Raw genomic sequence first — 576,716 nt, 5'->3', positions numbered from 1 at the left:
TGATGAAGCATGACACTATTGGATTTTTTTAGTGTGTGAGGGGTATTTTAAAAAGCACATTGCGCTCTGATCTTTCCACCTTTAAGAGAGAGCCTAGCACGTTCACTAGAAAAATAGTATCTTAAAAATTAAAAATATTTCACTTTTTCACTTTTTCGATAGAATCTCCTTGATTATAAAAGTTCCGTTTGGAGGGTGATTCTATCAGTACCTCTACGCTCCCCTTTTGTTTTGGAATCAACAGATGCCAGATTCTGAAGGCGGACTGAGGTTGTGCAGAGTGATCCTGAGGTGGTGGTTTGGTGGAGCTGAGGTGATGCTCAGGTGGTGCTGAATGGTGCTGAGTGATACTGGAGTGGTGTTGGTTGTAATTTGCTGTTGCAGAGGTGATGCTGAGTTATGCTGTGATACTAAGTCAAGCTGAAGAGATGCCCAGATGGTGCAGAGCTGGTGCTTAGGAGGCGTTGAAATGCTGCTGAGGTAGGGCTCCGCTAGTGATGGTGCACTAATGCAGAGGTGGTGCTGCGCTGTTGCCGAGATGGTGTTGTGCTGTAGCCGAGATGGTGTTGTCCTCATTTTGAGGTAGTGCTGAGGGGGTGCTGCTTTCAAAACTAGTGCTGAGAGGGGGCTGCACTAGTGCTGAGCATGTGCTGCGCTGGAGGGGGTGCATTGATGAAGAGGTGAAACTGTGCTGATACGGAGATTGTGTTGTGCTGATGGTGAGGTGTGCTGAGTGACGCAGTGGTGGTGCCGAGTGATGCTGAGGTTGTGGCACTGGGCTGGTGCACAGATGGTGCCGAGTGATGCTGAGGTGGTGCTAAGTGATGCTGCTGAGGTGGTGCTCAGGTGGTGCTGAGCTGGTGCACAGAGGATGCTGTGCTGAGGTGATGCTGAAGTGGTGGTGCATTGTGCTGAGCTGCTGATGAGGTGGAGCTGCACTGGTGCTGAGGTGGGGCTGCACTGGTGGTGGTGCACTGATGTGGAGGTGGTTCTTTGCTGATGATGAGATGGTACTCTGCTGATGCTGAGGTGGTGCTGCACTGGGGATGTGCTGGTGCTGCACTGGTGCTAAGGTGGTGCTGAGTGATGCTGAGCTGGTGCTGTGCTGAGGTGATCCTGCACTGATGATGAGGTGGTGCTGCGCTGGTGGGGGTGCACTGATCAGACGATGGTGCTGTGCTGATGCTGAGGTGGTGCTGAGTCATGCTGTGGTTGTGCAGAGTCATGCTGTGGTGCTTAGCTGGTGCTCAGGTGGTGCTGAGTGATGATGAGTTGGGGCTGTGTTCATGCTGCCCTAACTGGGCGGAAATGCTGCACTGATGCTGAATTGGTGCTGCATTGATGCTGAGTTGTTGGTGAGGTGGGGCTGTGCTGGTGGTTGTGCACTGGTGCAGAGGTGGAGCTATGCTTATGCTGAGTTGGTGCTGTGCTGATGTTGAGGTGGCATTGTGCTGGTGCTGAGGTGGTGCTGCACTGGCCATGGTCCACTGATAAGGTGGTGCTGTGCTGATGTTGAGATAGTGATGTGGTGGTGCGCAGGTGGTGCTGTGCTGATGCTGAGTGCACTAAAAGACCTAAAGTGCTCTGATAAATATAGCTTTGCAAGTTATCCACATTTGCATGTATTTACAAACATGTGAAAGTAAGTGGGGAACAGCTACACTTGTCTTAATAGCTATAAAATGAGTGTTTGCCCTTACAAACTCTGTTTTTACTTTTTCCAAGAGAAAAAAGAAATCAAGGCACCCCTAGTAATTTTGACGGTGTTCCCGCCCCATTTTCACCTTAAAAACAAATTTGCTCCTGACAAAGATAAGGCTAAATGTTAGGTCATATCCATGGTGGAAATGCGCCTTGCAAAGTTTGGGATTGCTACAAACTCGCTTGCTTGTTGATTTTCACCAGCCTTCTAAGGTATTCAGTGCCTGGAAAGGCCACTTACAAGTTCTGGGAATGGATTTCCTGACATGTGATATTGCACTATTGATCACTGGTGAACACTATGTGGAATGAGCACTAGTGGGCAGCGTAAGCTGTGGCACTGATGCATACGGATAATAGACCTCAGTGATATTTTTTGCAGTTTTATATAGAGCTCAAAGGCATCAGAACGCTTTAGAAAGAGCTTGCTTGCATTCAAGTTGACAACTGTAACAAACACTAATTGAAAAACATTCTGTAATCAAAGGGGACAAAATGTTTAAGGGAATTCAGAGGACATACATTTTTACAAAAACAGATGTTCATTCTTGCCTTTTATATTTTCATCTCATCATATCCAGCTACTAACTAGTCCCTTGTAATATGACACCTCCGCCAGTCCTGACTTTTTAGCCACAACTACTTAGCATACTGGAATTTTTTTAGGCTATCCTTACAATGTTAAATATGAAACCACAAGCCTCAAAATGCAATGCTCTGTTGGCAAAGGGAACAGAAAATATTCAGAACCAGTTGAAGACGTTTTACAAGCAATGGGACCACATAGAAGCTCTGAACATATTTTTAAAATGGAACGTAGCGGGTATGTTCAGTTATCTCTTTTGAAAGTGCAGTAAAATACCTGACTGCGACCAGCTACTGATAGACCAGTCACTCTAAAAGTGTCCAAAGTGTACCTTATCAGAAATGAGAGGGTGCGATTTTAGAGGTTATTTGGAGATATACTTTTAGTAGCTACTCAAAGTTAGGACAAGTCTGAAGAAAGGGTTCAAGAAGGTATATTAGAGTCACACTCCTAAAATCGGTCAGTAAACTCACAGTGCTGATTTTCACTATGATGTTTGAGTTCCTAGGGTCATACTTAGTGCACCTTGTGGCCACAGCTTCTTTCTCCCACCCCCCAGGCAACAAATGAATATATTAATCATTAACCACGGTGTTCTTTCCTCACTCCATTTACACTACTGGATACAGCATGTTGTCCAGGTAACAGTCCAAAGCACTGCTCACTTTTTCACCAAAACATCCAGAAAATGTAGAAGAACAAAATGAATTTACCCAAAAATGATGAAACAGGTAAAGAGAAGAAATACATGAAGGACACATCTTGGTGAGATGTTTTCAACTTCAACCTGGTCCTCAAGAGATAAGAAGTGAGTTATTTGCATCAAAAGAAGCCATTTGAGAGGTCTGCAAGTTGAAGATGGAATGCGCTGTGACCCGCAGGACAAGTTTCGAACCTGGCAAGGCCAACTCAACCCCCTCTCCTTTCAAGGTCAATATGCTAGATGCCGAAAATTGGAGCTAGCCCCCATAGGCCAAAATATCTAGCAGAGCCATCAAGCAAAAAAGCAAGCAGTTGTTTACCGCTAGACTTCCAGAGCATGTATCAAATGTAGAAGAAACTAATTACTTCAAGTTTTTAGGATGCCTGATTCTGGTGCGATAACACCATTCATATTGCGCCGGTTCCCTACAAGAGACATTGTTGACGGTTGTAGACAGTTTATTTTCCAGCTGAGAACACTATTTCATATTGCTCCAGTTTCCCACAATGAGAACACATTGATAGTTAGGGACTGTTTATTTTTCACTTGAGACTAGGATCTCAATTGCTTTTTCAGGCAGCCAAAACCCATGATGGAGAACTAGCATTATACGTTCTTGATGTAGTATGAATAATTTAATTATCGGAGTCTACAGGTTAAGGTCAATTGATAATAATAATAATAATAATAATATCCACATTTGTAAAGCGCACAATCACCCGTTAGGGTCTCTAGGCGCTGGGGGCCGTCGGGAAGATTAAGCAAGCTATTGCCCAGAGTCACATGGTGCTGGGCTAATCTGCCGCCGGTGCCGGGGATCGAACCGTGATCCCCAGATTCCGGAGTCAGTCGCCCTGGCCGCGGCGCCACACCTGATGTACACAAATGACCACACTTCCCTTATATCATTATAAAAAACAAAAGAAAAACAGCTTTAATTAAGCATATTTTTCTAAAAGCTGCTCAGAGCAAAAGGCAGGAGAGCAGCTCACAGGAAGACACCAGAATTAAAGCAGCTGAAAACAATGTTTTTGGGAGGTTGACAACAGATCTTAATTAATACACATATAGGTTCCAGCGTACTCGTAGAAGCCAGCATACTCTGGTTTGGTGCTTTGAAAGCAGAAGATTCTATCTGCTGGAGGTACTCAAAGGTGTCGATTCCGATCCGGTAAAAAGCGCTCCGAATTGCAGTTCGGAGCGTTTTTCCCCGTACGAATAGCACCCGTAGGCGTCCCCGTACGATTCAGCAAGTACGATCACAAATAAATGCGTGGCTCCGTACGACTCGTACAAAACACCGTACAAATCGAAAATCCGTACGATTTGCAGTCGGCTGACGCACCACGCTGCGTCCGTACGTAAATAGACCGCGCCTTCCGACCCAGGAAGTACGATCCGTGTCGAACACACACCGTACGGCTCTTTTGCTACGAGAGCTCTAAACTACCGTAAACCCACACTCCGTCAAACCCGGCACCCGGTACACGACAAGCAAGACATGAACGCCATCGTCCGTGTCATCCCTATCCTGTACGCCCACCACCTCGTATATAGAAACCGACGACGGCGCAGAAGGTGAGTACAACGAACACCAACATACCTGTACGTGTTGCCATACGAGCACATCTCCATTGCACGACTGTCATGTCTGGGTACGTTGCACCACACAATCCCGCACAACACCAGTGTCATACGGAGACGTACCGCACCTACGTCATCGACTTCGGGGTACGGTACGTCACCGCACTCCACCAGTGTTATACGTGCCGCATGTACGTCATCCAGCTCGGGGTACGGTACGTCACCGCACAACACCAGTGTCATACGGAGACGTACCGCACCTACGTCATCGACTTCGGGGTACGGTACGTCACCGCACTCCACCAGTGTTATACGTGCCGCATGTACGTCATCCAGCTCGGGGTACGGTACGTCACCGCACAACACCAGTGTCATACGGAGACGTACCGCACCTACGTCATCGACTTCGGGGTACGGTACGTCACCGCACTCCACCAGTGTTATACGTGCCGCATGTACGTCATCCAGCTCGGGGTACGGTACGTCACCGCACAACACCAGTGTCATACGGAGACGTACCGCACCTACGTCATCGACTTCGGGGTACGGTACGTCACCGCACTCCACCAGTGTTATACGTGCCGCATGTACGTCATCCAGCTCGGGGTACGGTACGTCACCGCACAACACCAGTGTCATACGGAGACGTACCGCACCTACGTCATCGACTTCGGGGTACGGTACGTCACCGCACTCCACCAGTGTTATACGTGCCGCATGTACGTCATCCAGCTCGGGGTACGGTACGTCACCGCACAACACCAGTGTCATACGGAGACGTACCGCACCTACGTCATCGACTTCGGGGTACGGTACGTCACCGCACTCCACCAGTGTTATACGTGCCGCATGTACGTCATCCAGCTCGGGGTACGGTACGTCACCGCACAACACCAGTGTCATACGGAGACGTACCGCACCTACGTCATCGACTTCGGGGTACGGTACGTCACCGCACTCCACCAGTGTTATACGTGCCGCATGTACGTCATCCAGCTCGGGGTACGGTACGTCACCGCACAACACCAGTGTCATACGGAGACGTACCGCACCTACGTCATCGACTTCGGGGTACGGTACGTCACCGCACTCCACCAGTGTTATACGTGCCGCATGTACGTCATCCAGCTCGGGGTACGGTACGTCACCGCACAACACCAGTGTCATACGGAGACGTACCGCACCTACGTCATCGACTTCGGGGTACGGTACGTCACCGCACTCCACCAGTGTTATACGTGCCGCATGTACGTCATCCAGCTCGGGGTACGGTACGTCACCGCACAACACCAGTGTCATACGGAGACGTACCGCACCTACGTCATCGACTTCGGGGTACGGTACGTCACCGCACTCCACCAGTGTTATACGTGCCGCATGTACGTCATCCAGCTCGGGGTACGGTACGTCACCGCACAACACCAGTGTCATACGGAGACGTACCGCACCTACGTCATCGACTTCGGGGTACGGTACGTCACCGCACTCCACCAGTGTTATACGTGCCGCATGTACGTCATCCAGCTCGGGGTACGGTACGTCACCGCACAACACCAGTGTCATACGGAGACGTACCGCACCTACGTCATCGACTTCGGGGTACGGTACGTCACCGCACTCCACCAGTGTTATACGTGCCGCATGTACGTCATCCAGCTCGGGGTACGGTACGTCACCGCACAACACCAGTGTCATACGGAGACGTACCGCACCTACGTCATCGACTTCGGGGTACGGTACGTCACCGCACTCCACCAGTGTTATACGTGCCGCATGTACGTCATCCAGCTCGGGGTACGGTACGTCACCGCACAACACCAGTGTCATACGGAGACGTACCGCACCTACGTCATCGACTTCGGGGTACGGTACGTCACCGCACTCCACCAGTGTTATACGTGCCGCATGTACGTCATCCAGCTCGGGGTACGGTACGTCACCGCACAACACCAGTGTCATACGGAGACGTACCGCACCTACGTCATCGACTTCGGGGTACGGTACGTCACCGCACTCCACCAGTGTTATACGTGCCGCATGTACGTCATCCAGCTCGGGGTACGGTACGTCACCGCACAACACCAGTGTCATACGGAGACGTACCGCACCTACGTCATCGACTTCGGGGTACGGTACGTCACCGCACTCCACCAGTGTTATACGTGCTGCATGTACGTCATCCAGCTCGATGTACGTCATCCAGCTCACCGCACAACACCAGTGCAATAGACGTGTGGGACATACGTCTGCTAAGTAATTGTATGTGTAAGTATGAGAGTGTGTGTCTGAGACACCCCCCCCTGGCCACCTGTGCCCAGCATCAGAGTGCCCAGCATCAGAGTGCCCACCACTGCCCAGCATCAGAGTGCCCAGCATCAGAGTGCCCACCACTGCCCAGCATCAGAGTGCCCACCACTGCCCAGCATCAGAGTGCCCAGCATCAGAGTGCCCACCACTGCCCAGCATCAGAGTGCCCAGCATCAGAGTGCCCACCACTGCCCAGCATCAGAGTGCCCAGCATCAGAGTGCCCACCACTGCCCAGCATCAGAGTGCCCAGCATCAGAGTGCCCACCACTGCCCAGCATCAGAGTGCCCACCACTGCCCAGCATCAGAGTGCCCAGCATCAGAGTGCCCACCACTGCCCAGCATCAGAGTGCCCAGCATCAGAGTGCCCACCACTGCCCAGCATCAGAGTGCCCAGCATCAGAGTGCCCACCACTGCCCAGCATCAGAGTGCCCAGCATCAGAGTGCCCACCACTGCCCAGCATCAGAGTCCCCACCACTGCCCAGCATCAGAGTGCCCAGCATCAGAGTGCCCACCACTGCCCAGCATCAGAGTGCCCAGCATCAGAGTGCCCACCACTGCCCAGCATCAGAGTGCCCAGCATCAGAGTGCCCACCACTGCCCAGCATCAGAGTGCCCAGCATCAGAGTGCCCACCACTGCCCAGCATCAGAGTCCCCACCACTGCCCAGCATCAGAGTCCCCACCACTGCCCAGCATCAGAGTGCCCACCACTGCCCAGCATCAGAGTGCCCACCACTGCCCAGCATCAGAGTGCCCAGCATCAGAGTGCCCACCACTGCCCAGCATCAGAGTGCCCACCACTGCCCAGCATCAGAGTGCCCACCACTGCCCAGCATCAGAGTGCCCAGCATCACAGTGCCCACCACTGCCCAGCATCAGAGTGCCCACCACTGCCCAGCATCAGAGTGCCCACCACTGCCCAGCATCAGAGTGCCCAGCATCAGAGTGCCCACCACTGCCCAGCATCAGAGTGCCCAGCATCAGAGTGCCCACCACTGCCCAGCATCAGAGTGCCCACCACTGCCCAGCATCAGAGTGCCCACCACTGCCCAGCATCAGAGTGCCCAGCATCAGAGTGCCCACCACTGCCCAGCTCGTACATCATAAACATACCATTGTCAACCTCATTACCCTCAGGAGATAGACACATTTTAGTAGACCTAAATGTGAACATCACACCAGCTCCCAGGCACCCAGCAGTCACAGACATCATCACACAAACTACAAATCTGAAAATAAAAAATCAGCTTTATTCAGCGGAATCACAAAAGAAAAGCAAATGAGAGTCCTCGCTCATTAAAGGGCAATGGCCAGTCCAATAGAGTCTCAGCAATAGCTTGTGCCTCCATGGGTGTCATCTCACCCAAACATGCCTGCACATGGCGTTTAATCAGCTGTGCTGACTATGGGGGCACCATCTGTGGAATCCTCCGGCACCGCATGGACAGGAGAGGGAAGGACAGGTGGAGTGGGTGCAGGTGTAGTGGATTCATCCACACTGGTTGGGGCATCGCCGAAAGTAGATTCAAAAACCTGGCTGCACACCTCAGCCAGGGCGGAAAAACTACCACCAGAACCCGGGGACACATTGGGGGTGGAGGTACAGGGCTGTGAGTCAGTCCTACTGGGTGTGTGGATGTGTGTGTGAGGTGTCTCCCCTCTCCCTGTGGGTGTGCCTACTTGCCCTTGAGACTGTGTGCGTGGAGCTTTGAGCTTCTTATGCTGTGTGTGTGCGCTGGGTGTGTCTGACCTGTGGCGTGTGCGTGTATGCTGTGTAGGTATGTGAGAGGCAGAGGTGGATGGCTCGGAAGGATGGGGGGGGGACAGATGCTGCTGGGTGTACATAGCTGCCGTCAGCGTTGATTCAATGGCAGCCACACTCCGACGCAGATCAGACATGGCTGATGACATGCCCTCCATGAACGACACCACCTGTGTAATCAGTTGTGTATGTCCATGGAGGACAGACAGCATGGATGCCTGACCTACTGCAATCTGCCGGAGTAGGTCCACTGTCTCAGCACTGAGGGCAGCAGGGGACACAGGGGCAGGGGCTGCGGTGCCGGGAACAAAGGAGACACGGGGGCTAGCACGGACCCTAGGCACACCAAGGAGTGGGAGGTTGGAGATGGGACTGGAGGAGGGGAGGGCAGCCAAAGATGTATGAGTGACCATTGCTGCATATTCCCCCCCCTCCTGAGAGTCTGTCTCGGATTCGTCGGCATGGTACGATGTGTCAGTCACATGTCGTGCGGCCTGTAGACTCTCCTCCCACTCTGTGCCACTGCCTCCCTCTGACACCTCCCAGCAGGTGGCACTGTCGGTGTGTCCCTCCGCCTGGTCCGCGCCTCTGTCTCCTCCAGATTCAGATGATGATGCTGTGAGCAAGGAGAAGAATTAAAACATATCAGTCACCTGTACACATCAGACATATCAGCTGCAAATCATATGGCCTCTTTCGTCAACATGGCATGCATCATGAGTCACATGACACATAACTCTTCATAATGACAATTCTACTTGTGGAGAAATGTCAGAGACACACAGCTCAATGTAAGGTAGGAGACAAGGTATAGGCAAGTAAAATACTTGTATGAGAGACACAATCATGATCCACTGCCTGACAACAGGATAGCTGATGATGCATAACAGTTCATTACCCAACCCTGCCACCCAAATCAAGACCTGGTCATGTTTGATTAGCTTTGACTCTGTGCCACATTAGAAAAGTCCTGGGCAAACTGCCATGTGATGCCGTCCTGGGACCTGAAACAAGTCTTCCATCACCTCACACTGCCATCACCGCTTTGTACATCCAAAGTCACATTGTGTGGCAAACCATCAATACCATGTACAAAGAACATGCCACAGATGGAGAGAATATGCACACACGCACTGCCCAGTGTGAGTATGCAGAAGTCCAAAATATAGCACATGTACATTGTGCACCTGCAGCTAACACAAGATAATTAGAAAGTGTACCATGGACAAAGGCCACTGAGGCTGACTTGTGCATAAAACACTTGTTGAGACTCAAGAACAGTGCCACAATATGAAGAAGGGCAGACATAGTGCACATGTGGTGCTACATTTAAGGTACGAACAGGTGTGACATACCCCCCTACAACATGAAGATGTGCAAAGGAAGATGCAACTTGAGACACTGCACCATAGGAGTACATGTCAAAAACAAGCATTCGCCAAAGCAAACCTCTACTGTGGAGTAGGGCAAGGCATGTAAAGAAGCAGCTGCTGACAGAGGGACAATCGAATTCCAATGCATGAACTGCCTGTCTGACTACACCACTCAAACTATGGGAGTGTGACCATGCCGTAGAGCTCTTCAGGTACCATTTCTCACACACATGACTACAAACAGACATGTACCTACCCCCTTCGTGCTGCTGTCCCTCCTGCAACTGCCTATGGAGGTCTGGGAACACCACTTCCAGGACCCGGAGCATGTTGGGGGTGAGTTGCCGGCTGCCGCCATGCCGGCGTGGAGCTTCCAGCTTCAGCTGGACTCGGGCGATGCGGCGGCTCCAGCACCGGATGTCCTGCCACCTCTTCTTTATGTTTCGAAGCCTCCTGCGAGGCCCCCCCTCGCTCCGGACAGCCCTGGCGATGTCCACCCAGATTTCACCCTTCTCATAGGCAGATACCTGTCACAAATGTAAAGTTACAGAACATCAGTATACCTGGTGCATGTTCCCAAGACACCCATATGTCCACAAAATACATGATGACAATAGGGCAACGTATGGCACACACATTAGCATCATTGTCCAGGAGTATGTGGCCTGTGTGCTAACAAAACTGCTTAGCATTACATTGTAAATCTACAGATTACATGAGGGCTGTAAAACACTCTTTGAGCATGACACTCACTGAACAAGACATGCTATATCTGGGTGCAATGCAGCACGTGACATGCTGTCACACACCACACTACAACAAATAACTCTCTTCTAACAACACTGTGCACCCTGGCACTCACTCACAACAACATTGCATCTATCCAGTATTACTACACAGTGGCTATGATGTCACACACACAACAGGTGCACACTCCAAGGTATTGCACACATCACTCACCTGATCCCCTGGTCTCCCATACAGCTTGCTGAAGTTGGGCAGGAGGGCATCCAGAAGGGCCTTGTTCTCACCATCAGTGAATGCAGGTGCCCTCTCCATGTTCAGCTAATCAGGGCCAGAGGATTCAGAGACAGCAGCTGTGGTTAGCACACCAATGTTGTGCAGGCAAGTGCCCTCCCACAGCCACATGCTGCCTTATATCTGTGCTGCAGAGGGTCTGTGAGTCCAAGGAGTAGTGTGTGATAGGCCACCATAATTTGCATCCTATGTTCCATCCAATCACATCACACCTAAGCCCATTACACACATATGCATGGTTTGAAAATAGAGCCAGAGCTGAACAACAACTTTCGCAACATTGTATACTTTTTCCTAACTGAATCTTCCAGGACACCTGTAGGAGTGTAAAAAACTCCGTATCCATGACAACCTGGTTGCATTTGGAACAGTACACTGTTTCCTTAGTTGTTCCCTATGAAATTTAAAAAATCCACACACAAGTACGGTGACATTGCCATTGCTACACATTGAATGGTGTAACGATGCGTACACAGGCCCGTACCATTGGGGTACGCTCAGTAGAGCCTAAAGGCGATAGGGAAACGATGCGTACACAGGCCCCTACCATTGGGGTACGCTCAGTAGAGCCTAAAGGCGATAGGGAAACGATGCGTACACAGGCCCCTACCATTGGGGTACGCTCAGCTCGCGTAGAGCCTAAAGGCGATAGGGAAACGATGCGTACACAGGCCCGTACCATTGGGGTACGCTCAGCTCGCGTAGAGCCTAAAGGCGATAGGGAAACGATGCGTACACAGGCCCGTACCATTGGGGTACGCTCAGCTCGCGTAGAGCCTAAAGGCGATAGGGAAACGATGCGTACACAGGCCCCTACCATTGGGGTACGCTCAGTAGAGCCTAAAGGCGATAGGGAAACGATGCGTACACAGGCCCCTACCATTGGGGTACGCTCAGTAGAGCCTAAAGGCGATAGGGAAACGATGCGTACACAGGCCCCTACCATTGGGGTACGCTCAGCTCGCGTAGAGCCTAAAGGCGATAGGGAAACGATGCGTACACAGGCCCCTACCATTGGGGTACATTGAGTCAGACATGGTCAAGTGAACGATTGTGTAGGCTGCGTCCCTGTCCACCTTCATGTCACCATTGGCAGAGTCACACTAGGAAATCACACAGCAGGGATGTAGTCTACACTCATGTCAACCATGTGGATGCATACATCAGCATGGCACACATACATCAGTATGTGCCAGGTTTGGCAGACATTGAAGAAGCACAGGGATTGTGACCGTGTGCCTCAGTTGATGTGTAAATAGCTTGCACAACATGTCATCATTCATGATGCACATGTGCATCACATGCATTCAACAATTTCAACACGATTGACGTCTGCAACATGTAGCGTGGCACATGAACACTCGAATGGGCCACAATTCAGTACAGGGAACTGCCACATGATGACAGGAACATGCCCACTGTCACAGAGGGGTCATAGCCGCACAGCATGACCCTGTGTGACCACGTCATGTGTGTGCCTTGTGCTACATTGTGCATGCTGTTAGCATATGCCATGAAGAGGTCAGTAAAGTATTACTCACCTCAGAATATCCACACATGTCATCCTGGACATGGCAATTTCCGTAATACCGTACACTTGTGTGTTGGTGTGTAATTCCTCTGGCTCTGCAAGTATCCTTGGCGTTGTGTCTGCCCTGATGACGTTATCTGAGTAGTCATATGTCACCTCTGCGTCCACACGTCAGGTCCTCTGTTTGTTTCTCAACACCAACGCAGCTCCGGTCTAAGTTAAAGCTTACACATTTTGTACCCTAAATCATTGTACTAACACTTCAGAACATTTACCTTTTATTGTCATACTCAAGACCGTGCCAATAGGGATGTCACTTACAAAGCCTGTGAGGAATGAAAAGGCCTCATGTTGGTGAGTGACCCTCACCGTCTGTGTCTCCACGGTTTTCACGTCAGGCACAACAACAAGAGCTGCTCCAATTGCGGGGAGCTGACATATGAATCCAGGTGTGATATGTCCCACAAGCCACTTAGACTCCAGCAGTTGGCACAGCAGCACAATAGCTCATGGTTGGGATGTAGGACCAGTGCATGTGTGTGGGTGTGGAGACATGTGAGCCCCTCATTAGTACATCATTCCCCAGGCGACACTTGTCAGGTAAACAACAAAAGTCAGAGATGTGTAATTGCATTGACAAATAACCATGATGCAAGTGCAATGCTGCATGGGATTAGGGTGACGGCGACCACACGGCTCCATCAGAACAGCAGCCATCGTAGCCAGCACCACGACCTACGGTCCCAGCCCTGCATGTGACACAGGAGGAGTAACTGCACTTCCTCATGTCCATGATGTCCTTCACCCCGGCCAGTGACTCTGCATCAGCTTCTGGCCCACCGTACCCGTCAGGGGGCAGTTGCGCCTCAGTTGATATGCCCCTGACACCATCATTCGCTGAGTGACGGACGCAGGCGGTGCATACGTCCCAGAACCGCTGTGACAGACATGATCGGAATGTTCATCCAGGTCCCCGCTGGTGCAACTCACAACCTCACTGCCAGATCTCCCCCAGGTGTCAGCCGTGGCGCCATTCTGGGGTGGTGCTGGCCCCGATAACACACACTGTACGGCTCCGCCGTGGTAACTGTGTGGCAGAACACCGCTCTTAATGCTGCATGGGAATGTAAACATCAATGAGCTGGCCACACCTCATTACAATTGGCGCTAATGAGTATTGGGAGGGTCAAGAAGACCCACTGGCACGTGAGTGTCAGTCCCAACACCACAGGACAGGTGGACTGGGGGATGCGAGTGTTGTGGACACCTAGCCAGACACAGGTGATGTCTCAACTCAAAAGATGTATTTGGATGATTTGGCAACGTTCAGTGTAGTGTTTATGTGGGCGGTTGTAACCATGGCCCTTCATCTCCCTGTTGTTGCGGTGAGGACCAACTTGTCACTCAGGTCCTTCAACTACACTAACGCTACGCTGAGCCTCTGCAGGCTCATCTTGATGAGAGTACTGTATGTATTTTTGCAAGCTTGTACAGCCACGCAGCATGTTTGTCTGTACATAGGCACGTTGTCAGACCCCCACTGCCCTACCCGGACTGACCATGTTCCCTGTCCTACCACCCCATCCCAGGAAGCATCTGCATGCAGCCCTCAAAACCACAGAACACAGTCACGTTACCTACGCTGTAGAGGGTATCCAAGAGGTACAGGCACTACGCAAAGATGTCATCATCCTCCCTGACTCTGGGAGTGATGTTTAGCTACTTGACATGCATCTTTGCCTGCTACCCACACTCTCTGTGGGATATGTTTGTGTAACAGCTGCCAGTGTATGCGTTGTAGGTACAGCCAAAACGTGGCCACGCCCTTGTCGGATGCCAATCAACAACACTACTTTTGTTCCGGTGTGGCCTGGATAGCCACCACTCACTGGTCAGATCAATGACACCCAGGGAGGCTAATTAGTCCTAAGCTATGTATGTATAGAAATGTGACACTTTGCTACTGCCTACTGTTCCTTACAGATATTGGTTCACAAAAGGTAAGTAACTAGTCCTTGAAAGTACTGTGCATCTGCTGTAGGAGCATATATGTTGTGTCCTTGCTGTGATGGCAGGGTGACTAATGTACACACACCATGCCACGTGTGTAAATGACCCGTTCACATGTGTGATGGCATTACAGACCGTCAGTGACAAATGTAATTATCATGATGTATGATGATGGTCATGTAATTCTCACTGAAAGTACACACCGCGACATGACTAAGGCTGAACAGTGCAAATGATTGCACATGTGGTGTGTGTGTGTATTGCAGTCTGCCCTCTGGGTGTGCAACCTCCTACTGACATTGACATGACGTGTCTCACTGACATGATACATTGTCATGGTCACTTAGACCTGTACATCTGAAGGCTTGTATGCATGTCACATCCATTCCACACACTACAGGTATTTACCTTCGCCACGGAGGAGTGTGTGGGAGCTGGCATCTGTGTGTATCCCACACCACACTCCAAATTGTCTACATCATTTGAAGAGGTGTTGCTTGTGCCATGTACATTGTTATAGTCTTAGTCAGACAGTTTTAGACATTTCCTTAAAATTGTGTCTTGCAGGGCACCCCCTCTGGAAAGGCCGTTGCCTGACTTGGAAGCCATGAGGGAGCGCAACTGCATCCGTCGATATCGCTTCGGCCGACAGTTGATCAAGGACCTGACGGGCAGGCTTGAGGCTCACCTACAACCACGCCACAGGTATCCAAGTGCACTGACACCCAAGGTGAAGGTGATGGCAGCCCTCCATTTCTTTGCCACAGGTACCTTCCAATTTACCATAGCTGATGTGGGAGGGATGTCTCAGACCATGTTTAGCCGGGTATTGAGTGATGTTTTGGGAGCAATGTTGCTCCACCTTGATGATTTCATTACATTCCCTACTCCAGAAGAGTTGACAGATGTCAAGGGGCAATTCTATGGCCTGGGCCGTATGCCACATGTAATTGGTGCAATTGATGGTACACATGTTACTCTTGTCCCACCACAGGCTCAGGAGCAAGCGTATCGCAACAGGAAACACTACCACTCGATAAATGCCCTGGTGGTGTGTCTTGCCAACATGATTATCTCACATGTTTGTGCACGTTATCCAGGATCGTGCCACGATGCTTTCATCATGAGGCGTAGCAGGGTACCACAGATGATGCTGCAGCTGCACAACCACCGGGCATGTCTAGTTGGTGAGTATACACTGTGAGCTCTGTATGTCAGTATGTCACAACTTCATGATCTGCATCATATGATTGACTCTTGTACATGTTGTCAAATTGCAGGAGACGCTGGATATCCAAACATGCCATGGCTAATGACTCCGCTACGCAACCCCAGGACAGCTGCAGACCAGCGTTACAACAATGCACATGTGAAGACCAGGCAGGTGATCGAACGGACCTTTGGACTCCTGAAGAGCCGCTTCAGGTGCCTGGACAAGACAGGCGGAGCCCTCCAATACAGCCCACGCAAGGTGTGTGACATCTTCACCGTGTGCTGCATGCTACACAACATGGCAGTGGAGAAGGCTGTGCCACTCTACCTGGATCCTGATGAGCTGGAACATCCGCCCGTTGAGGATGAAGGCCTTGGCCAGGATGCCAGTGATGAGGAGGGTGAAGATGATATCCGCGGTCACCTCATCCGCAACTTCTTTTCATGATGGTGAGTCCTTTCATCTTTTCAGTAAAAGATGGACTATAGAGTAGCATGGGTAGCATGCTATGTATGCAACAGACTGTAAGCAAGATCAATTGGATGTGTGTTGTGCTGTGTCACATGTTCAGTTGGAATGCTACACACATACGTGCTATGAGTGCACTCGGAATGTACAGGTGTCATACTACATCAGGCTATTCAACAGACATTGTCAAAATGACATTATACCGACCGTGACCCCTTGTGTGCCACTCTCATCCACAGCTCGCCCTGCCTGTTGTCCGTTGGGGTACATCGTGGTCATCCTGCTACTGCTCATTATGATTGCACCGTCAGCCACATCAACGGAGCATGCTTGAACATGTGGAGGAGTCAATTTGGGTAAGGACTCATATGAGGCTGTTTAGCATTGGTATGTGTAGAAATGTGTGGTACATGTTCATGTGCATGTGGTGTCATCTTGCATACATGCTACTCCATTATGTACCTCATGACATGTATGGCCACTCCCATGACAGGATAGTCACCCCTTCTGTCATCTGTTGTACTTTGATACTCTGGTGAATGCATCAATGTGTGTAGACATTGCCACAGCAACATTGCACATACCATGGCATGACATTGTGTCAGAGGTCACAACCACGGACTCTGTGGGGGATTGCAGCCTCACTGTGTGCATTAGAATGTGACTGGATCCTCACCTCCAGCTTGTGGGCCAGTCCAGTGTGAGTACCATGAAAGCATGTGGTGTTGGTGTTGCCCAGTGTATGTTCCACATCTTAAGACAACTGTCCCGTGAATCAGTTAACATGGATGCATTGCCCCTTGCAGCAGTATATCATGTCACTGTCATGTCGTTACCTCAGTGCAGGTTGAGAATACTGCAACGCCAGCCTTCACAGTGAGTAGCCGTGATGTTTAGATGCACATGATGCCATGTATGTTTAGCATGACAAAGTAAAAAGTGTGAAAGATGCATATGTGAATTTCTGTGTAGCACCAGTGGAGTGCGGTCATTCACATGAATCTCTGGTCGCCGGCACCATGACTGTGCTATGGTAGGGTCTGATTATGTAGCTTGGATGGACATCACTTGCACTTAATATTTGTTGTACATGCATATCATGTTTAGCATTGTGATGCATACTTGCCACACCAAAAGACTGGCTACAGAGTGCCTTCATTGCATGTCGATCATTAACTTCCTCGTCATATGTGATACTAACAGCTGGAGTGGATTTGCTCAAGTTAGCTTACAGGGCCCTTATGGCTTACCAATATCACATACAGACTTTAGAGTTAGCGGTAGTTTGATTTCCATATGTTTCCATTTGTTACTGATGTCTACCTCATCTGTGCCTGGGAATGTGTTTATACTACATAGATCTTTTTGCATGGGTGCTCACTTGTGAGCGTTACACATGACTCTAATGGATGACAGACTGTCCCAGTTTTTATGTGTCTGTGTCACAGCATCGAATCTGATGTGATGGCATGATTAATCATCATTATTTGTCACCAGACAGTACACTTCACAGGTGTGACTGGTAGAGTGTAGCTAATGAGGTTTTTGAAGTGTCTGTGACATGAGAATGTTGTCCTAATGCTTAATTGCCTCTGTTTCAGGTCTCCCTCCCAGCAGTTCCCATCCTCTCCTTCCCTCGCCTGATCACCCTTTTGTGTCTGTTGTTTGTACTCAGACCAATGGGCTATTTGGAGGTGGAACCCTTAGAGCATCACACCAGTCTGATGAAGAAAGGTACGGCCAGTCGTTGACAGCCTTGTAGGTATTCGTAAAGCGGCATTACAGGTGACATCATGATTAGTGTGAATTGGACTTATTGACAATGCACATGTATGATTGTGATAGCTCCATGGGCTCACAATGTAGATTATCATGTTGTGCATGACGTCTGACTCCTACAGAATCTAGTGCCTGCTTGTGTCTCTACACACATGTCCGTCTAATGTGCACATATACTATTTTCAAATTAGTTACCTCATGCTTGTTAGGTGTGTAACTGTGTATTGTCCACACACATGGGGTGGGTGAAGGCTATAATACTATGTTGTGTGTGAGGTAGATGTCTTTGTTGGTGCAGTTTGGATTTGAACACACTAGCTCTTGTATACACCTGCAGACGCTGTGTGTCTTGTGCCCCACTTGACCGTAAGGGCCCTGATCCACTGACTGTGATGTGTGGTGTTTACTGTGCCATTTAGTAGTCAGTGATCCTGAGTGAGGCAGACACTCCTGCCTTCACATCCACATGTCACTTTGCGCATTGCGGCTGCCCTTGTGTTATGTGTTTGTTTAGCAATTAGTCACACCCCTCCTGCCGTCATTTATTCACTCATTGCTGCAGCTGCATACACAGCCAACATGCAGCGCACACTATCCAGGAACACAGACACCTACAGGATGACCCTCCTTCCATCCATTAATAGAGCATGCTCCGGCCACCCTACACACAGACAACACCAGACATTCACCCTCGTGCTATGAAAATGCTGTGTACTCAGTCATAGCTGCTGCTATGCGTGTGTGTGCAACACATACTGGCACAACTATGCAGATTCACATGACATTGGGTCTACGTACCACCAGGTCATGTGGCGTGTCCAACACACACACACCTTACATTGGCACACTATTGTAGAGTGTTAGCTTGTCAACACCACTAGATCCGAAAACTGTTAGCTTACAGTCACGTGCCAGAACACAACATGCTCACACCACTTCAACATTGCTGTCACAGTCAGTCAAGTTGGCACATGGGACACACACCATGACCCTGTCTCTTGGGTGTGGTGTGATTTGGCGGTTCCGGGGTTGGTATTTGTCTGGTGTGTGTTGTTTTTCTGTATGCGTTGTTCCCATTACAGTAGTATAGTACTTGTAGCTCCATAGGGGTAGGTCACCTAATCAGGTGTGCCCGTGTAGAGTGCTCCAGCCCATTGCCCACAGTCTGTCCTGCCACCGTCATCCTGTGCGGCATTAATCACATACACAGTAATGCATCATGCTGATGGTAGCTCACATACCTGAGGACACAGTTGTAGGTACTCCCTACATGGACTACTACTTTTGTGACACTGACATGTACTCCTCAAAGTGACTCTCCTGGGCCTGCCTGTGCTAGCTGTTTGGGATTCATTCCCCCCTCCAGCATTGACTGTCCCACACAGGTGTGTCTTACCATCCATGTATGTAGTTTGTGGAAATTTCTGACCAATGTGTGTCCTCACTCAGATTCTGATCCAAGTGTGTGGATGACTGCTGTTTGTTGTATACCTTGCATTTATGACATTTGCTGACACATATACATGTATGCTGTTTCAAAGATTACTCACCAAATGCGTATGATGTTTAAATTATTTATTGGGTGCTCTAGTGCATGAAACGTGAATAGGTGCTGTACAGAAAGGGGGGGGAATCCAAAATTCACTGCTGGAGATGAGATGGCTTACTGTTTCAGTCAACAGAGTCCAGCCCACAGTGCCTGACATCATTGGGCAGACTGTGACCAGCAAGTCCTTGTGGGAGAGTCTCGTAGGGGATGCTGTTGCACCCAGGGGCTATATGCCAGGTCCAGTGTCCTGGGAGAAGTCCATGGGCCACAGGCCCTCAACGCCTTCGGCGTGGACGACCCGCCTTCCTTGGGGGACCCTCATGTGCAGGCATGGACGGTGCATGGGACGCTACGTCAGAGGGTTCAACCTCCTCCCTCTCCTCCCTCCCTGTGGCTGGTGTTGCACTTTGCCGTGATGTTGCTGGCCTTGTGACACAGGGAGGGGGCTGCATGTTGGCAGCCATCTGACGTAGCACATGGACAATGTCCCTATGCACCATCAAGAGCTGAGCCTGGTGTGCCTCCACCCGTCCATAATGCAGGTCTTGCCTGGCTATTTGCTCTGCCTGCTGTTCTTTGAGCTGGTTGAGGGTCTCCGCAAGCTGGTTTACCTCACTGGTGTCCCGCCGGTATGCCTCAAGGATGTTATCGAGTTCAGCCATACCGGTCCCTGCAGCTGACTGGCCAGATTCTCGCCTCCGCCTTGCGCCACTCCCACCACCCTGACCCACATGAGCACGGCCTGCGCTTGTGGGCACATCCGATCGACGGGCCCCCCGAGTGCTGGGAGGGTGGAGGTTGTCACCAACCTCAGGGGCGCCCGACAAAGGGTGTCCCTCATTTTCAGACTGGCTCTCTTGTGAATCATGGGCAGGGCTCTGACCTGTCTGCTGGGATGTGGTGGGAATAGGTCCGGTGGTTGGCAGAGATGTAGCTGGTATAGTTGCTGCAGGGGTTTGGGATCCAGAGGAGCCAGGTTGGTTGGGGTCATCCACAGTGCGTTGAGGGACGGCGCTGGCGGTGGGGTCTGGGTCCTGCTGAGCCTGGGACTGGGATCCTTGGCCCCCCTGGCTGGGGGGGCGATCCGCACGTTGCCCTGTGTGTGGGAGAGAGAGAGACACTGTTAGGGCTATATCAAGTGACATGTGGTTTTGTTATCCATTATCAGCATCACTGTTCCACAAGCTATACATAGTTGACATTGTACAGTTGTGTATTTAGTGGTAGAAAAACACAATAGTACGATGGGGTATATACATTCTTCCAATCTCTTGACAATGACTGACACAGCCATTGCTGTGTCTTGTGTTGCCGGCACCACACGTGTAAAGAATTTGTAAGTTTCACGCAACATCCTGGATGTGGTGAAAAATCTTATGTGTGCGGCAAGCATGCACAGAGTTTAGATGCAGCATGTTGATGTAAGAGACAGAGCATCATTATTTAGCATGTCAGCTACTACTTTGGATGTCTTTTGCTGTTCCATACTGGCCAAACAATGGCAACACCGCTGGACCTGTACACCCACTTGGAGATCATGGCTTTAGAACTTGGCACTTCTCTGAGACGCATCACCTTGTCAATACCCATGTCCATGTTGGTGCTTATGTACATCCACAAAGGTAATGAGATGGGGCACTAGCTTTTTTAGAGGGCCACAATGGACTGGAGCTTCTGTTATGTGCATGTAAGAGTTGTATGCATATTCTTATGAGTACGTGTTTTGTTGTGGTACATGGCAATTGGAACAGTGTTGCAATACAACGCCTGTCTCCCGGGGATGAGTTTATGTAAGGGGTGTGTACAACACGCCATGCTATTACTTTGTTTGCAAATTGCAAGCGTCCATTGTTCATGTTTTGGCTGTCCCCTCATGTGGCATGCTGCCATTATGTTGGATTTGTGTTTATGCACAGCATGTGTGACCTTGTCCTGATGTTTGTGTTGGCAATGAGCACAGGAGGGACTTGTGCTGCCTACACCTGTGCCCATTGTGTACTATTGAGCTTTCTGAGATGTGTGTCCTGACACAGTACAGTGTTGACAGGAAATGGTGGCTGTCTTACAGGCACATGGCAGATGCTTGCTGGTACTTGTGAGACATCCCTTAACATTCAGCTCTATGGAGTTTGTGAGGCCTGTGCAGTGCTTGTGTGCAACTGTGTGTGTGCCTCAGGGATGTGCATTGAGGTGACCGAGGGACAAACACTGACTGATGGAGACAGAGGGAGAGGGCAACAGAGGGAGAGGGCCACAGAGGGAGACAGAGGGAGAGGGCGACAGAGGGAGAGGGCCACAGAGGGAGAGGGCCACAGAGGGAGACAGAGGGAGAGGGAGACAGAGGGAGAGGGCGACAGAGGGAGAGGGCGACAGAGGGAGAGGGCGACAGAGGGAGAGGGAGGGAGAGGGCCACAGAGGGAGACAGAGGGAGACAGAGGGAGAGGGCGACAGAGGGAGAGGGAGGGAGAGGGCCACAGAGGGAGAGGGCCACAGAGGGAGAGGGCCACAGAGGGAGACAGAGGGAGAGGGAGACAGAGGGAGAGGGCGACAGAGGGAGAGGGCGACAGAGGGAGAGGGAGGGAGAGGGCCACAGAGGGAGACAGAGGGAGACAGAGGGAGAGGGCGACAGAGGGAGAGGGAGGGAGAGGGCCACAGAGGGAGAGGGCCACAGAGGGAGACAGAGGGAGAGGGCGACAGAGGGAGAGGGCCACAGAGGGAGAGGGCCACAGAGGGAGACAGAGGGAGAGGGAGACAGAGGGAGAGGGCGACAGAGGGAGACAGAGGGAGAGGGCGACAGAGGGAGAGGGCGACAGAGGGAGACAGAGGGAGACAGAGGGAGAGGGAGGGAGAGGGCCACAGAGGGAGACAGAGGGAGACAGAGGGAGAGGGAGGGAGAGGGCCACAGAGGGAGACAGAGGGCGACAGAGGGAGAGGGAGGGAGAGGGCCACAGAGGGAGACAGAGGGAGACAGAGGGCGACAGAGGGCGACAGAGGGAGAGGGAGGGAGAGGGCCACAGAGGGAGACAGAGGGAGACAGAGGGAGAGGGAGACAGAGGGAGAGGGCGACAGAGGGAGAGGGCCACAGAGGGAGACAGAGGGAGAGGGCGACAGAGGGAGAGGGCCACAGAGGGAGAGGGCCACAGAGGGAGACAGAGGGAGAGGGAGACAGAGGGAGAGGGCGACAGAGGGAGACAGAGGGAGAGGGCGACAGAGGGAGAGGGCGACAGAGGGAGACAGAGGGAGACAGAGGGAGAGGGAGGGAGAGGGCCACAGAGGGAGACAGAGGGAGACAGAGGGAGAGGGAGGGAGAGGGCCACAGAGGGAGACAGAGGGCGACAGAGGGAGAGGGAGGGAGAGGGCCACAGAGGGAGACAGAGGGAGACAGAGGGCGACAGAGGGCGACAGAGGGAGAGGGAGGGAGAGGGCCACAGAGGGAGACAGAGGGAGACAGAGGGAGAGGGAGACAGAGGGAGAGGGCGACAGAGGGAGACAGAGGGAGAGGGAGACAGAGGGAGAGGGCCACAGAGGGAGAGGGCCACAGAGGGAGACAGAGGGAGACAGAGGGAGAGGGAGGGAGAGGGCCACAGAGGGAGACAGAGGGCGACAGAGGGAGAGGGAGGGAGAGGGCGACAGAGGGCGACAGAGGGAGAGGGAGGGAGAGGGCCACAGAGGGAGACAGAGGGAGACAGAGGGAGAGGGAGACAGAGGGAGAGGGTGACAGAGGGAGACAGAGGGAGAGGGAGACAGAGGGAGAGGGCCACAGAGGGAGAGGGCCACAGAGGGAGACAGAGGGAGACAGAGGGAGAGGGAGGGAGAGGGCCACAGAGGGAGACAGAGGGCGACAGAGGGAGAGGGAGGGAGAGGGCCACAGAGGGAGACAGAGGGAGACAGAGGGCGACAGAGGGCGACAGAGGGAGAGGGAGGGAGAGGGCCACAGAGGGAGACAGAGGGAGACAGAGGGAGAGGGCGACAGAGGGAGAGGGCGACAGAGGGAGACAGAGGGAGAGGGAGACAGAGGGAGAGGGCGACAGAGACAGAGGGCGAGACAGGGATGGAGACAGGTAGATTGTGCTTGCTCTCTTGCTACACTGCCTTACTTTGTCACAAAATGATGCATCTCTGAAAGGTGTGTCAGCAAAATGTTAATATTTAGCAGCTGTGGTCTAGTATCTTGTGTGATCTTTACCTATCCCTGTGCATTGGGCATTATGCTTGTGTGTGTCCCTGGGACATATGGCATGAGAGCAGCCTCTTACCCTACACATTGCACCCTATGTGCCTCCCCCTTGCAACTCCCACCATTTGGTTGTGTACTGCTTGGAGTCATGGCCACCCACCCCATGCTGCTGGGCACTGTTGTTAGTCTACCCATGTAAGTTGTGTTTTTTGTACACTCACCAGACTCAATGGCTCCTTCTATTCCATGTACTCCCACCGCTGGCAGTAGGACCATGACCTTCTCCTCCCAGGGCTGGTATACAGGAGGTCTGCGGGGACCACCGCCTCCAGTGTGGTGTGCATTGGCGTAATCCTGTGCCATCTTCTTCTTCACCATCCTCCGCAGATCGTACCACCTGGCCTGGCATTCTTCCCTGGTGCGCCTGATGGGTGCAACAGCATTGACCCGGTCTACAATCCTCTCCCACAGGCGTGTTCTTTCTGCCATGCTGGTCTGTCTGACCAATGCGCCAAACAGCTGTGGGTCGACTCTGATGACTTCATCAGTAAGTATCTCCATCTCCGGGTTGGTGAATTTTGGATTCTTGGGTGTGCTCATGGTGTGAGGTGTATGTGATTGAGGGTGTGATGGTGTGTATGGATTAGGGTGTGTGTTTGTGATAGTGAAGGAGGTGGTGTTGGTGTAGATGTGATAGGGTGTATGTGTGAAGGTATGTGGCTGGAATTGTTGGTGTGCTCTCTGTTTCCTCGCAAGCATGGGTATGTTGCAAAGGATGATGGGTTGTATGTGTGGTCCCTTTTATTGGTCAAATCGTGGGTGTGGCTTAATTTGAATTTTTTGTGTGGGTGTTATATGGGGTGGGTGTTGGCTTTGTCCTCTGTTTGGCTGCTTGGCTGTGACCAGGACATTGATTGTCAAAGGTGTGTACACAGGAGACATGTTCAGTGTGGTAGTGCGACTTGTTAGCAAGGTCCTTGTGGTCGTTTTGGTGTTGGCGTTATGTGTGCTTGCAGTACTTGTGCGTGCGAGTGAGTAGTACGGGCCGTTGGCGGGTGGGGGTGTTCGCGTAGGCTTGGCCGAGGGGTGTGCGTGTCGTACTTGTGCGTGCGAGTGAGTAGTACGGGCCGTTGGCGGGTGGGGGTGTTCGCGTAGGCTTGTTGGGGGTGTGTGCGTGTCGTACTTGTGCGTGCGAGTGAGTAGTACGGGCCGTTGGCGGGTGGGGGTGTTCGCGTAGGCTTGGCCGAGGGGTGTGCGTGTCGTACTTGTGCGTGCGAGTGAGTAGTACGGGCCGTTGGCGGGTGGGGGTGTTCGCGTAGGCTTGGCCGAGGGGTGTGCGTGTCATACTTGTGCGTGCGAGTGAGTAGTACGGGCCGTTGGCGGGTGGGGGTGTTCGCGTAGGCTTGGCCGAGGGGTGTGCGTGTCGTACTTGTGCGTGCGAGTGAGTAGTACGGGCCGTTGGCGGGTGGGGGTGTTCGCGTAGGCTTGTTGGGGGGGGGTGCGTGTCGTACTTGTGCGTGCGAGTGAGTAGTACGGGCCGTTGGCGGGTGGGGGTGTTCGCGTAGGCTTGTTGGGGGGGGGTGCGTGTCATACTTGTGCGTGCGAGTGAGTAGTACGGGCCGTTGGCGGGTGGGGGTGTTCGCGTAGGCTTGGCCGAGGGGTGTGCGTGTCGTACTTGTGCGTGCGAGTGAGTAGTACGGGCCGTTGGCGGGTGGGGGTGTTCGCGTAGGCTTGTTGGGGGGGTGTGCGTGTCGTACTTGTGCGTGCGAGTGAGTAGTACGGGCCGTTGGCGGGTGGGGGTGTTCGCGTAGGCTTGGCCGAGGGGTGTGCGTGTCGTACTTGTGCGTGCGAGTGAGTAGTACGGGCCGTTGGCGGGTGGGGGTGTTCGCGTAGGCTTGGCCGAGGGGTGTGCGTGTCATACTTGTGCGTGCGAGTGAGTAGTACGGGCCGTTGGCGGGTGGGGGTGTTCGCGTAGGCTTGTTGGGGGGGTGTGCGTGTCGTACTTGTGCGTGCGAGTGAGTAGTACGGGCCGTTGGCGGGTGGGGGTGTTCGCGTAGGCTTGGCCGAGGGGTGTGCGTGTCGTACTTGTGCGTGCGAGTGAGTAGTACGGGCCGTTGGCGGGTGGGGGTGTTCGCGTAGGCTTGGCCGAGGGGTGTGCGTGTAGTATGTATTGGTGGAGCTTGCAGTGAGGCGAATGTCCCATACGACTGAATGTTGAAGCGTGAATACTTAGGCCCGTACGTATCTCGCTCAGGCATGTCGTTCCGAATCGGAATAGTGAGTTTGTACGGACTGATTACGATTCGTACGGTGGTCTGCCCGAGGCTTATTCGTACGGGTATACGAATGTCAATCGTACGGATCTTAGAAAATCGTACGGAAATCAACGGTAACGGATCGGAATTCGCTGGTCGGACGGTAGTTTCCCAATCGTACGGAATCGGCTACGAATACGAATCGTAAGCCGTTTTTTTTTACCGGATCGGAATCGAGCCCAAAGTGTCCAAACCCTTAAGAGATGTTCTAAATTCTAGGACCAATTGTTAAAGCAAATGTACGTGGTCGCCAGCCAGCATATCCATTCAAATGAAGCAGCCGCATCAGCTTTTCATCACAAATAAAAGTTAATATGGACTGAAGCCCTTTGACTCACATCTGTAGGGCACTTTACCAGCTGCAGTGCAGGTCATGATCCACCTCAAAAGAGCAGTTAAGTCTACGCATTGAAGTATAAGATCCTCACCCCTGGTCCTGCTTCTGTCCAATTGCTGATTGCATCGTGGAGCAGTACTTCCAGTTGCCCGTGACTGCTCCTGAGATTTATTGCCACTCTCCTGGAGTCCTCATTTCTTCTTGGTGAGCTGTGGAAGTGATTGTCTGCATCTGCAGTACCTAGATTACAACACAAATGTTACACAGCTCGATTATACTTACTGAAAGACTGTTCCACGATCGCATCTTTGATTTAGCTGATTGAGCAAAGGCTTGTAGTTAAGTTGACAAATATGATGCACATTGGTACAGATCCTAATCCTGAGATAAGCAGCGACTGGGACAGTCCTGTGTTGAACATTTAGCAGGGCATGAGTTTTTGTTAAATTAAGTTTATATCCAGAGACAGCATGAACCTCTTAGCCTCCTTTGACACTTGGTCAATAGCTGCCATAGGGTCAAAGGTATAGATTGCAACACCATCAGCATAAGCACTTATTGCAGCTTAACCCCATTAGATATAAGCAGCTGGATCCCTTGATGAGAACTAAGAAGCCTTAGGTTTGGCACAATGTATAGGGCGAACAACAAAGGGGATCATGTTTTGTAAAACTTCAGAGGAATAGTATGTTTCCCTGCAGCCTTCCCTATTGGCAGTGATCTGACTGCTGCCTCTACCTCCAGACTATCAATGCCGTTCTCAAGAGCGAGAGCCAATGAGGATCAAGGAGGGGTGGGCTGGCTCCCTTTAGGTATTCCTCGATTTGAGACCGTTTGACCAGCTGATATTGGCCATAAAGGTCCTTATAGAAGTTGCAGAACTGCTTTGCAATGTCTTGAGTGCCATAATGTAGGGTGCCACCTTCATCCTTTATACATTGTATAATAGTTCAATGTTTCTATTTTGTAATTTACTGGGCTAATACTCTACCCATGTTCTCAGCATACTCAATATAATGATACTGAAGAGGGGTCACTGACAGAATATCGACAGTCAGAATATCGAGGTATAAAAATATTGACACAAAAATATCGATGTCCAGAATAACGTATTCCTATCTACATAATAGTAAGTCCAAAATATAAAGAGAAAAAATATAATCAAAAATATCGTTGTTAAACATATCGTTTTTTAATGTTTATAAACTAATGTGAAATAAAGTAAATAATACATACAATTAAAAGAAACATAGTTAAACTAATTTTTAAATGTTTAAAATTATAACTAATACATATAATTAAAAATAAACTAAATATATATATGTATAAAATATAATACATATACTTACTTAATAATATTTAAAAATATTTCTTGTAATAACTTATAAAACATATTAAAAATTATAAATCCATATATATATATATATATATATATATATATATATATATATATATATACACACACACATACACCACTAATATAAATAAAAATATAAAAATATATATAACAAATTAAAACATTAGGATATTTTTAATCTTTTTAGCATACATTATACACTGAATTAACTAAAACAGTACAGAAAATATTGGATAGCGAAGGGGTACAAATTACTATTCCAACTCCAGAGAGTGCAACAGTAGGGAAAGTGTTGGATAGCGTAGGGGTAAAAATTACTATTTCCACTCCAGAGAGTGCAACAGTAGGGAAAGTGTTGGATAGGGTAAGGGTAAAAATTACTATTCCCACTCCAGAGAGTGTAACTGTAGGGAAAGTGTTGGACAGCAGAGGGTTAAAATTAACATACTTATGAATTAAATAAAATGTTGATGAAGAAATCAATGAATAATTAAATAATAGTAAATTATTAATTAATAATAACCAATACATATTAATAATTACTTAATTATAATGATATTACTTCCCACTCTATTCCCCTATAAACCCACAACCCACTTCTAAAAAGTTAACACAATTAAAATAATAATCAATCAAAAAAATAATTATCAATTAATAATTAACAATAAATTAATTATCAATACCAATAAACACAAATTAATGATTACTTTATTAACATTACATTACTTCCCACCCTAGTCCCCTATAAACCCACAACCTGCTCCCCAAAAACCATAATTAATATAATTATCAAGTAATTAATTAATAATTATTAATTACCAATTAATAATCAAGTAACAATAAATTAATTATCAAAATCAATAAATAGAAATTAATAATTACTTCATTAAAATTAAATTACTCCCCACCCTATTCCCCTATAAACCCACAACCCGCTGCTAAAAAACAATTAATATAATTATCAATTAATTGATTAATAAAAATGAATTACCAATTAATAATTCATTAACAATAAATTCATTATCAATACCAATAAATATAAATTAATAATGACTGTATTATGATTCAATTACTTCCCACCCCATTCCCCTATAAACCCACAACCCCTACAGAATAAAAACATAAAATATAATTAAAAATAATGAATAATTTCTAAAAAATATTATTAAATTTACTATAATTAAATTACTTCCCACCCTAGTCCCCTATAAACGTACAACCCGCTACAGAACTAAAACACAATGTTTACTTAAAAAAATTAATAACTTCTAAAATGTAATACATATATTTAAAAAAATACAATATAGAACACATACATTTGAAATACATACTAAAATACGTATCACTAATATAAACATCGATGTTATTAACAACGATATTTTTACAAACGATATTACTGACTTCGATATAAACAAAAATTATATTTCTTACCTTCACGTCGATATTTTGGCCACCGATATTCTTTTTTTTTGAAAATTTGTTTATTAGCATAGTGGTTAAAGCAGTTACATAAATTTCCAAGTCCCGGAAAGCAGAGTAAAACATGTATGTGCCTGCTTAAAACATATATTTGCATCACCATATTAAATTTACATTTTGTGGCGATCGTAACTGTCGCAACGAAACAACCCCGGCATGTTCAACCCTCCCACCACCCTCAATCAACCCACCCGACACTCTCATGACAGGTATCTAATTGAATAAATTGGATGAACATTCCTCTGGGTCACTCCAGGTATTACAACGTGTAACTTCTTCTCACTGTACACATAGACGGTGCGAGGCCACAGGTCAGCATTTGGGTGCCCCCCTTCCCATAGTTATGCATCCCAGCCAATAACAGTGCATGCATTTATTCCACATTCTGTGTGTCACTGGTATCCCCCTCTTCCCCATCGTTTTCAGATTCAAACGCGCCCAGAGTGACAAACCAGTCCAACGAGATCGTTTTTTTCCGTAGGCCTCTGTATTCTTCGCGCTGCAGTGCTTCTCCCTCTGCCTTACCCCAGCGCACTACTTCCGCCTTCCATAATTCAGGGTTGGGTGGCTTGGGTGACTTCCATCTCATCGTGATTGCTCGCTTCGCTAATAATAGGGCCAGGTCTGCAAAGCGTGTCGCCACTGTCCTACTGCGTTGGGAGGGCCCCAGCCCCAATAGAGTGCCTTCTAGTGTAGGAGATCGGGACAGAGCCCCTGCGCTCTCAAGTGATGCATGGACCGTGGTCCAATAGTATCCTAGCTTGGGGCATTGCCACAGCATGTGCATCAGTGATGCGTCTTCAGTGTCGCAGCGGGGGCAATTGCTTTTCGCATCGGGGAACATCGTATGTATGCGGTGCGGGGTCAGGTAGGCTCTATGCAGCAGCATTAATTGAATGAATTTGAACTTGGGGTTCCTAGCCACCTTCTTGGGAAATTGCAGGACGCGGTCCCATTCTATGTCTCTCATGGGCCTACCAATATCCTCCTCCCATGTCTCCCTAAGCTGCGAGAGAGAGAACGCTCTCCCTTCTCTGATGCCAGCAGTAAGCCATCTCGTTAGATGTGCACCCGATCCCATTAGGTAGTGCATCTTTGTGAGAGGGTTCGTGTCAGGTTCTTGGCCCTCAGGTGACCATTTGTGTGTGATATAATTGCGGAGACCAGCGTGCAGCAGGAATGAGCCCCCAGGTACGCCCTGTGTGATTCTGAAGTCTTCAAAGGACAACAAGTGTCCTTCCGCAAACAGGTCGCCCACATGCGTTACTCCTTCTCTATGCCAGGTGGCTAGCGAGGTCGTCGTGAGAGTCCCTGTGCCCAATGGGATGCCCAAGAGAGGGATCGTGGGGGCATAAGATGACTTAGGGGAAGTGTATTTCAGTGCCTTCCTCCAATAAAGGATCGCCAATCTAAGAAGTGGTGGGGCATCTCTCGGCAAATCTGAGTTGGGCAGGAGCAGTGTGTGTAGTCTCCCCCTACCATGATCCTCTTCCGACATGTCGATCTCATGGAGATTGCGACCAGCCACCCAGAAAGCCAGCCATTGAAGCTGACACGCATAGTTGTAAGCTCTAAAGTCTGGTAAGCCCATACCACCAGCGTCAGAGGGGAGCTGTAACTTGGACAAGCTTATACGTCTGCGGCCGTGTCCCCATACTAGCTCAGTGAGGAGAGTGTCAAGGGTCTTAAATGTCGCCGCCGGGATCAGGTACGGTAAGTTGGTGAAATGGTAGAGGAGACGGGGAAGCATCACCATCTTCGATATCGCTACTCTGCCGGGTATGGAAAGTGGCAGTGTCAACCAGAATTGTATCTGCGACTTCAGAGCTCTGATGGCCCTCCCAAGGTTACCGTCAATCATCAGTTCAGCCTCTCTATAGATTTGCATCCCCAGGTATCTAAAGGTGGTTTCCGCTATCTGGAACTCGTGAGGGGCGAAGGGTAGTGGAGTAGTCAGACCTGAGTCCGCAAATGTGAAGCCATAGGACTTGGATCCGCTTATGGTCAGACCAGAGATCGACTTAAAGTCCTCAAAGACCTGGGAAACCGGGCTCAGGTCTCCCCTCAAGTCTCGGAGATACAATATAATATCATCTGCGTAAGCAGACACAATATGTGCCGTCCCGTGTCTACGTATGCCATGGCGGGGAGCCATCGACCGAAGCCGACAGAGCATAGGTTCGAGGGTAAGGACAAAGAGGAGCGGGGATAGCGGGCAGCCCTGCCTGGTGCCCCTCGCTATGGCTATAGGGGCCGATATATGGCCAGAGGTGCGCACTCTAGCCGTGGGGGCGGTATACAGTAATCTGACCCAGTCGAGAAATTCAGATGGTATCCCAAATCTGGACAGAGTGGCGAACATATAGTCCCACCTAAGGGAGTCGAACGCTTGTTTCAAGTCCAGAGATATGCAGCCTTCGGAGTGCACATCCCTCCCGTCTCCGAGCATTAGTTGCGCTAAACGCCTAAGGTTCATGGCCGTGTTGCGGCCCGGAATAAAACCACATTGATCCGGGTGGACCAGTTGCGGTACGTATTGCACGAGCCTCGCCGCCAGTACCTTGCTCAAAATCTTGGAGTCAGTATTGAGAAGGGATAATGGCCTATAGTCAGCCATCTGTAGCCCCTCTTTGGCAGGCTTCAATAGGGACGTGATCAACGCCTGCATGGAGGACTGTGGAAGGGACGTCGTCCGTAGGGCCTCTATATAAACAGCGTGCAACCGCGGCGCCAGAAGGTCTATGAATGTCGCATAAAAGTCAGCCGGTAGGCCATCTGTACCAGGAGTTTTGCCCTTTGGAAGAGATCTTATCGCCTGCTTAATTTCGGCTATCGTAATGGTGCACTTTAGATCTTTGGCCTGCCTCTCAGTGAGTTGAGGCAGAGTCAGGTCCCTCATGAAGGTCTCGAATGCATCCTCGGGTAGGGGCTGCGGGGGGCTGTAAAGTGTAGTGTAGTAGTCCTTAAACGCTGTGTTAATCCCGAGTTGGGTGTTAGTTGGGTTGCCCGCCTGGTCTAGGACAGTCAGAATGGGATGGTGAATTGGGGAGTCACTCAGAAGACGAGCTAGAAGGGGACCAGCCCTATCCGCCTGTGTATGTTGCCTGTTCGTGTATTCTTTGTAGTCTAGGAGCCTCAGGTCTTCCAGCAGCTCCGCGTGCCTAATGTGAGCCTCCTGTAGTGGTGTGAAGGGTGCATTGGTGCCGGCTGCCTCATTTTCTAAGGGCGCAAGTGAGTTCTCCACTTCCTTCAGTCGAGCAATTACCTCTCGCTTCCTACCCATCCCTGTGGCCATTGCCGCCCCCCTCAGGCAAACTTTAAAAGCGTCCCACTCTACTAGCCGGGTACTGGCTGTGTTGGCATTTGTGGAGAAGTAGGTAACTATAGCATCTGATAGGGAGGCCCGAAATACAGAGTCTTCAAGGAGATCTGGAGACAGTCTCCAAGTTGGGATGGGGGCCAGACGCCTACCCCACCGCCAGATGAGTTCGACAGGGCTGTGATCAGACAGGGTTTTCCCCATGTGTTGGGTCTGGATTATGGAATCCGCCAGGGAACGGGAGCAGAAAATGTGGTCGATTCTGGTATGGAGCTGATGGGGCGGGGAGAAAAAAGTATATTCCCTGTCTCGTGGATGTGCGCTACGCCACACGTCTGCCAGGTCCCAGCCCCCAGACCATCTCTCAAGAGCCTCCGCCTGTTTCTTACTCTCAGCTGCCTGCAAAGGGGGATGTGACCTATCTAACGAAACATCAAGTACAGCATTAAAATCCCCACCAATCAACAAGCGATAATCCGCCCAATCTGCAAGTACCCCATTTACTGACATCAGGAACTCCGACTGATTTGAGTTCGGCGAGTACACACACCCAAATACAATAGCATCCCCGTCCAACAGCCCCCGCACAAATGCATATCGTCCCTCATTATCTATTCTTTGCTCCAACATCTGGAAGGGAACAGAGCTGCGGAACCAGATCGCTGCCCCTCTTGAGAACGCAGAATAGGAGGTAGCAAAGAGCTGCCCCCTCCATTTCTTGCGCAGTTTCATGGTCTCAGCAGCATTCAAATGTGTCTCTTGTAGGCAAGCAATCTGTATCCCCCTGCGGTTAAGCTGTGCTAATATCCTATGGCGTTTCTGCACTGCCCCCATGCCACGCACGTTCCAAGTGCACATTTGGTATTTATTAAGCGGCCCCATTTCCATCTATGTGGTGCTGCCAGGTAAAACACCCAGGTACCCATGTCAGTTCAGTTCCATGAAAAGATGAGAGTGTCCTGTAACCCTGAATTCCCTGAACAGAAGGGTCCCCAGGCCAACGTGCCTGGGATCCAAACCATGGTGCCCAACGGGGGCACAAGTCAGTTAAGTTTGTGTGCATTTCGGGGGTGACAGGCCACTGTCAATAGTCACTGGACGGCCTGTATCGGTTCAATAGCCCTCCATACCGTGGGCCCCCCATGCAACCCACCACATACTATATAAGGAGGGGGGGGGAACAGTTATACGTTACCACCCGGAGGGGATCACACGTGTAGCAGCTCAGAACTCCTCCGCCATCTGGGCCGTGACCTTTGGAAAAAGCGGCAAGCTGTCAACCGATCCGGACACCTCGGTGTGAGTGTCAGTGGTGACTGTATGTCCATCTATGATCGCTTCCGCGTCGTGTGCGGCCAGTGCCTCCTCTGTTAGCTGTTGACGCCGCGATGAGGACGGGTGTCCGCCCAGTCGGGTACTAGAAGGGTGCGGCTGCGCTGATGTACCATGTGAAGAGTGTTGTCCTGGGCCAGAAGCGTCGCCCCGCTGATCCGGAGGGTTGAATTTGAATTGAATTTAAAAACATTTGTACAGCGCACTTCTACCTAGCGGTTTCATGGCGCTATTGGGATTTACGGAGGATGGCAGCAGTAAAGGGAATTAAACAGAGTAGGCTTTAGTAAAAAGGAAGGTTTTAAGATCCTTCCGGAACTGGGTGTAGGAGGACGCAGTACGGAGGGCAACGGGAAGGGAGTTCCAAAAAGTAGGGGCCAGGACAGCGAACCTCGCGCCGCCAGCCCTCAGTTTCTTAAATCGAGGGATGGCTAAGAGGGCCGCGTGGGAGGAGCGGAGCTCTCTGCCGGGGAGATAAGGGATGACAGCGGAGTTTAGAAATTTAGGGGCAGTCCCTGCTCTTGCCTGAAATGTGAGGCAGCCGAGCTTGAAGAGGGCACGCTCCCGCACCGGCAGCCAGTGTAAAGCCTTTAATAGTGGGCTGGCCCGGTGGTATTTGGGAAGGCCATGGATCAGGCGCGCAGCCTGGTTCATTACCAGCTGCAAACGGTGGATCGCGTAAGCGGGAGCCCCGTTGTAAATTACGTTGCCGTAATCAATACGGGACAATACCAAGGCTAGCACAATGATTTTTAAGGCAGGGAGAGAAAAGAAGCGAGAAACCTTCCTAATTGTTCTCAAAGAAAAAAAACAAGAGGAGACGACTGAGCTAACGTGTGAATGAATAGAGAGTTGTGAGTCCAGAAGAATCCCAAGAGTTTTAACTTTAGGCACAGGAGAAGGAGGAACACCAAGTGAGGGGGGCCAAAAGGAAGGGGACCATGGACTGCAACCACCTCCAGTCAAGACCAGCTCGGTTTTGTCTGGATTGAGTTTGAGGTGATTGCAGTTCATCCAGTCCTGGATGAATCTCATCACTGACTGGACGTTCTGGGCAGATGAGGGGGAATGGGAGAGGTTGAAGATTAGTTGGAGGTCATCGGCGTAATTGAACACCGTGACCTCCAGCTGCTGTAACATAAAAATGAGGGGGAAGATGTACAAATTAAATAGAAGGGGGGAAAGTGACGAGCCCTGGGGAACCCCACACTCAACCCTACGGGAGGCCGCGGAAAAACCGGTTAGATGAACCGCCTGGGTTTTCCCGGCTAAGAATGACTCAAGCCACGAGAAGGCCAAGCCCTCAATGCCCGCCGCCCTGACACGGCAGAGAAGAATGGAATGATCCACCGTGTCAAAAGCGGCGGATAGGTCTAAAAGTATCAGGGCTTGGGGTGTCTTGATATCAATGCCTTCCCGTAGCCTGTCCATCACCGAGATCACCACTTTCTCCGTAGAGTGCAGGGGTCTAAACCCGGCTTGGTGGGAGGAGAGGCAGTCATTGGATTCTACATGAGCGCTCAGGGTGGTCGTAACATGAGTCTCAAGGACTTTTGCTAGGTAGGGCAAAAGGGAGATGGGGCGGTAGTTGGCAGGGGAGGTTGGGTCAGCACCCGTTTTTTTTATAATTGGGACAACCACCGCTGATTTGTGAAAACTGGGGACAGAGCCCAGTGTAAGTGAGTCATTGAGGAGAGTCAGGGCCGGTGTAGGACACGCTAAGTAGATTTCTCTAAGGATGTGAGCTGGAGCGAAGTCCAAGGGGGAACCTGACTTGACTCGAACCAACAGCGGAGGGAGAGAATCAGTGGTTAACAGAGGGAAGGTAGTCAATTTGGGACCCGTGGGGGGAGGGGAGGGATTGACAAATGTGGGGGAGGGAGGGGGAATGTTAAGTTTAATTTTAGCAACCTTGTCAATAAAAAACTCATTGAGTGAGTTACAGAGGGACTGGGATGGGGGGATGGTAGGCGCGGTTCTGCCAGATGAAGCCAGTTCGTGAACCGTAGCAAATATTTCCTTAGGTTGAGACTCTGCTGCCATCACCCTGTTCGTGTAGAACTCAGTTTTGGCTTCGAGAATGCCCTTTTTGTAAACTTGTAACACGGACAAGTAGACTGTCTTCTGCTCGGGGCTGTAAGATCTTCTCCAGACTCGCTCAGCCCTCCGTGCGGCCAACTTCAGTTTTTTTAGTTCCGGGGTGAACCAGCGGTTGGCGGCATGGGCTTGCTTGACCGTTAGGCGCTTTAAAGGGGCAAATTCATCGCCTGCCGCGGTCAGCCAGTTGTCAATGGCGGCCAGCTGCGAGGTGGCTGTAAGGCCCGATAACTCTGGACTGGTGTTCGCCAAAGTCGAGCAGAGGGAAGGCATGTCGGCTTTGCCCCATTTCCTGACCCAGGTATTTTTGGGAAGTTGAGGTTTAGTCATCGGGGCTAGGGCAAGAGAAAAGGCGATGATGAAATGATCTGACCAGGGACAGGGAACTATTGTGGGGGGTGTTGACGGGATGTTTAGTACCCAGACTTGATCTAGCGTGTGGCCGTGAGTATGAGTCGGGCCATGAACTATCGGTGTAAAATTAAGACTGAACATGAGGTTGGTGAACTCCCTGGACTGAGAGCTCTCAGCAAGATCATTTGGCCAAAAATTGAGATCTCCCAAAACTAGTACTGAGGAGTTATTGATCACCAGTGTGGCTAGAAGGGACTGGATGTCAGAAAGAAAGGAGGGGGTAGACTGAGGAGGACGATAGATTAGAACAAAAGTGAAAGGAACCAGGTGCGAGGTCGATCGAACTAAGAGATAGTCCACGTCCGGGTTCCTGCGGTCTTCGCCGTGGCGATCTTCAAACGGGTCCTGTGAGGTCGGTGGTGTTAAAGTGACTTCCATCCATTCCTCTGCTTCTTCTGGTGAATCAAAGAAGTGGGATTTGTTGTCATGTATAATTTTGAGCCGTGCTGGGAACAGTAGTGCATATTTCATGTCTCTTTCCCTTAGTTTGCGTTTCACACCCATAAAGGTGGACCTGGCGCGCTGTACAGTAGGAGTGAAATCAGGATAGACTGAGATGTTCTTGTCTTCAAAACGTATCGGCGCCTTTTCCCTGGCCGCCCTTAGGACAGTGTCACGATCTCTGTAGTGAAGAAGGCGCGCGATCAGGGGACGAGGAGGCGCCCCAGGTTTGGGGGGGCGCGGTGGCATCCTATGTGCCCGCTCCACACTATATAGGGCAGTGAGGTCTTCCTGGCCCACTAACTGCCGCAGCCAGTCCTCCACAAACTGGGTAGGGTTCCTCCCCTCGCTTCTTTCCGGAATGCCTAGGATGCGGACGTTATTGCGGCGGGCCCGTCCTTCGGCATCGTCCACTCTATCCCACAGTTGTTTAAGCTGTTTCTCCATACCCTCTAACTTCGTGGAGTGTTCCGTCTGTTGTGGCACAAGGTCATTCAAAGTGATCTTCTGTTCCGCTACACGCTCTGCCAGCTTGTTATGGTCAGCCCGCAATAGTGACAGGCCAGTCGCCATGTTGTCTATTCGTGTTTCCAGGGCTTCGCGCGTCGCACGTATTTCATTTAGGATGAGGTCCAACTTTGCGTCTTGGGATCCTCTTCCGGTCGGTGGGATGATGTCCACATTAGAGGAGGCCAGTGGGTCCTCAGAGCCCGTGGACTGCATGTCCGTTGCGGCTCCCTGGTCATGAGTTCTGCCCCTGTGCTTGCCCATGGATCTCGTTAGCAGGGTGGCGTTGTAATGGGCACCTCCAAGTGCCGTTGCTTACTCTAGTGTCCAACCAGAACGTAGTACCACGTCCACCGAGTGTACAGAATGCAGTGGTCAGGGAGGCAGAGATTATGCAGGGTCTATGCGCTCTGCACTGCGGGTGGGTAGTCTGTACGTCCACTGGTGGCCGAACGGGCAGGTATGACCCCTGCGTCCAGAGTGCCAATGAAGAGGGACCAAGGGGCCCTGGGTAACATCAGTTGAGGCGTAGAACCCTATCAGGAACACGACGGGCGGCCGTGCTGGAGTTATATGGCCAGGCTTCAAGGCATGTGTCGTTCTCCTGGGCAGTGGGCCGGTGTCAGCAATCCGGGGCTCTTGGGGTACGTTTGGCACTGCGGGGTGTCCCGTCTCAGAAATGCGTCACTGCGGTGTAGGATCCCACCTCACATGCAAGGCGCCACAGTCCCAGTCCCGGAGGGCAATACACTGCTCAGATGTGCCTGCAAAATGGCGCCGGCAAGAGACACTGCGCCTCAGATCCGACGTGCTCAAGGGGGTCCGGGGAAAGACTGGCTCCCTGTGCCAATGTTTGGTGATTGGCGGCGCCCCACTTGCAGCCCAGGACAGCTCTGCTGAGGGCAGGCGCCGTAGTGTGAATGGTGAGCAGGCCAGCCGATCCGGGAAGATTCCGGCGTGTCTCACGGACCCCTCAGCAGGGCGGCCGGGCAGGGCTCAGTGCCAGGAGGCAGGCAGTAGGGCCACGGGCTTGCGAGGGTGCCTATTTGCGCCCCGTTACCTCCACTGATGGCCGCAAGCACCTCCGTCCGGGGCCCCGATCGGACCGTGCTGATGGTATAGGGCGAGTCGGGCAGGCCACCTACTCGAGCCCGGGGCTTCGCTTCGTCCAGGAGGCCGCTGTGGGTCCCAATGTCGCAGCGCTCGCGCGCTGTGGGTCGGGTGGACAGACACCGCTCCGCTGCTGTCAGTGCCCCCCCGGGGGTCTCCGGTAGCAAAATCAGGCGGGTTGCAATCTGGGGCTGCAGGATAATATGCGAGTGTTATGGGCTACGGACGGAGCTCAAGATCTACCCGTCCACCATCTTCGGCTCCAGGCCACGCCCCTGGCCACCGATATTCTTGATGTCGATATTCAGTCCCTTCGAATTTCCCAACTAGATGTTTTTGTTCTCCGAAAATAAAAACTCGATATTATGTCTGTGCACCACTGAAGAGCTACCTTATCCCTAAACCCACGGGCGAGCATAGAGCATTGTTTGACTAACTCGATATTGACAGATGCCTCCTCAGGACTTTTATTTAAGCCTTCCTGAGCATACAAGTACTTTAATTCGTGCACACATGTCCATATTTTAAATGCATCTTTCTCTGAATTATTCACATCAAAGATAAACTGCTTTGAAACTTCCAGTACATATGCCTTCATTGCATCCCTGACAAAATGTGGCAAAGCCGAGCCAGAGTTCAAAGTAATAAACTCCCTAAACAGGTCAGACAGACGTGTCCTATAAGCAGCATCAGAAACAAAACACTGAGAAAACGCAGAGCGAGTAATCTCCTTGACAATATCAGGTAATATCAAAGTCAGTATAATCAGATGATGATCAGATTTTATCTGGGGACGAACCTCAATATTGACAAGTTGGATTAGTCTCTGCCCAAAAAAAGCCATATCAATTCTAGAATACTGCTTAGGGGGTGAGGAGTAGAAAGTGCTCAGGGTGTACAATCTGCCCTACGTCAACTAGGCCATGCACCCAGATTATTTCGTGGATAGCTGCTCTAGTTTTGATCATGAGGGGATTGGCGGTTTGTAATGTTATGTTATGTTAATTTATTTTTATAATGCGCACAGCTACCCAACAAGGGTTTCCCAGCCAAGCCAACAGAAGCACAACAGTGATCTAGCATGCACAACAGTGATCTAGCATCTGGCTAGTAGTATGAATTCCCAGCGCAAGCCAACAGAAGCACAACAGTGATCTAGCATGCACAACAGTGATCTAGCATCTGGCTAGTAGTATGAATCGAGTAGTTCATTATACAGTTGAAATCCTCAATAAGTAGCAGATCTACTGTCCATTCTAGAAATCGTAAATTCAACCAATGAAATAGCCTGGGGTCGTCGATGTTTGGCCCGTAAACAACACAGAGAGTAAACGTTTTATGGTAAATCATTATCTGAGCAATGGCCCATCTGCCCTTCCTGTCAGAGGAATATTTGAGAAGTTTCAAATCTAACGGCCACATGCATCATTGTTGCCGTTTGCGATTTCTTAATTGCGAAAATTAAGGAATCGCAATTAAGAAATCGCAAACTGCTATGCATTAAGAAATCTTTTAAAATTCCTTAATTGCGAATCACAATTTGCGAATTAAGGAATCCCTTCCCATTGATTCCTATGGGCCTAGAGGCCCATAGGAATCAATGGGAAGTCATTCTCAATTTGCGATTAGCAATTTGCGAATCGCAAATTGAGAATGCAATTTCCAGGGTGCAGCCCCTGAAATATAACTTTCAGTGCATTTTTCACACACACATGCCCCAAGGGCATGTGTGTGTGTAAAATGAAACTTTCAAAAATTCTCTTTTGTGCATTTTTGAAAGTTTTCGCAAATTACCATGAAGGTCAACTTCATGGTAATTTACCTCTCCCTATTTGCGAATTCGCAAATTTAAAATGTTCATGCATTGCATTTAAGAAATCACAAATTGCGATTTCTTAAATGCAATCGCAATTTTAGAAATCGCAACATGATTGCGATTTCAAAAACTGCGAAAAACATGATGCATCCCAAATTTGTCAATTGCATTCGCAAACGGACGAAAATTGCGATTCGCACCGTTTGCGAATGCAATTGACAATGATGCATGTGCCCGAACGTGCATGGAGCAAAGTATATCCACCACATGGATAGATGTTGTTTGAATAATGCAAGTAACATGTTTATAACTCAGCTGCCTCAGAAGAGACCAATCTTTATATGCGAGTTTGTTCTCCATTAGGCAGAGCACATATGGCCTATAGATAGCAATTTCCTTCCTCTTTAACTAAACAACGCTTGAGAGAGAGATTAAGACCAGTCACATATCAGCACTTGAACTTAAAATGAGCCATAGTAGACATTTCTTAACACAGATGAGACCCAGAAACAGAACTGATGACCATGTCAAATTAAACGAGTGATCAGATCAACTCAATTCCCCCCCCCTGAACCCTCCCCTCCCCAACCCCGAATGAAGCCACCCAAAGAGAAATCCCTAGCCAAATATCAGGTTTAGATGCCAAACTACCCCTCACGGTGCGCCCCCATGACCTGGAAAAATAATCACATCACCCCTCATCTGACTGGTGGCCAGACAGCCCTAGTGTGTTACTACCCCACATGCCCACCACCCCACCACCTACCCCAAAAAAAGAAAGACAAAAAGAGAAGAACCTACTGCAAAATACAAAGAGAAGTACAGTCCTAAATAGTAGATAGGTTAGCTCCAACAGTGACATGTGAGCTGAAAAACTTAGAAACCATACCAAGTCTATTTCAACCCATTGGGAATAGAACAACGTGAAGCAATGAAACCTATAAATTATTAACATGAAAAGAGATCAGTCAGGAGCCTGATGAGTCTCCCACTGGCTAAGAATGAAAATCATGCTGGCGTCGGTGCAACAAACTGTGTATGTCCTTATTTTGGGAACTTGAGCCTAGGCGCTCCTGAAGAAAGACTTGTGACCCAACCACTTTTAATGGATCGATCATCTGTTGTAGCTTCCAGCGCCGGTCCATCGTTACCTTACAGAGCTCTGATCGGACAACCAAAGTCATTAAATCAATGGTAATTGGGGCATAGGCCAAGGATGGAGTCTATTGCCTTTAGTTGCGTCACAATACAATAGCAGCCGATGTGTGCACTGTATATGGCAGTCTATTTCCCAGTCCTAAAGGTCGGGAAGGGATCTCAGGAACAATTGTACAACCTCCTCTGCCCCTGCTAGCCTCTGTTGAGGTTCTGTAACTTGTGTGGTAAGTGTGACAACTTTCCCTGCGATCTCAGCCATAGATTGCTGCGACTGCAAATTATCAGTACTCGCCTTAGCATATCGCTGTAGTGTCTCTGAGCGTTGGGCCTGGATCATCTGCAGGATAGTAGACAATGAAGGATCAGGAGTAATAGGCACAGCAGAGAAGCCGGATAAATCATGTGAAACAGAGTTAACATCTAAGGCAGTTAGCTGTCCAGCTGCGCCAGTATTGCATGGAAGGGGTACTAGTGGGTTGGCTAAAATTAACAAACGGGGGGGGGGAGGGTGTCTCCGTATGCCCAACATGAGAGCTACCAGGTGAGGGGGTATTGCTGTTAGACAGCTTGAGAGTTGCCAACATCATTCCTAGAGCTAACCTGAGCTAAGCTGACATCTGCTACAATTCTTACTGGCCTCTTTTGAGGGGCTAATTTTTCCTTTTTAACTGTAACCCAGCACCACAGTGGGCTGCCCTTAGACTGAGCTGTAGGTGAGTCACTTATATATGTGCACGTCTGTGTATTGTCCTCTTGGGTCTAACCTCCGTTATCCTCTCGGCATCATTGAGGGTATTATCATTATGCTCCTGATACCCCTCATAGACACTGACATTAATGGGATGTCCATATTTACGATGGTGACCAATGCCACATCTGCCTTTTTATGACCATTTTAATCTATCTGCGAGATTTCCTTTAATGCAGCCACGTCATGCTCTTGAAGGGCAGTTAGGTGTTTTATCTCTGCCTGACAGAGGGGTGGCATGAGATATAGACAAGCCGCTTGTTTTCCTCATACCTCCTTGGAGTTACAGAGATCCCCATCATTACCCCATGAGGTAGCAGGGGAGGGGGGGTATCGAAGAGGGAACTTGCTGCAGTAACAGTGTTGCCTTTTGAAAGAGTTATGGTGCACCATTACAGCAAATCATTGCCACAAAAAGAGCCGGGGAGACAGACTGAGAAACTGAAGGTGAATCACCAATGCTGCCCGCATCCATTAACAGTTCGGCAATCGGAGTCAATTCCCCTCTGAGCACTCCTGAAGCAGCATGCAGGCCCAGGCTTTGGTTGAGAACAGCTTGATTATCGGGCATCCGATATGACATCTGTGTTCGAGAACTCGGCCTAGTAATTAGTGTACGTGAAGGGGCACCAGCAGCAAGGCAAGTCCCCCCCCTCCTTCCCCAGCACTCCACTGCATGCACTCTGCCTAGGCAGGGCCATATACAAATGGCGAGACGGACGATGTGGAAAACGGATTCGCCATGGGCCGGTGAGTCTGCTTGGAAGACACCTGAGGGCAAGGTGACCAGATTAGCTAGAGCTTCAGATTTACCGCTGGGGGGGGGGGGTTGAAACCAGGGCCGGTTCTTGGATTTGCGAGGCCCTGGGCTAAAAGGGAATGTGCGAGGCTCCTCTAATGTAGATAAGTGGCCCCTTGCAAGGAGACCATTCACAGACATTGTGGGAGGCTGTTGTAATGTACCTTTTACTTAATGCACTCGCCCTACAGAGGTTCTCTCCTTTGCTGCTCAGCCTGTGATGAGGTCAGATAGAATGTTGATTGTGTTTGAATTGTAAGAGTGAATCAGTGGGTGTGGATGGGCTGAGCAGTGGAGAGCCTGCTCCTGGTGAGGCACTTTAAAGGATCTTACTTGTAATATCTTATACCTGTAACTAAGAAGTGATCCTGTGAATAAAGCTGAGAACTTATCTACATCACATGGTCTACGCAGCATTCATCATTGTAACACTGGCGACAATTTAAAGAACCTACTACTGAAATGACTTTTGGAATTGGAAAATTAAAGGAACTTTAAGTAAGTGATTTTCTACTCGTGGATTTGCAGAAACTAGGCACCCTAATGACCAGTGACCCTGTCATAGGTCGCCCACAACGCATGGTTCCAGTTCCTTCCCTGTATTAGACTATTCAACTTGCTGTAATCTGTATTGGGTGAGCTTTACTGCTGTTTACTGCCTACAGTCTGGAGAGATAGTGTCAGCGTGAAACTGATTTGGAGTAATGAAATTTTAAGCGAGCCCTTTTTCATTTAATGTAAGGATAGGCAACTGGACAGCTAGAATTCCTCCTTGGGCAGACGCTTTGGAGGTGAATGCTTTTCTCCTGTGCCACGAGCATACAGTTTTGGAGAACTTACAGCGTGCAAGAAAGAGCCTATGTACAAGAGAACTAAAGAACAAGAGGACTAAGGAACCTACAAGACGAAAAAACTTCAACCTAATGGGAAATTAAACGAAACTGGACAGTAACATAGGACTCTTAAAAAAAAAAACAAGGTACATTACTCTAAAATTTAAAGATTTGCTTGACCCCGATATCAGTCGCCCTGAACATTAAGAGTGCCAGATTAAGCATACATGTTCAAGGTGAAAGTCATCTTTACTGACGTTATGAACAGAGAAGTGTGATTTTTATTTTATCTGCTGCCTGCTGCCTGCTCGTGTTTGAACTGGAGCTGTGCTGAGGAGTGGGGCTGCAAGCTGTTACTGAGGGCAGCAAAAAGAAGTGTGATATGGCAGAGAGGAGCTGTGAGGAGTGAGGCCTTTGATTGCTGGCACCACAGAGAGAGAGAGAGAGAGCAGCGCACAGTGCGGCCCATTAACTCCGTGTTCGTTCGTGGTTTGGTACCACGGAGAGAGAGCAGCACTGAGATAACACGTAATTAAATGATTTGAAGTATCCCACGTTTCATCGCACTTTGAGGAAGAGATGTGTTGTTTTCTTTTACAACTAAGCATTTTTTTGTTGAGCAACTGTCATGTGGCTGTACTCTTTGCGCAACGTTCAAATATTCAAAATGTAATCAGCTTGCGCTATCACGCGCTACTCACCACTCCATGCAGGAGAGCTGGAAAAGCTTTTGTGACGTCCTGCTTTTGTTGACGTTTAAGAGCACGCTGAAGCCGGTAACCACCCGGCATGGTGTTACTTGAACGTGCCACCATCTTGCACTTGGCTTCTTCAGTGCAGTTTTACTTACAAGCTGCCAATCACGTTATCGCTGCACTGGAGGTAGTTTGTGCAGTAGGTAGAGTTTTCTTCGTTGGATTTTCGTTAGGATTCACAGTCTTCAAGATGCTATCGGAACCTCAAGCACACAGATAGTTAAATCTGTTTCAGCGTATTTTCAACCAGTTTGTAGATCCCTGTTCTGCCACAGTTTTGAGCCTTAGTTGTGATGTATTGGCTACTCATTATTGTACCCTCAGTTTGGGGAGTGAGTTATGTGGATAGTATCCATTGGTTTTGAAGGATGTTTTTATTTATCTTGCATTCTTGTTGTTTGTGATCATTATGAAGGGGAGATGGGTGTAGTACCTTAGTTATCTCATTCATTTTCCTTTGCCCTCATTTGTATGTTTGGCAACTTTCATGCATTTGTTGTTATGATCATTATAGCAAGGGGGTGATGTATAATTTTGTTAATATTGCATCCTTCTTTGCTGGAACGTGTAAGGAACGTGTGTTTTATCAACTTCATACATGTTGATTGTTTTCCATCACTATAAAGGGGGAGATATGTTGTAATGTACCTTTTACTTAATGCACTCTCCCTACAGAGGTTCTCTCCTTTGCTGCTCAGCCTGTGATGAGGTCAGATAGAATGTTGATTGTGTTTGTATTGGAAGAGTGAATCAGTTGCTGTGGATGGGCTGAGCAGTGGAGAGCCTGCTCCTGGTGGGGCACTTTAAAGGATCTTACTTGTAATATCTTATACCTGTAACTAAGAAGTGATCCTGTGAATAAAGCTGAGAACTTATCTACATCACCTGGTCTACGCAGCATTCATCATTGTAACAAAGGCCTATTGTCCAGCATTTTGTCGCCTGCCACAGCTTTAACTTTGAGCCCACAAGCATTTCTCACACCTTCAGTCCTATAGGTGTGAGAATTGCTTGTGGGCTAAAAGTAAAAACTATGGGGACGCCAAAATGATGGACAATGGGCCTCCCACAGTGTCTGTGAATGGGTCTCCTTTCAATTGAAGGGAGCGTCTCCCTCCCTTATGTATCCAGTTACCATCCCTGAGAGGCCCGGGGAGGGGGGCCCCTCCATTTCAAAGAAAGGTGACACCTTTCTTTGAAATGGATCGCCAGAGAACCGACAGGACACATCACCAGTGCGTGGCCCATGCTGGTGGGTTGAGTGCGAGGCCCTGGGCAGCTGCCCACACTGCCCATGCCTAGCGCCGGCCCTGGTTGGAACAGTAGGCGCTGGGCAGGAGACATCAAGTGGATGCGGGTTTCAGTCAGCAGGGACAGAGCACTGGGGACAACACACACAGCAAGATCGGCCAGCGGCATCGTTCTCCCCCCCACACCCCCCTTCACTGCCACTCCACTCCTGTCTATAAAACTTTATTCCACTCTATGCTACACTGTACCCCACTCCACGGCACTGTACTATATGAGACTGCTGCTCCACTATAAGACACTTCAGACCACTCCACGCTATGCTACCCCACTGTATGACACTCCAGTGCAGTGCATGCTGCTCCACTCTACAACACTCTACTCTGTAAAAGTGCACTCTACAAGACTCTATGCCACTGTACAACACAGTGCTACACAGTATGCCCCTAAACTCCACTGTACAAGACTTCACTCTATTCCATTGTACAACACTCTAAAGAACTCTATGCCACTCTGCAACCCTCCACTCCACTCAATTCCATGATACTGCAATCAATGATATTCCACTGTACGACACTCATAGGTACTGTATGACACGTCAATCTAGCGTACGATGGTACACTCCACTCTATAATACTTTACTCCACTATGTGGAGTGCCACTCCACTCTATTCCACTCTAAAACACTCAATTCCAGGACTGATTCACAAAACTAAACTTACAGTTTTGTGTAAGTTTATGATTGTTTACGAGTAGTATCTTTATTAGTGTGCAGTCTCTGCACATAAAAAGATAAACCTGTCCTAACTGTTTATGAGCAGAGACTCTGCAGTCATAAAGATACTACTAGCAAAATACCTCTGTGAATAGCAAGCAATTGTAAACATACACACACATGTAATTTTGTCTTTGTGAATCAGGTCTTATGATATTAGTATGACACTGTCCTTCACTATACCCTATGACACTTTAGTTAACTACACTCAGTTAAATAACGCTCAAAACTACAATTTGAAATACATTTTTATTAAAAAACAAAAAACATTTACATTTAATATAAAAAACAAAGGCTAAAGCAAAGCTTTAGTTGGGAAAGATTATTCATTCTTTCTATGCAAACCCAACTTAAACTATAGAAACTGGAGAGATTATAAAGCTATATCTATGACTTAAATTTATACCTTACGCACCACTAGTTACAACTTCCATTTTTAATCTAAACACCACAATCAATTTACTACAAATTGCGCACCTTCATACACAGTCTTGTTACTTCACTCACCACACTACACCGACTATAACTCACTATTCATCTATGAACTGTGTTCTCTGAAATTATGCTATTCAGATGCTGTGAATGTTGTTATGAATGCTATAATTTTACGTGCTATAACCCTTATAATGTGCAAGAGAATTACGAAGGCATTGCGCAGGGGCAAATTATAGTTAATGTAGTGTGGTGAGGGAGGTGACAAGACTGTCTATAGAGGTGCCCTGCATTGCCTTGCGTGATGCAAGTGCAGCGAACAGGCTTAGTAAATCTTCCCCATAGGTTCTAAACGTATGCCTTATAGTTTGCATGCAGCTCCTTGATGCAGGTCATAGCTTATTCAGCTATAACACAAAACTATAGCTCGTGACCTGCAAGTAACATAAGGATCTCTGCAACAAAGCAAACAACTTTTGAACTGTTTGCATCAAATAGAAAAACTGTAGTACGAAAATATAAAGTTGCATATTACACAATGTGCTTTGCAGCATGCACATTAAACTCTATTCTATTTTATGATGAGTCCGGCTTATGACTAGACTGCACACACATCTCTTCAGCAAGTGCTAACTGTCAACAAGCTTATCATTATGATACACTGAACCTTGCTGTTTAAAAAAAGATCTATGCAGTAGGTGCTTTAAACTCATAAGATATTTCAAAATGAAGCCCATACATTTAACATCAATTTTGTAATCTTTCAATTTCATTAAGGCTTTTTTAAATGCATAAGTTTACTTTCAGAGTGACTCAGCCCCCTTTACTGCTCATTTTTGGATGCCACAACTTGACCCTCAGTTTATGGGATCCTGAAGTTTATTGTGTACATTTCAAGTGCTGTTCAAAAAGGAAAAATACAAGTCCCACAATGCAACTTCCAGGAGGCCAAAAAGCCTCCACAGGGCTCTCAGTACATGTGTCCTATGCAAAGGAAGTGTGTGATGCGCCTGTCCATGTTGCAGTCATGAAATGCTTTAAAGAAGCCATACGTCTATTTCATTTATGAAAAGACAGACATTATATTTGGTTGTTTTCCTCAAGCATACATGCCAACAGACCAGATTCAGGCGGGAGACTCATGATTTTAGAACCCAAAAATTGCTTTATTGTAGCTGCCTTCCACCTATACTACAGTATAAATTAATGCAAACAATGCATTCTACTGATTTTGTTTTCAAACGTTTCTGATGCCGATAAAAAACCCTCATTCACGTACCAAGGCTTGAATGGCGGTGTATCTTGATTCTCCGCCTTTTGGTTAGCAACATGACAGCATCATCATAGGGTTTGATTGTATGCTTCCTCTGCCCGGAGGTGAACCACTGGTTAGTACAGTAGTTATTAGCAATGAAAAAGTGGGTGAGAAGTGGTTAGTAAAAAGGCTTAAATGACCAACTGAACACATTTTTATTGTATCTGAAGAGCAAGCCTGGTTAAAAGATTTGGCGTGCGTAGGAAGTTAAATTATGGGGCTTCCGCACTGTATAATGTCCATAAAAAGGTTGACGTGTTTCAGCCACAAATTGCCCGCCATTCGAGCCTTGGTACGTGAATGAGGGGTTTTTATCGGTATCGCAAATGAATAGAAAACAAACCCTGGTTACTCAGGTCAAGTGATCCCTTCCCCCATTGAGTTTTTGATATTAAGAGTAAGGAAGCTGAAAGGACCACAGACTTTTCTTTCTCCCCCTGTTTGATATAAAGCAGTTCAAGCAGCGCACAGCTGTAGGAGTTTTTTCCCATCGAAATCCCTTTCCTCAACAAAAGCACCCCATATAGGGAGAGTGTGATGGCCGAAAACTTTGGCCTGAGTTACACGACAGAAGAAATAAACGCAAGCCTCTCTTTACCATCTCTGTTATAAGGCAAAGACCTCTCTCAGACCCTAGCTCAAACAACCGACTGGGATGAACTTACAGAAATCAAGAGAGAACAGGTGAGAACGGCCGTCCATGGTATTATCATGATGGAGTATCTACGTGAAAATGCGGCACCCAAAGGCCTTTGGGTGAGCAATGCTCCACGCATTTATCTCCAAGATATACCCTTCCGTAAGGACTGGTCTGTAATATCGTGGAAGTGTACTAAAGACTACTTGGCTCTCATTATCAAAACTGCCACCAGACTGACAGAGGAACTCACCATAAAGGTCCGAGTGAGTGAAACCAAATTGAAAAACATGGTACACATTACAGTGTACAAAAAGAGACTCGAGGAAATCAATCGTGAGATGAATGAGACTAAGGAATATTTGACGCAATATAAAATACAGAAACTTGGAAAGGATTTAAAGAAATTCTCAATGGAATGCATGCACCCATATAGCTCGGATGACTACAGAGCTCCAGATAATATATCTGATAATAACTCCAAAGCCGGAACCTCCACAGACGGTTCAGACTGGAGTGGCGAAGACTCTTTTACACCAAGAAGGAACAGAGGCCAAAATCGCCGCATTGACCGATGCAGACCACAAATCACAAATGTGGCACACCCCGTACCATGGGAACCAACACCAAGGGATACTATTTCAACCATTTAACCCCAATTTCCCGGGCTGGATGAATCCGTACTTCCATGGTCCGCCCCCAATGGGACCACCTACGGCAACACAGATGGGACAAGATTACGCACCAAGAACTTCTTTTTAGGGAGAGGCTGCTCGAATCAGAGGACCAGACGGAAAGGTGTAACCTGGACAGACCAGGAGCAACAGGTCCACAAGAGGAGCATGACAGGGAACAAACCAAGCACAAGCACGACGACCTCATCGTTAACTTAACAGACCAAGATCTGACAGAGGAACATACGAGAATCCTTAACAAAGGACTTGGTTTTGCCCCTACACCACCACTGGATACCTTCAAACTCCTATGCGAAATGGCAGAATTTTGCCAGAAGCTGAAATTAAAAGCCTTCTTTAATCAACAAGATGAATACACCACGGACGAAGATACCAAACTGCGGCTAAAATCAAAATTCTGCCCAATGAACAGTCAGATTCCGATAGAGATACTGACCTTTGAACAGACTGTGATGAAAGAATTGATGACCTGAAAATACAGACCATACAACCATTCTAGAACAGTGCACAGAATAACTCTCTGATCAAAAATTCTACAGGAAGATAACAACAGACCCATCAGAACGTCTACAGAGGACTGTCATGCTAATGGTAGATGAGGCGGAAGTAAATAATTGGATTTAAAAAAATGAGGCAGAATTTCTCCAAACAACAGCGCCCAGGACACCATACTTCTATTCCCTTCCAAAGACCCACAAAACCCGGAGACCACCACCAGGGAGACCAATTGTCTCAGGGATCGAGTCGGTCTTGGAACCGCTATCCCAGTCTGCAGACCAGTACCTCAAACCTTTAGTCCAAAAGACCCCCACATATCTAAAGGATACAAGGGATTTATTGCAACCTGCTGACAGAAAAAACATATTCAGAGGAAACAATGATACTAGTAGGACTTGACGTAGAGAGCCTTTATACCAGTCTCCCTCAAGGGAATACCCTCGAAACCCTGGAAAAACTGCTCTTCAACACACAGTGGGATTACAAAACACCAAGGCACTTCGTCTTAGAATGTGGTAAACTAGCGCTAACAGAGAACTACTTTGACTACAATAATACCTTGTATCAACAGTGCCACGGAACTTCAATGGGGAGCACCTTTGCCCCAAGCTTGGCCGGGGTCTATGTAAGTGACTTCGAAGAGACCCATATACAGAATACCACAAACCTAAGATCCTATTTTGGAAACGTTATATAGACGATATTATCGTGATATGGGAAGGTGACAAGGCAAGTTTGGAAGAATTCCACAGGTGACTGAATACAAAAGATGAATGGCTCAAGTTCACTAACACAGCCAAAAATAAAAGCCTTGATTTCTTAGATTGAACAATCTATGCACAGAACCGCACCCTACAAATGAGAACTTTCTTTAAACCAACAGCTAAGAACAGTCTGCTTTCTTACAAAAGCTTCCACCCCCGCCCCCTGAGGAAGAACATGCGCTACAGCCAATTTTGCGCCTGAAATGCATCTTTGGTAATACACTTGACTACAAGGGCCAAGTGGAGGACTTGTGCACCAAACTGAGAGCGAGAGAGTATCCAGAGAGGACAATCAAGAAATTCAAGAAAAGAGCAATGAATCATTCTAGAGAATGTCTCCTTGATACCACCCCAAGAACAACGGAGAAAGACGTGGTAACCTGCGTAACCACTTTTAATGCAGCATCCAACAAAATAAAGAAAATTGTCACCAAAAATTGGAGAATCATAACATCAGGGAACATTACCTGGCCCAAACCAAGAATCGCCAACAGAAGAACACGTAACCTAAAAGATATATTGGTACACACCAGACCAGCACCAGTGAAAAGAAGCGACCTCACTTCCCAATTATGGAACAATCCCCCCTTGATGGGCCACTACACTTGCTGTTCTTATTCCATGTGCAACAAAGTCGCTACACCTCCTTTTAAATTTCAAATGGACCATCAGGTACTCATGCGATTTATATGATCACCTGTCCCTGTAACTTGTGCTACATCAGGATGACCTGCCATAAAGTTAAACAGAGAATGGTAGAACAGAGGAGCAACATTAAGTGCCAACGTAATACCACCAAAATGAGCAACCATTACATTGAGAATAAACATACAGTGAAAGACTTGAGATGGGTCATCCTGGAAACCCTACCCACCAAGAACCATAATGCAGAGAAAATCCTATTTGAGAAGGAACAAAGATGGGTCCACCGCTTACACGCAAATACCAATGGGCTCAATGATAACATTCCATGGCGCAGCCTCAACTGCTGAGCAGTGACCACAAGAATTTCAGAAACTTCATAAAGCTAAGACCTTGTTTCTATAAACTTTTTGAAAACCCCTTAACTTTTGAGACTCTGCAGTTCCCACACTATGAGAAACACCCGAAAGCACTATCTCTCCCATTGAAAAAGCAGTGTCAATCACAAGCAAACAGATGGAGAAATTACTTATATGCCACTAACTGCATCACTATCAACATCGCTCAGTGACCAGCCAGTAATCTTCACACTGATCTAAATCACTGAGGATATTCCCAAAAGTGTGCCTGAGCCAGTAGTATAATTTGCCTATAAACATTGGGAACTTATATTACATAATAAAACTGGAAGGCTGAAAAGACTAAATATACACAAGAATATATTTCCAAACGACACTCCTTGCCCTTTTTACACTTTTGAATCAGGTCGTTTTTAATTGTAGCGAGAATACATAGTCTATCTTCCATTACCATTCACCTTTGGCTAAAAAAGACAGGAAACAATGCAACTCCTGTTTCCGGGGTCTGAGTGGCAGAGCGAGCACAAGTCGTGTACAACCTGCACAAGAGGTAGAACAAACGCTGCAAGGAACATGTCTCCACAAAACCGTAACGTATTTGTAATACCATGTGCATAATGAGGACTATTTGAATGTCATTTTTCAGCAGGTTTCGCCTTCTCAGCACATCCGAGGAGGTTTTAAATGAACACGAACAAGGTATGCATCCTAGGGGCGATGGCGGGCAGCAACTAGTTGTTTTTCCGATATCAATGACCACGAGTATTTGAACTAAAATACACATCGCGCCACTTAAGGGAAAGCACAAAATATTTATCGTAATGGGCATCAGCATAACTTACGCTCACCGCAAATAACGCATACCCATTTCTCACTATCAGGAAACATTACACCAGCTACTGCAGCCACCGTCTTAATAGATGTGAGAGACATACAACGCCCGTGACGGTTCGCAAACCGTAACTCGGGTAAGGCCACGAACTTCATTAGCAACCTAAGATACCAAAAGTGCGACATGCACGAAAAGATTTTTTCCAAGTCAAAAACTCTTTGCTGGGGGGCATGACTACGGTGGCCGCGGACCCGAGGAGCTCCGTCGAGATGTGAGGCGACGGGAGACTCTCCAGGTCTATTAAATGCTCCTCCAACCGGCAGAACCGCGGTATTGAAAAGCGGAATACCGGCGGCAGCGGGAGATGTTTCTTTCACATTGCAGGGTGAGCTGAAAATGCTTTTTCGCCGCATTTGCATTTCGGCGGATAGCGCTTGCGGCGCGTCCGCCATTTTGACTCCTCCTCCGGCTCTCTCCAGCTCCACGATGAACTTTGCCTCAACACGCGTCCTAAGCATGTTTTTATGCCTATAACGCCTCTCTTTTTCTTAGCAACTTTTTCTTAACGAATTTTAGGTCTTTCTGCAGAAATTCCCAGAGTGCAACGTACTAAAGAACAGTGTTGTGTTGTACCTACCTTTTTGACTGTCTCCTCAGACTCCTCGCACTGATGTGCCACTCTCACAGCATTGAGGAAATACCCGTTTTTGACCAATTAAATGCTCTTCACAGCATATTTACATAACTGCTTAACCTTCTTTTCCCTTATGCTATGTTGCTGTCTTATGCTGTCTCCTGTACTTTGGTTACTAGCAGACTCCTCCTTTTGAGTTCTATGATGTAATGTAATGTAATGTAATTTTATTTTTTTATAAAGCGCAGCTTACAATCCACGGAGCATCTTGGCGCTGACCGTTGTGTCCCAAAAGATGTATGCCAAAGAATTATTTGTGCGCCATTGTCATATAATGGCGATGTCTAGGAAGATGGATTAGATCATGAGATGCAATATTTTCTCTTAACAAATACCTCAATCCTGGATCTTTATTCATTTTGACTAGTGACATCAGAGGATTTCTTTTTCTGGAATATTATCATTTTTTCTGCAGCTTGTTGCTATTTTTCTTCTCCTCTTCTTCAGCTACGTCTGTTGGACATTGCAATATAACAAGTTTTTGTTGAACTCTCCACAAATGTTATCTTGATTTATATGAACTTGCATTCTTCTTCTACTTCTGATTTTCCATGGCGACATCACGCTCTAACCTGAACTCTTCTCAACAAAAAAATGTACTCAACCTATCTCTGGAAGACAACAATCCATTTAGTGTCCTGCAAGATACTGTAGATGACTTCATAAGCAATGTGTCTGTTGTTAAATGCACCTCTCCAAATGCACCTTGTCCTTCTTCAAAACAGTCTACTAAATCTCCCTCTTCGGCTCCCTCTACTTCAGGAAAAAGAATTAAGGCAAATCCTCCATCTCCCAATGGTTCGTCCTCCTCCATCACTATGGAACATTTATTGGAAGAAATTCGTTCACTTAAGCCCTACATGACGGAAACAAATTCTCGACTTCAAAGCCTTGAAGATAACTGGTCTCATACTGAGAGGAGAGTGGAGATTCTTGAAGAAAGTTTTGCCTCAGCTCAACCAATCATTGACCAAGTTCCCTCAATGCATGAGGAGATTACTCATCTTAAGCGCTAAGTTGAAAATTTGAAAACCGAAATAGGCGTAATAACCTACGCATTTACGGTCTTGCGGAAGCCCTTGAAGGATCCAATCACATCTCGTTTCTTCAATCCTTCCTGCCTACTCTTCTTGGTCTTCCTACTTCTCCTCCTTTAATCATCCAACGAGCTCATCGCTTGAGTTACATCTCCCGTTCCTCCTCTTCTTCTCCAGTAAAACCTAGAGGTGTTATCCTATACTTTCTGGAATGCACAGAACTACTCAAAGTTATACATGCTTTCAAACAGAAGGGGAGAATTACTTGGAATGGTTCCAATCTTTTCTTTGCTCAAGATTATGCCAAAACCACTGCAGACCGTCGCAAGAAATTTCTAGAGATGAGACCTGCTCTACGTTCCTTGAATGCTCGCTATGGGGTGTTCCATCCTTGCCTCTTTAAAGTGACTTACAACAACAAGACAACAACTTATGAGGACCCGATGCTTCTTCAGCAATTTCTAGACTCTTGCAGATCTGATTCTATGGACATTCCTCATGCATACTTATTGTCCATAAATGTCTCTGCTTATGCTTATGGTTGAATTGTTATGTCAAAATGCCTGCGTTTTTATTTTACTTGTTGTTTAATCTATTCCGAGTTATGGTTCTGTTTTTTGTTACTATATTAGTCATTAATTATTTTTTCTTTCTGGTTTCTTTCTTTTAGGTGCAGGTTTTGGGGTCCCTTGATCGTTTTATATGTCCTTCATGTTATACCTGGAGGTCTTCCCCCTTTTGCTGTGTTTCGGTGGATTCCCTGGTCCGGTGTGCTGCTTTCCTTATGTGGTTCCACCATCCGCAGTCTTACTGTTGTCCTGTGGTATGTCTTTTTGATATTCTTTTTCATCTTTTATTATTACACTTTTATTGTATTCATGTTCCTTGTTTCTCCTTCTCTCCGTTTTTTCTCTTCGTATCCCTTCCACCGTTCTCTTTCTTCCTTTATTCCTCTACTTTCTACAGTGCTGTTCTTTTACTTTTTTCTTCCTACCTCTCCTCACTCCTGAATTTTTCATTTATATTTTTATTCTTTATCCTTTTTTCCTCAAGTCACAGGTTCCTGAATTTTTGTGCTACTTGCACATTGCTTATTTGTGTTCATATTGACAAACGCTCACTTTCCTTTTCTTATAACATTTCAATATGTTTGTTTTTAATAGTTTTTCTTTTAAAATCATTCTTGTTCATGGTTTATCTGATAGTTGATACTGGCTTATTTTTGTATCACCTGTGTTTCCTTTTTAACCATTCTCATTTAGAGTTTTACTTGGAATGTTACAGGAGTTAATAATCCTATAAAACGACAACGTATGTTAAGTCATCTGGCTAGATTAAATGCTGATATTGCTTTTATTCAGGAAACTCACCTATCAGAGATTGAAGCAACTAAGTTGAAAAGAGGTTGGGTCGGTCATGTTTTCTCTTCCCCTGCATTAGGAAGGAAATATGGCTTATCTATCCTATGCCATAAAAAACACCAACTTTCTGTAGTTCATCAGGAGTATGATCTCGAAGGTCATTGGGGGATTGTTAAAATACTTATTTATCAGATACCTCTAATATTGTTTTATGTTTACAATCCTGTTGCTGTTGATAATACGTTTTGGAATCTGATTTCAGATAAGCTTGTTATGTTTAATGAAGATTACATTATCTTTGGAGGTGATTGCAATCAGGTCCTTGACCCCATTCTAGATAGACATTCCACTATAAAATTCTCTAATACCAGGATGCACTCACAATTCACTTCTGCCATACGCCGCAAAGCTTTAACTGATATTTGGAGGCTTTGCAATCCAGACTTACAGGAATATACTTCTTATTCTCCCCCTCACAACTCACAATCTAGAATTGATTATCTTTTCTTCAGTAAACCTCTATCCCAACTTGTTTCTCAGTCAGAGATTGGCTCTATTCTAATATCAGACCACGCCCGAGTGTGTGTAGACTTTGATTTGCTACCTTTTTCTCCTCACGCTGGCAGATGGCGTTTTAATAATTCATTATTATTCGACCCTAACTTCACAGGCCAATTCACTTCTTTTGCAACTGAATTCTTCTCTATTAATTCAACTCCAGACTCTTCCCCTGTAAGGATTTGGGATTCTTTTAAAACAGCTGCTATGGGGTTTTATTATAAATTTTGTTTCACAGAAAAATAAATTTTAGGAGACCAAACATACCTGCTAAGGGGTTTTATTATAAATTTTGTTTCACAGAAAAAGAAATTTTATGAGACCAAACATACCCAGTTATTAGCCAAAATTAAACACCTTGAGTATTCTTATTATCGCTCTAACTCTGAGATCTCTTTAAAAAATCTTATTGAAGCAAAAATATCTTTTAATAAGTCTTCTACACAAGCTGCTTCCTCTTATCTTTTAACCCCTTCGACGCTCATGACGAGCCCAGCTCGTCATGGAGTTTCCATTGATTTCAATGGAAATTACATTGCAGTCCTAAAATAGCCTTAGCATCTAAGTGGTTAAGAAGTAGTGCACGTTACTATGTAGGCCAGAACAAGATGGGAAAATTACTTGCAAATTATTTAAAAATTTGTCGGGAACGAACAAAAATGGAATCTATCCGTAATACTGATGGTGATTCATTATTCAAAGATGATGACATTCTCAATGACTTTGTCTCCTTTTTTGTTACAAGTCTATTTTATTTTGGAGCAAAAACCCCTGACAGGGGCACATAGACACAGCGTTAAGCCTACAACCTCTATCTGAGGCCGGCTGCGGAGAGTATGCAATAAGGTCACACATAGTGCATAGACAAACTAGTTAACACAGCGCCTTGCATACAACCCCAAGGGGGCCGGCCGCGTGGCTTAGGAAAAGCTGTTAGAGTCATTCAGCGCTTATAGAGCCCCAATGCCAGAGCAGTGAGAATAGGTGGGCAGGCAACAAGCCCAACACTGAGAAGCGACCCAACAGAGGTCAGGAAACACAGGAGAGAGCTATGGAAAAAAAGGAAGAAAGGGAAAGAGAAAGGGAGAAAGAACTCGGAGACAAGAGACAAGAGGGATAGCGCGCTGGCAGGGTGGATGTGCTGGTCCATGGGCGAGGGGCGGTACCAGGCAGCAAAGGGCGGGCTCTAGAACCCACATGTCATAAAAGAGATCTATGGGAGCAATCTAGCGGGGTCTGCAGGGACAACAGCATCCTCAAAGAGACGTAGGGTCCGGAGCCTAGTGGGCATGTATCGCGCATGCTCCATTGAGCAAAGGTAGCGCACCAAGGGCTTCCAGACTATGTCAAAGCGGGTATTACGCAGCTGGAGCCGCGCAGTGAGAAGCTCCATTGCCAAGACGTGCCACAGCCGCACAAACCAGGAGGCAATGGGAGGTGCTTCAGTCTTCTTCCAGTATAAGGCTATGAGCTGCTTGGCCGCACCTAGCATTTGCAGTGTTACAATCCAGTCGTTACGGGTGAGGGCCTTGAGGCCTAGAGGCCTAACACCCAGCAGGATCGTGGCTATGGCTCCAGGCAAGGGGAACCCCAACACCCCCCTAATGTGGCTAAGGACCTCCTTCCAGAAGACCGTTAGGAGTGGACACGCCCACCATATGTGCATGAAGTCCCCCGTTGCAGCCCGACACCTCCAGCACAGCGGCGAAACATTGGGGAACATCTTATGGAGCCGCACGGGAGTGTAGTACCATTGAGCTAGAAGCTTATAAGCGTTTTCTCTTTGCGGGATACTCCGGTATACCCTGGGGATGTCTCTCCACACTGCGTCCCACTGTGAGGGTTCAATGTCCGCATTGACCGCTGTCTGCCATTGGCGCTGTTATGGGTGAATGGGTATAAGTGGTGGGTGCTGCAGGATGTGATAAATCTGGGAGATCAACCGCTTGGAGCCCCCAAGGGAGCGTGCAAGTCTTTCGAAAGGGGGGAAGGCACGCGTGGCAGCCTGATACACGTCCCCGTCAGAGACCCAGCGTCGTAGTTGGGCATACTGCAGCCGCGCCGCAGGCTGCACACGGAACTCCTCGCAACATGGGTCGAACAATTTAAATGAGCCCCCATCAAAAAGGTCGCAAATCACCCTACAGTCTCCCTGTACCCAGGGCTCAAACGCCTGAGTTTGATAGGCCGGTGGGAAGTGAGGGTTTGCCGCTATGGGAGTATGGGGAGACGGAAACATAGTGAGCCCCCTGGACATAGCAGTGGCATCCCAGATGTCCAGCACCATTTTCGTGGGTACTGCAAGGTATGCATTCCTGAAACAGGCCGTCCGGTGAATCCATGGTAGGTCCCAAATGGTATGTCCCGTCACCGCCCTGTCCATATGCAGCCATCCTTTTTCACTCTCTCTCACCCCCCACTCTATCACAAATCGGAGGTGCGCAGCCCAATAGTAGTGGACCAAGTTAGGGCAAGCCAGGCCTCCTCTGTCTCGCGGAGCTATAAGAATTTTTGGAGAAAAACCTGATCGCTTACCGCCCCAGACAAAGGATGTAAGTTCGCGTTGTAAGCTTCGTATGCAGTGGAGCGGGTTCGGAGTAGGGAGGCATTGGAACACGTAAAGAATTTTGGGGAGGATCGACATTTTGACAGCATTGAGGCGGCCTAACCATGACAGCATCAGGGGTTTCCACCGCCGCAGATCTTCCAAAATCTCCTTACGGCAGTCACGCCAATTGACAGACGTCCAGTCATCCAGGGAGGGAGTCAGGGTGAGACCCAGATATCTGATATGGCGCTCAGCCCACTGGTAGGGCACAATCCCTTTCAAAGTGGAAAGATCCTCTGTTGGGATAATGAGATTGAGAGCCCAGGACTTATCATGGTTAATCTTTAGGCCAGAGGCTCTCTCAAAAAGGCAGAGCACCCTATGAACAGCCGGTAAAGAGTCCCGCGGGTGCGTGAGAGTAAGTATCAGATCATCCGTGAACAGTGCCACCTTGTTGTTCCGGCCACCGTGCGCTATCCCGTGGATGTCCGAGTCACGCCGTATCAGCTCTGCGAGAGGTTCCACTGCGAGGGCAAAAAGAAGGGGCGAGAGGGGGCACCCCTGTCGAGTGCCCTTATGTATGGTTAGTGGCAGCGTTAAGTCACCATTGACCCGAATTCTAGCCTGGGGCCCTATATATGGAGCCATAACCCTAGCAATCATCTACGGACCCAGCCCAATTTTACAAAGCACCTCTCTAAGGAAGGTCCAATCCACCCGGTCAAATGCCTTCTCCGCGTCCAGGGAGAGAAGGCAGGCCGGGGTTTGCCAATGACTTACTTTCCCCACTAGGTGCGCAGGTTTGCGAACATTATCTGCCCCCTGACGATCACGAATAAATCTGACCTGGTCAGGGTCCACGAGCCATTGCATAAACGGGTCTAAGCGTTTGGCAAGGAGCTTGGTGTATATTTTGAGGTCCGTATTGAGCAAGGCGATAGGTCGGTAGGACGCACACAATGTGGGGTCTTTCCCAGGTTTCGGTATTAACGCTATCTCTGTCATGCCCATGTCGGGGGATGGTCCCACATCCTCGGAGAAAGTGTTGAACAGCCGAAGGAGGTAAGGCCTAAGCTGGGTCTGAAATGTGCGATAGAAAGATAATGGCAGGCCATCCGGGCCCGGCGTTTTCCCCAAGGGGAGGTCGTTAATCGCCGCCGTGATCTCTTCCTCTGTGATGGAGCCTTCCAGCTCCATCGCGCTCCCAGCAGATAGTGTTGGCCCCTCATATCCATCCAGGACAGCCGCCATCTCATCCACCGAGACAGGTTCCCTCCCGTACAGAGAGGTATAGTAGTACACAAATGCAGCCTGCTTGGATTTCTCCGAGACTACTTTCGACCCATCCTGCAGTCTAATACTAGTGATGTGAGCCTTGGCGGCGCGCACTCGCAGTCTTCCCGCCAGCAGTCGGCCTTTCCTTGTCGCCGCCTTCAAAGTATCTTTGCTTCAAGGCCAGCAGGGAACATTCCGCCTTATTGGTGCGTAGGAGCCGAAGTTGCCCTCTGAGATTGGCCAATCTCCTTCTAGTGTCTCGCGATGACCGCTCCCGATCTTGCACCTCGGCCTTCTTAATGTCCGCAGCCAGATCAGCCTCCAGCTTGCGGGCGGCGGGCCTCCGTGCAATCCCAGAGAGGCGACGTGTCCCCTAATCGTGGCTTTGAAGGCGTCCCAAACCACCGGGAAAGGCATGTCCGGGGTATCATTAGAAGCAAAATAGGCGTCTATGGCCTCCCGGATGCTTTCCACATCATCAGCATCTCGAAGGATGCTCGGCGGGAAGGACCAACGGACGGCACGCATGGGACGCACTGCCGGGTCTTGGAGGAGCATTTCCACATGGGAATGATCTGACAGAGAAATGTCTGAGACGGAGGCTCCCAGTGCGTCTCGGAGCATCTCCAGCGACGCAAAAAGGAAATCGATACGGGAGTAGGATCTATGGGCGTGGGAATAAAATGAGTAATCTCTAAGATCCGGATTGTGATAGCGCCATGTATCTAATAGTCCTAAGTCTGTAATCTGTTTGCGCAGTGCAGAGGACATCACCCCAGAGGCATTGGAAGCAGCACCACAGCGATCTATGTCAGGGTCCCACACTAAGTTAAAGTCCCCTCCCAGTATTACGTGCGGGTCTCCACTTGGAATCTGATCCCTCAGGAGTGACTAAAGATATCGGTCCTGCAATTGATTGGGTGCATACACGTTGCACAAAGTGAATCTGCGCCGCTCCGCATACACTGTGACTTTGAGGAAGCGCCCATCCCCACTCTTATAGGGTCCGGAGACACCCCGCCTGAAGCCAGCTCTGCATAGTATGGCCACCCCCGCTGTTTTAGTGTCCGCAGCTGCCCAAAACTGGAGGGGGTACTTGGGGTGGGCCATGCAGTGTGTGTCCACCTGTAGAAGGTGGGTTTCCTGGAGAAAAATAATGTCAGGTTGCTGTTGGAGGAGATAGCCCCAAACCTGCTTGCGCTTGTTGGGGGAGTTCAGGCCCTTAACGTTGAGTGTCAAAACCTTCAGGGTCCTAGGTACAGGCGCAGCCATGGCATGTAGCGAGTAGGATCCGTCCACGCTCCCCGCCCCACCAGTGCAGGGAGAGGCGACCAGGAGAGCCCCCATCCCGCCCACCCCCCCCCAGGCGACAGCTGCCACTCCATCCTGTCCCACCACCCACCGAACCAGAGGAAAGGAAAGAGAAAAGGTCCGAAGGAAGAAAAGCGAGAAGGAGGAGGAGGAGAGGAAGAGAGGGAGAAAGGGACCAATAAGAGACCAACCAGGTCTCGTAATTACCAAGGACAACAAAGGCCAACAGGGCCGTATCGGACTACCCCAGTAACCGGGCATCCTCTACCCAAGGATTTGGACGCACTCAGGAATGTCACTCCCTATGGGGCAGTACAGGGGGTACCCATGTGCAGTGTAGAAGGCCTCAACCCCACTGGCCCCGCTGCCCGAACCGGAGTCAGGAGCACCATACAGCTGGACGGAGTAGTCAGGCATGCCAACGGCCAGCACTCAGCCCCCAATACAAACCAGGCACTGCAATCCAGGCGGGTCCCCTACAGTTTCAGGCCCACCACATGAATGACGCCAGTGGGGGGCCGTCTGCGGAAGCCAGTGGAAGTGCAACCCCAAGCACAGGGTAAGCCAAGACGTCCCGGGAATGCAGGTCATCCGTGCTACAGGGAGATCAGTGTCTTTCTTGGTGACAGCAGCTGAGGGTAGGAGTCCAGGCGCCGCGAGGGGCGCCAGTGCAGCCAGCGGGCCAATACAGCGTTGCAGGTCAGTGAACATGATCACGCCCCACATCAGCGGCAAGAGTCACAGAAGGATATGCCACGTCGATGTCCAGGTCACGGGGTAGACGGATGTGAAGACTGGCCCTCCCTGTCACCCTCGGGGGAACGGATGTGCGCTATGATGTCCTGCTTGGCCTGCGAGGAGGATTTCTCATCCACCGGAGGGGAGCGGCGATGTCGTCGGACTTTGGTCCACTCCGGGCGAGCAGGGACCCTCTCCTGTTGTCGCGATCTGGAAGGGCTGTATGCCGGCGATTCTGGCATCTTGAGGAGCTGGGCCGCCTCTTGGTAGGATCGGATGACCCTGCGTTTGTCCTCCCAGTTAAAGATGAGTGCGAAGGGGTGGCCCCACTGACAGGCGATGTTGAGAGCCCTCAACTTCTCCGTCACCGGCCGGAAAGCCCTCCGCCAACGCAGGGTGTTAGGCACCAGATCCTGGAAAATTTGTATTTTGTGACCTCCGTAGGTGAGATTGGGCTTGTCCCCTGCCGCTTTCAGGATGGCTTCTTTTTCCGTGAAGTAGTGCACCCGCGTTAAGATGTCCGGGAGGAGGCCCGCTCTGCCCGCCGGTCTGTACACCCGGTGGGCACGATCCAAAGTCGGGGGGGAAGCTTCCTCATCCCCCCATACCTCATGTAGGAGCTGCGCCACGTAGGTCAAGATGTCCTTCCCCTCCTCATCAAGCGGAACACCTCGGATTCGGAGGTTATTGCGGCGGCTTCTGTTCTCGAGGTCCTCCTGCTTAACCTGCAGTTCAATGTTCTGGTCTTCCAGTGCCGCCACCCTCTGCCACAGCTGCTCTTGGTCTTCTGTGTGCGCGTCGACGAGCTTCTCCAAGCCATCCACTCTGTCTCCTAGCTCGGTGACCTCCTTGCGCAACTCCTTAACGCATGATTGTACTTCCGAGCGTAAGGAGCCTATCTCTGTCTTAAGCTTAGACATGAAGGAGGCCATAAAGGCCTGGGTCACCGACGGTGAGTCTGTAGCCGTCTGCGAGGGGACGTCAGCCGACGCCGACGCTCCAGTCTTGCCCCACATAGCCATCACCGACGTGTCCTTAACCGTCGCCGCCGAGTCCGGCTTGCCTCCCTTGGATCTTGTCATCGCCAAATCTGCAGCACGTGCCACTAGGTACAAGGAGGGCGCAGTCCAGCGGGCTCAGGGGGGTTTTTAGTGGGAGGAGGCTCCACGCCGGGCTGCGTCACCGCAAGGCTCTTCACCCCCCTAACGATACAGCAAGGGCCCAGACCCCCCAGGCGGCAGCAGCCCAGGGACCAGCGGCCTGGACCTCCCGTTCACCACCGGACCAGGGCGAAGGGCACGCCGGGGGCGTGCACGAACAGTACAGACAGCGGGCAGGGCCCGGCAGCGTAAAGGGATGGTCAAGCCACCGTGGTCAGGGGTAGAGAGGCAACAAGTAGAATGCACACAATGCGTAGAGGCAAATCCCCGGGGAAGCAATGCCTCCAACACCTCGGCAATGCACCGTGGACCGCCCGAGCAGGCCAGGCGTGCACCACCTCCACCGCAAGGGCCCAGGTCTGGCAGCGTCCCAAGTCCCCCCGGTCAGCTCCGCTGCCCAGACAAGCCAAGGCCCGTGCCACCGCTCAAAGTGTAGGGTCTCCAAGTTGCAGTGTGTAGGGCAGCTCTCAACGGCAGACAGCACCTACGTCCACCCGCAAACAGCCCCCAGCGACAGGTCTAAAAGTCTGCAGGGTCTCAGCACCCCCCTGCCAATGTCACGCTGTCAGCCAGGAGGTCAAGGCACAGTCAGGCAAGGCCCATGCGAGCTCGATGGTGCGCTGTAGCTTACAGCAGGGTAAGGCCCGTCAGGCAGACACCATCACAGGTCCCAGGGGCCCCAATCTGAGCCGCCCGACCCCCGAGGAGGGCTTACAGTACCCCACCGCTCCTCACCTTGCAGGCCAAGTCTCGGGGCAGTTCGTCGGGGTTTCGCGCCGCCAAGGCACACAAGGGGGGCGGCCAGCGGGCAGCCGAAGATGTAGCTCCACACCGTGTTCCCCGCTTCGGGGGGTCGCCGGGTCCCAGCACTCCCACGCCGATCGCTGCTTGCAGGCCAGGCTCAGGCACGTAGGGGGGGGGGCTGAGGGGCGCAGGAGTACAGGCCACAGCCTGCCAAAACTGAGCCGCCACAGACACCAGGGCCAAGGGGGCGCCCCCCACGCCCAACTCCAACCGCCGTAGCCCCCAGCAGGTACAGCTCACCTCTGCCGCTGTGGTAAATAAATAAATAATTACCGGTACTATTTTTCTATACATTAACTAAAAAGGATAGCTCAATAAATAAGAGGCAGAATCCGGGGTATCTGAGTCATATTGGCTTTAATTAGATGGCTCGAGCCAATGGACCATCGGGTTCCATCACCTGCAAAGGTTCAGGAAGGGACAGACACAAGGAAAGGGGGAATGGCAGCTGCGTCTCATTAACATCATACAGTATATATAGTAAAACAGTACAATTGCATTGAATACAGTAGGCGTAACAAGTGACAAACGGAAGATAAGAACATATGGGCGTGAAAAGAAGGCGTGCACAGAGACATGTGATGTAAACGTCACAGAAGTGTCATAAATGGGTGGATACATGGAGGGGGCTACCTGGGCAGCTGGAACCTTTAACCTACTGGTGCGCGCAAACGGGCCATGACGTGTAACCGGGGAGAGCTGGGGCTCTGACTTCTAGCACTAGAAGAGGAGACTAAAGTCTGGGATGTCAGAACGACCTGTACCTATAGCATATCTGATATCTTGTTGTTTGGAGTACATGTTGCTTGAATCTAAAAGTCATCAGGGCAAAGGCTACTTGTCACTAAGGCTAGTGCATGCATATATTTCTTCATGTATTGCGTGTGCTATGAATCTTCTATGGATACTAATTCAGTAATTCTCTTGCATGGAGACAGGAAGACTAGACTATAGATGAAGATGTTTATGCTGTTCGTTAGCTAGGAATGCGAAGCCGGGGAGCTGAACAGATAACTAGAGGCATAACATATTCTTGGCAGACAGGCAGGCAGGCCAGGCCGGGCACCGCGCTGCTTGGCAAAAAGTAAGTGAAGGGTCAGGGATGCGGGAGGGGCTGCATCACTCCTCGGAGTGGTTTCAGGAGATTCGAGGCTTGAATCTGGTGTCCGGGCCCTGTGAGGCCTAGAAACGGGGACAACTCGATGATTTAACGTGTACAATGTAAAGACGTTGGCAACATAGGCCTAATACTTGTTGCTTTCAGGGGGACTGGATAACTGGCATACTGACGTTGGACACAACTATAATTGCGTCTGTATTCGGGCAAGGGATAAATATGCATATCGATCATGCACATATAACATATAATGGGGAACACGTAGGGACACATGACAGGGCAAAATTCAATTTTCCTCATTCCCTCCTTGTTCCCTACGTTTCCTTCAGGAAACATCAATATTCATGATACCATCTATCTGTTCATACAGCATCATTTGCTCGTCTCTTATCTTCTGGGAATGGAACTTTGGACTTGGAATACAAGAGGTAGCGCACAAGCCGCAAATCGCAGGGCCACATTGTAAACAGAGACAACAACTGAATATGATCATTACTACTATTCCTAGAAATGACAGTACTTTCCATCCCCAGGCAGATATTATACTCCAGAGCCAACCGGACCATGTCCAGGTGCCTGGATTCTGGTGTAGCTGATGGGCTATTTTATGAAGTCTAGTTATAGCTGAATATACAGACGGTGCGTTATTAGGAATGAAAACGCAACAACTAGATCCGATGACTCTACAAGCTCCGCCCCTATCGGCCAGTATGACGTCAAGAACAAGGCGGTTCTGAAGAACGACAAATCTCATAGCAGATTGTTCTTCGGTTAAGTTACCTAGAGCGGAAGTAGTCTCAGTCACTACTGCTTCAAGGGTTCTGGTTAACCTACGTATTAACTTACTATTCTGGATAGGTCCTATGAAGAAAAAGAAACCTTTATTGAAATCTGTATACTGTTCTAAGGCAGTTTCAGTTTGATCGACAATTGGGGACTCGATCTCCCTTCTATGTCTGACGTGTACTAGATGTGTATTTCTATGATAATCGGATGGGGCTAGGAAAACTGGTGGTAGTAGAAAGGCAATGTAACATGTTCCATCCCAATCTAGGGGCAGACGTACATATGCGGTCTGACCACATACAAAATATGAATGACGTGAGGCTTTGAAAGTAGATTTCCCACTGTCACTATACTCGACCACAGTATTACAATCACTGTGTCCTAGATGTACTGAACCATTCCTTCTAACACATAATTCGCCTTTTACTGATAGGACTGTTATAGCAGGCAAGTCTGGAGTAGTCTCGGACTGAACATTCAAAACCATGAAATTCGAGGAGAAATTACCTAGATCATATACTTCATTTTCTAGATCTAACCCTGTCCTATAGGAAAGACCTTCCTTGTCTGGAAAACATGTTCTATTCAAAAGGGACTTATCGTCTAAGGATGATGTTAACGTAAACCATGCTCCACACGAACCATTGTGTGAAAACGGATAGGGAAAGAGTGGCAGAACTCCCTTCGGTGTCTGAAAAGGGGGGAGTTGACCACACACCCAACAATTAGTGGCATTGCTGGTCTGGTGTGAATAGTGTAACATACGTATAAAAGTATTGTTGCGCATTGCAAGTCGGTAGGATAACTCGTGAGGAGGTAGTTCACTAAAAGTGTGCTCTACTGTATCATTAGAGGAAAGATGTATATGCGAATCAATAGGGGGAAAAAATACATGTAAAACATAACTTATACATGTGATCGTAAGACTCAGAAATAACATAAACAATAACGTAATAACGCATCTGCTGCGCAGATTCTTACAATAACGTATTTTCTTGGAGTTTCGTCTAACTCTCTCACTATGGGGGTCTATCTAATACATGTCAGGAACCTGTCTAACCGCTTCACCCGAGAGGGACTTAAACAATTAAACTGTCTGACTTGCTAGACCGTAATTTGATTTTATACTCCTGCTGCGGAGTTTTCTCTAACAGGGGAAGTTTAGAGTCAGTATCGGGGCAGTCCTTGAAAAAAGTCTTTGGACGGAGTCCATGAAAACGCTTGATGTGGCTGGAGTGTAGCCAGCCCTTCCGGCCCTCCAGTTTCACAGCGGTCCTTGTGGTCATCAGAACAAGTTTCGGCTCCTTCCAGCGGGGCTCCAGCGGGCTTGAACGATCGAAATTCCTAACAAGGACGAGGTCGCCTGGAATGACCTCGCGCGGTTTCACTTGGGTGTTGTCTGGGAAGGCAGCCGCGACCTGTGAACGACAAGAGAGTAGTGCAGACATCAAGGAAGCTAGGTAATTTGTCAGCATATTACTGTCAACATCGGTAATTTTACGTGGCATAGGTGTACCCCACATGTTTGGGGGACGACCAAATACAACTTCATACGGTGACAGACCCGAACGGGAGTGAGCGACCATTCTCATGTAGAAAAGGGCAACCGGCAGAGCTACCATCCAATCTACACCTTTCTCGGCACAGACCTTTGCAATACGGATTTTCAGAGTTTGATTGTGTCTCTCGACGAGGCCAGCTGCCTCGGGGTGTCGTACGCAGTGGAACTTCCACTGGTACCCTAACAGAAGAGATACTTGTTTCATGAGTTCGGATGAGAATGGCTGGCCGTTGTCTGAATACACGACCCTGGGCAAACCATAGCGTGGGAAATACTCACGAACCAACTGCCTGGCAGTGGTCGCGGCAGTGTAATCTGGGACTGGATATGCTTCTGTCCATCTGGACAAAGCGCATACAACTACGAGGACATACTTGAAACCTCGACATCGATCCATCTGGATATAATCCATCTGGAGGACTTCAAAAGGGTGGGCAGGAGGATGGAATCCACCTTGTTCCACCGGAACACCTTTACCTGGATTGAATTGACAACAGATCATGCAGGTACGCACTTTCTGCTTTGCTGCTGCTCGTAAATGCTTGTTAAACCAAAGGTTCTGGATGCTGTCTAACATGGCTTTTTCTCCTAAATGTGCTGGACTATGTGCTGTATTAATAATGACTTGAACCATAGAGTCGGGGAGAAACCATGTGGCTTTTCCCTTCGTCAACCATCCCTGATCTGTCTAAACCCCTCCTTGTTCAGACCATTTCTTGATTTCGTCTGGGGTAGCATGTGTCTGGATGTCTAGTACGTCTTGTGTAGGGTCCTTAACTGTCATACAAGTCATCTGAACTGGAACATCTGTCTTTGTCGTGTTAACTGGAATGTCTGGAGTCTGAGCTGTAAGTTTGGCTGTTCGATCTGCTAGATCGTTACCTTGGGAAATGGTGTCAGTGGCTTTCGTATGTGCTTTGCACTTCATAATGGCAATGGCTGTTGGTAAATGTATTGCTTTTAACAGGGCTTGAATGAGGGGGCCATGCTGAATCTTGGCTCCATGAGAGGTCATGAAACCTCTTTCTTGCCAGAGGACTCCAAAGTCGTGTACGACTCCGAATGCATAACGTGAATCTGTATATATGTTTACTTTCAGGTTCTTAGCTCGTATGCAGGCTTGGGTCAGAGCGATGAGCTCTGCTGCTTGAGCGGACAGGGTATCAATACGATGTGTTTCTATAACTTCAGTTTCAGTAGTCACTGCATATGCGGCTACTAGTTCTCCTGTACTTGTTCTCATACATGAACCATCCACGTAAAGTGTCAGGTCTGGGTCAGGTAATGCAATATCCGTCAAGTCTTGTCTTGGCTTTGTCATGGTGTTAATAACTTCCACACAGTCATGTGTGGCAGGGTTGGATGTAATCGAGGGTAACAGTGTAGCAGGATTTAAAATGTTGCAGCGTCTGATTTCTATGTGTGGCTGAAACAGAGTCAGTTCATATCCTGTTAAACGTGCAATTGTCAAGTGCTGAGTCTGTGTTCGGTTTAAAAGAACTTCCACGGAGTGTGGAACTTGTACTGTCAGGGAGTGTCCTAACACTATGGAATCACTTTGTCTGATAGCTAGAGCTGTGGCTGCAACTGACTTGAGGCACGCAGGCAGAGCCTGGGCTACTGGATCTAATGTGCTAGAAAAATAAGCTCAAGGCTTGTGTTGTCCTGCTTGATCTTGTGTGAGAACAGATAACGCTGTACCAACACGTTCAGTAACAAAAAGTGTAAAAGGCTTACTGTAGTTTGGTGTCGCTAACACAGGTGCATTACATAAAGCTTTCTTTAACTCATTGAAAACAAGTGTATGTTCCTGGGTCCAAGGGAGGACAGTCGATGTCGCTGCCTCCTGTGTTGTTAACTGTATCAGTGGCTTGGCTAGATATGCGTACTGAGGAATCCATTGTCTGCAGTAAGAAGTGAGGCCGATAAAAGCTCGTACCTCCTTCTGTGTCTTGGGCTGTGGAAGATGTGCAATTAACTGAATACGGTCAGGTGTCAACTGTCTACCCCTCTTGGACAGCAAGTGTCCAAGGTATACCACTTGCTGGACACAGAATTGCAATTTGGAAGGGGACACCTTGTGCCCCATTTCTGCCAGGAAATACAAGACTGTCAGTGACGCACGTTCGCAGTCACGTTCTGTACGGGCTGTGATCAATAGATCATCGACATACTGGAGCAGGGCAGTGTCAGTTGGCATGTGAATACTGTCTAGTTGTCGTTTCAGTGCTTGACTGTAAATACTAGGACTTTCTGTGAAACCTTGAGGTGCACGTGTGAATTTATAGCTACGTCCATTTAAACAGAATCCGAAAAGGAACTGGCTGTCTGGATGAATGGGGACACTAAAGAATGCGTTCTTGAGATCAATAACAGTAAAGAACGTAGCTTCAGAATCAATGGCAGTCAATAGGGATGAAATATCTGGAACCACTGGGTACTGGGGTATGATACATTTATTAAGTTCTCGGAGGTCAATCACTAATCGATAAACTGGAGGTGCATTTGGGTCAGTACGTTTAAGAATCGGAATGATAGGAGAATTACATACATTGGAGTCAGTTTCTACAACTACTCCTTGAGCAATGAGCTCGTCAATGATTTTCGATAAGGCTGCTACAGCCTCAGGTGGCAATTTGTATTGTCGGATTCGTGGTAATACAACACCTTGTTTCAGAGTGACACGATATGGCGTAATGTGCATACAACCTACATCAGTTGGACCTTGCGCCCATAAATGCTGTGGTACATTCAGTAATCTTGGATCAAAATCACGTAACACATAATGACCTTTAAAATCACGTAAAAACAATCTCACTCCTTCCGGAGAACAGCATATGACTGCTCCTAATTCTTTCAATGTTTTAATACCAAGTAAATTTTCTGGACATGATTTCGTAAGTAACAAGTCTGTAGTTCGGGACAATGGACCAACTTCTAGGGAAACTGGTTTCGATATTTCATTAACAATAGGCTTTCCTGAAAATCCCAGGGAAACATTTCTTGAGCCTGAGAGTGGAGCCCCTGGAACCTCGTCATGACTGATGGTAGTCCTACTTGCCCCTGTATCAATCAGAAACTTTCTGTCTTTCCCTAATACTTGACTGTGTACATAGGGACCCTCTTGATCTACAGGAACCTCGATGAGAGGCAAGCCAACCTCCCTCTCTAGGCTGTTTCATGAATACTGCTGATATTCTGGATAATCTGACTGTGCGTACTGGTACATCTGTTGTGTAACGTGTTGTGTGGCAGCTATAGGCTGCGGTACTGTAACTGTCTGTTGTGCGTTCTGCGGCGGTTGCGTATTTTGCGGAACATGTTCTTGTCTAGGAGGACGCGGCCTCTCTTTCGTCTTACCTGTAGCTATATTGTGTTTCAGAACTGCACATTCGTTTATATAATGACCTGGCTGTTTACAGTAATTGCATGTCCCTTTAACGGGAGCTGCAGAATGACTAGTCTGATTTGTACCCCTCTTCTGACTATCTGCTGGAACAGACTGTGCAACTAGTACTTTCATTTTCGTGTCTTTCATACGTCTCCTTTCGTGTTCTTGCTCTTCCCTGATTCGGTTCTGGTGATACTGTAACATCTGTAGCATTTGGGACGGAGTATTAGCTTGCCATGTACTCTCGACTTTTAATACTCGATTTTTAACTTGCGGTAAAGAATTCTCAACTAGTTTGGTAACAAAAAGATGTGGATACGAGTCACTACTTGTCTTCAAACCGCTATTAATAATGAAACATTTCTCAAATCTGGAATAAAAATCACTAGTGTCTTCGTCTTGTTTCTGTTTACAGGCTGAGATGGCATCCCAGTCTTCCTTTTTCGTGGCTAGTAATCTTGGCAAGACTTGTATTAACAATTCGGGCAACTCTTTGGCTTTATCCCCAAGACCAGTACCTGGGACTCGTGTGTTATCTTCGTTCTCTAACGCGGTCCAGTCAATCTTTTTCTCTCCCACCTCCCATTTTTTTTCTTTGAGTTTTTCATATATGCCTGCCGGCAACAGGACCTTTAACATTTTGATGATATCAGGATACGTGTATTCTCCCATACGGAGCATGTCTTTTAACTCTCGGTGGAACCCTGCTGGATCTTTATCGTGACAGGGCCCTAACTTTTTCATTTCTAGTAGTTCTATTTTCGTTATAGGGGTGTAAACAAATACTCGTTCGAGCTCACCCCCCGTTCCCTTAACAGGATGCACTTCTCGCAACGGATTCTGTCTATCTATGTAGAATGGGGGTGAAACAGGAACAAAATGCGGAGTCAGGAACGTTCTGTATTTGTGGCGTTGTTCTAAAATGACGCTAATTAAATCGGTACCTAGACCTTTCCATCTGTTTAGGAGTAACTCGTTCAATACATTATATAAAGGACCTGGATCAGAATGCTGATCCTCGTACAGTGTAATGAGGTGCTGGATCATGTACATACCCACCAGTCGCTGCTCGGCTGGGGGCAGCTTCAGAAACATTTGAGCCACTACTTCGTCTGAAAACGTGGTAGAATCACTAGTCCATCGAACTGCTGATCGGGCGAGTTCTTGTTCATGCATGGTACTAAGCTCACTGTAACCTATTCGTAGTTTCAGAACTTTATCGGTAGCCTGGAATAATTGTTCAAGAGAACACTGTTCTGGTACGGGAGGAGGAAAAACTTTCTTGTAGTCTAGGCGTGTGTGTCTATCAGAAGGTCTCGTCCTACCTACATACGCTATTCTGGTGGGATTCTCGTTGTCTATATCTTCGTCTGAAGAGTCATTCTCTTTCTCTGCTATTATCCTTGCTTTCTCCCTCTCGTGTATGCCTATAATTTCTTTACGAATCTTTCTGTACATGCTTTCTATACTATTCTGTGTCTTGTGTTTTCCGTCTGCTATATTGTCACTCCATCTTGTCAGGACTTTCATCTCTTCTTTGTCTTTATCAGGACGATCCTGTTCTCTTATTAAACAATTTATTAGAAATTGCAAAATCATGCCTTGAGTCTCGACTTTCCTATGTGCCATGGCTTCGTGAATACTTTCTGGTTTCTCCCCTGTTCGGATAAAATGATATATTCTGTCTAAATGTTCTTTCATATCTGATATGGTAATCAGAAAGTCTACAACTCGTCGTAAACGTACGGAATGCAATATCATGTGATCTTCACCTGGCACTGGGTCATATCTACAATCAGTAAGGTACTTTTTGAGTGCTTCGTACGTGGCCACTTTTGGCGTACGCTGTAATGCTGCGTCTCTCAGCGTCAGGCGCTTTGTTTGAGGCGGGGTGATAGGAATACCTCCCCCTGCTCCTCCTGAACTAGAATCGTCAATTAATACTGAATGTGCGGCCGCTGGTAACGTGACTGGTAAAGTAGGTGTACGTAATGTGGGTTGGTCCTGGGGTACTGGCATATGGACCGGATTCCCGGGACCCACGGCTGGAGGTACAGTAATTACGTTATTAACAGGAGGTGGAAGTTGAACAGGCGGAGTAGGATTCGTATTAGCATATTCTGGGACAGTGTCGTCTAAATAGGAAGAAAGAAAGATTTCAGCTGCAGTCGGTTTATGACGTAGCTTAGTCGGGACCAATGGTGGCTGTAAATTGCAGAGTGCTTCCGGGGTCGCCTTCGGCAAACCCTCGGCGAGAAGGGGATACATACCTTTAATAAGGGCATTTCTTTGTCTGTCTGACTGTTCTGCTCTAACTCGTTCACCTTCTTCTAGTAATTCCCGTTCTTGGGCTTTTTCTGAGGATTCTCTACTTAATTCTGCTTTTCTGAATTCTTTTTCAGTTCTTTTATGTGATTCTTTACGCCATAATTCTATGGCATCTTTCTGGGATTGTCTGGCTTTCTTTTTCCATAATGCTTCTTCTACTCTCATGATGCACTCGGCATCCCATGTTCCTGAAACAGGCCATCTATATTTCTCTTCGAGATGCTTGGTGTAGTCCACCCATAAATCTAGATACAGTATGGCATCTAAGCCATGCTTATGGTACATGAAATGTCCAGGACTGTCCCTAGGAGGGACAGGAACTGATTCTTTGAGTAACCCTTTTCTGGTTTTTATCTGACGTAACTTAGAAAACAGCGGCATATTTGAACCGTACTTGAACTTGAACACAATACACAATGAACACAGTAATGAATAGCAAAACAATCACTCATACCACGACGTCAAAAACACATAAATAACAGTTCGAACAGATACTACCTAATACATTGAAAACATAGTACTTGAATTTCTCGAGAACAGACTTACTAGAATTACTGGATGTACTGCTAAAACAGTACAGAACATACCGGTCTCCTAAAGAGACACGTCATACCGTATCCACCTAGGTGAACACGTCGGACCGGATCTGTGTACCCAAACCCGTCGGACCGGGCACACATTAAGAACCCGTCTAGATACGTCCCAGCAACGGTACTCACCGGGAAGCAAAACTCAAGGCCTCGGACTGGATTGGACTGGTACGACATCTGGTTACTGCTACGCATTACGCATGCGCCTCGGGCTTCGGAAACAGGTGGGCCTCCGGATACCTCGGACCTTGCTCTCTCGGCTTGGGCTCTGGTCGGGACGATCCGCCTTCCTCACCGCCTCGTCTGGATGCCGGACCGCAGTCTCCGTCTCCTCCGTGGGCCTGAGGGAGACTTGAAGCAGAAATATCTGCACGTGCACAGTAGGGGTCCGTCACGGCTGTAGAAGGGTCAGAGGGCCTGCGTTACATCGCTGGCGCGTGGGGAAGGGGCTCGTCCCTATTCGGGCGCCATTTATGTGGTAAATAAATAAATAATTACCGGTACTATTTTTCTATGCATTAACTAAAAAGGATAGCTCAATAAATAAGAGGCAGAATCCGGGGTATCTGAGTCATATTGGCTTTAATTAGATGGCTCGAGCCAATGGACCATCGGGTTCCATCACCTGCAAAGGTTCAGGAAGGGACAGACACAAGGAAAGGGGGAATGGCAGCTGCGTCTCATTAACATCATACAGTATATATAGTAAAACAGTACAATTGCATTGAATACAGTAGGCGTAACAAGTGACAAACGGAAGATAAGAACATATGGGCGTGAAAAGAAGGCGTGCACAGGGCGTGCACGGAGACATGTGATGTAAACGTCACAGAAGTGTCATAAATGGGTGGATACATGGAGGGGGCTACCTGGGCAGCTGGAACCTTTAACCTACTGGTGCGCGCAAACGGGCCATGACGTGTAACCGGGGAGAGCTGGGGCTCTGACTTCTAGCACTAGAAGAGGAGACTAAAGTCTGGGATGTCAGAACGACCTGTACCTATAGCATATCTGATATCTTGTTGTTTGGAGTACATGTTGCTTGAATCTAAAAGTCATCAGGGCAAAGGCTACTTGTCACTAAGGCTAGTGCATGCATATATTTCTTCATGTATTGCGTGTGCTATGAATCTTCTATGGATACTAATTCAGTAATTCTCTTGCATGGAGACAGGAAGACTAGACTATAGATGAAGATGTTTATGCGGTTCGTTAGCTAGGAATGCGAAGCCGGGGAGCTGAACAGATAACTAGAGGCATAACATATTCTTTGCAGACAGGCAGGCAGGCCAGGCCGGGCACCGCGCTGCTTGGCAAAAAGTAAGTGAAGGGTCAGGGATGCGGGAGGGGCTGCATCACTCCTCGGAGTGGTTTCAGGAGACTCGAGGCTTGAATCTGGTGTCCGGGCCCTGTGAGGCCTAGAAACGGGGACAACTCGATGATTTAACGTGTACAATGTAAAGACGTTGGCAACATAGGCCTAATACTTGTTGCTTTCAGGGGGACTGGATAACTGGCATACTGACGTTGGACACAACTATAATTGCGTCTGTATTCGGGCAAGGGATAAATATGCATATCGATCATGCACATATAACATATAATGGGGAACACGTAGGGACACATGACAGGGCAAAATTCAATTTTCCTCACCGCCACGCCGCTCACCCAGGGCTCTGTGTTCAGGCAGCGCCGCCTCCACTCGCGTCTGCCGCGCCGCGTGGGTGTCCAAAATGGCGGCTGGTATGGCGCATCGAGCCCGCCTCACTCCCCCAGCGCCGCGACCCCCAGGCAGGCCAGCACCAAGGGTCCCCGCTCTCCCGGGCCTCCCCACCTCTCACGGGGGAGCCCGTCTCCTGCTTCAATGTTCGCCACAAGGACCAGTGTTCGGTCCGACTGCAGGGCGCCGAGGTCTTCACCGGTCCGGACCGCTGCAGAGCCCACCAGGCTCCGGCGTCGCAAGCCAACAACAGAGCTCTCACCAGGGCCGCCTTCAGATGGCCGCCAGTTACTGCTCAGGAGCCGCCCGGACCCGGGGGGGAGAGTCCGCCGCCAGCCGGGAAACCAAAATGGCGGGCGCGACTGCTCGCCGGGATTCCGCCGTCACTGCACAGCTCTCCAAACAGCGCCCGGGATCTCCTCCGTCGCCCTCGCAGCACCCCGGCCTATCAGGGGTCTCTCCAAGCCTCGGAGACGGTAAGCAGCCCCCAAACTCCGCTAATGATAGCTTAAATAGGCAGCGGGGCACCGGAGCTCATCGGAGGCACAACCTACTCCATTGCCGCCAAAGCCACGCCCCGACTTTGTATCCTTTTAAAAGAATTTATATACACCGGAACCACAACCTTCCTCCGATGCACTTTCTTCCTTCTATCACTCGATTCTTCCCCCTCATGTCCCTGACACGGATTTTTCCACATTAGATTTGGATATCACCTTATCTGAAATTAAAAATGCTGTTTCAAAATTGAAAAGGGATAAAGCACCTGGTCCTGATGGTTTTACTATTGAATTCTATGCTCATTTCGCTTCTTTATGACTTCCCCATCTTTTATCAGTTTTTTATACAACGTAACTCCTCCTTCGGTTCTTTCCAAGAAGCAGTGATTTGTTTAATCCCCAAAGATAATAAAGATCCTTCTCTATGTAAAAATTATTGCCCGATTTCCTTGGTTAATTTAGATTTTAAGATTTTTGCAAAGATTCTTGCTTTTCGTATTGACCCCGTTCTACCCAATATTATAGAACCGGAACAATCTGGCTTTGTCAAAGGTCGATTATCCTCAGATAACTCCAGAGTTTTCTTTAATATTCTAAGTAAAGCCTCTTCTCTTAATTATCCCATTGCCGCTATAGCATTAGATGCTGAGAAAGCATTTGATAGAATTGGGTGGGATTTTATGTTCCAAGCTCTTAAATGGATTGGAAATCCGGCAAAATTAATTTCTCTTATTCCATTATTATATTCATGACCGAAGGCCTCTATCTTTGTTAATGGGAAAACCTCTGATTGCTTTTCCCTTTTTAGAGGAGTTTGTCAAGGTTGCCCCCTATCCCCTCTTCTATTTATAATTGCCTTAGAACCTTTCTTAACGAAAATCTGGCTTGATGACAGAATTTTTGGTTTTAAACTCGATACTACACAGGTTAAAATGTCTGTCTATGCCAACGACATTCTTCTCTATTGTTCCAATCCCTCTACTTCTCTTCCTGCTTTCCTTTCTCAAGTTGATACGTTCTCTCAATTATCTGGCTACCGACTTGACTCAGATAAATGTGAAGTTCTTCCCTTAAATTTTCTTTGCTTAAAACATATTTTTATTTCTACTGGCTTTTCTTGGAAAACTTCTAGAATTAAATACTTAGGTTTATGGTTCTCTCCAACCATCCCAGAAACTCTGAAAGAAAATATTGATAATCTTTCCAAAACTTTATCCGCTTCTATAGAACGTTGGCATCCACTTATTCTCTCCTGGTGGGGGCGCTTAGATTCTATTAAGATGATGCTTTTTCCGCTAATTCTTTACCTTTTATCCATGATTCCAGTCCATATTCCCGGTTTCTATTTTAAATAAATTGACTCTATTTTAAACAAATTCCTTTGGAAGAATAAGTCTCCTCGTATAGCTGTTAATGCTCTCAAAGCTGATAAGTCTTCTGGCGGTCTTAAATTTCCTGACTTCAAATCTTATCATCTTGCTTTTTCCTTGAGGCATTCCTCTCGTTGGATATCTCATGAGCAGGATCAGCTTATCAATCCTCCTATTTGGTTGACGATTGAGAAGCACTTTATTGCTCCATTTCAGTTTAACGAATCCCCCGCTTTCACTAACAATATTTCTTCCTTTCGCTCTCAAGTGATCTCCCTTACGCGTAAAATATTAATACCTCTTCTCCCATCTTCTTTCCCTGCTTTATCCTCACTAGATCATCAACCCATTTGGCACAATCACTTACTACGTATTAAAGGTCGTACCATTTATTGGACGACATGGAGAACCAAAGTTATACTCTGGATTTCTCAACTGGTATCTAATAATCTTCCTCTCTCTTTCTCGGATCTTCAATTACATTTTTCTTTACCCTCTTCTTGTAAATCTCAATATGAATCACTCCTTCCTCCTCTTTTACAATATCTTCATTCTTTACCACCTAACCCCAATATTCCTACTAAATGTTCCAATCTCTTTCCTTTACTATCGTCTTGTCAGGGCTCACCAGACCGCGTAGCGCGGATCGGGTGGTACACGGGATTTGGCGTCAAAAGACTACAATTCCCATCATACTCATTGAGGCAATCACGAACGCACTGACGTCATCACGCTGTTGGACGTCCTGCCGTCGGACTGCTACAATAATGGAGGATGCAGTAGCAGAGACGCCGAATATTTTATCCGGCGGTGCACTCGGTGGGTTCCTGGACGGTAAGGGTGCACATGCACCGATTTCTTCCTGATACGCTGTGGTATCTCTTCGTGGTCCAGGACAGCTTGCTCCTCCTCTCCTCCTCGTTGGCGAGACGCGCTTTTCCATGGCAGTCTCATGCAGGAGGATAAGTGAGGGTTCTGTTCTTTGTTGTTCCGTGGTGCTCTTTAAACCAGCTTTCCTCCCTTTGGCGAGATACCCTTTTCTAGGGCAATCTCATGCGAGAGGAAGTGAGAGGGTTCAGGTTTGTCCCTTTCCTAGGTGTGGAGTTCTCTTGTCAAGAAAGTTCAATTACAAAAGTATTTGGTGGTGTTTCGGCCACGCTTATGAAATACACTTGTAAGATTTGATTATTTAGATACTAATTTACTGGTCACCTGTTATGCACTATGTAATGGAGTCATCAGTAGGCTACACATGCTATGAAGGAATAGTATGAGTGGTTACAAGTACTATCGCTGTGTCATTGTTTCCTGTGTCCTCTGAGAGTTAAAGGAGGATTAATTGGATTACTTTATAACGCGGAATGTTATATTACTTCTACTTTTAGGGGTGATCAAAAAGGGTATCCTGGGCTAAACTGTTACAGTTTAGGACAGACAAGTTAGAGTCTCAGTCAGGTATATCTTCCACATGTTTCACTGTTTCACTGCTGCATATCTGCCATAGTTGTGTATCTGTCATCAATGACTGTACCTCTTTTCGATATAGGTTCTTGCTCATACCCAGTGTTTACCCTCTGGTCACATCCCATGTACAGCTAACTTTATATTTCTTTACAGGTAGTTATATACTGATATACATGTGCAGGTTATATTGCTGCTGGCAGATGTAAGAGATAGAGAGAACGATAAACCCTGGTATTAAAACTGTTCTTTCTCCCCTCAGGTCTCCCTCCCTGCTGTTCCTACCCTTTCCTTCCCTCGCTTGACCATCTCACTAGTCCGAGAGGATTTATTCCATCCGGACTTGGGGCTATCAGGAGGTGGACCAAACTAACGTCGATCCGATCCCGAGGAGAACCTGGTGCCTTGACACGTCTGCTCCCTCGGCCTCATCTTTTTATCGACATATATTTTTCGCTTCTGATAGACCCAAGAGCAAATGTGAATTGGCCTGGGAAAAGGATCTCGTAGAGTGTTGGAATACTCCTTTTTGGGACAAATTATAGTTAAAGATTCATAAAACGTCAAGAGCAGCTAATACTTCTCAGACCCTCTATTTCATATACAAACACCTTCTTTTTACTCCAATGAAATTAGCCTCCTTCTCTTCCAATCTCCCCTCAGACTGCTGGTCATGTAAAGGGCCTTCAGCCGATTTAAAACATATGCTCTTTGATTTCCCTTCTCTTTCCCGCTTTTGGCTTTTGGTTTGGTCCCAAATCAATAAAATCTTCAATACCCATATTCCTTTTTCCATTTCTAACATCTTCTTGGGCTCCTTATCGCCCTCCTGGCCATATCCAACCTCCACTCCCTCATTAATTGATTTACTGTTAGCGATAGCCCTGCACCTCATTACTTCTAACTGGAAACAAGCTCAGAAACTTACTTTCAGGGCTTGGTGGAATGCTGTCTGTTTTCATCACAGACTAGATACAAGCAATGTCACCCCTATTTCTCTATGTATTAAAAGAGATCTTTTATGGCTTCCCTTATCGTCATATTTATCGTCTTCAGCCTTAGTTTCTTCCACTATAGTTAATACCCCAGATGAGGTTGGAAACCTCCATAAACTCAATGTTGTCTTTTTATTTTATGTTTCTTGATGATTTACTTCCGATATTACTCCCTTTTCCTTTTCATGACTACTATGTTTTATGCGCAATATTGTTTTTATCATTACAAATGTTATTTCCGTTTGGACTGTGATTCAGGTAATGTTTCTCCCCCTCCCGTCCCCCTTCCCCCCCCCTTTTTTTACTCCCTCATTTTCTTGATCATAGCAGCCTTTCATTGTGATTTCTGTTTATATGCTTTTTCTTTTTATGTATGTTATAACCTTTTCTTCAGTAAACTTCAAACTTAAAAAAAAACTCTTTGCTAACTCTGCACACACAGTATAAATGGGTCAGCGCATTAAGAGCGAAAACTTTATCAACCTAATATACCATAAGTGCGACATGCACAAAAGGGTTTTTTCCAAGCCAAAAACTCTTTTCTAACTCTGCACACATAGTATAAATGGGTCAGCGCATTAAGAACGAAAACTGGCCATCACACCACCTTTGTACCAGAGCATAAAATCTGTACATGAAGAATACGACCAGTGAGAGAACGCTTGCCAATGGGGAAGGAGGGAATTTTCCCTTTTGTAACAAAGAATTGCCATTTTAACATTTATTTATATTTCTTCTGTGTTTAAAGCACAACAGCATCCATGATTTCGCGTATTGAGGCTATCTGTATGTGTTTGTATTGTCTGTCTTGTCGCCTCCCTTCTATATCTACAGGTACTTAAAGGCCTTCCTACATTCAGGGACAACAATCCCGATAATTAACCCACAACAGAGGGTTACCTTTAGATTTGTTCACTTTTTTTTCCACTATAGTTTGTAGGTCCTGAAGAAAGCCAACTTGACCCCCTATGGGCAATTTTAGGCTGAAACATGTCGACCTTTTCAGGGCCATTACACAGTGCGGAAGCTCCATAATTTAACTTCCTACGCACGCCAAATAACCAGGCTTGCTCTCCAGAACCAATAAAAATGTGTTCAGTCTGGTCATTTAAGCCTTTTTACTAAGCACTTCTCACCCACTTTTTCATTGCTAATCACTACTGTACTAACCAGTGGTTCACCTCCAGGCGGAGAAAGCATACCATTCGAGCCTTGGTACGTGAATGAGGGTTTTATATCGGTATCGGAAACGAATAGAAAATAAACCCTGGTTACTCCGGTCAAGTGATCCTTTTCCCCATTGATTTTTTGATAAAATGTTGGCATGCATGACCTTGTCCATTTCTAGGTTTCCCTGCACAGTGCATGCACTGTGCTTGTGAAATCTATTGTATTTTAACCCCTTCATTGAGCCCGTCTGCCAACAGCGGTCGCGAGCACTACCTCTGTAGTGCTGCTCACGTCCGTTGACCGACGCGGCCCCGTCCTCTTATTCAAGCCCCCGCACCACGGCGGAATTCGCGCAGCGGTTAAGCGGAAATATATCTTAGAAGGGACTTTCCTTCTTATTGGTCCTTGTGCTTGTCACTTTACTTTTCATTGTTTCTATTGGCGTTTTATTTCCTGCTCTTCAATGTGTTTCTCATATCAGTTTCCCATCTACAAAGTATTGTGTTAATCTGCTCCGGTGGAGCTTTTTTTAAGAGTCTCAATGATCGGGAAAACAAAATAAAAACAAAAACTACATTGTTGCTTTTATAATACTATGCCTTTGAACCAATTTTCACGTTTCTAGAATGCATTGTCAGAAATACTGTTGTACCAGCACCCATTTTGGAGGTTTGATATTTAACTTTAATTTCCCTTAATCGAGCCTTGATACGTTTAGTTCTCCAAGCCTTGTGTTCAGCCCTCAGCACCACCCCCAGAGTTTGCAGGCAGCAAACAGAGACACTTGAGGAAGATGTGCAGATTGGGGCTTGATACACACAGGACCCTCTTGAGCCCAAGGTTTTGCATGCACAGCTCTTATTTCTCGCTGCGCTTTCACATGGACATCAGCCACGCTGCTCTAACGTCACGTGACACAGTTCCTGGCGTAGCGTAGCTTCACAATCTCCTAGATGCACGTGCCACGTGCCGGGGGGGGTGGGGGGGGGCGGCTTTGCAGTCATGATGCGGTAACAGATTTCGTATGTTAAACAACCTTAGGTCGCCGATCTTGTTTGCAGTGGCACCTGACTACAACTGCCTGCCTCTTCATCCTGCACGTTTGTCTGTCAAACGTCACTGGGCCTGCAGGATCGGCTTCGTGTTCTATGCAGAGCTTGTCTCTCTACTTCTCTGTTTGAGTTCAATGTCTGCGCTCAGCTGTGTGTGGGAAACGTGTTTATCCATTGTTATGTTCCGCATGTGTGTGAATTCGATCCCGCAAAATGAATCCCGTTCCACTAGCCCCAGGGAAACATGTCGATTTTCCCTTTTGTTACACTGTGAAACAAGGATTAGAACAAAGGTCAATGCTTGTTCACCTTATTTAATTTTCCTCATGCTCTCTTAGAGAGTGCTTGTGCCCGGCGTCCTCTCCCTACCTCCACAGTCCGCTCCTTCACCGTCGCCCACTCCCATAGTTTGACCCAAACCAAACCTCCCGCTTTACTTGACCCAAAGGTATTGGAGCGCTTTAATAGTTTTTTAAGGCACTGGGGAGATTGCATATTTTTGTCCAGGATCACAGAATGTTGAGCCAATGCTGAGACTTAAACCTGGTTCCTCACATCTACAGCTATTTCCGTTACGTCACATCTTTAAGGTCACAATGCTTGCTTTATTGTCACAGTGGTAAAAAGAACAGCGGTCCCTTAGTGATACACAAATAAATCATACTCTCGGTATACAATAATGCCCAGGAAGAGCAGTACTCAATCAGTGATTTATTCAAACAGAAGATAAAAACAAGTTTGAGGGGATACAACTGCCTTTTTGTGTGGGTATGGCAACAACAGGGCTTTTTTTAACAAAGGCAACACATTTGTGACAAAAGAGATTACATAAAATAACAGTGCAACACTTAATATTCCAACATTACTACTGCACCCAAGGAACCAATAAAACCAATAATAAAATGTTGATGCCTGTTACTAATGCTCCAATCTCCCCCCTCCAAGAATTAACTATGACATCAGAGGTTAAAGGTTGGTCCTTACTTCTTTGAGGGGAAATTTGAGAATTGGCAGTTTTACATTGCTCACATACTTTTTATTTGCAGAATGTTAACAAACTGCCAAAAATGAAATGCTGATTTCCCTCACCATACATACCAATAGACTCGATTCAGGCAGATTGCCTCTGCTTCTACATAAGTCAGCGGGGCAAATACATTCTCCTGACTGTTTTCTTTAAATCTCACACTTGCTTGCTCTGAAATGTTGGCATGTATGCTTATAAGAGAAATGTAAGCCGCTGCTGAAAATATTGTGAATTACGTTTGTTATTGAAATATAAAGCACAAATATATTTATATATTTACCATATTTATTTATTTAATGAGTTTTATATAGTGCTGGCTAGACCGTAGGTATCAGAGCGCTTTACAATCGGTTACACAAAGTTACAGAAAATGATAACAATTACATATTACGTCAAAAATAAGCAACACATTGAAAGAGGAAAGAAAGGTGAGAGAAGTAGGGAGGAGGGGCGAAGGGGAAAGGGGGAAGGGGAAAGTGTGAGGGTGAGGATTAGGGAAAAGAGGGCAGGAGAGATGAAGGGAAGTCTGCCCAAAGACAGACTGGGTAGGTGACGTCCGAGGAAGGAATTCACAACCCGTCTCCCCTTTAGCTAAGCAAGGTAGCTCCATCGGGCATCAGTCAAATATCTAGGTCTCAAACTGAAGAGGGAGAGTTCACGTAAGAAAGTCCAGTGGATAAACAGGGGGGGAACTGTGAGCAAGGACGGGTGAGGGGAGGGGTCAATAGCTGGAAAGAAGAGAAGAGTAGAGAGGTAGAGGGTAGAGTGAAGGGGGAAGGGGGAGAAGGGGGATAAGGTCAGGAGAGACGCAGGAGAGTTTGCCCAAAGACCGGCTGGGTAGGAGATAGCCAAGGAGGGAATCCATAGCCCATCTCCCCATTAGCTTGCGAGGTAGCTCCACCGGGCATCAGTCAAAATGGCTGGGTCTCAGCTGTCGATGGAGAGTTCACAGAGTCAATGACTGAGGCGACCATCTTGAGGTCAGTCGGGGGGGGTGAGTCCTTGATGTACGAATTCAGAGGATCCCTACAATTTTCTATACTCTGTATGAAAGGGGGTGCAGACTAAGCAGGGGATCAGCTTGATGAGCAGAGCCAGGGTCCGCTTTTCTTTAGGGGGAGCGCTTGATGTCGAGTGATAACCGCCAGAGGGAGAAACAGCTGCCATTAGCAGGACATGCGGGGCGACTCTAGAGTCTTACTTGTTTCTATAGCGCGTGATCCACACAGCCCCTGCATATAGCGTGTTGAGAGAAGCCCCCGGCAGCGATTCAAAAATACTTCCCACTTCCTCGATTTTACTGCACCCCAGGGAAGGAGGGAGCTCTGGCCGCCGTTGGACCGTTTGATGTCATGGATGTCCCGGTGTGTCTCACTTACTCTGCTGCCACAAACTCACCCCGCTGCCGGAACGAACTTCACAATCGGGCTACCATAGTCTGCCTGATTGCGCCGTCTTGTCTCGGCGGTGCGGGCTCCAGTCTCGATGTCCCGGCCAGCCACCGCCAAGCCGAGGTGAGTGATCACTTGCTACCACATATCTTCTCCGTCACGGCGAGCGCAGATAGAGCCGAGCTGCCATCTTGTGTTATGTATGTCACAATGAAGTTCTCTCGGATCTGCAAGCAGGTCTTACGAAAGGAGCAAATCACTTTTTGGCGGGGGCACTGTCGGCCGGATAAACAGAGGTCAGCAGCATCGCAGAGCACTTCCTTCGACCACCGGGTGCGATCTCACAGTTCTCCAGGAGCCATCTTGGTATATTAAGTGGCAGGGACGTTGCGGCTCATTACTCTGCTATGCAAGATCGGAGAAGAGCAATTTTGCACTTCAAGTGATCCACCTGCATTCCGGTTGCAGAATCTTAGTTTTAGGTAGGATACCAGCGCAGCCGAACGCCGCATAGGAGGCTGGAGAGAGGGTTCACCATGGAGCATCAGCTCCGAGCGACCATCTTGAAGAAGCTTTATTCTGTCTTACATAACATTTTGGATGTGCACTACGCCATTTGATTGTGACTCATGTGTTGTTTAGCTAAATTAACATTTCAATCTGCATCATCTGGGAACAAATATGAAAAACAGGACATATCAAATCAGCTCTGAAAGGATTTTTAACACCTTCTTACAAAAGTATGATTTAACCTCCACTGATAAAATCTGGAAAAGTTCGGATCCCAAACGTTCCGGAACAGCCACATTTAAGAACTGCTCCACAATTGACTATATCTTTCTGTGCAACAAGCATATTCAGAAAATTGTCAACTTTGAAGTAAAATCACACGAAACAAGTGACCATACACTGCTGCAGGTTGAATTAAATATTACCACCATACAACTGGAACAAGCGGCCAGTGTATCCCACTCAAAAGGGCTTGAGGAATACACACTAGTTAGGAGGTTAAAATGGAATAAGCACCAGGCCACTCTGTTTAATGCATGGAAAGACAAACAAGTGTGTAAAGGTAAGCACCCTGTAAAACAACCTAGTATTGATAATAGGACAATGTGGATTTTAGCTTTAAAATCTACACTCATCAACAACAATAAAGCTAGCCCACAAGAAAATATGAACACATCACAACTTAGATATAACAACATAAAACTAAGTACAATAATACGTGACCTAAAGAAGGCCGAAAGGCCGCACAGGATTGCGGGCACCCAAGAAACAAGGGAACATTTTAAAGATTTATCGAAAAAAGGGTAACCATGTGCTATGGTCTCTCATACAAAATAAAATAGAGAAGGATTGGATAACGATACACGAGCTGTCAAAGCCTTACAAACAATGTCAGCTTTGGGACCATATAGCCTGCCTGGAAAAAGGTCAAGTGGACAGGCGCAACTCCGTACACGCGGATGCATGGCAGAGGCACATATCTACAATTTACATTGAAAAGGAAGGTTGTTTTGACCCTGGAAGCACTGTGGCACGTCCCATGGCGAGTACAAACATAGATGTGGAGGCTGCAATGGAAACGATGGGAGAAGAACAAGAATGCACCGCCATTGAAAAATTAGTAAGAAAGATAAGAAAAGACAGGGCACACGGGCCTAATGGACTTCCAGGAACAATTTTTAGAGAAGACACAGAATATAGGGGAATCGTTTTATCAAATCTGTTTATTGAATGTTGTTTACAAGGTAGGGTGCCTGGTGTGGGTCATTTCTACATCCAATATTCAAGAGGAGGGTAGGAGAGTAGGATCTGCTTTAATCTGGCTGGAGCCCTGCTATCCAGGACTCCAGCCTTGCTGCTTTCTCTCTAAATTGATTTCATGTACTTTAGGTACATTCCAGTTTGGTTACTGGGGTACCCTTGTGAGTCCCTAGTATATGGTACACCAGGTACTCAGGGTATGGGTACCCCAGAGGCCTACCAGGGGCTGCAGCATGTATTATGCCACCCCTGGGAAGCCTTCCAAAATGACACCACAGGACTGCTCTTGCAGTCTGGGTAAGGTGGTACAGGCACCCCTTACTAAGATATAGGTTACCTATATCTACCTTAAATCACTGCACATAGAAACCTATCAGTCACCCCTATGGCAAGCCTTATCAATCCTGAAGGCAGAGTACTTGGTTTCGTGTGAGAGGGTGCCCATGCATGAGCAGGACCCCTCTGCAGCCTTCAGAACCTATTCTCTGGGGCTGTTCTGTGATGCAGCCAGACCATATACTTTTAAGTGCATTATAACCTTGCGGTAAATGCTAACTTAGGGATGGCTGCACGGAAACATGTCGTGTTTGGTGTCAAACACTTTGGAATTCTACCCCCTCCCTTCTAGAGGGAGAGACATGTACACACCGGTATACCCGGTACCAGTTTAAAAGAGCCCTGGCATCACAAAATGGATGCTGACGGCACAGACACATGTCATGCCTCCTGCTGCTGACTGAAACTCCAGCAGGGGAGGCCTGGACAATAAGTTTCTTGTCACAGAGAGGTGTACCACCTCCCAGACAGGCCTTAGTGGATTGGGGCTTGGTGGGGGCAATCTGAGAGTGCTGTGAAGTCTGCACTGGGGGCATATTTGGTTTCCCTGTGCATAGCCCAGTACAAACCAGTTGCAGGGGCTAACAGCCTCTGCTCTGGTGCAAAACTGGACAAAGGAAATTGGTGTAGCCACCTGTCTTTCCAAACCCTCCCATATGTGGGTCCCCAAAGTTGGTCCAACCCCTTTCTTAGGTATAAGTAAGGAACCCCAGGATATCCCTGGACAAACCTCTGCAACTAAATCCTGTAACTTCGACGCTGTACTCAAGACTAGAGGACTGAAGAATCTCCCTTGGGGTCAAGGAGTGACTCCCCTGCTTGAAGCAATGAAGCAATGAAGCAATTGCTGGTCTTCATCTCCGAAGCTCCCGACGGGCTCCGAATTACCCGCAGCCCAAGAAGAGTATTTCCAGACTTCCAAGAGGCCGAACTGAGTCCCCAGCAAAGCTGAGACCCACAGCCCTCGTGAGTGATGTGCAACCAAAAATCATGGACACCGTGCACATTTGCAAGTGCATCAGCTTCTCAATGTTCTTTGAGGCTGTGCATTAGGTTACTTATGCCCCGAGCCCCGAGCACCTTTTGCACTGAAGATTGCTGGCCTACACTCCACGAGTGTTCCTTGAGGCAGTTCTGTGTGCTACCGCTTGAGGCCCGTTCACGATCCCTGGTCCATTGGCTGGTGGGTCCCTACAAAGGCAACTCTGATTTTCCTTGGGCTTCCCTGGTTGCTCTAGACGTGACCTGACTCCCTACCACATGGTGAGTCCCTCGGACCTTTCAGGTATGCACTGAAGCATCTTTCTCCTTTCTGCTGGGTTGCTGTTACCAAGGCTTGTTGGGTCCAATCTGGGCACCGACACCGCAGCAGTCGACATCCTTTGTGGGACAGCTCGATTCCAGATCCTGGTCATCATCAATGCCTCATAGTCCTCGTTGCTGAAGATTCAAGCTCCACCTCCTTCACCTGAAATCCCCCGACATTGGTGGGCATTCGCCTATCGTGCTCCTGGTCACTGGCTAGTGACCCAAACTCTGTCCCCTCTGCTTTCAGGTTCTTCTTATCTTCGATTCAGGCTTGGATCACCCCGGACACTTTCTCCTTCGACGGCAGCAGCACTTTGCAGCAGATCGCCTTTGAAATCAACGACGATTCCCGACACCAAAAGACACCTATGCACCCAACTGCACTGGGTGAGGTAACTCAAGTACTCCAATGCACCTGTGTGTGTTGACCCTAGAACCCCTTAAAGTCTAAAGGGGTTTGCTCAAAGTCCTCCTCCAAGCGTCCTTTATCTTTAAATTTCCAACCGTGACTTTCCCCATTGTAGTTAACGGCGAATCGCGGCTGTGTTCACACACTGCACGCGTACCCCGTGTGTCCCTTGTGTCACTGTCTTGGGTGGTTTCTTGTGGCCCCAGCACTTCTAAAGGCTGTAGGCCTTGTGTCTAGTCAAGTCGTGGTTCTTATACCACTTTCCTAATATATGATTTGGTACGCCCCTATGGCTCAACGCATATTGTGCTAATTTACTGTGTGTTATTAAACTTATGTATTTTGACCTCTAGCCTCATGAAGAGACTAGTAGGGTGTGTTTAGAATAAATACATATATTTTACATATATACCTGGTGTGGTTCTTCTTTTATTTGGTCATTCATGAGATTATAGACAGGTAAAACAAACTGCTTTACATTCCTTCAAGACTTAGCCTGAAGGCTGCTCTCCATAGCTACCACTAGGGTAGCTTTCAGTAAAGGTTGTCTTCAACCTATTACCTCTCAGGGGTTGTTTCACACATTGGAGTGTAGCAGTTGGGATTCAAACTTGCCTTTGTTTTACCAGATAATCTCAAGTGATTGACTAACTGAAAACCACTAAAGGTACCCGAGGTACATATATCACAAGCTTAAACTACTGTAAGTTCTACTGAACTTAGAGTTGTTTGTCAAGGGCTTAGCACACCCTTTCTACAACTCAAGAGAGTTTAGTAGGCCATACTAGAGTAGGTAGGTGCATAGACCACACCACACTAGAAATGTATTCAAGGCCAGGAACCAGTGGGTCCCTGCCAGATGTCAGTATAGTACAGGCATCCAAGTATGACACATTCCCATTCTTAGAATTGAGAGCATTGTGTAATTCTGGGAAATTGAAGACAGGCAAAAGTGCCAACACCCAAAGCCTCATAGAGGTACTGCTGCTGGATGATCTTAGAAAGGCTCTAGGGCAGTGGGGGTGGGGCAGCAGAGGAGGAAGGGTCCAGGGGTGAAAATACCCGGGTCCCAACCCCTGAAGCTGACCAGGAAGGTGACAATCACCTTGACCTAGAGAGTTCAGCTCCTACTGGAGATGTGGAGGAAGGCCAAGGTGGCCCTATCGTTATCCCCCCAGGAAGAGTTGGAGGTATACCTAGGAGGTCCAGATCTCCATCTGCAGAGTCTGACCATTCTGGTGTATCTATAGGGACCTCTGTTTCTTCTCATAGGAGGTAATCCTCCCAGGAGAAGAAAGAAAGACAGATGAAGTATGAGCAAGCCCAGCTGATAATTAGAAGATAGCAGGTAGCCTTAGAAAGGGAATCCCTAAAGCTTGCAAGAGCTAGAAAAAAGATGGGACTAGAGTCCCATGGTGGCAGCAACTTCCCTAGTGGTAGAGAGAGATCTCCTGCCCATGGGAGTTTAAACAAGGTTGTCCCTCCCTACCAGAGTGGGGTCGACACCCACAAATGGATAACTGCACTGGAGAGGGCCTGCAAAGTTCAGAAGGTCCCCCAGGAGCAGTGGGCAGCCATCTTGTGGCTCCCCTTTGCAGACAAAGGAAGAGACAAGCTCCTCACTGTCAGAGAAGAGGATGCTGATGAGTATCATGTCAAGAAGAGTGCACTGATTGAAGGGTTTGGCCTTTCCACTGAGCAGTATAGAATAAAGTTCAGAGATACCCAAAAGGCACAGAATCAAGAATGGGTTGACTTTGTTGATTGTGCTACTAAGGCTCTGGAGGGCTGGTTACTTGGCAGTAAGGTGTGTGATTTCACAAGATTGTAAAACTTAATGATGAGGGAGCAGACCCTTAATAATTGTCAAAATCAGCTATTGCATCAGTACTTGGTGGACTCTGATCTGATCTCTCCCCAAGTATTGGGAAAGAAAGCAGACAAATGAGTCGGAACCAGGGTAAAGCAGAAGGTTTGGAACCAAGGTGGTGACCAGAAGAAGCAAGATTCTAAAAACTCTGATAAGGGTAGGGAAAAGGGTAAAGACCAGAAGTCTTCTCAAGGTCCCCAAAATCTGCATCTGGTTGGGAGTGCCAATCATCCAAAGGAAAAGGCCAAAAGAAACCCTGAGGTAAAATCTGTAAACAGAACACCCATTGGACTAGAGATTGTAATAAGTCCAAAGACTCAACTCCAGCCACCATTGCCCCTAAGGCAACTGTTCCCCCTAGTTCAGCTCCAGGTGATGGTACTCAGAATAAGGGTGTAGTAGGGTTCACCCTGGGTTCTGAGATGGACTCTGGTCTAGTCAGAATTCCAACTTAAGCAGTCCTGCTCTGTGTTGGAGGCACGGATATGTCCTCGTTTGTGAGGCCCAGTTATCTGGGCAAATACATAGAGCAGCCTTTAAATAATGGAAAAGAGGCTTTGGCATATAGGGACACAGGGGCAAGTGTCACAATGGTGAAACAAGACCTTGTGGCTCCTGAGCAGATCATACTTGGTGAACAGTACCAAGTGACCAATGCTAGCAATGTCAGGACTGACCATGCCTTGGCAGTTGGTAATTTCTCCTGGGGAGGGGTAACTGGCCTCAAGAACGTTGTGGTAAGTGCAGACCTCCTTGTTGAATGCTTGCTTGCCAATGATTTAGCGACTTCAGCCTGGTCTGAAGTGGAGCTCAGGACTTATGCAGAAATGTTAGGAATCCCTGCACATGTGTTTGCTGTGACTAAGTCACTGGCCACAATGTCAAAAGCTGAACAGGCCCTGGATTCTGAAAGAATGGACCAGGTGCCTTTCAAGAAAAGGAGCAGTAGGGTTAAGGCAGAGCCTTCCCCCCTGACTCAGAATACAGATCAGTCTCTTGAGGAAGATGATCTTAGTCCTGAAGAAGGAACTGTCCTAGATGAGCTTGAGCCTGATCAGGTTGAGTTCTTGGGGACAGGGGGCTCTTCCAGGGCAGATCTGAGCCAGCAGCAGCTGAACTGCTGTTCTCTTGAACCCCTCAGACAGCAGGCTGCTGTTGAGGCTGCTGGGAATGCTAGTGGAACCCATAAGATAAATTGGGATGAAGGACTCCTGTACTCAGAGTGTAGAGACCCCAAGCCTGGTGCAGCCAGGAGATTATAATAATAATAATAATCCACATTTGTAAAGCGCACAATCACCCGTGAGGGTCTCTAGGCGCTGGGGGCCGTCGGGAAGATTAAGCGAGCTATTGCCCAGAGTCACATGGTGCTGGGCTAACCTGCCGCCGGAGCCATGGATCGAACCGTGATCCCCAGATTCCAGCGTCAGTCGCCCTGGCCGCGGCGCCACACCTCTCCCAGGTTGGATATACCTCTGAAGTTCAGGGGCTTTCTATTGACACTGACCCATGATATTCCCTTAGCAGGACACCTGGGCCAAAACAAGACTTGGGACAGAATTGTTCCTCACTTTCATTGGCCCCACATGGCTGAAGACACCAAGGAGTTTTGTCGCTCCTGTGTCACATGTCAAGCCAGTGGTAAGGCAGGTGGTAATACAAATGCCCTCCTGATACCACTACCTGTGGTAGGGGTTCCCTTTGAGAGTGTTGGGATTAATATAGTTGGTCCCATTGATCCTCAGACAGCCTCTGGGCACAGATTTATCCTGGTTATGGTGGACCATGCCACTAGGTACCCAGAAGCCATTCCACTTAGGACCACCACAGCACCTGTGGTGGCAAGGGCCCTCTTGGGAGTATTCTCAAGGGTGGGCTTCCCTAAGGAGGTAGTTTCAGACAGAGGTACAGACTTCATGTCTATTTGATTGACTGCTATGTGGAAGGAGTGTGGAGTGAATTACAAATTCACCACACCCTATCACCCACAATGCAATGGTTTGGTTGAGAGATACAATAAAACCTTAAAGGGCATGATCAAGGGTCACCCAGAAAAGCTTAGGCGCAGATGGGACATCCTTTTTCCCTGCCTTTTGTTTGCATACTGGGAGGTTCCTCAGAAGGGGGTTGGTTACAGCTCTTTTGAACTTCTGCTTGGGCATCCTGTAAGAGGTTCCTAGTGTCTGGTGAAGGAGGGATGGGAGTTACCTCTCAAACCTCCTAACCAGGACATAGTGTACTAGAATGGCAGAGTACATGAAAAAGGCAACTAAAAACCTTGAGGCTAGCCAGGAATTGGAAAAGGCCTGGCATGACCAAAAGGCTGTGGTGACTGTTTACCAGCCAGGACAGAAAGTGTGGGTGTTGGAGCCTGTGGCTCCAGCAGCCCTCCATGACAAGTAGAGTGGCCTCATACAATTGTTGCACAGTAGAGAGAGTTTACCTATCTTGTAGAACTTGGAACTCCCAGGAGCCCCCGTAGGGTGCTTCATGTCAACAGACTGAAACCATATGTTGTCAGGGCAGACATGGGCTTGCTCATGGCTACTGATGAGTGACAGGAGGAAGAGAGTGATCAACTCCCTGACCTGCTCTCACAGAACCCTGATGATGGATCAGTGAATGGTGTAGCCTTTGCAGGCAGCCTCACTACTCAGCAGAAAACTGATTGCAGAAAGGTGCTCAATCAGTTCAGACATATGTTCTCTCTGACTCCAAGTCAGACTACATGGTGCACTCACAAAGTGGACCCTGGGGACAATCTGCCTGTTACAAATAAGATTTACAGGCAACCTTGACCATGTCAGGGACTGTATCAGGACTGAAGTCCAGAAGATGTTGAATTTGGGAGTGATTGAACCCTCAGATAGTGTTACATCTCAATATTCATGTACCAAGAATACTTGTCATTCTTTGTTCTACATTCTACTTATTTTAAGAACCTTACTTTAGAATACTCTCTATCTGAAGGGTCAGTTGCACTGAGCCCTGATGAAGATAAGACTGCTCTATGTTGCTGTGCTGCAATTAGAATACAAATATTAAAACTATTCTGGATGATCTACTTCCTACAATTGGCGATGAAGGGAGGGACACCATTCTCAACAAGGAGCTGCAGCACAGACGAGTGTGTTCCAGAACCAATACTATCATTTACTAATGTTACAGCCATCTATTCATCTGAAAAGAAAAGGAAAATATCCTTCACGCAAAGAAGAAAATCGGGTCAGCGTACGCTAAACAGGAGATTTATGGTAATTTTAAGATGGTTTACTTCTTGAGGAACTCCAGGGTAAGCTCTTAACTCTGCTCAACTTAAACGTTAAACTTTACGTGAGGTAAAAGTTCAAATGTAATCCCCTTGTGTTGGACTTGGCCCTTTTTTGAAGGGTCATCCCTGAACTTTTGGCCTTCCTCCTACATGTTTTCTGACCTGTTGTTGGCTGTTTTATGACTCTAGGCACTTAACCACTGCTGATCAGTACTAAAGTGCATATGCTCTCCCTATTGTAAATTGATGTATAGATTAGTGACTCCATTATTGGCTGATTTGTTTTACTGGTCAGACCCTAGTACAGTGCACTGAGTGTGCCCAGGGCTTGTAAACCAAATGCTGCTAGTGGTCTTGCAGCATTGGTTGTGCCACCCACAGAAGCAGCCTGTAAAAGCGTGTCTAAGGCCTGCCATTGCAGAGCCTGTGTGCAGTCAGGTACTGTCATGCTGACTGGGCAAGTGCACCCACTTGCCAGTCCCTAAACCTTCCCTTTTCTTCATATCATACACCCCTGGTGTGTGTGGCATGTCCTAATAGTGAATTACAGCCATTTTCATTTTCCACTATTGCAAGGGTACCTGTTCTCCATAGGCCAGAATGGGCAGTTAGATTATTACATCTCATAATCCTAACTGACTCAGGGAACATGGTAGAAATTCGAGTTTAGTATGCTTGAACATCTTTTAGTGAAGTTGGTTTTCACATTTTGTGTTTGAAAATACCACTTTTAGAAAGTAGGTATTTTCTTGTCTCACTATCCAAGCCTATCTCTGCTTGGTTGTGTATTCCTTGTCTGGAGTTTGAGTGACAGGGCTGGGGAATTCCAGGAGACAGGGTGAGTCCGCCCAGTGGTGAATAGAGAGATCTGGATCTAGATGGGAGGGAGGAGTTGTACCTGGGACCTGAATGTAAATGTAGTACTTGTATAGCGTACGTATCACCCCCAAAGGGGTCTTAAGGTGCTTGTACGCATACGGCTGTGGAACCCTTCCTGGCTTTTCCCTGTGAAGTGCCCACTCCTGGGCACCCCCAAGGAGAAGCCAGGCATGCTAGCGCTGTTGGGGCCATTGTGGAGATTAAGCAAGCTATTGCCCAGAGTTGCAGAGTAGGACCCATGATTAGAATTGGCTCCGAGGAGAGAATTATCAGGTCCGAGGAAATTGAGCCCAAGACCCACCGAGGCGGGAATCGAACCCTGGTCCCGGGCCACACCTCTGCATCAGGGTCTGCCACTCTAACCATTGAGCCTCACTTCCCCTGAATAGGACTGTGCCTGCCCCCCACAGTGCTGGCTCCACCCTCTGTGGTGGGTCGGATGTCTCTGCCCTGCACTCTGAAAGCAGAGAAGGAATCATGTCAACAAAGGGTATACACCCGTTACGACGCAACTTTTACTCCGCACTACCATTACAACGCGGGCATTACAACGCATGGCATTACAACGCATTGCGCTGGGGGGCGCTCTAGGATAAGAGGTAAGTTTAATTTACTATCCAACACCTTCCCTAGGGTCCACGGGGACTGGAGTTAGAATAGTAAATTATACTTACCACTATCCAGCACCCCAAAGCGCTATGCGTTGTAACGGTATTCGTTGTAAATACCGCGTTGTAATGGTACGCGGAGTAAAAGTATGCGTTGTAACGTCATACATCCCAACAAAGTGCTCCAGAACTGGTTTGGACTAGGCAAAGGCCTCTCTGCCCTCAAAGAACAAATGGTTTTAGTGTATAGATAGTGGGACCCTGATCCCAAGAATTTAGATCACTTTTGGACAAGAAGAAGAAACCTTTGCTGAGGAGTGGAACCAGAAGAATGTATGTATGTATGTATGTATTGCAGTCTTATATAGCGCAAACACTGTCACCCAAAGGGTATCCTGGCGCTTTGACAAAACAAACTAGCACACGGTCACAGAGATCACGCTACTCTAGGAAAGAGATACGTTTTTAGATTTCTCTTAAAAGATGGAAATTCACTTTGGCTCCTCATTGGAAGCGGAAGAGAATTCCACAGACTAGCAGCGGCAAAGCTGAAAGATCGACCTCCCATTCTTAACCTCTGAAACCTGGGAACCGTTACCAGGCATGCAGAGGAAGAGCGCAAGGTTCGTGAAGCAGTGTACCAGGAAAAAAGATTCTGCAACAGAACAGGTCCCTGTCTATGCAGCGCCTTAAAGACCAAGCACGAGGCCTTAAAAAGAATCAGTTGCTGGACAGGTAGCCAATGGAGATCACGCAGCGCTGCGGTGGACGAAGCAATGCGCGGGCGAGACAAGGCCAGCTTGGCTGCCATGTTTTGTATCCGTTGGAGCTTACCAACCAAGTTCTTAGGTGCACCCAAAAGCAGTGCGTTGCAATAGTCCAACCTGCTTAGTATAATCCCCCGCACAGCTTCAGGTCTGGCCGGAGCTGGGAGCATAGGAAGGACTTTACGTAGCATACGGAGCAGCACCATGCATGTGGCAATGGTCTTGTTGGCAAAAGCATCCAGTTGTAAGTTTGGACCAAACATAACTCCCAAATTGCGAGCAGAGTCTGCTGCTGTCACTGCCCCCGAAAAGGAGGAAGGCCAGAAATCCTCTGGCAAGGAGCGTGGAACACGCTCACTGGAGCAGTACAGCACCTCCGTTTTAGACCAATTAAACTGGAGTGAGTTGGAACACAACCAGTCCTCTGTAGCTGACATACAGCGGTGGAAATGGTATCTCTACCTTCTAGAGAGAAAATCAGTTGAGTATCACCGGATAAATTAAATACCGAGATACCAAAGGAGCTGATCAGTTGAATTAGAGGGCGGAGGTACAGATTTAATAATATTGGGCTGATGGCTGAGCCCTGGGGCATCCCCTGCCCAACCTTCCGCACCCCTGATCTATAAGGCGGCAGTGCCACCACCTGCTGCCTATTGCGGAGGTACGAGGCTAACCAGTCCCGTGTCAGCCCTGTTACTCCAACCTCCTCCACTCTCCTGATGAGAGTCGAATGGCTGACCGTGTCGAACGTGGCCGACATGTCGAGCAGCACAAGAAAGGCTGCTCGACCGGTGTCGACTCGCGAACGAGGTTTGTCCAGCATGACCACCGAAGCCGACTCTGTGCCATGCGCTGGCCGGAACCCAAACTGGGCCACGGCCAGACAGTTGTTATCTTCCAGGTATCTGGACAGAGACTGGGTAACCACCTTCTCCTTGATTTTAACCGGAAAAGGGAGTAATGAAATGGGCCTATAGTTCTCCGAGCAGGTGGGGTCTAGAGTAGGCTTCTTCAGGAGGGGGGACACCACTGCTGTCTTCCAACAGTCAGGCACCAAAGCAGATTCAAAGGACTGGAGACAGATGGAATACAGTGGGTGAAAAAGTTCCCTATGGAAATGTTTTCAAAATTTATGAGGAAGAGGGTCCATAGGGGAGCCCGAAGACACTGTCTGTGCCAGTCTGCAAAAATCATCGAAATTCGGGACAGAGAAGCAGCTCAGCCGAGGTTGATCGAATAGATCTTCTGGGTCACCCAGGGTAGATGGAAAAACCCGGGGTATCAGAGACTGGGAGTCAGGTGAGGTAAGACCGCTCAAAATGGTGGCTATCTTATCTTTAAATGTGACTGCCAAAGAGTCGCACAAAGCCTGGGAGGCCGGGATGTTATTCGAGGCACATGCAGGCCGGGAGAGGTCGCTAACAGTCCTAAACAGAGTCTGTGACTTGTTAGTTGCTTGATTCAGTGTCTCCTCAAGATAGATAGCTTTCGCACGTTTAATCTGTGCTTTATATTCCATTAAAGCGAGCTTAAAGATGGTTTTATCCGGATCTAAGTAATGCTTCCTCCAAGCCCTTTCAGCCCGCTTACACCGCAGTTTCAACTGCCGAAGATCGCTAGAATACCAAGGCTTGGCTTGTCTCTGTCTGTCCCTTGACCTACGGAAAGGAACCACCATGTCCAAGGAGTTCGAGATTTGCTGGCACCGAGTGGTATAGCTTTCTTCCGCATTAGCCCCCAAAACATATTCGCCAGGAAGTAAGATAGGCAGAACCGAGGCCTTTAAAAGCCTAGACCAAGGCCTACCCATCTTAAAAGGCTTCAACCTTGCATCTGAGAATCTGAGGAGAGACTATCCCGAAGCTTAAGTGCTGCTTGGGGGATTGGCCTGCAGTGGTTGCCTGACTGCCAAAGAGAGGAGAAAGGGACTTTGTGTACTTTCATCAACTTGTAAGGATCCCCAAGGGCTTGGAACAGAGCTTGCCTCCTGCTGAAGTCTCAGGGACAACGGACTTCAACCCCCAACTCCCCAGAGTTCCTTGGGAAGTGCCTGCTGCTGTTTTGGTACTCCTGAGGGACTGAGTGTCGGAAGGAGCTGGAAGCGCGACTCAAAAAGAAGAAGCGTGTCGCCGTCGCTGCTGTCGCATCTTGGATGTCGCCACTGTAGCTGTCGTATTGCACCCTATCAAGAGAAGCATCTCGCAACAAAGGAGACGCGGGTCACCATCGCTGCTGCTGCCGTCGCATCTTGGATGTCGCCGCTGTAGGTTTCGTATTGCACCACATCAAGCGAAGCGCCTCGCATCCACGGAGAAGCGTTCCGCCCTCGGAGCTGCTGTCGTCGCATCACGGAACCAGGGTGTCGCCGCTGCAGTTGTCGCATTGTGCGGAACCATCTTGCAACATCGCATCAAATCGAGACTTCATCATCGCAGAAGTGTGCCGTATCTGGAAAATCTTCACGTCTTTATTTCTTTGCACCGAAACTTTGCTACATTTCCATCGCTGTAACACTTTTGTTGTGGAAGCATAACGCATCGTAAGGTACATTGACTCAAAGTGTTAAATTTTTTAAAGAACTGTACAGAACTAAGCTAAAACTACCATTTTAAGTACAGTATTGTGGATTTTTGTCATTTGTGGTCTTGTGTTAAGTCTATATAAAAAGAATACTTATTTTTATTATACAACTTGTGTGGTGTCCATCTGTAGTGTTGTCACTTGATTACTGTATGTGGTCATACATTCTTTACACACTGCCTCTGAGATAAGCCTGTCTGCTTGTGCCAAGCTACCAAGGAGGTGAGCAGGGGTTATTTTAGGAGTGAACCCTCTTACCCTGACTAATAACAGGTACCTACCTGTGCCAACTAGAGACCCCCAAATTTAACACCTTGCTCCAGCGTGCTGATCCGCAACGTTGTCTGCATTGAAGCATGTGCGCTGAATCTCCACGACTTGAAACTTACTTTACTTTACTTTAAAATTATTTGTAGAGCGCACTTTCACCAGCGGTTTCATGGCGCTAACAAACAACCTCAAGGGGTAGGAAGGGGAGGGGAGAAAAAGAAAGAAGGGGAGGGAATAACGAATGATCTAGCTAAAGGCTTTGATGAATAGGTAGGTTTTGAGTTTTTTTTGGAATTGGGGGTAGAGAAGAGTGGACCTCAACTCAAAAGGCAAGGTATTCCATAAGGTTGGTGCAAGGGTGGAAAACTTTGAGCCTCCCCATTTTTTCCTTCGAAAACGGGGGACTGTCAAAAGGGCTTGCGAGGCTGAGCGTAGTGCCCTAGTAGGAACGTAGGGAACTATCTATGAGGTGATGAAGGCCGGAGCCTTGCCCAGTCGTACTTGGCAGATGATGGACGCAAGCTTAAACTGGACACGTTCCCGAACAGGGAGCCAGTGGAGGGATTTAAGGATGGGAGTTACATGGTGAAACTTGGGGAGGTTGATTACCAGCCGTGCCGCCTGGTTCTGTATCAGCTGCAAACGCCTTAGACTATATGCAGGTAAGCCAGCGTATAGGACGTTGCAGTAATCCAGGCGGGAGATGACCATTGCCAAGATGATCGATTTCAGGGCATCCACGGAGAAAAAGCGGGATACCTTGCGTATGGTACGGAGTGACAAAAAGGAAGAAGACACCACGGCGCTAACCTGAGAATGAAGGGTAAGGTCAGAATTAAGTTTGATGCCAAGTGTCTTGACTGAGGTAGAGGGGACAGGGGGGGGACCAAGGGACGGGGCCCAAAAAGTGAGGACTAGGGACTGGATGAGCCACCCGTCAGCACCAGCTCGGTCTTGTCCGGGTTAAGTTTCAAATGATTGTGGCTCATCCAGTCCCGGATAAAAATCATAATGGACTGAAAATTTTGGATGGAAGCAGAGGAAGGGGAAAGGTTGAACACAAGTTGGAGGTCGTCCGCATAGTTATATACGTCGACATCCATTTCCTGTAGTGCAAAAATCAAGGGAGAAATATAAAGATTAAACAAAAGGGGTGACAAAGAGGAACCCTGGGGGACCCCGCATTGGACTTTCTGAAAGTCCGCAGAAAAATCACCCAGGCGGACTACCTGGGTGCGGTCCCTTAGGAAGGAGGACAGCCAGACCAGGGCGATCCCTCCGATCCCAGCCGCCTTGACACGGGTGGAGAGAGCGCCATTCTTCCTTCTTAAGGAATCCTGGTGACATTGGTACGTCTTCATGTAGCGCAAGGAATTGTGGGATACGTGACCTTTAGATGCACTGTACACACAACGTGGTGGCCAGTTTATGTGTTCGTAGCAACGGGCATAGCAACCACTACGCGGCTCAAGTTTTCTTCAAAAAGATTTTGACATCGTTTTGCCGAGCAAAATTACTAACACTAGAACTGTTCCTACATCAGTTTAATAACCAAGTAAGTTGCTTTTATTTGAAATACAAAAGGAAATAATATATTCTCAAGAAGATTAATTTTTAACTCAAAGTTATACAAGGAAATAACTCATTATTTCAAAGGAACATATTACAATATTTTTCAAACCTACTTTTACATATATTCAAACCTTGTTTTTGGTTAAATGTTCTCTTTAAAAATAAATAAACTAAGGAATTTAAAGTTTCACATTATTCAGGTGAAACTTATATTTAAAAAAAGGTGCAATTTGAACCACCAGCTAAGTTGTTACAATCTAAATGTGATCCTCCATTACCGTAGTCCAGATGGAAAGAGGAATTCATGAACTACATGAAAGCTGTTGATGGTGATAGAATGGGTGCGGAAAGAAAGAAAAATATTCTGTTACATTGCCTAGGATCGGAGGGACAGATGATTTTCAGAGCTTTACCGCAAATTGTTATTGCAGAAAATGGTGAAGATACTAATGTTTACAATGAGGCTTTACTCAGAATGGAAAAAAGGTTTAAGCCTACAAGATATATAGCTCTGAATGGGTTCAAATTTTATACAAGGATACAAGAGGAAAATGAGTCATTTGAAGATCCTTAAGAACGTTGAGTGTACATTGTAACTTTGGAAACATGTCTGACGAAATGATAAGGGACCAAATTATTGTTCATGTGAATTGAAAAAAAACACTCAGGAACAGTTATGGGTGATCCCAAACTATCAGAAGCCATTTCAACTGCAAAAGCCTTTGAACAAAGTGAAAAATTGAAGAAAACTGTAAGGAATGTAAATAACAAGTCTGATAAATCAGAAGAAGTTTGTGCACTTAATCGTCAAAATGAAGTAAAAAATGACTCTCCTAATTTTAACGCTTCTCGTAGTGCTAATTACAATAATTTTGAGAGATTTGATAGAAATGAGAAATATTTCGTTTGTTACAGGCGTGGCAACGAAAACCATATGGCTTCGTTTGGAGGATGTCCTGCTATAAAAAGAGAATGTAAGGACTGTGAAAGGATTGGACAGCTTTCGTCTGAAGATCAAGCAAGAGTCTCATGTACATTAGAGGGACCCACAGGAAGTCTAGAAAATGGAGGAGATGATAATTCTTCCCAAAACAAAGGTTTTGTCGTGTCCTTAGTTGATAGTATAGCAACTATTAAAAATGTTGATGACATGCCCATTAGGAATTTGCCTATGTGTATTGTTCAGATTTCAGAAGTGGATTTAAATCTGATGGCTGACTCTGGATCTCCATGGACTATTATTTCTAAACAATATTTTGAAGAAAAACTTAGTGGTGTTTTTGACATTCATAAAATTTTACCATCTGATATAAATCCTGTACGTTTCACGTATTTACATGGTAGTATATTTTTACACAAAGCTATGTTTTAAATACAGAAAGGCCAATATACAGCTATATGCCTCTGTCAAAGGGATAAATGTACTTGGTTGGAGGGACCAATGGAAGCTTGGGATGATTTTAAATCTGAGACTAAAAGAACCAGTCATTTTGGATGAATCGATGGGCACTAATAATATTTCAGTTACAGGTTATGAAGACATGGAAACATTTATAAAAAAAATATAAAAGACAGTTACAAGGAAGTTTTTACTGATTCTTTAGGAAAACTCAAAGATTACTCTCATCAGATTAAACTCAAGAGTAATGTAACATCAGTCAGACAAAAGATTAGACCAGTACCCATTAATTTCAGAGAGGAGTTAAAGGAGATGTTGAAAGAACTGGTGTCAGAAGGGATGATTGAACCAATTAACTCCTCTGAGTATTGAGATTATGTGTTGACTTGAGAGCATTTAAATGCAGGCATTGTTGTGGACTGTCACCCTTTACCCAACATTAATGAGGTGGTTTCATTGTTAGAGGATGCGAAAGTATTCTCCACGTTTGATTTGAGATCTGCGTACCAACAAGTTCCGCTTACTGAAGAATCGAAAACATTAACGGCTTTTATAACTCCACAAGGATTATTTCAATATACCAGAATGCCCTTTGGTTTGTTATGTTATGTTATGTTAACTTCGGTTTATATAGTGCCAGCTCACCGACAGGTCTCAAGGCGCTCTAGACCGAGGAAACAGCAACGACTCCATTAATGAAAGGAGGCCAGTATCATATTATTTAAATTTAAATGGAGCCTAGACTTTCCCTAAACAAAAGTGTTTTAAGCGACTTCCTGAAACGTAAAAGGTTTACCTCTTTGTGGAGGGGATCAGGCAGCTTGTTCAACAACTGTGGAACCTGTACCGAAAAAGATCTTCCTCCCTTGGTTGCTAGCTTAAAACGGGGGCAGGCCAGCAGCTGGGCATCAGAGGACCTAAGCGATCGCTTGGGGTTGTAAACCTCCAAGCGTTCCTTTATATAGGCTGGAGCCCGCCCATATATTGCCTTGTGCGCTATACATAAGCTTTTAAACTTCGTCCTCTGTTCTATAGGAAGCCAGTGGAGCTTAAGTAGCAGAGGAGAGGCATGGGTTCTTCTGGGGAGCCTGAAAATTAATCTCGCCGCATCATTCAAGACCACCTGTAATATATTGGTCAGAATTTTGGGAAGGCCTAAATAGAGGGCGTTCCCATAGTCCAGTCTCGAAATAATTGTAGCCGAGACAACAGTACGAAGCATGGACTGTGAGAGGAGGGGAGCAAGCTTGCGCAGCTGCCCGATTAAACCAACACAGGTTCCTACAACGGAGGAAATCTGAGTGGCCAATGATAGTTCAATGTCAATCTTAATGCCAAGACTTTTTACTTTATCAACTGGTATCGGAGGGGGACCTAGTTCCTGAGGCCAGTACAAATCACCCCAAGGTGAGGCACCAGTTGACACCACCAGAACCTCCGTTTTCTCTGGGTTTATTTTCAACAGATTGGCGGTCATCCAACCAACCGTGAATCTAAGGATATTCTGAGCCTGAGTCTGCGCCGAGACTGAGTTTTCAATACTAAATAACAACTGGGTGTCATCGGCGTAGTTAAACACTCGGCAACCCATGTTTACTAGAGAGACAATCAGCGGTTGTAGGTACAGATTAAACAATAGTGGGGATAACGCGGAGCCCTGCGGGATCCCGCACTCCAAAATACTCACATCGGAAATATCATCTCCCTGCTGAATCCTCTGCGTCCTTCCTGTCAGAAAGGATTTAAGCCATTTATGGGCCACCTCCCTTATCCCAAAATTAGCCAGTCTGTTCAAAAGCAGGTCATGGCTGACAGTATCAAACGCCGCTGGCAGCTTCAGTATTTCAAAGAGTCATGTTCAACATCTTTAGAGACATTGATAATTTCGTAAAGTGTTTTCAAGACAATGTTTTAATCTTTTCAGCTAATGAGGAAGAACATCTCAAACATTTATCAGAAGTTTGTTCTAGGCTAGAGCAAAGTGGTTTGACACTTAAGGCACACAAATGTAAAATGCTTAAAAAAAATGTTGAATATTTAGGTCACACTCTTACTGGTGATGGAGTAATACCAAAGAAATCGAATGTTGACAGCATTGTAAATGCTCCTCCAAGTAACAAAGAACAATTATTGTCCTTTGCAGGCATGTGTAAGTATTATAGCAAGTTTGTCGCTAACTTTGCCTCAAAAATGAAGACCTTGAGGAAGCTTTTAAGACACAATTTCATGTTTGACTGGGGTAAAGATCAACTGGATGCTTTTACCATCATTAAGCAGGATATTGTAAATGCACCCACTTTAAAACCTTTTTATATGAACAAACATTGCATTATAACCGTAGATGCAAGTTTATATGGTATAGGTAGGGTTTTGTCACAAAAGTGTGGAAATGAGGAATGGAATGTGTGCTTTGCTTCGAGAACTTTAAATGAAACAGAAATACGTTAAACAGTCATTGAAAAAGAGTTACTTGCGTGTGTGTGGGCAATTGGACACTTTAGGAATTATATATGGGGAAGCAATTTTACATTGAGGACAGATCACAAACCTTTGGTTAATATTCTTTCACCACGTGGACGATGGAATTCTACTGTGAGAATTGCTAGGTTAACTTCAAGATTACAAGAGTATTGTTTTAATACTGAGTTTGTTCCAGGTAAGAAAAATGTCACTGCTGATTTATGTCACGTCGTCGATGTGAGACACAACTGTCTAAAAAGGATGATGTTTTAGAAATTATTACTACCATTCAGGATGTGGTGGTTGGGGCTTTTGCAGATATTTCAGAGGAGAAATGGAGGTCCAGTGAAGAGGATGATTCATTATGGCAAAATGTCAATAGGTATATTTTAGAAGGGTGGCCAACAAAGAAAAATATCACTGAAGAACTCATGCCTATGTTCAATGTAGCAGAGGAATTAGAATTAGATGAAGATTTAGTTTACAAAAATGGTAAATGTGTACCACCTCTTGGTGTGCATGATGCAATTCTAAAGTTAGCCCATAATTCTCATCCTGGGATGTCTGCTATGAAACGTTTAATAAGATCTTATTTTTGGTTGCCAGAAATGGATCGCATAGCAGACCGCACAGTGAGAGAATGTGACATATGCATTTCAAGTGAAAAAATGCTCAAACTTAATGTTCCACCTCTTAAGAATACTGAGTGGCCAGAAGAACCCTGGAAGAAATTGGCCTTTGATATTTCTGGCCCATTTATGAATCTCCCCTCTGATTCACGATATGCTTTAGTGCTAGTTGATTATCATTCAAATTGGCCAGAGGTCAAGTTTGTTCCCCTTTCTACTACTCATAGAGTTTTGGAATTTTTCAAGGAAATTTTTGCAAGGGAAGGTTGTCCTTCAACCATTGTAACAGACAATGGGGTTCAACTTATTTCAAATGAGATGGAGGAATACCTTAAGTGTCACAATATAAAGCATGTTACTATGTCCCTGAATGCACCCCATGAAAATGGTCAGGTGGAACGCTTCAATCGGGTTCTGAAGGGTTACATTGCAGATGTGGTTAAATAAAGAGATGATTGGAAAAACTTATTAAGGGAAAGATTATGGATGCATAGAATTACTCCACATTCCATTACAGAAGTGAGTCCATTCTGTCTTTTAAAGGACAGGGAGCCTGCTTCTAATATTTGCCCATGGTGGCTAAAACAGAAATGCAAGAATAATTTAACTAATGATTATAATGTGCTTGATACCATTGTAAAAGTCTAAGAAAAACAAAATAAGTTTAAAGAATGGTATAATAAAAGGTGGAATACCAAGGAGCATGATTTCAAAGTAGGAGATTTGCTGAGAATTAAGAAACCAGGTGTTGTGGGTAAGTGTATGACTAAGTTTTCTAAACCTATTAAGATCACTAAAGTTTTTTAGAAATAGTCTCATTACTCAGGATGGCAAGTTATGGAATATAAAACGTGTTTCTAAGTGTTCTGGAAGTTTTAGGACCACGTTTGAATCTAAGAAAATTAACAATTCTGATTTTAGTTCAGATGTAGCCATTCCTACAAGTTGACATCAACTACAACGTAACATCTCTGAATCCATGTTGTCCCACAATGACACTGTTGCTGGTAGAGTTAAAGACTCTTCACGTTCAAGATTTTTATCTATGAAATGTTTCGATTTTGTTAGATAGTGTTTTCCTTTGTTTATTTCTTTTTCATGCTTGTTTCTTTTCCTTTCAAAAAGGGAGATCTCAATATTCATGTACCAAGAATACTTGTCATTCTTTGTTCTACATTCTAATTCTTTTAAGAACCTTACTTTAGAATACTCTCTATCTGAAGGGTCAGTTGCACTGAGCCCTAATGAAGATAAGACTGCTCTATGTTGCTGTGCTGCAATTGGAATAAAACTATTTAAAACTATTCTGAATTATCTACTTCCTACAGATAGCCCTTGGGCTAGTCCAGTAGTCTTGGTGCCTAAACCTCACACCCAGGGTGGTAAGAGAGAAATTAGATGTTGTGTAGAGTACAGGGGTCTCAATGCAGTCACTAGGACTGATGCCCATCCTATACCCAGAGCAGATGAGCTCATAGATACTTTGGCCTCTTCCAAGTTTCTGAGCACATTTGACCGGACAGCTGGCTACTGGCAGATCAGACTAGCTGATGATGCAAAGCCTAAGACAGCATTTTCTACCCTAGTGGGCACTACCAATTTGTGGTGATGCATTTAGGTTTGAAGAATGCACCTGCCACTTTTCAAAGGTTGGTGAATCAAGTCCTAACAGGCTTGGAAGACTATAGTGCAGCATATCTAGATGATATTGCTGTCTTTAGCTCCACCTGGGAGGATCACCTGGTCCCCCTGAGAAATGTTTTGGAGGCCCTGCAGAAAGCAGGCCTAACTATCAAGGCTACTAAGTGCCAGATAGGACAGAGTCAGGTTGTGTACCTGGCCACCTTGTAGTTGGAGGCCAGGTTCAACTACTGCAGAGCAAAATCCAGGCCATAATGGCCTGGGTTGCTCCAACTACCCAGAGTCATGTCAGAGCTTTCTTGGGCCTGGCTGTGTACTACAGAAGATTTGTCAAGAGTTATGGATCCATTGTGACATCCCTGAATGACTTAACTTCCAAGAGAATGCCTAAGAAAGTTCAGTGGACAGTTAGCTGTCAAATGGCATTTGATGACCTGAAGCAGGCCCTCTGTCTCTCACTTATTCTGCTGCCGCAAACCCACTCCGCTGCTGGAACGAACTTCACAATCGAACTACCATAGTCCATCTGATAAGTCCTCTCGGATCTGCAAGCAGGTCTTACGAAAGTTACAAATCACTTTTTGAGGGGGGGGGCCTGCCGGCTGCATAAACGGAGGTCAGCTACATCGCAGAGCACTTCTTTTGACCACCGAGGGCGATCTCACAGTTTCCCAGGAGCCATCTTGGTATATTCAGTGGCAGGGATGTCACAGCTCATTATTCTGCTATGCAAGATCGGAGAAGTGCGATTTTGCGCTTCAAGTGATCTGCCTGCATTCCGGTTGCAGAATCTTAGTTTTAGGTAGGATACCAGTGCAGCGAAACGCGGCATAGGAGGCTGGTGAGAGGGTTCACCATGGAGCATCAGCTCTGAGCGACCATCTTGATGAGGCTCTGTTGTGTCTTACCATAAAATTTTGGATGTGCACTACGCCATTTGATTGTGACTCATGTTTTGTTTAGCTAAATTAACATTTCAATCTGCATCATCTGGGAACAAATATGGACGAGCATTTGCAATGCAATAGGTCTCGCATTTACTAGAGTTTGAGCTATTGGCATTGTAGATTACAATGCCTTTTATTAACGTGTTGGTTTTTGAAACAAATAAATAAAAGGCATTGTCATTACCAATGCCAATAGCATAAACTCTCGCAAATGCGAGACCTATTGCATTGTAAATGCTTGTTTTTTTTTCATGGACCCCAAAAATATGTTAGCTCTTGGGAGTTCAATGATTTGCCCAGTATTCCAGCATTTGAAAATGATGGGAGCAAGAATTAACTAGGGGAGTTCATGAATAGTTGACAGACCATGCGACTAACGTTTGATGTGACACTGTGTAAACAGCCTGGTTCTGGAGCTACTACAGTGTCTGAGTAGATATATCACAGAAATGGAGACATTGCACTCTAATCCTGACAGCGCCAGACACATGACAGCTTGTTCTCTACAGAAATTACTAAAAAAACACACGAAGCGTGCTTTGTTGATGCATAGGTGGTTGAAGCCGGCGTTCACCACAAAAGAGATGTGTGGTATCAAAACAGCTTTATATTCATGACCACTTTTAGATTTCACACTTAAACAAGGGACATATGGACTAGGCAAGGCAATAGAGAGCTGAACAGGCACCACGATTCACAAATGGTTTAAGGGCAGTGTGATGCTTTATGTTATAGGAATGTGGGGTCCTATGCCATCGCATTCTGTATGTTATAGAATGAGGTAATAGGGGATTGTAATGTATTGGTGGAGTCTTGGGAAAAAGACGGAGACGAAGGTGATTGTGTTCTGTATGCTGGTGTTTTCTGTTAATTAATTGGTAAGTGCAACAAGCCGGTGCAGGAGTACTTTATCACAGAATGGTGACGAGTTATGGAAGAGCCCAGTGAACCCAGGTTACAAAGGGATGCACAAAGGCACAAGCACAACATTCGCACAGCACACACACGCCATAAAATGTGATACACATATCATTGTACACATTTATTGCACAAGCAAACACGCATGAGCGTTTACATACACAATGACTCGTGCACAAGCTCAAAAGTAACGTGCAGTTGGGTACACACAGAAAAACATGCTCCTCTATGCAAGCACGCATAGAATACAAAGAAATACACATTTTACAGACTTAGACAGTCATACACAAGCTCACATACATTGTACACTTAGAAGCAATCTACACAGACACCCACATTGCACGTAAGCCCTTACACATCGATGCTCCTTTGTCTCTACTTTTAATGGCCACTCCTACATTCACCGGCAACAATGACAAACAAAAATCTCATGTGCACTCACCCGGGTTTCTGACTCTTTAACACACAGTTATATCCCAGCAACAAACAAGCAAACATACGCATTGCAAACACCCTGCTCGGTACTGCATGCTCCCTAAGTGACAAAAGTGCATGTTCCTGGTTAAGACATGTGCCTCCGTATAATATAGAAATGTAGAGGGGAAGAGGCTGCAGAGGAAAAGCAGGAACGAGAACGACAGAATAAGAGCTGGGAAGATACTATACACACCAGATGAAATATATGGGGCAAAGTGCGCTACAGGGAAACATCCTTTACAATGCAACTTTTACTCCGTACTACCATTACGACGCAACTATTACAACGCAAGTCATTACAACGACTTGCGCTGGAGGGCGCTCTAGGATAGGGAATAGTTTAATTACTATCCAACACCTTCCCTACTATCCACGGGGACTGGAGTTGGAATAGTAAATTAAACTATTCCACTATCCAGCGCCCCCAACGCAAGTCGCTGTAACGACTTGCGTTGTAAAAGTTGCGTCGTAATGGCATGCGGAGTAAAAGCATGCGTTGTAATGACATACATCCTGCGCTACATTTCAATAAAGAATGCCAGCGACAAAATACACAGAGCCACAGGGTGTTAGAAGGGAGGTAAGACAGTGGAACAAAGACATATAGCAAAGAGAGTGAACAGAGGAATCGATGCAAAAACGTACGAATGAAACGCTGCACTGAGTCATGGGAAAAGACGGAAAACGTGCATGGGAAGGGAAGGAAGCAAGCTGAACGGCAGGGGTGAAAAAGGAGGCGAGAAAGGAGGGGAGAGGAGAGGAGGGGAGGCAAAGTGGCGGGACGAGGAGAGAGGGCATGAAGGGATCGAAGGCAAGGGAAAGAAAGGGAAGATGGACAAGATTAAGAGGAGCCACAGATGGACTTCAGAAAAAAGAAGGAAGGAAATGGTAGAGGAGAAAACTCAAAAACACTGGAAAGAATAATGAGAAAATAAAAAAAGGCTGCATAAAAAGAACGGTGATGGATCAAACCCAGATCTTTTGACTGGGTGTGAGTGTTTGATTGGTTCAGATGCTCCGTCCATCACCAGCCCCTTTTGTACCGCTTTTGGCCACCATAAGTGTGGCAGGGTATGCTCAGACGTGAGTCCTTTGCTCGCTCTGCCACTGGATTCAAGCAAGCCGGGCTGAAGACGGCTGGAATGCCAGAAACCGGTCCTCGGAAGCTTGTTTCCGGTCCAGGGAAGGCATGGCTTGGCAGTTCGGGCTGGACTGTTCCCATGGGGCACAGGGTCAGACTGATATGCATATAGCCATGTCTGAACTGGGGTGGCAGAGTGGGCTAAAGAACGGTGATGGATCAAACCCAGATCTTTTGACTGGGTGTGAGTGTTTGATTGGTTCAGATGCTCCGTCCATCACCACCCCCTTTTGTACTGCATAAAAAGAAGGGCATAAGAAAACAAGAGCAAACGGGGCCCTCGTCAGTAAATAAAGAAGCAAGTAAGAGAAGAGCTATAGAGAGAAGAAAAGAAGAGGGAAATAAAAAAGTGCAGGGCGCGAGACTAAAGACTTAATAAGACTTAGAAAGAGACTTTGAATGAATAAATGACCAAAAAGAGACTGGTTGGGACTGGATAGGTGCTACATATCAGAAGCAAATAGGAAGCAGCAGAGCTGACTGTGCGGGGGAGAAAAAGGTCTGGTCCACTGCAGGGACAGAATCAGAAAAGAGGCGAGAACTCGAAAAAAACTGTGAGAGAGGTGGGAGGCATGCTGGAAAGGGAGTGGGCTGTAGGGGAGAGTGGACGACAAATATACATCGAGGATATGCAGGGTGAGAGAAGGGAGCATGAGAAAAAGAAAATAAAAGAAAGAGAAAGCGAGGCAACAAAGGAGACAGCTAGAGTAGGGTAGAAAGGGAAGACTAAGCTTTCCATGCTCTAAAAAAAGTTCACATGTGGTGGAAAGTCATACATCCTGAATCATAGAATTGGAATGATTGGGTATTTCCCCTCACAGACAGAACTCACTCACAGAAGTGAACAACTGCCCAATCATATGGGTTGCCTGCAGTAGTCATAGTAGAGGCAGAGGCAAAATGACGTGTTTTTTATGGGAACGAAGGGGGGCAGCCATTCACAATATGGGGATCAACAACAAACTAGCTAGTAGGTTTGTGTGTATTGACAGCTTTCGGTTGTTTTCAGCTGTGGAAATGCATGCAATTTATTTAATAAAATGTTTGAATAATGGCATCTCTAAAGTGGGAAAGAACCAGTCACACCTGCTCGGATGTCAGACACTAGTGAGCCTCAGTTTCCACTCAGAGTGAAGAGCCCCCGTGCCTCAGTGCTAAGAGAGCAGCGAAATGAAATAGTAATTAAAAAAATAAACGCGATTTGTGGGCACGTGGGCGCGCAATGATAAAAAGTGCTGTGCACATCGCGCGCATGCTTGTGCGCAAGAGACATCCATCGGATTACACAGGACATCATCAATGCGGCATGTTTGTGAGTACAATCAGTCAAGTGAATGGCATCTGGAAGCCGTATAACCTTGAACATTTTAAAAAGGTAAAAAATGGTTATTTGCCTTACTCATACATCGCAAGAAGGTGGTTTCTGAGCATTTCGAGCAAGTCCTGAATAAAGCACCACCGAAGACTCTGCCATGATTGACTCTATGGAGGAAAGTACAGACGCATGGAGGAGTAAACAATGCAGCGCCATTTGGAGCACAGGAAATGGTAGAGTAAACAATGCAGCGCCATTTGGAGCACAGGAAATGAAAGAGCGGGATCTTGTCCGGCCACCAGCTTGCTATTAGGCGCATGCGCACGCGCGCTCTTGTGCGCGTTCTAGCAAGCTGATCGCCGGCAAGTATAATTTCCCAGAGCCCTACTAAATGTCTCGCCCAGGGCAGCGCATGCGCTGGCTCAGGCGAGACCTAAAAATAGGACGTTTCAAATCGGCTCTGAATTTTTTTTATCACACCTTCTTGCAAAAGTATGATATAACGTCCACTGGCGAAATCTGGAAAAGTTCGGATCCCAAACGTTCCGGAATTACCACATTTAAGAACTGCTCCACAATTGACTATATCCTTCTATTCAAATAGCTTAATCAGAAAATAGTCAACTTTGAAGTAAAATAACATGAAACAAGTGACCATACACTGCTGCAGGTTGAATTCAATATTACCACCATACAACAGGAACAAGCGGCCATAGTATCCCACTCAACAGGGATTGAGGAATACACACTAGTTAGAAGGTTAAAATGGAACAAGCACCAGGCCACTCTGTTTAATGCACGGAGAGACAAACAAGTGTGTAAAGGTAAGCACCCTGTAAAACAACCTAGTATTGCTAATTGGACAACGTGGATTTCAGCTTTAAAATCTACACTCTTCAACAACAATAAAGCTAGCCCACAAGAAAAGATGAAGAACACATCACAACTTAGATATAACAAAATAAAACTAAGTACACTAAATCGTAACCTAAAGAAGGCCAAAATGGCGCACAGGATTGCGGGCACCCAAGAAACAAGGGAAAACTGTAAAGATTTATCCAAAAAGCTTAATCATCTGGTATGGTCTCTCAAACAAAATAAAATAGAGAAGGATTGGATAAAGATACACGAGCTGTCAAAGCCTCACAAACAACGTCAGCTTTGGAAACATATATCCCGCCTGGAAAAAGGTAAAGTGGACAGGCGCAACTCCGTACACGCGGACGCATGGCAGAGACACATATCTACAATTTACATTGAAAAGGACGGTTGTATTGACCCTGGAAGCACTGTGGCACATCCCAAGGCGAGTACAAACATAGATGTGGAGGCTGCAATGGAAACAATGGGCGAAGAACAAGATTGCACCGCAGTTGAAAAAATAGTAAAAAAAGATAAAAAAGATGGGGCACCCGGGCCTAACGGTCTTCCAGGAGCAATTTTTAGAGAAGACCCAGAATAATGGGCAGTCATTTAATCAAATCTGTTTATTGAATGTTGTTTACAAGCAAGGTTGCCTGGCGTGGGTCTTTTCTACATCCAATATTCAAGAGGAGTGTAGGAGAGTAGGATCTGCTTCCTATGGTTACCCCCCACTTTCTGCTGATGTTTCACTGTTTTTTGACTTTAGTCTGACTGGGGCCCTGCTATCCAGGACCCCAGCCTCGCTGCTTCCTCTCTAAATTGATTCCATGTACTTTGGGTACACTCCAGTTTGGTTACTGGGGTACCCTTGTGAGTCCCTAGTATATGGTACACCCGGTACTCAGGTCATAGGTACCCCAGAAGCCTACCAGGGGCTGCAGCATGTTTTATGCCATCACTGGGAAGCCTTCCAAAATGACACCACAGGACTGCTACTGCAGCCTGGGTAAGGTGGTACATGCACCCCTTACTAAGATATAGGTTACCTATATCTACCTTAAATCACTGCACATAGAAACCTATCAGTCACCCCTATGGCAGGCCTTATCAATCCTGAAGGCAGGGTGCTTGGTTTCATGTGAGAGGGTGCCCATGCATGAGCAGGACCCCTCTGCAGCCTTCGGAACCTATTCTCTGTGGCTGTTCTGTGATGTAGTCAGACCATATACTCTTAAGTGCATTATTACCTTGCGGTAAATGCTAACTTTGGGATGGCTGCATGGAAACATGTTGTGTTTGGTGTCAAATACTTTGGAATCCTACCCCCTACCAGTTCTGGTGGCGGGGGTAGAATTCCACCCTTCTAGAGGGAGAGACATGTACACACTGGTATACCCGGTACCAGTTTAAATGAGCCCTGGTATCACAAAATGGATGCTGCAGCCACAGACTCGAGTATGGCCTCCTGCTGCTGACCAAAACTCCGGCAGGGGAGGCCTGGAAAATAGGGGGCATATTATCAAGAACAGTCGATAAAATTATCGCTGCTTTATCGGCAGGAAACTGTCGCTAAAGCGGCGATAACGGGCTTGATAATATGTCCTTGTGAATTCCCGTAGCAGCCCAGGTTAACACCAGAACCTGGCTGCTATGGGAATTCACAAGGGCCTATTATCAAGTCCACTATCGCCGCTTTAGCTGCAGTTTCCTACCGATAAAGCAGCGATAATTTTATCGACTGTTCTTGATAATATGGCCCTAGGTTTCCTGTCACAGGGAGGTGTAACCACCTCCCAGACACGTCTTAGTGGATTAGGGCTGGGTGTGTGCACTCTGAGAGAACTTTGAAGTCTGCATTGGGGGCACATTTGGTGTCCCTGTGCATAGCCCAGTTCAAACCGGTTGCAGGGGCTACCAGCCCCTCCTCTGGCATGAAACTAGACAAAGGAAATGGGTGTAGCCACCCCTCTTTCCAAACCCTCCCATAGGTGGGTCCCCAGAGTTAGTCCAACCCTTTTCTTAGGTATAAGGAAGGAACCCCTGGCAACAGGACTTTAGATATTCCTGGACGAAACTCTGCAACTGAATCCTGGAAATTCAACGCTCTACTCAAAACTAGAGGACTGAAGATTCTCCCTTTAGGTCAAGGAGTGACTCCCATGCTTGGCAGGCACCAACAAAGCAATTGCCGGTCTGCATCTCCGAAGCTCCTGATGGACTCCAAAGTACCCACAGCCCAGGAAGAGGATTTCTAGACTTCTCAGAGGCCGACCTGAGTCCCCAGCAAAGCTGAGACCCGCAGCCCTTTTGAGTGACGTGGAACCCGAACTCCTGGACACCGTGCACATTTGCAAGTGTATCAGCTTCTCAACGTTCTTTGAGGCTGTGCATTGGTTTACATGTTGCCTTAGCCCCAAGCCCCTTTTGCGCTGAAGATTGATGGCCTACACTCCACAAGTTTTCCATGAGCAAGTTCTGTGTGCTACCACTCAAGGCCCCTTCGCGATCCCTGGTCTGTCAACTGGTGGGTCCCTATGAAGGCAACTATTATTTTCCTTGGGCTTCCCTGGTTGCTCCAGACGTGCCCTGACTCCCCACCGCATGGTGAGTCCCTCAGACCTTGCTCGTCCGCACCGAAGCATCTCTCCATTCTGCATGGGTTGCTGTTGCCAAGGCTTGTTGGGTTTAATCCGGGCACCGACACTGCAGCACTCTACATCCTTTGCGGGACAGCTCGATTTCAGATCCTATTTGTCATTGACGCCTCCTGGTCCTCGTGGCTGAAGAGTCAAGCTTCACCTCCATCACTTGAAATCACCCTACATCAGTGGGCATTTGTCTATTGTACTCCTGGTCATTGGCTAGTGACCCAGACTCTGTCCCCTCTGCTTTCAGGTTGTTCTCATCTTCGATCCAGGCTTGGATCACCCCAGGCACTTTCTCCTTCGACGGTAGCAGCACTTTGCCACAGATCGCCATTGAAAATCAACGACGTTTCCCGACACCAAAAGACACCAATGCACCCGGCTTCCCTGGGTGAGGTAACTTGAGTACTCCGGTGCACCTTTGGGTGTTGGCCCTAGAACACCATAAAGTCTAAAGGGGTTTGCTCAAAGTCCTCCTCCAAGTGTCCTTTATCTTAAAATTTCCAACTGCGACTTTCCCCGTTGAAGTTAACGGCGATTCGCGGCTCTGTTCACACACTGCACTCATCCCCCGTGGGTCCCCTGTGTCACTACCTTGGGTGGTTCCTTGTGGCCCCAGCACTCCTATAGGCTCTAGGCCTTGTGTCTAGTCAAGTCGTGGTTCTTATACCACTTTCCTAATATATGGTTTGGTACGCCCCTAGGGCTCAATGTATAAGGTTGGATAGACCCTCCCAGCGTGGGGGAGGGCTGGCAATTATCCATCGTGACACCCTTAAATGTACCACTATGGAACTACCAGACATAAAAGGAGCAGAATGTCTCTGTTTTAATCTCCAGGTCCACGACTCTTTCACTTTTGCAGGGGTACTGATTTACCGACCCCCCGGACAAGCGACTCAATTCTTAGAAACTGTGGGGGAAGTACTAACCAATCTAACCCTTAGATTTGCTAATCTCACCTTACTGGGAGACTTAAACCTCCATTTGGATAGTGTCAATGATCCCAACGTATTGTGCTTTAAAGAAATCCTACACATTCTAGGGCTGACGATACAAACAAGAGAGCCAACGCATACAGCTGGGCATATCCTGGACTGTATCAGCTCCAACTTAAACACAATTAATTAAGGTTGAACCACCGCTGACCCAAACGTGGTCAGACCATAAGTTTATTGGTTTCAGCCTTGAAGTGGACAATCAGAAGACAACTAAAAGATCTACCCTAGGTAATGAGACGCCAATCCCTTGCTGAGGGAAAATTATAGAACACCCAGATTTGAAAAGGTGGGTTGAGGCGGGTAAACCATCGCTGTCAGGGAATGTGACCATTGACAACGAACTCTATGAGGGATGGATGACAACTATTGGGGAAAGAATGAAAACTCGGGGAACTAAACCCCAAATTAGACACGGGAAAAAATCTGCCCCCTGGTATACAAGCTCATTAAAAATAACCCTGGGAGAAGTGAGAGAGTCAGAGCGGAGATGGCGCCACCACTACAAGAGTAATGACCGGGAGACCTATAAAAAGGCCAGGAGGGATTATCATGCCTCAATTAAACGAGCTAAAGCAATTTACTACACAAATCTGATTGAAGCTACTAAAAATAAGCAAAAAGAGATCTTTCAAATTGTCAACAGCTTTAGGAACCCCAAAATACTTTCCCAGGAAATTCCGCCATCCCAGATTCTCTGCAATGAAATAGCACTGCTCTTCGAACGGAAAATATCTAACCTCACAAAAGACTTTCCTCAGATCCATCAAGAAGAATTAGACACAGTATATAAAGCTCAAAAGGAAAGGCCCTGCACTATAAGGTGGGAAACCTTCGCCCCGATTAGCCTGGAGGAGTCCTCCCAGGCTATTTCCAACCTCAGTTCAGGTTCACCTTTTGACCCCTGTCCCCCCCGGCGCTGCTAAAAGTCATAAAAGAGGAGGTCAATCTAGTGATTAACCCTATCCTTAATTCATCACTCCAAACAGGAGATATCCGAGCACGCTGGAAGGTTGCAGCTGTTAGACCCCTTCAGAAAAAAGCTCTCCAAGACCCCACAGTTTTATCTAATCTACGGCCCATTTCGCTCCTACCAGCCGTATGTAAGCTTGCAGAGGCCTGTGTCAACAAACAGCTCACGGCATATCTGGAGGAGAATAATGTTCTTCATCCGAATCAAGCTGGCTTCAAAGCCCACCATTCTACAGAGTCTGCCTTGCTGTTTTCCACGGAAACAATCAGAGCCGCATTGGATCAAGGCAAAAGGGCAGTCTTGATCCTGTTGGATCTATCTGCAGCATTTGACACGGTGTCCCATGCTATTCTATTACATCGCCTGACGAGTGCAGGCATAGCGGGCACCGTGTTAAAATGGTTTAACAACTTTCTGACGCAAAGACGGCAGATTACTATGCTGGGGCAGTTCTGTTCCGAAGAGAGGAGGGTTCAGTCAGGGGTGCCTCAGGGCTCTAGTCTGAGCCCCATTTTATTCAATCTCTACATGGTCCCCCTGATTGAGCTCATCTCCTCCTTTAACATCAGCACAATAGCATATGCCGATGACACCCAATTAGTCCTCACCTTGGACGAGGACCCGGCAACTGCTGAGCAGACTCTGAGGGATTGCCTGAAGGCAACTTTTGCATGGATGAACAACAATCATCTGAAATGTAACTCTGCAAAAACAGAAATCCTACCATTTGGTCAAAAAAAAAAACCTTCTCTCCCCAGATTTGTTGGCCTGAAGATGTAGAGGCCCCGCCCAGCACCATTGTAGCGGCGCGAAATCTGGGAATTAAATTCAATGAGACCCTATCTTTTAAACAACAGGCAAGAGAAGTGGCTGGGTCATGCTGTAATATAATATAGGGCCTCAGGACATTTTTTGACCTCCTCCCTTTGTCTGCCAGGCGCAGACAAAGGGCAGTGGCAGTGGCGCTAATCACATCCAGGTTGGACTATTGGAACAGCCTGTATGCGGGGGCAAATGAAGCGGCACTGCACAGGCTGCAGATGGTCCAACATGCCGCAGCAAGACTAGTTCTTGGATGGCCCAGAAAAACCTCAGCCTCTGCAGCACTGGATGTGCTTCATTGGCTTCCCATTCAAAAGCGCATCCTGTTTAAGGTCCTGATAATTACCTTTAGGGCCTTTCACAAGCAGGGTCCACAATATCTGTTCAAAAACTTTAATCGTTACCATCCTACTCGAGAACTTAGATCTTCAACAGCCAATTTGATGGTCGTCCCAAAGTTTAGGCTTGCTACAAGAGGAGGAAAAACTCTAGCAGTAAGAGGTGCTAAGGCCTGGAACAAATTGCCTCATCAACTCCGCGCAATTACTTGCGAACAGAAGTTTAGAAAATCCCTTAAAACATGGATCTACAGTATGGCGGATGCTACCTGCAAAACACTTGTCTAGGATTCACAATAGCAATGTGAGAATAACAAACCTTACCATCTTTGAATACACGAGTCAAAGCGCCAAGATGCTCCCTGGAGTGGTAGTGCGCTATATAAACTCCTCTCACATCACATCACACATCACATCACACAAAATCCTCCACCCCTAGCAAACTGGGTTCCGCAAAGGCTGTTCTATAATTGATAACATCGTGGCCATGGCCTACCTAAGCCAGCAAACAAACACTAAAGATAAAAAAACAGTCTTCACGTGCTTTGTAGATTATTCAGCTGCCTTCAAAGGGGGGGCCTTGATACAAGCTTTGGGCTAAATTGCGTAACTGGCAAATCCCTGTAGGTCTCCTCAATGCCATTATTTCGCTGTACAGTAACACTTGGATCAAAGTAAAACTAATAAATAACACCACAACAAAGAAGTGCTACGCAAATCAAGGCCTAAAACAGGATGGTTACTTGCCCCTACATTGTTCAATCTATATACCTCTGATCTGGGAAAGAAGCTCCACAATGCCAGTCTTGTAACCCCTAAAATTGGAGCCAATAAACACCAAATACTACAATATGCAGATGATTTAGTTGCGATGGACCACTCGAAAATTGGGTTACAAAGGGTCTAAATGCCCTCAACAACGATAATGAAAGAAATGATTTAATAATAAACGCACAAAAGACCAAGGTAGTTATTTTCGGTCACTTTCCCAAACAATCACTGCTGAAATGGCATGTGGGCAAGGAGATCATTTTGTCAATGAAATCGTATACTTACCTGGGGTGCTGGCTAAACAAAACGGGGAAAGCCAAGATACATCGGAACAAAATGAAGGTCAAAGTACAGTCAAGAACTTATGCCCTGTGCCAACTACACGAGCTGATCCCAACGGCAGTCCCCATCAGAAAAGTATTACAAGCTAAAATCAGGGCAGTTACAGGGTACGCACAGCAGGCATTTTGGGGTAAAATGGAATTAATGTCAGAACAAGCACAATGCCAAGCATATAAACGTATTTTTAAGTTACCAACATATGCCCGCAACAGCCTGATTTGCTTGGAATTTGGTCTCAAACAACAAAGGAGAGAATGTCTGGGAATTCATGCGAAATACTAATACCAAATACTTACTGCCCCCGCCAGAAGACTAAAGAGCATGCTGAAACCGATCTATGAGGGGTCAACTAACCATGGCAACGCTATATGGAGAAAGCAGTGGTAAAGCTGGAGTTAGCAATACAAAATTGGGGTCAATGAGCGATAAACTATCTGGCCATAAAAAACACAATCAATAAACAATGCTACCAACTGTCACACAAAAAAGATTTAGCAGACTACCAACAGGAAGAGGACAACAAGGGCTGATTGCAGCATATGCAGGGCATAACATTCAGTCCTACCTTAGTGAAGCATTGGGAAGGAAAGTACTAAAAAAGATTCAATGGGCCAGATTAGTGTCCCTCCCAATAAAAGAACTAAAACTATGGTGGAAGTCCTATGAACTTAAAATCAGTTGTAGAATCTGCAACTTCAAATCGAAATCTTTGCTTCACTTGATTTGTTATTGCCCCAGTATGATGCAGCCCCAGCAGAAGCTTTTAAAACAAATATGGCTACGCAATGGCATTCGGACAGTGAAGGAAGCATCTTTGTTTTTATTTGCATGTACCCTACCTTCAGACCTGGCCAGATTTGGGAGATATATGGCAGAACTGTGGCTTAGGCTAATTGAAGAAGAGGAGCCTAGCAATACTGAAGGCCAATTTGTCCGCTAAAAAGCCAGTCTCAATCAATCAGTTTGTGAAGATGCACATTTTCTTTTTTATTTAACTTTGCCAGAGAATTGATATAATAACATCCGGTTTCAAATGTATATAACACATTATTCTTGCTTTTAATAGAATAAGAAAATGCTCTATGTGAAATAATTTTTAACAAATTAGTTAAAACAATTGCAGTTTTTTACTATTTTAATTTTAAACAGTTTTATGCTTGTAAGTATATTGCAAATGGTTTTAAGTATCTGTGCAATAAAAATAAAATGTATTCATTCATTCCCATTTTAATTTTTAAATCATAACGGAGCCATGCTAACCCCGGAGTCAAAATATGTAATTATTAAAATTGCAGACTTTTGGTGAAGGCCACTGGCCACAAGCTGTAGTCTTCCACTTTTTCATTTATTCTCTAGTGCCGTCTGACGTCAGCTGGTGACATTTCACCCAAACCCCCTCTCCAGCTCAACTCGACCCAAAGGTATTGGAGCACTATCGCCCTTGGCAGCCCCCACATCCACGAACCACGCCTGAAACTTCTGCATCGTACGCGAGTCCTTCCTCTCCATGACACAACAGCTCAAGGCCATCGCCTCCAGTTGTTTCAATACCCTCCGAATCCTCTGAAAGACCTTCAAGTGGATCCCCCCGAATCAAGGAAGGTCGTCACCCACGCACTCATAACCAGCAGACTGGACTATGGAAAAACCATTTAAGCCGGGATCAACAAGTCTCTGCTCTGCAAGCTCCTGACCATACAGACTCATCTTCAGCATTACTCAACACGAACGCACCACCCGACACATACGGAATCTCCACTGGCTCCCCTTTGAGAAGAGAGTCATTTTCAAGATACTCACCCATGACTACAAATGCCTCCACAACACCGGACCCCAATACCGTAACAAGGTGCCCACAATATGATTAATTTGGCTTTCCATGGACAGTTTGTTATCCATGTGAAAGCCCAAATTTCGGACTGACTCCTTCGGTGTTGGACAACTGCCTAGTTCAACTGGCCACCAATCAAGAATCCAGTATTCGGCTGCCTTGCCGAAAAGCAGAACCTCTGATTTACCACCATTTAACTGCAGATTATTAACATTCATCGATGATTGGACATGGATCAGGCAATTTCTGAACCGTAATTTTGTTTAATTTACATCCGGCCCCGGTGTGATTAAAATCTGAGTGTCGTCGGCATAAGACTGCAAGTCAAATCCGTAAGCCCTGATCACTCTGGCCAAGGGTGTCATATAGACGTTAAAGAGTGTGGGGCTCAAAATTGGGCCCTGTGGCACGCCCATTCTAACAGGTCTTTTTCTTGCCTTGTATTTGTCCATCTGAACAGCAGTTGACCTATCAGATAGATAGCTGGAGAACAATTTTAGCGCCTTCCCTCCACCAGAACCCAAAGATGTTCCAGAACTGAAAGAGTTCTCATAACATGAGCCACAGAGGTTTCCAGGGAGGATGAGAATACCAGGCAGTTGTTGAGCTATGGAAGGAGTGTGACGCCCTTCAAACACAGAACACCCACTAGGGGAGCTAGGACTTTGGTGGAGACCCTGGTGCTGATTTTAGACCAAATGGCAGCACCTGAAACTGAAAGTGCAAGAGACCCACAGCGGACTACAGAAATCTCTGGTGACGTCTGTAAACTGGGACATGAAGGTAGGCACCCTGTTCATCGATGGTGGCCAGAAGCCGCCTTTTGATACCAAAGGAATAACTCGCTGCAAGGAAAGCATTTTGAAATGTATGGTCTTCACCCATCGGTTCACTCCTCTTAAGTCCATGAGTGGCCTTTACTCTCTGTTTGCCTTCTGCACCAGGAACAGAATAGAGTAAACTCCATAGCCCCTTTCCAGTGCTGGAACCTCCAAAATTGCCATTTTCTTCAAGTGGGCGAGAACACCAGATCCCCAAGCCTCTTGCTTTACTGGACCCCTTGGAATAAAGGTCTTAAATCATGAGGTTTTTGAATGAACTCGATCAGATAACCTCTCTTGAGTAGACTGAGCACCAATTGATCTCTGATGACCTCCTGCCAAATGCTGCCAAAGTCTAACAATCTCAATCCGACTAGGCCATCCCCCACCAGTAGAGGGGACTAGTCAGGAACGACTCTTGCTTGTTCCTGCATATTTACCAGAGACCTGCGACTTGGAGGATTTCCTAGGCTGAAATTGCCATCTTCTTGAAGAAGAACCCTTTGCATACTTCCCAAAAAATCCTTAAGGTCCTTGTTCCAAGATCTATAGGTTCTGGAAGCATCCCCCTTATAGGGAAACATGTGCTTTCTATGTTTGAAAGACTTTGTTATGGTAGCATCCAACTGGTCTCTAAACAACTTCTTCCCTTCAAAAGGAATTTTCAGGAGGGAAGCTTTTTCTGCATATTCCGTCTTCCAGTTTTGCAACAATAAATGACACAGTGCTAGGATGTACGCACCAGAAGCCACTGCTGAGGATCTTATAATGCCTGAAGAAACATCAGCTAACATCTTTGCCTCCTGTTCCATTTGCAGCAGCAAATCGGAACAGTCTACATTCACCTTGATAGCAACAGAAAGAGACGCAAAGTCCTTTACTAAAGACTTTGCCTTGTATGCTGCATATGTAGCCGCCTTTATGGACACAGAACTGTCAGCTAAATATTTCTTAGTAGCACCATCTATCTTGCGATCCACAGCATCTGCACAACAGCAATCCTCTAGGTTAATCGCCGTCTTGCCCATCAAAGGTGCTACAATAGAATCCACCTTAATGTTGGGCAAAAATATCTCCTCTCCTTCAGCTAAGGCATACATTTTTTGGAGGAACCTCAGAATACTGGATTGATTTATCTCCTTCCAATGCCTGACGATTAAGTCCTTTATCCTCTTAAGAAGAGGGAGAGACAAAAGTGAAGGCTTGGTGTACTCAGGGAAGAGACCCTCCTCTTCTGGCTGGGCTGAAGGCTGCTCAAAGCCCAGGTTATGTCTAACATGATCCAAAACTTAGACCAAATCCTCTCTGGAAATGTACTTCCCAAAAGCTGACGTATTAGGAACCTCCAACTCTGAATCTGAGTAAGTTTCCTGCATCTCTCCCTTTATTCTGGAAAACACACCTTTCTTTTCCTTCTTCTTAGGATTGGCAGCCAAGGCCTTTGCCACCACCACCTCAATCATGGACTGGGCCTGGGCCTCAGTCACATAAGCAGGAATGGCAGGGAACTGTTCCCTGGGCTTCTTAGAAGGATGGGCCCCAGGCAGGCTCCCCTCAGAGGGAGGAAACCAACCGCCTTCTCCGTGCACACTTCTTGCTCTCCTTAACAGAAAACATACCGTGCAGCATGGAAGAAAATACACACATGACAGAAACTCAGGCTCCTTAAATACTCCTGTTCCGCCAACCATAATGCAATAATTACAACATTTGCATACAATTGCACAAAGCCGTGTCCAATATACAAGGCGGTACTGCAGCCCTGCAAAAAACAGCTTCAATTAGTTCAGCTGTGTCCACAACAAGAAAACACATTAATCATGAGTCGCTCCTCGACCCTTCACGTGGCTGGTGTTGGAAATGGGGGTCTCCAGTTGGCAATGGCTGGCGCCAATGTCCAAATAGGGACCCTTCTTCCTAAGTCAGGGCAAGTGGGCCACCCCTTTTGACAACCCCAGCTCAATCCTGTGGTAACGTAGCACAAGCAGTTAGGCTTATCTCTGAAGTAGTGTGTGAAGCATTAATGACCATGTACAACAAGGCAGTAACAACACCACAAAATGACACAACTCAGGTATGGAAAAATAATATCTTTATCTAACAGTTTAACTCAAAACTCTCAAAGCATTTCAACAAGCTACAGTGCATGACAACTAGTAGGGACTCAACAAGGCAACAACTTATTCACCAGAACATGACAATGACTGAGTTCTAGGCCGGGGCCTACGTGAACCATTTTGTACTGAACAACATGCAGGCCAATCCTCAATACAGACCTTCCTCACCACTCCGCTCCTACAGGACTGGAACACCACAGCTCTGCCAATGTGTCTCAATGCAGACCAGCCACACTCTCTGCTATACAATGTAGGGCACATCTAGTTCTGCCAATGTATCCCCATCACGACTAGAACACCATCTGCTGCTACAGTACACTGACAGGCAGTGATGTGCCAAAGTACCTTGGTCCAGACCTATACTCCCTCCGTTATTACACTAATGGGGCACAATCAGTTCTTCCAACGTACTCCAATCATGACCTGCTGTAATGTAAGCTATTACAGTATAGGGACATACTTAGCTCTGGCAATGCACCTCTATCCAAACTTGTGTTCCCCTCGGCTCCCACAAACACACATTCTTTCCCCCCTCAGTTCTACCCTGTGGCTCTCCTTCTAATTCATGGTGACACCCACACTCAGTCATAAGCTACAGCTGTTTCACTACTCACTCACATAGACACACCTCCTAATGTTTGCAGATCTTGACACACCTCCCTCACTCAAGACACATTACAGAAACACTGACCACCCAGAAAAAGGCAACACAGCACGCACAAATCGGAGTCGGGCATGGCCCGGTTAATTAGCGTAACTCGTTAGTGAGCGAGTTATTTATTTACTTGGAACTATTCAAGTAATTTAACTTAAATTCTAAGTAGAACAAATTCATGAATGGGGCCATGGCATTAGTGAGGCAACGCCCCAGTGCCCCAATGAACGCACTGCCACTTATTGTCATTAACACATATATCTGAGGCACAGCACTATAAAGGCAAGACCTATTGGCTTTGCCAAAGCTTGTTTTACACGTTGCACAGCAGCAGAAGCTGATGTGCAACATGGCTTAATGTTAAAAAATACTCTATGATGCACCCAACGCTGCGCACGTCATATCACTTTTGATTTTTCACTTTAAGCTATTTTACACAGCAGCTTTTAGTGCTGTGCAACGTGTAAAAAACACATTCACAACATCATTAGATCTCGTGTAGGTAAAACCAGGGCTTTAAGTGTGGGGGGCTGAGCCCCCCCCCCCCAGTTTTTTGGGGGGTGCCTCGAAAGGGGGCTCTAGGGGGCTCTATTTTCTGGCCTCAAAGGTCAATTGCAGGGTGAGCTGACGTCCCGGTTTTTGTTTGGTGTTACTAGTGTGGGTAACATATCTTGATAGTGAAATACTGACAATTTCGTTTTTCACTATTGAAAGGCTATCTTGCCCATAGGATAACATGGGGAATGCTGTGTGACATGTTTCCCTGCATATCTTCTATTAGCAATGCTTCTACCATAATCATCTACCTCCGTGGCATTTTTGGAAATTAAAGTACCCCAGTGACCAGTCAGTCAGTCAGTCAAAACACTTTATTCAATTATTTAAAATCATAAAAGACAAAGCAATTCATATATACAGAAATGTGAGCATTTCATATATTTACAATCTCAGCGCAAACCCATCTAAAACAGGAAAAATGCAAATCATTTAAAAATCAGTCAGGTTTATACCTTTATCGTCAAATTTTTCATTTTAATTCTTATTGCTGCCACTAAAAAACTAGCCACATAAAAAATGTTGCGTGTACTGCCTAACATCTGGAGATAAATAAGAGCAGGTCTGACTTGAATGAAGCCAGCTTCTCGCAGAATCTGTATCAGATATTTTTTCCTTATTTCTGAATAAAACCCACAAAACCTAATAAAATGCATTGTATCCTGTGATGAAAAATTATCACAGTTGCAGGGGGGCAGCATTCTGGCTTCCCCCATGTTTGATAAGTACCCAGGGAATAATGTATCTGATGATTAAATCTAAATGTTGTCAATAAAACTCTATGATAGGGTTTAGTCACAATTTTTAGAAATGGCTCAAGTGAGGGGGAAATCAATAACATATAATGGGATCTAACTGTAGGTTTAAGTCATTCCTGCTCCTCACGAACCAATCTGGAGAAATCTCCAAAGTGCAACTTAATCCAATTTGCATCCTCTTTCCTAATACAAGATGGAGTTAAATAAAGCTCAGGGCGGCCTAACCGTTCAAATGTTGTTCTCAGCTATTCCAGCCAGGGTACCCTTTTAGCATAATCCATTGCTACAATATCGCTCAAAATTGCATGGTTCAAAGTTATTTCTTGGTTAAGCCAAGTTTTAACCCAGAAAATTATTGGGGCCATTTTCAATGTATCTGTGACATATTCCAAGCCTACCTCTGAATGTATTGAGAAGGTGGGAGTAGACTGAGGAACTGTCAAAAGTGACCATCTATTTCGGCCTCCTGGAGCTGGCAGAAACAAATGCACTTGGTGTAAAGACAGCTCTCCTAAGCTACTTCGAAAAAGTTGGACTCACAAAAAGTCTGCTACATGATATCTTGATTGCAGTATGTTCAGATGGAGCAACAGTAATGTTTGGTAAAAAAAGGAGGAGTAGTATTATTGCTGAAATCAGAATTGCCAAATCCTGTACTGACATGGCACTGTTTGGCTCACAGACTAGAACTTGCTGTGGCAGATACTGTTGATGGGATGTATGACGTTACAACGCACACTTTTACAACACATGCCTTTACAACGCAACATCCATTGCAATGCATTCTATTACAACGTATGCCATTACAACGAATTTCCTAAAACTACCATTACAACGCATTCCATTACAACACATACTACCTTTACAACGCATACCATTACAACACATACCATTACAATGCATGTATGGTAAGTATTGGATAGTGTAGGGGTAAAGATTACTATTCTAACTCCAGGGGGTGCAACAGTAGGGAAGTGTTGGATAGTGTAGGGGTAAAAATTACTATTCTAACTCCAGGGGGTGTAACAGTAGGGTAAGTGTTGTATAGTGTAAGAGTACTATGCGTTGTGATGGTATGCATTGTAATGGTATGTGTTGTAATGACTGCGTTGTAATGACATGCGTTGTGATGGTATGCTTTGTAATGGTATGCGTTGTAATGACTGCGTTGTAATGACATGCGTTGTAATGGATCTTGCATTGTAAAAGTTTTGATGTAATGGTAGTGTGTTGTAAAAGTTGCGTTGTAAAGGTTGTTTCTCAGTTGATGAGGTTGCCGGGGTCAATCATTTCAAGATTTTCATGTACTCATTGTACGCCACATACAGCATGTCAGAAAAAAAACAGAGAGAGCTAAATATGGCCGTCAGCGAGCTATATGTACAGCTCCAGAAGATAGGGTGTTGTAATTGAATCTAGGACCCTAATTAATTATGCCCGATTCTTGGCCTCATGTAGTTAGATCATATCATAACCTTATGAGCTTAAGAATCATACCCATATTAAATCATAGCCAATGCAGCTTGAACACAGCACGGCTATTTCACATGGACTCCTAGAAAGTACAACGTGTTCTTAAACAAACCAAGCCTCCAGCAGCCCGGGAATCCCCCCTGCTTCTGTTTTGATTTGTCCTAGAACTCGCAAAGTCCTGAAAGAACTTTTAGTTCTTGTGACGTCTCATGTCCAACCTTACGTCAAACTCGGCACCTTTCAGGTATAAATATTCCCGTATCTGCCTTAGCAAAGGACACGGTGGTTTGGAGCAGATCGACTAACTACTTGCCCAACGCCCTGCTGTAGCAAGTGCCGAAGGAAGCCGACCCTCCCGATGACGCACTGAGGGAGACGATGTCTTTTCTCCAGCCGAGAAATCCAGCTCCAGTGTTTCCCTGTCACCCTTGCGGGTTTTTGGGAGATCGAGTCCTGAGAAAGAGATACAAGACCTCCTTCATTCTATAACCAAGGTACGGAGCTGATTAGATCCTTAAGAGAATTCTTGATTCAGATTCTTGGCAGAAACTATCTTAACTTAAACTGTAAACCTACTTACTCCTTCCCTGTACTAGGCTTAGGTTAGGTACACCGGGGTAGGCGTATCTTAGAAGCACCAGTTGAGTACTTTTAGTCATTGTATATCATTGTATGTATTTTAATCATTTTAAAGACCGTATGGCTTAGAAACTATACCATGCTTTTACAGTATTATTTCATAATACTCTTTTTACTGTACGCACTTTATTTTATAACAAGTATAACAATTGTAGCAATCCACTTCTCTTGCATGAGAAAGAAGACTGTTCAATAAATAACCTCTTTTATTGAAAATGCCCGTCTCTCTATTTTCTCTGCACTTCTGGTGAAACGAAGCATGCACGATTGACTGAATGAAATAGCTATCTATTGTTTCCGCGACTCTGGAGGTATACTCCTTATTCAGGGGGGAGCAATGTTGTCATGTTTATGCGGTTGTCAGAAACTAATCACTTCATGTTTACTGAAAGTTTCTAGTCACCTCTGAGCTAGTCGGCACACATAATTAAGTCTAACCTAGTCAATAGAGACCTAGTCGACCTCAGTCCTACGTCTACACTATTGTTTATGTTATTCCAATGCGCAGAGCCTATTGGGAATATAGGAACTACACTACATGGCGCCCAACGTTAGGTAAGGCGATAATTTAACGCTAGATACTAAAGTAACTCAGTTGTGCTTTTCACACAGACCCCTTGTCCCGTAAAAACTCCAATAGACGTCTGCAGTGGGTAAAAGGTTAATATCCGCCAAAGCTAAGTAGGATGAGAATCCTATGAATTAGTTTATGGTTTTGTCAACGTTGAAGGATAAAAAGTTCCAAAATATTGTGCACCTAATCTTTGTCTCCTTGAAAATCGCTCTGCAAACTTTCTGTCGGCAGAAATGTCGGACGACGAAAGAAATAGAATAGCAACTGAACTGTTAGCTAACGACACAGCTGTCGAAGAAAATGACCCAGAGGTTAGACTAATCCCGGTCAATGTAAGAAGAACTATAACTTGCAAACTCATAGAAAATGGAGTAACATCGAGAGGTGGTACTGTCATATTTGTGGTAGAGGCACATGAACATCGGCAGACAGAGGTATTCTATCTTAAATGTAATGTAAATGTAAATGTATTGGACTTGTAAAGCGCACGGCTGTCCGTAAGCGTCCTGGCGCTTGCTTAGGGAACCCGTCCTGGTATTCCCCTGTGAGAAACCCCGGCAGGGTGTCCACAAGGTGAAGGCCAGGCATCCCGCCGCGAGGGGCCGTAGTGGAGATTAAGCAAGCTATTGCCCAGAGTCGCAGAGTGTGACCCCGTGAGTTGAGTAGGCACCAGAGCGAGAATTGTCGAGTCCGTGGAATTTTTGAGCCCGAGACCCGCCGAGGCGGGGAATCGAACCCTGGTCCACGGTCGATCTCAGCTTCCGGGTCTGCCGCCTCAAACCACTGAGCCACGCTTCTCCACCATATTCATGGATACACTTCCCAACAGCAAATGCTGTGACACATGATTTCCACTACTACAAAGCAGAGGAATCTCCAGAGGAATACGCTCCTTTCGAGGACGTTGAAATTCCACTAACCTGCCAAGAGCATCAGCTCTGGTTTAATGGCGCCCTAAAACATAATAAACACATCACCAGGCTCGGTCCACTAGGTAGACCAGGAGCCACATGGCCGGTTCTAGCCAGCTATACACCACATCCTGACATTGAAGAAATGTCAGCCGGAGAACTTTTAGTTCAGCTAAAACAGTTAATTAAAATACATAGACAATTGGTCCAATATGTCTGACAATTTGCCTACCAATGGGGATCGCACCACATGTGGAGGACTGTGACACTTGGGGAACAGTCTTTGCTTCCATTTAAACAAAAACACATGGTGTTCCGTCTATGGCGGTTATACCAGACGTACTAAAACAGATTCAAAACGAATACAGTCCAGAGCCTGCTTTAAATCTAGGTATGAAATTACTGAAAGACTTTAAGCAAGTCTCGGCTATATTACTAGCCAACATAAAAGAAGAAGCAGCATCTGTGGCGATCCGCCAAAAGTTAAGAGAAACAGAGGTAGCTGAGCAACCATTTGAAATTGCCAGAATAATTGAAAAATGCTATGGAGAAGTAGGTAGAGATAGTTTGGGTGGGAAACCACTAAAACCACAACTAACAGAAAATCCTGAAAAACCTTTATCAAGAATAATCTGATTACTCCTAAAAAGAAGTGGGAGGGTAATAAACAAACCTCTCCCAGGGAAAAACAGTTTCAGACCAGAGGTAGGTCTCCCCAGAGGAGAAATAAATCTCCAGGCAGGGGGGACAGGTCTCCACAACCGTAGCCCTCTGAAAATAGATACAACCTTAGAGATAGGGAAAAAATAAGAAAGCCTGACAGCCTGATAGATATCAAGATAATGATACACGTCCCTCTCGATCTTTTCAAACTTCCTCACAGAAATCAGAAAGAAGAGGACGGTCAGAACACAAAGAAGAGCGCATCAAGACCAAAGACAAGGAACCTGCTCATCAAAATAGAAAATCACAATTTCCAAAGAAGAAGGTAGCAAGTATTAAAATAAAACATGCAAAGGATTCTGAGGACGCAACTAAAAAATGGAGAGTGGGCCCAGACAATGTTAGACAGTGCTGCAGAAGTGACCATAGCTTGCAAGATCCTGATGAATCTCCTGGAGACCGTGCACACGAATGAATACATTCAAGTGGAAACTGCAGACACCAGGGTTAGTGTACCCCATAAATTATATGAAATAACATTACGTATAGAGGGGGACAAAACTAGGAAAATAAAAGGTCTCTTTTGGGAGAACCTATCAAAACGCTATGACATCCTTTTAGCAGAAAAAGACTGGCCTCCGGAGTTCGTCAGGAAGTGCCCACATGGCAAAGAAATGATTATGCCTGCCTTCTCAAATCACATTCCAATTCACAAAAAATACACTTATGCTAGAAAACGGGCAGTAGCCCAAGCCCATGCATTATATAAAAATCCTGTAGGGTGGGATGAGGATTCCCCTAACCATAAAATACAGTTAAAAAATCAACCAACTGCCCAAAGGCAGTATCCAGTTAAGCAAGAACCTAAAAAACAAGTCAGGGAGATCTTAGATCAACTTGAATACCAGGGGGTGATTGAAACATGCACCTCACAAATGAACAATCCTTTGTTTCCTGTCTCCAAGCCAGACGATTCATATCGTCTAGTTTTGGATTACAGACACCTAAACTCTTGTTGCAAAACATTTGCAGTGCAAAACTCACACAGTGCAGCACTAATGAATAACATTGTGCGCAAAAAATATAAAACGACATTAGATATATCAAATGGTTTCTTCTGTCAAAACATTGCACCAGAGAGCCGGTATTTGACCGCTTTCTCAAGTATGGGGGCACATAAGCAATTCTGTCGTCTCCCACAGGGATTTAAGAACAGCCCAGGATTATTTTCAGCTAGGGTAACAGAGTTACTAGAAATGTATGATGATGAGGCATTATCTTATGTCGATGACATCTATCTTACAGACAATGACCTGGAGACGCTCTTGGACCTGAGTACCTGAATTTTTTGCAGCTGGGCACTTGACTCTTGGTGGCTCTCCCTCTTCCCGCTGGTGCACTCGCTGGTTGTCTCCCTCCCGCCGCCGCAGTTACCAGCGAATCGCGGCCGCAGTGTGGAGGGAGACTGAGAACTACAACTCCCAGCCTCCCCAGCACCGGAAGTTTCAGAACGTGACGACAGCGCCTGGAGGCGCATAAAATCAAGCACAACCCCGGGGGAGCGGGTGACGCTCTTGGACCCGAGTACCTGAATTTGTTTGCAGCTGGGCACTTGACTCTTGGTGACTCTCCCTCTTCCCGCTGGTGCACTCGCTGGTTGTCTCCCTCCCGCCGCCGCAGTTACCAGCGCATCGCGGCCGCAGTGTGGAGGGAGACTGAGAACTACAACTCCCAGCCTCCCCAGCACCGGAAGTTCCAGAACGTGACGACAGCGCCTGGAGGCGCATAAAATCAAGCACAACCCCGGGGGAGCGGGTGACGCTCTTGGACACGAGTACTTGAATTTTTTTTGCAGCTGGGCACTTGACTCTTGGTGGCTCTCCCTCTTCCCGCTGGTGCACTCGCTGGTTGTCTCCCTCCCGCCGCCGCAGTTACCAGCGCATCGCGGCCGCAGTGTGGAGAGAGACTGAGAACTACAACTCCCAGCCTCCCCAGCACCGGAAGTTCCAGAACGTGACGACAGCGCCTGGAGGCGCATAAAATCAAGCACAACCCCAGTGTCGCGGGAGCGTGCGGGGCAAAGCCAGGCAAAGGGCGGGCCCGGGCAAAGGGCGGGCTGTCTGTGGCCGTCCGTGGACGACTGTGGCCGGGCCAGGCCCACCCTTTTGCTCCTTAGTTCCACAATTTTCATCGACGAAATGTCTGCTAGTGCCACAGGTATGAGCCCCGATAACAATACTAATGACAAGCCGGGGGGTTGCCGCTTAAGGGCACATTGGATAATTATTTCACCAAGGTCCTATTCGACTTAGAAAAGGAGACCACGCTAGCAGAACGAGGGGCGGAGCGTCGTCGTTCTGTAGAAAATATGAAACTCAAAAATGTAATAGATCCCATGCGAAATGTCTCTCTTCCTAATGGAGGCAACCTCTGTGATACTGAAGATCTCACCCTACTAGAGAGTGTTCCGCTTTTGCTATGTGACTGTACCCCCATACCATGTGCCTCTATGGGGCAGAGCCTAAGTCCGAATTTCCTTGCTAGTCCTATTAGCCTAACACAGGACACAGTTATAACAAATCGTCCATCTGATAAAATCGAAAGTAATAAGAAAAAGAGACCAATTGTGCCCAAAATCCTGGGGCCTCCACCCAGTAAGAGAAGGCGAAAAGAGGGGGCAATCCAAAAATCTCGGATAAGTCACTCAGATTTTGGCAAGTCTCACAAACTAGGCATTCAAGCAAAACAGGTGCCAGTAGCCCTCGATGATAGACCAATAAACCTGTCAACACAACATACACCCTTACACACTGGGATGGACATTAGCATTAGTATACCCACTGACGCCCCCACAGAATCCATACTGAAACCAGCTTACACTAGTGTTTCACTAGACAGTATGGAATATCTAATCAGATCTCTTATTCTACCTATTATTGAAAGATTAAAATTATTGGAGAAGCGTCTAGAGGAAATGGAGTTGGGTGAAAGGAGGAAAGATAATCTATCTAAGGCTTCAGTGAGAGAGGCAGTGCTATCCCCAAACCCGGCCAAATTAGCAACGCCAAACATCCCGAAAGCAGCTTCTTCTAAATCTACCATTGCTAAATCGAAGCCTCCCAAAATAACAAGCACCATCCAAAACAAGCCACCCCCCCCAAAACAGACTAATAAATCAGCTGCAGTCCCCACGTGTAATACCGCGAAAGATCAGGAAAAGGTACTCAAGGGAAAAACACAAGATGAAGGGAGAGGCACACAACACATAGGGGTTCCAAAGAACAGGGGACCACTAGTAGAACTTCCACCAGAAGCTGTGCCGTATGTGGTCGTTTTGACAGGGGTTCCGGTATTGGCAGACGGCAAAAGGGAAGGATTTCCACAGCTTAAGAATAAAATCATGCATTGGTTCAGATTAAACAGACCAATTACGAGTAACGCTAATGGAGAAATAGTTCATGTTCGCCGATTACCATGGCTGGGCAGTAGAAGCAAGGATATTGAGGGAGATGTAGTTGTAGTTAATTTCAGAGATTCACGAGTGGTCAACTACATATTGAACTGGCCGGGAGGGAATGGTAGCAATGTCATCATCCCCCGTCCCTTGACCTACTTCTATCCTAGATCCCAGGTGTCTGCTCCGAATTATATGAGCAGACAAACAAATATCCATACTCTTTATCCAACCCCATTTAATACCGGGCATCTGACACACACACAATATCAAATGCCAGCACCTGATCCTTATGGGTGGAATACTGTTCCCTTTAGTGCAAATACAATTTTTTATAGAAATATGGACCATCTGAGGCCCTTTACTCCCTTGGAGACATTCAATAGATTTGACGTCTTCAATGGAATGGAAGACTGCGATTGAAGTTTACAGACCTGGCGGGGCATGGGCGGTCAATCCCCTGTCACTAACTTACAAAACGTAGCCCGTGGGGTTCTAGAAGATACCACTGTGCATTCTACAATTCACCAATCCTTGGCGCAAGAACAGACATTTAGTCATATTCACAACGAATCAGTACTTGCCAACCCCACTAGTGTGAATACTGCTCCAAAAATGACTGCATTGGGGGGAACTTCGGTGCTATTAAAAGATAGCACTAGAACACACCCTTCTATAACTGGTAGTGGGGCACTGATGGAAGATAGGACAATTCCCGGGCCGACGTTCCTCAATTATAAAACGAGGATTTTGGGTCGGCCAGTTGAAGTAGATACAGGTTTACAAATTAGCTCACAGAGCCTTATCTCCACCAAACCTAGTAATATACTTTGGAATTCAGATAATCAAAGGGATGCACAAGTGCAGAACGACCTGGCCCCTAGAGACATGGTAAATGACCAGGCGGGCCATCATCTGGTGTCCTGGAATATAGCCGGACTCAGGAATAAAATAGTTTCTTCTGATTGGCTAAATTTCATTGACAACTATAGCATAATTTTAATGCAGGAAACTTGGGCAACGGAAACTTATCACTGCCTGGGTTATTTAAATTTTTCTATACCTGCGACCCACTCACAGAGGGGAAGGCCCATGGGGGGCCTGACCACCTGGGTCAAACAAGATGCTAGGTATACCACGGCATATTTAGATTCTAATTCCAAGGATATTCTAATTGTTAAGCTCCAATCGCCTGAGTTTGGGGACCTCTTATTATTTAACGTATATGCTAGGGGCATCCCGGGGGGCAAACCCACCTATATTGTCAAACAACTGGGTCAGTGCATAAAATTACACAGGGAAAAAGCCAATATAATGATAGGAGGTGATTTTAATTGCTCTTTTGAGCCGCTGGATCAATTTGATATTGATCTTACAGAGGCAGAGGATGATAGCTGGAAAATTCCTCCACTGAATATACCACCTATAAAGAAGTGGACCCAAGCAGCTATCCAGCTCAAGACCTTCAGTCTTGAGCATGGATTAAGAGCACTGAATAGTAGAACTAAAGGGGACAAGGACGGGAGTCCAACCTTTAATAATGGCATTCGTTCAAGTAGGATTGACTATATTTTTGTCAACCTGGAATCATGGTCAACCATCTTGGACATGACCATTATTACAAGAATTGAGAGCGATCATAACCCTCTCAGCTTAGAGTTTCAGCTTTTTAAAATAGGATTTTCCAATACAGATACATCCAATGAAATAGTCCTTGCAAATGATACAAGAAGATTAAAATGGGCAGAATGCATTGATAATTACCAATGCATTCCTGAAATGGAAGAAATGGTGTCCAGTGCAACTAGTGAGTTACAGGGTTGCATGTCTAGTGATGATTTTATGACCAGGGTGGTCCCTATTCACACAACCCTTTTTTTAAACCTCAGCAAATTTTTAAAAAAGGAAAAAAGTGCCTGTCCACGTAAAAATAGGAAGCAACAGGAATCATGGTATGGCAAAAGCTGTAGAGTTGCATACAAATCTTTAGCAATGGCCATGAAATCAAAGGATAAGCTCCAAATACGTGATGCGTGGAGTCACTATAAAATGACCCAGCAGGAAGCGAAAAAATGCTGGGACAATAAATACTGGGAAGAGCTATATGAGGCGTGCAAGGCTAGAAACATGACAGGATTCTGGAATCTAGTGAAATGGGGGAAGGGATCCCACAAGTCACATCCAGTTAATTCTGTCCCACCCGAACTATGGGTTTCACACTTTAAATCTCAATTTGCAAACCCTCTTCGGGCGAGCGGGGACAATTTGGACCCAACCACAAATTATTTAGTCACTACTCCACTAGTGTTCAGTGGGAGTGACATTGAACACGCCCTGAACACCATCCCGAGAGGAAGAGCTCCGGGTCCAGATATGGTCCCGGCTGATCTTTTTCTCCATTCTAGAGAGGTATGGGTGCCGTATATACAGCTGTTGGCTAATGCAATTTCCAGGGGCTCCCCGATACCAGATGTCTGGAGAGGAGCTGAAATTATCCCAATTTATAAAAAAGGGGATAGAGCAGACCCTGCGAATTACAGGCCATTTAGCCTAATTGCATGTATCCAGAAGGTGGTGGCAAGGCTTATATTACATAGGATCCAGAACTGGGTTGATGATTCTGGGGTCATGTCCCCACTTCAGGCAGGCTTCCGCCCTTTTACCAGCACCGTGGACCAAGTTTTCAGATTTTCAAACATATATTAGAAATGGGTCATTCTTGGGGGAGGCACTCTTTACGCAGCCTTCGTCGATTTGAAATCGGCATTCGACTTAGTTCCACGTTCAAGGCTGTGGCGAGTGCTTCATGACCAAGGCATGCCACTAGAACTCCTCACCCTTCTGATCAAATTTCATAAAAACAACTACGCACAGGTGAGGTGGGGCAACCATGGTCAGGTCACAGACAGATTTGATACAGAAAGGGGAGTTAGACAAGGGTGCGTCCTAGCACCAACCCTGTTCACGCTATACATAAACAGGGTTACTGATTACTTCAGGGAGGTTCATACAGATGCACCCAAACAAAATGGCATCCCCACACCCCTGTTAATGTTTGCAGACGACACCCTACTAATCTCCAAAACACAAGAAGGGCTTCAAAAAGCATTAGGTTGTTTTGAGGCTTTCTGCAAAGACCATGGTTTAATCATAAATGTGTCTAAAACTAAATTTATGGTAATGCATAGACACAAGAAAGTGAGGGGCACAGTTCTTATGAATGGCGAGCTTTTAGAACAGACAGATTGTTTTAGCTATTTGGGCATCACACTGGGGTCTAGGATGGAATGGAAGCCTCATATGACTTACCTAACTGCCAAACATGCACAGCTAGCAGGTGTCCTTTTGAGAGAAATACGATCATCAGCTACTCAACCAATAGCCCCAGCTCTGAAAATATATGACACGAAAGTCAGGGCTTCAATGTTATATGGGGCGGAATTATGGGGGGTTACTGATGTTTCTGTTCTGACACAAGCGCAAAACAAATTTTTACGATGTATAACTAAACTTCCTAAATCAACACCATTGACACCGTTGTACATCGACTTGGGATGTCAGAAATTCCAGGACATAGCCAGCTTTCGATCGGTTGCATATTGGAGAAGGCTTTGGGTTACGCCTGAACTAACCCACTATGGTACAGCGCTTCTAGAAACTAGGAATATGGACAAAGGGGGTAAAATATTATGGTTCAAACAGGTCAAGTCGCAGAATAAAGCCTTGGGAATGGAACAGCAATGGGAAAAACCAACAGAAAATATCTTCCCATCACGGAAAGCCCTAAAGGAGATGTATTGGGCCAACATCACCCAGAGGAACTTAAACATATTCCTGCATATGAGAGATATTGGGACCTCATAACTATCCCCATTGACAGGAAGCTTTTTCACCAATATAGGGTAGGAACTCTTCCTATCAATTCATTTACAAGCAAATGGTCGAGTAACAAGAACGACCAATGTCCGTTTTGTACAGGTCAGTCAGAAACTTTGGCCCATGTTCTATTCATATGTCCACAATATAAAGCTCTGCGCCATATATGGATCAAATCAATTTGTCTACAAAAAGGTATTCTCAGTGGTACTGTAGCACTTAGGATCCTAAGAACAGACTGCTCCGACAGTATGGTTATCGCACTTGCAAAGTTCTTAAAGTGGATGTGGACTATACGTAGAGATAAACTGAAGTTGATATAGACTGCAGAGACCCAATCTGATCTCTTGTAGATGGCAATAGTTCTTAATTTTGTAATCAATTCTATTTTAACCGTTTTATAAAATTTTTAGGAAACAGTATATTTATTTTTTAAATTAATTGTGTCTGGATTACCCTGCACTAAATTGTTATTGAATAGTTAACCCATGATTTTTCAAGGACAATGGATGTACTAAGTATGAAACATTGTTTTTTAATACTTGTTTGTGTTTATTGCATTGTCTTTTATGACTTATGTCGAAATAAAGACTAAATAAATGTAAATGAATACCAGGTTGTGATTGAAACATGCACCTCACAAATGAACAATCCTTTGTTTCCTGTCTCCAAGCCAGACGATTCATATCGTCTAGTTTTGGATTACAGACACCTAAACTCTTGTTGCAAAACATTTGCAGTGCAAAACTCACACAGTGCAGCACTAATGAATAACATTGTGCGCAAAAAATATAAAACGACATTAGATATATCAAATGGTTTCTTCTGTCAAAACATTGCACCAGAGAGCCGGTATTTGACCGCTTTCTCAAGTATGGGGGCACTAAAGCAATTCTGTCATCTCCCACAGGGATTTAAGAACAGCCCAGGATTATTTTCAGCTAGGGTAACAGAGTTACTAGAAATGTATGATGATGAGGCATTATCTTATGTCGATGACATCTATCTTACAGACAATGACCTGGAGACACACTTGAAAAGAGTGAACACCATAATACTTGGGTTCGCATCAGAAGGGTACAAATTCAACTTTAAAAAATCTCGAATTGCCCACCACACTGTCCTATTTTTAGGATATGAATTATCAAGTGAAGGCAAAAGCCTATCAGACAACTTCTTAGAGAAGTGTGCAGTACTCCAAGCACCAAAAACGCTGAAAAACTTACAATCAATTCTAGATTTCCTGAATTTTGGAAGAACTTACATTCTAAACTACGCAGAGAGGATTAAACCACTCTACGAATTAATAAAACCTGATTTCAAACCAATTAATTGGACACAGAAACACACAAAGATTTTAAGATCTATACAGACAGACATGTTAATGAAAACAAAACTGCAAACACGCGCAAACGAATGCAATCTTGTAATCCGAGTCATTCCAGGAAGATGCGGATTCACATACCTGACCTCTAATGAGGGAGAAACATTACCTATAGCTTACAAATCACACTACACAAGCTGGAATGAAATTCAGTTTTACTGAAAAAATTCTGACTGCAGTACAAACTGATGTAGCAAAAGAAAGAGCCCTCGCACAAGGTAAACGAATAATAATCGTTACACCAGTACCTGCCCTAGAGGCAATAACAAGAGCCAGCATTCCAAATGCTAAAGCTTTACATCCAAGATGGATACAGTGGGTTAATTCTCTTGCTACACCAGACATAGTTTACGAATTTGATGCTAACTTAAAAACACAGGAGTTTCTCCAATATGAATATGAATGTCCTCTGCCGACTGAAATCATGCCTCTAGAACACTACGGATGTATAATATATACAGACGGCTCAGCACAACCCGCAATTGGGGGGTAAACAATCTTACAGTGCTGCGTGCGTGATCGTTAAAGGTCGTTGGCACGAAGGAAAATTTAGACCCCTGGTCACTAAAACTCAATCACTCGGAGACTGTACAGCTCAGCGAGCTGAGCTACAGGCTTTCAAGATGTCGCTTGAGAATACCGATCGCGAATTCCCCACACTGATAGTGTGCGATTCGTATTACTGCGTCCAGTCTTACAATGAATACTTGCAGACCTGGGTTCAAAACGGGTTCAAAGATGCAAAGGGTGGCACAATCAAGCATAAAATGTTTTGGGAACAAGTAGCTCTTTTACGGAAAGAACTACAGAAGACTCACGTGATCCATACACTGAGTCATCAACGTGATGGTGTTCACGTTGCAGAGAATTCATTAGCTGATGAGGCCGCGAAGGCTGCTGTGAAAACGGCTTCCGTAGCTGCCATCACCCGGTCAAAAACAAAAATGGAAAGCGAAATATTACAAGCTGTCAGTGCTTCAGTAAAAGACAGTGGTAAAACACTCCCGAAAGGCTTTCCAATAAAGTACTCATACAAAACTGATGCGAATAATGTTCCTTTTGCTGTAATCCCTGGAGTGGGGGATAGGTAGGACAATTCCAAACATGGAACACAGGGTAGGACTAATTGTAGCGGCATATGAAGGGCTCGCTTCTGCACACGCTGGTGTTTCCGCCACAATATCGTTATTAAAACAGAGATACTGGTGGCCGCGTATGAGAAAACAGACTAACAACTATGTTTTAGAATGTGAGATATGCCAAAAAATAAAAGTTTCAACAGTGAAACGTCCAGCACAGGCGCCCCTTCTAATCTCAGATAAACCATTAGCATGTGTTTACCTGGACCACTGTGGTCCCTTACAAAGGGATGACAACTATAAATACATCATGGTCGCAGTGGATTCCTGCACGAGATTCATTTGGATGTGGCCCCATCGCTCGGCTGATGCCAGAACTGTTATAAAAGATTTGCGAGACTTTATCGGCACATACGCAATTGGCATGCTACATTCTGACCAGGGTCCTGCGTTTAGCTCTCGGGCTTATAAGGAGGCCATGGCCAATCTGGGCATTGCATTGCGGTACTCTAGTCCCTTCCATCCTGAGGGAAATGCGGTTGTGGAAAGAAAAAAACGAGACATAAAGCAATCTATAACAGCGAGGATATTAGGTTCGGGTGATGGGTGGGTCAAACATCTAACAAGTGTCCAACGTAGTCTTAATAATCTGCCAAGGAATTCTCTAGGAGGGATCACTCGGTACTAACTTTTGTTTGGTACTAGAATGATAATTCATGACCTCGTTCGTCAGACATCAGCGGTAGACCAAAAAACTTTTGACATCAAAGATCGTTTGGCTGTTTTACAGGACTTTAATGAAACAATAAGAAGTCTAAGTAACATAAAGCAAAAGCCAACGACCACTGAAGAAAAACCACCTGTCCCAGCAAGACCTGTCTGGATTCCAAAGATTGGAAATCTGGTCAGAGAGAAGATCGCCGTGAAGAAGGAATTTGGGCCTTCTTACAGGAAAGCAGTACCTGTGTTGGCAATCAGCGGAACAAGATCAGTAGTACTACCGCCACTTGCTGGTAAAAAGGAGAACAGAGTTGTATCAATCGACCTGGTAAAACCACAATCATGTGGCCGATAATAAGTAGTAGGCCCAGTGGACTCCCAAGAAATAGTAGAAGACCAAATCTTGCTACAGTTCAAGAGGTTCAAACTGAAAGACTAATCACATTTGACAAACATCCTGTGAATAAAAAAGGACTATGCAACAAAGCAATGGAACTTGTGCCTCTTGAAACCCAAATTGCAACAACTAATCGTGAAACACCTATCTACAATGATGTAGCATCGGACTATACAAAAGAAGAAACAACTGAAAAGATTAATAAAAATCCTGAAGCAATTGAAACAATTGACAGAACTGCAATAGGCTACTTCATCAATTTCGATGACTTTTCTGTAGATCCAAGTGAACAAGGAGAAAAGCCAGCAGATAAAACTTACAAACAAAAAATTACTGAACTCTTTCATCGACTAGGAGAAACATATCTGATTTCACCATGGATTGAACTATGGATTGTATTAGGTGGAGTTTTCCTACTACTTTGGCTCATTTTGGGTTTGAGCTTGGGAAGATTTATTGATGGAAAATATATAACAATATATCAGCGAACCAAGACCAACTCTGCTACTCACTCACCTTCCTAGCACCCTTTGTTCACCTCCAAATATTACCAGACCTTATATTGATGCTAAAATATGCCTCCCATTCTTATGTGTTTGTATCTTGCAAGTCAGAAAATCAACTTGGTTTTGAAGTCTCACGGATCTTCACACATCGAAAAGAGAGAAATCTCTTCAGTCAACATCACAGCCATTCCTATACCTGGTGGTGTAGCTTGGGATGCTACTGATTACGAAATATATGGCCCGGTTGAACTATTGAAATATCCACATCAGTTTAAGGTTTCCTTAAATGACTTTGTATCACCTAGCAGTTTCTCTGATGATTGGGACTTTGAATCTATTAATAATATGATGTCAGATTTAGAAATGGCAGCAAAATTTACAGAACATCATTATTTAGAAGGTTCAGCTAACTATGAGGAAATATATTGTTATAACCATTATGGACATCATTATTTGCATAAATCTGCTTATCCTGGACATTTTTTAACTTATAACCAATGGGAACATTATCTCACACCTCCTAAAGGTAGTTCGAAAACATTTTATAAGAAATTCCCATACTTCACAGGGTTTAATCACACTTATCCTGAAACATTTTACTTCAAAATTGTCAATAAGACAGGAACAAAAAACATGTTGTCAAACACTAAATTGATTTATTCTACAGAATTTTATGAAAAATTGTCTACATTTGGTTTTGAATTTTGGAAAAACAACATTGGGACAAAAACAATCTGGGGTACAAAAGTTCGGCAGGTGCAAGGTATAGAATCTTTATTTAGAGCCTGTATGATCCCAGAACAAATTATATTCCTGAATGAAACGATGCAGCAGACTACCTGTCTTGGCATAGCCAAGATAAAGGACCTAAACAAACCGTCTATTCCTAGACCTATACCAGATAGTAATAGCTCTACAGAATTGGAAATAGACGTGTCCCATATTTTACAAAACAACAGAACTAATCCTGATTGGAAAAAATGGTTGATCTGGCCCACAGACTCTAATAACTGTCATGATAGATTCCTGAATAAAACACAGGGGTTCAAACAGAACAGGCCAGACCCGAGATATTCCCAGAGACAACATCCAGGGATAATCACAACATATAGTGTAGGAAAACTATGCCTAGATTGGCTACATAAATCCACACTGCCTGAAATTAAGCAACACTTGACCTTTCTTAAAGAAGGGACTGACTTGCGAGATTTCTTGTTGGGACCTCGCAAACAGCGTCAAAAACGTTTCATATACGCCGGTATATACGCTGCTTACAATGAAAATTGGAAATTGAAGCAAATTGAAATTGCTTAAAAAATACGAGAAATTGATCATATTAATTTGGAAAAAACACTTTCTGTAGTGGACAATGGGTTAACGACTCTGTCCTCCAGAATCTATTCACTGGATAGCATTGTTTTATCTGCTATTGATATAATAGAACAAGACATGCTAATGTTACAACATGGCCAGTCCCAATTGCGTCCTATTGTACAGTTAGGCGAGACGTTACAAAATCTCCGTTCAGGCCACGTGCCCTGGCGTCTTATCAACCCAACGTCATTTTTTTCTGTATTTAACCTTACAGATAAACAAATCTCTTTGGCACAAAGAGGAGCAGAATATACAGTACTAAGCATTGAAAAAATAGGGAGATTGCCATTGACAATCGCTGAAAGGCCAGTTATCAAGTGGATAATACATGGCACCATCACAATTCCAATAACAACTTTTCAGTTTTCATATTGCCAGAAGCACATACCAACAGGCCTGTATGAAAGGTTGGGTAAGGGATACATCAAATCGACCTGGAGTCTACCATACACACATAGATGTTGGAGTGGGGGTATTAGAGAGGTATTTCTTAGTGGTAACAATTGTAAAAATTCACTGAGCGGTACACTTCTGTGTCAAGGAATTAACTTGCATGGAGCCTGTGAAGGTTCTTCAAATAACCTTTCATGTCATCTGCACGGCTCCCCTGCTACACAAATAGAGCCTTTTTTCAGACAACTTTCAAACTGCAGTTACGTTATATTAAGTTGTGGCATGGTGCCAGGAACGCCCTATCTCGTGAGCGTTACATCCATGGTCGTTTGCTGTATGCAAGTATTGTATCCAACCAGCAAACAAGACATGGAGGCAGCCATATGGCCTTCTCTGAATATCTCTTCCATTCGAATTGATACTTTAAGCAGAATGAAATCTATTCTTTTACAAAAAACTATGCCTCTGACCTCGTTCAGAGAAACGTATGATCTGCAAGTTGCAAGGACAGCAGCAGAGATACATGCATTACTATCGACAAATTGCCCCGTACATTTCGTAGAAATGTTAAGTCAAATCCTGAACATGTCTGATACCAGTGGCATCGCGCATGTATTTAAGACAATTTTTTCGGGACTGTTAGCACCCTTTGAAGCAGTCCTGAGCATCTTCCCGAATTTTGTGCACTCTGTGTTCGGCGGCCTGCCTCTTACCTTGGGACTCGTAGCAGGAATCTTATTTTTGTTCCTTCTGCTTCGATATGGCAAGTCCAGCCACAGACAAAACTCATGCTACAATGGAGAAAACGCTCCTAGCAATACGATACCGAGAACGAATCACTGAAATCCTTGGTTTGGCCCGGCTGAGAGATCTGAATACCACATGGACTCTTTCATTCAGACCAATCTGGAAAGATTGCATCCTACCTGTTCTACGATGCTTGCTCTGTGGAAAAGAATGCTTGTTGGACATCTGTCTTACAATCCCATCGGAAGTACCCATGGATGTCGATACTTTGCTTGGTTCGGTAACGGCTCATGCAACGTGTTGTCCCCAGCGGCTAACTATCCTGATGACGGCATTCGTTGAGACCTCACCATTACGGTTAGGTGGCGGTGAGGTACGAGATGAAAGCGGCACACAGGTACGACCTTCTGTGAGCATTGCCAATCCAGACATCGATGAAGGCAATGCATCCCACGATTGCACTGTTTCTGCATTTTCAAACCTGGTCCAACTTTCACCTACTGATGTAGACCAATTCTTTGCCGGCCTATCTTAGATAATGTTCTCTCCGAACAACAAGAATAACATTTAAACCTCCAAGTGCACACAGCGTTCCCTGAACATTGAATTCGGCCTTCAGTTTTGATAAACAGAACTTCTATTGGAACTATTTTTTGAACAAATGAATATTTTTCAAACGTTCCCAAAATATTTACCTTTTTTCCTGGCACAAGATACTCTGCTTAAAGTAGAACTATTCTTAGAGAACAAGATTACTGTTTTGAGCATCTAGAGACAATATTATGGTACAGCCTCTAGCCCATGAAAAAGTATTGTATAAATATGTGATGAAATGGTCTCAACCTTCTTTTCTGTATCAACAGCCATTTCATGAATGCAATTTTTTTAATTTTTAATCTTCATTCAACCATTACTTCAAATGTATAACATATACTTTATCTGAATGATATTACTGCTCGATAATCGTACAGTTCATACTCATCTTTTAGTGTATGTACCATTTCGAAATGCATTTTTGCTATGTATTTTGGGGTGGGACGGAAAACACATGCATAGTTATGTTTATTAATTTGCTTAGTATTTTAGTAATGATGGACATTATGGGGCCGATTATGATGATAGTAGGAGGGACTGTCCGCAGGGGCTGCGGCGGTCCCTCCGTGCAGATTAGGATGTGACCGCCAGGGTGGCGGTCACATCCTCAATCTTTAACATTGCGGCGGGTGCAGCTTCAATCTGCACCTGCCGCAATGTTAAAAATGCATGCACGACATTTGCGTGCACAAAGCAGCAGGCACTGCGCGGTGCCGTCGCTTTGTCCACGCAAATGCAGGGGGGTACCATAGGTACCCCCCATGTGCACCCCCCAACCCCCCTTCAACAAGGGGGCCCGCAACGGGCCCCCGAAGTCATTGTCCGTATGCTTTTCCACGGTGGAAAAGCCGCCGTGGAAAAGCATATGATTTCCGCCATCCTAATATGGCTGGCGGTGTCTGATAGACACCGCCAGCCATGTTAGAGCTTTTCCGCCGTGGTCGGAAGGCAACCGCGGCGGAAAAGCTGCGGACGGATTTTGAGACCCACCGCCATCCTAATTTGGCGGTGGGTCTTTTGTGCCTCCGCAGTGGTTTTCCCGAATCCTCCGGGCCGGCGGTGGCTTCCGCCGGCCCGGAGGATGCGGGAAAACCTCGATCCTAATCGAGCCCTAAACGTGGAGTGGGTGTTGTAATTGAATCTAGGACCCTAATTAATTATGCCCGATTCTTGGCCTCATGTAGTTAGATCATATCATAACCTTAAGAGCATAAGAATCATGCCCATATTAAATCATAGCCAATGCAGCTCGAACACAGCACGGCTATTTCACATGGACTCCTAGAAAGTACAACGTGTTCTTAAACTAACCAAGCCTCCAGCAGCCCGGGAATCCCCCCTGCTTCTGTTTCGATTTGTCCTAGAACTCGCAAAGTCCTGAAAGAACTTTTAGTTCTTGTGACGTCTCATGTCCAACCTTACGTCAAACTCAGCACCTTTCAGGTATAAATATTACAGCATCTGCCTTAGCAAAGGACACAGTGGTTTGGAGCAGATCGACTAACTACTTGCCCGACGCCCTGCTGTAGCAAGTGCCGAAGGAAGCCGACCCTCCCGATGACGCACTGAGAGAGACGCTGTCTTTTCTCCAGCCGAGAAATCCAGCTCCAGTGTTTCCCTGTCACCCTTGCGGGTTTCTGGGAGATCGAGTCCTGAGAAAGAGATACAAGACCTCCTTCATTCTATAACCAAGGTACGGAGCTGATTAGACCCTTAAGAGAATTCTTGATTCAGATTCTTGGCAGAAACTATCTTAACTTAAACTGTAAACCTACTTACTCCTTCCCTGTACTAGGCTTAGGTTAGGTACACCGGGGTAGGCGTATCTTAGAAGCACCAGTTGAGTACTTTAAGTCATTGTATATCATTTTATGTATTTTAATAATTTTAAAGACCGTATGGCTAAGAAACTATAGCATGCTTTTACAGTATTATTTCCTAATACTCTTTTTACTGTACGCACTTTACTTTATAACAAGTATAACAATTGTAGCAATCCACTTCTCTTGCATGAGAAAGAAGACTGTTCAATAAATAACCTCTTTTATTGAAAACGCCCGTCTCTCTATTTTCTCTGCACTTCTGGTGAAACGAAGCATGCACGATTGACTGAGTGAAATAGCTATCTATTGTTTCCGCGACTCTGGAGGTATACTCCTTATTCAGGGGGGAGCAAAGTTGTCATGTTTATGCGGTTGTCAGAAACTAATCCCTTCTTGTTTACTCGAGAAAGTTTCTAGTGACCCTTGAGCTAGTCGGCACACATAATTAAGTCTAACCTATTCAATAGAGACCTAGTCCACCTCAGTCCTATTGGGAATATAGGAACTACACTACAAGGGAAAATGCTTGATACTAGATAGGTAGCATCCAGTTACAGATCTGTGAAAGCTGTTTGGAACTGCTTCCTTGCCTTGTGCAAACATTTTGAGAATGCTTCTAAAGACCCATCCAGACCCATAAGAGACCGGAGTAAGTATGAAGGTCTCTTGAAGAAGCTTACATCCTATTCTTTTATCGGAGATTTGGGGGTAATGTGTGATGCACTTCAAGAGCTCAAATACTTATCACTCTCTCTACAGAGGAGGGACATTACAATTGTTAATGCCCACAGACTTTTGGTTAGTCAACTACGTATATTTACAGCAATGAAGAACTTACCAGGGGAGTTTGCTTCTGTGGCTCAGAGAGCAGTTGACGAGGGCAAATTCAAGTATGTTCCTCTTTTCGATGGTAGAAGTAACTCTTGCCCTTAATCCAAATCAGTTTTACCAAAGTCTGTCTGTAAATATCAATAATCTGAGGTTCCGTGGATTCTGGACCCGTGTCATAAACATCGTCGTATCATACCGATTTTGGTATCAACAGACCGAGAATGACGAGTATACTATATAGTAGTATTTTCGTCGTGTTCGAGTGACGAGATCACCATAAAATCAGAGATTCCGTTCTGAACCCTCGGGTTCCATTTTGTGTACGGCAGCCATTTTGTGATTGCCCTCACATAGGCCGGTGACTAGGGCCGAACAAGTCTTTAGGACACGTACACCTTTTGATGACTTCTGTGTGACCTGGGCAAGCTGACTCCGTTGCCCGAGGCCGGGCTTGTTAGGCCAGTTCCTTTCCCAGTGGCCGATCGAGATTAGGGATCAAGGCACAGCATACCATAAACCCTTTATTGCACACAACTATGTCTAATCTTACTCACACCTGTCTCTGTTCCTTTCTTTATGACCTGCTTTACGATGAGGAGGTGCCCGTTTTTATTAGGGGTCCGTCCGATTATCTGATGAAAAATGTTGGGCCTTGCCGGGTAATTGATGGTGGGCTGGACAATGAAATGTGGGTTTGTCATGCAATGCTTTTGTCGTATACACATGGGATTGGTCAACTGTAAATAAGGAATGTTTGCCTGAAGCATAATATTTTGTATAAAAAGGGATGGCTGGCTCTGTAAGATTGAGCATTCTCCTGAGAACATACACCGTGTTGTACTTGTAGGATATCTGTTACTGGTTGCAGCCAATAAATTTGATCTTTGACGTCACCAAGAAGTTTCTGCGTTTCTGTAGTCTGAGACAGGAGAATTCAAAGTCTTTGGGTGTGTCCCCTGGCACCGCTGGGTTCTAAATAACCCGGTACTTCATTTGGCGCCCAACGTTGGGCAATTTCAGCGGTACCGGTCGAAGCCTGAGGTTCGTGAGGAGCTTCGTGTGAAAATTCTGGAGGAAGGCCAGCCACTTCATTGACCCCTGTATGTCGTCATGGTCCGAAAGTCTTTGCTGCGAGGTTCCCCGCTTTCCAACGGCTACGAAGGACTGCTGCCCTGACTATCGCCCTGTCTTGGACCCTTTGATGATTTGTAGAGCGAGACGATAGACGGGTCTTCTGGTGACGTCATCGATACCTCAGTTAAGTATGAGTGGAGCGTCTCCCAGTCTTTAGTTTTGGTTCTTAGTTTTTGGGTATCCCCTTGGGATCTTTGATTTGGAACTTGCAAGTACCAAAGCCGAGGGACTCATGTATTCACGAGACTATCATTTTTGATATTCCCTTGAAGTTTGAAGCTAGACTAGTGAGCGAAGATGCCTGGTTTTAGCAGACTTGGAAATTTGTTTTGTTGTGGTCGAAATAGGGATTCCCGATTGGAGGACTCGTGTCCGATTCCTCCAATTGGAACTCCAACCTATGAGCTCTATGTGAAGCATGGAGTGGGCCCCATCGCGTATAATGAAGTATGGGTTAGGTACTCAAGGAAAGATGGTGTCTTAAAGTGGCCCCAATATGGTAGTTTTGACACGGAAGTTCTAGATAATCTAGAGGTTAGACTTTTTAAGAAGAAAGCCCGGCCGGCGATGTTTGACTCTTTCCGCCTATGGCGAAAGGAAGCCAAACAGAAAGAAACTAAATTAGCGAAGAGGAATAAAAGAGAAAGGGGTATCTCTGTCGTAATTTGGCAGCACCTGAGTTAGCGTTTAGCTCAGCTACACGACCTTTTTTATTTAACTTGACTTAAGTACGGGGGCCATTTTGTGTTTTGTGGCTTCCATTTTGTACGAACTTGCGGCCTCGTGGTAGAGTGTCCTTTTTGTCCTTCCTTCATGCCAATGAACCTTCCCTTTGCCCAGCAACAGGCTATTTTTAGCGATGGTCAGTTTCACGCATGCGCACACACGATTTCCGGACTGAGAGAGTGGTCACTCTTTAGGAATGTTCCTCTAACTGACCAGTGGTATTAAGCTCCTCCCACATGCTGGCTGTGCGCCAAAAATGTCCTTATATGTACCTAAAACTGTTCAAATGTGTACCGCCTATCTTTTTATTACCTTTAAACTATATAAAAGAGGTCGCGCACCGATGTTCGGGGTGATACTTCTTGCATTACCGAAGGGTGCTGTAGGAGTGTACCACCACCCCATGGGGTCCTAATAAACTTGTCTCTTTGCATTTTCAGTTTCCGTGCCAATTTCCGTCTATGGTGTTTGAGTGTTTTTGCAGAGTATGTAGGCCTGACAGAACCCGATACCTCAATTGGCGACCACGAAGGGACTCATCGGCGACTCGGATGCCCGAAGGAGAGGTCACGACGAAGGATTGGAAACTCGCTATGGACGCGTACGCTGCCACTGAGTGACCCGAGTCTCGGCACCCACGGTGTTTTTCCCTTCCTTCTGAGGCGCCACACCTTCCGGGTGGCGCCGGTCTTCGACTGAGATCCTGATCGGTTGGTTTGTCGTGTAGTACCCGTTTTGGCTGATTCGGCTACGGAACTTGGGAGTTGGAAATCTGGACACTTTTGAAGATATTTGGTAAGCTTATGTTTGGTAAGGTAGTCTACTGACACTTACTGTGTCTTTTTGAATTTGAATTTGAATTTGTATGAGTTAGCTAACGTTTTGACCTATGATTTGAATTATATGTGGAGTGCACCTCACATAGGCAGGCATGTTGGGGTATTTCTCTGATTTTGAATTTGTTTGAACGGCACATCGTGAGTAAGTACCTTTTAAGTGCCATTTGTTGTAATATCACGTTTCTGTGATATTTTTGAACATGCCTGTTTTCAGCACACTCCGAGGATTGTGCTGTTTTGGAAATGGTACCAGTTATCGATTAAATGAATCGCAGCCGGCTCCCCCAGAGGGGACTCCTAACCGTGAAATGTACATTAAATTTGGCCTTCCTCCCATAATGTATAGCACGTTATGGCATAAATATACGAAATCTGATCGTGAATTGCAATGGCCACTACATGGGTCATTCGACTTGCGAAAGGTTCAGTTTGTGGAACAGTGTTTGTTCCAGCGCAGGTCTAGACAGGACATGTTTGATTGTGTACGTATGTGGGAAAAAGCGGTGCGTGAACGAATGAAGCGTGAAGAAGCCTTGGCGGACAAAGAGCAGCGCAAGGCTGCTCGGGATAAAGCTTTGCAGCTACAGGAGAAGGAATTGCAGGAACAAAAAGAAAAAGAGAGTCGAGAGCGTAATTTACAAGTTAATGGTCAGTTTCCTCTTCGGCGTCCTCTCTATCCTGTCCTTACTAATGAATTAGATGATTTTTCATTGTTAGATCGCTGCCCGCCTCCGTATGTTCAGCCTACGGCTCCGGATGTGGAATCGGACGAGGATAATCAGGATAAACAGCATACCAGGTTACATGCCGAGCGTATGACGGAATTGCGTTCGGTTGCCCGTAAACTTAATGTAAATTCTATAACTGTTTCAGAGGTTGATGCTTTTATGAGTAAGTGGTCCGACAAGGAACGATTGTATTTTTTAGATCATTTTGCAGGTGAAGTTGTTGAGCGGTTTAGAAAACAATCTCCTGAATTTGAACCTAAGGATATATCAGTTGGTCGTGAGAATTTCCGTAAAGGTATTTTTGCTCTTTCAGATGCAGAGGAATTTTTCCGACGGTTGATTTGGTTACGGGATGAGGCGACACGATTGCGAGCGGTGAAAAAGGCATCGAATCCACCAGCGTCTGAATCGACGGGAACTTCTCGAGTGTGCCCTATCTATGGATCAGATAAGAGTGTTGCGATTAATGTTTTGCCTATGCGGGAAGCTGCACCTTTGTATGTCCCTCCTAAAGGGGATGGTACGGATGATGATAAGACGTCTAAAGATTCAAGGGGCTATTTTGTGTACAATTGGGTTTATACGCCATGGAATAGAGCAGATGTTATGGCACTTAAGAATGCTCTGCCTGATCCCCGTAAAAATCCAGCAGCTTTCTATGAAGTAGTGGAGGGCGCTATTTCTTCATGTATTATGACATTAGTCGATATTGATCTTTTCTTTGGGTTGATATTGCCTCCTGATATGTGGAGAGCGATTCGTAAGTTTGACGATCGTACGATATTAGGAGCAGAGTGGAAGGAGATAGTGAGGGCTGACCTAGATAGGGAACCTGCCTGTAAACCGTGCCAGTTAATTTTAGACTTACCGACGGCTATCTTGACTAAATTAAAAACGCTTGTACCCCCTAAAAAGATAGATTGGACAGTATTGGCATCTTGTAAGCAGAAGCTAGATGAATCAGTTTCTAACTTCTTTTCGCGATTCGAGGAAGCATTCCATGATTACAGTGGGCAATCATTAACAGAGGACACGGGCAGGCATTTGTTTGTAGACAAGTATGTGGCTAATCTCCTACCGGAGATTGCAAAATGATTGAAGGCTAGTGAAAGTTCATGGACTACTGCAACGCCCGCTTCTTTATTAACAATGGCTCAGTATTATGAACGACAGGAATTAGAGGCAAAAGAGAGTAATGATAAGAAGGTGAAAGACTTAAAAACGAAGGTAATGTTGGCACAAGTTCATGTTACGCAATCGAGAGGGAATGATAGGGGCAGACGAGGATCGTACGTTACGTCTCCCCCGCGTTCCGACATTTCTGAGGACCAGTGTGCATACTGTAAACAGTTTGGACATTGGGTTGCAGATTGTCCGGTACTTCGTGAACAGCGTAGTCAGAGGGGTCGAGGAAGTGGAAGGTCACGGAATAGTTATTCAGGACCGAGAGGTGGAGCGAATGACCGTGGTAGGTTTGAAGAGAGGGGACGTGGTCAGGTTGAGCATAATACTTTTGATCGACGGAATCAATATCAGGTAGCTGAAGGAGAACATATTGAGTCACAGGATAATAGACATGTCTAGGATTGCGTAGGATGGGGTGTGGAATCGGTTGAGGTACCAGTCGATCAGAGGGGTCCATATATATCAGCACATGTTTTGGGTTCTACTGATCAGTTTCTGGTTGACACAGGAGCTACTCATAGCGCTCTGTCCAAACACTTGGTCCCAAGGGCTCCCCTGTCTGGCGAAATAATTACAGCAATAGGGTTCGATGGAACACCTTCTCTAAGCCCACTGTCTCAACCTCTTACCTTTCATGTTGATGAATTCACTGCCCCATGTCCTTTTCTATTATCCCCAAATACACCAGATAATATTATGGGACTTGATATGCTAAAGCATTTTCGTGCAACAATACGCTGTGCCCCTGAAGGGGTGCGGGTTATTTTGAATGAAAACTACCCAGAAATTGAGAGATTGTGCCTCATGCAAGAGTCCGATGCATTAGCTTCCCTTCCAAGCACGTTATGGGCCATTTATGATACTGATGTGGGTAAAATGATCATTCCACCTGTGCACATTACTGTGAAGGAGGGAGCGATATTACCTCGTGTTCCCCAGTACAAGATCTCTAGAGAAGGCGAACTGGCTTTGACACATATTGTGAATGATTTGATAACGGCAGGGGTGTTGGAGGAAGTTCCCTACAATGTTTGCAACAGTCCAATTTTGCAGATTCTAAAGAAAGATACAGACTCCAAGGTTTATCGTTTCATTATTGATTTGAGAGAAATTAATAAGATAGTTGTACCCCAGTACCCAGTAGTGTCAGATATCACCACGTTACTTACTCTGGTTCCACCCACAGCTACTACATTTACAGTGATCGATTTGAAAAACGCTTTCTTTTCGATTCCTATTCATCCTGATAGCCGATATTTGTTCGGTTTCACATTAAATAATAAATCCTATAGATTTTGTCGAGTTCCTCAAGGTTACACAGAAAGTCCTAGCATTTACAGCCAGGCTTTGAAACGACAGCTTGATTCTTTTGATTTGCAGTCTGGGGTGGCGCTTATACAATATGTTGATGATATCTTGCTTGCAGCAGATACACAGGAGCAATGCGAGGAGAGTACGCTCTCCCTGCTTTCTTTTCTTGCTGACCATAATCACAAGGTTTCACGGAAAAAGCTGCAATACTGTAGACCAAAGGTGACATATATTGGTCATCTTTTGTCTAAGGAGGGACGTGCATTAACATCAGACCGAATTCAAGCAATTTTAGATACACCAGTCCCTTGCACACAGAAGGATGTTCGTGCTTTCATAGGTTTGACGTCCTTTTGCAGGCAATGGATACTAGGATTTTCATACATTGTAAAACCTTTGTTAGCATTGCTGTCCAAAACTGCACCAACCTCCCTTGAATGGACGGATGAATGCCAGAATGCTTTGGAACAATTGAGACAAGCTCTTTGCTCAGCACCAGTGTTAGGTACACCAGATTATACAAAGCTCTTTACACTGTACGTGCATGAGAAGGATGGATGTGCATTGTCAGTCTTAGTACAGTTACACGGAGACAAACAGAGACCCTGTGCATATTTTTCAGCGGTACTCGACCCTGTGGCTCGAGGACTGCCTGGATGCATTCGAGCAGTTGCAGCAACAGCAGTGGCTATACGGCAGAGTAAGGGAATAGTTTTATCGCACAAATTGTTGGTGTTAGTTCCCCATGCAGTAGATGCGCTATTGAACCAAACAAAAACGCAGCATCTAACCAGTGCCCGTTTAACAGGATACGAGTTAACGCTGCTGGCGCCACACATTACATTGAAGAGGTGCGCCACTCTGAACCCCGCCACTTTATTGCCATATCCTGTTACTGAGACCCAGGAAGAAGAACAACATGATTGTGTTTTTCTGACTGATGAACAAACAAAGGGTCGCGTCGATTTACAGGATACGCCATTCCAGATGTAGATGGGGAACTGTGGGTTGATGGATCATGTGTGAGATTGCCAGATGGTACAGCTTCCGCGGCCTATGCGATCACGACACTTAAGACGGTGGTAGAAACAGCACGGATACCGCAGAAATCGGCTCAAGCAGCTGAATTAATAGCCTTAACGAAAGCATATGAGCTAAGTGCTGGATTATGTGTGAATATCTATACCGATAGTCGTTACGCCTTTGGAGTAGCGCACGATTTTGGCCTACTCTGGAGGGAACGAGGGTTTATGACTTCACATGGAACACACATTATGTACGGAGAGTTGGTATGTGATCTCCTGAATGCACTATTATGCCCGAGGAAGGTGGCGATAATAAAATGTAGTGCACATAAAAAGGTGACAGACAAAATAGGGCAAGGAAACGCTTTTGCAGACTGCATAGTGAGATAAACTGTGTCAAAAACAATTGGAGAGAGTTAAGGGATTTTATCCACCGAAGCGGACGGAACAATACTCCTAGTCCCCTAGGTTAGGTATCTAAATTAACAAAAATAATAAGGAGTATCACCAGAAAAAATGCTCGAAGAGCGATTTCTACGGGATGATTCACTAGCAAAGAGAAGAAAGTCCTTCTTTTTTAAGTAACCCCTCACTCACCGACCTGGTCGGTGACATGCTTCATCATCGGGGCCACCCTGATGGCCGAGTGCCATCAAGGTGTGCTTCGACACCTGAACTACAGTGGAGGTGGTATGTGAGTGATGAATGCGAAAAAGAAAAAGTAGTGGGTGAGTTAAAAATTGTCCTGGTATGACTTATGTGAACTTTTTTTTATTCTTGAAGCTACTGGACAATGTTAAAATATAAGTGTTGATACTGTTAATGGTATAATTATGACCAAAGGTATCTGGAAGAATGTGTGGTGGGTCTACATGTTTCAAACCGTAATGGGAATTACCGTTTTTTCTTCAGGACCAAAACCAGGGAATAGGGTGGTCAGGGTACACTAACGCCCTGCCGTGCCTGCAATTCCCTGTGCCTTAGCAGAAACATTTGTGGTGCTAGGCAAAAGGATGAAAGTATAACCCAAAAGTGGTTAGTCAAGAAAAAGACCTGTGGAGAAAAAATATAAAAATCACAATCAAACTAGTTACAAGCCTGCATCGTAGTGAAGTGACGGTGTCTCGTGTCTTCGTATCTCTTGAATCATCCCATGCTGAAATATATATGGTTTATATAGTGAAGAAATTCCGGAGTGCACAGTGCGGCTCAATGAGTATCATAACTGATTTATAGCGCATATAAGCCTTCAATTAGGACCAAGCACACCTATCAATTGTAGCGTGCTATTGTGGTTTTTAGGCGTAAATATATTAATTAATTCACACGCATCAAAAACTATTCGTGCGTGGCTATGCAACACTCGTATCATATTGAGGTGGGGGGCATAGCAAAGTGATAACTGTATCTTAGCTAAACATATGACAATATCAGACACACGACAAAAAACACACAAAATAGACCATGCTTACTCCTAATGGAGAATCATAGGGCAGCACGGGATTAGGGAGGGGCGGCCTGGTTTGGAAACATATTCTGAAAAAGGAGATCATTGGAATCAGGATAGATAGCCCATTAGCGAGACATATATGGAATGGGGCTGTGCCCCGACACGAGGCACAGACTTCCTTCTGGCCCTGTGGTTCTGCAGGTCTCTACTTACAGTTTCGCCGGCTAGCGGTAACAGTGTACCTACGAGGTCCCTCCACGCGCCCGTAAATGAAGCGAGGACGGGGCCGGGGATAAGAGAGCCGCCAACGCGGAAGTTGGGGGCGTGGCTAGCCTCACGCGCTGACGTAGTGACATCATACAGTTGCGCTACGGAGGCCTCCCAGGGACATACGTTCCCCTAGTAACAACGCTCGTCTTGTTTATGTTCATTAAAAAGGGGTACAGAACGAGGCGAGTCAGATAATTAACTAACATAACGGGGAAACGACATGATTAAGTGAAAAAACGGGGACATGGCTGTGAATAATTATTGATATGACGGATAGCCCATTCAATAATTTGTTACTAGAGAATCTACATTAAGGTTACAGATATTTTTAGGAAACAAGAATTCTACAAGGTAGTCAGTTTCATATTTAGGATCGACTGGTCCGGCTAATCAAAGAAAGCAAATGCTTATTTTTGGAAAAAGGGGGTGTTACAGGACATTGGAGGAACGGCCAGTCAGAAGGCAGATGCTAGACCTGTGAAAGGGGCATAGCCCGAGCTGATAAGGGCATAAGGAGATCACAGGACGTTGGCCCATTGTATATTATCATTCAGACCATTGATGTGTGTTGACAGTCTGTACACCCATCTCTGCTCTTTTTCATATAGGCGTTTCTGTAGGTTTGGCCCTGTTGGTAGTTGTTCTATGACAGTCCACATCATATCATTTGGTGTATGATTTTTCTCCAGGAAGTGGTCAGTTAGTCTAGTTGCACTTTTCTTGCAGCGGATAGTGCTCCGATGCTCGCAAATCCATTGCTTGATCTTCCTGGTGGTCATTCCAATATACTGTTTTTTGCAGGTGCATTCAATCAAATAGACAACATTGCAGCTGTTGCAGTTTGTATGAGCAATTTGTCTCCATTCTTTACCTTCTTCCAGCTCCAGTGTTTTTGTATTCCTGGTGAGGTGGCACACGCAGCAATTGCCACAACCATAATGACCTGTCACATTCGGGAGGCCCCAAATTTCAGTGATAGATTGAGTCGCTGGGGCTGTCTTGGCTTTCGGTCTGGTTTTTACCAGGGTGTCCTTAAGACTCTGGGATTTTTTTTTTTAAAAGAGAAAAGGGGTTTTTCCCAATGGAGTTTTCCAGAGTTTATGATTGCCCAATGTTTGTTTATACTCTTGGTCACCTGGTTTGATATTGCGCTGTATGTTGTCACGCAGGTCAAAGGTATAGGGTTGTCAGCTCTTGACCTTTCTTCCAGGAGTACCTCTCTCGGCTGATTTCTAGCCCTTTTCTGGCATTTCTTTGTGATCTTGTCGGGATAGCCACGACTCTGTAACTTCTCTGTTAGATCAATGGCTTGTTCCTTATACTCAGACAGTTTGCTGCAGTTCCTTCTTAACCTGAGGAACTGTCCATATGGGAGATTTTCCCTAAGTGGACGCTGGTGAAAGCTCTCAAACCTTAAGAGGTTATTTTTTTGCAGTGGGTTTGTAATGAGTCCGGTTCTCCAATTTGTTGTTCTCTTTGCTAATCACAACATCAAGAAACACAATTTGTTCTTTATCATAGCAATGGGTAAATCTTAAGTTGCCATCGCAGGTGTTAATCCAAGAGATGAACAGGACCAATTGCTCAGTGGGTCCCTGCCAGATTGCTAGGACGTCGTCGATATACCGTTTCCAAAAGATCAGGTTATCGCGGAAAGGGTTGGTGTCATTAAGAATGAATCTCTGTTCAAAGTCATGGACATAGAGTCCGGCCACGCTGGGAGCAAAGACACTCCCCATAGATGTCCCCCCAGTTTGTAAATAGAGGGTGCCTTCAAATTCAAAATAATTACATTTCAGAGCCAGGCGTGCACATTCCAAAATGAATGCTCTGGGGGTATTGTGTGGCCAGTCAGTGTTTGCCAGGGTTTCCTCAAGGACTCGAATGGTGTCATCCTGGGGTATGTTTGTATAAAGGCTTTCTATATCAAAGCTCAATAGTACTGACTGGTCATCTACCCTTAGGTTTTGAAGTAGGTTGAGGAGGCTTTTAGTGTCTTGTAAATAAGTTGTTGTGCTTTGTACAATGGTCTTCAAGAAGAAATCGCAGAATCTCGATAGAGGTTCCAATAAAGACCCAATCCCGGATACGATAGGGCGTCCAGGTGGTGGTAATCTGCCCTTGTGCATTTTCGGAAGGATATAGAATTAGGGAATTTTTTCATCAGTGTTGCAGAGGTAGTCGGCTTCCTGCTTTGAGATTTTTCCAGTAGCTTCAGCAGATTCCACTAGTTGTATGATTTCTGATTTCAGATCACTTGTGGGGTCCATTTCCAACCTCTGATAATGTCTATCGTTACTTAGGAGTCTGAGGCATTCTTCACGGTATGTGGTCACATCCATAACCACCAAGCCTCCACCCTTATCAGCAGGTTTTATTATGATGTTTTCACAACTACGCAAGTCACTGAGAGCTCTGTTTTCAACATTGCTCATATTTTGAAACTTTGTAGTGTTCTGCATTTTTTCAACATCGTTGTACACAGCTTGTTCAAACGTAATTAATTCCACAGGTGTAGTATGTGTGGGTGGCGTGAAGGTGGATTTAGTTCTTAGTCCAGTTTCATTTTCCACCTCATTCTCTTTTGGAGGGCCCTGTTTTTCAAAGAAGGATTTCAATCGTAATTTTCTGAAGAAGCCGGCCAACTCACAATGTAATTGGAACTTGTCCACACGTGCTGTCGGGACATATCCTAGACCCTTGTTCAGGACCATCTCTTCGGTTGTTGTCAAAGGTCTAGAAGATAGATTGGTTACTAAGGTTTCATGCTGCTTGGGCCTGCTTTGCTCTTTGTCCGGTTGCTCACTGGGTCTTCCTCTCCCCAGTGTACTTGATTTGGTTGCCTGTTTTTTCCTCTTCCCCGTCGACCCCTGGGAAAAAAAGGATTCTGAAACTGGTTTTGTTGAAAAGGGGGAGGTTGGAAGTGTGGCTGGAATGGTGGTTGCCATCCGTACATAGGGAAATTGGGTTGGTGGTTGAATGGGTCTGGAAACATGGCAGGATTGAAGGTGGGCCAAGTATTTTTGCCTCTTCTCCCCCCTCTGTCTCGTTGTCTATTATTGCCAGTGTTTGACCCATTACTATTGTTTGATGAGTTACTAGAGACATCTGAATCAGACTGAGTTTTCTCTGGTTGTTTAAATTCTGGATCTGAGTAAGGATAGGTGTTCTTTAACGTAAATTTTTTCAAGTCTTTTTTGAATTTGGTGACTTTTTGTTGAGTCAGATTTTCTTTATATTCATTGATTTCCTTATTTACTTCTTCAAGCTTCTTTTTATACCCAGTAATACTGGTCTTGATGTGCGATTCAGTCTTTTGGATTTCGATTTGGATAGCCTCTGATAATCTCAAAGCTGTTTTTAGGATTAGTACAATCCAATCGTGGGTACAGTGCCAAGCTATTAGTGCCCAATCTTTCCGGACGGTGGGGTCATTAAGAAATATCCGCGGAGCGTTTGTCAGTGAGATAAACTGCCATGTTGCAAAATGACTCCCCTATATATGTGGTGAGATCGCAAGCCGAGCGATGGCATGATGCTAGAGAGGAAGTTTTAGACATACAGAAATCAGCGTCTGAAGCGGAGCTTGCAGCATGGGCAATAGAGGGAGTTTTGGATGACGAGGGTTGCTGGAGAAGCAAAGACATGAAGAGAATGAAATTACCTGCTGCTTACTTGCAAGCAATGGTTCAGATGGCACATGGGCTGGAACATATTGGAGCTCTTGCAATTACTAAATTGCTTACGCGAGTTTGGGAGCATCCTGAGATTACCAGCACGGCTAGGAGAATAGTACAGACCTGTCTGATATGCTTACAGTACAATCCTGTTAAAGGGACCTCTACTCCTAAAGGAGGGTTCGTTCCACCTACTGCACCATTTGAAGTACTGCAAATGGATTACATCCAGCTGGAGCGCTGTAATAACCTCAAGTATGTCCTAGTGGTGGTGTGTGCTTTCAGTAAATGGGTTGAAGCCTACCCCACGAAGGATAATACAGCACTAACAACAGCTAAGGTGTTACTGAAAGAGTACTTCCCACGTTATGGTGTTTGTAAATTTTTGTGGAATGATAATGGTCCTCATTTCGTTGGGAAAATAGTGGAGCATGTCCTGAAAGGATTGGGAATACGACAAAAGTTCCACGCTGTATTTCACCCGCAGTCAGCAGGTCTAGTAGAAAGGTATAATGCGACTCTGAAGCTGAAGCTAGCAAAGATCGTGGCATCCACGTCTTTGAAATGGCCGGACGCTTTGCCATTGGCATTATTGTCTATTAGATCAGTGCCACACTCTCGAACTGGCCTCACACCCTATGAGGTGGTGTTTGGAAGGCCGATGAATATTTGGGGAGTTCCAAAGCCTCGTTTGATACATGATGTGCCTTGTATAATGATGAACGATTATTTGGCACGATTAACAAATGATTTATCTTCTATTCATCAACAGGTTCGAGAAGCGCTCCCCGACAATTCCATTGGAGAGGCTCACAATCTTCATCCTGGCGATTTCGTGATGATCAAGGTGTTTGAGAGATCCAGCAGCTTGGAGCCGAGGTGGCGTGGCCCTGAGCAAGTGCTGCTGGCAACGCGGACGGCTGTGCGAGTCACGAATAAGAAGCGGTGGATACATTCAACGCACTGCCGACGTGTCTCTCCAGATCTGGTGAATACTACTGTACTGTCCGACTACAGAGACATCTTGGACGCGGAGAAGAGCCCAGCTGTTACACCTCACGAGTCGGAGGGAGCCTTCCCGGACCACACTGTTTCTGGTGGAGTGAAGTACAATCTGCGGCCAAGGAAATATTTTTTTTTGTATTTTTCATGACTGGTTGGTTACCGTGCTGAGGTTTGTGAAACGGAAGCCGGGAATATCAAGGGGGGGGGATCAGTTCTAGCCAGTGTAACGACACCCGTCTTGAATCTCGGAGAAAAACTCAACGGCAGCCTCGGTTCTCAGCACCATATTTTTATTTTTTAGTTTGCTTTCTTGAGACTTCTGTTCACTGTACCATGGCACCTATGACACTGAGAAATAGAAGACTTTTGGGTGCGGTTCTTTTTGTTGCGACAATAGTGGTGATAGCAGTAATAGCTTGGACTACAGAAAGACTATTTCCTGCAAGGGACTATTTACTGCCTACCACTCCAATTCCATCTGAACATTTTCATTTTACTTTGCCCTTTCACGAAGAAAGACATAGGCAGACCTATTTGAATAATAGTTTCATTCAGATATTGCATCACACGCACAATATGACCAACACGTCCAACTGTTGGGTATGTGGGATGTTACCCGGGCATCAGAAGAATGGAGGAACCCCACTTATTCCTCTTCCTTTCTCTCATAATGGGTCATGCAATGCTTGGTATACTCTTCTCTTTACTTTGAGATGGCCAACAAAAGGTGGACTACTTTTCCGACTGAACAAAGTCTGCTATAATGATCAAGATGGCTATCCACAAGCAGAAGGAACTAAGTTCGGGTGGGAAGAATATCGACCGGACAATGTATCTGCACCTCGCATCTTTACTAATCAGAGACTTACAAATATGTCCAGTTTACATGTTATTACCGTCATTGACACGAAAGCAGATCTCTGTATTAGGAATAGGGGAACCATTCCGGTGGGGAGAAGTGAATGCAATATTACTCTTGCTTTTGATACTCCCAGCGGTATTTCATTTGTGGCCTCACGAAACACTTATTTTATCTGTGGTAATAAAGGTTATCATCGTCTTCCTCTTGGATGGTTAGGCACATGTTACATATCCTTTGTATTACCCCCTGTGTTTATTGCCCCACCTATGTATCATAATGATTTTGTATTATATCATGATTTTATTTTGAATAGAGTTAAGAGGACATTGGACATTGATGGGGTTGATCAAACCGACACCTCCCTACAACAATATGTGGATTTTAATTTAGGGTTATTTTCTTTTGTGGGCGCTGCTCTAAATAGCAGGAAACTTAGGCGGTTAACACGTGTTGTGGAGGCAGTTGCTAATGAAACTGTTTCTGCTTTAGGGAATATAACTGAAGAGCTCCAGATTACTAGAATTGTTACGCTTCAGAACCGAATGGTTCTGGATGTAGTATTAGCTGATCGTGGGGGTGCATGTCGTATCATCGGAAGTAGTTGTTGCGTCTATGTCCCTGATAATTCGCCTTCTGTGTATGATGCTATTTCTAAAATGCACAAAATTGCCTCTGAAATTCACACTGATAATGGTGCCTGGACTTTTTCAGGTTGGTTTTGGACTATGCTCAGCACCTGGGGCTGGAAACTGTTAACGATCCTATGTGCAATTATTGGAATATTCTTTTTTTGCTGTCTATGTATTCAATGTGGTCCTGCTCCATGTTATGTATGTATTACGGCCTGTATCCCATCCAAAAGAGCTATTGCTAAAAATGTACAAATGAGTAATATTGAAGTGAGGCGGATCATGATGATCGATGTCGAGGATGAACATCCGGATTATTTCCATTATGAGGTAGCTTCAGCTAAACGCTAAAAGGGCAGTCTGTCGTAATTTGGCAGCACCTGAGTTAGCGTTTAGCTCGGCTACACGACCTTTTTTATTTAACTTGACTTAAGTACGGGGGCCATTTTGTGTTTTGTGGCTCCATTTTGTACGAACGTGCATGCCAATGAACCTTCCCTTTGCCCAGCAACAGGCTATTTTTAGCGATGGTCAGTTTCACGCATGTGCACACACGATTTCCGGACTGAGAGAGTGGTCACTCTTTAGGAATGTTCCTCTAACTGACCAGTGCTATTAAGCTCCTCCCACATGCTGGCTGTGCGCCAAAAATGTCCTTATATGTACCTAAAACTGTTCCAATGTGTACCGCCTATCTTTTTATTACCTTTAAACTGTATAAAAGAGGTCGCGCACCGATGTTCGGGGTAATACTTCTTGGATTACCGAAGTGTGCTGTAGGAGTGTACCACCACCCCATGGGGTCCTAATAAACTTGTCTCTTTGCATTTTCAGTTTCCGTGCCAATTTCCGTCTATGGTGTTTGAGTGTTTTTGCAGAGTATGTAGGCCTGACAGAACCCGATACCTCATCTCGATAATGCAGGCTGCTATGCAGTATAAAGATAACGAAGAAGAACAAGCGAGTGAACAGTTGCACAGGCAACGTAAAATGGCGATCGACAAATGCTATCCAGTTTTGCCACCTCATCAGCAAGATGCGGCATAGGAACTTGAGAAAGACCCTTTAATGTCACATTTGTTGAGATCCCCACCCCCTTATGCGCAGAGTGCTACAGCACCTCCGCAACCTTTAGTTGTGCAACCTCCAGTTGCGCAGCCTCTTGTTATTGCACAGCCGCCAGCTCCTCTTCAGCTGGCTCCTACTCTTCTGGTGCCGCCTTCTGAAGGGCCGCTGACTTTGCTACCTGCTCCGTCTTTAATTCCTATGACTTTTCCACCTATTCTCGCTGCCTCTTCTGCTACTGCTCCTACATTGGCTTCCTCTCAATCCGCTTTATCTCCTGTCCTGTCAACTTCTCCTTCTGTCCGACAGAGAATGACGGATACTGTAACTAGTCTTTTGTCTCCTTTCTTTGGGTCATTAACTACGACCCCCGTTTCAGAGCATAAACAGTTACGTAGCCAACTGCCTGATTCTAGAGAAATCATTTGGCGCATAAATGGGTTACCGACCCTACAAGATATGAGTTAGAGTCTGTCATGGATGTCTTCCGCCAATGGGAAGCACCGAAGCAGAGATATGTTTTTGATAAAATGTGTGCTTTTCTTTGTGAAGAATTGGAGGATAATGATTTGGAACCTAACCCGCCTGAGTTGTGCCGTGTACGGATCGAGTTTGCGAAAGGCACGATTGTGGGTTCCGATGTTGAAAGGTCAGTTGCGACATTGTTGTCATTTAGGAGTGAGGCTGTTTCTCGGTCGTTGTTTGAGCCTGATCCTTCTGTTAGGAGGAAAGTGAGACAATATCCCATGAGAGAAGTTCCCCCAGTTTGGAGAGAAGGGGACCCAAACGCTAATCCAATTGTTCCGCCACATTTTCAGCGTGTTTGGGTACATGTTCCATGGAAGAGAGCTAAAGTTTTGGCTCTTAAACAGACCTTACCTGACCCTCGTAAAAATCCTGCAGGGTATTATAAGGAATTGTCACAGACCGCAGATTCATGTATTATGAATCTAGCCGATATAGACATGTTGTTTGGAAATGTGGTTCCACAGCCTTCATGGGGTTTGATTCGTCACACGGATCATGCGCAGGAGTTAGGTAATACCTGGGTTAATATTGCTGCTGCAGATGGCCGACAAATTGGTGGTGCTAAACCTGAGCCTGTAGTTGCAGAACTTCCTGGTAGGATTGTTACTTACATGAAGACTTTAATGCCTGCTATGCGAGTGAATTGGGACAAATTGTCTGCGTGTAAGCAGAAGAAAGATGAAACTGTGTCCGATTTCTTCAGTAGGTTTGAAGAGACGTTTATTGACCATAGTGGTCAAGACATGAGTACTGGAGGTTAAGCATGGGCGTAAAATCCGTTCCGCTCGCGGATTTTTCGGATTTTCGGCAAATTCGCAATCCGCGAACGCTCGCGAATTTGTCAAAAATCCGTGAATTCGCTCGCGGCGGACTTTTTGCTTGGTGATACAATATTGCGGCGGGCGGCGTGGTTCACTTTCCGTCATTTAGCGTTTGCCGAGTTGTTTTTCTCGATCATATTTAGCGAGTGCTGCGCCATTTTGGATCTTGCTGCGGGATCCCGCGGGAGTTTGGCGCCCGCGAATACGTAATCGCGGCTTGCCACCTTGCACAGCACGCCTCGCGAGAGTTCGCAATTGCGAACACGTAGTTGCGGCGGACAGGAACAATCTCGCACTCGCGAAATAGAGATTTTGCAATTCTGCACAAGAAATTCACCAGCAAACAGGATAAACCTTCAGAAAATGATGATTTTTATCAGAATCACTCCTCAGGTTGACATTTGCATGGCCTTTTTTTTGCAAGGAGTCCATTTTTGGGGGGGGGGAGGAAGGAAGTGCCCCACAGACTCTAACTTCCTGTTCCTGTCCAGCAGGCTCCTCCCAGTGCTTTCTTAATGTGCTGGTCACTTTCATTTGGACCTTGACCTGGAAGGATTACTTTTTGTGGGTGCTGCTGGATATTTGGATTTGAGGCCTTTTTGACTTTCTTTGGATCACTTTTGGATTAGAAATCAACTTTCACAAGTAAGTTTGTTTGGGGCATTACAGTTGTTGCAACTACAATTTTGGAACTTTTTCAGAACATTAAATACAATATATTGTGGGTAGCCACAGTATCCAGTAGGACCAGGGTTGGTTATGGGTGCATGATACAACTGTTTTGTTGAATTTAAACACCATTGAGGCCATGGATGGGCTGGGATTGTGCTGATTATTGTTGTTTTTGTCGTTTTTTTGGGGCTGCTGGTGGGGCCCTTTGCCCAGGGGTGGTGAGTGTTGCATGGGCCTAGTCTTTCTGTGGGGTGTCTTCTTGAATTTAAACATCATTGAGGCCATGGATGGGCTGGGATTGTGCTGCTTTTTGTGTTTTTTGTTGTTTTTTTGGGGCTGCTGGTGTGGCCTTTTGCCCAGGGGTAGTGGTGCATAGACTGAGTGTGCCTGTGGTGTGGTCTCACTCTCTTTAATGTAAACATCCTGGATGGCATTGGATTGTGGTGATTTTTGGGTGTTTTTCTGTTTTTTTGGGGTGTACTGTTGATGTGGACTGGCCATGTGGGTGGTGGTGGTGGCCGTCTTGAGTGCTGGCTGGTACAGGCAACATGTGCTTGGGGTGCAAGGGGCCATTTTGAAGAGAGGCAGTGTCTGAGGCCTGCACTTATTTTGCCTACTTTTCATCCATTATGCCCAGGGGTAGTGAGTGTTGCATGGGCCTAGTCTTTCTGTGGGGTGTCTTCTTGAATTTAAACACCATTGAGTCCATGGATGGGCTGGGATTGTGCTGAATTTTGTGGTTTTTGTCGTTTTTTGGGGCTGCTGGTGGGGCCCTTTGCCCAGGGCTGGTGAGTGTTGCATGGGCCTAGTCTTTCTGTGGGGTGTCCTCTTGAATTTAAACACCATTGAGGCCATGGATGGGCTGGGATTGTGCTGTTTTTTGTGTTTTTCGTCGTTTTTTGGGGCTGCTGGTGTGGCCTTTTGCCCAGGGGTAGTGGTGCATGAACTGAGTGTGCCTGTGGTGTGGTCTCACTCTCTTTAATGTAAACATCCTGGATGGCATTGGATTGTGGTGATTTTTGGGTGTTTTTCAGTTTTTTTGGGGTGTACTGTTGATGTGGACTGGCCATGTGGGTAGTGGTGGTGGCCATCTTGAGTGCTGGCTGGTACAGGCAACATGTGCTTGGGGTGCAAGGGGCCATTTTGAAGAGAGGCAGTGTCTGAGGCCTGCACTTATTTTGCCTACTTTTCATCCATTATGCCCAGGGGTAGTGAGTGTTGCATGGGCCTAGTCTTTCTGTGGGGTGTCTTCTTGAATTTAAACACCATTGAGTCCATGGATGGGCTGGGATTGTGCTGAATTTTGTGGTTTATGTCGTTTTTTGGGGCTGCTGGTGGGGCCCTTTGCCCAGGGGTGGTGAGTGTTGCATGGGCCTAGTCTTTCTGTGGGGTGTCCTCTTGAATTTAAACACCATTGAGGCCATGGATGGGCTGGGATTGTGCTGTTTTTTGTATTTTTTGTCATTTTTTGGGGCTGATGGTGTGGCCTTTTGCCCAGGGGTAGTGGTGCATGGACTGAGTGTGCCTGTGGGGCCTCACTCTCTTTAATGTAAACATACTGGATGGCATTGGATTGTGGTGATTTTTGGGTGTTTTTCTGTTTTTTTGGGGTGTACTGTTGATGTGGACTGGCCATGTGGGTGGTGGTCGTGGCCATCTTGAGTGCTGGCTGGTACAGGCAACATGTGCTTGGGGTGCAAGGGGCCATTTTAAAGAGAGGCAGTGTCTGAGGCCTGCACTTATTTTGCCTACTTTTCATCCATTATGCCCAGGGGTAGTGAGTGTTGCATGGGCCTAGTCTTTCTGTGGGTTGTCCTCTTGAATTTAAACACCATTGAGGCCATGGATGGGCTGAGATTGTGCTGAATTTTGTGGTTTTTGTCGTTTTTTGGGGCTGCTGGTGGGGCCCTTTGCCCAGGGGTGGTGAGTGTTGCATGGGCTTAGTCTTTCTGTGGGGTGTCTTCTTGAATTTAAACATCATTGAGGCCATGGATGGGCTGGGATTGTGCTGCTTTTTGTGTTTTTTGTTGTTTTTTGGGGCTGCTGGTGTGGCATTTTGCCCAGGGGTAGTGGTGCATGAACTGAGTGTGCCTGTGGTGTGGTCTCACTCTCTTTAATGTAAACATCCTGGATGGCATTGGATTGTGGTGATTTCTGGGTGTTTTTCAGTTTTTTTGGGGTGTACTGTTGATGTGGACTGGCCATGTGGGTGGTGGTGGTGGCCATCTTGGGTGCTGGCTGGTACAGGCAACATGTGCTTGGGGTGCAAGGGGCCATTTTGAAGAGAGGCAGTGTCTGAGGCCTGCACTTATTTTGCCTACTTTTCATCCATTATGCCCAGGGGTAGTGAGTGTTGCATGGGCCTAGTCTTTCTGTGGGGTGTCTTCTTGAATTTAAACACCATTGAGGCCATGGATGGGCTGGGATTGTGCTGAATTTTGTGGTTTTTGTAGTTTTTTGGGGCTGCTGGTGGGGCCCTTTGCCCAGGGGTAGTGAGTGTTGCATGGGCCTAGTCTTTCTGTGGGGTGTCTTCTTGAATTTAAACATCATTGAGGCCATGGATGGGCTGGGATTGTGCTGCTTTTTGTGTTGTTTGTTGTTTTGTGTGGCTGCTGGTGTGGCATTTTGCCCAGGGGTAGTGGTGCATGAACTGAGTGTGCCTGTGGTGTGGTCTCACTCTCTTTAATGTAAACATCCTGGATGGCATTGGATTGTGGTGATTTTTGGGTGTTTTTCTGTTTTTTTGGGGTGTACTGTTGATGTGGACTGGCCATGTGGGTGGTGGTGGTGGCCATCTTGAGTGCTGGCTGGTACAGGCAACATGTGCTTGGGGTGCAAGGGGCCATTTTGAAGAGAGGCAGTGTCTGAGGCCTGCACTTATTTTGCCTACTTTTCATCCATTATGCCCAGGGGTAGTGAGTGTTGCATGGGCCTAGTCTTTCTGTGGGGTGTCTTCTTGAATTTAAACACCATTGAGTCCATGGATGGGCTGGGATTGTGCTGAATTTTGTGGTTTTTGTCGTTTTTTGGGGCTGCTGGTGGGGCCCTTTGCCCAGGGGTGGTGAGTGTTGCATGGGCCTAGTCTTTCTGTGGGGTGTCCTCTTGAATTTAAACACCATTGAGGCCATGGATGGGCTGGGATTGTGCTGTTTTTTGTGTTTTTCGTCGTTTTTTGGGGCTGCTGGTGTGGCCTTTTGCCCAGGGGTAGTGGTGCATGAACTGAGTGTGCCTGTGGTGTGGTCTCACTCTCTTTAATGTAAACATCCTGGATGGCATTGGATTGTGGTGATTTTTGGGTGTTTTTCTGTTTTTTTGGGGTGTACTGTTGATGTGGACTGGCCATGTGGGTGGTGGTGGTGGCCATCTTGAGTGCTGGCTGGTACAGGCAACATGTGCTTGGGGTGCAAGGGGCCATTTTGAAGAGAGGCAGTGTCTGAGGCCTGCACTTATTTTGCCTACTTTTCATCCATTATGCCCAGGGGTAGTGAGTGTTGCATGGGCCTAGTCTTTCTGTGGGGTGTCTTCTTGAATTTAAACACCATTGAGTCCATGGATGGGCTGGGATTGTGCTGAATTTTGTGGTTTTTGTCGTTTTTTGGGGCTGCTGGTGGGGCCCTTTGCCCAGGGGTGGTGAGTGTTGCATGGGCCTAGTCTTTCTGTGGGGTGTCCTCTTGAATTTAAACACCATTGAGGCCATGGATGGGCTGGGATTGTGCTGTTTTTTGTGTTTTTCGTCGTTTTTTGGGGCTGCTGGTGTGGCCTTTTGCCCAGGGGTAGTGGTGCATGAACTGAGTGTGCCTGTGGTGTGGTCTCACTCTCTTTAATGTAAACATCCTGGATGGCATTGGATTGTGGTGATTTTTGGGTGTTTTTCTGTTTTTTTGGGGTGTACTGTTGATGTGGACTGGCCATGTGGGTAGTGGTGGTGGCCATCTTGAGTGCTGGCTGGTACAGGCAACATGTGCTTGGGGTGCAAGGGGCCATTTTGAAGAGAGGCAGTGTCTGAGGCCTGCACTTATTTTGCCTACTTTTCATCCATTATGCCCAGGGGTAGTGAGTGTTGCATGGGCCTAGTCTTTCTGTGGGGTGTCTTCTTGAATTTAAACACCATTGAGTCCATGGATGGGCTGGGATTGTGCTGAATTTTGTGGTTTATGTCGTTTTTTGGGGCTGCTGGTGGGGCCCTTTGCCCAGGGGTGGTGAGTGTTGCATGGGCCTAGTCTTTCTGTGGGGTGTCTTCTTGAATTTAAACATCATTGAGGCCATAGATGGCTGGGATTGTGCTGCTTTTTGTGGTTTTTGTTGTTTTTTGGGGCTGCTGGTGTGGCATTTTGCCCAGGGGTAGTGGTGCATGAACTGAGTGTGCCTGTGGTGTGGTCTCACTCTCTTTAATGTAAACATCCTGGATGGCATTGGATTGTGGTGATTTTTGGGTGTTTTTCTGTTTTTTTGGGGTGTACTGTTGATGTGGACTGGCCATGTGGGTGGTGGTGGTGGCCGTCTTGAGTGCTGGCTGGTACAGGCAACATGTGCTTGGGGTGCAAGGGGCCATTTTGAAGAGAGGCAGTGTCTGAGGCCTGCACTTATTTTGCCTACTTTTCATCCATTATGCCCAGGGGTAGTGAGTGTTGCATGGGCCTAGTCTTTCTGTGGGGTGTCTTCTTGAATTTAAACACCATTGAGTCCATGGATGGGCTGGGATTGTGCTGAATTTTGTGGTTTTTGTCGTTTTTTGGGGCTGCTGGTGGGGCCCTTTGCCCAGGGGTGGTGAGTGTTGCATGGGCCTAGTCTTTCTGTGGGGTGTCCTCTTGAATTTAAACACCATTGAGGCCATGGATGGGCTGGGATTGTGCTGTTTTTTGTGTTTTTCGTCGTTTTTTGGGGCTGCTGGTGTGGCCTTTTGCCCAGGGGTAGTGGTGCATGAACTGAGTGTGCCTGTGGTGTGGTCTCACTCTCTTTAATGTAAACATCCTGGATGGCATTGGATTGTGGTGATTTGTGGGTGTTTTTCTGTTTTTTTGGGGTGTACTGTTGATGTGGACTGGCCATGTGGGTAGTGGTGGTGGCCATCTTGAGTGCTGGCTGGTACAGGCAACATGTGCTTGGGGTGCAAGGGGCCATTTTGAAGAGAGGCAGTGTCTGAGGCCTGCACTTATTTTGCCTACTTTTCATCCATTATGCCCAGGGGTAGTGAGTGTTGCATGGGCCTAGTCTTTCTGTGGGGTGTCCTCTTGAATTTAAACACCATTGAGGCCATGGATGGGCTGAGATTGTGCTGAATTTTGTGGTTTTTGTCGTTTTTTGGGGCTGCTGGTGGGGCCCTTTGCCCAGGGGTGGTGAGTGTTGCATGGGCTTAGTCTTTCTGTGGGGTGTCTTCTTGAATTTAAACATCATTGAGGCCATGGATGGGCTGGGATTGTGCTGCTTTTTGTGTTTTTTGTTGTTTTTTGGGGCTGCTGGTGTGGCATTTGCCCAGGGGTAGTGGTGCATGAACTGAGTGTGCCTGTGGTGTGGTCTCACTCTCTTTAATGTAAACATCCTGGATGGCATTGGATTGTGGTGATTTTTGGGTGTTTTTCAGTTTTTTTGGGGTGTACTGTTGATGTGGACTGGCCATGTGGGTGGTGGTGGTGGCCATCTTGGGTGCTGGCTGGTACAGGCAACATGTGCTTGGGGTGCAAGGGGCCATTTTGAAGAGAGGCAGTGTCTGAGGCCTGCACTTATTTTGCCTACTTTTCATCCATTATGCCCAGGGGTAGTGAGTGTTGCATGGGCCTAGTCTTTCTGTGGGGTGTCTTCTTGAATTTAAACACCATTGAGGCCATGGATGGGCTGGGATTGTGCTGAATTTTGTGGTTTTTGTAGTTTTTTGGGGCTGCTGGTGGGGCCCTTTGCCCAGGGGTAGTGAGTGTTGCATGGGCCTAGTCTTTCTGTGGGGTGTCTTCTTGAATTTAAACATCATTGAGGCCATGGATGGGCTGGGATTGTGCTGCTTTTTGTGTTGTTTGTTGTTTTTTGTGGCTGCTGGTGTGGCATTTTGCCCAGGGGTAGTGGTGCATGAACTGAGTGTGCCTGTGGTGTGGTCTCACTCTCTTTAATGTAAACATCCTGGATGGCATTGGATTGTGGTGATTTTTGGGTGTTTTTCTGTTTTTTTGGGGTGTACTGTTGATGTGGACTGGCCATGTGGGTGGTGGTCGTGGCCATCTTGAGTGCTGGCTGGTACAGGCAACATGTGCTTGGGGTGCAAAGGGCCATTTTGAAGAGAGGCAGTGTCTGAGGCCTGCACTTATTTTGCCTACTTTTCATCCATTATGCCCAGGGGTAGTGAGTGTTGCATGGGCCTAGTCTTTCTGTGGGGTGTCCTCTTGAATTTAAACACCATTGAGGCCATGGATGGGCTGAGATTGTGCTGAATTTTGTGGTTTTTGTCGTTTTTTGGGGCTGCTGGTGGGGCCCTTTGCTCAGGGGTGGTGAGTGTTGCATGGGCCTAGTCTTTCTGTGGGGTGTCCTCTTGAATTTAAACACCATTGAGGCCATGGATGGGCTGGGATTGTGCTGCTTTTTGTGTTTTTTGTTGTTTTTTGGGGCTGCTGGTGTGGCATTTTGCCCAGGGGTAGTGGTGCATGAACTGAGTGTGCCTGTGGTGTGGTCTCACTCTCTTTAATGTAAACATCCTGGATGGCATTGGATTGTGGTGATTTTTGGGTGTTTTTCTGTTTTTTTGGGGTGTACTGTTGATGTGGACTGGCCATGTGGGTGGTGGTGGTGGCCATCTTGAGTGCTGGCTGGTACAGGCAACATGTGCTTGGGGTGCAAGGGGCCATTTTGAAGAGAGGCAGTGTCTGAGGCCTGCACCTATTTTGCCTACTTTTCATCCATTATGCCCAGGGGTAGTGAGTGTTGCATGGGCCTAGTCTTTCTGTGGGGTGTCTTCTTGAATTTAAACACCATTGAGTCCATGGATGGGCTGGGATTGTGCTGAATTTTGTGGTTTTTGTCGTTTTTTGGGGCTGCTGGTGGGGCCCTTTGCCCAGGGGTGGTGAGTGTTGCATGGGCCTAGTCTTTCTGTGGGGTGTCCTCTTGAATTTAAACACCATTGAGGCCATGGATGGGCTGGGATTGTGCTGTTTTTTGTGTTTTTTGTCGTTTTTTGGGGCTGCTGGTGTGGCCTTTTGCCCAGGGGTAGTGGTGCATGGACTGAGTGTGCCTGTGGGGCCTCACTCTCTTTAATGTAAACATACTGGATGGCATTGGATTGTGGTGATTTTTGGGTGTTTTTCTGTTTTTTTGGGGTGTACTGTTGATGTGGACTGGCCATGTGGGTGGTGGTCGTGGCCATCTTGAGTGCTGGCTGGTACAGGCAACATGTGCTTGGGGTGCAAGGGGCCATTTTGAAGAGAGGCAGTGTCTGAGGCCTGCACTTATTTTGCCTACTTTTCATCCATTATGCCCAGGGGTAGTGAGTGTTGCATGGGCCTAGTCTTTCTGTGGGGTGTCCTCTTGAATTTAAACACCATTGAGGCCATGGATGGGCTGAGATTGTGCTGAATTTTGTGGTTTTTGTCGTTTTTTGGGGCTGCTGGTGGGGCCCTTTGCCCAGGGGTGGTGAGTGTTGCATGGGCCTAGTCTTTCTGTGGGGTGTCCTCTTGAATTTAAACACCATTGAGGCCATGGATGGGCTGGGATTGTGCTGCTTTTTGTGTTTTTTGTTGTTTTTTGGGGCTGCTGGTGTGGCCTTTTTCCCAGGGGTAGTGGTGCATGGACTGAGTGTGCCTGTGGTGTGGTCTCACTCTCTTTAATGTAAACATCCTGGATGGCATTGGATTGTGGTGATTTTTGGGTGTTTTTCTGTTTTTTTGGGGTGTACTGTTGATGTGGACTGGCCATGTGGGTGGTGGTGGTGGCCATCTTGAGTGCTGGCTGGTACAGACAACATGTGCTTGGGGTGCAAGGGGCCATTTTGAAGAGAGGCAGTGTCTGAGGCCTGCACTTATTTTGCCTACTTTTCATCCATTATGCCCAGGGGTAGTGAGTGTTGCATGGGCCTAGTCTTTCTGTGGGGTGTCTTCTTGAATTTAAACACCATTGAGTCCATGGATGGGCTGGGATTGTGCTGAATTTTGTGGTTTTTGTCGTTTTTTGGGGCTGCTGGTGGGGCCCTTTGCCCAGGGGTGGTGAGTGTTGCATGGGCCTAGTCTTTCTGTGGGGTGTCCTCTTGAATTTAAACACCATTGAGGCCATGGATGGGCTGGGATTGTGCTGTTTTTTGTGTTTTTTGTCGTTTTTTGGGGCTGCTGGTGTGGCCTTTTGCCCAGGGGTAGTGGTGCATGGACTGAGTGTGCCTGTGGGGCCTCACTCTCTTTAATGTAAACATACTGGATGGCATTGGATTGTGGTGATTTTTGGGTGTTTTTCTGTTTTTTTGGGGTGTACTGTTGATGTGGACTGGCCATGTGGGTGGTGGTCGTGGCCATCTTGAGTGCTGGCTGGTACAGGCAACATGTGCTTGGGGTGCAAGGGGCCATTTTGAAGAGAGGCAGTGTCTGAGGCCTGCACTTATTTTGCCTACTTTTCATCCATTATGCCCAGGGGTAGTGAGTGTTGCATGGGCCTAGTCTTTCTGTGTGGTGTGGTGTCTTGAATGTAAACATCATGGATGGCATGGGATTGTGCTGATTTTTCTGTGTTTTTCCGTTTTTTGGGGTGTATAACTGAACTGATGTTCCTCTGTCTTCCATTGCTTTTAGGTGCACAAGACTCAAGAGAACCACCAGTGCCAGGAAGAAGTCCTGCAGCGGTGTGTGTGTGCAGCATAACGGCACGCGACGTCACGTCTGGACACAGACAACTCCGCAACTCGTGCAACTGCTGCCTGCTGTTCTGACCTGCTCTGAAGAAGATGGCCCCAAAAAAAGTTCCCCGTAGCTCCTCTAGCAAGAAAGTTGCCAGTAAGGAGCAGAAGAAGCAAGTTACCAAGGAGACTGGTGTGCCGGCCGCCCCTTTTTTTGGGAGGAAAAAACAAAGTACGCCTGCAGCAGCAGCGGGATCTGCTGGGGACCAAGCTGGGAGGAGCACCCCCGCTACATTGGGCTCAGTGCCACCACCACCACCACGCCAACTTAAGTCCAAGCCCTTGACTGCTGCAGAGGCAGTTAGTCTAGTTGTTCAATCACCATCGACCAGTGATGTTAGCTCATCGCAAGAAAGTAGCAGCAATGTCCCTCAATCAACACAGGTTGTTGTAACTCATCTGACGAGTGTTGAACAACCACAGCCGCAACAAAAACCACATGTGCAAGTACAAGCCCAAGTACATGTGGAAGGAGAGGCAGCGCAAGGAGATGCGCAAGCAGAGGTGCATGGAGGGTCACAAGTGCCCACAATAGTTGTTCCTCCCGAAGTAGGGGCACATCAGGAAATCGACAATCAAGGCGAGGTATCATTTGAGGAAGACACTCCTCCTGATGATCATTCATTGTCTTCCACACCCCTAGCAAGGAAGAGATCAAGGGTGGTGTCTACATCTTCTTCAAGCACACCTCCTTCTGATGATATGGATCAAAATTGGGAACCAGCAACACTGCCGTCTGAGAGTGAGGCACACCATGATCTGACAAAGGTAGTTAAACGTAAAAGGAAGCTCGTCCAAAGTCTCAGAGTTATGGAGTGTGATGATGAGGCTCAACAAGAAGTGGCGGATACTGCTGCTGATGAACACTCTGACAACGACGACCCAGTCATCATAAAGGTCACTGCATCCCCAGTGGGCATGCAGCAAACAGACATTTTGACCCTAGCCCGAAAAGCTGCTGAGCGTGATGATGATGATGTTGTCGACGAGGAGGCAGTGGAAAAACCACAATCATTGGAGTTAAGTAGTACACCAACTCGTACCGCTTCCATATTTCTTTCTCACAAGAAGGGACCTCCATCCACCTCGACCTTAATTAGTGGCGGTGAAAATGCACAACGTACAAAAGTTGGGCAATCCAGATCCTCCACTTCATCTGGCATTAGCAGCATGACCACCACCACCAGTATCGCCGCCTCCTCCAGGCCCCACAGACACTTCAAGTCCCCAGTTTGGGACTTCTTTACTGTTTGCCCAAAAAGGGAAAAGTTCGCCATTTGTACCCTTTGTAAGGTTGGAGTTAGTCGTGGTAAGTTAGGTACCAACTATGGTACCGGAGGCCAGAGAGGTCATCTTGAGAGACAGCACGCTGTCCTATGGTTTGCGCACCTAAAGGTGATCAAGGAAGCCCGAATTGGAAGTCAAGAAAACGTTGATGTTTCATCTGATGATGACGAGGAGGAAGAAGACGTGTCAAACACTTCACTTACACCCAGTACCCCTGTCAGCAGCACACCCCATGTGAGGTACACTAAGAGTGTTGGAGCGAGTGAGACACCAACGCGAAAAAGTTCACCAGCGAGCATAATTGGGTCAACGAAGTCATTATCATCCCGTAAATGCTTGGTCCAGGGCAACATTAGAACCATGTTTTGTTCAGACGCGCCATATGAACGCAACCACCCACTGACGCGTCTGTATAACACTAAGCTGGCTAAAATGCTAGCTGTGGACCTTCTCCCTTTTTCTTTTGTAGAAGCGGTAGGTTTTCTAGAATTAGTGGCAGCGCTCTGCCCTAAATGGAAGGTTCCTAGCCGGTTCTATTTTGCCAGAGTTGCGGTTCCAGCACTACATGAAGATGTGCTGGAGGTGATTGGGGCAGCTTTGCAGAAGAGTGCTGTTCACACGATACATCTGACAACAGACATGTGGACCAGTGGCGCAGGAGCTGATTACATGTGCATCACTGCACACTGGGTCTCTTTTTCAGGGGTTAAAGCAAAGCTAAACGCAGGTGTTGACCCGGACCAAGTTTTTAAAGCTGCTCGGAAACATGCAACACTAGCCATGTTTGGCTTGGAGAAAAGTCACACAGCACGAAACATTTTGGACGAGTTTAACAAAAAGGTCTTTCACTGGCTGTCCCCAAAAAAACGCAAGATTGGTTATGTTTCCACAGATAATGGCGCCAATGTAGTTAAGGCCATGTCGCTGGGTGACTATTTCAGTGTGCCGTGTTTGGCGCACTGTATCAACCTGGTAGTTCAAAAATTCTTGAGTGATAAAGACAGTCCAGCGTGCGAGGTAATGGCCACCTGCCGAAAAATGTGCAACCATTTCAGCCATTCTTTTAAGGCCCGGAAGCATCTGAGGAGCCTGCTACATGAACGTCGAATGCCAGTGAAAGCACTCATCCAGGAGGTGGCAACACGTTGGAACTCAACCTTCTACATGCTTGAGCATCTGTATGAGCAGTATACGGTACTCGATCACTATTTCTTAAAACAGGGTACAGCTCAGAAGGACCTGAGGATGGGAGCGGCACAATGGGACATAGTTAAAAGCCTGACAGACATGCTTCGTCCTTTTGAGGTCTTCACGCGTGCAGTCAGCAAGGAGGACTGTAATTTGGGAAAAGCTATCGCATTGTTGTGCATGCTGGAGCACCAACTGAAGGCGGTGTCTTCTGAGTTAGAAAAAGATGAAAAAAACAAAGACCCTTTTGTTTTGTCGGAGAAATTATTAGAGCGCCTACGTGGTGATGAACGTCTTAAAATGATCAACTCAGAACAGCATTACATTTGTGCTACTATTCTGGATCCACGCTACAAAAAGGCGCTGGCAGGCCAAGCATTCTTTCCTTTTGCTGATGAAGATGTTAAAAAGTACAAACGTTGGCTAGCCTGGTCAGCCAAGAGGTTTGAAAAAGAACGGCAGGATATTGAAGGAGAAGGCAGTACATCAGCATCAGCATCAGCAGGCCATCCCCAGTCAAAAGAATCCACTTCTGCACCTGTGGCTCTGGCACAAGTGACCTCTCAGCCGTTAAAGACACCGGCAACCGGATCATCTGCACCACTCACAAAAGTAACATTGGCTGCTGAAGAGGATTGGCTAACTTGGCTTGGGTATGGTTCTCAAAAACAGGTCACAAGCACAGCAAAAAGTAACCAAAGTGGAGGAACCGTTGAGGACCTTGAGTCGATGGTGCAGGACTATCTGAATGACTCAACAGAGGTCTTTCTTAATGATGAGCCATTGCAGTATTGGCATGGGAAAAAACAATTGTGGCCACAGCTCTCCAACCTGGCTATAAACTACTTGTCTTGCCCACTCGCAAGTGTGTCTTCTGAACGTGTTTTCAGTGCTGCTGGTGGCATTGTAACTCCCAAACGGAGCCGCCTCTCGCCCAAAAATGTGGAGAGGCTAACAATGATCAAGATGAATCAGCACCTCATACCACCAGATTACAAAGTACGAGAAAGCACGCAGCATGAAGACGAGGAGGACCGCAACGTAGATGAGGGAATTTGTTCTCTGTTAGGTGACTCTGACCTCATCCTGCCTGAATTCGCAGAGTATGATGACAAACTCTTATTCTTATTCCCTGACACCGAGCCCTGAAAATGAGACAATGAATCAATAACTTTCTTTTTCGTCCTTATTCACTTTTATTCCTGTGTGTCTGTCTTTCTTTGTTTTGCACAGTTAATTTAATTCAAACTTTAATCACCTAATCACAAAAACAAGCCCATCAGCAGAACTGTGCGGGTTGGTTGGCGGGTCTCTTGGGGCATTCCTGTGAAGGTCTAATACCGGATAGAAGTGGTTTGGACAAAATCCATAAGGAAAAGCCTTTTGGCACTTTTTGTAACTTAGGGTTCGTTAGGGTTAGCCCTAGCAGCAGGATTGCATGTGTTTCGGGGTGTTCTAGATTTTTGCAACTGAGTTCTGGGGTCTTAGAGCACTCTTGGAGCGATGCTGGCTATGGATACTTTTGCTTGCTTGCAAGTGGTTTGAATACAATCCACGGTGGGTAAGGGGGTATTTGGGCCTACTTTTACTTTCAAAGTCCGTTTTGTCACCATTTTTCTGCTAGGCCTCGTTTTTTGAGATCTGATTGGGGGTCTTCTACATTTTTGCGACTGGCTTTAGTAAGGGTCTGGGTGGGAGCACTGCTGGGAAGGTCTAATTTTGTTCTAAAACACAGTTCACAGTACACCGAGCTTAAGGGGAAAGATCCGCTAAATTAATTTGGCCATACTTATTTATCCTTCAAAAGGTGACTCAGACAGAGTACGCAATTTCAAAAATATTGTACTGTCTATTAGGAAAATCAAAGTGTGACTTTTTGCACCACACAGCGTACATACCCTATATTTGTTTATCAGTGGTATTGTAATAGCACTTCCTGTTTTCTGTTCAATAATTACAGGCCGGGTTTCAGTCTGTGCAATGGGGAAAAAAGATGGAGTCAGGCTTCACATAAACGAGCCGCAATTCAACATCCGCCAGGCAGGCAGTGGACAGGGTGTCTTCTGTCAGTGGTCACCAACATTGATGGACGAAGCGTCAGCTGGAATGGAGGAGTGCCGCTAATAAGAGGAATTGTTTGCTGCATGCAACTTACTTACCAAATTCAACAGGACAACTCCAACAACATACAGATACAGTATCCATTGTTTTCTTCTATGAGTGTGACTGCATTTCTTGGATCTCTCTCTGCTTCTAAATTGATCCCAGATTTCTTTATCTTCAATTATTGTTTGACCATGCTGTGCTTTTTTTTTCTTCTCTCAACAAAACCTACCCAAAAAGAAACCCCCATTCCCATCCATTTTCCAACCCTCTTCCCCCGGGCTGTGTGGTTTTGCTTGATGTGTGACTAAATGACATCAATAATTCCACACACTTGCTGGGGAGGATAAGGTCATAGCAACAGGCTGGTGAAGGAATCCGAGGATATATTCTAGACTTACTCAGCTTCAGTACTATTTCTTGTAGTAGTAGGAGCCAATGTCAAATAAATTCAACGCAAGTACTAGTTATACTTGCAATACTTTACCGTTTGTTAGGCTACATTGTGGCACTGTTCTAGTGTACTGTCACCTGCTATATTCTCTATCGTACCGTAACCGTTGTAATGCTACAGTAAGGACAAACCAGGTTTCGTTTTCTTTTTTTCCATAGGCATGCAACTGCCACTGTGTCACACCACTAGTACCACTGCAATGAGGACATTTCATCCGCCCAGGATTGCCAACATTAATCCCCATTTCCCGTGGAGCCAGCCCTGGGCCTAGCCCTACTTTCAAACACAAATTACAGGTAAGATAAGCGTTTGGTGGGAGGTAGTATAATGGACTATTAGGACTAGACGAGAGATTGACGGTAGTACTACTAAAGTCCTAGGACTCTTCAGGAAAACAAACTTACTGTTAAACCCCCATCCACCAGACTCAAAAGCAGTATGGTATGGTCAGATAAAGTTTAAAAAATTATATTTATGTAGCCCTAACAAAATAATCTCCCTCAAGACCCTCCCTAACCCCAACGATTGTCTTTCAAAAGTCCCAAAAAGAACCCAACTCCCAAATCCCACCCCCCCAAAGTCTCTAAAAAAAGGGCAAGGGACACTACACTACTGGAGGGTGCTGTTGAATTTTGCGGCCAGGGCATCATACTCCTTGCGGAGGGTGGCATGGTCGAAGCGGAGGCCCTCCACCAAGTTCTTGTAGCTAAGGACCTCCTGCTCCAGGTAGGACATTCGTAGGGATAAGCGGCGCTGGCGTGCCTTGCAACTCCTGTGGGGGGCAGCTGATGTCTTTGCTGCTTGGCGGTGGCGGTTGGCTTTGGTAGCCCGGCTCCGTACCGCTGGAGCACTGCGCTGTCTGGCAGCCCGTGGGGGCACGGAGGAGGATGCAGCTGTCCCAGTGGAGGATGTTGTGGTTCCACCGGTTGACTGCGTGTCCTCCTCCTCCAGGGCCACCAGCCGCCGATATTCGGCGACAGTGGCATCCAGCCTCCGTTGCCGGGCCATTCGAGCCTGCTCCCTCCGTGATGTCGATTTGGAAGGAGCAACTATATGAAGAAAGAAAGACATAGTCTGTAACCAATGCTCCTTAACATTAATAACACAAAGTGATTGAGCCGAAAGTTGTGTCACAGTACAAGTAGCAAATTGAAAGCACAGTACATAACTATTGAGGACAGTATCTATCTAACCTCCCACTTCTGCATCCTTGCTCTATCATTAGTGGGAGTTTAATGAACAAATTCTACGACCACTATGGACTTCCATTACAGTCGACTATGACAGTACACCAGTCTTATTCTTCTTCTTCTCTCTTGTTTAGGAAAATTGGTACGTTATCTTATGCAAGCCGGCAGAATGCCAGCACAGTGAACTTGCACCCGAGAAAAACAGACGCACACCATGATGAGTGAGACAGACTTGCGTTACTGTACCGGTCCAGTACATGCAGGTAGTGAAGCTATTACTTTTCTATTACGGGTGGCACTAAGAATACTCTGTTACAAGGGCTACTGCTTAATTAATTTACCTTTCACCCTACAGTGCAAATAAGTACTAGTAAAGGAAAATGAAGAAGCTAAATAATTTGATTATCTATCACTTCACATGGGATGTATTTGATGATATATGGGATGACTTTAGGTGCTTTGCTTATTATTGAGTGAACAGTGATACACCCACACATGAATGACGTACTACTACTAAACTAAAGTTATTAAGAGAGGTACGGAGTGTCCACCGTAATAACCGGATATATGCTGTGCTTGCAGTTGCAATACAAACTACTGCTACTATTCATGGTAGTATTGGACAAATTTACAACTTCTTTTCCTTGCCTTCCCTACACTGGAACGGACGTGCGGGTGCGGTGTTACATGCTCTTCAAGGTAACACTTAGTTCATCCAGTGACCATCTACTCTCTCTAGATACACATATGCTATCTAAGAGTCAGATAATACCATGCTCCAGGCATCCATCCATTCAAAGTATATGCACACATACAGTTTCTGTTTCACCCACCCAGGCTGTTCTCCTTCCACCCATCCTTGCTTCATCATTGACCCAGCCATGCACCATACCATATTCTTTCCTTCCCAGCCACCTCGGGGACCAAGCAAACACATATCATTCTTCTTTGCCAGCCATCATAACATTTCTCGTCCTTCCACACTTACTTACACCCTTCTTTCGCTTTTCGATCATCCCATCCATCAAGTTCATCTAAGATCTTATTGGGATTCTTCTCACCAAAAACTTCACAGCTAAGTCGAAGTACATTTAGAGGAGGATACTACCTGGTTGATTTATAATACACCCGTGCAGAAAGCACACTATGCAGTCTTCAATCTCAATAAGTAAGGAATATACCTTACTTACCTCTTCCCGCCACCACCGTGTGAACCCTCACAGGAACGTCCGGCACTTGCACCGCATCCTCCCCAGAGTCCTCGTCCAACACCACCACCTCCGCGCTGGCCCTGCCACCAGATGTTACACCTACAAAGTACATTTAAGAATGTTAGAAATACACCACTCACTACTATATAATATTTGGTCTAGGAGGAATGAAGCAATGTTAAAAAAACGAAATACAATGTAATAATTTGTAACTGTATACTCTAAAGTAAAAATGTCCCTTTTTCCAGGGAAGGCTGTTGTCTTGCAGCACTTTTTGGCACAACTGATGAATGCTTGCTTTTTATTTTTAACACGCACCACTTTTTCTCCTAACAGACAGAAGCTTGACTTCTAACAACACGAGCAGGATCAAGTTCAAACCAGGTGAGAGCTCGGCTCGACCACAAGAAATGTGTCCAATTAATCGTCAGCACTAAGCACTTTTCCATTTTCAGTTAAACGTTTAGTTTTATGACAAAGTTGATTTTAATAAATGTGTTTACTTTTAATAAAGCTTTTAAACTTAAATAGACTCTGTGGTTTTTGGTCCTCCAGACTAGAGTGGATGAGCTAAAGGTTTTGGAATTTTTGCAAGCATGAGTCCGTGCCTCTGACACTTCTTGACTCTGACTCCGTACTCTTGTCCTGCGTTGGATAATCTAATCATCATTGGGGATCAATCATCGGTGACTTTGGGAGCTAAATGACTCTGCCACACTATCTAGTCAGTAAGGAGATTGGGGGTTCAACTACAAAGTCTGTTATCACTGAGGTATGTGGAAAGTCTAACAGCACCTATTATAATTGATAAGATAAGCAATGCATTATTTAGTGTCCATAGTTCTGTTTGTGCAGATTTGTCCCTGCAACAGTAGTAGAATGGATTGTCCTACTATCCAAACCAAAAGTAAAGTAGTAGCTTATTCTTTCTTGGTGGTCATTCACCTTTTTATTGTTGGCAATTGTCAAAGCATAAACATTTAGAAGACTTGAAAAGACATTATGGACAATACCAGAGGACTGCACTCAGTGCATAGAGCTATTGCTGACTAGAATGGGAGTCCAATGGAATTGCCAAATGTGCAATCTTAGTTAGCTACACAGACAGACTAATAAGAATAATCTAGTAATACCACAGGGAGTCATAGTCGAGGCAGGATAAGAATTTAGATCCAGTCTACAAGAAGATCAAAGACGATTTAGAAAAAATCGAATGAGGAACGCTAGGAAAAAATAGGTACTCTATATTAAAATTAAAACTTACTGGGGCCAGCAAAGGAGCCCTCGCCTGCCCGATCCTGGCCTGCATCCTCCTGAACAGCACCCTCCTCCTCCTCCTGTGTCCTCTTGCCCTTGGGGGGAGCTGATGTACAACATGAAAGAAAGAAAGACCAGAAAACATGGATGAGATTTGTCAACCAAATCAAACATTTCAAAAGAACAATAACAAAATATTTTGGAGAAATAGCAAATAGATAGACAACTATTCCACGGGATATATTGACCAATCTCATGTGGTATACTACGTTATTCGTATTGCCTGATTTGCGGACCGTTGACTTTCAAAGTTCCTATGTAACTCACTAAACAGACTACTAAATAGGTTTGCCTAGGTCTGGCAGGCAGCAGTCCGCAGCACGCGAAGTGACAGACAAAGTCCATCGTGCTTGCAGATCAGTGAATACTCAAACTATCAATCCACCGACCACCACCACTATTTCTTCTTATAGCCATGTGTCTAAAAGGAAGTACTGGACTTCAGTCTGTTGGGGCTGATTTAGAAGTCCCTTGCGGCTCACATTCCTCCATTCCTCCGGCGCAAGGGAGGGCGTTCCTGCGCAGGAACGAATCCTAAAAGTGGCTGAGGGAAATCTACAAGATGTCAATCAGTCACTTTTAGGACAATGATGCGTGATTGAAACCCTGCGCCTGCTTGAAGCCGACGTACGGCTTGATGCAGCATTGGGGAGATAGGGCACCCCAGAGCATTGCTGGAGCTGCGCCATCGTTGGCACGCAACTCCAGCAATGCGCCGCCTTTACGGCACAGATGCGAAAGGCTTCTGTGACGTTTTGGGCCCATGGGTGGTGGTGGTGGCATGGCGCACAATTACTGCCGCATCCCTGCTACTTTGCAGGGATGCGCCGGTAATTGAAAATATGACCCTTAGTGTCTAGCATTACGCAGTTCTTTACACTACACTCATACATAATTTCTCAGGCCAATGAAATGAACACAAAATACAAAACAAATAAGCATAGTAGCAAGCAAGGCTACTGAGAAGGAGAGCAGTGCACCTGAAATGCATAGAAGATTTTGAAATATAATTTACCTACACTGTAATCGGCAGCATTATTGCTCTTGGTAAAGAAAAAAGATTTGCAAATAACAGAGCCGGATAAAACAGAGTAGTGATGAAATAGCTAGAAATAGCTACTACTACTCACCAAGCCCGGGGACCTCTACGCCGAGCGCGTCCAGCAAGTCCCGTTCCCGGTCCATGACATCCGTCCAGCGGTGGGTGGCCTGGTTATAGGTGCGCCGGACCCCAGAGAGCTTAAACATGGCCCGGCACACCTTCTCCCACCGCTTCCGGCGCTCCCGGATGCCATAGCCAGTTGCGATCTTGCCGCCTCCCAGGATGGTCTTGGGGAGGCGGCGCTGGACGTAGAAGATTAGTGCGGCCACCTCCTCCGCGCTAAAGATCTCCCGTGGCATCACTTGCTCCCCCCGATTGATTGCTTTATACTCCTGAGGCGGAAGCCGGGAGGTTAACTCACTTATAACAGATTACTTGTTATTTTAAAGCACTGCACTTTATACCAGCATAGCGCTTTTTAAATTAAATCGCCTTACTGCTTTTATTGTGTATTTTGTGTATTCTGTGTAAATTACTCTGCAAACCGCCCCTGACGATAGCACTGAGTCGCTCTCATTGGAGATTTGATTCCAAGGCACAAAGCGTTTCTCTAGGCTTTCGGTCTCCCAAACAATTCCCTCGAGGCAAGAATCCACAGCCGCCATCTTGAAACGGGGCCTGGACAGCGCTCTAGTGGCTGGGCGATTTGGGCCCAACCCACTATAAAAGAGCCTATCACCGCAATCCCCTTAGATTGATTGCTTTATACTCCTGAGGCGGAAGCCGGGAGGTTAACTCACTTATAACAGATTACTTGTTATTTTAAAGCACTGCACTTTATACCAGCATAGCGCTTTTTAAATTAAATCGCCTTACTGCTTTTATTGTGTATTTTGTGTATTCTGTGTAAATTACTCTGCAAACCGCCCCTGACGATAGCACTGAGTCGCTCTCATTGGAGATTTGATTCCAAGGCACAAAGCGTTTCTCTAGGCTTTCGGTCTCCCAAACAATTCCCTCGAGGCAAGAATCCACGGCCGCCATCTTGAAACGGGGCCTGGACAGCGCTCTAGTGGCTGGGCGATTTGGGCCCAACCCACTATAAAAGAGCCTATCACCGCAATCCCCTTAGATTGATTGCTTTATACTCCTGAGGCGGAAGCCGGGAGGTTAACTCACTTATAACAGATTACTTGTTATTTTAAAGCACTGCACTTTATACCAGCATAGCGCTTTTTAAATTAAATCGCCTTACTGCTTTTATTGTGTATTTTGTGTATTCTGTGTAAATTACTCTGCAAACCGCCCCTGACGATAGCACTGAGTCGCTCTCATTGGAGATTTGATTCCAAGGCACAAAGCGTTTCTCTAGGCTTTCGGTCTCCCAAACAATTCCCTTGAGGCAAGAATCCACGGCCGCCATCTTGAAACGGGGCCTGGACAGCGCTCTAGTGGCTGGGCGATTTGGGCCCAACCCACTATAAAAGAGCCTATCACCGCAATCCCCTTAGATTGATTGCTTTATACTCCTGAGGCGGAAGCCGGGAGGTTAACTCACTTATAACAGATTACTTGTTATTTTAAAGCACTGCACTTTATACCAGCATAGCGCTTTTTAAATTAAATCGCCTTACTGCTTTTATTGTGTATTTTGTGTATTCTGTGTAAATTACTCTGCAAACCGCCCCTGACGATAGCACTGAGTCGCTCTCATTGGAGATTTGATTCCAAGGCACAAAGCGTTTCTCTAGGCTTTCGGTCTCCCAAACAATTCCCTCGAGGCAAGAATCCACGGCCGCCATCTTGAAACGGGGCCTGGACAGCGCTCTAGTGGCTGGGCGATTTGGGCCCAACCCACTATAAAAGAGCCTATCACCGCAATCCCCTTAGATTGATTGCTTTATACTCCTGAGGCGGAAGCCGGGAGGTTAACTCACTTATAACAGATTACTTGTTATTTTAAAGCACTGCACTTTATACCAGCATAGCGCTTTTTAAATTAAATCGCCTTACTGCTTTTATTGTGTATTTTGTGTATTCTGTGTAAATTACTCTGCAAACCGCCCCTGACGATAGCACTGAGTCGCTTTCATTGGAGATTTGATTCCAAGGCACAAAGCGTTTCTCTAGGCTTTCGGTCTCCCAAACAATTCCCTCGAGGCAAGAATCCACGGCCGCCATCTTGAAACGGGGCCTGGACAGCGCTCTAGTGGCTGGGCGATTTGGGCCCAACCCACTATAAAATGGAGCCCTCTTCCCGTCCGCGCAGCGGGCGGGCGCGCCGGAGGCGCGCCAGAGGCAAGCCCGTCTGGGCCCGTCCGGGCCAGGCCGGCCGCAGGGCCACCCACTATGCCCGTTTCGCACAGTCACCGAATCAGACATTCACGTGACTATCTTTTACAATTTTGCTCGGCAGCCTCAACCCCCACCCCCACCCCTCCATCCACGCCCCAGGTTGAGTCTTCAGGAATATCCATTCAACAGGTTCCCAACCGCGTCAGCCTTGCTCTGCTGAACTGTAGATCAGCTCCCAAGCACGCACTAGAGATTAAATTACTGATCCAAGACTTAGAACTAGATATTCTATTCCTCACGGAAACTTGGTTGACGTCTCACTCTGAAGCTGACATTGTCAACATGCTACCCCAGGACTACCTTATACAGCACCAGAACAGAATGAAGGGAAAAGGAGGTGGCTTAGCCATAGTTTACAGAAACTCCTTCATATGCAGGCTACAAGAAGGAGGAATCGACGACTGCGAAAGCGCTCACTTCTCACTCCAGATAACCCCCAACAAATCCCTTTCAGGTATCCTTATATACCGACCACCCGGCAGCCTAGGAAACTTTGTGAGCTCACTACTAGAATCCACCACCTCCTCCTGCACCTTGACCCCTAACCTCTTCCTGCTTGGAGATTTAAACTTACATTTCGAGGACAGCACAGACAAAATTGCCGGGGACCTCATCTCAGAACTAAAAGCACTTGAGCTCCACCTAATTAACTCAGAGGCAACTCATACTAAGGGACATCTTTTGGACCCTCTCTTCACTAATTTGTCAATGATTGTAGTTCGACCTTCACACCCTCTCCCATGGTCCGATCATTTTCTCATCCCATTTACCTGGCAAACCATTTTAAATATTGCCCATATACCTATCCCGAGAGAACGTGATAGAATATGGTCCAGACTATCATTTGAACGCTGGACCCAGGAGTTAACACGCTCCGCTCCTCTCGCAGACCCCGACCCTGTGAAAGCTGACAATAACTTTACTACCTGGCTCACCTCCACTCTGGATATAATCGCTCCCAAGAAAGACCTAAAGAAAAAAAGTAAGACCTTTAAATCCCCATGGTACTCGCAAGAACTCAGGAACCTGAGGAAAATTTGCAAAATTCATGAGCGAAAATGGAGGAAAAATTGGGACCCTCTCATTAAGGAAGAATATAAAATAGCAATGAGGATTTACAAAGCAGCGCGAAAAGCAGCTCAAGCTACTTTAATCAAAGCTGCTTCCAACTCATCCCGAGAGACTTACAATATAGTCAAAGAGCTTCTCAAAATACCCAATCCCCCCTCAAATCAGCAACCTACAGTTGCCAGATGTAATTTAGTAGCTTGTTTTTTTCAAAACAAAATCACTAATATTCTGCAATCACTTCCACCTAAAGCTGATAACAACCCCCTGGCTGCTTCATCACCCTCCATCACTAGCCCAACTCTGGATAGCTTTAATCAGCTATCCAATGAGGACTTTCTTAAAGCCCTCTCAGACTTGATAAGTGGCTCCCCCAACGACCCAGCTCCCATCCGCATCCTCAAACAAGTCGGACCTACTATCACTCATCTGGCCTCCAACCTTATTAACGTCTCCCTTAGCCAAGGAGTGGTCCCCCCCAACTGGAAACATGCAATAGTCAAGGCATTACAGAAAAAAACAGGCCATGACCCCTTAGATCTGACCAACCTTCGCCCCATCTCTCTCTTGCCAGGCTTGAGTAAGATCGCAGAGAAGGTGGTCAACCAGCAATTGTCAACCTTCCTGGAATCCAACAATCTCCTTCGCCCCTCACAGACAGGCTTCCGTCCAGGTCAGGGGACTGAAACAGCCCTCCTGAAAGTGGTCGAGGAGGCCAGATGCATCTTGGATTCGGGAGGATCGGTTTTACTGATCCTCCTGGATCTAAGTGCTGCATATGACACGGTGGACCATAAGATCCTGATCCAGCGACTATTTAACTTGGGAGTGAGGGGCACGGCACTTTGTTGGCTCTCATCCTTCCTAAAAGACAGAACATTCCAGGTCTGTGAAGGGAATATGCGATCGGATCTCCTCCCCCTCCAGTGTGGGGTTCCCCAGGGCTCTTCATTGAGCTCTACACTTTTTAACACCTATATGGCCCCCCTGGAGGATGTGGTCACCCCCTTTGGGATAAAAGCCGTCACATATGCTGACGACACCCAAATGATTGTATCATTCTCACTGGAAGAGGACAAACTCAAAAACCTCCACGACTGTCTAGAAGAATTTATGCCTGGATGTCCAACTCAAGGCTTAAGCTCAATGGCTCTAAAACCGAGCTAATGCTGCTGGGAAATCATATATCATCCCTCCCCACTGCTATGTGGCCAGCATGCCTAGGACCCCTCCCACAACCCAAGACTGAACTTAAAAGTCTGGGTTTTTGGCTTGAACAGGACCTTTCTTTGAAAACGCAGGCAAAAAAAACAGCCGGTACTTGCGTGGGCCTACTCCGTTCAACCAGGAAGATCCTCCCACTACTCCCTGCACAATCACAAAAATTGCTCATCCGAGGTCTAATCTTATCAAGATTAGACTATTGCAACGCTCTCTTCTTGGCTGCCCCAGAATCTACGATCAATGTTCTTCAAAGAACACAAAATGCCGCTGCAAGGATTCTCACAGGGACCTCCCGCAGATCATCAGCTAAACCCGCCCTAAAGGCACTACACTGGTTGCCGATCCGCGAAAGGGTCAAATTTAAGGCCCTATGTACCACTCACAGAGCCATGCAAAATCAAGGGCCCCCAATGCTGAAGACTATGCTCTTCCCATATAAACCCAACAGGTCCCTACGCTCAGCCCAAGGTAATCTAGCCACAGTCCACAGAATCAAAAAAGCTCGAACTGGAGGACGACGCTTTTCGGTAAACCCGCAACCCTCTGGAACGCTCTGCCAATTCAACTTCGCTCCGAGCCTAACCACATGAAATTCCGGAAGCTACTCAAAACCCACCTTTTCCCTCAATAACCCTTCCCCTTACTCCTCTGCTTCCTCCCTCAGATGTAATTGCAATCTCAGCGCTGGGACGCTCCCGGGCAGCCATGCGCTATAGAAATCCTAAATTCATTCAAATTCATCCCTCAAACGGCCGCACGGGAGCCGGGCACGGGGTGCGGGACCCTTCCCCTTCTCAGGGTGCTTCCCGGCTCCCTTTACCATGGTCTGGGCAGAAATGAAGTTAAATTATAAAGAAGAAATAGAATAGGGAAGAAGAAAAGAAAAGAGTTTAAAAAAGTAGTTTAAAATTAACTAAAAGTAGCAGAAAACACAAAAATATAGAGCTAGAAAAATAGAGGGATAGATAATAAGTAAAATAGATCAAATAAACTTCAAACAAGCAAAGGATAGCAGAGATTCAGAGAGGATACAGAAAGCATGCCCAGAACCATAGCAATGAATGAGAAACAAGATGGCCGCGCCCATTCACGACCGCGTGGGTAAGTTCGCGCGAGATTTTCCTCGCGATCACGCGCGAAATTGTACTAGCGAGCAGCACACTTTGCGAGATTACACATAGCGGCCGGAAACGGAATTACGTCACGCAAACAAGATGGCCGCGCCCGTGTACGACCGGGTGGGTAAGTTCGCAAACGTATCACTACAAGCGCCTTGCGAACACGCAAAAAGTCATGCGAACATACACGCCGCAAAAAAAAAATAGTGTATTCGCACGCATTCGCGGCTTCCGAAATCGATCTCGCACGGATTCGCGCCCCGCAAATCGCGCGAAATTGCAGAAAAACGATTTTTGCTAAACTGAAAGCAATCACCAGGTGCAAAAGTTCAAACTTAACATTAGTAACCATTCACTCTAGTGCTTCCTGAGAGGCCCCTCCAGAGTTCAGTTGCCTATTTGCAACTATTCTATGACCCTGCTATGACCCAAACAGCAGGCTCATAGAATAGCTACAAGTAGACCATAAAGGTCCTGTGAAGAAAAATTGCACTGCAACAGAAAGCAAATTACAGATAAGGAAGGAAGCAGGTGCCAGCCAGACTGGAAGTTTCAAAATTACTGACACATTAATCACCCCCAAATTAATTCATGGCAGTTGAAGAAGGGCAGGTGTGCTTGCTTTCACTGCAACAGAAAGCAAATTACAGATAAGGAAGGAAGCAGGTGCCAGCCAGACTGGAAGTTTCTAAATCACTGACACATTAATCAACCCCAAATTAATTCACGGCAGTTGAAGCAGGGCAGGTGTGCTTGCTTTTTTTCACCCCCATAATCTACAGTGATAAACAAACCTAATGGGTGGCAGTGAGGATGTACCAGAGGGTGGCATGGGTGTACCAGAGGGTGGCAGTGGTGAAACAGAGGGTGCTGTGAACCTGTGATGATAAACCAGACGTAGAAACAACATAGTCGCGGCCGTTGCGAGCCGAAAAGTAAGTTCGCAATTGCGAAATGGTCCACAAATCCTCGCGAACGCTCGCCAACACAAAAAACGTAAAAATCCGCACATCCGCGAGAGTTCGCGTATTTTTGCGGATTGCGAATCCGTAAATTCGCAAATTCGCGTACGCGAGATCCGCTAGATCTGCCCATGCTTACTGGAGGTGGCCAACGGTTGTTTGTTGACAAGTTTGTGCATAATTTACTTCCCGAGTTATGTACCAAGTTGAAGGATTCAGAGAGTTCGTGGGCTGTTTCCTCGTCAGCACAGATATTGGCTACTGCGCAGTATTACGAGAATAGGGATAAGGATGAGAAGGATAGAGCAGACAAGAAAACTAAAGAGTTGAAGACAAAGGTTCTTTTACAGCAGGCGTATCCGCCTCATGGTGGTCAGCGTGACTACCAGCAACCTCAGCAGTTTCAGAGAAACTCGCAAAGGTTCGCGTCATCTCAACCACGTTTTCCTGTAGGCCCTAATCAATGTGCATATTGCAAAGAAGAGGGTCATTTTAAAAGTAGCTGCCTGTTTTATTACAGCGTATGAATGGTGTTTCTAGCGCAAGAGGTCGAGGTGTTCCACAGGCACCTAGAGGTAGAGGACGTGGAGGGTTCTCCCAGAACGCACGTTCCTTTCCTCCATAAAATTCATTGAATAGTTTTGATCAGCAGAATAACGCGTCTGGTAGGACGACTCAGTACTATGCTGATGACTACTATGCAGAAGGTGAAAATACGGAAGGTGATGATTGCTAGGACAGCCATAGACAAAGAGAGGGAGTTGTTTCAGTTCCAGTAGATCAGAGTGGACCTTACGTTGAGGTGATTACATCAGGTGTGTCAGAGCCTTTTCTGTTGCACAGCCGCCAGCTGTGCAACAGTTCTATTATGCACTCTAAACTCCCTGGCGCACCTTTGTCTGGCTTAACGAATGTTTCAGTAGGTTTTCTGGCGCCCCAGTTAGAAACCCGATTTCTAATCCTTTGTCCCTTTCTGTTGGACCTTGTGAATTAGAAGCACCCCTTATTCTGACGACAGGTTGTGGTGAGAACTTGTTGGGATTGGATCTGTTGAAAAGATTGTATGCGACATTGTATTGTTCTCCTTCAGGAGTACAACTTACACTGGGTAAGAAAGTGGTCTCTCCGATGTATTTATCGAAGGATAAACTTCCGACGGAATTTTCCTCTCTTCCTGATGTTCTTTGGGCGACTGGTCCTAACGATGTAGGTCTCCTGGAAATACCGCCATATGTTGTGACACTGAAAACAAATGTTAAAATGCCACGCATTCCCCAATACAAGATCTCTAGTGAAGGTGAAAGGGCGTTGCTAGCGATCATTCATGACCTGATTGAAAAAGATGTAATTGAAGAAACAAGAGGTAACGTTTGCAATAGCCCTGTTCTGCCTGTTCTGAAGCGTACTGATTCTTCTCAGCCACCTGTTTACAGGTTTGTGATTGATCTTAGAGAGGTAAATAAAATAGTCGTGCCACAATTTCCTGTTGTTCCCGATATCACTGCCCTATTGACAATGATCCCGGCTTCGGCCACTTGGTTTTCGGTGATTGATTTGAAGAATGCTTTCTTCAGCATCCCGATTGCCGAGGAGAGTAGGGATATTTTCGGCTTCTGTTTAGGAGGTCGAAGCTTCTGGTTCAAACGCGCTCCCCAAGGCTATTGTGAGAGTCCATCAATATATAGCCAGGCTTTGAAAACACAGCTTGATACGATTGTCTTACCTGATGGCGCTGCTCTTCTTCAGTACGTCGATGATTTGTTAATCGCTGCCGACACTGAGGAAATTTGTAAGAAAGCTACTTTGTCGTTGTTGCGTCATTTGTCTGATTCCCATCACAAGGTGTCTCTTTCTAAATTACAGTATTGTCGACAAGAAGTGACCTACTTAGGTCATCTCTTATCGAAGGAGGGAAGAAGATTGACCCCAGAGCGAATTCAAGCAATTGCGAAAATAAGTGAGCCAATTACACAGAGAGAAGTGCGTGCTTTCTTGGGTATCACGTCATATTGCAGACAATGGATACCGAATTTTTCCCTACTGGCCAAACCTTTGGTGGCATTAACTTGTAAAGATACACCAAATGCCCTCCCGTGGTCCGATGATTGTCAGAAAAGTTTTTCGGAATCGTGCGATGCATTGTGTTCGGCTCCTGTGTTGGGTACCCCCGACTACAGTAAACCCTTTACACTGTATGTCCATGAGAGAGAAGGATGTGCGTTGTCAGTGTTGACACAATCTTTTGGGGACAAGCAGCGTCCATGTGCGTATTTTTCGTCAACTTTGGATCCGGTAGCTAGAGCGTTGCCGAGTTGTTTGAGAGCTACGGCGGCAGCAGCTGTTTCTATTCGACAGTCTGCTGGTTTGGTGATGAATAATACGTTGATTGTAATGGTTCCACGTGCAGTGGATACTTTGTTAAACAGGACCAAGACGCAGCACTTAACTAGTGCTCGATTGTCAGGTTATGAGCTGACACTCCTAGCGAGTCATGTGCACATAAAGAGATGCAACACGTTGAATCCAGCTACGTTGTTGCCGATTGTAGCAGAGACAGATGTTTCTAAACAGCATGATTGCTTTCATAAGACAGAAGCGGAAACAAAAGGGAGAGTAGATCTTAGGGACACTCCTCTTGTGAAGTGTGATGGTACCTTATGGGTGGATGGTTCATGCTTCAAGCTTCCGAATGGTGATACAACTGCGGCATATGCTGTTACGACTTTGCATACAATTGTTGAAGCTGCACGTATCCCACATAATTCGGCTCAAGCAGCAGAGTTGATTGCACTTACGAGGGCGTGTGTGTTGTCGAAAGGAAAGAACGTGACCATATATACCAACAGCCAGTATGCATTTGGTGTGGTGCATAGTTTTGGACAATTGTGGAAGGAACGTGGGTTCCTCACGTCTCATGGAACTAAGATTCAGCATGGTCAGTTGGTGAATGAGCTTCTTGCGTCACTTATTTTGCCGTTGCAAGTCGCAATTGTGAAATGCAGTGCACATAAGAAGGTTACTGACGACATTGGTCGCGGTAATGCGTTTGCTGATGAAGTTGCGAAAGAAACGGCAAGAGATGTGATGAGTCGAATGTATGTTGTGGGCCCTGCAAGATGGATTGGTGACGTTGGAATGTGTGAGGATACAATAGAAAGCATGAAGTCTATCCAAGCTGAAGCTATAGAGAAAGAGTTGAGTATGTGGAGAGAGAGCACGGGTAAATTAGACTCGAATGGTTGTTGGGTTGAATTGTCTGAGCATCAGCGATGGTTGTTACCCGATGCGTACGTGCTTGCAGTGGTTACAATGGCACATGGAATGGCTCATATCAGTGTGAAAGGGATTTGTAAGTTGTTGGCTCCAGTATGGCAAAATGCTGGAATTCCTAGGTGTGCAGAATATGTGGTCAAGAATTGTATGGTTTGTCTGAAATACAATCCTGGTAAGGGAACTCCAACTCCAGCTGGTCATTTTGCGCCTCCAACGTATCCGTTCGAGGTTTTGCAGCTAGATTTCATCCACATGGAGAGGTGCAACAACTTGAAATACGTACTCGTTGTTGTTTGTGCCTTTTCGAGATGGGTAGAAGCATATCCACTGAAAGATAACACTGCCTTATCCACAGCTAAAGCCCTTGTCAAAGAATTTTTCCCTAGGTTTGGTTTGCCGAGAATGGTCTGGGGTGATAATGGGAGTGAATTTGTGGGTCAAGTGATGAAGAGAGTATGTGAAGGGCTAGGAATCCGGCAAAAGTTTCACGCTGCAAATCACCCCCAATCAGCTGGATTAGTGGAATGCTATAATGGCAGCCTCAAATTGAAGTTGGCCAAGATACAAGCGAGCTCTGGTCCTAAATTGCCCAATGCCTTGCCATTAGCACTCTTGTCGACTAGAATGACTGTGCATTCACGAGTGGGACTTAGTCCATACGAAATAATTTTTGGCCGCCTGGCCAACATATGGGGAGTGCCGAGGTCGACGAAATTTAGCGAGATTGAACACCCTGTATTGCTTGATTACTTATATGATCTGACGGCTAACTTGCGTGTCTTACACCAACAGGTTCATGATACACTGCCTCAGGCTTCTGAAGATCCGGGACATGCAATCGATCCTGGATCGTGGATACTAATCAAGAACATCCAGCGGACAAATAACGATCAGCCCCGCTGGATCGGCCCATACTTGGTACTTTTGTCCACGAGAACTGCAGTGCGAGTGCAAGGAAAAAAGAACTGGATCCACGGCGTACATTGTAAGAGGGTTCCTTTGCCTCTGCCGTACGACCAGTGGGTCCAGAAGGGCATTCCTGATTCTGAGACCAAAACTGTGCCCCGTTTTCTGCCTTTTAGCGATGCACGTTTAATTGGGACAAGCTCTGAGCGTGAAAGTGACGATCTTTTGCAAGAAGCCGTGCCACCATCAGTTTGATTGGACACTACCGAGCCTGAACTCTTATTCCAAAACCAGACGTTACCTGGAAAAAGCCGTTATAATTTGAGACCAAGAATCATGGACAAATAAAAAAATTATTTTTGCTATTTTTAGAAGTGCAGCTCTCTCATCTGAGAAACTATTTTGATTTTTGTTTTTCGAACCACCATCGGGGTTCAGCTGTAGGGTCGCGGCGTCAAGTCTTTGGAGTGCAAGCCGAAGACACAAGGTCGACGGTTCTGGTTGGTCCTTGGGAGTTCCCTGGACTGACAGGCGCATTCCTTAGCACGGAACACCCTACCTCCGCGAGCAGCAAGGTTAGAGGATGGAGTTTTTCGAGATGGAGAGACCTGCCAAAGAGATGAATTTCAGAACCAAAATGTGTACAATGATGATTAGAAAAAGTTTTCTGATATTATGCCTTTTTATGTTGTTTAGCGTAATGATGTTTTTAATAGGATATGTTTTATTCTCTTTTCAAGTGACGTTTTTACCCACTGCACAGCCTATGCCTTCTTCTACTATTTCCTCACATTCTTTTCACCCTCTGCCTGAACATGAGTCCGTTAGAAGATTAGAGTTCGTCAATAACTCCTTCATTCAGCTTCTGCACCAACACCAATTAGTAGTGAACACAACTACCTGTTGGGTGTGTGGCCTAATGCCTCATACTACTGATAAAGGTATTCCTTATCTGGTCCTGCCATTCAGCTACAATGGTTCTGTGTGGGCATACAGAACGATGTTTATCTATGCCCGTGAAGTCCACCCCCTACGTTCTGTAAAAGATAATCCAAAGAATAGTGCTCTAGTTAAGGGTATAGTAGATATGATTAGAGGAACTACTTCCTATGAGACTATCCCGAGAGATGAGACACTGGCGTATATTGGATGGAACGTAACCGGATATGGAGTTAGTCTGAGTGAGAACCAGCGAGCGAAAAGATCCTCCCCGATTTGGGTTGTACCCCATCAGGGCCACTGCTATCTGCAGGGTAATGGCAAGAATCCGAGAGCTCAGCTAGGGAAGAGTATCTGCAATGAGACATATGTCTTTGCGTCCCAGACTTCCCCTTCGTTCCTAGCAGCTAAGGGTACCTATTTCATCTGTTATGATAGAGCATACACATGGTTGCCCCCTGATTTCTGGGCACATGTTTTGTCTCGTTCCTGTTGCCTCCCACCTACACAGCTGCGGCAGATTACCACAAGACAAGGGTAGTTAGAGGTGTCTTCAGTTAGGAAGATACTGCAGGACAAGAATTAGGTGATTTCCTGAAGGTTTTTCTGCCGTTTTGGGGACCTATGGCTAACAGCAGGAACATACGGCAATTGACGAGAGTGGTGGAGTCCACCGTAATTGAAACTGCCGGTGCCCTTAGTAACTTGACTGCTGAGCTCCAGTCGGACCGACTTATGACTCTCCAGAACAGAGTTGCGTTAGATGTCATACTTGCAGACTGAGGTGGGGTATGTAATGTGATCCAATCAAGTTGCTGTGTTTTCATTCCAGAAAATGCTCCGACAGTGTACCAGGCCATTTCCAAACTGCACAAGATCTCCGAATCTATACACGTGGATAAAGGAGATTGGTCGTTGATGGGATGGTTTTGGGAGCTCTTATCCGCCGGGGGATGGAAGATTCTAATGGTCATTGGGATGATCTTAGCCATTCTTTTCCTGTTCTGTCTTTGTGTACAGTGTGCTCCTACTATATGTGGCCTCTGTGCTACATCGTGTGTAAGGAAACCTGTATCAAGAGACGAGCTAAGTAATAGGATGATGCTACAACAACATCTCAATGATTTTATGAATATAGACCTGGAATCAGATTAGCGTGAGTATAGGTTATTGCCTATGTAAGGGCAAAAGGAGGGCCTGAGGTTCCGTGGATTCTGGACCCGTGTCATAAACATCGTCGTATCATACCGATTTTGGTATCAACAGACCGAGAATGACGAGTATACTATATAGTAGTATTTTCGTCGTGTTCGAGTGACGAAATCACCATACAATCAGAGATTCCGTTCTGAACCCTCGGGTTCCATTTTGTGTACGGCAGCTATTTTGTGGTTGCCCTCACATAGGCCGGTGACTAAGGCCGAACGAGTCTTTAGGACACGTACACCTTTTGATGACTTCTGTGTGACCTGGGCACGCTGACTACGTTGCCCGAGGCAGGGCTTGTTAGGCCAGTTCCTTTCCCAGTGGCCGATCAAGATTAGGGATCAAGGCTCAGCATGCCATAAACCCTTTATTGCACACAACTATGTCTAATCTTACTCACACCTGTCTCTGTTCCTTTCTTTATGACCTGCTTTACGATGAGGAGGTGCCCGTTTTTATTAGGGGTCCGTCCGATTATCTGATGAAAAATGTTGGGCCTTGCCGGGTAATTGATGGTGGGCTGGACAATAAAATGTGGGTTTGTCATGCAATGCTTTTGTCGTATACACATGGGATTGGTCAACTGTAAATAAGGAATGTTTGCCTGAAGCATAATATTTTGTATAAAAAGGGATGGCTGGCTTATGTAAGATTGAGCAGTCTCCTGAGAACATACACCGTGTTGTACTTCTACGATATCTGTTACTGGTTGCAGCCAATAAATTTGATCTTTGACGTCACCAAGAAGTTTCTGCGTTTCTGTAGTCTGAGACAGGAGAATCCGAAGTCTTTGGGTCTGTCCCCTGGCACCGCTGGGTTCTAAATAACCCGGTACTTCAAAACGATGTGCTCGGATTCTGAGAAAGAACTTATAGCCAGCTTCAGTGTGCTAGATGCAGGCAACTTGCCTTCTGGTGATGAATGCATTCTTTATGGTGAAACAGAGATCCAGAAACTGTGTTCAGAGTTTCAGCTGCCAGCAAGAGATCCTATCAAAGCTTTTAGACTTTTCAAAGATTTCGGTGGAAAGAAAACCCCTGAAGCATTAAAAAAGTTAGTAGTTTGCATGGAAACCCTTCCAGCAAGTAATGCGGATTGCGAGAGATGTTTCAGCACAATGAACTTATTTGCTAGTCCAACAAGGGCCTCTCTTTTTGTAGAGACCATTTCTTCATGCTTATGGGTAAAACTCAATGGTCCACCCATTTCAAACATTTGACGCAAAGCTGTATGTAAAGAGTTTGTCATGTAGCTCCTGTATATCCTTATATCGTGTTAAGTTAGCATAGGTACATTTGAGGTTTAAACGCCATTTTTCTGTCTTGCAACTTCTGCACACGACACTTAATTGTTGACTTAGCTTTCAACCTAGTAGTTTGCCGTGGTGTATGTGAGAATAATATGTTATTGCTCTGATATCAGCTTTGCTTAATAAACTATGTCTGCACAAAGAGTGCTGAAGTTTCAGGAACAACACGATATGGAATTGTTATGAGGTCTGATCTCCACGCCTTCATAGTCATAACACAAGTGCAGCCTTTGCCAACTCTGGCTTCAGGCGGGATTGATATTGCTTTGCACGAGGCACATAGAAGACACTTGATGCGGTGCATATGCAGAGAGAGCTGGTGTATGCTGATGTGATTCCTTCATGCTAGGACACTAAGGTATGGGCCCGCCCTAAAACAACCCAAAGAGACCTTCTTAGCTAATAATAATATAATATATGTGTTAGGGAGGGTGAGATATAAGTGTTGTTAACTCTTATTCATTACAGTATGTTGACATGCTGTCACCATTCGCTTTTTATGTCTTAGTAACTATGCTGGTAATTTTGCTACTGATAATAAGTATACTTGTATTATCTAAGATACTGCGCCTGAGAAGACGGCATTAGTAAATAAACATTTCAAATGCACATGTGTCTTCTTTACTCCATGTTCTGGTTTGTAATGATAATATAACGAAAGAGTGTTCATGAGTTCCACGTACCCTGAGGTACAGTAAGTTCATGTTCTGGTTTGTCTAAACATTGGGAGTTTGATATGTCCAATGAGACACTGTAGCTAGCTCGGTAAGGGGTGAGTTGGGTACTAAGGTGTGTTTTGGGTCACCCTAATTCGCCGAGGTTCCACTCCTCTGTGCACAGTTCTGTGTGAGAACAGAAACCCTGCGACTTGGCGCCCAACGGTTTCGGTGGTCTTATATCATGACACTCGAGTAGTATATTGTTCGAACCTTAACCCCTTCACATCCGTTTCCGGAAAACGGGGTGTCGGTGAAACCTACCTATTCATGGTAATAGGTCTTTTTCAAGCTTGATTCTTTCTAAAACGGTTTCTTTGAATTACTACCCAGTTGTGCTACAAAGTATTCTTTGTTTTTCCGTAATTCCAGTGTTATCATGGCGGCGGCGGTGGCAATTGCGCAACATAGTCGAGTAGCGGTGCGCACACATCTACAGACGTACCAAGTCCCGGTGGATGGGATGGCTGTGATTTTAGTGGTGTGTGCTGATCCGGCGTTCCCTTTTGAATTGTTTTACTCTTGGGTTACGTTTCCGGCTGTGGACGCAACTTCTGGTTTGTTCCACTCCTACACGGCCTCCCCTGTACCGGCTGAGTATACACCGTACAGGGCACTGGAAATACCTATTGATCATTGGCAGCATCGCGTTTGGTTTGATGGCGCCCTCCCCCACTCTTTGTCCGCTGCGAGGTTAGGTCCACTCTCAATTCCAGGTACAAACTGGCCTGCGTTGGGTGGTTTTACCCCGCACCCGAGTCACGGGGCTTGTACCCTTGCAGAAATTCGCAGGCTACATGTAGTCTCCATTTCCGTGATTCGTGCATTGGTTCAATACATAGGTCGTCATCTCCCGGGTGGTCCCCCGGGGGGTCCGGCCGTTCAAACGGAACGTGGTGGTTTACGGCTCAATCCAGTTATGGTAAATTCGGTTTTTGGTCAACGCCCTGATAATAAAGATGATTTTCCTTTTTGGCTGGCCGAGAAATTTGACCAACTGGAAGCCGTGTTTCCCAATTCTACTCCTGCTGATAAACATAGAATGTTGACGATTACTTTACCTAAGGATATCACTCCCGAGCTCGTTGACTGTGAAAGTTGGGGTAAGACTTTTGCGGCTGTTTATGCGAGGTGTTTCGGCACCCCATCTATGGCTGTACTGCCTACGATCATAAAACGTGTTCAGGATGATCACGGTCCAGAGGCAGCGGTTGAATTGGGTATGCGCCTGTGTGGTTCTTTTGAGATTGTAAGTGATCTCATACTCTCCAACATCAAGGGAGATGCTGTGAACTTCCAGGTTTTTAATGCACTGGCAGCATTACCCGATGCCGAAAAGCCCCGCCAGTTGGCGAACATTGTAGTGGCCGCTTATAAAACTATCGGTCGCACAAGTAAGGGTTTGAAGTACTTCGCGGTTAAGGAGAAGAAACAGCCACAGGTGCAATCTGCTGCGGCAGATGTGCAACCAAAGTCCAAAAAACAGAATTGGCCTCAGAAACAGAAACAGGGGAAGCATCAGCAGCAAACTCAGGAATCATATCCTGCGTCACAGGTCCCTGCGCCGGCTGAGAAAGTTTATGATGTGCGCGATCGCGCGATGATTAAATCACCTGATCGATTTCAGGTTTCTGATCAACGCTCTCCTCGTTCCTTTCAGGACTCATCGGCCCTGAAGACCGGTGGAGGAGGAGGCGTACGGGGACGTGGTGGCCAACAAGGAAGTGGCCAGCCCCGCCAGACAGACGGCGCATGGAAGCAGGAGGATTCTACGCCGAAGAGACCGCAGTTTGCCAAAAAGAAAGTCGCAGCCTTAACAGCGCATCGATATGCCACAGATAGTGAGAACGCGGCTTCGGAATCTGACGTGGGCTCTGACCTTGCTGGACAGCGCGGCGGAGATAACCATAGTCAGAGAGGCGCTGCGTCCACTACTGAGGGTGACAGCGACTGATGTCTATGTTGTGATAGAAACAGCGGATACGAGACTTGCTCCCCCTGAAAGACTTTATGAAATTGTCCTGTTAATAGAAGGTGACATACAGCGTACCGTTAAAGGTGTATTTTGGGAAAATCTGTCTTCTACATATGATATTTTGCTTTCGGAGGCTGACTGGCCCCCACCTTTTGTGCTCGCGGCGCCGCGAGGGGAGGAGGTGATCCTCCCCAGTTTCGCGAACACTGTCTCGAAAGAGCATGCGCAGCATTTTGCAGAAGAGTGGGCTCGGGCTCTCGCGCCGGCTCTGTACCGTAACCAATGTGGTTGGGATAAATTGTCGCCTTGCCACGAAATTCCGTTGCGGTCTCAGCCGCAGCCTCAACCTCAATATCCAATTCGGCGGGAAGCAAAATCTTCCGTCGCAGAAATCCTTGAACAATTGGAATATCAGGGAGTTATTGAAACGTGTGTGTCACCGATGAATAATCCCCTTTTTACTGTGAACAAACCTGACGGATCATATCGTTTGGTTTTGGATTACCGGCATTTAAACTCGCATTGCCGTAACTGTGCAGTACAAAATACTCACGGCTCTGCCCTTGTGGATAGTCTCGTGCGTAAGCGTTTCAAGACAACGCTTGACATATCCAACGGTTTTTATGCCCACAGATTGGACAGCTTTAGCTCCCAATGGACCAGTTTTACGAGCGCTGGAGTCCAAAAACAATTCCGGCGTCTTCCAATGGGCTATAAGAATAGTCCTGGTATATTTACTGCTCGCATTGTCTCTATTCTGGAGGCACTCGACCCTGATGCTTTTTCGTATGTGGATGACATATATCTCACAGACGACGATATTTGGGAGCATCTGTGTCATGTAAATTCTGTTATTTGTAACTTCGCTGACATGGGTTACAAATTTAACTTTGCAAAATCGCACATTGCTGAACACACAGTGTTGTTTTTGGGCTATGAGCTCAACAATGAAGGTAGAGGTTTGGCTCCTCACTTCTTAGTGAAGTGCGCACAATTGCGCGCTCCTACAACGCTGAAAAAATTACAATCTTTACTGGGCTTTTTGAATTTCGGAAGGACATACATTCCGGAATATGCCCAGCGTATCAAGCCGTTGTATGCATTAATACAACCTACTTTCTCAAAATCATGCTGGCTGCCTGAGCATTCAGCCATTTTGCAATCCTTGCAGGCTGATCTGCTCGCTTCTAAATATTTACTGACTCGTGATAACCACACCAACCTGGTAATAAGAATAATTCCTGGGACAGTGGGTTTCACGTACCTCACTTTTAATGAAGGAGACACAGTACCTATTGCTTACAAGTCACACTTGTACACTTCGGCTGAATTGCGGTTTACCACTGTGGAAAAGGTTTTAACTGCTGTACAGATGGCGATTCTTAAGGAACGAGCACTGTCACAGGGGAAACGCATGCTGGTGGTAACACCCTGTCCTCATTTAGAGGCAGTCACGAAAGCCAGTGTACCAAATTCAAAAGCTTTGCACCCTCGGTGGATTCAATGGGCTGCGTCCTTGACGTCCACTGATGTCACGTTTATTTTTGACGCCTCATTACGGTCGCAGGAGTTCTTGCAGTATGAATTCGTTCATCCTGCTCCTCTGTCTATGCGGCCTTTGGAGGACTTCCATTGCATCATTTACACTGACGGTTCGGCGCAGGTTGCGCATGGCTCTAAACATGCCTACGTTTCCGCATGCGCCATTGTGGTCGGTGCTATGTTGAACGATGAGTTCATTTCCAGTGAAGTGCACACCTTGCCCCTGGGTGACTGCACCGCACAATTGGCAGAGCTTCGTGCTCTTTTACTAGCGTTGGCGTACGCGGATCCAAGTGTTACTACACTCGTTGTAAGTGATTCTTACTACTGTGTCCAGTCTTACAATGAAAACTTGTTCTTTTGGGTTCAGAATGATTTTCGTGATTCCAAGGGTAGCACAATAAAACATAAAATGATCTGGGTTCGAGTGGCAGAGCTTAAGGCTATGTTGCCGCTCGTTTATGTGATTCATACTCTCGGTCATCAGCGCGTGGGAGTTCACGCTGTTGGCAATTCGCTTGCTGATGAAGCGGCAAAATCAGCAGTATCTACATACTTAGTTGCAGCGGTTACTAGATCCAAAACCAAGATTGATAGCGACATCTTGGCGGCAGTTGCTGCCTCTGAGAAGGGAAGTAAACATCCTGCGGGATTCCCTTCGAAGTACAAATACCACTTAAGTCCCGACAAGGTTCCTTTTGTGACAATTCCTGACGTTGGGGAACGGCTGATTCCCAACTCGGATCGCAGAGCAGACTTGATTACAGCGGCACATGAAGGTGTGGCGTCTGCGCATGCGGGCGTCTCTGCCTCTGTAACTCAATTACAACAACGTTTCTGGTGGCGGGGACTGTACAAACAGACGCGTGATTATGTCCTTCTTTGTGACATATGCCAGCAGATTAAACCTTCAACTGTTACGCGTCCGCCACAGACTCAGTTGTACATTTCTAATAAACCGCTAAGTTGTGTTTATTTAGATCACTGCGGTCCTTTTTCATCTGATACTGCGTATAAGTACATCTTAGTAGCAGTTGACTCATGCACACGCTTTGTGTGGGTATGGCCACATCGCAGCGCTGATTCACGGACTGTCATTAGAGATTTGCGTGTCTTTATAGGGATTTTTGCCTGTGGTACCTTCCATTCGGATCAGGGTCCGGCTTTCGCCTCTAAGGCGTATAAGGATGCCATGACTTCGTTGGGGGTCCAAGTCAAGTTTTCGTCTCCCTACAGACCTGAGGGTAACAGTGTAGTTGAGCGAATGAACCGTGATTTAAAGCAATCTTTGACAGCCCGAGTTATAGGCACTGGCAGAAACTGGCTGGCTCACCTCTATGGCGTGCAGCGTGCTCTTAATAATCTCCCTAGAAGGTCTCTGGGTGGGCGGACCCCATACGAAATGCTCTTTGGCATCAAGATGTACGTCCCTGACCTTGACGGTCTAGACTGTGTGGTTCGCGCCACTTGCTTTGACGCAGATGAACATTGCAATGTTTTACAGAATCTACAAAAGACCAGAGACAGTCTTGCAAAGGAACATTTGCCCTCCACGTCGGATGATGCGTTGCAGATCCCGGTAGTTGGCTGGCTACCCCGAATTGGCGAACTGGTTCGCGAGAAGATCGATAACAAGAAAGAGTTTGGTCCTTCCTATCGAGCTCCGGTTCCAGTCCTTGGAGTGAAGGGCACAAGAACAGTCATTTTACCACCACTTCCTGGTCGTAAGGAAAACAGGTTTATTTCAATTGACAATGTCAAGATACACAGAGTGGCCGATTCTTCTTAGCATGACACCGGCTGTTTCCTGTCCTTCCATTGTGAGAAATTCAGTTATGCCCACTGCTTCTAATATTGAACCTGAAGTGGCCATCGAATTACCTGCTGTTTCCAGTCCGTTATTAAATAATTTACCCGGTACTAACATTGATGAGATAGACTATACCTACCCCACTGATTTGTCCATGCCTGACCTGCAAGCATGTTTAGCCACGGAATCCAGATTTTCATTTGACTCTGCTTCCCTTGCCTCGAAGAAACCCTCTCGAATTGCAGTTTATGCTAGCCTGTTTAAAAAACATTTTTTGATACCCCCTTGGACATACATTTGGCTGGTCCTTTTTTCAGTTTACCTTTTTATGTCAATTGGTTTTGTGTTTTATTTTTTTCGAATCATGAATGGACACTATGTCGAGGAGAGAACTTGCATTACTCATCTGAATGGAACTTTGGCCCCGCTTTCCTCGTCCCATTCTACACACAGATTTAAAAGAGACTTGACTTTGGTTAACATCACAGCATGGCCTGTCCTTGATGGAATCGTGTGGGATGCAGTTCGGTTTCAGATTCATGGCCCAACGGAAGTCGTTAATGTCCCTAATGTACTTAGAGTGAATATGGGGGATGTGGTGAAACAAAACATTTGTTCTGATGACTGGGATGTCAATGCTGTAGAAAGTTTATTTTCTGATTTGCAGTACTATGCTGCATTTGATGCTGAGGATTTATATTTAGAATCTGCTAATTATGGTGAATTATTCTGTTACCAACATTATGGCAATCACTTCTTACACAAAACATCATCCAGAAGGGATACAGTTAACTTTACTCAGTGGGAACATTGCCCAGCGCCTCATCAGGGGAGTTCTGAAACATTTCTGAAAAAGTATACTTACTTCACTGACTTTAATCAGTCCAATCCCGAGTCCTTTTATTTTAAGTTTCGAAAAATGCCAATGTCCAAGGTTAGACTTACCGATACTAAATTGTTGTATTCGAAGGCCTTCCTTGATCAATTAGTTACTGGAGGCTATGAGTTATGGAAGGATACAATAGACCTTAAATCAGTTTGCGGTTCAAGGGCCTGGCAGGTACAAGGCACTGAGGCTTTGCACCGTGCATGTCTCATCCCGAATCATATGTTGTTTCTGAATGAAACGATTTCCCAGACCACATGCTTTGGATTGGCTACTTCTAAAAAGTTAAACGCTCCTTCTTTCCCGGAGTTGGAGGAATATGATGGTTGGAGTAATTTTACTCAGTTGTCCATTAGAGAATTACAGACTCTACTTCTTAATTCCTCCTTTAACATTTCCAGTATGAATCCTAAGGGTTGGCTGCTTTGGCACCGTAGTGCTGATTCTTGCCAACATAGATTTTTGAATTTCACTGACGGTTTTAAAACTGTTAGATCTGATCCCCGATTTGACTTAGGTCATACTGTCACCTCGTATTCTGTAGGCAAATTGTGTCAAAATTGGCTGAAACATTCAACTTTACCTGCGGTTAAGGATCACCTTTCTAAACTAAATGCAGACGTGGACTTGAATGATTTCATTAAAGGCCCGGCTAGTGGCAGGTCGAAAAGGTGGTTATATGGTGTTTACAATGAAATTTGGAAGCTATCACAGATTGAGGCTGCTACACGCCTTAGGGCTATTGATCAAGCTAATCTTGAGAAAGTGCTTGCAGTTGTCGACAATAGCATTAATGTGCTTTCCTCTAGAATTTACACATTGGATAATATTGTGTTGTTAGTCGTCGATATTGTACATGATGAAGTGTCAGTATTATACCATGGTCAAAATCAATTACGATCAATCATGCAGTTTGCATGGACCCTTCAAACTCTAAAAATGGGTAAAGTTCCCTGGGGGTACATGAACGTTTCTTCTTTATTTGCACCGTTTAATTTGACTGACAAACAACGCTTACTTTCAATGCGTGATGCTTCCTTTTCTATGTTACATATTGAAAGGTTAGAATCTTTACCTTTTTCCGTGGCTGAAGCCACTGCTGCAACGTGGCTTATCCACGGTTTAATAACGCTGCCTTTTGCTTTATATAAGTTTTCGAATTGTATGAAATATGTGCCCATAGGTCGTTATGAACCTTTAGGTAGCGGTTTCCTTCATGAAGTCTGGTCGCTCCCATACACATACAGATGTTTTAAGGATGACCAGGAAGTTTATCTGACAGGGGAGGAGTGCACTGAGACGCCAGATCATTCTTTAATGTGTAGACACATACAGTTACATGGTTCATGCAACAAGGACCGACCGAATATGGCTTGCGTTTTACATGGCACGCCAGTTCCTGCTATCATCCCCACGTTTAAATTATTAGAGAATGGTAGTTATTTAATGCTCAATAATGAAAACTGTTGTGGGTTAATTAAAGGTATAGCTTTCATAGTAACAGTAAGTGAGCGGGTTATTTGCTGCAGAAATGTGCTTTATCCTCCCACACGTGAACATAGGGAGTCTTCCATCTGGCCACAGATACCAACCTTGGGAGCAGAATTCAGCGGCATGGCAAGAATAAGGGCTCTTTTGTCCCAGAAAGAGGTGGCCTTGAGCTCGGCCCGTGAAACTTTCGTGCTTCACATTGCAAGCACCCGTACAGAGGTTCAGGCTCTTTTTGAATACTGATTTGCCTTTGCATTTCGGAGCGATGGTTCGAACTATCTTTAACGCATCCTCCACAAAAGGCCTTGCACATTTTTTTAAAGTTGTTAGCAGTGGTCTCGTGACTTCCTTTGAAAAGATTTTTGGAGTCATCCCTGCTTTCTTCCATTCTATTTTTTCATCCTTGTTTGGAGGGTTCCCGTTTTTACTTGCATTAGCAGCTGGCGCACTAGTGGTTTTTTGTCTCTTTAAATATGGATGTCCTTCCTGTGCAAGACCCCGCGCAACAGCTACTGACGCGGTTTCGCAACCGCATGCTTGAATATTATGGCACACTGCCGTTGGCGACATTGAGCACGACATATGGATTATCTTTTCGATTCTCCTACTTCACCTGTGTCCAGCCTGTATTTCACTGCCTGACCTGTGATTTCCATTGGGCCATTGATTTGTGTCTCTGCGGACCGGTTTCTCCTGACGTCGATTTTAATCAGCTGATAAGTCCTATCATTGCTCACGAGTTGGTTTGTTCTGACGAGAGGATTATGGCCTTAGCAGTGGCGCATGGACTAATGGGTCCCTGGGATATATTGTCGGCAGCACAGAATTTCTTGGACTTAAGTGTTCTTGAAAACCCACCGAGCTGTCCTCTGATGGTTATAGAGGATCCGGTGCTGGGAGAACACGTATGTTCTTTTCATCTTTTAAATTGGATGGCTGAACTGTTTTCGGATGAGGACAGTGATTTCCTATTGGAGGCTGTTGCTGCTTACTTTTCATATACAGTTTTGTCGTAGACACTGCCTCGGATTGACGTGCTGATTGATAGCATTTCATTGTTTTTATTGACTTATTTGTCAAAAAAATGTTTTATTTCCGTGCCTATTGGCTTGAGCCACGTTATATTTGTGGGCTATTTTTTGGCATTAGTTTTTAATGTTTGGTTTCGATTCATGCTCGTTTACTATTGAGTTCTGCTCTCATGAGTTGGCACTTCTGTTATCATATTTAGTCCGTTCTCGGATCATGGGGGGGTGTCATGTAGCTCCTGTATATCCTTATATCGTGTTAAGTTAGCATAGGTACATTTGAGGTTTAAACGCCATTTTTCTGTCTTGCAACTTCTGCACACGACACTTAATTGTTGACTTAGCTTTCAACCTAGTAGTTTGCCGTGGTGTATGTGAGAATAATATGTTATTGCTCTGATATCAGCTTTGCTTAATAAACTATGTCTGCACAAAGAGTGCTGAAGTTTCAGGAACAACACGATATGGAATTGTTATGAGGTCTGATCTCCACGCCTTCATAGTCATAACACAAGTGCAGCCTTTGCCAACTCTGGCTTCAGGCGGGATTGATATTGCTTTGCACGAGGCACATAGAAGACACTTGATGCGGTGCTCATGCAGAGAGAGCTGGTGTATGCTGATGTGATTCCTTCATGCTAGGACACTAAGGTATGGGCCCGCCCTAAAACAACCCAAAGAGACCTTCTTAGCTAATAATAATATAATATATGTGTTAGGGAGGGTGAGATATAAGTGTTGTTAACTCTTATTCATTACAGTATGTTGACATGCTGTCACCATTCGCTTTTTATGTCTTAGTAACTATGCTGGTAATTTTGCTACTGATAATAAGTATACTTGTATTATCTAAGATACTGCGCCTGAGAAGACGGCATTAGTAAATAAACATTTCAAATGCACATGTGTCTTCTTTACTCCATGTTCTGGTTTGTAATGATAATATAACGAAAGAGTGTTCATGAGTTCCACGTACCCTGAGGTACAGTAAGTTCATGTTCTGGTTTGTCTAAACATTGGGAGTTTGATATGTCCAATGAGACACTGTAGCTAGCTCGGTAAGGGGTGAGTTGGGTACTAAGGTGTGTTTTGGGTCACCCTAATTCGCCGAGGTTCCACTCCTCTGTGCACAGTTCTGTGTGAGAACAGAAACCCTGCGACAAGTTGGCTGGCGGAAGGTAGAAGGTCTGCTGAAGAAAATTGTTGTTAGAAACCCCAGCAAAATAGACACGGTGAATATCTTCAAGGGTTTTGGGAAATCCTGCAATAGATTTTTAAGTAATGTAAATAATTTTAACATGTTTTTTAAAGTGTTTGGTATTTTATAGCTTTTTTGCCTATTTTATTATCCATTGCTGGATGCGACTTCATAATTTTCCTAAACACACAATGCTAGTTATCTTGATTTCGACCACGCCCTACGTGGATAGGCCACACCCCTTTAAGAATCTTGTCACTCCCCTTTTAGAGCACCCCCCGTTTTTTTACTACTTAAAGCCCTGGGTGAAACACATTAGCTTTGCCGATGCTTGTTTCCAATCACTTTTTATTCCTACACCGTTTCCTTAAAGATCTTTCTTTTCGATTTGTATATTTCCTCTCAATCACTGGCGCTGTTGTCTCCCATTGTTTCCCTTCCCTCGAATTTCTTTCTATTCAATAAAAAGTGGCTTTAAGGTCGTCTCATATTTTTCTCGTGCCCCGTTTATTTTACATTTCATTATCTATGTTTTACTCTTCCACCAGATTGTCCTGGTCCATACTCACTGCTGATAGCAAGGAAAAGAACCCAGGCCATTCAGGGTTTGCCACAGACCTTGACTGACGGGCACTTCATACATTTGAACACAGTGGCGTAACGAAAGTTGAGGGGGGCCCCCCTGCAAGGTAAACAGAGGGGCCCCCGCTCTGGATTTAAACCGGAGCGCCAGTTTATTTATATAAAAGGGAATGTGCTGCGTGAGGCCCTATATTGAAGAGTGCAGATCAGTTAAACGAAGCCAACGAAGCTAACAGTTATAACATCACCATATGCCACTTCCGCTGTGTGCTTAATTCGAAATAACTGTGTGAACAGCTGAGGACTCGACCTTTTCCTTTCACATTAAGGGGCAGATTCACAAGCCCCTTGCGCCACTTTTGTGTCACTTTTCCCATGTTAAAAGTGACACAAAAGTGGCGCAAGGGGCTTGTAAATCTGGCCCTAAGTTTTTTTGTTTCCGTTGAATTTTTAACATGATGCATAGGAGTAACAGGTTGTAAATCCTGATGTACATTCAAGTGTATGTCCGTCAACTACTTTTTGCCGCAGAAAGGAATAGAGCAGTTCTTGTCCTATTCCACGAAAAGCGTTGTAAGTCGCAGAAAGGTGGGAAAAGTCATCGAAAAGAGGAGAAGGGTGGGCAGAGTTCAGGACATCAACAACACTGTATCCGTACTGTAGGGCTAGGAAGAAGAAGAAGACAGCTATTGTAGTAGTAGTCGTACTTTAGTAGTAAAATAGTAGTATTAGTATAGTAGTTGTAGTAGTAGTGCAATAGTATAAGTACTGTAGTAGTAGCACTGTAGTAGTACAGTAGTAGTAGTACAATAGTAGTAGAACTGTAGTAGTACAGTTATAGTAGTAGTACTGTAGTAATAGTAGTGGTAGTAATAATAGTACTGTAGTAGTATTGTAGTAATAATAGTACAGTAGTAGTGGTAGCTGTTGTGGTACTGTAGTAGTAGCACTGTCGTATTACTGTAGTCATAGTAGTGGTAGTACTGTAGTAGTAGTAGTAGTAGTAGTACTGATGAAATATTATTAAAAGTACTGTAGCTATAGTCGTAGCACTGTAGTAGTACAGTAGTAGTAGTAGTACAGTAGTAGTAGTAGTACTGTAATAAAAGTAGTGGTAGTACTTTCATCATAGTAGTACTGTAGAATTATTAACAGAAGTGCTGTAGCAGTAGTAGTAGCACTGTAATAGTACAGTACTTGTATTTGTACTGTAGTAGTACAGTAGTAGCAGTAGCAGTAGTAGTACTGTTGTAGTGGTAGTACTGTAGTAGTAGTAGTACTGTAGATAAAGTAATAGAAGTACCGTAGCAGTAGTAGTAGTACTGTTGTAATAGTAGTGGTAGTACTTTTGTCATAGTGGTACTGTAGAAATAGTACTAGAAGTACTGTAGCAGTAGTAGACGCACTGTAGTAGTACAGTAATTGTAGTAGTACTGTAGTAGTACAGTAGTAGAAGTAGTAGTAGTACTGTAGTAGTGGTAGTACGTAGTAGTAGTAGTAATAGTAGAACTATAGTAGTACAGGGCTCAAAGTTTTTCTTAGAAGCCTGTCACCAGACCTGCCGAAATCCAGGGTTGCAGATAACCAGGGCTGATTCCACCTCACACCTCTTATGTCAACCTTCCCTATACTTGCGGTCTCCTTATCTCACTTTTCCGCATTAAGCACTGCGCTTTTTACCTCTACATTCTGTACTGCCCTGGTTTGTGTCTGACCACACCCGAGCATGGTATGCCTGGGTAGGTGGTGGTTGTTTGCATGTGCGGTGTTGGCTGAAAGCAGCAGCATGCCCAACATTCCGTGTTTGACTGCAGTTTAAAGTGGACACTGAGGGTCCCTCAAGGGTTATAGTGTACACTGAAGGTCCCTCAAGGGTGGGAACAGTCACACACTGCACCTACCATCATGAGGGTCTGCAGGTGACCACAAATGCAAGAGTGCTGCTTCACATGGATTGGCAGTGCGATCCATACTTCATACCTCATCCAGCACTGGAAGGAGGCCAATGACACCCTCCTGAGCAAGTGGGAGCTCCTAGGGGTCCATGGCAGTGTGCATCTTCCTTCCCAAATTGTACCCAGAGGTAGCATATATACCACCTATCGAGTGATATACATTAGGCCACCTACGGGGATGTTGCAGGGCGAGGGGAATGGGGGGAGGAAGGGGGTGTTGTTGGTTTTTATGTTCATTAATATGAAGCATGTGTTAAGAAAACAAATTCTCCCATCAGCACAGTGCCATACTCCTATGAAATGGAGAGAATTATAACGTTGGCATGTGCACCTACATTCTATATTAAACAAGCATTGGTAAAGTCAGTTGAGCATTGACTTTCAAAAGGGCTGCTGCAGTAAAAAAAACATTTGCTATCTATGTGCAATGCATTTATGAGAAAATGTTTTAATGTGCATTGAGTCAGTGTACTTTTGAGAAGTATAGTAGGTTGCAACGCATGCACTCCATAGCAGGAGATATGCTACACCAAACAGCTAATAGCATGAGGTGAGAACAAACTCTGGGTGGAGCCAAAACCCACTCTATTTATATTTTAAAACATTTGTGACAACTGCACCATCCAACCAGGTCTACAAAGGGCTCTGTGACCCCTTCTTTAATACCACGACCCCCCCCACCCCCGCAGGACAGAGGGCCAGACAAGTTACACAGTGAGCACAGATTATGTAGTTTGGCCCCAGAACCTCCCGGTGTCTTCAAGGGACCTTACCGAAACGTCTTTGCATAACACCAAAATACTTCCTATCTCCATTTTTTTTTTTACTTCTGTGGCGTAAAACTGAATGAATATATTAATAAAATGGTGCACAGAAAAGCAAATCTGAGTTTTGCTGAGGAGGGTGTCTGACCTAAGCCCTGCCCCTGCGCATTGAGATGTGAAGGTATTGCTAATAATGTGTGAGGTCTCATAAATGTATCACAGCGCCGTAGCTAGCACCTGGCAACACTACGTACTGTAGTGCTGGCACACTTTGGCTGCTGAATGCAAAAATCCCCTCTCAGAGGGATCCTGCTTGCAAGCAAGGCGAGGCGTTTTATCCGAAGGCTGCGCCTGCAGAAAGAACCCAACACAAGTTTACTCTAAGCTTCCTTCTAGACGAGGAAGGCCTGAAAATCCTACATGGTAATGTTTATTTTTAATCCTTTGTGAGCCAGCAACCCCTGTTCAGTTACTAAACTTCATTTTCATTTATTAATACAACTCTTATTCACGTTTTTAACATTCCCTCTGGGCGCTTAGTAACCACGCACTGCGTTGTGATTCCTTTATCGCCAATGCAAATTATGCCATGTTTGAACAGTATTTTAGTAAACAGCAGCTCTGTTCGGAGCGCAGCTGGCTTTGTCAGACTATGCCGAGGTTCGCCTCTCCTCGAAGGGGCGGGGCCACGAGCAGCCGTCAGAGCTGGCCAATGGATCAGCGCTCCGAATACTGCCGAAGAGCACGGGAAACATGATCCCAAAAGGATATCAGATATTACGCAGCTAACCACATCCTCCTTCTCGGCAGGATCATGGATTCAGCGAACCCGCTCCAGAGCCTGAAGGAAGAGGCTACGTGCTCCATATGCCTGGAGTATTTCACAGACCCTGTGTCTGCGGAGTGTGGCCATGCCTTCTGTCTGTCCTGTATCTCTGCGTACTGGAAGGGGCTGCAGACAGACTTCCCGTGTCCCCAGTGTAGAGGAACTTTTTCGAATAAAACCCTCTTGCCTAACAAACAGCTCGCAAACATGGCCGGACAGTTAAAAAAGCTTCAGACACAGATCACGGCGCCCCAAGAAGCGAAACTGTGCAAAGAACACGAGGAGAAGCTGAAACTGTTCTGTGAAGATGACCAGGAGCTCATCTGCGTGATCTGTCGGGAGTCCAAGGACCACAAGACTCACTGGGCGCGGCCCATTCGCGAAGCTGCCCAGGAGTACAAGGTGAGTCTTAACCCTTGAGCCCCACAAAGAGGCTGCCCAGGAGTGCACAAGGGCCTAACCATCCTCCCCTCATATCCCCCCTGCCCCCCCCCCAAGACGTAAAGACGTCTTGTGTCTCTGTCTGACCTTCTGCAGCTCCCAGGGGGAACCAGCCTTTTGAAGGCGGAAAATGTCAGCGCTTTAAGTGGGCCGGTACTCACCGGAACTTCATAATGTTCTACTTTTGAGTACCGGATCTTTTCCTCGGCTAAGGACAGTACCTGTACTCATACTGGCAAACGGGAAACCGCAGTGGAATGGGAATAGGCGTTGTTACCGATTATTGCGTTGACAGTGTAGCTGCGTTTGCATTTTCTACCCGAGTCGCATAGTAGAGGCAAACTTGACTCCCAGACTTGCCTTGGCTTCTTTAATGAACTGAGTAACTCTTACCATCTCCTCATGAACCTGGGTTTGGTGGTATTTTTGGAACGGGTGCCCGCCGCTGGCACATTCTTTCACTCATCTACACATTAAGTGCTTCCCAGTTCCCGAGCCCCTGTGAGCACCACATATCCCTTCTCACGGTAATGGTCGTTCGTTCATTTAATTTTGCAACAACTGGTCAGCGTGCTGATGGCGCTCGTGTAACCTGCAGAGGAAGAGGGAGGGGGGGGGTGGGGGTTGTGGGTAAGCGAGGTGGACCCACCTCTGTTTAGAGGCCCAGCCCACTGCATTGATGTGTTCTCTCATTACTCCTTTCTTTAAGGTTATGGAGCCTGGGCCTGCGCGACACTCCTGCAGTTACTTACTTTTCTGCACCTCGTACACACAAACTTATTAGAGTGGAGTGGAAGCAGCACTCAAGTTGTCAGAACAGCCAGTTAACCTGCCAGCATTGTAATAACGCTGATTACGCTTTTTGCGAGGCCAGGGGCCAGATCCTGCAGATATAGGATAGGATAGGGCTGAGCTGTGGGTGGATTGGGGAGCAGACTATCAACAGGAAGAAAAGAAAAGCAGACCAAACGAGAAGCTGGGGAAAGAGCCCGAGGAAAGCGAAACAGGATGGGAAGTGGGTAGACGAGTACTAGAGAGAGGTGAGTAGGGAAAAATTAACGAGGGTTAAGGAAGATGGGGAAATAGAGACAAGGGAAAAGAGAATAATCAAGGACAAAACAATGCAGAAATGGGAGGAAGAGAGAAGCAAAGGGCAGAGGCAAGTAGAAAGCAGTAAGTGATAAGTGATGAAAGAGATGAGGAAAAATGAAGAGGTGGAGGAAGAGTGGAGAGAATTAGGAAGAGGGATAAAATATCAAAAGGGAAAGGAAAACTGTACGCCTGGGAGATAAAGGAGTGGCTAAGGGGAATGTTGTAAGGAGTGTGACAGAAATAATGTATCTGATTATAAAATGATCAGGAAGACTGCAAAAGAAGATTATTTAAATGTTTGTCTTCTCACCCACCGTTACACCTCCCCCTAGCTCCACTGCTAGTCCACAGCTTTGTAGGAGTGAGTACCTGCACTTATTTCTTTTTCCATTTAAAACACTGGTGGCAATTGCCACACAATACCTTCACCATGCATCCTGTACCACAAAATGCAATTACCACATAGGTCCTTAGCACGCTATATGCCTTTACCATGAATGACTTTACAATAACTCCTCTCCCCTTCCCTTGACCTTGTAGCCAATACTCCCTCTTTCCTCATCTTTCATTTATTTGCTCCTTCGTGAAATTGTTCCAAAAAAGAAAAACATTTTTCTGTAGTTGTCATTTTGGCACATTTTCCCATTGAAAAGTGCAGCCTCGGGACAGAGAGAAATTAAAGTTTCAAAATGTGAAAAATAACTAAATAAAGCAAGACAAAGTTACCAGATTGGTTTTATTCACACCGAGAGCACATTAGTGCTACTTTACAGAGTTTGCCAGTGAAGCACTACTTTTATTTTCTCTTCTTTCTTTGAACAACATTGTTTCCCCCGGGTGGGGAGGTACACCATTCCTGGATGTACTGCAATACCTGGTTGATTGGAAAATAAAATTTAAATACAATTTGTACCGCAGCTCTGTGTTCACGGATGTGGTCTTTCTAAACCATACTACTTATGTTTTGTAAGGATATAAGTAATGGACATTGAAATGGGTCCCTTCTGGGCCCTGTAGTCATGTCCTTAACTTATCAGACAAAAGCACTCACTGATTTTCGGAATAATAAGTGCAAAAGCGTTAAGGTAACCATGTTGTTCCTTTTTACATTTCACATATGTTACCTAATCTTGCATTCCCTATGAGTGTTTCCTTTTAACAGATTGTTGTTACTTTTTTTTTTTAGGCAGCATATTTCTCTTGTCTAGTGTGTAATGTAAACTGAGTCGCATCCAGGTGATTATAGCGGGGCCCAATTGAATTGTAGTTGAAGGCAGTGTGAGTTTCTCTCCGTAGGATGTATCACTATCGTCAGAGCTGACGAATATGGGACTGGGGAACCAGGTTCAGCCGTCATGACCAGTCCCCAAGACCCAGTGGCGTCACTAGGGTAGGTGTCACCCGGTGCGGGTAACTCATGGTGTCACTCCCTCACAACTTACCGGATGGACCAACTAACCCTCTGCCTGCACCATGTCACCTCTGTCTGCACCATCTCTCCCTCTGTCCGCACCATCTCCCCTCCGCCTGCACCATTTCACCCCCTGCCTGCACCATCTTTCCCTCAGCCTACACCATCTCACCCTCTGCCTGCACCATCTCCCCTCTGCCTGCACCATCTCCCCTCTGGTTGCACCATCTCTCCCTGTGTCCACACCATCTCCCCTCCGCCTGCACCATCTCTCCCTCTGCCTGCACCATCTCCCCCTCTGCCTGCACCATCTCCTCTCTGCCTGCACCATCTCTCCCTCTGCCTGCACCATCTCCCCTCCGCCTGCACCATCTCTCCCTCTGCCTGCACCATCTCCCCTCTGCCTGCACCATCTCTCCCTCTGCCTGCACCATCTCCCCCTCTGCCTGCACGATCTCTCCCTCTGCATGCACCATCTCCCCTCCGCCTGCAACATATCACCCTCTGCCTACACCATCTCCCCTCTCCCTGCACCATCTCCCCCTCTACCTGCACCATCTCCCCTCCGCCTGCCCCATCTCACCCTCTGCCTGCACCATCCCACCCTCTGCCTGCACCATCTCACCCTCTGCCTGCACTATCTTTCCCCCTCCGCCTGCACCCCAGGGCACTGCGAAACACAGCCGATATTACAGAAAGCGATTTCTTTTACCTACGGTACTACTTGGAATTTGTCATCTGTTTTTGTCTGCGGGAATTTCAATCTTGGGGGGGCTTTCTGGGCAATTTCAGTCCATTGCCTGCCTGGATTCAGTGACTAGCAATACCGAACCCTCTCATTTCAAGTAACCTCTTCCCTTCCCAGAAAACTGTTTTTATACTCGAGAAGTGTTTCTCTTTGACTTATGTATGCCCAATCAGTTTAGCACTTCGATCTCTGCACTGCGATGATTTTGTTTGTGCTTGCTTGTGGTGTTTTTCACGTGATGGTTGGAAAGTGATTTGCTTTCAATTCAATTCAATTCATTATTCTTTATTTCGGTTAAACAACCTTAAAAGAATGCAGTACAATACAATTTTAAAACATTACAATACAATATATATGTCTACACAGTACCAGGTTAAGATTAAAAGAAAACTAGTAGAAGGTCCTTCTCAGTTAAATTAACACACATATTCGAGGAACACTTAATAAATAACAGTTCATTAAATTTAAAATAATACTATAGAACAATAAAAACAAGGCACCAGGAAACACTAGGATCAGGCCAATTCCTATTTTCATTATTCTAGTTTAAATTGCAGTATAAATCTAAATCAAATTCGATTACATGCACCACTTCATAGTGATGTTATCAGTTCAGTTGCATTTATAATTACATATTGCACACACGTTCCAATATGGATTACATATATACAATTAGTTCAGGTACAGTAGGGTACAGTTTAGAGTGCATTTCAGCTGCTAGACTACAATCATGCCGGCTATCTGCTTAAATTTTATAGCCATTTCTCTTCCTAACTATCGCTACTGATAGGAGGAAGCGACTCAAACTGAATACTATTGGGCGTGCAGTATCTCCTTTAAACACTCTTTCGCCATGTTTAATGTGGCGAAGACCCAAGAGTTGGCATATGGGTTTTAACCATTTTTTCCTCGCCTGTAGGTAAGCGGGGCATATAAATAGCACATGGGACTCATCTTCCCTCAGGCCCATTTCACATAATTCACATAAATCAGATCCAATACTACCTCTTGGTCCTTTATTGCAGTGCCACTTCGAAGTCCTAGATTTAATTTGAAGGGCACTATAGCGAAATTTTAAGTATAACGATTTGGCCATAGGTGGGTAGATTTCATCCAGAAAAGGATTCTAGTTTCATGTCCATTTTTAGTTCAAAGAACCTGAGGGTCAGAGTCCCCAAATTGGGATTTCCCAACATAGAATCTCTGATATATTCCCAATACCTATTCTTTAGCAGTTTCTTAGAATTATTGGTAATCGAATCCGGGTCTGACCAAAAGCTACTTAACCCCAGCTTTGTAAACCACATTTCGATATAGGCCAACCATATTAGACATGTGGAGTTTTTTATTACCATTATCTCTTTTAACGCCTCTCTATAGTCCACTAACTCGTCAGTGGACCAAAGACGAACCCAGTATAACAATGGGCGCAATGCAGCGTGGTCATCTGATCGGCAAAAATTAAGATCCCATACAACCGGAGTGAGGGGAGTGGAGGCAGGTACACCTAACAGCTGTCTGATGAATTTGTTTTCCTGAACTAAGAGCGTGCCTTTCGAAACATGTCCCCAAAGTTCTGCACCATAAAGGGAAGCAGATTGTGCTTTGTATTTGAACAAACTGATTGCTGGAGTGACTGATTTATAGTAGCTATTTTTGTGTTTCCTTAAAATAGGAGCTTGATTCTGGACTAGTCTGATCTTTGAGGTTTCTAATTGAGATTTCCAAGATATTTTACTATCTAAAGTGATACCCAGGTACTTAAAACTTTGGACTTCTTCAATTTTTCATTGTTTTTGGAGAAAGTTTTATTAAAACCTTTATGTGGGTTGATTGTCATGACCTTGGTTTTGGACGAATTGATTTCAAGCTTCTTGTCCTGACAATACAACCTGAATTTATTAAGAAGGTTCTGGAGTCCTTTGGGGGTTTGGGAAATTAAAATAGTATCATCCGCAAATAATAATGCCGGAACGGCTTGACCACACAACTTGGGAGAGTCATGCTCACAGCCCAAGAGGGTGTCAGGGATGTCATTAACATAAAGGGAAAATAAAGTAGGCGCCATAACACATCCTTGCCTAACTCCTTTCACTATATCTATTTTCTCACTCAGCTCCCCATTGGGCCCCCATCTGACTCTTGCAAATTTTTTTTCGTGCAGCCTGATCAGTTGTTGGAGAATGTTCCAAGGGACACCCATATCATTTAGCGTTCCCCAAAGTTTCCCCCTAGGAACAAGATTAAAGGCTGCTCTTAGGTCGACGAAGGCCACATATATATGGGAGTTCCTTATGTTAATATATTTCCATACCAAACATAAAAATCTAAAAACCTGGTCCACTGTACTAATTCTAGGTCTAAAACCAGCCTGGTACTTTGTAAGAATAGAATGGTCCTCGACCCATGCATTAAGCCTACTAAGGAGTTGGCGGGAAAAGATTTTTTGCAGCACATCGATCAAGCTAATAGGTCGATAATGGGATGGATTAGACCTATCGCCTTTCTTAAATATGGTCACGATTTCTGCGCCCCTCCAGGTCTCCGGGATTGGGGCCCCTCGAGTTATTTTATTTTTAAGTAGATTAATATAGGGGGCCCAAATAAAATCCTCATGCTTCCAGAGGTCCCCGGGTATTCTATCTGGACCTGGAGCTTTGCCCGATTTCACCGCCTTAATTGCTAAGATGGTCTCCGTTAAGTTAAAGGTTAAAGGATTCTCATATGGAGCTAGCCTAATTTGTTTTATTACACAATCTTCCTCATCTCCCTTACAGGAATAGAGCAAGGAAAAGTGTTTAATCCAGGTACTTTCTTCAAGAAATCTGTTTTTTGCCACTGTAACCCCTTTCGTGCCCCTTGCAATGAGGCTCCAGAAGGAGGTCTGATCATTTAGTTTGCAGGCCTCGAGCAAATCCGACCAGACTCTCTCTTCCCATTCCATCTTGGCTAACTGGACAGTTTTTTTATACTGTGTCCTCTTAGCTCTAACAATATCTAATTGGTTTCCTTTCACGGCTTTGACAAGATCTGTTTTGGCTCGTCTACAAGCTTGATTGTACCAAGGATTTTCCTGTGAAGGGGACTGGCGATCAAAGTCCTTCCTTTTTATCGCCTTTGTCAAAGTAATGCAGAGTTCAGTAATTAACTGGCCATGGGTCTCCATAACGAGGGAACTGTCAATAGCAGCATCAGCGTCAACTAATGGGGTCATATGTTTAACAAAAAGTTGATAGATCTTCCTGACAGTACCCCCATTGCCCAGCATCGCGGGCCACTTCAGACACCTGCGATTGTTGGATTCTATAGGTTCATGTGAGGGTATAGAGTCCATACTATCTTTTGCGCTAGAGGGAGAAAGAAGTGAGTTTTGAGCGGACAAGGAGAGTGGAAAGTGATCACTTTCGGTACGCTTATCCACCTTTATGTCCACTAGCATTGGCCATAAAGCCAAGGAGACTAGGATATAGTCTAGATGGCTTATACAGTCCCCTCTAGCAAACGTTGGTCGGGTAGGACAGTCAGAGGGAAATCGCCCGTTACATGCACGTAGTCTATATTCTAGTGTCATGCTTGGAATTTGTAGGGCACTTGTTGTGCAGGCTACTTTATGCTCAGCATCAACATAAGGAATGTTATTAAGACTATCCTCGTCCCTATGGACATCTTCCAGACCTAGTATAGGCTCAAAATTCCTATTGAAATCACCACCTATAATTAGCATAGGGTTGTGACCAAGCTCCGAGATAATGTTACATAGCTGCGTTATTACTGATGACTCCTTACAGGAATTATGCGGTCTGCTATAAATATTGATCACATAGAGTGTGGGTCCTTTGTTTTTTTTTAGTTCTATGATCATTATATCGGGGTTTTTAGAATCTATTTGTTTAAAAGTGACCCTCATTGTGATTCTGGACCAAATCATCAAGCCCCCAGAAGGTCTACCGCCATGTATGTTGACAGCTGGGATAAAAAAAGACCTATACCCAATTTTGTAGTAATTTTCTAGCCCCCAGGTTTCTTGGAATAGAATGAGGCCCCCGCTATCAAGATATTGATGCCAAGTTGGATCAGGCAGATTCTTTTTTATTCCTGCAATGTTCCAGGAGATTAGCCTAACCTCCCTTATTTCATTACTGATCACATGCCCAGAGGCCATAATAGTACTCTCAGGAGCCGCTAGTATTGGTAAATCTGCGTCTGCTGGACAAGCCATTATGGTAGATGGATATGTAGCCCTAAGAGTATATTGGGTCTCGTCATCTAATATAGGCAAAGATATTTCACTAGCCAGTGGGTTGCCCAGTATCGCTACTAGTTCTTGCGATTCTTGCCCTTGATAGTTGGATGGGTCAGGAACATTGAGGTTGGAAGTTTGACTAACGCTATTCAGCCTTTCTAGATCCTCAAGTACATTACAGTGTCCCATCCTATTTATCTCTTTCGTGGGGATGTCATTTATGGAGGCAGTTCTCTGGGTTATAGAATTGCATGCTCTAGGGTCATCAAGTGCTATGCTGCATACCATATTGTGGCCCATCTGGAGTCAGTCGCAGTCATTTAGGCCTGACAATATCCCAAATCTATTTTCTAGGCTTATCCCCCAATCATTTACTGGAGCTCCCGCATCCCATCTGTGTGCCCCTGTATTCCACCTGGACCTTGAAGTATTAGGGTGTGCTCCCCCGGATCTATTTCCTAAACTTATCCCCCAATCATTTACTGAAGCACCCGCATCCCATCTATGCGCCCATGCATTCCACCTAGGCCTCAAAGTATTCGGGTGTGTCACACTTTTCTGCTCACCATAGAAAAATTCAAGGGTGAGGGGAATAATAGTTCCACTCCTACGTTGGGGGGGAAGGATGTTTGACAAGACATTAGGTAATACAGCCGTGTTAGAAAAATTCAACACTACACAATCACCTTTGAACTTTTTTGGTCTATTCCCTATCCAAGCTACCCTCCTAGCCGTCTTGATCTCCCCAGCTAGCTGTTGTTTCCCCCATGGAGCCATCTGCATGTTATCTGACAGCCAGTGTAGTGCCTTGCTGGTCAGAGATGAAACGGATTCTGACTGGCCAGGTGGCAAGACGGGTACATTGGTCAACACCAACACCAAAGGTGAAGCCTCTACTATAAATTGGAGAGAATCTGTCTCAAGGCACGGTGCAGTTGGTACAATTGGTCTTGTTGAAGGATCTTCTCTTATCACTGCATCGTTATCTGAATTTCCTAATACCTGCCCAGGGGGGATAGTCAATGCGGCATTTCCGCTGCCCTCTGTCCCGCTCGCAATATGCTCGTTATTTGTGTCTGCTAAATTTGATACTAGGGTTGTCATACTACCCACCTCCTCAGCTATCTTGTTCTGGACCCCACCCAATCTTTTTACCTCAGCAGTGAGCTTATCAATTTTGCATACCAGCGGTTTGATAATAGCCTTTATCTTACAAGCGATCATGTCAGCTATCCTATCAAACAGCTTATCACCCATAGTTTGCCTAACAGTATCTTCCTCATGATCCATACTTACATCCTTGGATTTTGGTGGCGGTGTAACCCTTTTTCTCCCAGACCGTAGTCCCCCACGCTTAAGCTGTATTTTTCTACACATCCTGACTGCCCTCGTTGCGGATACAGGGGGTGTGGGGGGGCTTGCTCAATTATCACATCCACCTGTGTATCAGGGTCAATGTCAGCATCCGTTTCTGCCTCAGCCATCAGCAGTGCACTTTGGTCAGAAATTTCATTTACATGAAGATCAGTGTAACTAAAAGAAACAGGGTTTTAGATGTGAGGGAAATTCTGGGCGCACTGCTAAGTTAACGCACAATTGGATGCTTAAGACAGAAGGTGCGTGCAGATGAGAGGCAAGACCCTGTAACCCCTCAAGGTGTGTTTTGGGGACACACCAAGTAAACGAAACACAAATTCTGCAGCACACTTATAGGCACATTAAAGTTCAAGCGATGTCCCAATGGACATAAAACACAATGTTCAAGGCCGAAGAAGTGGTCCACAAAAGTATCGATTCTTCTTTTATTGGTCATACATGAGCCAGCCGACACGTGTTTCGTCGCAAGAAACCACACTGTTTCCGCGACTCCTCAGGGCTGGGGAGGATACAAAATAATTGATGGAGTATACAATAGTACATGATGACACATGTTGCAAAGGTGACTGTATATGGTGTGAAGGTGTGGGGTGAGTAAAAGGAGTGGGAAAGTTAAATGGTAACATTCTTAGTGGATGCACACATCACCACCCAATTACCGAGTAAAGATAAACATGTACAGTGTGGCGAAGTAGGTGGGTCGAAGGTGTCTTCAGATGTGATGTCTAGCACAATTCTATGGATTATATTAACACATTTCTATCCGTGGCGCATAGGGAAATAAAAAAGTGAGTGGTGGTGGAATCCTACTAAAACCTAAATGAAAAAGGGATTTGAGTAGAATTCCAGGTCAAAACTATGCAGGGGGGGGGGGGGTTTGTGCATCCTACCTGTAGGAGTGAAGATATGGGACAAGCAGGTCTGCAATGTCCAAGTGGGGAGAGTAAGGGAAGGGGAAACAGAGATAAAAATAACATCAAGGGATGTTTTGACGTAGAACAATTGTTGTGTTCACATTATGTTGGAACGAGTATCACTGGGTAAGGGACACATTCAATGGAAGACAAGAAAAGTGAATTCTCACCGCGGTGCCGGTGATAATTCCGACCCGGCTCCGCACGAGACCGGGTATTGATAGAAATTGGATATGAATTTCTCAAGAATGGAGCGTAGTTCATCCAACAGTATTAGGTGGAGATCCTAGGAACAGGAAATAGTTATCGTGAGTGGTGGATAAAAGTAAATATACGGGAATTTTGCAGAGCTAGCCCCATTCCATGTAAGGGTATCAGAGTGTCAAGGAAAAATGAGGGTGTGGCTCACCTTTGTAGAAAACCCATATGAGGATACTGTTTTTCGAAGTCGGAATATTGACGGGAGTCTCAAACTCTGTGTTTTCAAGGTTAAGGCAAGTGGCCTTACTAGTCTTTAGGTCCCTATAGGGATCAATATTATCCAAAAAGGACAATCCACAAAGAGGCAGAAGTAGCGAAATCAAATGTCGATTGGGGGAAAAAAAAAAAGAAAAAAAGAAAGCAATCAGGGCGAAGGTACTTTAATTAGACCTCCGTTATGTACTAGTAGCAGAAAATTAAACATTAAAATCGTTCACCCCAACTAGAATTCTAGTGTTGTGTGCTAAAAATAGGTGATATTGTGAATGTTTGATATATACAACAAATGAAATAAACCTTTGGGAATAGTTCATAGGCTGGGGAATACCTCGGAGGCTCGAAGTATCAAGGCAGATTTGCTTCAAAGGAGGCGCAAGGGCTTCACTTATAGAGTGATTGAGCCCTGACATACACATATTTTGCTCTGCGTACGAAAATCTAAAGAAGAGTCTCTGAGACCCTTAACAGGTTTAGGCAGTGTAGAAAACCCTCAGTAGAGCTTCGAAAAAGAATTTGGTCAGGAGAGGAACTTACCCGAGGTGCGGGGATGATTTCACGATGACTCTTTCGGGTCCGTGTTCGAGTTCCGGGTGCGGTCACGTGTCCCTGCACCCGGAAGTGAATTAAAACCTCAATCCGGCCGTGTCCCGGATGAAAATAACTAGAACGCTGACTCTGGTTGTCCAGCCTTTCAAAAGTGCGCGGTAGAACAACTACAATAGGGGACTATGGTCGGAAGAGTAAAGTCGAGAAATTGAAAGGATAGAAATTGTTTAGTGAGTTTAAATAATAATGGTGCTGGTGAAAAAGTAAAAAGGGTGCATTTCTTCACGCATGTACAGTGTTGAAATGAACAAGTGGCCAAAATAGTAACCAGTTCGGATTTATACCTAGAAATTCACATCTTGTTGCAGAGCAAAAACTCAAAATTTAAAAGAATGACATTCTCATAACATTATATACTAACGGTGCATTAGTATTATATCAACATTACTAAAGGTTCATTCCTTTCCTCATTGTGGAGAGTCTTTTCAAAGTGAAAAAACGAGCGGAAGATACGAGTGACTTCCCTCAGTGCATGGTGCATGCATGATTAAACCCTCATGTAGATCTCTCAGGGAGTCATAGAATTCAATGGACATTAGTTCGCATCTCGCCTCAGAGGAGATGTATGATGGTGATCCTGTTCTTAAAATGTTCAATTGAGATACTGTTTAGTTAAAGGGAATGGGATCTAATAAGATTTTAATCACCCAAGAAATATTGCATCTCGTGGTCAAAATTCAATCCGTGGTCAACACTCCGTAGACGGAGAATCCACGTGGCTTCTAAGCGTCTAAGTTTTAGTTCCCGGTTACCACCCCTGACTCCTAGAGGTACTGTATCTATCCCGTAAAAGGATACTGTTTTATCAAGCTTCTGGTCCGAGCATGCAGCCGCATGCAGGGCAACAGGATATCTGGGGTCCTGTTTGTGGATAGCTCTGATATGTTCTGCTATTCTGTCTTTCAGGGGACGGATAGTACTGCCCACATACATTTTCTTGCAAGCACATTCAATAATGTAGACAACAAACCGTGTGGTGCAGTTAATGTTCATTTTGATGCTGAATTTGGTTCCTTTTGTGTCGTAAAATTCTTTAGTTTTATGTTTTGCCCAACGGCACATGGAACAAAATCCACATTTATAGAAACCAGTGTTTCGTACTGTGAGCCAAATGTCAGTTGTTGAGTCTCTTGGGATGGTTGGACTAAGCCTGTTGCGTAGTGTTCTTCCTCTTCTGTATGTGATCAGTGGATATTCTCCTATGAACTCCTGGATATTTTTGTCACTTCTTAAAATACCCCAATGTTTAGCTAGGCTTTTACGTAGTGTTCTGTGTTGACTGGTGTAATCCGTGATCAAACGGATCTTGGATGTATCGGATTCTTTGTCAGTCCGTTTTTCCTTTAGTGTATCTGCTCTTTTAATGTTTTTGACACGAGTAGTGGCTCTGTGTAGTAGCTCGTCTGTATATCCTCTTTTTTTGAAGCGAGTGTTCATTTCTTTCAAATTGAGAATGAAGTCCTTGTCATCGCTGCAATTTCTGCGTGCTCTTAGAAATTCACCATAAGGAATGGTGTTAATTTGGTGTGGTGGATGGGCGCTATCTGCACGTAGGGTGGAGTTGCAGGCCGTGCTTTTTCTGAACAGTCTACTGTTAATTTTGTTGTTAGCAATGTAAATTTCAAGGTCCAGAAATTCTACTCTGTCCAGACTAGATTCGATAGTGAAGCTCATGCCCCACATGTTGTGATTCAAGTATGCATGAAAGTCTTTCAAATGTTCTTGTGTACCTGACCAGACTAAAAAACAGTCATCAATGTATCTTCCCCAAAATACTATTGAGTCTACAAATGAAACACCATTAGGTCCCCAAATTAGGTCCTTCTCTAGTGCACCCATAAAAAGATTGGCAAAGGAAGGGGAAAACTTAGAGCCCATGGCAACACCCTTTGTCTGTTTGTACCATGAGTTGTTGAACATAAAAACATTATTCTTGAGGATGAGTTCCATCATTGAAATCAACATGTTTGTGTGTTGCCACAGGGTGGCTGGTCGGTTGTGTAGGACTTTGGTTATTGTTTCCAACCCTAGTTCTGGTTTGATGCTCGTGTACAGAGACACCACATCAATAGTGGCTAGAATGTTACCTTGTTGCCACTGTAGATCAGATAAAAGGCTCAGAATGTGCTTCGTGTCTTGGATATAGGATGGAAGATTGCGTACTAGGGGTCCTAAGAATAGGTCAACATATTCTGATAGTCTTTCAGTAGGGCCCCCTATACCGGATATAATTGGTCTGCCAGGGGGGAAAGGGAGGTTTTTGTGTATCTTAGGCAGAGTGTAAAGCCATGGGTGAGAAGGTTTGAAAACTTTCAGATAGAGGTATTCGTCTTCATTAAGAAGGCCCTCCTCTTTCCATTTCAGTAGTGATTTGTTAATTAAGTATGTTGATTTCAATGATGGAATTCATCCTCAAGAATAATGTTTTTATGTTCAACAACTCATGGTACAAACAGACAAAGGGTGTTGCCATGGGCTCTAAGTTTTCCCCTTCCTTTGCCAATCTTTTTATGGGTGCACTAGAGAAGGACCTAATTTGGGGACCTAATGGTGTTTCATTTGTAGACTCAATAGTATTTTGGGGAAGATACATTGATGACTGTTTTTTAGTCTGGTCAGGTACACAAGAACATTTGAAAGACTTTCATGCATACTTGAATCACAACATGTGGGGCATGAGCTTCACTATCGAATCTAGTCTGGACAGAGTAGAATTTCTGGACCTTGAAATTTACATTGCTAACAACAAAATTAACAGTAGACTGTTCAGAAAAAGCACGGCCTGCAACTCCACCCTACGTGCAGATAGCGCCCATCCACCACACCAAATTAACACCATTCCTTATGGTGAATTTCTAAGAGCACGCAGAAATTGCAGCGATGACAAGGACTTCATTCTCAATTTGAAAGAAATGAACACTCGCTTCAAAAAAAGAGGATATACAGACGAGCTACTACACAGAGCCACTACTCGTGTCAAAAACATTAAAAGAGCAGATACACTAAAGGAAAAATGGACTGACAAAGAATCCGATACATCCAAGATCCGTTTGATCACGGATTACACCAGTCAACACAGAACACTACGTAGAAGCCTAGCTAAACATTGGGGTATTTTAAGAAGTGACAAAAATATCCAGGAGTTCATAGGAGAATATCCACTGATCACATACAGAAGAGGAAGAACACTACGCAACAGGCTTAGTCCAACCATCCCAAGAGACTCAACAACTGACATTTGGCTCACAGTACGAAACACTGGTTTCTATAAATGTGGATTTTGTTCCATGTGCCGTTGGGCAAAACATAAAACTAAAGAATTTTACGACACAAAAGGAACCAAATTCAGCATCAAAATGAACATTAACTGCACCACACGGTTTGTTGTCTACATTATTGAATGTGCTTGCAAGAAAATGTATGTGGGCAGTACTATCCGTCCCCTGAAAGACAGAATAGCAGAACATATCAGAGCTATCCACAAACAGGACCCCAGATATCCTGTTGCCCTGCATGCGGCTGCATGCTCGGACCAGAAGCTTTATAAAAACAGTATCCTTTTACGGGATAGATACAGTAACTCTAGGAGTCAGGGGTGGTAACCGGGAACTAAAACTTAGACGCTTAGAAACCACGTGGATTCTCCGTCTACGGAGTGTTGACCACGGATTGAATTTTGACCACGAGATGCAATATTTCTTGGGTGATTAAAATCTTATTAGATCCCATTCCCTTTAAATAAACAGTATCTCAATTGAACATTTTAAGAACAGGATCACCATCATACATCTCCTCTGAGGCGAGATGCGAACTAATGTCCATTGAATTCTATGACTCCCTGAGAGATCTACATGAGGGTTTAATCATGCATGCACCATGCACTGAGGGAACTCACTCGTATCTTCCGCTCGTTTTTTCACTTTGAAAAGACTCTCCACAATGAGGAAAGGAATGAACCTTTAGTAATGTTGATATAATACTAATGCACCGTTAGTATATAATGTTATGAGAATGTCATTCTTTTAAATTTTGAGTTTTTGCTCTGCAACAAGATGTGAATTTCTAGGTATAAATCCGAACTGGTTACTATTTTGGCCACTTGTTCATTTCAACACTGTGCATGCGTGAAGAAATGCACCCTTTTTACTTTTTCACCAGCACCATTATTATTTAAACTCACTAAACAATTTCTATCCTTTCAATTTCTCGACTTTACTCTTCCGACCATAGTCCCCTATTGTAGTTGTTCTACCGCACACTTTTGAAAGGCTGGACAACCAGAGTCAGCGTTCTAGTTATTTTCATCCGGGACACGGCCGGATTGAGGTTTTAATTCACTTCCGGGTGCAGGGACACGTGACCGCATCCGGAACTCGAACGCGGACCCGAAAGAGTCATCGCAAAATCATCCCCGCACCTCGGGTAAGTTCCTCTCCTGACCAAATTCTTTTTCGAAGCTCTACTGAGGGTTTTCTACACTGCCTAAACCCGTTAAGGGTCTCAAAAACTCTTCTTTAGATTTTCGTACGCAGAGCAAAATATGTGTATGTCAGGGCTCAATCACTCTATAAGTGAAGCCCTTGCGCCTCCTTTGAAGCAAATCTGCCTTGATACTTCGAGCCTCCGAGGTATTCCCCAGCCTATGAACTATTCCCAAAGGTTTATTTCATTTGTTGTATATATCAAACATTCACAATATCACCTATTGTTAGCACACAACACTAGAATTCTAGTTGGGGTGAACGATTTTAATGTTTAATTTTCTGCTACTAGTACATAACGGAGGTCTAATTAAAGTACCTTCGCCCTGATTGCTTTCTTTTTTTCTTTTTTTTTTTTCCCCCCAATCGACATTTGATTCCTCTACTTCTGCCTCTTTGTGGATTGTCCTTTTTGGATAATATTGATCCCTATAGGGACCTAAAGACTAGTAAGGCCACTTGCCTTAACCTTGAAAACACAGAGTTTGAGACTCCCGTCAATATTCCGACTTCGAAAAACAGTGTCCTCATATGGGTTTTCTACAAAGGTGAGCCACACCCTCATTTTTCCTTGACACTGTGATACCCTTACATGGAATGGGGCTAGCTCTGCAAAATTCACGTATATTTACTTTAATCAACCACTCACGATAACTATTTCCTGTTCCTAGGATCTCCACCTAATACTGTTGGATGAACTACGCTCCATTCTTGAGAAATTAATATCCAATTTCTATCAATACCCGGTCTCGAGCGGAGCCGGGTCGGAATTATCACCGGCACCGCGGTGAGAATTCACTTTTGTTGTCTTCCATTGAATGTGTCCCTTACCCAGTGATACTCGTTCCAACATAATGTGAACACAACAATTGTTCTACGTCAAAACATCCCTTGACGTTATTTTTATCTCTGTTTCCCCTTCCCTTACTCTCCCCACTTGGACATTGCAGACCTGCTTGTCCCATATCTTCACTCCTACAGGTAGGATGCACAACCCCCCCCCCCCCTGCATAGTTTTGACCTGGAATTCTACTCAAATCCCTTTTTCATTTACGTTTTAGTAGGATTCCACCACCACTCACTTTTTTATTTCCCTATGCGCCACGGATAGAAATGTGTTAATATAATCCATAGAATTGTGTTAGACATCACATCTGAAGACACCTTCGACCCACCTACTTCGCCACACTGTACATGTTCATCTTTACTCAGTAATTGGGTGGTGATGTGTGCATCCACTAAGAATGTTACCATTTAACTTTCCCACTCCTTTTACTCACCCCACACCTTCACACCATATACAGTCACCTTTGCAACATGTGTCATCATGTACTATTGTATACTCCATCAATTATTTTGTATCCTCCCCAGCCCTGAGGAGTCGCGGAAACAGTGTGGTTTCTTGCGACGAAACACGTGTCGGCTGGCTCATGTATGACCAATAAAAGAAGAATCGATACTTTTGTGGACCACTTCTTCGCCCTTGAACATTGTGTTTTATGTCCATTGGGACATCGCTTGAACTTTAATGTGCCTATAAGTGTGCTGCAGAATTTGTGTTTCATTTACATGAAGATCAGTGTCAGGGGCGTCACTGTTAGCAGCATGCAGGGATGCAGCCATCGGTGGCAAATCAGAGTTTTGACTCGGGGGGTAGAGGATGGGAGATTGGCTCAGTCCTAATGACTGCCTTCTTTCACTGTTAATTTTGGTTACCACCTGAACCAGATAGTTTTCCATCGTATTGGACGCGGAGGCTGCAATTTTCCTAGGCATATTATACAATCGCACAGATTAATAAAAGGATTGATGCAGAGGAATGATCAATGCATGGAGTGAAAGAGGCTAAGTTCAATAGTGTCCCTTGATACAATACATTCAATTAAGCAATGCAGTCTTACTTCATGGACCTATCTCTGGTACAGAAAAGGCAGAGGTCCTGGCCCAGTCCAGTCACGGACAGTCTCGGACTGTCTAAGACTGTCCGCCCTTTGTCCGGGCTTATTCCGGCGACCCGCTCGCGTCCCGCGACGCGGGTAAGGCGCGGATTTTGAAGCGCCTCCGGGCGCTGCTGCTGGCGTGGGCGGCTCCTGCCGCTGGTGTTCCTGGGAGATGCAGTCCCCACACAGCGGCCGCGTCAGGTCGAACTGCGGCGGCGGGTGGACCACAAGGCAGGGACCCAGTTAGGGGTAGCGTCCTCTCGTTCTCGCTACCAAAATGCCCAGAAGCTCGGTCTGCAGGGGAGAAAATGAAGCACCAGCTCCACCGGTAAGGCGCGGATTTTGAAGCGCCTCCGGGCGCTGCTGCTGGCGTGGGCGGCTCCTGCCGCTGGTGTTCCTGGGAGATGCAGTCCCCACACAGAGGCCGCGTCATGTCGAACTGCGGCGGCGGGTGGACCACAAGGCAGGGACCCAGTTAGGGGTAGCGTCCTCTCGTTCTTGCTACCAAAATGCCCAGAAGCTCGGTCTGCAGGGGAGAAAGTGAAGCACCAGCTCCACCGGTAAGGCGCGGATTTTGAAGCGCCTCCGGGCGCTGCTGCTGGCGTGGGCGGCTCCTGCCGCTGGTGTTCCTGGGAGATGCAGTCCCCACACAGCGGCCGCGTCAGGTCAAACTGCGGCGGCGGGTGGACCACAAGGCAGGGACCCAGTTAGGGGTAGCGTCCTCTCGTTCTCGCTACCAAAATGCGCAGAAGCTCGGTCTGCAGGGGAGAAAGTGAAGCACCAGCTCCACCGGTAAGGCACGGATTTTGAAGCGCCTCTGGGCGCTGCTGCTGGCGTGGGCGGCTCCTGCCGCTGGTGTTCCTGGGAGATGCAGTCCCCACACAGCGGCCGCGTCAGGTCGAACTGCGGCGGCGGGTGGACCACAAGGCAGGGACCCAGTTAGGGGTAGCGTCCTCTCGTTCTTGCTACCAAAATGCCCAGAAGCTCGGTCTGCAGGGGAGAAAGTGAAGCACCAGCTCCACCGGTAAGGCGCGGATTTTGAAGCGCCTCCGGGCGCTGCTGCTGGCGTGGGCGGCTCCTGCCGCTGGTGTTCCTGGGAGATGCAGTCCCCACACAGCGGCCGCGTCAGGTCCAACTACGGCGGCGGGTGGACCACAAGGCAGGGACCCAGTTAGGGGTAGCGTCCTCTCGTTCTCGCTACCAAAATGCCCAGAAGCTCGGTCTGCAGGGGAGAAATTGAAGTGAAGTGAGGTTAGGACTCCTAACTTTACTACTCCTAAACTGAGAAAAATCCTAACTTTAAGACAGTTCTGTATTCACAGAAGGCATTTAGGAGTCCTAAAGTTAGGACTCCTAACCTCTGTGAATACCGAAATGAGTAAGTGCCTTCTGTGAATACCAAAATGGTAGTAAGTTTAGGATTTTGTCTTAAGTTAGTTCTTTGAATCAGGCCCTCCAACAACGTACCAAGGCACAATGCTGTGTTGTCAGTCACTGTAAACAATCCTCCTTGTTGGTGAGTTTAGATAGTTTGTGGTATTTTTTAGACCAGTGCACAGTTCAAGGTGAACAATGTCTGAATAACGAAAGTTCAAGTATTTAGGTAGGTGCTCCCAGGTGTCGTCCTCTGCCCTGTGGACGATTAAATTAATGAAGATATGAAGTGCGATCAGAAAACTGATGGCATCCCTTAGGGCACACTATAGGGCGGTTCTTGCCTTCACCTTTCAAAAAAACATACTAGTGTTCATGATCGAAGAAACTTATTTTATTCCATGGTATTCCATCTGGATAATGTTAATTCACATCATCGTGATAAAGAAATATTCCACACTTTTTTTTTATATTTTGTTCCACATATTGCTCCATAGTAGGTTTTTTTGAAAGGTGAAGGCAAGAACCGCCCTATAGTGTGCCCTAAGGGATGCCATCAGTTTTCTGATCGCACTTCATATCTGAGTTTAGATAGTCACACATCATGGATACACTCTGTCACTCATCCTTGCTTTCATGCACCCCACCCACTCCTCCACCCTATGACTCATTTTTTCATTCATCCCTTACTGAACAACAATACTGCTTGACCCCGAACCCATCAATGAACAATGAAGGTACACTTTCAATTTTAAGTCAAAGCTTTTATGTCTCCCTGTTGTTTAATGTGCAAATGGGTTTAAATGTCTGCTTTTGCCTGCTCGATGAAAAATCTTGTAACAGAAATGAAGCGGGAAGAGTACGTCTGCTAAAGAGATTATTCAGTCCTGCTGTGAAATGTTGTAGGAATTGGATAAACGCCATGTGGCGCATATTAAAATATGAGTCAGTGTGTATGGGAAGGGCGCTTCTATTACCCGCTAATTTCACACAATAAGTTTAAAGCTACGGTTACTTTTTCAAATGCCGCTATTACTTACAATCCAAGGACATTCTTGCAGCAGTACATTACTTACAGGAAATAATGGATTATCCCCATTTTCAGCACGTTTGTAAACGATAGACGGTGTACTCTATCGGATTCGGCAGGTCTGCACTGAGAGAAGCCCTTCGTGGTAATGCATCCAGCGTCTGTCTAATGTCCAACAATGGCTGATTCAAAGGGTGCAAGAAATAATCACACATTCATGTTTTCTTCATGGTCACCCTCTCAAACAAGAAGAAGAAATTCTTTATTCTTTGATTATTTAAAATCTTACAATATTTCCAATACACAATCATTTTCAGTTTATATAGTACAATACAGTAAAAATAAAATAGGCAATTTTTGTCCTGAAAATTGAGATGCTTGGATCTAAAAAACATGATTAAAATTTAAAAATTAATTATTATTATTTTTTTTTTCCTCATTTATTTTTCTAGTTCAGTAGTTATTATCTTTAAAAAATTTACAAAGGCAACGTTCATGACTATATCATTTGGATGAAGACAAGTTTTCAGTGCATGCCTGCATGTTCTTATACCCCGGAGATTGAAATGAGGTTTGAGTAATGCACATCTTTCCCTACGAAGTCCAGGACAGATACATAGGAGGTGGACAATATTTTCTTCTCCACCTTTGCAAAGTCTGCACAATAGACCGGAGATAGTTTTTTTCCATGGCAGAGCATGACTAAGGCCTGGCAGAGTTCCAAATCTTGCATTCATAAACCATTGTTTACTTCTTTCGGACCATGGTATCTCCAGGTATTCTTGTACTTTCTTTTTTTCATATCCATTTATTACTGTCCACAAGTGTTTTCTCCCTGTTGTTTAATGTGCAAATGGGTTTAAATGTCTGCTTTTGCCTGCTCGATGAAAAATCTTGTAACAGAAATGAAGCGGGAAGAGTATGTCTGCTAAAGAGATTATTCAGTCCTGCTGTGAAATGTTGTAGGAATTGGATAAATGCCATGTGGCGCATATTAAGATATGAGTCAGTGTGTATGGGAAGGGCGCTTCTATTACCCGCTAATTTCACACAATAAGTTCAAAGCTACAGTTACTTTTTCAAATGCCGCTATTACTTACAATCCAAGGACATTCTTGCAGCAGTACATTACTTACAGGAAATAATGGATTATCTCCATTTTCATCACGTTTGTGAACGATAGACGGTGTACTCTATCGGATTCGGCAGGTCTGCACTGAGAGAAGCCCTTCGTGGTAATGCATCCAGTGTCTGTCTAATGTCCAACAATGGCTGATTCAAAGGGTGCAAGAAATAATCGCACATTCATGTTTTCTTCATGGTCACCCTCTCAAACAATGTAATGCTATTATCAATTTAAATAAAGCATATCATGTTTATGATATAGAAATTTTTATATGTCACATCACAAAATGGCGAACAATAGTGGAGTAAAAAAGGCATTTATCTAGCGAGAACGATGAGTTAATACTATGCTAATCCGCGAAGAAAGCGCGCATTGTCATGGCTGTTGGGTGCGATGGGACACTTCATATTTTAAAAGTTCATGTAAATAAAAACAAACATTTAACACATAGCTTACATGTAATAAAACCCTCCTAGAATAAGGAGCAGTTCACTTTCTGTCTTCTTCCACCCTCTGTTCAACCAGAAGTTGATTTCGTACACCGTGACCCGCATGAAGTGATGGAATATTTTCAGATTGGCACCAGAAACGTAGTATAGTCATTCCAAAGTAATCCTTTTTACTTTTATCACTCCGGGAGTGTTTCCAAATAGTAACACAATGCCAGAAAATACCTTCTGCAAATTTACTTCTATAAGTAATTAAAAAGTGATCTCACACATGTCCTTGTATTAGTAAATCCCAGCATGCTTGAGCCTCCCGCCAGACTCAAACCTGTTTCCCCAGCATCAGAGTTGGATGCCCTAGCCATTAAGCCACACCCTCATGGCCCATACAATAAAAAAAAGTCAGCCAGTATAATCCACATTTGTAAAGCGCACAATCACCCGTAAGGGTCTCTAGGCGCTGGGGGCCGTCGGGAAGATTAAGCAAGCTATTGCCCAGAGTCACATGAATGTGACATGAGGTAATGGAGGGGGAGAGCACCGCACAGACTGCACGGCGTAGGGCCAAAGCAAGACTGGAGTTGGACTTGTAGCACAGTGAAGGTCAGCAGAGATGCCTTCACAGCGTAACGTAACTGTACTTCGCTGGTAGTCTGCAGTCTTCAAGGGAAGTGACATATCGGTTGTAGGAACCAGTCAGGAGGCAGTGACTGAGGAAGATTGACTGTGGAGTCAGCGTATGGTAAGTTGCAGGCGGGAAAAACTTGATTCTATAGATAACTGCAGGGCTTACAGAGAGCGCATGCACGCTGTTGCTCGACCTAAAAACACAGTTTATTTTCTCGTAACAAACTGTGTAAAAATTTCTGATCTCCTGTTCTGGTACACCTCCAAACGAAGCGGTATATCAAAACAAACCTTTTCTACCTCTGCCACTGTACCATGCAAAATAACTCTATTTATTTCTCCTAAACATAATGCATTTTGACAAATTAAAGCCTCCTAAATAATGTTCACATTTCTGAATGGTGTACAGCTAACATTCTGAATTGATGACAGGTGCTTTTGCACATTTTCTTTGACAGATAAGCTACTGAGTATCCCATTAAAATTGTATACTTCTTTACTTTAGATGGATCTAATCATTGTAACGTTGCTATTTTCTGCTTTAGACTTCTGCAGGAAAACATTCATAGAACATTTCTCAACATATCAATAGATTCCTGCAGAATATTAAAAATAATGCTACAGTTCCACTTTTTACATGGGCCTGTCTGTGCCTTCCCTGTACCTATTCAGCTGCCACCTCCCTACATTTCTAGGTGCTAACACCTCTTTTGGAATAGTACCACTAGCCTTCATCTCATAACATTGTCCAGAATCATCAACTGCATTCACTAATGTGTTCTCTTGGAGGTAGGTTTCTTCATTAAAGAAAGGTTCAGCACTAGAAGTATATGTCTCCATTCACCTCTGAAAACTTTTCATTGGCTTGTGTCATTGTCCATTGTAAATCGGATTAATTAATAGGCTTGTTAGTCTCTCCTTAGGACAGTCTTGTCTTCATTTGTACCGTCCCATGGCGACTGGTCGCTTTACTTCGGTTATTACACGGTACATGTTATTTAGTCTGTAAGCACTATTTACTTTATTGAGTTCCTCTTACTGCAGGCCGGACATGCGCTGCTTCCACTGAAACCGCTTGTGCTTTTTGAGCAGCACAGCCTCCCCCGTAGCACGGACGCCTGCTTTTAATCACTTTAACCATGCATTTTCTGATGTCTGCTTCACCCCCCCAAGTAAAATGGATTTAGAAATGATTAGCAAATTAAGACATATGAATTCCAGGTAGCACATAATCCTATGCTAATGGGCTGAAGCTGACAAGAGCACATCTGTGTTACATGTCATCTGTACTAAAGCCACTTGCTGGGTTGTTTTCAAAATCCTGTTTTATTGAATTCACCACCACCACCACCACCAATACCACCACCTCCACCAATACCACCACTTCTACCAATACCACCACCATCACCACCAATACTACCACCACCAATACCACCACCAATGCCACCAATACCACTGCCACCAATGCCACCACTAATACCACCGCCACCAATGCCACCACTAATACCACCACCACCAATACCACCACTAATAACACCATCACAAATACCACCACCACCAATATCTCTGCACCAATACCAATACCACCACCACCAATACCACCACTACCACCAATACCACCACCATTACCACCACCGCCTCCAATACCACCCCCAATACCACCAACACCACCACCACCAATACCACTACCACCAATACCACCACCAATAGAACCAGCAATAACACCACCACCACCACCATCAATACCACCACCACCAATACCACCACCATCAACACCTCCAATGCCGCCACCAATAACACTATCACCACCATCAATGCCACCGCCAATACCACCCCTACATCCAATACCACCAACACCACCACCAATACCACCACCACCCATACTTAGACCAAAAACTACCACCACCAATACCAATATCACCACCACCAATACCACCATTATATCACCACCACCAATACCACCACTGCCACTAATACCACCACTAATACCACCAATAATACCACCACCAATACCATCACCAATATCACCACCACCACCAATAACATCACCACCACCAATATCAGCGCCATCAATAGCACCATCAATACCACCAGCAACACCAATACCACCACCACCAATACCACCACCAATGCCAATACCACCACCACCACCAATATCACCACCAATACCATCACCACCACCAATGTCAGCACCATCAATACAACCACCACCAATACCACCACCACTAATACAACCATCAATACCACAAATACCCCAACCACCACCAATAACAGCACCACTAATGTCACCACAAAAACCACCACCAATACCACCATCACAAACACCACCACCAATAACATCACTAATACCAGCGCACCACCACCACCAATACCACTACCACCAATACCACCAACAACAAACACAATTTCCAAACCTGAGAAGCGCTAGCATATATAAATGTCCATATCAATAACACTCTTTTCCAAATTGTAAAGTTTCTTTTCTTCTTTTTATTGTTCCAATTTAAATGATTTCTTCAGCAAAACAATTCCCTTTATTGGAAAAAACATCAATTAAAAAGAAGAAACAGCCACCTTAGGATCTCACATCACCAGAATCAAGAAGAACAGAACAAATACAAAAGACAAAGAGTAGTACAAAGCTTTATTTCGATATGAAATATCTTAAAAAGCACAATGGCAGTTAAAAATACAATTCATTTTAAAAAAAAACATTAAATAACACTTGAACAAAAATACAACAATAAAAGAAATGTAAGAGCTGCATGCAAACTGCGAGGTATAAATTAGAGCATTATGGTTATTTCCCCAGTCTTTGATTATTCTAATGTTGCACAAAGGTTCATTTGGATAGAAATCAATTCTGGTTAATAAAGAGAACTCCCAACCGTGATATTACGTTCCAAATTCATAGTTTGTGTTTCTCCAGACAGAATCACTATTAAATGATATTGCCTACTCGTATGATTGTCATGTGACTCCTACACCTTGTAGTCCTTTGTCTGATGTAACATTTCCTATACACCAATTTACACACCTATGATGAATGGTCTCTGTGTAATGTGTGTGATGTAAAGTGTTAATCAAAAAGGAGCTTTTTAAATAGGTCCTGCACAATGCTCCTAAAAGGTAAGTAAGTGAAATGGATTTGCAGTTCCTAAAGGGGGAAGGGGAGTGTACAGGTCTCTTATGGATTGCCCTCACACACCCCGAAGGATGTCATGCTTCATCATTGGGCTGTGCTCCTCGTCGGGCCAGCGCTGCAATGTCCGACGGGCACCCGTGAAGGATCTCTTTGCTGGAGATCTTTTAAGAGACAACTGTTGGGTGTTTAAGGGTATGTGGTCAGGGTAGTGAATTGAGTGTGCAAAGTGAGTTAAAATAGGTTTAGTACTGCCCTGTGTGGAGCAAATCTTATTCTGAGGGTGTACTAACCTAACTAAAAATGTGTGAGCCCTGTCTGGAGTCAATGATCTTACAGGGTCTAGATAGTGTAAATGGGCAACATGTTTCTCGCCTTCTGCCCCTAACGGATCTATCGGCAATTCTTCAGGACCGGTGTTTAAAAAGGAGTATAGTAATCCTAATTCTAACACTACCACAAAGCCGGTGCTTGAATTATTATCATGCACTCATCTGAAAACAATCATGGAATCGGTAAACATGGAGTGAAACATATCCATCTTTTTTAGACCTGCACCTAGCTTTTCCATCCAATGTGACAAATGTAATTTTGTGTGGAATAAAATGTTACCCTTTGTCCTGAATATTTACAGTTACAGCTCAGATTTGCCTCCTTTCCAGGTAGTAACCCTAGTGTGTCCCCATCTAGTATACTGGAACCGCATAACATGTTGGACAATTTTTTGGCTTCTGAACTTTTCCCAATTCTTGTCATCTCAGTGGAGTTTTACAAATAGCTAGGACGCCCAGTGAAGCTGTGCTGTCAGGTAATAAAACTTAAAGCCTGCAGCTTTGATTCCACCAGTTGGTGGACAGAGTTTACTTAATGCAACCCTACCTCCACCATATATAGAGTAAGATGTAGTCATGCCAGCTTGAAGGGAGTATTTCGCGCCAGGATACTCAGGAGTAGTTGTGCGCGCTACAAATCACAATATAACTTGTTCTCCACTTAACAGGCGAGAAAGAGAGCTCCTCTCACAGTCAACTCTATTACGGACTGTGCCATCACATTCTGCAAAGCAGACAAAAGTGGCACACTCCCACAATGCACCATGTTATTAGCTTCAACAGTACTTTACTCTGGACTCACAGTTGTAAAATCACTGACTGCATTGATCAAAGAGGGGTTACTGGCAGGATGGTCAAGATCTGTATTATCACACATTGCCAAGAAGAGTAAAGGAACTCTGGGCCCGATTCACAGAACTAACTTGAGACAAAATCCTAAACTTACTACCATTTTGGTACTAACAGAAGGAACTTACTCATTTTGGTATTCACAGAAGTTCGGAGTCCTAACTTTAGGGCTCCTAAAGGCCTTCTGTGAATACCGAAAGTCTGAAAGTTAGGATTTTTCTCAGTTTAGGAGTAGTAAAGTTAGGACTCCTAACTTTAGGACTCCTAAATGCCTTCTGTGAATACCGAAAGTCTTAAAGTTAGGATTTTTCTCAGTTTAGGAGTAGTAAAGTTAGGACTCCTAACTTTACTACTCCTAAACTGAGAAAAATCCTAACTTTAAGACAGTTCTGTATTCACAGAAGGCATTTAGGAGTCCTAAAGTTAGGACTCCTAACCTCTGTGAATACCGAAATGAGTAAGTGCCTTCTGTGAATCCCAAAATGGGAGTAAGTTTAGGATTTTGTCTTGAGTTAGTTCTTTGAATCGGGCCCTCCAACAACGTACCAAGGCACAATGCTGTGTTGTCAGTCACTGTAAACAATCCTCCTTATTGGTGAGTTTAGATAGTCACACATCATGGATACACTCTGTCACTCATCCTTGCTTTCATGCACCCAACCCACTCCTCCACCCTATGACTCTTTTTTTCATTAATCCCTCACTGAACAACAATACTGCTTGACCACAAACCCATCAATGAACAATGAAGGTACACTTTCAATTTTAAGTCAAAGCTTTTATGTCTCCCTGTTGTTTAATGTGCAAATGGGTTTAAATGTCTGCTTTTGCCTGCTCGATGAAAAATCTTGTAACAGAAATGAAGCGGGAAGAGTATGTCTGCTAAAGAGATTATTCAGTCCTGCTGTGAAATGTTGTAGGAATTGGATAAACGCCATGTGGCGCATATTAAGATATGAGTCAGTGTGTATTGGAAGGGCGCTTCTATTACCCGCTAATTTCAAACAATAAGTTCAAAGCTACGGTTACTTTTTCAAATGCCGCTATTACTTACAATCCAAGGACATTCTTGCAGCAGTACATTACTTACAGGAAATAATGGATTATCTTCATTTTCAGCACGTTTGTGAACGATAGACGGTGTACTCTATCGGATTCGGCAGGTCTGCACTGAGAGAAGCCCTTCGTGGTAATGCATCCAGCGTCTGTCTAATGCCCAACAATGGCTGATTCAAAGGGTGCAAGAAATAATCGCACATTCATGATTTCTTCATGGTCACCCTTTCAAACAATGTAATGCTATTATCAATTTAAATAAAGCATATCATGTTTATGATATAGACATTTTTATATGTCACATCACAAAATGGCAAACAATAGTGGAGTAAAAAAGGCATTTATCTAGCGAGAACGATGAGGTAATACTATGCTAATACGCGAAGAAAGTGCGCATTGTCAAGGCTGTTGGGTGCGATGGGACACTTCAGATTTTAAAAGTTAATGTAAATAAAAACAAACATTTAAAACATAGCTTACGTGTAATAAAACCCTCCTAGAATAAGGAGCAGTTCACTTTCTGTCTTCTTCCACCCTCTGTTCAACCAGAAGTTGATTTCGTACACCGTGACCCGCATGAAGTGATGGAATATTTTCAGATTGGCACCAGAAACGTAGCATAGTCATTCCAAAGTAATCCTTTTTACTTTTATCACTCCGGGAGTGTTTCCAAATAGTAACACAATGCCAGAAAATATCTTCTGCAAATGTACTTCTATAAGTAATTAAAAAGTGATCTCACACATGTCCTTGTATTAGTAAATCCCAGCATGCTTGAGCCTCTCGCCAGACTCAAACCTGTTTCCCCAGCATCAGAGTTGGATGCCCTAAGCCATTAAGCCACACCCTCATGGCCCATACAATAAAAAAAGTCAACCAGTATGACAGTGCTCCTGTTTCCAACAGAATAGTCATGTAAACGACGTGCCTGCTCACGCCATGGCACATTGTTTTTAAGAAATTGCCTAACCACAGCTATAAAATTTAGCAGTGAGTGCAGCGCGTAGCTGCAATATGTCGATAGAAGCTTTAATTTAAAAAAATGTGACATGAGGTAATGGAGGGGGAGAGCACCGCACAGACTGCACGGTGTAGGGGCAAAGCAAGACTGGAGTTGGACTTGTAGCACAGTGAAGGTCAGCAGAGATGCCTTCACAGCGTAACGTAACTGTACTTCGCTGGTAGTCTGCAGTCTTCAAGGGAAGTGACATATCGGTTGCAGGAACCAGTCAGGAGGCAGTGAGGAAGATTGACTGTGGAGTCAGCGTATGGTAAGTTGCAGGCGGGAAAAACTTGATTCTATAGATAACTGCAGGGCTTACAGAGAACGCATGCACGCTGTTGCTCGACCTAAAAACACAGTTTGTTTTCTCGTAAGAAACTGTGTAAAAATTTCTGATCTCCTGTTCTGGTACACCTCCAAACGAAGCGGTATATCATAACAAACCTTTTCTACCTCTGCTACTGTACCATGCGAAATAACTCTATTCATTTCTCCTAAACATAATGCATTTTGACACATTAAAGCCTCCTAAATAATGTTCACATTTCTGAATGTTGTACAGCTAACATTCTGAATTAATGACAGGTGCTTTTGCACATTTTCTTTGACAGATAAGCAACTGAGTATCCCTTTAAAATTGTATACTTCTTTACTTTAGATGGATCTAATCATTGTAACGTAGCTATTTTCTGCTTCAGACTTCTTCAGGAAAACATACATAGAACATTTCTCAACATATCAATAGATTCCTGCAGAATATTACAAATAATGCTACAGTTTCACTTTTTACATGGGCCTGTCTGTGCCTTCCCTGTACCTATTCAGCTGCCACCTCCCTACATTTCTAGGTGCTATCACCTCTTTTGGAATAGTACCACTAGCCTTCATCTCATAACATTGTCCAGAATCATCAACTGCATTCACTAATGTGTTCTCTTGGAAGTAGGCTTCTTCATTAAAGAAAGGCTCAGCACTAGAAGTATATGTCTCCATTCAACCCTGAAAACTTTTCATTGGCTTGTGTCTTTGTCCGTTGTAAATCGGATTCATTAATAGGCTTGTTAGTCTCTCCTTAGGACAGCCTTGTCTTCATTTGTACCTTCCCATGGCGACTGGTCGCTTTACTTCGGTTATTACACGGTACATGTTATTTAGTCTGTAAGCACTATTTACTTTATTGAGTTCCTCTTACTGCAGGCCGGACATGCGCTGCTTCCACTGAAACCGCTTGTGCTTTTGGAGCAGCACAGCCTCCCCCGTAGCACGGGTGCCTGCTTTTAATCACTTTGACCCAGCATTTTCTGGTGTCTGTTTCACCCCCCCCCCCCAAGTAAAATGGATTTAGAAATGATTAGCAAATTAATTAAGACATATGAATTCCAGGTAGCACAAAATCCTATGCTAATAGGCTGAAGCTGACAACAGCACATCTGTGTTACATGTCATCTGTACTAAAGCCACTTGGTGGGTTGTTTTCAAAATCCTGTTTTATTGAAAACACCACCACCACCACCACCAATACCACCACCTCCATCAATACCACCACTTCTACCAATACCACCACCATCACCACCAATACTACCACCACCAATACCACCATCAATACCACCAATACCACTGCCACCAATGCCACCACTAATACCACTGCCACCAATGCCACCACTAATACCACCACCACCAATACCACCACTAATAACACCATCACAAATACCACCACCACCAATATCTCTGCACTAATACCAATACCACCTCCACCAAAACCACCACTACCACCAATACCAACACCATTACCACCACCGCCTCCAATACCACCCCCAATACCACCAACACCACCACCACCAATACCACTACCACCAATACCACCACCAATAGAACCAGCAATAACACCACCACCACCATCAATACCACCACCACCAATACCACCACCATCAACACCACCAATGCCGCCACCAATAACACTATCACCACCATCAATGCCACCACCAATACCACCCCTACATCCAATACCACCAACACCACCACCAATACCACCCCCACCCATACTTAGACCAAAAATATCACCACCAATACCAATATCACCACCACCAATACCACCATTATATCACCACCACCAATACCACCACTGCCACTAATACCACCACTAATACCACCAACAATACCACCACCAATACCATCACCAATATCACCACCACCACCAATAACATCACCACCACCAATATCAGCGCCATCAATAGCACCATCAATACCACCAGCAACACCAATACCACCACCACCAATACCACCACCAATGCCACCACCAATACCACCACCACCACCAATATCACCACCAATACCATCACCACCACCAATCTCAGCACCATCAATACAACCACCACCAATACCACCACCACTAATACAACCATCAATACCACAAATACCTCAACCACCACCAATACCAGCACCGCTAATCTCACCACAAAAACCACCACCAATACCACCATCACAAACACCACCACCAACAACATCACTAATACCAGCGCACCACCACCAATACCACTACCACCAATACCACCAACAACAAACACAATTTCCAAACCTGAGCAGTGCTAGCATATATAAATGTCCATATCAATAACACTCTTTTCCAAATTGTAAAGTTTATTTTCTTCTTTTTATTGTTCCAATTTAAATGATTTCTTCAGCAAAATAATTCCCCTTTATTGGAAAAAAGATCAAGTAAAAAGAAGAAACAGCCACCTTAGGATCTCACATCAACACCAGAATCAAGAAGAACAGAACAAATACAAAAGACAAAGAGTAGTAGTTTCAAGTTTCAAGTTTTATTTATTTATGATAACGGAACTCTATCGAGATCCACATAACAGTTTATCAAACAAAAAGAAGGACAACAATGATTACATAAATGAATAGAAGTGTCAGTATAATGTTAAAAAACATTTAAAGAAAGAAAACAATTTAAAACAAAGCATTTCGTTTGGGGGTTTAAACATGGCTGCAATAAAATCATAAGCGGTAAAAATGCCCAACTGAAAACACAAAGATTTTAACCATTTACGCCTGTGCACCATAAGGGCTGGACAAACAAAAACAACATGGTATAAATCCTGGGAATAAAGTTTGCAAAAATCACAGATATCTGTACCACCATGCCATTTAAACAAGAGGCAGTTCAATGGGAGTAAATCATATCTTAACAAAAGAATAAATCAACCTGAGACCGTGCACTCCGCAGGCCAAATTCTTGTCTTAACGAAGACGTAGAGCTAGCAGTATTTACAGAGGCTAAATTACGAAGAATTCTTCCTTCAATAGAGTCCAAAAAATTCCAGCATGCCATGTCCACTATTTCCAGTCCGTAGATTAGGGATGCGGGGATTTTTGCCCGATAAACTTCGAGCAATATGGAAAAATGCCTCCGACCTGTCTCTTTATATAAGGAGATAAGACTTTTCCCTTGAGCAAGAGCTTTCCTACTATTGTTCTCTGTATGGGTTTTTTCGGATAGATTGCTCGTGACTATCTTCCCAAGAAAGGGATAGGATTTAACTACTTCTAGTCTTTCGCCCCCAACAGACCAGTAATAATCATTGTATTTAGGTTTTCTCCTTCCACAGAAGCACATTATTTTACTTTTTGAAATGTTAATTTTAAAAAAATGAGCCTCAGAGTAGGAGTTCAAAGCTTTTAAACGATGGTTCAAGCCGTTTGGGGTGAGATCCAGAATTAAAATATCATCAGCATACATTAAGCATGCAATGGGTGATCCCCCTAGTACAGGTGCAATACCATTGCTAATGGATAGAATGGCTTTGGGTAGATCAGCAATGTATAAGGAGAATAACAGGGGCGCCAATAGGCAGCCCTGTTTAAGCCCATTATTTGTGGGTATTATCCTGGAAAGACCTCTCTCACCACCCATTAGAACTCTGCACCAGGTGTCTGTGTGAAGTGCGATAACTAGTTTCAATAAGCTCGGAGGCATCCCTAACTTTAATAGCTTACTCCAAAGCAAAACTCTATCCACCTTGTCAAAGGCCGTAGAGAAGTCGATAAAAGCACCATAAATACCTCCTCTACGGACTGTGACATATTTTTCAACCAAGATTTGGAGAGCGGTAAGATTATCTAGGGTACCGTGTTGTTTTCTAAAACCGGTCTGCTCTAGTGGGAGAATTGCGAACATAGTCACCCAGTCATTAATAGAATTCAGTAAACATTTTGTGAAAACCTTGCCTATGGCATCTAGGAGTGCTATTTGTCTATAGTTTTGGGGTAAATCCCTAACGCCCTTTTTGTAGATAGGGATTAACAAACTCCCTTTCCAAGAGTGTGGGACGATGCCATTGGTATAACAAGCTTTAAAGACAGGGTATAACATTTTTCCCCATAGGGTACTATGAGCTTTCAGTACTGAAATTGGTATTTCATCTGGGCCTAATGCACCGGACGAACGGAGAGCTTTAATTGCGGCAGCAATTTCTAATTCAGAGGGAGGATCGTAAGGGAATAAATCTTCCTGAAATTTATTGGGGTCAAACTCCTCACCATTACTGCTATATAGACTCTGAACAAAATCTGCCCAAGTCTGCTCATTTATTGATATCGGAGAGGGTCTGGATCTTACCCCACAACCCTCCCCGATTAGTGACCAGAAGGTCTTGGATTGGCCACTCTTAGCTGCTTCACGAAGTTTACTCCAAAGAACATCTTCTTTCTCACATTTTAATCTAACCTTCAACCTGTTTCTTCTTCTCCTCAAAAGTGAGATTCTTTGTCTACGGTCTGGGGTAGGGAAAAGGTATTGGGCCCTGACCAATTTATTTATTTCTTTATTTAAGTTACGGAGATCAGGAGGAATTTTGGGCGTTATCTTAACTGATAGAGGCTTTCGAGCTTTTAGTTTTAAGGTTTGTAAAAATGTCGTAAAGCAGCCTAGTTCTCTACCTTCCCATAAAGCTAAGTTATCGACTGTATATTCTAATAAATTGGTCAGGTTTTTAATAGTCCCAGAATTCCAGTGGCATTTCCTTTTTTTAATATTGAGGTTCAATAGATCATCCCCAATATTCCATAAATCTCTTTGAGAAGATGATACATTCAATTTTACAATTAAAACATTATGGTCACTAAGATCAGTAACATGCACTGTCAAATCCTTCACAGAGCTAAAAAAAGTGCTATCGACTATCACGTAATCCAAAATCGAACCACCATTCCCTGATTTATGTGTTAAATGGGCAGGGCTATCAGAAGGAAACCTTCCGTTGACTATGATGCAATCTGCCTCGATTAAACTCTCCAGAATTAATTTCCCTCTTTTATTTGTTTTAATATTCTTTGGGAATATAGCTTTAGGTATCTGGAACATTTCCTCCTTTGCTTTATTTCTAAATAACTCTAAAGCTCCGTTAGATATTTTTCCATTTAAGTCACCCACCAATATAATATAAGGGGGGGGACAGGATTCCTGTAAATTGAGTATAAAAGAGCAGATCTTCTTAATTCCGCAGTTATGATTTGGGTCGGGAGGTAAATAAGCATTTATTATTATGACTGATTTATTAGAGCCATCATTAACAAAATTTGTTAAGGTGATCGCCTGAAATAATTTGTTCGGATCTACAAAGTGGGTAAAATTCCATTTAACTTTGTTTGATAGAAGACAAGCTAACCCACCTTTCGCTCGGCCTCTTATAGAGGGAATGGCATTACTCTCCAGCACATAATAGTCTTTCACAGCCGGCAAGTTCCCTATCAACCAGGTTTCCTGTAAGCAGATTATATCTGCATCTAAAGAGTTTAAAAATGGCAACTTATCGGAACTCTGGGTTAAACCAGCAACGTTCCATGATATTATTTTTAAGTTATCGCTAAAAATCTGGATTTATTCTGGATGTAAGACCAGATTTATTCGACAGAATAGAGGGTAGCCAACTCCACTCAAAATCAGCGTCTTTTACCCTAATTTGTTTTATCGGGGGCGGGTTATTAACTGTCACCTGCTGCTTATTTTTTAGTATACGTATTTTCAACTCTTCAGTCTTTACAGGAAGACTGCCCGAGGGATATGCATTTGATCCCTGATAGGTTAACAACCCTTGGCAACTTTGGCCGTCTATTTTTACCGGCATAAAAGGATCGACATCGATTCCTCTTATTTGAAATTCTTCTACCCACTGTAGAATATGATTTAGTACCAATTTAGAGTAGAATTTTACGCGTGCTATCTTTCCATTTTTCGAATTTATTAGTTTTACAACATCTATGTCTACCGATTGTATTAATTTTAGACTCTCTATTTCCTGAAAACAGTTAACTAAAGCAGATCTATTTAAGATAAGATCTGGATCAAAGATGGGAATAAAATCAAGAAAGAAAGTATCTACATTTTCGCTAGTCTTGGGGCCTGTCTTAGATGTGGTTTCAGATACAACTACTTGTGAAAATGGGATAGCCAAGGGATTGAGAATCACTCTTGGAGTAGAATCAGAGGCGGGAATTAAATTTAGATCGTTTACAAAAGTACGCTGAACATCAGAATATTGCTGGTTTGTATGGCATAATAGTTCTTGTTGTACTACCGTGGAAATCACCTTTGGACTTGCCACTTGTTCATGCGATGTATTGGCATCCAAATCTACAAGATTGGAATTATTCAGGGGAGAATCTTTATCTTTTTCAAAAGTAATTTTCCGTTGCCTCTTTTTGTAAAATCTACGGTTTGGTTTTCTTTTTTTACATCGTTGTTTTTTTGATACTATTATTTCGGGTTTATTCTCTTCTAATGGAGGAACTTTGTCCGATAGAGCTAGATGATTTAATGTTTCTTTATTTGTTTGGGAGAAAAAATTGGAAAGATAGGGGGTAAGATATTAGACTCATTATTCTCTAAAGGTGAAGATATCTTGATCTTTTGGCTAATAAGAGCAGCACAATTGTTTTTAGTTAGATTCTCATTCCTTTGAATGGGAGAATAAATCGGGGCTATAAGGTCCGTATTAGTCTTATCCAGGGGAAGAGACGTAGTAGGTAGATCAGTAATTATTTTATCCTTTGTTTTGTTTTGTTCTTCCTTACTTAAATTTTTTAGGGAATTTATTATTTTTGGATAGATGATATCTTCCGATCCTGTATGATTACTCAAAAGTGCCTTTAGGATCAAAGTTACTGTATCGAATACGTTGTCTGACCCATTTACTAATTTTTCCAAGAGCATTAAAATAGAAGAAATAAGTCGCTCTAGGGCAGTTAAAGAATCAGAGATTACATTATTTTCTCGTACGTATAAATTTTTACGATCATTATCTTGATTTTGGTCGTGGGAGGAGCTAGCAAATAAGTTCATTTCGGGGGTAGTAAAGTCAGAATTTTTTGAAGGAGTGCTGCTAAAAAGATGTAGCACAGGAGTGGCCATAGTATCCTGTCGAGTGGTAAGATTCTGAATTAAAACTTTCTGGGACTCAAGATTAATATCAGGGAGAGTATAATCCTCTGGAAGGACATGCAGAGAGGTAGACAAACCAGGACATATTTTTTGATCATTGTTTAAAAGAGGGGAAAGATTGTGAACTATTGCTATTACTGGAGAATCTTCTTCTACCGCATTTGTTGCCGATTTTTGAGCTTCTGGAAGTGAAACTATATCTTGTTCTTGGTTCTTATAGATTAAAACATCAGAGTGGAGTGGGGCAGTAACACCTGGCAAAGTACTATCTCTTTTATTAATATAGAAGTCTTGTACCTGATCTTTGGTACTAATAATGGTATCTTCAATGAGGACTTCTTCTCGATCCACTTTGTCTTTACCCTTATCCCATAGAGAATATAATTGGCATGTACTTTTTACTTGTAGAGCTGGCCCATTTCTATTTCGCAAAGGGTTGGATTTGGTTTTAGAACAAGCTCTACCGACTACCACTCGCCCGGATCTTAATTTCTTAGTAGTCATCTTATATGAGAGGAGAGTAGACAAATGTGGGTCACGATAAAATCCAATAAATAGCAATAAAAAAATATAAACAAGAGGGATACTGGGTACTACCACAATCTATGTAAGAGGGAGGCTAAAAGGGAGGTGGCCCAGCCCAGCCTCTATCAGTCTCTGTCGGTCACAGTCGGTCCCGCCCTTGTCCCGGGCTTCTCCTGGCGCCCTCCCGCGCGCTCCCGCGCAGCGGGACTCTTCAACTACTATTAAGCGATCTGAGCTAAGGAGGGAGGAGCCGGCAGGGAGAGTGCCCCAGCTGGTCACAATTTGGGGTGGTTGCTGGCGCTCCTGGGACAGGTAGTCCTGCGCCAGCAACGAGCTCGCAGCCCTGCTTGTCTCTCTCCCTCGTCAGGCTTTCGGTCCACCTTCCTCGAAGCGGGACCCGCATAGCGGGTACCGCGAGCAGTGGAGTTAGGAGGATTAAAAGTGTGGCTCAAAGAAATGCAGCAACAGCGACCAATGCAAAAGGAATCCACCGGAGATTAGGTGAGAAGGGCTTTTCAGCACGAGAAAGGCGAGGGAGGAGCCGGCAGGGAGAGCGCCCCAGCTGGTCACAATTTGGGGTGGTTGCTGGCGCTCCTGGGACAGGTAGTCCTGCGCCAGCAACGAGCTCGCAGCCCTGCTTGTCTCTCTCCCTCGTCAGGCTTTCGGTCCGCCTTCCTCGAAGCGGGACCCGCGGAGCGGGTACCGCGAGCAGTGGAGTTAGGAGGATTAAAAGTGTGGCTCAAAGAAATGCAGCAACAGCGACCAATGCAAAAGGTACAAAGCTTTATTTCGATATGAATTATCTTAAAAAGCACAATGGCAGTTAAAAATACAATTCATTTTTAAAAAAAACATTAAATAACACTTGAACAAAAATACAACAATAAAAGATCATTAAACCAGTTACAGCTTTGGACACAGTTAAAAAGTAGTCGCCTTAGAAAATTATCCTAGGTCTTTCAATCTGATCACCCACGCCCAACTAAGGAATTTAGCCACCCCACAGGCTAGGGTGGTGTTAGGATCAGTCTGCAAAATTCTGAGGGCAGAAGAATGGTTCTTGGTCTCAAGCTGGCGGCAGGTAGGTTTTAACCATTTCGACCTAGTTTTATTGTAAGCGTGGCATACAAAGAAAAAGTGTGGGATAGTTTCAGGTGTATCGGAACAAAACGGGCAATCAACAGGTGTTTGGTTGGGTGGTTTCCACTTGCAGGTTCGTTCACGAACCGGAAGGGTTCCCAGCCTGAACTGAATGTAAAGTGCCCTATCTCGGGGTTTCCTAATGAAATCCAGGTAGGGTTCAAGGCGATGTACTGTCTTGTGTAGACGGAACTCATCTGTCAACCTGCCGAAGTTGGTATCTCTAGAATCTTGGGCATCAACCCATAGCCAATAAGCTCTCTTCATTTCCAGTTTCGACACCGATACACCTGTCTCCCATACAGTATTAAAACCAATAGCCAATGAAAGCTTCTTTACCTTAGAGAGCCAGACAATTTTATGGGACTCCTGCAAGTTCATAACTTCTCTAAGGCCAACTGCATAGCTAGATAGCTCAGGAGTACACCACAAACGGGCCCAATAGAGAAGCGGGCGCAAGATAATAAGATCTTTAATTGATCGACGACCCATATCGCACTGAAGTGGTTTACTTGGAGTACCCCTAGGTAGTGAAACGAGCTCTCTAAAAAACTTGTTTTCAGCCTTAACAAGGGGATCGACATTGTTGAAACCCCAGAGCTCAGCTCCGTACAGTGCACTACCTACTGCTTTTGCAGCGTAAACCTCCAATGTAGGTGCTATGGGTCTGGATGTTGAGGCTCTATGTTCCCTCCCAATGACTCCCAAGACACGCTTGTGGTTCAAGGCCACTGTGTGGGTGCCATTTCAATTGATCAGATATCCTTATCCCTAGATAGTCAAATGTTTTAACACGCTCTAGGGGTACCTCGTCAAGTGTGAGCGTACAGTTGGCTTTCCTAGTAGGGTTAAAATAAAGGAGCTGGGTTTTGGTTGTATTAATTACCAAGCCCTCTAAGTTACAAAATATGCAAAAAAGATCTAAAAGTTTCTGGAGCCCCATTGGTGTTTTAGATACCAATAGCGTATCGCCCGCAAAGAGCATGGCAGGGACTTTAACACCAGCCAGGGTAGGGGCATCAGCATCAATATCAGATAAAAATGAGACAACCCCGTTAACAAACAGCGAAAAGAGGGTTGGCGCCAGGACGCATCCCTGGCGGACACGTCTATTTACTGGGATTTTGTCAGTTTTCTGCTCCTGTGTACCCCACCGGATGCGTGCATAATTACCATCATGCATACGGGCCAATAAGTTCAGAATGGGCAAGGGAAACCCCATCTCCCGCAAAACCGTCCACAAACGCTCTCTGGGAACCAGGTCGAACGCGGTCTTTATGTCAATAAAGGCCAAGTACAGACCGCCCTTGCCAATGGTTACTATCTTCCAGTGCAACAAAACCAGCCTAAATGCCTGGTCTACAGTGCTTGTGCACGCCCTAAAACCTGCCTGGAATTGGGAGATGATGTTGTTCTCCTCTGCCCATGAAAAGATCCTCTCCAGAAGGACCCTGCCAACCACCTTCTGGCCAGCATAAATGAGGCTGATTGGACGATAGTTGGCAGGGTCTCCCCTTGGTCCCTTCTTATAAATTGGGATCACCTCGGCCCCTTTCCAGGAACTCAGAACCAGAGACCCCTGAAGACAAAGAGACTAACAGGGAGAGAAGAAAACCAAATGAGTATACAATGAAAAATTATTCCCAAATCACATTATACCTCACTTAGTCCACTACTAGGTATCCAGGTATGATTTAATTTTCATATTTGTTTTTAGCCCTGACGAAGTCTGTTGGCAGATAAGCCTGACGAAACATGTGTTGTCAAAATCTTTTGTCTTTTCATTTGCTGAAGAATTTTTCTATGGATTGTGGCATGAATCTTTAAATTGGTTACCCTGTGGCTGGATTGAACTGAACTGAGAATTGATATAATATGAAGAAATCATGAAATTGGAACAATAAAAAGAAGAAAAGAAACTTTACAATTTGGAAAAGAGTGTTATTGAAATTGACATTTATATATGCTAGCGCTGCTCAGGTTTGGAAATTGTGTTTGTGCTTTAGGATAGACTTGTGTCTATCTGTATTTACAACTCTTGGTAGTGGTTGTATTCTCACCTTTGAACATATGCTAGCTTGGAATACTGAGAACATTTGTATACTATTTTGCGCACTTTTCCTACTGCTAACCTTTTTGTGAAGTACCACCAACAACAATACCACCAAATCCACCAATACCACAACCAATACCACCACAATCAACACCAACAATACCACTACCAATACCACCACCACCATTACCACCACCACCAATACCAACCCCGCATCCATAAGCCATCAACACTACCACCACCAATACCTCTACCACAAATACCACCACCCATACCACTACCACCATCAATACCCCCACCTCCACCAATACCACCACCAATGCCACCACCACTAATACCGCCACCACCAACACCACCACTAATACCACCACCACCACCAATACCACCGCCAATACCAATTCCTCCAATACCACCACAAATACAAGTACCTCCACCATATACCACCACCACCACCAATACCACCACTAATACTGCCATCACCAATATCACCACCACAACCAATACCACAACCACCAATACCATCCCCACCACCAATATCAGCACCACAAGTACCACCACCACCATCAACACAACCACCAACTCTACCAGTCCCACCAAAACCAGTACCACCAAAACCAACACCCAAACCATTCTTATACCATCACCAATACCATCACCACCACCAATACCACCATCACCGCCAATACCACCCCCACCAAAACCCCCAACACCAATACCACCACCAACACCACCACCACTACTACCACCACCAATGCCACCACCACCAATACCACCACCAATATCACCACAAATACTACCACCAATACCACCACCAGTACCAATACCACCGCCATTACCAATACCACCACCAGTACACCACCTCCAATACCTTTATCACCACCACCACTATCACTAATATCACCACCACCAATAATACCCCCACCAACACCAACAATGCTACCACTACCAATATCACCAACAATACAACCACTAATAACACCTCCACCAACACAACTACCAAAACCACCACCAATATCAGCACAACTAATACCACCACCAAAACCACCACCAATACCAGCACCAGCAATACCACCAACACCACCACCACCAATACCACCACCAATGCCAGCACTACCAATACCACCAACTCGGTCAATACCACTACCACCAATACCACCAAGAATACCCCCACCACCAGTACCACAGACACCACCAATATCACCACCAATACCAGCACCACCAATATCTCCAGCAATACCACAAGCATCACCAATACCACCACCACCAATACCACCACTAATACCTCCAACTCCACCACCACAAATACCAGCACCACCAATACCACCACCAATACCACCACCACCACCAATATCATCACCAATATCTCCACCACCACAAATACCACCACCACCACCACCAATACCACTACCAATACCAACACCACCACCACTAATACCACCACCAATACCACTGACACCACCACCAATATCACCACCAATACCACCACCAACATTAACACCAATACCACCAGCAATAGCACCACTACCAATACTAACGTACTACCACTACCACCACCACCAATACCACCATCATCAATACCACCACCTCCCCACCACCAATACCACCACCACCAATACCACTACCAATGCCACCACCAATACCACCACCACCACCACCACCAATATCACCACTAATACCATCACCACCACCAATCTCAGCACCATCAATACAACCACCACCAATACCACCACCACTAATACAACCATCAATACCACAAATACCCCAACCACCACCAATACCAGCACCACTAATGTCACCATAAAAACCACCACCAATACCACCATCACAAACACCACCACCAATAACATCACTAATACCAGCACACCACCACCAATACCACTACCACCAATACCACCAACAACAAACACAATTTCCAAACCTGAGAAGCGCTAGCATATATACATGTCCATATCAATAACACTCTTTTCCAAATTGTAAAGTTTCTTTTCTTCTTTTTATTGTTCCAATTTAAATGATTTCTTCAGCAAAATAATTCCCCTTTATTGGAAAAAACATCAAGTAAAAAGAAGAAACAGCCACCTTAGGATCTCACATCACCAGAATCAAGAAGAACAGAACAAATACAAAAGACAAAGAGTAGTACAAAGCTTTATTTCGATATGAAATATCTTTAAAAGCACAATGGCAGTTAAAAATACAATTCATTTTTAAAAAAACCATTAAATAACACTTGAACAAAAATACAACAATAAAATAAATGTAAGAGCTGCATACAAACTGCGAGGTATAAATTAGAGCATTATGGTTTTTTCCCCAGTCTTTGATTATTCTAATGTTGCACAAAGGTTCATTTGGATAGAAATCAATTCTGGTTAATAAAGAGAACTCCCAACCATGATATTACGTTCCAAATTCATAGTTTGTGTTTCTCCAGACGGATCACTATTAAATGATATTGCCTACTCGTATGATTGTCATGTGACTCCTACACCTTGTAGTCCTTTGTCTGAGGTAACATTTCCTATACACCAATTTACACACCTATGATGAATGGTCTCTGTGTAATGTGTGTGATGTAAAGTGTTAATCAAAAAGGAGCTTTTTAAATAGGTCCTGCACAATGCTCCTAAAAGGTAAGTAAGTGAAATGGATTTGCAGTTCCTAAAGGGGGAAGGGGGAGTGTACAGGTCTCTTATGGATTGCCCTCACACACACCGAAGGATGTCATGCTTCATCATTGGGCTGTGCTCCTCGTTGGGCCAGCGCTGCAATGTCCGACGGGCACCCGCGAAGGATCTCTTTGCTGGAGATCTTTTAAGAGACAACCGTTGGGTGTTTAAGGGTATGTGGTCAGGGTAGTGAATTGAGTGTGCAAAGTGAGTTAAAATAGGTTTAGTACTGCCCTGTGTGGAGCAAATCTTATTCTGAGGGTGTTCTAACCTAACTAAAAATGTGTGAGCCCTGTCTGGAGTCAATGATCCTACAGGGTCTAGAGAGTGTAAATGGGCAACATGTTTCTCGCCTTCTGCCCCTAACGTGTCTATCGGCAATTCTTCAGGACCGGTGTTTAAAAAGGAGTATAGTAATCCTAATTCTAACACTACCACAAAGCCGGTGCTTGAATTATTATCATGCACTCATCTGAAAACAATCATGGAATCGGTAAACATGGAGTGAAACATATCCATCTTTTTTAGACCTGCACCTAGCTTTTCCATCCAATGTGACAAATGTAATTTTGTGTGGAATAAAATGTTACCCTTTGTCCTGAATATTTACAGTTACAGCTCAGATTTGCCTTCTTCCCAGGTAGTAACCCTAGTGTGTCCCCATCTAGTATCCTGGAACCGCATAACATGTTGGACAATTTTTTGGCTTCTGAACTTTTCCCAATTCTTGTCATCTCAGTGGAGTTTTACAAATAGCTAGGACGCCCAGTGAAGCTGTGCTGTCAGGTAATAAAACTTAAAGCCTGCAGCTTTGATTCCACCAGTTGGTGGACAGAGTTTACTTAATGCAACCCTACCTCCACCATATATAGAGTAAGATGTAGTCATGCCAGCTTGAAGGGAGTACTTCGCGCCAGGATACTCAGGAGTAGTTGTGCGCGCTACAAATCACAATATAACTTGTTCTCCACTTAACAGGCGAGAAAGAGAGCTTCTCTCACAGTCAACTCTATTACGGACTGTGCCATCACATTCTGCAAAGCAGACAAAAGTGGCACACTCCCACAATGCACCATGTTATTAGCTTCGACAGTACTTTACTCTGGACTCACAGTTGTAAAATCACTGACTGTATTGATCAAAGAGGGGTTACTGGCAGGATGGTCAAGATCTGTATTATCACACATTGCCAAGAAGAGTAAAGGAACACTGGGCCCGATTCACAGAACTAACTTGAGACAAAATCCTAAACTTACTACCATTTTGGTACTAACAGAAGGAACTTACTCATTTTGGTATTCACAGAAGTTCGGAGTCATAACTTTAGGGCTCCTAAAGGCCTTCTGTGAATACCTTAAGTCTGAAAGTTAGGATTTTTCTCAGTTTAGGAGTAGTAAAGTTAGGACTCCTAACTTTAGGACTCCTAAATGCCTTCTGTGAATACCGAAAGTCTGAAAGTTAGGATTTTTCTCAGTTTAGGAGTAGTAAAGTTAGGACTCCTAACTTTAGGACTCCTAAATGCCTTCTGTGAATACCGAAAGTCTTAAAGTTAGGATTTTTCTCAGTTTAGGAGTAGTAAAGATAGGACTCCTAACTTTACTACTCCTAAACTGAGAAAAATCCTAACTTTAATACAGTTATGTATTCACAGAAGGTATTTAGGAATCCTAAAGTTAGGACTCCTAAGCTCTGTGAATACCTAAATGAATAAGTGCCTTCTGTGAATACCAAAATGATAGTAAGTTTAAGATTTTGTCTTAAGTTAGTTCTTTGAATCGGGCCCTCCAACAACGTACCAAGGCACAATGCTGTGTTGTCAGTCACTGTAAACAATCCTCCTTATTGGTGAGTTTAGATAGTCACACATCATGGATACACTCTGTCACTCATCCTTGCTTTCATGCACCCAACCCACTCCTCCACCCTATGACTCATTTTTTCATTAATCCCTCACTGAACAACAATACTGCTTGACCACGAACCCATCAATGAACAATGAAGGTACACTTTCAATTTTAAGTCAAAGCTTTTATGTCTCCCTGTTGTTTAATGTGCAAATGGGTTTAAATGTCTGCTTTTGCCTGCTCGATGAAAAATCTTGTAACAGAAATGAAGCGGGAAGAGTATGTCTGCTAAAGAGATTATTCAGTCCTGCTGTGAAATGTTGTAGGAATTGGATAAACGCCATGTGGTGCATATTAAGATATGAGTCAGTGTGTATGGGAAGGGCGCTTCTATTACCTTCTAATTTCACATAATAAGTTTAAAGCTACGGTTACTTTTTCAAATGCCGCTATTACTTACAATCCAAGGACATTCTTGCAGCAGTACATTACTTACAGGAAATAATGGATTATCTCCATTTTCAGCACGTTTGTAAACAATGGCTGATTCAAAGGGTGCAAGAAATAATTGCACATTCATGTTTTCTTCATGGTCACCCTCTCAAACAATGTAATGCTATTATCAATTTAAATAAAGCATATCATGTTTATGATATAGACATTTTTATATGTCACATCACAAAATGGAGAAGTGTGGCTCAATGGTTAGAGCAGGCAGACCTTGATGCAGAGCTCTGGACAGAGACCAGGGTTCGATTCCCGCCTCGGCGGGTCTCCGACTCATTAATTCCCCTGACTGGATATTCTCTCTTCAGTACATGTTCTGATCATGGGTCCCACGCTGCAACTCTGGGCAATAGCTTGCTTAGACTCCACAACGGCCCCAAAAGCGCTGGGATGCCTGGCTGCACCTGGGGGGTGCCCAGGAGTGGACACTTCCCAGGAAAGCCAGGACGGGTTCCTAAGTGGTATACGGACAGCACCGGGACACCTCCGGTGGAGGTAGCTGTGCGCTTTACAAATTCCGACATTTATTTACATTTACAAAATGGCAAACAATAGTGGAGTAAAAAAGGCATTTATCTAGCGAGAACGATGAGGTAATACTATGCTAATACGCGAAGAAAGCGCGCATTGTCAAGGCTGTTGGGTGCGATGGGACACTTCATATTTTAAAAGTTAATGTAAATAAAAACAAACATTTAAAACATAGCTTACGTGTAATAAAACCCTCCTAGAATAAGGAGCAGTTCACTTTCTGTCTTCTTCCACCCTCTGTTCAACCAGAAGTTGATTTCGTACACCGTGACCCGCATGAAGTGAAGGCAAATTTTCAGATTGGCACCAGAAACGTAGCATAGTCATTCCAAAGTAATCCTTTTTACTTTTATCACTCCGGGAGTGTTTCCAAATAGTAACACAATGCCAGAAAATACCTTCTGCAAATGTACTTATATAAGTAATTAAAAAGTGATCTCACACATGTCCTTGTATTAGTAAATCCCAGCATGCTTGAGCCTCCCGCCAGACTCAAACCTGTTTCCCCAGCATCAGAGTTGGATGCCCTAGCCATTAAGCCACACCCTCATGGCCCATACAATAAAAAAAAGTCAGCCAGTATGACAGTGCTCCTGTTTCCAACAGAATAGTCATGTAAACGACGTGCCTGCTCACGCCATGGCACATTGTTTTTAAGAAATTGCCTAACTACAGCTATAAAATTTAGCAGTGAGTGCAGCGCGTAGCTGCAATATGTCGATAGAAGCATTAATTTAAAAAAATGTGACATGAGGTAATGCGGGGGGAGAGCACCGCACAGACTGCACGGTGTAGGGGCAAAGCAAGACTGGAGTTGGACTTGTAGCACAGTGAAGGTCAGCAGAGATGCCTTCACAGCGTAACGTAACTGTACTTCGCTGGTAGTCTGCAGTCTTCAAGGGAAGTGACATATCGGTTGCAGGAACCAGTCAGGAGGCAGTGAGGAAGATTGACTGTGGAGTCAGCGTATGGTAAGTTGCAGGCGGGAAAAACTTGATTCTATAGATAACTGCAGGGCTTACAGAGAACGCATGCACGCTGTTGCTCGACCTAAAAACACAGTTTGTTTTCTCGTAAGAAACTGTGTAAAAATTTCTGATCTCCTGTTCTGGTACACCTCCAAACGAAGCGGTATATCATAACAAACCTTTTCTACCTCTGCTACTGTACCATGCAAAATAACTCTATTCATTTCTCCTAAACATAATGCATTTTGACACATTAAAGCCTCCTAAATAATGTTCACATTTCTGAATGGTGTACAGCTAACATTCTGAATTGATGACAGGTGCTTTTGCACATTTTCTTTGACAGATAAGCTACTGAGTATCCCTTTAAAATGGTATACTTCTTTACTTTAGATGGATCTAATCATTGTAACGTAGCTATTTTCTGCTTCAGAATTCTGCAGGAAAACATACATAGAACATTTCTCAACATATCAATAGATTCCTACAGAATATTACAAATAATGCTACAGTTCCACTTTTTACATGGGCCTGTCTGAGCCTCCCCTGTACCTATTCAGCTGCCACCTCCCTACATTTCTAGGTGCTATCACCTCTTTTGGAATAGTACCACTAGCCTTCATCTCATAACATTGTCCAGAATCATCAACTGCATTCACTAATGTGTTCTCTTGGAGGTAGGTTTCTTCATTAAAGAAAGGCTCAGCACTAGAAGTATATGTCTCCATTCACCTCTGAAAACTTTTCATTGGCTTGTGTCATTGTCCATTGTAAATCGGATTCATTAATAGGCTTGTTAGTCTCTCCTTAGGACAGCCTTGTCTTCATTTGTACCTTCCCATGGCGACTGGTCGCTTTACTTCGGTGATTACACGGTACATGTTATTTAGTCTGTAAGCACTATTTACTTTATTGAGTTCCTCTTACTGCAGGCCGGACATGCGCTGCTTCCACTGAAACCGCTTGTGCTTTTGGAGCAGCACAGCCTCCCCCGTAGCACGGGCGCCTGCTTTTAATCACTTTGACCCAGCATTTTCTGGTGTCTGTTTCACCCCCCCCCCCCCCCCCAAGTAAAATGGATTTAGAAATGATTAGCAAATTAAGACATATGAATTCCAGGTAGCACATAATCCTATGCTAATGGGCTGAAGCTGACAACAGCACATCTGTGTTACATGTCATCTGTACTAAAGCCACTTGGTGGGTTGTTTTCAAAATCCTGTTTTATTGAAAACACCACCACCACCACCACCAATACCACCACCTCCATCAATACCACCACTTCTACCAATACCACCACCATCACCACCAATACTACCACCACCAATACCACCATCAATACCACCAATACCACTGCCACCAATGCCACCACTAATACCACTGCCACCAATGCCACCACTAATACCACCACCACCAATACCACCACTAATAACACCATCACAAATATCACCACCACCAATATCTCTGCACTAATACCAATACCACCTCCACCAATACCACCACTACCACCAATACCACCACCATTACCACCACCGCCTCCAATACCACCCCCAATACCACCAACACCACCACCACCAATACCACTACCACCAATACCACCACCAATAGAACCAGCAATAACACCACCACCACCACCATCAATACCACCACCACCAATACCACCACCATCAACACCACCAATGCCGCCACCAATAACACTATCACCACCATCAATGCCACCACCAATACCACCAACACCACCACCACCCATACTTAGACCAAAAATATCACCACCAATACCAATATCACCACCACCAATACCACCATAATATCACTACCACCAATACCACCACTGCCACTAATACCACCACTAATACCACCAACAATACCACCCCCAATACCATCACCAATATCACCACCACCACCAATAACATCACCACCACCAATATCAGCGCCATTAATAGCACCATCAATACCACCAGCAACACCAATACCACCACCACCAATACCACCACCAATGCCACCACCAATACCACCACCACCACCAATATCACCACCAATACCATCACCACCACCAATCTCAGCACCATCAATACAACCACCACCAATACCACCACCACTAATAGAACCATCAATACCACAAATACCTCAACCACCACCAATACCAGCACCGCTAATGTCACCACAAAAACCACCACCAATACCACCATCACAAACACCACCACCAATAACATCACTAATACCAGCGCACCACCACCAATACCACTACCACCAATACCACCAACAACAAACACAATTTCCAAACCTGAGCAGCGCTAGCATATATAAATGTCCATATCAATAACACTCTTTTCCAAATTGTAAAGTTTCTTTTCTTCTTTTTATTGTTCCAATTTAAATGATTTCTTCAGCAAAATAATTCCCCTTTATTGGAAAAAACATCAAGTAAAAAGAAGAAACAGCCACCTTAGGATCTCACATCAACACCAGAATCAAGAAGAACAGAACAAATACAAAAGACAAAGAGTAGTACAAAGCTTTATTTCGATATGAAATATCTTAAAAAGCATAATGGCAGTTAAAAATACAATTCATTAAAAAAAAAAACATTAAATAACACTTGAACAAAAATACAACAATAAAAGATCATTAAACCAGTTACAGCTTTGGACACAGTTAAAAAGTAGTCACCTTAGAAAATTATCCTAGGTCTTTCAATCTGATCACCCTTGCCCAACTAAGGAATTTAGCCACCCCACAGGCTAGGGTGGTGTTAGGATCAGTCTGCAAAATTCTGAGGGCAGAAGAATGGTTCTTGGTCTCAAGCCGGCGGCAGGTAGGTTTTAACCATTTCGACCTAGTTTTATTATAAGCGTGGCATACAAAGAAAAAGTGTGGGATAGTTTCAGGTGTATCGGAACAAAACGGGCAATCAACAGGTGTTTGGTTGGGTGGTTTCCACTTGCAGGTGCGTTCACAAACCGGAAGGGTTCCCAGCCTGAACTGAATGTAAAGTGCCCTATCTCGGGTTTTCCTAATGAAATCCAGGTAGGGTTCAAGGCGATGTACTGTCTTGTGTAGACGTAACTCATCTGTCAACCTGCCGAAGTTGGTATCTCTAGAATCTTGGGCATCAACCCATAGCCAATAAGCTCTCTTGATTTCCAGTTTCGACACCGATACACCTGTCTCCCATACAGTATTAAAACCAATAGCCAATAAAAGCTTCTTTACCCTAGAGAGCCAGACAATTTTATGGGACTCCTGCAAGTTCATAACTTCTCTAAGGCCAACTGCATAGCTAGATAGCTCAGGTGTACGCCACAAACGGGCCCAATAGAGAAGCGGGCGCAAGATAATAAGATCTTTAATTGATCGATGACCCATATCGCACTGAAGTGGTTTACTTGGAGTACCCCTAGGTAGTGAAACGAGCTCTCTAAAAAACTTGTTTTCAGCCTTAACAAGGGGATCAACATTGTTGAAACCCCAGAGCTCAGCTCCGTACAGTGCACTACCTACTGCTTTTGCAGCGTAAACCTCCAATGCAGGTGCTATGGGTCTGGATGTTGAGGCTCTATGTTCCCTCCCAATGACTCCCAGGACACGCTTGTGGTTCAAGGCCATTTTCTCAATGTGTGGGTGCCATTTCAATTGATCAGATATCCTTATCCCTAGATAGTCAAATGTTTTAACACGCTTTAGGGGTACCTCGTCAAGTGTGAGCGTACAGTTGGCTTTCCTAGTAGGGTTAAAATAAAGGAGCTTGGTTTTGGTTGTATTAATTACCAAGCCCTCTAAGTTACAAAATATGCAAAAACTATCTAAAAGTTTCTGGAGCCCCATTGGTGTTTTAGATACCAATAGCGTATCGTCCGCAAAGAGCATGGCAGGGACTTTAACACCAGCCAGGGTAGGGGCATCAGCATCAATATCAGATAAAAATGAGACAACCCCATTAACAAACAGCGAAAAGAGGGTTGGCGCCAGGACGCATCCCTGGCGGACACCTCTATTTACTGGGATTTTGTCAGTTTTCTGCTCCTGTGTACCCCACCGGATGCGTGCATAATTACCATCATGCATACGGGCCAATAAGTTCAGAATGGGCAAGGGAAACCCCATCTCCCGCAAAACCGTCCACAATCGCTCTCTGGGAACCAGGTCGAACGCGGTCTTTAAGTTAATAAATGCCAAGTACAGACCGCCCTTGCCAATGGTTACTATCTTCCAGTGCAACAAAACCAGCCTAAATGCCTGGTCTACAGTGCTTGTGCACGCCCTAAAACCTGCCTGGAATTGGGAGATGATGCTGTTCTCCTCTGCCCATGAAAGGATCCTCTCCAGAAGGACCCTGCCAACCACCTTCTGGCCAGCATCAATGAGGCTGATTGGACGATAGTTGGCAGGGTCTCCCCTTGGTCCCTTCTTATAAATTGGGATCACCTTGGCCCCTTTCCAGGAACTCGGAACCAGAGACCCCTGAAGACAAAGAGACTAACAGGGAGAGAAGAAAACCAAATGAGTATACAATGAAAAATTATTCCCAAATCACAGTATACCTCACTTAGTCCACTACTTGGTATCCAGGTATGATTTAAGTTTTTTCATATTTGTTTTTAGCCCTGACGAAGTCTGTTGGCAGATAAGCCTGACGAAACATGAGTTGTCAAAATCTTTTGGCTTTTCATTTGCTGAAGAATTTTTCTATGGATTGTGGCATGAATCTTTAAATTGGTTACCCTGTGGCTGAATTGAACTGAACTGAGAATTGATATAATATGAAGAAATCATGAAATTGGAACAATAAAAAGAAGAAAAGAAACTTTACAATTTGGAAAAGAGTGTTATTGAAATTGACATTAATATATGCTAGCGCTGCTCAGGTTTGGAAATTGTGTTTGTGCTTTAGAATTGACTTGTGTCTATCTGTATTTACAACTCTTGGTAGTGGTTGTATTCTCACCTTTGAACATATGCTAGCTTGGAATACTGAGAACATTTGTATACTATTTTGCGCACTTTTCCTACTGCCAACCTTTTTGTGAAGTACCACCAACAACAATACCACCAAATCCACCAATACCACAACCAATACCACCACAATCAACACCAACAATACCACTACCAATACCACCACCACCATTACCACCACCACCAATACTAATCCCGCATCCATAAGCCATCAACACCACCACCACCAATACCTCCACCACAAATACCACCACCCTTACCACTACCACCATCAATACCCCCACCTCCACCAATACCACCACCAATGCCAACACCACTAATACCGCCACCACCAACACCACCACTAATACCACCACCACCAATACCACCGCCAATACCAATTCCACCAATATCTCCAATACCACCACAAAGACAAGTACCTCCACCATATACCACCACCACCACCAATACCACCACTAATACTGCCATCACCAATATCACCACCACAACCAATACCACAACCACCAATACCATCCCCACCACCAATATCAGCACCACAAATACCACCACCACCATCAACACAACCACCAACTCTACCAGTACCACCAAAACCAGTACCACCAAAACCAACACCAAAATCATTCTTATACCATCACCAATACCATCACCACCACCAATACCACCATCACCACCAATACCACCCCCACCAAAACCGCCAACACCAATACCACCACCAACACCACCACCACTACTACCACCACCAATGCCACCACCACCAATACCACCACAAATACTACCACCAATACCACCACCAGTACCAATACCACCGCCATTACCAATACCACCACCAGTACACCACCTCCAATACCTTTATCACCACCACCACTATCACTAATATCACCACCACCAATAATGCCCCCACCAACACCTACAATGCTACCACTGCCAATATCACCAACAATACAACCACTAATAACACCTCCACCAACACAACTACCAAAACCACCACCAATATCAGCACAACTAATACCACCACCAAAACCACCACCAATACCAGCACCAGCAATACCACCAACACCACCAATACCACCACCACCAATACCACCACCAATGCCAGCACCACCAATACCACCAACTCGGTCAATACCACTACCACCAATACCACCAAGAATACTCCCACCACCAGTACCACAGACACCACCAATACCACCACCAATACCAGCACCACCAATATCTCCAGCAATACCACAAGCATCACCAATACCACCACCACCAATACCACCACTAATACCTCCAACACCACCACCACAAATACCAGCACCACCAATACCACCACCAATACCACCACCACCAATATCATCACCTATATCTCCACCACCACAAATACCACCACCACCACCACCAATACCACTACCAATACCAACACCACCACCACTAATACCACCACCAATACCACTGACACCACCACCAATATCACCACCAATACTACCACCAACATTAACACCAATACCACCAGCAATAGCACCACTACCAATACTAATGTACTACCACTACCACCACCACCAATACCACCATCATCAATACCACCACCTCCCCACCACCAATACCACCACCATCAACGCCACCAATACCACCACCACTACCACCATTACCACCACCTCCAATACCACCCTCACGTCCAATACCACCAACACCAACATAACCAATACCACCACCACCAATGCCTCTACCACAAATACCATCACCAATACCACCACCACCATCAATACCACCAGCTCCACCACCACAAATACCAATACCCATGCCACCGCCACCAGTACTGCCACCACCACCACCACCAGAACCACCACCACCTATACCTCCACCAATACCACCACCAATGCCACCACCACCAATACCACCACTAATGCCACCACCAATACTTCCACCAATACCAATACCACCACCATTACCATTACCATCACCATCACCAGTACCAACACCACCAATACCAATAGCACCACCACTATTACCACTATTATCACCACCACCAATACCACCATAACCAATACCACCACCAATACCACCACCACCAATACCACCACCACCAATACCACCACCAATACCACCACTTCCACCAATACCACCACCACCACCACCACCAATATCACCACGAATATCACACCACCACCAATACCACCACCACCAATACCATCACCTACATCAGTGCCACCAAAACCACTGCCACCATCACTATCACCACCAATACCACCACCACCACCAGTACCAACAACACCATCAAAACCACTACCACCAATACCACCACCAATACCACTACCAATACCACCACCTCCAATACCACTACAGATACCACCACCACCAATACCAGCACCACCAATATACCAACCAATACCAGCACCACCAATATCACCACCAATACCACCACCACCAATACAAGCACCAATACCACCACCACCACCAATACCACTACCAATACCACCATCAATACCACCACCAGCAATATCACCAACAATAACACCACCAATACAACCTCCATCAATATCACTACCTTTACCACCAAATATCAATACAACCACCACTAATACCAACAATACCCCCACCACCACCAATACCAGCACCACTAATCTCACTACAAATACCACCACATCACAAACATCACCACCAATAACACCACCAATACCACCGCACTACCAGCACCACCAATACCACCACCACCAATACCACCACCAATACCACCACCACCAATACCACCACCACCAATACCACTACCACCAGCACTACCACTAGGGCTGGGCGTAGCTCACGGAGTTGCACTCCGCGGAATTCTGTGAAGTTGCTGGAAAACTCCGCCGAATTCCGTGGAGTGCCGTGGACATGTGGAGTAACTTTAGAAACCCATTTATTATTACCACCAAGTGCTTACTAGTATCAAATGTTGTGTAGTACCATTCTAGTCCACCAGATGACCGCAACACCTAAAGTTTGCTGTGATGCTAGGATTCTACGGAGGCTGCGGCTGCAGTGCACTGTCTGATAATATGTTAGCGGAGGACACTGCTTCACTTACACAGTAACGTCTTTTTTTTGTCAAACATATTTGTATTGAACTTTTTCCAAAGTAAATCTTAGATCAGTACCATCATGTATCTGTATCTCCCACAATGATGTCTTTTAAATCATGCTTGACTTTTAGCATTTTTGCAGGAGATACAGAAAGCAGCTTATGACTGAGCCTGAATTGACCACACCACTACATTCAATACGGTGTCTTTGTGCTTGGGCCTAGCTTCTTAGTTTACCCCTCACCTTTCACACATCTTTGCATTAAGAGACTGTGGCATGGGTGCTTGGAGTGAATGTATCTCTTCAGCTGGGAGCAGCTATATGGTAAGGCTTGAGGACTGGCATAAAGTGTAAGAATCAGAGCGCCATACTATAAGACCCTCACATACTTGTATAGTACGCCAGTTACATGGTTGAACCCAAGGTGTGACACATGCTGGAAAGGATGGTGATCTGCGTGCACTCTTGCACACTCATACACACTTATGGTTGCGCCCCAGGCTGAATGGATACTTGGAAGAAGTCCTGATTGAAATGTATGTAACTTTTGGAGTTCACATCCCGATGCGTTCAGGGCGTTCTACTGGGCCTGCAATACCAGATAGGAAATCTCTTTTTTCCCATACATTTTTTATTGAGCAGAGCATTAAGTACATGATATAAATATTAAGATTTAAAATAATTATTGAAACCTTTCTTTACAAAAATACAATAGCTTCATCTTTCCATAACAAGATTAAAAAAGATATGGCTGTAGCAGCTAACGGAAGCAACAATAATTTCAGAAAATGACAATGTGCAAAAACCTGCAATAAAGTGCAACAGCAAGAAAAGTGCTAATGCTCCAAAAGTGCAACAACAGAGAAAAGTGCTAGTGCTTATAAAGTGCAACAGCAAAAAAAGGTGTATTTAATCACAATAACTGCTACAACTTCTACATCAATATCAAGTGTTAATTTCCATCCTTTAGCTTTTCGAAATTACTAAAAACCTCCAATTTTTTTTCCAAATTTCTTTGTGGCTCCCACTCGTCTTGCATATGCTTTTTCGAAATGTTGTGTCCTTTTCATTTTATTGAACCACTTCAAATGAGAGGGAACATCACTAGATTTCCAATTCTGAAGAATTAAAGAGCGGGCTACCGTACAAGAAATAAATAAAGAAACTTCTTCAGCCTTTGTTAACATCATTCTATCTCTACATAATCCAAACAGAGCAGCCTCAGGCGTAACTCTCTTCCCGATTCCCAGCACTATATCTACAAAAATTGCCTTCCAAAAGGGCCCCAACCGTGGGCAGGTAAAGAAAATATGGTACCACCAGCCCTCTCCGTTGGCCTGGCAGGAAAGCACTTGTTTTCAACCTCTGGGTAGGAAATCTCATTGCTCACCAAGAGGGAAACAGATAACAGTCGCCATGATTACAACAATACAGGCAGTCCTAGCTCACTGAGGGAGTACAGGGTGTCCCTGGGCTTAGAGAAAGCAGAAATTCTGACAATTCGTACTGATTGGTAACCCTGAATATTGCTGTGTCCAATCTAATCCCACTATAGGGCTATCACAGTAGTCACTCGGGTGGGAAGAGCGTTTTTATTAGTGGGGGTGGAATTTGTTTTGTAGCTCTATTTACTTGATACACACATTTCACAAGACTCCTCGACGAAGGGAGGGTTCTAAGCAATATTATGTGTATTTTAGAAAATAATTAAAATGTCAAACCGTAGACTGCTTCCCAAACACTGCTTGGGGCTAGAAAACCTTGTGGGTAACACTAAAGTGTGACTTGCTAAATATTCAGTGTACGCACAGCAGCCTGAGTCATCCTTCCCCAAACTCTAGAGTGAACTTCATGCCTCATAACCCCATCCACGTTTGCAAAACCCTGCGCCCAAACAAACGAATTTCTAAAATCCAGAGTAACACTCAGGTCACAAGAAGATGTGGTTGGAGAATAGAATCTATCTTAGGTGGACCAGGTTAAACTATCCGCTGGGAGTCTCTGCCCACTGATACTGAAACGCATCTTCCTTCGGGCATCAAACTTAAACCTGGATAATTGACAAAAAGATTATTTCAAGTCAAGATGATTTCTGTGTGTAAACATTTGTTGAAGTCTTTGTTGTGGAGTTGTCAGTGCCCTACATTGTGTCAGATTTCTTGGCTAAGCCACAAGGTGCAGTGCAGACGGAAGCAGATTTTCTGCACATGCGCATACCACCTGGGGCTGCTGAGTTCTCAACTGTGTCACTGCACACTTTCTCACTCCCTATTCAGCATAATGAACATTTGTAAAATCCATCTCTTTGCCATAATCTTTCCATCTCCTGGCACTCCTATTCCTCATAATTCATACAACCATATCACCATATATGCGTTTCTTCCCATCAACATAGCACAATATATTTCTTCCAATGTATAAGAATGGTCCTGCTTATATCACGTAACACTGCGTGCAGGTTACATATCGAGAGCTGCCCACCGATACCAGGCATAGGGTGTCGACACCAAGCAGTCTCATACCTGTTTGCAGTGGCTTACTTAATCACCTAGACAAAGTTTACCACCCTCTGCTTAGAAGAGTATGTGACGCTGCTGACCCCTACTTTCCTAGATATTTATACAAATGTAAAACAGATGCATATATTTGTGATTCTGCTGCTTGCCACCCTGTGTAGCAACAAATGACTAAACAATGGCCAAATGCCTTAGGACGGAGGATGCGGGCCGGACATAGTTCTCGTATGCTCCAAATAACTTTACAGTGCCTCAGTTCTGACAACAGGCCACCCGCGTGGGCCCAAATGGACAACAAACAAACGAACGGGCCGCCGGGCACCTCTGCCAAGACACTCTTTGCTCACAATGTTGTTTACTGTGAGAGGAAACATCGCCCCAAAAAACTGCATTGACCGATGTGGTGCGAGAGACAAAAGAGGATGATGTGTGAGGGGTGGTGAGGAAGAAGGGAAGAGGAAAAACAGTGAGGGTGGAGGGAAGAGGATGAAGTGTGAAAGGAGTGATGAGCAGGGAAGGAAGAGGAAGAAGGAGTGGCCCCAGAACAGAGGGAGAGGGCACAATGTTCTTCACAGCTGACCAGGCGGCAACTAGAGCCAAATTCTTTTGGGGGTGCTGATTAAAATGTTGGGCGGCTAATTCTTCCAGCCATAGGAGGAGTGGCTCTAAGAAGGGGTGAACATACAACAATAGCCTCATTAACAAGTAAATGGTCTTTTAAAGACCTGTGAAGTACACGGGTGAGGCTGAAATAAGATGGTCGCTAGCCTGGGAAATTGTCTCAGACACACGACGGGGGAGTGAGGGTTCTGAAGCCCAGTGAGCCCAATGGGTGTTGCGCTCACTCACCTTCTCTTCTGATACTTAGTTCGGCAATGCCATCTGGTGATTGATGTCCTCAAAGGTAGGGTGTCCCTCACAGCTATTTTGACTTCTAATTTCTCTTCCAGTGCTCGGCTCAGGCAGTAGTTGGTGAGGCCTACACAGAGGGGTGTGAGAGTCCACTCTGAGAGTGCAGTTCACAGGGCACACCCCTCCTTGGAACAGTTCTTGTTGTCTGGCACGCAGGGCCGGACTGGGAACCATAAGCGGCCCTGGCAAAGTGCTCGGCCGCCCCCCCTCCCCACTCTGGGGGTTAGAGGTGCCGCCAAGCTCTTTGACGTGGCCAGTTTTTGGCCGATTTTGGTGCAGGGCCAATTTTGCAGCTATGCTGCAAAACCGGCCCTGTACCAAAAACGAAACACTCCTTAGCACACGTTATACATATATTGAAACTCAAGTGAGTAAATATTTCGACATGTTTTTAAAGTAAAAATGCAAGGGAAAATTATTTTCTTTTTTTTTGTCCACTTTTATTCTTGTGTGGTTTTGTTCAGGAAATAGTTTCACAGCCGACATGTGTTTCGTTCACAAGGGAATTCTTCCCACGACTTTCTCAAGGCTATTTTCAGTTATGTTCAAATTTATTATATGCGGTGATAATTCCAACCCGCATAGGGGTTCACTGGGAGGCATCTGTATCTTTAGGTTCCTTATTAGGTGTTGACCTATATCTGGTTTTTAAAAATTGTAGACATGGCTCTTCCATCTGAAGAACGGTTTCCACTTGCAATCAACTTAGTTGTGGGTTTGCATCACAACAGAGAATCAATCCTTTGACCAGTGATAGCTACCTTCTTATGGCACACGAGTTCTTCAAGTGCAAAGTAATTCCACTTATCATGCTTCAATCCAGGCACAGAAAGTAAGCCGTTTATCAGGCTTCTGCACTTCTGGCTTCTCACCAGGTGTCGCTGGTTATAGCTTTCTACTCCACGCTCTACTATATGCTCCGGAAGTGAATATAGAAAGTGACTGCTGCAGAGAGACGCAGCTGACTGCGCCTGTGCGGTAAAGAGGAAGCAGTAAAGCGTTCCAAGTGGCTATCACCGCATATAATAAATTTGAACATAACTGAAAATAGCCTTGAGAAAGTCGTGGGAAGAATTCCCTTTACGACGAAACAAGTGTTGGCTGTGAAACTATTTCCTGAACAAAACCACACAAGAATAAAAGTGGACAAGAAAGAAGAAAATAATTTTCCCTTGCATTTTTACTTTAAAAACATGTGGAAACACTTACTCACTTGGGTTTCAATATATGTATAACATGTGCTAAGAAGTGTTTTGTTTCTAGAAGGCAGTAGCCAGTTTTAAAGAAGATTAGTGGTTCTCTTTACCTTATAGCACCGTTACAAATTTGGCACTTGATATAATATTGTGTGAAAATTCTAAGTAGCGCCTAAACACCTATACCTAAAACCACTAACAAGCTGTGTATACCTGTACCAAAAACGGCCCGCAGGGGCCCAAAACCGGCCCCCACCCGTGCGGTGCACCGGGGGATTGCCCAGTGCCCGCTATGGCCAGTCCGGCCCTGCTGGCACGGGAATCTCAGGTATCCCTTGCCCAACTAACCCCACTTCGTGAAATCTGAGTGCTCTCTCGGCTCCCAGATCCTCCGTAGAGCACCGTCTGCCTCTTGCCAGATGTCTTATCCACCCTGCAGGGGGCCGGCGCTCGGCGTGATGCTGGGCTCAGTAAGTAGTATCTGCCAGCGCTCGTGGTGCTCCTCCCTACATGATGTGTCCGGACCCTCACTGTGCCAGCCCCTTAATAGCACTATGAATAGACGCAAGCCATCGCACCAACAGCACGAACCACTAACTCCACCGGTGGCCGAGGACTCTGATTCTCCAGTCCACTCTCCGCTCGACCGACTGACACAGCATGAGACTAGGGGAAAGGACAAGGCTTAACCTGCCAGACACATTGCTGGTGCCACAGCAGAGCAAACAACACGCTGCAGTGTGAGGGGACTTTGAGGCTCCAGTCTAAAAAAAAAATACTTGCCGCCTGATGAGCGAGCTGGAGCATTTTGGAGTGACGCTGCCGCTAAGCTGCAGAAAAGGGCCTGAATGTTCCCCCTCTGCAAATAATGATATCAATAGGCAGTAAAAAAAACGAAGAACAGCATGCAGTTGGTTATTATTATTTGTAAAACGAAAGTTTAACACAAATTAAACTCCACTCCGCCAGTGGGTGGCAGAGTTTTTCAGAATCCGCGATCAAAGCGTAGTGTTGAATTGCAAAAACTGCCCACTCCGCCGGTGGAGCGGAGTTTGCCGCCCACCCCCTAATTACCACCACCACCAGTACCACCCCACGTCCAATACCACCAAAACCACCACCACCAATGCCATCAAAACCAATACCTGTACCACAAATACCACCACCACCATCAGTACCACCACCTCCACCACCACCAATACCACCACCAATGCCACTACTACCAATAACGCCACGACCAATACCACCACCACCAATACAACCACCAATGCCACCGCCACCAATACCATCACCAATACCATCATCAGTACTAATATCACTGCCATTACCAATACCACCACCAGTACACCAACTCTAATACCAATATCCCCACCACCAATACCACGAAAAATACCACCAATACCACCACCAATATCACCACCAATACCACCACCAATACCCCCCCACCAATACCACCACCACCAATACCACCATCAATTTCACCACCAATACTACCAATGCCACCACCATCAATATCACCACCAATACTACCACCAATACCACCACCAGTACCAATACCACCACCAATGCCAATACCACCACCAGTAAACCACCTCCAATACCAATATCACCACCACCAATAACACTAATATCACCACCACCAACACCACCACCACCAATACCACCCCCACCAACACCACCAATGCCACCACCACTAATACCACCACCAATACCACCACCAATACCACCACCAATATCACCACAAATACCATCACCATGACCAATATCAGCACCACTAATACCACTACGAACACCACCACCAGCAATACCACCAACACCACCAATACCACCACCACTACCACCACCAATGCCAGCACCACCAACACCACCAACTCGACCAATACCACTACCACCACCAATAGCATCACTACCAATACCACCACTACTACCACCAGTACCACCAACACCACCAATACCACCACCAATACCAGCACCAACAATATCACCACCAATACCACCACCAATACCAATACCACCACCAATACAAATACTAATACCTCCAACACCACCAATACCACCACCAACACCAATCCCAGCACCACTAATATAACCACCAATACCACCTCCAATACCACCATCACCAATATCACCACCCAATAACTCTACCACCGCCAATACCACCACCAATACCACTACCAATACCCACACCACCACCACTATCAATACCAATACCACCAGCAATACCACCACCAATACCACTGCACTGCCACTACCACCATTACCACCACCACCACCAATACCACCACCACCATCAATACCACCCCTCCACCACCACCAATGCCACCACCACTAATAACACCACCAATGACACCACCAATATCACCACCATTACCAGCACCATTACCACCACCACCATCAATACCACCACCAATAGCAATACCACCACCAATACCACCAACACCACCACCAATACCTACACCACAAATACCAATACCACCACCACAAATGCCACCATCACCAATCCAAAACCAGCACCACCAGTGCCACTGCCAATACCACCACCACCAATACCACCACCATCATTAAGATCACCACCACCAATACCACCACCACCTTCAATATCACCACCACCGCCACCACCAATACCACCACCTATATCACCACCACCAATACCACAACCACCAATACCACCACCACAAATACCACCACCACCACCACTAATACCACCAGTACCACCACCAATACCACCACCACCAATACCACCACCAATACCACCACTAATATCACCATCACCAATACCACCAATTCCAATACCACCAATTCCAATACCAATACCTCCCCAATACCAATACCCCCATCAATACCAATACCATCACCAATACTATCACCAATACCACCACCACCAATCCCTCCACCACCAATATCACCACCACCAATACCAACACCACCACCAATACCAACACCACCACCAATACCACAACCACTAATACCACCACCACAAATACCACCACCACCACTAATAATACCAACAGTACCACCACCAATACCACCACCACCAATGCCACCACCAATGCCACCACCAATTCCACCACTAACATCACCATCACCAATACCATCAATTCCAATACCACCAATTCCAATATCAATAACACCCCCAATACCAATACCCCCATCAATACCAATAACATCACCAATACTATCACCAATACCACCACCACCAACCCCTCCACCACCAATATCACCACCACCAATAACACTAATATCACCACCACCACCACCAATACCCCCCACCAACACCACCAATGCCACCACCACTAATACCACCACTAATACCACCATAAATACCACCACCAATATCACCACAAATACCATCACCATGACCAATATCAGCACCACTAATACCACCACGAACACCACCACCACCAATACCACCAACACCACCAATACCACCACCACCAATACCACCACCAATGCCAACACCACCAACTCGACCAATACCACTACCACCAATACCACCACCAATAGCATCACTACCAATACCACCACCACTACCACCAGTACCACCACCACCACCAATACCACCACCAATACCAGCACCAACAATATCACCACCAATACCACCACCAATACCAATACCACCACCAATACAAATACTAATACCTCCAACACCACCAATACCACCACCAACACCAATCCCAGCACCACTAATATCACCACCAATACCACCTCTAATACCACCATCACCAATATCATCACCCAATAACTCCACCACCACCAATACCACCACCAATACCACTACCAATAACCACACCACCACTAATACAACTACCAATACCACAGACACCACCAATAACACCACCAATATCAACACCAATACCACAAGCAATACCACCACCACCAATACCACTGCACTGCCACTACCACCGCTACCACCACCACCAATACATCCATCACCAATACCACCACCATCAATACCACCCCTGCACCACCACCAACACCACCACCATCTGAACCAATGCCACCACCAGTACCAATACCACCACCAATACTTCCACCACCATTACCACCACCACCAACATAACCACCACCAATACCACCACCACCAATACCCCACCACAAATACCACCACCATCAAAACCAATTATACCACTAATACCAACACCACCAATACCAGTACCACCAACACCAATACCAGTACCACCACCACCAATACCAAAACCAGCACCAATACCACCACCACCAATACCACCACCAATAGCAATACCACCACCAATACCACCAACACCACCACCAATACCTACACCACAAATACCAATACCACCACTACCAATGCCACCATCACCAATCCAAAACCAGCACCACCAGTGCCACTGCCAATACCAATACCACCACCACCAATACCACCACCAATACCACCACCATCATTAATATCACCACCAATACCACCACCACCTTCAATATCACCACCACCACCACCACCAATACCACCACCGATATCACCACCACCAATATCAACACTACCACCAAGACCACAACCACCAATACCACCACCACAAATACCACCACCACCACTAATACCACCAGTACCACCATCAATACCACCACCACCAATGCCACCACCAATACCACCACTAATATCACCATCACCAATACCACCAATTCCAATACCACCCCCAATACCAATACCCCATCAATACCAATACCATCACCAATACTATCACCAATACCACCACCACCAATCCCTCCACCACCAATATCCCACCACCAATACCGACACCACCAATACCACCACCACCAATACTGTTGTAAACGTATCTAGGACCCTATTTAAATATCCCCGATTCATGCCCTTATGTGGTTATAACAAATCATATCCTTATAAATGCATAAGAATCATGTCCATATTTAGTCATAGCCAATGCAGTCCAAATATGGCAACGCTACTCCCATAGACTCCTAGAAAGTACAACGCGTTCTTTAAACAAACCAAGCCTCCAGCAGCCCGGGAATTCCCCCTGCTTTTGTTTTGATTTGTCCAAGAACTCCTGGAGTCCTGAAAGAACTGCAAGTTCTTAGTGATGTCTTATGTCCTACCTTACGTCAAACTCGGCACCTTCCAGGTATAAATATACCAGCATCTGCCTTAGCAAACACATGGTGGTTTGGAGCAGATCGGCTATCTACTTACCCGAAGCCCAACTGTAACGAGAGCCGAAGGAGGCCGACCCTCCCATTGACGCACTGAGAGAGACGCTGTCTTTTCTCCTGCCGAGAAATACAGCTCCAGTGTTTCCAGTCACCCTTGCGGGTTGCTGGGAGATCGAGTCCTGAGAACGAGATACAAGTCCTCCTTCATTCTATAACCAAGGTACAGAGCTGATTAGATCCTTAGAGAATTCTTGATACAGATTCTTGGCAAAAACTATCTTAACTAAAACTGCAACTCACTTACTCCTTACCACGTACTAGGCTTAGGTTAGGTACACCGGGGTAGGCGTATCATAGAAGCACCAGTTGAGTACGTTTAGTCAATGATTTTATGTATGTACATATTTTATCCGTTTTAAGTATCTTATCGCTCAGAAACCATATAAATGCTTTTACAGTATTATTTTATAATACTCCTTTTACTGTACGCACTTTACTTTATGACAAGTATTGCAATTGTGGCAATTCACTACTCTTGCATGAGAAAGAGGACTGCTCAATAAATAACAACTTTTATTGAAAACCCCTGTCTCTCTATTTCTCTGCACTCCTGTTGAAACTAAGCATGCACGATTGACTGAGTGAAATAGCTGTCTCTTGTTTTCCGCGACTCTGGAAATGTACTCCTTATTCTGGGGGGAGCAAAGTTGTCATGTTTATGCGGTTGTCAGAAACGAATCCCTTCTTGTCTATTCAGGAAAGTTAACCCCTTCCTGTTCTCTCGAGAAAGTTTCTAGTGACATCTGAGCTAGCTGGCATTCATAATTAAGTCTAACATGTTCAGTAGAAACCTAGTCGACCTCAGTCCTACGTCTAAACTATTGTTTATGTTATTCCAATGCGCAGAGCCTATTGGGAATATAGGAACTACACTACAATACCACTACCACCAATACAAATAACACCACCACCAATGCCACCACCATCAGTACCAATACCAATGCCACCACCAGTACCAATACCACGACCAATAACACCACCACCATTACCTATACCACCACCACCACTACCAACACCACCAACCTCCACCACCAATACCACTATAACCAATACCACCATCACCAATACCCCCACCAACATCAATACTACCACCACCAATATCACCACCAATACCACCACAACCAATACCACCACCTCCAATACCACCACCACCAATACCCCACCACCAATACCCCACCACAACCAATACCACCATCACCAATACCCCCACCACTATCAATACCACCACCACCAATGAGTTTGAGTTTAAAATATTTCTTAAGCGCGCGTACACCAAGCGGTTTCATGGCGCTAATTTAGCTGAACCCCTGAAGCTTAGGGATGGGAGGATGGAAAGAGGGGGGTTAGGAGGAAAAAGCTTGTGTGAAAAGGAAAGTTTTCAGTTCCTTGCGAAAGAGTGTGTACTGGGGGCAAGATCTCAGGTGAGCCGGGAGGGAGTTCCAAAAAGAGGGGGCGAGTGTAGAAAATTTGGAACCGCCCCACTTTTTGCGTTTGAATCGAGGAACTAGGAGCAGATGTTGGGTGGAAGAACGCAGCTCCCTGGCAGGGACATAGGAGTGAATTTCAGAGGTGATAAAGACAGGGGTGAACCGGAGCGAGCATTGAAGATAATGCATCCTAGTTTAAACTGGGCTCGTTCACGGATAGGGAGCCAGTGAAGAGTCTTGAGGAGGGGAGTAACAGGATGATACTTGGATAAATTAAAGATCAGGCGGGCCGCCTGGTTCTGGACTAATTGGAGGCGTTGCAAGCTGTACGCGGGCATGCCACAATAAAGGGCATTGCCGTAGTCCAGGCGGGAGATCACCATTGCAAGGACTATGAGTTTAAGAGCCGGATAGGAGAAAAACCGAGAGACTTTGCGGATGGTACGAAGGGAGTGAAAGGATGAGGACACCACAGAACTGACTTGGGAGTGAAGTGAGAGTTGGTGATCCAGTTTGAAACCAAGGGTTTTTACAGAAGAGGAAGGGGTTGGGGGAGAACCCAATGAGAGGGGCCAGAAAGAAGAGGACCAGGGACTGGAGCAGCCACCTGTCAGCACCAGCTCCATTTTGTCGGGGTTGAGCTTCAGGTGGTTGTGGTTCATCCAGTCCTGGATAGATTGAAAATTAGAGATGGACTCAGGGGAAGAAGATAAGGAGAAAAAAAGCTGCAGGTCATCCGCATAATTATAGACAGAGACCTCCAGCTGTCCATACCCTCTCTGAGGTTGTCAAGAACCGAAAGTACCACGGACTCCGTTGAGTGTGAGGGGCGGAACCCAGCCTGCCGTGGGGCTAATATCATATTCTCCTCCACAAAAGTGCTGAGCGTCCTAGTTACGTGGCGCTCCAGGGCTTTCGCCCGAAAGGGTAGGAAAGAGATGGGGCGATAGTTGACAAGTACAGAAGGGTCCGCTCTGTTTTTTTTTTAAATGGGTAGAATGACGGCCGTTTTTAGAGGTGGGATGACAATGCCCTGTGATAGCGAGCTATTGAGAAGAGTGAGAGGGGGCAAGGTGCAGGCAGAATAAATCTGTTTCAGAATGGGTGCAGGGCAAGGATCTAGAGGGGAGCCGGACTTGATCATCGGTAGAAGAGAGAGAAAGGATTCTTCTGTAAGGAGGGGAATAGAGTCGAGACGAGCTGAGTTGGGGGGACACTGGGGATTTACAAAGGAAGGGGAGGAAGGAGGGATATTTGCTTTGATGATAGAAATTTTATCGAGGAAAAAAGTATTGAGGGAGTTGCACAGATGCTGGGAGGGGGAAGGGTTAAGGGAGGCCCTATCGGAGTAGGCGAGATCGTGCACAATGGTGAAAATTTCTTTGGACTGATTCTCGGCGGCTAAAATTTTGGAAGAAAAGTAGGTGTTCTTGGTCGCTAGGATGGAGTTTTTGTACTGGGCCAAGAGTGTAGTATACTGTTTTCTTTGTATTGGACAGTAGCCGCGCCTCCAGGAGCGTTCTGCTCGACGAACATTAAGTTTTAGATCTTTGAGATCCTGGTTAAACCAGCGATTGGCGTCGTTGGTGCGTTTGGATGATACGCGCCTGAGGGGAGCGACTGAGTCGCACCCTGAACAGAGCCAAGAGGTGATGGCGTCTGCTTTTTCGAGGGAAGACAGCCCGTGGAGATCTGGGCAGGAGGCGGAGAGAGTGGTAGACAGGGAGGTCACATCCACGCGGTTCCAGGAGCGCGCCCACTAATACCACCACCACCAATACCACTACCACCATGAACACCACCACAACAAATACCACTGCTGCCACCACCAATACCGCTACCAATACCACCACCATCAGAACCAATACGAATGCCACCACCAGTACCAATACCACCACTAATACATCCACCACCAATACCACTACCCACCACCACCAATATCACAACCACTAATACCACCACCACCAATACCCCACCACCAATTCCACCACCATCAACACCAATTATACCACTAATACCAACACCACCACTACCAGTATCACCAACACCAATACCACCACCAATACCAGTACCACCACCACCAATACCAAAACCACCACCACCAATACCACCACCAACACCACCACCATCAGAACCAAGACCAATGCCACCACCAGTACCAATACCACCACCAATACTTCCACCACCAATACCACTGCCCACCACCACCAATATCACCACCACCAATACCACCACCACCAATACCCCACCACCAATTCCACCACCATCAAAACCAATTATACCACTAATACCAACACCACCAATACCAGTTTTACCAACACCAATACCACCACCACCAATACCAGCACCAATACCACCTCCACCAATACCAATACTACCACAACCACCAATACCAATACCACCACCTCAGCACCTTTCGCTCACTAGTAATAGCAGAGGCACTGTACAAGGCCTGAGCTGCAGCCAAGACCATAGCTCCCGCCTGCCATGAAGCACAGCCCGCCCTGCACCAAGAGGTGAAGCCAGGGCCCCACTACAACTTAAGTGTTTTTTATAAGGCCAATGATAGCAATGACATTACGCAATGCCACAGTGCACATTCAAATGACAAATAGGGCAGGAAATAGCTCACCCGCTGTCTTCCTCCAGTGTAATCACAGAGCGAACGGTGTTGGAGCTCCTTGGTAGTATTTATAGTTCAGATCATATGAAACTCTCACTTCCCACTTTTTGTCTGTATAATTTACAACACTTACACATCTTCACTGCACTATTTATCACTACTTTGAAGACATTGCAGGCCGGTCTCCAATTTAACAAGCGGTCGAGAAGTCCCTTTATTGCAATGCAATAGGTCCTGCATTTGCGAGAGTTTAAGCTATTAGTATTGTAAATGGCAATGCCTTTTTATTTATATTTTAAAACCCAAAACATAAGTAAAAGGCATTGTCATTTACAATGCCAATAGCTCAAACTTGCATGAATGCGAGACCTATTGCATTGCAAATGCTTGTTGGTATACCTACAGCATATCTTATAGGTGTTTTGTGTGTACTAAAATGTGTGTTTTACACTTGAAAAACACCTTGAAATGCCAATGGAAGCTTGGAGTGAGAGTTCACAGACAGAGTCTGGATGGATGATGACGTTGTGTTTCAATTCAGCTTCATATCTGAGCGAGTGTAGGTGTACATCTCAATCAGTTCCATGAGATGTTTAAGTATATGTCCTTGTATGTATCTGCCTGATACCTCCATGGCTGTTTAAATGTTTATGTAAAGAGCTGCAGAAATACCTCAGTGCCTGTGTTAGAGAATACAGGGCAATATAGATGTGACTGCCACTACATTTGAGTATGCTGCATGCATAAACCACTCTTTGAGAATAGCACATCATATAAACACATCTTCTAATGCCTTGCTAATCTAAAAGTTTAACTCTTTAACCTACAATTGCCTTTACTACCAATTACACCATACAGTAAGCGGCAAATTTACAATATAAAAAATTCAAAGCAACAGATTGTGAACCAACTACTCACACACCTAGTCTGCAATTCAGACAAACTGTCACATTCTCATACAGTCATAAATTGTCTTAATTACCTGATATTCAACATACAACGCCACTCACAAAACCACTCATACATTACCTCATATAATTCCAATATTATTTCTAAAATATTCCAGACTCTGTTATTATTCTCACATACACATATACCGTTTCAGTTATTTCTCGAAATCAAATGTAATTGATATTCCTGCAAATTGAGTTCTTCGATCAAATATTTTGTTTTTGCTCTTATCAGAAAGATAGCATACTGTCAGGAAATGTAAAAACTAAGCAAAAGAATGGCACATCACACTCACACAAATCAACCATTAATGGCAGCATTTTCAACTTTGCACCCACAGAAAGCGGCAAATAAAAACATATCTTTCATTTTTTTGTTTGTAACTCCATTCCTGAATAGCTGGTGTTTGTTAACCCTTTCATAAAGAAGCCCAACATTGTAGAGCATTTGTGCATAATCATTAAAAAATTAGGAGTCGAAAAAAATATTTGGCTATTTTTATGACGTCGAGACTACAGTACACTTTACTAGCAAGCCGTCACTAGGAAATACAATCCATGTTACACAACAAAAACTCTACACCATTCTCTCTTTAACACCCTTCCCCAGGACACTCTTAGTACAGTCTCTATAGCAAACCCAATAGAACCAGTTGTTAACAAGTACGCTGTATTATATACGGGCTGTATAAGTTACAAAATGAGCTCCAACAGGTGTGGTTTACAGTACAGAACTAAAAACATATCCAAATATACATTTCATCTTTTTATTTTTCCTGCAGCCAATCACAGATCTAGTTACTTAAGCTTTCAAGATATTACCTAAATGTATTCACCTCCATATTCACACCATCCGCTCAAATATGTTTTTTTTTAAAAAACTTTTTTATTTGCATTTTGGTTATAACTCAACAGTACAGTCATGCAATTATCCATGCTCAGCCCCCTACTCCCTCGCCCGCCCTTCCACAATCCATCTTTGCTGTTACATTTCCTTTCACACTTGTTTAATGTCCGTAGATTCGGTATGCAGAGATCTCTCAGCGTCCCCTCCCGGACCTCCCGTGAGGCGTCCAAGCAGTTTTGCATCTTAATGTTGAGCTCATCTCCCCTCCCAGCCCCCCATCCAAACCATGATAATGGCGCCACCTGGCCCAGACCTTACGAAACTTCCTTGGACACCCTCTAGCTTTATAGGTCACTCTCTCGGCAGCCATGTAGAGATCTAACCCTCTTCTCCACTCCTCTAATTCCGGGGGAGTCGGTGACCCCCAGTACTTTGCTATATCCCTTTTGGCTACCACCAAGGCCAAAACCAAGAAGGTTAGGAGAGGGCGTGGTAGGTCCACGTCGTTAGTCATTCCCAGGAGGGCCAGCTTGGGCTCCTGAATAAGTGGGACCTCCAATACCTCTCTCAGCTCCATAAATATGTGGTTCCAATAGTTTTGAATCACGTCACATGCCCACAATATGTGATAAAAATCTCCTTCGTCCCTGTGGCATCGGAGGCATGTAGTGTCGTCTATTTTCCCCATTCTATGGAGTCTCACCCTGTCATAATAAGTCCTGTGTAGTACATTGTATTGAATGACACGCAGCCTGGACTTGATCGCCTCCCTGGGATGCATCAACACTATGTCCCAATCTAGGTCATCCAACTCCCACACCGCCTCCTCTCATGTGTGTCTAAGTTTCGCCAGATCTCCTAGCATATTGTTGGTTAAGGTTTTATAGGTAAGTGAGACCGCCTTCCCCTGGATCTGTTCCTGTAGGAGCCGAACCTCTAGTGGTGCATATTCTGGGAGCCCAGGTAAGTGTATGTTCTGCATCCGCCAAGCATGACGCAGCTGTATGTATTTGTAGAGCTGTGAGTGTTGAAGCCCAAACTCCGCTTTTAGGGTCAGAAAGGATTTTAATGCCCCCCTGGCAACCACATCTCCAATGGTGGAGATCCTGATGTCATCCCATCGTTTAAATCCCTTAAGTTTATGAAGTTCGGTTAGCCATTTGCAGTGCCATAGTGGCGTTTGCCGGGTGGGTTTGTTCTCCCAGCCAGTACGTTTCGTGGCCTTGTGCTACGCCAGTAATGTAAGAACAGTCGCTGGGAGGAGCTGCCCCCGTCCAGACCCCCCATACAGATAGTGCAGTATGTTGTGCGGGGACAGTTTGTGTCTTTCCAGGGCATATGTGGGATGGTCTGCCTGGGTATGTAGCCACTCGTTTATCGGGGTCATGTGTTCCGCCCAATAGTAGGCTTCCAAATTAGGTAACACGATTCCTCCACTGTATTGGTGTCTCTGGAGGGTAGTCAGTGCTATTCTAGGTTGTTTACCTAGCCAGAGAAAAGCCCTAGGATCTGAATGAATTTTAGGCAGCATTGTTTCCGGTAATATTCATTTTGTAGAGTGTATAAATATTTGAGGAGGATGAGCATTTTATACATAGCCGCTCGGCCTAAGAGCGTAAGCGGCAGCTGTCTCCAGTGGTCCATATCCGCAGTGGAGTTCAGCATGATCCTCTCTAAGTTTTTCTGCAGGGAGAGTTTCCTGTCAAGGGTGATGTAAATCCCGAGATACTGAAAGCCCTCCGTCGTCGTAATTAGTTGCACTGGCAATGTCGTCCAGTTTTCCCTGCCCCGCGGGTCGTACAAGACCGATTTATGCCAGTTTATTTTGTACCCGGAGTGTCTACCATAGTATTCCAATTCCAGGAAGAGCTCCGGGACAGTGGTCTCCGGGTCGGTAATGTACAAGAGGACATCATCCGCATAGAGGGATAGCTTCTCTTGTGCAGGGTCAGTATCTGCTCTTCTGAATCCAGTAATCCGTGGGTTTTGTCGGACCCTAGCTGCTAGTATCTCGATGGTAAGTGTGAAGAGGAGGGGGGACAGAGGGCATCCCTGTCGGGTCCCCCTCTGAATCTGAAATTCACGGGACAGTTTACCATTCACCCTCACCCTAGCTCGCGGTGCGGTATAGAGGAGCCGGACCCAAGTTCGAAATTTTGGACCAAAGCCAAATTTATGTAAGACACCCTCCAGGAACGGCCAGTGGACCGCGTTGAAGGCTTTCTCCGCGTCCAGGGAGAGAAACCAGTGCGGTAACTCTCTGTCCCGCACCTCCTGCAGCCAATTGTGGGTGCGTCTAAGGTTCAGCTTGGTGACCCTGTCTGGCAGAAACCCGGTTTGATCCAAATGTATGAGGTCTGGGATCACCAACCTCAGTCGCAGCGCCAAGATAGTTGCAAGGAGTTTCACCTCTGTGTTCAGGAGGGAAATGGGGCGGTAGGACGCACAGTCCTCCCGAGGTTTGCCCTCCTTGTGTATTGGAAGGATCGTCGCCATGGAGAGGTCTGGCGGGAGCCTCCCCTCCTGATACGCCCCCGTGAAGAGGATCCTCAAGTGGGGAGCCAGAAGGTCAGCCGTACACTTGAAAAATTCTGCCGGGAAACCATTTGCAAATATGTTTTTTTTAAACCAGAACCACACCTTCATTTTAACTGTCTTTCATTTTGAAAACTGACTCATTCAGCTCTAGCCTTCTCCTGTCTGTTACTCCTGCTGCATGCCAACATGATTAGAGTGTGGATTATCAGCCACAGCTATGTCCTTTGGGCTAGAGAGGCTTCTAGAAAAAGTAGTATTGACAGGGACTTGGGTTTGGCTACTATGTTTATTGCTTGGATTGACCAGAGAGGATTGAAGTGTCATCAATTTCTGCCTTTGGTTGAAAGCATTGTGTATTACCAAGCCCTTGATGATTGCGTGCTGTGGTGGGAATGACCTAGGCACACTGGCTGGGGTAGGACTGGAAATCCTAATGAAGAATACATCTGCACAATTGATGATACTTTTCTCTCACACTGTCTTGCTGTATTCCAGCATATGCCAAAGACACAAATGGAAGTGGTCAAATCAATTTGACCACAGGTTGACAAAGCCAAGAAACATGTTAATAAAAATGTTTCTGCATTCCTCAGAGACCATACCATGGGCTCTAATAACAGAAACAACCTGCATGTTGACATGCATGGAATCTACAGAAGTGATAGAGTTCACTTCTCAGATGAAGGCAACAGAGTGTTTCTCAATAACCTAAAACTCTGCATCCAATCTTATGTGTAGCTCTCATATCAACACAATGAACACAAAAGCTCTTCTTAGAGCCGCCATATTGCTCAAAATATTATTCATTTTCTTTATAATTTATTTTTTTCTGTGAGTGGGTGAAACAGTGTCTGACTGGGTCTATGAGTGGGTACAAACGTATCTGAGTGGGTCTCTGAGTGGGCTCTCTGAGTGGGAGCATCAGTATCTCACTAGCCTGTCAATGGGTGCATGAGTGTCTCAGTGAGCCTGAGTAAATGTATGAGTGTCTGAGTGGGTCTAAGAGTGGGTACGTGACTCTTACACTGGCTCTCTGAGTGAGTGCATTAGTGTCTGAATGGGTCTGTGAGTGGGTGAATGAATGAGTCTGTCAGTGGGTGCTTGAGTGAATGAGTGGGTCTGTAAATATTTGCATGAGTCTGAGTGGGGCTGTGAGTGGGTGCATAAGCTATGAGTGGGTGAGTGAGCCGGTATATGAGTGTCTGAGTGGATCTTTAATTTCTGCCCAGGGGACTGTTGCCATAAGGTAAAATGGAACACCCCTCCTTGGAACAGTTCTTGTTGTCTGGCACCGGGGTCTCGGGTAGCCCTTGCCCAACTAACCCCACTTCATGAAATGTCAGTGCTCTCTCGGCTCCCGGCTCATCTGTAGAGCACTGTCTGCCTCTTGCCAGATGTCTTCTCCACCCTGCCGGGGGTCGGCCCTCGGCGTGATGCTGGGCTCAGTCAGTAGTATCTTCCAGGGCTCATGATGCTTCTCCCTACACAATATGTCCGGACCCTCAGTGTGCCAGCCCCTTAATAGCACTATTAATGGACACGAGCCATCACACCAGCAGCACCACCACTAACTCCGCCGTTGCCGAGGACTCCGAGTCTCCAGTCCACTCTCCATCTCGACCAACTCACACAGCATGAGACTAGGAGAAAGGACGTGGCGTAACCTGCCAGACACATTGCTGGTGCCGCTGCAGAGCAAACAACACGCTGCAGTGCGAGGGGACTTTGAGGCTCCAGTCTCAAATAAAAAAAATACTTGCCGCCTGATGACTGAGCTGGAGCATTTTGGAGTGACGCTGCTGCTAAGCTGCAGAAAAGGGCCTGAATGTTCCCCTTCTGAGAGAGAGGTGAATCCAGGTGAATTCAGAATCCAGATGCCACGTCTTTTTGGCAGGTCGCGGCACCAGCTCGAGCGGGAGCGGAGGATGAGAGCGATAGGATGCCAAAAACTGCTACGGCTCTGACCCCAACTCCCCTCTCTCCCGCTGATTTTTTCAATGGCCGAAGAGCACCAGGGGTCCCACGACGGTGCTGCTGATTGAGCGGCCGTGCCAAAGTGCTGGCCACGATTAAGCCTAGGGACCGCTGCTGGTTGCAGACGCTCCTGCTTCCTACCTCTGCCGAATCTGCCAAATCGGCCGAATTGGCCCAATGAGCCAGGCAAGCCAGACAACCCATCTTAACCCGCCTTATCGTACCTCGCTGCCTCTCCACATATGAGCTGCAACAATGGGAGGCGGGCAGCGGTAGCGGCTGGTGCAGCATGGCCCTAAAGCTCCCAAAGCATCAACTAACCCGGACCCGGACAGCAGATGCCCCTTCATACGGGCGAAAACTTATAGCAGGTGGTGCAGGGTGCACTGTGCTCTGTCCACAGAGGAGGGCACCACAGCCTACAACCTCGGCCCCATCTACAAGGAGCATCAAGGAGCACACAGTGGAGCACAGGCGAGCCTGTCCTAGAGCTCCTGTTTTTTTCAGCAGGCGAAGCAGCACACACAAGCAAAAGGGTAAGCGCCCTCAATGGGATAATGGAGGTATGCCCATGACTACCCTGCATGCCTCATGTGTCCCTGTGTGCCCCACTAGCTCTCACAAGCTCCCGGCTCCTCACATCCTACCCCCTGGCATTCAAATGAACTGCTATCCGCTATCCAGAAAGGGGCAGCTTCTTATACCCATTGGGAGCAGTGTAGAGTGAACAGACCTTGTTGTCTAACACCCATCAGTAATAATATAGTGGGAAGAGTTTTATTCGTGGCCCCCTGCTGCAGAGTCAAATAAAGCCACGCAAAGTGGGCAATGGAAAGTACAAAACAGAAAAGCAGGAAGAGGGCTACACAGACTAGCGAGGCCGCTGAAGGGGCACATCAAGCATACCAAGGCCTAGACCACAGAATTAAGGCATTGGTCTCGCCCCAGCCGACCCAGCTCGACTCAGCTGTGCTGACAAGTTCAACCACAAGTACAATCATCAGGCACCATCAGGGCCCAGAACAACAGGGGGTCAATTACAGCTGATATAAATGAGGGGGACTGTCAAAACTCTCAACAACTCAAAAATCGGGCAAATCCAGCAAAGCTAACAAACACACCTTCCCCCAATCACCTGTTTTACTGTCCCGAACCAGAACAAATTTAACAAACATAACAGTCAAGCTTGCTAAGTTCCATCAACGTTCTCCTTGAGTAAAAACTTAGCAAAATGGGACCCCAAAAAAAGGTCCGACAACACACGACCACTGAGGACCCTATCAACAGGCACCCACATATTAAAAGGATCATGAGGAGCAAATCGTTCACAGAAAGTTTAAATGACCTGCATCAAGATGCAGAACCAGTGGGATCGATCAGAAACTTCTTCAGGACAAATGGTGCTGCTAACACCGGCCAGGGCATCACGAAGGGCAGGCAGGAGCAGGCAGCCAAGAACACACTACGGAAGGGGGGCGACATTTGCATTATGCAAAAATATAGCGCTAAAATGCCAACGCACAGCCTTTCCTTCACACTGCTGTACCCAGAGGAGACACACCACTTCACCTGGAATCTAGTAATAAACAGGAAATGGCCAATCTAGATTGCAAACAATTCAAAGGCACACCACCAGATGGACTACCCAGCGCCCCAAACCTTTTTACACTCACAGGTAAAGCTAATGACGCCACCAATGACCACCTGCTCCAAGTGGAGCAGCCGACGCGGTAAAGCAAAGGGTGCAAATCCATTGGTCAGAAGATCACAATCAAAGGTCGGATAGCAAGAGCATAGAGAGCATAGCACCAGCTACATCGCCGACAAGCAGCCGACAGCAACCAATTGTTCAGGCTCTTCAGCAGCAGGGGAACTTACACCTTCGTTTCTCCAAAACCTAGGCAAAAAATTCGAGAGAACACTAGAACTGACCCCAAACCTGCTGGGGTGGGAGCAAGCACGACAAACAGGACCACCATGGGCCACCAACACAAAAGTTGTACACCTTTTATGACAGCAAAGAAGCAGACTTGCGGAAAACACTGGTGACGGAATCAAACAGTGACACCAATAAAGCTCTATTGTGGCAGTCCACCAAAAGGGAAGTCCAAATAGATCTGCAATCAATCGCTGGTCGCCTAGTCAATATAAGCTCCAGAGTGGAAGAGTTGGAAAATAGAATCGACCAGCACTTGCTATGCAACCAAGTTGAATATTCTTGTTCCTGCTCAATTCTCATGGAGAAATGGGCATTACTCTCCGAGATACTAGCCGATATAGTAAGATCCGCAAGATCGCTGACATCCATGACAGCTTCAACACCATGACCGCCCGACTACGCTAGACCCCACCTCCCCTGTCAACACCACCAGCGCCAACCGCCTGACCTCATGGTCCAATGTCAACGACAAAGAGACACGCAAGGTCATGATCACCATCCACTCAGGATCTCCGTCAGACCTGTGCCCATACTGCGTATTCAACAAAGCAGATGCTGCCACCGCACCCCAACTATGAAAGGTCATCAACATCTCCTTCGAAACAGCGACATTCCCGCAAACCTGGAAACACACCGAAATCAACGCCCTCCTCAAGAAACCCAAGGCGGACCTCAAGAACTTCCGGCCCATCTCCCTGCTCCAGCGAAGGTCATCGAGAAAATCACCAACATGCAACTGGCCCGCCACCTGGAAGACAACAACATTTTAGACCCGTCCCAGTCTGGATTCAGACGCAACCACAGCACCGAGACGGCCCTCATCGCCGCCACAGGCGACATCAGGTGCCAACTAGAGACCGGCGAAACATCAGCCCTCATCCTCCTGGACCTGTCAGCCGCCATCGCCACGGTCTGCCATCGCACTCTAAAGACACACCTCCTAGAAGCCAGAATCCAAGAGAAGGCCCTTGTCTGGACCACGTCCTTCCTCTCCGGCAGAACCCAGAGCATCTGCCTCCCGCCCTTCCGATCCAAGGCCACCGACATCATCTGCACCATCCCCCAGGGCACGTCCCTCAGCCCGACGCTGTTCAACGTCTACATGGCCCCCCTCGCACAAGTGGCCCGCCAACATGACCTCAACATCATCTCCTACGCCGACGACACCCAGCTCATCCTCTCCCTCACCAAAGAGCCGCACACCGCCAAAACCAACCTCCACGAGGGAATGAAGGCCATCGCCGACTGGATGAGGAACAGCCGTCTGAAGCTGAAGTCGGACAAAATGGAGGTACTCATCCTCAGACCCACCCCCTCAGCCTGGGATGACTCCTGGTGGCTGACCACACTGGGAACAGCACTGACACCCACCGACCATATACCCAACCTAGGATTCATACTCGACTCCTCCCTCTCCATGTCTAAACAGGTCAACTCCATCTCCTCCTCCTGCTACAGCACCCTCCGCATGCTCTACAGAATCTACAAGTGGATCCCGACTGAAACAAGAAGAACGTGACACAGGCCCTCGTCAGCAGCAGACTGAACTACGGCAATGCACTCTATGCAGGAATCCCAGCCAAACACCTATGATGACTACAACGCATCCAAAACGCCTCCGCCCGACTGATCGTCAATGTCCCCACCTGAGAGACCAACACTGGCTCCCCTTCGACAAGATGATCACCTTCAAGCTCCTCACCCACGCACACAAAGCACTCCACAATGCCGGACCAGCCTACCTTAACAGCAGACTCAGCTTCTACACCCCCACCCGCCAGCTCCGCTCCGCCAGCCTCGCCCTCGCCGCTGTCCCCCGCATCCCACGAACAACCTCCAGCTGCAGATCATTCTACTACCTCGCCGCCAAGACCTGGAACACCCTCCCTACCTACCTACGGCAGACTCAGGACCTGCTCGCCTTCAGAAGACTCCTCAAGGCCTGGTTCTTTGAGCAGTAGCAACACCTCCTCCCCTCAGCGCCTTGAGACCCTCACGGGTAAGTAGTGCGCTTTACAAGTACTCTGATTGATTGATAGTAAAGACAGTCAAAGGAAGCCGGAAAACACGGCTACCGAGTAACACAGATGGCAGGACTATAGTAAGCGGCCACCATCTGGCAGAGAGACAAAGGGAGGTAATCAATCTCGGCTTAATGTCACCAGCAGGACTGGATCAAAAAGGATCACAAAGGAGTAAGGCCTTTGCCCACAATGGCAAAAAGGCACAAGGAATACAAAGCCCCAAAAGTAGGGCAACAGAGCGCAACGAAGCCCCGAATGTCATGGACACTGACTTAAAAGAATCTGCTCCCTACAAAATCCATACGCCTGAACGCCCATTATCTAGAAGAGAAAAAAAGATTAAAAAACAACAGAAAAAAACTAAGCTAAGAGGAAGGCAACTACAGTCAAGGAAGACCGATGGCAGATCCCCACAAGGGGACCCCCAAGCGGGTCAGCTCTACCCAATCTTCACATATAAAAACTGGTGCAAAAATGCCCTTGACACTGCCCGCCCCCTGGAGAACAGCAAACACAGCCAATCATAATAAGTAACTCACTTGAGACAGGTCAAAAGCCGCAAACAAGAACAGGACAATCCCCAGGGAGCCAAATGACAGACGACACAAGTCACACACCAGCTGAAAAAAACCACACCGCAATCAAGGTCAACAGCACTGCCACTGCCGGACGATCCAAAACTACTACAGCAAAGTCCTGGGCACCAGCTCAGCATCAGGTACCCTCATGGCCAGAGCCCCAAACCCAAGGCACGACCAACCATAAGCAAACAAGGAAGCCCAACCCTTGGACTAACTAAGGCGGCACAAGATCTAGGATGGAACAAAAAGACTCACTCCTCAGGAACACTTACCATTATCCACGAGGTAGTCCTCAAGCTGAGATACTATAGCACGGGACAGCATGACATTTTGAACAGGTGCAATATTCTCCATCTTTTTAAGCAACTTGCCGCCCTAGATCAACTACAAACGGGGGACATAGAATGGGTGAGATTCTTCAGCATTAACCCCTCGACTGCGCCGCCGATTTTGCGGAAGTGCGGCACTTCCGCAAAACGGGCGGGGCTGGCAGCACCAGCGAGGTAGTGCAGCCGTCGGCCAATGGCCGACGGCAGCATGGAAGGGGTTAAGGGGGACACACATGGCAATTCAACAGTATTGGGCTTGAAGAAAAAGGAAAACGTACAAGTCATCTTGAACAATTCTATACAACTCGCCGAGTGGGGCATTGATGCCCAGATTCTACCCAACCGAAAATACCCACACATCTTAGCACCAGACAAGGGGGACATGGGCCCTTGTTCGGTCCTGCACGGGACAAATAGCTCAGGATTACCTGAGAATAGATGGAAGAGATATAAGGAAAGCACGGGATTCAGGATCGTATGCCTAAACAACCAAAGGGTTATCAGCGCAATCCCCTCCTGCTTGGACCAATCCGGAATCTCAGGAAGTACACAGAAGCATTCCTAATAGCAGTGAGACCAGGCCTGGCAGGAGCGAGGCTAAGGGAGGACTATTTCCCAAGAAGAACCTAACATTAATCTCATGGAACATCGCCGGGAACAAAAACCTGAGGCGAATCCTGGAAACAGGAGACATACTCTGCCTTCAAGAGACCTGGGCTTTATCTAGTGCACCATTGGCAGGGTTCTATGAACATTATGTTCCAGCAATAAAAAATAACCTTTTTGGTCGACCGTCTGGTGGTCTATCAGTTTACATAAAACACGCTAGTTCCCTTGCAGTGACAGGAATAAACCTGAATTCATACGGGCTGCAAGTCCTACAGATCGAAGGCCTGAAACACACCTTCAAGCCAATGCGCCTCCTAATAATAAACTGCTATGTCAACCCGGTACAAACCATCATGAAAGATCAGTTGGAAGCATTGACGTGGGAAATAGATGACCTGCTAATTAAACATGAAACTCATCAGGTAATTCTAGCCTGAAGGACCTCGACAATGCTGCACTCCCATAACGAGGGTCGGGAAGGGCCGCACCCTTTCACGACTTACTCGACAATCATAAGCTATCTTCAACTCGCGCTGCGAAAGCAACACACTCAAATGTTGGGCAACCACAGCCGACTTTCCGGGACATCACGAGAATCGACTATATCATGGTCAGTGAAGCAAAGGCAGCCAGTTTGGAAGACTTTACTGTCGAGGATAGGTTGGAAAGCGATCACAGGACACTAAAAGCAATGTTCAAGCTGGAAGTTCCATCAGCCTTGAAGTTCCAAGTCATCGGAAAGTCCATAAGGGATGAAAATCATAGCCTCCTCAAGAGAATTAGATGGACAGACGAGACAGGCGTGAAGCTTCAAAACTGGCTGGATCAAAAACAGGATGAGATCCCAGCAATGTCATCTTCACCAATAAAAAACTGGGAGACCACAGTTGAGGAGATACAAGCAAGCTTGGGCCATCCCCAGACACAACTCTCAAGGCCCAAAAAGCAATCAACAGTGGGAAGCATCCACACAACTAAGGACATCATCGACAGCAAACGCCTCTTGCGTAAGGCATTTGCAATAAAGAAAAGAGGGGGCAGACAAACGGATGGGACCTCGATTGCAGCATTGAGGGAAGCCCTAAGAAAGAAATGGTGGTAACACAAAAGCCCACATAGAGAGGGAATGGATCAAAGTCTTCTCCCTGCTTAGACAGAAGATTTTTATTAACAAGATTAAGGTAGTTGTGTATCCTTTCAAAGGATTAGAACAGCACAATCAATAATCGTTTTTACAATTGCAATTTCAGTGTGAAATTCTAAACACATATATTCTTTTTGGGGTGCTTTTTCGTTCTCCCTTGCACCTACTACCAAAAGGTGCCAACACCTCAACCAAAAGGTTGGATGAAAAAAAATAGAACTATAGAAAGAAATATACAGCACACCCTTATATTTGTCTTAAGAGTCCATAATTATGTATCGGACAAAAAGTAATGGCTTCATATGTAATATGCCAATGATCATATACTGTTTCTGTAACACCAATGAATTATCCAATTCCTTCAAATTTATTCCAAAAGCAGAGTCCACATCATTGGATTTTCTTCAAGGACTTGATTCTTTTTATTATTCCTTGATGAAACATCCCAAAACACATGCCAACACTTGTTTCATCTTCCCTTAGACTTTGTCAAGGCTGTAATACAAGATATGTATTTCATTTATAATAACCAAGTAAGAGAAGAATGCTCCGATAGTACATGTTACATCAACAAACTATCGACCATATTAAAAAGAGACACTCATTTCTATTCACTCTTGTTCTTGTTAGTCACAAAGAAGGACGAAAGAGATCCAAATGATCAACCCTTGCATGAATGTGTATAGAACGGGCAGATGTTTTAAAATAGCCTTTTGAGTAAAAAACACCCGAAATGTGAACCGGAAAAAACACTGAAATTGTGAACCAGAAAATTTCTTTCGTGAAACAGACCTAATTTATGCCAAAAAGAGAGGGGAGAGCAGCCAAACTTTTTATCCAAAAAAGTGCCATTGTTGAGACCCAAAGTGTGCATTTATTAGAAGGTTTCTTCTCCACCTACCGAAAGGCAAACTGTTTCTTGCTCAAAATTGTGTCCCTCGGGGGCGTGGCTAGCAGCCAACGATGGCGGCCGCAGCTTAGGGAGGCTCCCACAGTGAGGCGGCATCCCACTTAAATCCGTCACTACTATCCGATAAATTTATTGTTCTGTTGGGGCGGACCGGGTCTGGTGACCGTGCGGCACCAAATGAAGCAATTTTGAGGCAGCGGCAGCCCGGCGATCGGTGCACAGGACAGGCGAGAGGAGGGGCCTACTGTCCGCCTCGAAGCAGCGGAGTGGCTGGCAGTCTGACCCCGGGCGGAAGTGGAGGCTTGGCGGGTGGCATTCACCGGAAGTGTCGGACCTCCGACCAACTTGCCGACATCGAATCGGGGAGCTCCCCCAATGTTTAATCGGACTGGCGGATGGTTCGCATGACAGGCGCTGCCAAGAGAAACGTGCGCAAGATATCACCACGGAAGACACCGCAGCTCGAGGGGCGGGATCGCCATCTTGGGCGGCGGACTTGACCAGACGACAATAACTCCGGGAGACAAGCGCGGGTCCCCTGTGCAGGTACGCTGGAGGTGCTGGGACCGGGAGGAGGACTTCAGGGATGAAAGGAGGGGTCACCAAACTCTGCAGACCTACGGGGCATAATAACAGTGGGACTCGGTGAATACCGAGCCGACGAACCGCGAGTGACTGCCCCCCCCCATCCTATGGCTGGAACAGGGACAGCACACGACAGCTTGAGCAGTTACCACACGGAGCTGGCAGGGTGCGCTCCGGCCCTGTAATGCACCGACACACCGGGTAGCACCGGGGCCACTCCGGACTCTCGATAGATCGGACATTAACCTGTGCCTCCTCAAAGAGTGGGACAGATTACTACGCAGTGACACTGCACGCGGGCAGTAGGAAAGGGTGAATGGTAATTAACACTTGAGAGAGGGCGGAAGGGACACCCCGATTTCCAAAGGATTACAAATAGGGCTCCCGGTTTTATGGTATTTATTTTTTTGCAATTTCCGTCTGTATTTATCCATATTTATTTTTTGGCCATTTTTTCTGTATTTATCCACATTTATTTTTGCCACAAGTAAAAGATGATGCTACAGCTAGTATTTTTCCACATTTATTTATATTGACAACGCACACATGCGCTCACTTAAACCAGCGATTTGTTGTGGCTTTTGCAGTGCTTTAAATGGTCCGGTACTGAGTAATTTGAAAAGGAGAGTACCTGTGCATCACAGTTCTGCTATAAAAACACTTTAGGATAGAGTACAAGCACTTATCAGAAGCAAACATGTGCCAGCGCTTCTGTATTTCCATCTAAAGCCAGCAAGAAATCTGCCTTCAAATGTCTATGGTTTTCACACAGAAAGTACGTAAGGTTAGGTTACCTCTATTGGTGGTGGTGTGTTTATGTGTAGATAGACAGACAGATAGAAAGATCCCAAGCTACACGCCACGTGCCCTCAAAGTTACTATTTCAGTTCAAGGTTTACCAACTGAAAATAGATGCTAAACCACTCTTGGGTGATCCCAGCGAGCAGAATAAATTGTCTCTTATTCCACTCCATCCATGTTTTTTCACACCCACAGCAAAGTTCGAAGGGCATGAACATATGAAGCTGTGCCAAAAAATGATAATTCTCAACCACAGACAGAATGCTGTGTGAAATTAAGTTTCCACAGCAGATGGGCATTTTTTGACAAATTGAACCAGTCATATTTTGTAGGTGGCAGAATAACTGCATTTGATCTGCCTCATGAAATGCTTCATCACATCAAGGTTTCCTTTCAAATTTAAAATATAGACAGAACACCTCAGGTGAAAAATTACCTGATGCTGGTTAATAGAATAGATGCCCTATCCAAGGTCGCCAGGCTAAAATAGAACAACCTCATAGCATCAAAATAGATTGAAAAGAAAAGGAATCATTTTTTAGTATTGGGTCAAAGGGTGTGGGATTTTATCAAGTGAAGTAAAAGGGCACCACTCCTGATTAAATGGAAAAAAATAAAGAAATGAAAAATGCCTCTCTCACCGTGATCAAGGTAAAATGATAGCGTAAGCCTACTAAAGGATAGTCATTTTCCTTATGTTTTTTACATTTTGAGTGACGATGATAACTGAATGTTTTTGCGTCAGAATAATTGCAGAACAGGCCAAAACAGCAGCAGTTGTTATGTGGCACGCTGTGTTTAATTTTCTATAAAATGTGTCCGATTTTTCGTCGTCAAGTCGAGGGTGCCATCCTGTTTACTCTTCATTAAACGGTAGTTAAGAAAACGTGTTTCAGACTTGCAGCTCTCACTTCTACAAATTCCTCCCAAAGCCTAGCCTTGAATTATTTGTAATATTCTGGTGGAGAAACACAGCGAGAAAAGCGATAGAATATTCCTGTCTGTTAACAGAAGATGAAGCTAGCGTTTACAGAACAGGGTCTTCTCTCTCTCCTTTCGATAGTCAATACGAGGTAGTACGCTTTCCTGTGCACAGAAGCCATCTTGTCACGTGCCCTTTGCAACAAAAAAAAATGTACACATGAGCTGGTATAAAAGGGAATATACAAATACAGTGCAGAGACTGTCGGAATTTGCTCCTGTCAAAAATGGAATAAATAGATGAAAACTAGAAAACAAGTTCAGAGTTTGAAGAGCTTCCCATCAGCTCTATTTATCTGCTGTCACGATTTTTCATGAAAATCTCTCCCGCTTAAGACTGGCACGATAAGAAAATAGAAGACCTGCACAAATGAGGTTTACCTGTGCGAGATATATTTTCTACTGAAAGCAATACTCCCGTGCCCCTGACATCTCGCCTTACTTCTGAACGCCCTTGAGTAAAATGTTCTCGTAGTTTAAAAAAGCTGAGTGCCAGGATGTGCTGCTGCAGCACTGTGAATTGAAGTGCTTTAAACGTGCACTGTAAGGGGCCTGGGACAGGAGGACTCAGGGGCGTTGGGGGAGGCTACAGCATGGGGTGAAAGAACATTAAAGCCTCATTAACAAGTAAATGGTCTTTCAAAAGACCTGTGAAGTACTCTGATGCATGCAGCTGTGTTTGTGCCCGGGAAGGAATTTCCAGCAGCAGGAAGGGGGCCTGGGGAGAACTCTGGATTCGAGCATGGCAGCGCGGCAAAGTTTTCTAGTATTTTACCGTTTCTACATATAAATACAGACAAAGAAAATATAGATTTCCGTCTGTATTTATATGTAAAAATCCGTAAAAACGGAAAACCGGGAGCCCTAATTACAAAGGATCCTACCAGAACCTGCACCGCCAATAGCGGAGGGACCGGAGACCGGGTGCTCACGAGGGGGGACTTATATTACGCACCACGGAGTGATTGCCGCATCTGCGATACAGATAACACCCAGGAGTCACGAGTGGATTCCCTTCCCGGACCAGGTGGCACGCCCCTATTGGTGGATAACATAATCGCTGGTTGTACAACATGTCGAACAGAGGCCCTAGGCACAGCTCCACACAGGCGAAACTCGACAAATTCGCCTATGAAAGGCAGACTCCCCCTCAAGAACAACCCAAACCCGCGGGGAAAATGGCGGAAGCCGAAGGGTCAAAGAAGGCAACACTGGACGATGTGCTGGCAGCATTGGCGCGGGTGCAGGAGACAGTGGGGGCGACGGCGACTGAAGTCACCTTGATACGTGCGGACCTCCAGAAGATGAACGAGAGAGTAAAACAAGTCGAAGTAGTAACCAAGTCCTTAGTCGAGGATGTGTCGGACCTGCAAATTGAAATGGGTAAATTGCAAACGGACAACAAAATACTCAGAGAAAAGCTGGACGATCAAAAAGGACGCTCACGGAGGAACAACGTCCGCATCTTAGGTGTGCCGTAATCTGACACCACTGGCGTGATGGATCTCTACGTGGAGGATATGATCAAAAATCAGCTCCAGCCCAAAGGCCTTTCACATTTCTTTTCAGTGGAAAGGGCTCACAGGGTGCCGGGGGGGGAAGCCGAAGACTGGAGGCCCACCGAGGCCGATACTAGCGAGAATCTTCAACTTCAGGGACCGGGACGCCATTCTACAGGCGGCCAGAGTGGCCCCAGCCATCCAGATCCAGAATTCTAGAGTGTCCTTTTTCCCAGACTACACGGCGGCGGTCTCGCGGAGAAGGAGAACGTTTCTTGAAGTGAAAAAAACCTTAAGAGAAAAGGAACTGCCTTACTTAATGCTCTTCCCAGCCCGGCTCCGAGTGGTGGCTGATAAAAAGGTCTGGTTCTTCGATTCCCCTGATGCGGCCAGAGACTGGCTTGAGGGTTGGCACACTACGGACCAGCCGCAGAGAACGCATAAACCGAATCACGGGCGCCGAGATGACAGCCAGACTGGGTCGCAAACATCAGGCAGAGGGGGAGCAGGAAGGTCTCCGACCCAGGAACTCACGGAGGCTGATGGAGAAGAATGACCCGGAATAAAATAGAAAATAATGGTCGCTGTCTCTTGCTAATAGACCTAAAGTACTACAGTTACGGATGGACGCTGGCCTGGTTAGCCCCGGATGTGAGCAGGGATGCCGCCTGCTCGGGGAGACGCTCTCCCCCCTACACGCAAGTACTCTGGTTTTGGGATGGGCTAAGCACTCTGCTCAGTTGGGGAGGCGGGCAGTTAGAAGTTCGTTAAGCAGGGGGGCAGGGAGGGGGGAGGGGGGGAATTGTTTTGACGTTGTACGGAATACACATGTAAGGTCGAGGAATAATGTTATGCATTCGGGCGGTTCAACGAAAGTTTGGTGTACACAAAGAAGGTCTAGCTCCTCTATTCGGAATCTATGCAGTCTAATGAACAGATGTAGAGATACCACTCTTGTTACGACTCATGTTAGACGCATCAGTAGTCTCATAAACGCAAATGGCAGACGACCCACCACTTAACACCGAAGGGGTTGACCCGACTTCGCGGGGCTTGTCCCTGCGAATACTGACATGGAATGTGCGAGGGCTGGGAGATAGGGTGAAACGGGGACTGGTGATGACCGCTCTGAAAAGGCAGACGCCCACCATAGCACTGCTACAAGAGACACATTTAACGGGGGGGGCCACCAAGGCAATGGATAGGAGAGGGTACAAAATGATAATTCATTCTGAATTTACCTCGGGTCTAGGGGGACTGATATCCTCATTCAGAAATCCTCAAAGTTCATTCCACTGCAAACCAAGACTGATGATCAGGGCTGCTTCGCTGCCCTACAAGGACAGTGGGAGGGTAGGCTCCTTAATTTGGTTTCGGTGTACATTCCCCCGGCGCTCCACTCGGTGCAGCTCCCGAAGCTAGCTGACTTCTTACTGACACTCCCCGAGGGGGATGTTGTTCTTGGGGGGACTTCAATGCCATAGTGGATACTCAACTGGATAGGTTCCCGACGATAGCTCCCGCAGGGGGACCCTCCCGCTTCCAGCGTTTTCTGACAGCTATGGGTCTAATTGACATATGGAGGCACACCCACCCCAGGCTAAACAATACACCTTCCATTCCGCAGTGCACGGCAGCATGTCGAGAATTGACCACTTCCTGGCCTTAGGCAGTGGCATCCAACACATGGACACCATAGAAATTCATCCTAGGGGAATCTCAGACCACTCCCCGATCACACTGACGATATCCACGCAAGAGAAGTCGCGGAAACGGATATACCCCATACATGCTACATACCTTAAGATCCCCCAAGTTAACAAGGCACTCAAACAGGTGACGACACAGTATTTTACTGAGAATGTAGACTCAGTACGCTCCTCAGAGGTTGTATGGGAGGCGTACAAGACAGTGTTAAGGGGTCACGCCATAAACACAATCACAGGCTACAAAAGGGAACAAGCACAGGAACTGACCAGACTAGAATTACATTTGCAGGAATCATCAACAGCGCATGAAATGGACCCCACTCCAGCAACGTCACACACACTTGACCTCCAACAGCAACTATACACGGATCATTTACGGACTCAAGTCAAAGGTCATATAACAGACACGCAGAATAGGGTCTATGAAGTAGGAGACAAGGCGGGTAAGATGCTGGCTTGGCTTGACAAGAGGGGAGGCAGTTCTAGAGGAGTCCAACAAGTGAGGGACAGTCTGGGAATGATGCACACGACCCCAGAACAAATAGTCGAAACACTCGCGTCCCACTTCGAAGGGGTATATACCCCTGAGCGAGCAGTAACACCCGAAATGGCTAGAGCGGCGTTAGAGCAGATTGAGGTCCGGACGCTTCTTCCGGAGGTTGCCACAGACTTAGATGCGGAAATAACTACAGAAGAGATCCAATTAGCTATTAATGCATTGAACCCGGGCAAAGCGCTTGGACCGAATGGCATACCTATAGAATGGTATCAATCAACGCCGGAGAAATTGAGTAAACATCTACTAGCTATGTACAAGGAGTGCTTAGAGAAGGGGACACTTCCGCCAGATCAGGGACTAGCCACTATAGTTGCCATCCCCAAACCGGGGAAGCCACCAGAGGAATGCTCCTCATACCGCCCTATCTCGCTACTTAATGCAGAAGTCAAAATCCTTGCCAAACTATTGGCAACCAGGATCCTGCCTCACTTGCCCAACCTCATACACCCGGACCAATCTGGATTTATGCCCCATAAAAGTACGGCACTAAATCTGCGCAGGCTACATGGGGTGCTAGCTAAGGCGGATTCGATCTCAACTCAAGCAGTAATACTAGCTCTGGACGCCAAGATGGCCTTCGACCTTGTAGAGTGGAACTACTTGTTTGAAGTTCTGTCTCGTCTGGGATTCGGTCCCAAGTTTATTACATGGATTAAATTACTATACGCTGACCCGGTTGCGCAGGTGGTGGCGAATGGTCACATCTCGCGAACGTTCCCTCTGGGGAGGGGCACTCGTCAGGGATGCCCCCTCTCGCCGTTACTGTTTGCAATCTCATTGGAACCACTGGCCACTTTAATAAGGACCTCACCGCTACTGACAGGAATACGCTGGACGGAGGGCTGGGAAGACCGGCTTTCCCTCTATGCGGATGACATGCTGGTATATCTAACAGACCCAGAACGTGGGGTGCCGGCACTCCTGCATCTCTGTGACAGCCATGGTACAGTGTCAGGGTACACGTTGAATTGGAATAAATCGGAGATGTATGTCCTGAAGGGTCCGATTCCAGCGCTGAATACAGATTGCCCCCTTAGGACAGCTGGTTCTTCTTTTAAATACTTAGGTATCCATGTTACTAGGGACCCTACAGAGTTTATGGATAGGAATCTGGGACCTCCCATGGCACGACTTAAACAGGATGTTCAGTTTTGGGCGGGGCTGCCTTTAACACTGCTAGGGAGGGCTGCACTATATAAAATGATGTCCCTGCCCCGATTTCTGTGTATACTCGAAAACACTCCGTATCCGGTGGCCCGAGGTTCTTTCAGACAGTGGCGGCATTGGTATCAACTCTTCTGTGGGGGAACCTCCCGGCACGAATTGCGCAAACCAAACTACACAGGGGTTGGTACGATGGCGGAATCGCGCTGCCTAATCTGAAATTGTATTACTGGGCGGCACAGCTGAAACCCATAAACCACTGGATACACGCGCCACAAAATGAACCAGCATTTCAAGCAGATAGGGCACAACTAGGCACGAATAGTCTACTGGCTCAGTTATATGACCGGGGCAAACTAAGTAAACTGGTGGGGCCCACCAGAATAACCGTGACGCTGTGGCATACGGCGACAGCGGCATTAGGATGGAAGGGGAGAATTACCAACCTTACACCACTGTGGGACTCTCGAGCCCTGGGTAACAAGAGAAACAGTAGAGGCTTCTCGCATTGGGATACTATAGGAATATCTACAGTGGGGGATCTCTGGGAAAGGGGAGGAGTGCTGCCTTTTGACAGACTGAGAGAGCTATATGGCCTGGGAGAGAGGGAATTGTATAGATACATTCAGATAAAACATGCATTACTCGCTGCCATACCCCCAGACACTGCGTTGCCGGAATCATCCCCGCTGGAAGACCGCCTTCTCACCGAGTTTATGATTGAGCGGGTGACATCACTTACATACTGTAAACTACTTAACAACTTACCAGACTCAATGACCCTAGTGAAGGAGAAATGGGAGGGTGACATCAATGAGATGGATGAACACGAATGGAATGAGGCGATGGCGTCGCCTAAGGAAGTAGGCATCTCCGCACGATTGAGACTTGTTCAACTGAAAGTTTTACATAGGGTATACTACACTAGAACTATGCTACACCTCATTCACAGAGCACAACACCCTTACTGCCTTCGTGGGTGCGGGGAGGAAGGCACATTTTTTCACACTATATGGGACTGCCCCCATATCCAGGAGTTCTGGAGACAAATAATGCGAACAATATCACAGGCATTGGAGATTTCACTGTTACCTGAACTACGGAGGTGCCTCTTAAATGTATGGGAAAATACTGATTTGTCTAGACATGGGCAACTCTGGGTCACGGTGGGTTTGATAGTAGCAAAACGTGATATAGCACAGCGATGGGGAGCGGCAGAAGTGCCAACAAAGGCACAATGGTGCCTTAACATGGACAGGGTTATGGTGACAGAAAGGGCGGTGTACTCTAACAGAGCCTGTCCGGGGAAATGGAACAAAATCTGGACCAAGTGGAACGTGTACAGAGGGGAGATGTGTGATCCCTTACCGGAAGACGATCAGGAAATGTCAGATGAAGAAGGGGAAGAGGTATAACAGACCTCACAGAGTCCAAAGGGGAGAGTGGCCTTGGGTCTCGAGATACACTAAGATTCTACAGGATGGACTAGGGGGTTGGCTGAGGGGGGGAACCGGGGGAGCTACGTCCGAGGGAGCATGACCACCCCCACTGTCAAGTTTTAGCGTGGGATTGGGAGACTCGGATGGAGGTGACACTGGGAAGACGCTTCTTTACTCATTTTATGCGACAGATAACCAACACTGCATGACCGCAATGTGATTCCTCAAGTTTCTTTTGTTATGTTGTTGTTATTGCAAAATTAGAAAACCAAAAACCGGCATTTATCGGCATAATAATGAGTATATGGTACCTTGTACTTAATGCAGTTATAAGGATTGTAAATAGAACAACACCCGGATTCCAGAATAATGTTGCTGCATGATGGGTGCAAAATTGCGATAGCGGCCAGCCCGAAGGGTTGTAGGCCCACAGCTGTGTAAACTTAAAGGTGCAATAAAGGTTTTGAAAAATAAATAAATAAATGTGTCCCTCAGGCAGTTGCAGTGATTTCTCATGCCACTACCAAGATTAGTCTTCGCAATTCTATACAATGAGAAAAAGATGTTTTGTATTGTCAGCAATTATATTTAGTTCTCATAAATTGAATATCCAGTATTTCTTCAGCTAATACTGCTACCATCTCATTACGGTACCATCATTAGCCACCTTTCTAATTGTCTGAAGACTACAACATGTATATTATACACTTCACTAACTGCTTTTAAGATTCCTATTTCTATGTCACCAACATCCAGTACATATTGTGGAAAGTGTACTGAATTGATATAAAGGACGAATTGTGAAACAGAATTCTTGTTTCCAAATTCAGAACGATACACCAAATATGTCTAGTATCAATTGTAAAATCTGAGCAAATGCACATAATGGGTATGCAAAGGCACCCTTTATAATCATCGAAAACCTCAATTCGCTTATGCCGGTGCAAATTTGCCCAATAAACATTGCACCATATTACACCATTCTCCGACACTCTAACATTGATATTAAACTGTTTCACATCGAAAACTTACTTTCCAATGGCCTCACCACTTCACAGTATCAAGAGTAAAGATGTGACGCCTCTATTTGCTATCACCTCAAATTTTCAAAGTTTCCCTATAAGTAAAGTACAAGATACATATCTATATTTACAACTCTCCAATCTTAGGTTTACTCTCTCTTTATTGTAAATAGTATGACACGACTCACCTTGCGCATTTGTCCAATTTATTTCCGACCAACAGTTATAGGAGAGAGCCGAACCCTGATAAGTTTCGACCTGCGAATAAATATTACTATCCTTAGTAGTCAGAAGAAAATTCAAACACCCCGACGAGAAAATCACTCTGACGTCAAAAAAACAAAATCCAATCCTCTGAACTCTTACCTAAGTTGAGGCCAGAGTTCCCGTATCCTGTTTCGTCCTCACCAATCAGTATATAGATCGGTATGAATTTCCCGCATTTACGAAAAAAATTAGGAGCCGTACGCGTTGAACCTGCGTGCTCACATGATACATCATGTGACCACATAATGAATAGTATGTGTGCACTTTTCTACGGAAAGCAACTTAAGCGCCATTTTGGAGGTATTGTCATTACTTTCACAATTAATTTCTAAAAACGTGGGCCATACGACTCACATTTACACGTAAACTATCCTATTCGTGGACATCAAATAATTTCTCACTGGCCTCATATTTTAAGATACTTTCGGAGCAGTAGTAATATCCATACTCAGTCACATGGTATATCATGTGACTACGCAAAACATAAATAAGTGGTCAGTAGATAACAATATACTGCACCATATTAGTAATATTATGTCAAATCCAATCAAACTTCCGCAACAAATCGTATTTAAGTTTGGCCATACAGTATCGTCTATTATTCAAAACAATATGTCTAACACGAGAAAAATTATGCATGACACGTGTGCATTTTACTCTTAATATTTCCCCTATATAAAGCCCTCATTGAGTGCACACACCCTTTTCCTTTGTTATTATTCTAGCCCTTATCTATGAAAAATTAAGTGTGTGAAAAAGATAGGAAACATAGAGCGACAAATCAATTGATTTTTATTTTTTTTAGTTAGAGAGAGAGAGACAGTATATGTATAAGAAACACTCCCATGCCCTTAGGGAATTGCATATGTATTTCTTTACACATTTTTAAAACTCAATGGACACAATTGTATCCTATTTATAATTCTAAAATCATAATGACGCATATTTCACTTCCTACACTCATTAAAATATCTTTATATATCCCCCTGTGGTTCCCCACATTAGGCGAACATAACCATGTTTTCTATTTCTTCTAAGCCTTGATCAATATATATTACAGATTTTTATAAACAAACATATGATCCTCATCCTGGAAACGACCTTTACATATTTTTTGGCCTCTGACACAGATTAATTATAGCAACACTCAGACTCAACGAATATGACTCAGTCCTGTAGGAAAACATGTAACTCTCTGTCCACATTTATTCCCAAGTCCACAGCCCTGAGTTTGATCAACCACCTTGATTTCAATTTCCTTAGGGCCAATGTGCGGTTACCTTCCCTCGGATTCTCCTCCACCACTGCTATTGCATGAAACTTGATGTTCAATATTTCTGAAGTCTGATGAGCACTGTTATAGTGGACAGCCAAGGGATAGTTGCTGTTGTTATTCCTTATTTCCCTAATGTGTTCCTGAACACGCTCTTTCAAAGGGCGAATTGTACTCCCAATGTAGATCAGGCCACATTGGCATACAATACAATATACAGTAAATTTAGTGTTACAATTTATGAATTGATCAATTTGATGAGTCTGTCCTGTATTGTAACTAAAGGTTTTCATTTTGTCCATAGCGAATTGACATATGGTACACATGGTACATTTGTAAAAGCCAGCCGGCTTCGTAGGTAGCCAATTTTGTACTGTCCTTCTTTCACTACTTTCCAGAATGGAAAGGCTAAGAATGTGTTTAAGTGTCCTACCTCTACAATGAACTACTTCTGCTTTGCCTGTGATATATTTGTTCAGACTCGAGTCCAGTTTAGGTAAATGCCAGTGTTTATGCAGTATTTTGTAAATCTCATGGCTTTGGGTATTGTAAGATTTTATCAAAGCAATCCTGTCCCTCCTCTTATTTCTTTTAAACAGAAGAATGTAGCAGGTTTATGGAGACCTATAAATATGCTAAGCAGCAGAGGAGTTCAAAGAGAAAACAGTGTGAAGAGCAAGACTGGCTGGTCCACGTAAAGCATCTATATTCAATCGCCCATGTAAACACAGGCAACACAGACGAGTCTAACTGCGGGGTGGACCACCTCCACCAACCCAGGGCAAAGATCGAAGGTTCGACTTCTCGCCCTTGAAACCCACCCAAGGGTCAGGGAGACCAGACAGAGATGCGTTGCACACCGGCAGCTCAGATAAACCCTCAAACAGTCATCAAGATACTTAAGAACATGAAGAACTACAGGGCCCCTGGGCCAAATAGGATATCCGCACCAGTTTTTAAAAAGGCCCCTGACTTTTGGGTTACCTTCATCACTCCTCTTTATAACCACTCCTTAATGACAGCAAAAACACTGATTGTTGGAGGGGCTCCATACTAGTCCCAATTTTTTAAAAAGGGGATAGTTTAAAGTCATCAATTTATAGGCTCATCGCTTTGCTCGACCTTGAAGCCAAGGCTTATGCCCGCCTCATATTGAAGGACCTGGAGACATGGGCTGAAGGAAAAAGCATCATCCCCTGCCACCAGACCGGCTTCAGACCACAGTCATTGACAATGGATAACATTCTGGCCTTAGCGCACCTAGCAACTGAAGCAGCAAAAAAGAAAAACTCCACAACTCTTTTGCTGCTTCATTGACTACAGCACAGCCTTCGACAAAGTGGTACGAAATAGGTTATGGCGGAAATTAGAAAACTGGGCGTTCCACCAAACCTACTGAAGGCAATTAGATCACTATACGAAGGTACCTAGGTGCGGGTCAAAACCAGCTCCGGCACAGTATCCCCCAAAATAACAACAAACAACGGGCTGAAACAAAGATGCGTGTTGGCTCCCATCCCCTTCAACCTATATACGGTGGATTTGGGGGACGCCCTGAAAGGAGCCAGCCTTGTAGCACCGAGATTAGGCAGCATGAGGCTGCCGGTGCTACAATGACACTGCCATAATGACAGTGCCGATGACACTGCCATAATGGATCATACAGGGGTGAGCCTACAGAGAGCCCTAAACGCACTGAACCATTTCAATGAAGATAACAATCTTATAGTCAACCAGGAGAAAACAAAGGTCCTCATTTTTGGGAGCTCCCACCTGAAAAAGAAAGCGCTGTGGCTAATGGGAGACCTGCAAATCAGTACAGTGGCAGCATACAACTATCATGGGGTTTGGCTTACGGAACTGGCCAAGGCAAATGTCCACCTGAAACAGCAGTCTTCTAAGGCCAATAAGGTGACATTCTTGTTAAAGCAATTGAGCTTACACCTGATAAGCCCCACTGCCGGACCAATATAAACTGCCTTAAAGGCAAAATTGCTGCCAGCCATCAGCTATGGCCACCAGGCTTTTCAGGGGTTGCAGGACGCCCTTTTCATCGCAACCCAAGCCAAAGCATATATATCAGTCTTCTCTATCCCAACATCGGCAAGGAAGTCAAGGCTAAGATTGGTGCTAGGCCTGGTAAGGCCTGACTTGATGTGCCAAGGGGAGATTATAAAGCTATACTTAAGGATTACAAGGGCCACAACAAATTCCTTAAGACATCAACTGAGAGTCATCTTCGAGGGACCAAGTTCAGTATGGCACACCAGTCTCGGCAAAGTGCTCAAAACTTTAAAGACCGTGAAGAAGGCGCTGCGGGACAGGGAATTGCCGTACTCAATGTTGTTCCCGGCCAAATTACGGATTGTGGCCGAGGGTAAGACATGGTTTTTTGACAAGCCGGAGGTGGCTCAGGATTGGCTGGACAGCTGGAGGCAAGTGGGACAACCTCACCGTCCACCTCGGGATCAATCGAACCGTAACAGCGGCAACCACACAGGGAGACGGACCGACCACCTGGAACAAAGAGGCGACACAACGGAAATAGAATCCGAGGTGGACCGGAATCCGATTGACTCTGGACAACCGGCCCCAGTCTGAAGCCAGAATAAGGACGGGTTGTACTGTAGGCGCTGCATTGGACCCTGGGCCTGGTGAAGCGGAGTAGGGTGGGCAGAGCCGGTGCCTGTAGGGGCCTCACCGACCCCACGAGCAAGTAAGACAGTTGGGAAAGGGTTAAAGCACTCTGCGAAGTTGGGGATGCGGGCGGGGATATGTCCGTGGAGCAGGGGAGCAGGGAGGGAGGAAGGGAGGGGAGTTTTACAGTTGATGTTCCTGTTAATAGTCATCACATATGCCATAAGGTACACGACTACATCTGATACAAAGCTATATCTTTGCACTGTCCTGAACCGTCACACCCATGTTGACTCCGGTGACATCCTTTCCAGAATACTAACCGGGCGATCCAATGGCCCAGCGATTACACACTACACCCACTGAGGGCGTCCCTACGGCGATAGATGTGCCCCCACTGCGCCTGCTCACTTGGAATGTCCGGGGACTGGGGTGAGGTTCCGTGGAAATTGGTACAACGTTTTGGGCATTACCGAATATGGACGAGTTTGGTATCTATGAACCGTAAATGGCGAGTTCGGTAAGTGTACGCGTTTTCGCTACACTACTTGACGGGGTTCGCCTAATTTACGTGTTTTTTCATCTGAACCCTCGGGTTCAATTTTAGATACGGCATCCATTTTGTTTCTTGCCCTCACGTAGTCAGCGAGCAGGCAACTGATCGCTTCATGACCTTTTAGTTCCCAAGCCTTACGGAAGACGCATATTCCTTTCATGCGCCTTTATGACCGGAGGAATGACACTGCAGAGGCAGATGGCTCCACTTGAGGGTAATCTTGCCGTGCCGGTCTATTGTTTCAGCCGTGCATGTGTTGAGATCAAGCTCTTTGATCCTATGATCATGCTTCCGATATTACCCCCACACTCTCTTCTCTACGAGTGTCTGTCTTCCTTGCAGCTGCTCTTGTCTCTTTCTCTTGCTCATTTACAACTCAAGTGGAATGTGCCTAATGGTAGGAAGATGTGCTTTCACAGTTGGGAAACGGTGATGTTACTGTGATTATGTTCCGGGGTTCTGAAAACATGAAAGCGACCCTTTTGAAGTTTACTGTGGGAACTGAATTGTAACCTTTTGTTCACATGTTGTGCAATGGCAAAATCTTGTATAAAAGAGAGCGACCCACATATGCAATTTGAAGCAGACTCTCAGAACCTACACTCTGTTGTACTTCGAGTGACTTTTGCCTCCCTGCAGTAATAAACGCTGATCTTTGACGCCGAAGGAAGTGTCCCGTGTCTCTGTCACTTGTGCGCCGAACAGGTATCCCATGAAGGTTATAGGTGTTGTTCCCTGGCACCGCTGGTTTTGTTAAAAGTCCAGTCCTTCAGTTGGCGCCCAACGTGGGGTGACATCAGCGGTACCGGTCCAAAGCCTGACGATTGCGAGGAACTTCGTGTGAAATCTCCGAGGGAAGGTGCACCCCGCTTCATCGATCCTGTTGTCGAAATAAGTGGCCCGAAGATTTTTCCTGCGAAGCTTCCCGCCTCCTGACGGCTGCGACGGACCGATGCTCTGACTGTCGACCTGTTTTCAGCGCCTGGCGTAGTCCTTACGTAAAGCGAGATGATAGACGGGCCTTCCTGGTGACGCCATCGAGCTCTCAGTTAAGTATTTGTGGGTCGCTCCCAGTCCTTAGTTGTTGGTGCTTCGTTGTATGCAAGGTTCCATTACGGTTCCGTCGCATTTGTGGTTGTTCTTGGTGCTTAGTTGTTTGCATGGTTCCATTGCATTTGTGGTTCTTAGTTGTTGGTTCTTAGTTGTTATTTGACAGTTGCAATTGCCAAAAACCGAGGGTTTTGTCTTTCACGAAGATTTAGTACTTCGGTAACCCTTGAAGTTTGATACTAGGTTAGTGTGCACGATGCCTAGCCATAGTGGTTTTCTCGGTTTCTTTAAATGTTGCAACAAGGATTCCCGGTTGGAGGATTCTTGTCCGATACCTCCAGTTGGAACTCCGATATATGAGCTCTATAGTAAACATGGTGTGGGCCCTATCGTATATAATGACTGTTGGCTTCGCTACACTAGGAAGGATGGTGCCCTTAGTTGGCCACCACACGGCAGTTTTGAAGCTGAGATTTTAGATAATCTCGAAATAAAGTTGTTTAAAAAGAAAGCTAGGCCAGCTATGTTTGATTCCCTTCGGTTATGGCGTAAAGAGGCCAAGCAGAAGGAAATCAGACAGTTCAAGAAAAATAAAAGAGAAGGTATCATTACGATGATGCAACGTGCCGAACAATGTGAACGAGATAAAGCAGAAAAAGAGAATGAAGTTTCTGTCAGAGTGCATCACATGAAGGTGGATAAGTACTATCCAGCCTTACCATCTAGTTCTGATAAACAGGAAGAAGACACGAAGGAGGATCCTTTATTAGCATATTTAATGAAATCACCACCTCCTTACGCACCGGGTGCTACGGTTCCTGTAGTTCTTCCTGCAGCTCCTCCTGCGGTTCCTCCTGTCGTTCCAGCGGCTGCTGGTCAGCCTGTTGTTGGACCTGTTCTCGTCCCTGTACCTGTTTCTCTTCCTCCTGCTCCTTCGACTGTCCCTTCTCAGCCTATTGTTTCTGCTACCCCTACTGTCCCTACGTTTACCTCTAATGTCGTTGCTCCTGTTCTCCTTTCTCCTTCTGTTCGTACTCGTATCCCTAATACTGTTGCTACTCTATATTCTCCGCTTTCTGGATCGATCTCTCGATCCGTTGTTTTTGACGCTCCTCAGAGACGAAGTCAACTCCATGGTAGAAGGGAGGGTGAGACACTAGTGACTATGGCACGTAGGTGGATTAGATATCCTGCTAGATACCCTTCGCGCATAGTCTTCGAGACATTTTCCCAGTTCAATGAGCCTACGCAGAGATTTGTGTTTGAAGAAATGTGCAACTACTTGAAAGAAGAGTGGGATAATGATGAGTTGGATAATATACCGCCCGACATAACTGACCTTCGCAGTCAATTTATGAACGGTATGATTGTAGGTGAAGAGGTACGACGTGCATTGGAGTGGTTGTTAGCGTTTCGGTCCATAGTGCCTCCTCATGTCGTTTGATGACGAACTAGAAACTTGGAAGGCGACTCCTGGTCAGTATCCAATGAGAGAGGTTCCGCCAGTATGGATGCCCGGTAACCCTAATGTTAACCCTGCGATTCTTCCACATTTCCAAAGAGTTTGGATACACCTCCCATGGAAGCGATCAGAAGTCTTGCAGGTCAAACAATCCTTGCCAGATCCGCGTAAGAATCCGGCAGGTTATTATAAGGAGTTATCCCAATTGGTGGATGCTTCTATTATGAACCTTGCTGACATCGACATGCTGTTTAGCAATGTCGTGCCGCAGCCGATTTGGGCGAAAATTCGCCAAGAAAATCATGCGAATGAGTTAGGCGGTGATTGGGCTGCGTTAATAGCAGCTGATGGTCGACATAGTTGGTGACGCTAAGCCCGAACAGTTAATTGTGGATTTGCCTCAGTGAATCATTACGTTTATGAAAACTCTTATGCCAGCGATGAAGGTAAATTGGGATAAACTGTCGGCATGTAAGCAAAAGAAGGACGAAAGTGTCTCGGATTTCTTTACTAGATTCGAGGAAGCATTTGTCGATCATAGTGGTCAGAACATGAGTACTGAAGGAGGTCAGCGGTTATTTGTTGATAAACTTGTGTTGAACTTGTTGCCCGAACTGAGCAACAAATAAAAAAATTCAGAAAGTGCATGGGCTGTTTCAACCACTGCTCAAATACTAGCGACTGCTCAATATTATGAGAATAGGGAAAAAGAAGAAAGTGATCGTTCAGACAAGAAAACGAAAGAGCTTAAAACGAAGGTTCTGTTGCAGCAAGCGTATACTCCACGTTCGAATCAATATGATTCGCAACAGCAGTATAGGCCGCAATCGCAGTCCTCCAGAACGCAGTCACGTTCTGACTCCTCTGACTTTAGATCTATGCTTGGGTATAATCAGTGCGCATATTGTAGAAGAGAGGGACATATAAAATATGATTGCCCGGCTTTACGTGATCGCCTTAATGGTGTATCAGCACGAGGAGGTCGTGGTGGTCCTCAGCAGGCATCTCGAGGTAGAGGCCGCGGTACATCCCAAAATCAAACTGAGCACTCTAATACGTCAGCAGATGCGAATAATTGTTTTGACCAGCGAAATGCGGGGTCTGTTAGATCTACACAGTATCATGTGGACGATTATTACGTTGAACATGAGACTGTTGCAAACGATCATTACTAGGACAGCCATCGACAGAGGGAGGGAGTAGTATCAGTTCCGGTTGATCAGAGTGGGCCTTACGTCGCAGTTGCTACATCTGGCGTAGTTGAGCCTTTTCTGTTTGACACTGGTGCGATGAAAAGTTCCATCATGCATTTGAAACTCCCTGGCGCACCTTTGTCTGGCTTAACAAATGTTTCCATTGGATTCTCTGGCGCCCCTGTTAGCAATCCTGTCTCTAGCCCTTTGCCCCTTACGATTGGCCCTCGTGAGCTGGAGGCTCCATTGATTTTATCTACTGGTTGTGGTGAGAATCTTTTGGGCTTGGATTTGTTAAAACGGTTATATGCGACTTTGTATTGCTCTCCCGAAGGAGTGGAGCTTACATTAGGTCGGAGAGTAATCTCTCCTATGTACTTGTCAATCGATAAATTCCCACCGGAATTGAGTTCCCTTCCAGCGTCTCTATGGGCCACAGGCCCCAATGATGTGGGTCTGTTGGACATCCCACCTTATGTGATTCAACTGAAACCAAATGTGCGATTACCACGTATACCTCAATATCGTATCTCTCTTGATGGTGAGCGTGCGCTATTAGCGATCATCGGTGACCTAATTAAAAAGGATGTCATAGAAGAAACTCGGGGAAACGTGTGTAATAGTCCTGTGTTACCCATTTTGAAACGAACTGATCCATCTAAACCTCCTGTGTACCGTTTTATAATAGATTTGAGAGAGGTGAATAAAATTGTGATTCCACAATTTCCCGTGGTCCCTGATATCACGGCCTTGTTGACCCTGATTCCAGCTTCTGCCTCCTGGTTCACGGTGATCGATCTAAAGAATGCTTTCTTTAGTATTCCGATTGCTGAGGAAAGCAGAGACCTATTCGGATTTTCCTTAGGTGGTCGCAGTTTCAGACTAAAACGCGCACCACAAGGCTATTGTGAAAGTCCGTCGATTTATAGCCAAGCACTTAAGAGTCAACTTGATGCAATTGTGTTACCGACGGGTGCAGCTTTGATTCAATACGTTGACGACCTATTAGTGGCAGCAGATACAGAGGCTATTTGCAAAACGGCTACAGTATCATTATTGCACTATCTACATGACTTACATCACAAGGTGTCACCTTCTAAGTTGCAATATTGTTGTCAAGAAGTAACCTATTTAGGTCACTTATTGTCAAAAGAGGGGAGAAGGTTGACCCCAGAGAGAATTGCAACGATTTCCCGAATGACTGTGCCAAAAACTCAGAGAGATGTACGTGCCTTTCTAGGTATTACGTCATACTGCAGACAATGGATTCCAAATTTTTCATTGTTGGCGAAACCATTGATAGCCCTTACGTGCAAGGATGTTTCATCTCCTTTGCCTTTGACTGAAGAGTGTCAGAAAGGTTTTTCTGAATTACGTGATGCGTTGTGTTCGGCTCCTGTGTTGGGTACTCCTGATTACAGTAAGCCGTTTACACTATACGTTCACGAGAGGGATGGTTGTGCGTTGAGTGTCTTGACACAACAATTTGGTGACAAACAGCGTCCATGCGCATATTTTTCTTCGACCTTAGACCCAGTAGCTCGAGCCTTGCCGAGTTGTTTAAGAGCAACAGCGGCAGCTGCGGCGTCCATTCGACAGTCCGCAGGTCTGGTCATGGATAATATGCTCACGGTGATGGTTCCGCATGCAGTTGACACTCTTTTGAACCGAACGAAAACTCAACATTTGACTAGCGCAAGACTGTCTGGGTATGAGTTGACGTTACTGGCCAGTCACATACGGATAAAACGGTGTAATGTGTTGAATCCAGCAACATTGTTGCCGATCAACACGGAGTTAAGTGATGTAGCACCGCATGACTGTTTTCTGAAGACTGAAGAGGAAACTAAAGGTCGTATTGACCTGAAAGATACTCCATTGGTAGACCCTGATGGTACTTTGTATGTTGATGGCTCGTGTTTTAAGTTGCCGAATGGTGATGTGACGACTGCGTATGCTGTAGTGACATTGAGTACGGTTGTAGAAACTGCAAGATTGAGTCAGAATTCGGCTCAGGCGGCTGAGTTGATTGCCTTGACGAGAGCGTGTGTGTTGTCCAGAGGAAAACGGGTGAATGTGTTTACCGACAGCCAGTATGCTTTTGGTGTGGCACATAGTTTTGGGCGATTGTGGAGAGAAAGAGGATTCTTTACGTCGCATGGCACGAAGATTCAGCATGGACAGCTCGTGAATGACCTTCTAGATGCACTTACATTGCCTAAGCAGGTGGCAATAATCAAATGTAGTGCGCATCGGAAAGTGACGGATGATGTTGGTCGTGGTAATGCGTTTGCGGATGAAACGGCTAAGGAGACAGCTAAAGATTTGACAAACCGAATGTTCGTTACGAGTTCAGTGAGATGGCCAACGGAGACTAGTATGTGTGAAGACACAGTTGAGAGTGTGAAGGGAATACAGAACGAGGCCACTGAGACGGAAAAGACAAAGTGGAAAGAGAGCATGGGGAGATTGGATGAGAATGGATGTTGGGTTGATTTGTCAGAGAAACAAAGATGGATGTTACCGGATGCATATGTGCTTGCTGTTGTTACAATGGCTCATGGTACAGCACATATTAGCGCAAAAGGCCTATGCAAGTTGCTGTCTCCTGTATGGAAGAATGATGGGATTACTAAGTGTGCAGAGAGAGTGGTAAATAATTGTATGCTATGTTTGATGTATAACCCTGGTAAGGGTACCCCCACTCCACCTGGTCATTTTGCCCCTCCTACATGTCCTTTCGAAGTTATCCAGTTGGATTTCATCCATATGGAGAGATGCAATAATTTGAAGTATGTTTTGGTTGTAGTATGTGCGTTCTCCAGATGGATTGAGGCTTACCCCCTTAAGGATAATACTGCCCTGTCCACAGCAAAAATTCTGCTCAAAGAGTTTTTCCCCAGGTATGGAATGCCTCGGATTGTATGGTCAGATAACGGAAGTGAGTTTGTGGGAAGCGTGATGAAGAGTGTGTGTCGAGGCTTAGGTATAGTCCAGAAATTTCATAGTGCTAATCATCCTCAGTCGGCGGGTTTGGTGGAAGGATACAATGGCACCCTGAAACTGAAACTTGCTAAAATTCAGGCGACTACTGGTTTATCATGGCCAGATGCTTTGCCTCTAGCTCTCCTATCAACCAGGGCAACTGTGCACTCTCGAGTAGGGCTTAGCCCATATGAGATTGTGTTCGGCCGTCCTGCTAATATTTGGGGAGTCCCGAGGCCTAAAGAAGTTGATAGAATTGAATATTCAATGTTGATTGATTATCTCCATGATCTGACTGCTAAATTGAGTTTGATTCATCAACAGGTCTTTGAGGCTCTGCCGTCACAAACAGAGGGTCCTGGTCATCGGCTCCAACCAGGGGACTGGGTCCTAACCAGGAACTTCGGACGAAAACGAAACCTTGAGCCGATATTTGTGGGACCCTTCCAGGTGCTACTGGCAACGAGGACGGCTGTTCGGCTGGAGGGACGGAAGCACTGGGTGCATGCCACCCACACCAAGAAGGTTCCGCTTCCTTTGCCAGCGGATACTTGGATAAGAAGAGGTTTTTCCTCGTCTGAAACCGACGCTCCACAACAATTTGTCCCATTTAGTGAAGCTCAGCCCGTAAAGAACACTTTGGTTTTATCTGACACCCCTGTTGATTCCCCTCAAACAATTTCCTTTCCATCAACCTTGGGGAATTAAAGTGCTGAACAATTGCCTGAACAATCGAACACTCATTTGCCATCCAATCCACTGTTTGAAGATCAGACTCGACCCGGAAGAAGCCGGTACTTCCTTCGTCCACGCACAAAAGACTAATAAAATAATTTTTTGTAATTTTTGGATTTCATATTTGCCCTGAACATTGTGGACATTTTATATTGTGTACCTTTTTCCTTTTTCGTGCAGCCAAGAACCTTATAGTAAATTTAATGTTCAATTTATCTAGAACCTATCATCTGGGTTGGCCGTAGGGCCGTGCGGGTACTTTCTTCTGTTTAGCAGTTATCGACACTAGGTCGGTTTCTTTTGTCAATTTCTGGGAACTCCTGGGAATTGATAATCGCTACTCAGAACGAAGTGCGTCAAGAACGTTGCGGACGGTCGTTAGAGGATGGAATTTTCTAAGCTGTCGAAAAGAGAGAAAATGTCGGCGCAAAGATCTGCATTAGATAAGGTGTTTCGTACAAAATGTTTTTTGCTACAGGTTTTCATGTTGTTCCTGACTGTATCTATGCTGCTGGTGGGGGGAGTGTATTTTGGTTCTCAATTATTGCTGCCTTCTACTATACCTACTCCTCCTTCTCATAATCTAAGTTTCGTCTCTACTGTTTCTCCACATTCTTTTCACCTATTACCCCAACACGAACAAGTCAGACGTGCGGAATTTAGAAACAATTCTTTTGTTCAACTTCTGCATCAGCATCAGTTGGTGGTAAATACTACCAATTGTTGGGTGTGCGGGTTAATGCCACATACCATGGATAAGGGTATTCCGTATTTGGTCCTTCCTTATAGTTCCCAAGGGTCAGCTCGAGCATTCCAAACTATGTTCCGTAGTGCACTAGATTCCTACCCCCATCGAGAGCCACGCTCAGTAAACCTTGGTCCTGGTCCGTACCACAAGTCTCTGGCGATAGCCATTGCTGATTTAGATAGAGATATTTTTGACGCATCGCTTATCCCAGAGGAGGAGGTGCGAGCATATAAGGAACTAAGTAATACTGAGTATAGTGTATCAGTGGGTGATAGACAGCTTAAAGTCTCGTCTCCGATTTGGATTGTACCTCACCTTGGTCACTTCTGTCAGAAAGGTCTTGGTCGAAATCCGAGAGCTCAGTTTGGGAAGAGTGCTTGTACTGAGACGTATGTCTTACCGATGCTCTCTTCCCCTGTCTTCCTGACTGCCAAGGGTACCTATTTTGTATGTTATGATCGAGCATATACGTGGTTACCTCATGACTTCTCGGGTACCTGCTATATTGCAAATCTCTTGCCTCCGACCTTCACCGTTGCCTCAGATTATCACAGAACTAGAGTTGTGAGAGGTGTTATTAGCAAAGAAGATACTGCTGGTCAAGAAGCAGGAGACTTCTTTAAGGGTTTCCTACCGTTTTGGGGCCCTATGGTCAATAGCAGGAATCTGAGACAGTTAACTCGTGTAGTAGAGTCAACTGCTAACATAACAGCAAGTGCCCTTGGTAATTTGACAGCCGAGCTTCAAGCGGATAGGCTTATGACGTTACAGAACCGTATGGTTCTAGACGCTGTTCTGGCAGATAGAGGTGGTGTGTGTAAGGTCATCCATTCGAGTTGTTGCATATTCATACCTGATAACGCTCCAACGGTCTATCAAGCCATCTCAAAGTTGCATAAAATCTCAGAGTCCATACACGTGGACGAGGGAGATTGGACGCTTCTAGGATGGTTTTGGGGCCTGATGTCGACCTGGGGTTGGAAGATTCTGATGATTATAGGGGTTGTTGTGACGTTTCTGTTCACGTGTTGTCTTTGTGTACAGTGTGGTCCTGCCTTATGTGGCCTTTGTGCTACAACGTGTATAAGAAGGCCATCTGTTACCAAAGAGGCATTGATGAATAGAATAATGTTCCAGCAACACCTGAATGATCTGATGAATATCGAGATCGATTTTGATTTCGACTAGTGCTTGCCTACATGAGGGCAAAAGGAGCGTCTGAGGTTCCGTGGAAATCGGTACAACGTTTTGGGCATTACCGAATATGGACGAGTTTGGTATCTATGAACCGTAAATGGCGAGTTCGGTAAGTGTACGCGTTTTCGCTACACTACTTGACGGGGTTCGCCTAATTTACGTGTTTTTTCATCTGAACCCTCGGGTTCCATTTTAGATACGGCATCCATTTTCTTTCTTGCCCTCACGTAGTCAGCGAGCAGGCAACTGATCGCTTCATGACCTTTTAGTTCCCAAGCCTTACGGAAGACGCATATTCCTTTCATGCGCCTTTATGACCGGAGGAATGACACTGCAGAGGCAGATGGCTCCGCTTGAGGGTAATCTTGCCGTGCCGGTCTATTGTTTCAGCCGTGCATGTGTTGAGATCAAGCTCTTTGATCCTATGATCAAGCTTCCGATATTACCCCCACACTCTCTTCTCTACGAGTGTCTGTCTTCCTTGCAGCTGCTCTTGTCTCTTTCTCTTGCTCATTTACAACTCAAGTGGAATGTGCCTAATGGTGGGAAGATGTGCTTCTACAGTTGGGAACCGGTGATGTTACTGTGATTATGTTCCGGGGTTCTGAAAACATGAAAGCGACCCTTTTGAAGTTTACTGTGGGAACTGAATTGTAACCTTTTGTTCACATGTTGTGCAATGGCAAAATCTTGTATAAAAGAGAGCGACCCACATATGCAATTTGAAGCAGACTCTCAGAACCTACACTCTGTTGTACTTCGAGTGACTTTTGCCTCCCTGCAGTAATAAACGCTGATCTTTGACGCCGAAGGAAGTGTCCCGTGTCTCTGTCACTTGTGCGCCGAACAGGTATCCCATGAAGGTTATAGGTGTTGTTCCCTGGCACCGCTGGTTCTGTTAAAAGTCCAGTCCTTCAGGGGGACAAAATAAAGAGGGGTTTAGTCCTACAAGCCATTAAGCGCCAGAGCCCTGACCTAGTAATGCTCCAAGAAACCCACCTCTCTGGAACAACCTGTAAAGCGCTTGATAGACGCGGATACGTAATGGCAGTGCATGCAGAATTTACGACGGGCTCCAGAGGGGTGGGGATACTTATGAAAAAGTCGTCACCCTTTATGGTAGAACACCGCAAGACGGATGACCATGGTCGATTCGCAGCATTAATCGGCCAATGGGAAGGGAGGCCCCTAAATATGGTGTCCGTATACGTCCCCCCAGCGCTCCATTCTATTACGTTACCCGCCCTAGGTAAATTCCTCCTAGACCTTCCAGACGGGGACACAATCATAGGTGGGGACCTCAATGCAATTATCGACCCCACGTTGGATACCTACCCCGTCCGAGACCGTCCCCGGGGAACGGCCACCCTCCCTGACTTCGTAGAAGCAATGGGCATAGCGGACATATGGCGGCAACTACATCCCACGACGACACAATACACGTTTTACTCTGCTGCGCACAATAGCATGTAACGTATAGACTATTTTCTGTTTCTAGGGGTTGGACTGGGGACGATAGACAAAATAGAGATCCTGCCAAGGGGCATATCTGACCACTGACCCATATCTCTCTCACTCACCACCAAAGAGAAAAAATGTGCCAGGCTCTACCCACTATACCCAAACTACTTAAAAATCCCTCAGATTAGGAAGAAACTCAAGTCAGCAACCACACACTACTTCACAGAAAACACTGGTACAGTTGCCTCTCCCGTAGTCTTGTGGGAGGCGTACAAGACGGTCCTAAGAGGTGTCGCAATTGCGGCGGTCGCAGGTCACAAACGAGAGTCCCGACGGGAACTCACAGAGCTCGAGCTGCTACTTCACAACGCGCACACCACTCACATGGCGGACCCCACACCAGCCACAGCGCACTTGCTACAGCTGCGACAGCAACAATACCAGGCCCACCTTAAAACGACGGCTCAAGGCCACATTGCGCAAACGACACATAGAATTTATGACGTAGGCGATAAAGCCGGGAAAATGTTAGCGTGGTTAGATAAGAGAGGAGGGAGCAATAGAGGAATACAAAGGCTTCGCACGCAGGACGGACAGCTGCAGACACATCCGTAGGAAATAGTGCGCACCTTGGCGTGTTATTTTCAAGCGATATATACCCCAGAACACAACATTACCGCCTCGGCGGCGTCCATCTCACTCGAACACATTGATATCCCCAAGCTCCCGCAGGAAGCAACGCGAGAGCTGGAGGTTGACCCAACTGAAGATGAAATTCAGTTAGTGATACAGGCGTTGCGGTCGGGTAAAGCGCTGGGCCCTAACGGATTACCCGTGGAATGGTATAAATCGATGGCGTCCGTCCTCAGTAAACCACTACTAGACATGTATCTGGAGAGCCGGAACATGGCGGAGTTACCGCTAGACCAGCGCACTCAGCCTCAATTGTAGCTATACCAAAGACGGGTAAGCCCCCGACTGAATGCGCCTCGTACCGTCCAATTTCGCTCCTGAACGTAGAGGCCAAGGTTTTGGCAAAGTTACTAGCTAGCCGCCTGATGCAACACCTGCAGACACTGATCCACCCTGACCAGTCGGGCTTTATGCCTCACAGGAGTACGGCACTGAATCTCAGGAGGGTCCATGGGGTCCTGGCACGTGCACACCTTCTCTCCGAAAGGGCAGTGATTCTCTCCCTTGATGCCAAAATGGCTTTTGATCTAGTAGAATGGGAGTACCTTTTTGCAGTCCTAACACGTATGGGGTTTGGACCGAAGTATGTCGCATGGATACGACTACTTTACACAAAACCAGTGGCGCAAGTGGTAGTGAACGGCCGCATCTCACACACATTCCCGCTGGGACGGGGGACTAGGCAGGGGTGCCCGCTGTCGCCATTGCTTTTTGCGCTAGTGCTGGAGCCCCTGGCAATTTTGCTTAGAACAACACCGTTGCTTAAAGGCATTGCGTGGGAGGATGGATGGGAAGACAGACTCTCCTTATACGCGGATGATATGCTCATATACATGGTTGACCCTGACAACGGAATCCCAGCCCTGCTGGGTCTCTGTAACACACATGGGAGGTCATCAGGTTATACCCTGAACTGGTCCAAATCGGTGATCTATATACTGAAAGGGCCGGAACCGAGGTTGCAGACGGACTGCCCCCTGGCGCTGACATCACACTCCTTCAAATATTTGGCCATCACCATCACAAAAAACGCCACAGACTTCTTCGACGCAAACTTAAAACCGCCTCTAGAGCGACTACGTGCAGACGTTAAACACTGGGCAACCCTGCCGCTGACCCTCCTCGGTAGAGCAGCATTATATAAAATGATGGCGCTCCCCCGGTTCCTATACGTGCTAGAAAACACCCCGTATCTTGTCGCGCCACGATACTTCAAACAAGTAGCGGCTCTAGTCTCGAACCTGCTGTGGAATGATGGCCCGGCGCGTATAGCTTATGATAAGTTGGTGAAAAGTTGGTATGAGGGAGGCATTGCTCTACCCAACGTTCAACTGTACTACTGGGCAGCCCAGCTCAAAATCATTAACCAGTGGATTCACGCCCCGAGAGCCGACCCGGCGTACAAGGCGGACTGGTCACAGCTGGGGACAGAAGGCATGCTTACGGTACTATATGACAAGCCGCGCGTCAGGAGACTGGTGGGACCGACGCAACACACAGCGGCCCTGTGGCATGTCGCACTAGCGCGGTTGGGCTGGAAGGGGAAGATCACCAAAATGACACCGCTGTGGGACACAAAGTCTCTAGGGAACCTCAGATCGTGTAAAGGATTTACACAGTGGGACTACATAGGAATCTCTACGGTTGGGGACCTATGGGACGAAGGGACGGTGATTTCCTTTCCACAGCTCCAACACCAGTATGGCCTGAGCTCCACCGAAACATTTCGATATGTGCAAATTCGGCACGCACTGCTGCAGGCTATCCCAGCAGGCACTGACGTACCGGAATCCTCGCCGCTAGAGGATAGACTACTGACTGACTGTATGCAACAAAGCGCCACTTCCATCACATATAAAAAACTGGTAAATAACTTAGAGGATCCCACATTGAAATTGCAAGAGAAATGGGTGGAAGAATTGGGCGGAGTTGATGAGTCAGAGTGGAATGAGGCCCTGGCCTCCCCGAGAGAAGTTGGCATCTCAGCTAAATTTAGGTTGGTGCAATTGAAAATCTTACACCGCATTTATTACACTAGGACGCTACTTCACAAAATACATAGAGCACCCCACCCCTTTTGTCTTAGAGGCTATGGGGAGGAGGGGACACTGTTTCATACGTTGTGGGAGTGCCCCAAGATACAGGAATTCTGGAGGCAGGTTATGCGCACAGTCTCACAATCACTTAAACTCTCAGTACTTCCCGAACCTCGCAAATGCTTGTTAAACATCTGGGACCCCAATGATCTGGATAGATACGGGCTGCTGTGGGCTACACTGGCCATGACTGTAGCGAAACGGGATATTGCACAAAAGTGGGGGGCACCAGAACTTCCAACGGCAAACAGGTGGGCCAAAAATATGGACGTGCTGATGGTGACTGAGAGGGCGGTTTATGTACTCAGAGCATGCCCCCGCAAGTGGAACAAGGTGTGGGCAGCATGGAATGTGTATAGGGGAGAGCTCTGTGAACCCCTGCCAGAAGGCGAGGACCTGGACTCAGAGGGGGAGGATGACTAGACCAATGGGTGTTGGATCGCTAGACTTCCACAAAACGAACGAGTTACCATGCTGTACCGGATCTACTGGGGGGGGGAGACGAGGAATTGGCGGTGCAATTGTCAGCTTGATGAACAAAAGTGCAAATTGTCAAATTGTGATGACTCATGTTACTGTTAAGTGTTAATGTTATGAAAATTAGAATACTGTTACATAGGAAATGGAAGACGTATTCATTTTGCTGCTGTTATTGATGTATGGATGCATACTTGAACCCATGTAGCTTATTGTCTAACTACTATTCATTTTAGGAACCGAATGTAATAAGGATGTGTCGCATTATATTAGAGCAAATACTTGATTGTTGGATTATGGTTCACATGTTATCCTATTTGTACTGCACATGCCTTCATGCCAATAAAAAGAATTATAAAAAAAAAAAAAAAACTTTAAAGATCGAGGAAAAGAGCATACCATTGCTGAAATCCCACTAAATGCCTGAAAAAAAGCCATAAACAGACAAGTCAGCAAAACCTCATTTGATCTAGATTTTAAATCTCTTTGCTCTAGCCCCCACTTAGTCCAGCTGAACAGCTCCTATATGGTAGGCAAGGCACAAACCTATATAAACGAGGCCCTGACACCACAAGCCCAAACCAAAATTCTCACCATGAGATTATGCACATTAGGAATCACCAATTTTAACCCTACATGGGCTCGCAAGGGGGAATTTACAAACTGTAGACTGTGCTCCTACATGAGGGAATCCTGGCTACACCTTTTGTGCTGCTGCCCAGCTCTTAGGAACAAACACTGACGACTCCTTTGCCTAGTTTGTATCACCAAGGGAACCAAGACATGCAGCGAAGCATCAGCCTTGTGTGTTTCTAAAACAACTATGATGACCTTGGCGAGACTGGGGAAATGTACTCACTTGATTAGAATGGCTTTAAAGGCAGCAAACAAACACAATTAAACCAGGGTGTCCAGCACGGCATAACAAAGGGGATAATGCAGCTTCCCCTCAAACAAGTGCAGAGCCCTGTTACTCATCCGTCCTACAGAAACCGTACCATATCTATCGCTCTAAATGGAAGCACCAAGGAGAATAACCTATAGACTGCTGAAATAGAAAACCCCCAAGCTTTTATGCAGGTTTCTTGGAAACTCTGTGCAAGGACTCATGACAATGACCCGGTGATGGCAGATTGAGTGGGTGATGCAGGGAGGGGATATAGTACATGAACGACAAACTTTTATCGGTAGCCTCTATATTTTTACTGTGACCATTCTTTTATCTGCTTATTTTTATGCTGTTTTACTGTAATGATTTAAATTGATTGTACAGTTCATAAATAAATTCAATTCAATAAATTCAAGTGTTCCCCCTCTGCAAATAATGACATTGATAGGCAGTAAACAAAATGAAGAGCAGCATGCAGTTGGTCATTATTATTTGTAAAACGAAAGTTTAACCCATACTAAACTCCGCTCTGCTGGTGGGTGACCGAGCTTGTCATACTCCGCGATCAAAGCGTAGCGCGGAATTAAAAAACTCTGCCCACTCCGCCGGTGGAGAGGAGTTTGCCGCCCACCCCTAATTACCACCACCACCAATACCACCCCCACGTGCAATACCACCAACACCAATATTATTTGTAAAACGAAAGTTTAACCCATACTAAACTCCGCTCTGCTGGTGGGTGACCGAGCTTGTCATACTCCGCGATCAAAGCGTAGCGCGGAATTAAAAAACTCTGCCCACTCCGCCGGTGGAGAGGAGTTTGCCGCCCACCCCTAATTACCACCACCACCAATACCACCCCCACGTGCAATACCACCAACACCAATGCCACCACCACCAATATCTCTACCACATATACCACCACCAATACCACCACCACCATCAATACCACCACCCCGCCACCACCAATAACACCACCAATGCCACTGCTACCAATAATGCCACCACCAATACAACCCCCAATATCACCACCACCAGTACCAATACCACCGCCATTACCAATATCACCAGCAGTACACCACCTCCAATACCAATATCACCACCACCAATACCATGGCCACCAATACCACCACCACCCATACCACCACCAATATCACCACCAATACCAGTACCCCCCACCAATACCACCACCACTAATACCACCACCAATACCACCTCCAATATCACCACCAATACCACCAACAATGCCACCACCAATAACATCACCACCAATACCACCACCACCAATATAACCATCACCAATGCCACCACCACCAATACCACCAACTCAATCAATACCACTACCATCAATACCACCACCAACCAGTACTACCACCAGTACCACCGACACCACCAATACCACCAATACCACCAATACCAATATCACCACCAATGCCACCATAACCAATACCACCACCACCAATACCAACACTAATACCTCCAACACCACCAATACCACCACCACCACCAAACCCAGCACCACCAATATCACCACCAATATCACCATCACCAAAAATTCCACCACCACCAATAACACCACCAATACCACCACCAATACTACCGACACCACCAATACCACCATCAATAAATCCACCACCACCAATATCACCACAAATACCACTACCAATATCAACACCAATACCACCACCACCAATACCACCGCACTGCCACTACCACCACAACTGCCATTACCACCACCACCAATACCACCAATAACCCCACCACCATCAATACTACCACCACTATCAATTCCACCACTCCACCACTACCAATAACACCACCAATGACATCACCAATACCACCACAAATACAAACACCACCACCATGACCATTAGCACCACCATTACCACCATCACTACCACCACCACTAATACCAGTATCACCACCACAATTACCACTAATATCACCACCACCAATAGCAATACCACCACCAATACCACCAGCACCAATACCCCACCAATATCAACACCACAAATACCAATACCACCACCACAAATATCATCACCAATCCAAAACCAGCACCACCAGTACCACTACCAATACCAATACCAATAGCACAAGCACCACTAATATCACCACCACCACCTTCAATATCACCACCGCCACCAATATCAACATACCCATAAATAACACCAATACTACCACCAATACCACCACTAATACCACCACCACCACCACCACCAATACCACCACCGATATCACCACTACCAATACCAACCCCACCACCAATACCACAACCACCAGTAACACCACCGCAAATACCACCACCACCACTAATACCACCAGTACCACCACCAATACCACCACCACCAATGCCACCACCAATACCACCACTAATATCACCATCACTAATACCACCAGCACCAATACTACCAATACCAATATCACCAGTACAAATACCAATACCACCCCCACTACCAATACCCCATCAATACCAATACCACCACCAATACTATCACCACCAATATCCCTCCACCACCAATACTGACACCACCACCACCAATATAAATAACACCACCACCATTACCACCACCATCAGTACCAATACCAATGCCACCACCAGTACCAATACCACCACCGATATCACCACTACCAATACCAACACCACCACCAATACCACAACCACCAGTAACACCACCGCAAATACCACCACCACCACTAATACCACCAGTACCACCACCAATACCACCACCACCAATGCCACCACCAATACCACCACTAATATCACCATCACTAATACCACCAGCACCAATACTACCAATACCAATATCACCAGTACAAATACCAATACCACCCCCACTACCAATACCCCATCAATACCAATACCACCACCAATACTATCACCACCAATATCCCTCCACCACCAATACTGACACCACCACCACCAATATAAATAACACCACCACCATTACCACCACCATCAGTACCAATACCAATGCCACCACCAGTACCAATACCACCACCAATACCACCACCACCAATACCACCATCACCAATACCCTCACCACCCGCAATACCACCACCACCAACACCACTACCACCAATACCAACACCAATACCATCACCACCAATACTACCACTGCCACCACCATTACCACCACCAATACCACCCCCACCAATATCACCACCAATACCAATACCAATACCCCCACCAATACCACCATCAATATCACCATCACCAATAACACGCATCCAATACCCCACCACCAATACCCCCAACATCAATACCAATTATACCACCAATACCAACAACAGCAATACCAGTATCACCAACAACGATACCACCAATACCAAAACCACCACTAATAACAATACCACCACCACCAATACCAGTACTACCACCACCAATACCGCCAATCCCACCACCAATCCCACCACCAATACCAGCAACAATAACACCTCTGCCAATACCAATACTACCACCACTAATAATACCAATACCACCACCTCAGCACCTCTCGCTTACTAGTAATAGCAGAGGCACTGTACAAGGCCTGAGCTGCAGCCAAGACCACCCCTCCCACCTACCATAAAGCAGAGCCCGCCCTGCACTAACAGGTGAAGCCAGGGCCCCACTACAACTGGAGTGTTTTTTATTAGGCCAAAGATACCAATGCCATTACGCAATGCCACACTGCACACTCAAATGACAAATAGGGCAGGAAATAGCTCACCCCCTGTCTTCCTTCAGAGCCGCAACAGTGTAATCACAGAGCAAAAGGTGTTGGAGCTCCTTCTTAGTGTTTATAGCTCGGATCATATGTAACTGTCACTTCACACTTTTTGTCTGTGTAATTTACAACACTTACACATCTTCACTGCACTATTTATCACTAGTTTGAAGACATCGCAGGCCAGTCTCTACCTCCGATATTTACAATTTTACAAGCAGTCGAGAATGCCCTTCATTGCAATGTAATAGGTCCCGCATTTGCGAGAGTTTAAGCTATTAGTATTGTAAATGACAATGCCTTTTTATTTATGTTTTAAAACCCAAAACATAAATAAAATGCTTTGTAATTTGCAATGCCAATTGGTAAAACATGCGTGAATGCGAGACCTATTGAATTGCTAATGCTTGTTGGTATACCTACAGCATATCTTATAGGTGTTTTGTGTGTACTAAAATGTGGGTTTCACACTTGAAAAACACTTTTAAATGCCAAGTGAAGCTTGCAGTGAGAATGCCCAGACAGTGTCTGGATGGATGATGACGTTGTGTTACAACTTGGCTTCATATCTGAGCGAGTGTACGAGTACACCTCTATCAGTGCCATGAGATGTTTAAGTAAATGTCCTTGTATGTTTCTGCCTCATATAATACCTCTATAGCTGTTCAAATGTTTATGTAAATAGCTTCAGAAATACCTCAGTGCCTGTGTTAGAGAATAGAGGGCAATATAGATGTGACTGCAACTACATTTGAGTCTGCTGCATGCACACATAGTTTCTGAGCAAGTGACTACATGTATATGTACTTCTTCTGTAGCTGCCTGACATAGCAGTGTAACAGAATTACACAACCCATAAACCAAAGAAAAAACACTCTTTGAAAACACCACAGCATATAAACACATCTTCTAATGCCTTGCTAATCTAAAAGTTTAACTCTGTAACCTACAGTTGCCTTTACTACCAATTACACCATGCAGTAAGCAGAAAATGTACAATATACAAATTCAAAGCAACAGATTGTGAACCAACTACTCACACACCTAGTCTTCAATTCAGACAAACTGTCACATTCTCATACAGTCAATAATTGACTTACTTACCTGATATTCAACATCCACGCCACTCACAAAACCAAGCATACATTACCTCATATAATTACAATATCATCTCTAAAATATTTCATACTCTCTTTTATCATTATCACATATCAATCAATCAATCAATCAATCAATCAAGGCATTTATATAGCGCGCTACTCACCCGGAGGGTCTCAAGGCGCTTGGGAAGGGGAGGTCCGCTACTGCTCAAACAGCCAGGTCTTGAGCTGCTTCCTGAAGGCGAGATGGTCTTGGGTCAGGCGGAGGTGGGTGGGGAGGGAGTTCCACGTCTTGGCGGCAAGGTAGGAGAAGGACCTTCCTCCTGTGGTGGCTCTGCGGATGCGGGGAACGACGGCGAGGGCGTGGTTGGTCGATCAAAGCTGGCGTGTGGGAGTGTAGAAGTTGAGGCGGTTGTTGAGGTATCCTGGGCCTTGGTTGTGTAGGGCTTTGTGTGCGTGGGTGAGGAGTCGGAACGTGATCCTCTTGTTGACCGGGAGCCAATGCAGGTCTCTCAGGTGTCCGGAGATGTGGCTGTGTCCGGGGATGTCCAGGATGAGTCTTGCTGAGGCGTTCAGGATCCGCTGGAGTCTCTTCTGGAGTTTGGCAGTGGTTCCGCCGTAGAGGGAGTTGCCGTAGTCCAGTCGGCTAGTGACGAGTGCCTGGGTGACTGTCTTCCTGGTCTCGGTTGGGATCCACCGGAAGATCTTCCGTAGCATGCGCAGGATGTTGAAGCATGACGAGGAGACGGCGTTGACTTGTCTGGTCATGGAGAGGGAGGAGTCCAGGATGAAGCCCAGGTTGCGTGCGTGGTCTGTTGGTTTGGGTACGCTGCCCAGGGCGGGGGGCCACCAGGAATCGTCCCAGGCGGAGGGTGATGATCCCAGGATGAGGACTTCTGTCTTGTCTGAGTTCAGTTTCAGGCGGCAGTTCATCATCCACTCGGCGACGTCTTTCATCCCTTCGTGAAGGTTGGTTCTGGCGGTGGCGGGGTCGTTGGTGAGGGAGAGGATCAGCTGGGTGTCGTCGGCGTAGGAGATGATGTTGAGGTTGTGTTGGCGTGCGATGGCCGCAATGGGGCTCATGTAGACATTGAAGAGGGTGGGGCTGAGCGAGGAGCCTTGTGGAACGCCGCAGATGACTTCGGTGGCTTCTGATCTGAACGGGGGGAGGCGGACTCTCTGTGTCCTTCCGGCGAGGAAGGAGATGATCCATTCTAGTGCATTCTCTTGGATTCCGGGGTTGCTGAGGCGCTGCACTAGGGTGCGGTGACAGACAGTGTCGAATGCCGCGGAGAGGTCCAGGAGGATGAGGGCTGCTGTTTCCCCGTTGTCGAGCAGGGCTCGGATTTCATCAGTGGCTGCGATGAGGACGGTCTTGGTGCTGTGGTTAGCTCGGAAGCCAGACTGCGAGCGATCGAGGGATCCATTTGTCTCGAGGAAGGCGGCCAGCTGCTTGTTGACGGTCTTCTCGATGACTTTGGCCGGGAACGGGAGGAGTGAGATGGGACGGTAGTTCTTGAGGCCGGTGGGGTCCGCTGATGGTTTCTTCAGTAGAGCGCTGAGTTCGGCATGCTTCCAGCTCTCCGGGAAGGTGGCGGTGTCGAAGGAGGTGTTGATGATGTCCCGCAGGTGGGGCGCGATGACGGAGTCGGCCTTGTTGAAGACGTGGTGAGGGCAGGGGTCGGATGGAGATCCGGAGTGGATGGTGTTCATCGTGCGTAGGGTTTCCTCGGTGTTGATCGGGGTCCAGGCGCGGAGGGTGGTGGTGGGTGGTGCCGGTGTTGTCCTGGGGTGCGTTGGCTGTGTGATGAAGCTGTTGTGTATGTCAGCGATCTTGCTGTGGAAGTACGAGGCGAGTGAGTTGCAGAGGTCTTGCGATGGGGTGACGTCGTTGTTTCCGGCGCTGGGGTTGGAGAGCTCTTTGACGATGTTGAAGAGTTCCTTGTTGTTGTGGGCGTTGTTGTCCAGTCGTTCCTTGAATGCGGTTTTCTTGGTGGTGTGGATCAGTTGGTGGTGTTTTCGGGTTGCGCGCTTGAGGGTGGTCATGTTGTCTGGTGTAGGGTCTCTGCGCCAGGTTCTCTCGAGGGCTCGGCAGTTCTTCTTGGAGCTCTTGAGTTCATCGGTGAACCATGGTGCTTTCTTACTGCCGGGTCTGCTGGGCGGGGTCCTCAGTGGGGCGAGGTCGTCTGCGCAGTTGCTGATCCACTTCGTGAGGTTGATGGCGGCCTGGCTGGGGTTTGCTGAGCTGGCGGGGGGGTCCTGGCTCAGGGATGCGGCGAGCTGCACATATAACGTTTCAATGAGTTAGTTCTCCAAATTAAATGTAATTCATATTCCTGCAAATTGAGTTCTTTGATTAAATATTTAGTTTTTGCTCTTATCAGAAAGATAGAATACTGTCAGGAAATGTAAAAACTAAGCATAGGAATGGCACATCACTCTCACACAAATGAAGCATTAATGGCAGCATTTTCAACTTTGCATCTGCAGAAAGCAGCAAATAAAAACATATCTTTTATTTTTTTGGTTGTAACTCCATTCCTGAATAGCTGGTGTGTGTTAATACTTTCATGCACTTTAATAAAGAATCTCAACATGGTAGAGCATTTGTGCATAATCTTAAAAAGAATAGGAGTGGAAAAAAATATTTGGCTCAGTATTTTCATGACGTCAAGACTACAGTACACACTAGGAAATACAATCCATGTTACACAAGAACTCTAAACCACTCTCTCTTTAACACCCTTCCCCAGTACACTCTTAGTACAGTCTCTATAGCAAACCCACTAGAACCAGTTGTTAACAAGTTCACTGTGTTCTATAAGGGCTGTATAAGTTACAAAATGAGCTCCAACAGGTGTGGTTTACAGTACAGAACTAAAAACAGATCCAAATCTACATTTCATCTTTTTATTTTTCCTGCAGCCAATCATAGATCTAGTTACTTAAGCTTTCAAGATATTACCTACATTCAATCACCTCCATATTCACACCATCCAATCAAATATGTTTTTTTAAACCAGAACCACACCTTAATTTTAACAGTCTTTCATTTTGATAACTGACTCATTCATCTCTAGCCTTCTCCTGTCTGCTACTGCTGCTGCAGGCCAAAATGATTGTGCGATTATGGGCCGCAGCTATGTCCTTTGGGCTAGAGAGGCTGCTAGAAAAAGTGGTATTGACAGGGACTTGGGTTTGGCTAATATGTTTATTGCTTGGATTGACCAGAGAGGATTGAAGTGGCATCAATTTCTGCCTTTGGTTGAAAGTATTGTGGATTACCAAGCCCTTGATGATTGTGCGCTGTGGTGGGAATGACCTGAGTAAATGTATGAGTGTCTGAGTGGGTCTAGGAGTGGGTGCTTGACTCTCACACGGGCTCTTTGAGTAAGTGCATTAGTGTCTGAATGGGTCTGTGAGTGGGTGCATGAATGAGTGTGAGTGTGTGCTTGAGAGTCTGAGTGAGTCTGGGAGTAGATGCATGAGTCTATGACTGGGTCTGTGAGTGGGTGAATAAGTCTGATTGGATCTGTGAATAGGTGCATGGGTCTGAGTGGGTCTGTGAGTGGGTGCATAAGCTATGAGTTGGTGAATGGGCGGGTACATGAGTGTCTGAGTGGATCTTTTATTTCAGCCCCGGGGACTGTTGCCATAAGGTAAAATGGTGGCCACAACTCTCTGCTTAGGTGGCGGTAAGCCAATTCCGTATTCCTCTTGTGCACGCATACGCGATTAATCGCAAAATCTTCACTAATTAGCTGTGGCCACAAATCTCCTTATTTTCTCCCCTTAAATATCTCCAAAACCTCTGAAAAGATTTACACCGGATAACTGAAAACACGACCTGCTTAAACAAATCTACCTTCCTAATACATTTCATGTAATTCAATCCTTTTATTTTATTTTATTTATTTTTTATAAATTTTTATTGAAGTTAACAATAAACAATAAGAACAAAAACACAAGGCAAAAATACAGTGATGGCAATCTTGAGTCCATGTGGGGGCAACTCCGAACAGTGCAAGACGTACAGTATAGCGAAAAGCAATAGCGGGGAGGGGGGGGCAGCGAGGAAACAGTGCAATATATACAATCAATACAAATCACTGGGAATGCCAATTAGGGGGACAAGGAGACATCAGGAGTAGGGTCATGTGGAGGAGTACATATATTTCCACGGTAAGCATTCCACTGTGACCAAATTCTGTTCCACTTTTTGGGCCGGCCCGGGACAAATATACTGTTTTTTCCCTAAACATGCACCAGTCCATGTTCTCCTTCCACGCCAGTACTGTGGGCGGTCTGTGGGAACCCCATAGCTGTGCAATATCCCTCTTAGCAACCATGTTGCCGAGGGTCGCCCAGCAGATCTGAGAAGCATTATAATCGTTAGGTTCCCATACATTCAAGAGGCAGCGCCGGGCTTCAGGTAGAAGCGGAACCCCCATGACATTTTCCATAATCGCATGCACTCAGGACCAAAAACCAGCCACTTCGGGACATTCCCACAAAATGTGAAGGAAGGTGCCAATCACGCCGCAGCCACGCTTACATAGCCCATCCAACGAATAACCCATGCGAACCAGACTCGGACCAGTGACATACACACGGTGAAGGATCTTAAGTTGGACAAACCGAAGGCGGGCGAGTATGGAAACCTCTTTAGGCGAGGACAAAGCGGACTGTCAATCCTCGTCGTCCAGTTCCAATCCGTCAGCAATCCATAAAGCCCTGAGGTGCGCAAGCAAGTAAATTCTGGTGTTGATCAGTTTTTTATAAATCAGTGAAATTGTACTATCAGGGACGTGGCCGTCCAGGATACGGTCCTCGAGAGGCGAGGATTCGGGAATAGTAGTTCCCACAGCAAAAACTGACAGCAGAGCATGACGTACCTGAGCGTATCTAAAGAATTCCCTGTCTCCAAGCTCATATTCCGTCTTGAGCACCTCGAAGGACTTCACATTGCCTTTAGTCCAGAGGTCACCTACCTTACTTAAACCAATCATGTCCCATTTATCAAAGCCTTTCGTCCGCCACAAATTGCCCAAACCTTCGGAAGCATACAATGGAGTCGCACGCGTCAACCTATCACACCATCCCAAGGCCGCAGTCGCATCGTGCCACACTCTTACAGTGATTTTCGTGGGCCCGGTCAACGTCCTATGAAGCCCCTTGGAATATGGCGCTCTATTAAAATTCCCACCGGGCAAGAGGTGCTTGTCCATGGCAAAGGCCGGGGTAGGACCAGGAGCGTAAGTTGCGTGGTTAACAGCACTTAATTGAGAAGCCCAATAGTAGCGCTTGATATCTGGGAGGGCGACGCCCCCATCGTACCACGGAAGCATGAGCTTAGACAAAGCGGTTCACGCACGCCCATCCCAGATCAGCCGCCTCTGCCGGTGCTCCACTTCACGAAAATAGCCGGATGGAATGGGGTCAAAAAAGTTTTGGAGTGCATATAAAAATCTGGGCAGCGACATCATTTTGAAAAGGGCCGCACGACCCAGTAGCGACAGAGGAAACTGCCGCCATCGTGCAGCGTCAAGCTTGAGCCGGTGAAGAGGGGGTAGCAAATTGCGTTCATAGCGTACTGCGGGATCTAAGGAAACATAAATCCCCAAGTATTTAAAGCCAGTATCAGCAATTTGAATCGGGAATCTACGAGGCAGTGGGGGAAGCTCACCGGACAGAACATAGACACATGATTTAGTCCAATTAATAATGAGACCCGAGTTCTTCCCGAAGGAGGTCAGAACATCAAAAAGCACATTAAGGGATTTCTGGGGGGATGTAAGATATAAAAGGATGTCATCCGCGTATAGCGAGATTCGGTCCTCAAAGTCGGGAGTTCATCTAATGCCTTTCATGGAAGGCTCCCAATGGAGCCACTCCGCCAGCGGCTCCAAAGCAAGGACAAAAAGCAACGGGGACAGCGGGCAACCCTGCCGGGTGCCACGCCCAAGTGTAAAGACACTGGAGACCTTACCGTTAACAACCACCTGGGAGAGGGGCTTTTCATAAAGAAGCTTCACCCAGGCGATGAATGTCGGACCAAACCCAAATTTGGAGAGAGCCGCCCAAAGATAAGGCCATTCTATAGTGTCAAAAGCCATAGTGGCGTCCAAGGAGGCCAAAATGGCCGGCTCAGTTAGAGTCCCTGCTCTCGGGAGAGCTCCGTGAAGTCTCCGAAGATTAAGGGCGGTATTCCGGTGTGGAATGAAGCCGGATTGATCCGCATGGACCAAGTCACTAATCACCGTATTCAACCGATTGGCTAACAATTTCGCTAGTATCTTAGGTTCGGCATTAAGTAGCGAAATAGGCCGATACGAGGCGCAGTAACACACACACCATCCCGCCTTTCAATCACAGGGACGACACGATTCACTTTCTCTTTCTTGTCCAGCCACGCAATCAGTTTACCGGCTTTGTCGCCTAAGTCATACATCCTACCCTGTTGCTCTCTATTCATCGCTTTCGCCGCGTCAGTCACAAGGGCCCTATATTCAGCGTGTTTCAAACTGAGGGAATGCAATGTAGAACGAGTAACAGCAACTTCAAGAGCATTTTCAAGCACAGTTATTTCAGTTTCGATGCGTACAAGTTTCTCACATTTAGCCTTCTTGGAAGCAGCAATCAAAGACAGTGAATGTCCACGAATAACAGTCTTGAAGGCCTCCCACAGTGAGACAGAGGAAGAAACAGACCCCACATTTTCATCGAAGTAATGGTCAATGGATTTCAGCAGTGCAGAGCGGGTTTTAGGATTGCGAAGATACCAGGGGTTTATAGGAGCCACTCTACCCTCGCCCCCCACCCCAGCCTCAACACAAAGCCACAGTGGGGAGTGATCAGAAATGCCCCTCGGGAGCTGATGAATCTCTTTGACAGAGGATAATTGCGCTGCTGGCATTAAGAAATAATCCAACCTGGAAAGACTACCATGGGCCCCCGAGTGAAAGGTATATTGTAGCTGCGTAGGGTGCATCAACCTCCAACTATCTATAAGACCAAAAGTGTCCAGCAGGTCGGCCAGCCACAATTGAGATCTAGCCAAATCCCTAGGGGGGTGGCGATCCAAAGTGCCGGAGACCACAGAGTTGAAATCACCACCCAGGATCAAAATACCCTCAGGAAGACCCAATAGGAGCCGCTCAAGGTCAGCAAAAGTGGCCCGAAGGGACGTACAGTGTGAGTATTGAAAGCGTCTTGCCCTCCCATCTACCGGTGAGCGCGGCATAGCGCCCCCTGTCATCGAGTATTACATCATCAATTTCAAAGGGGAGGGAGGACCGGATGAGAATACTCACTCCTCTGGAGCCGGAAGTGAATCCAGAGTGAGCGACCAGTCGGTATCCACGTCTATTCATAGCTTGGCATGCGTTACCAATTAAATGCGTTTCTTGCAAAAGAACAATGTCGGGGGAATGGCGTCTAAGAAACTGCAGCACAACCCCACATTTTATCCTGTCTCCCAAACCATTGACATTCCAGGACAGCAGTCTCAACTCACTACCCCCCATCCCCATAGAAGAGACAGAGCACACCCCTCACAGGACCCAATTATAGGAATGGACGAAAAACAATACAGTGCCTTGTGAACAAAAAAGGAAACATGCGAACACCCCCCCACCACCCCTCAACATGAACCCGTTACAACGCCCCCCACCCTGCACCCCTGCGTACGACTCAGAAGCCACCCCGACTTGCAGTGTGCCTGTCGCCCAATCATTAAACTAATCTACACAAAGAAACCCAGGAGGAGGAAGAGACCCCTTGCACCCCCGCCACCCTCGGGCCGATCCAGAATAGAACAATTATTCAAACTCAGCTGACAAATAGGCGGAAAAGTCAGAAGTCGGGACCCATAGTGTCACTCTTGCTCCGGCGAGCAACCGTCGGCTCGACCGGGGTGCTCAGTTCGATCACCTCTTTTTGGCAGGGAATCAAGCCAGTCACTGACATTGTCCGGACGATCAAAGAAAAACGTTTGTTCCTCATATTCGATTCGTAGTCGGGCTGGAAACAACATGGCATATTTAAGGTCCAAATCGCGCAGTCTTCGCTTCACTCCCCGAAACCCCATTCTCTGCCACTGAACCAGTGGAGTAAAATCGGGATAAAAGTTCACAGTAGAGTTGTCGAATTTCACAGGGCCGCTCTCACGGGAGGCCTGAAGGATAGCGTCCCTGTCCCGAAAATGGAAGAGTGTGGCAATAATGGGTCTCGGGGGGGCACCCGGTTTCGGCTTCCCACCCGGAAATCGATAGGCCCGTTCAACAGCGAAGAATTTACTGAGACCGGTGGGGGTGAGGTGATTCAGGACCAGGTCTTCCACCAAAGTGTCGGTGGCGGCGTCTTCGGGATTTTCCGGAACACCTATAATGCGTACATTATTACGCCGGGCCCTATTTTCAAACTCCTCAAGCCGACGGGCCACCAAGTCCTGTGACGAACGCAAGTTGCAGATCTCAGTCTGTACCTCCGTGACATCAGTCGTCAGGCTGGAGGTCTTCAGATCCAACGCCTTGACCCTTTCATTGGTCTTTGCCAGGTCCGCTCTAATCAGCGTGACATCGACAGCCACCGTATCGATCTTAGAGGCGAGGGCCTCATACTGCTGTCCCATGGAGGCCTTCATACTGGTGATGGCACTCATGACGTCCTGAAGCGATACCTCTGTGGGCGCAGCAAGGTCCACCGTGGGGTCTTCAGGAGTACGGCCAGTGCCGCTGGGGGATCCCTTAGGATGGGTGTAGCGATCCATCACATTAGATTGAGTTAGTCCCCCACGGAGAGGCGTTTTTGTCTTGCGCTTCTCAGTGTCCGGTTTGGTGGCCATCTTGAAAACAGAGCCCCGGAGGGGCCCTCGAGACCTGGTGAAAATGGCGATCACGATGAGGCCAAAAGTACACGAAATGGGGCCAAAGGAGAGAAAATGCCAATAGAGTTGGAAGCCAGACCCTCACGGAAGAAGGCAAACAGCAGTAGGGCGAAGTCAGCCAGATCCGGAGTAGATCAAAAAGAATGCCAGTCAATCAGAGCCCGGAGTAGGAAAGTGAAACTGAAAGTTGATGTGAGGCCGCCTGGGGAAAGACCCCTCTGGCCGTTGTTGTTCAACTACTCCCCGGTCTGAAGATCAGCAGAGCCCCCGGCCACGTCCCGGGGCAGGCCGTAAAAGCACGAGCCGATGTAAAAGTGGCTCCCGACTTCCGATTTCAATTTTGAAAGGAATATTAGGGTCAGCCAAGGATCGCCTTCAAAAGCCCATCTTCAGAAGCAGGATATTAGCAGGATATTTGCGAAGGGCGGCGCGGGTCTCGGGAGCCGCGACCATCATGAATGCCCGCGAAGCTCCTCCTCCCTAATTCAATCCTACAGTTCGGGTTGTAGGTGTGTCGAAAGGCCCTATGGGAATCAACATGTAAATCATACTTTTTTAACCCACTTTTTCTAGCTCCCACTTGACGGATCAGCTTGAAACTTTCCATGCACAACAAGACTCACTATGACACTTTTTGGAAAATTTCGGGAAGATTCATCAATGACGCCAAAGATATAAGATAGTTAAAAATACTTTCACTATAGGAACATGGTTCTTACTATAACCATCTACTGGTGACTATCTATAGGTAGGTAGATAGATAGATAGATTACCTACTGGCGGTTGTCAGTAGGTAGTTAAAGTTAGGACCTAGTTTCCATAGGAAAAGCATTTTTTTTGCTAATAACGTTTGCAATATTTGACGAATCTTCACAAAAGTTTCAAAACTAGCGTGCCACTCACCGCAGTTGCTGTCTTGAAAGTTTCGGAGTGATCCGTTAGGCGGGACCGAGAAAAAGGGGGGACCCAAAACACATTCCCCTTGTTAATTTCCATAGGATCTTTGGACATGGCCCCTGGGTGGGTCAGGTAATTGGGGCATTTTAAAAATAAAGGAAGGGGGCGTGCGGGCCCCCCCTCCAGGAGCTTAATAATGCCCTGTGGACAATCACCTCCCTGGGTGTATAGTTAAATGGTTGGGGGTCTCTCGGACCGCCTGTGGACCACCCCCTCACCGGAGCCACATTTAAAAAATGAATCGGGGGCTCATGGACCCCCATTCCCCAGATACTACCACTTACCTGGGGATTATACCTTGGCATTAGGGGCCATTCAGACCCCCTAGAGGTCCCAGGGGACCACCACTTCCAGAGACCATAATTAATTTGTAATGGGGGTCTCAGGGACCTCCTCCACCTCACTGGGGCCTAGTTATTGTTAGAAAAATGGGACAGGGGTCACCTCGCCCTCCTTCCGGGACTTTCTCGCCCCTGTGGCCACAAATATTACTTTGTTCTCGTAAATATCTGAACATCTACTGAACGGATTTACACCAAATAACTGAAAGCGAGATCTGCATAGCCAAATCTTCATTTCTCGCAAATTTGTTTTAATTCTGTCCAGTGGTTCGGGTTGCAAGTTCAATTAAACAGTCTAAGGCAATTAACATGGAAACCGCACCTTGGTTTGACCCCCCTATTTCTTGGCCCCCTCTTGACCGATCACCCCAAAACTTTCCATGCATAACAAAAATCACCAACACACTTTTTGGGGGGAAATTATGTGAAGATTCGTCAAACAGTGCCAAAGATATAGGCAAGTCAAAAAGTAATTTTCCTATGGAAACATGGTCCTATATATATCAACACGTGCAGTTGTCTGTAGCAAACAAACCATGTGGACAAAGTATAATTAGAAAGAGGAAAAAGCATTGGGAGAGCCCTGTCACTCTTACAGATGAGGAAAGTAATCTGAATTTCCAAGATGTGCAAAATAAATTCCCAGCTATCTTTTGCTTTGTGTCTTATTTATCAGACAGGAAATCAAGAAAATGTCATTCTTCAAACACATGACTATAATAGCAGTCTTTAAAAATTAGGGGAGACTTAGAGAGGAAGCATGAGCTGGGTGGGGAGCAGAATGGCCTTCTTTGCCACAGGTGCAGAGAGAGGTACGCTATACATAGAGAGAGCCAACTTGTCTTTAAAGTTTCAACTAAGAGAAACTGGCTAAATGTACGATAGTCTGTTGAATCGCTTAGTGCCCTGTTGCATGGTTAATATGACACTGATCAATTGGTTGCTGTGTTCCTAATGACCGTGGATGATTCTTGGCTGCCCTTTGGCAAAGTTTGTGCTATAGAAATGCCATATACATATACATTTCATGACCCACATTAGAACCGTCAAAGGTTGTGCTCATAATCTTAGTAATTGTCTAGGTAGGGATACCTAATAATGTCTCACAATCTTAGTAATTGTCCCATTAGGGATACTTAATAATGTTATTTGGTTTGGAAATCAAAGTTTATTTTATTTTCAGGGCAAGCTTCACAATTGTCTGGCCACATTGCAGAACAGTCTGGAGGACATTGATGTGCTTCACTGCAAAGAACAAGAAAGGGTGACAGACCTGGAGGTAAGAGAATAGCATGTATGAAATATTTTAGGGACTCCACTTCTGCTTTGCAAACAATTTATGTTTGTAAATTGGTAGGGCACTATGTAAAAGTATTTATATTTGATAGTTAAATTCTCTTTCTTTAAGGAAGCGGTCAAGAACCAGGAGTTAAAAATCCTGAGTACATTTGAAGAGAAGAAAATGTGTCTGGAGCAGGAGAAACAAGTAGAGCTCAGCAGCATGAAAACAAAGCATGAAGAAAGTCTTAATATGGTCTATAGACACATCAGTGAGCTGGAAAATGAGAAACCTGCATTGATGGACCTGATCAGCAACATAGAGGAGAAATGTCAGCAGCAGGATGTGGAGCTACTGAAGGTGAGATGGGCTTAGACCGCTATAGAAATGGAAGAGGAGCAGGATTCAGGAATCTATTCATAGATGTAGAATGGAAGGGTCTGCAGCAGAAGGTGTTTGAGGTTCTGAAGTTATATGGGGTATAGAAATCTATAGATGTGCAAGATCAGCACTCTTCCCTCAAAGATTTGGTCAAGAAAGAGGACATTTTGGCAACAGGCAGTGGAGCTACCAAAGGTATCAGTTCAGTGAGTCAGGGAACATCCAAACAGGGGTGGAGTAGGAGCTATAAAATGAGACTGGATGATAAATAGATGTAGACTAAGTGAAGGCTATTACCTCCAAATCGAATATACAAGCACAGTTTAAGTCCTACTTAATACTTGCAGTAGTCTTTGACTGCAAAATAGGATGTTTGGATTTGAACGGAATGCTGATATACTGAGTAATATACCTACCTCACCAATTCACATTAGTACTCAAGTTCAAGTTTTAGTGTAAGATTTGGAACTCAAATGAGGTCCACAGAGACAATACAATAAAACATTGTAGAATACAGTTTAAAAATGTAGAGCCAAATTATAAAGTCATAAAATCTAGTCATTTCATCAGCTGGACAAAAGTGACATTAACACATAGCTAAACTATACCATCATAATCAATACAAATACAAAAACATTTTAAAAACTTGCACACAAATAATAATAAATCTAAAGTGACGGCCATTGTACAAACCCGATACTTCAGAAAATTTACGGCCATAGAGAAGCAATGCAGGACAAATAAATACCATGTATTTTTAGATCTCTTATACAGTGACTTCAGAAATTACACATACGATCCCTGCTGGGTGAATGATGCAGCTAGCAATTAAGATCATTAATGGTAAAATAGCAGGGTATAGTATGGCCCAGCAGCGTCTAACTCCATGGTCAATATTTCAAGTTAAATATTGCTGGGGCTTTCTCTGAATAAAAGAATTCACTGCCACATTGAATTTAGATTTTTTCCTACTACTCTAAGCAGCAAAATGTAGCATAGATTAGAGGATATATGCATAAAATTAGCTTTTATCTGCTGATCGAACCAGGAAAGGACATTTTCTTGATTTAGATCAAAAAAATGTAATGCATGGATACAATTTCTACAAAAAACAGAATTTTCATACTACAAAGATCTCTTCATACATAACAAACGTTAATGACCTTATATAAGTTCTTAACAGCCAAAAGCCTGTGCGAATAACTGCAGAGAGACCTTGTACGTAGACACTCTTTAGCCCAAATTCTAATCTAATTGCTGAAAGAACCCCCTATGTAAAGAAAGCACACTGTTTCCTCAAAATTGACTCTTCTGTCTTTCTAAAAAACAAAATTACTTCACACCAGTTAATACCATTGCGTAAAGCAGAGTGGATGTAATTTTGTCTTTATTAACCGTAACTGACCAAAGTGCCTTCTCCCCACAGCACATGTTTTTTCTAAAAAAGGGGTATAACTTAACTACCTCTAGTTTTTCTTCACCCAGAAGCCAGTTGTAGTTTTCGTTTTTCAGGTTGAAGTCGCTTTTAAAAACTAAGATCTTACTTTTAGAAACATTAATATTAAGAAAATGAGTACACTTGAATTTCTGTAATGACAGCAGACGACTATTCAATCCCTTCAATGTTAAATCCAGGATTACGATGCCATCGGCATACTGCGTAATAAACACCCACCTGCCCTCAATTTTGGGTGAAAAGCCCGTACTATTATTCAAAAAGACTGGTAAATCAGCAATGTTAAGGGAAAACATCGATGGTGCCAAAAGACAGCCTGGATGAGAACCTGAATCTGCTCAGCTTAGGGGGGGCAGCGGGCCACATTATCTATTTCCAGGCTATACGTACACAAGTGAGTATCTAGGACCTTCCTTTCATTAGCCGTTTACAACTTGGAAATATATCTGGTCCATTGTTCTTCCGAAATGTAGATGGTATGAGACCTTACTCTCTAACCACATCAATTGGAGATGATTTCCCAATAGTTCCTCATAACTTTTTTTTAAATGTATTTGCAGACTAGACCCTGGCAGGGTATCAGAGTACTTTATAAAGGTTACAACACCTTTAATACAATAGGTACAAAATGAGAGCAGAGAGTAGGGAGGGAAAAATGTATGTAAAAAAATTGTAGTGGGTACAGGGGTACTCAGGAGTGTGATAGCCAATGGCCCTGAAGATCAAGTGTAAGATCTGTTTGGAGAGCAAGTTAAGTGAGGGGGTTAGGTATTTGTTCATTAAAAGTAGTTTGACTTCATTTTTGAAGGAGGTGCTAGAACGGTTCATTCTAATTTCCATTGGTAGGGCATTCCAGATTCTAGGTGCTGGACCGGAGAAAGTATGGTTGTATGTTTTTTCCCCCCAGAATTTTTGTGGTTTCAGTTGCCAGGTGCTGGTGCTTCTCGATGCTTTGCCAAAGCCTGATAGTTCCAGTTTATCCGCTAGATACTTCGGTGTGCGCTGAAGTGCAGGGCTTTGTGTGTTATACAGGCGATTTTTAGCTGTGATCTTGCCTTGAAAGGGAGCCAGTTCAGTGCCTTTAGATCATGGGTGATATGGTTGTTCGTTGTGGAGCTGGTGACCAGTCTTGCAGACGTGTTGAGTGAGACTTTTATTGGAGCCAGACTGGATCTCAGCAGACCACATGAGGTCGAATTCCCATAGTCTAGTCTGGGTATCACTAGGGATTGCACTATGTATTTGAGGTCGTCGATGGGAAGGAACGGTGTTAGTTTTCTAATGTTTATGTGAAAGTTTGCTCCTCTGGTGGCTGCACTGATGTGTTCCTGCAGATTTCTGTCTATTGTTATTCCTGGAGATTTTTTGGAGTCTATGATGTGTGGTTTGCAGTTGAAGGCTGTTAAGTGTTTCATCCAGTCTTCAATGTTAATGTGTCCTTGCAGAGGGGTAATTAGCAGGTATTTGGTTTTGAGCGCGTTGAGTTTGAGGTGGTTTCTGGTTAGCCCGTTGTGTGTTTTTTGTAGAGTTGTATTGAGTGAGCGGATATCATCAGGTGATGATACTTTTAAGTAAAGTTGGGTGTCATCTGCATATATGTTGTAGTGAACATTGGAGAGTTTCAGAATTTCAGTTAGGGGCTCCATGAATAGATTAAAGAGGGTAGGTGAGAGGGAGGAACCATGGTACTCCTAAGGTGCCGCCGTCGTGGTCGACATCAATTGGTTGAGCTTGATTCTTTGTGCTCATCTGCCTAAGAACGACGCAAACCATTTTCGGACATTTCTGGATATCCCCATTTTGTGTTCAAGTAAGTCTAGGAGACTGTCATGTTTGACTGGCAGCAGGCTGCCTCTCTATGTTCAATTCATTTACAGTCATACTATGCTTTTTTCATCTTTTCCTTGAATGCCCTTTTTCTCCTCTTTAGGAAGTAAATTAATTTCCTCTTTCCACAGAGAATGAGGGCAACTGGATTTTAACTGATCTGTTTATTTCTTTATTTAGAGTTACAGTTGGCTGCTGCAGGGTTTTGGGTTGGGCACTCGTCTCTCTGTCATCATCCTGACTTACATGCAGTCTCATAGTCTGAGCGTATGCATATAGGGCATCGGTCTCCCTGGATTCTCCATTAACCATCATCTCTTCAATCACCCCTTTTACTCAATTAAACAAAACTGGTCTCCAGTGGGTTCTACCCGCCGGTTACCCAAAACTTGTGAAGTTCCTATTAAACTTCCATGAGTCCACCGTTATAGGACTGAATTCTACCAAAAAGGAAATTGCTTCATGATCGCTACAGGAGTCATGGGAAATATACATTTCCTGAACTGAACTGTGTGCAGGAAAGGAAGCTATCAAATAGTTGCTCATTGACCACTCAGAAGATTACATATAGGTAAAGGTTGTTGAGGAGTCAAAATCAACTCTGCCATTCACTATTATTTTTCCAGAGTAGATCCAATAACAGAGCGCCTCCTTTATAGAATTCCATATTTGCGGGGAAGCAAGCCAGGGAACTATTTAAAGTTTCTTCTTTCTCTAGGTCAGAGAATAGGCCGATTAAGTAATCCGAGAATTTGTAATTTAAGTCCCCGACTTGTAACTCCTTATGCGCACCTTCCTAGTCTACCACCGTGTTTATAAATGAAAACAATGTGGTGAGAAGAACATTATGCATGGGGTCAGGAGGAATATAGGCATTTACTAACACCATTGACTCTTCCATGATTGTATGCTGCCCATGGGAGAGTTTTACAGCTTGAAATAAATTTGATGAATGTGAGAAACAAAGAAGTTCCAACTCAAATTATTGGTCAGCAATATAGCTGCACCACTCTTGTCAAGTCTACTCTTAAATGTGACAGCCTTACAGCTCCGCACACAGTAGCCATCCATTAGAAAGTCATTCAAATACCGTGTTTCCTGGATGCAGGCCACATCGAGTCTTAGGTTTAAAAGAAATTCTATTTTTATCAGGGTAATTCAGCAATCCTGCTGCATTCCAGGAAACCACTTTAGAAGTTTTATTAACTGTACCTATTAGTTACTTGAAAGCTGGTAACCAACTCTATCTTCTCAGCTCATCTTCAGCTTTTAAAAGGCTCCCTTCTTCCCCTGTCTTCAGCTGGGAGACCGGTCTTTCCTCAATGCTGTGGAACACTAATAGATGGTCATAGTTTCCCTCCAGCAACTATTTGTTACTACTAGTTGCTGCTACTCTCAAGAAATACTGGGATTAGATAACCCCCTACAATGAAAATAACTCACTATTTTGTTGGATCAGGTTGGACACCACCTTAGACTTAAATGGTCACTCTAGACTTATTGAGTGGGAGTGCATAATATTCACTATAGCAATATCACTACTTTGAACAATCTTCAATTCAATATTTACAATAAAAAAGATAGTAAAAAAGACCTACTCAGTATTACATATCGATCAATCAGGGCAATAAAATCTAATTTTGAGGTTACATTTGACACAGTCTGAGACAATTTTTTTTTCAGAAGGCAGTGGTCCCCTGCAAGTGGACGTTTCAGTGCAGACAAAAGATTTAGTCAAATGCTTAAGAGAGCTTGAGGGCACTTTGAAAGAGTATTGTCTATTTTGAGAAATGTCTAAATAAATTGGCTTTGACGGGGGAGGATCCTCATGGGCCTTAAGGTAATCATCATTTCATTATATGCCTTCCAGCTGGGGCTCTCTTCTTTATTAGTTATGTCAAGCACCTCTGAGTTCTCACAGCAAATTTGACTTGTGTGTTATTTTGAGATTTTGCATTGTTTTTTCTTGTTCCTTACCTGTTGAATTCTCCTTTTTGCTTATTGTCCTTCTGGAACTTTGAGCCGTTGATTGGATTGGGAGAGCACCATGATGTAGATCCTTTACCGTTCAAGATCGGGAATACATTGCATTGCGAGGGGGGGGGGCACAACAGGTACAGACAAATCAAGAGGATTTAGAGCTTGAGATTCAAAGAGATGTTTCAAGGAGTGTTAGAAATGGGAGTCTCTAGTTGGCAATGGACTGCCCCTTTGTCCAAATAGGGACCCTTGCTTCTAGTCAGGGAAAGGGGGATACCCTCCCAAAATAACACCTGCTCACCCTCTTGGTACCTTGGCACAAGCAGACAGGCTTACCTCAGAGGCAGTGTGTAAAGCATTTATGAACACATACAGTAATACAGTGAATACACTACAAATGGACACCACACCAGTTTAGAAAAATAAGTAATCTACTAGACTTAACACAAGACCAAACGACAACAGTCCACAATACACTATCAAGAATATGACTTTAAAATGGTAGAAATAGCTTAGTTCAATGTAGATGGTAAATGCAACACTTTACTCTCAAGGTACCTTCGATGAATGAATGAACGAATGAATGAATGAATGAATGAAGAGGCATTTCTAAAGTGCATGGCTTCCCCAGGGGCATCCCAGCGCTAGGAGCAGTGCAGCTTCAGCTTTGGGCAGTATTAGGGAAACAGATACGTTTATAAGTGCTTTCAAAAGGTCAGGTAATTTGGCTTAAGGCGGATACCAAGAAGGAAAAGATTCAATAGTTTAGCAGCATTGTACGAGAGGAGACACCCTCTGCTTCTTGCTTGTCTTATTTTTGGGGCTACCGCCAATTGTTTATTATCTGACCTTAAAGACCTGTTAGAGCGATAGGGTTGAATAATAGAGCTGATAATGGGCGGGCTTTTGCCTGAGAGTGCTTTGTGTGTAATACACAAAGCCTTGAACTGGATTCTCTCTTGAATTGGCAACCAATGAAGTGATGCAAGCGCAGGCTTAGCTGAAAGGTGCTTGGAAGTATTCGTGAGCAGACGTGCTGCACAGTTTTGCACTATCTGCAATTTTTTGGTGGTGGTAAGTGGGGCTCCCAGATGTAGAGCATTAGCATAGCCAAGGCGTGACAGGATCAATGCTTGGACCAGCAATCTTCTAGCAGAGAAGGGTAGCAAGGGAAGGATCTTTCTTAGCATTCTTAAAATCCCATAACAGCAGGCTGCAACCTTACGTGCTAGCACTTTAAAATCAAGATTGCTGTCCAGCCATACACCCAGATTCTTAATTTGTTATTTTTGGGGAAGGTGATGTCCCCAGACAGCTAGGCCAAAACGAGCCTATGCTCAGCGTATTAGAGTTACCCAAGAGCATCAGCTGAGTGTTAGCTCCATTAAGTTGTAAACAAGAGCTGTCCATCCGACTCGACACCTTTTCAAGGCATAAGGCTAACCCCAAACCTGAGTCATCCAGTTGATTAAGCGAGACCACCAACTGGGTATCATCAGCATAGGTGATGGTCTGAATGCCAAAAGGTGTTCCTACTTCTGCTAGGGAGCTCATATAGGCATTAAATAGAGTGGGGCTCAGGGAAGATCCCTTAGGAACCCCACATCTAAGGGCCATTCGCTTCGAGGTGATTTGCTCTTCAAAGACTACAAACGATCTGTCCTCTAAGAAGGACTGTAGCCATTTTAACGCTGTTGCGACAACTCCTTCCTTCCTAAGTCTTTGAATTAACAGATGATGGTTCACCGTAGCGAAGGCTGCGCTGAGATCTAACAAAATAAGAGTAACGCAGCCCCCTCCATCCAGAATTTTTCTTAATTCTTTCACCACTATCAGGAGTGCAGTTTCTGTGCCTTTTTCTGTGGTCTGAACCCAGTCTGTGAGGGGTGAAGATGATTATTATTTTCAAGAAAGGTTGAGAGAGTATGGTTTACTTGCTTCACAGCTAATTTGCCAATTCCTAGTAATAGTGAGATGGGGCGATAGTTTGCCAACACGTCAGGATCTAGATAGTTTCTTTTTATAGTTTTTTTTAGGAGTGCGCTCACCATTGCCTGTTTCCATCGGGAGGGCACTAATCCCGTTACCAACGAAGCAGTTATCACATTTAAAATTACTGGGGATACAGTCTCAGAAATGAAGTTTAGAAGGTTAGGGGGGCAACATCTGTAGGTGTTCCAGATTTAAGTTGACTAAAAAACCCTTGAATGGAGGTCAAACTCAAAGGGGGGATAGCCTCCAGCAGGCAATCTCCATATTGGGCTGTCCAGTCCAGTGCGAATAAAGTTTGTGAAACCATTGCCAGAGGGAAGAACTTATAGATACTTTGTATTTTATCAAAGAAAAATTCAGCAATTTGGTTGCAGCATAGAGGGATATCCGCAAAAGCAATGGGGGCGCACGAGGAGTTAAGAGTTGTTAGAAGCGGCTGTCTCTAGTTGGCAGAGGTATACACTTCTGACAAATAGGGACACACCTTTTCTAGTCAGGGCAAGGGGATCACACACTTAGATAACCCCTGCTCACACCCTTGGTAGCTTGGCAAAGCAGACAGGCTTATCTCAGAGGCAGTGCGTTAAGCATTTATGACCACATACAGTAATAAAGTGAATACACTACAAATGGACACGACACAGTAGTATTATAAAAATAAGGATGTTTATATAAGGCTTAGCACAAGACCAAATAACAACAAAAATGTACCACAATCTTAATAAATACTCTTGGAAGGAAAAATAATAGTTCAAGTACGGTTTCTTCTTAGCACAAAAGTCTTTAGTAACAAAAGCAACTCTTCTTCTTTAAAACACAGTTCTTGGCAACAATGTAACCCACACGGGAGTCACACGACGTCGAGGCAAAGTTAATCCAAAGGTTCGGCGTCAACCGCGAGGAGCGCTACGTCGAGCCCGGAGTCGCACAGACCCCCCACAACACAGTACCTTGGAAAAGTGAAGCACTCGATGATCAGCGGCGTCGAGATGTCCGGCGTCGCGTCTTCGGCGTCGATCGGGCCTCGGAGTCGGGGCGATCTGCAGCGGCGTCGGCAGATGTCAGGCAGGGGCAGCGCTCACGAGGTGAAGCAGGATACGGCGTCGTCGTCGATGTCGATGTTGCAAGAGTGAGCAGCGCTCACGGCGTCGAGAGGGCTCGGCGTCGATGCGATCAGCAGCGGCGTCGACACAGGGTCACTTGGAGCTGGAGCCGAACTCGCTACTCACTGGCGTCGCTACTGGCGTCGATCGGGCCCGGCGGCCGGCGTCGAAGGTGCGGGACACTGGAGCCGTTACTCACGATGTCGAGCTGGATTCGGGGCCTCCGTCGGCGTCGAGATTGCTGGATTCTTCAGAGGTGCTGGATTTCAGGTTCCAGCAACAAGCATTTTTAGCAAATAAATGAAGTCCTTTGGCCCTGTGACTTCAACAGGAGGCTGGCACTCTTCCAACCCTTGGAGATTTTCTTTAGCAAGTTTGAGAGTGCACACTCAGTTCCTCTCTCCTGGTTCCTTGGCAAAAATAAAGAAGCAACTGCAGGATTCCCCCAACAAACAGCACACTGGCAGAAGGGGTAGGCAAGTCCTTGGATCAGCAGGCTTCTTGTCCTTGGTTCAGGTTTCCTTGTCAGAAGTGATCTAAATTCTTGGTTCAGGGGTCCTTCTCTTATACCCCTTTTTGGCTTTGATCCCTTTGTCCATGCAGGGGAATTTCCCCCCATCTCGGGTTTGTTATGGGTGTTGCCAGGCCGAGGCACCTGGCCTATTCACCGTGCAGGGCAGAGTCTTCAGCCGCCCAGCAGGAGTGGAGCCAGCATTGTCACTGGCAGGGGCAGGGCCATCAGTCGCCCGGTAGGAGGTGGGGCCAGGAAAGTCCCTGGCAGGCACAGAGTTATCAGTCGCCTGGCAGGGGGGCGGAGCCAGCATTGTATCAGGCAGGGCAGGCTATCAGGAGCTACTCTTCCCCTACTCTCAATGCAAATGCCCCACTCACCCCACACTGACTCATTCAGACATCTGGAGCCACCCAGCTCCTGTCACACGCACACCAGAACCAGCAGAGACCGGTAGACAGTTAGACAAGAAAATAGCTACTTTCTAAAAGTGCTATTTTCAAACACAGAGTCCAAAAACCATCCACCCAAACGGATGCGTTATTAAACCCTGAGTTCAGGGATACCAAACTCGACATTGCACCATGCTCCCCGAGCCCGCTAGGATTATAGCATTAATAATCCTGGCAGCCCATTCTAACTTATGGAGAGCAGGTTACCTTACAATAGTGAAAAACGAATATGGCTGTAATTCACTATTAGGACATGCCAACCTTGTCAGGCTTGTCCTACCTTATGCTTACAATGCACCCTGCCCTTGGGCCTACCATAGGGGTGACTAACATGAAGTTGAGGGAAGGTTTAGGGACTGGCAAGTAGGTGTACTTGCGCAGTCTGCGTGACAGTACCAGACTGCACGTAGGTCTAGCAATGGCAGACCTGTAGACATACTTTTACTAGGCCGCTTCTGTGGGTGGCACAACACGTGCTGCAAGCCCACTAGCAGCATTTGTATTTACAAGCCCTGGCACTCCTGGTGCACTCTACTAGGGACTGACAGTAAACCAAATAAGCCAAACATGGAATTCAATCAATACAGCAATTTCACATAGGGAGCACTTGCACTGTGGCACTGATCAGCAGTGGCACAGTGCCCAAAGCAATATACCAGCAAAAACATCATAAACAGAGGAGGCAAACAGAAAAAATGGAGGAGAGACTCATGCCAATGATGCCAGGTCTAACAAGAGTGATTTTGCAATCCAAACGATTTTTTGTGTGCAGTTTGCCGCCAACGTGATTCTCTCTTCATAATGGAGAGCTTTGGCAGCTTTTATTTCAGATTTGTAGGTCTTTATAGCCTCTCTATATTTGATTTTGCTTATTACTGAGGGGTCCTTTCTCCAATTTCTTTCCAGCTGTTTGCTGGACTGTCTGAGCTCCCGAAGTTTGAGCGTGTACCAGGCATTTTGATTGTCTCCTGCTTTATTGTGAATCCATTCTTTTGGGAGAATAGTGTCAAGTGACAACTCTAACCATCTATCAAAATCATCATTCACAGTGGCCAGATTAGTTTCGAGGATGGGAGAGGTATCTTCCAGCATAGTCACCCAAGATTTTGTAGGCAGTTTCGACCAAACACGTACTTGTTTGCTATTTCTTGCAGACGGAGTAATAACCTCCTGCGTTAAAATGAAAATGGAATTTGAAAATGGTCAGCCAAGGCACTGGAGTAGGGTTCTTGACCAAAAGATTTAGAATATTTGAAAAAATGGGGTTAAGTAAATGGCCTTTACAATGGGTGGGACCAAAACCTAATTGAGTAAATTGAAACATCTCCAAGCCCTCTACTAATTCCAGTATAGGAGGGAGTAAGGTATCATCCCCTAATAGTGTAGAATTGGGGAGAGACCTAGCTAGATTTGCTACAATATCAGGAAGATCCTTACAAAATTTGCCCAAAGGGCCTGGAGGACGATATACCAAAAATCGCTGAGAAAGTCCTGACATGGGCGATTCCTAAGGTAAAACAGATGCTTTCGCAGTCTGGTAGAGGATTTGTAGTGGAGCTGCAGTTAAATTTGTTCTTGTAAATAATGGCTAATCCACCTCCTCTACCTGTGTCCCGGTCTAGCCTCTGTATTGCATAGCCCAGGGTCAGCATCTTTATTCAGCCAAGTCTCTGTTAGGAATAGAACATCGGGGCTCTCTTCTTCTAGTAAGAGGTACATTTCCACTGAGAGTTTAGACATTGAGTGACAGTTCAGTAAAAACATTTTAATTGCCCCCTTAGTAGCCGGTTCTGAGGGGGTTTCATACACGGGGCAAAATTTGAAGCGGCATGTACGACAGTGCTTAATGGAGCTATCAGGTGGCATTGAATGTAAGCAGTTACTTCTTAGTGCTCCTCTGTAAGAGTTAAGCTGCTCCGCGGTGTAAAAGTGCTTTTCCCCAGACTAACCGACAGGGCTTCTGGCCCTTGGGCCCAGTCGGGTGCGGACGGGCTTCCCTTAGGCACGCCTGCTGCGCGGTCGCGTCATCGGCCCCTTTTGAGGCTGAGCGTGCCAGCGTCTGAACTCTAGTACGCTGACCTGAGTCTTTCGCCGTTTGCTATTCAATGGCCCCTCGGAGCATTAAACACAGCTCTTTTCAGTACAAAGTTGCATTTAAAATCACGATAATTCTAATATTAAAAACCACACTATTGAAACAACATAAAGACTAGGGCTGGGCGTAGTTTGCGAAGTAGCGCTACGCGAAGCTACGCAAAGTGCACTTCGCACTACACCTAGCACTACGCAAACTACGTAGTACCCTGTTTGCACTGTGCAAGATGCCGTTTTCAATGATTGCACAGTGCGGACAAGCATCCAGCACTGTGCAATCATTGAAAACGGCATCTTGCACAGTGCGAGCTGTAGTTTTCTGCCGCTCGAGTAGATTTTTACTCGAGCGGCAGCTTTCTCAACGCGTACTGGTAGTTTCTCATTGGGAGCGGTCGAAGCATACACGACCACTCGTGATGAGAAACCTGACCTCCCCGCATTGAGAATCTCGTCGGGAGGTTTATTTTCCATGCTCGCGATCGGAAACTTGATGTTGCTGATCGCGAACGAGGAAAAAGTCTCGCCGGGATGTCATTTTGCTTGCTCGCGGTCGCCAACTTGACTTTGAGGATGCGAGCAAGCAAAAATGACCGCTGCACTACACTACGCTTCGCGTGTTTGCACTGTGCTACATGCAGTTCGCATAGTGCGAAGTAGCGTAAACTTCGCAAACTACGCGAGCGTAGCGTAGTGCTTTGCCCAGGGTTAGTAAAGACTTAGGAGCCCCCGGTGCATTAAGACAGCTCCTATCAGTGCAATTTCACAATAAAAACAGTTCAGAACTAGAGTTCCTACAATGTTTTACTGTTCGAAGCCAAAAGCGTGACTGCGCGGTTGCGTCATCGGACCCTTTTGAGGCCGAGCGATCGTGCCAGCGTCTGAAGTCTAGTACACTGACCTGAGTCTTTCGCCGTTCGCTATTCAATGGCCCACCAGTGCATTAAACACAGCTCCTTTCAGTGCAAAGGAAGGTGCATTTAAAAACACAATAATACTAATATTAAAAACCACACTATTGAAACAACATAAAGCAGCCCCCCCGGAGAATGAAACACAGCTCCTGTCAGTGCAATCTTGCAATTAAAACAGCTTAGAGGTAGAGTTCCCACAATGTTTTACTGTTCAAAGCCAAAAGATGTGTCACACAAAACAAACAAAAGGGTCGCAGGGAAGGTGATGCGCTGTTCTTTACACTCAGGGGAGTGGATGCGTCTGTTCCTTACTAATGTGCAGGGGAGTTGACACCCCGCTTCCTTACTGCGTTGGGAGTTGATGCTCGGTTTCTTACTGCGTCCCGGTGCGATGCGACAAGATGGCGCCTCGACGATATGATCCAGTGCGATGTGATAAAATGGCGTCTTTGATGCGATGTGACAACTTGGAGGCGATGTGTGCATGCCTGACGGCCGCGCAGCGATCCTGTGGACCTTTGAGCTACGACAGGCCCTGTGACACGCTTCTCCAGTGATGTAAGGATTATCTCTGCAGCGGTGACACTCTTCTCCGGCGATGCAACAGGAGTCTTCGGCGATGCATCCGGAAACAGCTGCAGTGGCACACTTCTTTGGCTATGCAACGGCAACAGCTGCAGCGGCGACACGCTTCCTCGTTGCATCACTCTTCCAGCTCCCAGCGACATGCAGTCTCTAGAGGTCCCAAAAACAGCAGCAGGCACCTCTCTGCAGGCAGAATTCCCTGCAAGAAAATTCAGGGTAGCTGGTGGTGAAGTCTTTGTGTCCCTGAGACTTCAGAACAGGAGGCAAGCTCAGCTTCAAGCCCTTGGAGATCTTCCTCAAGATGACAAAGTACATACAAAGTTCCCTTTCTCCTTTCCTTGGCAATAACTAACCACTGCAGGTCAACCCCAAACAGCACAGTACAGGGGCAGTCTCATGCTTCAGCTTTCTTGGGTTCTCTCCTTGGGAAAGGTTTGTCTTGATTCCCAGAAGTGGTCTAAAGTTCTGGGCCCCAATTTTTATATTACTAAATCCTTTGTTATCTGGTGGCAGAGAGTGTCTGTGCCTAGTCAAAACCAGTTCTGTCCTCCCTGGTGCAGCTTCCTGGAAGGAGGTGGAGACAGCATTGTTGAAAGCAGACCTGGCCCAGGTAGTTGAAAAGAAATCTCTGCCCCCTACTCTCTATTCTATGTAGGCTCAGGCAAGTGAAAGGCAATCTCCTCCCCCTACTCTCTATTCAACCCAGGTCCTTTTCAGCCAAGCCCTGACTCTTCAGACTGCTGAGGCCAAAGCCCTCTCCAGCCCCCTGTCACTCACAAACCAGACATGGAATACACAAAACTAGCAGAGGCATACAGGATGGTTAGGCTAGAAAATACCTACTTTCGAAAAGTGGTATTTTCAAACACAGAATGTAAAAATCACCCACACTAAAAGATGTATTTTAACATTCTGAGTTCAGGCATAATAAACTCGGTTTTCTACCTTGTTCCCTGGGTCAGTTAGGATTATAAGATGTTATAATCAAACTGCCCATGCTGGCCTATGGGAACTGATACCCTTGCAATCGTGAAAAACGAAATTGGCTGTATTTCACTATCAGGACATGCCATACACACTAGGGCATGTCCTACCTTTCACATTCAATGCACCCTGCCTATGGGGGTGACTAACATGTAGAAAAGGAAATGTTTAGGGACTGGAAAGTGGGTGCACTTGCCAAGTCTACATGGCAGTCCCGGACTACACACAGGCTCTGCAATGGCAGGCCTGAGCCACACTTTACAAGCTGCTTCTGAGGGTGGCACAATCAGTGCTGCAAGCCCACCAGCAACATTTGATTTAGAGGCCCTGGGCAAACATGGTGCACTGTACTAGGGTCTGACAAGAAAATCAAATGGCCAATCATGGAGTCACTTATTCATTACAACAATTTACAAAAGAGCGCATATGTACTTTACCACTGATCAGCAGTGAAAAAGTGCCCAGAGTCATAAAACAACCAACAACAGGTCATAAAAAATACAGGAGGTTGCCAAAACGTTCAGGGATGACAGTGTAAAAAGGGCCAAGTCCAACATGGAGTATATCTTGTCGCTGACTTTCTTGTGAATGCTATTCTTATTGATCATTAGATCTCTTAAATTGGGGTCTAATCACTTGTATTCCAACATTGATGCATGGGGATTAGCCACCCTTTATTGATTTGGTATATAAGGACTCATGGCACAAGTGTTAGGTGGCCCACCTTTTTCAGAAAGGGAGGTTTTTGCTTTATATTCTCCTCTATCCACAGTGATCGACTTCCCTGGAAGTCCTTTTTGGTGCTTCAAAAGGCCAGTAGACCACTATTCTCTGGACACAACAAAACCAGCGATTTCCTTCTTTTGTCAATGACTCTCCTTTTGGGCATCTAAACTGCACTCCGACAACTCTCTCAGATCAGACTCAGATGCAACTTTTGAGTGTTGGGAATCCCAGCCTGCACTTTGGCGGTCAGCGACCATCTGGTGATCTGTTCTACCAATGTGCCCAGGCAGGATTCTCCACCTTTTATGGCCCTAATGTTAAAACAGGAAGTCAGTCAACTGACACTTGGAGTCTCCTTTTCTATCTGCCCTCAGCGGACAACTTCCACATGAGTAGGACCCCACAGGCACCGTCCCTTCTTCACTAGCCCAAGGAGCAGCCCAATTGTGCTGCAGTCTTCTTCACTAGCCCAAGGAGCAGCCCAATTTAGCTGCAGCTTCCCTTTGTCACTGAGTAAGGCTGCACTTAGAGCGGCTCTGGCCTTTATTACCCTAGTAAGTGTGATGTCTTCTGTTTTAGCAGCTTGGCTGTCCTCACTCTAGGAATGCCAGTTTTCAGGTACAGCTTCATATATTGGTGAGTTGGTCCTTAAGTGTGATGTTTCATCACACAGGATGTCACATGTCATTTGATGAAGCCAGAGCTCAAAGCAGTGATGGGCAACCTCAAAACGTGTAAACAATGGGATTCTATCAATGTGAGTGGTGACTAATTTTATATGATATTCTCTAAACTTGTGAAAACTACAAAGTGAAAATTAGGCCTCTCTGCGGGTGGCAGAATGAGGGCACTGTGTGTTTTTAAAATACCCCTCACACACTATGAATACCATAGTTTAATTCTCCCATCATTGGGGTCTTCCCGTCCCTCTACGGGGCGGGGCGGGCTTCAACCTACGAGTGACGCGGGAGCACTTCTATTTTTTGACAATAGGCTATGTGATGTGATGAGGATAGTGGTATGTGTTAGGGAGTGTAGGGACCTGTTTACGTGAATGGTGGTGTAAAAAAAGGTAAAAATTCCCTGGCTAGTCGAAAAAATTAATTTTAATGGCTTCGCAAGCTGGGAACATTAAAAAGGGGTTAGTAAGTCGAATTACAAGTGTAGTCTACTTTGTCATCATGACATGTTTCATAGGCAGACCCCTCCTGCCTACTCATCAGGACCTCTGTTGATCCCTACAAAAATACTCAATTCTAAACTAAATGTTAAATGCCTATGGTCCTAAAACTTAACAGCAAAAATCGGCTGCTAGGTTTAGCCTCTGGGCTTGAGTTGGCCCTTAGTGAGGCATTATCATGAAAAATTGTCATGAAAAATGACCTAATATGGTCTCTGTGGAAAGACAAAAGGGAGAAAAAGGGTACATGATTGTAGAATTACAATTTGTCAAGCACAATTCATACATGGCTCATTTTTATAATACTGATAGCCTCATAGTTTGAGATCTCAGGGTATCATCGTTCTCGTATGGGAATATAGTGGACTGATACTTCCTGGGAGCCAGCACACAATGGCTACTGTCCACCTCATGCGGTACATTTTCTAGTATCACAAGTTGGTCTTACATACTGCAGTGCAATTGCTCACAGAATTGACGGGCCACATTCCTGTGGACTTCCATCATGGTTAACACACTGGCCTTGGTGCTACAGTACCTTAACGTGCGGTATTTTTAGGTGTTCAGTACATGTTGGCTTGGGCCATTCAGCATTGTCTCTGGTCTTGGTCAGACGTAGCAGCGCTACGCAACTCACAGCAGCTGGGTCACACAGATTCTGAAGCTTTGTTGGTGCAAGGAGAGTCTAAGCACACAAGGTGTTTTAGCTCCTCTTCAGCATACTCAGCAGCACAGATCTTCTCTGCATTCCTGTGAATTGGACCCCAGCCCCTTAGTGCATGACAGCCATGAATTCCGTCACTATTGTGGTCCTTTTTGAACAGAGATTTTCACAGCGTCACTGAGTTAAAACTTGTACACTGGATAAGTGAGAGGGACTCGCTTAAGGAATCAAATTCCATGGTCACCTAAATGTTAAGGGGAACCAATCTTTACATTTATCTTTCAGGTAGCCAGTTCTCTTTGGCAACAATTAAAGGGTTAAACTACCTTCTTGTCATTTGTGTATTCCAGATTGATAGTTTCTGTCCCGAGTTCAGAGCAGTGTATGTGAAGGTGCTCCATCAGCCTGTTATTTTTCATGAAGTGTGTGTCATTTTGCACTTAACCAGCCAACGTCTTTGTTTTAGTGTGCCTCGAACCTTGACCTACCAAAACTGATATAGAGGGTTAGCCAGGTCATTAATGGTCCTTTTTGAGAATGTTTTGAAAGACAAGCACTGCCCTTGGCTTCATAGTATATTACAAGTTAAGGGGGTCTAAGGAAGCATGGCTTGGAGGACTTGCTGGAATGGAGAAAGCAACAATGGAGCACCTCCGTCGATATAGGTGGTAACGCAACCTAAGTATCCACCTTGCATGTACCCATGGCATGCTCCAAGTGCTCAGGGAGTTCAGTTATGATCTACTACATGGAATTCCCAAGAAGGGCCTATAGGAAACCATTACAATCCGGTTCAGGTGAGAATACCTATACTTCAGTACTCCAGTAAACTACTCCCAGATAGCAGCAATGTCATAGCATAGGCATGGCAATGGAAATAGGAGTATCATTGTGAGTTGTTCACAAAGACCCTGACAAAGTCTAGTACTCAATCAGGGAGCAGAAAAAACACCTTGTCACAGGTCTCTTGCATAAGAAACAGATAATGCGTAGTAGAGTTCCCATATTTTCCGCTTCAAATACATAAAACAAGGAGAGTGGAACCCCAGCTGACGTCCATAAGGATGATCATCCACAGTGTTCCCGGCACGGATTTTGCCACCTCTCAGGCCAAGGATTGCAAAGGCAGTCCCAGGGGTCGCGAGGAACAAGCCAGGGGTCGAAGCTCTGTTCCAGGATCCCCCCCTAAATTTCATCTAGAATTTGGCGTCTCTGCTCGAGTGTGCAGATTCACAGGTTTGATGAAAACTGCATGAGGGAGATCTGCAGCAAATATTTAGGACTCTAGAGTCTACAGTAATATAGCACTGGGGCATTTTGTGCTGTTATCAGTTGGAAACACAGAATGTATGGCCCTAGCAGAATTGTCTCGTCCAGTTACACAATGAAAGCTACTACACAGCTGTTTGATTATTTTAAGTTCAGACAGTGTCACTGGTAAATCACCTACTAGCTGCACTACCTCCAGAACCTGGATGTGATCATCTCCGGTTGTGAGTGTATGGGTACCAGTCTGTTGTTCACCTATGACACTTTCTTCTTCACATTAGTGTAGTATTGAACTGAAAGTCCTTTAATGTTCTCACTAAGTGGGATCCACTGTGTGGCCAGTTACTAACCGTTAAAACCGTTACAGCTATTTCTCCAAAGCTCTGCCCACTTTTATTTGGATGAGTAGGGGCAAAAAGTATTTTTTACACACCTTGGCCTGCATCTTACATCTTTATCTATAATGGTCACTTCCCAGAAGGCAGTCACGTCAGCAGGATTAATATATTCCGGTAATCTTTTCTAAATGTGGCACATATTTCATAAGATCAATACACTTTGGGGTATACACCCTCAAGATCAATAAACTTTGGGGCCCACAACAGCCCAGGAGTGTTGCTACTTCACCATAATCCTACCCCCATTGCCCATCATGTACTTGGGACTCCTAGATTATCTGTGCCAGGCCCTTAATGCAAAAACTACTATTGCTCTTTCCAGTGCCACCCCAACCAAAGTTCACAGTTTTCAGCTGATTGGAGGAACACAATGGGCAAGACAAGCAACATTCCCCTCCTCTGGACATGACAATCCACTCCTGCTCCATTTTCTGCTGCTGCTGTTCTGTGGCTTTAAATTACAAAGAGTGCTAGTGTCCAATGACTCATCTGGCACCAGAATGGTGCTGTTTCCTCCAAGTTAGTCAGGGATGGTACCATAGATTCACAAGTACCTCTCCATGATTGCCTGTTCTTGGCCCTCCTGCTTTAAGAAAGCACCCTTCTGTCAGAACCCCAAGACATGATGAGCTGTGCCTCCATACACATCGGAGTCTCAATGTAAATCTTTGAAATGCATCCCCTATTTGGTGGTCCTTTTTCAGGAACTAAATCAGCTCAAAGGGAAAGAGCGTGGGGTGAGGGTCAGAGGTGGCCAGTGTGAAAAGATCCAGGGTTTGGAAAAGGCAAGACTAGGGTGGGCGTATCAAAGGGGAGTAGTTATGAGCGGGACTCATGAGGGATTGCAGACTCTTTAGTTATTTCTCAAAATCTGGATATTTGCCTATCACTGGTGTGGTAAATACTCTATACTGGGAGTTTGCTGGGACAGACTGCTAAACTCTCAATTTAAACCTAAATCCTTTTAATAAGGAAGCTCCCAGAGGTGCAAGTTTCTGATGTTTCATGCCATAAGCCACATTTGTAATATATTGATGTGATATATTGTGGTCTCTGCCTTAAACAATGTTATGTCATGCACATTAGTCATCTGAAATACACATTTGTATACTATTGATTTAATTTACATTGGTTGACCTTACATTTCTCTCCATGTCTTTGTTTCTCTAGGGTGTCAAGAGCATATTTCACAGGTATGATTCTCTTCTCAGTTGTCAATCAAAATATTTAATAAATGGAATGCAATTACCGGTGGTGTAAATAAGTCTGTGCACATGTGAGTCAAAGACAGGAAGAGTTTATTAACAAAAGAGAAGTCAATATCTGTGAATCACAGATTCGGCCAACCAGGACTGTCCTCCAGTAAACTGTAATTGAGCAGACTCCCAAAGCAAAGAGAAAGCACAAATGTATAGATTTATACACAAAGTTCCATTGTGGATCAAACGACTATGTTAAACAAAGAGATTTCACAGGTGACTTAGTCTGAGCTCATTAGAGAGAAATAAGGCAACCTTCAGGTTGTAACAAGAATGTAAACTAACATTTACTTTCTTGTTACAAGCACCAAGAAATGAAAGATAAACTCTAAATGGCACAAAATGCTTTTTGACTAACACCCATTGCCAACTCATTGATCTTTATGTGACCCTTTAACATTCGAATGCATATGATCAGCTCTGACCTTATAGTTGTGGAATTTCCACCTTTGTCAACCAGGACAAAACAAGACTCATTCGGGTTTGAATAATTATGATTCTTTGGCCTCTAACTGATCAGATATCAGGACTTTACCTGTAGCAATTGGGTTCAGGGCCTGCTGTGGTATTCTGGGAACTGCACAAATCTCAAAGACTGACAGTACTACTTTATATATCATGAAATTAACAGCAAAGAAATTAGCCGTCTTTGAAATTCTTCTGGGCAGTCTTTTATGGTGAAAATGTTTGGGATGAGTATGCCTTATTGCAAGTACAACATGAGCAGGATAACCGTACCATCGTCAGTTCTTTGGCAACCAAGTATAAGCCCAGATGCCACAAACAGAAATAGTTCCCAGCCAATGACAGGTAAAGCTCTGGGTGTATAGTACCAGTGACGGGAAATTGAAACACTACAGGTATAGTGTAGAATAAGATCAACCAGCAAAGGAAAAGTCATATTTCTACATTTGCATTCCATTCTAGCAGGATGAACAGCAGAGAGTATGATTTGCTGGTCTTGAAAATTGACACCTCCAGTGAAAAGGGAAGGTTGAGATAAACATTGTCACATTCAGAGAGAGGATTTACCCTGAAGGTACAACTCCAGGCATTGTTCATCTTTGTCAAACTGTACAGGGACCATGGATATTTATCTATTGATTCAGCAGATAGGAGGACACAGATCCAGCAATAAGATTAAGGTTCTACGTGCACTGCTCCAGGAAATGCAGAAAGGTGTCTTGATAAAGCGAGTGTCCATTTTGAGAGTGGAAAACAAAGGAATGGTCCCTAGTAGGCCTAGAGTTTAGGCAGAGAAAAGGAATATTTTTCTTTTAGGAGGATGTAGAAGGGGAATGAAGGGGAGTGAGCCGGCAATTAGCCTATAGATGCCATTACCACATGAAAAATAAATCACAATAATTGAGGGAAAAGGTACAAAAAACAATTCATAACACAAGATTTAGAAAATTGTACAATTTTTAATTCACAAAATACAAAAAATAAATATATAGTGCCAGTAAAATACAATTTAAAAATGTACTTTGAAATGTACATGGATACACAAGTATATTAAAAAGCATGAACACAAGTTGTCGACGCAGCGTTTCGGTATCTAAGATGTAACCTTCATCAGGACAGGGTTCTAGAAGAAGAAACATTCTATTAAACATGGCTATATTTCTTTTTTTTATATAAAGTGAGAACATTATCCAACAGATCACAGAATTAAAAAATCCACATTTTTACACAAATAACTAGCAGCTATTGTTTCAGCATACTGGTTTACAAAGACGGGCACATTTTTTCTCCTCTTTTATTAAGCATGTGGTATGGACTTGTGGACTGGGTACAAGTTGGCTAAGACTTGTCTATCTTATGCATATGGGCGATAGCAAGAGCAAGGGGAACTGGGGTGGGTCTCAGTACACTGTTATATCTATACTGTGACATGTCGACCAGTCTTTTTTAGTACTGGTTCTTATGGGGGTTTATAATCCCATGCGAAAATTGGGGCCAGAAACCAAGTAGTGGATTTCAACAGATACCTTAAAACGGAGAAGTATAGATCCTCTCTGTTTGATTCTGTGTTACTATCGTAACATCACACCAGGTGGTGGCACATTCCTTTGGGTGATAGGACGGTTCTACACAGGTAGAGAATTTTTCAATAAAAACAATTAGAATTTAAATCAAGCAGTTATTGAATTGTTGCTTCAACATAATAACAGGATATGGTTTTACCTTAAAAAGGGGGCTCTTGGTGTACGCTTGACTTATATACACCACTGAAGTGGTTCAATTTATTCTATACGGTATTACCTTAATCAATTGGTAATTTTCTAGAATGATGCTGTTACATCCTAAATTGTAGAAAAACAATATAGACAACATGTAATGTTTCCATTTCGTACATGTGTTCATGTTAATGAAGCGCCTTAAGTAATCTAGTTACCTCATGATTAAGAAGCAGAGATGGAGAGTGGAGGTAGCCACCGTTGATAAGTTGCTTACTGTTAGTATCTAAAATAAAAGGCGATTGACATGCTTTTAGCGTGTTGTATTATTTTAGGCATTCCTGAATATGAGGTCCTCGTAGCTTGCTACTTACCAGGTCATATAGGTTTAGTTGAATTCCTGCTTGTCGGGATATGTTAGTCCTTTTTGTACTGGTTTATCGCATCGTTAAATTGGTGCGACGCACTCATTTGTCTCCAAATCAGGTAAGTTTAATCACCAGGCTAGGGAAAGAGATGCATAATATGAATTTATACTGTTTATATGCATACTGCTGATGACGATTGAATCTATGTGTTCAGAATCTCTGGTTATTATAAAACACTTTTTCTGTTTAAAATATTTAGGTTTACTTTTATTTGCCAAGAATATTGTGGGAAATCAGATTATTATTTATTTAGTTTGTCAGTCTTGCTAGTTATATTTTAAAACGTGCTGGTCATTAGACCTATTCTTAACCAAGCTACTGACTGTCTTTACTGATCTACAGCTTAGCATAAGTATAATGGGTTCTCTGAAGGGGCAGCTAATGCATCAAGAAAGGCTAGTTTACAGCGGGTTTCTTGTTAGTGTCCCCTTGACAGGTTCTCTTACCTTATAAGAATGCTCCGGCCTCCCTGCTACCTCGCCTCTCTCTGTTCGTGAATGAGGCGGGGTGCTTGCCCGCCGAGTTTATAAGACGCCTGGTCGGGAGACACAGCTGGCGCCTATTAATATTGATTGGTTTGCGCGCGTTGTTGTCAAGCGCATTGAACTACTCCGGTAGTTTCAAAGGAGAAGGACTACCCGTGTAGTTTTTGAGACTAATCCAATCTGTCGTCACTTCCTGTAATATCGTGACTCCTCCTCGGAGTGATGGAGACACTACTCTAGTAGTTTTTTGCTATTACATGGGCATAACGTACCTGTTGCCATTTATTACCTGGTATAATGCCGCATGTTCCGAAGAATGGAAAAAATGCTGGGAAAATGCCAAAATGAATTAATTTACGCGCATTCAGTCAGGTGTCTTGAACTACTCGAGTAGTTCTTTGAAAATAAGAACCGAGGACTGCCCTTAAGTCCCGGCCAATCAGGGAGGAACTACTCTAGTAGTTCGCAAGTGGCTCGTTTTTTTTAAACTTTATAATGAGTATGCTAATAAAGATAGTTTATTAGACGAGTCTAATATTCCTCAAAGGGTTGAGCGATGTTGTAGTGTGAAAATACTTTATATTTCTCTTAGTTAGGGTCCCCAGACCTAAGCGGATTGCTTCTATTAAAGAATGAGAAAATCAGAAAATCAGAAACAGATAAGGGAACTCTATTAAAAAATATATATAATGGGCGGGGTATTGAAAGTTGTTACCAACTCGCAATTTCTATGGGATGTTTATTACCAGCTGGCTACGCCACATGGGTGTTTTGTGATAGTTGTTATACTCTTATTAGTACTAAGAGGCTTTCAGAAAAGATACTATCTTCAAAGGAGACTGTGGCAATAGATGTCTATGGTCACCAATTATACCAGGATTCGTTCCCAGTCCTCCTTGTTATTTAATCCTTTTTTCACTGTCTTAAATTTTGACATGAAAAATTGTTCTCTTTTTCTCCGTTTGGTTTCCATATCGCCACCTCTGGCATTCATATGTGTCTGTTCCAACACACACCACGATAGGTCATCTAGTGAGTGGTTGGCCTCCTGCCAGTGTTCGGTCAGGGGTGCTCCTTTCTTCTTGGTCCTTATTGCTGACCTATGTTCATTTAATCTGAGTCGAATTTCTCTGGAGGTTTCGCCTATGTATGGTAAATTGCATGGGCATTTGATCAGGTATATTAAATTTTTGGACCTGCAGTTCGTCATAGACTGAATTTTGTGAGAGTTCTGGTTTACTTCTATACACGCACCCTTTATTATTGATTTACAATTACCACAGTTGCCACATGGAAAAGTCCCAACTGGGAGGGGGGCATTATTAATACTTGGTTGCAAATCACTTTTAGTTTCCCTATAGGTGTGTACTAAACTGTTCCTTATTGTTCTGTTGCGTCTGAACGCAAACATTGGCTTAGGTATTTTTTCTTTCTTTTTGTTGGTTATTAAGTGCCAGTTGCGGTTTATTATGTTTTTTATTTTGTTACTTACAGAGCTATAGTTGGTAACAAAAATGAGTGGTTTGGTTGTTTCTGTTTTGTTTTGTTTATTTTGGAGAAGATTGTCCCTGTTATAGTATTTTGCTCTTTTGTAAGCGTGCTTGATCATCCGTTTCGGATACCCTCGAGTGATAAATTTCTCAGTAAGTATATTCGCATGTTTTTCAAAGTCACGCATTTTCGTACAGTTGCGTCGAAGTCTGAGAAATTGCCCGAAAGGTATATTGTCTTTCTGGCATGGTGGATGAAAACTGTCGTAATGCAACATCGTGTTGCGGTCTGTTGTTTTGGTGAAGAGTTCGACTTGTAATTTATTCTCATCACTTTTAATCAGTATATCTAAGAATTCACATTGTTGTGTATCATGATTTGAAGTGAATTTTAAATTGCTGTCCCCTAGATTCAGCCATAAAATGAATTCATCGAGCATCTCTACTGAACCTGTCCAAATAAAGAAAACGTCGTCTATATACCTAGACCAATTCGATATATTCTCATAAAATGGTGCCATGGGATTAAAAATGTGATTATCTTCGAACCTGGCAACGTATAGACATGCCAGGCTCGGCGCACAGGTGGCTCCCATGCTGGTCCCCTTGATTTGTTTAAAAAACTCATTTTGGAACATAAAAATGTTGTTTTTCAATACTAGAGTGACACAATCCAATATAAAAATTTCCTGTGCATTAAGGTCTCTATCTTGGCTGGTAAGGAGGCTTTCTACCATTTCAATGGTGCTGTCCTGGGGTATATTAGTGTACAAAGCCTCTATATCGAGGGTTACTAAGATCTGAGAATCACTGTTGAACGGGGTACCCTCTAGTTTCTGAATAATATCTCCCGTGTCTCTAACGTAGGCTTTTTGATTGATTACATGGGGTTGAAGGAAGATGTCAGCGTATTGGCTTAAAGGTTCTGTAAGGGAACCTATACTAGAGACTATGGGCCTCATTGGTGGGTTATGTATATCTTTGTGTACTTTCGGTAACCCGTACATAGCAGGTACCACTGGATTTTCATTAACAAGGAATTTATATTCCTCGTTACATATCACCTCATCCTCTAATGCTAGATCTAATATTCTTTTAACTGTTTCTTTTAGTTGTAGCCACTCCTCTCTTTTAACTTGTTTGTAGTGATCCTGATTATTTAATAGCGCATGCATTTTATCATTGTACTGATGTGTTGCCATAATCACAATACTACCGCCTTTGTCTGCGGGTTTGATAGTTAGCGTCTCACAATTCTGTAATTTTTGGAGGGCCTGTTTTTCTTCCTTTTTTAAATTGAAATTGGTCCAATTCTTTTGATATAACAAATCAGAGATACCCTTCTTTACTACTACCTCAAATGCTTCTATGTCCTTATTCATTTGACCTATGCTAGGGGTCCAAGAGGATTTAGGTTTAAGCCCTGACTTATTGGAAGAAGGTGTCTTGTCTTTACCTTCAAAGAAAGTTAATAGTCTTATTTTCCTGAAGAAGGCCTGAAGATCTCTTTCCAGATTGAACCTATCTACGGGGGATGCAATGGCAAAGCCTAATCCTTTTTCCAACAGATTTGTTTCTGTCTCTGTCAGATGAACATCTGAGAGATTAATTACTGGTGCTTTTTTATGTGTCCCAGGTTTTTTGACTCCTTGTCTGGTATCGGTGGTTGTACTGAGGTCGAGGGGTATAGTTGCTCTTCCCTCTCGCCCTCCCTCGATTGTGGGAAAAGTGTTGTCGCTGTTCTAAAAAAGAGAGTGTATCTCTGTGTTGGGCTCCTGTCGTTTCTTTATCTTTTGAAATTGAGTTGTGTCCGTTCTCAGTTGTTTCTGGTTCGGAATCGGAACTAGTATACGAGGTATCAAAGAACCTCACTTTTTTACGTTGAAAATTTTGTCTTTGGTTTTGTTGCCCAGGTTTGCGATACTGGGTGTATTCCCGGGGTCGCTCGTAGTAGTCTTTTTGGAGGTAGGGATAGACATGTTCTGGGTTATATTTTTCTATATCTTTCTTCAACTTGTTGCTCTTTTTATTTATTAGATAATCCCTGTAACCATTAACGTCATTTTGGATGTCCTCTAGTTTTTTTCTGGCTTCTTCCAGACCAGTACATTCTTCCAATTTTTTCTCTAGGTCTTTTAATTCTTCTCTTTCAATAATCAAGATGTCGGTTGCTGTTTCTATTATTAAAAGCATCCAGTCCCGGCTGCATCTGTTTACTATTAGGGTCCAATTTTTAATACATTTTTGGTTATTAATAAAGATCCCTGGCTCGTTGGTCACCTGAAGACCTTTAGGGATTGTCCCATGTTTACAATAATCTATTAAGAAATCGGAATGCAGTTCTGTTCTTATTATCCTCTTTTTATTATTCCACAGAATGCGCCATTCTTCCTCATCACTATTGTTAACATTAACTGTCGTTATATTTTTTATTGTGCTATTGATGATCTTGTTGAATTGATCCTCACTATAGCTAAGTGTTTTTAGGCCTTCCATAATGGCCTATTGAGCAAAATTGCTCTGAGGTATGTTACGAAACACCTCCCCGGTTTACAAACCGTGTTAAGTAAATAAGTAAAAGGGAGGTCTCCTCTCAGATCCAATCAGGGACGAGGAGAAAACAACAGAGGAAAACAAAGGAATGGTCCCTAGTAGGCCTAGAGTTTAGGCAGAGAAAAGGAATATTTTTCTTTTAGGAGGATGTAGAAGGGGAATGAAGGGGAGTGAGCCGGCAATTAGCCTATAGATGCCATTACCACATGAAAAATAAATCACAATAATTGAGGGAAAAGGTACAAAAAACAATTCATAACACAAGATTTAGAAAATTGTAAAATTTTTAATTCACAAAATACAAAAAATAAATATATAGTGCCAGTAAAATACAATTTAAAAATGTACTTTGAAATGTACATGGATACACAAGTATATTAAAAAGCATGAACACAAGTTGTCAACGCAGTGTTTCGGTATCTAAGATGTAACCTTCATCAGGACAGGGTTCTAGAAGAAGAAACATTCTATTAAACATGGCTATATTTCTTTTTTTTATATAAAGTGAGAACATTATCCAACAGATCACAGAATTAAAAAATCCACATTTTTACACAAATAACTAGCAGCTATTGTTTCAGCATACTGGTTTACAAAGACGGGCACATTTTTTCTCCTCTTTTATTAAGCATGTGGTATGGACTTGTGGACTGGGTACAAGTTGGCTAAGACTTGTCTATCTTATGCATATGGGCGATAGCAAGAGCAAGGGGAACTGGGGTGGGTCTCAGTACACTGTTATATCTATACTGTGCCATGTCGACCAGTCTTTTTTAGTACTGGTTCTTATGGGGGTTTATAATCCCATGCGAAAATTGGGGCCAGAAACCAAGTAGTGGATTTCAACAGATACCTTAAAACGGAGAAGTATAGATCCTCTCTGTTTGATTCTGTGTTACTATCGTAACATCACACCAAGTGGTGGCACATTCCTTTGGGTGATAGGACGGTTCTACACAGGTAGAGAATTTTTCAATAAAAACAATTAGAATTTAAATCAAGCAGTTATTGAATTGTTGCTTCAACATAATAACAGGATATGGTTTTACCTTAAAAAGGGGGCTCTTGGTGTACGCTTGACTTATATACACCACTGAAGTGGTTCAATTTATTCTATACGGTATTACCTTAATCAATTGGTAATTTTCTAGAATGATGCTGTTACATCCTAAATTGTAGAAAACCAATATAGACAACATGTAATGTTTCCATTTCGTACATGTGTTCATGTTAATGAAGCGCCTTAAGTAATCTAGTTACCTCATGATTAAGAAGCAGAGATGGAGAGTGGAGGTAGCCACCGTTGATAAGTTGCTTACTGTTAGTATCTAAAATAAAAGGCGATTGACATGCTTTTAGCGTGTTGTATTATTTTAGGCATTCCTGAATATGAGGTCCTCGTAGCTTGCTACTTACCAGGTCATATAGGTTTAGTTGAATTCCTGCTTGTCGGGATATGTTAGTCCCTTTTGTACTGGTTTATCGCATCGTTAAATTGGTGCGACGCACTCATTTGTCTCCAAATCAGGTAAGTTTAATCACCAGGCTAGGGAAAGAGATGCATAATATGAATTTATACTGTTTATATGCATACTGCTGATGACGATTGAATCTATGTGTTCAGAATCTCTGGTTATTATAAAACACTTTTTCTGTTTAAAATATTTAGGTTTACTTTTATTTGCCAAGAATATTGTGGTAGTAGAGTGGGCAACAGCACATTGCTGTTGATTTTATTTATCCCTACCACGTAGGCCTTCCAAACTAAGCCGCTCAATGAGCCAAGTAACAATGGTCAGAACCATCAAGGGATAAGATAGCTAGGAGTATACTCACTAATAGGGGTCACAGTCCATAGCGGTGGGACGAAAGAGGGTCCTCACCACAAAAAGGATTGTGCATCTGGGCAACAGTAACAAGTGCTCTTCCAGGTGTGGGATCAGTGGCGCAGTGATGGGCAGTGTGCACAGCAGGTACAAGATTCCTTTGGCTAATGGGAGCAGTTGCAGTGATAACTCAGTCACATGTACAGAGTATCTTGGTTCTATGGTCCACTTGCAGTGCAATGTGTGCATCTAGGTGGACAGTGCACATCTCTTAAGGTGGGCTGGACTAGGTACAGTTCCAGTGGCACAGTGAGCACAGGATCCATGGTTAGATATACCCATCATAGTTTGAAATACAAAAAAGTAATGGGTAGGATGATTGAATACATTCAACCACTGGTAATTACTTTGGCCGCATCCCAGTCCATCCTATTTTTTTGCCGCCTCAGTAAGGAGCTAGCTAAATACAAGTTAGCCCTGGCCCTGGTCCAAGTGAAGATTGTTTAACTTAACTACACAGCTTAGAGAATAGACTACATGTAGTTGATAATTACATAAAAATTGAGGAAATGGAAATAGATGGTCCCATTCTGAGTATTCAAATACAGATTTGATTGACATGCCAAGTGGAGGTAATCAGGTATGAGTGTAGATGAACAGAGCAATGTTTTAAGATAATGTTCCCAAAATTGCATGGGTGGTTGAAGAGATTTACACATTGCATTGTGCTAAGATTGTGTTGTGTGCCAGTTCCTGACAAATTGAGAAATATATTTTTCGAATCATGGAAATATTGAGGAAATGTTTGAGAAAGTGTGTAAAACGTAAAACTGATTAATCAATGCAAATGTGTGACCGGATTTCCACAGTTATCCTGACTGGGAATGCCAGTAGGGATACTAGTGGATGTGTTAATTTCAAGAATTACATAAAACATCACCCCTTTGTGGAGGCGTGGCTACGGAGGCGACCGCGATGGCCGCATCTGCATAGAGCTCCGCCGGTCGGGCATCTCCAGCAGCCCTCCTATGGCGTAGAGCGAGCGAAACCACAAGATTTCCCTTCCACTGTGGGCGTGGGACTCGCGGCAGCCTGATGATATCCGCCTGTGCCGGCGGCGACACCCCTGGCAGCTGCGATCGAGCCTGAGACCTCCGGGCCTTCATCGAGGCACTGCCGCCTTCGCGTTGGAGCTGTCGGAGCTGGGGTAAGCCTTCGCCCGCCTCCCTTCCTGCCTGCGGTGCCCGCCCGGCCCTCCGCCGATCTGTGGATCGTCCCTGCGCCTCCTCTCCTGGTTACCCCCTGCTGGGCCCCCGCGGCCGTTCCGGTGCTTCCGCCCTTCCGGTCTTCGGGCCTACAACGATCAGTTGGCGCCGGGGCCCACAGTAGGTACAGGGGCCGACCGGGAGTGTGCGTGGTGCCGGTCTGACACCCTGGTGGGGTGGTGTGTTGGGTGGCGGCTGTGGGCCGGTGGGGCTTGGGCGTCTGTGCTCCCCCCCCTCTTGACATCGAGGAGGCGCTGCTGGACCGGTGGGGGAGTTCTCCATCATACCCCTCCCCCCCCTGTCTCGGGCCCTCGCTTGGCAGTGCTCACGCATCCAACTCGTCTGACACTACATGCGGCAACCTCCTCCCTCCCATACCAGTCTTAACTGGGGGGGTCCTGCCGTGAATTTTTCTTTTGCGGTGCCTCTGCCCCTGGTGGTCCCTTGATGACAGCTGACCGAAGAAGTCCTACGATCTGACTTGGCATTGTGCGACCTTCATCGGTCCCCTCCTTTTCTTTGTGGCTCCTCAGCTGGTACTGGTGCGTTGGTCGCCCTGCAGTGAGCGTTGTTCCTTAGGATCTGCCCTGTCACACCCTTCCTTCGACCATTGTGATTGCTCTATCCGCAGTTGGCCGGATCCTTACTACTCCTGCAAGCCACGAACGGCTTCGCCCTCCTGGGCCCCTACGCACCTTCCATATTGGTCAAGAAGGACCCCAGGCAGCCTAAACTCCAGTTTGAAAAACCTCTGGAGGCCTCTGCGGATCCTGCTGCGGACGCTGCTGCCCCGGCCGTGCCCCTGACGGAGGGGTCGGACTCTAACTCACTCGCTGCCGCCATGATAGCTGAAATGAGATCTGGCTTCAAGGCCCTGGACGCCCGCTTTGACGACCTAGACAAGAAACTGTCCGACATGAATACAAAGATCCAAGGTCACGACCGCAGGCTTGATGTGGTGGAGTCCAGGGTTTCGGACCTCGACAACGGCGCCTCTTCTTCCCTGAAACGACTAGAGAGGGTCGAGAAGCTCCTTAAAGAAGTGGCGATTAAGAACGAGGATATGGAGGCTAGGGAACGCCGCAACAACATACGCCTTCTTGGCGTTCCGGAGACGACCCCCACTGGTCGAATGGACACATTTGTAGAACAGCTCTTGTCGGACCTTTTTGGTAGAGATTCCTTTTCCCAGGGCTTTGTGGTTGAACGAGCACATCGGTCGCTGGGCCCCCGCCTCAAACCAGGCCAGCCACCCAGACCAATTATTGCAAGGCTTCTAAACTTTCGTGACCGGGACACGGCCCTCCGTGCGGCTCGTGAGAAGGGCGACATCCAATGGCAAGGTAATAACCTGTCCTTCTTCCCGGATTTCACACTCATGGTGCAGGAAGCTAGGCGGAAATACACGAGCGTCAAGGCCATACTTCGGAATCTGGGACTCCGCTACGGTATTCTCTACCCGGCCCGACTAAGGGTGGACATTGATGGCAAGCCAAGAATTTTTGACACCCCTCAATCTGCACAGGAATTCTTCCGCAACTTCAAGCATAACAAGAGTGGTTCGCCTTCGCAACCGTCCTCACAATCCAGCGTGGACCTCTTCTCCCAATCTGGCCTGGACTGAATGGCTGTTTTGCTCTCTCCCTTGGTTTCCAATATGACTAGTGGTTGTAGCTCATTTCTATGCATATTCATCATTCTACAGTTTTGGATATTTGAATGCTGGTTGCCTGACTGGCGTGGCGTTGCCATGCCTCATGGTGCATACCCTTATGGTTTGTTTTTGTGAGACCGTTACTTGGGTGTTCCTCTTTCTGGTTAGGGAGAGGGTGGGTGGCGGGAGGGAGGGGGTTCATGTGTTTTCCTTTTTTGTTTTTGTAGATTATCGAGGATTGCAAAGTATGAGGATATTTCTGACTGCTGTGATTTACCGTTGTTGTAATGCCATCTTTAAAATGCTATTGATATGGGTGTGCTTGGGAATGTACCTGGTCCCTCCGGACTGTCATTGTTGACTTGGAATGTGCAATCTGAACGATAATAGAAAGAGGAGACAGGTCCTGAATTATGTGGCACGTCATAAGGTAGACGTCCTTTTTATGCAGGAAACCCATTTGGCAGTCACCCCAGCGGGTGGCCTTGCGTCAGGGTGGGTCTTGCACAGGTATTTCTCCAGCTACAGCTCATATTCAAGAGGGGTGGCTGTTCTGGTTCATAAGCGCATCCAGTTCACACATTTTGCCACGAAGTGCGACCCAGAGGGTCGTTTCCTGATCGTCACTGGTCAACTGCTGGGACATAGGGTGTCATTGGTCTGCGTCTACGGCCCGAACTCTCATACGCCCTCCTTTTACCAATCCCTGTTTACCTACCTCCTTGCGATTGATACGGGGTCCTTGATTATTGGCGGGGATTTTAACCTCCTCATGGATCACGATAGGGACAGTACCGCTTCCACCCCTGACTCCAAGCCCCATTCCCGCAGGGCCCTTCGAGAGATCTGCGCACATTACTCCCTTACGGACGTTGAGGCACATTTACATTCTTTCAACCCTGAATTCACGCACTACTCTGGGTTCCACAACACATGGACCAGACTGGATTACTGGCTAGTCTCCCCGGTAGTAGCTAGCTGGCTGGGGTCAGTCCGCACTCTCCCCCGCACTCTCTCAGACCACTGCCCGGTTGCTCTCCAATTGTCCATCCCGAGGGAGGGGGGATATGAGAGGTGTTGGCGATTCCCTGGACGGGCGTTACTCGACCCCGTCTTCACCGAGGAGGTTCGGCAGGCCATCGAAGATTACTTTGATCTAAACACCGGCTCTGTTGACACATGGGCGGTCCTGTGGGAGGGCTTTAAGGCTTACATTAGAGGGGTGTGTATTTCGAAGCACGCAGGCATCCTTTGTACCTTGGGAACCACGTTAGACGAGATCGAAAAAGAAATTGCTGCAGCTGATTGCGAACTACTCGCGGGCCCCTCGGACAGCCTGGCCACTACTCGTCTGGTACTTATGGTTAGGTTCCGGGACGCGGCAGATAGAGAACTGTCCTTCCTCAATAAGCATTGCATGGCGCGGCGCTACGGAGATGGCGAACGCCCTGGTCGCCTACTGACAAACACTCTGCGCCCCCCTAGAAGTCCAACCTGCATCATCTCCATGACCGGCCCAGACGGCTCTCCGGTTCAGTCTGCTCCGGCGGTCTGTGAACTGTTTCTCCGGTACTATCAGAACCTGTACTCCTCCCGCCTCTCCGGAATTCGGTCCGCCCAAGAAGAGTACCTGTCAGAAGTGGCCCTGGTATATCTGGAGCGTTATATGCAGGAATTCCTGTTAGCCCCTATTACCGCGGACAGTATCGTGGAGGCTATTGACGCATTGCGCGGTTCCTCGGCCCCCGGACTGGATGGCTTCTCTGCCGACTTTTATAAAACATATAAGGACCTCCTGGTACCTCGTCTGGTTGAGGTCTATGCAGAGGCCTTAGACACGGGCGTCCTCCCCCCGACGTTCCGCGAAGCGGGATAATTCTACTGCTTAAGTCCGGGAAAGACCCCATGCTTTGCAGTTCCTATAGGCCGTTATCACTGTTAAACACAGACTACAAAATCCTAGCCAAAGTGGTGGCGATCAGATTGTCGCTTCTGATGGAATCTATCATCTCTCCCGTGCAATCAGGCTTTGTCCCACATAGGTCGACTTCCCTCAACCTCCGCACCCTATTTACGGTCTTGCACCGTATTGATCCAGAGACTCCGGCTGCAGCGATATTATTGGATGCAGAGAAGGCATTCGACTCCCTAGAGTGGCCCTTCTTCCTTTCGGTCATGCGCCGCATGGGCATGCCAGAGTGCTTTATTTCCACTGTTGCTCTGTTGTACACTAGGCCCTCCGCTCGGCTGCGGCTCAATGGTATGCTATCTGACCCCTTTCCTCTATCGGGAAACTAGGCAAGGTTGCCCCCTTTCCCCTTTATTGTTTATTCTGGCCCTTGACCCGCTGGCCCGGCAGTTCCAGGAGAAACACCTCCATCGCGGGCTGCAGTTTCGTACCGGTCCTTTACTGATGTCCATGTACGCAGATGACATGATATTGTACGTCAGGCACCCCCGCGATAATTTATCCCCATTGATCCAGGAAATTATACGCTTCTGGCCATTCTCGGGGCTAAATATCAACTGGCACAAGTCCGTCATTTTTCCCCTTACATCCGCCACCACGCCCTGGTCTTTGGAATTTCCACTTGAATGGTGACGCGATTCCGTTAAATATTTAGGAATACACATTCACCTAGACACTACTTATATGGTTCACCTTAACTATGGCACTACGGTCTCCAAATTGGAAACGCAGGTTGCATGCTGGATAGGCCTGCCCCTCTCCATGGCCGGAAGAGTTGCGATTATTAAAATGGTGGTGCTTCCTCGTTTTTTGTATTATTTCAACAACATCCCGGTCCCCCTCACAAAAGCCTTCTTCACACGTCTGCGCTCTCTCCTTCTCCGGTTGGTCTGGGGTAACCGCACTCCTCGTGTTAGCTGGAAAGCCCTGACCATGCCGACTGACAGGGGCGGGCTGGGGGTTCCGGACTTCTACTTGTATTATTTAATTGCCCAATGTGCCTATGCCTATCCGTGGTTCCACCCAGACGCACGGATTCCATACTTACGCCCCGAGGTAGACTTGGCTCTCACTAGACAGCTCAACGAGGTGCTCCCCACGGGCTTTCCTCGAGACCCACACGATATACAAACCGTCTCTACCACATACTGGGCCTGAGTTAAACTACGTAAACTTTTGGGTTTTGATGTGCTCTACTCCCCGGTGCTGCCCCTCCCCAACCCCTCTCTCCTTCCCATCACTGAAGAGACGTTGGTGAAACACACATTGCAGAAATGTACTATCGCCACCCTCGGAGATCTCTTCCCCGATGGTCACGCATTCTCTGTGACAGAGGAACCCCGATTCTCTGACCACTCCTTTATGGACGCGTTTATCCTCACCCGGATTCGCTCTGTGCTGAGGGAAGGTTTTCCCTCTTTTCCTCTACCCCCGGAGGAGGTCCCCCTGTCTGACTTTGGTGATACAGTCCCCATCCAACTCACACCTGATTTCCAAATTATACATACAATGCATTGCACTTAGGCCTGTTGACGACTCCAAGCTTAGGGCGGAATGGTAGGGAGACCTGGGTGGTCCCATCTCGGATGACCAATGGACATATTGTTGTAGGGCCACGACGGAAGTCTCCTTGAATAACCGACACAAGTTACTACAGTTTAAATTCCTCCGACGTATGTATTTCACCCCGGTCCGCGCCAACAAAATAGACAGCTCCCGGCCACATCACTGTCTGAAATGTCTTTCCCCTTATGCAGACTTTGCACATTTAACATGGGCTTGCCCCAAGATACATCAATACTGGCTGGATGTTCACTCTACCCTGGGAGATATCCTCTCGACTCCTCTCCTGCCGACCCCTGAGATCGCACTGCTGGGATATGTCGCGAACTTCCCTAGGAACATTCGTAAACTGGCAGCGCTTTCCTTTATATTAGCCAAGAGGGAAATAGCGCTGCTCTGGGGTGGCAGTAGGGTCCCCACTCTTCAATCATGGTTAAACAGCTTGGCATTCTGTAACATTAACTGCGAGGAATTCAGCACTCTACTCCCCCCTTCCTCCAGGCCCACAGATATATGGGAGCCCTATCGAGCTTACACCCATCGGCAACGCCTGGCCCAGGAGGCCCTCACACAGGCCGGCATTACCCCGACTGGGGAGGGTTGAGCTCCTCTTGCCTCTCCGCTAAGACCTCGCAGTGCTGATGTCGATGGCTATAGTGAGTGGTTGGTTTTCTGTGGCTGCTTATTTATTGTACATAATTGTGTCTAGGGAGGGATGGCCGCTGGACAGGTGGTCTTGGGCGCTGGGCAGTGATGGGATGCTGTGGCGTCCTCCTGTCGGACCTTATTTTGGTGTATGTCCATTTTATGTACATTTTTCAGAGATATACTTTGCTGCATTTCGATTATCGTCATCATTCAATATTACTTTGCATAGTTTTTTGTCTGATTACGTTCTGATTAATTTTCGGACTCTTCTTTTCTTATGTTCATGTGTTGATTTTGCCTTCTTTGTCTTCTTGCTTTTGCCATTTTTGTACTCCTGTGAAACTTTAAATAAAGGTTAAAAAAAAAAACATCACCCCTTTGTAGTAGTAAAGTAAGTTCATCATGCTATTTATGATGCTGGATGGAAATGTTCTAATCAGACGCATGTCATTTGTGATGGCTTAAAAGTCTAATTAATTGCAAAGAGTAACAATATCCAACATTTTAAGGAACAGTTGGAACAGTTGTGTTCCAACTTATGTTTGGATACATAGGAAATCAATGTAGGATTTGATGAGGTTTCTGGGAGAGATGTGTCCTGCATTCAGTTCACCATCGTCATAGTCTTTTGACCTAGCCACTCCCTTGATTTGTTCAAGCTTTGCTACAATTGTGAATTTTCTTTTGACTAGTTGCTTGGTTTGGTCTATCATTGCCATTATGAAAATGCGGACTGGTGGCAGCCATTTTTTAGAATACTGCTTGTCCTGAATGAGGCCCAGTTAAATAACTGTGATCAGTTGAAACATTGTCACATCGCACTATCTTGTGTCAGTATTTAGTTTTGGATCTGTCACTGTGAAATCTCTTTAATTTCTGTATGCACATTTGCCTTAAAAATGGAATTACAAATATTTCTTTTAGCACTGCATCACTCTGAAATAAGACTACCTAGTTTCTATATTTTATAGGCCACTTAGTAGGCTAGTAATTTGTTAGCCTGTGTCCTGAGTAGACACAGAAATTACATGCAACTAAATAAATGATTCTTAGCTAAAATGTTTTAAATTTGAAGACATTTTTTTTCAGACTGCCATCACACATTGAATATTACTTGATCATGTGTATGTATAAGAACAAAGTTTCTGGTCACTAATTTTTCAACTATGTTCTCTTCTCATATCATAATACTACGCCTGATTGACCTGCTTCTTCTAAAAGCTTTACTATGAATTCTGATTGTCTATTGCGTCTGGAAATGACACCATGGTTCTAGCAATATGTTATGAAACACAAAACCAACGGCTTCACTCCCGCATTCTGTCTCATTTCCCTGACCAATAACATCCGCCGTGCACCGTGCACACTGACACACAGGTTCACCCAGACAGTCCCACATGCTCCTATCAGTTACTATGCAAATTCCACATAGGGCATACACTATTTCACTGCCAGAAATGTATGTCAGGGATCTAGAACATAGAATGCTGTCAAGCTACTACTTTGTCACTTAACATGTGTCTACTTACACCCCGCTCTCACGCTCACTCGGTAAGGGGGCAGGACGAAATAACTGTGCATAATTTGACTCTGCTCGAATGATGATGATTAGTGAACTTGCGATAGGTTACTTAAAGCTGTCCTTTGTGAAACTGGATGTCATTATAGCAGTTTTCTGCACTGAAATACACCATAATATCCTTCTTTCATGTTGTTTGTGAAATATACCATTCACTGGGCCTCCACCACCCTTGCAGAATGTACATAATGTAAATGGTAGATGCAACCAGCTTTTGCAACCTGGAGTATGCATGTCTGGTGTCCTTTCATCCCCCAGAGAGTCTTCAATGCCACATGGTCAATTTGCAATGATTCATGAGTGTTGGAGTCATTATGCAAATTCCACCTTGTTCTCTGTATATCCGTTGATACCACAGACCTTCTAAATAGAGAAAACATACACTGAAGGGAATGCGGACATAGCTTACAGTCTACTACACAAAGGATATGTCTGAAGGTTAGAGGCCAAGCTGTAAAACTCAATCAAGGTTAGTTCTAGGGCAGTTCATGAAAGTAACCAATAGGGGTTTGCCACTCTTGATTCTTGAAAGAAACTTGATAATCCGAAGCACAATTATGGAGACAAGAGAAAAACACGTTTTAGAAAAGAAATACAAGATCATGCCAACAAATCAAGGGTCACAGCTTGCTTCAATTTAACAGCGACTGTGAGATTCTAATATTAGTGTATTCCATATGATTCAAATCAAGACAGAGGCACTTCCTATTTGGAATACTTTGGCAAACTAGCAGACCTCATGAGAAAGGAGACTTTCTAAACTGTTTCAAAGTTCACCAACTGATCCAAACTGAATCTTAAGCCTTGCACACGCCCTTGGTTTATTTTTTTTTTTTTTGTGTTCAAATCATTTTTATTCCACAAAAGGCAAAACACATGTTAGTTAAGCCTGGCAGTCACAAGAGAATTCAGAACAGTTATACTGTTCACTCTGTACATGTATGCTGACATTACCTGAGCGCCCCCCCACCCCCCAGGATTATTTAAAAAGTAATATGGCTATGAATGGCTCCTTAACTAGTCCTTGTTCTTATGGGTAGCCTAGCATTCTGCCATCTTTACATCTGGAACGTCTCTGGTTTGCTCTCAGCTCACTATAACGTGTTGTAATCTTTTTCCCCGTGTCTCCATCTCCCCGACCACCCCTCCTCCACCCGACCCCTTGGTATGATCCACCCCACATCCTGGAGTGTGGGTTAGAATGTTGAGATGAGCTACTGCCGCCAAGCTGGAAGCACCTGTTACCTATGACAGAATAAAGTTGTACTTGGAAACCCTTAAATGTAGTGGTTCTTTACTACATTTCTTGGCGACGAGGACGAGGAGCTGAGCCAGGGTCAGTTGGGTGCTTTCCTCCCTGGAAAAGTTGATGCTTGTGCGGAATTTTGAATATAGATGAAGTACTCACCAGTTGATTTGCGGATCACAGGACAACAGACAAACCGGTAACCCAGGCTGTGTCATCGAGGTGTTCCCGTGGCGGGACGTGAAATTTCCCGACTAAGTAAGGAAAAGGGAGTCGGGTGTGAAGCCTCGGTGAAGGTGAGAGGGTACCGTGTGGAGCTAACTGGTAACCCAGGCTGTGTCATCGAGGTGTTCCCGTGGGGGGACGTGAAATTTCTCGACTAAGTAAAGAAAAGGAAGTCGGGTGTGAAGCCTCGGTGAATGTGAGAGGGTGCCGTGTGGAGCAGAGGAACGTTCCTTCCTCAATTGAGGTCTGACATACGTCTGTGGATCTGGTAACCAGAGCTCCCTGGGAGCATTCCGTGGAGGAGGAAGCGGCATAGCGGGAACCAGCGCAACAAGAGTAGAAACAGCTGGTTGTGAAGTGAAGGTGAATAAATGGTCAGGCAGCGGAACACGGATTTCCCACAACAGTGAAAGCCGACTCTGGAGGGGAGTAAGTGAGGAGGCTCGTTTGCTGTTGGTTGGGAGCGGGACTGCTGGGGGCAGCGCTGTGCAGGCATACTTTGTCTGCGATGTCTGAGGGGTCGAAAACGGATTTCGACTGTAGCAGCGCTCTTTGACCAAGCCGTCCCGGTGACTAAAGGGGGCAGGCTTCACCCAGACTGGTTACCGTCCGGGAGCCAAGGCTGAGCAGAGAATCTTTTTATTCCCAAGAAGAAAAAAATGTCAACGGAATAATTCTCCTCTATAAAGTTTAGATACGGCATCGTGTGGGGCTTGCCTTTCACGGAGGGAGAGACAGTACAAGGAACAGTGCTCTGGCGTTAATGAACTGCAAGGTTGACTACAGGAAGTTCCTGCTCTGCAAGCGAGAAATAGACAGAGGACTCCGCAGCTCTGAGGTGAAGGCGCAAGGAATCAAGACCGGTCAGCACCCGAGGGATTCGTACCAGGCTAAGAGGTGAGCCGTGGAAGCTGTGGGAGCAGAAAGGTTGCAGAGCAAGGGAATAGTCGCATCTCTCTTTCTGTGAAGCGGATTTATCGGAGGCGGAGCGTACGATCACGAGATAAGGGGGAGAAGTTTAACATAAGGAGATTCAATCTGGATGACTTAAAATTGCAGTGAGCCTGTGAAATACGGTTAGGAGCGGTGAGCGGAACATAGTGAGTAGTCAACCCTTAAACTGAACGGTGGCTGTGGGTTGTAACGTGAGGATAGAGCAGAGGAACAGGGGGTGTAGCGAACCTGGGTTCCCATGATCGAAATTTCACGGAGGCAGTGTTTTCTAGCTGTTTGAAGAGTCTGAGAGGACCAGGGAAGGAGCTTAACCTTTGAGGCCACGAGTGTAACTGAACTGAGGCAGCCTGGTGAAGCAGTGAGAGGAAAGAGCAAAGGAACAAGGGGTGTAGCGAACCTGGGTTCCCACTATTAGAAAAAAAAATGATAAATAAATAAATAAATTCACTGAAGTAGTGTCTTAAGAGGTTTGAGACGTCTTAGAGGGTCAGAAAAACGGTGAACCCCTGATGTTACAGGCACTGAGGCAGCGATATGAAGCTGCGTTTGGAGATTGCAAAGAAAAACCTCAGGGTTCTGTGTAGTAAACCAAACTGAAACAGCACGTAGAAGCAGCGTAAGGAAATATCAGAACTGAGGCAGAGTATTGGGAAGCGACGTGTGGAGATTCCAAAAGAACGGAGGGAGCGTGGCAAATGAAACCGCGCCAGCGCGGTGAAGCAGTGTGAGGAAGTTTCGGAACAGAGGCGGCGCTTGGAGGCGTTGTGTGGAGATGTCAGGAGTGTCGTAAATCTCAGGGTTCTGTGTAAGAAAACTGCATCGCAGCAGCTTGTTGTAGCAGATCGAGGAAACCCTCAGAGGGGCAGAGAGTGCAAGGAATCCTTGTGACGGAGTTAACACAGAGTGGAGGCAGCACTCTTGAGAGAGATACGTTTCCCGGTCCATTATTGTTTGTGAATTAATGAGAGTCACAGATCCACAGACGGAGGGAGCAAGGCATATTCAGTGATTTCAGGGAGACCCTGCAGAGTAATTGTAAGCGTAGAAGGAGACGTGACCTTTAAAGAAAGAATCCCAGTGGCAACAGCCTGCGCATTTCGTTTAACCAGTTTGGGGCGCAAGTGAATCCTACAAAGTGCATTCGTACTGCCATTTATCTGTTTTCAGGCTGTGATTACATCTTCACGTGAATTTCCAGTTTATAGCTGCGCGTATGACATGGAGTGGGGCCAGAATATGAAGATCACCGCAGAATGGGGTGAGCGGAAGGAAAATGTTGAGAGGTACATAACAGTTTTCGAGGAAGAGAAAGTATCTCTGCTACTTGAGGAAAAGGCAGAAAAATGGCTCCACAGTTTAGGAACTGGAGGAGGGAAAAAGTACCACGAAATGGAAAAAATATTGACGGAAGAGTCAGACAGAGATTTTTATGAGGACATTTTGAGTGTGGTGGATGAATACAAAAAACAAGTCTCGTTGGTAAAGGAACAAAGGAATGACGAGATCAAGGAAAGAAAAGTGAGCAAAGAGGAAGATAATGCTAATAGAATAAACCCAGTGGGTACCATCTTCCAAGGCGGAGTAAAGACAGATATGATCTCAGACTCAGGATCACGGCATAGTACGGCAAGCAAGCGTGTAGGGAATAGAGAAGCGACTAAAAAATATGGAGAAAAATTTAAAGAGGCCAAAACGTCCCTAAAAACATATACAGGGAAGGACATCGATGTAAAAGGGTACGAAGTTATGGAGTCAATGCACAAGAGAAACAATACTTGGTGTACCATACATACAACGGAAGGTGGACTCACCATGCAAGGGGAAAAGGATCAAAAGAAATGGAGAGTTTCACGTAAAGGTAGAAGAAAAGAAAACAGGAGTATGCAGGCACGGATCAGAAGCATGCAGAGAACAAAGAGTAAGGCACAGAAGGCTCGTGAGCCGCAAACAAGGGGTTCTGTAGTTTTGGAAGGAGCAGCAACAAACGATGTGAGTGTAAAGGAAGTAGCTAAGGACAAACTAAAGAGAAAACGAAAGACTGTCCAAGGTTGGGTGGATGAAAGAGAAGTACGCAAGAAACAGGAGAGAGAAGGCAGTAAAGGTAGAGTTGGAAGAAAAGAAGCATTCGATAGTAAGGGAGCATGCATAAGTACAACAGCCAATGAGCGGCAAAAGATAAAATGTATGAGTAACCAATTTAATTGTAAGGAAACGTGGCAAAGAGCCACACTGGCCAAGTCCTGGACTAAGGCGATGGAGGAGTATGAAGACAAATGTGAACAGGAAGGAGAAATGGACTCTAATTTGCTTGAATCCAAGAGTGAGAATAAAGGAAAACCTTTCCAAACGAACAATAGTGACAAGTTGGAAAGTGAGAGTATGGAAATGCAGAAAGTACGAAATGATTTCCCATTAAAGGTTCTGTTGGGGAAAGATGGTCCACCCTATGATAATGGGGTCCAGTATATGGTGGAAAGTGAGAGTATGGAAATGCAGAAAGTACGAAAGGATTTCCCATTAAAGGTTCTGTTGGGGAAAGATGGTCCACCCTATGATAATGGGGTCCAGTATATGGTATGTGGAAGAAGCCGTAGTGCAAGGGCTCAGAAGACACGTATGATTTCGTGTATGGCAAACCCAAGAGGGAACAGCAAGACACACTCAAGCCTGAGGAGACTCATGCAAATGATCGGGGGGGCGCCTAAAACTAAATGCGACAAAGATGGCAATTATAGTCATGACCAAGGAAGTGGGAGCAGAAGGAGGCCCCGTCCCGGTATTGATAAGTACATGGAAATGGAAGTTGGTTTCATCAGTGGTAACCTCAGGGGTGCGTCCTGGCACAAGCTACCACCCAGAGAAAAGGACAGTACAGCCATGCTAAATCTTCTGGTAAGGGATGGGAATTCCAACAGTAGGAGCTCGGAATCCCAGGGAGAAATAGACGGAGTAGTAAGCTTGGACATGGGAGAGCTAAATGGGAAAAGGTTGTTATGCCTTGATTTCACCAACATGGGGAGGCCCGTAGTGTTACATAATGCACACATGGATTAGCTTCTTCTATTGTCATGTGTGGCACTCCCTGTTGGTTCCAGACTGCTCCAGTTGCCTAATGTTTGACAAAGTAACCACATAGCCTCTTTTCTCCTGTCCTGAACTTTTAAAGGCACCAGACTTATCACAGTTGTTTAACGCTGGAAATGCAACCTCGTAACCCTTTTAAATTCTCTTACAGTTAAAGTTGATTAACATAGGAAACGCAACCTGTTAACGCTTCCTATTTCCTGATTAATGTTTTATATAGTCTTACCATATCCCTGCATATGCATATGAGAGCAGGGACCCCTACCCCAGTGATCGTACCGTGCTTTGGGACCATACACAATTTTCCCCCTCCCCAGCCTTCCCTGCACCCCCTCTCCCTGCTCATCCTCTCTCCATCTTTTCTATGGGAGGGAGGTGTGTTGTAATCTTTTTCCCCGTGTCTCCATCTCCCCGACCACCCCTCCTCCACCCGACCCCTTGGTATGATCCACCCCACATCCTGGAGTGTGGGTTAGAATGTTGAGATGAGCTACTGCCGCCAAGCTGGAAGCACCTGTTACCTATGACAGAATAAAGTTGTACTTGGAAACCCTTAAATGTAGTGGTTCTTTACTACATAACGTCTCTCTTTCACTGTCTCCTAGAGATACCACTTGTGCCTCTCATTGATCTTCTGGATAAGGCCACTGTCCATTACTCTAGGAATCTGAGTATTGTAACATGTTGTTTTTTCTTAGGTTTGATAATATAAACCATCGGAAACCCAAGGCTAATCCTGCTGGAACAGAGATAAGTAAACAGAACTTTAGCCTACCGTTCACCTACCTGCTGGACAAGATAAAGCAAGTGAAAAGTGAGTACATGCCAGACTTTAAGATGTCTGTGGGAGGGCAGAAGCTGGTTTGAAAAGTGAGCGTGAGGTTCTACATGGTAATGTAAGTACACTAGTTAGATCAAACGTGGTCAGTGGAAAACGTTTTATGTGCTGCATTTATTATATGGCATCTCAGAACTGGTTAAGTGTTCTAGTCAAGTCAAGTCAAGTCAGGACATTTGTAATGCACGCATATCACGTCCAAAGAGTCTCATGGCGCTTGCAGACGGCTCTGACGGGGGATGGACAGCTGAGTTAGCAAAAGAGCCAAGTCTTGAGTTTCTTGCGGAAACAGATGTGTTCTGAAGTCATACGCAGGCTCAAGGGCATTTTGTTCCAGAGGGTGGGTGCCAGAAAGGAGAAAGCACGACCCCCGTTCCTGGTAGTTTGAATTCTCAGCGGGGTGAGCAGTGACTCAGAGCTGGATCTAAGTTGCCTACTCAGCGTATACCAAGTGAGTTTACGGGACCAGTATTTAGGGCCATTCCCATACATCTGTTTGTGCGCCAAACACAATGTTTTGAAAATGATTCGCTTTTTTACGGGAAGCCAGTGTAGGCTTCTAAGGCACGGGGCAGATGGCGACCTTCGTGGTAAATCTAAAACAAGTCGCGCTGCAGTGTTCTGCAGGACCTGTAACTTTTTCAGGTGGTGTTCATTTATTGCAAGTAATAGCGAGTTCCCGTAGTCCAGCCTATTTATAATGAGACCCTATACCAAGGGTTTTCGTGCTTCGGCTGGTATCCACTTGAAAACTTTGCGCAGGCTGCGCATGATTCCAAAACAGGTTCCTACAATGTTGTTTATTTGGGTTTTCATGGAGAGTTTGTTATCCATATGAAAACCCAAATTGCGCACCGATTCCTTGGGGCCTGGACAGTCGCCCAACTGTACAGGCCACCAGTCCTGGGCCCAGTGTTCAGCAGCCTTGCCAAACAACATGACTTCTGATTTGTTGCCATTTAGCTGCAGGTGGTTCCTGCCCATCCAGTTTTTAACCTCAATCATACAGTTTTTAAAGCGAACTTTTGTTTCGGTAATATCAGGGCCAAGAGTGACCAGAATTTGAGTGTCGTCGGCATAGAATAAAACATCAAAGCCGAACGCTCTGATCACATTGGCCAAAGGCGCCATCTAAACATTAAAAAGCGTAGGGCTCAGAATAGAGCCCTGCGGAACACCCCTTTTGACAGGTCGAGTACTTGCTGTATTCTTGCCCACTTGCACAGTGGTGTGCGATTAGATAGGTAGCTGCTGAACCATTCTAGTACCTGCCCTCTGACACCAATCTCTCATAGCCGTTGAATCAAAATGCGATGGGAGATGATGTCAAAGGCCGCAGACAAATCTAGTAGGACAAGAATGGTTGCTTGATGTTTGTCCGGGGCAAGCCTGATGTTGTCTGCGACCTCGACCAGAGCCGTCTCCGTGCTATGGGCGGCACGAAAGCCCGACTGTGAAGGGTCCAGCAATGCCTTACTCTCCAGATAGTTCACCAGTTGTCCATTAACAAACGATTCCAATATCTTTCCAAAATAAGGCAACAGGGAGATAGGTCGATAGTTTAGAAAGGTGTTAGCGTCAGCACCAGGTTTTTTCAGTATCGGCCTTACTCTCGCCGCCTTCCATATTATAGGAAAATCGGCTTCCAAAAGAGATTTATTGAGGAGGCTGGTAAGACAGTCCACAAGAGCCGGGGCCAATATGGTAAACAGTTTAGGGGATATCTGGTCATTAGGGGACCCTGATTTAATCTTTAGCCCTACTGCCACAGTCTTGTTATTGTCAAGCATTTCAAATGTGGTCCATCTATGAGGGGGGTCATCTGAAGTGGGAGTTGGGTCTTGATACTGTATTGGCACTGTATCTGGACAGAAGGATTCATGTATAATGGTGATTTTATCCTCAAAAAATGTTGAGAGCTCTTCAGTCCATTCTACAGAATCGGGGGTGGATAATGAATTCTTGGGAATGGTGAATTCTTTCAGAATGTGGTATAGCTCTTTGGAGGAATTTTCAGCTTTAATTATACGCTCCGCTAGGTACACTCGCTTTGCTGATCTTATGTCCCTCATGTAATTAGTGTGCAGAGTTTTATATGTATTACGGTCAGTTGGATCTAGTGGTAGATCTCAAGTTCAGTTAGCGCCTAACCTAGTTTTGTGGTCCTTAATCTGTGTAACCAGAAATTATTCTTTTTATTGTTACTTCCACCTACATGACTACCTCAGCTCCTGCAGTCATTTTACAAGCTGCAGCTTAAATTGATTATTTAATTAATATGTGTCCAAAAGAGTTTGCTGCTGTGAAGAATGAAGAACAGTAACTGATCATTCTATAATTACAAATGAGAAAGGGCTGGTCTTAATAATATCTGGCATTCAAGGTATGAGCGCTGAAGATTGTTTCAGACATGGAGGTGCCATTGATCCAGGTGATAAAAGTAAAGCTATGGGTTTAAAAGAAGAAAGAGGAAATGTTATGTAGATTATGTAGATGATGTTTTGAAGGAGAATGTGGACTGTATTAGACTGAAGAGAAAAGTGTGTACTTCACTATTGGATGGTGGAAATGAGAGTGCAGGCTTCAAGGGATTTGGATATTGGGTCATAAAGCAGCCCAGGAGAATAGTAGAACATCTCAATGGATACAAGAAAAAATAGATGTCCCTTATAGGGTTGAACGCTGAGATCAGCTGCAACATACGCACTGAATGTGCACTGATGGTTTGGGAATGTAGAAGTTTGAGTGTTTAGACCTCAAGGAAGGCTATGTCTATTTATGGAATATGCTGTGGTGACAAGATTGAAGAAAATGTTTTTAGAATAAATTAGACTATGAGGAAGGCAGATTTGTCTATGACATTTTTTTTTCTTTGCCTGGTCCTCCTCTTATTCAGCCTCCAACTGCCAGGCGCGTATTAACTCAAAGTGCAAGACTCCTGCTGCACCTGAAAACGCGATTGGTTACAATCGGCAGGAGATGGCCTGAAGAGAAGACGGGTGGTGACTCCAAACTTGGTGTTACGCCAGTTGAACTAGCCTTGGAACCAATTGGGGGGGGGGGGCCTAGTTCTTGGAGTTTCTAAGGCATAATCATTGGACCGTGGAGAAAAAAAAACAAAAACCCGGTTATTGTCTCCACTGAACCAAAAAGTTCCAAAAAGCCCGGTTGCGTGGACCACCTGATCTCAACATGTCAGTTTTAGAGTTTGTATACAGAGATGATAGCCAATTTGCGTGTGTTGGTGCCGATTTTTCAATCCAAACCTTGCATATCTCTCTTCTTGCCAGCAGTATTGCATAAAACAAAAATGTCCTTGCATGGCCCTTTATGCTGTTGTCCCATCCAAATATAATCAGGGGAAGTGTAAGAGAGATCGAAATGTTAAGAATCGAGTCCAAGGTCGCTTTTACTTCGTTCCAGAACTGTAATAGGCTAGGGCATTCTTTAAACATATGAATGTCCAAAGCTGCGATATAATTGCATTTATTACATTTCTTCCCTGGAATGAATTTAGACAGTTTTATAGGGGTAAAGTAGGCTTGATGTATCGTAAAGAAATGGTTGCGCCTAAGCCATGCTGGTTTAACACACTTGTATAACAAGGTACAGGATTTCTGCCAGATTTCGATACTCTGGGCCCCGAGTTCTGTGCCCCATAGTTGTTCCGGGAGGATAAACTCTCCATCTATCTCTTCTAACAAGCTTCAGAACCACTGCGAGACTTCTTTACACCCTCCTGATCTTACTACCAATTTCTCTTCAGTGATGCTGCGCTTCCCAAGTGTTACCCCTGACCTGGCCAATGCTTTAAACCAACTGTCTAATTGTAGAAACTTAAACCTCGAATGTTCTGAACCCAGTTGATCCCGTAACTCCTCCCAGGGCCTCAGTGATTCGCCTGCCAACAGATCTCCCCATGTTGCTATTCCTCCTTCTCTCAACGGGATTGCTAGCCTGTCTTCCAGGCAAAGTGGCAGACCCGGAGATTCCCAAATGGGTGCAAAGTTAGAGTAATATGGCAAGCCTAGTTTCCTCCTTATATGTGACCAGGCCTTCGCTTGGGACATAAGAATTTTTAATTTCACTTTTTTGAAGTATTTCTGGTCACCATATTTAAACATATAGCCATTAGTTGGTAAACCGGCACCGGTCAGCATGGCATTAAACATGAGACCAATAGATGTATTAGATGGGACTTTTAAGAGCATTCTTGAATGAGACAATTGGAATGCCCACGCATAGTACTGCAAATCAGGCAGAGACAGTCCCCCCTTTTCCCTCCTCCTTCTCAATTTCTTCCATGCCACTCTTGCCGATTTATAGCACCAAACAAAGGAATTAAGCTCTCTCTGACATTTCTCCAAGGCTGCATTATCAAATGCGAGAGGGATGGTATTAAAAATAAAAGTGAATTTAGAAAGGATGGACATCTTCATCAGACTTATTCTACCGAGGACAGTCAGTGGAAGACTAGACCAAGATTTTAAGAGTTTCTTACTTTCATTAGACACTCTCGCGAGATTAACTTGAGCGATTTTGTCGAGGTCGTGTACTACCCGAATACCCAGATATCTCATTGAGTTGGTTACGTTTAGCTGTAAGTCAGGAATGTTCCAAGCCATTATGTCGGTTTTACTTGGGTTGATCTCATAACCCGAGATACGGCCAAACTCTACGGCTCTCCTTATTACCTCTGGGAATGTTGTCTCTGGGTCTGAAGTAAAAATTAGAATGTCGTCTGCATAAAGAGCTACCCGCTTTTCCCACTCCCCAAATCTGAAAGATGGAAAAAGTACATCTCGTCTTAAGACTTCCGCAAACGGTTCAATGTACAGATTGAAGAGGAGGGGGGAAAGCGGGCAGCCCTGTCTAGTGCCTCTCGAAATCCCCAATGCTTCAGACAATGTACCATTTATTAGGAGCCGGGCAGATGGTGAGTTGTACATAAGTTCGATGGTACGGCAACATTTCTCCCCAAAGTTGAACTTCTTCAGTACGTCATTGAGATAGGGCCAATTTACCCTATCAAAGGCTTTAGCCGCATCTAAGGTGAGTGTTGGCAGCGGAGGGAAAAGGATGAGGCGACGCCAATTGCCCCCACAAGATCGTACGTTAGATCGGAAAGCTGGCGACCTTTGATGAATCCCTTCTGGTCCTGATGTATAATTTCTCCCACTACTGAACCCACTCTAGATGATAAGATGGAAGCAAAGATCTTATAATCGCTGTTCAATAATTATATTGGGCGATATGACCCGCATAAAGTTGGGTCTTGAAGGACTGGACTTTTAACAGAACCAGCGGTGCCAGGGAACAACACCTATAACCTTCATGGGATACCTGTTTCGGCGCACAAGTGACAGAGACACGGGACACTTCCTTCGGCGTCAAAGATCAGCGTTTATTACTGCAGGGAGGCAAAAGTCATTAGAAGTACATCAGCGTGTAGGTTCTACGAGTCTGCTTCTGCATATGTGGGTCGCTCTCTTTTATACAAAATGTTGCCATTGCACAACATGTGAACAAAAGGTTACAATCCAGTTCCCACAGTAAACTTAAAAAAAAAAGTCACTTTCATGTTTTCAGAACCCCGGAACATAATTACAGTAGCAGTGTCGGTTCCCAACTGTAAAAGCACATCTTCCCACCATTAGGCACATCCCACTTGGGTTGTAAATGAGCAAGAGAAAGAGACAGAAACAGCTGTAAGGAAGACAGACACGTGTAGAGAAAAGAGTGTGGGGAGATATCGGAAACATGATCGTAGGATCAAAGAGCTGGATCCCAGCACCTGCACGGCTGTCACAATAGACCGGCACGGCCAGATTACCCTCAAGCTGAGCCATCTGCCTTCGCTGTGTCATTCCTCCGGCCATAAAGACGCATGAAAGGAATATGCGTCTTCCGCAAGGCTTGGGAACTAGAAGGTCAGGAGGCGAACAGTTGCCTGCCCGCTGACTACGTGAGGGCAAGAAACAAAATGGATGCCGTATCTAAAATGGAACCCGAGGGTTCAGATGAAGAAACACGTAAATTAGGCGAACCCTTTCAGGTAGTGCAGCGAAAACACGTACACTTACTGAACTCGCCATTTACGGTTCGTAGATACCAAACTCGTCCATATTCGGTAATGCCCAAAACGTGAAAATATTTTCACGGAACCTCAGACGCTCCTTTTGCCCTCATGTAGGCAAGCACTAGTCGGAATAATAATCGATCTCGATATTCATCAGATCATTTAGATGTTGCTGATACATAATTCTATCCATCAATGCCTCTCTGGAAACAGGTGGCCTTCTTATACACGTTGTAGCGCAAAGGCCACATAAGGCAGGACCACACTGTACACACAGACAACACGTGAACAGAAATGCCACAACAACCCCTATGATCATCAGAATCTTCCAACCCCAAGTCGACATCAGGCCCCAGAACCATCCCAGAAGCGTCCAATTTCCTTCGTCCACGTGTATGGACTCCGAGATTTTGTGCAACTTAGAGATGGCTTGATAAACCGTTGGAGCGTTATCAGGTATGAATATGCAGCAGCTCGAATGGATGACCTTACACACACCACCTCTATCGGCTAGAACAACGTCTAGAACCATACGGTTCTGTAATGTCATAAGTCTATCCGCCTGGAGCTCGGCTGTCAAATTACCAAGGGCACTTGCAGTTATGTTAGCAGTTGATTCTACCACACGAGTTAACTGTCTCAGATTCCTGCTATTGACCATAGGGCCCCAAAACGGTAGGAAACCCTTAAAGAAGTCTCCTGCTTCTTGACCGGCAGTATCTTCTCTGTTAACAATACCTCTCACAACCCTAGTTCTGTGATAATCTGAGGCAACAGTGAAAGTCGGAGGCAAAAGATTTGCAATATAGCAGGTACCCGAGAAGTCATGGGGTAACCACGTATAGGCTCGATCATAACATACAAAATAGGTACCCTTGGCAGTTAGGAAGACAGGGGATGAGAGCGTCGGTAAGACATACGTCTCAGTACAAGCACTCTGCCCAAACTGAGCTCTCGTATTTCGACCAAGACCTTTCAGGCAGAAGTGACCAAGGTGAGGTACAATCCATATCGGTGATGAGCTTCTAAGCTGTCTATCACCCACTGATATACTATACTCAGTCTCACTTAGTACCTTGTATGCTCGCACCTCCTCCTCTGGGATGAGCGATGCGTCAAAAATATCTCTATCTAAGTCGGCAATAGCTGTCGCCAGAGACTTGTGGTACGGGCCAGGACCAAAGTTTGCTGAGCGTGGTTCTCGATGGGGGTAGGAATCTAGTGCACTACGGAACATAGTTTGGAATGCTCGAGCTGACCCTTGGGAACTATAAGGCAGAACCAAGTACGGAATACCCTTATCTATGGTATGTGGCATTAACCCACACACCCAACAATTGGTAGTGTTTACCACTAACTGATGCTGATGTAAGAGTTGAATAAAGGAGTTGTTTCTAAATTCCGCACATCTGGCTTGTTCGTGCTGAGGCAGAAGATGAAAGGAATGTGGAGAAACAGTAGAAACGAAACTTAGGTCATAAGATGGAGGAGTAGGTATAGTAGAAGGCAGTAATAATTGGGACCCAAAATATACTCCCCCCACCAGCAACATAGATACAGTCAGGAACAGCATGAAAATCTGTAACGAAAAACATCTTGTACGAAACACCTTATCTAATGCAGATCTTTGCGCCGACATTTTCTCTCTTTTCGACAGCTCAAATAACGACGATTCCATCCTCTAACGACCGTCCGCGACGTTCTTGACGCACTTTGTTCTGAGTAGCGATTATCAATTCCCAGGAGTTCCCAGAAATTGATAAAAGAAACCGACCTAGTGTTGATAGCTGCTAAACAGGAGAAAGTACCCGCACGGCCCTACGGCCAACCTGGATGATAGGTTCTGATTAAATTGAACATTCAATTTTAATATAAAATTCTTGGCTGTACGAAAAAAGAAAAAGGTACACAATATATAATGTCCATTGTTCAGGTCAACGTGAAATCCAAAAATAAAAGAAATTATTTGTTTATTAGTCCTTTGTGCGTGAACGAAGACAGTATCGGCTGCTCCCAGGGCGAGTCTGATTTTCAAATAGTGGATTGGATGGTAAATGAGTATTCAATTGTTCAGGCAATTGTTCACCACTCGAATTCTCCAGAGTTGACGGAAAGGAAATTGTTTGAGGGGAATCAACAAGGGTGTCAGATATGGGCTGAGCTTCGCTGAACGGGACAAAACGTTGCGGAGCGTCGGTTTCAGATGAAGAAAAACCTCTTCTCATCCAAGTATCCGCCGGCAAAGGAAGCGGGATCTTTTTGGTGTGGGTAGCATGTACCCAGTGCTTCCGTCCCTCCAGCCGAACTGCTGTCCTCGTGGCCAGTAGCACTTGGAACGGTCCCACAAATCTCGGCTCAAGGTTCCGTTTTCGTCCGAAGTTGCGAACAAGGATCCAGTCCCCTGGTTGGAGCCGATGACCAGGACCCTCTGTTGGTGACGGCAGAGCCTCAAAGACCTGTTGATGAATCAAACTCAATTTAGCAGTCAGATCATGAAGGTAATCAATCAGCATCGGATATTCAATTCTATCAAATTCTTTAGGCCTTGGGACTCCCCATATATTAGCAGGACGGCCGAACACAATCTCATATGGGCTAAGCCCTACTCGTGAGTGCACAGTTGCCCTGGTTGATAGGAGAGCTAGAGGCAAGGCGTCGGGCCATGATAAACCAGTCGTTGCCTGAATTTTAGCCAATTTTAGTTTTAGGGTGCCATTGTATCCTTCCACCAAACCCGCTGACTGAGGATGGTTAGCGCTATGAAACTTCTGTACTATACCTAAACCATGACACACACTCTTCATCACACTTCCCACAAACTCACTTCCATTGTCCGACCATACAATTCGAGGCATGCCGTACCTGGGGAAATACTCTTTGAGCAAAATTTTTGCTGTGGATAGGGCAGTATTATCCTTAAGGGGGTAAGCCTCAATCCATCTGGAGAATGCACATACTACTACCAAAACGTACTTCAAATTGTTGCATCTCTCCATGTGGATGAAGTCCAACTGGATAACTTCGAAAGGGCATGTAGGAGGGGCAAAGTGGCCAGAGGGAGTGGGAGTGCCCTTACCGGGATTATGCATCAAACACACCATACAATTCTTAACCACTCTCTCTGCACATTTAGTAATCCCATCATTCTTCCATACATGAGACAACAACTTGCATATGCCTTTCGTGCTGATGTGTGCTGTACCATGAGCCATTGTAACGACAGCGAGCACATATGCATCCGGTAACATCCATCTCTGCTTCTCTGACAAATCAACCCAACATCCGTTCTCATCCAACCTCCCCATGCTCTCTTTCCATTTAGTCTTTTCCGTCTCAGTGGCCTCATTCTGTATTCCTTTCACATTCTCAACTGTGTCTTCGCACATACTAGTCTCTGTTGGCCATCTCACTGAACTCGTAACATACATTCGATTTGTCAAATCTTTAGCTGTCTCTTTAGCAGTCTCATCTGCAAACGCATTACCGCGACCCACATCATCCGTCACTTTCCGATGCGCACTGCATTTGATTACGGCCACCTGTTTAGGCAATGTGAGTGCATCTAAAAGGTCATTCACGAGCTGTCCATGCTGAATCTTTGTGCCATGCGACGTAAAGAATCCTCTTTCTTTCCACAATCGACCAAAACTATGGGCCACACCAAAAGCATACTGGCTATCTGTAAACACATTCACCCGTTTATCTTTAGACAACACACACGCTCTTGTCAAGGCGATCAGCTCAGCAGCCTGAGCCGAATTCTGACTCAATCGTGCACTTTCTACAACCGTACTCAATGTTACTACAGCATACGCAGTCGTCACATCACCATTCGGCAACTTAAAACAGGAGCCATCAACGTATAAAGTACCATCAGGATCTACCAATGGAGTATCTTTTAGGTCAATACGACCCTTTGTTTCCTCCTCAGTTCTCAGATAACAGTCATGTAGTGCTTCACCACTTGACTCCGTGTCGATCGGCAGCAATGTTGCTGGATTCAACACATTACATCGTTTTATGCGTATGTGACTGGCCAGTAACGTTAACCCATATCCAGACAATCTTGCGCTCGTCAAATGTTGAGTCTTCGTTCGGTTCAAAAGAGTGTCAACTGCATGCGGAACCATTACCGTAAGCATATTATCCATGACCAGACCTGCGGACTGTCGAATGGACGCCGCAGCTGCCGCTGTTGCTCTTAAACAACTCGGCAAGGCTCTAGCTACTGGGTCTAAAGTTGAAGAAAAATATGCGCATGGGCGCTGTTTGCCGCCAAAAGGTTGTGTCAGAACACTCAACGCACAGCCATCCCTCTCGTGAACGTATAGTGTAAACGGCTTACTGTAATCAGGGGTACCCAACACAGGAGCCGAACACAACGTATCACGCAATTCAGAAAAACCTTTCTGACACTCTTCAGTCCAAGGCAAAGGAGATGAAACATCCTTGCACGTAAGGGCTATCAATGGTTTCGCCAACAATGAAAAATTTGGGATCCATTGTCTGCAGTATGACGTAATACCTAAAAAGGCACGTACATCTCTCTGGGTTTTTGGCACAGTCATTCGGGAAATCGCTGCGATTCTCTCTGGGGTCAACCTTCTCCCCTCTTTTGACAATAAGTGACCTAAATAGGTAACTTCTTGACAACAATATTGTAGCTTAGAAGGTGATACCTTGTGATGTAAGTCATGTAGATAGTGCAATAATGATACTGTAGCTGTTTTGCAAATAGCCTCTGTATCAGCTGCCACCAACAGGTCGTCAACGTATTGAATCAAAGCCGCACCCGCCGGTAACACAAATGCATCGAGTTGGCTCTTAAGTGCTTGGCTATAAATCGACGGACTTTCACAATAGCCTTGTGGTGCGCGTTTTAGTCTGAAACTGCGACCTCCTAATGAAAATCCGAATAGGTCTCTGCTTTCCTCAGCAATCAGGATACTAAAGAAAGCATTCTTTAGATCGATCACCGTGAACCAGGAGGCAGAAGCCGGAATCACAGTCAACAAGGCCGTGATATCGGGGACCACGGGAAATTGTGGAATCACTATTTTATTTATTTCTCTTAAATCTATTACGAAACGATACACAGGAGGTTTGGACGGATCAGTTCATTTCAAAATAGGCAATACAGGGCTATTACACACGTTTCCACGAGTTTCTTCAACAACACCTTTCTTAATTAGATCATGAACGATTGCCAACAGCGCTCGTTCACCATCTAGAGAGATACGATATTGAGGTAAACGTGGTAATCGCACATTTGGTTTCAATTGAATCACATAAGGTGGAAAGTCTAACAGACCCACATCATTGGGACCTGTGGCCCATAGAGACGCAGGAAGGGAACTCAATTCCGGTGGGAATTTATCGGTCGACAAGTACATAGGAGAGATCACTCTCCGACCTAATGTAAGCTCCACTCCTTCAGGAGAGCAATACAAAGTCGCATATAGCCGTTTTAGCAAATCCAGACCCAAAAGATTCTCACCACAGCCGGTAGATAGAATCAATGGAGCTTCCAACTCACGAGGACCAATCGTAAGGGGCAAAGGGCTGGAGACAGGATTGCTAACAGGGGCGCCAGAGAATCCAACGGAAACGTTTGTTAAGCCAGACAAAGGTGCGCCAGGGAGTTTCGAATGCATGATGGAACTTTTCGTCGCACCAGTGTCTAACAGAAAAGGCTCAACTACGCCCGATGTAGCCACTGCGACGTAAGGCCCACTCTGATCAACCGGAACTGATACTACTCCCTCTCTTTGTCGGTGGCTGTCCTAGTAATGATCGTTCGCAACAGTCTCATGTTCAATGTAATAATCGTCCACATGATATTGTGTAGATCGAACTGACCCCGTATTTCGCTGGTCAAAACAATTATTCGTATCTGATGAAATTTGGGGACGATCAATTTGATTTTGGGGAGCACCGCGACCTCTACCTCGTGATGCCTGTTGAGGACCACCACCACGGTTTCCTCGTGTCTACACACTGTTTAGACGGTCACGTAAAGCGGGAAAATCGTATTTTATGTGTCCCTCTCTTCTACAATATGCGCACTGATTATACCCAAGTGAAGATCTATAGTCAAAGTTGTCAGAGCGCGGCTGCATCCTATCAGGCTGTGCTCGTGGTCGATACTGCTGTTGTGAATCATTTTGATTTGATCGTGGAGGATACGCTTGCTGCAACAAAACCTTCGTTTTGAGCTCCTTTGTTTTCTTATCTGTACGATCACTTTCTTCCTTTTCCCTATTCTCATAGTATTGTGCCGTTGCTAATATCTGTGCAGTGGTTGAAACAGCCCATGCACTTTCTGAATTCTTCAGTTTGTTGCATAGTTCAGGCAATAGATTTGACACAAACTTATCGACAAATAACCGCTGGCCTCCCTCGGAGCCCATGTCCTGACCACTGTGGTCGACAAACGCTTCCTCAAACCTTGTAAAGAAATCCGAGAAACTCTCGTCTTTCTTCTGCTTACAGGCTGATAATTTATCCCAGTTCACCTTCATCGCCGGCATGAGAGTTTTCATGAGCGTAATGATTTTTTTGAGGTAGATCTAAAATCAACTGCTCAGGCTTAGCCCCTCCAACTTGTAAACCATCAGCCGCTATAAGTGCAGCCCAATCACCACCTAACTCATTTGCATGATTTGCTTGGCGAATTTTCGCCCAAACCGGTTGCGGTACGATATTACCGAACAGCATGTCGATGTCTGCAAGGTTCATAACAGAAGCGTCCACCAATTGGGACAACTCCTTATAGTAACCAGCCGGATTCTTACGCGGATCAGGTAAGGATTGCTTTACTTGCAAAACTTCTGATCGTTTCCATGGGAGGTGTATCCAAACCCTTCGGAAATGCGGTAGAACCGGAGGGTGAGCTTGTGGATCACCTGGCACCCAAAGTGGCGGAACCTCTCGCATAGGATACTGACCAGGAGCCACTTTCCAAGTGCCTAGGTCGTCACCAAACGGTACTTGAGAAGACACAGAGGATCTAAGTGCTAATAAGCGCTCCAAGGCACGTCGTACATCACCCCCTACGATCATACCGTTCGAAAATTGACTCTGGAGTTCAGTCATATCGTGCGATACGTTATCTAAATCATCGTTATACCATCCTTCCCCCAAAAAGTTACACATTTCTTCGAACACGAATCTCTGCGTAGGCTCATTAAACTGAGAGAACGTGTCGAAGACCACACGTGGAGGGTAGTTAACAGGATGTCTTATCCATCTACGAGCCATATTCGCTAACGTTGCACTCTCCCTTCCACCAGGGATTTGACTCCGTCTCTGGGGAGTTTCAGAAGTATCGGATGGGAATAACTGACCAGAAAGCGGTGAATAAAGGGTAGCAACAGTGTTAGGGATACGATTACGAACAGAAGGAGAAAGAAGAACAGGAGCAACAACATTAGAAGTGAAGATATGCGTAGTAGAAACAGACAAGGTAGTCGGGGTAACAGGGATAACAGACTGAGGAGGTACAGGTACAGGGGCAGTAAGAATAGGGACAGGTGGTGGGACAAACGTAGGATTAACAACGGGCTGACCCGCAGCCGCTGGAACGACGGGAGGAACTATAGGAGGAACTACAGGCGGTACCACAGGAGGAGCTACAGGGGCTGTAGCACCCTGTGCATAAGGAGGTGGCGATTTCATTAAATACGCTAACAAGGAATCCTCCTTTGTATATTCTTCTTTCTTATCTAGACTAGTCGGTAAAACCGGATAACATTTATCTACACTCATGTGATGCAGTCTAGTGGAAACTTCTATTTCTTTTTCCTCTTTTTCTCGCTTACATTGTTGTACAACTTGCATTATCGGAACAAACCCTTCTCTTCGATCCTTTTTAAGCTGTTTGATTTCTTTCTGCTTGGCCTCTTTACGCCACAACCGAAAAGAATCAAACATAGCTGGCCTAGCTTTCTTTTGAAATAATTTAGCTTCAAGATTATCTAAAATCGTAAGTTCAAAACTTCCATGTGGTGGCCAACTAAGGACACCGTCTTTTTTCGTGTAACGGACCCAGTATTCATTATATATAATAGGGCCCACACCATGTCGACTGTAGAGCTCATATATCGGAGTTCCAACTGGAGGTATCGGACACGAGTCCTCCAACCGGGAATCCATTGCGCAACATTTGAAGAAACCAAACAAACCACTATGGCTAGGCATCGTGCACACTAACCTGGTATCAAACTTCAAGGGTTACCGAAGCTCTAATTCTTCGTGTAAGACAAAACCCTCGGTTTTTGGCAATTGCAACTGTCAAATAACCACTAAGAACCACAACTAAGAACCACAAATGCAATGGAACCATGCAATACAACAAAGCTTCAATAAGCTACAACAAAGCTTCAATAAGCTAGAACAACCACTAAGGACTGGGAGCGACCCAGAAAATACTTAACTCAGAACTTCAATGGCGTCACCAGGAAGGCCCGTCTATCGTCTCGCTTGTACGAAAGGTCTGCGCCGGGCGTCGAAGACAGGTCGACAGTCAGGGCATCGGTCCGTCGCAGCCGTCAGGAGGCGGGAATCTTCGCAGGGAAAATCTTCGGGCCACTTATTCCGACAACAGGATCGATGAAGCGGGGTGCACCTTCCCTCGGAGATTTCACACGAAGTTCCTCGCAATCGTCGGGCTTTGGACCGGTACCACTGATGTCGCCCCACGTTGGGCGCCAACTGAAGGACTGGACTTTTAACAGAACCAGCGGTGCCAGGGAACAACACCTATAACCTTCATGGGATACCTGTTTCGGCGCACAAGTGACAGAGACACGGGACACTTCCTTCGGCGTCAAAGATCAGCGTTTATTACTGCAGGGAGGCAAAAGTCATTAGAAGTACATCAGCGTGTAGGTTCTACGAGTCTGCTTCAAATTGCATATGTGGGTCGCTCTCTTTTATACAAAATGTTGCCATTGCACAACATGTGAACAAAAGGTTACAATCCAGTTCCCACAGTAAACTTAAAAAAAAAAGTCACTTTCATGTTTTCAGAACCCCGGAACATAATTACAGTAGCAGTGTCGGTTCCCAACTGTAAAAGCACATCTTCCCACCATTAGACACATCCCACTTGGGTTGTAAATGAGCAAGAGAAAGAGACAGAAACAGCTGTAAGGAAGACAGACACGTGTAGAGAAAAGAGTGTGGGGAGATATCGGAAACATGATCGTAGGATCAAAGAGCTAGATCCCAGCACCTGCACGGCTGTCACAATAGACCGGCACGGCCAGATTACCCTCAAGCTGAGCCATCTGCCTTCGCTGTGTCATTCCTCCGGCCATAAAGACGCATGAAAGGAATATGCGTCTTCCGCAAGGCTTGGGAACTAGAAGGTCAGGAGGCGAACAGTTGCCTGCCCGCTGACTACGTGAGGGCAAGAAACAAAATGGATGCCGTATCTAAAATGGAACCCGAGGGTTCAGATGAAGAAACACGTAAATTAGGCGAACCCTTTCAGGTAGTGCAGCGAAAACACGTACACTTACTGAACTCGCCATTTACGGTTCGTAGATACCAAACTCGTCCATATTCGGTAATGCCCAAAACGTGAAAATATTTTCACGGAACCTCAGTCTGTACCAGGTTTGGGATTCAGTACTATAGTAGCCTCGCTCCATGATCGAGGGGGGTCGAATCCCTCCTTCAAAATGCCATTGAAGAGGGCCGTTAAAGTAGGGACAATTTCATCAACCAAGACGCGGTAAAGTTCACCAGGGAGTCCATCAGGACCTGCAGCTTTACCATGTTTAAGTGACAAAATTACCTTCCTTACTTCTGTTTCGGAGATATCCATCTCAATCCCTTCACGTTGTGTGAGTGAAAGGGATGGTAAGGGAATTTGATTTAGCCATATATCTCTTGTCTGTTGGTTGTCAGGGATATCTTCCCTGTATATCTCCTCAAAGAATTCCCTAAAGGCTGTACTAATTTCTTGATTTGATGTTCTGAGCTCACTTTCTCCTTCAGCCTTAATTCCTCTTATATGACTTTTGGCTTGATCAGCTTTGACCCTCCAAGCCAAAATCTTGCCCGCTGTTTCCCCGAATTCAAAATTTGAAATTTTGCTAGCCTCCCATCTCTTTGTTACTCTCTCTTGTAATATATTATCCAACTGATTTCTCAGATCAGACATATTCTTTTGATCTTGTAATGACCCAATTGAGGCCTCGAGTCTCTGCTCGATTTTCTCTAGTTTCAATTCGAGATTTTGAATTTTCGATGTATAGGTTTTCCTCAAGTACGAGGCTCTATTTGTGATACAACCTCTCAAGTAAGCTTTTAGAGCTTCCCAGATTGTATCAAGAGAGGCTGAGCACAAGTTTATATCTAAGAACATACTTGTTTCGTTCTTTAAATATGTCACTTCCTCCAGTTCCAATAAAATAGTACGGTCGAATGACCAAGAGGGATATTTAACTTGATCTGGGAGTTTTAGTATAAATAAGAGAGCCGAATGGTCCGATAGGTGGGAGGGTAAATACTTAATGCTAGATATAAAGTTTTGTAGGCAATAGCTGAACAGGGCAAAGTCGATTCTTGAGGTGTGTTTATATTTTAGGTTCCTATAAGATACCCCTTGTTTGGAGCCCGCCTTTTCTCTCCATAGATCTGCCAGACCTATTTGCTCCATAATCCTCTTTGAGAGACTGTCTAGCTTTAGAAGGAGGATGACTTCTATGTCTGCTATAATGAGTGGATTTATCTAGTTTTGGGTTCAATATGACATTGAAATCCCCTGTCCATATTATAGGGTCCGAAGTGGTCATTAAGTTATTCCTGACTATTTCTAAGAAGGATGGGTCATCTATATTGGGACCATAGTATCCGACTAGATTACACACCCACCCATCAATAGACAGCTTAACTAGAAGCCATCTTCCACTGTTGTCCTCGTTAAAGTTAAGAATCTGCACCTTTGCAGTTTTTTTGCAGATTAAGAGGATTCCTCCTATGTTGGCGCTGTGATCAGTGCTGATGAATTTGTCAATCCACTTTTGTTTTTTTAATATAGCATTGGCCTCACTTTTTAAAAGATGTGGGGAGTCTCGTAGATATTGTAGAATGCGTTCTCTTCTCCCTCGCACGCGCAGACCATTGACATTCCAAGATAAAAACTGGACTGAGGTCATCTTTCAATATCCTCCCTAGCATATGCTTCCCTACCGTCCGCATTTAAGTTGTTGCCTTTATTAACTTTGTTCATCTTAACTGTGGCAATTGATTTATTTAATACAAAAATTTGTCTTGGAGGACCCGACTCCTGAGGATTTTTTTGAATTTTACTGCCGCCCCCCCCCCCCCAGCTCCCAGCTCCCCCTCCCCCCGCCCCCTTGGAGAACCCTCCCATACTCACTCCGACCAGATGTGAGGCCGGCAAATTTACTTTCCTCTTTTGTTTTATTTATTCATTTATTTATTTATTTATTTTGTATATATATATGTATATATATTTTTTTTTTCCCCCCGCTATTTCTTTCTTTTTCCATATTTCTTCCTGGAACTTCCTGGAAACTTCTTACAACACTTGTGACCCTATAAGTTACCCCCTTATAATGCAGCTGGTGCAATATGATAGAGGACGGGGGCTTAATGGTTCCGGTCACTTACAGTTTGCCCTGAGAGTGATTACGAATGGTTTCCAAAAGTTCGTCAGCCTCGTAAGGTGATCTGACATTATGCATCTTATTGTTATACATAACACGCAGAAAAGCCGGAAACCTCATCTGAACTGTTGCACCAGCCGCTCCAAATTTATCCATCTTCTGGCCCAGCTCCCACTGCCTATCAAGCGTAGTCTTAGATAGATCAGAGCGGACTTCAAAAGGGAAGTCAGGACCTTTTATAGTTTTGAGTTTAAGCGCAACATTAAGAATTTTCTCTTTCAGGGCGTAGGTCAGGAAGTTTATAAGAACTTTCCTAGGTTTAGTCCTGCCAGAGTTTAATCGGAAAGGATCACGGTGGATTCTCTGTATGTCTTTATCCAACTCCTCTGCTGACTCCTCAAGGTTTAGGGATTCCTTCAGTAGTTTTACTATAAAACTTTTAAGGTCTCCGCCTTTCTTTCCCTCCGGGATTTTCAGGAGGCGCAAGTTGTTTCTGCGTGAATAATTCTCTAATGATTCCACTCTTTCTTTCATTGCGTCCCCTTCCCTCCGTAAGATTTGGATCTTTGATTCGTCTGCATCTAAGTTAGCTTTCATTGCTCCAACTGAGCTCTCCAATGCCTCTGTTCTTTCCCCCAGGCCATCTACTTTCTTCTCCAGTGCTTCACAGGATGACCGAATATCATTCTGATTTGTCTTAGAGACCAGAAAGTCATTTCGGATCTCTTCTCTCATTGAGGCAATTGAGGCAACCAGGGCCTCCAATGCAGACTCAGTGTTAGTAGAGCTCTTATGGCTGTCTCGTTCTTCCTCTTTGTCTCTCACCGCTAAGTTTTGTAAATCGCCTGTGGAGATCGAAGCTTGCTCCTCACCCTCATTTCCCAAGATGTTTGCTGTTATATTGAGTGGTGGTGGAGACATTGGGTCAGCCATGACAGTAACTAGGGCAGATATATCAGGGGCTCTGGCGGGGTTATAGATATTCGAATCGGTGTTGTTAATAGGCAGACTGACAGAGGGGGCACCTATGCTTACACTCTCATCCAGGTTACTAACAGGTATCAAGTCTAGTACCTGAGGCAACACTTTAAAAAAAGAGCGCAGAGAGGGGGTTACTTTCCCAGCACTACAAGTTGAGTTCAGAGCCTTAAAACCCCCCTGAAGACCAGTTTTACTGTTTTTTTTGCTTCTTTTCCCTTTAGGTTTTGGCTTAGGTTTCTGGTTTGGCTTTCCCTTTACTGAGGCTGTGAAAGTAGAAGCAGGTTCAAGTTCAAGTTCATGCATTTATAAAGCGCACTACTCACCCAGAGGGTCTCAAGGCGCTGGAGGGAGGGGTTTACTGTTTATCGAATAGCCATGTTTTCAGTTCTTTTCTGAAGGAGATGTGATTCTGAGTACGGCGGAGGTGGGTGGGGAGTGAGTTCCAGGTCTTGGCAGCCAGGAAGGAGAAGGATCTGCCACCCATGGTGGTTTTTCGGATGCGCGCGACTGCGGCGAGGGCTTGATTGGATGATCTTAGTTGGCGGGTGGGATAGTAGAAGGACAGTCGGGTGTTGAGGCATTCGGGTCCTAGATTATAAAGGGCCTTGTGTGCGTGGGTAAGAAGGCGGAAAGTAATTCTTTTGTTGACGGGAAGCCAGTGGAGGTTTTTTAAGTGACCGGTGATGTGCTCTTGGCGCGGGATGTCTAATATGAGTCTCGCTGATGCGTTTTGGATGCGCTGGAGCTTTTTCTGCAATTTTGTTGTAATTCCGGCGTAGAGTGTGTTGCCATAGTCCAGTCGACTCGTGACCAGTGCATGGGTGACAGTCTTTCTTGTTTCGAGGGGGATCCAGCGGAAGATCTTTTTGAGAATGCGAAGGACGTTGAAGCAGGAGGACGATACGGCATTGACTTGTCTGGACATTGAGAGGGAGGAGTCTAGAATGAAGCCAAGGTTACGTGCATGGTCTGTGGGTGTGGGCGCAGATCCCAAAGCGGAAGGCCACCAGGAGTCGTCCCAAGCTGAGGGGGAGGATCCTAGGATGAGCACCTCCGTTTTGTCTGAGTTGAGTTTTAAGCGGCTCTGTTTAATCCATTTGGCTACTTCTTTCATACCTTCGTGAAGGTTGTTTTTGGCGGTGTTGGGGTCTTTGGTGAGGGAAAGGATTAGCTGGGTGTCGTCGGCGTAGGAGATGATGTTGAGGTTGTGTTGACGTGCGATGGAGGCGAGGGGGCTCATGTAGACGTTGAAGAGGGTGGGACTGAGTGAGGAGCCTTGAGGTACGCGGCAGATGACTTCGGTGGGCTCTGAGTAGAAAGGGGGGAGTCAGACTCTCTGGGTTCTCCCGGCTAGGAACGAGATGATCCAGTCCAAGGCTTTTCCTTGTATGCCGATGTTGTTGAGGCGTTGTATGAGGGTGTTGTGACAGACAGTGTCGAAGGCGGCGGAGAGGTCGAGTAGAATGAGGGCCACTGTTGCACCGTTGTCCAGGAGTGCTCGGATGTCGTCGGTCGCCGCAATGAGGGCGGTTTCGGTGCTGTGTTTGGCTCGAAAGCCGTTCTGTGAGGGATCCAGGGAGTTGTTGGATTCAAGGAAGGCTGCGTGTTGGCTATTGACGGCTTTCTCGATGACTTTGGCCGGGAAAGGGAGGAGGGAAATGGGTCGGTAGTTTTTCAGATCTGAGGGGTCTGCTGTTGGTTTTTTCAGAAGGGCGCTGAGTTCGGCGTGTTTCCATATTTCTGGGAAGGTGGCGGAGTTGAAGGAGCAGTTGATGACATCGCGGAGTTGGGGAGCGATGATGGAGTCAGCTTTGTTGAAGATGTAGTGGGGACAGGGGTCAGAAGGTGAGCCAGAGTGGATTGAGTTCATGAGGCGAATGGTGTCTTCAATGGTGATTGGGTTCCAGGAGTTGAGGTAATTAGTTGGAGGGGTGGGATCTGAAGGGGGTGGGGTGAGTTGGTCATTGGGAGTATTCTTGAAGCTGTTGTGGATGTCGGCAATTTTGTTGTAGAAGAAGGAGGATAGCGCATCGCAGAGGTCTTGGGAGTTAGTGATGTTGTTGGATGCTGCGGGAGGGTTGGTGAATTCTCTGACGATATTGAAGAGTTCCTTGCTGTTATGAGAATTGTTGTCGAGACGGTCCTTAAATGCTGATTTCTTGGCGGATCGAATCAGTTGGTGGTGTTTGCGGGTGGCTGTCTTGAGGGAGGCCATGTTGTCTGAGGTAGGTTCTTTTCTCCAATTCTTCTCCAGGGTGCGGCATGTCTTCTTGGATTTTTTAAGGTCATCATTGAACCAGGGAGCTTTTTTGCTGGATGATTTCGACTGGTGTTTTTTCAGGGGTGCTAGTTCGTCCGCACTGTGGGTAATCCATTGCCTGAGGTTGGTGGCCGCTAGGTTTGGGTCCGTTGCTAGGGTGGGAGTGTTTTGGCTGAGTGATGTGAGGAGTTGGTCGGTGGTGATTTTGTTCCATTTTGTTCGGGGAATGGGTTGTGGACGGTTGTGTGTCAGGGTTGTTTTATAGCTGAAGTGAACACAGCTGTGATCCGTCCAGTGGAGAGCTGTAGTGTGATCGAAGGAGATGTGCTTGCTGGAGGTGAAGATAGGGTCGAGCGTGTGTCCGGCTATGTGAGTGGGGGTGTCAACAAGTTGTTTGAGTCCGAGATTGGACAGGTTGTCCAGAAGGGTGGTGGTGTTGTTGTCGAGAATGTTGTCAAGGTGGTAGTTGAGGTCTCCTAGAAGGATGTAGTTCTCGGAGGCGAGGGCGTGCGGGCTGACGAAGTCAGTGATGTCGTCGCTGAATTGAGATCGGGTGCCTGGGGGCCTGTAAATGAGGGTTCCTCTAAGTGTGGTCCTGGGGTCGGTGTGGATCTGAAAGTGGAGGTGTTCGGCGGTTGCAAGATTGACGTCAGAGCTGGTTGTAATTTTGATGGTGTTTCTATGGACGATGGCGATGCCTCCTCCAGTTTGATCGGTGCGGTCTTTTCGAATGATCTTGTAAGTGTCCGGTATGGCTATGGCGATGTCGGGGGCAGAAGATGCATTCATCCATGTTTCAGTAAGGAAGGCGATGTCAGGTGACGCAGTGTCGATTAGGTCCCAGAGTTCGGTTGCATGTCTGTGGACCGAGCGGGTGTTCAGTAGGATGCATTTCAAGTTGTTGGGTTCGGAGCTGTGTGTGGAGGAAGTGTGTTTGGTGAGCGTCCTGATGCAGTTGAACTTACAGGAGAGGCAGGAGAATGGGCCGTGGGTACGTCCTGGGGTAGCTTCGCAGCAAAGTGGGGTGCGTCCGGCGTTGAGGGCGAGGAGAGTAGCGGCATCATAAGTTACTCTGGGGGGTTGGGAGCGGCATAGAGCAGAGGGACGGGCGCTGGGCGCGGTCCAGGCGCGGACGGGCTTACCTTTGGCGCACCTTCGGCGCGACCGCCGCGCGTATGGTCATCGGTCATATGTGGATAGTGGAAGGGGAGGGGCGAGGGAGGGTCAGCTGGGAGGCGGGAGCGGGGTGGAGCTGCGGGCCTGGAGGCACACTCACAAAATGGCAGCCAAAACAAATGTGGAAGCGGGGCAAGTCTGTCCGTGCAAGCAGGCACGAGTATTCACAGCAGTCAAAGCGTACTATCAAGCGCTAAGGTGATATGTCAGCATGAGCAACAACAAATATACAGGCACGAATTTCAAAGTGCGCTAAATATGCAGCAGGCTGTTTAAAAGAGGCACAGAGCGCTGGTAGATGAGAAATGCGCTAAAATATGCTACAGGCGCTGCGTTTATAATCAGGCACAGAGCGCTGAAAGAATGAAGTGGCAGTCAGAAGCAATGCAGCAAAGCGCTACGATACCGGATGGTCAAGGGAGTCTGGGGAGCGACTGGTACTGCCAGAGTCAGGACGGTCACAGCGAAGGGGCGGCCGAGGTCTTCCTTAGGTATTAGTGGGAGGGAGGGTCAGCTGGGAGGCGGGAGCGGGGCGGAGCTGCGGGCCTGGAGACACACTCACAAAATGGCAGCCAAAACAAACGTGGAAGCGGGGCAAGTCTGTCCGTGCAAGCAGGCACGAGTATTCACAGCAGTCAAAGCGTACTATCAAGCGCTAAGGTGATATGTCAGCATGAGCAACAACAAATATACAGGCACGAATTTCAAATTGCGCTAAATATGCAGCAGGCTGTTTAAAAGAGGCACAGAGCGCTGATAGATGAGAAATGCGCTAAAATATGCTACAGGCGCTGCGTTTATAATCAGGCACAGAGCGCTGAAAGAATGAAGTGGCAGTCAGAAGCAATGCAGCAAAGCGCTACGATACCGGATGGTCAAGGGAGTCTGGGGAGCGACCGGTACTGCCAGAGTCAGGACGGTCACAGCGAAGGGGCGGCCGAGGTCTTCCTTAGGTATTAGTGGGAGGGAGGGTCAGCTGGGAGGCGGGAGCGGGGTGGAGCTGCAGGCCTGGAGGCACACTCACAAAATGGCAGCCAAAACAAACGTGGAAGCGGGGCAAGTCTGTCCGTGCAAGCAGGCACGAGTATTCACATCAGTCAAAGCGTACTATCAAGCGCTAAGGTGATATGTCAGCATGAGCAACAACAAATATACAGGCACGAATTTCAAAGTGCGCTAAATATGCAGCAGGCTGTTTAAAAGAGGCACAGAGCGCTGATAGATGAGAAATGCGCTAAAATATGCTACAGGCGCTGCGTTTATAATCAGGCACAGAGCGCTGAAAGAATGAAGTGGCAGTCAGAAGCAATGCAGCAAAGCGCTACGATACCGGATGGTCAAGGGAGTCTGGGGAGCGACCGGTACTGCCAGAGTCAGGACGGTCACAGCGAAGGGGCGGCCGAGGTCTTCCTTAGGTATTAGTGGGAGGGAGGGTCAGCTGGGAGGCGGGAGCGGGGCGGAGCTGCGGGCCTGGAGGCACACTCACAAAATGGCAGCCAAAACAAACGTGGAAGCGGGGCAAGTCTGTCCGTGCAAGCAGACACGAGTATTCACAGCAGTCAAAGCGTACTATCAAGCGCTAAGGTGATATGTCAGCATGAGCAACAACAAATATACAGGCACGAATTTCAAAGTGCGCTAAATATGCAGCAGGCTGTTTAAAAGAGGCACAGAGCGCTGATAGATGAGAAATGCGCTAAAATATGCTACAGGCGCTGCGTTTATAATCAGGCACAGAGCGCTGAAAGAATGAAGTGGCAGTCAGAAGCAATGCAGCAAAGCGCTACGATACCGGATGGTCAAGGGAGTCTGGGGAGCGACCGGTACTGCCAGAGTCAGGACGGTCACAGCGAAGGGGCGGCCGAGGTCTTCCTTAGGTATTAGTGGGAGGGAGGGTCAGCTGGGAGGCGGGAGCGGGGCGGAGCTGCGGGCCTGGAGGCACACTCACAAAATGGCAGCCAAAACAAACGTGGAAGCGGGGCAAGTCTGTCCGTGCAAGCAGGCACGAGTATTCACAGCAGTCAAAGCGTACTATCAAGCGCTAAGGTGATATGTCAGCATGAGCAACAACAAATATACAGGCACGAATTTCAAAGTGCGCTAAATATGCAGCAGGCTGTTCAAAAGAGGCACAGAGCGCTGATAGATGAGAAATGCGCTAAAATATGCTACAGGCGCTGCGTTTATAATCAGGCACAGAGCGCTGAAAGAATGAAGTGGCAGTCAGAAGCAATGCAGCAAAGCGCTACGATACCGGATGGTCAAGAGAGTCTGGGGAGCGACCGGTACTGCCAGAGTCAGGACGGTCACAGCGAAGGGGCGGCCGAGGTCTTCCTTAGGTATTAGTGGGAGGGAGGGTCAGCTGGGAGGCGGGAGCGGGGCGGAGCTGCGGGCCTGGAGGCACACTCACAAAATGGCAGCCAAAACAAATGTGGAAGCGGGGCAAGTCTGTCCGTGCAAGCAGGCACGAGTATTCACAGCAGTCAAAGCGTACTATCAAGCGCTAAGGTGATATGTCAGCATGAGCAACAACAAATATACAGGCACGAATTTCAAAGTGCGCTAAATATGCAGCAGGCTGTTTAAAAGAGGCACAGAGCGCTGATAGATGAGAAATGTGCTAAAATATGCTACAGGCGCTGCGTTTATAATCAGGCACAGAGCGCTGAAAGAATGAAGTGGCAGTCAGAAGCAATGCAGCAAAGCGCTACGATACCGGATGGTCAAGGGAGTCTGGGGAGCGACCGGTACTGCCAGAGTCAGGACGGTCAGAGCAGAGGGCTCAATTGCTGCCAGAGTGGGTGTAGAGGGCTCAATTGCTGCCACTGTCCCTGAAACAGGGGATTCTGGGAGTTGTAGTAGCCTTTTGCTAACCCTTTGTATCTTCTCCAAGTTTCCTATTACAGATTTAAAGTTTTTAGCATTACCCTCCCCCCTTGGGAGATTTCCTTATCTTTCTCACCCCTCTGGTTCACAGGACTCCCAGGGCACACATTATTCTCCACCCGACTCCTTTCTCCAATGACAGTGTCTAACCCCCCTCCAGTCGTAGACCCCTGCTCACATCTGCTTTGATCAGTGAAAGTGAAAGTGAATTCGCCGCCCTGCTTCTGCAGTAACTGGACCTCTGCTCCCCCTGAACCTACACAGCCCAGCCTACCTCTCAGCTGTCCCTGCGCCGAGCGGCCCCGACGTAGCTCCATGGCTGCTCTGTGCCACAGGCCCTGAAGGGGCGGAGAGCTGCTGGGAGGAGGTAGCGAGGCGTGACACATCCGAAGAAACACCGAGGAAACACCGACCCTCGCAAGCCTCAGGAGAACGGTCCGGAGTCACAGAGACGCAATTACAGCTCCGTAATTTACACGCTCAAAGCTCTAACAGGGACTCGGTAAGAACGAAAGCATGCTCCAACATAACAGGCCTCCAAAAAAGCAGAAACGAGGAAAAGCAACTCCGTGGTGCGGAGCTCGGCGTCTGACGCGCGCACCGCACTAGCCTGCGGCTGCCATGTTCTCCCTCTAGCGCCTGATTTGTCTATGACATTCGTTTTTTGTTGTAATTAAGTTCTCATTGTCTGAGACATGAATAACTATTAACTCTATTAGCTTTATATGACAGCAAGCCTCCTCTGCATGACTTCATTAGCGACACTGAATTGAACCAACGTTTCCTGCCAGACACAAAGATTAAAGATGGCTCTTTATCCATTTTGAATATTTTTTCATAGATCTTATCCAAATGGATAGAACTGTATACTAAAATGTATCCATAGTAAATGAATTAGGGATCATTGCCTTAAGCTAGCATTTTGTTCAATAGTTTGCACTGGCCAATGTTGCTGGCACAGACCTCTTTGAAGCTTAAGTATACAAAACATACTAGAATATGTTATTCAGCAAAGATGCTATAAGAAGTATTAGAACATTGTAATGTTGGTAGCTCCATTGAACACAATGGAGTACTCCGGGCGTATAATGGCTGGTATAAACCTGGAGCTCTAACATTCCAATATTTCTTTGTTCACAGCTGTGGCTGTGAAAAAGGCTTCAGGGAGCCTGAGTGGATTTCAATTCACTCGCACTTCCTGAAGGCTTTGTTTTATTTGTTAGAATATTCTGCCCTCTAGTGGCAGAATGTTCTAATAGCCTTTTAGCCCTTTATAGCAGTGCTATAGCGGCTATTAAATTCCCTCTGCCTTGTTAAAGTCCCTCGCCTTTGGCTCGGGTCTTTAACGCTGCAGCAGGCCTGTAATAGCCGGTATGGCCCGCTATGGTGGGCTATAATAATTCCTCAGTTTCAAAAATTTATCCCAGCCATTTGCTTACTGGATTCCGCTCAAGTTAGCCTCTGACCATCCCAAGCACCAGTCTAGGAACAGTATCCATAGTTGTTTTTACAACATAGCTATATGGCCAACCAATACAGGCCTGAAATTAGATAACATGCAAATAAACTTATCTTTAAAATTCTATGAAATACAAATATATAACGTAACATTCAATAGTTTGCCAAATAAAAGTAATTCAGAAAAAATGGGAAATGAGGTAGAAAAGGTGTCAGTAAAAGATACAAGTCTTCTAAAATATGCAATACCTACATCAAATTAGCAATGTAATGTAACAGAACAGCAACAGATTTTTTTGTGGATGTAGAAGACATGGAGGTTCTTGTTTGATAGTCGGTCAAAGTCATCCACAGTTTATTACTTTTTATAAGAAATTGGGGCAAGTGACAATTGATAGTATTAATTTCATGCATAAAACCTATCCAGTTTACTGCAATTTGCAGTAAAGAAATTGAAATAAATATGTCCAGTACTTTACCTTTCATTGGAAGAAGTTGAAAATCATCAGCAATAATGTTTTGCAAAGACAGGAGCATCAATTTGAAATATAATCGTAATCGTTTCCCACACAGCTTCCCAAAATGGGTGCAATGAACTACATTCAATGATCACATGTTTAAAATTAACAGTAGAAGAAGACAATGACCAACGTGAATTGGGCACTAGAGAATTACATTTATTAATGGAAAGTAGAGTATAGAATGCTTGATTATAGAGAAAATGTAAAGTTTGGGTAACATTGGTACCACATGCGATAGACTTACTCATTGTTTAAATCTTGCTCCGGATTAAGGACGAGATCTATCTCCCATTCCATCTCCATCTTAACAGCAACAACAGCAACAACATTAATATTATTCATCAATAAATATATTACTGAGACTTTAGGTGGTAAATTAAAATGACATACATTAATTGTAGTCCGTTTGCACCTGTTCGCGACTAACCAGGACCAGAGGCCAGAAATTCTGCTCTTCAAATATGTGGCTAACCTACACATCAGAAACACTTCACCAAATCAAACAGGTTGCAGATAAATTGTTGTAAAAATATTCTACCAATGCTTGATGTGAGACGTTGGCCTTGTATATGCTATCCACTATTCTGGTGGGCACCCTGCACCAGTCCAAACGACCCTTATTGATGGTAGGTTTAAAGACAACCTATATAGAAAGCTATCCTAGTGGTAGCTGTGGAGAGCAGCCTTCATGCTAAGTCTTGAAGGAATGAAAAGCAGCTTCTTTTACTGGTCTATAATCTCGTGAATGACCAAATGAAAGGAGAACCACACCAGGTATATATATAAAATATATGTATTTATTCTAAACACATCCCTTTAGTTTCTTCAAAAGGCTAGAAGCAAAAGTACATTCAGTAAACTTAATTAGCATACAGTAAATTAGCACAATATACGTTGAGCCCTAGGGGCGTACCAAACCATATATTAAGAAAGTGGTATAAGAACCATGACTGAATCCAGGAACTCCATTGACAATAAGAACCATGACTGACATAGTCACAAGGCCTAGAGCCTTTAGAACCACTGGGGCCACCAGGAACCACCCAAGGTAGTTACACAGAGGACCCACGGGGGACTCGTGCAGGTTCTAAACACAGCCTCGAATCACCATCAACTTCTATAGGGAAAGTCGCGGTTGTAATTTTAAAGATTAAGGACACTTAGAAGAGAACTTAGAGCAAACCCCTTTAGAACTAGGAGGTTATAGAGTTAACACTCACGGGAGCACTGGAGTACTCAAGTTACCACACCCAGGGAAGCCTGGTGCATAGGTGTCTTTTCGTGTCGGGTTTCGTCATCAATTTCAATGGCGATCTGCTGGAAAGTGCTGCTGGCGACCAAGTCGAAAGTGTCCGGGTGGATCGGAGATGTGAAGAACCTGAAAGCAGAGGGGACAGAGTCTGTGTCACTTGTCAGTGACCAGGAAGGCGATGAGCGGATGCCCACCGATGTTGGGTGATTTCAGATGAAGAAGGTGAAGCTTAACTCTTCAGCCTTGAGGACCAGGAGGTGTCGACGACAACCAGGAGCTGGATTTGAGCTGTCCCACAAAGGATGTCGATTGCTGCAGTGTCGGTTTCTGGATTGGACCCAACAAGCCTTGGCAACAGCAAACCCATGCAGAAAGCAGAGATTGGCTTTGGTGAAGACCAGCAAGCTGTGAGGGACTTACCACTTGGTGGGGAGTCAGGGCACTTCTGGAGCAACCAGGGAAGCCCAAAGAAAAGAAGAGTTACCATCGTGGGGATCCACCAGTTGACGGATCGCGAAGTGTCCTCGAGCAGAAATGCTCTAAGTGGGCTCAAGGAACACTCGTGGAGTATAGGCCCACAATCTTTGGTGCAGAGGGTGCTCGGGGCTTGGACTACAAGTAGCCCAATGCACAACTTTGGAAAAGCTCTGGAAGTTGATACACTAGCAAATGTGCACGGTGTCCAGGAGTTCCGGTTCCACGTCACTCGTGAGGGCTGCGGGTCTCAGCTTTGCTGGGATCTCGTGTCGGCCTCCGCAAAGTCTGGAAGTCTGTGTCCTGAGTCGCAAACACTTCGGAGTCCAGCGGGAGCTTTGGAAATGCAGACCAGCAAGATGCTTCTTTGGTGCCTGTTTAAACAGGGGAGTAACTCCTTGACCCCAAGAAGATTCTTCAGTCCTCTAGTCGATATAGTGTGTCGAAGTTCCAGAACTCAGTATCAGAGTTTCGTTCAGGTATAATCTAAAGTCCTAAGGACTGGGGTCCCATAGTTATACTAAGTTAGGGGGTTGGACATACTCTGGGGACCATTTATGGGAGGGTCTGGGGAGATGGGTGGTTACACCCCTTTCCCTTTGTCCAGTTCCGTGCCAGAGCAGGGGCTGAGTGCTCCTGCAACCGGTTTGAACTGGGGTATGCACAGGGACACCATGTGTGCCCCCAGCCCCAATACACTAAAGCCTGACAGGAAATCTATTGTCCAGGCCTCCCCTGCTGGAGTTTCGTCCAGCAACAGGAGGTCAGACTCATGTCTGTGGCTGCAGCATCCATTTTGTGATGCTAGGGCTCTTTTTAACTATTACCGGTTAGGTCAGTGTGTCCATGTCTTCTCCCTCTAGAAGGGTGGAATTCTACCCCCACCGCCAGGACTGGCGGTGGGGGGTAGCATTCCAAAGTGTTTGACACCAAACACGACATGTTTCCATGCAGCCATTCCAAAGTTAGCCTATACCACCAGGTTATAATGCACATAAGAGTATATGGTCTGGCTGCATCACAGAACACCCTCAGAGAATAGGCTCCAAAAGCTGCAGAGGGGTGCACATGCATGGGCACCCTCTCACACAAAACCAAGCACTCTGCCTTCAGGATTGATAAGGCCTGCCATAGGAGTGAGTTATAGGTGTATATGTGTCAGTGATTAAAGGTAGATATAAGTAGCCTATATCTTAGTAAGGGGAGCATGCACCACCTTACCCAGGCTGCAGTAGTGGACCTGTGGTGCCATTTTAGAATGCTTCCCAGGGGTGGCATAATACATAATAAGTACCTATGCCCTTAGTACCTAAGGTAACATATACCAGGGACTCACAAGGGTAACCCAGTAACCAATCTCGAGGGCACCTACAGTACATGCAATCGTTTTAGAGAGGAAGCAGCTAGGCTGTGGTCCTGAATAGCAGGGCCCCAGCCAGACTACAGTCGAGAAAAAGTGAAACACCAGCAAAAAGTGGGGGTAACTATAGTAAGCAGATCCTACTCTCCTACACATGAGCCCTCAACAGTTTGTACTTCATGTAGTCTGATGCTTGGTTTCCATTCTTTACCAGCCACTATTACAGAGCACCCTAAAGAACCCCCCCCCATAAACTCCAGATGTATCTGCTGAATTGTAGATCCCTTCCCAAAACCAGCATTGAGCTGTATAGCTTTTTAGAGGTACGGCACCCAGATGCCATGTTCCTTACGGACACATGGCTATCCACTTATTCAACCCCTGATTTAGTTTGAGCTCTCCCCCAGGCTATTTAATAGCCAACCAAAATAGAGGAGATAGATATGGAGGAGGGGTGGCCATAATATTTAAGAAGGAATCCTTGGCCATCTTCTCCTCCCATCGCAATCCTGGGCTGTGAGGGCCTTTAATTTTCACTGGAAATTGACTCACTTTTCACATTCTTCAGTATTGTTATGTACCGCCCCCCCGGGACAGCCTCACAATTTGTCACAGCTGTACCAGATATTACAGCTGAATGCAGTTTGCAAAAAACATATCTCACCTTGTTAGATTTGAATATGCATTTTGAACCTAATTGATGCAAAAGGCAAGAGCATTATCCCATGGTCTTGAAGCCCTACTTTTACGCCAAATTATACAGAAAGAGAGACAGTGGAGGTAGGTGCATAGTGATGACAGTGAAAAAAGCTATAGAACAGCCCAAAAAAGTTATAAGCAAGGGATCAGATAGGCCAGAATCACTTACCTTCAAGAGTAAATAGAGGCCGCCCCAAACGCATCTCTTGTTTTTGTAGGACTCCCACCAACTACCGGACTTTGTAACATGTTTCCCAACCACTTCATTATCATCAGCTACTACTCCCAATACCAATGACCGATCAAAGGAAAATCAAAGGAAAATGTCAGCCCCACCATGTCTACCTTCCATTAGGGGTGGGCGGACATCTCCATTCCGCCAACGGAATGTGCAGAGATTTGCCCCTTCCACCTTTCGCAACGAATGCGGAGAAACTAGGCAAATCTCCGCACACTCGGGGCGTAACGGAAGTTGGCCGCCCGCCTGCTGCCTGCTGCCTGCCTCTCACCGCCTCCCGCCCGCCTCCTTCCCGCAATATTAAATGACATTAAAAAGTCTAAAATAAGATTTAAATAAAACTTACCTTATCGTTGGGTCATCCTTGTCCATCTAGCCTTCTTCTTGGAACTGCGCATGCGCGAGAGCCTAAATCGGAATGATTCTGGGGTCTGTTTTTGAATCCTCCCCAATCTTTTCAATCCTTTGTTTCTAAAACTTTTTTTGTGATCTAAGTATATATTTTGCATTTTATTTCTACTTTTACTGCATTTTTTGTACTTTTTTTCCTTTACTTGCTTTTGTTTTTTTACTTCCCTACTTCTTCACCTGACTTTATTTTTTACTTCTATATATTCTTTTCCTCCCCCGCCCATGCCCAAAACCATGACTAAGGGTAGTGCGACCAGGAGACGCCTTCCTTGCAGAAGACGGCGACTGGAAGGGGTGCAGGCCGGGGCCTTGTTCTCAGAAGTGGACGTGGCCACCCTAATTTATTTTGTGTAGCACCACCTCCCCTTAACCTTGGCAGCAGGCGGCAGGCCTGGTTCCGACTAATGGATCCAGGATCGTCACCGCCGGTGGGCGAGGGTGCTCCGGGCAGTGTTTCGCTTCTCTGAGGTCCCGCGTACCCACAATCAGCTGACTCACTGGTGGTCCGAGATCCTGGACCGAGAGCAGGACCTGCTGGACCTGCTAGGTGATCAGGTCGTGGGGCTTGGTGAGTAGCTAATTATATTATTATTGTGTGTTCTTTTCTGTGTTAGTTATTGCGAAAACATTTTTTTCCCAATTAGCAAGGATGCTGCTTACATGCAGGTAAGTTATGTTTAAAAAGCTTATATTATGTGATTGTTATTCTTCTAGACAGGTGCTCATCGCAGCTAATCTTACTCGTTTGCAACTTTGCTCTTGCTTGGGCTGATTATATAAGAGAGATTAAAGAACTTAAGTTAGGTAATGCTAGAGAGACTCCTTTCCTTTGTCCTGTCACTAAGATAGCAGTGGTAGGTAGTTATTATAGTTAGTTACTTAGTATTATTTGGTAATCTTTGAGTGGTCTGCATGTTGTGTCCTCCATCATGTGCTGCTTACTCCAGTCCTTAGTAGAACCTTTTGTAGTTTGTTAGTCAGTGAATAATATAGCAACTCAACACATCAGCAACCACCCAACAATTTGGTTTATGCAAAATGCATGCGTCCAGCTAAGCATTTTTGAGGACTGAAATAAAAAGAAATGCAGACTTAGTAAACAATTGGCCCATCGATTGCGAATGAGATCAGAACTTTGAAGAAGCAATTATAATTTTTGGAAATTCATTCCAATGTCTTTGGAATAGGTGGGCTAGGGGGTACTTAGGTTTAGGATTCTGGAATCGAAATGGGACACTGGATTAATAAATACGGAGATAGGACAGTCTGCGATCATGATACTACTAGTCAAAAAAATCAATTTATAGCGTTTTAAAAAATATTTATTATTTGTTTACACCAATCAATTTTTGTCTCTTTATTATGTCTTACATGATCAGCATCCCGGGGCCAGAAGACAGCAGGGTCTGCTGAGGCAAGAGCTTGAGATATCTCCAAGGGCCAGGATCGCTCCTCTACAGATGGCTCTGCTGCTGTCCCCAGTAAGTCCCCCTGTTGTTAATATTAATAATTATATTTCCCTAACTTTTACTGCACCTTATTTTTTTAACAATTATTTCCGTTTCCTAATTCTATTTTTTACCAAATCTTCTTTGATCTATTTGTTTCTAAATTCCTGTTATCCCTGCATAACCTACCTACTTAGTTGTTATATTTATAGTGTCTATTTTTTGTTTACATCAATTTAACGGCCTCTGACTCCGTACTACTATTTGTCTGTCTGTAGCTTGATTTATAATTTATTCTGGTTTTTAAATCAGCTTTTTCCCTCTCCCCTTATATTTTGTGGACTGCCTAAAGGTGGTACATCTGTAAGACTCAGAGAACACATTTGTCCTTTACTACTACTAGTACTAGTACTCTGCTGTGCAGATTGAATGCCCAACTAAGATATTCTATGCATGTTTGTTGAGATTAAAAGGTTTTCTTTTACTTTCTTACTCATGCTCAATCAGTAAATAAAATGATGGTCACATTGGACACCCCTAAGTGGTGTATTTTTACTTTTTCTCGTCTAGGCCTTGTACTATTATTGTTAGCAGCAGCAGTTGATTGTGAACATCTGATTACTTTGTACCATGACTGGAAGGAAGTATGAGGAGGAGGGCACAATTATATTTTCGAACCAAGATAGAGGACTCGAGAGACCTCATGTCAAATTGCCCACCCTGTTGACCCCTCTTTTTCTGTTAAGAAAGTTCTAAAACTCAGATGTACCAATAGCTCTAGCCACTGAGTCCAGTCCTTTGGGTTGTCTTCTTCTTGGGAGGCTTTTCGAAAATTGCCACCTACAAAATGCCCAACCAGATATTTTACTATTTTTTATAGGATAGGCCATACTACTGTCTACTCTACTCTGGTACCCGATTTGTACTATTAAGGTGTGTGCTGTATGTATGTATTGAATTTTCAATCTTGCTAGTGAAAGAAAATAGGGGGATGCGTATATGGCATCTAAAAAAAGTGTAATATTTTTTCTAGGCTTACTGACCACCAGTACCGGGGCCAGTGGCAGGGCAGGTGACGCCAGTCAGGATGAATATAGCATGTTGCTATGCATGCTAATACATCCCGTTCTATTACAACGCAGTCGTTGCAATGACCGCGTGGTTAGAACGCGATACCTTTACATCGCAAGCCATTAGATCGATTTGCTGTAGGGGGCACCTGGATTTAGGAATAGTATAATTTACTATTCCAACTCCAACAGTAGGAAAGGTGTTGCAATAGTAAATTATACTATTCCTTAGTTTAGAGCGCCCCCTACAGCAAGTCTTTCTAATGACTTGTGAAGTAAAGGTATCACATACTAACAACGTGGTAGTTGTAATGACCGCGTTGTAAAAGCACCGCGATGTAATGGCAGCATTGTAAACGCTGTTTCCAGCCAGGAGTGAGCAGATGCAGCGGCTACAGGGGGGGGTGAACCAGTAGCAGTGGTGGGCGGTGGTTAGTTATATTCCTTACTTATTGGCAATACACACTCTCTGCAAGGGTGTACATTATACTATTGAGAGAGACTAAGTTGTTGTGAACAACAATTGAGGAAGACACCCTTTACTTAGCATTAGCAATAGAATTAGCGGTGGGAGTTGAGTAATTAATGGCCTCTTCTATCTGACTTCAACTCAGCTGGGAAACTTTTATGAAGAAGACTAAGGGCCAGATGTAGGTAATCCGATTTTACTGATCCTAAAATACCGAATTTTACCGAATCGGTATTTTAGAATCGGTAAATAGTATGTAGATAAAAAATCTGTAAAAAATACCGAATCCGTAAAAATCGGAATAGAACACTTGGAAATTACCGATCGGTATTTACCGATTCGGCATTCCCTATTCATCCCTATGGGCCTTGAATGGGAAATACAGATCGGTAAATACCGATCGGTAAATACCGATCGGTATTTACCGATCGGTAAATACCGCATCGAAAAGCAAACAAAAGTGAAACTTAAGTAGGCAGCCAATCAGGTTCTACCACCCTCCCCCTCCCTCCTTTATGTTTTCCGGAGCGTTAATATACCACCCACCAGGACAAGCGAGCCACTTTTTGGAAAGTATGGGTGAAGTCCTTACCAATCTAACGCTAAAGGCGGCTAATTTTACCTTATTGGGAGATCTAAACCTGCACCTTGACAGCACTAGCGACCCCAATGTGTTATGTTTTAAAGACATTATGCATGTGTTGGGATTGAAAATACTCACGACTGATCCCACACACATAGCTGGTCATGTTTTGGGCTGTATTTGTTCTAACCTGAATACCATTACGGTTTCAGCTCCCTTACCCCTGACTTGGACCGACCACAAGTTCGTCGCCTTTAACCTTAAAACCGATGAAACAAAGGCTGAAAAACCAGTTATAGCGAGAAATGTGAAACCCACTCCATGTTGGGCGAAAATTATTGATCACCCGGACCTACCAAACTGGGTAAAAGAAAATAAACCATCCCTGCACGGGGAAATTGTCGCTGACAATTTTAGCTATGAGGAGAGATGGATGAGATCCATAGGGGAAAAACTGACCTCTGGGGGAGCACAAAAATTAAAATCCAGACAAGGGAAAATCTCAGCTCCCTGGTTCACTAGTGAACTAAGAGACACACTGCAAATAGTGCGAAGGCTAGAACGGAAATGGCGTAGGCACTATAATAACGATGATCAGGAAGTTTTAAAAACAGCCAGAAAGAAATACCATGCATTAATCAAACGTACTAAAATGAACTATTTTACAAACCGGATAGAAGCCTCACAGAACAAACAAAAGGAAATCTTCCAAATTGTAAATAGTTTCCGAAATCCGAAATTTCTATCTCAGGAAATCCCACCTTCACAGACTTTTTGTAACGAAATTGCAAATTATTTCGAACAAAAAATTATATATCTTACCAAAGACTTTCCTCAAATCCCCCAAGATGATGAAGATACTGTACAAGACAATAAATCCAGGTCAGCCAACTGGAACACCTTTGCTATGATTAGTCCTGCAGACTCTTCGCAAATTATCTCAAAAATTAAATCTGGTTCGCCACTTAATCCCTGCCCCCCCTCATTGCTTCATGCAATTAAGGAAGAAGTAAACCCCGTGATTAATGAGATTCTCAATACATCACTCCAAACTGTAGATATTCCTATCTCATGGAAAACTGCAATAGTCAAACCACTGCAAAAAAGACCTTGCATGATCCATCAGTTTTATCAAATTTGCGGCCCATTTCGCAACTTCCTGCCATATGTAAATGTGCTGAAACCCTTGTCAATAAGCAGCTTTCAACATTCTTGGAAGAAAATAACATCTTTCATCCAAATCAGGCAGGGTTTAGAGCAAGCCATTCCACGGAATCGGCACTTCTGTCAACGACGGAAACCATAAGAGCTGCACTGGATCTAGGTAGGAGGGCAGTTTTAATCCTCCTAGATCTATCTGCAGCATTTGACACGGTGTCCCATGCCATTTTAATACATCGCCTTATTGAGGCTGGCATAGGGGGCACCGTGTTAAAATGGTTTAAAAACTTCTTGTTGAACAGAAGACAGATAACCATGCTCGGACAATTCCATTCGGAAGAGAAGAAGATTAGATCAGGGGTGCCACAGGGCTCAAGTTTGTGCCCTACCCTGTTTAATCTTTATATGGCTCCCCTGATCAACCTTATTGCTTCTTATGACATCAGTACCATAGCTTACGCAGACGACACTCAATTGGTCCTGGTTCTGGATGAAAATTCCGAAAAAGCCGAACAGGTTCTGAAAGAGTGTCTGACCGCGACCTTCAACTGGATGCATAACAACCATCTCAAATGCAACTCTGCTAAAACAGAGATTTTACCATTTGGGAAAAACAACCTCTTCTCCCCACATACCTGCTGGCCATCTGACGCGGAAGCTCCACCAAACACCATTAGTGCAACACGAAATTTGGGAATAAAATTTGATGAGATGCTCTCTTTTAAACAACAAACTAGAGAAGTTGCTGCCCTTTGTTTTAATATCATAAAGGGCCTCAGAAATGTTTTTGATTTCCTGCCTCTATCAGCCCGCCGTACTGTAGCAATTGCATTAATTATATCAAGGATAGATTACTGTAACAGTCTGTATGCAGGGGTGGCAAAATCTACCCTGCACAAATTACAGATGGTACAGAATTCAGTGGCGCGGCTGGTTCTAAGGTGGCCTAGAAAATCATCAGCATCGGCCGCTTTGGACATGCTGCACTGGCTTCCGATTCAGAAGCGTATTTTGTTTAAGGTCCTTGTGATCACCTTTAGGGCTTTTCACAAGCGTGGACCACAATATCTGTATAATAAGTTCAACAGATATCACCCTACAAGAGACCTTAGGTCAGCTACTGCCAACCTGATGATTGTCCCCAAGTTTAGACTTGCCACAAAGGGAGGAAAATCCTTGGCAGTCATAGGAGCTAAAGCATGGAGCAAACTGCCCTCCCATCTTCGCACAATTACTTCAGAACAGACCTTTAAAAAATCCCTTAAAACATGGATCTATGGGCTAGCCGAATCAGTTTGTAAATCACTTGTCTGATTTCTCCGTGTACAAAACATCTACATCAGTTAATCTACACTAACCGATCAGCAATGGAGTTGGAGCGCCAGGATGCTCCTTGGAGCGACAGTGCGCTATACAAATATCCCCACATAAACATAAGTGGCTACACAGGCAGCTGCAACTAATTAGAAGCTTCTGGAAAGTCAGCTGGAGCAGTTGGAGCTGAGCTGAGTCCCTGAGCAGCAGAAAGAGTTTTGAGCACTTTTAAAACTGTAAAATGGCAAGCAGCAAAGAAAAAGAGCAGCCATAGAGGAGGAGGAAACTCAAATTCAGCAGCATGGAGTTGCAGGTCCTTGTTGAGGAGGAATCACAGATCACCTGTACATTTATGGTGTGGGTGGACTTCCTGTTCCGATAAATGTACTCTGTGGCAGCAGGTGGGCATATTGGTATGTGGGTACCATCAATACAGCCAATGATGTTTGGGAAATGCGCCATCTGATAAAAGTCTGTCTTTGTCCTGAGCAGTTCTGCATGTGTTGCAGGGAAGCTGACGTAGTAATGCATTCTCTGCAACATAGCGTCAAGGAATTTTTTAAAGAAATGTGACAGACAGCTCTGGGACACTCCACCTACCGCAGTAACCACACTCTTGTAACTCCCAGATGCAAGCAGGTGTAGGCTGCACAGCACCTGCACATGGGGTGGGATGGCGTGCGCCCTTGGGGTTGGATGGTCCAACAGTGGGTGGAGGTCCCTGATAAGGTCCAGGATTGTTTGGGGGGCCAGTCTGTACCTTTGTAGGATCTCTGGCTCAGTTATCTGGAATACAGTGATCCTCTGCCTGTACACCTGTTCCTCCCCCCTCCAGACCCTCTCTCCTTCTAGCCGCCTCGCAATGACATAGAATGCCGCCATTCTGGTGAAACTGTTGCATTTTGGGGCCTTTTTTATAGCCTGCACCTGGTTACCACCTGATTTCAATCCATGGTAAATACCGACTCTTAAATACCGAATTTAATGCAAATTCAGTATTTAAAAGGTTACCTACATCTCAAAATGTATTTTTACCATTTCTTAATTTCCGAATCGGTAAATTTACAGAATCGGTAAATTTACGGATTCTGTAAATTTACAGATTCTGTAAATTTACCGATTTGGATGTTTTTGGGTCCCCTACATCCCAAATGCCCAATACCGGTCGGTAACAGCCTGAATTCGGTAATTTCGGCCGTTACCGATCGGTAATGGGCCACCTACATCTGGCCCTAAGAGTCTGAAGACCTTGATAGATGGGTTGAATGAAAAGGGAAAGAAGGACAGAAAGAGGAAGGATGGGTGACATGTAATGTATGATTGGCAGAGAAGGTTGCGTGGGTGAAGTAATGGGGCTCGGGATGCATAAGTGGCTGATAGGAATCAGATGCATAGGTGGTTGAAGTAAGGGTGAAAGAAAGGAGGCTTGCCTGGGTGGGTGGGTGGGTGAATCTGTATGGGTGATAGGAATCCTCCGGGGGGGTTTGATGAGTCAAAGACAAGCAAGGACACATAGGTGGAGGTTTACATTTTCTTTACCAATGTATGATTTTTAAATGTAATTTGATTGATTTATGTTTTATGGAGCGCGAACTTGACCCGTTAGGGTATCAGAGCGCTTTACAGGATTAGCAGGTTGAATACAAGAGACTTGGAAGCAGGGGTGGAAAACATATGGGATACAAACATGTAAAAACATTACACGATAAAATAGAGGTCCCAGTTCCTTGGGTGGGATGCCCGGAGGTGCCGGGTGGCTGACATCCATATGGTCCCAGGTGTGGCAGTAAATGGAAGAAAATCATCAGCACTGAGGTGGTTGCCCCGCAAGAGATTAGGGGAGGAATTTGCCCATTAGGAAGGTTTTGGCCTCCTTTTTAGTTCTCGTCTAGCGGTGCAGCGCATGCGCTGCTCGCTTTGCGAGGCATGCAGTATACACTATAGGTGAGGGAAGCCCCGCCCACTCACCCGCCCACTTTTTAATTGGCTTGTGGCTTTTTCCTTTCTAAATGCTGACTTCTGATTAGTTTAGAGGCTGCTAGTCCCGCCTTATGACGGCTATGTCTCCTTCCACGGCTATCGGCCCCTTTACTGCATGTTTCATGAGCACTACTTTGCAGTCGATCGTCATTTGGGCTTCTTTTTGGTAGGACTGTAGTTCGTGTTGGGCTTTGTTTTAAGGGGGATTGGGCTTGTTCCACTTGTAATAGCTGCTGCTGCTACAGCGCGCTGTGTGTACAGGCAGCATGCTTAAAAGCCACACGCAGTGGGCACCTGTGATTTGTAAATTTTAAATATTCATCACAGCGCCCGCTATCACTTTTAAATATTGAGCATGATGGCGGCCTTTAGTTGAAAATACTAAGTCTGAGCCCGTCTTCATTTCTACATTTAAACCCGAAGGCCGCCTTCACCTATCCCACAATCACTTTTATTTCTGAGTGTCACAGCCGCCTTCACTCTTAATTATTAAGCACGACGCACTCATTTACTTTTAAATTATTAAAGCATCCGAGTTCATAAATAACATACAATCTAAACAAATTGTAAATTACATAAAGTGCATATGAAGCAGATATACCCCTAACAATTCATCTTATCCTATTGGCATTCACTCTCTCAGGCATACTACTACAATTACTATCATTCCTAAAAAACATTTATAAACATACTAACAAAACCTCACATTAAACTAACACAGAAAATACTAAATAGACCTCATTAGATGTAAAGGAGAGAGGTCCTAGGGCTTGGTCATTTTCCGATCTATACAGTATCAAAATTGTGATACATGTCCAAGTCTTTGATGTGTACGGCCTACGTACGTTTCGGTGACAGTTGCTAATGAAATCACCTTCCTCAGGGCCAAATCATAAAGAAGACAATTCAGACAAAATACAAATACATGAAGTAAAACAAGGGGTTCTTCAATTTCTGAAAAATAAAGAGAAGCAATAGTGAAAACTATTATCATTGCTTATTTTAATCCAAGAATATTACAGGACAGCTTTATAGTGGTGCATCCTTCTATCAAGATCGTCTTATTAGATCAATCTGTTTATCTTATATGAAAATTGGTGCATACTATAGTATACAGTCTCATTCAAAACAAATTTTGCAAAATAGAAATTAGTAAAGAGGAGAGTTTCCAAGATTTTAACATGTAGAGCACCCAGTGTGAACAAAAATAATTCTCTGTCTATATATGAAGTGACAGATTTAAACGGGTTATTAAACTAGAAAACACATGTGTGATGGACAGGAGACTTTAGGGTAGAAGCAGAAGGTGAAATACACTGCTTAAGGCATGCCAGCAAAAGAATGCATGGATAGGAGATTACCTATTTCTATTGGCAGCAAGAGTTTGTGGTCTTCTGTTTAGTAGACTTTATAATGTAAACTGATTGTTGCAGATGCATTTAGTATCTGAAATTATTATCAGCGTTGTTAGATATCTCTATTAAATTTTGTACAAAGATAAACTAAGAGTAAAGCTTCTTAAAAGGTTACCTGGTAGACGATGCCATGTGATTTTATCTAAGGAGCCAAAAATTAATGGTGGGCCAGATCGTGCGCAGATTCTGAGAACAGGTATTTTTAGAAAAAAGTTTCTTTCTCTTCAGCTGTCTCTGTGTAGAAAGTTTTATAGTACCCATTATCAAAAATCTAATCTGTGCATATTGTCAATTGTTTTAAATAGATGTTAAGAGGTTCCCATATTTACCTGGTCGTAGTTGTAATCCTGTTAAAGGTAGTAAGTTTGTGGTGTGTAGCCAACTTCATTTTGCAAGACCAGTTGAAGACAGAGTATCGTCTTGTCATCTAAGAAATATATAGAGATATCACTAAATTATCTATTCTTATTAGAAGTTGTAGTTACAATGATATTTTTCGCTGATATACTGTTATTCTAGGCTGTATGTGGACAAGCACTACATATATACAGTTTTAATGCTGTATGGTAGTATTATAAGTCTTATTATCAGGAGCACCCCATAGTCACAGAGATAAAAATTGCATGGTATAATGATATGTAAGAAGCGCATCGTTAGGAAACAGTCCGGCGTGTTTGAAAATATATTGACAAACATAAGGTATGAGTGAGTGAAAACAAGTACTCTAATCACAGCCGAAAGTAATAAGGACTGACAGCGACGAGACATTCATTGTTTGCGCGCATCAGAACTATTAAAAGAGGTTTGATGTAGTTACTGTTATTTACGCTTGCAACTTTTCCTTGGTTCTAAACGTGTTTAAAAATTTGTAAAACACGTTGTGCAACGCTTACAGACTAGCTATGAGCAATGCCCTGTATTCGGACTTTACTGCTTACCGTTTTTATTTGAAGTGTGCTCCGCAGCCTGGGGTTCCTTAGAGTGGGCGTCGATGCAAACACACTGACGCGAGGGCTCAAATTTATGTATGTGTTTTCCCGCGATATTCATGCTGATACAAATCAGCTGGGGCTAGTGCCTTCTGACTTAAAGATCAGAGACAGCAGAAGGACTACTATCATGCTAGGGCGCAGTAAAAATAGGTGTAGGACTATTCAGGGCCATGTATCTCTCGCCGTGACGATTTTTGTAATGGAAAGCGAAGTAATACTGATAGATCAGTAAATTTTTATGTTAAATTTATACGACAAACACATAATTACTAATATTGGGGAGACTGTCTTATATTTAAGCTTGGAAAGAGGTCAGTATAATTGAGACCAAATTTACAATGTCGAAAGACACAAAAATAAACATACACAAAAATAAATAAATAGATGATGGACATTAAGTTGTGTATAAGATTCAACATTAAATTCTAATTATGAGGTTTAATGTTGATCACACAATTACAACCTCAATGTGTGGAGAAATCATAATGTCACAATCCATGATATCTCCTCGTTATGGCCATGCCGTACAGAGTCTAAATGGTAAATCCAGTAGGTTTCTCGCTGTTTCCTGTGCCAGGGATGGAATTCTTCTAATGGCGGGCAAGAGTGAATTCCATATTCTTGGTGCGGCCCCAGAGAAGGCCCGATTGTAAGATTTTTTTTTCGCAAGCATGCTGGTTGGAGCAAGAGGTCTTTGGCGGACCGGGTGTTTCTGGTTCCTCTGGATATCACGAGTTTCTGGGCACGAAATGCAAGGGAATTTGAGTATAGAGCCTTGTGAGTGATACAGGCCAGTTTGAGTTGGATTTGGCCTCAAAAGGAAGCCAGTTCAGAGCTTTCAGGTGTGGTGAGATGTGGTCGAATTTCCTTGTGCCTGTTAGTAGTCTGGCGGCCGCATTGAGGCAAGCTTTTAATGGAGCCAGGGAAGTCTTGAGTAAACCCGAGAGGGTAGAGCATCCATATTCCAGTCTAGTGATGACAATTGCTTTGACAGCCATTTTTAGGTCCAAAGTGTTCAAGAAGGGTTTCAGTTTTCTTAGGTAGTTCAGGTGAAGTCTGGCTGATTTGTCCATTGAGTTGATGTGGTCACGCATGTTCAAACTGCAGTTTAGGGTTATTCCAAGGGATTTGGTGGAGTCAACTATGGTCAGTGGGCAGTTCAAAGCTGTGAACACCTTAATCCATTCCTAAATGTCTGGGTTGGTTTTGGGTGGGTAGATTAGGAGAAATTCTGTGGTTTTTTTGCATTGAGTTTGAGCTGGTTACCGGTGAGCCAAGGGACCGTCAATTTCAAGGTCTCAGTCAAGGAAATAATCTCCTCAGGAGAGGAGATTTTGATGTAGGTCCGGGTGTTGTCAGCATACATGTGGTGGGAGATATTTGCGTTGTGTAGTAGTAGTAGTAGTGGTAGTAGTAGTAGATATTTGTTAAGCGCATATTTCACCCGTAGGTCTAATAGCGCTTTGCCAAACACAGGAAGCTAGAGGGAAGAAACTGAGTTTAAAATAACCATGTTTTGAGATCTTTCCAAAATATTATCGTTTGTTTCCTGGCGAAGTCATAGCAGCAGTGAGTTTCATAGCTCCGGTGCAGTTTTAGAAAAGGGCCTGTCCCCATTTTTTACAGTCCGAACCTTGGGGATTGTCAACAAGTGCTTGTTGGATGAGCGGAGGGTGCGCCCTGACTGATATTTAACCAGTTTCTTTGCTAGATAGATCGAACCCTGGTTGTTCAAGGTTTTGTGAGTCAAGCAACATAGTTTAAAGGAGACCCTTTTCTTTATTGGTAACCGATGGAGGGTTTTAAGGCTCAGAGCTGATGGGGATCGGGAAGACAGATTCAGGACCAATCTAGCCACCATGTTTTGCACACTTGTAGTTTTGACAGGAGTCTTTCATTTATGGATGCAAACAGCGCATTGCCATAATCCAATCGGTTGATGATTAAACCCTGTACAAGGGCCAACCGAGAGCAGAGGGGAATCCATTTAAAGATTTTCCTTAGGGAGTGCATTATTCTGTAACTGGTATGGACCATGGAGTTGACGTGGTCTGTCATGATTACTCCCGGATTACGAACTGTTATTTAGGGTAGAGGGCAAGGTTCCAGTGAGGAAGGCCACCAGTCCGTGATTCATGTGTGTTGTGCGTCTCCAAAGAGCATAATTTCTGTTTTGCTCGCGTTAAGGAGCAGATGATTGGTTGACATCCAATCATTTACTGATGACATGTACTGTTTAAATCTGCATTGTGTGTCTGTAGGATCTGGGTCGAGAGTGATCAGCAACTGCGTGTTGTCAGCGTAGGAGACTGTATCAAAGCCATAGTTTCTAATAATTTTGGCCAGAGGCGACACTTAAAGGTTGAAAAGTGTGGGACTTAAAATAAATCCCAGGGGACGCCTTTATCAATAGGTGTCTTTTGGAGCAGAACCCGCCCCCCTATTTGTACTTTTGTGGACCGTTCCGACAAGTAGCTATCTAGACAGTTCTGGGCCGGGCCCTCGACACCAAGCTCCCATAGACATTCCAGAAGGATGCCATGCGAGATGGTGTCAAAGGACACAGACAGGTCGAGCAGAATGAGAATAGCCGACTGTCTGGCATCCAGGGAAAGCCTGATGTTATCAGTAATCTCCACCAGTGCTGTCTCGGTACTATGATAAGACCTGAAGCCTGATTGAGATGGGTCCAATAAATTGGTTTTTTCCAGATATGTTGATAATTGCTGGTTTACTGAGAGAGATAGGTCTATAACTGGCGTGTTGTTTGGGGTAAGCTGTTGTTTTTTTTGAGAACGGTCTGATAATAGCTTTCTTCCAGTGTGTAGGCACAGTGGATTCTGAGAGTGAGAGGTTCATGATATGAGTTGAGTTGGGGATGAGTGCTGGACCAATTTTGGATAGGACCTGTGTGGATTCAGGGTCAGTTGGTGAACCAGATTTCATCCTACTGAGTAGAACGGCGGTGTCCTCTTCTGTAAATTTCTTAAATTCTTTGAGAGAATAAGTGCTACCAAGTATGGTTTTGTTCTGACTATGCGGTGTGTTGGTGACCTGTGGAAAACCTTTGTGGATATCATTTATTTTATTTAGGAAGAAGGTTGAGAGTGAGTCCGCCCACTCCTGTGAGACGGTATGTGTTGGTGTATGTGAGGGGGGGGGGGGGGGGTGAGTTCCTTCACAATTTTGAAAAGTTCCTTGTGGGAATTGGAAACATGATTGATACGTACTCCAAGATAGAGTTTTTGGCAGTGGCTATGTTATCCATGTATTGTTGGTGTAGTACTTCAGCTAAAGATTGAAGAGGGTAGGGGACAAGGTTGAATCTTGAGGGACCCCAACCATGATCGGAGATGGGGCTGACAGATTACCATTGACTAGGAATCTCTGTGAGTGGTCCTGGAAAAAGGACCTAAACCAATCCAGGACAGTGCCATCCAGACCCATCCTGAGTTTGAGGTGTTTAAGGAGTTTTTCATGGTTGACCGTATCAAAAGCCGAGGATAGATCTAGAAGGATTAGGAGACAGGTTTTGTCTTGATCAAGGGCTTGGAGAGCATCATCCACGATGTGGAGAAGGGTGGTTTCAGTGCTGTGCAAAGGCCTGAATCCGATTGGAAGTCATCTAGTAGATGGAAGTTGGTGATGTGTTGGCTCAACTGTTGTTTCACGCATCTCTCTGGAACTTTAGCTAGGAGTGGGATATTAGATATAGGTCTGAAGTTATCAGGGGAAGAGGGATCCAGCGTACATTTTTTTAAGATGAGAACGGCTTCCAGAGAGTCAGGTATCGACCCCGTAGAAGGGAGGCTTTGATTATTGCAGTCCAACTAGGAATGATAGATTGAGAGGTGGCAGCTAAGCAGTCGGCAGGGAGTGGGTCATCAAAGTGGTTGTTCGGGTTTAGGGAGGAAAGAGTTTTCGAGATGGAATGTTCACCATAAGCTTTGAAATTGGTACAGTGTGCTTGGTTTTTGGGTGCGGTCACGGGGGGTAGCACGAAGAGCAGAGGTAGATCCGGAGGTGGTTGGGAGCCGGTGACAGATCTAAGTTTGTTTTCTAGGGCAGTGATTTTGTCAGAGAAAAAGCAGGAGAAATCCTCGCCTGATATTAGAGATTTAGGGGTTTCTTTAGAGGCGATAGCCAGTTTGTTGGCTTGGTGTTTGACCATTTCGAAAAGCATGTGAGGTCTGTACTTGGCGTTCCCCAGTTCTGATCTGAAGAATTCTTTTTTTGAGTTGAGGATGTTCCTGTTAAGTGTGAAAGGTTTGTTGAGAGATTAAGAAGAATGATAGCTATGTTTGTTTTAAATGGATGGATGCCTGGATGGTATGAAATCATAGCATATGTGGAGACTGTGATGAAGAGAATGTAAACAAATTAAACCATGCCAGAGTAGTAAAGCCAAAGACAAGAATAAGATTAGATAAAAAATTATAATTCTAGAAGGGCATTGTAATGATAAATGGAAAAATCACTGCGAAGAGAAATGTGGACTGTGTATTTTTGTAAGGTTTTTAATTCAATGTTGTATTTTAGAATGAATACTCCCTTGACTCACATTAGTTTGCAAGCACAACATATATATATTGTGTATGTATGTACCCATACCCACCCATTATCAATCGCCTCCCTCCGACTCCGAGGCCCACCTCCGAGTCCCTACCTATGTCATTTCGACCGTGTAAGCCACAGGTGTCCTATCGGCTAAATGATCACACAATCAATAAGTAGTACCTCATGTCTTCACTTATATAATCATTCAGATCAGATATCATCTGCCTTGTTGTAGTAGTCAGGGTGAAAGTAAAATTGAGCAGTTGCCATTGATGTAACAGAGTATGGCCATAATAGAAGAATAAGATAATTGTGTAGTTGTAGACTACAGCTGCTCCACCTGCAGACAGTAGTAAATAAAAATAACGTGATTCTGTGACCCAAGTATGTCTGTCTAGAGCGCAAGCTGACTGAGCTGGCATGCCTACAAGGTTTATTTAGCTAAATAAGAGAGAGAGAAGAGGAAGACTTGTCTACTCGATAGTGCCTAGTAATGTCTGAAACTCCCACAAATGTTAGAGAGCGATGTTAGAGACCGAGGAAGTGGGAGGAAACTACAAATGTTATGTACTGTGCTTGCTAGTGCTACTGTGGCATTATAATTTTATGTGTATAATTAATGTTGTGTTACTGTTTTGCTAAGGTTCTTAGTTAGAATTGTCTTTTTTCTTTCTTGATGTAGCTACTCCTTCCCAACTGAAACAACCAAAGAGGAAAGAGTTAGTAGCCGTGGCCTGGCAACGGAAGCTGGAGACCATCTGTATGAATATCGGTGGCTGGGGGTTCTAGTTGTTCTGGCGGAGGAGGAGGAGGAGGAGGAAGAGGTGGCGGCAGCAGCTGCAGCCTCCTCCAATGCCCCGGGCCCCAGCCAGGCCCCGCCAGTTGTACAGGGCCATGGTCTAGCAGCCGCCCACCACACTTCTTCTCTGAACACTGCTGCCCACTCCTGTGCATGCAACTGCAAGGCATTTAAGGGCAGCATGCTCCTCCGGATGTCGCAACTAGAGGCGCGGATAAACGCCCTGGAGAGTAACAAGATCCGACCCTCCGCTTTAACTTCGTCGCCTTGCCCCTTATGTAAGGTTTTTTTTGGGTGGGTGGGAATTGGGCATTGGGCAAAAGTTGGGGTTTATGGACATTGGATTCTTATGATGAACATTGGTTGGGGTTAGGGAGAGGGGTGGGTCAGGTATTGTGAGTGTTTTTCATACGTTTGTTAGGGGAATAAATGATTCATAGTTTACACATGATGTAAATATTTTGTGGGAGGGTTACTCTTTTACTTCACACGGTTTCCTTTGCTATAGCAGGGCCGCAGACAGTTTTGATGGAAATAATCTGCAAATAGATTAACACACCAACAGATAGATGTGGTACTCTCACTTGTGACTTGTCCTACTAGTACTGTCAGTCTCTCCTCCTAGTCTATGCAGTCTGCAAATAAAACCCCTATGGACTCGAAAGGTTGTGGGTGTCTGAATTAATTAATACATTTCCATATTATTATTAATCATGCCTCCCCCAAACTTCTTCTCTTACCTTTGATTGATGTTTATTTATACTTAGGTGAAGTGATGGTTTGGTTTTCCAAGGTGCCATGGTGGTGGTAGTAGTAGTAGTGGTAGACACTGATAGTAGCATTTGCAAAAAAAGAAAATGAGTCAGTCAGTCACCTGAGGGAGACTCAGGAATGAGTAGTAGAAGTACAGTACACAAGAAGATTGCCAAACAACAAACCATGATGATGATAAGCAACGGTAAAGTAAAATAAACCAGAATAACTGGAGGGTTACAAACTGAAGTCGACTCTGTGTCTTGGGTTGACCAGGATTACTCCAGCGTGCTTGTAACTCGATCTCTGGCTCTGGAACCCGGTTGCTGGTCAGGAGTGCTGGAGAAAGGAGGCCACTTCTAAGATGGCTGACTGACACATGCCGGACGTCTCACAGCCCTGCTGAGCTGACCTGCGGACCAGCAGCAAGATCAGCGCACATTTTAGATGACTCTGAGTGCCCTCGGATCTCGTGGTCCCGGGGGAGGGCTTTAAATACACCTACCTACGCTCCGCTCCCGCCAGTCATATGCGGATGAAGGCCCCTGGTCCGGGGGCAGGCGGCACGATCAAGGGGGTCCGGAAGGGATACTGCTTGCACCTCAGGCTGATCATGGAGGTTATGGGCACCTTTGTGCACCTCTATGAACTTTCTGCACTTTGATCGGCCCCTTTCCTCCACTAAAGGTTGCTGTGCAGAGTGAGTCCAGGGGTTGTCTGCCTCATGAGGCCTTGCCTGATTTAAAGATGGCAGCTGAAGAGATTGAAGCACCGGGCAACAGATGACAGGTGGTAAGAGCTCCTTCCTCCCCATGTGCAGCCCGGATCGGGTGGGCTGTGGCGCCTGAAGGTATCTACCTCCCTGGTATCCCGTGTTTAGCGATGCCTGACCCTAAGATGGCGGCCTGATCCCACCACGAAGCAGAGGCCTGATCCCAACACGAGGAGACTTGTGTGAGCGCCTCCCGTTCCCTTGATCCCATGTTCTAGGGAGGTCACTGGACAGTTGTTTCCACGCCGTGTCGGGCTCTGCTCTTATGCCTCCCAATAAGGCTCCAAACAAAGTCTTCTGCTACTTCGCAGTGCTGTAAGAAGGCTCCTTGCCCTCGAAGACTGATCAGCTGCACAACATGGCACTTACCCGGGAGGCTCTGATCTCCACCTCACATGATTTAAAACCGAACTATGTCTAGATCCTCCATGGACCAACTCACGGTTGATCTCACCAAAAAAATGGTGTCTCTGCGACAAGATAGGGATCCTGTTGGTACCAGAGTGTTGGAGGTAGATGAACAGGCACAGGATCTGGAGGCTCGCACCACCAAATTGCAGAAATCTCACCAAGCCCTGCAGGTCCAGCTCCAGCAAGCGGTAATGAAGGCAGAAGACCTGGAGAACAGAACCCGATGGGAGAATATACGCATTTGAGATTTAGAAGAAGGCGCGGAGGGCCTGGACTTGGAGGCGCTTGTAGTGGGCCTCTTTGCAGGACTCCCAGCTCCTCACCAACTGAAACTTAAACTGGACCAGGTGCATCGAGTGGGAATCCCACAAACTGGGGAACGCAGAAGGCCATGCAACATCTTGGTCAAGATGCACTCTTTCAAAACTAAGGAGGCCATCCTGAGCGCGGCAAGAAAAAAGGAGGAGACTCTTTCAGGATCTGGCGCACTCTACGTTGGCACGTCGACAACTGTTGAGACCGATCACTGCAAAACTGCAAGAGAAAAACTTACACTATCGCTGGACATTTCCTTTTGGCCTTGCATTCGAATACAAACACAAGGTGCACCTTGTGGCGGACCTTTTCCGAGAGCCTTCACATTCTTGGTCTCCCACCCCCGGAGGAAGGCAACTCTGCGGACCCCTCAGAAGATGCGAAGCGGCCTCGGACGGGCCTCCAGGCCCTGACAAACAGTCACGAAATCTCATTAACTTCCGATTGGTCAACACCTGGAGAGTTGCTCTCTACAGACACCCCGGCTTTCAGGGGATTTAACCTACGTGCACTCCCGTGGAACTATGATGCACCGCAGCTCTGCAGCTGACGGTTTGACACACTGGCTTGCCTGATATACGAGACACTGTAACCGTCTGACATGGACACTGATGTTTTTATTTTCTTGTTATTGATCTGCTCCCTAGATGTCTGCAGCAAGGCAGTCGGGGTGTGCGGGCCTTGTCCGTACCGCCCACAATTCTTCTCTCTTTTTTGGAAGTATTTCAAGCCCGAGGGTCTTTGGTCATTCGGATTCTGTTTTCTTTTTGGGGGGCGGAATGTTGGGGGGCTGGTTTTTTGAGGGAGGAATCCTGATGGTGGTGTAAGGATTTCACTGATTTCTGACTTGTTTAAGGACAAACAGCACGAGCAGTGGAGGCTTGGCAAAACAAGTGGTTTCCAGGGAGGGAATGCTTTCTCTAACAAGGTTGGCGGCAATCCCACATGTAGAGAAAATTTCTTCCCTTGGTGAATCGTGAACAAGAAGGGTACCCCAGACTAGGTACCTGAGCCCACCCAATCCTAAATAAGTTGGATTAACTCACTAACTAATACACTTAAGCAACTGTAGTTTAATTCATTATTTATTATATAAAAAAGTATATTTGTACAAATACAATCAATTAAAAACAATTAATATCAAATCAAATTTCTTTAAAATCTCACAAAATGAAACATACACTCTGTGATACACATCAATTCAAAAAATGCAATACAATCAAATCGAATTTTAACATTTATAGGCTAAAAGATAAGAAAAAAGAAAAGAGAGACATACAGAAGACATGAAACTTTTCAATAGATCTTGCACATTTTTGGAGTTTTAAATGAACACAATCCTGAGAGACTATGAATGTTTATCTACAGGCTAGGTCTTTTACTCCCTTGTTCGTGCAGTAGGCAATCCCACATGCACAGGTGAGATGATTCACATGGGGAGGGAGGGAGGTAGGTCTTGCTAATGGTTTCGATCGCATCCTGGAATGTTAAGGGGCTGAACTCCCCTCAGAAAAGGCAGATAGTCTGGAAATACCTCACAGACCACAGGTTCGAGGTAGTAGCCCTCCAAGAAACTCATCTCAAGAAATCTGAGGACAATAGGCTACGACACAAATCATATCCCTTAATATATAAATCATCCGCAGGTATCAAACACAATGGAGTGGCGCAGCTCTTCCACAGCACTACTAAGTTCCAACCTGAAACCACCAAGACAGACCGGGATGGGAGAATCATAATAGTCAGGGGGAGGCTGAGGGGCACTTTATGCACATTTGTATCTCTCTTTGGACACAACTCGGGCCAGTCCAAATTCCTATTTACCTCTTTGGACTTCAACTTGACATGGCACGAGACACTGGACAGCTCACAGGCCACCAGGGCGACCACCAACAGCTTGGCGGACGATGTATCCCATTGCCAGAGACTACACATACTACTCACACGTCCACCAGACGTACTCTAGGATCGATTATATTTTCATTAGTCAGGCATTAGTGGGGTCTCTGCAGGCAGTGCAGATTCTGCCAATCTCAGTCTCAGATCACAGCTTAATCACGATCAGTTTGTCCTGGGTCGGGACGAAATCTAACTCATTGCATTGGTACTTCCCATCGGCGATCACACGTGACAAGACGCTGCACGAGGAATTGAGGACATCTATCGCGGAATACTTTACTCTTAATAACCCAAAGGCTACATCCCCACAGAACAATTGGATGCCTTTAAGCCGGTGCTGCGGGGCAAATGCATCTAACTTAAACAGCAGGCAAAGGAACACGTTGCCCTTGAAGGTGAGTTAGAAACAGTTGAAAAAGCATATAAAGCCACACCAACGCAGGCATCGCAGCAGCAACTTACTGCACTACTGCTTGCAATGTTCATCACTCCGTCCATCATGCCCTTTGGTTTTGCTGTGTTCGCCCTAAGTTGGCAGGGTATGCCCAGACGTGGGTCCCTTGCTCACTTTGTCACTGGATTCAAGCTAGCCTGGCTGATGACGGCTGATTAGACAGAAACTGGTCCCAGGATGCTTGTTTCCGGTCCAGGGAAGACATGGCCTGGCAGTTCGGGCTGGACTGATCCCATGAGGCATAGGGTCAGACTGATTTGCATATGGCCATGTCTGAACTGGGGTGACGGAGTGAGCTAAAGAATGATGATGGATTAAACCCAGATCAATTTACTGGGGGTGAGTGCTTGCAATGTACAACATGCCGTCCATCATACCCTTTGGTTTTGGTTTGTTCGCCCTAAGTTGGCAGGGTATGCCCAGATGTGGGTCCCTTGCTCAGTTTACCACTGGATTCAAGCTAGTCTGGCTGATGACAGTTGATTAGCCAGAAACCGGTCCCAGAATGCGTGTTTCCGGTCCAGGGAAGACATGGCTTGGCAGTTCGGGATGGACTGTTCCCATGAAGCACAGGGTCAGACTGATTTGCATATGACTGGGGTGGCGGAGTGAGCTAAAGAATGATGATGGATTAAACCCAGATCAGTTGACTGAGGTGAGTGCTTGCAATGTTCAATACTCCGTCCATCACCCCTTTTGCTTTTGCTTTGTTCTCCCTAAGTTGGCAGGGTATGCCCAGACATGGGTCCCTTGCTCACTTTACCACTGGATTCTAGCTAGCCTGGCTGATAATGGCTGATTAGCCAGAAACCGGTCCCAGGATGCTTGTTTCCGGTCCAGGGAAGACATGGCTTGGCAGTTCGTATGTACTTTGACCTCCCCCTCTGAAGTGATAACACTAATTTGTGTAGGTGAAGGTATGGACGGTTTGTTTTGGTCTTTTATCTTGGTTAACCCAAGACAAGATGTCTGTTGGACAGTGTCATTCAAAAACATAATTTGCTCTGGGATGATGCAGGCTCTAAATAAAGCTTCTATCCTCTGCACTTGCCAATCTTTTGTTCCCCAGACAGTTTGTAACTCAATTTATTGTCTTTCCAAAAGTCGAAACCTAGTGAAGACAGCTGAGCATAAAAGGCTGCAGAATAAATTTGCTTGGTATTTGCCAACATACTTTTCATTCCTGTTTTGTTCACATTTCTAAAGTAAAATGATTCTGGATTGGTATATTAAATCCTGAAAAGTATGTAAATTTTCCCAAAAATGTTTTGAGCTACCCTTTCGTGGCGTAGGACAATGTTCCCATTGGTTAAACATCAATACATTTCTAGGGTTTGCAGATTTGTGCAAGAAATGATGACCATAGTGATTATAACAATACATTTGTTCATAATCTCATGAACCAAGTATTCATGAGTTGTAACTACAGCAGACATTTCTAAGTCTGACATCATATTATTAACAGTCTCGAAGTCCCAATCATTGTAGGAAGGTGGAATCTTACTGCATGGTTACCCCCACTTTTTGCCTGGTGTTTTTATGATTTTTGACTTAGTTGGCTGGGATCCTGCTATTCAGGGCCCCAGCCTATCTGCTTTCCTCTCTAAATTGATTGCATGTACTTTAGGTACATACAAGATTGGTTACTGAGTTACCTTGTGAGCCCCTAGTATATGGTAACTTCGGTACCAAGGGCATATGTACCCCAAGGCCTACCAGGGACTGAAGCATGTATTATGCCACCCCTCTGAAGCCTTCCAAAATGACACCACAGGTCTGCACCTGCAGCCTGTGAAAGGTGGTGTAAACACCCATTACTTAGATGTAGTATACCTACATCTACCTATATATATAGACACATATTAACCTATAAGTCACTCCTGTGGCAGACCTTGACAATCCTGAAGGCAGAGTGCTTGGTTCTGTGTGAGAGGGTACCCTAGCATGAGCTGAGCCCCTCTTCAGCTTTCGGAAATCCTTCCTAATATCTGTTCCATGATATAGCCATACCATATACTCTTAAGTGCATTATAATCCTCGCGGTAAATGCTAACTTTGGTTTGGCTTTATCAAAACATTTCGTGTTCGGTGTGAAACGCTTTGGAATACCACCCCCCGCCAGTTCTGGCGGTACGGGTAGCATTCAACCCGTCTAGAGGGAGAAGACATGTACACACTGGTACATCCGGTAAATGTTTTAAAGAGCCTCAGCATCACAAAATGGATGCTGCTGCCACAGACACGAGTCTGACCTCCGGCTGCTGGACGATACTCCGGCAGGGGAGGCTGGACAATAGATTTCCTGTCCAGGAAGGTGCCAGCACCTCCCCAGACATGTTTTATTGTATTGGGGCTGGGTGGGTTGCATTCAGTGAATGCTTTTCAGACACTGCCTGGGGCACACAAGGTGCTCCATGCATTTCCCAGTTCAAACCGGTTGCTGGGGCACTCAGCCCCAGCTCTGGCGTGACACAGGACAAAGAGGAAGGGGTGTAACCACCCCCTCCCCAGGTCCTCCCATAGGTGGGACCCTAGAGTTAGTCCGACCAGTAAACGTGGTATAAGTATAGGAACCCAGTCCCTAGGACTTCAGATAACCCTGGACGAAACTCTGAAGATGAAATCTTGGACCTTCGACATTCCATATCGACGGAAGAAATCTCCTTTGAGGTCAAGGAGTGACCTCCCTGTTCAAACAGGCACCAAAGATGCATCTTGCCAGTCTGCATTTTCGAGGCTCCCGCCAGATCCCGAAGAATCTGCAGCACAGGACAGGGACTTCCAGACATCTCTGAGGCTGACACGAGTCCCTAGCAGAGCTGAGACCTGTAGCTATCACGAGAGACGCGGGACCGGAACTCTTGGACATACTGCAAGTTTGCAAGTGCACCTACTTCCCAAAGTTTCCCAAAGTTGTGCATTGGGCTATTTGTTGCCCTTGCCCCGAGCACCTTTTGCACCGAAGCTGAGAGGCCTACACTCCTCGAGTGTTCTGTCGGCCTATTTTCTTCACTGCAGCTCGAGGCTCCTTCGCGATCCCTAGTCCGTTGGCTAGTGGGTCCCCACGAAGGACATTCCTTTGTTTCTTGTGTTTTCTTGGTTGCACTAGATGTGCCCTGACCTTGCTGGTCCACACCAAAGCCAATCTTGTCATCTTGCGTGGGTTGCTGTTGCCAAAGCTTGTTGGGTCCAATCCGATACCAACGCTGCAGAACTCGACATCTTTCGTGAGACATCTCGAATCCAGCTCCTGGTCATCATCGACGCTTCCTGGTCCTCGTGGCTGAAGAGTCAAGCTTCACCTACTTCACTTGAAAGCACCCGACATCGGCTTGCATCTGCTTGTCGCCATCCTGGTCACTGGCTAGTGACCCAGACTCTGTCCCCTCTGCTTTCAGGTTCTTCAGATCTCCGATCCACCCTTGGATCCAACTCTGTCCCCTCAGCTTTCAGGTTCTTCAGATCTCCGATCCACCCTTGGATCCAACTGGACACTTTTCTCCTGGTCACCTGCATCACGAATCGACGACGAAATCCGACAGAAAAGACACCTATGCACCCGGCTCCCCTGGGTGGGGTAATACGAGTACTTCGGTGCTCCCGTGGGTCTTGACTCTCGAAGTGTCTATTACTGAAGGGGTTCCCTCACATTCCACTCCTAGGTGTCCTAAATCTTTAACTTTGTAATTTAAACTTTCCTCATAGAAGTCTATGGTGATTCGTGGCTGTGTTTAGACACTGCACGCGTCCCCCGTGGGTCTCCTGCGTCACTACCTTTGGTGGTTCCTGGTTGCCCCAGCGGTTCTACAGGCCCTAGGCCTCACTTCTATCCCTCACGTGGTTATTATACCACTTTTTTGGTATATGGTTTGTGAGGCCCCTAGGGCAAAACGTATACTGTGCTAGTTTACTGTGTGCTATTTAAGTCCTTGCATTGTACTTTGGCTTCTAGCCTCATAAAGAGACTAGAGGGGTGGTGTTTAGAATAAATACATATATTTTATATATACCTTGTGTGGTGTACTTTCCTTTGATCATCCAAGCGATTATAGACTGGTAAAACAAGCTGCTTTACATTCCTTCAAGACTTAGCCTGAAGGCTGCTCTCCACAGCTGCCACTAGGATAGCATTTCTATAAAGGTTGTCTTAAACCTACCATCAATAAGGGTTGTTTGGACCGGTGCAAGGTGCCCACTAGAATAGTGGACATCATATGCCAGGCCAACTTCTCACAATCATCAGAAAAGGTACTAGATGAAACAAAGTCATTCAAGGAAATTTTTAACAGGTGTGGAATCTTCAACAGCTTCGCAGGGCCAAAAATATCATAATCAGTTCTGTCCCAAGCTATACCCCCAGGTATAGGAACGGCTGTAATGTTCACTGTTGACAAGTCTCTTTGTTCACGATGCGATGATTTTTGTGGCTTGAGGAGTAAGTTGATGTTCTTACTTGCTGTGTCCTTTTGTACATATCTTCAATTATCAGCATTCCCAAAGTTATTACCAGAGTCAACCAAAGTAGAAGAAAAAGCACACCCAACACAATCCAAAGTTCAATCCATGGTTAAACCAGATAAGTCTTTTCCAGTGATGAAAAAGTTCTGTTGCTTGTTCTTTCAAAGTTCTTTTTACTGCAGTCGTTTCAGGCAGGGTGGGATCCTCGGAAAACGTATCAAAGTTAATGAAATAGCCAGAGGCAGTTCTGTCAATTGTTGGGATGGCATCAGGATTCGTTGAAATCGCTGGAACCACTTAATCACGTGTTACATTTGTGCAGTCGGATGCTACTTCATTGTAGACAAGTGTTTCTTGACGAACTGTTATTTGGGTTTTAAGAGGCACAAGTTCCATAACTATGTTGCTTAGTCCTTCATTTTGCACTGCAGATTCTTCAAAGGTGATGAGTCTCTCATTTTGAACCTCTTGAATAGTAGCCAGATTAGGGCGTCTGCTACAATGGCAGAGTCCACTTGGCCTACTGCTTATGATCGGTCACATGATGTGGTTCGACCAGGTCAATGGACATAAACCTGTTCTCCTTTTTACCAGCAAGGGGAGGCAGTAATACTGTTCTTCATCTGTGAATTGCTAGGGTAGGTACTGGTTGTCTGTAAGAAGGCCCAAATTCCATCTTGTCTTTGGGATCCAGACAGGCCTTGCTGGGACGGTCGGTTTTTCTTCAGTGGTGGTTGGCTTCAGGAACACATTACTTTGTTTCGTTCTTATTTCATTTAAGTCCTGTAAACAGCCAAACGGTCTTTGATATCAAAGGGTTTTTGGTCTACCACTGAAGTCTGACAATTGAGGTCCGATACTATCATTCTGGTTCTAAAAAGGACTTCATATGGAGTGATACCCCCTAGAGAACTTCTTGTCAGACTGTTAAGACTACACTGGACACTTATTAGATGTTTGACCCACCCGTCACCTGAGCCTAATACCCTGGCTATTATAGATTGCTTTATGTCCGGGTTTTTTCTTTCCACTACCGAATTTCCCTCAGGATGGAATGGACTAGAGTACCGCAATGCATTGCCCAATTTGGCCATGGCCTCCTTGTAAGCTCGAGAGCTAAATGCAGGACCCTGGTCAGAATGTAGTGTGCCAATTGCGTATGTGCCGATAAAGACTCGCAAATCTTTTATAACAGTTCGAACGAATCTTGAACAAAAATCCACTGCGACCATGCTATATTTATAGTTACCATCCCTCTGTAAAGGACCGCAGTGGTCCAGGTAAATGCAAGCTAATGGTTTATCTGAAATTAACAGGGGCGTCTGCGCAGGACGTTTCAGGGTAGAGACTTTCATCTTTTTGTAGATTTCACATTCCAAAACATAATTTCTAGTCTGTTTCCTCATGCGCGGCCACCAGTATCTCTGTTTTAATAACAACACTGTGGCGGAAACACCTCTGTGTGCAGAGGCGAGCCCTTCATGTGCTGCTAAGGTTAGTCCTAATCTATGTTCCATGTTTGGAATTACTCTATGCCACACTCCAGGGATTCGGACAAACGGAACATTATCCCCCTCCATAACCCTTTTGGTAATGTTTTACCACTGTCTTTGCTTGAAGCATTGACAGCTTGCATTATTTCGCCGTCTATTTTTGTTTCTGTATGAGTGATTGCAGCTACGGAAGCCGTTTGCACAGCTGCCTTCGCAGCTTCATCAGCCAATGAATTCCCTGCAACATGAACGCCATCACGTTGATGACTATGTGTATGTATCACGTGAGTGTTTTCTAGTGTTTTCTAGTTCTTGCCGTAACTGAACTACTTGTTTCCAAAGCAACTCATGCTTGATTGTGCCATCTTTTGCATCTTTGTAACCGTTTTGAATCCAGTTCTGCAAGTATTCATTGTATTATTATTATTATTATTAAATGAAATTTGTAAAGCGCACTGACACCATGGGTTTCCTGGCGCTATAGGACAGAGGTGATACACTGACTGGGGATTATGCACGGTTAGCAGAGTGGGGGGAAGAGGAAGGTTTTGAGCAGCTTCCTAAAGTGGAGGAGGGAGTTGCTGAATTTGATGATCAGGGGGAGAGAATTCCAGAACTTCGGGGCCAAGAGGGCAAACCGAATTTGTTGGTTCTGGTTTTGGGTACAACCAGCGCCTGAAGATGGGCAGAGCGTAGATTGCGATTTGGGCGGTAGGGAGTGATAAGGGAGGTCAGGAAGGCGGGGCTGGTGCAGTGGAGAGCCTTGAATGTGAGGCAGCCCAGTTTGAAGGCCACCCTCTGTTCTATAGGTAGCCAGTGCAGTTTATGCATCAGAGGTTTGGCCGATTGCCATTTTGGAGATTTAAAAATGATGCGAGCTGCCTGTTCTGGACTACCTGAAGGCAGTGGAGAAGTGTTTTTGGGAGTCCGTGATAGATGCAATTGGAAATGTCCAAGCGGGAGAGCACAAGAGAAATGATTACTTGGATCAAGGCAGGAGGAGGAAGCAAGTGGCTGATCTTCAGGATCTTTCTGAGTTGGAAGGAGCAGGATGAGATCACAGAGCTAACGTGGGGTCGGAGGGAGAGTTCGGCGTCGATGATCACGCCGAGGCTCTTTACAGAGATCGAGGGGGTCGGTGGGAGGCCCAGTTCAGTCGGCCAGAACTGGGTTCCCCAAAAAGAGGGGCTGGAGCCCGGGAGAAGGATCTCGGTTTTCCCGGGGTTCAGCTTCAGTTGATTGGAATTCATCCAATCTTGGATGTGGAGCATAGCAGAGTGAAAGTTGTCTACCGCGTTGGGGGAGTTGAGTGGGAATATGATCTGTAGATCGTCGGCATAGTTATAAACTGTGATGTCCCAATTATGGAGTGAGTGGAGTAGGGGCCAGAGGTAAAGGTTGAACAGTAAAGGTGACAGGGAGGAGCCCTGGGGAACTCCGCATGATGTGGGGGTCTCGAGTGCTGTGTAGGGGCCCAGCCGGATGGCTTGAGTTCTACCAGACAAGAAGGACCGGATCCAGCTGAGAGCGGGGTCCTGGATGCCAGCCTGTTCGACACGGTGAAGCAAGATGTTATGATCAACCGTGTCGAACGCGGCCGATAGGTCCAGTAGAACGAGGGCCTCCCCGAGTCACCGTTTCTCCTCAGTGTGTCAAGAACAGCTAGAATGACGGCTTCAGTGGAAAAGGAAGGCCTGAAGCCGGCCTGATTAGGCTCCAGGTAGCAAGAGGTCTCAATAAAGCTGGAGAGGCATCTGGTGACATGCGCTTCGAGTAGTTTGGAGAGATATGGCAGAAGCGATATAGGGCGGTAGTTGGACAGTGCAGCTGGGTCCGCGCCAGGTTTCTTAAGTAGTGGGACTAGGATGGCCTCTTTAAAGGAGCTGGGAACAATGCCAGTGCTGAGCGAGCCGTTCAAAAGAGGTAGGATGCATTCGGGTAGGGAATGACAGACACTTCGTAGGACTGAGGGTGGGCAGCCATCATTCGGGGAGCCTGATTTTATACGGGACGCAAGCTGTGCTAGGGAGGCAGGGTTGATGGGGGGGAATTTGGTAAAAACGGCAGAGTTGTTAAGGAGAGTATCAGAAGTGGTGATCTGAGGGGCGGTGGGGATCGATGCTTTGATTTTATTAATTTTTTCAACGAAAAAGAGATTGAGAGCGTCACAGGTTTCTTGGGTGGGGGTTTGGCCTGGAAGGGTTCTGTCGTCAGAGGTAAGTCCGTTCATAATTTTAAAAATTTCTTTAGATTTGTTGTCTGAGGAAGAGATTCGATCAGAGAAGTGAGTTGATTTGGCTAAGGCGATTGCGATTGCGATTTTGTAGTCTCTGAGGGCTGAGGTGTATTGCAGGCGGTCTGATTCGGAGTAGTTTCATTTCCATGTCATTTGTAAGATTGGACACAATAATACGAATCACACACTATAAGTGTGGGGAATTCGCGATCAGTATTTTCAAGCGCCATCTTGAATGCTTGTAGTTCAGCTCGCTGAGCTCTACAATCTCCTAAAGATTGAGTTTTAGTGACCATTGGTCGGAATTTGCCATCGCGCCAACTACCTTTAACGATTGCGCACACTGCACTAAAGGCTTTTTTACCCCCCGTAGCGGGTTGAGCTGATCCGTCAGTATAAATTATACATTCATACGGCTCTAGAGGCAGAATTTCAGTAGGCAGAGGACTTTCTTGTTCGCACTGTAGAAATGCTTGTGTTTTCAAATAAGGGTCAAAAACATTTTCAACTGTACTTTTTCACCTTCGTTAAAAGTTAAGTACGTGAATCTGCATTATCTTGGAATGATTCGGATCACTAAATTGCGTAATTTTACGTGTGTTTGCAAATGTTTAGTTGCTAACATGACTGTTTGGAGTGAACACAAAATTTCAGTGTATGTTTATGTACAATTAACTGTTTTAAAATCAGGTATGATTAATACGTAGAAAGGTTTAAGCCTTTCTGCATAGTTTAGAATGTATGTTCTTCCGAAGTTCAGGAAACTTATAATTGACTGTACGTTTTTCAGCGTTTTTGGAGGTTGGAGCAGCGCAAACTTTTCTAAAAAGTTCGCTGCCAGGCTTTTGCCTTCACTTGATAACTCATATCCTAGGAAAAGGACGTTGAGGTGGGCAATTCTTGATTTCTTAAAATTGAATTTATACCCTTCAGAGACAAAGCCAAGTATGATGGTGTTCACCCTGTTCAAGCGCCTGTCCAAGTCATCGTCTGTTAGATAGATGTCATCTACATATGACAAGGCTTCATCATCATATGTCTGTAGTAACTCTGTTACTCTAGCTTAAAATATCCCTGGACTATTCTTTAATCCCTGAGGGAGACGACAGAATTGACACTGTGTCCCCATAATTAAGAAAGCAGTCAAATACCTACTTTCTGGTGCAAAGATTTGACAGAAGAAACCATTACAAATATCTAATGTGGTTTTGTATTTCTTATGCACAATGTTATTAATTAATGCTGCACTATGTACATTTTGTACTGCAAATGTTTTGCAACAAGAGTTTAGATGTCTGTAATCCAATACTAGACGATACTTATTGTCTGGTTTGGAGACAGGAAACAAAGAATTATTCATGGACGAGGTGCATGTTTTAATCACCTCTTGGTATTCAAGTTGATCTAATATCTCCCTGACCTGTTTTTTAGCTTCTTGCTTAACTGGATACTGCCTTTGTAAAGTTGGTTGATTTTTTAATTGGATTTTATCCTACATGATTTTGATATAATGCAGGAGCCAGGGCAACTGCCCATTTCCTGGCATAAGTATATTTTAAATGAATTGGAATGTGGTTGGAGAAGGCTGGCATAATGATTTCTTCGCCATGTGGGCACTCCCTGACAAATTCTGGTGGCCAGTCTTTTTCAGCTAGAAGAATGTCATTACCCTTAGAAATTCTCTCCCAAAGAGTGCTCTCACTTTTCTTGGTGTGTCCCCCTCCATCCGAAGTGTTATTTCATATAACGAATGTGGACAACTAACCCTGGTATCTGCAGTTTCGACTTGAATGAATTCATTCAAGTCCACTGTCTCCAAATGATCCTTCAAGTTCTTGCAAGTTATGGTGACTTTTGCTTCGCTGTCCAACATTGTCTGAGCCCATTCCCCATTCTTGAGTTGTGTCCTCACGATCCTCGGCATGTCTGATTTTAAGACCTGCTACCTTCTTTATGGAGAATTGAGGTTTCTTGTTTTTTTGAACGTGTTGATCGTCTTTGGACTTCACGCGTTCTTCCTTGTGTTCTGACCTTCCTCTTCTTTTGGATTTCTGTGACGAAGTCTGAAAGGTACGAGAGGAATGTGTATCAGTATCTTGAAATCTGTCAGGTTTTCTCAAATTATCCCTATTCCTGAGGTTATACCTCCTTTCAGAGGGCTCCTTTTGAGGAGACCTACCTCTGGAATGAGAACGCTTCTCTTTAGAAGTTTGTTTAGTGTTTTCCCACTTCTTTTTAGAAGAAGTAGGAGTGTTTGTACTAAAGACCTTTTCAGGACTTTCAGACAGTTGGGGTTTCACTGGTTTCCCACTCAAACTGTCTCTGTCTAATTCTTCATAGGATTTTTCAATTATTCTGGCTAGTTCTTGTGGTTGCTCAGTTACTAGAAATTCTCTTAATTTCTGGTGGATCATCACCGATGCTGCTTCACCTTTAATATTAGCTAATATTATCGTTGAGACCTTTTTGAAATCTTTCAGCAATTTCATACCTAAATTTAAAGCAGGCTCTGCCCCGTATTCATTTTGAATCTGTTTCAGGACATCTGGTATTACCGCCATAGACGGAACACCATGTGATTTGGTGTAGATTGCAGCAAAGACTGTACACCAAGTGTCGCAGTCCTCCAAATGTGGTGCGATCCCCATTGGTAAACAGATTGTTAAAATTCTGTGTTTCTCATGAGGGGTAGTATTAGGAAATACTGCCTCGATTTGAGTAATTTTTGGAGCCATCCAGAATGGAATTTGTTCCTGCTTTGCGGGTAATTTACCAACGACTGAATGTAAAGTCTGTGGTGTAATTTTATTTGTGTTCCCCTGATGAGGGGGATGTTGTGGAATCATTATTGCCGGTTGGACTGTAAGAGTCCGCATGACATATTGAACCAATTGTCTATATATTTTGATGACCTCTTTGAGTTGTGCTCGTAGTTCCACATCTGACATTTCATTAATTTCAGGATGTGGTGTGTAGCTGGCTAGAACCGGCCATGTTGCTTCTGGTCTACCTAGTGGACCAAGCCTGGTAATGTGATTTATATGTTTTAGGGCGCCTTTAAACCAGAGCTCATGCTCTTGGCATGTTAGTGGAATTTCAATGTCCTCGAAAGGAATGTATTCCGTTGGTGATTCATCTTCTTTGTAGACGTGAAACACATTTGTTACTTGATTTGCTTCAGGGAAGATTATCCATGAGTAGAATACCTCTATCTGGTGATATTCATGTGCCTCCATCACAAAAACTGCCCTACCCACTCTTGATGTTAGGCCATTTTTTATAAGTTTTATAGTGATGGCGCTCCTTAAATTAGGTGAAATGATTATAGCATCATCGTCGGTTTCTGGGAAACCTGAAAAGTTAAGAGCTGCATCGGCTGGATCAGCCGTAGCTCCACAGTTCTCGGTGTTGTTGCCATTATTCGACATTTTGTTGACTGAAAGTTTCCAGCGCAAGTTTCAAGGAAACAAAGATAAGGTGCACAATATTTTGGAACACTGTATCCTTCAACGTTGAACAAACCAAAAAGCTAATACATAGGATTTTTGTCCTACTCAGCAATACGGATATTATCCTTCTACCCTCTCAAGACATCTATTGGAGTATTACGAAAAAAGGGGTCTCTGAGAAAAGCACGACTGAGTTACTTTAGTATCTAGCGTTAAATTAGTGCCTTACCAAACGTTGGGCGCCATGTAGTATGGTTCCTATATTCCCAATAGGCTCTGCCCATTGGAATAATATATCCTATAAATATGACGTAGGACTTAGGCCAGTAGGTCTCTATCGAATATGCTAAACTTAATTATGAGTGCCAGCTACCTCAGAGGTCACTAGAAACATTCTCGAATTCACAAGAAGGGATTAGTTTCTGACAACCGCATAAACATGACAACTTTGTTTCCCTAGGACTGGAATAATTATCTTCAGAGTAGTGGAAACAATAGATAAGTATTTCACCTAGTCAATCGTGCATGTTTCTACAAAGTTGCAGAGAAATAGTGAGACAGGTGTTTTCAATAAAAAGTTTTTTTTAACAGTCTTCTTTCTCAAGCAAGAGAGGTGAACTACTAAAATCGTTAGACAGAGTGCAAAGTATAATCCGTACAGCGAGAATAGTATTATAAAATAATACTGTAATGGCATGGTATGGTTTCTAAGCCATATAAAAATACATACATAAATACACAGGCTAAAATATGCAACTGGTTCTTCTAAAATACACCTACCCCAATGTACCTAACCTAGGTCTAGTACGAGGGAACAAGTAAGTATGGTCTTTTGCATAGGTTTAATTTTGCCAAGAATCTACCAACTGTTTCTCTAGGTTCCAATCAGTTCCATACCTCAGAATGAAGGAGGTCTGGTATCTCAGTCTCGGGACTCGATTTCCCAACACCCCGCAAGGGGAGTCAGAACCTCTGGAGCTGGATTTCTCGACAGAGGAGTGCAGCTTCCTGATCAGTGCTTCAGCTGGAGAGTTGGCTTCCTTTGGCACTTGCTGTAGCGAGCTGCGTCGGGCAAGTAGGTTGTCAAACTGCACTGTGCTTTGCCATAGCAAGTGAAGGTATATTTATACCTTGAAGGTGTTGAGGAATGCCATGTTTGACGTAAAGTAGGGCATATGAACATCATGAATGAACCCCTGGGGAATAGTTGTTCTTTGTAGAGTAACTGAGTTCTTGGAGAAATCAGTATTCAAGCAAGGGGAAGTCCCTAACAGCTTAAGCTGGTTTTCCAAAAAATCATTGTGACGTTTGGTGAACGGATGGAAGTAGCCATGCCTGTATTTGGGTTGCATGGGCTATGCCTAAATAAGGGCTTGATTTCTATTTCTATATAAGGGCAATGTGAATTGTACTTATATAAGGGCATGAATCGGGAAAATCCATTCGGAATCTAAAACGCTATACAACAATCTGGTGGCCTTCTTCCATTGCATCCTCACCTCATAATATCTCTTACTGATTTCCCCAAGGGTCAAAATGAATCCTTCTTCTTTGTTATCTATGAAGTTCTACTCATTAAACATTTATATACAAAAAGCTAGAGTGATGATGCACTTGAGTGTGAAATGTCTATCTTTCTATTAGAGGGTGAACCAAATCTGCTTTAAAATGAACCCCACAAAGATGTGTTGTGAGCTCCAAAGTCAGACTCAATTTTTAAAAGTATAAGTTAGCCTGCCTGCCTTTGGCACACATTTAGCATTTCATTATTTTCCCCAGAACTTATGAAAGTGTCATTTAATCTATACAATGATGTGTTATTATATCAGGAAACAAAACTCTACCAAAAACTGTAAGATATTTCCTCTTCAAGGTTATATACTAGAAGCGTAAGATAAACATGTAGTCTGAATTGACAGATTTTCATCTTGCTGCTTTAGACCAGTTTTGCAATGTAGGCTAAATGTCATTGGTCAATCCAATGTAAGCCCCTTGAATTGACCACTGAAATAGAGAAAGTCCTCACACCAGGTTATCACTAAAGATCCTGAGAGACTGCTAGAGCATCCACACTTATGCTTAGAGCTGATTCAGTGATGAGAGGAACTGATCCCAGCTGATCATGTGTTTTCCTTCTGAAGGAACAATCTCCCTGCGGAAGATGGATACGCACAGCTGGTCCACTGGGAACAAGTATGCACTGCACAGATCCCCAAGAAACTCTAAAGGTAACTTTGCTAATCTATGCCCTCATACTGTTGCGCATAAATGTAGCTTCAGGGTGGTAGGCTATTAGAAGCATGCTAAACATGTTATAACTGTTCATTAGATTCTTGCTGTTAGCAATATGGATGAGTGCAGGATGGATAAACACTTTTAAATATGTTGCGTCTTTTCTGAATCCAATGCTTAAGTGTGCTATTCTAAGGATTAAATCGTGTCTGCATTTCCACTGTGTCCCTCAGCCTCTTAGGGGACTGTACCTACCCTAGAAAGCACTGACACAGAACCTGCAGAAGTGCTTAGTAGGTTCTGTGGGGCAACAGAAGCCTGTCCTTCCTTACTTCCTGATGGTGCCCTGAACTAAGTCCCTTAACTCGTGTCTTACAAATCCAAACCTTGTAGATCTTGGCCCTAGCACAAGGATATGCAGGAGACAGACTTTATGGTCATAGGATGTTCACCTTCTTTATTGCCCATGCCCTCATAGCTGGTCCGACCCGAGGACTACTTATAAAAGGAAAAAACTGGGTTTTGTTTATGGACACCCATTCTGTATTTGTACTCTGTATACTAGCTGATGTGATAAATAGTTGGTTTGCACTTGACAGCCGGTGAAAAGGATTTCTCCATACCTAGGAATACATCACTGTTTATCCGTGTCTGAGAGTTTCTGGTTTAGGTCTGTTAGTATAGTATACTTGTATCAGCTTCGCTTTGCCGTGACGCCTCTCCATGACTCTATTGACCGATGGTAGGCCATATGTATTAAGCAGTTTTGCAGCTGGAAAAGTCTGCATGGGATAACAACTGGATTAAAAGCAGACCTCTACAACGCCAGGGATGGATGTCTGCTGTCTCTCTCACGCCTCTATCCCTGAATTTGTCGCCTATTTGGTAGGATTCACAAGCGGGATCCTACCTCTTTAATATTAAATGAGGTAGCAGTCACATCAGTGGTGAGTGTTCCTGCTCAATTTAATATATTAATATAAAATAAATGACACAAACTATCATCTTTTGCACTGATTGTCAGATTCCCGCTTCCTTTGCATGTCACGTGTCACACGTATTGTAGACTGCAGCATCTTTCACACCATTGTTGCAAAAAATATAATGCATGTGATGCCAGGATATGGTCACCACAGTTTATGTGTGTAGTCATGAAAGGATCTTCAGTGACCCCACCCTTGACAATCTGCCCCCCCCCCCCAAAAAAAAAACTTCATCTGTGCTTCTTACCCCATAGGGGAGGCATTTTATCTACCATCTTGATATGCACTCTGGTCAATTAATATTAATGCTCTGTCTTTGCATTGTGGAACTTTTGTTGGGGGCTACCTCTGCTCACTCCTTGCTGTGGACCTCGCTGCCCTCCCTCAGGAGTCCTCCCGCTGCCGTCTTTACAACAGTTACGGCCGCTGAGTGAAGGACTCAGTTTCCCTGCATTCCTGGTGGCGCAGCCTGATCACGTCACCCCTGCGCCCGGAGGCGCTTTAAGAATTGCCCCGCCCCGGTGGAAGCGGGCTCTGTCTTTGCATCGTGGAACTTTTGTTGGGGGCTACCTCTGCCCACTCCTTGCTGTGGACCTCGCTGCCCTCCCTCACGAGTCCTCCCGCTGCCGTCTTTATGACAGTTACGGCCGTTGAGTGGAGGACTCGGTTTCCCTGTATTCCTGGCGGCGCAGCCTGATCGCGTCACCCCTGAGCCCGGAGGCGCTTAAAAGAATCGCACCGCCCCGGTGGAAGCGGGCTCTGTCTTTGCATCGTCTAACTTTTGTTGGGGGCTACCTCTGCTCACTCCTTGCTGTGGACCTCGCTGCCCTCCCTCACGAGACCTCCCGCTGCAGCCTGGTGCTAAACAATACCTTAACACATATCATAACCGACTCCTCTACGGACTGCTCTTTTGAAGAGCAGCTCCGAGCAAATCTTTCCAGTACTGTAAAGGCCGCGCCTTCAGTTCCATCTAAAAGAAAGCGTGGTCGAACCAAACATAAAGGCTCTAAAGCAAAAAATTCTAAAACTTCTACTGCTCCCCCACCCCCTACATACGATGCCATCCACGCATTTCCGTTAGATGATGTCACGAGTAAAATAGAGCATTTAATGAGATCTTTACTGCTGCCTCTCCTTGAGCGTGTTAAACAAATAGCAGTCCAACTTGGGGAAGTTCAAGCAGCGTGTACCTCGAACATGAAGTTACTCAGCGAATTGACTGTTAGCAGGCTTTCCTTGAAAATTCCTTGCCTTAGTGAAAAATCTAATCTAGGTAAGAGTCCGCCTAAGGCAAAGCCCAAGCCTATGACTACACCCCAAGTTAACCCCCCCACTAGTCATTCCCTCAACCCAGCTCCAACTATTTATAATTCTAGAGATACAAGAAAATTTGAACAAAATAATTGTCATGAACAGGACTTGAACAACATCCATGGGGAGAGGCCTACGGTGATCAAAAACTTAAAAGGGAAGGCGCTGCATGTAAACCTCCCGCCCGAATCAGAGCCCTATGTAATAGTGTTAACTGGGGTTCCAATGCTGAAGCCTGGCCAATTTGAAAATTACCAGACCTTGAAAAATAAGGTCATGCATTGGCTTAGCATCAATAGACCACCTCCCGCAAGTATAGACAGTAAAATCCTACATGTTAGGAGGTTACCCTGGCTGGGAAAACGACCCAAGGACATTCATGGGGACAGCATAATCATACATTTTAAAGATCATAGGGCTACTAATTTTATTAGAGATTGGTATAGCGACAGCTACGAGGGAGGCATATCTACCAAATCTTTAAGCTATTTCTACCCAAGACCTCTTGTTGAAAATCACATTTCAATGAACCCCATGAATAACTCGGCCTCAACCTTCAATATCGCTACCTTCAATCGTTTTGCGGCCCTATCCAGTTTAGAGGGGGTGGATTGACTCGTAAATAAATATGTTAAGACCCCGAAGCATAAATTGATTCGAAAGGCCCTTATAACCCCAAATAACTTTAGTGCTGGGCACTCAGAGGATTCTATTTTGGTTGCCCCCCCACATAACCCATTTAATGGGGGCACCGATAACGTGCAGAATACGTCCCAATCCCATGTGGCGGATAGTCTGTCTAATTCCAGGCATAATTTTTCCACCCATGACCTTCTGTCTGTAACGGAAGTCCCTCAAGCACCTTCCTCTGCTACCACTGTACCACTGGGTGAGCTAACACTTAATATAATTTACTGGAACATAGCAGGATTACGTACTAAAACAGACCAAGTTACCTGGCTTGAAATAATTCGAGAACATTCCATAGTCTGCCTGCAGGAAACATGGCTGATTTCTCCCATCCACATTCAGGGCTACAAAACGTTTCATTCAAATGCTCGCCCTTCTACCTACGGTAGACCTAAAGGAGGTTTAATCATCTATCGATCTATTGATCTCCTGTTAAAGGAAATTTACGCACAGAAGATTGCTGAGAATTATCAAACTTTAAAAATAACAGTCAACAAAGGGTGTACGTACTTTCTGGTAAACATGTATATTAATTTGCCTTCTTCTGATTTTGTTATTGTCTTAAATGAATTATTACATGTTTTAAAGGAGCAACGGGCTAGAATTCCTGTTTCTTTTTTTAACTTGATATGGGGTGGTGATTTTAATATTCCTTTGTGTGCAAGCTATGATTCTACTAAATGCGGTGTTATAGATGAAAGTGGATGTCCTTTAACTCACTTTACTCATACGATTCCAGGGAATTGCCTGAATGAACTGCTATTTTCGTTAGACTTGTGCTTTGCATATGACTTAGTTGATCCCCCTGTAGCATTCTCTCCTACTTTTCATGGAAGGGGGCTATCAAGTTTCATTGATTATATATTAAGTACCGATAATTCGCATTCCCACCTGTCAAAATTTACAACGGGACAGATATTAGTAGTGACCATTATTCTAATAGTCTTACTATCAAGATCCAGGGCATTCATCATCAAACTAGGATTGCTAGCTTACTTTATCAACAGACCCTGACAATAGCCAAGCCAAATGGGTACTCAGTTAAATGGTCGAGTGCAGACCCTAATGCTCTGTCAGCTAAGATAATTAAAAGAGCACTTCCTCTATTGGAAATATGTTTAGACGTCCAATCCCCTGTGGATCTGATTTTGACCAGTTTTGCAGATATCTCTAAAATAATAAGAGAGGAACTAGGTGTGGCGCCGCGGCCAGGGCGACTGACGCTGGAATCTGGGGATCAGGGTTCGATCCCCGGCTCCGGCGGCAGGTTAGCCCAGCACCATGTGACTCTGGGCAATAGCTTGCTTAATCTTCCCGACGGCCCCCAGCGCCTAGAGACCCTTACGGGTGATTGTGCGCTTTACAAATGTGGATTATTATTGTAAGCAGAATTCCAATCCCTCTCAAGGGATAGGTTGGTTTAACACCCAATGTCGTAAGGCTCTTTCTCTTTTGAAGGAGGCCCTACGTAACCCTACTAGGGATGTTCTTGTAGTGAGAAAACTCAGAAAGGAATATAACTGGGCCATCAAAAACTGTAGACGCGAGATTAAAAGGGACTTATGGGAACAACTTCATGAGACTTGTCGAACCAAAGATAGCTTTGCATTTTGGCGCGTAATAAAATCTTGAAATTATAATCAAGCGTACCCGCTTGTCCTCTGCGCACTGTTGCTAATCCCAGTTGGGTATACAAAAAGTTCAACAAATATGTATCAAAAGATTCCACACATAGTTCGATTGAATATTAATCAGTGTGTTTTTACTTCAATTGTATGCTAAGCGTTGGAAATCCATTGGAATATTAATCAACTTCATAATATCCGGTATACAAGTACATTGCATTCATTTTTGAAGGTCCAATATTTTGTTACAAGGAATACTTAGATGCAAAAAGGTGATCCTAATGACCCTGCATGCTAAAGGCCCATATCCCTCCTCGATTCCCTTGGCAAAGTGGCAGGTCGAATGGTTCTCGAGCGACTACATGACTGGGCCGAAGCCAATAAAATTATGACCGACCTTCAATATGGGTTTCGGGAGGGTCTTGGCACCATAGAGCAGGCGTTGAACCTTTCCCTTTTTATCGGCAAATATTTGGGGGCTAAGAATGGTAATCTTCACCTTGTATACGTGGACCTCTCCGCAGCATTTGACTGCGTGTCTCACTCAAAACTATGGTCAATTTTAACTGAATTGGGTGTTGACCAACCCCTGGTCACATTTCTACGTGAACTGTACTCTGGCGCCTCGGCGAGGGTGAGATATGGGACCCAAGGCGATCTCACATCGTCATTTGCCATTTCAAGAGGAGTTAGACAGGGCTGCGTATTGGCTCCCTTCCTTTTTAATCTTTATACTAATGGCCTGGAGTTGGCTATGTTTGAAGGGAACTACTACACAACAAGACCTAGACTATAAAAGCACATGTAAAAATTCCACCCTTATTTAGGATATTTCGTTTGTTGCTTTCTGTTTGCAGACCTTACTCCCCTTCCTAAATATTAAATGGGGTAGCCGAAATATCTGAGGGTAGTGCTATATTCAAACAGTTGCCTGATTCTCATTCACAAATAAAATACAGTTGTGAGACCAATCATGCCACACTTAATCTCGTGTCCAACATATATAGTGCTAAACCGAAAAAAAGTGTGCAAGAGCGAGATGGCACCTCACGGGCGCACCACCAAACGGGGACCTGACTGGTACTCGCCAGGACAGCCCTGTTGTCATCATCGGTACCATCAAGCTCGAAACAGAAAATAGTGTCCAAATACACTATTAGTGGTTAAATAGGTGATAACCACATCTACTTTTCTCTTTTTATTCTTCCATACACAACACAAGAAACTGAATAAAATTGTACTGTCTGTGTTGTGGTATGAGTGTTTTAATGTTTTGATAGACACTGTATTGGTCACTTTTTTGCTTTATGTTCACTGCACCTTTTTCACAAATCTTTTGTGTATTTGGACACTATTTTCTGTTTCGAGCTTGATGGTACCGATGATGACAACAGGGCTGTCCTGGCGAGTACCAGTCAGGTCCCCATTTGGTGGTGCGCCCGTGAGGTGCCATCTCGCTCTTGCACACTTTTTTTCGGTTTAGCACTATATATGTTGGACACGAGATTAAGTGTGGCATGATTGGTCTCACAACTGTATTTTATTTGTGAATGAGAATCAGGCAACTGTTTGAATATAGCACTACCCTCAGATATTTCGGCTACCCCATTTAATATTTAGGAAGGGGTGTAAGGTCTGCAAACAGAAAGCAACAAACGAAATATCCTAAATAAGGGTGGAATTTTTACATGTGCTTTTATAGTCTAGGTCTTGTTGTGTAGTAGTTGCATATTGAGTGGAGGGCGACCTATTGACTAGCTTTACCCTCTAAGCTCCTTCTTGTCTTTGTATGTTTGAAGGGAGCCAGGACCTCCCCACAGTAGCCCATCGTCCTATCCCTGCATTATTATATGCGGACGACTCCGTGATAATGGCAAGAACCCCTAACCAGCTGCAGCACCTTCTTAACAACTATTGTAATTTTATGTCTTCTTTGGACCTAATGGTCAATATTAAAAAGACTTTTGTTATGCATGTGGGCAAGCGGTTAAAGAAACCCAAACCGGTTGTTATCGCCAATGATAAGTTGGACTGTACTAACACCCATCCCTACCTAGGCATTCTATTCAACAGTAAAATGTCCTGGAGGCAGGCTATGTGCAGTAGGAAACTATTGTTTCTACGAGCCACCACTGCCTTGGTAGCCTTCGCAAGAAAGCTTGGTAAGCCCCCCCCCCCGAAGAATTATTGAAAATGTATTATGCCAAATGCCATAGTGTGGCAGTATATGGCGCGGGCGTCTGAGGCTATGCCGCCGCAGACGCTTTTCAGGTTGTAGACAATGCCTTTATTAGGTATGTGTTGGCAGTTCCTAAAAGTGCCCCAAATTACGGTAGCCATATTGAGTTGGGTATGGACTATATTACTGACTCATGTTATACTATTTTGCAGGTTTTACAAATTGGATCATTCCTCTTCTCTCTTTCATGGGCCTGAGATCTTGTCGTCCCGCTTTCCTGGCTTTGCAATATTTGGATTCTGTATTCATTGCCAAATGTGTAGCATGCTTTCTTAAAATGTGTATAAAATACCGACACAACCACGATTATTTGGTTGTTTTAATGTATTAGCATTTTATTATCAAATCCTCTGTCTTTTTAATAATTTTAACAAATATTAATCTTTTTTTGTCTCTTATCTTTTTCCTTATATAAATGTTTCTCGGAAAAATTCCTACTGTTGACTAAATGTTATAAATTGTATGCTGTATTGTACTTTTTATGGTTCCTACAAAATTATGGCAACCGAATAAAAGATTTATGAATTAATGCAATTGTCCTCAAATGATTGTCGTGAATAATGCTAAACTTTCTTTCTACTCTCCCCAGCGAGTCACCTGTGGACAAATTATGGTCATATTCTACTGGGTGCCCTGACTATTTTTCTAGCAGCGTTTTGTGGATATATGTGTAAGTATTCAAAGTACAAAGCTATGATCAGCGAGGCAGATGTGTTGCAGAGGGGAAGGAGTTGGAGCACTTTCTATATGGGGGATGCTTGATGTCTCTTGTAGGGCCTATGGCAGCAGCCTTTACCATGGATCTTTTACCTCAGTCTTTGCAGCGCAGGTACGTCCTACACAGGTAAGTATTTATAGGTTCACCACAAAGTACTTCTTCAAGCAGATATGATTTTTGTATTTTTTAGATAAGAAAATATTCATGTTATTAAAAAAAATGGTTTCAGGTGTGGATAGAGGTAAAGAGTGTTAAGGGTAATTATAGGTTTATGCGGTGGGTAGAAGTATAGGGAGGTAAGGATGATTTTAAGGTTTAGGAGTGGGTAGAGTTAATGACAGGTAAGGGTAATTTTAGGGTGCAGGGGTGGATAGAGGTAAATGGAGGTAAAGAGAAGTTTAGGGTGGGAAAAGGTAAAGTCTCTGTAACTAAGAGCGTGAGCAAGGCGCAAGCCGAAACGCGTCATTTTTTAAGCCATTAAAACCTTATTTAGCATGCTGGTGTGCACAAGTACTTTCTGCCAATAGCGGAGGATTTGGAGTAAAAAAAAGTATATGTATACCTAAGGCATCATTAGGATGTCCGCCCGCCATCCTCACGCTAAAAGGGACCGCCCGCCATACGTGCCCGGGTCCCGTGAGTGACATTAGGATGCGTCCTCCACACTGGCGGGCGCATCCTCCATTTTTAACATTGCGGCGGGCGGTGCTTTCAGCACCTCCAGCCGCAGTGCCAAAAATGCATGTCCTGCATGTGAATGCACAACGTGGCATGCACCACGTGGTGCCTGCCTTGTTGTACATGGACATGAAGGGGGTACCATATGTACCCCCCATGTGCCCCCCCAACATCCTGGGGGCCCGCAACGGGACCCCAAACTCAAAAAACGCATTCCTGTTGCCGCCACGGAAAGGCTCCCTCCCACCTGCATCCTGATATGGATGGCGGTGTCTAGCAGACACGGCCACCATATGAAACCCTTTTCCGCCCGGTCGACTTGTCGACCAGGTGGAAAAGCGGCGAACGGTTTTCCCATCCGCCGCGGTCCCCCCTACCATACTAATGTGACGGGGAAATGGGTGGCGGGCGGTCTAGGATTTAGGGCAGATTGCCACCGCCATGCGGGCGGTGGCGATCCGCCTTACATTCTAATGGGCCCCTTAGTATCAATAAAAGCATCAGAAAGGTTCCCCCATGTGGCCTCTTACTTCTCGATGGAGGGGTGTTTGTTGGATATTTTACACGCGGGCCAGTGGCGGGTTTAAAGGGGCCCGTTCCATCAAGTGGCCAGAGTTAGCTGCTGCTGAAATCTTCTGACCAAGGGATTGGTAAACTCCGGCCCGCCTCAGCTTGCGGGAAAAGGGACAGGGCTGCTACCAGGAGCAGCTCCTCACTGTACGAGGGGAAGTGTGGTAAATAAATAATTAATTACCGGTACTATTTTTCTATACATTAACCAAAACAGATAGCTCAATAAATAAGAGGCAGGATCCGTGGAATCTGAGTCAGAAATGGCTTTAATCGGATGGCTCGAGCCTAAAGACCATGGTATGGCATGCAATGGAATGGAATGGCAGCTGCAAAGTCTCATCAACAGTACATAGTATATATAGGAGAACATTACAATTGCATTGAATACAGTAGGCGTAACAAGTGACAAACGTAAGATAAGAACAAATGGGCGTGAAAAGAAGGCGTGCACAGGGCGTACACGTAGACATGTGATGAAAACGTCACAGAAGTGTCATAAATGGGTGGATACATAGAGGGGGCTACCTGGGCAGCTGGAACCTTTAACCTACTGGTGCGCGCAAACGGGCCATGACGTGTAACTAGGGAGAACTGGGGGCTCTGACTTCTGCGCTAGAAGAGGAGACTAAAGTCTGGGATGTCAGGACGACATGTGCCTATAGCATATCTGGTATCTGGTGTTTGGAGAACATGTTGATTGAATCTAAAAGTTATCAGGGCAGAGGCTACTTGACACTAAGGCTGGTGCATGCATATATTCTACATGTATTGCGTGTGCTATAAATCTTCTATGAATATTAATTCAGTAATTCTCTTGCATGGAGACAGGAAGACTAGACTATAGCTGAAGATGTTTATACAGTTCGTTAGCTTAGGAATGTGAAGCCGGGGAGCTGAACTGATAACTAGAGGCATAACATATTCTTGGCAGACAGGCAGGCAGGCCAGGCCGGGCACCGCGCTGCTTGGCAGAAAGTAAGCGAAGGTTCAGGGATGCGGGAGGGGCTGCATCGCTCCTCGGAGTGGTTCCAGGAGACTGGAGCTTGAATCTGGTGTCCGGGCCCTTATGAGGCCTAGAAACGGGGACTACTCGATGAATTAACGTGCACACTGTAAAACGTGGGCACCATAGGCCTAATACTCGTTGCTTTCACGAGGACTGGATGACTGGCATACTAACGTTGGACACAACTATAATTGCGTCTTTATTCGGTCAAGGGGGAACATATGCATATCGATCATGCACATATAACATATAATGGGGAACACGTAGGGACACATGACAAGGCAAAATTCAATTTTCCTCATTCCCTCCTTGTGCCCTACGTTCCCATCAGGAAACATCAATATTCATGATACCATCTATCTGTTCATAGAGCATCATTTGCTCGTCTCGAATCTTCTTGGAATGGGACTTAGGACTAGGAATACAAGAGGTAGCGCACAAGCCGCAAATCGCAGGGCCACATTGTAAACATAAACAACAACTGAATATAATCATGACTACTATTCCTAGGAATGACAATACTTTCCATCCCCAGGCAGATATTATACTCCAGAGCCAACCGGACCATGTCCAGTTGCCTGGATTCTGGTGTAACTGATGGGCAATTTTATGAAGTCTGGCTATAGCTGAATAAACAGACGGTGCGTTATTAGGAATGAAAATGCAACAACTAGATCCGATGACTCTACAAGCTCCGCCCCTATCGGCCAGTATGACGTCAAGGACGAGACGATTTTGAAGCACGACAAATCTCATAGCAGATTGTTCTTCAGTTAAGTTACCTAGAGCGGAAGTAGTCTCATTCACTACTGCTTCAAGGGTTCTGGTTAACCTACGTATTAGCTTACTATTCTGGACAGGACCTATGAAGAAAAAGAAACCTTTATTGAAGTCTTGATACTGTTCTAAGGCAGTTTCAGTTTGATCGACAATTGGGGACTCAGTCTCCCTTCTATGTCTAACGTGTACTAGATGTGTATTTCTGTGATAATCGGATGGGGCTAGAAAAACTGGTGGCAGTAGGAAGGCAATGTAATATGTTCCATCCCAATCGAGGGGCAGACGTACATATGCAGTCTGACCACATACAAAATATGAATGACGTGAGGCTTTGAAATTAGATTTCCCACTGTCACTATACTCGACCACCGTAGTACAATCACTATGTCCTAGATGTACTGAACCATTCTTTCTGACACATAATTCGCCTTTCACTGGTAGTACTGTAATAGCAGGCAAATCTGGAGTAGTCTCAGACTGAACATTCAAAACCATGAAATTCGAGGAATAATTACCTAAATCATATACTTCATTTTCTAGATCTAACCCTGTTCTATGGGAAAGTCCTTCCTTGTCTGGGAAACATGTTCTATTCAAAAGGGACTTATCGTCTGTGGATGACGTTATCGTAAACCATGCTCCACACGAACCATTGTGTGAAAACGGATAGGGAAAGAGTGGCAGAACTCCCTTCGGTGTCTGGAAAGGGGGGAGTCGACCACACACCCAACAATTAGTGGCATTGCTAGTCTGGTGTGAATAGTGTAACATTCGGATAAAAGTATTGTTGCGCATGGCAAGTCTGTAGGATAACTCGTGAGGAGGTAGTTCACTAAAGGTGTGCTCTACTGTATTATTAGAAGACAAATGTACATGTGAATCAATAGGAGGAAAATATACATGTAAAACATAACTTATGCATGTAACCGTAAGACTCAGAAATAACATAAACAATAACGTAATTACGCATCGACTGCGCAAATTCTTACAATAACGTATTTTCTTGGAGTTTCGACTAACTCTCTCACTATGGGGGTCTATCTCATACATGTCAGGAACCTGTCTAACCGCTTCACCCGAGAGGGACTTAAACAATTAAACTGTCTGACTTGCTAGACCTCAGTTTTATTTTCTACTCCTGCTGCGGAGTTTTCTCTAACAGGGGGAGTTTAGAGTCAGTATCTGGGCAGTCCTTGAGAACGGGGCAGTCTTTGAAAAAAGTCTTTGGACGGAGTCCATGAAATCGTTTCACGTGACTGGAATGAATCCAGCCTTTGCGGCCCTCCACCTTGATTGCTGTCCTTGTAGTCATCAAAACAAGCTTCGGTTCTTTCCAGCGGGGCTCCAGCGGACTTGAACGATCGAAATTTCGGATCAACACTAAATCGCCTGGGACGACCTCGTGCGGTTTCACCTGGGTGTTGTCTGGAAAGGCAGCAGCGACCTGTGAACGACAAGAGAGTAGTGTAGACATCAAGGAAGCCAGGTAATCTGTCAGCATATTACTGTCAACATCTGTAATTTTACGGGGCATTGGTGTACCCCACATGTTCGGGGGGCGACCGAAAATAACCTCAAAAGGGGACAGACCTGAACGGGAGTGAGCGACCATTCTCATATAAAAAAGGGCGACTGGCAGAGCTACCATCCAATCTACGCCTTTTTCTGCGCAAACCTTGGCAATGCGGATTTTCAGAGTCTGATTATGTCTCTCGACGAGGCCAGCTGCCTCGGGATGTCGTACGCAATGGAACTTCCACTGGTACCCTAATAGAAGAGATACTTGTTTCATGAGTTCGGATGAGAATGGCTGGCCGTTATCTGAATACACGACCCTAGGTAAACCATAGCGGGGAAAATACTCACGAACCAACTGCCTGGCTGTGGTCGTGGCAGTGTAATCTGGGACTGGATATGCTTCTGTCCATCTGGACAAAGCGCATACAACTACGAGGACATACTTGAAACCTCGGCATCGATCCATCTGAACATAATCCATCTGGAGGACTTCAAAAGGGTGGTCAGGAGGATGGAATCCACCTTGTTCCACCGGAACACCTTTACCTGGATTGAACTGACAACATATCATGCAGGTACGTACTTTCTGTTTGGCTGCTGCTCGTAAATGCTTGTTAAACCAAATATTCTGGATGCTGTCTATCATGGCTTTCTCTCCTAAATGTGCTGGACTATGTGCGGTGTTAATAATAACTTGAACCATAGAGTCGGGGAGAAACCATGTGGCTTTTCCCTTCGTCAACCATCCCTGATCTGTCTGGACCCCTCCTTGTTCAGACCATTTCTTGATTTCTTCGGGAGTAACATGTGACTGTATGTCTAGTACATCTCGTGTAGGGTCTTTAACTGTCATACAAGTAGTCTGATCTAGAATATCTGTCTTTGTCGTGTTAACTGGAATGTCTGGAGTCTGAGCTGTAAGCTTGGCTGTTCGATCTGCTAGATCGTTACCTTGAGAAATGGTGTCAGTGGCTTTCGTGTGTGCTTTGCACTTCATAACAGCAATGGCTTTCGGTAAATGTATTGCTTCTAACAGAGCTTGAATGAGGGGGCCATGCTGAATCTTGGCTCCATGAGAGGTCATGAAACCTCTTTCTTGCCAGAGTACTCCAAAGTCGTGTACGACTCCGAATGCATAACGTGAATCTGTGTATATGTTTACTTTCAGGTTCTTGGCTCGTATGCAGGCTTGGGTCAGAGCGATGACTCTGCTGCTTGAGCAGACAGGGTGTCAATATGATGTGTTTCTATAACTTCAGTTTCAGTAGTCACTGCATACGCGGCGACTAGTTCTCCTGTACTTGTTCTCATACATGAACCATCCACATAAAGTGTCAGGTCGGGATCAGGTAATGCAATGTCTGTCAAGTCTTGTCTTGGCTTTGTCATGATGTTAATAACTTCCACACAGTCATGTGTGGCAGGGTTTGGAACAGTCGAGGGTAACAGTGTAGCCGGATTTAAAATATTGCAGCGTCTGATTTCTATGTGTGGCTGAAACAGTGTCAGTTCATAACCTGTTAATCGTGCAATTGTCAAGTGCTGAGTCTGTGTTCGGTTTAAAAGAACTTCCACGGAGTGTGGAACTTGTACTTTCAGGGAGTGTCCTAACACTATGGAATCACTTTGTCTGATAGCTAGAGCTGTGGCTGCAACTGACTTGAGGCACGCAGGCAAAGCCTGGGCTACTGGATCTAATGTGTTAGAAAAATAAGCACAAGGCTTGTGTTGTCCTGCTTGATCTTGAGTAAGAACAGACAATGCTGTACCATCACGTTCAGTAACAAAAAGTGTAAAAGGCTTACTGTAGTTTGGTGTCGCTAGTACAGGTGCATTACATAAAGCTTTCTTTAATTCATTGAAAACAAGTGTATGTTCCTGGGTCCAAGGGAGGACAGTCGATGTCGCTGCCTCCTGTGTTGTTAACTGTATCAGTGGTTTAGCTAGATATGCATACTGAGGAATCCATTGTCTGTAGTAAGAAGTGAGGCCGATAAAAGCTCGTACCTCCTTCTGTGTCTTGGGCTGTGGAAGATGTGCTATTAACTGGATACGGTCTGGTGTCAACTGTCTACCCCTCTTGGACAGTAAGTGTCCAAGGTATACCACTTGCTGGACACAGAATTGTAACTTCGAAGGGGACACCTTGTGCCCCATCTCGGCCAGAAAATACAAGACTGTCAGTGACGCACGTTCGCAGTCACGTTCTGTACGGGCTGTGATCAATAGATCATCGACATACTGGAGCAGGGCAGTGTCAGTTGGCATGTGAATACTGTCTAGTTGTCTTTTAAGTGCTTGACTGTAAATGCTAGGACTTTCTGTGAAACCTTGAGGAGCTCGTGTGAATTTATAGCTTCTTCCATTTAAACAGAATCCGAAAAGGAACTGGCTGTCTGGATGAATGGGGACACTAAAGAATGCGTTCTTGAGATCAATAACAGTAAAGAACTCTGCTTCAGAATCAATGGCAGTCAACAGGGAAGAGATATCTGGAACCACTGGGTACTGGGGTATGATACATTTATTAAGTTCCCGAAGGTCAATCACTAATCGATAAACTGGAGGTGCATTTGGATCAGTACGTTTAAGAATCGGAATGATGGGGGAATTACATACATTGGAGTCAGTTTCTACAACCACTCCTTGAGCAATGAGCTCGTCAATAATTTTTGATAAGGCTGCTACAGCCTCAGGTGGCAATTTGTACTGTCGGATTCGTGGTAATACAACACCTTGTTTCAGAGTAACACGATAGGGTGTAATGTGCATACAACCTACATCAGTTGGACCTTGCGCCCATAAATGCTGTGGTACATTCTGTAACCTCGGATCAAAATCTCGTAACACGTAATGACCTTTAAAATCACGTAAAAACAATCTCACTCCTTCTGGAGAGCAGCATATAACTGCACCTAACTCTTTCAATGTTTTAATACCCAGTAAATTTTCAGGACAGGATTTCGTGAGTAACAAATCTGTAGTTCGGGACAATGGACCAACTTCTAGGGAAACTGGTTTCGATATTTCATTAACAATAGGCTTTCCTGAAAATCCCAGGGAAACGTTTCTTGAGCCTGAGAGTGGAGCCCCTGGAACCTCGTCATGACTGATGGTAGTCCTACTTGCCCCTGTATCAATCAGAAACTTTCTGTCTTTCCCTAATACTTGACTGTGTACATAGGGACCCTCTTGATCTACAGGAACTTCGATGAGAGGCAAGCCAACCTCCCTCTCTAGGCTGTTTCATGAATACTGCTGATATTCTGGATAATCTGACTGTGCGTACTGGTACATCTGTTGTGTAACGTGTTGTGTGGCAGCTATAGGCTGCGGTACTGTAACTGTCTGTTGTGCGTTCTGCGGCGGCTGGGAATTCTGCGGAACTTGTTCTTGTCTAGGAGGACATGGTCTCTCTTTTGTCTTACCTGTAGCTATGTTGTGTTTCAGAACTGCACATTCGTTTATATAATGACCTGGCTGCTTACAGTAATTGCAGGTCCCTTTAACAGGAGCTGCAGAATGACTAGTCTGATTCGTACCCCTCTTCTGACTGTCTTGTGGAACAGACTGTGCAACTAGTACTTTCATTTTCGTGTCTTTCATATGTCTCCATTCGTGTTCTTGCTCTTCCCTGATTCTGTTCTGGTGATATTGTAGCATCTGGAGCATTTGAGATGGGGTATTAGCTTGCCAAGTACTTTCGACTTTCAATACTCTATTTTTAACTTGCGGTAAAGAATTCTCAACTAGTTTGGTAACAAAAAGATGTGGATACGATTCACTACTTGTTTTCAGACCGCTATTAATAATGAAACATTTCTCAAATCTGGAATAAAAATCACTAGTGTCTTCGTCTTGTTTCTGTTTACAGGCTGAGATGGCATCCCAATCTTCCTTTTTCGTGGCTAGTAATCTTGGCAAGACCTGTATTAACAGTTCGGGCAACTCTTTGGCTTTATCCCCAAGACCAGTACCTGGGACTCGTGCATTATCTTCGGTCTCTAACGCGGTCCAATCTATCTTTTTCTCTCCCACCTCCCATTCTTTTTCTTTGAGTTTTTCATATATGCCCGCAGGCAACAGGACCTTTAACATTTTGATGATATCCGGATACGTGTATTCTCCCATACGGAGCATGTCTTTTAATTCTCGGTGGAACCCTGCTGGATCTTTATCGTGACAGGGTATTAACTTTTTCATTTCTAGTAGTTCTATTTTCGTGATAGGGATGTAATCAAATACTCGTTCGAGATTACCCCCCTCTCCCTTAACTGGATGCACTTCTCGTAATGGATTCTGTCTGTCTATGTAGAACGGAGGTGAAACAGGAACAAAATGCGGAGTCAGGAACGTTCTGTATTTATGGCGCTGTTCTAGAATGACACTAATTAAATCGGTACCTAGACCTTTCCATCTGCTTGAGAGTAACTCGTTCAATACATTATATAAGGGACCTGGATCAGAATGCTGACTCTCGTACAGTGTAATGAGGTGCTGGATCATGTACATACCCACCAGTCGCTGCTCGGCTGGGGGCAATTTCAGAAACATTTGAGCCACTACTTCGTCTGGAAACGTGGCAGAATCACTAACCCATCGGACTGCTGATCGGGCTAGTTCTTGTTCATGCATGGTACTAAGTTCACTGTAACCTATTCGTAATTTCAGAACTTTATCTGTAGCCTGAAATATTTGTTCAAGAGAACACTGTTCTGGTACGGGAGGAGGAAAAGCTTTCTTGTAATCTAGGCGTGTGTGTCTATCGGAAAGTCTCGTTCTACCTACATACGCTATTCTGCTGGGATTCTCGGTGTCTACATCTTCGTCTAAAGAATCATTCTCTTTGTCTGCTACTATTCTTGCTTTCTCCTTTTGATGTATACTTATAATTTCTTTCCGGATCTTTCTGTACATGGTTTCTATACAATTTTGTGTCTTGTGTTTTCCGTCTGCTATATTGTCACTCCATTTTGTCAGAACTTTCATCTCTTCTGGACTTTTATCAGGACGATCCTGTTCTCCTATTAAACAATTTATCAGAAATTGCAGAATCATGCCTTGAATCTCGACTTTCCTGTGTGCCATAGCTTCGTGAATACTTTCTGGGTTCTCCCCTGTTCGGATAAAATGATATATTCTGTCTAAATGTTCTTTCATATCTGATATGGTGATCAAGAAGTTTGCAACTCGTCGTAAACGTACGGAGTATAATATCATGTGATCTTCGCCTGGCACTGGATCATATCTACAATCAGTAAGGAACTTCTTGAGGGCGTCAAACGTAGCCACTTTTGGCGTACGCTGTAATGCTGCATCTCTCAGCGTCAGGCGCTTTGTTTGAGGCGGGGTGGTAGGAGCACCTCCCCCTGCCCCTCCTGAACTGGAATCGTCAATTAATACTGGGTGTGCTGCTGCTGGTAACATGACTGGTACAGTAGGGATACGTAATGTGGGTTGATCCTGGGGGACTGGCGCATGGACAGGACCAACGACTGGAGGCACAGGAATTACATTATTAACAGGGGGCTGGACTTGAACTTGGACTGGCGGGGTACGATCTGTATTAGCATATTCTGGGACAGTGTCGTCTAAATAGGAAGAAAGAAAAATTTCGTCTGCAGTCGGTTTATGACGCAGCTTAGTCGGGACCAATGGTGGCGGTAAATTATGGAGTGCTTCCGGGGTCGCCTTCGGTAAACCCTCGGCGAGAAGAGGATACATACCTTTAATAAGGGCATTTCTCTGTCTGTCTGACTGTTCTGCTCTAACTCGTTCACCTTCTTCGATTAATTCCCTTTCTTGGGCTTTTTTTGAGGATTCCCTACTTAATTCTGCTTTCCTGAATTCTTTCTCGGTTCTTTTATGAGATTCTTTACGCCATAACTCTATGGCATCTTTCTGGGACTGTCTGGCTTTCTTTTTCCATAATGCTTCTTCTACTCGCATGATGCACTCGGCATCCCATGTACCTGAAACAGGCCATCTATATTTCTCTTCGAGATTCTTGGTGTAATCAACCCATAAATCTAGATACAGTATGGCATCTAAGCCATGCTTGTGATACATGAAATGTCCAGGACTGTCCCTAGGAGGGACAGGAACTGATTCTTCGAGTAACCCTTTTCTGGTTTTTATCTGACGTAACTTCGAAAACAGCGGCATATTTGAACCGTACCTGAACTTGAACACAATACACAATGAACACAGTAATAAATAGCAAAACAATCATTCATACCACGACATCAAGAACACATTAAATAACAGAATATTACCTGATACATTGAAAACACAATACTTGAATTTCTCGAGAACGGACTTACTAGAATTACTGGATGCACTGCTAAAACAGTACAGAACATACCGGTCTCTTAAAGAGACAGGTCATACCGTATCCACCTAGGTGAACACGTCGGACCGGATCTGTGTACCCAAACCCGTCGGACCGCGCACAAATTAATGAACACCCGTCTAGATACCCCCAGCAACGGTACTCACCGGGAAGCAAACTGAAGGCCTCGGACTGGACTAGACTGCTACGACGTCTGGTTACTGCTACGCACTACGCATGCGCTTCGGGCTTCGGTTACAGGTGGGCCTCTGGATACCTCGGACCTTGCTCTCTCGACTTGGGCTCTGGTCGGAACGACCCGCCTTCCTCACCGCCTCGTCTGGATGCCGGACCGCAGTCTCCGTCTCCTCCGTGGGCCTGAGGGAGACTTGAACAGAAATATCTGCCGGTGCGCAGTAGAGGTCCGTCACGGCTGTAGAAGGGTCAGGGGGCCTGCGTTACATCCCCGGCGCGTGGGGAAGGGGCTCGTTCCTATTCGGGCGCCATTTATGTGGTAAATAAATAATTAATTACCGGTACTATTTTTCTATACATTAACCAAAACAGATAGATCAATAAATAAGAGGCAGGATCCGTGGAATCTGAGTCGGAAATGGCTTTAATCGGATGGCTCGAGCCTAAAGACCATGGTATGGCATGCAATGGAATGGAATGGCAGCTGCAACGTCTCATCAACAGTACATAGTATATATAGGAGAACATTACAATTGCATTGAATACAGTAGGCGTAACAAGTGACAAACTTAAGATAAGAACAAATGGGCGTGAAAAGAAGGCGTGCACAGGGCGTACACGTAGACATGTGATGAAAACGTCACAGAAGTGTCATAAATGGGTGGATACATGGAGGGGGCTACCTGGGCAGCTGGAACCTTTAACCTACTGGTGCGCGCAAACGGGCCATGACGTGTAACTAGGGAGAACTGGGGGCTCTGACTTCTGCGCTAGAAGAGGAGACTAAAGTCTGGGATGTCAGGACGACATGTGCCTATAGCATATCTGGTATCTGGTGTTTGGAGAACATGTTGATTGAATCTAAAAGTTATCAGGGCAGAGGCTACTTGACACTAAGGCTGGTGCATGCATATATTCTACATGTATTGCGTGTGCTATGAATCTTCTATGAATATTAATTCAGTAATTCTCTTGCATGGAGACAGGAAGACTAGCCTATAGCTGAAGATGGTTATACAGTTCGTTAGCTTAGGAATGTGAAGCCGGGGAGCTGAACTGATAACTAGAGGCATAGCATATTCTTGGCAGACAGGCAGGCAGGCCAGGCCGGGCACCGCGCTGCTTGGCAGAAAGTAAGCGAAGGGTCAGGGATGCGGGAGGGGCTGCATCGCTCCTCGGAGTGGTTCCAGGAGACTGGAGCTTGAATCTGGTGTCCGGGCCCTTATGAGGCCTAGAAACGGGGACTACTCAATGAATTAACGTGCACACTGTAAAACGTGGGCACCATAGGCCTAATACTCGTTGCTTTCACGAGGACTGGATGACTGGCATACTAACGTTGGACACAACTATAATTGCGTCTTTATTCGGTCAAGGGGGAACATATGCATATCGATCATGCACATATAACATATAATGGGGAACACGTAGGGACACATGACAAGGCAAAATTCAATTTTCCTCATTAGGGAATCATTGATCCCGATCCACGGCCCGTCTGGCTTCTTCAAGAGAGGCTGTAACGTCAGTGGGGACCCGATGAAGCCAAGAGGACAGCATTCTAGAACTCGGCCCTACATTGGAAAAATACTTACATCTACCTCTGTTTGTTGGGACAATTATGTGGTTCCCCACGCACTGCCTCTACCAGCAAGGAGAACTATGGGAACTGTAAGCGACATTTCCAAAACTACAGGAGGCGTGCAATTTTGACGATTGTGGGGCAGAGCTCTCCAATTAACGGGAGGGCAGCATGAGTGGTAAAAGGTGGCGATGAAATTCTGCTACGTTTTGGACAGGCATCTGAGGAAGGCGAAAGGCTCGCCAACATGCATTATGCCCAGTGTCCTCTTTAAAAGCTTCAGAAACGTTCCCCCATGTGGCCTCTTACTTCTCGGAGGAGGGGTGTTTGATGGATATATATATATATACTAGCAGCCCGCCCCGGCGTTGCGCGGGGCAGAAGGGGGCTGGGGGCAGCATCGCAGCAGGAGTGGCGCAGCAGAGCGGCCGTTTTGTTGGTCCTGGTCGCTTCTGCCCACGCTTTGTTTCCCCTGCCGTCCCGACTTTGAATAAAATGCTTTTTGAGCACTCAGTGTTTATGGCCCCCGCCCGTCGTTGGTCCTGGCCGCTTCTGCCCATGCTTTGTTTCCCCCTACGTCCCGACTTTGAGGAAAAGGCTTTTTGAGGACTCAGTGTTCATGGCCCCCGCCCGTCCCTCGGTGCGCACCCGCGGATGCTTCTCTTACCTCTTCCTCCGCTCCTCCCTGCGCTGCTGATTTTACCGCTCCACTGCTCCGCAGCTCATGTCCACTGCTGTTCCTCGGGCTCCTGTACGCCGCTCCTCCCTGCGCTGCTGATGTCAGCACGCACGTCGCGGCCAGCCGGCGCTACTTCCAAGGGACTACTTTTTTTTTAATCGTAAATTTATTAAATAAGGTATATATTTTTTTTATATAGCCTATGTCCTTCTGCTTGTCCTAACGTTTTCAAACATGTATTGGGTGTTTGGATTGGTGGTGTAGTTTTCGAGTTTACCTGGCCCAAAGGTCACAGTTCTCTCTTTATAATAGTAGTATATATATATATATATATATATATATAACTGCTACAGGTGATACAGATCACCGACAGGGGCGGAGCGAACTTTCACTATTTTAGCTGGGACACTTCTATGAGATTTCACCTCCCTTTCCTGTTCCACTCTGGGCGCTGACCAGGCCACTGGGCCGAAATGCATACGCCCGCTGCTGCAAAATCTTGGAATAAAGAATCTCCACCTTGCTCCCCTATTGCGGCCTCTGCCTTTCATTTTTGTGAGGGGTTCTGGACATTTACACAACGCCGGCCAGCGGCGTTTGCAGAGGTCCCTGCACACAAGAAGGATTGGTCTAAACTGGCGCTGATATTTCGTTAGAAATACTTCCTACTTCAAGAGATTGAAAAGACCAAAACCCACCTCTTCATTCAGGCGGAAAAAGAAGCGGTGTCGGAATCATTGTATTCCGCTCTGGGCTTGATGCACTGTCATTTTTGCCCCCGCCGAACAGATCCCTGGATGAGACGGTTGTGCAGTCAGGGGGCCCGAGGAGATAATATATTCCAGCAGACAGCGCAGGACATCGGCAGAGGGTCTCATTGAATCCTGAAGCTCGCACAACCACTGGGACGCCCAATCCTGACTCACAACTGCATTCTGGGTCTTGCAGTCATTTCGATACTCCAGGAACTGCTACAGGTGATACAGATCACCGACAGGGGCGGAGCGAACTTTCACTATTTTAGCTGGGACACTTCTATGAGATTTCACCTCCCTTTCCTGTTCCACTCTGGGCGCTGACGAGGCCACTGGGCCGAAATGCATACGCCCGCTGCTGCAAAATCTTGGAATAAAGAATCTCCACCTTGCTCCCCTATTGCGGCCTCTGCCTTTCATTTTTGTGAGGGGTTCTGGACATTTACACAACGCCGGCCAGCGGCGTTTGCAGAGGTCCCTGCACACAAGAAGGATTGGTCTAATCTGGCGCTGATATTTCGTTAGAAATACTTCCTACTTCAAGAGATTGAAAAGACCAAAACCCACCTCTTCATTCAGGCGGAAAAAGAAGCGGTGTCGGAATCATTGTATTCCGCGCTGGGCTTGATGCACTGTCATTTTTGCCCCCGCCGAACAGATCCCTGGATGAGACGGTTGTGCAGTCAGGGGGCCCGAGGAGATAATATATTCCAGCAGACAGCGCAGGACATCGGCAGAGGGTCTCATTGAATCCTGAAGCTCGCACAACCACTGGGACGCCCAATCCTGACTCACAACTGCATTCTGGGTCTTGCAGTCATTTCGATACTCCAGGAACTGCTACAGGTGATACAGATCACCGACAGGGGCGGAGCGAACTTTCACTATTTTAGCTGGGACACTTCTATGAGATTTCACCTCCCTTTCCTGTTCCACTCTGGGCGCTGTCGAGGCCACTGGGCCGAAATGCATACGCCCGCTGCTGCAAAATCTTGGAATAAAGAATCTCCACCTTGCTCCCCTATTGCGGCCTCTGCCTTTCATTTTTGTGAGGGGTTCTGGACATATATATATATATATATATATATATATAAATAAATATATATTATAGATATATATACTTATTAGCAAACTAAAAAAGGCATTTTATATATATTGTATATATATATATATATATATACATATATATACAATATATATAAAATGCCTTTTTTAGTTTGCTAATAAGTTTTGCACCATTTGACAAATCTTCACAAAACCGTCCCAAAAAGTGCTGTTTTTTTATAAGGTCTGTCCTGGAAAGTTTCAGGGTCCAAGAAAAAGGAGGCTGGTCACCCAAAATGCAAAATCTTCCTGCATTTTCTATTGATTATTTGGGAATACAATAGTGCAAAAACGGGAACAGGAAGCTAGCTATATCTTTGTCCAAAAAGAATGATTTATGAGATCTGGTGTGAATCCATTCAATAGATTTTGAAAATTAGGATTTCAGAATATTGATATATCTTGATGGTCGAGTTCATGTGCATGGGGCCCCCCTCTCTAAGACAATTTGCACCCCCTGGGATCCCATCCCCTGGGGCCTGGTGAATTTCTTGAGGGCAGGGGGGCTTAGGCCCTCCTCCACAAGCCGATTACAGGTCGAGGACCTCATGCCTTGGGGCCCAGGATAGTTATGAATGGGGAGGGTGTTTGCATTCCACTCCCTGATCCGGTTACAACCCCTCAAACTCCATCCTTTGGTTGCCCGGCATACTTAGGAAAGAAAAGGAGGCGTGGGCTCCCTACTCAAGCCGATTATGGCCTCCGACATCCCATCCCCTGGGACCTGACTCAATGTCTGTGTCCGCGGAGTACACCTCTAGGACAGTGTTTACTTGCCCAATCCTTTAAACAAATGTTGGCCCTGGGGGGTGGGGGCCCGGGGGCTTTTGAAGCTAGTGGAGGAGGCTGCATGCCCCCCTCATGAAAAATAATGTTCCCCAAGGGATGGGGTCCCTGGGGAGAGTACTGGTTTGGGGAGAAGGACACATGCTCCCCTTACCACTATTAAAAATAGAAATGAATAAAAAAAAAGAGCAGCAGGAGCCACACATGTATTAATCTTTTGTTGTGCCCCATAATGGCCTGGGGCATTTTAACATAATATATTGTGATGCCCGTAAAAGAGGCAGGGGCAGCAGCAAATATTTTTCATGTTTATTTTTCATATTTGTTGTGGGGTGGCTGCAGGGACCAACCGCATGCTGAGCATGCAAGAGAGCTGTGTACAGTGGGGTGTTCACTGCTTGCGGGGGTTGCAAGCAGGGCCTTGCCTGAATAAATCCAGTACCTGAAGACTAAATGCGTGCTGCGCATGCCACAAGGCTGTGTGGAGTGTGTGGTTGGCTTGTCTCGGGGAGTTAGACACAGGCCACATGGGTTGGCGTTTTGAAAGATAATAAAATATTACTTTATCTTAATAAAAACATAGAAATTGACAAAAAAAACGTGTAGCATAAGTTAAAGTTATAGTTAGAAATAATAACAATATTCTTTTGCATTAAAAAAACCTCAGAAATTCACTCAGACAAACAGAGGTTAAAGTAACTTTATAGTTAGGTGAAACTTTCAGTCAGAAAGTAATATTTTAAATTTAAAAGACACATAAATTCAACAAATATAGCTATCAGTGCTAACTACAACTTGTGCCCCACCATGCACTGCTCAGGACCTCAAACATGACTTCACTCATGAAATCTGTATGACATCATTGATGACATCTCAAATGTGTTGTCTAGAAACGCGGAGCACAATGCTAAATTATATACTATTGTGAGTTATTAAATTGTGTGTAAATCCCTTATTTTGATTCATCCCGACGAAACGCGAGGTGCCATTTTAATGACCAGCAAGTATCTACATACAGATAAATCGAGTCTGGTGAACGCTAATAACATACCCGGGCCGTTTACAAGAGACCTTTGCGTCCTTAGATTGCTCAACCACTGCACGGCTTAACACAAAAAACCAGGTGCCTGGAATACTTTTTCCATTATCGCACGCCTTGAGCAATTATAGATGACTGCATCCCATAAATATTATCCATTCTTATCTACTTAGCAAGTGATAACGAGCCTTCGATAACGCCTCTGGTAATCTGTCATGATTAGCTCCTCTTGTCAGTAACCTTCTGGTCCGGATATCTATAGCCGATACCTGCGGCACGATTGTCCTCTGAGCAGTCATATGAAAAGCATAAAGAATCAGAATAATGATGGTAATGTCCTGAGGAAGACACAGCTATCGTGTCGAAACGCGTAGACGCAAAACCATCTTCAATGTCAAAGGGATTTTTCTATGCATAATACATGTATCAATAAGATATTTACCTAAAGGAATATATATTTTTAACTGTCTTTTAAATCAATTATCGTGTCAATGAACTGCTTCATGATGTTATTTTATCAAATGTATTAAAATGTATTTTCTATATTGTTGTCAGTCCTTTATCATTTTTTATGAATACAGTTTTACTTTCTGATTTTGCAAGTCCTTGTTTGTTGCCTGGGTGTGATATATTTTCAATAATTGTTTGCCCTGACCAAGGAACTATATCCTCATCAGGGGGTCCCTGTTTTTTCACATATAAATCCCTTATTTTGTCTTCAAGTGGGTAGTCAGCACCAAAGATAGTAGTCGTATATATTCAACCTTTCCTTTTTGGAAGTTTGCACATGGTAAACTCTTTCAACATACATGCTAAATTAAACACGACAGAATTGTTGTGTTAATTGGAAATATGACAAGAAAAGTGACGGTTATGTATCATATTGTAATTCCTAGATCTTGTGCGCTTCATATGTAAGTGCCAAGTACCTTCATTTAGAATTTAAATATGCATTTCAGATCTTGAATCTTTACAGATCAGTCCTGGAGCTCTGAAAATTACGCCAAACCCAATGGGAGGATTTTTGTTTTGATGAAGTCTATGTCCTAGTGCATTGGGAATTTAGGGGGAAGGATCTTGAGTCATCTTGAAACTAAAATACCAGGTTACAAGAATAATAATTTGCAATGTCCGTGCCCAAAAGTAGAAGGCAGGAGTGTGCAAAGCATGTGAGCTACAGCACATATGCTGAAAACATTCCATCCGGTCATAAAAATTGATAAAGATCAGAGCAACACCATATTCAGGGTAATGACAGATTACAATTCTGCATCACACCCTTAAGTGAGCTACTTAAAAAGGATAAATCACCATTCCTTCTCTGGCCTCCATTTTTCCAAATGAGTTAGATTCTGCAGTTGAGAAGTAAGTGGACATCATATACACAATCCATGGCATATTTTCACATTTGTGGTCTGTTCATTTGCTACTGGTGTCTTACATGAATGCACCACCATCGAGGTGCATTGAAGTTTCTTTCTGGTCATTGTTGATAAAATGAGTGCTTTGTTGAGTAAAGATGGAAGAACTAACAGCAATAGTTTTCATACAAGAAGCTGATGATGAATAAGGAATCAATTGCAAAGGTATTCTTTAAACAAAAGCACAGGCTCACCATTTACAATGGGCAGTTCCATTGAGGAGCAGGGTCGGTACTGATTTGCATGAGGCAGGCCTCTGTCTAGAGTGCTGCAGTGAGAAAAATTATGAGTTGGAATGCTGCTCTGAGTGATTGTCTTTGGTTAGACGATTTGCAAGTATTCCTTTCATTATCATTTGTATATTGTTTGAATAGCAAGTGCCCAAGGGCCCCATCCAAGCTGTTTCTCATTGATGAGGCCGAAACAAGTGTAGGGTTGCGGTTGCTCGTGTTTCCTTCTGTTAGATGCTTTGCCTGGTGGTTCGGCGTGAACTGTTCTCATGAGGAGCTGGGTCAGTAGAGTTGTGCATGAGGTGCAGAGTTCCAACATGAGTGAAAAATGATGGTTAAAATTCTACCCACAAACTTTATTAGTTGTTAGACCAGTGCATGAAGCCCATGCCTGAGAAGCTAGACTGCTGGCGAAAGTGCTTACTTCACTTGCCTCTCACTGGGGATTTGCGGCTCGTTTCCAGGGAAGTGAAATGAAATTAAATGAAATGAAATAACTCTTTTATAGCGCATGGCTACCCGGAGGCATCCCAGTGCTTGCAGCTTTGACAAGAAAGGGTCAGAGGTGGACGGGGTGAGGAATCATTAGTTTATAGGAAAGAGCCAAGGTTTTATTTTTTTACGAAAGGAGAGATGATTAGGCTCCTGATGAAGAGGGAGGGGCAGAGAGTTCCACAACTTTGAGGAGTTGTAAGAGAAGAGACGACCACCCGTACGAGCCTTGTTGATTCTACTGACTCGTGCCAGGTTAAGATCGTTGGAACAGAGGTTTCTGGTGATTTTGTGTGGTTTGATCAGATTGGCAAGGATCGGGGGGCCTTTGCCCTGCAGATTTTTATGGGCAATGCATAGGGCTTTGAAGTGTACCCGTTCTTTTATAGGTAACCAGTGGAGTGATCTCAGCGCTGGCTTGGCTGATGAGCGGTAGTTAGTGCTCGTCAGCAATCTAGCAGCAGAATTCTGCACTACCTGTAGTTTCTGGATCACAGAGACCGGAGCTCCCAGGTAGAGCACGTTACCGTAGTCCAGCCTTGACAAAATCATGGCTAGGACCAAGATTTTTTTAGCTCTGTCAGGAAGTTGAGGGAGGATTTTACGTGTAGATTTTAGCAAACCAAAGCAGGTAGCCGCAGTTTTTCTGGCTTGTGCTTTGAATGTAAGATCATCGTCTAACCAGAAGCCCAGGCTCTTGATCACGCTTTATGGAGTTGGACTGGCACCCATAGAGGGGGGCCATAGAGTGGGGGAGTTGAATGAAGCCTTCCTGCCCAGTAACATCAATTCGGTCTTTTGGTTATTAAGTTTTAGCTGGGACAGGCCCATCCACTTTGATACCTCTTCAAGACAGTCACTCAGACTTGTGTGGGACAGATCAGCCTGATTCAGGGAAACCACGAGCTGAGTGTCATCAGCATAGCTGATGAGTTCAATTCCATAAGGAGCCACTATCTCAGCCAAGGGGAACATATATACATTAAAAAGTGTGGGGCTAAGGGAGGAGCCCTGTGGAACCCCACACTGCAGGGGTAGTGGCGAGGAGTGACAGTCTCCTTCAAATACTTTAAAATACCTCTCGCAGAGAAAGGATTCAAGCCAAGAAAGAGCTTTTCCCGAAACTCCGATTTCATTTAGGCGGGCTAGAAGGATACGGTGACTTACCGTATCAAAAGCGGTGCTGAGGTCTAGGAGGATGATGGCCACATTGCCACCTGTGTCCAGGATCCTCCTAGACTCTTCCACCACCTTGAGGAGTGCCGTCTCCGTCCCTTGACTCGGGCGGAAGCCTGTTTGAGAGGCATGGAGTAAATTGGAGGCTTCCAGGAATGAAGACAGTTGATGATTTATAAATTTTTCTGCCAATTTACTGATGCCCGGGAGAAGGGAGATGGGGCGGTAATTGGATAGGTCTCCAGGGTCAAGGTTGGTTTTTTTTAACAGCGGTTTGACCATGGCCATTTTCCAGTCCCGTGGGACTGTGCCTGTTTCAATCGAGATGTTAATCAGGTTGATAACTGGAGACTCCATGATTGGCAGGACTAGCTTCAAGGTGTTAATTGGGACAGGGTCAAGGGGGGAGCCGCTTTTAATTGAGTTGAGAAGGGAGGGTAACAATTCCTTAGTGAGCGGAGCGAAAGAAGAGAGTTCGGGGGAGGAACCTTGGGGGAGGGGTTTAGGTAGCAGAGGTGAATCGTGGGTGGTGATAGGTGGGAGGGACAGAAGAATGTTTTGAATTTTAGTGTGGAAGAAGAGTGCCAGTTCTTCACAGCGAGGCCCAGATGCTTGTGGGGCCAGGGGGGAGTCAGGGGGTTTCAGCAGAGTTTTGAAAATTCTGAAGATCTCTTTCGATGAGTTGGGGGATGCAATAATTTTCTCGGCGTAGAAAGCTGTTTTTGTGGCTTTTAGCACAGCTTTATAGGCTTTGATGGAGGCTCTATATTTAGTTTTTGTCTCTAGATCGAAGTCTTTCCTCTATAGTCTCTCCTCTTTTTTGCAGCTCTGTTTAAGTTTTCGGAGCTCTGGACTAAACCAAGGATGATTGATAGATCCCCTTTTTTGAGTTACGGATTTCCTGGGTAGAGTGGCGTCCAGTGAGTTCTCTATCGATTGGTTGAACTCTGAGTTCGCTATATTGATGTCCGGATTAGTGGACGGTAAGGTGATCCTTAGTGCTTCCGACCATTCATTTATCTTGAGTTTGGACCAGTGTCTTGTCTGTTTAGTACTAAAAGGTTTAACCGGGGCTGGGGGAGGGACAATCCAGGTGAAGGGTAAGATGAAATGGTCTGACCATGGGACGGGGTTCGGGTGTAAGGTAATTAAATCGATGATATTGGAAAAAATAGGGTCAAGCAAGTGTCCCTTTATATGTGTGGGCTTTTGAATTCTTTGAACCATTTCGCATGTCTCTAGGTCTTGGGTCAGATCCGCAGCTATCGTGTCGTGTGGATTGTCGAAATGGAGGTTCAGATCTCCCAATATGGTGAAGTTGGAAGCTGAGCTGGCGAGGTTCACGACCGTTTCTAGCAGTGTCCTGTGGAATTGTCCTAGGGATCCTGGAGGACGGTAAACTAGAAGCCCCGTGAAAGAGGCTGAGGGTGAGAGAGTGATCGAGAAATGGACGTTTTCACAGTCAAGTAAAGGGCTGCCTAAGAAGCGACAGACTAAATGATCCTTATAGAGAATAGCGATCCCACCACCTACGTTCCCTGTTCGATCGAGGTGCTGGATTAAGTAGCCCGGGGGCAGGGCCTGGACAATGTCTGGGCCAGAACTGGGTCCTAACCATGTTTCGGTAAGAAACAAAGCATCCAGTGCCACGTCCTGCAGAAGAAATGAGATCTCAGAGGCATGTTTTGGCAGGGAGCGGCAGTTCAATAGTGCCATATTGACCTTGTGGGCTTGTTTCTGCCTAATCTCTACCGGTTTAATCAGTTGATAGGGACAATGTCGGCAGTGATATTGATTGTGTGAAGGGTCTATCGAATTTTTGCACAGGGAGTTGGGTAGGGTCATGGCGTAATTTAATTGCAAAAGGGAGGAGCGCGAGTAAGTGGCAGGGCGAGGCGTGGGAAGGACAGGGTAACTGGTCCCTGTGCCCGGCCTGAGGCGGACGGGCGCAGACGGGCAGGACTCTGGCATGACTCCGGCGTGAGTCCGGCGTGTCCTCCACTCGCGGCCGCTACGCGAAGGGGGGCCGTCCCCTTTTATAGGAAGCTAGAGCGCACCAGAGCGCTCAGTCGCACCCAAGATGGCCGCTGTAGAGGCTTCGACTCCCCGGGACCACACTCTCGGCGTCAATGCTCGGCTGAGAGTGGGCCCGAGCAGCAGAGAGGTGAGGCTGGAGTGTCTGCCAGGTAAAACGCTTATTAATCAAGCGGAAAGGCAACACGAGTAAAAACACTAAAACGCTTATTAAATCAAGCAAGGGTGATGGTGGCAGATTTATGAACACACAGAATTAAACGAGTGAGAGAGGACCTCCCGGCTACCGCCTCAAGAGGGTGAAATAAGCGCAGCTTGCTAAGGCGCAGAAAACGAAAGATGCCCCTTTTATAGGAAGCTAGAGCGCACCAGAGCGCTCAGTCGCACCCAAGATGGCCGCTGTAGAGGCTTCGACTCCCCGGGACCACACTCTCGGCATCAATGCTCGGCTGAGAGTGGGCCCGCAGTGATCAAACATGCCGCACTAATGTATAACTAATAAACTAAGACAGTACAATGATCCTGGATTTCAATAAGCAAGCACTAGCAAAGCCAATTGGCCTGTACTTGGCAGTGGATAGCTCCCCTAGGCATTCAAGGTGAAACGACTGGGTTGGCAGGTTAGGGGTGTGGGATATTATGATGTGCGACATTTACCACACCCATCTTTGTGCCATTGTCTCGCCAATGATTTATATTTCAAATTAAATAAATAAATAAATGAAGCACATCATTTCTGGGCATGACTCAGTGTTCAGAATACCGAGCTGGCCAGAAAGTCCAAATGATGGCTCATTTAAAGCTTGAAGACCAGCCAGGATTCCAAGAGGTAGGATACATTTGCTTGAACATCTTCCCTCTGTCAGTCAGGTTGTACAGATTAAATAAAAAGCTTGTGGCTTTACATGAAATGTATGATTTGTCAGGAATAACTAAATTCCCTTGTCCTGATCAATCTAGCAGATTGCTTAGCAAATGATGAAGGTATTAAGCAACCAACAGTTTGAAATTGAGAATCCAGGGTGCAATATCCTTGAATTGAAAAACATTATAGTCCCAATAACTTAGAAGTAATATTTTTTTTCTCAGTCCTGTTCTACACAGTTTTTTTCTAATGGGGTTAGCCCCACCAGTGAGGTAGTAAATTGCTTTAACTTTTCTGAGATTGATGTGCATTTACATCCAGCATAAGTGTCATGAAAGAAGCTGGAATCCCAGACTCCTCTTTTTTTCCTTTTTCCATCGAGAAACAGGAGCTCTCAGAGGTTATGACCAAACTTTAAGTATTTCTCTTGCTATGTTTGGAGTGAGACTGGGTTGCATGATGGGGCACTGGCCAAAAAGGGAACTTTGAATTTGATCCTAGATTTTGGTGTTCAATTCACCCCAATGAGACTGCTGTTTTCCAGCAATAGTGAGTGGTAGCTACTGAAATGGAGTAAGCAGAAATGGCAATGAGTAACTTCTCAATTAGAGTTTAATAGGGCATTGAGAAATGAGTTCAGACACTGTGGGGGCTCAGTCTGAGACAGGCAATGTGTGATCCACTACACAGTGAGTCTTTGCTCAGATTACTAACAATGATGAGGAAGTAGAAGTAATAAACAATTAGCTAAAGGGTCAGACTAGTCGTGTGGTTTGAAAAATCATTTTTAGAAAAAGTTCTTTGTGGATGCTATGCAGTTCTAGGAGACTAGATAGAGTATGTAATTGTTTCATTGTGAATGTGTAAACTCACTGTTACCCAATTGGATCTTCGAACTGAGAATGAAAATAAGATGCCTAAGCAGAGACAATATGTAAGCCTCTGGTAACCGAGGGTAAACAGAACCCAAGAAATAAGGCTAAACAGAGATATTAAAGAATTATGGTTTCAAGTGTTTTTGGAAAACTCAATAGTTACTTTGAGTGTAGTGAGAATAGTAGGAAATTACAGGGATTGTACACAACCAAGAAGGATTTGCCACTTATATTTTTATGCACATTCTAGGGGCCATAGACTACACTGGGCTGGTTGGTTTGAAAATAATATGCTTACATACTGAAAGGCAATACAGCTTGGTATATTAAGTGAATATCACAGTTTGGCAACTCAGACTCAAGATGAGTTGAGGATTCTGAATAATCTGTAGACTAGAAAGTAAATATTCATGGTATTCAAGGTACAGAGAGTTGCTATCTTTAACTGAAGGGAAAGTGTGCTTCTGCTGGACAAGCAGTGATCAAACATGCCGCACTAATGTATAACTAATAAACTAAGACAGTACAATTATCCTGGATTTCAATAAGAAAGCACTAGCAAAGCCAATTGGCCTGTCCTTGGCAGTATTTTTTGCAAACTTATGTTGACTTTTTTGAGTAAAGTATTGTAATGTATAAAGGACAAATCAAGTCATTTACTTTGTATTATAAGAAAAAAATATATACTTTTTTTAAATATAACTAGTGCAACCATGTAACTATATTACCTTTCAGTCTAAATGGTTTGCACAAACATAAAATCACCCTGTTAGTAATTGTACGATGGAAATGTGCCTATTAGCTGTTTCCTCTAGAGTGCCTCCTTGATTCGTAAATTTAAATGTTAGTCAATGGTATACAACACATTGTGGTAGTGACCACTGCGCCTTTCAGTAGGCCGGGTCACCCCCTTGCTCCCGCCGCTTCCAGAAGATCCGCAGAGGACTGCCAAGGACTCCCGCCCACCTGCTCCTGCCGCCGCTGCCCTTCCTGCACCCGAGCGACCCAGCCACAGCTGAGCCGCCCGGCCGCAGTTGTTCCCGCCGCTGACCCCCTGTGGCCCCGCCCATCGCCACCCATTGGACGCCCCGCTCCCGCCTACCCAGCTGACCCGCCCTCACGTCCCCCTACTTAAGGGGATCGCAGGACGCACTCGGGAGTGACCACTGCGCCTTTCAGTAGGCCGGGTCACCCCCTTGCTCCCGCCGCTTCCAGAAGATCCGCAGAGGACTGCCAAGGACTCCCGCCCACCTGCTCCTGCCGCCGCTGCCCTTCCTGCACCCGAGCGACCCAGCCACAGCTGAGCCGCCCGGCCGCCAGTTGTTCCTGCCGCTGACCCCCTGCGGCACCGCCCATCGCCGCCCATTGGACGCCCCGCTCCCACCTACCCAGCTGACCCGCCCTCCCGTCCCCCTACTTATGACGCCCCCAGAGCGACCGCGCAGCGGACGCGTGCAGTGGGAGCGCCGACTGAGCGCCGAAGGTGCGCCAAAGGTAAGCCCGTCTGCGCCCGTCCGCGCCTGGACCGCGCCCAGTGCCAGGACCCCTGTCTCCCGCAGACACCAGCCCACCCGCCGGACCTACGACGCCACCGAACTCTACGCACTCAACACCGGTAGAATCCCGGGCTGCTATCGAGCCACCCCGAGACGCACCCACGGACCCATCTGCTGCCACGCCTGCAAGTTCACCTGCATTCGGACCTGCACCACACCAGCACCGACCAAGCCGAACTCCAGCAGCTACCACCTCAAGTGCATCCTGATCAACACCCGCTCCGTACACAGACACACCGTCGAGCTCTGGAACCTGCTCGACACCACAGCCCCAGACGTCGCCTTCCTCACGGAAACCTGGATGAACGCCTCCTCAGCGCCCGACATCGCCATTGCCATCCCGGACGGCTAAAAGATCATCCGGAGGGACCGCATCAACCAGACAGGAGGAGGCATCGCCATCGTCCACAGGAACACCATCCGCGTCACGACCAACTCCGACGACACCCTCGCACCCGCCGAACACCTGCACTTCCAGGTCCACATCAACCCCAAGACCACCCTCCGCGGCACCCTCATCTACAGACCCCCGGGACCACGCACACAATTCAGCGAAGACATCGCCGACTTCATCAGCCCACACGCCCTCCCCTCCGCCGACTACATCCTCCTCGGCGACCTCAACTTCCACCTGGAGAACAACAACGACCGCAACACCACCACCTTGCTGGACAACCTCGCCAACCTCGGTCCCAAGCAGCTGGTGACCACCCCACCCACTACGCCGGACACACACTCGACCCCGTCTTCTCATCCAGCAAGGACATCGCCTTCAGCCACGCCACCGGACTCCACTGGACGGACCACAGCTGCATCCACTTCAGCTTCAGAAGGACAACGATCCACCACCACCAGCAACAGGTTGCACGCAGAAGCTGGAACAAGATCACAGCCGACCAGCTAGCAACCTCCCTGAGCATGAACCCTCCCTCCAGCGCAACGAACCCTAGCCAGGCGGCCACCAACGTCGCAAAGTGGATCAGCAACTGCGCAGACGACCTCGCCCCTCTTAAGACCCCGCCTAGCAGACCCGGCAGCAAGAAAGCCCCATGGTTCACCGACAAACTCAAGAGCTCCAAGAAAAACTGCCGAGCCCTCGAGAAAGCTTGGCGCAGAGACCCAACACCGAACAACATGACTGCCCTCAAACTCGCCACCCGAAAACACCACCAACTGATCCACGCCACCAAGAAAACTGCATTCAAGGAACGACTGGACAACAACGCACACAACAGCAAGGAGCTCTTCAACATCGTTAAGGAGCTCTCCAACCCCAACGCCGGAAACAACGACATCACCCCTTCGCAAGACCTCTGCAACTCCCTCGCCCTCTACTTCCACAACAAGATCGCGGACATACACAACAGCTTCAGCTCTCAACCGACGCACGACGGAACTACCACCCCCCACCAACAGCCTCCGCGCCTGGACCCCGATCAGCATCGAAGACACCATCCGCACGATGAACTCCATCCACTCCGGATCTCCAACCGACCCCTGCCCTCACCACGTCTTCAACAAGGCCGACGCTGTCATCGCACCCCACCTGCGGGACATCATCAACACCTCCTTCGACACCGCTACCTTCCCGGAGAGCTGGAAGCACGCCGAACTCAGCGCCCTACTAAAGAAACCATCAGCCGACCCCACCAACCTCAAGAACTACCGCCCCATCTCGCTGCTCCCGTTTCCTGCCAAAGTCATCGAGAAGACCGTCAACAAGCAGCTGGCCGCCTTCCTCGAGACAAACGGATCCCTCGACCTCTCGCAGTCTGGCTTTCGGGCCAACCACAGCACCGAGACCGCCCTGATCGCAGCTACCGATGACATCCAAGCACTGATCGACAACGGAGAAACAGCGGCCCTCATCCTCCTAGACCTCTCCGCGGCCTTTGACACTGTCTGCCACCGTACCCTAGTACAGCGCCTCAGCAACGTCGGAATCCAGGAGAAGGCACTGGAATGGATCACCTCGTTCCTCGCCGGAAGGACGCAGAGAGTCCGCCTCCCCCCGTTCAGATCAGAAGCCACCGAAGTCATCTGCGGCGTTCCTCAAGGCTCCTCGCTCAGCCCAACCCTCTTCAACGTCTATATGAGCCCCCTCGCAGCCATCGCACGCCAACACAACCTCAACATCATCTCCTACGCCGACGACACCCAGCTGATCCTCTCCCTCACCAACGACCCCGCCACCGCCAGAGCCAACCTACACGAAGGGATGACAGACGTAGCCAAGTGGATGATGAGCAGCCGCCTGAAACTGAACTCGGACAAGACGGAAGTCCTCATCCTGGGATCTTCACCCTCCGCCTGGGACGACTCCTGGTGGCCCCCCGCCCTGGGCAGCGCACCCAAACCGACGGACCACGCACGCAACCTAGGCTTCATCCTGGACTCCTCCCTCTCCATGACCAGACAAGTCAACGCCGTCTCCTCGTCGTGCTTCAACATCCTGCACATGCTACGTAAGATCTTCCGGTGGATCCCCACCGAGACCAGGAAGACGGTCACCCAGGCCCTCGTCACCAGCCGTCTGGACTACGGCAACTCCCTCTACGCCGCAACCACCGCCAAACTCCAGAAGGGACTCCAGCGGATCCAGAACGCCTCAGCACGACTCATCCTGGACATCCCCTGTCGCAGCCACATCTCCGGACACCTAAGAGATCTGCACTGGCTCCCGGTCAACAAGAGAATCACCTTCCGTCTCCTCATCCACGCACACAAAGCCCTGCACAACCAAGGACCAGCATACCTCAACAGCCGCCTCAACTTCTACGCTCCCACACGCCAGCTTCGATCGACAAGCCACGCCCTCGCCGCCGTCCCCCTGATCCGTAGAGCCACCGCAGTAGGAAGGTCCTTCTCCCATCTGGCCGCCAAGACTTGGAACTCCCTCCCGACCCACCTCCGCCTGACCCAGGACCACCTCCCCTTCAGGAAGCAGCTCAAGACCTGGGTGTTCGAGCAGTAGCGGACACCCCCTCCCCTAGCGCCTTGAGACCCTACGGGTGAGTAGTGCGCTATATAAATGCTGTGATTGATTGATTGATAAAACCAGTATTTGTCTGATTGTTGATATCAGGGTTAGCTTAATAGTTAGTGAAGCAGTTGCTTTTCTGTTAATACATTTCTTATGCAGCTGTTTTTTGCTGAGAATGTTTTCTTCATCACACCCATGCACAGTAACATGTTAATATGGTCCCAGATGCTGTACTCAAAGTTGGCACAATCTTGCCATATTGTCATTTTGAGAGTATCTTTTGAAACTTTAACGCTAATGGTACTAAGGTTAATTGCATGTCTGCAAACAGTTTTTGTGGGGATTTTGAATAAAGTAAACAAAATGAATATCTTGATACTCTTAGATTTGTGCGCAGCCTTCGACACGGTCGATCATGCCACCTTGATCGACCGTGTCGCGGCCATAGGGATAAAAGGCAAAGCTAAGGAGCTTCTCGCCTCATTTCTGTCCAACCGCTCACAAATGGTGAAGCTAGGCCAATACACCTCCCAGACCTTTTCTCTGCCTTGCGGTGTACCCCAGGGATCCTCGCTAAGCCCGACACTGTTTAATATATACGTGTCCGACTTGGCGAGGGTCATCAAATCCCACGGAATCCTCCTCACTACATACGCAGACGATACACAATTGGTGTTGTCCGTATACGACGATGGCACAGCTGTAGCTGCGAATTTCCAAACTGGAATGAAGGCGATAACCTCCTGGATGTCATCGAACTGTCTTAAGCTAAATTCTGATAAGACAGAGGTGATGACATTCGGGAGACTACAGCCAACCTGGTCTCCACAATGGTGGCCCCACCAGATGGGACAACCTCCAGAACCAGTATCTAAAGTACGAAATCTGGGGGTTGTCTTTGATAACAAAATGTCATTCCAGCAGCACGCCAACTCGGTGGTTTCATCCTCATTCCACATTTTAAAAAGGATCAAAAAACTAATCCCTTACCTACCATCTTCTGCAGGCAAAACCTTAGTCAGTACATTAGTTTTTTCTAAAACTGATTATTGTAATGCCCTACTTCTCAACGCACAACAAAAGGTCCTTAACAAATTGCAGACAGTGCAAAATGCAGCAGCTAGGACCCTGCTATCCATTCCCAAATTTGCATCTGTCTCCCCCTACATCCGACAGCTACACTGGCTGCCGTTGAGGAGCCGCATCAAATTTAAAGCTTTATGCATAGCTTACAAAGCCATCCACAACCACGGTCCCCTATTCCTAAGACAAGCCTTCTGCCCGCTCGAACACCCAAGGACATTACGTTCATCCTCGGCTCATCTGCTAAGAGTCCCCTGTAAAAGGAGGGTCAACTGGGGAGACAAACGTTTCACGGTTGCCACAGCCAAACTATGAAACACACTCCCCCTTCACATCAAATGTGCTCCAACTCTGCTCAACTTCAGAAAAAAACTGAAAACTTGGTTGTTCTCAGCCTAATTTTTCACCTATCCGCCAGGGAGTTCTGCAACAACAGCGCCGAGACACCTTCGGGTATTTGCGCGCTCTAAAAATTGATAAAATAAAGAAATAAATAAATAAATAAATAATTAGTTTGTGATGTTATTTAAAGGAGTGATGGGTAAATTACTTCTGTGTAAGAAATGATGTAATAATTTAGTTGATGCCCTGTTTCAAGCAGTTTGTCATGCTAGTTCACATACGTGGAGTCATTCATATGGTGCTGATCCAAGTGATCATATAAGTGGTGAGACAAAAGGTAATGCAAACAAAGGCTAAGTTGGTATTGAGGAGATACCTAGTGTATGATACTTTATGCAATAATATTCATATAGCTTTTTGCTGAATAGGAGGAAGCATAAGGTATTTAGATATTTTTAGTCATTAAAGTGAGTAAATAGTAGTTCATGCAGGATACATTAAGGTATGAGTTGCTACTAAGACTAAGTTTAGGAGTTTGTGAGAATGGTATTAATTAGGAATAAGAGTAGATTTTTATAGCACGAGAAAGTATACTTTTTTGGCATTAATAGAATTTTATCTGTAGTTTGAGCTGATGCTTGTGTTAATAGAAATTGTTTTCTGATTATTTTAACAAATGTTTTAGTGTGTTGAAATTATCTAGAAATGGCCTGGATACGCATCTGGTTTGACAATATTGAATTATGACATAGGTGTCATAACTGTCATAGTAATTGACTGTAATAAAGTGGGTTATTAATCAGCGTGGATGGTGGTCCACATAAAGGAATAATACCACAAACATGTCATGGTCAAACCCAATTTAAATCATTTAAACCCGCACTCAACTCCTTGGTAGCTGGGCACAGAGCAGACAGGCTTAACGTAAGAACACGTGTAAAGATTTAGTTTCAACAAAACAGTTAAAAAGTCAAAACACAACACATTTTCTAACAATAGAGTAAAATGTAATGAGAAAAAAAGACAATAATGCAACAAGGGGAACTGTAGATATGATTTTTTAAAGATGTAATACAAAAATGTCCGGAAAAAATTAAATGCCAATCAGTCGTCACTAGTCGCAGTTGACTGAGACCTAAGTGCAATTTCAGACTGACCACAATGGATATTATCTACTGACTTAGTCTAAATCCTCCAGCAGAACAAGGTTTGATGTTGTATCCGATGAAGTCCCCTTTAATCTAGATAGCTGTTGGACGAGGCACACTGAAGCCATTGAAGCCATTGATTTTGATGGGAAATGCTCTGGTAGAAATTCAAATTTTGAGACCAACGAAGTGCTCTCGTAGGGTGGATTCTTTCCGCAAATTCACTCAGTCCGAGTTTGTAACTTTGAGCATTGTTGTTTTAAGCAAGCTCAAAATCCTCCTGCGGGGCAAGCCTATAGCTAAATCCTATGAAGTACTCTTGAAGTCGGACACTGTTGCTGTAAGATTCTGCTGATGCTCCCGAGGTCAGGATGTCAAAAAATAATGTAAGTCTCAACTTTTCAGACTTTCAGGTGCAGCTCCTCTAGATGACTTCAATGGCACTCAGTACCCCATGTACAGCACTTAGGGGTCAATACTCACTCCAGCAGAGACACCAGCAGGATCCGGTCCAGGCCCAGTTGCTTACTATGCCTCTTGCAACTTGTTGTATTCCTTTAGCATCAGAGTTCAGCCAACTGACCAATGGAGTCCACTTCTCAGTCCTAGGTACATGTGAGAGCAGGTCCAGCCCTTCGAGTCTAGATACAGGTCATCTTCTGTTCTTCCCACAAGTCTAGAGAGTCTAAAAAGCTATGGGTGAGTTCCTACTTTTGTAGGAAATAGTAGCCAGTGGGTGGACTAACACCTGGACACTCCCTAACCAATAAAAAAAAAGTTTCCCGGGGGTAACCCTTCCTGCTTTTTCAGCACATCCTCTGCTGTCCTCCAAATGATCCTAAAGTCCAGTAATCTTGGGCAGATCCAAGACAGTAGCACCTTCCTGTCCCTCGAGGCTGCTGCAGTTTGAGCAAGGGGTGAATTTCAGGAAATTAGCAGCCCTTCTCCTCAGTTGCACTAAACTGGTTCCTGCTAGGCTGGTGCAAAGCTGGCTATAGAGAGTTGAGAAAACAAGAGGATTGCTTTCAACAGGTCTCCCTTTACAATGTGAATGGGCATACCTCACCATGATCCTTTTGAAGTTAATGAAGCTTTGAAATGCTTCCTGTCTGCTGTCCTTCCTGAACTAATAGGAGTCACATACCTAGGCCTTCCTGCTAAAAGGCCTCAGCCTAATTGTTAGACATTAGGTTATTAATTAGGGTGTATGACTACCCACCCCAAGGTATAATCACAACCCTTGTCTAAGTGACCTTTAAATTCACTAAAATAACCTGATTTCAACCTCTGGTAGCTATGCCACAAAGATGTGCGGCACTATCTTTCAACATCAACACCTCCCTCAAGACAGTCACCTTCCCAGATACCTGGAAACATGTCAAAGTCACACCCTCCTCAAAAAAAAACTCCGCCGAACCTGAAGTACTCAACAACTATGATACCATCACGCTGCTGCCTTTCCCAGCATAAGTCATTAAGAAAACCATCAATAGACACCTCTCTACCCCCTAGAATGCCCCTAACTCGTGGACAACTGGCAGTCAAGAGTCCAAAACAACCAGAACACCGAAACAGCCTTCATCCTTATAAGCACCATCCTGGACCTTAGATAGACTGCAGTCCTCCTTGACCTTTCTGCTGCCTTCGACAGCCTCCCACCACACACTCATTGCCAGACTACACAAGCAAAATACAAGGACCAGCTCTCAAATGAATAACCTTCCTCTCCAGAGGAATTCAACGAGTCAGGCTCATGCTGTTCACATCACAATCCAAGGACCTCATCTGCGAAGTTCCACAGGGATCATCATTCAGCTCCATGGCTAACATCATCAGATACCACAATATCAACATCATCTCGTACGCTGACAACACCCAGCTCAGTTTTTTCCTCTGAGATGACACCGTCACCACCAAGACAAACTTCAAAAAATGCATTATCAGCGAGGCAAATTTGGATAAAAGAAAACTACCTAAAGCTCAACACTAACAGAACTGAAGTGCTGATCTTTCAGAATGAGAGCTCACATTGGGAGTCCACTTGGTGGCACACGGAACGTGGACTCACACCCACCCCAACTGACCAAGCTAGGAGCCTAGGCCTCATTCTGGATACCACCCTTACCCTGAAGTCCCAGATCAACGCAATCACTTCCTCATGCTTCCACATCTTTCACATGTTACATAATAAATGTCAAGTGGCTTACACCAGTCCCCAAAAATACCATATCACAGGCCCTAATCACAAGAAGATTGGACTACAGCACACACTTGATGTCGGCATCCCAACCCCTCTTCTTCAAAGACTTCAAACAATCGAACGAGCTGCCACCTGGCTCATCCCCAACCTCCCACATCAAGTCCACACCTCATCACTCCTCAGAGAGCTCCACTGAATCCCTATCCAGAAGCGCTGTCAGTTCAAACTTCTCACGCAAGCATTCAAGTCACTAAACAACACAGAACCCACATACCTCAGTTATCGGTTCCATTTCCAATAACCTACCAGACAATTTTGCTCAGCATCACTCTCACTTGCACACACACCCGTATTTACAGGAATCAGAGCGCTTTACACAGTCACCAGTTGAATTACAGATGGACACATTCATTTTGTTAGGCAATGCCACAGGAGGCTGAAGAACTGACTTTTCAGTTAGTCTTCTTCCAGGACCATCGAGACTTCCTGTACTCAGGTTCAGCCTCACCACGCGCCTACACTCACCTACGCGCCACCAGAATACCCTCACATGTGACAAACAGCGCTCTACAAATCTACCTTACATCACAAGACAGGCTTAACTTAGGGCAATGTGTAAAGCATATATGCACTACCAAAACAGTAACAAAGTATAAACACAACACAACACAATAAAAACCTATGTTGACTTTGGTGGTCAGTGAACCTCTGTTCTCGCTGTCTGAATGCTGTGAGCTCAGCAGTCTGTCTGACATAACACTGTCAGACAGCCGAGCTCCCGGCGTTTGCCTTGCAGATTGCATTTGGAAATACTGTGGCTGAACTGCCCACAAACCGCAGACCGCCCAGGGGTTACGGTCGGGAAAAAACAGCAGCATTGGGTGGTACAGGGGAGTTTCACTGCCGTCCGTATTACGAGTTGGCTTTTCCACAAGCTGACCGCTATGGTGGGGCCGTCATCATCAAGTTGGCAGAAACAAAAGATTTGGGGTGCGTACTCACCCCTTTCTTGTTTTTTCAGTCACAGTTCGACGTGGATCGCTTTCTTCAGGTTCCTCCTTAATATCAGCATCTTCACCCCAAGGATTATGACCCTGTATTTTGTACCTTGTGTCCACTGTGTGGACTGGCCAAATATGGGCCACTCTCCAGCAATTGGTAGGTGGTATTTTTTCACATGTATCATGCATATGTGTGCATCAGACACATATGTAGTCAACATGCTTACACAGGCATTGATACATATGGAAAAGTAATCATGACCGTTGCAAAATATCCGCAGCTACACTACGGGCATCGCTGTAAACTCATAATACGGCTGTGAGGAGACCGCTGGTGCTATGATCTTCTGGCAGCTGCAGTGTTTGGGTGGTTGGACAGTCAAACTTATAATAAGGCCCCAAGTTAGAAAAATACTTCAAATTTTAATAGCTAACATTACACCAAAATGATAAAAAACACTATGTGGAACTGGAGAAACAAAATGTAAAGATAAAAATGTACCAAAAAAAGCATTATGTTCCAAAGTGGGATAACTGGTTGCAGTAGACCGAGACCTAGGTGTGATTTTAGCCCCACCCCGATGTAGCATGGGTCAGATATTCTAACCAGGTTTGGCAAAGTAAGCCGGTTTACCCTGGGACTTAGTCTCAAAAATGGAATTCAATACCTTTTAGCAGAGCGAGACAGTAGGCTGTATCCAATGAAGAATCCACAACACTAGATAGTTTTATTCAAGTTCCAGGTTTAACCATCGCATGCTTTCTGTGAGATCCTCTTCCACCTTCTTTAATATTGAAATACTAAAAAAACGCCAAGTTGTTGCATATACAAAGATGTGATGTTGCCCTTTTTGGTTTCTGATCTGGCCTTAGAGCCAGTTTATCATAACAGATTGTAAGATTTTATATAATTTTGGTCATGAATGATAAGCCTGGCTGCTGCTCAACTATGACTGTGTTTTGCAGACACTGGTTGATAAATTATTGGGGGAATTATGATTAAACTGGGCTTGGCCTGGGCTGTGCTTGTTTTTCCTTGTTGATGTAATGTTGGCTTGTAAGTTATGAATTGTTCCTATTTATCAAAGTGAATAACCATTATTATCACTTTGAAGATGTTATTAAGGGATTACGATTATGGGCCCGATTACTATGTCTTCAGGAAAGGGTCCAAAAACATTCATTGTGTTCGAATCCAATTCGGAAGCCTTGCTTCTGACCGAATCGGTCACCTTTCAGGACAACCAAGTACAATACAAGGAAGCCGTCTGGGCTGTCTGAATCGTTTCTGAACGGGATTCAGGCAGCCTGAGTAGTTTGGAGCCGAATCATACCGCCCAATGAAGACGGTTTCTGAACGAGCAAGTACGATGATCGATTCGGACAGCCGTTCTGAATCAGTTTGCCTGAGATGAATTGGCTGTGGGAATTGGACCTCAGGGTCCCATAGATGACCCCTGTTGACCCCAGGCCTTCCGAATTGGGCCCATGGGTGTACGCATGGGTCTCCCAAACCCATGCATGCACAGTGTGGCAGGGACCATGGGGTGCCCACCACAGGGTGCACAACGTTCCCCAACCACCCCTTTTTCAATGGAAGCCTGTCTTTACGTTCGGAACATTGAAGTCAATGGGTGTCCGACCAATCATATCCGGATGCATCCGAACCGTTCAGTCGGACTCTCCTGATCAAAGTCATTTGGAAACCATTCCGGGACCAACTCTGTGGGAATGCTTTCCTAACGACATCGTAATTGGGCCCTATGTTGGAGCATATCAACGTATATTGCACTATGTTGCATTGCATACATTTATTTTCACATCTGTTTTGCACATCATATGATTTGATTTACTTCGTCTAGCAGGGAATAATAGACTATGGGCCTAATTTAGATCTCGCTGGATGGAATACACCATCAGAAATGTGACAGCTATCCCGTCTGCCATATTTCAATCTCCGTATGATATAATGGAATTGTAATATGGGGAGCGGGATCTCCTTCACGTTTGTGACAGAGCATTCCCCTCCACCAAGATCCAAATTAGGCCCTGTGTTTTCTTCTAAGGCAACACAAGGAGATGATGGACGGAGCGCTGAAAAATTTCAGACACTCGCCCGCCCCCAGTCACAGATCTGGTTTGCATCCATCATCATTCTTTAGCTTCGTCACCTCAATTCAGACTCAGTTATATTCAAATCTGTGTTGACCCTGTGCCTCATGGCAACAGTCCAGCCCAAACTGCCAAGCCAGGTCTTCCTTGAACCAGAAACAAGCATCCTGGGACCGGTTTCTGGTTAACACCCTTCAGCAGCCAGGCTAGCTTGAATCCAATGGCAAAGTGAGCAATGTATGTACATCTGGGCATACCCTGCCAAATTAGGGCAAACATAGAAAACAGAAGGAGATGATGGATAGAGCACTGAAACTTTTCAGACACTCACCCCCAGTCACAGGTAGGGAAGGGAAATAGGTTAATTACCTTCATCTTTAGAATGAGGCAATATAAGGAAGATGACTCCTCAGCCGATTGTATTATTCACCATCAGAGCCTGTATCTCTGCATCAGAGTCGTGGGTCTTTAGGAGCACATAGTGTGATCTTCAAATGATATCTTCTCTGTATAAATACAGCACACAGAATCGCTTGCGGCATGTCCCAGAACCGAAGCAATGTGGTATTGCATCCCAATTCTCTATGGGGTGCGACCTAGAAGATGCTTGCAGTTTCATCTCGAAGTGACAGACAGTGACAAGTAGTTTGATACTACAGCAGTATGGGCTACTTAAAACACTTTTAGGAAACAGAATAGGCTGTTGGCAAAATGTACATGCAAGCTCAGTAAGTATGATGTGGGGATGCTAATGACAACCAACATTCAGCAGGTTGAGCACGTTCTGTACAGTTGTGGCGCCTAGATGAGTCTCACAGCACTGGACCCACCTAGATGCCTTTGATGCTTTGGTGGCCCAGGCCATGTCCTCTGTCCTCTGTCAACTTGTGGCCTCTGTCCCCCAGGCCATGCAGCAGGTGGGGCACAGCACCATTCTCCTGAAGGGAGTCCAGTCCCAAGGCACATCAGGTCAAGGAGAGCAGTATCCCCTTCCCCTTGCTAGACTGCTCTGGGAGTTTTATCTTTAGCCTATTCTCTGGTCATGTACATGCGATCCATCTAATATTTGTATAATATAAATTAGTATTTAGGAGTTTCAGGCATGAACTAGGTAACTTTCTAAAAATTATTTTCCTTATTTATTAAAAAGCAAAGGCCTCTATTAAGAGCTTTTAATAAATATTAAAAATAGTTGTTTAATCCTTTCTGTAGCTGGTCCCTACCCTGAGACAGCAAAATAAATGTTTAAAATTGCTTCCCAATTAAAATAGCTTTTGGGTGATATTCACTGTAAAGATGCGCTAATGTTACATTTCTACATGTCTCAATTTTGAATACCATGTACTCTACCTTGTGGGCTACATGGCCGACAAAGAGGTGACTAATTAATATTAAAAAGGCAGGCGTATACCTGGGAAGTTGCATTGCATGTTTTACACTGTAACAGGCTCCTATAGTAGGCTGAAGCCAGGGTTGCATATTTAAAGGGAGAGCAGAGGCACTTTATCCCTGGTCAGCAGAGGTAAACTGCTCATAGTGCTAAAGTCAACAAAACAGATAGGGCAAAAATATGGGGGCGGGCAGCGTGCAAAAGATGGCCCTTTCCTACAATAAACCCCTGGGAGGAGTTTTCACACCTCATTAAGGGGATGCATTGAGAGTGGTCAGCTGCTTGTGGTCTTATTGCTAATTATCCTTCTGGTGTTTCAGTTTGGGAAAGTATAACTTTTAAAGGTCAGTTTTCCTAAATATTTATTAACAACCTACCTTCACTACTGAATTGCATTTTTAATAAACATTAAAGCTAAAGGTTGCATCATTCAATTAGCCTGTCTCAATCCAAAGATAGCAGAGGTGGGATTTTATTCTGAATTTCAGTTTTCCATATAGGACAACTACTGCCTTTTTTTTTACAGTAAAAATAGCTTTTGGGGGCTAGTCATTCTAGGTGCATGTCAAATTTTTAATTCTTACATGTACCATTACATATTAGGCAGACACCCTAACTTGTGGGCTAAATGCCTACTTAGGTGTGACTTATTTAATAAGTAAGGTTCCTACTGTTTAAAAAGGTTATTTTGACAGGATCTCTTGCAGGCTCAAAAGCTGCTGAATTCAGACTATACTGGTAGACCTGAAGCCATGTTATCTTTGTTAGGTTAGCAAATTGCACAGTATGTGCAGCAATTCAAAGGTGCCATTCAACTTTTCAATGCCATTAGTGTATGTATGTGCACTATGTACCATGTCCTTATTGGAAAGTTAAATGTCCCAATTGGGGATTAGGCAATTTTATCATGTTTTATGGGCAGGAGCACAAAACCTGGTGTCTGGACATCAATTGCCCAGTGGGCAGAGTTTAAAACCAGTAGCATCAGTCCACAAGAATATAGGGTGACTATGTAAAAGGACACTTTATCACACTCATCATTGACAATATGGTTGAATTCTACTCAAATGGTTCTTGAAGTGTGATTAATTATATCAATATGTTATTCAATTCTAAGACTACCACTAATAGTATATTGACTGTGAGGTCATATCTTAGTAATATATCAGTGAGTATGGTGTGCCACAGTCCCATAGTATAGCTGGATTCGTTGTAAGTTATTATAGTTTTGTTTGACACACCACTAATCCTCTATAGGCTCCCTGAATAGCATGCGTCAACAAGCGAGCAATAAATAAATACAAACCTTTGTCCTACTCTATCCTTCTGCTATCATTCCAAATCCAAATAACTGATTAACCTATCCACCACTTAAAATGTACTTGCATGTTTCACTATACTAATTCAACACTAATCCTCTGTGGGTCCCGGAGTAGCGTGCTACCCGCCGAAAAAGCGCTTTGACGCCTCGTCAGGGGTAGTAAGCGCTATATAAATGCAATTACAATACAATACAATCTCATTTTCAATGTTTAAAAAACGGACATGCTTGATGTGCTTTATCAATACAGTGTTGTTAACTACTTTGACTTCTTTGTTTGTCGCAATTGTGTTTCGTGAATTGAAGCACTATTTCTCCTTGACTTTGGTTCACAAGGGAGGTATAGAGAGAGTGAAATACAGATGTGGATGTGATCAAACAATGTAATTAAAGGTGAGCTGGAGGAATGAGGTACAAAGAGAATTGGGCCCATCATAGAAAAACTTAGTTATTAATATGCATCCACCACCCAAGCAGAAATAAAGCAACTAACATTGAAAAGCACAATGCTACATTATATTTAACAATCAAAGTCATCATTGAAAGCACAAAGTTAAAATGGAAGTTTGAAACCTGGCCATGCCACACACATACTTCCGATGGAAGTGTGGCTGTCAAAGTTACTGTCATCACAAAAGAAAATAAAGTTAGCACATAAAACACAAAGGCACAATTTCAAAGTCTGCAAAGGAAATTCAGATCCATTATTTAAAACAGAATAAAAACCTGAAAGTCTGAGTTACAGGCATATGAGCTGCAGATCACACACATAGATCGACATCTGGTGTTGGGCCTAGATGTTTACATTTGTTTTTTTCTTGGAAAAGTTCTTAGAAGTACGAGATAGGTGACTCCTCCTTTGGATGTTAGTGCGCATGGGCATCGGCTGCATCTTCAGATTGTTTTTTTCGCCATTGGGCTCGGATGTGTTCATCGCGCTACAGTTCGGTGCCGTTACCGATTCAACTTTCGACTCGTAATCCTTCACCCTTTTGTCCGGTATTATTTCGATCGCGATCCCTAGTCGACACGCATCTCTCCAGGTACGAAGTCCTCGATTCAGGTAGTCGACGAAGGCCTTCGGGACTCCCTAGGCCATTACATCTGGCTCATGGAAAGGACTCGATTTAAGAAGTGTCCTCAATGTGGGTCGAAGTTCCCACACACAGAACTTCATGAGGTGAGTAACCTTTACCGGAGCACGAGGCCAGAGACTCCCCAGCTTGTGCCTCATTCGGCTCCAAGAAGACTATTCTAGATTGTCGAGCTCGAAGAAGCATGGCTCGCTCGTTGACATCCATTCCTGACTACATCTTCCAGGAGGGCATCAATGTACCAGAACAGAAGCGGGTGATGACTCCGAAGTCGAAGACATCACTCCTGGGCAGCGGGTCGTAAGTACTGACGTTGAACCGACCCCCTCCCCCAACATCTAAAAAGGGTTCGGTCATACCTTCACCTTCTGGCCCAGGTGCATACCGAGACAGTACTTCTCACGTCCCATCTCCGGGCCCGGCAAAGAAGTCAACAACTAAGCCTTCAGGCCACTCAAGCTCGAGTCAGCCTGCCACTGAAAAAGAAGCCATTGTCTTCCTCCTCATCCTCAGTGCCCACTACTGCCTCTGCTCCGCACTCAGCACTAAAGCCTACCGGCTCCAATCCCTCGACTCCAAAGAAACAATTGAACCAAGCAAGAAGCCACTACCGAAGACTACAGACTCTCAACCTTCGGAGCCGAAAAAACAACCGGCTCCGCAGACTCTTACAGGCACTGTAAAACATCACGGTACGAAGCTTAAAGAGCATAAAACCGCTCCGCAGTCGGTGCCACACAAGCATTTGGAACCAAAAAAATAGGCACCGAAAGACCAACCTCCAGCAGAAGAGCTTTTCAAACTGGATCCCACCCAAAAAACTCTTCTAAAAGACCCAAAGACTGTCAGCTGACTCTCAGTTCTAAAAAGAGACAACTGTACACACCTATACCGGCTCCACCACCCAAATAGAGAGACATTGCTACATCTCCTCTCAGGATCCCTACTCCACCTCCTCCTCCCTCACCTCCTTCTCCACCTTCTCCACCACACCACTCTCCTACACCATCTCCTCCACCACTGGACGATGATGACACCTCTAATGACACAGGGGAGGGTGCAGATGATGAGCCACTAGGGCATCCTAGTCCACCTTCTAACCCAGCCCCCTGGGACGATTACAACACACCAGATGTCCCTAACGTACCACAAGAAGACATTTACCCCTCTAGACCTTCCCTTCCAGAGGATACCATGGGTTTCAACCAGCTCGTTCACAGAGCTGCACAATACCATGGGGTTGACTTACACACAGACCCTTTGGAAGAGAATGTTTTAATGGACACTTTTGATATTTCACAAAAGTCCACCTCCATTCTACCTATGCTCAAAGGAGTAACTAAACATGCACCGGAAGTGTTTAAAGATCCGGTTAGGGCTAGGGTTGTTAACCCCAGGATAGAGAAGAAATATAAAGCCGCCCCAGCAGACCCGGCAAATATTAAGGGCCCCATACCGTTGGACTCCGTAGTAGTCTCCAACACCAGGAAAAGGACTAACTCGCAAACATCAGGGGACACTCCACCTCCTGACAAAGAGCCCAAACTCTTGGACGCTTTTGGTAAACGCACAGCGTCACAAGCAGCTAACATATGACGTATCGCCAACACTCAAGCCCTGTTAGCTAGGTATGATAGAGAACACCTTCCAGACAAATATAAAACCAAGGCCAACAACCTCATACAGGAGGTTAGGCTTATTACTAACACCGCCATCCGTTGCGCTCTACGCGTAACAGACACCGCCTCCCAAGCTATCAACACAAGTGTCCTTCTGCGTAGACATGCTTGGCTACTCATTTCAGGCTTTAAACATGAAGTACAAACTTTCATCCTTAATCTGTCATTTGACAAAAAACGCTTGTTCGGACCTACATTGGATTAATCTCTGGAGAAGATGAGAAAAGACACTGACACAGCTAAATCAATGGGAGCCTTGCAATTTCAAGCTCCCAAACATTCTTTTTGTCGTTCCTTTTACAAAGGCACCTCCATAGGCTACTCCTCTGACAACCGCTCCACCTCTTACAAACCTCCCACCCAGACCACACTTACCAGAGGTTATCAAAAAGGAGGTTACAGAGGCATTAATAACAAAGGTAGAGGCAAGACCAACAATACCCTCTCTGCTTCCACCCCTACCCAATGACTTCCCTCCCCTCCCCTCGGACCATTCCACTCCGGTCGGGGGAATACTGCTTCAGTTCCTTTCTGTCTGGAACAACATCACCACAGACAGGTGGGTGAGACAAATTATTCAGACAGATTACTGTCTAGAACTCACCTCTACCCTAAAACATACCACCCAGGCAGCGACCCAATGTCACTAGAACATTTATCACTACTAAAACAGGAGGTAATCTCCCTCCTACAAAAACATGCAGTCGAACCAGTCCCCATTCCCCATTTGAGCATACTAGCAGATCTAGACCCAAATTTTTCAATAAATTCCTCTTCTACCAAGCAATATGCGTCTCTTGTAGACACAAAATGTCAATTTGTAATAGCTGAATCATTTTACACAAAATTCCCTTTTTTTTAAAGTCATTGAGGCCGTTAATATTCAACGTACAAACCTTCCATTTCCTGATTTGTGCCAAAAAACTGCACTCTCATAGATGGCTTAAAAAGAATCCACACCAATGCCCAGTCAATGATAACTGCTGCTGACTTACACCCCCCCACCACCAACACCCCCCCATCACCCCCACCCACCCACCCCCCTCCTTACCCCAATCCCACCATATGAGGCACAAGGACTATTAGTCCCTGAGAACACAGAGTGCCCTCCCAACCCTCTTTCTTGGTCGGAAAAGAAGATATCACTGTTCATTAAGACCATCTTTAACAAAACTTTAGTGTTCACCCAAAAAAAAACCACAACAAGGCCTGCATAAGAAAGAGCACTATACGAAGGACAAAATTATCAACATTAGTTTCAGAAAGACCCTACATGACCCCCTCAGAAGAAGTTCTCAGAAAAAGGATTCTGTAAATACACCACTGCTCCCTTTTCCTGAAATCCCGCGATTAATTGACGTAAATGCCACCGTTTGGATACAGTGGCTTGACAAAAATCCGGCCGAACAAAAAAGCTGCAGCCTTTTGCGGATCTCTTCTTGTCTGGCCTAGCGAGACCAAAAACTACTTCTCTCGCTAAAAAGTTATTGAATCTAACCAAAATTGCTTTTGGTCGATCAGCCTCTGATTGCTTAGCCTTTTTAATTGTAAAAGGGAAGCGATGCGCCTGTTCAATTACTAATGGCAAGTCCCATGAAATCAATTCTGGAAATGCCTCAAGAAAAAGCTCACAAACAAAATTGCATACATCTGGTTCCCCCAAACCTTCAGGAACCCCCAAAATTTGCAAATTGTTTCTATGTGACTGGTTCTCTAACTCCGTGAGCTTGAAACTAATGTGACTCATCACGTTGAGCTTTTATAGAGCTAAGCTCTAATTTTTGTGCGGCGACCTCATCCTCTAGCCCAGATATTCTAGTCTCTGCTTCAGTAACCCTTGATGAGATATCAGTGCAGATTTTTGTGACTTGTCTTACAGCGTTCTGGACCTTACGGCACGTAGCTTGTGTAGGGCAATCTCCGTCTTTGTTTCGGAGCCATCATAGTTTGATAAATCATGACTAATGTCACCTCTTGATCAGGGCAGTGTTCATTAGATCGTGTATGCTCTTCTTCCCAAAAACCAGATTGGGATGCAACTTCAGGGGATACACCACCAGGGTCAAGCGATTTATTCCTGGTACCTGTAGTCCTCCTAACCCTGTGTTTTTTAACGGTTGTGGCGGACCCCGGAGAAGTCTCACTGATTCTTGAGTCATCATCCATACTACTATCATCCGGATAGCTGCCCAATCTTTATCAATGCTTTCGTCCGATGAAGGGTCTGACATTGAGAAAAATCTATCAGCAGTTTCTTGAAGACCTAAAGGGTCAGGACACGAAGCTTTGTTTGGTGCAGATAGTATTGTTACCTCAGCAAAGTGATTCAAACCAGCAGAACTCTCAGCAGCTGTTCCAGAATCTGAGATTACTCCAACTCCCACAATACCACTGGACGGACTTTTTTCCTTATTCTCTTCAGGATTGAGCAGTAACGTTCCTGTGACCAAACTAGACAGTGTTTCTATAGAATGCTCATCCTGAACCATCAAACTCGAAAAGTTCCGCCCAGTATTAATCACTGGCGCCTCAATTACATTTGTTACCGGACTCTCGGAGCGCTCTGACAAAGTATTTTTTATGAGCTGCTTCTCAAACATTGCAGGTAGGGTTTGCAATGCATGGTTCACATTACGAGTTTTATTTGATCGCTCCCCTCCCCTCTTTTGATTTGAAACAGGTTGTAGCTGGGCTAGCGAGTTATCGAAGGCACCCGTCTCCCCTGACTCACCCGCAGCTCCAGCATCATCGGTGCGCACAGCTTCTGGCTGCGCGGGAGTCTTCATTTTAACACTCCAGGTGACCGCGGGGTTTCAGGGGGGGTTTTGGCGGCAGACTCGTCATGACGCCAGCCGCTTCACTCAAGTACAGTCCCGGTGAGAGGGGAGGGAAGCACCACACCGGCACCCGGAAAAAGCCCGGAAGCAGTAGCGGTAAGACCATAGGATGTCAAAACGCCGAAACGCAGAGGAAACTTCACGTTGGTTAAAATTCAAGTTTCAAAATGCTTTCAAACGCCAGACTCGGGATACGAGATCATTCAGCAATCGTTATAGAAGCCGCTAGGGTGAACGCAGCAGCTCTCTCCTTTTCCGACCAGAAGCGGAGGAACAGGCAGCTCACCCAGCCGATACAACGGCCGCCATCTTACTGATCTTTGGTTAATGCTGAATAATTATTACAAAAGGATTCCTGAGGCGAACTCTGCTCCACAGCCGCCTCCTGTTCACGAGGCTCCCACTCCTGTGTCACTGGCTGTGCCTCCATTGCAGAAGAGCAAGACCATTCAGCCACCTGTGGAAATTCCTGTGCAAAGTCAGGATGACAATGACCAGCAACTAGAGGAAGGGGAATTGCAGTTGGATCAGGATCAAATTGGGTGGGGGAGTTTTTGAACAGCGAAAGCCACGTGAAGCCCGTGGGACTTTAAAGTGTATAAATGGAAAGCGTCGCCTAAAATGGACAATGGTGAACTGCGAAAATTTGTACACCCCTATTAATAACCTGTGCAGTTCCGAACTTTCTCTTTGTGTGTCACCAGTATCAACATCGCAACAAATCTTGGCTGCATTTGAGGGTGTTGCATTAACAGTAGGGTCGTTGTTAATGGTGCCAGTTAAAGGGAATGCTAGCAGTAACCCGAAATGGTTTGACAACTCCTGCTCTAAGGTCAGCCGAGATCTCAAGATGGCCCTGAAAATAAAACCCAGAGACTCGGTTCACATTAAGGCCATGCGTGCCAGGTATAAAAAGTCCCTTGCCACACAAAAGAAAGAGGTAAAGAAAAGTGTCTGGGAGACCCTCTTAGATCCCAAAACCTTGGGAAATAGTGCCACGTTTTGGGAAATTATAAATAAACCCCTGTGTGACCACCCAAGTAATTCTGTTCTTGGTACAAACATCCCAGAGGAGGAGTGGGTTAACCATTTTAGTTCGATTTTTAAAAGTAATGAGTCTCAAGCAGAACATAGTTTTGTTGCTCCTAAGGAGAACTTTCTGCTCTTTTCAATTAATGAGGTTGAAAAAGGAATCCAAGGGCTAACAAGCAACAAGGCCCCAGGGCCGGATGGCCTCCCTCCGGACCTCTTTAAATCTTGCATATCGCTATGGGCACCTGTCCTCACTGCTGTACTCAATGCGGCTGTGGTTTCTGGCTGCCCAAAGTCGTGGGGGGTCTCCACCATCGTACCCGTGTTTAAGAAAGGAGACCGTAATAGCCCCCTCTGCTATAGACCAATATCTTTAATTAACTCTGTGGTCAAAGTAGTGGGGGGAGTAATCTTAAACAGGCTAGTTGCATGGGCAGATGAAAATAAAGTAATATCCCCAATTCAATATGGTTTTAGGACCGGTCACTCTACGGTGACTCAGTGTTTGAACCTGTACATGATCATAGGGAAATACACCATGGCCCGTCAAGGTAAAATTCATATGGCGTTCATGGACCTATCGTCGGCTTTCGACTGTGTAAGCCGTGGAAGGCTCTGGGACGTCATGGCTAAAATGGGTGTAGAGCAGAATCTAATTAATTTGCTAGCACATATGCATTCTGACACGAGAGCAAATGTCCGGTACACACAAGATCTAAAAGTGACAAGAGACTTTGGAGTGCATCGGGGTGTCCGGCAAGGGTGCATTTTAGCCCCGTTTCTCTTCAACCTATATATAAATGACTTGGAAGAGCACCTTTTAAATACAGGAGCAGATTACCCTTATGTCGGACGGAAGGGACTGCCAGTTCAGCTCTATGCGGATGATGCAGTCCTGTTATCCAGGACTGCAATTGGTCTTCAAACACTGTTAAATTCCTTCCTTGCCTTTATGAAGTCTCGAGACCTGAGCATTAATAACTCCAAATCTTTCGTAATGAAGGTTGGCCAAGGTAATAAAAAGCCAAATTACCTAAATGTTAACGGGGAAAAAATCCCAGTAACAAAAACATTCTCTTATCTCGGAGTCCGGTTCGACTACCAACTGAACTGGGGACCCGCGGTACAGAAGAAAAAGGGGGAGGTAACCCGGGCAAACGCAGCAATACTTGACTTTGCAAGAAAAATGGGTAATAGCCCGGTGGCTGCACTGCTCCAACTTTACCAGGCCAAGAGTGTTGCTACTGCATGCTACGGCAGCGAGTTATGGGGATATGCCTCACTAGGAACCCTGGAGGTAGTAGAAAACAACTTTCTAAAACAGATATTGAGGGTTCCAAGGGGAAAAGCAAACTTTTATATACATGAAGAGTTTGGTATGCCTTACCTATGTGACAAGATAGCTGTTAACCCCTTACTTTGCTGGCTAAATTGCTGATTAAACAGTGATTTACCTCATACCCAGCAAATTTTGAGGGAAGAATTAACATGGGAAAATAGGCTTAAAGTTCCCTGGATAAAGTACTTAAGTAACTGTTTCACTGAATTAGGGCGCCCTGAACTCTTTTCAACCCCAGAATCCATTACGAAATTGGATGTTACTAATGTGAAGAAGGTTTTTATTACATCCAGGTATTTAGCCCGGGAGGATGGCGAATTAAAGAAAGGAAGTGTACGGAAACATGTGCTATTAAAAACATCTTTGCTCATGGAACCGTACTTGTCATGGCCTATGTCAGGTTACGACCGTTTCCTGCTGACGAGGTTTCGCCTGGACTTAGTTCACCTATTACTGGCCGTGCCTAAGGGGACCCACCGTGGTCAAGTGTTGCCGGCTTGCGGCTGCGACGATAAGTCTCCGCAAGACCAGGCACACTTTTTCTTTATCTGCCCCTACTATATTGTACCACGGAGTCTATATTTAAAACCTTGCCTCAAAAAATTGAATTTTACACATATCAGACCTGCACTTTACTACCTTCAGCTGTTAAGTTGTGATTGCCCTTTATTTGTATGCAGCTTTTTAAAATTAGCACTTAAATTTAGGAAAAGCATGGAGGGGTAATAGTGCCATTGACAGATATATTCTTAGCTAATAATAACTTTTTACATTTTTATAGTACCCTTTATATTTTTATAGTACATTCTGCTTGTGACTTTCTTGTTCTATGTTGCTTTTAAAACTTTTTTTGATTGTATGAGTTAATATATGTCTAATGAAATATGCTTTTATGGTTGTTATTATTAATAACCGAATAAAGTTATTTGATTTGACTTGACTATTACAAAAGGATTCCTGAGGCGAACTCTGCTCCACAGCCGCCTCCTGTTCACGAGGCTCCCACTCCTGTGTCACTGGCTGTGCCTCCATTGCAGAAGAGCAAGACCATTCAGCCACCTGTGGAAATTCCTGTGCAAAGCCAGGATGACAATGACCAGAAACTAGAGGAAGGGGAATTGCAGTTGGATCAGGATGTCCATGATGAGTCGGACGACTATGTTGCTCCTACTCCACTTTCTTCAACTTCGCCTCTAGCCGACTCTCCGCCTGCAGATATCGGCGGGTTCCACGAACAGCTGGAACACGCTTCTAGGAGCTTTGACCTTCCTATGCCTGCCAAGCGGACGGAGTGTTTTTTTTGCAAGATGGCATGAAGTTGATGAAGATGCCAACTTCTATCCCTGTGGTGGTTTCGAAATTGAACAAAAAGTACAGAGCGCTCGAGGATTATCCTGTGTGCCTTATTGGTCACCCTCGAACTGATTCGGTCATTATGCAAGAGGATCAAAGGAGATCAAATAACTCTTCTTCTCTGTGTTTGGCTCCACCTAACAAGGAAGGGCCCCATTTGGACATCGGCAACATGACTCTGCTTTGGCAGCCACTGCCATCAGAGCATCCAACGCCATTGCTATTCTTGGGAGGAATGACCACCAGATGTGGTCTGACAGCTCTGCCTTGAAGAAGTTTCTTCCTGAGGGTAAGAAAAAAGAAGCAAAGGATGTGCTGTCGGAAGGAGAGAAAGCCTATTCCAAGAAGATTGATGTGTCTCTGGACATTGCATTGACGGCCTTTAGGCAGATGGCGGGAGCGGCGGTGTTTGGACGGCAGTGGTGGCTTAAAACTACGATGTTCCTTCTGGAGGTTCAGGCCAAAGTATTAGACATGCCGTTTTTATGGCGAATTTCTACTTTGGTAAACATGTGTATGAAGTGCTGCAGTCGATCAAGTCAGATACTGATACGGTTAAATCTTTGGCTAATCTGCGGCAGAAGAAATTCGATTCCCTCCGGGGCAGAGGCAGAGGGGACTATCTCTCGCGCCAAGCTGCAGCAGCGTTCCAGCCATATTATCAACAGTGGTTTTGTGCTCAGTACACTTTGCAGCCCTTTTGGTAAACCTCAATGCTAGCCTACCCTAAAACAGTGGCATTTCGATGCCCACCGTCAGGTGGCAGGGCTCACAACTCTAATAAGAGGCAATGAGGATCCACAGACCCCTGCTACCGTAGTCTCACTATTCGGCCTATGTGCTCCAAATTCTTCAGTCCATGGAAGCTTATATCTTTGGGCAAATGGGTGTTAGACATATTCTGCCATCGTCATACCCTGGAATTTGTTCAACAGCCCCCGAATTTGCCTCCGCAAAGAACCTCCCATCGTCATCTCCAAGTTCACAAAAGAGGGAAGTCCTATTGCTCCTTCCCAAGCAGGCAATCAAAGAGGTGCCACTCGATCACCGAAATCTGGGGTTCTATTCTCTTTGTATATTTAGTTGTATTAATATAGTTTTTCATTAGTGTGTAGTTCTGGGTTTTTGTACCCTGTTCTTGTAATGTATTGGTATGTTACTTATTTTATTCTGATTAAGTGAAATGCATATGTATTTATTTCGAATCTAATGTTTTTTTCAGAGTAGATTTTCTGTTTTACTTTGCAGGTTCTTTTCTACCATTGTGTCCTAAGGGCATTGGAATTTACCATACTTTATCCTTTTTTTTCAAGGAAATCTCTTTTGGATTATAATAAAACAATATTTTTGATTCTGATTTCCATTTTTGGGGGGTTTCCAAGGGCATTTCTGTTTTTTAAATCCTTTTTCTTTTTTTTATTGGTTCCCAGATACTTAGGATTGCTTCAAAGGATCTATATTGTATTTTTCCCATATTTGGTGGATTATTATATTTTATGACATGAATACAGAGGAAGATCTGCAACTACAGAACAAGAAGTTATATTTATTTTATTTGTTTTAAGGTGGGAAATGTTATGTATTATTGTTTGTGTAATTAATATTTGATTGTTATTTTGAAATGTGAAGTATATGTTCTGTATTATATGACAGTATGTTATTTGAGCTTTTTGATTAGTGCTGCAAAGTTATCTGTGCCCTGAGCCCCCCAAGAATTTTTTCTGACTGTTACTGGTGATAACTGACTCTGTCCCTGGGCTCTGCCTAGCCAGGTCCAGGGCTTAGAATACAGTGCAAACACCTACATACACTAGGGTACACTATGGGTTAATGGTAACACTATGATTGGCATGATCTTCCCTATAAGACCCTAGTGCATAATAGGACAGGATGATCCAAACTACCTTTAAGTCCCTAGTATATAATAGGGCATGACTGTTTAGAGGCCAGACGCCCTTTCTGCACTTGCATGTGTGCACTGCTGAGGTCTGAGGTCAGTTCAAAAGCAGCCCCATGTTTCAAACTCGACTCTGGTGTTTGGGGCACAGACACATTAATAACCTACAATATTTTGGCATATTATGTACCCCCAGAGTCTCCCCTAGGCATCCCAGTGGAGGGGGTGAGGTACTTATAATGAGGGCTCTTATACAAAAGGTGTTATATGCCTGGGGTTTCGTGAAATTGCACATTTTACTTCCCACATTGTAGTAAAGTGCTTCCCAAAATCAACTTTTGTGCTAGGAGCACTGTGGAGTGAGGATCTGCAATATCTTTACACATTCAGAAACCCTAAAGTCTCCCCTATGTGTTCCAGGGGTAAGCGGTCCAGGGGTCCTGATAAAATCTGTTGTATAAGCCCTGGTGTTGAAGAAATTGCCCAGTTCATTTTCTTCATTGCAGTTCCACAGCCACATAGATTAAGGTGACATTCAGTTATTAATTAATAACCCCAGAAACACCGAAAACTATAATTCAAGGACTTACTAGAATGGTATTGATAAATCCAATAATATGCTATTGTTGAATTTATCCTAAAATGTACTGACAAAAAGTTATATGACTTTCTTGCCTGTTAGCCAAAATTCACCCTTCCAGGGTTCTGCCCTGATTGGATAGAGTTTAGTGGAATAGCCAGGTTGCTTTGATGAGGTGATAAGTTGTCCCTGGGTTGAAAGAGCCATTCTGGGAGGAGAGGGTTCTCCTGCCTAGGATTGCCCGAGCAAGGAGGAGGGGTCGTAAACCATGATCTTCAAAAGGAGGAAGAGACAGGCAGAGGAAGCCAGTTTCATTTACAACCCTACTCTTTGAACCCAGCCAGATGGCAGGCTTAAGGAAGCAATCTGCAGATGCAAGGGGAGGTAGAATATGGAGCTGAGCCATCCTGGAGGATGGTTTAGCCAGCTCTTGCCTCTCTGCTTAGACTTCAGCCATATTGAATATTGGCGAAATAGTGCTTTCTGTGAGACCATTGTGCCACATATTAGAGGAAACTGTTACGCTCTGTAGTGTGGCTCTGCACCATATTGGACAGTAGTGCACTCCTGTGTGACCCCAGAGAACACTGAATACGTATCTGACAAGGGCAGTGCCTATCAGATCTGCTGCTTGAAACAAGAGAAAGAAGAAGGGTCTATGCTGAGAAGTTTGTTTTGCACCAACCTGGCCCTGCACTCTGACTGACTATGCGTTCTGCGCAATCTGAAACTAAAGACCTGTGGCCCTAACTTGCTTCACAACAACTAAAGAGGGGTCTCCCTGCAAGCTACAGGTTAACAGAGCTCACCTGGACCATCACCACCAAGAATTCCCAGCCTGGAGTACTACTAGTGGACTTGTAAGGGATAAGGGTTTTGTCCAAGTGGATTGTGGGAATTGAAGTTCCAAACTTCAAAGGACCATCTTGGTGCTTCCAGAACCTTGAAGTACATTTTGGACACTGTGGGACCTTAACAGGAACTTCAGGAAGAAGTTCCAGAAGTTTGAAGAACTTTGGATCAACTTTGGAAAAAAGCTCCATAAGTGAACCGGCTTGCCGGCGACCCTCAACCACAAGCCGGCTTACCGTCCAGGTATGTCCCACTGAAAAGCTCCGTAGGTCCGACTTCCAGAGTTTGCCCGGGAGCTGGTCGAAACCCAGGCCGGTGAATTCTCACTGAATCTGGCGTGATGAAGATACCCCAGGAGAAAATGCTCTGTAAAAGTTTCTAAGTCCGAAAGTATCAAAGGTGACCTGGACCAACCGCCAGAGCCAAGCCACCCACCTTCAACCAAGAGCCGGCCTGGATCCTTGGTTTGTTCCACTGGAAAGCTCCAGAGGTCTGACTTCCATAGGTTAGAATGGGAGCTCATCGTAAGGTAATCCTGCGAACCATCACCGAATCCGGACTGACAGAGCGCTTTGATGGACCCCGGGAAGAAAAGCTCTAGAAAACTTTCTAAGTCAGAAGGTAAAAACTTTGACTTAGACCTACTTCTAGGGGTTGGCTCCAACTTGGTCACCTGAAATTTTGATTTTGTCCCAGTCTAGCTTGACGAGATGTCCCAATAGGTGAAATAGTTTTCTATGTGATATATAGTGCTAAATCTTTAAAACATCATATCTCTGGTTCCCTACATTGGATTCTTTTAGTTGTATTGTTATTTTAAATATAAAAAGTCCTATTTTTTCAAATTGGTGTTTTTTATTGTGTTGTCTTAATTATTTACTGAATTAGGGTTTTTAAATGTTTATACCTGTCTCTGAAATTAAGCCTTCTGATATGTGACTGGGATTGAGTGTCTGAAAAGTTGTAATTCTCCGTCCAGCATCTCCTTGTGTTTGCTCTGAAGTTAAGCCTGCATGCTCACAGCCCAGCCACCATGGGTTAAGCTTGGGAATAATTATCTGATAGCTATTCGGAGCCCTAGACTGTGTTAGTGGCCTTATTGTCGGTGGCAGACACATATTTGCGACAACTAATAACTCTCTTTCCAACAGTTAGTGAGGTTTAGATTTTTCATGTAAATAATGGAGTTTTATTTAATGTTTTGACTGATATTATGTTTATTATTTATATCAATAATGATTTGTCAAGTTGTTTAAGATTTTGTTATCATCTTTTTTGGGACTTTTGTAGGTTACTTTGTATTTCTTAATACGCTTTTGGCTAATATTTCTAAGTAATCTACTCATTTGGTGTTTATTGCGAGTTTAAATTGTGGCATCTCGCACATTCTTTTGGTAAGTTTAGGTGCAATTTGGGTTACAGATTTGTCCATTTTTGGCAACTTTGCTCCTCTTGTAATGCTTCTATAATTATATAGGTTGGGGTCAGCCTAGTATGGACATTGTGCCATCCTTCCACTACATTGTTTGTTTTAGCTTCCTGTGCCAAGGTGCTGTCATAGAAATTCCACCATGGCATTTGGAATTTGGGTTGGCATCTGTGTCCTGAGCCATGCAGTCTGCCAACCCAAGTGTCTTTAAAATAACCCATTAGGGGTCTTAGGGGCATATGTAGGTAATCCTGATTTTGCCATTCGGAAAATGCGAATGTGAATCACACTTTCCGAATTCTCAGAGTTCTTTTGCTATTACTGGAATTGTGATTCCTTATTAGCGAATTCGCTATTAAGGAATCGCAAAAAATGGGAAAGTGCAATTCAGGTGCAGGAGGATGACATCACAACCAGGAAGTGTGAGTCTCCATGCTGCACCTAATTGCCTCCACCTGTCCCAGAGTCAGTTGCTAGCTGAGAGACAGAGTGGAGGGTGTGTGTTTTTTGCTCAGAGCTCAAACTTACCAAAATGGATCCAAATGCTGCTGAAAAGGAAGGTGGAGAGAAGCAGGCTGAAGAACTATCCAGAAAAAGGAAGCAGACATTTTCTGAAAGAGAGTTAGAGGTCCTAACAGAGGAGGTGGTGAGGCACCATGATCTTCTTTTTGGTAAAGCCTCATGTTGTGTGTCTGAAGCAAAGAAGAGGAAAATTTGGGGAGAAATCCAGGACAAAGTCAATGCCATTGGTGTTACCCATAGAACCACCGACGTCCTCCGGAAGCGGTGGTATGAGATGAGGCAGAGGTGGAAGGAGAGGGTTGCCACGAGATTGGCAGAAGCCAAAACAACTGAAGGTGGAAGCTCCACTACAACAGAGCCGACGCCCATGGAGGAGTTGGTGGAGACAACCCTAAGGCCAGAGGCAGTGAGGGGCGTGGCTGACCTGGACAGCTCTGAAGCCAGAGACACAACTGAAGGTAAGATGCATGCCAAAAACACACAATGCATTGCCATCCCACTCAATCCCCAAAACTTGCATGCACAAATAGGAATCCGGTCCATGATTTCAGTAATACCCAGTTACGCATTTTGGGAAATGTAGTCAAATGTCATGTACATCGGGGCAGATACTTAGACAAAGGTCATGTAGGCAACAGGTCCAAATACAAAATGTAAAGTACCCAAAAAAGACAAGCAGGCATGTAAATAGTGTCAGTTTAAATGTTATAAATAAAAAAAATAATAAAATAAAACACACAACTCATGTGTGATTGCTTTTTTTACAGATGCACCAACTACCCAAGCCACTATTGCACCAGAGTCCGCTTCAGCAGAAGAGCAGGCAGGGCTGGAGGATCAGAGTGCCACTACTGACACACCTACAATACCAACAAAAAGGCGCAAAACTGTCCCTGTATTAATCCAAATGCAATCAGGATCCACAGATGCTGAAGATGAGCCACAGGCTGATGTACCGCCTAGGGCTTCTCATGGCACATCGTAAACCACCACATCAAACATGACTGGCAGTGGAGCCAGACAGAAGGCACGGAAGGACACCAGCAATGCCACCACAATTTCGGAGTCTGTTTTTGCTGGGCTGGAGGGACAAATGCTACCAGTGCAGCGCCTGCGAAGTAAAGGCATAGTGTCAATTAAACGACAACTGGCACAGCACAATAGGCACATGTCTGAGGTGAGAGTCGGCATCATACAAATTGCAACAACAACAGAGGCATATTTGAATGAAGCTAGAGCTGCTAGCCAGGCCCAGCACAGGGAGCAACGACGCCGAACAACACGGCTAGACCAATTTGCCCGGGCTGTGAGCCGACAATCCATATCAGTAGCCATGCTTTGCAGAAGAACAGTGAGCATGCAAAATGCAATGACACACTGCTGTCAGGATGTTGCTAGGAGCCTGGTGCAGGTGACACATTCTCTTGATCAGCTACGTGCAGCTGTAACTGGGGGCATTGTTACGCCAGGTAGCATTGACACAGATGGGCAATCGAGCCGTAGTACACCTACTCCACCAATACCAGCTGAAAGGCGTAGGAGTGGGCGTCAGGGAAGAGGTGTGGAGCACTGCACTGAAAACACAGACCAGGGTGACGGTGCAGCATCAGGGCGTTCACTTCGTAAATGAGGCAACAAAATGCACAATGGAATGTTGTGAAGCAACACATCCCATGAGAACTTCAGTAAATGACATATTGGCACTGTGTGGAAAAGAACAGGTGCAAGTTTGTGAGTTACACTCACATTGTGTGACATTACTACTCCTGCATTTAAGGAAATACATTTTGTTTCTTTAAAACAACATTAAGCATTGTAGAAACAATCTCAATGGACCGCACACCACTAGCCCCTCCTCCGGATCGCCCCTAGGGACTCTGGTACATGGAGTTCTTGAGTGGTTCACCCCAGTGGGTGCAAGTAGGTACTTGTTGGACTGATGATCTCCAGACCCGATACATGTCCCGGGTTTTTGGATATCGCCCGAGACATGGCTCGGGTTTCGGGATAACTTCCCTCATCAGTAGAGAAAATAGTTTGGGGTGGAAGAGAAGGCCGCCAAGCCACCGTCAAAGGCCTCGATGTCTGAACCGGCACACAGGTGCGTCATCCAGGAGCTCGTCAGCTCAAAGCTCAAGGGAGCCAATTTGTAGAAACAATTGCAATGGACCGCACACCGCTAGCCCCTCCTCCGGATCGCCCCTAGGGACTCTGGTACATGGAGTTCTTGAGTGGTTCACCCCAGTGGGTGCAAGTAGGTACTTGTTGGACTGATGATCTCTAGACCCGATACATGTCCCGGGTTTTTGGATATCGCCCGAGACATGGCTCGGGTTTCGGGTTAACTTCCCTCATCAGTAGAGAAAATAGTTTGGGGTGGAAGAGAAGGCCGCCAAGCAAAAGTCAAAGGCCTCGATACCCGAACCGGCACGCAGGTGCGTCATCCAGGAGCTTGTCAGCTCAAAGCTCAAGGGAGCCAATTTGTAGAAAAAATCGCAATGGACCGCGCACCGCTAGCCCCTCCTCCGGATCGCCCCTATGGATTCTGGTATATGGAGTTCTTGAGTGGTTCACCCCAGTGGGTGCAAGTAGGTACTTGTTGGACTGATGATCTCTAGACCCGATACATGTCCCGGGTTTTTGGATAGAGCCCGAGACATGGCTCGGGTTTCGGGATAACTTCCCTCATCAGTAGAGAAAATAGTTTAGGGTGGAAGAGAAGGCCGCCAAGCAACCATCAAAGACCTCGATGCCCGAACCGGCACGCAGGTGCGTCATCCAGGAGCTCGTCAGCTCAAAGCTCAAGGGAGCCAATTTGTAGAAACAATCGCAATGGACCGCACACCGCTAGCCCCTCCTCCGGATCGCCCCTAGGGACTCTAGTACATGGAGTTCTTGAGTGGTTCACCCCAGTAGGTGCAAGTAGGTACTTGTTGGACTGATGATCTCTAGACCCGATACATGTCCCGGGTTTTTGGATATCGCCCGAGACATGGCTCGGGTTTCGGGATAACTTCCCTCATCAGTAGAGAAAATAGTTTGGGGTGGAAGAGAAGGCCGCCAAGCAACCGTCAAAGGCCTCGATGCCCGAACCGGCACGCAGGTGCGTCATCCAGAAGCTCGTCAGCTCAAAGCTCAAGGGAGCCAATTTGTAGAAACAATTGCAATGGACCGCACACGGCTAGCCCCTCCTCCGGATCGCCCCTAGGGACTCTGGTACATGGAGTTCTTGAGTGGTTCACCCCAGTGGGTGCAAGTAGGTACTAGTTGTACTGATGATCTCTAGACCCGATACATGTCCCGGGTTTTTGGTTATCGCCCGAGATATGGCTCGGGTTTCGGGTTAACTTCCCTCATCAGTAGAGAAAATAGTTTGGGGTGGAAGAGAAGGCTGCCAAGCAACCGTCAAAGGCCTCGATACCCGAACCGGCACGCAGGTGCGTCATCCAGGAGCTTGTCAGCTCAAAGCTCAAGGGAGCCAATTTGTAGAAAAAATCGCAATGGACCGCGCACCACTAGCCCCTCCTCCGGATCGCCCCTAGGGACTCTGGTATATGGAGTTCTTGAGTGGTTCACCCCAGTGGGTGCAAGTAGGTACTTGTTGGACTGATGATCTCTAGACCCGATACATGTCCCGGGTTTTTGGATAGAGCCCGAGACATGGCTCGGGTTTCGGGATAACTTCCTTCATCAGTAGAGAAAATAGTTTAGGGTGGAAGAGAAGGCCGCCAAGCAACCGTCAAAGGCCTCGATGCCCGAACCGGCAGGCAGGTGCGTCATCCAGGAGCTCGTCAGCTCAAAGCTCAAGGGAGCCAATTTGTAGAAACAATCGCAATGGACCGCACACCGCTAGCCCCTCCTCCGGATCGCCCCTAGGGACTCTGGTACATGGAGTTCTTGAGTGGTTCACCCCAGTGGGTGCAAGTAGGTACTTGTTGGACTGATGATCTCTAGACCCGATACATGTCCCACAACACACAAGATAATCAATAAAGCACAATTGTACATTAAACCGAATCCTTTCTTAAAAAACACAATTACTGTTTCTAATCACCGTACCTATTGTACCGATGTGATAGAAATTCCTAATCAATAAAAATTATTAATTTTTTTTTACACAATTTCTAGTTATGGCCAGCATTAGTAGAAGAGACAATACAATAGTGTGACGTAACCCCTTGTCAAGTACTATTACTCATTCAAAGGAAAGTCTAACACCTCCTGCTTGATATATCTATTTCATAAACATTCTTCTAGGATTGGTGTTTCCTTGAATTGTGCCAGACCCTGCGTCGATGCGCTTCGATGGTATTCTCTGATTATACACCCATCTTTTTCAAGACTCAAATTCTTGATTGTCTCCTTTTGTAAATTTAATACACAACTGTTCGTTGTAGTCCTATATAAAACAAATACATTATATCAGAATTGTTCAACATGACAGGGATTCCATAACCGCATTTTAATTCTCCATTCTAGCCGTTATACCATTTTTATTGTGCCCTGTTGTGTATAGTTGGGGTCCTTACATCGAATCTATCACTCTATCCAGCTATGGACATATGTCCATTCCTAACTGGTTTCTCCAAGTTTAACACTTTAGCGGCATGGCTTTTCTTATTTCTCCATTTGTTCGCCATGGAACCCACCTTTTGGATAGCCTATCCCTATTTAAGGCTTCATGGTAAACTGTATCCTACACATTGGCCCCCTGCACCCCTCATTTTGTTCCTTTCCTTTAGGTTACCATTGGATTCTATACCTTCAAGGCTAGACTCTTTCTTCTAGTGAGTCAGAATGGGAAGACTTCTGAGCCCCCTCTACTCTCAATTCGTTATTACGCCTGGTTACTCCTCACTTTTTTCCATCCTTAGTTCAAATTCCAGCGATTTACATTCTCACCTTGTTTTGTGTATTCCAAAATTTCCTAGGCAATATGGTGCTTTCTGTACCCCTTTATGTATCTTTCCTTGTGTCTCCTTGTGCGCTAATCTTAATCAATCCACAGTTCGCGCTCAGAGCCCGTTATTATGGGGGGACATGGGAATACTTTTTAATTTCACATATTATTATGCAAAAATATTTTTATGGACACGACTATACTATTGCTCTAAGTACCTTTAGGGTTTCCTTCCTTGGTATCACGTTAAGACATCAGAACCAGCATTTTTTAAGTATGTCTTTCCGAGGACGGATCTTCTCGGTTTAACCGTCAAGTCCGTCTTGCTCACTTCATGTACACTATTTAAGGAAAACATAAGTGCGCTATGAATGTCATATCTTCCTGAAGTTTCCCCAACACCCTTGCTTGGCTTGCTCATAAGTTACCTTTAAGTTTGTCTTTCCACCGGATCAGGGTAGGAGTTATCACGCTGCTTCTCACGTTTAGCGTTCCAAAATTTGGCGTTCTAAAGACGTTTTTTTTCTCAATGGGCCGTCGTTTTTCTATTATCTGCACCTACAGTAAAAGGTACATTGCAAAATTACGGGGACGTTTCCCGAGTATGGCCGGGGTTGGGCTCTAGTTATCCCGACACCCCCTCTCTCTTATTTGTTTATACTTCCCCTCAGTTTTATTTTCCTACCTTATCGTATGCAGGGAAAGTCGCGCTTCTTCCTAGTAACCGCACCTATTCCCAATGTTGTTTCCCGATTCTCTTTTAAAGCTCTCTTAGTGACACCGTAAGTGATTGGTTCTAACCCGCACGTGACTACATTCTCCTATGTTTCTATGTACTCCCTCACTCCATAGGTTCGTGCTGTCACGTGATCCACTCTCTACTCATTTTTTTCTTTCCTTTTTCTTTATTCACAATCTGTGTTTGATTTTCGTCTTCTTTTTTTATCAATACCTACTGAAAAACTTTATATTGCTGACTGATTACTCTGAATCCTGTTGTAATATATATATTTTTGTCTAGTTTGTTGATTCTTAAAACAAATACGTGTATCTATTGGTTCTTACAACGTATTTGTGTATTTATTTAAAGACTCTGCTGTCCCATTGACAGCTACCTGTGCCACATCTCTCGCGTTCATCTGACTATGGTGCAACACAACCCGTAGTTTGGAATGCAGAAACGTGCTCTAATATATACTGCAATTAGGCACTAAGAGGGTTATATTATATTTGCAAAATTTTTGACCATTCCTCCCTTGTGTTTAATCCCTGCTCCACAGTGTTCAAAAAGCAGGTAAACCATTGTTCCCTTCTTTTTCTTTTTTGGTTCACATCGCCTCCTCTCCTATTTATTCTTACTTTTTCGAGAATAAACCATTGGAACTCATCGCACGTATGGTTTTTGTCTCGAAAATGTTGTGTCAACGGCGTGTTTTCTTTGTTCGTCCGGATGGATGACTTATGTTACAGAAGCCGTATGCGAAGTTCTCGACTTGTCTCTCCCACATACCCTTGATTGCAGGGGCAGATAAGGAGGTAAATAACATTTTGGCTTCGGCAGTTGTTAAGTGATGTTGTGGTCAGGGTTTTACCGGCAAAATTCAGGCTCTTACTGACTATACACTGTTGGCATATGGAGCATGTTCCACACATGTTGTTCCCTGTTGCCACTTCGCCATCAATAGTCAGTTATCTGGCGTTTGGGTTTTTATATGTATTAACTAGTGCTTTCCGGATGGTCTTATTACGCCGGAAAGAAAATAGGGGCTTATCTACTTTGGTGGTATTCCCATAATTCAAAATCTTCCAATTACGATTTACGACATTTTTAATCTGGTTGCTCATTTGTGAGTATTGGGTCACAAAGACAACTCTTCCCTCAGCAGCATTCTTTTTCTCTCTGTTAGGTACCAATAAGCAATCCATGCCGTAAAACCTGGCTCTCTTTAGAGAATTTTTAACAAGTTTATTGGGGTAGCCTCTCGCCTTTAATCTTTTTTTGAGACCCTCCGCATGATGGTAAAAATCTGTGAGTGAGGTACACTTTCTGCGGAGTCTTAAAAACTCCCCAAAGGGAATGTTATCTTTCTGGGAGCGCGGATGGTTGCTTGAATAATGCAGGAGTGTGTTTTTATCCGTTGGCTTGATGTAAAGTTCAACTCCCAATTCATTATTAGTGCTTTTTATCACTATATCTAAGAATTCCACCGCTGTATCACTCCAATGAGCCGTAAAATTTAAGTTCGGGTCACCCAAGTTGATCCATTCCAAGAAAGCCATGAGTTCTTGGCTAGCACCGCTCCAGACAAAAAGAATGTCGTCAATGAAGCGGTGCCAGCAAGAAATATTCTCAAAGAATGGCGCCATTTCATTGAAAATGTGAACCTTCTCGGAATTACCTACATAGAGGCACGCCAGACAGGGGGCACATGTGGCCCCCATGCTGGTCCCCTTGATTTGGAGGTATAATTCATCTTTAAAGAGGAAAATGTTGTTCTTCAACACTAATTTGATGCAATCTAGGATAAAACCCCTGTTCCCTCCATTAAGGTCTTCCTCCTCCAGGATGTCTGAGATCACCTGCAGCGTATCATCCTGAGGGATATTCGTATACAGGGCCTCGATATCCAGGGTGACCAAGAGCTGGGTCACCCTGTTGAAGCCCTGCCCCTCAAATACCGAGATTGCATGGGCCGTGTCTTTCAAGTATGATCTCTGTTTTTGTACTATAGGTTTGAGAAAACAGTCCTCGTACTTGCTTAATGGCTCAAGAATCGATCCTATACTACTTACTATGGGTCGCATCAGGGGGTTTAAAATGTTCCTAAGCACTTTGGGCAATCCATAGATTGCCGGTATGGTTGGATGTGTGTTCATTAGGAAATTATATTCACTTTCCCAAATTCCTGAGTGAGATTTTTAATTTCTATTTCAACCACTTGTTCAAATGTTTCCACATTTTTATCTAATTGTGCCAAGCATGGGGTAAATGTTGATCGGGATTTGAGACCTGTAACACTACTAGGGGGTATGTACTCTTTATCTTCAAAAAACCTATTTAGTCTAATTTTCCTGAAAAAGTTTTTTAAGTCTCTTTCTAACTCAAACATGTTGTGGTTATCTGTAGGGGCAAAACTAAAACCCTTTTTTTAGTAATTCCTTCCCTTTGCTACTTAGAATTTTTTGGAATAAGTTAATAATGGGGAATTCGTCTACCTCCAATACTGTTTGCTCCGGGTTGCAAGATAATCCTGCCCCCCGTTTTGAGGTTGATGGTTCCTCTTCGGCTCCTGACAGTTGTACCCCCTGAAACCCCTTTGGCCTCGATTCTGGCGCCTCCCTAAAAAAGAGGATTGTTCTCGCTCAAATTGGGGCCCATCCCGACCTCTTCCTTGGTCCCCCTGTTCCTCCTCGCTGCTTGATCCACAGGTTTCTGAGAACGTTAGCCGCTTATTACCCCCTCTCGTATATATTGGTCTCTGCATAGGTGGCTTTTCCCACCTTTGGTCTCTTTTGTTCTCGTAATAGTCCTTGTTGGTATAAGGATATACCCCTTCTATACTATAACGTTCTATGTCTTTGCTAAACTTTTTCATTTTTTTGTTGGTTAAGTATTCCCTATAGCTGTGTGTTTCTGCTTCTAGTTCTTCTACTTTCTTTTTCGCATCCTCTAGTGCTGGACTTTGTTTTAATTCTGCCTCAAGCCCTAGAAATCTCTTGTTTTTCATTCTCGATTAATTCTTGGGCTGTTTCAATAATTAAGATTAGCCAATCTCGGCTACACCTGTTGGCGATATGCGTCCAGGTTTCTATGAATTTTGGGATCTCTACAAATAAATCAGGCTAATTTATCACCTGTAAGCCTATTGGTATCACGCCGGCCTTTAGGTAATTAATAAAAAATTCGGCCTGTAATTCAGTCCTTATTTGTTTTTTCTTCAAATTTAAAATTTTTACCAATTGCTCATGGCTTGTATTACTTAAAGCTTTAGAGCCACCATTGCGAGGATTCTGGTTAATTAACCTATTGAATTGATTCTCTGAGAATCCAAAGGTCTTTAACTTTTCCGTAGAGTAACCTGATATTTACCCTGTCCTGGTCTTGACGGACTGGGACAATATCCCCAATAAAACAGCTATACCTCTCCAACCAACAGGTTGTGCAATCAACTTAGAGAATATAAGAGGGACCCCTTGGTATAGTCAAGGGAAATGAGGTACAAAACCTTAATGAAAGACAATTCCCTTGGCAAAATACAATGTGGTGACAAGTAGTTGGATAAACACTTTTAAAAGAAAATAAACAATATACTTATTCAATTGGTACATTTATTCTACACATAGTATGTTAAAACCACAAGATAATCAATAAAGCACAATTGTACATTGAAACAAATCCTTTGTTAAAAAACACAATTACTGTTTCTGATCACCGTACCTATTGTACCGATGTGATAGAAATTCCTAATCAATAAAAATTATAAAAAAAATTTTACACAATTTCTAGTTATGGCCAGCATAAGTAGAAGAGACAATACAATAGTGTGACGTAACCCCTTGTCAAGTACTATTACACATTCAAAGGAAAATCTAACACCTCCTGCTTGATGTATCTATTTCATAAACATTCTACTAGGAATGGTGTTTCCTTGAATTGTGCCAGACCCTGCGTCGACGCGTTTCGATGGTATTCTCTGATTATACACCCATCTTTTTCAAGACTCAAGGCTCTGCTGCATTGGTAGGATTGAGGTAGGGAGTGGAAATGAACTCACGCACAGCATAAGCACTGTCTCCTACATGGGAGTAGGAAAAATATGTTTAGTGTGATGCTGCAAGTTTAAAAAATTCATACTAATGTTTGTGTGTGCCATGAAATTACCTAGCAGGTATCCCTCTCCAAATTCTCCATTAGTTACTCTGCGGTGTAAGGCACAGTGTCTAAGAATGAAGGAATCATGGGTGCTTCCTGGGAATTTTTAAACAATATCGGTAATGAGATGTTTTGCGTTGCACACTTCCTGGATGTTGATTGAATGGTAGGATTTTCGGTTTCTGAAAACATACTCATTGTGTGATGGGGGGAGAGTGCGACATGTGTCCCGTCTACACAGCCCATCACGTGTGGGAATTGGGCAATTTGATAAAAATCAAGTTTTGTCTGATCAAGTTCCTGCTGTGTGTTAGGAAATTTAATGTGGACATGCATCCTCTGCATCATGTCATTGAGGAAAGCATGGAAGAAACGCGAGAGTGCGCTCTGGGACACCCCTCCTGCTGTGGCAATTACCCCCTGGAAACTCCCTGACGATAGGAGGTGCAGTGAGCACAACACCTGAATGTGTGGGGGAATGGTGTGGGCCCTGTGTGTGGGGTGCTGAAGCATGTGTGTGAGGTCCTCTGTCAACTCCAGAATACTGTCTGGATGCAGCCTGTAGTGCACATCGATGTCCTCCACTGTGCGTTGGAAGAGGGTGTTGCGTGCTCTGTAAATCCTCTCCTGGTGTCTCCCTCTCTCTTGGATGTATGTCATTACAACACAGGCTTTTACCCCACATGCCATTACAACGCAGTTTTTACAATGCAAGTCGTTACCACGACTTGCGTTGTGGGACGCTGGATAGTGGAATAGTTTCATTTACTATTCCAACTCCAGTCCCCGTGGATAGTAGGGAAAGTGTTGGATAGTAATTAAACTATTCCCTATCTTAGAGTGCCCTCCAGCGCAATTCGTTGTAATGACTTGCGTTGTAATAGTTGCGTCGTAATGGTGGTGCGGAGTAAAAGTTGCGTTGTAAAGGATGTTTCCCCTCTCTCTTCATCCTCACAAATACGCAGCCTCCTGGCTATAACATACAGCCCAGCCAATGTGAGAAACCACTGATGCATCATGGGCCACTTAATATAGGTTGCAGCTGGTTACCACCTGGCCAGAGTTGGTGGCAATTGTGAAATGAAAATTTGAGATTTTCGCGAAATCGCAATTTGCGAATTTTTGCTACATATGATTTTGCGAATTCGCATTTTGCATGACGGTATTTGCGCTTTTTGCAATTACCGATACGCAGATTTGCAAATTCGCATATTTTTCGCAATACATTTTTCCGCAATTTTGCTAATCGCAAATTTTGCGATTAGCAATTTTGCATGGAACTTTTCTTACCTACATACCATTTCACAGATTTGCATTCGCAAACGCAGAAATTTGCAGAATTTCAGCGTTTGCGATTCGCAAATGGCTACCTACATATGCCCCTTAGTCTGTCTTCGTTTTGTTGGTAGAAAAGGCTTTCAATTAGTACATTGTAGTGGTTAGCTACCTCAGACAGAGACATAGCTGCTGCTATAACTCTTTTATTTCAAGGGCAAATTGACTTTTTATAGCATAGTTCACACTTATTGAAGATTGTTTGAGCTGTGTCCATATGCTTAGATTAGAAAGGCAGTTACAGCCTTGTATGGATATGTGAAGGTACACTTTTAAAATGGTTTCAATCATGACTTGCTCAAAGTCTATGATTATTTTTTGTGAGGGGTAGTTTGACAGTGGCTTAGTTTTAGAAAGTTATCTGCTGTAAAATATATTGGGATTTGTTTATCATTTCATAAGTTGTCATATAAAGGGAAGGGTACCTCATCATGTGTCTTGCAGCGTTTGTTGTTATTGAAGTATATAATTGATTTCATTTGTGTGCCTTTTGTATTGTTTATTTACTTGTCTGGTTTTATTGGCTTCATTTTTCAATAGTATGATTGTATTGCAACTTGCATGGATGGACTAGAATTCTAGCCAAATAAAAAGATCAGGATTTGTGGATTTTCTAGTGCTTATGTCATACATCTACTGAAATCTGAGAAAAACTCCCTTTGGGGTATTCTCTTAATCATACGATAAGTCCAATCATGCCTCAGTATTCAACAACACTCCAACACACTCATTGGGTCAGTACCAACAACACCAGAAAATCGATATTTACACAAAAGTTGCTTTCCATGGGAAAAATACCTATTTATTATTACATTTATTCATATGAAAACGTTTAAAAAATACATTTTGCTAAAAATGGTACAACAATATACACATTTAAAAACATCTGTAAAAACCAAGTCACAAAAAATACACACAGAAAATTAATAAATAGCAATCTTCACAATAATATAATATTGACAAATTATGTCAAAGAATAGTGTACAGATACATTCATAATTTGTGAGCAAAAAGACAGCGACGCGTTTCGGAGGATTGTTGATCCACCTCCTTCTTCAGGCTTTGCTACACTTCAATTTCAACACTGCACATCATGTCCAGCACAGGTTGCCACAAGGTGTCCTCTAGGGATATCGTCCTGATGTTCAATAAAATGAACCTATTAGTTCCAAAGGATATTTGAAGCCTCTTCTTTTCCAGTATATAAACAATATCAGGGCCAAAGGGCTTTATGAACACTGTAAGTAGGGGGTAGTAGACTTTCCACTTTTATTTGGCGAACAGTCCTGGTGGTGGATGCCTCAGGAGATTCTTTAATCCTGGTTGGATCACCACAAGTGCGGTGGACACTAACAAAATAAACAAAATAAACTTTTTAAAGAATGAACAACATATATAGGAACAAGTAAAAGAAGACGTGGAATTTTATTTGTACAGGACTGTTCACCAAATGTAATAATAAATAAGTCTTTTTCCCATGGAAAGCAACTTTTGTGTAATTATCGATTTTCTGGTGTTGTTGGTACTGACCCAATGAGTGTGTTGGAGTGTTGTTGAATACTGAGGCATGATTGGACTTTTCGTATGATTAAGAGAATACCCCAAAGGGAGTTTTTCTCAGACTTAAGCGTCTCTTTGGTGTCCTGTCCCTTTGGGCTGTTGGACCCCTCTCGTTTTTATTGAATACATCTACTGAAACCATCTATTGGTTTGAGTCGGAATAATAAAATGTGTCAGGATACAAATTTCATAAGGTGCAATCTGAATAAACAGTGTAGGTGTGTAGAAGACCACACCATTGAGTGGGTATCTTGCACAACTTCCAGCTCTGTGTTCTTGAGGGGCTACAAATGTGTTGGAAACAGAGAGACTTGTTCACAATTGTACCCTGATCCTTAGACCTATACGTTTTGAAAGGTCATCAGTTCTCATAGCATGTGCCGTCCATACAGGGACTCTATGCAGATCCTCCAGATATCATTTTGTTTGAAAAGTTTATCCGATCAAAGTGTGGAAAAGTAAATTTTGCCATGTTCTGTGTCCCTACGTGTCATCCATCATATGTTATGTGTGCATGATTAAATATGCATATGTATTCCCCATGTTCGATTCAAGACACAATTATAGTTGTGTCCACCTCTAATATGCCAGTTTCCAGTCCTCGTGAATACTACGAATATCAGGCCTATGTAAAGCTACGTTGCCACGTTTCTCAGTGTGCACGTTATTCCATTGTAAAGTCCCCGTTTCTAGGCCTCAAAAGGGCCTGGACACCAGATTCAGCTCCTGTCTCCTGAAACCTCGCTGAGGAGCGATACAGCCCCCACCTGTATCCTCGACCCTTCACTTACTTCCTGCCTCACAGTGCCCGGTTCAGCCTGGCTCTGCCTCTGAGTCTGCCAAAAGTATGTTATAGTTCCAGTTATCAGTTCAGTCCTCCTTCTCTGCATTCCTAAGCTACTGAACCGCATCAATAGTTTCCGTCATTGTCTAGCCTTCACGTCTCCACGTTAGAGAAATACTGCATTTAATGGTCATTTAATATTCTTCATCACGTACTACATGTAGAATAATGCATGGTCCAGTCTTAGAATCAAGTCAGCCTTTCCCCTCCTAACTTCTAGTTTATATCAACATGTTCTCTAAACATCAGATACTAGATACTGTTTAGGTACATGTCGCCCTGACTCTCCAGACTTCAGTCTCTGCTCCTAGCACAGAGTTCATAGCCCCCAGCTTCTCCTAGTGATACGTCATTGCTAGTTTGCGCGCACCATCAGGTTAGAGGTCCCGGCTCCTTAGGTAGCCCCCTCCATGGTTTCCGCCCCATTCATGACATATTCTGTTACGTTTGCATCACATGTCTATGTATACGCCCTGTTACACCTCTTTTCACCCTTATCTTTCGCTACTGCTACGCGTCACACCTTCTGCTCCACCCACTGCTACGCCTACTGCAATGTAATGCTATGTGTTTGCGTTATGTATATATGCTAATGCACTGTTATTAAAAGAAGTCATCCCGTTCCCCTTGTCCCGATCCTGACACCAGCAGCGCTGCTGGGCCCTGCCATCCTATTCCTATGCAGGTTGTCCTGTTCCTGTCCTTTATGCTGTAATAAACCTGCGAAACTCCTACTACCTCGAATTTTGACTCTTATTTATTGAGCTATCTGTTATTCATTTATACATTCAAAAATAGGGTATTATTTATTTATTTACCACATAATGGCGCCTGAATAGGGACTTGCCCTTTCCCCACGCGTCGGTGAAGCCACGCCGACCCCCTGACCCTCTGCAGTCGTGACGGAACTCTTCTGCGCACCGGCAGATATTTCTGCTTCAAGTATCCCTCAGGCCCACGGAGGAGACGGAGGAGGCGGTCCAGCATCCAAACGAGACGGTGGAGGAACGCGGCGAGTCCCGACCAGAGCCCAAGCCGAGAGTTCAAGGTCCGAGGTATCCGGAGGTCCACCCGTAACTGAAGTCCGAAGTTCGTCGTCCGACGTCCAAGCAGTCCCGTCCAGTCTGAGGCCTTCCGTTCTTGCTGCCCGGTGAGTACCATTACTGGGGTGGTATCTAGACAGGGTCAATCTAATTGACTCTAGTCCGTGGGTTGGTGGTACACAGACCCACAAACGAAGTGTCCACTTCGGTGGATGCGGGTCCTGACGTGTCTCTTTATGAGACCGGTAAGTTTCGTACTGTTTCAGCAGTGCATCTAGTTCCTGCTCTAGTCAGTTCTGTTCTCGAGAAAATTCATGTATTCTGTGTTCCGTATTCCAGGTAGTATTCTGTTCGAACTGTTATTTTTAAATGTTCTTCATGTATTTTAATGTCGTGGTATGAATGGGGAATAAGTATCGTGTTTATTGTGTATTGTATTGTGTCTAGATTATAGTTCAGTCATGCCGCTCTTTTCGAAATTACGTCAATTAAAAACCAGAAAGGGTCTGCTGGAAGCAGCAGTTCCAGTTCCGCCTAGGGACAGTCCAGGTCATTTTATGTATCAGAAGCATGGCATAAGCGCCATATTGTATCTAGATTTATGGGTAGAGTATACCAAACAGTTAGAAGAAAAGTATAGATGGCCCGTATCGGGTACATGGGATGCCGAATGCATCATGCGAGTAGAAGAAGCATTATGGAAAAAGAAAGCCAGACAGTCACAGAAAGATGCCATCGAGTTATGGCGCAAAGAAGCTCATAAAAGAACTGAAAAGGAAATCAGAAAGTCAGAATTAAGTAGAGAATCCTTAGAACGAGTACAAGAAAAAGAACTAATCGAGATAGGTGAACAAGTCAGAGCCGAACAGTCAGACAGACAGAGGCATGCCCTTATTAGGGGTATGTATCCTCTCCTTGCCGAGGGCTTGCCAAAAGCGACCCCAGAGGCATCCAGTAATTTCCCGCTACCATTAGTTCCGACCAAACTACGTCACAAACAGACCGCAGCTGATATTTTTATTTCGTCCTATTTGGACGACACAGTCCCAGAATATGCAAATCCTGTTCGCGCTCCGCCAGTCCCTGTAAATCAGGCACTTCCCGCTCCTCCAGACACCGGAGTACCTGTTACGGTACCCCCGGTCCAGCCCGCCATACAAGTCCAGCCTGCATTTCCATTTCCCACTCTGCCAGGACAAAGAGCCTCAGTAGATGACTCTAGTTTAGGGGCCGCAGGGGGAGGTACTCCTCAAACCCCGCCGCCACACAAGCGTTTAACGACAGCCGAATTACATGCACAAGCGTCACAGCGTACGCCCAGACATCAGACTGTAGCAGAAATAAGAAAATCCCTTGCCGAATGCGGCTATGATCCAGTCCCAGGCGAGGATAATATGGTTTTATATTCATTCCGCGTAAGAAAGGTGGCCGAGTATCTAGTCACCTTACCGAATATGAAAGAAGATCTAGACAGAATATATCGTTTCATCCGTACAGGGGATGATCCAGAAAGCATTAGCGAGGCCATGTCTCAAAGGAAAGCCGAGATCCAGCTCATGATATTAAAGTTTCTGATCAATTGTCTAATAAGAGAACAAGATTACCCGTCTAAAGATCCGGCCGAAATGAAAATCCTGACAAGGTGGAGTGATAATATAGCCGAGGGTAAGCACAAGACCGTCGGTGCTATGGAGAGTATGTACAAGAAAATCCGTAGAGAAATAATAAAGATACACGAACAACGTAAAGCAGCACAAGTAAGCGAGAAAGAAAGTAATTCTGATACTGAAGAGATAGACGACGAGAATCCCGCCAGAATAGCGTATGTAGGAAAATCTAGATTTCCAGATCGCCATTTACGCCTAGAACACAAGTCTATTTTTCATTCTCCAGCACCAGAACAAGGTTCACTAGAACAAGTGTTTCAAGCTACCGATCACATTCTGAAATCACGAATCGGTTACAGTGAGTTAAGTACCATGCATGAACAAGAACTAGCCCGATCAGCAGTCCGATGGATTACTGATTCTATCACTTTTCCAGACGAAATAGTGGCACAAATGTTTCTGAAAATGCCCCCAGCCGAACAACGACTGGTGGGATTGTATATGATTCAGCACCTCATTACATTGTATGAGGGTCAGCACTCTGATCCAGGCCCGTTACATGATGTCCTGAACGAGTTACTCCAGTATAGATGGAAAGGTCTAGGTACCGATTTAATTAGTGTCATTCTAGAACAGCGTCACAAATATAGAACGTTTTTGAACCCGCATTTTGTTCCTGCCTCACCCCCAGAAGGTAAACCATTTTATATGGAGAGACAGAATCCGTTACGAGAAGTCCACCCAGTCAGAGGAACGGGTGGCGAACTAGAACGAGTGTTTGTTTACACTCCGATTACAAAGATGGAACTCCTCGAGATGAAGAAATTAATTCCCTGTCATGACAAAGATCCAGCAGGGTTCCATAGAGAATTAAAAGACATGCTCCGTATGGGAGAATACACGTATCCAGATATAATTAAAATGTTAAAGGTTCTGCTGCCCGCAGGGGTGTATGAAAAGCTCAAGGAAAAAGAATGGGAGGTGGGGGAGAAAAAGATCGATTGGGCAGTTCTAGAAGCTGAAGACAAGGCACGAGTACCAGGTACCGGTCTTGGAGATAAATGTAAAGAATTACCGGAATTATTAATACAAGTTTTACCCAGATTATTGACAACTAGAAAAGAAGACTGGGATGCAATCTCAGCCTGTAAACAGAAACAAGACGAAGATATTAGTGATTTTTATTCTAGATTTGAAAAATGTTTTAGCATCAACAGTGGCCTCAAGACAAGTAGTGAGTCATACCCTCACCTTTTTGTTACTAAATTAGTCGAGAATTCAAGCCCACAAATTAAAAATCGAGTTTTGAAAGTCGAAAGTACCTGGCAAGCTAATACCCCGTCCCAGATGTTGCAGATGCTTCAATACCACCAGAATAGAATCAGAGAAGAACAAGAACACGAAAGAAAACGTATGAAAGACACGAAGATGAAAGTACTAGTTGCACAATCTGTTCCTCAAGACAGTCAGAAGAAGGGTCCGAATCAAGCCAGTCATCCTGCAGCTCCCGTTAAAGGGAACTGCAATTATTGTAAACAGCCAGGTCATTTTATAAATGAGTGTGCAGTTCTGAAACACAACATAGCTACTGGTAAGACTAAAGAAAGACCACGTCCGCCTAGACAAGAACAAGTTTCACAGATTTCTCAGCCACAGAATGCACAACAGACAGTTACAACACCGCAGCCTATTGCTGCAACACAGCACGTTACACAGCAGATGTACCAGTATGCACAGTCTGAGTATCCAGAGTACCAGCAGTATTCATGAAACAGCCTAGAGAGGGAGGTAGGCTTGCCTCTCATCGAGATACCTGTAGATCAAGAAGGTCCCTATGTTCACAGTCAAGTATTAGGGAAAGACAGAAAGTTTTTGATTGATACAGGGGCAAGTAGGACCACAATTAGTCACGCCGAAGTTCCAGGGGCTCCGCTCTCAGGCTCAAGAAATGTTTCCCTTGGATTTTCAGGAAAACCTATCGTAAATGAGATTTCAAAGCCAGTTTCTCTAGAAGTAGGTCCATTGTCCCGCACTACTGATCTGTTACTTACTAAGTCCTGTCCAGAAAATCTATTAGGCATTAAAACACTGAAAGAGTTAGGTGCAGTTATATGCTGTTCCCCAGAGGGAATACGATTGTTCCTACGTGACTTTAAGGGTCACTATGTATTACGAGATTTTGATCCCAGATTGTCTAATGTTCCGCAGCACTTATGGGCGCAAGGTCCAACTGATGTAGGTTACATGCAAATCACACCCTATCGTGTGACTCTCAAGCCAGGTGTAGTGTTACCACGAATCAGACAGTACAGATTGCCACCTGAGGCTGTAGCAGCCTTATCCAAAATTATTGACGAGCTCATGGCTCAAGGAGTGGTTGTAGAAACTGACTCCAATGTATGTAATTCTCCGATCATTCCAGTCATGAAACGTACTGATCCAAATGCACCCCCAGTATATCGATTAGTGATTGACCTACGAGAGCTTAATAAATGTATTATTCCGCAGTACCCAGTTGTCCCAGACATCTCTTCCCTATTAACGGCCATTGATTCCGAAGCCACGTTCTTCACTGTCATAGACCTCAAGAACGCATTTTTCAGTGTTCCTATTCATCCAGACAGCCAGTTCCTTTTCGGATTTTGTTTAAATGGAAGGAGCTATATGTTCACACGAGCTCCTCAAGGTTTCACAGAAAGTCCTAGTATTTACAGTCAAGCACTCAAGAGACAACTAGACAACATTCACATGCCAACTGACACTGCCCTGCTCCAGTATGTCGATGATCTACTGATCACAGCCCGTTCTGAACGTGCTTGCGAGCGAGCATCACTGACAGTTCTGTATTTCCTAGCCGAGATGGGGCACAAGGTGTCCCCTTCTAAGCTTCAATTCTGTGTCCAGCAAGTGGTATACTTAGGACACTTGCTGTCCAAGAGGGGTAGACAGTTGACACCAGACCGTATCCAGTTAATAGCGAGTCTTCCTCAGCCCAAGACCCAGAAGGAGGTACGTGCTTTTATTGGCCTTACTTCTTACTGCCGACAATGGATTCCTCAGTATGCATTTCTAGCCAAGCCACTGATACAGTTAACGACACAGGAGGCAGCCGTATCGACTGTCCTCCCTTGGACATCTGAACATACACTTAGTTTCAATGAGTTAAAGAAAGCCCTATGCCAAGCTCCAGTTCTAGCAACACCGAACTACAGTAAGTCTTTTACACTTTTCGTTACTGAACGCGAAGGTACAGCATTATCTGTTCTCACACAAGATCAAGCAGGACAATACAAGCCCTGTGCTTATTTTTCAAGCACATTAGATCCTGTAGCCCAGGCTCTGCCTGCGTACCTCAAGTCAGTTGCAGCCACAGCACTAGCTATCAGACAAAGTGATTCCATAGTCTTAGGACACTCCTTGACAGTACAAGTTCCACATTCCGTGGAAGTTCTTTTAAACCGAACACAAACTCAGCACTTGACAATTGCACGTTTAACAGGTTATGAATTGACACTGTTCCAGCCACACATAGAAATCAGACGCTGCAACATTTTAAATCCTGCTACATTGTTACCATCAGTTACTTCGAATTCTGCCACACATGACTGTGTGGAAGTAGTTAACATTACGACAAAGCCAAGACAAGATCTGACGGACACTCCGTTACCAGACCCCGACCTGACACTTTATGTGGATGGTTCATGCCTGAGAACTAGTACAGGAGAACTAGTCGCCGCGTATGCAGTGACTACTGATACCGAAGTTATTGAAACACACCGTATTGACACCCTGTCCGCTCAAGCAGCAGAGCTAGTTGCTCTGACACAAGCCTGCATACACGCCAAGAACTTGAAAGTTAATGTTTACACAGATTCACGCTACGCATTTGGAGTTGTACACGACTTCGGAGTGCTCTGGCAGGAGAGAGGTTTCATGACTTCTCATGGAACCAAGATTCAGCATGGTCTCCTTATTCAAGCTCTGTTAGATGCCATACATTTACCGACATCTATCGCTATCATGAAGTGCAAAGCACATACGAAAGTTACTGACACCATTTCTCAAGGTAACGATCTAGCAGATCGCACAGCCAAGCTCACAGCACAGACTCTAGACATTCCAGTTAACATGACACACACTCCAGATCCGATTACATGCATGACAGTTAAGGACCCTACACAAGATGTCATAGATATCCAGTTACATGCTACTCCCGAAGAAATCAAGAAATGGTCCGAACAAGGAGGGGTCCAGACAGATCAAGGATGGTTAACAAAGGGTAGAGCCACATGGTTTCTCCCCGACTCTATGGTTCAAGTCATTATTAATACCGCACATAGTCCAGCACATTTAGGAGAAAAAGCTATGTTAGACAGTATCCAGAACATTTGGTTCAACAAGCATTTACGAGCTGCAGCCAAGCAGAAAGTCCGTACCTGTATGATATGTTGTCAGTTTAATCCAGGTAAAAGTGTCCCGGTAGAACAAGGTGGATTCCAGCCCCCTGACCACCCTTTTGAAGTCCTCCAGATGGATTATATTCAGATGGAGCGATGTCAAGGTTTCAAGTATGTCCTTGTAGTTGTATGCGCTTTGTCCAGGTGGACAGAAGCATATCCAGTCCCAGATTACACAGCCGCGACCACTGCCAAGCAGTTGGTTCGTGAGTTTTTCCCTCGTTATGGACTCCCTAGAGTCGTATATTCTGATAACGGTCAGCCATTCTCATCTGAACTCATGAAGCATGTTTCCCTGTTGTTAGGGTACCAGTGGAAGTTTCATTGTGTACGCCATCCTGAAGCAGCCGGTCTTGTAGAGAGACATAATCAGACTCTGAAAATCCGTATCGCCAAAGTATGCAAAGAAAAAGGTGTGGACTGGCTAATAGCTCTGCCAGTCGCTTTATTTTATATGCGCATGGTCGCACATTCCAGATCAGGTCTGTCCCCGTATGAGGTCGTTTTCGGCCGCCCCCCTAACATGTGGGGTACTCCTAGACCCCGAAGTATTACCGATGTTTCAAGTAATATGCTGACAGATTACCTAGCTTCCTTGATGTCTGCCCTCAACTCATGTCGTTCACAGGTTGCCGCCGCATTTCCAGACAATACCGAGGTGGCACCGCATGAAATCGTTCCAGGATCCATGGTATTGGTGAGGAATTTCGACAGATCAAGTCCGCTGGAGCCTCGCTGGAAAGAGCCCCGACAGGTCCTCCTCACCACCCGTACAGCCGTGAAGTTGGAAGGTCGCAAAGGCTGGGTGCACCTTTCTCATGTAAAACAGTTTAATGGACTGAAACCCGTCTTAAAGAACATTTCCCAGGATTTGAAGGATTGCCAAAATATTGTTCTCAAGGACTGTCCCGCAAAAGACATTGCTACAACCCCTCCCCTGTTAGAGAAAACTCCGCAACAGGAGTATAAGTTAAAACTCCGGTCTAGTAAAATAAGTCAGTCAGTTTGATTGTCTAAGTCCTCCCCTAGGAGAAACGGTTAGACTGTTTCTGACATGTATAAAATAGACCCCCATAGTGAGAGAGTTAGTCAAAACTCAATTCGATGTATCGTTTTTCTATGTTTCATATTGTTTCTCAGCATTATGATTTCCTGCACCAGTTATGCATTTTTCTTGTATTTCCCAGTTCTTCATGTAAATAAGTCTGCTAATGCTACAGTAGAGCACACGTTTAGTGATCTGCCTCCTCATGAACTCTCTTACCGCCTCGCTATGCGAAATAACTCATTCATCCGCATGTTACATTACTCACATCAGACCAGCAATGCCACTAATTGTTGGGTGTGTGGTCGACTCCCCCCTTTCCAGATGCCGAAGGGAGTTCTGCCACTTTTTCCTTATCCATTCTCACATAATGGTTCGTGTGGAGCATGGTCCACGTTAACGTCATCCTCAACAGATATGTCTTTTCTTAACAGTACATGTTTTCCAGACAAGCAAGGTCTTCCCCACAGAACAGGGTTAGATCTAGAAAATGAAGTGTATAATTTAGGTAATTATTCTTCGAATTTCATGGTCTTGAATGTTCAGTCTGATACTACTCCAGACTTACCTGCTATTTCAGTATTACCAGTCAAAGGCGAATTATGTGTCCGAAATTATGGTTCTGTACATGTAGGACATAGTGATTGTACTACTATTGTCAAGTATAGTGACAGTGGGAAATCTGTCTTCAAAGCTTCACGTCATTCTTATTTTATTTGTGGTCAAACTGCATATGTTCGTCTGCCCCTCGGTTGGGAGGGAACCTGTTACATTGCCTTCCTACTGCCACCAGTTTTCCTAGCCCCACCTGATTATCATAGAAACACACATCTAGTACACATTAGACATAAAAGGGAGTCCCCAATTGTCGATTATACTGAAACTGCTCTAGAACAGTATACAGATTTCAACAGAGGTTTCTTTTTCTTTATAGGACCTATCCAGAATAGTAAGCTAATCCGTAGGTTAACCAGAACCCTCGAAGCTGTAGTAAATGAGACTGCCTCTGCTCTAGGTAACTTAACCGAAGAGCAATCTGCTATGAGATTTGTCGTTTTACAGAATCGTCTCGTCCTTGACGTCATACTGGCCGATAGGGGCGGGGCCTGTAGAGTCATCGGATCTAGTTGCTGCATTTTCATTCCAAATAACGCGCCGTCTGTTTATTCAGCTATAACCAGACTCCATAAAATTGCCCATCTGTTACACCAAGATCCAGGCACCTGGACATGGTCCGGTTGGTTCTGGAATATAATTTCCGCATGGGGATGGAAAATATTGTCCTTCCTAGGTATTGCAGTAGCGATCATATTCAGCTGCTGTCTCTGTATACAATGTGGCCCTGCGATTTGCGGCATTTGTGCTACCTCTTGTATTCCTAGTCCCAAGCCCCGTTCTAAAACACGTTCCCAGAAAATTCGTGACGAGCAAATGATACTGTATGAAATGATAGATGGTATCATGAATATTGATGTTTCCTGATGGAAACGTAGTGACAAGGAGGGAATGTGGAAAAGTAAATTTTGCCATGTTCTGTGTCCCTACGTGTCATCCATCATATGTTATGTGTGCATGATTAAATATGCATATGTATTCCCCATGTTCGATTCAAGACACAATTATAGTTGTGTCCACCTCTAATATGCCAGTTTCCAGTCCTCGTGAATACTACGAATATCAGGCCTATGTAAAGCTACGTTGCCACGTTTCTCAGTGTGCACGTTATTCCATTGTAAAGTCCCCGTTTCTAGGCCTCAAAAGGGCCTGGACACCAGATTCAGCTCCTGTCTCCTGAAACCTCGCTGAGGAGCGATACAGCCCCCACCTGTATCCTCGACCCTTCACTTACTTCCTGCCTCACAGTGCCCGGTTCAGCCTGGCTCTGCCTCTGAGTCTGCCAAAAGTATGTTATAGTTCCAGTTATCAGTTCAGTCCTCCTTCTCTGCATTCCTAAGCTACTGAACCGCATCAATAGTTTCCGTCATTGTCTAGCCTTCACGTCTCCACGTTAGAGAAATACTGCATTTAATGGTCATTTAATATTCTTCATCACGTACTACATGTAGAATAATGCATGGTCCAGTCTTAGAATCAAGTCAGCCTTTCCCCTCCTAACTTCTAGTTTATATCAACATGTTCTCTAAACATCAGATACTAGATACTGTTTAGGTACATGTCACCCTGACTCTCCAGACTTCAGTCTCTGCTCCTAGCACAGAGTTCATAGCCCCCAGCTTCTCCTAGTGATACGTCATTGCTAGTTTGCGCGCACCATCAGGTTAGAGGTCCCGGCTCCTTAGGTAGCCCCCTCCATGGTTTCCGCCCCATTCATGACATATTCTGTTACGTTTGCATCACATGTCTATGTATACGCCCTGTTACACCTCTTTTCACCCTTATCTTTCGCGACTGCTACGCGTCACACCTTCTGCTCCACCCACTGCTACGCCTACTGCAATGTAATGCTATGTGTTTGCGTTATGTATATATGCTAATGCACTGTTATTAAAAGAAGTCATCCCGTTCCCCTTGTCCCGATCCTGACACCAGCAGCGCTGCTGGGCCCTGCCATCCTATTCCTATGCAGGTTGTCCTGTTCCTGTCCTTTATGCTGTAATAAACCTGCGAAACTCCTACTACCTCGAATTTTGACTCTTATTTATTGAGCTATCTGTTATTCATTTATACATTCAAAAATAGGGTATTATTTATTTATTTACCACAAAAGGGATGCTTCTTTCTTAGCCCTTTGTTTTTCTAAGCCATCTTACATTAAGTTCAGATGGGGTTATCACTGTTATACTGTTGCTCTATTACAGTCTTTTACCATTCACTGTTGGCTCACATTTAGTAGGTGATATTTTTGAAGCTATTATTTCTTATGTAGGAGTAGTCTTGAATTATGAGAAATTAGAAAGTTTTCCACAGTATTTCAGGTGCATTGTTAGAAGTATATACTGAATTAGTGGCTATTAGGTCTATGGTCTAGCAAGACAGACTTGCTTTAGATATTTTGTTGGCTGAGAAAAGTAACTGTTTTCAAAATGCTGAAAGTGAAGCAATGTTGAACTTATATCACAGATGAGAGCAAAGAGATAGAAGGATTTATGAAAAACATTTCAGATGTGAACCCTGAATTGGAAGATTTAGAAACAGAAAGGACCTCATTGCGCTCCAAAGTCGTTGTGGTCTCGGCACCACTGTTACAATGCGACCGCACATGGTGTGGTCGCATACTCCCTTTTCTCTATGTGCTGCGGCCGTAAACAGTCCATAGAACAAGCTACCACAGAGAAATGGGAGTTTCTGTTATTCCATGCACCCTGTGTGCAGGGATTAACAGGGAGGGCACAATAGATGCCCCCTCAGCCCCCAAAGTCACTTTCTGACAGGCTTTCCATGTCAGAAAGCCTGACATGGAAAGCCTGTTGGAAATCTACATCATAATCCTGACGGCGTAAAAAGCCGTCCATATGGACTACGGTGGCGCCTTCAACTGGTGGCCCGGGTCCTTGATCCCCTCGAAAATTCAGTCGGAATGACTGATCTGTTTCCCTTTTGACCGCCTACATTGTAATGCGGCAGACGGAAGTGAAACCTACGATGTGACTTAAAAATCTTTCCGAGACACATCGTAATGAGGCCCAAAGTGTTCTAGGGTCCCTGGGAAGAGGGGTCTTGGCTATAATTAGTTGGAAGCATTGGTAGTGGATTTTTAGGTGCAGGTTTAAAGCCTATTTGAGTGTTGGCTTTGGCTTACATTGCTTAGTTGTTGTGTAAAAGGAATTCAGATGCCTGAGAACAAGAACAGGAAGGGAAGATAGAAGAAACAAAGGAAGGAAGAAGTAGAAATGGAGGAGAGATTAAGGAGGAGATGAAGGAGTTGCAAAACTCTAGACATAAGGTTCTGGACTCAGCTGAGTAGTAAAGTTCATTCTGAAGTTTCATTTGTGTATTTTGTGATAACTGTTAGCCATCAGACAGGAAATTGGGAGAGCTAAATGTTATGTTTGCATAATTCATGCATTTAGTGGGAAATGTGTGCACATTCATTATCTAAATAGTAGTAGGTGACTGCACTTCACAACTATGAGCAGCACCTGAGCTATGCAACTTTAGTTAGTTATATTTTTCATTTCCATTTTAAAATTTCACATGTCTTGTATGGCAGATGGCCTCTTACTTCATATTGCTTGTTTTGCATGATCATGTTTTTCTGAACTGCAGGCACAATCTCAAACTGCCTTTGCTAGCTTGTGAATAGGTTATTGTTATGTATTAGACTACTGATAGTGAGATTCTCACTGAAAGAAGAAGAGGAGCCAGGATGGGAGAGCGACTTATGGGAAGAGTTGGTTGTAGCCGACAGATTGTCCATGCCAAGGACATTGGAGTGTGTAGGCCTTTGTGTTGAGACAGCGAGTAATTCACCTACTCCCAGGAGAAGATTACATCTTATTGTTCTAAAGTGTGGGAATGGGAACGAATACTGTTAAAAGTATTGGCATCGTTATGTCCTCCTTTGACTAGTCGGGAGATGCTAAAGGAGATGTTTGCTGACTTAAAGCTGAGCAGTCCCTTCTTTTCTCTGTTGATCTCTTCTGCTCGAGTGTAAGGGATTCGAGTCTGAGCATTCACATTCTCTCATCAGAGGGCTTCATTTGGTTTCTGAAGCTGACACTTTACTTTATTTGCCTAACTGTAGGTCCTTTCCTGACCTTTACCTGTGTAGTTTAGAACAGGGAATTTACTTTATGGAACACACTTTTTGCATATTTTGTTTTCTTGACTTCGTAATTGTCAATGTTGTTTTTTCTCTGGATGCCGAAATATCAGCATTTGAGCAATTTAACTTTGTAACAATAATGCTTAAATGTTGAATGTTTAAAGGTTAATTTGACTAAATTTGGTTAATAAATCCCTTGAATTTATCAAAACGTTCCAAGCTGTTTCCTGTAAAGCCCAATTGTTTTTCTCTGTTTATGGAAATATAGAAATGTAGAGTTTGTCTAACATTCTTGTCCGGTGCTGTCTTATATGGTAACTTTGGGTAGCGAGTTCTACCCAGTTGCCAGCTTCCAGTAGCAGATGAAACCATTACTGTTGAACCAGACAGTTTCAAGTGTAATTAGTGACTCACTGGGTCAGGTTCATCACGATCAACCAACCTGTAAATCCGGTGATGCAATAGTACTCCTTTCAATTAATTTAATCAAGAACTCTTCCAATTGAAACCTTTTTGATTATTGAACACGAGCATTTCTTCTTATTTTGATGCAGGGAATATCTGCCTTCACTATATAGTTATGTTTTCAAAACCCTCATATGTAATCTTTTGTAATCTGTTCATTTTATTGTATAAGGCCTATTAACCTGTTTTTTTCTGTATTTCTCCTAGATTGGGAATCACCCATGCGATTTGCAGGTAATTAAAAACAATCCCTTCTAAATCATCCATTATATGGGGACCCAGCTGTTGTCTCAATGGCATAATGACTGTAAGAGATCAAATGCTTCATTTACCCCTGCGTAAGATACAGTATGTTCCCTCACAAAGGCTATGCTTTGCCATTTCCTCACTATCCTTGCAAACTCTCCTAATCAGGGATATGAATTTCCAAACCCTCTTGACTGGCAACAAGGGTTTTGACGAGATATTCTCGTCCTCGACACCACTGGAGCTAGCTGTACTGCTGCCTGGTAACATGCTGGATGGGTTATATGCATTGTCTAACAAAAATAAACTTTGTGAAAATACCGAATTTTATAACCCATTTCATCTTGAAACTTCACTATTGTAGTTTAATTCTCATTCATAAGGGGCATGACAAACACTGTTATGTGTGCACAACATATGGGATGATGCATGCTTTGATGAATCCAAAACACAGTTCGCTACTGTCATCTCCCGCACACCACAGACCAAAAGCAAGAATAAAATACTTCATATTTTCCTCAGTAAATACCTCACTACTACCTTTGTCCCAACACCCAATCAGTGGGGTATCTTGGCCAGTACAATTGGGGTGGGTGGTATAAGCTTCAGATTTTGAAACAATCACACTGGCAAATAATATTAAAATATATTATACGACATGGAGGGTGCATGAGAGGGACTTAAGGGGCAGTCGGAAGGGAGAGGAATGCAGATTGGCAGTGGTACTAAGTGAAAAATAAATGGTATTTTGGAAAATAATCAACATTGCAGAAGAATTTCAAAACAGAGGGGGAGATTGTGTGCATTTTTATCTGTGTGTATGTAAAATGTCTTGAGGAAATCCGACAGACGCCTCACCATAACAACTCACAACTGAAAGCACCTGTACTGAACTATTTTATAGAAAATACATTCATAACACCTCACTCCAAAACTACGCCCCTTCAGCCAATACTGTTACGACTCCATCGTTCTGCCTCTCGGAGACACTGTACATGGACCAACTGCAGCCTGGAGTCATCACTAAAACTCATACAAAGTCCCTGTATATAAGTTCTATCTGCTTCCCATTTCAATCTTGACACATTAGAAAAACTATAGTTGCTTCCATGAATGTCAAGTTCTATAATTCAATTCCAAGTATTGAATAAGAACTGGCATCGACTGTGCATTACTTTCTATTTTTGTAATTAACATTTTTGTATTAGTTCATATATACAGAATACAGATAGAAAATAACCAGGAGTAATTAGAAACATCTGAACCCTCATGATGATATACAGTACATAATGGAAAAACAAGGAACCAGAATAGCTATCAGTACCGGCGGTGGTTGTTACCATTTCTGCGGTCTGTGTACCTGCTGCATGGGTTGAGATCGTTCATCCTCTGTTGTCTTCGATACAGGTACCATTGCAGTAGATGCAGGTATTATGGGGTGCGGTAGAGGTGTGGAGGTAGTCTGAGACAGGTCCCAAGTGCTTGTGTGGGCGTATAATAAGCTACTCGGCTGCGCAGAATAGCAGCCCAGAGTGATATAATGCTTTATGAACATAGCATAGTAGCTTAAATTTAGCTCGCTTGCGTACAGGCAATCAATTAGGTGAATTTTAACAGAGGGAGGCTGAACTATTTGGGGCACTGCTACAAATGAGTCTGGCTGCTGCATTTCGAATAAACTGCAAGTGAGTAAACTGAAAATCAGTAATTCCCAGAGACAGAGAATGGCGTAATTCAGTCTGCTCATAATCATTGCCGGGTGACCATCTTTCGCCATTCCACCAGAATACATCGAAAGAGCTTGCATAGTAGTCGGAGCAGCCAAAAGCATTTGCCACAAGTGGTATATGCATGATCCTGCATGGAGAGAAAGTGCTCTAATAAGAATCCACAATTCCTAGCTACTCTCCTCGGTTCTTGGGCAGTACCCCAGAACAACGGCCATCACAAATTGTCCCAAGTACTGCGAGCTCTGCCAAAGAGCAAAATCTCTGTCTGCTCTGCATTAAATTTCAATCAGTGGCTCCGATTGACAACCTGTGAGAATATCTCTGGTCTCCCTATGTCTCTACCCTATAGAAACAATAACCTGAGTATCATTAGCATAGGAGCAGATCCCAAAGCCCTAAGCTTTGACAATATCTGCCAAGAAAGAGACATACATATTGAACAACGTAGAGCTAAGAGAAGAGACTTGAGAAACCCCACATTTGGACATTTCAGGGATAGACCTAAAAGTGACCATCTGAACTGACTGAGATCTTTAATCTGAAAAGGTCCAACCCACTGCAAAATTATCGAATTCGCACCAGTCTCATGTAATCTCTTTATTTGCAGGCTATGAGAGACCATGTCAAAACCTGTGTCAAAAGCTGCAGACAGATCAAAAAGTTGCCTAAATTGGCCTCAGCTCTTTCATGAGGTCTAAAGTGCTCATAGGAGATCTCTTCTAAAGGAGGTTGGATCTCAAAAGTCAAATAGATCTTCAACATTGTATCATAAAAAATGGAGCCACCCCTTCACATCGCTCAGCCAAGGAGTAGATTGTCTGAGTTAGACTTATAGGGTTGGCTAATACCCGTACAATTTTAAATGGTTCTTTCAGTTAACCACTATTTTCCTCCAGTCTCTTAAAAAAGTAATATTTTTTATGCTTTCTGAGCAGCTTATGATAAGCTTCAGTACAGATCTATAAGCCAATCAATCTTCAGAGTGCTTTCAGCACGGCCATAGGTACTCTAGTGCTTTGCATTTTCTCTTTTCCAACCTAAGCTCGTTAGAATACCAGTTCTCTAATGGGGATGAGCTAGATGAGTTGCCTGACGTCCATGGGGCACATCCATCAAATGCCTTAATCATGAGTTAAAATCTTATAAGTATGTTTCAAGAGGAGTGCCCAGCTCTGAGGGACAAAAATGACTTGTAAAATACTCAGAATTAGCTTTACTCCAGGCTCTCTTCGGGACTGGAGTGGAGCCACAGGTTATTGGCCTTCCCATAGACAGCATAAACGAAAAATAATTAGGAAGTGATCCAACCAATGGCTTAGGTCAATATCATAAATCTCAGTTGTATCAATATCTAAGATATGCCCTGCCCTATGAGTCAGGCCCTTTATCCAATGCTTTAATTGTAGATTCTTCCTCTCATTCGCCAATATTTTGCATAGAGAGTCCTCAATGTCTTGGAAATTAAGGTTTAAATCACTGATTATTAAAAAAAAAAAATAGGTTTTAAAACCAAAGGGGACAACCAAGCAAATAACTTAGTTGCCAGCTGAGAATTATGGCCAGGCGTCCTATAAAGAATGGCTCCACCTATTAACACCAAGGAGTTGTATGAAAGATGGAAAGCTAGGATCTCGCAGTCCCCCATCAGGGTTCTGCACTCTACTGCACAAAGATAAGAGTCCTTAACAAATAATTGCAATTCCCCAACCCCTGCCTGTCTTTTCAATCACATTTTAAAATCCGATATCCAGCTCGCACTGCTGATGTTAACGTTGGGAATCGCATAACTATCAATCCAGGTTTCTGTGATTAAGACTAGGTATGGTTTGGCACAATTGATTGTGTCCCATATTTCCATACTGTGTTTGGGGAGGGATCGGGTATTAAAATACATACCTTTAAAATTTGAGACATCAGACATCTCTGTAACAAGCCCTAAAATGGTGTGCATGAGTGGGTTTCCATTCTTAAGTCTCTCTGTGCCTTTGGCGCCCTCGATAGTTTATAAAGCTCCTTGTCTGCCCAACCGACTCAATTAATGATGACCCAGTAGAAAGGTCCCACTGTCCTCCTCAGTGCCCCTAGAACATGTTTGACAGTTTTCAAATTGTTATGGGCATAATAAGTAAAGCCTCACGAGAATACTTGAGCCTAGACTCCTCACCTCTATTTACATGGGCAGTGGTCCTGGCGACGGTCAGGCGCAGATGGCCCAATCTTGTGCCTAGACCTCTGAACTCTCCTTTAATGTGTCCCACCACAAAGATGGCGGGTGTCAAGCACACTAAAGCAAGAATTAAAGAAAGACCACAGTGGTTTAACACTCTAGTGGTCAGCCTGCCGACACCGCTGCCAAAAGTATAAAACTGCCCCGACAAAATATATGGTGCATTTAAAACTGAACGTTAACAACTGTCCCCAAACCAACCCAAAACATATTGGGGAGAATAATGTACAAAACACAAAAAAAGTGCTAAACTTAACACAATGCAATGGAGAAAATGGTCTGCAAGCCATACATCACTCTTTTTTTAGATAGTCCATTAACTGCACTGATTGTAGGTCGAGCAGGGAGTCCTCAGGACCATTCTCATGCATCACAGTAGTCTATGGTTGTCCCAGAAATGGTGCATTTACAGACCGTATCGTCTTGGGCTCCAGCTTCAGCAAAGGATGTGTGCTCTCTGTCAGTAACGATGTCTTAGGCTGATGGATTCCCTTGGACTCAAACACTCTCCAGCATGGCTCCCTGCTTCTTATCAGTGAGGGATTGCACCATGGGGAACCTGGGCATATATGGTTGGGCTTGACTGTAGTAGTTTATGTGTTGTACGCCAGGCGTAGACGGTGGTGGCCAGAACAGTTTGTGATTTTATCGGGTTGCCTACTTTCTCCTGTGCAAATAATTTGAACACTGCTGTTGCTCCCTAGGAGGGCAGTCTCTAATTGCACCTACTTGGGCATATCCAGTGTGTCATGTCAGATGTACCTGAGGGGCACAAGTTGTACTAGCCAGGAGCTGCATATGTTGGGAATCTAATGCCTCCCACCTCTCTCTGGCATGTTGTTTTCTAAGCTTCAGCCAGGGCTTCCGCCCTCTGCACAAGAATGTTTTCAAAGTTTTCCTGAGAGGCCTCCATCAGATGTTTGGTGATACAGAGAGGGATCATGGTGAACATATAATATACTTTGGGCATCACGTTAATTTTGATTATATGTGCCCCCCCTCAACCCAAAGAGAGAGAGATTGAGTAATGTCCAGTACTTCATATCTGTCTTGCTTTTTTCATGCAATGGGTGGAAGTTTTGTTCCACCATTCGTAGACAATTGGGGGAAACATCAATAGCCATGCATCTCAGGGTGGAAGTTGACAGACTATCTTCGCCAGCCGGTGTCCAGTGGTCTGTGAGTGGTAAGGCTTCACACTAGTCCCAGTTCACCTCAAATCCGGATAGGGATGAGAACTGAGAGATAGATCTGTGAAGGTTCTTACGCAGGGGGCTCTCCCATAGTTAGTAAGCCACATATGTCGGGGGAGTTACAAATTGCTATGACCAGTCATTTCAAGGCAGGAGTAAGTAGAAGGAGAGACAGAAGGCATCCCTCTGGTGCCTCTGTGTATGTCAAAGGGAGTACAGATGTAGCTTTTCCATGTAACTCTGGCCGTCAGGTGGGAGCATAGTTTTGTATGCTTTTCAGGAACACAGGTCCCATCCCACTCTTTCTCCGTACCTGGAACATGTAATTCAATTCTACCCTGTCAAATGCCTTTTCCGTGTTGAGGGACATCACCAACTTTTCTTCCCTGTTGTTGTGCATTTTCCAGAATACGCATGTCAGTGTTTATAGATATGATACTGATGTGTGATGCAGGACACACCCAACGCAATCCTTTTGTATGATGGATGGTTTACGTGTTTTAGCCTATTCGCCAGGAGTTTAGCCAATATCTTTTGTATCAATATTATGTTGCAAAATCAGTCAATAACTAGCATGACGAAGCGAATTTCAGGATAAGTGTAATGGTTGTGCTCTTGACCTCAGGGAGTTATTTATCAACAAGGGGTGGTGATGGACAGAGCTTCTGAATTAAGCAGAATACTCTCACCCAGTCAAGAGATCAGGGCTAGATGCAACACCGTTTTTTAGCTCACTGCACCATCCCAGTTCAGAACCTGGCTATATGCAAATTAGTCTGTTCCTGTCCCAGTGCATGATGGGAACAGGGCAAACCAAACTACCAAGCCAATTCTTACACTGGGAAGGAAACAAGCTTCCGGGGACCGGTTTCTGGCATTTCAGCCGTCGTCGGCCCGGCTTGCTTGAATCCTGATGGTGCAATGAGCAAGGGACTCACATCTGAGTATACCCTTCCACGCTTAGGGTGGACAAAATATTTATCAACAAGGGGTGGTGATGGACAGAGCTTCTGAATTAAGCAGAATACTCTCACCCAGTCAAGAGATCAGGGCTAGATCCAACACCGTTTTTTAGCTCACTGCACCATCCCAGTTCAGAACCTGGCTATATGCAAATTAGTCTATTCCTGTCCCAGTACATGATGGGAACAGGGCAAACCAAACTACCAAGCCAATTCTTACACTGGGAAGGAAACAAGCTTCCGGGGACCGGTTTCTGGCATTTCAGCCGTCGTCGGCCCGGCTTGCTTGAATCCTGATGGTGCAATGAGCAAGGGACTCACATCTGAGTATACCCTTCCACGCTTAGGGTGGACAAAATATTTATCAACAAGGGGTGGTGATGGACAGAGCTTCTGAATTAAGCAGAATACTCTCACCCAGTCAAGAGATCAGGGCTAGATCCAACACCGTTTTTTAGCTCACTGCACCATCCCAGTTCAGAACCTGGCTATATGCAAATTAGTCTGTTCCTGTCCCAGTGCATGATGGGAACTGGGCAAACCAAACTACCAAGCCAATTCTTACACTGGGAAGGAAACAAGCTTCCGGGGACCGATTTCTGGCATTTCAGCCGTCGTCGGCCCGGCTTGCTTGAATCCTGATGGTGCAATGAGCAAGGGACTCACATCTGAGTATACCCTTCCACGCTTAGGGTGGACAAAATATTTATCAACAAGGGGTGGTGATGGACAGAGCTTCTGAATTAAGCAGAATACTCTCACCCAGTCAAGAGATCAGGGCTAGATCCAACACCGTTTTTTAGCTCACTGCACTATCCCAGTTCAGAACCTGGCTATATGCAAATTAGTCTGTTCCTGTCCCAGTGCATGATGGGAACAGGGCAAACCAAACTACCAAGCCAATTCTTACACTGGGAAGGAAACAAGCTTCCGGGGACCGGTTTCTGGCATTTCAGCCGTCGTCGGCCCGGCTTGCTTGAATCCTGATGGTGCAATGAGCAAGGGACTCACATCTGAGTATACCCTTCCACGCTTAGGGTGGACAAAATATTTATCAACAAGGGGTGGTGATGGACAGAGCTTCTGAATTAAGCAGAATACTCTCACCCAGTCAAGAAATCAGGGCTAGATCCAACACCGTTTTTTAGCTCACTGCACCATCCCAGTTCAGAACCTGGCTATATGCAAATTAGTCTGTTCCTGTCCCAGTGCATGATGGGAACAGGGCAAACCAAACTACCAAGCCAATTCTTACACTGGGAAGGAAACAAGCTTCCGGGGACCGGTTTCTGGCATTTCAGCCGTCGTCGGCCCGGCTTGCTTGAATCCTGATGGTGCAATGAGCAAGGGACTCACATCTGAGTATACCCTTCCACGCTTAGGGTGGACAAAATATTTACCAACAAGGGGTGGTGATGGACAGAGCTTCTGAATTAAGCAGAATACTCTCACCCAGTCAAGAAATCAGGGCTAGATCCAACACCGTTTTTTAGCTCACTGCACCATCCCAGTTCAGAACCTGGCTATATGCAAATTAGTCTGTTCCTGTCCCAGTGCATGATGGCAACAGGGCAAACCAAACTACCAAGCCAATTCTTACACTGGGAAGGAAACAAGCTTCCGGGGACCGGTTTCTGGCATTTCAGCCGTCGTCGGCCCGGCTTGCTTGAATCCTGATGGTGCAATGAGCAAGGGACTCACATCTGAGTATACCCTTCCACGCTTAGGGTGGACAAAATATTTATCAACAAGGGGTGGTGATGGACAGAGCTTCTGAATTAAGCAGAATACTCTCACCCAGTCAAGAGATCAGGGCTAGATCCAACACCGTTTTTTAGCTCACTGCACCATCCCAGTTCAGAACCTGGCTATATGCAAATTAGTCTATTCCTGTCCCAGTACATGATGGGAACAGGGCAAACCAAACTACCAAGCCAATTCTTACACTGGGAAGGAAACAAGCTTCCGGGGACCGGTTTCTGGCATTTCAGCCGTCGTCGGCCCGGCTTCCTTGAATCCTGATGGTGCAATGAGCAAGGGACTCACATCTGAGTATACCCTTCCACGCTTAGGGTGGACAAAATATTTATCAACAAGGGGTGGTGATGGACAGAGCTTCTGAATTAAGCAGAATACTCTCACCCAGTCAAGAGATCAGGGCTAGATCCAACACCGTTTTTTAGCTCACTGCACCATCCCAGTTCAGAACCTGGCTATATGCAAATTAGTCTATTCCTGTCCCAGTACATGATGGGAACAGGGCAAACCAAACTACCAAGCCAATTCTTACACTGGGAAGGAAACAAGCTTCCGGGGACCGGTTTCTGGCATTTCAGCCGTCGTCGGCCCGGCTTGCTTGAATCCTGATGGTGCAATGAGCAAGGGACTCACATCTGAGTATACCCTTCCACGCTTAGGGTGGACAAAATATTTATCAACAAGGGGTGGTGATGGACAGAGCTTCTGAATTAAGCAGAATACTCTCACCCAGTCAAGAGATCAGGGCTAGATCCAACACTTTTTTTTAGCTCACTGCACCATCCCAGTTCAGAACCTGGCTATATGCAAATTAGTCTGTTCCTGTCCCAGTGCATGATGGGAACAGGGCAAACCAAACTACCAAGCCAATTCTTACACTGGGAAGGAAACAAGCTTCCGGGGACCGATTTCTGGCATTTCAGCCGTCGTCGGCCCGGCTTGCTTGAATCCTGATGGTGCAATGAGCAAGGGACTCACATCTGAGTATACCCTTCCACGCTTAGGGTGGACAAAATATTTATCAACAAGGGGTGGTGATGGACAGAGCTTCTGAATTAAGCAGAATACTCTCACCCAGTCAAGAGATCAGGGCTAGATCCAACACCGTTTTTTAGCTCACTGCACCATCCCAGTTCAGAACCTGGCTATATGCAAATTAGTCTGTTCCTGTCCCAGTGCATGATGGGAACTGGGCAAACCAAACTACCAAGCCAATTCTTACACTGGGAAGGAAACAAGCTTCCGAGGACCGGTTTCTGGCATTTCAGCCGTCGTCGGCCCGGCTTGCTTGAATCCTGATGGTGCAATGAGCAAGGGACTCACATCTGAGTATACCCTTCCACGCTTAGGGTGGACAAAATATTTATCAACAAGGGGTGGTGATGGACAGAGCTTCTGAATTAAGCAGAATACTCTCACCCAGTCAAGAGATCAGCGCTAGATCCAACACCGTTTTTTAGCTCACTGCACTATCCCAGTTCAGAACCTGGCTATATGCAAATTAGTCTGTTCCTGTCCCAGTGCATGATGGGAACAGGGCAAACCAAACTACCAAGCCAATTCTTACACTGGGAAGGAAACAAGCTTCCGGGGACCGGTTTCTGGCATTTCAGCCGTCGTCGGCCCGGCTTGCTTGAATCCTGATGGTGCAATAAGCAAGGGACTCACATCTGAGTATACCCTTCCACGCTTAGGGTGGACAAAATATTTATCAACAAGGGGTGGTGATGGACAGAGCTTCTGAATTAAGCAGAATACTCTCACCCAGTCAAGAAATCAGGGCTAGATCCAACACCGTTTTTTAGCTCACTGCACCATCCCAGTTCAGAACCTGGCTATATGCAAATTAGTCTGTTCCTGTCCCAGTGCATGATGGGAACAGGGCAAACCAAACTACCAAGCCAATTCTTACACTGGGAAGGAAACAAGCTTCCGGGGACCGGTTTCTGGCATTTCAGCCGTCGTCGGCCCGGCTTGCTTGAATCCTGATGGTGCAATGAGCAAGGGACTCACATCTGAGTATACCCTTCCACGCTTAGGGTGGACAAAATATTTACCAACAAGGGGTGGTGATGGACAGAGCTTCTGAATTAAGCAGAATACTCTCACCCAGTCAAGAAATCAGGGCTAGATCCAACACCGTTTTTTAGCTCACTGCACCATCCCAGTTCAGAACCTGGCTATATGCAAATTAGTCTGTTCCTGTCCCAGTGCATGATGGGAACAGGGCAAACCAAACTACCAAGCCAATTCTTACACTGGGAAGGAAACAAGCTTCCGGGGACCGGTTTCTGGCATTTCAGCCGTCGTCGGCCCGGCTTGCTTGAATCCTGATGGTGCAATGAGCAAGGGACTCACATCTGAGTATACCCTTCCACGCTTAGGGTGGACAAAATATTTATCAACAAGGGGTGGTGATGGACAGAGCTTCTGAATTAAGCAGAATACTCTCACCCAGTCAAGAGATCAGGGCTAGATCCAACACCGTTTTTTAGCTCACTGCACCATCCCAGTTCAGAACCTGGCTATATGCAAATTAGTCTATTCCTGTCCCAGTACATGATGGGAACAGGGCAAACCAAACTACCAAGCCAATTCTTACACTGGGAAGGAAACAAGCTTCCGGGGACCGGTTTCTGGCATTTCAGCCGTCGTCGGCCAGGCTTGCTTGAATCCTGATGGTGCAATGAGCAAGGGACTCACATCTGAGTATACCCTTCCACGCTTAGGGTGGACAAAATATTTATCAACAAGGGGTGGTGATGGACAGAGCTTCTGAATTAAGCAGAATACTCTCACCCAGTCAAGAGATCAGGGCTAGATCCAACACCGTTTTTTAGCTCACTGCACTATCCCAGTTCAGAACCTGGCTATATGCAAATTAGTCTGTTCCTGTCCCAGTGCATGATGGGAACTGGGCAAACCAAACTACCAAGCCAATTCTTACACTGGGAAGGAAACAAGCTTCCGGGGACCGGTTTCTGGCATTTCAGCCGTCGTCGGCCCGGCTTGCTTGAATCCTGATGGTGCAATGAGCAAGGGACTCACATCTGAGTATACCCTTCCACGCTTAGGGTGGACAAAATATTTATCAACAAGGGGTGGTGATGGACAGAGCTTCTGAATTAAGCAGAATACTCTCACCCAGTCAAGAAATCAGGGCTAGATCCAACACCGTTTTTTAGCTCACTGCACCATCCCAGTTCAGAACCTGGCTATATGCAAATTAGTCTGTTCCTGTCCCAGTTCATGATGGGAACAGGGCAAACCAAACTACCAAGCCAATTCTTACACTGGGAAGGAAACAAGCTTCCGGGGACCGGTTTCTGGCATTTCAGCCGTCGTCGGCCCGGCTTGCTTGAATCCTGATGGTGCAATGAGCAAGGGACTCACATCTGAGTATACCCTTCCACGCTTAGGGTGGACAAAATATTTATCAACAAGGGGTGGTGATGGACAGAGCTTCGGAATTAAGCAGAATACTCTCACCCAGTCAAGAGATCAGGGCTAGATCCAACACCGTTTTTTATCTCACTGCACCATCCCAGTTCAGAACCTGGCTATATGCAAATTAGTCTATTCCTGTCCCAGTACATGATGGGAACAGGGCAAACCAAACTACCAAGCCAATTCTTACACTGGGAAGGAAACAAGCTTCCGGGGACCGGTTTCTGGCATTTCAGCCGTCGTCGGCCCGGCTTGCTTGAATCCTGATGGTGCAATGAGCAAGGGACTCACATCTGAGTATACCCTTCCACGCTTAGGATGGACAAAATATTTATCAACAAGGGGTGGTGATGGACAGAGCTTCTGAATTAAGCAGAATACTCTCACCCAGTCAAGAGATCAGGGCTAGATCCAACACCGTTTTTTAGCTCACTGCACTATCCCAGTTCAGAACCTGGCTATATGCAAATTAGTCTGTTCCTGTCCCAGTGCATGATGGGAACAGGGCAAACCAAACTACCAAGCCAATTCTTACACTGGGAAGGAAACAAGCCTCCGGGGACCGGTTTCTGGCATTTCAGCCGTCGTCGGCCCGGCTTGCTTGAATCCTGATGGTGCAATGAGCAAGGGACTCACATCTGAGTATACCCTTCCACGCTTAGGGTGGACAAAATATTTATCAACAAGGGGTGGTGATGGACAGAGCTTCTGAATTAAGCAGAATACTCTCACCCAGTCAAGAGATCAGGGCTAGATCCAACACCGTTTTTTAGCTCACTGCACCATCCCAGTTCAGAACCTGGCTATATGCAAATTAGTCTGTTCCTGTCCCAGTGCATGATGGGAACAGGGCAAACCAAACTACCAAGCCAATTCTTACACTGGGAAGGAAACAAGCTTCCGGGGACCGGTTTCTGACATTTCAGTCGTCGTCGGCCCGGCTTGCTTGAATCCTGATGGTGCAATGAGCAAGGGACTCACATCTGAGTATACCCTTCCACGCTTACGGTGGACAAAATATTTATCAACAAGGGGTGGTGATGGACAGAGCTTCTGAATTAAGCAGAATACTCTCACCCAGTCAAGAGATCAGGGCTAGATCCAACACCGTTTTTTAGCTCACTGCACCATCCCAGTTCAGAACCTGGCTATATGCAAATTAGTCTGTTCCTGTCCCAGTGCATGATGGGAACAGGGCAAACCAAACTACCAAGCCAATTCTTACACTGGGAAGGAAACAAGCTTCCGGGGACCGGTTTCTGGCATTTCAGCCGTCGTCGGCCCGGCTTGCTTGAATCCTGATGGTGCAATGAGCAAGGGACTCACATCTGAGTATACCCTTCCACGCTTAGGGTGGACAAAATATTTATCAACAAGGGGTGGTGATGGACAGAGCTTCTGAATTAAGCAGAATACTCTCACCCAGTCAAGAGATCAGGGCTAGATCCAACACCGTTTTTTAGCTCACTGCACCATCCCAGTTCAGAACCTGGCTATATGCAAATTAGTCTGTTCCTGACCCAGTGCATGATGGGAACAGGGCAAACCAAACTACCAAGCCAATTCTTACACTGGGAAGGAAACAAGCTTCCGGGGACCGGTTTCTGGCATTTCAGCCGTCGTCGGCCCGGCTTGCTTGAATCCTGATGGTGCAATGAGCAAGGGACTCACATCTGAGTATACCCTTCCACGCTTAGGGTGGACAAAATATTTATCAACAAGGGGTGGTGATGGACAGAGCTTCTGAATTAAGCAGAATACTCTCACCCAGTCAAGAGATCAGGGCTAGATCCAACACCGTTTTTTAGCTCACTGCACCATCCCAGTTCAGAACCTGGCTATATGCAAATTAGTCTTGAATTGTTTTGGCCACCACAAGCGTGGAAGGGTATGCTCAGACATGAGTCCCTTGCTCACTGCACCATCAGGATTCAAGCAAGCCGGGCCGAAGACGGCTGTAAAGCCAGAAACCGGTCCCCGGAAGCTTGTTTCCTTTCCAGTAAAGAATTGGCTTGGTAGTTTGGTCTGCCCTGTTCCCATGATGCACTGGGCCAGGGACAGACTAATTTGCATATAGCCAGGTTCTGAACTGGGATGGTGCAGTGAGCTAAAAAACGGTGATGGATCAGGCCCTGATCTGTTGACTGGGTAGGAGTGTTCTGATTAACTCAGATACTCTGTCCATCACCACCCCCTTTTTGAATCGTTTTGGCCACCACAAGCGTGGAAGGGTATGCTCAGACATGAGTCCCTTGCTCACTGCACCATCAGGATTCAAGCAAGCCGGGCCGAAGACGGCTGTAATGCCAGAAACCGGTCCCCGGAAGCTTGTTTCCTTTCCAGTAAAGAATTGGCTTGGTAGTTTGGTCTGCCCTGTTCCCATGATGCACTGGGCCAGGGACAGACTAATTTGCATATAGCCAGGTTCTGAACTGGGATGGTGCAGTGAGCTAAAAAACGGTGATGGATCAGGCCCTGATCTGTTGACTGGGTAGGAGTGTTCTGATTAACTCAGATACTCTGTCCATCACCACCCCCTTTTTGAATCGTCTTGACCTCAGGGAGAGCGGCGAAAGAGGGTCAGTCTTCGGTGCATACTTTACAGAGCAAGGGGGCCATGATGTCCTTACGTGTTTTATAGAAGTCTGCCGGGTAGCTGTCCATGCCCAGAGACCTGCCGTGTTGTAGGCCTTCTTGCGCCTCTATAATCTCCTCTACCGTAATTTCGGCTTCCAGGGACCGTCTTTGGTCAGGTGTGAGTCGGGGATCTCGTGTCGTGCCAGGAAGGACTAAATGTACTCTTGCAGTTTTAGAGGCGTAGAGGGTATATCAAAATAGACACTGAATGGCTCCATTATATGGGGTGAGTGCATGAGTGGCACATAACTGCAGCAGCAAGACTTCTCTCACACCATACTGGCCATCCTCCAAATGGATTGGAGGATGGCCAGTATGGTGTGAGAGAAGTCTTGTTACTGCGGTTATGTTCCAATTCCATGAGTCGACCCATTTTCTCCCCTCGCTCATAGTGTCTCAGTTTGAGGTGAAATAGGGATGCTTGAGATTTGGGGGTGTATTGTCTGTTAAGTTTGTGCTTTGCTTGCAGCAAAGCATGTAATGTGGTCAGCGATTGGGAGTATTGGGTCATTAGAGTGGCAATGTCAGTGCCAAGAAGAACCTCTTTGTGTGTGGCCTCACATTTCTGTGCTGTTTCTCTCATTATATCAATCATCCAGTCATTGAGGGATAGGAAGGTTTGTAGGTGGGAGTGTAGTCATTCCTTGTCGGCAGGCAATTTGGATTGAGAGATTGTCTCCAGTGGATCACTGGGGGATGTATCATGCCCAAGTTGAGCCATGTCTGTAGGACAACATGATCAGAAACCCCCTTGGGAGCAATGGCAGCATCCACTAGGTGTCCCAAAAGGGTTGCATTGAGCAAAAAGAATTCAATCCCAGTACCGATATATGTATGGTATCTCGCCTTGGGGATTAGGAGTCTCCAATGGTAATGCAAGGATAAGTGTGTTGTCATGTCTTCAAGAAGGCCCCTGTCAGAGATGTTGAGTGCCAAGGGGTTGTCAGATTTGTCCATGTAGAGGTCTTGCTTCATGTTCCAGTTGCCCCATAACAGTAACTTAGTGTTCGAAGCATATGAGCTGAAGAATACATACGTGTGCATAGATTCCCATCTGGCATTGGGCTCGAATGTTTGCAGTTTGTTGTTGTTTTGGAAGAAGTCTTTGTAGTCACGAGGTGACTTCTCCCTTGGACGATAGTGCGCATGGACATCGACTCCATCCTTAGATAGGTTTTTTTCTGCCATCGGGTTCGGATGTGACTTGCTGCGCTCTGGTTCGGTACCATGTTTCCAACCCTTTCGATGCGCAACTCATCTCCATTCGACGGTATTGTTTCATTTGCGTGCCCTTCGACGTGCTTACCTCAATATCCTCGATTCCGGTCGTCGACGCGGGCCGCTGGGCCTACCTGCGCCAATCGGCTCTACGGCTAATGGAAAGGACTCCATTTAAAAAATGCCCCCAGTGTAGAGCTAAATTACTGCACAGTGACCACCACAAGGTCTACAACATTTGCCTCTCACCAGAACACGAGGAAAAGGATTGCCAAGCCTGCGCCTCTTTTCACTCTAAAAGGACTATCCGTGATCGTCGGGCTCCACGACACATTATGGCTCAACAGGCTACACTGGCACCACATGACATCTTCGAAGAAGGCCCTATGTTCCAGAGGCAGAGGATTCGGAGGAACTCTACATCCTCTCTGAATCTGATGACTCTGACTCCGATGAGCACATTACTCCAGGTGAGTACAAACGTCCATCCCCCTGCCCCATCAGGAAAAACAGAAGGCTCTGGTTAAAACTGCGCCTGAAGGCCTTAGTCAAGACCGAGGGAAAACTTCAGGAGCCCCCCCTGCGGGCCCGGCTCCGAATACAAAGGGCAAGCCTTCCGGGACCGAGCAAGTTGCATATTAGTACCCATAGAACACCTTCAGTTCCAAAATCAGGGATACACCCTATTCCCATTACACCTAAAAAGACCTCAGTATCGAACCCTTCGGCACTGAAAGACCGTAAGGTCTCAGAACCGAACAAACACCGAAAACCTTTGGACCTGAAGTAGATTTCTGACTCGACACCGACATTGAAGCCAAAGGAGCACAAGACCCCTCCTACGGCTCCAGAACCCAAATCAAAACCACGTTCGGAACTAAAAAAAATCAGCACCAAAAGGAGACAACAAGCAGGAAGAACTCTTTCGGCCAGATCCTATAGACCCGAAACAAAAGACATTACATTTGGACCCTAAAATAGGCCATATTGTCAGTCTCCCAACAAAGAAGAGGAAATCAGATACCTCAGACTCTCCTGAGGTATCTGTGAAGAGAAGTGACTTTTTAACTTCACCCCTAAGACCCTCTTCTCCTATTATTCCTACCAAACCTTTGTCTCCTACAAACTCTCCTATACACTCTCCTAGACTCTCTCCATACTCACCCTTACCACCACAGAATGAGGATGATCTGGGGACGGGGGTGGACATGATAAAGATCCCTTAGATGACCCGGATGATGACACTACTACACCACAGGATACATGGGAAGAGTACAACAATCCCACACATCCTCCATACCTTCCTGATCCAGATGCATACCCATCTAGGCCATCTCCCCCAGATGATAATATGGGGTTTAGTCAGCTCATTAATAGGGCTGCACAATATCATGGTGTTGAACTACATTCAGACCCCATTGACGAAGACTTCTTACTAGACACTTTTGATAAGTCACAAAAACCAATACATACATACATTGCCCATGCTCAAAGGTATCATTAAACATGCACCACACATATTTAAAGACCCTGTCAGGACCAGGATTCTCAATCCTCGGATTGATGAAAAGTATAAGCCTGCCCCTAACGATCCAATTTACATCAAAGGACAACTCCCTTTAGATTATTTGGTAGTGTCCAATGCAAGAAAACGTGCTAATTCCCAAACCTCTAGTGATGCTCCTCCTCCAGACAAAGAGTCTAAACTGCTAGATGCATCAGGCAAACAAACTGCCTCCCAAGCAGCCAATCACTGGAGAATAGCTAATGCACAGGCATTGCTTGCCAGATATGACAGGGCTCACTACGATGAGCTTGAAGATCTTATTCAACATTTACCTGACCAATACAAAGCCAAGGCCAACGCTTTGGTCCAAGAGGGCAAGGTAATTACACATGCATCCATCAAATGTGCCCTCGATGCAGCAGACAGCACATCTAGATCTCTCAACACCAGTGTCTCACTTCGCAGATATGCATGGTTGCGCATTTCTGGTTTTAAACAAGAAGTACAAACAACTATCTTAAATCAGCCGTTCAATCAAGAACACCTCTCTGGCCCAGCTGTGGATACAGCTTTAGAGAAAATTAAACAAAGACACAGACACTGCAAAATCTATGGGAGCATTACAATCGCAAACACCACAAGGTTCCTTTCGTCGCTCCTTTTATTGGGGTGCATCCAAAAACATTAGCACAGACACTATTTCCTCTACCTACAAAAGTCCCACTCAAACATCCCCCAACAAGGCATATTTTAGAGGGGGGTACAGAGGAAATAATAAAAAGGGTAGAGGCAGAGGTAACAAAAACCAAACCTCCCCTAATACCAAACAATGACTTCCCTCCTCTTCCTCCAGACCATTCCACTCCGGTCGGAGGAAGGCTCTACTTGTCTGCAACTCCATCACTACAGACAGGCAGGTAAGACAAATTATCCAGTATGGTTACAGCCCGGAACTTATATCAACTCCCCCAACCATACCGCCCAAACAACGTCCAATGTCCACGGAACAGCTAATGCTCCTGAAAGTTCCCCACCAGCATCAAGGGGCAGGGGTTTACTCCCTCTATTCTCATCCCCAAAACAGACGGTACTCTCAGACCAATACAAGACCTCCGACCTTTGAATATCTACATACAATCAGACCACTTTCACATGATCACCCTTCAACCGGTCCTCCCACTGCTTCAACAAGGCGACTTTCTTGCCACTCTAGAGCTCAAGGATGCCTACTTCCATATTTCTATACACCCTGCTCACAGGAAATATCTAAGGATTGTAGTGGACGGTCAGCACTATGGGCCCTATTCACAGAATTCACTTAACACAAAATCCTAAACTTACTACTTTTGGTATTCACAGAATGCACTTACTACTTTTGGTATTTACAGAATGCACTTACTACTTTCTGGTATTCACAGAATGGATTTACGACTACTAACTTTACGTCCGCGCGGAGTTCCGGCCGAGAGGCGGAGCTTCCGGTCAGGAGGCAGAGCTTCCGGCCCGGAGATGGGGATTCTGGCCGGTGGTGGTGATTTAGCCATGGCCGAAATCTCCACCTCTGGGCCGGAAGTCCCACCTCTGGGCCAGAAGTTTCGCCTCCAGGCTGGAAGCTTCGCCTCTCTGCTGGAAGCTCCGCCTCCGGGACGGAATCTCCGGCCCGAGTGCGGACGTAAAGTTAGTTGTCGTAAATCCATTCTGTGAATACCAAAAGTAGTAAATGCATTCTGTGAATACCAAAAGTAGTACGTTTAGGATTTTGTCTTAAGTTATTTCTGTGAATCAGGTCCTATCAATTCAAGGTCCTCCCATTCAGAGTGACTACAGCACCCAGAGTCTTGACAAAGTGTCTAGCAGTAGTAGCCGCCCACTTGCGAAGACAACAAATTCATGTGTTTCCATACCTGGACGACTGGCTGATAAAAGCCAAGTCATACAGCCAGTGCTCACCACACTCACCAAACAATTCAGCTGCTCCTCGACTTGGGGTTCACAATAAACCTCACCAAGTCACATCTTCAACCGTCCCACATACAGTAGTATCTAGGGGTCACACTAGACACTTCCAAAGCCCTTGCATACCCCAATCTATTCAGAATAGCCAGTATGCAAACCCTCATTACAAAATTTCAACCCCAACACTCACTAACAGCTCAAGTGTCTATGCAACTCATAGGAATGATGGGCTCTTGCATTTTCATAGTACCTCAAGCAAGGCTTCAAATGCGCCCTTTACAAAAATGTTAAGCACATCAGTGGAGCCAGGCTCAAGGTCAACTTTCAAATCTGGTGTTGGTGTGACGCACACATCGCTTTCTGCAGTGGTGGAACACACAAAACCTTTCCAAAGGGCGGCCGTTCCTACACCCAGTTCCATAGAGAGTGCTAACAGCGGACGCATCGCTCACCGGCTGGGGAGCCCATCACCTAAACCATACAATTCAGGGCAGGTGGGCCCCTCACCAAAAAGTGCTCCACATCAATCACTCGGAGTTACTGGCAATCTTTTCTAGCATTAAAATCATTCCAAACACATCTCATCAACCAAACTGTCCTTGTCTGCACAGACAATATGACAGCAATGTATTATATACAAAAACAAGGAGGAACACATTCTTTCCAGCTTTCTCAACTAGCGCAAAGCATATGGAAATGGGCCATCCCACAAAAGATATACCTTCTAGCAGAACATCTTCAGCACATCCATGAATGCGAACTTCATCCACAAGTTCTTCTTCCGTTTTTTCAGATGTGGGCCACCCAGACATAGGTCTGTTTGCCACAAATGCAAATGCAAAATGGCCAACCTTCGTCGTCATTATCCACACCCATTGTCCAAGGGCAAATTTGCGTACGCTTTTCCGCCACTCCCGCTCATTCCATTAGTAGTACGCAATCTCAACAACAGTCTCAAGATGATCCTGGTTGCTCCAACATGGTGCCGGCAACCATGGTTCACAACACTCCTGGAACTTTCAGTAGTGCCACACCAAAAACTACAACTCTCCCGAAAGCTTCTTATACAGAACCATGGAGAGATAAGGCATCCAGATCCAGCTCAACTAAACCTAGCAATCTGGCTCCTGAAGTCCTATAGTTCGGTTACCTCAACCTCCCACCGGAAAGTATGAACATTATTAAAGAAGCTAGACGCCCTACTACTAGAGTTTGCTATGCAGCCAAATGGAGAAAAAAATTGTAATTTACTGCAATAACAACAAAATTGACCAACTAGATGCTTCAATTCAATACATTATTTGCTATTTACTGCATCTACAAAGATGTAATCTGGCATACACATCCATAAGACAACATCTTGCTGCCCTTGCCGTTTACTTACAAAACAGACAACATTTGTCATTGTTTAGGGTACCCACCATCAAAGCGTTTATGGAAGGCCTTAAAAGGATAATTCCTCCCACAATCCCACCCTCTCCAGTGTGGAATTTAAACATTGTCCTTACTAGGCTCATGGGTCCTCCATTTGAACCTCTACACAAATGTGAACTGCAATACCTTACATGGAAAGTAGCTTTCCTTGTCGCACTCACCTCTCTTAGAAGAGTAAGTGAGATCAAGGCGTAAACCATACAAGAACCATTCTTACAAATGCATCATAACAAAGTGGTTCTTAGAACAAATCCAAAATTCCTCCCCAAAGTAATCTTTGCTTTCCATCTCAATCAATCTGTGTCATTACCTGGTTCTTCCCCAAAATCAGATCTTGTGGCGGAGAGAGCCCTTCACACACTTGATGTCAAAAGGGCTCCTCTTTATTACATTGCCAGAACTAAACCTTTTAGAAACACAAACCAACTGTTTGTAGCTTTCTCTCCACCTCTTAAAGGAAACCCCATTTCCAAAGCTGGAATTGCCAGGTGGATAGTCAAATGTATTCAAATATGCTACCACAAAGCAAAACACACATTAACAATTCCCCCTAGAGTGCACTCAACACGCAAATTGTCTGTCTGTTCTTAGGGAACATTCCCTTCGATAATATTTGTAAAACAGCAACATGGTCTACGCCACACACCTTCACCAAACAATATTGTGTAGATGTGCAGGCAAAACAACAAGCTTCTGTGGGGCAGGCTGTTCTTTAAACACTTTTTTAGACCACTGCAACAGATACAGGTGACCACCACTGAGGGAGAGCACTGCTATACAGTCTAAGCACAAGTATGTATTCTGCAGCTCATATGCCTCGAATGGAAAATGCTACTTACCTGTATGCATCTGTTCTGGATGTATGACGCTACAACGCGTACCGTTACAACGCGTACTTTTACAACGCAGGTTTAACAACGCAAGTCGTTACAACGACTTGCGTTGGGGGCGCTGGATAGTGAATAGTTTAATTTACTATTCCAACTCCAGTCCCCGTGGATAGTAGGGAAGGTGTTGGATAGTAAATTAACCTATCCCCTATCCTAGAGCGCCCTCCAGCTAAAGTTGTTGTAACGACTTTCGTTGTAAATCCTGTGTTGTAACGGTACCACGTTGTAACGGTTCTGTTGTAAAGGATGTTCCCCATCTGTTCTTGGCATGTAGAGCTGCAGAATCACATACGCCGACCCGCCTCCCCGGCACCTCTAGCTGTTCCAGCATTATCTTACTTAGATACATTACACATGTACATCTTTTATGTTTCTTACAAACTCCATCATTTCCCTTCACGGTGAAAAACAATCGAAGGATGGAGTCGATGCCCATGTGCACTATTGTCCAAGGGAGGAGTCACCTATCTGGTGACTGCAAAGACGTCTTTCAAGACAACAACAAACTGCAAACATGCGGGCCCAACACAAGATCGCAATCTATGCACAAGTATGTGATTCTGCAGCTCTACATGCCAAGAACAGATGCATACTGGTAAGTAGCATTTTCCTATAGGCTGCTGCTGTATGATCTTGACTATGCCTGCCACAGTTGTTCTCTTTGAATGGGTTGGGGCATATACAGAAACCTATTAAGAATGTCCGATTGTGTAAGGACGACAATGTAGGTCCCTACAGACTTTGTGGGTTTTCAGTGGGATGTGTTTAGTCAGTAGAATGCCAACTTTGCCCTCACAGTGTAGTTTGTCAGAGTCAGTTTCATGGTCTCCCAGTGTGAGTTTACTTGCATGATGTTCTCTCCCTACCAATTCCCTAAGTAGTTTCTGGCTTTCTTCCTCCAATAAGTACATTTACTGCAGGAGGGACATGTCTGGCCACAGTGATTGGGTGTAATAAAATATTTTCTTCTGTATGGAGTAGTTGGTGCTTCTGTTGATGTTCAGAGAGACCACTAAGAAGTACTGTCTCTGTGTCATTAGCCCCGGTGGTGTGGTGTCAGAGGTGACATTCAGGGGTATGAGGACTAGAAATGGATGAAGGGGTGCTGGTCATGGACCCCTGAAGAGCTTGCTGTCAAAGGATAAGTGGTGCTTACTTGGATTGAATGAGTGCCACTATGCTGTTCCTGGGGTCTTCTGGAGGCAGTGGTAGGTACAGAAATATGGGTTGACCTAAGTGTCTAGAGAGACATTGTGTGGAAATGGGTGAGAGGCAGAAGGGTACCCAATGGTGTGTAGGCGTCAAAGTGTATTGTGTGACATTCCTACTTGTGCATTAACCCCAGACAGTGAAAGGGACCTGACTGATGGACAAGTGGTCTACAATGGGGACAGTGATTTGTCCCCCGGCCGGGGTTCTTTAGAGGTATGCCAATACTTTGGATCCCGTGGCCAGTGTTTTAAAACATCTTCTAGTCACAGCTGTTCCTCTGCAGGAGTAAGTGGCAGGTCAAGTTTTCGGTTTGCAGTCCACCTATCCGGTGGGCATGCGATGGTCCCAAGTTCTATACCTGTGGACAAAATGTCTCTGAGGATACTTCCAATTGGCCAGGGTCATTGAATTATGTGGTCTTTTTGGCAAAGGTTATCAGCATTATCCCCAGGACTAGGAGCCCAGTTGTTTGAGTCCTGGACGGAGTTGTAGAAATCATTTCCCAGTGGTCATGGTTTCCTGTGAAAAGAATATCTTATGTATAAAAGAGAATGGGCCCTTCTTTGTCTCCTGTATGGTAGATCTGGCCGGTTGGTGGTGTAGAAAGCAAGCGGAAATCTGCCTTGGTCCTTTTTCTCTGTTGCACATCTTTGCCTTATTTTGTAAATACATTGGAACTCCAGCAGCAGATCAATGTGGAGCTTTGTGATAGTCGAGAGTAGGAAAGAAAATCTTTGATGTTGTCACCCTTTACATCTTCTCTCGCACTCCTGAGATCCAGAGGCTGTCTCGCCGATTCGGATCTTCCAGCTACAACATTTTCCTTTTGGAGATGCCAGTGGTCTTGTTTCCTGTCTATAGAAGCTGCCAGTCTGTTGTCGATCAGATCCAGTCGTGTCGGACCACTTCTTACTCCCCTTGGTTTATAAAAGGCACTTTCAAGTTTCAAGTAACCACAAATCCAGAAGGAGTTCATTGGGTCACCCATTGATGCAGTCACTAGTAAACCTCAGACTCTTTTTGGTATTGTGCACTCTTTTCAATCACCGAGGGTCTTGAAAAATCCTCCTTTGCCCAGGCTCACCTTTTCAAGGAACTCGTGGATTTCTTTTCTAACAAAATGAATGCAATCTATGATAAGTTCCCTAGAGAGTATGCGTCAAAGGCAACCGTGGAGAGGGCTCCTTTGGCAGGGCTGGTGTTTGCTAAGTTTGAGCCTCTTTTGCTGGAGGATTTGGCAATGTCACTGGTCAGTTGCAGGTCTGGCTCTCCCAGTGACTGATATCTTGAAGTCACTTCTGCCACCTGTCAACCCCATTCTGAACAAACTGTTGAACTCCTCATTGGAGTGTATGGTTAATCCGAGCTTAACTTCAGACCGATCCCACTTCTTCCTGCTGTAGCCAAAATGCTGAGTCAATATCTCTGAAGAGCGTGATGACCTTGGTAAGCTTGAAGATAGTGTAGCACATCCGTGGAGTAACCGTAGGAAGTTACACTGGAACTTCCTAGGGTTACTCCACGGATGTGCTTTTTGATCTTCAGGCTTACCAAGGCCATTGTGCTCTTCGAAGCTACTGGCTCGGCTACGTTGGCTACGTCAGCGATTGCGGCTGATTTAATTCCCTTAGGACTGCATACTTTTTCTGTATACTGAACGTTTGGACACTGTACCTGGACGCATTACCCGTAGTCAGTGCTTAATTTGGAAAATATTAAGTGTCAGGGCCCTGACCAGGAGGCCACTGCAACTTGCACCACCCATCGCCCCAGTCATCACTCCCAAAACAATTACTAACCATCTCTCTTGTCAAGGCAGATCCCTGAAGTCTAATTCTTTGAGTGAATGAATGAAAGTATTTGTAGAGCACACAGATACTACAAGAGTGTCCCAGCGCTAGACCAGAGCCAATAGGGAGCGTCAAAGGCATCTCATCCCTTAAGCAGGTGGGTTTTCAATTGTTTGCAGAATTATTTTTTATCCCGAATGCATCTGAGGGCCAAGGGAAGCTTCTTTCAGAGTTTAGCTGATATCTCCGAGCAGGCAGAACCGGCCCTTTTCTTTCTATTGGTAAATGGAATGGCTATTAAAATAGGCTCTTTTGGGGAGGTAGGGTGTCATCCTGTTAAGAAGGAAACTTGGGCTGGTCGTACAAAAGGCTGAGTGTTCAACTGTCTGTGCTTTAAAGGAGACTCTTGCATTCACTTGGAGCCAATGTAGCTGACTTTGGTATAGGATAATCGAGGAAAGTCTAGGAAGATGGAACAGCAGACAAACTGCCACTTTTTGAACCTTTTGTAGGCGCTGCAGAAGGTAATCTGGGATACCCAGATAGAGAATGTTGACATAGTCATGTCTAGATAGATAGAGACCTGCACCACAGTCTTCTGGGCTTTCCATTCTACAGTTTGAGGAACTTCCTTTGCACCCTAAGGATCCATCAGGCGGTTTTAACCACATGAGAGATCTGGGGTTTGAGGGATAGAGTTGAGTCAATGAGAACTCCTAGGTTTTTAGCCAGTGTAGCCGGGGTGCGGGGGTGGGGAGGGAGCAAGGTATAATGAAGCTGGCTGCCCAGGCCCCTGACCAGCTGGGAAGTTCCCCAATAGCAGAACCTCCATTTTATCAACATTGCATTGCAGGGAGTTGGCCTTCAACCAATCCATCACAGCTGTCATACATGCTGTAAATTAGAATTTGGCCTCTGCCTCATGGTTGTTATAGGTCAACAGGAGTTGCATGTCATTTGCATCGGAGACTACTTGAATGCCGACGGACTCAATTAGGTAAGCCAGTGGTGTCATATATACATTAAAAACGGTGGGGTTCAGGGCTGAGCCCTAAAACATTCTGTGCTTAAGCTCTTTAGCTTCCAAGAGGTGGGGTTTGAACCGGATTGCTTGTTTCCTGTCCTCCAGAAAGGAACTTAGCCAGGCCAAGATCTACTCTTCCATAACAATGTCAGTGAGTTGGCATAACAGGATTTCGTGAAGTGGGGGTCGTTCCAGGACTTGACGGCGAGGTAGGAGAAGGAGCAGCTTCCGCATCAGCTGCAATGGATGTGTAGGATGTAGGCTAAGGCTAGGGCGGAGGAGCGGAGCTCTCTGGTCAGTGGAAGGTCAGGCGGTCGTTTATGTAGGTGGGCCAGGTATTATGGAGGGCTTTGTAGGCTTAAGTGAAGAGCTTGAAGAAGTTTCTCCCCTGGACGGGGACCCAGTGGAAGCTCCTGATGGATGGTGATGATGGATCTTCTGAGAAGGTCAAGGATGAGTCCCGACTCTGAGTTCTGGCCTATTTGGAGGCAGTTGAGGAGCTGTTTGGTGGTTCTGGCCAAGAGATCATTACCGTAGTAGGGTCGGCTCAATAATAGGTACCGGGTTATAGTCTTCCTGTATGAGGTGGGGATCCAGCAAAAGATCCTGCAGAGCATGTGGAGGTTGTGAAAGCAGGCAGCGTAGATGGCGTTGATCTATTGTTTCATGGTGAGGTGAGAGCCCAGGTTCATTCCGAGGTTGCATGCGTGATCTGATGGGGTGGTCTTGTCCGAGTTAAGTCTCAGGCAGTTGGTTTTTATCCAGTTGGAGATGTTGGTCAAAGTGGTTTGGAATTTGAGTCTTGTGGTGTCTGGGTCTTCTGAGAAGGAGAGGACAAGCTGGGTGTTGGCATAGGAGATGATGTTGAGTCCGTGGGTACTGGTGATGTTGGCCAGCAGTGTCATGTAGGTGTTGAAGAGCCTAGGGCTGAGGTAGGAGCTCTAGGAAACACTGCATATGATGTCTGGGTGTGGAGGCAAAGGGTGGAAGGAGAAGGCACTGACTTGTTCCAGAGAGGAAGGAGGTGATCCAGTCAAGAACCTTGCCTTTGATGCCTTTGTGGTGGAGTCTGATGATGAGGGTGTGGTGACTTGTAGGTTGGATTCCTGCTGGGCATCGATATCTTTCCTGTCTTTATTCTTCTTCTCCATCACAGCTTCTGTGAATAGGAGTTCCCTGGATGTTTTTGATATTCCGAAGGGTCCGGAAAGGAGGGGACATGTGCAAAGTCAATTGCTAGATGTGGCATGACCTCTGTCAAGTCCATGGAGCACTGGGTGAGTTACAGCCCATTATCAACTCTCGGTGTCATTTGGGACTCTGTAAATCACAAGGTCTTGCGGCATGTCAGAGACTTCCTCCCTGGATGCTATGGTGTGGTGTTACAAGACAGTGCATTAGTAAGTATGGCCAAAGGTGCCTCAGACCTCCTGGGTCTTACCTCAGATATATCCTGCAATGCTGTCTTTTTTCATAGGACTGGAAATATGCAGTGAGCTGTTAGTGTCCATTACAGTATGGGGCAGAATGTTCAAACAGCCTCTGCAAAGTGAAGATTATGGCAAAGGTCCCCTCCTGTTCCTCACATCTGGGAGTGTAGTGAGAGAAAGACCCAGTGTGGAAGGTGGAGGTTGGGTGCCTCTGCCAGTTGGGAGTAAACAGTTGTGCTGCGAGGTGCTGAGACAGAGGTTGCATGCTGTCTCACGAGGCTTTCCATTGAAGGGGTATCATTTTCGCCCTGCTACCTCTATCTGGAAATGGAACAGGCTACGTCCCAACATATGTGGGCCACTTCTCCCACCGGCATGGGCAGCAAAAGGTTGTGGTCACACTGCAATCCTTTCAGTGGGGTACGTTGGTTGGGAACTTATCTTTCGGGTGGTGTGTTGCAGCAGCCCCTGGGAGCACTCTTGTGACTTGTGCAGTTCCTCTGTAGCATAACATAAGGGGACTATTCCACTATACAACACTCTTCAATACTCTTAAATAGAGCATTCCACTCTACTCTATGAGACACCACCACCATACATAGTGCTGTCACCTCACTTGCCACACTACATTAACTCTGACCCTCTCTATGCATTAGTTCTGCCTCTGGCTATTACATCACTTATACCATGTTAAATCACAACATTCATAACACTTATGACATATCAAATCACATAATTTGTGTGAAAACAGTGCATACTATAGTTGGTGGAGTGTGGCGAGTGAGGTGACAGCACTGTGTAAAGAAATGCAGAGTAGAGTGGGATACAGTGTAGTAGAGTGCTGTGCGGGGGAGTTACTTAGTGTACAGTAGTGTGTCCTACACAGGAACTGCGTAGAGTGGATTGTTGTACAGAGAGAGGTAAACTTGTACAGTGGTGGAGTAACGTATGATAGAGTGTATTAGCATGTCGAGTAGAGTGGATTAGAGGGTAGTCATGTAGAGTTGAGTAAACTTATCAATTGGAGTTGTTTCTTGTAGAGGAGAGCGCTGTGTTGAAGAGTATTGCAAAGTGTTGTATAATGGATTAGAGTGTTGCACAGTAGAGTGTACCGGCAAAGACCGGAGTCTAGAGTTGGACAGTGGAGTGTATGGGGATAGAGTGAAGTATAGGCTCCTAGATTACCATGAAGTACAGTAGAGTTTTCTAGAGTGAAGTTATATTGGGTGGAGGAGAATGTTGCACAGGGAAGCAGCTTAGGGTGGAATGGCATACGCTGTAGTTGCGTGAAGTGGAGTACTGTACCGTGGAGTAGCATCCCATAGAATAGAATACAGTGGATTGTAGAAGAGTGGATAGGCATAAAGTGAAATAGTGTACAGTGGAGTAGGGTAGAGTAAAGTGGCATAGCATTGAGTAGCGTACAGTGGAATGTCGTACAGTGGAGTGGGTTAGACTCTAATAGCAGACAGTGGAGTAGTGTCCAATGAAATAGCATATAATGAAGTGCCGTAGAGTGGAGTGGTATACACTTGAGTAGCGTAGAGTGGAGTATCTTAAAGTGTAGTGACATACAGTGAAATAGCGTACAGCGTAGTGTTGTAGGATGGAGTGGCGTACAATCGAGTGGCATAAAGGGGAGCAGCGTACAGTTGAGTGGTGAAGATTGGAGTGGGGTAGAGTGGGATACCATACAGTGGAGTGCTATAGAGTGGAGTTGCGTACAGTATAAAAGTGTACAGTGGAGTGGCGTACAGTGGAATAGCGTACAGTGGAGTGGTGTACAGTGGAATAGCATAGAATGGTGTTGTGTACAGTGGGCTGACATAGATTGGAGTGGCACACAGTGGAGTAGGGTACAGTTAAATAGCATACAGTGGAGTGGTGGAGAGTAGAATGGCATCCAACGAAGCAGCGTGGAGTGTAGAGGCATACAGTGTAGTGGCGTAGAACTACACAGGCATACAATGGAGTGGTTGGAGAGTTGCGCAGAATGGAGTCACATACAATGGAATAGCGTACAATGGAATATCATAGAGTGGAGTAACATACAGTGGAATAGTGTAGAGTGAAGGGGCATACATTGCAGGGGCGTAGAGTGGAATATTGTGAAATACCATACAGCGGAGTGGGGTAGACTGGAGTGGCATGGGTTAGAGTGGAATATAATACAGTGGATTTTTGTAGAGTGGAGTTGTATACAGTATAAAAGTGTCAGCTGGAGTGCATTGGAATTGCGTATAGTTAGTAACATCTAGTGGAGTGTGATATCACACAGCAAGGCTCATTAAGCTTCTCTATTCTACTTATTAAACAAACTTTTTTGGTGCTGACGGTATCTTATCTTTGGCTTGTTTACAGAAGCCTGACGAAGAGTTATCTGACCCAAAATTCATTGGGTATTGGTCGTTTATTTATTTGGATTCAATGGATTTACAAGCATTAATACTAAAATTTTCAAACAAAGTTTTGACTGCTTTGAGCAAATACATGATTGGTGTGAGTAAACAACAGAAACAACCTCAAACATTACTGTTTGAAGATTTATTATTACTGTAAAACATTTTTTTTCAAAAGAGTTTTGAAGCAGAACGAGTTGGTTCGGATGCTGAGTGCGACCGGGGCAGGCAAATGGGGATCCACTATCAACACACAGTTGCATGTATAACACAAACATAAAACTATTTTTTGTTTTTTAAATGGGAGTAATTTAAAGTGCAGAAAAATGTTCTGCAAAAATGTTCAAGGTATGGAACATTTTTGTGCATTTTAAATTCCTTTCAGTTATACGTATGGCACAGTGCCCAATATCACCTGGGAGCACAAGGCATGATGTTTGTAAATACACTTTGAAATAGGAGAAAATTAATATAAGGAGTTAACGTAATCATTAAGCTAACTTTTTATTTTAGTTTTATCCCATTTAAACACATCCCGTAACATCATTTTGTTCTCACACTCCAATGTTGAGTTGATTTTAGAAATGGGGTTCCTGGTTGGCTAGGGTATGCACCAAAACCAAGCAGAATCCACCAGGGTATGCACCAAAGCCAAGCAGAATCCACCAGTCAAGTCAGGGCAAGTAAGTTACACACCAACGATAACCAGTGCTCACCCTCTGGTAGCTTGGCATAGAGCAGTCAGGCTTATTATCTCAAACAATGTGTAAAGTATTTGTGCAACACACGCACACAGTAACTCAATAAATACACCACAAAATGACTCGACACAGATTCATAAAAATAGCGTATTTTTTCATCTGGTTAAAACCATACCAAAGCAACAAAAATCCAATCACGATTTCTCAATTTATCAATGTGAAAACATTTATCATCACAGTGCTTTTGGGAAGTTGCCAGCATGGTGGAATGAGCTCTCAAGATGCGGGACTTCATTGTGGTACTTGACCTTTATGAAGCGAAAGCCCAAAATGCTTAAAGCACGCAACTACACATGCAATCACAGCCCCCCTTCGGATCCAGAAAGGCTTAAACCAACAAATGGCCAAGCTCTGCAGTCTTACTCAAATATGTGCACGACTTTAAGCTCAATCGATGGTGAAGACACACAAGGTAGACACCGAGACCACATGGGTCCCACTACTCACAGTTCTTTGTCTCTTTTGGTCGAGTATACATGGTGGTTAGTCATGCTTTGGCCACTTAGACGCTGTTGGAGATGGTGTGGCGTTTTGGGCATGCCATTCGAGGTTTGATTCCAACCATGTGACACAGCAGAGGATCCTTTTGGGGTTGGTGATGGTGCACTTGGTTGCCCAGCAATGCTCCGACGGGGTAAAGAGACAATTGGTAGCTCTGCACTGAGTTGGTACACCGGTCTCTGCAGCAGGTAAGCTGCTTTTCCTGCGGGTCAAACACACACACGCCGCTTTGAGCGCTACACAAACAATTGTGCTGTAAATGAGCAGCGCTCTACACGCTTAGATCAGAGGGTATTTCAGCATGCGCTTGGGCACTGCTGGGTTTGTACTCCAAAAGAGCTCAACATGCACTGGTCTTGAAGCAGGCAGAACACATAGCTTGTGATTATATATGGATTCAAAAATAAAAACAATTACATCATTAAAATAAGAAAGAAAGAAAAAAATCAAATTACATGTAATAAATTCATCTTTCCTAACTACCAAAAAGTAATATATTATATCTCAATTAATACTTAGGAAGCAATTGAAATAACATGGCACAAACAAGCTGTCACAAATACCATGAAATTAATGAAAACACTTTTAAAAACTATACATTTTAAATAAATTTATATTAATTACCAATTGATAATTTACCTATAATATAATTTATATATATATATATATATATATATATATATATATATATATATATATATATATATATATATATATATATTTGTTTTCCGAACCAACTCATGGCATTAAAAGTAAAACACAACATTTAAAAATATATGTGTAATACACATATAAATGCTAAGAGCCACAAAATGAAACACAATTATTGATAACTTAATTTACAAAGTTACATAGTTAGTAGTGACACAATAAATAATTTAAAACAAAATGCAATTAGATTTAATTTTATGTAACATACCACCCTCTATCCCAATAAACCAGCAGTCAACACCTAAAATATACTTAAAATAAATCTGTATTAAAGAATGTACATAACTAATAGTCGAATAATTAATTATCAAATAGTAATTGTAATATTTGTTAATTATTACTCACCTTCCCATCCTATAGCCCTACAAATCTAGTAGCCCACATCTAAAATATGACTAAAATACCTATTGCACAATTTACATAATTGATAATTGTTAAAAGTAATCCACTCATAATTAATTGTTAATTAACTATTACAAAATTAACTTACCATCCTATACCACTACAAAACCAGCAACCCACACCTAAAATATACCTAAAATTAATGTTACACTATATTTTTTATATTTATATTACTGAAAACTATATTAAAATACAGATACGCTTATAAATTATATTACTTACCTAATAAAACCAAATTCTTGACTACAATATTTTTGCAACACAATATTTATCAACCACAATATTTTTTTCCTATGTTTCATTTCTATGTCCTGATATTTAGATGTCAGTGTTTTGTACAAACACCAAAACAAATCTTTATCAGGAGTGCTCATCTCACCCTGCTCGAAAACAGGGTCAAGTCCTCCCAGGCTAATCTTGAGTGCCAACTAGCCCACGCCAATTGGGCCAAGAGGGAGTGAACACTTTTAAAGAAGGATCTAGTGTGTGGCATGGGAATGTTGGCAAACAGGTAAAGGTATTTGTGGAGGACCACTATTTTTGAAATTGTTAAACTCCCTGCAAGGGACAGAGGCAGCCAGTTCCACTTTGGTATCCGTTCTTCTAGCCACGTTGTGCCTCTCGCAAAATTCTCCTGGCAGAGAAGTGACATATCTCTGCTGATATGGATTCCCAGATAACAAACACTCTCACCCACCCACTCTAGAGGGTACTCCATAGAGAATTTCCCCATGGCAGCAGTCAAGGGCAAATTTGTGATTCCAGGAAAGGTGCCAAATTGTATATGTTTGTGCAGCATAGGCACTAGCTTCTGGACAGAGTTTTCTACATAAATAGTGACATCAGCAGCATACATGTAGATGACTATTCTCCTAGATACAAAGCTTATGCCCTGATCGGACAGGTGCTGCCATAAGCATTCTGCAAGTGGCTCCATGTATATAGCATATACGATTAGAGATAGTGGGTATCCCTATCATGTACCTCTGTTTATTGCTATGGAATCCTGCACCACGCGGTTTACCTGCAGTCTAGCTGTATCGGCAGCGTAATCCATGGGAGGAAGAAAGAGTTGAGGCCTTTTTTTTGCAGCAGTGCTAACAGGAATGGCCACTCCAGAGAGTTAAAGTCCTTTGCAGCGTCTATGAAAACCACCACCTCTGAAAACTGTAAATTGAGTGTATGGGAAAAGGCAAATAGGTTGCAGAGATTGTGTCTGGAGGGTAATTTCTTGTCAAACACCAACATGGTTTGGTACTTGTCTCCTTTCCCTTTTGTCAGGCATGTGGCAAAGGGTCAAGGCTCCGGTCGTTGTGTAATCTTCATTGCAGATTCTCAGGGCAATCAGCTACATCAATGAGATAGGGACACCACCTCTTCCCTGACTCACAGGGGGCACAAGCAGGTCAAGGTGTTGGAGACAAGGAAAAGGCTATCAAAATGGGCTCGTCCCAGAGCAGTGGGGGGCGGCAGGGGGGTGGTTGCCTAAATTCTGAGGTGACCTCAAGCCCTGTCACATTTGTCTTAGCTTCCGGCAAGGATGATGGGTCAGCAAGGTGCCTGAAATATATCTCCAGGCCAGCAGTCCGCTTCCCAGGGCCACGGGCAACCACAGTCGCATAGAATCAGGCCAGGGTCCTCACGGGGTAGCTGCCCCACTTTCAGCAGTAGGAATCAGGCCTAATCAGCATGTGGGTACCACAGGCCACCTATCCTGCTTGACGGCTGCCACAAACAATCCTTGTGCCCCAGGAGGGAGGACAGGGCAGCAAATAAGGAGCACCAGGAGACTATCCCGTTCAGAAACCTTACCTCTCAGGGTGCGGGTAGGCCACAGTAATATGGGCTCAGGCCAAGGGTCACTGGAAGACAGTCGCTCTCCACGCCAGCTGGGCAGACACAAAGGTGGTGGTCAGAGGCAGGCCTACAATTAGCTGCCTCAGGCCCATTTGTTGAAGAGTTATTGAATTGTTTACCAGGCCGGCGGAGCCTCACTCAGTGATGGTCATCTTGCAGCCCAAGTCTCGAGGGCCCCTTTGGTTGCTCCCTTTCTAATTGTTGCGTGTTTGTTTCCTCTATTCTTGTTATTAATTATCTTTGCTTATTCCTTTGTCACAGCTCTTAGATTTTCTCCCCAGTCTTCTAGATTTAGCCCCTTGTTTGTGTTTCCTTTTCAGTGTTTCTCTTTCATTCTTTAGTTCCCTTGAAGTTGCAGTCTTGCTAGTTCCTAAAATCCTTGTGGTTGACGTGCTTGTTTGTTCTACAGTTTTTCCTTGAGTGGCTCGCTCCTGTCTATTTGTTTCAACTCTTAGGTTCCTTTCTAGTGCTTGCTATGCTTTCTCCTCTTGGGCTCTGTATCTGGTAAGCGTACTATTTTGTCCTCACCTGTGTATAAGTGTATTCCTTTTTAGATTCCCTTGCGGGAGCCAGCAGCAGCGCCATCTGTTAGCAATTATCGGGCCTGCGCTCCTGGCTCCCATAAAGGAAACGCTGTACATGCACAACTTTAACTTTCGCGGCCACGAGGCCGCGCTTGTCTTTCAGCGCTGAATGCCAGAGTGATTCACGCACTGAGGAATGTTCGATAGCCAGCTAGCCACACCCTCGACACATACCAGAGATTTCCCTCCCTGGCATCATGCCTTGTTCTTAACCCCGAGCCCATGGCGAGAAAGGATGGAAGTCGTCAACAATTCAACCGAAAAGAAAGATGATTCACAATACTTTTTTATTTTTTAAAACGGGTTCAGTTTAGACGACGGAGATTTGAGATCCTACGCAGACCCAACTAATGCAGATTTTCTGGAGTCTTTTAAAAGAGGGTAAGCTCCGTGGGACACTTTTCTGCTGCTCATATGCGACTAATGTTGGAGCAGTGTACACCAATAGACGAGGCCTACCTGCTCATTTTCCTGAATTATGTAGCCATGTGTGCCATTGTTTAATGTATGAGTATCCAGCTTGGTATGCTGTAAACTGAGGTGCAGCTTCCATGTATGGTAGTTGGGTCAGACTTTGTGTGAAAAGTAGGACGTAGGTCCATGAGTTCGTTAGCAAGTAACCTGGTGTGACATGTACTCCACTGGCGTTACCAGTCTGAAACGAAATGGAACCTTTGTGCCAGCTCTTCTTCATTAGAGTAAGTCCTCTGTCACTATGTGTTTATCACCGCTTCCTTTTTTTAAACTTTCATCAGAGTTTTTTTTTGTGGGGAGGGCACCATTTTCCAAGTGCTGGTCAGACTGAAATGTATAAAGATATGGGAGCCAGATCATCTAAAATGCCCATATATTCTCCTTGCTTTGGGGTAGGGGGTGAGAGTACTGCTGCTTTACGATGTTATTGCCTAAAGATTTGCATGGGAAGGTTATTGTTTTTCAGCGATTTACCACCGTTAGGCACGACGCAGAGGGTCGCACTAACAACAAGCATTGGCATAGCCAATAGGTGTCACTTTGGGACCTTATAAGTGTTTATCCATGCAACAGTTGATGTTGCACCAAGGATATTGTGCCGCACAACAAAATACTTGTAAGGTCCCAAAAGCGAGACATATTGGCTATGCCAATGCTTGTTTACAGGGGTTTGCTCCTGGTTTCCAGGAGGGAATACCTGCCCTATCCTTTGTTTTTTTGTTACCTTTAGTCGTAAGTCTGTGACAGTGTGTCATTTCTGTTTTTGTTAGGAATCACTGCTGTGTCTCTTGTTCGATCCATAAGGTCTTGCCCCGTGCATGCTAGTACAATTCTGGTAAAATAGGTTCTTTCTTGACCATGTCCTTGAATCGCTGATACCAACCACTCCTCCAATCATTCTATGAGACTTCAATATGGACCACAACAATCACCTTCAGTACACCTGTTCTCACCTCTCCTCTCTGGTGACGCGCTGATAATTCATACGGTACTGGACCATGTGCTGATTACTATACTTAATCCTTTTCCCTCTGACCAGGCACTGCCCCCTTCTATTGCAGCTATTCCCCATGTCCAAAATGAAAAACTCCCACAATCCATTCATAAAATTCTTAGTCTAATTTCTCAATGATCTTACATCCTTTCAACAACCTACATCATTTGAAAATAATAACACAATATCCTCAAAAGCCTCACACGCACCTAACATCGGGAGCACCCGCACATTTTACTTTTTCTGTATAAGAGAAATCTCTCTACATCTTATCTTGCTTTAGCAGACATATCTTTGGATCGCTTTAGAACGACACACTGTTGTGCTTCTTGACTTGGCCTCTACACCAGCAACAGAGCATATCTCAAAACTGAAACCTACTAATCATTTACTTATCTTATTTTAATCCACCTAAAATTACTACCTCAATTATTTCATAGTTATGATGATTTTCTTTACTCATCTTCCACTCAGAAAAGGTAAAATGCATTGTTCAAATGCTTTGGAAAATAATGTCAGTCTTGGGCTTCCATCCAATTGATGAGCTGAATGCCATCCACATATTCATAAAGTACAAAAATCAAATGAGCAAATGAGACAAGCTAAGCATAAGTATAGATTAAACACAGTCTAACTGATGAATGTGGCCTGTGGCATCCATATTCCAAGGGGCATATGTGCAAGCCCCTGTGGCCAACACGACGTCACTTTAATCAACGTTGTGGTGGCGATAAGGGATTTGCCCTATTTACAAGGCAGTGTTAAGCCACTTAATGTGCCTTAACGCCGCCTTATAAATAAGTCCCCCTTTCATGCTATAGTTATCGTGAAAGGGGTGGGCAGAGGGTATTGCGGTGGGTGTTCCACCACAACACCCATTGATTTTGAGGCTGCCTCCTATGTACAAGGGCAGTGTACATAGGAGGCAACGCTAAAATTAAGACCAGGTAAAACCTGGTATTAAGTTGGAGAACTGAGGAGATATGTATTATTTTTCCTCATTCCATGTGTGCTGCCTTACCGACCATAGATGATGTCCTCCTGACAACACATAAAGCTGTTTAACAATCCCTATGACATGTCGAATGGGATTCAGCATTCTTTTACCTATTGTAACAACAACAGTTTGTTTGTGTGGTTAGGAGGCACACCTTTTAGTTCACATGGGTGCCACACAGTCCCAGAAGATCCCAATCACCTGCAAAATTACCCAGGATAACATCTTGATTCCTCCTCATCCTCTCCATCAACATTGAGGCTCTACTTACAGACAACAACGTAAAAATCCACACATATGCTGACAATACACAACTATATTGAAAGCCTAGACTGGTACTGACATTTAACTTCTCAAACACTGCTTGCACTGAATCCAGACCTAGATGTCCAGAAACTAGCTGAACCTTAATTCCACAAAATTGATTTCCTGCTATTCCTAAAAACAACACAATGTTAACTTGTCAGGAATGTTTGTTGCTGCTGTTTTGATTGACTGATGTTGGGTATGATGTTGTTCATGGAGATGTGATTGCATACCTACCTTATATCTGCTTTTTGTCTGTTTTGTAGCTGAGGTGACCCTGGATCCTGACACTGCTCATCAGAACCTCATCTTATCTAAGGACGGAAGTAGTGTGAGACACGAAGACAAAGCACAGTATAAGCCCTACATGCCACAGAGATTCCATCCTGTCGTGGCTGTCCTGGGGAGAGAGAGACTGAGCTCCGGGAGGCATTACTGGGAGGTGGAGGTGGGGGACAAGACAGACTGGACTTTGGGTGTATGTGATGAGGCGGTGAGCAGGAAGGGGGTTTATTTATCACCTCAGAATGGATACTGGACAGTGCGGCTTAGAAATGATGAATACACAGCTGTCACTGACCCCTCCACCATTCTGACCCCCCAGTTTACCCCGAGGGCTGTGGGTCTCTACCTGGACTACGAGGCGGGCAGGTTCTCGGTTTACAATGTGGATGACCGGACTCTGCTCTTCACCTTCTCCGGGGTCTCCTTTCCCCATACCCTCCGACCCTACTTCAGTCCAGGACTAAGTGATGGAGGAAGAAATACAGGAGCACTTCGTATCAGGCCGGTGACAGGGCGGGGGTAAAGAGATTGGCAGTAACGCCAGGTGAGGGGGCAAAGTGTACATCATTTACTGTCACTGACAATGGCTGGTATGAAAGTGGCAGGCTAGGTGCAATGTAAAACCTTCTTTTAATTCAAAGAAGCTCAAACAAATGTGAACAAATTGGAGGAAACACACTGGCAATAATGATCCCTATAGCTAGTCCGGAGTTAAAAATCACAGAAAGATAGTTGAAGCTTGCAGAGAGGGACATGCTTGTGGGAAATGGCTCGAATAAGAACTCCGTGGTCTGTACAAACCTTGAAGTAGTTATCAGTGATTTGCAGTAATGTGATTCTCTAACACAAATTAGGCAAACAACCAAAGGCCTTTGAAATTGAATAAAATGTGGAAGGATCAAATTATTTCAGCAAACAAATTGGCTTATTTCTAGTCTATATATATTAAAAGATATTTTAATCCTTCTTGTGGTTGAAGGGCATAAACGCTCAGTGCTAATGTAATGGAAAAGGGGAATTGAACAAGACATAGCATTCCGTAGGTAATCTTGACCTAGGTGAAAATGAAATTTGCTGTAATAAAAAACTCCGTAATCAAGAAAATAAACTTGCACAATTTCTTTATTTTTACCATTAGGCTATACTTGATGGAGTGCCTATACTATAGAAAGCCATAATGTTCAATATGCCATTAACTCCACTTTAACCCTTACTCTTAACCATAGGCACACCTTA

At 45.4% G+C, this 576,716-nt stretch overlaps 2 protein-coding genes across 2 annotated transcripts; one reads left to right on the top strand and one right to left on the bottom strand.

Annotated features, from left to right (window-relative positions):
- Positions 1–8,270: 8,270 nt before the first annotated feature.
- Positions 8,271–32,567, bottom strand: LOC144752850 (uncharacterized). Its single transcript, XM_078640688.1, has 3 exons — positions 31,833–32,567; positions 10,276–10,546; positions 8,271–9,262 (listed from the first exon to the last, which is right to left on the bottom strand). Exons 1-3 carry the CDS (start codon positions 32,565–32,567, stop codon positions 8,271–8,273), a joined length of 1,998 nt encoding a protein of 665 aa, XP_078496814.1.
- A 180,319-nt stretch (positions 32,568–212,886) lies between these two features.
- Positions 212,887–576,386, top strand: LOC144756199 (E3 ubiquitin-protein ligase TRIM39-like). The gene is made up of 9 exons (XM_078645806.1): positions 212,887–213,349; positions 340,704–340,799; positions 340,929–341,159; positions 360,483–360,505; positions 384,419–384,534; positions 450,165–450,251; positions 457,696–457,776; positions 538,756–538,782; positions 575,462–576,386. Exons 1-9 carry the CDS (start codon positions 212,936–212,938, stop codon positions 576,001–576,003), a joined length of 1,617 nt encoding a protein of 538 aa, XP_078501932.1. The 5' UTR covers positions 212,887–212,935; the 3' UTR covers positions 576,004–576,386.
- Positions 576,387–576,716: the final 330 nt, after the last annotated feature.

Source organism: Lissotriton helveticus, chromosome 5_1, assembly GCF_964261635.1.
Source record: "Lissotriton helveticus chromosome 5_1, aLisHel1.1, whole genome shotgun sequence".
NCBI classification, from domain to species: Eukaryota; Metazoa; Chordata; class Amphibia; order Caudata; family Salamandridae; genus Lissotriton; species Lissotriton helveticus.
Note: the sequence above shows the minus strand (reverse complement) of the source record. Positions and strands in the feature narration are given on the sequence as shown.

Bases quoted from the DNA above. Each gene is read 5' to 3' on its own strand.
- LOC144756199 (XM_078645806.1), top strand. From the start codon at position 212,936: ATGGATTCAGCGAACCCGCTCCAGAGCCTGAAGGAAGAGGCTACGTGC. The intron at 340,800-340,928 runs GTAAGAGAATAG...TCTTTCTTTAAG, and splicing joins AAAGGGTGACAGACCTGGAG to GAAGCGGTCAAGAACCAGGA. The intron at 457,777-538,755 runs GTAAGTATTCAA...TATTTCTCCTAG, and splicing joins AGCGTTTTGTGGATATATGT to ATTGGGAATCACCCATGCGA.
- LOC144752850 (XM_078640688.1), bottom strand. From the start codon at position 32,567: ATGGCCACAGGGATGGGTAGGAAGCGAGAGGTAATTGCTCGACTGAAG. The intron at 10,547-31,832 runs GTACTGGCGGCG...CATTTGTGACAG, and splicing joins ACTCCAAGATTTTGAGCAAG to GTATCTGCCTATGAGAAGGG. The intron at 9,263-10,275 runs GTAGGTACATGT...CCTTGCTCACAG, and splicing joins GGGACAGCAGCACGAAGGGG to CATCATCATCTGAATCTGGA.